The sequence below is a fragment of the Periplaneta americana genome, chromosome 17 (assembly GCF_040183065.1).
Source record: "Periplaneta americana isolate PAMFEO1 chromosome 17, P.americana_PAMFEO1_priV1, whole genome shotgun sequence".
Lineage (NCBI taxonomy): Eukaryota > Metazoa > Arthropoda > Insecta > Blattodea > Blattidae > Periplaneta > Periplaneta americana.
In genome coordinates this window covers 13,059,816-13,636,531 of record NC_091133.1, presented here as the reverse complement: position 1 = coordinate 13,636,531, position 576,716 = coordinate 13,059,816, and the positions used below count along the sequence as shown (strand labels likewise).

At 36.5% G+C, this 576,716-nt stretch overlaps 8 protein-coding genes and 1 non-coding gene across 33 annotated transcripts; 5 read left to right on the top strand and 4 right to left on the bottom strand.

Annotated features, from left to right (window-relative positions):
• Positions 1-10,457: 10,457 nt before the first annotated feature.
• LOC138693393 (gastrula zinc finger protein xFG20-1-like) lies at positions 10,458-89,436 on the bottom strand. Of its 4 annotated transcripts, none has more exons than XM_069817322.1 (7): positions 88,954-89,424; positions 88,537-88,870; positions 88,166-88,422; positions 42,575-42,669; positions 29,417-29,554; positions 14,080-14,162; positions 10,458-13,204 (listed from the first exon to the last, which is right to left on the bottom strand). In XM_069817322.1, the coding sequence occupies exons 2-7, from the start codon at positions 88,635-88,637 to the stop codon at positions 12,691-12,693; spliced, it is 1,188 nt and encodes a 395-aa protein (XP_069673423.1). In that variant the 5' UTR covers positions 88,638-88,870; positions 88,954-89,424; the 3' UTR covers positions 10,458-12,690. The 4 variants fall into 4 exon arrangements, with proteins under 4 accessions (XP_069673423.1, XP_069673425.1, XP_069673424.1 ...); XM_069817324.1 differs by having other exon boundaries at positions 88,537-88,855; XM_069817323.1 differs by lacking the exon at positions 88,954-89,424 and having other exon boundaries at positions 88,537-88,924.
• Positions 89,437-93,505: 4,069 nt separating this feature from the next.
• On the top strand, positions 93,506-146,635 carry LOC138693235 (zinc finger protein ZFP2-like). Of its 7 annotated transcripts, none has more exons than XM_069817042.1 (6): positions 93,512-94,087; positions 96,593-96,690; positions 99,523-99,606; positions 117,264-117,346; positions 131,856-131,928; positions 138,605-140,908. In XM_069817042.1, exons 1-5 carry the CDS (start codon positions 94,057-94,059, stop codon positions 131,926-131,928), a joined length of 369 nt encoding a protein of 122 aa, XP_069673143.1. In that variant the 5' UTR covers positions 93,512-94,056; the 3' UTR covers positions 138,605-140,908. The 7 variants fall into 7 exon arrangements, with proteins under 7 accessions (XP_069673145.1, XP_069673141.1, XP_069673143.1 ...); XM_069817039.1 differs by lacking the exon at positions 131,856-131,928 and adding an exon at positions 94,393-94,531 and having other exon boundaries at positions 93,523-94,087; XM_069817040.1 differs by lacking the exons at positions 131,856-131,928; positions 138,605-140,908 and adding an exon at positions 118,284-119,206 and having other exon boundaries at positions 93,511-94,087.
• Positions 146,636-153,981: 7,346 nt separating this feature from the next.
• LOC138693386 (THAP domain-containing protein 2-like) lies at positions 153,982-168,006 on the bottom strand. Its single transcript, XM_069817308.1, has 3 exons — positions 165,650-168,006; positions 164,574-165,371; positions 153,982-155,361 (listed from the first exon to the last, which is right to left on the bottom strand). Exon 1 carries the CDS (start codon positions 167,876-167,878, stop codon positions 166,910-166,912), a length of 969 nt encoding a protein of 322 aa, XP_069673409.1. The 5' UTR covers positions 167,879-168,006; the 3' UTR covers positions 153,982-155,361; positions 164,574-165,371; positions 165,650-166,909.
• A 15,015-nt stretch (positions 168,007-183,021) lies between these two features.
• LOC138693207 (zinc finger protein ZFP2-like) lies at positions 183,022-216,625 on the bottom strand. 7 transcript variants are annotated; one of them, XM_069816985.1, is made up of 8 exons: positions 215,974-216,625; positions 200,943-202,091; positions 200,613-200,820; positions 200,194-200,530; positions 199,504-199,774; positions 187,706-187,843; positions 185,337-185,419; positions 183,022-184,709 (listed from the first exon to the last, which is right to left on the bottom strand). In XM_069816985.1, the coding sequence occupies exons 6-8, from the start codon at positions 187,817-187,819 to the stop codon at positions 183,449-183,451; spliced, it is 1,458 nt and encodes a 485-aa protein (XP_069673086.1). In that variant the 5' UTR covers positions 187,820-187,843; positions 199,504-199,774; positions 200,194-200,530; positions 200,613-200,820; positions 200,943-202,091; positions 215,974-216,625; the 3' UTR covers positions 183,022-183,448. The 7 variants fall into 7 exon arrangements, with proteins under 7 accessions (XP_069673086.1, XP_069673087.1, XP_069673085.1 ...); XM_069816986.1 differs by having other exon boundaries at positions 200,741-200,820; XM_069816984.1 differs by having other exon boundaries at positions 200,194-200,820; positions 200,943-201,227; positions 201,994-202,091; positions 215,974-216,492.
• Positions 216,626-274,696: 58,071 nt separating this feature from the next.
• LOC138693278 (zinc finger protein 678-like) lies at positions 274,697-301,694 on the bottom strand. The gene is made up of 6 exons (XM_069817134.1): positions 301,632-301,694; positions 295,214-295,285; positions 293,082-293,176; positions 287,320-287,457; positions 279,080-279,162; positions 274,697-278,348 (listed from the first exon to the last, which is right to left on the bottom strand). Exons 3-6 carry the CDS (start codon positions 293,169-293,171, stop codon positions 276,938-276,940), a joined length of 1,722 nt encoding a protein of 573 aa, XP_069673235.1. The 5' UTR covers positions 293,172-293,176; positions 295,214-295,285; positions 301,632-301,694; the 3' UTR covers positions 274,697-276,937.
• A 6,328-nt stretch (positions 301,695-308,022) lies between these two features.
• On the top strand, positions 308,023-368,390 carry LOC138693107 (zinc finger protein ZFP2-like). 2 transcript variants are annotated; one of them, XM_069816738.1, is made up of 5 exons: positions 308,023-308,221; positions 329,761-329,858; positions 347,889-348,026; positions 350,495-350,577; positions 357,283-360,561. In XM_069816738.1, the coding sequence occupies exons 1-5, from the start codon at positions 308,203-308,205 to the stop codon at positions 358,526-358,528; spliced, it is 1,584 nt and encodes a 527-aa protein (XP_069672839.1). In that variant the 5' UTR covers positions 308,023-308,202; the 3' UTR covers positions 358,529-360,561. The 2 variants fall into 2 exon arrangements, with proteins under 2 accessions (XP_069672839.1, XP_069672840.1); XM_069816739.1 differs by lacking the exon at positions 357,283-360,561 and adding an exon at positions 368,059-368,390 and having other exon boundaries at positions 308,034-308,221.
• Positions 368,391-382,447: 14,057 nt separating this feature from the next.
• Positions 382,448-451,421, top strand: LOC138693108 (zinc finger protein 271-like). Of its 2 annotated transcripts, XM_069816740.1 has the most exons (6): positions 382,448-382,550; positions 398,137-398,234; positions 412,320-412,445; positions 443,608-443,718; positions 447,562-447,644; positions 449,097-451,421. In XM_069816740.1, exons 2-6 carry the CDS (start codon positions 398,142-398,144, stop codon positions 450,088-450,090), a joined length of 1,407 nt encoding a protein of 468 aa, XP_069672841.1. In that variant the 5' UTR covers positions 382,448-382,550; positions 398,137-398,141; the 3' UTR covers positions 450,091-451,421. The 2 variants fall into 2 exon arrangements, with proteins under 2 accessions (XP_069672841.1, XP_069672842.1); XM_069816741.1 differs by lacking the exons at positions 443,608-443,718; positions 447,562-447,644; positions 449,097-451,421 and adding an exon at positions 431,336-433,496.
• Positions 451,422-457,222: 5,801 nt separating this feature from the next.
• On the top strand, positions 457,223-531,388 carry LOC138693151 (zinc finger protein 708-like). 8 transcript variants are annotated; one of them, XM_069816836.1, is made up of 6 exons: positions 457,226-457,691; positions 458,414-458,514; positions 474,939-475,055; positions 476,429-476,505; positions 489,666-489,745; positions 491,356-492,685. In XM_069816836.1, exons 2-6 carry the CDS (start codon positions 458,419-458,421, stop codon positions 491,403-491,405), a joined length of 420 nt encoding a protein of 139 aa, XP_069672937.1. In that variant the 5' UTR covers positions 457,226-457,691; positions 458,414-458,418; the 3' UTR covers positions 491,406-492,685. The 8 variants fall into 8 exon arrangements, with proteins under 8 accessions (XP_069672938.1, XP_069672937.1, XP_069672939.1 ...); XM_069816835.1 differs by having other exon boundaries at positions 457,227-457,691; positions 489,666-490,978; XM_069816837.1 differs by lacking the exons at positions 489,666-489,745; positions 491,356-492,685 and adding an exon at positions 530,505-531,388 and having other exon boundaries at positions 457,223-457,691.
• TRNAS-GCU (transfer RNA serine (anticodon GCU)) lies at positions 489,501-489,574 on the top strand. Its single transcript has one exon. It is a non-coding gene; the product is annotated as a tRNA-Ser (tRNA).
• Positions 531,389-576,716: the final 45,328 nt, after the last annotated feature.

Here is a 576,716-nt window from a genome sequence, read left to right as displayed (position 1 = left end):
CTATTGATTAATAGGTGAGTTATCTAATTCGTTAACTCTAAATTCTTTTCAGTCTCCATTTGGTTCAATCATGAGATAATTGGTCATAATACTGGCGGTAATCTTCTGGTAAAGTATTCTTTAAATATTGCAAGTCTTCAAACTTTCTTACAGTGATCTTCTTTCTGTTTTGGTGCAGCTTTTGTAAGTCTGTAAAGAGCAAAGTAACCACTGATGTCGATTTTCTTTGTGGTATTATTTTCCATTCATCTGGGAAACTCAATTTGAATAAAATGTCACCATTTGGAGTGTACCGAAGAGCTCTTATGTCAGTAACATTAGGATCGCCACTACCACGACCAGGCGAATGCTTTTATAAAATTTAACCTCGTCGAATTTTTTAAAGAATTCATAATTTCAACATCCTATGTCACGTCATATGGACGGGGCTTTTTCCTGGCTGATCTACAGATTTCTATGTAATCTGCTGATATGCTATTGTTTTTGTTTTTAAGAGCCCATACAACTGTGGGATGGATGCAGTTTGCTTCCATTTGGGTATGTTCAACCTAAAAGAAATTTTGTTCTATAACGATGTTGCCTTGCCAAATATGGTTACAATTGTTTGAAGATTTTTAAAACAACAGAAACCCCATTTTCGAGTCGCAGAAAACGTAAATCTAATAAACTAATAACATAAATAATGACATATGCAGCGGCAAACATCATGCAAAATACTTGCTAAGTAATGAAATGCACCGAAAAAACAATTAATCTCAGTACCTAGAAGATTAAAAATTTGAAATCGAAAACTAACTGAATTTCTAATTACTCTGACACTAAAGAGTAATTGAACAATCATAATTATACACCCCTCTGCAATATTTCAATCATTTAAAGCTTGAATAACAGCAATAAACACACAAAACTTGTTTGACTACACGACAATACGAGAAAAGGTGGAACACACTATCCACACGGACAGTCGCTATGGAGTTAGCAGCGAGCTTTGAACGAAGTGGATTTGGCTGTTTTACTCATCATGCGTTTATCTACGCTTACAAGTTGAATTTTGCATAGCTATTTTATCCACGCGATTCGTCGTCTCTTCTTCTTTTGAATGGTACTAAAATTTAATTTTAGACAAAAAAGGGATCTAGCAGATTTACACTCAAAGGCGACGATATGGATGTTTGTTTAAAATTTTACAAAAAAAAAAATGAGAAAACTTTTTCTAGTGTAATCATATTTCGAAGTGTTGTTAGATAGGCTGTTTTCTGTCCTGTCCTATAAACATCTTTACTTTTTTTTTTAAATTTAATATTGCAAAATACAGTTTTTTTTTAACAAATAGCTTCTTAACTTAACCTGTGTATTAATTTTTTTTTACATTTTACGTGTCTATTAGTTCGTTTTTCTTCAATTTGATTTGAATTTACTTCTTATTACTGTTTTTTTTTCATGTACCAATTTACACTAGTGTTTATGCACAAAAGTATTATTTATATTTTAAAAGTAAATATTCCACTGTGTATACAACTTTTTTTAATAATCTAAATTAAATCAGTTAAAGTAATCTGTTCAGAGCTTCATTATCATCCATTACTTTTAAAGTGTACTTCACAATATTTCTTGTTTAATTATTTTTGTTCCGGTATGTTTCCCATAGCAATTATATGTTTTTGACACTTTTGGTTGGATGAAAGACCTTCACCCTATCAGAGTAAATGGTAAAATAATAAACATAATGTTATTATAGAAAATGTGACACATTACTTATGTCCTCTTCTCAAATTTATGATCCCCCCCCAAATTTAAGGAGCTGGCTATGCACCTGCTAAACGGACTATGTATATTCAAAGTAGAATTAATAGTAATGATCTCAAATTAAAAGCTCACTTTAAAACAAATTATTTATGTTAACAAAATATTTCTAAACAAAGATAGCAAAATTAAAACAACTTGGAATATAATTAGAAAAGAACGCGAAAGGTTTGGAAGTAAGGAAACAAGCATCTTATAACAAATAGGGTAGTAGAGAAACCTCAGATACAACAGAAATCGCAAACATGTTCAACCAACACTTTCTCCCGACAACTAATAACCTAAACATTCACTGGTTTAAAAACAACAACAATAATAATAGTAATAATAATAATAATAATAATAATAATAATAATAATAATAATAATAATATACCATCGATTTCTTAGGAGTGGCTCTTCTTAACATCTTTCTCAAATATTCTAATTTTCTCAACAAATCACGAGAAATAATTACAATTATTTATTTCCAGGGAGTTTGAAATATTCAGTTGTTATCCCTTTATACAAAAATGAGACAAAACCACGCCCACAAATTACAGGCCTATATCCTTTCTACCAATTTTCTCAGATGTCTTCGAAAAACTTGTGTATAAGAGGTTATATCATCATCTTGATAGGTACTGGTACTACAACATTTTCATCTCAGAACAATTCGGATTCAAGAAGAATAAATCAATCAAGCAAGCGACATTTAATTTAACAGATAAAATTCTGGACGCATTTAATGCAAGATTACAAATAGGAGGGATATTTTATGATCTCTCCAAAGCCTTCGATTGTACATACCTTCAAATTCTACTAAAGGAATTAGAATATAATGAAAGTAAACACATAGCATACCAATGGTTTCAATCATATCTCCTAAACAGAATACAATACCATAGAATTAAAGACATAGCATACCAATGGTTTCAATCATATCTCCTAAACACAATACAAAAGGTTGAAATCCATGCATTTACTCACTCCCTTAAATCTATTTCAATGTGAGAGAATGTTCACAGTGAGTTACGCAAATGTCTGCATTAGGAGGTCTCTTCTAATTTTCGTAAATGATCTTGGTCCATTAATGAAGGAGACAGGTTATCTTTTGTGCCCCCTGTTTGCAGATGACACACATATCATAATTACAGACAACAATTTTGCCGTATTCATATATAAATCAGAAATAATACTCCTTAAAATCTGACTGGTTCACAACCATTAAACTAGCATTACACTTTAACAAGACTAACATAATTCAATTTAAAATTATTTCAAATTTAACCTCTGCGACATTAGACACATTTATGAACAATAATTGGTATAACAAATAAACTTCGTGGTTTGCATTTTAGTAACATTTTAAACTGGAAAAATGGCAATAAATAATTCCTGAACTAAGCTGAGCTTGCGTTGCAAGTAGGCCATTGCAAGAATTTGGACTATAGTACCTTAGATACAGTAACTCTAATGTTATTAATATAGTGCTATCAAAAAGGATTGCGTTATATGACAGTAAAAATTTTTAATAGCCTCCCTGTGGACGTAAAAAAATGAAACACAAAACATAAGATTATTTAGGGCCAAATTAAAGAAGTACTTAATTTCTCACGCCTTCTATTCTGTAGGTGAATTCATGACATTAAACAATGCTTCATGAATATTTGTGTTGTATTAAGTATTGATACTAAAACTTTGTGTTGTACGAGTAGCAGTGGCGAGCGGTGACATTTTTCAGGGGGGGCCCAGCAGTAATAGAACTGTCATGACACTATATTACAATAAACAGAAGAAATATAAAAAAAAGTTAGGTATCGGTAATACGTATTACAACGAAAATAAGACTTACCAGTTACCACCTTCATGTGTATATCAACGGAATCCTCCTCTCTTTTTTTCGGGCAAATTTTTCTATGACGTCATCGTAAAAATGTCTTTGGCTTTGAATTTTGTTCAGTAGAGCCTTTTCAATCGATAACACTGAAAGTCGCGAAGTCTGTCTTCGCACTAAGTGTTCTGTAGGCAGCATAATTTATAAACTTGTGGAAATGCTTCTTCTCTTAACTCGGTGTCTTTAAAAAAACTCTGCTAGCTCAGTCACTGTCCAGCCTTAAAAGTCTGACAACCTATAAACAGCCACTAACTCTCTTCGCAAATTTTCGAAATGAAACAAATTTTTGTAGCCTGATTTAAGAGACGTAAACAAAATTTCGGGAAATATGGTTTTGAATGATTCAACATTTTTCGAATCAATTAGCTCGATAAATTTTACTTCTTCGTCGTCGTCGTCTTCCTAACAAGTATTAGGCCAAGTGGCTAACTATCGTGTCCATTATCTCGTTGTAAAGACGCAAATATCTCATTCTGGGATCGTCCAATTCACCTTCCCAATGGAGCTTTCTAGGTTCATTCTCATTTTTAATATTTTCTTCTAGTGTTGCATACATACCGTATCAAAATTGTTTCGAGATTCTTGAATGAAAGAAATGGTGTCTTTCACTTTTCTTATGCAATAAATTACATCAAAAGTCTTTGTCTGAAGAATATTGGATAATGTATCAGTGAGAGCAAAAATGTGATTGAAAATTTCCAACACAAAAGAAAAGGTGAAATCCTGCAATGATGATAAATATCCTCTGGCAGATAAATAAATAAATAGATGAATGGATGAATAGATGAACAGATAAGTAGATAAATAGAAAATAGATAAATACATAAATAAATAGATAAATAAATAAATAATAAATAAATAGATAGATAAATAAATTACATAAATAATAAATAAATAGATAAATAAATAGATAAAATATAAATAGATAAATAAGTAAGTATGTAAGTAAGTAAATAACTAAATAAATATATAAATACTTAAATAAGTAAATAAATAAATAAAGAGATTAATAAATAGATAGATAAATTCATAGATAAATAGATAAATAAATAAGTAAAGAAATAAGTTAGTAAATAAATAAATAGATAAATATATAAATAAATAGATAAATAAATACATAAATAGATACATAAATAAACAGATAAATAAATAGAGAAATAGATAGATAAATAGATAGATAAATAGATAGATAAATAAGTATGTAAGTAAATAAATAACTAAATAAATAAATATATAGATAAATAAATAGATATATAGATAGATAAATAGATAAATAAATAGATATATAGATAAATAGATAAATAAATAAGTAAATAATTAAATAAAGTGAAATAACACGAAAATTACACAGTCAATGAAATTAAGAGATGTTATTTAACGTTTTAAACACAAACACTATTAAATTCCCTCTAATAAAAAGCAATTTTCACACTTTATTTAACGCGCGTTGTCAAGGAACTCCAGCTTCTGTATGGCGTAATAAAATTCGTGATTTAATTACCTATACACAGATGGCTCCACTGTGTAGCAACATATTTCTGTCTGTAGTGTGAAGATAATCATTGCTAGCTGTCTCCAAACATATTACACAGTTCATATTTCTTGGTGTAGTGCCCCACAGGCCTTAATATATACCGGTATTCATACTCGATGATGCATGAATGAGATATATAATCAAAATTACTACAAATGATGTTTTTAGTGCTTTATTTTACTACGGATTACCAACATCTATGATTATCTAGTGTCTGAATGATATGAAGGTGATGTCAGTGAAATGAGTCCAGGGTCTAGCGCTGAAAGTAACTCAGCATTTGCTCTTAATGGGTTGAGGGAAAACTCCGGAGAGAACTACAGCCAGGTAACTTGTCCCAACCAGGATTTGAACCTGGGCCCGCTCATTTCACAGTCTGGCAGGCTAACAGCAAACGATGTTGTAGGTTTCTTATTTCACTATTCGGTTTGCAATTAAGTCTTGTACTACCAGACATTTTTGTGACACTGAATACCATGAGGTCAATGCTGATCCCAGTATTAAAAAAAAACGTAAAATAATTACATTTTCACTACTGACATTTATGCACAAAATTAGTCTTCAGCCATTCTTTTCATCATAATTTATTCATAAAATAATTATTTAATTACAATATTAACATTTTTGTACAGTTATTGAAACTGATGTGTAGAGAGGTAATACTTTTTTTCAAACTCTTTCATATGTGCTTCGAAGGATTTCTCCAATAAATTACTATATTGTTTTTATATCAAATGGTCTTGTCATGTAATCTTAGCACAACTTGAGCAGAAGTGCCGCGATAAAAGTCCTAATCTTCCGATTTTATCCATCATAATTATTATTTCAGTCAACACTGCGAACTGAACCTGAGATCACCTAGTGATAGGGACATGCGCTAGTGTTGATAAACTAGAAGGTTTTATTCTACTTTAGGATATTATACAGTAAGGATATGACTGACTTTTTTGTACTAGGTTATTTAACGATGCTGTATCAACTACTGTGTTGCAAATATAGCTTTCAGGTATAGCTCCTTGTGAAGCTGATTTGAATAATTTCAAGGGAAAAATTGTTCCGGGGCCGGGTATCGAACCCGGGTCCTTTGGTTAAACGCTCTACCAACTGATCTACCCAGGAACTCTACCAGACACCGATTCAATTTCTCCCTTTATATCCACAGACCTCAAAGTGGACTGACAAATGTCAATCCACCAACATTGAGTGCACACAAACTCTGTGTGGCTTTGTGGTTTTCTGTTAACGAAGAGTGACATGTATTATGCAGACCTAGCTTCCAGGTATATCTCCCTGTGAAGATGATTTGAATAATTTCAAGGGAAAAATTGTTTCAGGGCTGGATATCTAACCCAGGACCTTTGGCTAAAGGCACCAATGCTCTACCAACTGAGCTACCCAGGAACTCTACCAGACACCGACTCAATAGAGTTCCTGGGTAGTTCAGTTGGTAGAAAGTTGGTGCGTTTAGCCAAAGATCCCGGGTTCTTTACCCTGCCCCAGAACAATTTTTCCCTTCAAATTATTCAACTATTGGGTTATCTAGAGTCAATGGAACTGGTGATAGCGAAATGATATTTGGCGATATGAGACAAAGGATTCGGCATAGATTACCTGACATTCGCCTTAGGGTTGGGGAAAACCTCGGAAAGAACCCAACCAGGTTATCAGAGCAAGCGGAAATCGAACCTACGCCCGAGCGCAACTCCGGATCAGCAGGCAAACGTGTTACCGCCTGAGCTACGCCAGTGACCATGACTTGAAAATGTGTTGGACAGGAGCAGTCAAAATTTTCATCCTCACTGTCAGACGAGGACTCGATACTTGATGCACAATAACTACTCGAAGCATCACCGTCTTCAATCTCCCCATCAGAAAGGTTTGTGGTCATCATTCGTCAACAATGTAGCATCACAATCGCATCATTTTGTTTTAACAAAATTTTCACACTTCATGATCGGACAGATTTAGACCTACAGTAGCCATAGTGTAGTCGCTCAGACCGCAAAAGAAAGGCAGTTAATTGCTGAAATATTAGTGAAATTTTTCCGAAAAAATTAAGAACTGGACTAAAGAGCGTCGTAATCTGCCACTAGAAATAGCATAAGAGTTCATTACGAGTGGTTTGCCCGCAATAAATTATAAATCACACAATATCTCGTTTTGGGGTCAATGTTGACCCCACGGTGCTACATGTAATTAAATTAATATTTTATAAATTGAAAATAGTAGCAGAGAAAAATTTACTGGATTGTCACTAACGTAAAATAAATAAAAGTCGAAAGGGATAAAAAAATATATAAAAATGTAATGAAGGAGATACGAACGATTTGTTTAATGCCTGTGGTACCATTGACCCCACGGTAGTAGGAGGGTTAAAAATATAATTGGACAAATACTGTTACTACGTAAAAAAATAAGTGCAAAAATACATATAAGTTAATATATTCGTAAATTCACACTTATATTAAAACGTAAAAATCCCAAAAAGTACATAAATTATTTAGAAAAACCCACCGGCGTGGCTCAGTCGGTTAAGGCGCTTGCCTGTCGGTCTGAAGCTGCGCTCGGGCGCGGGTTCGATCCCTGCTTGGGCTGATTACCTGGTTGGGTGTTTTCCGAGGTTTTCCCCAACCGTAAGGTGAATGACAGGTAATCTGGCGAATCCTCGGCCTCATCTCGCCAAATACCATCTTGCTATCACCAATCTCATCGACGCTAAATAACCTCGTACTTGATACAGCTTCATTAAATAACCAACTAAAAAAAATTTAGAAAAACATATACCTACAGACTACAGACTATAATTATAAAAACAAAATATCAGACTCATGATGATATTATTATAATGGAGTTAATAACTTTGTAACCAATCATCACTTTGCACAAAATGATATTGAAGAATGCATCACGAAAAATAATAAAATATCACAGCTAGATTGCTGTTATTGCAACATGCACATGTGCGAACCCACTGTGCACAGATAGTAGGAAGCAGTGTGAAGAAGATCACAGTCGTAAGCATACTGAATAATATTCTTGACAGAAATATCAGTTATTGTACTGAATATTCAAATAATGTGGAGCAGAAATAGATGGAAATATTTTGTCAACAGTAATCTCACTAGAGGTTCTGATTTAACTAGAGAAAATCAAAACTCGAGTGGGATTGAACTGACTATTACAGGATTAGAAGAAAGTATACAAGGATTACAAGGATTACAAGAAATAAAGTACTCTAATAGAATAAAATATTAACTGGTTTACTAAAATTCCATTTCACTAATGTTAGCTTCACCAAAACGTTTGAACGAAGCCGATACTTTCAGTTGACTGTCTATGTGGTAAACAAATGATGATCGCAAAGCATATTGTATAGTACCGTGGTAAAGAATTTGGAGTTTGAAATGTTGGTTAACAAAGAAACAAATGATAGGGAGGTGATAAAAACTGAAGAAAGTATATAAGATTACAAGAAATAAAGTACCTACTCTAATACAATAAAATAGATATTAATTGACTAACTAAAATTCTATTTCACTAATGTTCAATTCAACAAAACATTTGAACGGAGTCGTCATTTTCAGTCGATTATCTATGCGGGAAACAAATGACGATCGCAAAGCATATTTTATAGTACCGTAAAGAAGTTGCAGCTTGAAATGCTGGCAAACAAAGAAAGAAATGCAAGGGAAATGATAAAAACAAATGCTAGGGAAGTGATAAAAATAAACAAATGCTAGGGAAGTGATAAAATTTCGATAAGCAGCCATGATTGGTTGAAAGACGTCCTTTCATACCGTTTTATTCGTCACAAGTAGTATGACGTAGTAAAAGTGTAATAGTTACAAATATTGCGTAAAAGTGTAACAGTGACAAATATTTCACGTCTTCAGCCACAAATATCTATAAATATGACAGTCTTGTACCTGTGAGAAAATATCTCATTGTGATTTATCGGCTGGTCATCACAAATAACAGATATACTTTACTCATTGCCGTGATGATACTGAAGAAAGTGTTAAAATCAATTGTTGGTATTTAACTTCAAACGACAGATAATATAATAAAATGCTGTGAAAATTTTTGAGAATCTGAAGGAATAAAATACATAATAATTGTTCATTTGTTATCAATTCACATTATAACGGTTTATACTTTAATACGAAACGAATTATCAAACAGCCATAGGAGAGAGACGTCATTCTTATCCCTAAATACGGAATGTAGCTGGTCATAGAAGAAATTTCTTTGTGAAATAAATATTCGGAAATGGCGAGAATAGCAACAGAATGTAATAAATTTACAGGCTGTTTAGTAATCTTTACATTAAACAACGAGTCTAAGTCAGGATAGAAGAAGAAATGTCAGAACGAAGTGCAATTGAGAGAGGAGTACGCCAAGAATGCCCTTTATCACCTACACTGTTCGACATCCACTTGGTGGATTTAGTAAAGAACTGTTTTTAGAACATGGGGGGAGTGATAATAGGAGGAAGAAGAATAAAGTGTATAAAATTTGCTGATCATATGGCGTTATTAGCAGAAGAGGAGATGATACTAAAGCACATGCTAATGGAGCTAAATGACAGCTATGAGCAGCGTGAGATGAAGATAAATGCAAATAAGATGAAGACCATGATCATTGGAAGAAAATTAAAGAAGGTAAACTTGTGGATTCTAAATGAGGCAGTAGAGCAAGTAGACAGCTTCAAATACTTAGGATGTATTACCGTATAAGCAGTAACATGAGCTGCTGCCAGGAAGTCAAAAGGAGAATAGCAATGGCAAAAGAAGCTTTTAATAGAAAAAGGAACATCTTCTGAGGACCTCTGGAAAAAGAGTTAAGGAAGAAACTAGTGAAGTGCTTTGCATGGAGTGTGGCATTGTATGGGGCAGAAAAATGGACATTACGACGAAGTGAAGAGAAGCGACTAGAAGCATTTGAAATGTGAATATGGAGAAGTGGAAAGACAGAAAAAGAAATGAAGCTGCGTTGGGAAGAGTGGGTGAAGAAAGAATAATGCTAACCTGATCAGAAAAGGAATTGGTAGGGTCATTGACTGAGAAGAAACTGAATAATTTCAAGGGAAAAATTGTTCCGGGGCCGGGTATCGATCCCGGGACCTCTGGTTGAACGTACCAGCGCTCTACCACTGAGCTACCAGGGAACTCCACCCGACACCGTTTTAACTTTTCCCTGGCATTTCGTCAGCCCACGCGAGTTGTGTGGATATAAAGGAAAAAGTTGAAACGGTGTCGGGTGGAGTTCCAGGGTAGCTCAGTGGTAGAGCGCTGGTACGTTCAACCAGAGGTCCCGGGATCGATACCCGGCCCCGGAACAATTTTTCCCTTGAAATTATTCAAATCTGCTTTACAGGGAGCTTCACCTGAAAAACTAGATTTGCATAATATATACGTTACTGTATACGTTAACAGAAAACCACAATTCCAAGTCACACAGAGATTGTGTGTGCTCGTTGTGGGTCTCTGGCATTTCGTCAGCCCACACGAGTTGTGTGGATATAAAGAGAAAAGTTGAAACGGTGTCGGGTGGAGTTCCCGGGTAGCTCAGTGGTAGAGCGCTGGTACATTCAACCAGAGGTCCCGGGATCGATACCCGGTCCCGGAACAATTTTTCCCTTGAAATTATTCAAATCTGCTTTACAGGGAGCTTCACCTGAAAAACTAGATTTGCATGAGAAGAAACTGTCTACTGAAAGATGCACTGGAAGGAATGGCGAACGGAAGAAGAGTTAAGGGCAGAAGAAGATATCAGATGACAGACGACATTAAGATAATGGATCATATGGGGAGGTAAAGGGGAAGGCAGAAAATAGGAAAGATTGGAGAAACCTGGGTTTGCAGTGAAAGACCAGGCCTTGGGCAGAGCACTTTATGAACTGAATGAATGAATTCCATTAACTTTGCAGAAAACCAGGTTCAAACTGGAATAGGGATATTAAAGTGGAATCTAGCAGGGAAGTCAGAGAACCACAGTGTATCTAGTGCTTTAACGTATGATACAGGAGCAAGCATCAAGGAACAAACTAGAAGCAGGCTATGTACTCCCTATGGATTATAAAAATTAATACATATGGATTTAACACTGTTATTAGAAACACATATAAACATATGAAACAATATCTTACGTAACTGGCCATGTGTATTAAATTAGTAGACTAATCTTAATACATAATACCGTAACAATATATTCCCAGCTAGGTCAGGTATTTCACAATGATTGTGCTATTAATTTCAAATATGCAAGTCTTGAGTCAACTACAAAATACCCAGTCTGTACAAATAAAATCCCTAATCATGTGATATTCCAAGCATATCTAACCTGGTACTCTGGACGACAGGGCCAACAGACTGGCGAAAACTGCAGCTCAAATATTGCTACAATGAGAGTCCTGGTGCGTATATTGGAACGGAATTCATGCCGTCATTTTTGGCAACATGCCCAAAAGAGCAATTGAGTCACCCTTCCATTTCTATTAGGAAAAATTAATTTTTGCAATTCCTAAATGTGTGAATGAAACCCTTTCCCGTGAATTTTATACTGGATAGGCTAACTGCATGCTGTTTGGATATAATGAACGAAGCACTAGCCAGATCGCATATGATTGTGATCTTAATTATCATAACTGAATATACTCTGACTCTCAGATCAACAATCACATCTCATTTCAAATGTTAATGCATTTTATAACAGCGCTTATGGCATCAAAATCCCCCGTACAGAGATATATTTCCCATTGATTTTGTACTTATGTGACACTGTAGAGTGTAATTACGTGCACGAATTTTAATAGTCCTTGCCTGTGAAAAGCATTTCCAATAGTGTAGTGGTTGCATATATGCGTGCGGAGATTGACTCCGAAATTATGATTTTTCTGAAAAGGATATTTACAAGAATCTCATTTGAAACGTTTTTCGCCCATATGAATGCTATATATATATATATATATATATATATATATATATATATATATATATATATATATATAACACGACGCTGTATCAACATCTAAGTTATTTAACGTCTGAATGAAATGAAAGTCATAATGCCGGTGAAATGAATCCAGGGTCCAGCACCGAAAGTTACCCAGCATTTGCTCTATTGGGTTGAGGGAAAACCCCAGAAAAAACCTCAACCAGGTAACTTGCCCCGACTGGGATTCGAACCTAGGCCACCTGGTTTTGCGGCCAGATGCGCTGACTGTTTCTCCACTGCAATATATATGTTCTCATATATTCCGTATTTGAAAATTTTTCTTTCGGAAATTGCATTCATTTCTATGGTATTCGGACCATGTCCGCATATGAATTTTGAGAGATTCTGACTGTGAGAAGCATTTCGTCCATGTCTGTCCGTACATGAATTCTAAATTCCCCAGATTTCGACAAACTCTTTCAGCAAATGTCACATTTGAATAGATATGTGGAAATGGTTTGTGAGAAAGACAAATTCTGACCTCAGGTATCGAATTTCAGTTGCTCTTCGCCTCTGTGGGTGCGAACATGCTTTGAAAGAGAACCGGAATGTGAGAAAGTTTTCCCACAAATATCGCATTTGAATGGCTTTTCGCCAGTGTGAGTGCGTACGTGAGCTTTAAGAAAGCCCAATTTTGAGAAACATTTGCTACAGGTATCGCATTTAAATGGTTTTTCACCAGAGTGTGTGTGTACACGAATTTTAAGAGAACCCAACATTGTTAAAAATTTCCCATAGATATAGCTTGTGTGCGTGTGCACATGTGTTCTAAGAGAGCCTAATTCTGAGAACTGTTTTCCACAAGCGATGCATTTGAATTTCCATTTGTCAGTGTGACTGCAAGACTGTGCAAGCAAATTGTTTCTTCTTGTACACAAATAGTCGTAAAACTGTGAATCAGGTCCATTTTCGGAAGAAGGGTTCTGTGAGAAGACGCAGTTTGCCGGATGTGTGTGTTTCTCCTGTGATGTTCCAATCCTGTCAGTGTTCAAAATGCTGTAACAAATAAGATCCCGTTAATGAATGCTGCGACCCTCAGCAGAGAAAGAATAATCAAAATCACACGAAGTGGTGGAACGTAATAAATTCCTCCAATTGAAACTGATAAGCATTTTGCATAGAATGTCAGAGCAAGAATTTCAATTCTGTACTAAGTGTTGACATTCCATACAATCGATATTACAAGCCACATATTATCATTATTATGGAACAAAATCTGAGTAATACGATGCAAATACGTTTGCGCGAATAAGACGTACACTGCACTAAACTAGTACTGTAACATTTATATGACTATTCTTTCCTCATCTGAAGGAGTGAACCTCATCAAAGACTAAACATTTAAATAGTTTTTTTAGTAGGTTATTTTACGACGCTTTATCAACAGCTTTGGTTATTTAGCATCTGAATGAGATGAAGGTGATAATGCCGGTGAAATGAGTCCGGGGTTCAACACCGTAAGTTACCCAGCATTTGCTCATATTGGATTGAGGGAAAACCCCGGAAAAAACCTCAACCAGGTAACTTGTCCCAACCGGGAATCGTACCCGGGCCACCTGGTTTCGCGGCTGGACGTGCTAACCGTTACTCCACAGGCGTGGACTTTAAATAGTTAATCTTCAGTATTTTCATATTGCTGAAAACCATATTCAAGGCTTATTCACTGCAAGGTTTTCCTCCACAATAACTCCACTCTTCTTTATTTCACCACTAATGCTACCACAGTCATCCGAGTAGTGGCCAACTTATTACAGAAGACCTCGCAGTAATCTTGCTATACGTCATGGTGAAATGTAATATTAATGCTCCACGTCATCTTTCACTTCAACCAGCGAAACTAGCATAAAATAAATAGATACACCTACACTCACCTCTCAGTCAAGACATCAGATTCCTCTGTTGTTACTTCTAGCATAGTCTCCTCTTTTACTGTAGACATGGCAAATGACACTTCCTGTAAATAATGAATATAACAGATAAGATCCAGTTCACAAAGTGCAGTCGTAGAGAACGGTTGTGTAGTAAGCAGCATATACAAGTAGGTTAGCGTGTGAAGAAGGTATGGGCGACGACCTAAATTCTTACAGGGCGCGAATCGGGACTTTCAATGCAGGGCAGTGTTGCAGATGTTTTATCATTTCTACTGATTATTGGAAATGTGGAGTTAAACCCTGGGCCTGGAGATACAGAAGGAAGAGTCTACAGTGATGAAGTGTTTCAAAGAGAATGGATAAACTACATGAAAGAAACGAGAGAAGACAGACAAAAGTCAAGTGTTCTACTAAACAAAGTAGCAAGTGATATAGATACATTAGTAAACAGATACACTGAAGTGGAAAAGAAGTTAAAGGAGGTTATCCAAGAGCAGGTGGTGTTAAAATCGATAGTTACAAAATGGGAAAATGATAGTAGAATTAATAACATTGTAATTTATGGTGTTGAAGAGTGCAATCATGAAAAAGGAATTGATACTGGTTTCGTAGTGTTAGAATTATTAACTAATTATTTCAGTCTAGACTTGGACATAAGTGCGATAAATAATGCGTATAGAGTCGGTAGCGGAAAAAATAGACCAATTATTGTGAAATTGAATAGTTTCTTTATCAAAGAGCACATCATTGCCAATATGTGTCAACTCAAAGGCACAAATATCTACATAGAAAATGACTTTGCAAAAGAAATTAGAGAGAAAAAAAAGAAATTAATTCAAATATTAAAAGAAGCTCGAGGTAAAGGATTTAGGGAAACTTTAGTAAAAGATAAAATGAAGATATACAGAAACATAGTTAACGTAGAGTCCTTAAATAATCAAAACTTTGAGGATTTATTCAGTTGCTGCAACAAGAACAGAAATAAGGAAATTGAGACTTGTGGAAATAGAGCATCATCTCCACCACACGTAAACAGAAGCAGTGCATCACGAAACAGGAAGTCTAGAAGCGTAGAGAGGACTGATAAGAAAAGTAACTCATCAAGTGGGCAGAAGGAATCAGAAATAACAAATAGGAGAATTGATGAGCTCACAGGAGTGAATGATATAAGAGCATACCTTAGTAAACTAGAGAACATTGTTTTCACAGATCCTTTTAGAAGACAGAAGAGTGAAGAAGGAAAACCTAGTATGGAAGAAGCGGCTGGAACCAGTGAAGATGCTGTTTGGGGAGCTGTGGCACAGACAGAGAATGACCAGTGAGGGTAGTCAGAGGCGCGCAAGTGAAAATACAACAAGGAGAAGCGAATGTGGATCAACCAGCAGGGTCAATGCAAGTGAAGATCAGTTAATAAGAATGCCACAGACTATTGGTAGTCCGGGGTGCTCGAGAGGAAGTGCTACATTATGGAGGAGCTGTGCAATACCGACAGATGAAGTAGAAGCAGGTGACGACCAGTTAATAAGAGGTAAAAGAACAAACAGAAACTTTAACAGAAATAAAGTAAATTCAATCAAGGATATAGATACTGAACGAAACTACCTACTAAGAGATAGACATCAACAAAGATTAAATTTTCCTAAAATTAGAAAAACTTATTATTAACTAAATAAGATAAGAAGACAGGTTTTGAAAATAAGATAGAATAACGTCAAGGTTTTAAAATAATAAAAAAATTGAAAATAGAGAATTAAAGAAGTTATAAATATATTCCAATAGCTATATTAATTAGTAAAGGTTCAGAAGATAATTTGACTTTATAAATTGGTTAACTACTATATTTTAATTTCAATAAGAATACATTTATAATAAATTTAGTAGTCATCATAATAGCAATAAATCGAAAATGAGTGCATGCGATACAACGATGAATCTAAATTCAGGTTGATTATGTAAGCAACTTGTCAAGTTTGTGTTTAAACAGGTATGCAGTAGTCTTCATAGACGTTACGCAAACGTTTCTGCTGACAAGAAAATATTGCAAGAAATAAAGATTAACCTACTTATGGAATGTACCGATTCGGGTATTTCAGGCTCATAACTTACAGTATGTCGACATCTGCTCACCTATTTGAAATAATAAGTTATTATGTAAAATAAGACCTAAAAATTACAATTAAATTGTGAAAAGGAGCAGATAAATAAGGTTTAAAGTCTTAACGGTTATTACGATTGGTTTAAACGTGCACTAAAACCAGATGTAAGTGCAAGTTTGAACCAATAAATTATTGAGATTTGCGATAAATTTATTAGTTTAGGAAATTGTATATTGTTAAATTATTAAGCTTTGTACTTTCATGAACTAATATCAATAAATCTATCTATCTAACAGAAAGATGGTAGCATTTTGGTGTAGAAATAAACACAAGGCGTGTTCTGACTTACAGAAAGTAAAATGAAATGTCAGCTGAAATGATGGCTATAACAAATGTGATCATCAGGGAAAGGATTTATATGTAAATACATATTTACTTATAAAGCTAATATAATTTATATTTTGCATTATCTTTATGTTTCACAATGTGTAGGGTTGAAAAATCCTACTTTTATTTTCCATATTTTTCCATATTTTAGAGTTTAGTACATATTTTCGTTAATTTCCATATATTTTCCATATTTCATATAAAACAGTCCATATTATATTAGGTTTAACAATAAAACAAAACAAAATTCCATTAACTTTTAAAAATACATTTCAACAACAGAGATTTAAACACATGTTCAGTAATCCCTTTAACATCAGAGTTATTTGAAAATTAGCAGTCCTATCAACAATGGGAAAGTAAGTTACAAAACTGTATTAATTTAATTTAAAATTTTTAACAGACTTCAGTTGTGCAGCTCAACAGTTAAATGCCAGTCAGAGTACACATAGGTTCAGTTTTGTAAATCATACTATAAAGACGGTAAATATGCCAAAAGTACGTCATTCAGTCAATTTAAAATCAAAACTAACAAGTTACATTTCAGAATTTAAAGAAGATGGTTTATCAACTGACAATAAAATATTATTTTGTAATTTGTGTCAGTGTGCAGTATCATCTACACAAAAGTTCCTGGTGCAACAACACATTACAACTAGTAAACATCAGGCCAACAAACAACTAAATTCCAAGCAGAGACAATTGTTTTTAACACAACCAACAACATCGAATGTAAGATCTGAGTTTAACATCGACCTGTGCCGTTCTCTCATCTCTGCTGATATTCCTCTCTACAAACTAAAGAATAAGGTCTTCAGGGAATTCCTTGAAAAATATACTCAACATACAATCCCGGATGAGTCAACACTTAGGAAGATGTATGCTCCATCCATCTACGATGAGACAATACAGAAGATAAGAGATGAAATTAAAGATAGTTCAATTTGGGTTTCCATTGATGAGACTCCCGACAAAGAAGGTAGACTTGTTGGTAATGTAGTTATCGGTTTGTTAAGTGAACAATATTCTGAACGAATTCTTTTACATTGTGATGTTCTAGAAAAGTGCAATAACAAAACTATAGTTAAACTGTTCAACGAAGCTATGGGTATCCTGTGGCCAAAGGGTATTATGTACGATAATGTGTTATTCTTTATTAGCGATGCTGCCCCTTATATGGTCAAAGCTGGACAAGCATTATCTGTTGTATATCCTAAATTGACTCATTTTACTTGTGTGGCGCATGCATTTCATCGTGTGGCAGAAGTGGTCAGAGACAATTTCCCTAAAGTAGATTTGTTGATTTCATCAGTGAAAAAAGTATTTCTCAAAGCTCCCAGTAGAGTTAACGTGTTGAAAGAAATGTACCCTGAAATTCCATTGCCACCAAAGCCAATTTTAACTAGATGGGGTACATGGCTAGAAGCAGTTGAATATTATGCCGAACATATAGACTCTATTAACAATGTTCTCCTTGCATTGGACTCTGAAGATGCAGTCTCAATTGATACTGCGAAAACAGTTACCTGTGACATAAGTGTGAAGAATGACTTAGCTCACATTCAGCATACATTTTCATGCATCATAAAAACGCTCAAAAGTCTCCAAAATAGGCACCTTTCACTATCTGAAAGTTTTGAAATTATAAATAGTACTGTGGAACAACTGAATCGTGGTAGAGGTAAAGTTGCAGATGCAGTAAGAGCTAAGGTGGACACTGTACTTTCAAAAAACCCTGGATATGAAGAACTACAAAAGGTTGTTGCTGTGATGAGTGGTGAATCAACAGTGAAGATTAACTTGGACTTATCCCCAGCAGACATTGTGAAATTGAATTATGTACCAGTTACTTCTTGTGACGTCGAACGCTCTTTTAGTCAGTATAAATCTATCCTCAGAGACAATAGAAGAAGATTCACTTTTCAGCACTTGAAAGAAATGTTTGTAACCTATTGTTATGGTAACAGACAATAAAAATTGTGTTTTGTTGAAACTACATTGGAAGATAAGGTACGTCCATTATATTTTTTGTTTAGTTTGATTAAAATGTACCAATATTTAACGTACATAGTCATTTTTTTTATAATTTTAAGTCCATATTTAATTCCATATTTTGGTAAAAATCCATATTTAATTCCATATTTTGGTAAAAATAACTACATATATATTTACATATTTCATATATTTTTAGTCCATATAAATCCGTTCCCTGGTGATCATAAATGTTATGACGACGTGCTTAAAGAATAAATAACCAGTAATCTACTATATCTACAATTGTCAAGAAAACTGATTATGTCATGTCCAAAACTGGGAAGATTAACGAGAGAAATAATTCCGTACCAACCACGAGGAATAGGATGTATAGGATGTCCAATGAAATAAAGGACAGACCCTGATGCAGCGGCATTGAAGAGCTCAGTATTATTGAAATGCACTGAAATTTAACATCAACCTTGTATTTCAGCACAGAGTGCAATTGGCATTGCAGTTAAAGTGAATGTAGAATTAAAGGATATATTTTATTTTTATTTTTGGGTTATTTTACGACGCTGTATCAACATCTATGTTATTTAGCGTCTGAATGAAATGAAGGTGATAATGCCGGTAAAATGAGTCCGGGGTCCAGCACCGAAAGTTACCCAGCATTTGCTCGTATTGGGTTGAGGGAAAACCCCGGAAAAACCTCAACCAGGTAACTTGCCCTGACCGGGATTCGAACCCGGGCCACCTGGTTTCGTGGCCAGACGCGCTGACCATTACTCCACAAATGTGGACTTAAAGGATATAGCTACAGATATTAGCATAATGAAACTCAACGAAATTGTCAAGTATTTAAATTGTTTGAAGAATACAGAGAGTTCACTTTTATAACTTAATATATCGAAGATAGACAGTATGCTGCAAGGTGACTTCAAAGTATGAGAATGGGCGAGAGTATTTCAAAGTGCCATGAAAATAAGAAATGTTATAAATCAGTGTAAGTGAATAGTGGTGAATTTCTATTATTGCTACTTCAAATGGCAAAAAAAGTTTAAGTCTTTAATTACTTTTAATTCTATTGGGGAAAAATCTTTGAATCATCACCTATTCTCGACTATAATAACACACTTACAGTTATACAGTACATAATGAATTTCACAAAACTCAATCTACAGTGTGTCCAAGAATCGTCGTCCATTTCTTGAAGTTAAATCTAGTAGTTGCGCATAGAGTGCAGGTACTGTTGGCTGCATGTTACAGAAGCTCCAGGGGTGGTACAAATTATATTCCCTTAGGAGCTATGACTCTTTAACTGTAGTGGTGTGTGTTAGTCAAAATAAGTTGTGAAAACTTTGAATAGAACTAATGAAAATACGTTATATTTAGTCAAATTTAATGAATGTGGTGTATAGTACAGGCAAATGGTTAATAATTTCATTGAATTATTAATGTCACATTCTCAACGTTTATTTTTTATTCTAATTCTATGTCGCAAGAGTTAACAGTTTTGAAATGTTGCATCCGCCTTGGTTTTACACTTATTTCCAGTGCGTTGAAATGAGACTGGTTACCAGTTGAAGAGCCATGTCATCTGATCTGATTGTGGAAGTATCTGTAGTGGTGTAATTTGAAGTTCTAATAAACTATGTATCGTGTGTTTTCTTTGTTTGAGTAATTTAGTATGATTTTTCCTGACTGCCGCCTTAATAAAATGCAAAATGTTAGGAATGTGACAATACCATGTTGTGTCATATAGGTAACAAATATTAAAGGTAGGTTTTACAATAAACTAAAACTACATTAATGTTTTGACAAAACAAAAATCTCACTTTATTGCTTTTATAATGTACTGCTGATATACATGTTCTGCAATTTTCGTTGGACCTTCCATTTTTCACTCTGCATTCAGTTTATAATTAGATCAGTAAACAATAGTGTATGTTTACTAACGTACCACTACATATAACACAGATCTCAATGCTGTCGTTTTTCTACCTTGAGTTCGGTTGACCTTCCCTCGGAGAATATGCAGTGGTAACCTGGTGTACCAGTCGTAGGATATATTGTGTCATATTATGACAAGCAGCGATGATTCGTCTGCAGAGGACCACATTGTTTTGTGGCCTGTTGCGATAGACCTATGTTTTTAAATGTCCGATAAAAAGAAACCTACAGGTGTGAGGTCCAGTGAGTGAGGAGGCCAGGATAAAGACCTGCCACAGGCAATCCACCCCCGTGGATAGGCAAGATGGAGAAAGCCTGTATCATGAAGTCAATATGTGTTGGTTCGCCATCCATCTGTAGCCAGTGATGCCTTGTCAGCTGCAGTGGGACATCCTCTAAAAGATCACCGTCTATTAGATGAGTCTGCAGGAAGTCAAAGAAACATTCTCCACTGACATTGCCTTCCAATATGGTCCGATAATATATTTTAAAATACCACACCATACATTCAACTTCCACCGAATCTGGGTATGATGCTTATAGAAACAGAGGATTGTGATCTACCCAGTATCCCATGTTGTGCCAGTTTACGGCGCCAGTATTGGTGAAGGTACTTTTATCTGATAAAGGACTTGGCACATGAAATCCGGCTGTTTCTGGAGATAGCGTTTCATTGCATTCCAATAGATAATTCTGGTTTCGAAGTCATTTCCTGCTAATCCTTGAACCAAGTGAAGTTTGTATGGGTGCCCTTCTGTCTGGAATATTTGAGGAATGGAAGTCTTGCTGATTCCCAAATCAACTGCAGTTTCCCTGATGCTCACGAGGGAGTTTCCTCGAAATAAAGTAAAACATATTCCTGACGCCCATCAGAAATCAGCTTAACCCTGGATACATGCACTGTTCATAGACTTTCATGCCCCACCAGTCTTACAATAGTGCGCTGGGAGACATTACGCGAAGGCAAACGACGTCGCGGAAACCGTTGTTGACAGTGTTCGTGCAGCAGAAATGTTTTCTCCAGCCTCATCAACTATTTGAACCGTCGCTGAGTATTCTTATGTGCAGGCCTACATCTTCCTCACGTTACTGTTGTAAGACGCCCTCGTACGAAAGAAACATTCCTTTTATACCTGACGTATTCTTCTAGACTAATAAGAAAATGTTTCTCGAAACGCCTAGAAATAGGGCATAATTACGTAGATATACTGTAAAGCTTGTATGTATTACTGGTTTAAAACGCTGCAGGCTGGAGAGGGATTCGAACTCGGGACCTCTCCGTTAGAGACCCGCCGCCCTAACCACTCGTCCACAAGGCACAACTGTGCATACGTAGATCAGAGTCGCTACGTAATAGATAATCTTGAGATTTCTGATTCATAACGGATGATAAATATTATTATTATTATTATTATTATTATTATTATTATTATTATTATTATTAACGTTATAGTACTATACGAATTAACAATAATAAACATTCGAATGGTTAGATCTATGTACAATTAAAGTTAAATTAGTAGCCCTATACCAAATACTATGTATTGTGGGTCCCTATCACCATGGCATGGCGCGTCCTCAAGTTGTGGATAGAGGAGACGCCTCCAGATATGGAGGGTAGCTGTGAATAAGCAGTCGTGGACAGCCGATAAGGGGTGGTCCTCCAGCTTGGGGGTTGGACGAAGGGCTAACAACCCATCACCATAAAAGACAGCTTGTTACGAATAATAACACTGAACAACAAATTTTTACTTTTTCTTTTGCTCCGAAATAAAAATATGTGAATATTAATGTGTGCCCTAAATCTGAATTTAAAACCCAAATTGCCCCATCACGTACCATTTTCCAGGGAAAATGAATTGAATTTTTTTTTATGAGAAAACTTATTTGTTTTTTATTTTTCGCTGCTACTGATAAAATTACAAAACACTAGGGATTCAAAATTCCTCATAATACTTGAAAAATGTGTTCTGGATACAAAAATGATGTTAAATAGTTTAAAACACAACAATAAAAATATTTTCTACATATAATGAGAAAAATCTCGGAATTTGAACTTACATTTAAAATAATTTTCTGGATGACTTCTGTTTATAACTAGACCCGGGACTGTATTTTACAAGGAACCAACAATAGTCTGTAAGCATGCTGGATGATGATCTTCCTTTATATCGCCTTTCCGTTTCGGATATTTCTTGATGAAATCTTTCCCCATGCTCGTCGTTTACTGCTCCAAAGTTAGGAGGAAAGAAATCCAAATGAGAATGTAAACAGTGTATTTTGAGAGATATATTACACTCCATTTTGTCGTATGCACTTAATATGATTTCCACAACAAGTTCTATGTAGTTCTCTGCCCTAGAATTTCGAAGGAAATTTGAGCAAACGTCTTTGAAAGCACGCCATGCCATTCTTTCTGTAATGGAAAGTTTTTCCTCAAACAAAGGGTCAGCCATAACTTTGTGAATTTGAGGACTGATGAAAATGCCCTCTTTTAATTTTTTCTCACTCAAACTGGTAAATTTTTCCTTTAAATAATGAAAACCACACCCTTGTTTGTTCAATGCATAGACCTCACTTTCAACTGTAATGAAATTTACTTAATAAAAGGGACCAATATCTGTTCATTTATTAGAAATACAAAATAACATGCCAACAAGCTTTTGTTTTGGTTTATGCCCCCAACCCGCACCAGATGTTTCCTGGAGGAGTGCTTATCGAAAAGAGAAATCGTAGTATGTTTAAAAACCTTACGTGATACAAAGAAAAGAGATGCATTTTCGGATTCAGCGCACATCAAATCATAAGGGACATATTGTTTTAAGTATGAGCAAAATTCCTGTTGTTCAGTGTAAGCCTCGGAATGGGACTGATTCTCTGACACGACCACAGCAAAGGAATAAGGTTATGAGCAGGGAAAGGATTTATATGTAAATACATATTTACTTATAAAGCTAATATAATTTATATTTTGCATTATCTTTATGTTTCACAATGTGTAGGGTTGAAAAATCCTACTTTTATTTTCCATATTTTTCCATATTTTAGAGTTTAGTACATATTTTCGTTAATTTCCATATATTTTCCATATTTCATATAAAACAGTCCATATTATATTAGGTTTAACAATAAAACAAAACAAAATTCCATTAACTTTTAAAAATACATTTCAACAATAGAGATTTAAACACATGTTCAGTAATCCCTTTAACATCAGAGTTATTTGAAAATTAGCAGTCCTATCAACAATGGGAAAGTAAGTTACAAAACTGTATTAATTTAATTTAAAATTTTTAACAGACTTCAGTTGTGCAGCTCAACAGTTAAATGCCAGTCAGAGTACACATAGGTTCAGTTTTGTAAATCATACTATAAAGACGGTAAATATGCCAAAAGTACGTCATTCAGTCAATTTAAAATCAAAACTAACAAGTTACATTTCAGAATTTAAAGAAGATGGTTTATCAACTGACAATAAAATATTATTTTGTAATTTGTGTCAGTGTGCAGTATCATCTACACAAAAGTTCCTGGTGCAACAACACATTACAACTAGTAAACATCAGGCCAACAAACAACTAAATTCCAAGCAGAGACAATTGTTTTTAACACAACCAACAACATCGAATGTAAGATCTGAGTTTAACATCGACCTGTGCCGTTCTCTCATCTCTGCTGATATTCCTCTCTACAAACTAAAGAATAAGGTCTTCAGGGAATTCCTTGAAAAATATACTCAACATACAATCCCGGATGAGTCAACACTTAGGAAGACGTATGCTCCATCCATCTACGATGAGACAATACAGAAGATAAGAGATGAAATTAAAGATAGTTCAATTTGGGTTTCCATTGATGAGACTCCCGACAAAGAAGGTAGACTTGTTGGTAATGTAGTTATCGGTTTGTTAAGTGAACAATATTCTGAACGAATTCTTTTACATTGTGATGTTCTAGAAAAGTGCAATAACAAAACTATAGTTAAACTGTTCAACGAAGCTATGGGTATCCTGTGGCCAAAGGGTATTATGTACGATAATGTGTTATTCTTTATTAGCGATGCTGCCCCTTATATGGTCAAAGCTGGACAAGCATTATCTGTTGTATATCCTAAATTGACTCATTTTACTTGTGTGGCGCATGCATTTCATCGTGTGGCAGAAGTGGTCAGAGACAATTTCCCTAAAGTAGATTTGTTGATTTCATCAGTGAAAAAAGTATTTCTCAAAGCTCCCAGTAGAGTTAACGTGTTGAAAGAAATGTACCCTGAAATTCCATTGCCACCAAAGCCAATTTTAACTAGATGGGGTACATGGCTAGAAGCAGTTGAATATTATGCCGAACATATAGACTCTATTAACAATGTTCTCCTTGCATTGGACTCTGAAGATGCAATCTCAATTGATACTGCGAAAACAGTTACCTGTGACATAAGTGTGAAGAATGACTTAGCTCACATTCAGCATACATTTTCATGCATCATAAAAACGCTCAAAAGTCTCCAAAATAGGCACCTTTCACTATCTGAAAGTTTTGAAATTATAAATAGTACTGTGGAACAACTGAATCGTGGTAGAGGTAAAGTTGCAGATGCAGTAAGAGCTAAGGTGGACACTGTACTTTCAAAAAACCCTGGATATGAAGAACTACAAAAGGTTGTTGCTGTGATGAGTGGTGAATCAACAGTGAAGATTAACTTGGACTTATCCCCAGCAGACATTGTGAAATTGAATTATGTACCAGTTACTTCTTGTGACGTCGAACGCTCTTTTAGTCAGTATAAATCTATCCTCAGAGACAATAGAAGAAGATTCACTTTTCAGCACTTGAAAGAAATGTTTGTAACCTATTGTTATGGTAACAGACAATAAAAATTGTGTTTTGTTGAAACTACATTGGAAGATAAGGTACGTCCATTATATTTTTTGTTTAGTTTGATTAAAATGTACCAATATTTAACGTACATAGTCATTTTTTTATAATTTTAAGTCCATATTTAATTCCATATTTTGGTAAAAATCCATATTTAATTCTATATTTTGGTAAAAATAACTACATATATATTTACATATTTCATATATTTTTAGTCCATATAAATCCGTTCCCTGGTTATGAGATTTGGTACGTGGAACATAACTAGTCTTTATACATCAGGAAGGGTAACATTAGAGCTATATATAGAATAGACTTCGTTGGAGTACAACAGGTTAGGTTAGATGGGAAGATTATTTGTTGTATTATGGGGAAGGAAACAATAATCACCAATTAGGAACAGGATTCTTTGTTCATAAAAGAATAAAATCAGCAGTAAAAAAGGTCGAATTTTTCAGTGACAGGTTATCATATTTAGTACTTAAAGGTAGATGGTGCGATATCGTAGTTATAAATGCTCACGCCCTTAAAGAAGAAAAAGACGACCATAAAAAGGATACCTTCTATGAGGAATCGGAACATACCTTTGATCAGTTATCTAGATATCACATGAAAATTTTATTGGGTGATTTCAACGCTAAAGTAGGACGGGAGGATATTTTTAAACCAACTATTGGAAAAGAGAGCCTACGAGTAACTAGTAATGATAATGGAGTTAGGTTAGTCAACTTTGCCACATCAAAAAATTCAATTGTCAATAGTACAACATTCCTGCATAAGGATATACATAAATATATTTGGACTTCTCCAGATGGAGTGACATACAACCAAATAATCACATCTTGATAGATAAATAGAGACATATTATTATAGTAGACATTCGAACCTTCGGGGGGCAGACTGTAATTCTGATCATTATTTGGTAATTGGAGAATTAAAAGAAAGACTATCAGTAGCCAAGCAAGAACAGCAACAAGTTAATATTAGTACCTAAATTCAATATTCTGAAATTAAAGGATGAGGAAACTAAGCAAAATTATCAGGTTGAAATTTCGAATAGGTTTGGCACCTCAGGAAGTTCTGACGAAGTTGAGAAAGAGTTAGATGTTAATAGCGTGTGGGAAAATATCAGAGATAGTATCAAAATTGCAGCTGAGCAGAGCATAGGTTATTATGAAAGTAAGAAAAAGAAACCGTGGTTTGATGAAGATTGTTGCATGGTAGGAGAAAGAAGGAAACAGGTAAAATAGAAATTCTTGCAGGATCCTGTTAAGGAGAATAAAGATAATTATTTCAATGAAAGACGGGAAGCAAGTCATACACTTAGGAATAAAAGAGAGGTTATTTGAAGGAAAAACTGAATGAGGTAGAAACAAATAGTAAGAATAAAAACATTCGAGATTTATACAAGGGTATAAAGGAATTTAAGAACGGATATCAGGCAAGGGTAAATGTGATCAAGGATGATAATGGTAACTTGCTTGCAGACTCTCATTCAATCCTGAACAGATGGAAAAACTATTTTGGGCAACTACTAAATGTACATAGGCCAAATACAAACGATCAGGACGAAATTCATACAAACTGCTGAGCCATTTATATCTGAACCCACACTTTCTGAAGTCGAAATTGCGATAGAAAATCTGAAAAAGTACAAGTCTCCAGGTATCGATAAAAGAGGAATAGAAGAAGAAGAAAGAAAGACAGAGATAGAGATAGAAATAAAGCAGACACGAACAGTAAAGAAAGGTCAGAACCTGCGACAGCTGAGGATATAGCAAAGGTATTAAATATGATTAAAAAATGTGGGGATGTGATCAAAAAGTGCTAGTAAAGGGAAATTGTAAATGATAGAGAAATATAGGGGAGAGAGAAAGTGTATAAGCTGATGTGTAGAGATAAATATAAGTATTTATAGGAAGTGAGAGTGTGAAAGGATTAGGTGTAAGTGGAATAGGGAGAAAGTGAAAGTAAGCGCAAATAGGAATGAGTGAAAATAGTGAAAAGGGGTTAAGAGAAATGAACAAGTGACAGCATAAAATTAGTACTAACATTTGAACGTTGGAACAGTAAATGAATATAAGAGACAGATAGGAGAAAAGGTCAAAGAACAAATAGGACAAATAATTCAATATGATAATTTATAGAGAATAAGTGAAACTGAAATTGTAGTGAATAGTAGTTAGAGGAAAAAGGGGGTTTGAAAGGCGTATATCATTTTAGATATATTACGATTAATGATCAAATAGAGAATAGCAAATGAAATGTAGGAGAAATACTGAAGGGGAGATTGAACAAGTATTAAAAAAGGTACATAGTGTAATTGGGAGTATTTGTCGAGACACGTACTGCAAATAATGTGTTACTGTAATATGTTAATGGTGGCACCGGATACAGAAATGTGAGGTACACCATTATATGTAAAGAAGTGCTGTGACCAAATATATCATATCATATCATATCATATCATATCATATCATATCATATCATATCATATCATATCATATCATATCATATCATATCATATCGTATTGTATCGTATCGTATCATATCGTATCATATCATATCATATCATATCATATCATATCATATCATATCATATCATATCATATCATATATCATATCATATCATATCATATCATATCATATCATATCATATATCATATCATATCATATCGACTCAAGGGGGACGGGGCTTAAAGTTGCCTTCAACCTCTCCTTGAATTCGCCATGTCCATGTACAATATCCAACATGACTTTCTTCCATGAAGTACTACACAGTAAGATCCAAGCCTATATGTTATCCATTAGTAAGGAAATACCGACATAAGCAAGAGTTTAAATTATCAAAGAGAGTATTGTATACAGCAAACAGCAGATTCACAATCTAGAGATGATTTTGGCTTGGCTTAGGTTCTTGATGGCCAGACATTGGAAGAATCCTTGGTCCAATGTACACACTATAAATGCGATAATTGTCTAGTCCGAAAGGCATTCGTGAAGCTAATGGTAACAAGTGGGTCACTCAGCCTCAGTCCTGACAGAGCTAGGGCCCATTTTAGACGAGTACCTGAGAAGCCCCAGGGCCCAGGGCAAAAAGATATTCCTCTATGAGCATCAGAAGTCAGCACTAACCCCAAGATTTCATCTTACCCTACATTTTTTTTATTTCAAACGATAGATTTAATGAGAAGATATATTTCAACTCTAGACTTGCATGTTAAAATTGTTTTTGGTTAAGAAAGATACGTAAATTAAATAAATTGCTTCAACAATTCTATAGATAAAATATTTGATACAATTGAGAATTAAATGTAATTATAAAAAATTAGAAAACCTCTCAATCTATAGACGAATGCCCCACAACTGAGCTATACCACCTCCTGCATTTAAAATGATAATGTTTCACTAATACAATGAGGTGAAAAACGACATTGGAGAAGATGATGGAATTATCTCTATAGCTTATCAGCACGAACGAACTGCTGTCCAAAAGACAGTTACGACAGTTGTTAAAAGTGATTATATTTTGTAAGTAGGCTGTTACATTCGACCTGCGGCCCTACATCCCTACTCATGAAACAAAATGCAACTTTCAACACTTGTATCGCAAATAACTACTGTGATGAATACACAGCTTTCTATAAATCTCACAAACCTTGGGTGTGTTAAATGTGTGAGTCTAAATCTAGTCTTTAATTCTGTGGAGAAAACATACAGATAACACCAATCATAAAGTGATATTCAAAATTGAAATAACAGGCGCCTCATACTACTGTATATAGCAAGATCTCATACCCTGCCGAAAATAAATGTACTATCATTAAAATAATTTCTTTTAATTTAACCTAAAGAGCTACCTATATCGCACTTTAAATTTAGGCTATTTTTGAACAAAGAAATAAGCAATAACTAGCTCGCAAATAGTTTTACTGATTCCACTGTAAATCAAAATTCAATGTCAACACAGTTGTATAGAGAAGGCGTCTGCGAAGAACAGAATACAAGTTAAACATTGGAAAGAAATGCCAGCACACTCAATGAGCTCCACTCACCTCGGCTTCACACTTCACTACAGGAAAATTATTGGGCAATATAATTTCTTCAAATTTCATCTCTGATGTGTGATCGTTGCTCTCGTCTATGCATTCTTCCTTTATCCTAGTCACGTGCAGATCCAATAAATTCCCTTCCTGAAATACAAAGAGGCATAATGAATGAGTAATATATTACAAATGTAATCTTCATCTTACGATGTTTGGTCACACCCATAAGCAGTGCTGACTAGATCAGACGCTATGGACAATACTCTGTAACAGAGTCGCCAGTATGAAAGGATAATTCCAAGCCTTTGGCGTGAGACGAACTCGATAGCTCAGTGGTAGAGCGCCTGACCGGAGAACAGGAAGTCGCAGGTTCGATTCCCGCTCGAGGTTGTGAAATTTTTCTTTCATACCATGGCATGATTGTGACTATAATAATATTTAAATTCATTAATATATTACAATGTGACAGAAGCTGATGACAAGTGTTAAAGGTTGCACTCGGGTCTGCATGCCAGTGCTTCAGCACAGCGTAGAAATTTTTGAAATAGCTGAATGAAAAATGGATAAAACATTTTAAAAGCAGCAAAGACTATGTCTGAGAAAAGGTAATATTTCACTTGTTAAAGTGAATAAAATAGAGTCAAATCTGTATGGATTCCAATTCACATTAGGTCTATATAAGATAAAATATTTTCTATAGCCCTACAGTGACTGTAAGGTTTTCTTATTCTATTTAGGTATATTATTTTGGCACTCAGCACTAACCCAAAAGTAAAATTAAGAAATATATTTCGACTGAAAAAACTGAACACATGCTATTGGCGCTAAAGTGCAATGCGAGAAATACGACTATTTGTGGCACATCATCACAACATTTAATCAAAGTGTAGTGTAGTCTATTTCATGACAGGGATATCTTATGCGAAGTTTTACCGTCAGATGACAGGAGCATTTCATGTGGCACGACATATTGTAGGGCTATATCTTCTCATTTGCTACAGCTGACATTGTTCTCCCGCTTATTGGTTTTCTGTGTGTGTCAAAATTATATTTGTAATATAATTTAATATAATTCAGTACTTCCTAATCTCAATTTAATTGAATTTACAATAAATAATAGCATAAATTTGTATAATCCTAAGCGATTCCTTTAAAGAAATGGATGGAGAAATCTGCAGTATGCAGAATATAGGCACGAATAAATTGAATGTTCATGAACCTAAACGATAACTTTGGGAAAGAGGTGCATGAATAAAAAAAATTGGAATTTTGTTGAAGAGGAATACTGCCTCTTTAATCGTTAGTATTGTAAGTACAGTACGCGAAAAACAGAATATGCAGCCACCAATATGTTTCTTTATAGGGAAGGAATTACGGACTTGAATTCCTCGTATTTTTCTCTAGTAGCATAAAAATCATAGGCCTATACAAATTTTAATAGGATGATATAATATGATCGCAGTAATATCACGATTATTCGTGCGTTTTGTGCAGTTTTGAATATGTAGAATAATTTAGAAAATTTGAAGTTAAAACATGGTTTTAATAATTAGCCTACATTAAAGGCATTATTCACGAAATGAGTTTTTGAAGTCTAGATTCCCTTACTTTCTTATTTTACAGGCCCTACATAGACTATACCATTTATAGGTCTACATATATTTTTTTTCACTACTTATTGTCCTGGATAATAAACGTCCCAGTTAATCGAGAGTTTACCTCCTCATCTATTCTGAATTGTTTATTAAGTATTTCAGAATCCATTAAAATGACTGTAAGTGCTTTAAAAAACCATGTTCAGACCCGGTGAAGTAAATGCACTTGAAAAAGGTGAAGATTTATGGATTAAGTCTGTAAGTCTTTTGTGAACTTTCAAAGTATTTATATATCCCTCTCTTTCTACTTCAGGTGTCAGAAAATCCCCCAAAAGCTCTTTTAATAATACAGTGCTGGGATAAATTCTGAAAGTGCAAAAACATTCTGCAAAAGCAGTACATATCCACCGCAGAAATAAGGATTACATTTCCTAACATAAAAAGCCATAGGCCTACATCAACATGTTTGCTGAGGAAGGAAGTAATAAAAAAAAATAAAAGTAAAGGGTAACACATTCCTCCTATTCTACGAGTATAGTGCAAAACTGGTGTGTTCTCCTCCTAGAGAACACTTCGACGAAATTAAATAATTTTCAATTAATCATACAACAATCAGTTAATTTCCTCCTAACTGTCCCAGAAGTGCTTCATAGGATTATTGTAGTTGATGAAGTTGTTAGTCTTATACAGAGCTCTAGAGATAGAGTGGCCTGTGGCGGCAGCACTGAGTGATAGTTCCCATGCCTACTGCCATGTCAGTGTTGCAGCTCATGGCTGCTCACGGCAAGTTCCATTGGTTGAGTTGCATCTGTTGCGTGCGAAAGACAGTTGTGCACATCAGAAGTAAAATTGTGTTGTTTGTATAAGTTGTGTCCGTCAGGAGTAAAACTGTGTTGTTTGTGATAAGTTATTCATTATTATGGTTGAGTATATCTTAGAACAGTGGTACTCATTATGCGGGCTGCATGCGGCTCTCAAAAACATTTATTGCGGCCCCTGAACTAGTAGGCCTATTACTATTGTTTTTTATGAGAATTATTTTTTATTTTCAGTTGACGGACACTGGAAAGTTTTCTTTTCTCAATCGTGCTATCAGGGACTGGAATGCTTTACCTGTAGACTTACTAAAGGCTTTACCAACAACCAAAAATGCATTTAAAAATAGGCTTAAGGACCTTACTAATAGACGGTAATTATACACAGTAGTTAAAGGGTGTAAATGATATGTTGTTATTGAAGTGTTGTATCAGTGAAGAATTATTGTGTCAGTGAAGTGTGTTGTATCAGTGAAGAAGTATGTCGTGTCAGTGAAGTGTGCTATGTCAGTGAAGCTTTATAGTTTATAGTGGCAGTGCAAAGAATTTGAACAGTGAAATGTTTTTGAAGTGTTAGTGAAATCAGGATAGAATCAGTGAAATGTGTCGTAGTTCCAGTGCAGTGAGTAAGTTGACAGCGAAATGAATGTAATGTTGAAAGGTACTTGTGCAGATATGAACATATACTCGTGGGTTTTAGTTCGATCTTAGTTTTAAGATACAAATTAGAATATTTCAAATGTTATTTTAAGTGATCGTTTCATTTAATTTAGTATATTCCTGTTGTTGTTGTTGTTGTTATTATTATTATTATTATTATTATTATTATTAATTATTAGTATTATTATTAATTGTATTTTTAATTAATAAGTTTATTATTGTCATTATTGAGTGTAATTAGTTACCACTGCCACCGGGTATATACCAATTGCAGTGTGAATAAATACATACATACATAATGTGCAACTGGAGAAAACTTTGGGTACCTTACATCATTAATGCCAATGAAGGTTTTCAATTATGACATGTAGCTATTTGTTTTCTTTAAAAAATGGTAGAGACATGTCTCATGTGCTTGATATACAGAGTGAGTCAAAAGTATGCTTGGAAAACGCGTGAGAGTGCTCTTGGATCAAAAATAAGAACAATTCCCTATATGAAAATTTGACGGAAAATGCTTATTTATTGGAGTAATAGTGACTTATGTTTTCTTATGTATCTGATCATATTATCGTGTTGCTTTTGTTTTGATCTTGTACCACTGTTCGTTTATAAATAACACAGTGACAAGACAGTAGTACATTGCTTTTGTTTTGATTGGAAGCGGTGGTCCAGTGCCTTGGCCACCCAGATCATCCAATCTCACCCCATTAGATTTTTACTTTTGGGGTCACTTGAAGGCTATCGTCTATACAACACCAGTGAATGATGCAGAGGAGCTGTTGCAACCTGTTCAAAATGTATGCCAACTGATCTGTGATAACAACAAGGTGTTTGAGCGAACTCGCCAGTCATGTGTACACTGTGCCCGGGCATGTGTAAACAATGGAGGAGGACACATTGAGCACCTTTTGTAAACGTTAAAAGACAAGTTTCCAAATATATATTTGCGACATAATAAAAAGGAACAAAAACAAAGCATTTCTCCAATAAATAAGCATTTTCCTTTAAATTTTTCATATCAGGAAATTGTTATTATTTTTGATCCAGGAGCACACTCACGCGTTTTCCAAACATACTTATGGCTCACCCTGTATTAATGGGTTATAAACATGTTTGTCTTAATAGATATTATAATAGTGTGCATTCAAATTTTGATAAGAATGTCCAAAACATCCTCAACCAGAATAGAAACTGAAAATGTTAAAAACGGCCATGATATCTGAATAGAAACCAATGTATTCCCTGTACGTAAAAAGAACTGAAACCAAAGCATCCTATCATATAGGAGAAATTAAAGCACTTACAGATGCGGAGATTATTAAATTAGTTTCCTCTACCTTTAGGCCTATGTGAAAATTTATTTTCTAAATCTCCAAAATAAAAATAGATTACAAATCAAATGAAACAACAATTCAACCTGCTCATATTGATGTTATTTTGCAGAAGAGTAGCAAAGCCAGCCCTTAAACTTCAAAAACACTAATCATTTATTATTATTATTATTATTATTATTATTATTATTATTATTATTATTATTATTATTATAAATTCGCATATTTTGTTAAGCTTCAATATTATGAAATGCATTGTGGTTCTCGGTAAATAACCATTTCTCATTTTTGACTCTTCAATAATTACGAGTACAACTGCCTTAGAAAAACGTGTTTTTCTGCAAGACAGTGCCAGAGAAATTTTCATCATAGGTTTCCAGATATTACAATTCCTAGCAGGACAACTGTCCGTAATCTTCTGAATAAAGTCAAGTGAACAGGATCTTTTCAGAACAAAAAACGAGTTCAAGAATGCCGTGTGTTGACTGAAGAGAAGCTGGGTGAAATAGGGGCCAAATTAGAATACATATCCCAAAAATCACTGAAACGTTTAGTGCAAGCGACTGGCATATCCAAGTCGTCAGCTGCTGTGGCAACGAAATTTCTGAAACTTAAGCCATTTAAGGTGACTGTAGTTCATGCTTTACAACCACAAGACTTATAAGTAGAGTAAATTTTTGCAATAGTTGATTTTTGTAATCCGTCCATGATGGCTACATGGACCCACTTTCAATCTTCTTTATAGATGAAGCGGTTACATTTATACTCAGAACAATAGATACTGGGCTACCGAAAATCCCCATATTATTCATGAAGTTCCTCACCATGATCAAAAAGTTTGTGTGTGGTGCGCAATAAATACGAATAGAATTATCAGCTCCATATTTTTTTTAACTCAACCGTTAATTTAGAAGTTTATATAAATACAATTTAAGAAATTTCTTTCCACAAGTAACAGACGATGAGAGGTTGAATGGCTGGTTTCAGCAGGATTCAGCTACAGCGCAAAACTGCTAATCAATTTATGCGTAAATTACGAAGTGTGTTTGGTGACAGAATTAGTCGAGAATTGTGGCCAGCACGCTCCCCGGACCTGTCCCCATGCGATTTTTATTTACGGGAACGCTAAAAAATAAAGTGTACGTGACAAATCCGCACACATGACAAGAATTGAAGAACGATATCACGACAGAAATACAGGCAATCAATCAACAGAAACTTTTTTCGGCAATGTAATGAATGTGTTCGCACTTAAGATCATTATTTTCAACACCTATTGTGATGCAGATAAGCCAAGTATGTAGTATAGTACGAGAATGTCAGTTCTGCTGCACACGACTTGCCAGCTGTTTACATATAAATCTGGCAGTAGTGTGGCAACTCTCGCCCAGTCCATCCACTCTATCTCTAGACGCACTGTATATTGTACAAAAAGGATGTCATGGGAACAGTGGAGATGTCCAATATAAACAAGCTTCTGAAGCTTAAGATGAGTGCAGTTACAGTGATTCTGACATAAAGGCTGTGCAATTTTATTAAATTTTCTTCGCTTATGGTAAGTCGCAGTAGCTAAGATTTCAACAGTGAAGTCTGATTAATACTCAACCATCTTCAAAGTCTTGTAGATCTATGAAGCTGATATTTTAAAACTGAAACAAGTGAGGTACTGTACGTAATGATGAAGCAAGTCAGATGGATGAAAGAGAAAATAAATTATTAATGTATCTACAAAAGTACAAGTGATAACATAAATTGCATAGATGATTAATATTACGTTAAAATAATGTAATGTAGCTATTTATAGATACTAGATCTAAAATATGCTACATATGCGACGATATACAGGTACCAAAAATTATTAATGACATCATGTGAACAAAGGCATTATTCAAAATATCACAAAGTAGGCCTACGTGCATTCATGGATTCACTATTTTCGAATGTATTCTAAACGTTTCATTTAAATAAGAAGTTAAGAAGTGACATTAGATAAGTGCAATTTTAGTTCATGGAGAATATGTCACCGAATCTGTTGTCTGATTAATTAGAATTTTACGAGAGGCAGTACAAAGGCAAGAAATACACCCATTAAAAAAAAACATGACAAACTGCCAGCTTTTAAGTTTAATTTAATAATTATTTCTCATTTGATACAACTTGCAAGAAAGAAGAAAGCCTCACTTCTATTAAAAGTTCGTTCCATTATACAGGAACATGAAATATGGAGAAGTCGTATGAACAAGTTCATAATTTTGTGCCAGTACTTTCGCGCCATTCTATTATTTTAAAATTTGTGCTATTTAAGATATCCCAGATACTTACAATCAGTTGATGTGTGCTACTGGATAACCATAGTTCCGGCCTCCAAAAAGTATGAGAAATTGTATTGTATTGTACTTATTTATTCCCTGCACCATCCATTACAGATTACAGGTACTGCACAACGAACTCATTTAGAGTATAAATCTTAAAGTCAGTGATTTTGGCAGGTGACTTCGATGGCACTGCCAGTAGGCGAGCCAAATGTTGTTCTGTTTGGACTATATGAATGAATTGCGATGATAACGCTGTCAGTCGTTGTTTATACACACCAGCAGCTCGTATCATCATTATTATAAAACACACCACAATACAGTCCGATTCCTAGGAGTGCCTAAAAGACTTTTGGTTGTAATAATTTTTACAATACGTCCTCCCACATTTTCTAAATTAAAAGGAAAACCAGAACCAAGAAATTATTGCAAATGTTTATTACTTCATGAAGCGACAGGTGAAAAAAAAGTATGAATTGTGTCGAATTATCTTCATTAATAACAAACATTCATGAAGTACAGCCGGAGGCAGCGATTTTGGCAGGTGACCTTGATGACATTTCCAGTAGGTGAGCCAGTATTGTTAATGTGAGCTGCATGAATGACTGGCAATAATGTTCTGAGTCGTTCATATTTTCATACCCGCAGTTTATATCATTATTATGAAACACACCACAGTACAGTCCGATTCAAAGAATACTTTAAATACATGTAAATGATTTTCGTACGCAATAATTTTACAATACACCTCCTACATTTTCTAAATTAAAAGGGAAAAAGCATTGCATATAGGCCTATATATAATCCTACCCTTACCAGATCAATATATATGATTTGTCCAGTAATAATGTAGGGATCTTCTACTGGTTGTGCGCCAATTCATGTTTGTAAAATTACGATTCTTCTTATTGATAAAAATATTAATTTGGTTAAATGGGTAAAATTGCATGCCGTGGAAGTTAGATTTATATAAAGGTATAGTAAATAGGATTGCAATGGATATTGCAAGGACAATAATTTCTTAGCCCACACATTGTGAATAAAACAGAGAAGAAAGCATTTTAAAATATTCAAAATCGTATAAAATATCGGAGAAACCGATTTTCCCTGCACAAATTGCACCTATTTAAAAATATAATTATCATTCACATTAAATATTTTATGGATTCTAAAAAGTTGTTTGTTAATCTAGAGGTATTGGCTGATGTCTATACTACATTCCAACACAAAATTCATTCAGAATATGTAGAAATTACATTTTTGGATTTTACTAAATGTATAGTATCAAAATGTGTTACATTACCCCCTTAAATATTATACATGTGTTAACTGTGTTTATGTCGATGTGCGTTATCCGATGTTTTATTTTTTTTAAATATGATTCATAGTACTGAAGTCCACGCCTGTGGAGTAACGGTTAGCACGTCTAGCCGCGAAACCAGGTGGCCCGGGTTCGATTCCCGGTCGGGGCAAGTTACCTGGTTGAGGTTTTTTCCGGGGTTTTCCCTCAACCCAATACGAGCAAATGCTGGGTAACTTACGGTGTTGGACCCCGGACTCATTTCACCGACATTATCACCTTCATCTCATTCAGACGCTAAATAACCAAAGCTGTTGATAAAGCATCGTAAAATAACCTAATAAAAAAAATACTACTCAAACTTCCATATTGAATTCGCACAAATTGTAATTCGTAATTTTCGTCTCGAAAACCCTTTCCTGGTGTTGTGGAAGGGAAGGCCTGGCCTTAACTATACCAGAATAAAATAAATAAATAAATAAATAAATAAATAGATAGATAAATAGATAAATAAACAGACAGACAGACAGACAGACAGATAGACAGATAGACAGATAGACAGATAGATAGATAGATAGATAGATAGATAGATAGATAGATAGATAGATAGATAGATAGATAGATAGATAGATAGATGATAGATAGATAGATAGATAAGATACCTAATTTAATTTTTCACCTATTTTGTCCCACTTCACCACTTTACGGACAAAGCCGGACAAAATAATACCTTATTCGTATTCTGTGATCGCAAAGATCTCCAGATATCGATTTTCGTCCGTCGAGATTGGGTGACATGATATTTCTCACTCCCTTCTGCCTTTTCACCAGTACTTTAGGAGACGGTATTTAAAGAATCTAAGAATGTTTAACCAAAACTGAAAAGAGTAACCTTCATTTTAAATTTTACGTCTCTAGTTAAATATACTTTAGTGAATTTTTAAAAGAGTCAACTCCTCTCTCTCTCCTCTCTGCTCTGTTAGAAAGTGAAAAAAAAAAAAAAAACTCAAGAGTTATTTGAAAGGAGTACATGAAATTGAATTTTTTTACATTCCTTATACATTTTAGAAACAATTCTAAGAGATGAGATCAATAGTCTAACCCAATTTTACGAATGAGTCTTAGTTTTAAATTTAAAGGCTGCTTAGAAAAACAAATCGGTATAATTATTTTGAACATTACTGCCTCCCATTTTCCAACTCTTAATGTTCGTATTTCGTAAAACTCAATCATATCTATTAACTAAGGATTAACAGAAACCTACGTATAGGGTTTAAGGATATTTAAGTTGACGAATCAGTCAGTCTGTTGATTATAGATAGTTTTTCTTTTTATTATATAGATTGTCTTTATACTTTATATTAACGAGGAAAAGACTATGCAGTGGCAACTGGAATTATCTCGAAAAATGTGTGTCGGAAACTGGTCCCGTTTCATATATGTCCATGCACACATTATAGACTATTGTAGTTCTATAGTTTAACTACTGTATATGTGCGTAGTTTTTAGAAGTAACTGTCCATCTAAGTCCACTCGGATCTCGAGCCTGTATGTCTACTCTTACGTCCTACCCATTCCAGCTTCACTTTGCTTGCTGCAGAGATATCAGCCCACCTTGCATGGGTGAGTAACTCGCTCTGGAGTTCAGATTAAAAAAATCCATCTGCCAAAATCGCTGACTCCTACTATACAAGAATGAGATGCGGGAGCGACAGAAATCGATTTGTTCGATAAATAACCTAAAGAAGAGGTATACTGATATGAGAGATGACATGAATAGTCTAATTAAATTTTATAAAGGAGCCTTTGTCTTAAATTTAAGGGCTGCATGTCTGCTGGTTTAAATAATTAATCAGTTTATTTTGATCATTACTACCTCCCATTTTACATCCTTTAATGTTCGTATTTTGTAAATCTCCGCCTTATCTTTTGAGTAAGGATTACCAGAAACTTACACACAAAGTCTAAGGTGATTAGTCAGTCAGTCTGTTGATTATAGAATATATATATATATATATATATATATACTTACAAATGGCTTTTAAGGAACCCGAAGGTTCATTGCCGCCCTCACATAAGCCCGCCATCGGTCCCTATCCTGTGCAAGATTAAGCCAGTCTCTATCATCATACCCCACCTCCCTCAAATCCATTTTAATATTATCCTCCCATCTACGTCTCGGCCTCCCTAAAGGTCTTTTTCCCTCCGGTCTCCCAACTAACACTCTATATGCATTTCTGGATTCGCCCATACGTGCTACATGCCCTGCCCATCTCAAACGTCTGGATTTCAAGTTCCTAATTATGTCAGGTGAAGAATACAATGCGTGCAGTTCTGTGTTGTGTAACTTTCTCCATTCTCCTGTAACTTCATCCCGCTTAGCCCCAAATATTTTCCTAAGCACCTTATTCTCAAACACCCTTAACCTATGTTCCTCTCTCAGAGTGAGAGTCCAAGTTTACAGAGTTTACAGAGTGTAAGGGGTTTAAGTGTCATTATTTTAACTGATGATTATTCATGTCATAAGGAAGACAAAATGTCCTTAAAATTTTTCTAACTGCAATATTTAACTAATTATTAAAGTTTACAATATTAGACGTCTGACAACATTGCACGATGGGGAGTAGGGGGTTTACAAGTTCACAGTACAGCTCAAGCGCATACAGACATACCGGTACAAAACAGATGCTCTGTTCTAATGCAGGGGCGGATCAGGACAATTGTTGTTTACATAAAACGAGCAGCAAATACAAACTTTCAATCTCATTAATAGAACATAATGGTAAATTTCCATTTCATTTTTATTGTACATCTAAAAAAAAAAAACAATAATGGTTTATTGCACAAAATCACACACACTTTTTTCTAATGCAAAATTTTAATCTCTCCTGCTTCCGTAAAGCAGTATCATTTTTAAAGAAATTTCTGATTATGTGATTTTCGAAACGAGATAAGAGACTCCCAGTTTCTAATAATCGTTGAGAAACTACTACAAAAGTTCGCTGATTAGGTAACCTTCTTTACGGAAAACGTTGACGGTACATCCTTCTTGCCGCACTTGAATTACGACGACTTTCTCCATATATTAATAACATATGATATTCCTGAACTGTGAATGACATTGTAAGTTGTTTATCGAATACCTGTACTGAACTGCCATCCATTCGGTGGCAGACCTATGGACAAGGAGCTTGAACTCAGCTGAGCTGTATGTCTGTGCAGAGTAAATCCTACTGAATGTTGCCACGTCTCTTACATCAGAATATTAACAAATTTAAGCATGCATTGTTATTTAATTTCACGAAAACGTAATAGAACACACAAATATTTATTAAAACTAATATTAACTCTTTGCTAGATATACCTACTGATGTAACTGTTTTTGTAATTCTATTAACATTACAAGCAGTATAACGCAAATAGAATAAGGAAAGAAATATTTTATTCTGAGAAAACTATAAAGTATAGACCCCATGTTGTATGAATATTTTTTAATCCTGTAAATCGTCCCCAACGACTGTGAAAAGGACGACACTTATACCTCTTACACCTTGTATATACTCGTAGATTGTCTTTATACTTTATAGTAATGAGGAAAAGATTATGCAGTGGCAACTGGAATTATCTCGAAAACTGTGCTGAGAACTGGTCCCTTTTCATATGCATGCACACACACAGATTACTGCACTTGTATAAAATTGGTTATATGTGCAGTGTTTTTGGAGGTGACTGTCCATCCGAGTCCACTAGGATAATCAGGAATGCATGTTTACTCCTACGTCTCACCCATTCCAGCTGCAGTTTGCTTCCGATGAAGATTACCGATTTTGCTGCTATGAGTAACTCGATCTGGAGTTCTGATTAACAAAATCCATCTGCCAAAATCGATAGCGTCCATTATAATAGAGATTAACTCATAACCACTATCCTTAGATTAAATGCAGAGAGTAAAACTTACTCTCGTGCAACTAATCTCGGATTTACTGGATTTTGGTGAAACCGGCCCTATATTATTTATACTTTTCGATTACGGATCACCCTGGACAATAAACATCCCAGTTAATCATGAGTGTACTGTAGGCCTAGTATCGTTCCCTTGTAAAATACAGGTGTAAACTTCCGAAACTCCTACAAGTATTGAATATTATAATCTAAGTCGAGGTTGTATAACTTTTATTAAAATCTTTCTTTGCCCTTTTCCAAAATGAAACTGTAGCCAGGAAATCCTTACTTGAAGTTGTTCTTTTTGAAGCGCAATTTAATGACTTGTGTTTTTTAAAGGTTTAAATTATATATTCAGGAGGAAATAAAGGTGCATCCCCAACGTGGGAGAACCACAAGAGTCCCAGTCATTTCCTACTAATAATGGATGTTTAAAAAATCTCCCTGCTTCGTTTCAGCCACTTGTGAAACTTATCACATACAAACCCTATTGACTATTTTCTGTTTAGGAAATGTGAAATCGATGAGGTTTAATTACAAATTTAAAACTCATTATGCGACGTAGGCTTCAAATCACTTTAAAAACGATTCCTTTTATTTATAAAGATGTGTTCTTCAGATGGGTGATGTATTTGTGTTGCCTCCTATGAATTAGAATACACGAAGAACAAGCAGTATCTTGTCAAAGTGACAGTGAGTGACAACGATATTGATGCAACAACACGTGAATGTGTGGTGGGAGCAGGTCTGAGCTAGCTGTATGCATCTTTCGGAAACTGACTGAAAACAAAAACTTTCCCTGGATTTTACATATACGTAGGAACACAACAAAAATTTTGCATTTTGAGTTGTTTTCGGAGTATTTAATATACTAATACACTATGCAAACCCTCAATCTTTACATACTGAAAAACAACTGCACATACAAAGCGCATCCCTCAAAGTACATGCGCACTATTTGTTGGTGCGAGTTCAGGATATCCCTATTGAGTTCGCAAACTTGCAACCATGCACTTATGTTGTCAGAACTGTACAAACAGCTCGGTAAGTAAACCTATCTATGTATGTATAAAATAGAATGGTTATAAGTGAATGATAGCTAAATGAAGTCTATGCTGTCACTCAACATTGTAATGCACTGCATAAAAAAATAAAATAAAAAAAACAGTAATATAGGAATGAGGCAAGGGGTTAGAAAAATGATCTTACATCTCCTGAAGGATTTTCTTCCTTAACTGCGTCATCACATGGCTGTATTGCCAGAGGGTCGACCATGGGTTCCGTCTTGATATCATCCACTGCAACTGAAAGAACAATGTCAAAAATTAACCATTTCCTGTTAATATAGCTATATCGTGCTATCAAAAAGGAGTGTTATACAGCGGTAAAAATTTTCAGTATCCTCTCTATGGATATGAAAAAAATTAAACTCAAAACATAAGATTATTTAGGGCCAAATTAAAGAAATACCTAATTTCTCATGCCTTCTATTCTGTAGGTGAATTTATGACATTCAACAACACGTCATGAATATTTGTCTTGTATTAGGTAAGTATTGATATTAACCTCCTGTGTTGTACTAATATATTGTAAAACTCTTCTACATATATTTCAACTAGACTGTGACTATAATGAAGACTTTGTAATATACTATTAAGATTTTTTGACATGTTCCATATTCTAGCTATGAACCGATGTACAAATACCATGAAATGTAAATAAATATAATACACGTGTGACCTATTAACCTTCAATAGGAATACAAAAAAGTTGATTATTTTTTTTTTACTTGGTTATTTAAGATGCTGTATCAACTATGAGGTTATTTAGCATTGATGGAATTGGTGATAGCGAGATGATATTTGGAAAGATGAGGCCAAGGATTCGTCATAGATCACCTGACAATTACCTGAAGGTTTGGGAGAGCCTCGGAAAAAACCCAACTTGGTAATCAGTTCAAGCAGGAATCGAACCCGCACCCTAGCACAAGTCCGGTTCGGCAGGCAAGCACCTTACCCGACCAAACTACGCAGGTGTTAGAAAATTTTATTATGCTATACATAAATTAATTTTGAATTGTAACCGTAAATGTCAAATGTAACAAGTAGCTAAAAATGTTTGTGTATTTCTACTCCTATTGTTATTTCCACAGTGACAAACACGTGCACAACATTGTAAACTCTATGTTAGAAAGAGTAAACCATTCGAAACGAGACACAATCTGCTGATATAATTTTCTTTCGCCCTTGCATTATAGTAATATTTTAATACACATCTACAGAAATTAAAGACAATTTTGGAATGCTTTGACTTGCATAAGAGATAACAACAATAGGAGATAATTAAACCGTGATATTACTACAACAATTATTTTAGAATGTGCTACTAATAAGTTCAAACATTGTTCTATATCTTTTACAACACAGATATATTGTTAAAATAGACAATAATAATAATAATAATAATAATAATAATAATAATAATAATAATAATGGCTTTATTTAACCTGGCAGAGTTAAGGCTGTATGGCCTTCTCTTACACTCAACCAGGATTACGTAAAACTTGCTTACATAGTTGAACATACAACTGACTCGAATTTAAGAAATTGCATACAGATATGATTTATATAATGATATCAAAAGAGGTAGTTACATAAAAATTTACCTAATAAAATAAAAATAAACACAGCGGAATACATATTAATGTTGTTAGAATCAAATATGAATCACATAAAATCAGAAGCCAATAAATTCAATAAAAACGTACATAATAAAAATTAAAATAAACACATTGGAATACATATTAGTATTAAATAACAAGTAAGTAGGATTCACATAATTAAACCACAAACAGACAATTGAATTAAATGTACACATAAAAATAATAAAAAAAACATTGGAATACATATTGGTGTTAAGTGATAAATAAACACGATTTACATGATTACACAATAAAAATAAGAAACAAAAAATAAAAATATACAGAGTGGAATACATTGCAACGCAATTCATCATAAGATATTCTTCTAATTTACATTTAAAAGAAATTAAAGTTCGGCAGCCTTTGACTTAAGGTGGCAGAGAATTCAAGTGACGAGAAATAGCAACAGTGAAAGATGAAGAATATGGAGATGGTGTGTGGAGTGGAATTTCTAGCATGTTATCATATTGTGACCGAGTATTTAAGTTATGATAGCGAAAAATATTGTGGAATCGAGCAAATAAGTAAGAGGGAGCACAGGTGTGCAAAATTCGGTATAAGAGAGAAAGAGAATATAACTTTCTCCTGTCGTATAACCTGAGCCACAATAATTTATTGAAAGAAGGCGAAATGTGATCGTAGTAGTGAACATTACAAATGAAACGAACACTCGCATTATGAACACGTTGTAGTGTCTGGCATAAATCTACCCTGAGATCACTGAATAAAGCGTCACAATAATCGAAATGAAGCATAATAAGACTCTGTACAAGCGTCCGCTCTAATAATTTAGTTGGACAGTGGTACAATCAGTTGGATAGTGGTACAATCAGTTGGATAGTGGTACAACCAGTTGGATAGTGGTACAATCAGTTGGACAGTGGTACAATCAGTTGCGTAGTGGTACAATCAATCATTATGGCAATTGCGTTCAAATTGTTCTTCTTACGACATTAATTTTGTCGTAAATATTATACTACGCTACATTTAAAAGTCAATTGCATATTATATCACAATTTTTCCACACAGTTCTGTCATGTACAGTTAATGTATCTGTGGACATGTGTTTATATTTAACAGTATATCGTGAGTAAAAATATAATTTTACAAATTTAGGTCTTACTGACGTTATGTACATAATGGTGAGAAACAACAACTGTACGGCCCCCAGACTTGTCTGAACTCTTTCTTTTTTTCTGTTAATGTTAGAAAATATTGAATTCAGAAGATTTTTCTTCCTTTTGTTTATAATCAAGTTTCTGAGCTTAAATTGGTGAATTAATGTCCTCAGATCATATGTCTGGATTATAATATTCATTTTCAATTTCTAATCTCATTTGAGGAATGGAAGCACTGTATGTTTATTTTGTAATAGCCTGTTAGAAGTCTGCAGGTGTTCAGGACGCCACTTAGAAAAATATGAATAACATACTGCACAACAATGCAGATAAAAGAAAAGTTATCCCAGTATAATGTGTAAATTTAAAGACGAGATTAAATAAAATTATTGGAATTTACATTTCATGTATCTTGATTTTTGAAATAAACAGATAAATTAATTGTAAAATTGTCTGTATATTTTGATACAATTTTACTTTCAATTTATTGTTTGAATATGTTATAAAAATAACGACAGGTAAGAACAATGCACAATAAAAACGAAACTGCCAATTCATATTATGACTGCCAGTTATGCGAGAGATTTCGGGACAATGAGTTTGCGAGACATTCGTTCATTCTTTGTGAGTGTTCAACAATCTAAAAGTGGGTAAACTAGTGTTGAATTTTTTTTTAGTAAGTTATTTTACGACGCTTTATCAACATCTTAGGTTAAACTAGTGTTGAAGATGCTCCACTTACAACATCAGCAATCACTACCACTACCACTACCACTACCATTACTACTGATGTTAGTGATAGTGTAACCAGTACCGTGCATCTATGTGATGATCAACCTACTGCTAGTGCTAGTGACCACGCAGTCAGTGAAATAGATATTTCGGATCTTGGTGAGCTTATGTATTAGCGGCCCTTCCAGATCAATCCTCTCGGAGTTTCCCCAAAGAGAATATGCTGGTGTTAAGAGAAATTTACAACTTCATGTTACAATAAATATGAATGGTTAGAATACAATGGTGGAAAAGGATTAAGTATTTTGTTTTCCTTGTACACGGTTTTGGAGCTCTGGTAAAGAATGTGTATTTACCAAAAAGGACATTCGGAACTGGAAGAAAATACCAGAAAAAAAACTAAGTAAACACGCGATAAGTTCATCTCATTTGTTTTCATTTACGAAATCGACTAATATGAAACTTCTAAAGAACCAGTGATCACGCAGATTTCCAGTTCACACAAGGAACTTATTAACAAAATTCGCCAGTATTTACGATAATTGGACATAGGCTACTTAGCAAAGTAGGGTTTAGTTATAAGAGGACATAATGGGGGTGAAGAATCATGCCATAAAGGAAATTTTCTGGAGTTTATTCATTCATAGTGTTCTGCACTAGGGCAAGTCTTTCACTGCAAACCCAGCATTCTCCAGTCTTTCCTATTTTCTGTCTTCCTCTTTGTCTTCGCATATGATCCATATATCTTAATGTCGTCTATCATCTGATATCTTCTTCTGCCACGAACTCTTCTCCCGTTCACCATTCCTTCCAGTGCATCCTTCAGCAGCTAGCTTCTTCTCAACCAGTGACCCAACCAATTCCTTTTCCTCTTCCTGATCAGTTTCAGCATCATTCTTTCTTCATCCACTCTTTACAACACAGCTTCTTTTCTTACTCTGTCTGTTCATTTCATATGCTCCATCCTTCTCCATACCCACATTTCAAATGCTTTTAATCCCTTCTCTTCACTTTGTCGTAATGTGCATGTTTCTGCCCATACAATGCTACACTCCACACAAAGCACCTCACTAGTCTCTTCCTTAGTTCTTTCTCCAGAGGTCCGCAGAAGATGCTTCTTTTTCTGTTTAAAGCTTCCTTTGCCATTGCTATTCTCCTTTTGACTTCTTGGCAGCAGTTCATGTTACTCCATATAGTACACCCCAAATATCTGAAGCTGTCCACTTGCTCTATTGCCTCATTTAGAATTTGCAAGTTTAACTTCTTTACTTTTCTTCCTATGACCATGGTATTCGTCTTGTTGGCATTTAGCTTCATTTCATACTGCTCACAGCTGTCATTTAGCTCCTGTAGCATATTCCTTAATATCATCTCCTCTTCTGCTAACAACGTTTCTGGAGTTATGTGAAGTTTTTTTTAACACGAACATTTTTGGAGTTAAGTGAATTTTTTTTAAATCACGATGGACATTTCAAAAGTCAATTAAGTTGTTATTATAATCTGACCAGTGGTACTGTACAGAAATAATTAGAGATATGTTGCAATGATACAGTGACAAAAATTGTTGAAGAAATTAATGATGTGGGGTTTTATGCATTTCTTGTAAATGAAGCTAAGTCTCATAAGTGCCAAGAGATGAGTATATGTATTAAATAGCTAAGGAATCAGCTGTAAAGGAAAGCTTATTAGGAATGACAGATGTTTCAACTTCATGTACCAGTAGTGCACATTCCTTATGTGCCATAATTTCAGTCATATGTTAAGAATTTGGGGATTACAGCATTAATGATTGGACAATCTTATGATGCTGCTATGGCTGGTGTTAATAGTGGATTGCAGGCTTTAGTTCGTGAAAACCTCAAGTATGCATCTTACATACACTGCATGGCTCACAAATTAAATCTTGTTATAGTTACTACTTGCTTGTTATGGATTTAATATAATGCAGTCATTATATGAGTTCCCTTAATTAGACATGCATGCGCAATTTTTGGATATTCACAAAAAGCTTAAAATAAACGAACATGAAATCAACAAACTCAGCAATACTTGCTGGGCTTGTAGAGCTACAGCACTGATTTATGTTAAAGCAACATATCCTGCAATAATAAGGGTGTTGAAGAATACATCTAGTAACTTAAGACACCCAAGATTTTCAGTTGCTACAGGATTGCTACAAAATATTCAATCCTTAGTTTTCTTTGTGTTTCTGATAATATTAGAACATTATTGTTCAAATATAAATCTTGTAAGTAAATCACTGCAGCATACCGATTCATGTATTAATGTAATGTGGCAGTTCAAGGGACTATTAAAAATTTGGAGTCAAGCAAGAATGAAAGATGTAGTTGAATATATGGGAAGAAGTATGCTACTAGAATTTTGTAAGAATAATAATTTACAACATTTTCCTGAAGATGATTCGGAAGAGAAGACACATTTTCAGAGCAAGAGAGATGTAAAACACACTAAAACGACCTCGCACAATCAAAAAAAAAAAAAAAAAAAAATTGGATGACTATATTGTTAGTGAATCTGTGGGGCAAAGACAAGGAGACGAATCAGAAAGGGCAGATAGTGCAGCAACACAGAGCAAGAAATATATTAAGTGTTTGTATTACCCTGTATTTTAGCAGGGTGCGAATTAACGAGGGAAAGTTATCCCCGTCTCATAAATTCATATTAACATCCCTGTCAGGGATAACTTCTATCCCCCTCACAAAATATAATTTTATTGTTTTAATACGAATATACTTTATAAAGTATAAAGTAAGCAAAGAAAATAATACTGATGTATTGTTACCACCTGCAAGCTGACAACAATCAATAACTTAGGAATTACACATATTATCTCTTAAGCCTGTCCATGGATATAATTATTATTATGATCAAGATGCAAGACAAGCAACTCAGTGTGACCAAGCAATGAGCTGTATTGAATGAGGATAATAACAATTTTATGTACGGTACGGTATTCTCTATCTAGAATTCTATCACCCCCCCCCCCCAACAGAAATCTTAATTCGCACCTTCAGAAATGAGAATATTTTCAGATAACGTATGATATTAGCAATATGATGTGAAGAATTTTTGAGATTAAACAAAGAAGGTGCAAGATATTTTATTCATCATTATTCAGCGCCACAAATAAATAAGAGAAGCTGAAATAGATATTGCTAGGAATGTGGTAAGCATTAAACACAAAGAAGACACTTTGCAAGTGAATAATAAGTGAACTTCTGGATAAAATAACAGCTGATGTTTTTCCAATTATTGTTAATCTCCTGATTAAAATAGTATTAACGTTGCCTTCAAACAGTGCAACATGCGAAAGAACTTTCTCAACAATGCGCAGAATAAACAACTGGCATCGGTCAACAATGACACAGAATCGATTGTCAAACTTAATGATTCTGTATTCAGAAAGTGATATTATTCAGTGCCTAGATCGTGAAGTGACTGTTGACAAATATTTGAACAAAGGAAAGAGAAAATTCATACTGCAGTAATTCAGTGAATTTCTCAATACAAAAACAGATTCCGATGAGTAGTGACATAGTGTTTTTCTTAGAGTTACTCCTCACTCGTGAAGAGCCACTTGCACTGCTCTCAAGCGCCTGAAAATTCCTGAAGCCAACATAACACCTCGAACAACTGGAATACATCTACGTGATGAATTGCGAAAGAGATCGTTTGACTCCTGGTGTCAGTTACCTCATAAGGGGAAAGGTGTAGTCATCTATGAAGAATATCCAAGAGCCAATTCATGGGTCAGCACCAAAAGGAATTTGTCGTCTTCAGAATATATTAATGCAATCAAGATGTCCTGCAATCTTACTGCAGTGTGCTCCGTTCCTTGCAGAGCTTTCAGCACGACCCGTTGCCGTCAACCAGGCTGCAACGAGACAGAAATTCTTGGCCACGTGTTGGGCTTTTGTCGGAAAGGAGAGTTATTGCGTAACAACAGGCATCATAGAGTCCGTGGAGCTATCGCCTGTCTTCTTCGGAACAAGGGTTGGGAAGTTCATGAAGAGGTCCACTGTCTTTCTGAAGACGACTCTCACAGAAGAGCAGATATAATAGCAATAAACAGGAAACAACAAAAGGCTATTATCATAGATCCAACTATACGCATGGAGAGAGATCTCAACCAAGCTCATCAGGTTGATCAGGAAAAGAGGGCCATTTATGAACCTTGTATTCCCTACCTTAGTGCCAAGTATAACATCCCTCTCTTCAATTGGTCAGTGACAGGTTTATTTTTTGGTGCTCGGAGTTCTTTACCAAAATTTACATATCATTTTTTAAAACAATTATCAATATCATCTTTTGAAATTCAAAAAATCATCTCGCAAATTCTCAAAAATTCCCTGCAGATTATACAATAATTTCATTTATACCACTCAGAAGGCCTTAATTACGGATATGCTAATTTTAAATAAAATCTTTTTTTATCAGTATAATTTAGTCATCTTCTAAGATTTTATTTTACAATTGATAATCAATGGTGCTTAATTATTACACTTTATTTTTATAACACTATTCATATTTAATTAATTGTATTTGTTTGCTATTCATTTCCGGATCCTCGTGGTCATCCTTAATTAAGGCCGGATGAGTTTTTCTCTCTCTCTCTCTCTCTCTCTCTAATTCCTAACGATATTGTTTATTTAAATATATGAATAGTGTACTGATAACTGCAGAGATGGCAAGATATGGAGGCAGCAGTATGGGCAGATTATTTTCTTCAGGATGGTAAGCTTCGTATAAAAAAAATTCTGTTAGCACTGTTACGCAGTATGCATGTGATTGAGTACGACAGAGAAAAAAAGGAAGATTGTTTTAAGTTATGCAGTATTATAATTTGCAGTAGACTTACAGTTGAAGCCCTATACAATTCGATCCGAAACATCACGGATATGGATGTAGTAACACTGTAAGAAACATGCTCCTCGAAAATACCTTTATTAAATGATCATATTCTGATATACCCTGTATCACGATCAAGCTATAATGGGAAGAGGAAGAAAATGATGTCCCCCATAACCTCGTTATATCGGAATTGCTTTTCCCACTCACCCCCTCCGCTCAAGTTTATCTCTGTCTATGCATCGCTCCCATAAAGACATAACAAATCGCAAAATTGAATTTGGCAAGCATCACTACGACGTAATGTGTGAAAATCTTCCTTATTACGTTTCTGAGAAAGTAATAATAGCTACCTAGAAATTGAAACTCAAAGCAACAAATATATTTGTTTTTTTATTTTATTGATTTTATTGGGTTATTTTACGACGCTGTATCAACATCTAGGTTATTTAGTGTCTGAATGAAATGAAGGTGATAATGCTGGTGAAATGAATCCGGGGTCCAGCACCGAAAGTTACCCAGCATTTGCTCGTATTGGGCTGAGGGAAAACCCCGGAAAAAACCTCAACCAGGTAACTTGCCCCGACCGGGATTCGAACCCGGGCCACCTGGTTTCGCGGCCAGACGCGCTGACCGTTGCTCCACAGGTGTGGACAAAATATTTGTTCCAATAACACTGTGAACAGAGCTTAGTTAAGGGATTTTCAGGGTAACTACAAATAGGTGCAATAATGTGACAAATTTATTCCTTTATAATGAAAATTCCGCAACCTGCAATCTACCTTCAGTCGATCATTTCCTAAACAGAAATGTAACTGAACTAAATAAGGGCAAAAAATTTAGTGAAACATAATACACACACTTTCTATTTATTTCGCAGTACCCCTTTTACTAAACTATATTCGAAAAAGTTTTATCTTGTTTTGGGTATTTCTGTCGCCTAATTACTCATTGCTGTGCTATGACTGCATATTACATATTGTTCCTTTCTTAAAAATCTGACATAGCCTATTTCTTTTAAGCAGTTTTAAAAATTATTGTACTAAGGTCATCTCAAAACTGAATTCGTTATCTTCCATTTTTAAGCATTTCAGATCTGTGCTGACGCAAACCCAGGTAGTTTGTATATATTATGCATATTATGTTGACTCTCATATTGTTTCTAGGGTTGGTCTACCTGGAAACAAGATGTATTCGTATCTCAAAAGAGAATAATAAACTTTTCCTAGTTTATGCATTTTAAATTCGTGTACGAGTACTTTTGTATTTTGTAATAGGGAACTATACATCCAGAATGGGAATTTTCATAGTATTAATACCAGACAATGTAATGCATTTCACATTCCATTTAATAAATTAAGAGTTGGATGTAAATCACAAAATGTTACTTGGTTGAAATTATATAACAAATTGCCTGAAGATATTAAGAATGTAAATAAGGTTTCTCATTTTAAAACCAAACTAAAAAAGTTTTTAATTGAAAAAAGTTTATATTCTGTTAATGAATATTTCAACTAAATTAATAACCATTGTCTTTTTCTATGCAATGTATTTTGTCAATTGGAATAATAAAAAGTAAGTAAGTACGTATTTATTTTCTCTCTAACCACACTTGAACATCCCACTATAAAACATTTCTTTCCACCTGACGCTATTTTGCAGGCATATCGAAAAATAACACAACAAAGGGAGAGATTCGGCATAGAGTTAGTACCTTATAATACAGAAAGTATGCGTAGCTGCGCTGGCCACTGAAAGGTATCAAAATCGAAACACAGACGAGTCACATGACTTTGGGATGAATGCAGCCGATTTCTATTGAATGACATAGGCTCGTAAAGATTTTTCCTAGTAAATATTATGATTTTTTCGACATAGCATAATATTACGTTGTTTCTATTATATGATGAAATTTCAATGATCATCTAACCACAGCTCTTTATCCGAAAATATATTATTAGGAGAACATGGCCTGATGCATCATTATAAGGGTAGAACAAATTGTACAGTTATTATAATAATAATAATAATAATAATAATAATAATAATAATAATAATAATAATAATAATAATAATAATGCAAAAATTAAAATAAGTAGGTAAAATTGTAATGTTAATAATTAAAGAATGCATAAAAAATTAAAACTATCTTAAATGAAGAACTCTTTTCTAATCTATGATATGTTTTACTATGATAATACTATAAATGATACAATGAAAATTAAATTAAATATTTGGAAGAATACATAAATGATGAATCAGTTCCATGAGTAAACGCAGTCTATACATTGAAAGGATCGAATTCGCAGCCACACATCTTGGCATTTTTAAAGTAAATGGAGACTGGTGAAAGAAATTTTGAATTTCTATTATAGAAAAGTTCGTGTGCTCTCATATCTTATGTCGCAACCGTAAGCTAATATTATTCAAGAGACAGTATCAACTTTGAGGATCTTGCAAAAGAATAGATAATCGAGTTCATGGCATCTAGCATTGTAGGCTTCGACAAATAAAGTGTATTAGAATTTTCTCTCAGAACTCTACCCGGCATTAATGGAAATAATAATAATAATAATAATAATAATAATAATAATAATAATAATAAAGTGTATTAGAATTTTCCCTCAGAACTCTGCCCGGAATTAATGGAAATAATAATAATAATAATAATAATAATAATAATAATAATAATAATAAATAATAATAATAACAATAAAGTGTATTAGAATTTTCTCTCAGAACTCTGCCCGGAATTAATGGAAATTATAATAATAATAATAATAATATCAACAACAAATATACATACATATCGGTATGAAATTAATTGATGATAGTCCTATAACAACTTCATAGGCCTACTTTTAGTACCTTCTTAAATCTAAAATATTTTATATTACCCTACTTAGTCATTATTGTAACACGACGAGACTGCTATATAATTACGTATGTAATGCCTTATTTGTAACCTACAGCAATGTAATTATTATAACTTCACTTTCTCTTCAAGCTCACCCTAACTATGAACAGAAATTTACACAGTTTTTCCGAACTATTCTCACAAACATTTCCTCCTCATTTCTTATAATACGCTATTCAGTTGTTTAGTTTCAGAATTTTCTCTTCTATAAATAATAAATGATTTTCTGAAATTTTTAGCGTTCTTTACATGTATTTTTATATTGGTATGAATTTTTACAAACTGTAAAATTTGGTAGTGTATGTCACGTTATTAAGTCAGTACTGATAATTTTGTTGTGAGCATCAATGAAGAACAGGATTTATCAACATATTATCACAATCATGAACAAAATATTGGATTTACTAGCCCATTTTTGTCTCAACTGGAAAGCAGCCTTAAGCATACCATTAATATTTGAAAAAAAAAAAAACAATGGTTAATATGGAACACTCCTAAGTAGTAGAAAAGTTTTCCGGGCTATGAGGCCGTGGTCTGTTGGTTGTGTGACTAAACGTTTCGTTCACTGCTGTTGTGAACATCTTCAGTGGTGTCTCTTGCTGGTGCGGCTGGTTCTATTGCGCGTGCCGATTACGGTCTGCGCTCGAAAAATCGAAAAAATCGAAAAATCGAAAGAGAATTGGGAGGAAAAATTTTAAAAGGTACGCAGAACGCGTCCTTGCATCGGGTTGGGGGCTGTACAAAACTAAATATGTGAGCTCCAAGCCTGTTGGCCACTAGTCTCACTCCGGGTTACGCTGCTCCACTGAAGGAACTCTAGAAAATTTTGAAGGGGAAGCCGAAATTGGACGTAACCTCTTAGGTACCACATACGCGAGGGGGACTGAGATTTGATCAAGTGATCACGGAACGGGAAGAGGAAGAGCTGGCTGGTGTTTGCCGTTAGGATGGCAAGACGCTGTCATCTGTTGTTCGATGACAAAGCATGTGAAGGCCGTCGGAAGAAGCGCTGGCTTCATCGTTGTATATATAGTGCGGGAGGGGGGGCTTGCTGTTGTCGCCTCGGTCCGCGCTCGAATGTGCTTCGCAGGCGGGCTTGCTGTTGCTTACGTGCTCCGTGTCCGGGGTTGTGTTGTTTAATTGTGCTACGCGGGCGGGTTTGATGTTAGTTTTCCTTAATGCCGGATACCAGGCCTTGTTAACCTTGAGGCCTTCCTCTTTTCGATTGAAATTGTTCTTATGTTTATATATTTCTATGGCCTCTCGGTGTAGCCTCGCGTAGAAATGTGGTGTGTCGCTGAGTGTATCCGTGTCTTCGAACCTGATTTTATGTTCGCCTTCCAGATAAGCATGTTCAGCTACAGCCGACTTATCTACGTAGCCAAGGCGGTAGTTTCTTCTATGTTCGGAGATCCGAGTCTTGAAGCTCCGCTGCGTCGTCCCTATGTAAACTGCTCCACATGAACACGGGATCCTGTAGACCCCCGTAGAAGACAATCTGTCGCGTTTGTCCTTGGCTGAGCGTAGGCTGTTGCGTATCTGCTTGGTGGGCAGGAAGATAGTGTCCACCTTGTGCCGGTTGAGGATCTTGCTTATCCGGTCCGTAACTTGCTTGTAATAAGGCAAGAACACCGTGCCCCTCTTCGTCTGGTCTTGTCCTGACTCCAGTGTCGTCTTCTTCCTTGGTTTCAAGGCCCTTTTTATCTCTGCCTCGGCGTAGCCATTAGCGGTTAGGGCTGATTGTAGGTGGTCGATTTCTTGGTCTATATGTTGAGGGTCAGAAACCCATATGGCTCGGTCGAAGAGGGTTTTAATCATTGCACGCTTCTGCCGGGGATGATGATTGGAATCTTTGTGTAGATACCTATCCGTGTGTGTGGGTTTCCTGTACACCTTGTGGCCGAGGGCGCCATTTTCTTGTCTGTAAACCAGCACGTCTAAGAAGAGTAATTGGCCATCTTTCCCTATTTCCATAGTGAATTGTATTTGTTCATTTTGACTATTGAGGTGTAATAAGAAGTCTTCGAGTGTCCGTCTTCCATGTTTCCATATAACGAAGGTGTCGTCCACGTATCTGTACCAGCAACTAGGCTTCAATGTTGCCGTCTCCAGGGTTGCCTCCTCAAAAGCTTCCATGTAGAAGTTCGCTATCACAGGACTTAGTGGGCTCCCCATGGCCACTCCGTCGGTTTGTTCGTAAAACTTGTGTTGCCACTGAAAATATGTAGTGGTAGTAGTCCTAACCACTACATATTTTCAGTGGCAACACAAGTTTTACGAACAAACCGACGGAGTGGCCATGGGGAGTCCACTAAGTCCTGTGATAGCGAACTTCTCCATGGAAGCTTTTGAGGAGGCAACCCTGGAGACGGCAACATTGAAGCCTAGTTGCTGGTACAGATACGTGGACGACACCTTCGTTATATGGAAACATGGAAGACGGACACTCGAAGACTTCTTATTACACCTCAATAGTCAAAATGAACAAATACAATTCACTATGGAAATAGAGAAGGATGGCCAATTACTCTTCTTAGACGTGCTGGTTTACAGACAAGAAAATGGCGCCCTCGGCCACAAGGTGTACAGGAAACCCACACACACGGATAGGTATCTACACAAAGATTCCAATCATCATCCCCGGCAGAAGCGTGCAATGATTAAAACCCTCTTCGACTGAGCCATACGGGTTTCTGACCCTCAACATATAGACCAAGAAATCGACCACCTACAATCAGCCCTAACCGCTAATGGCTACGCCGAGGCAGAGATAAAAAGGGCCTTGAAACCAAGGAAGAAGACGACACTGGAGTCAGGACAAGACCAGACGAAGAGGGGCACGGTGTTCTTGCCTTATTACAAGCAAGTTACGGACCGGATAAGCAAGATCCTCAACCGGCACAAGGTGGACACTATCTTCCTGCCCACCAAGCAGATACGCAACAGCCTACGCTCAGCCAAGAACAAACGCGACAGATTGTCTTCTACGGGGGTCTACAGGATCCCGTGTTCATGTGGAGCAGTTTACATAGGGACGACGCAGCGGAGCTTCAAGACTCGGATCTCCGAACATAGAAGAAACTGCCGCCTTGGCTACGTAGATAAGTCGGATGTAGCTGAACATGCTTATCTGGAAGGCGAACAGAAAATCAGGTTCGAAGACACGGATACACTCAGCGACACACCACATTTCTACGCGAGGCTACACCGAGAGGCCATAGAAATATATAAACATAAGAACAATTTCAATCGAAAAGAGGAAGGCCTCAAGGTTAACAAGGCCTGGTATCCGGCATTAAGGAAAACTAACATCAAACCCGCCCGCGTAGCACAATTAAACAACACAACCCCGGACACGGAGCACGTAAGCAACAGCAAGCCCGCCTGCGAAGCACATTCGAGCGCGGACCGAGGCGACAACAGCAAGCCCCCCCCTCCCGCACTATATATACAACGATGCAGCCAGCGCAGACCGTAATCGGCACGCGCAGTAGAACCAGCCGCACCAGCAACAGACACCACTGAAGATGTTCACCGCAGCAGTGAACGAAGCGTTTGGTCACACAACCAACAGACCACGGCCTCATAGCCCGGAAAACTTTTCTACTTATGACACCGGCCGTGAAACCCTACACTCCTAAGTAACTCGTAACATCAGTATGATTTTAGGACTATAAAAATAACCTTTGAGATTACTTGAAAAGAGGAATTCATTCAGAAAGTGCATTCGTACAATAAAAAAAATTCTGTGATGTACCAGGGATACACAGGCACGTGGAATACATCATCCAGTCTAAGGAATGAAATTACAGTTGTGTATGTTTAAGTGTTTTATTTTTGGTTTTGGTTTACAAATGGAAGGGGTTATGCACAGTAATAAACATTTGAATTTAGAAATTACAAGAACTAAAGAAAAGTAGGTATTAATGAAGATCAACTGCAGAAAACTCATTAAAAAATTCACAACTCGAACAAAAATTAGTAATGTTATGGAAAAGCATCACAGAAGAGATTTAAGAAATTTGTTTTAGGATTTCTTAAACTATAAAAATGAAGGATATAATGATGATAAATCATTTAAATTACGTGAAAACTAGAAAATAAGCCTTCAATATGAAATTTACAAGTGAGGTTACGTGTGTGTAATACTTGAGAATGAAACTGTATGTTTCCTCCTTTCACACATTTTTCTTTGCATCCAAAGCAACAACAGTTGTTCGTCATCACTGTGGCTATGAACGGTACATAATAACTTATTATCTTACTTTGAATACATTTCATTAATGAATCACAAGCAAAAACCCACTTATAAAAACACTACAGAATCGTCTGCGGTATACCAAAGTCACGTGACTTACGTTTCCAAGTTAGTTAATGGGGTTTAAAAAGTGTGCGTCAACTCTTTCTTACGTTTCCAATGTTGATATCGTGCGCAGTAGACCAGAAGCTCTCTATCTACATACTTACCCATGAAATTAGATGTGAAAGCTTCCAGTCATGCCATTATTTTAAGAAGGGCGCGTCAGCTACTACGGCTATTTGCGCCCTTATCTAAAATTCTTAATATAACGAAGACATAAATAATATAATAATCAGAGTGCTAAAAGAACTAAAAAATCGTTGTCACGGTAAAACGAGGCACACAAATGCAGTATACATAAGGTGATTTCTACACAATCATAAAAGTGAGCAATTCTACCACCCTAAGTGGTATTCAAAACGAATAAATAAAACAATAAAACTAAGGCCACCAGAGATAAATTGTGTATCATATTTTAAAAACAATAAAATTTTATAAAATATTCCGATGTATAAAGTTCGAAATGTCAACAATGTAAAATCAAATATAAAACAACAAATGTAACCTCCAGATGTAAAGGGTCTGGAGGATAAGTAAAACAGGTCGATAAAAAACTTAATCACCTTATCCAAACCTGTATTCGATAAAAATCTCAGAACTGCATTTGTACAATTAAAATCATTTCCAAGAGTGTCACACAGTGTCGGCCGAATTCCACATTGCCGGTGGACACAATAATATTTTCTGCAATACAAAAAAAATGTTCCACCGTAAGTGGAACACGGCACGTATCACACTCTGGCTGAGGCTCGCCACGAAGGAGATGGCCATGTGTGAGATGACAGTGGCCAATCCTCAACCGGCTGAGTAAAACCTCCTCGTGTCGTGACGCTCTTGTGGGCGAATCCCAAACTCGAACAGTATTCTTTATATTTCGTAATTTGTTTCCCTCTTGTGCAGACCATTCTCCTTCCCATTGGCATATATTATATATTATATTTCAAGTAGTTTCAAATGTCCTGACACCTCTCGCGGCAATATACCTGAGAGCTATTCATAGCACCAGCCCTGCAGCATCCGCGGCCTCATTTCCTGGAATCCCTACATGACCAGGAATCCACACTACTCCAATCTCATAATCAGAGCTAAGGAGAGTGTGGAAGAGCTCCTGAGTTCTTAAGACAAGCGGATCATCACAATTAAAAGACTGCAAGGACTGGATGGCACTTAAAGAGTCGGAACAGATAAGGAATCTGCCCCGAGGTTGCCTAATTAAAAACAATAAAGCTCTGTAAAAAGCATAGAGTTCAGCAGTAAAAATACTAGTATATTGGCTTAGTCTGTATTTAAATATCTCTCCACTTGTAACGAAGTAACAACTAACACAGTCATTTATCTGGGATCCGTCAGTAAAAACTAATGAATAATTTGGATATTATGATAAAAGTTCACTAAAACGAAGTCTATAAACAAAAGCTGGTGTAAAATTCTTAAAACATTGGCTCAGACTTACATCAAACATGGGACGTCACATAATCCACGGTGGAGTGGTGGTATATTCCAGTGTGCGAACTGATGGTAGATATATATCCAGCTCAGAGAGCAGTTCACGAAAGAGCACACCTGCTGGACGAAGTCTCCGTGTATTTTCACTGTATCGGCCGTAAAGAGACGAATGATGGAAAGAGTCGTAAGAATTGTGCTCAGGCTGCAAGCGGAGCTTAACAGCATATAAGCACAAGACATTACGTCGCCGATACAGTGACGGTTCTCCTGCTTCACAATAAAGGCTCGCTATCCGACTGGTTTGGAAGCCCCCTGTAGAAAGTCGTATCCCATGGTGATGGATAGATGGATAGGATCTAAAAGACGTAATTTAGATTTATTTGCTGAGCCATAAATAAAACAGCCATAATCCAGCTTTGATCGTATAAGAGCACAGTAAAGGCATAAAAGCACTGTACAGTCTGCATCCCAGAGAAACCCCTGACAAAAGGCATAAAATGTTTAAGGATTTCTCGCAACGCCTTCTCAAATCACGTATATGCGCCTCCCACGTTAATTTATAATCAAAGATAAGACCCAAAAATCTCGCAGTGTCTGTACATTGCAACTCCACTCCATTAAGATGCAGTTCAGGATGTGGATGTAATCCACATTGGTTGTAAAAGTGGACACACTGCGTCCTCTGAGTGGAGAATTTAAAGCCATTGCGAACAGCCCATTCTGATAGTACGTTGATGACCAGCTGCAATTGTCGACCAATGGATGGAAGATATCGGGAGATGTAATATAAACTGAAGTCATCAACGTACAACAGAGAAGATACTCAGTCACCCACACAGTGGGCAATTCCATTGATTGCAATGCAGAAAAGAAGAATGCTTTCTACAGGCCCCTGTGGAACGCCATTTTCTTGGCGATGTTTGTTAGAAAGTGTGGTGCCTACTCTAACTCGGAAATACCGCTCTGCCATGAACTTCGCAATAAACGTTGGTAGACTACCACGAAGTCCCCAATCATGCAGAGTTGGCAGAATGCTATACCGCCATGTGGTATCTTAAGCCTTTTCTAGATCAAAGAAGACCGCCACAAGATGTTCCTTCTTGAGGAAAGCATCTCTAATGGCGGTCTCTAGCCGAACAAGATGGTCTGCGGCGGATCTGTGCTTACGAAAACCATATTGGATATTAGATAATCGGTATTCCAATTCGAGTACCCACATCAGGTGTTTACTTATCATTCTTTCCATAACCTTGCATACGCAGTTGGTGAGAGAAATTGGTCTGTAGTTTCCAGAAAAAGAAGGATCCTTTCCTGGTTTCTGGGATTACAATGGCAGAGCGCCAAGCAGATGGAAAGACCGCCGCAGTTCAGAGTCTGTTGTACATTGCCAGAAGAAAGGATTTTCCAGCTGGCGGAAGATTGCGAAGCATATGGTTATGGATGTTATCAGGACAAGGGGAGGCGTCAGGGGATGTGTCTAGTGCCGCCTCCAGCTCCTCAGATGTGAACGGTGTATCGTAATGCTCTGTGTTATCTATACTAATAATAAATCTGTAGCCGAAATTTTTCTGGTAATTTTCGATTTTCCAAAAATAATTGGTCCTAACATATATAATTAACCACCCTGAAACCGAAAATCGTTTTTTTGAAATTTTTGTTTGTATGTCTGTCTGTCTGTCTGTCTGTCTGTATGTTTGTTACCTTTTCACGCGATAATGGCTGAACGGATTTCGATGAATATTGGAATATAAATTAAGTTCGTTGTAACTTAGATTTTAGGCTATATGGCATTCAAAATACATTATTTAAAAGGGGGGGGGGTTATAAGGGGGCCTGAATTAAATAAATCGAAATATCTCGCTTATTATTGATTTTTGTGAAAAATGTTATATAACAAAAGTTTCTTTAAAAATAATTTGCGGTAAGTTTTATTCCTCGAAAAATTTTGATAGGACTGATATTTAATGAGATAAATGAGTTTTAAAATTAAAATAACTGCCATCTAAGGCCGTGTAATGAATTAAAAAACAAATGACTTCGTCTATAAGGGGCCTTGGACAGCAACAATCGAAAGCTATGAAAGATAGCCTACAGAAGCTAAATTAACCGATTTGTATAATTAATTATTATTTCACCATTGGAAAGTGTAGTTTCTCTAGATGGACATAATGCTATAATGTTATTACAGTAACTTCTGATATAATATAATATAATGTAATATAATATAATATAATATAATATAATATTATATAATATAATATAATATATAATTTAAGTTATTTGAAGGGTTCAGAACCATAGTAGGCCAAGCGTCATTTACTGAATACGTAGAAAACAAGGGTTAAAATTAAGTTATTACCATAATTCAATGGAAACCTATAACAAGTAAAATAAAATATACACATTATATCTAAATGATGTCACTCTTCATTAAACTATGGTTGCATGTAATAAAAATTAAGAAACATGTTAGAGGAATTGTCATTGCACCAAATGTCTCTGGACCAAAATGATCGCATTTTAATTATTTGGATGCAATTTAAATTAAGTAACATATTAAACGATTTATCCTTCTATCAAACACGAATGTTCCCTGAATCAAATGTCCTATTTTAATTATGTAATTACTTTATATTTATTTCTAACGGGTGCAGCGGAGCGCACGGGTACGGTTAGTCTGATATAAAATTGAGGTTTCGTTTTTCCGCAGCATCTTTGATTTTTAGAAATTCCGGGTCATAATTATTTGAGCTGCTAATCTGTGCGTACGAGGTAGCGAATATTTCTGCAATTTCTATGGGACTGGTGGTCGTTACTCCATTGTTTAATATTCCCGGAATTACAGAACTACGTTTCCCCATTATTCGACGGACTTTGTCTCATACAATGTTAGATGGGACATTCCTTTTCATTGAATTGACGTATTTTGTCCAGGACGTCTTCTTAGCATTGCACACAGTGCGACGAGCTTTTGTTCGAAGACGTTTAAACCGGACAAAATTTTCTTGGGTCAGACGGCGCTCAAATTGGCGTAAGGTACGTCTGCGGTCTCGGATTGCATCTCTGCAGGCATCCGACCACCAGGGGACAGAGAAGCGTTTTGGCCTGCAGGACGACTAGGGGATAGATAATTCCGCTGACTTGATAACCATATTTGAGAAATGGTCTACTACGGAGTCCACACTTTCATGTCCGTTATCATCGAATGATATGGACTCCGAAAATCCGACCCAGTCCGCCTTTTTAATAACCCAGTTTGGAGAGCGAGATTTCGCAGGACGTAAAGCGGACATACGCATTCGGATGGGGTAGTGGTCGCTACCATGTAGGTCGTGAATCACAGACCATTCAAAATGCGTGGAAAAAACTGGGCTACAAATGGAGACATCTATCATGGAGTATGTACCATAAGCCAAGGAGAGGTGTGTTGCTTCCCCTGAATTCAGGGCAACAAGATTTAGACGGGTACATACCTCTGCTATTTTATTTCCTCTGTCGTCATCGGAATTTGAGCCCCAAGAGTGGTAGGATGCATTGAAATCCCCCACTAAGAGATATGGTGCAGGTACCTGTGAAAGAATATGTTGAATTTAAAGCACTGTAAAAGGTGTATCTGGGGGCATATGAACAGAGACTATTGAAAACTGTATGGTAGGTAAAGTTACTCAAGCGCCTATGCATTGATGAGGACTGTTAATGTTGAGAACAGAGGAAAAGGTACTTTGGCGGAAAAGGAGGGCACAACCTCCGTTAGCACGAATACCGGCAAGATGGTCATACCGGTAAACACTGTATCCCGAAATTTTCAGGGAATGTTCAGGTCGGAGGTATGTCTCCTGAAGACATAAAATAGCAGGGTTCTCATGATAGATCAACTGTTGTAGTTCTGCATATCTGCTGCGTACACCGTTCACGTTCCATTGTATAATATTAGTCATCACGAGGAGTTAAATCATGATGGTGGCTTTACGGGGGATTTTGTCTACTGTCCTTCCCATGACTCTGTCCCTTCGACTGTGACAGCTTAATTTTCGGTGGTGGCGACTCACTTGCAGTACGTCGCGCTCCTGACCGTAATCTTGATCGGGTACGGGATCGAGAACGAGTTCTCGACTTCTCTTCCGTACCAGGGGTGCGACTTCATGATTTTCTCTCAGGTTGAGAATTTGTCTGTGACATCGCAGCACCTGTCTTTTTAGGTATGTATGGCCTGATATCGAGGCCACAGCTGTCACCTGTATCGTCGGTCTGGGTACCAGCGTCCACATATGTCTGGGTTGCGATCTCAACTCACTTCCCAGGAATACATTCAAGAGGTGGCGTTTGAGTCGATACATCGATTCCCTCCATTGCGTTTTGTAAAACAACAGCACACGATTTTTCTTTCTGTTTCTTTTCTGATTCAAAATATCGTTTACGTGCCTCAAAGAATGGAATGGAATGGAGAAGCAGTGTCACTGTTAGTGATAAGGTTAGACAGGGTTTGATGACGACATAGATTAGTAACGAGCAGCCCCACTGTTATAGAGTTAGGTGGAGTTAGATGAGATAGATCAGTTTCAGACTCACTGTCTGTGATAAGGTTAGGTAGGGTTTGACGAGGACGTAGGTTAGTGACAAGCAGCCCTACTGTTAGTGATAGAGTTAGGTGGAGTTAGATGAGACAGATCAGTTTCAGACACACTGTCAGTGATAAGGTCAAATGAAGTTTGATGAGGACATAGGTTAGTGACAAGTAGGCCACTGTCATTGACTGAGACAGAGTTTAATAAATTGATAGATTAATCAAAAACGTATAGAGCAAAAACGACCAGTGAATGTAAGTCCTATTATCCACCCCCTAAAATACTTGTTTTGTTTCCCAAACTTGTTCCTGTCGATTAACACATTTCCTGCAGCACATCATATTTCTCCTTCATTTCGGTCTTATAACATGTTATATCTTTGAAGGCATGCATTTTCAATTGGTGCATTCAAAAATTTGCCACAATACAAGCTAAATCTTACACTTTTAAATACTGCAGTCAACCTTTCAGAATATAGTCACAATTTTACTATCGTCATATCGCTACTCTTTTCTCTGACATGGCTCAGTACAACCCGATCACTAGTGGCGAGCACATCAACATCCATTGCCCATTTGCTCCGAGGTATTATTTCTACAAACAGCTCAAAGTGAAAGAGTATATAAAAGGAAAACCGCAGGTGGTACTTTGATAAATATTTTGAAAAAAAAAAAAAGTAATCTTTCTGAAACACAACAATTCGGATGTATTTTCGTGTGTTGAAAAATATGGAAATATTTATTTTCGGTGCAAACGATCGTACTAAAATTTGGAAACTGTACCACTCCTTATGTCACTAACTTCACGAAACTTCTAAGAATTTAAGTGCAAATTGTGTAATACCCACCGCTGCAGGCATAAAACTTGTGATCGGGAAATTTATTTATATGTTTTTCGATTTTTCCTATACATGGTGAGAGATCAAGACTGGCAGAAGTACTAACTTGTTTTATGGTCTTTTGCACCAAAAATAAATTTTTCCATGGTTGTAATATACGAAAATTCATCGGAATTTAGTTTTAAAAAAATCTTACAGCATATCAAAAGCATGAATAAACCACACCTAACCTGTCACTAGGTCATAAACAGTATATGCAAGGCATACCAAAATCCTAAGCAAATCAAAATTGATCTGTCACTGGTCCTTAGCCTTACGCAAACTCGCTTCGGTAATTATTATGCAGGAGATGTATAAGTTTCACATATATATTTTTCCACTAACTCAACAGTCCGAAGGAACATACAAAATATATATAATTTTTCTTATTTGTCTTTTACCTCTGCCTTTTGTCTTTTACCTTCCTCGCCTTTCTCCCTCCTCCATCATTCCCTCATTTTATTTTTCTTTTAGCTACTATTAATCTTGCTTTTATTACATTTAATCTTACACTTAATTTCTGTACACATATTTAATTTCAAATCCCCTTATGTGCAGCTGCCAGGATACGACCCAACAATCTTTCGACTTGTAGTCAGATACCTTACCACTGAGCTATGAAGCGATTTAAAATATTTCACTTAATACTTGGATTATTTGTTGTTTATAAACACAATATATTGAGTAGAAATTGCTTTGTATTAGCTATGTCTGAGAGTAGTTCGGAATGTCACTTTGTATTTGTTAGGAAACGTGCCCCACCCTGTCACCCCCAAAACCTCCACCAGCGTATAATAAAATAATGAACAGCATTAAAACCAATAAACAGGGGCAACAAGTGGCATTTTCAGTTAAGTTAACTTAGTGGAGCACCATGAATCTGCGAGAGATAAAATTTAAATTTATAAATCAAATTTAAATGATTGGCTTAATAAATAAACGTATTTTGAAAAATGATAGAATTATTATTAAAGGTAGATTATCCATCCGCTACTGAACGAATATTGCACACTTTTATCACTGCCAATATGGCGCTATAAACCAATTTAAATTTATAAATCGAATTAATTGGTTTAATAAATAAATGTATGTTGAAAAATTATAAAACTATTATTCAAGGTAGAGCATCCACCTGCCACTGAATACTGCACACTTTTATCACTGCTAGTGTGGCGCTATAAACCATTTTTCAATAATTTTATCACAGCCACAACACATTTCAATTTTTACTGCACTTATCACTGCATTAACACATTGATTAATGAACAAAACACACACTAACGAACTAAATGTAATTATGAAGAATGGAGACAGAGTCCCCTCCATCACGTTCAACTTCTTCCACTAGATGGCCTCCGACATAACGTGCACCAAGGAGAGCAACATTTGCAAACGAAATGATACTAAATGTGAGGAATGTTACTACAGGTGTGTAGTATTATGCGACAGGTTAGGTTAGATTAGATGTGTATTATGTGACAGATTAGGTTAGATTTGATTAGGTGTGTAGTATTATGTCAGAGGTTAGGTTAGGTTAGATTAGATGTGTAGTATTATGTGAGAGGTGTTGGCGACACTGGAAACTCCGTTAATTCCTCCGAAAAATTACGTCACATTCAGGAAATATGACGATATTTTGCATTCACGCACGATGAATTTGGTATGCATTTGGGCAGACAGGGTGGGCATACACCTCTCCCAGTGATTACATCCAATTTCCACTACTCCATACTATAAATTCTAGGCATTTTCAGGTATTTTAAAAATATTCTCTAGTGGCTAGTTCATAACCTTCGCCAAATATTGTCACATTTTACATTATTTAATCCACTGATAAAGCTATCATTTAAATATTCCCTATAAATTCAATTCATGAACATTATAACACCAGGTGAACTATTTAGAGAATTTGTGAATAATGTTAAGTCGTGTATATCCAATTTACGCAGTCATCGTTAAAAGCAAAGAAATACACCGCACACTCTTACATAAGTTCGTCGGAAAACTCAGACAGCGAACATGTATAAGGTGAGTACAAAACGGCGTATTATTGCTAATTACTGAAATTTGTCACTTGACAGAATTAAATCCAATTTCAACAATCTGCAAAATTTCTGTCATTCTGCAAGTTCCGTTAAGTAGTGTAAGGCATAATCCATAAATAATAGCCTCAATCTACTTTAAAAAATAGCACGCATTGTAAAATAGAATTGTGAATGATAATTAGGTAATTACCTAGTAGACCTACAATGAAGGCGAAAATTGATCATATTCACAGGTAAAGACTTACCACTGTGACGTATTAATGTGAAAATGAACCTGGGACCTATTTCATAAAACTTGACAATTGTAAATTTGTCATTGTGACAAATAACAAATGACTCTGCAAATTGTCAAATTTCAGTTTCATAAAATATTCCGCTCGTCTGGAAAAATCGTGACAATTCCTAGGACTGTCATGACAATTTGTCAGATTCTTGTTTTTCACCATGACAGGAAAAATTTTACAATTTGTCATGACTTTTCTGATATATTTCATTTTAAGAAAGAGAAAAATATCAATCTAATTATTTCCTGACAATTCTACATATGTTGTAGAATTACGTAGAATTATCATGAAATTCTGAGACCACGTGTTTCGTATATCATAGGAAGTTACCAATTAATTGTTGCTGTAGTTGGACCATATTTTAATAGAGGCTATTGAATTATATTGGTGTGAATTTAGGGGAGATACTTTATTTTAAGTAAGTCATGTTTAATACTAGCAGGGGCCTATTTCATAGAACTTGACAATTGTAAATATATCATTCTGATAAATTAAATATGACGACTCTACAAATTGTCAAATTTCTGTTTGATAAAACGTTCTGCCTGTCAGGAAAAATCGTGAGAATTTGTAGAATTGTCATAACAATTTGTTAGATTCCTGTTTCATAAAAGTTTTACCATGACAAGCAAAATTTTACAATTTGTCAATACTTTTCTGACACATTTCATTTTATGAAACAGAAAAGTGTCACTTCATTTGTTGACAATTCCACATATTTGTAGAATTGTCATGAAATACTGACACCTCATGTTTTGTATGTCATAGAGAATTGCCAATTAATTGTTGCAGTAGTTTGGCTATATTGTAATTGAGACTACAGAATATTGGCGTGAATTATAGGGGAAATACTTTGTTTTAAGTGCATGTTCAATACTAACAGCAGTAGCAGCAGCAGTGAAAAAAATAATGGAACAACGCAGGACAAAAGTTTTTAAAGTAACGATCCATCTAAATTACATTTTCAGTGAGTTTATATTCATAGAAAAATTTTCAGCTGAAAATATAATAAGCAAAATAGGAGATTTGCTGCACAAAACAAAAATAAATAAAACACTTGATCAAAAATAATTATTATATGTTCTTACACTGGATGGGTAATGCAGCTCAGTATCACTTAACTGCTGATGCATACAGCTCAGGGTTGCCACCTGCCCCGATTTTGTCGGGATACTTTTTTGTAACTGTCCCGTGTCCTGACACGAGTATGATTGGATGCCCAAATGTCCCTACTTTTCTGTTTTTAGGTTACAAGCCGAGTTTTATTATTGAGTCTTCTTAAGGTTTTACGTCAAATAATGTTTGTAATAATATTAGTAATATTTATTTTATTTTTCTTTAAACTTCTAGTGTTGGTCATCTAGATAAATGTTTAAATTTACAAATGGAAGTGTGAGCAATAATTGGTTTGTGTTTCTGTTTCTAAGAAATCAAGTCACTGCAGTTTGTGTTTCATTGTCGTGGAGCGGTGTGAAAATTCAGTAAAGATCAACCTAGGAGGCAGTTATAAATTGGAGTGCACGTATATTAGCTGTTGTTAGGCAGTTTCTCAAGACACAGACAGTGTTTGTGACATTTTAGGGATTGGTTTCAATAAAATGTTCTCTAAATTAAAGGACAACAACAGTGGAAGTGAATGCAGTGATAGTGATAGTTATGACAGTCAAAATGATAAATGGAAGAAAAAGATGAAAAGAATGTGTACAGTCCAAAATGAATGGTTACAGATATACGGTTTAAAAGTTGGTTAGCTAAATGTGATGACAAAGGCATGGCGAACTGTATAGTGTGTCCTGCTTCGTTTTCAATAAAAAGCGAGGGAATTCGTGCAGTGAGAAAACATTTACAAAGAGAGAAACATAAAATTTCTGTTGCATCAAGTGCTAAAACTAAATCAATTGAAAATTTTGTAGCGTGAAACATTGTCCTATTGAAAGTGAAGTTACAGCTGCTGAATTGTCGTTTGCATATCATGCAATAATGCATAACCATGGTTATCTTCCTACTAATTGTGGCATTAAGTTAGCGAGTGGCATTTTCAAAGATTCTAAGTTACGTCCAAAACTTCACTGTGGACGTACAAAATGTGAAATGCTTGTTTAAAATGTATTGGCTCCTCATTCCGTAGAATTAATAGAGAATGACTTAAAAGATGAAACTTTTTTCTCTGTCTCGACAGATGCCTCAAATAAAGGCAATATTAAGTCCTTTCCAGTCAGTATTAAATATTTTTCTGAGATTGGTGGAGTTAAAGAGACATTACTCAGCTTTTATGATGATTTGAATGAAACAGATGACAGTATTTTTGAGAAACTGGAATCTATTTTAGATGAACACAATGTGAAAGTTTCTAATATATCAAGTTTTGGTGCAGACAATGCAGTGGTCAACTACGGAAAACATCACTCAGTTTTTCAGAATTTCAAATCTTTAAATAATAACATAATTCATGCGAACTGTAATTGTCACGTTATTCATAACATGGCCAAAACTTCATGCAAAGTGATGAAATTTGATGTCGAGTGTCTAGTACTAAAAATGTATAACGAGTTTTCGTCTTCTACTAAGAAAACTAATGAACTCAAGAACTTTTTTCAGTTTGTTGAACAAGAATATTCAACAATTTTAAGGCATATTCCAGTTCAGTGGTTGTCTCTATTGCCAGCTCTTGAGTGTTTGCTCAAGAACTGGAATTCTATATGATCCTATTTTCTCTCTCAAGGAGAAGAAGAAACAATTCCTTCAGTATGGACTTTCATAAGAGGAGTAGACGAAAAAGATGAATGGTCACATCCTTTTTTTTTATATGCATTTCATGCATAACTATATGAATTCTGTTACAACAACACTCTACAACTCAAAAATAAAACAATAATTCAACCTACAGATCTTTATACTATCTTAGAATTCCTACACAAAAACATTCAATCTAAATTAAAAGATGGATTTTATGGTTTTCAAGTCAATCAAAATTTGAAGAAATTAAGCAAATCGGACCAGTAAATATTTAGGTGAGATGCAGCTAATGTATATCAGAGGAGTCTTCATTATTTAAATAAGTTTAACTTCGACACCTGTCCTTTCTGTCCTTTTAAGAAATTCGCTGTCTTCAATCTGAAAGAAGTAGTGACATTTGATAGCCTTATAGAAATTGTAAATGCTCACAGCTTAGAAGTAAACGGTGATGACCTGTATGAGTTCGTTGTTCTTAAGAGATGCTATTGAAACTCTTAAAAACCTAGATTTACCAACTGACAAAAAAATGAGTCCATTTTTTTAGAAAATAGATATGCAGCCCCTAACTTACTGAAACTAGTAAAATTTGTGTTGTCCATTCCTGTCAGTAACGCACATGTAGAAAGAGTGTTTTCTTTAACGAAAAACTTATGGACAGAAGAAAGAAACAAACTTCACGTAAAATCCGTGGAAAGTGAACTTCTGGTTAAAATAAACTATAATATGAGTTGCAAATCAAGATTTCAGGTATAACTCCCTGTAAAGTTGATTTGAATAATTTCGAGGGAAAAATTGTTCCGGAGCCGGGTATCGAACCCGGGACCTTTGGTTTAACGTACCAACGCTCTACCACTGAGCTACTCGGGAACTCTAACCGACACCGATCCAATTTTTCCCTCTATATCCACAGACCTCAAAGTGGGCTGACAACCGTCAAGCAACCAACTTCGAGTGCACACTAACTCCGTGTGACTTAAATTGTGGTTTTCTGTTAACGAACAGTGACGTGTATTATGCAAATCAAGATTTCAGGTATAACTCCCTGTAAAGTTGATTTGAATAATTTCGAGGGAAAAATTGTTCCGGAGCCGGGTATCGAACCCGGGACCTTTGGTTTAACGTACCAACGTACCAACGGCTCTGGAACAATTTTTCCCTCGAAATTATTTATATAATATGAGTTATTTCGAATTTCATCAATATGCTCTACATGAGAAGCTACTGCATCAGATAAGAAGTACGTCTCTAAGTTCCAGACTGCAGCTCAGCCCCATGATTTGTACAAGCCATCATGTTCATACTAACGTAAACATAATCAATTTCAATACCTTTAGAAATGTTTAATATAGTATTTGTAGTTTATTTTTAATTTAAAGTATTTAAAGTTTAATTTGTAAAATGAAATACCAGCCGCTTTAAGTGTCCTGACTTTTCACTTCTTCAAGGTGGCAATCCTAATACAGCTTATTGTAATCATTCCATAGCTCTTCATGAGAGCAGCCAATTTTCCAAGAGTTTATGAAATTATCGATGAGTACTTAATAAAAGAAATGATATCTCCTTTCAAAATGAGGCTACATTTGTTGATAGAAATGTCGCTGCTTTCTTAGTAAAATTCAGAATTGTATGTATGATTTGAGGCTTTCTCGGCGTTGGAGCATAAAATACTGTTTGACCACACAAAGGTCATTAACAAATCAAGCCACTACTGGGATAGTACAATCAAGGAGGCCATAGAGATTAAGCTGGAGAAAAACAACTTCAACAGAGACGGTGGACTGCAGCTCAGTCAGGCATGGACACCGGCCTTGGACCAGCTTAGGCCCTCTTACAATCAAGGTCACGAAGATCACGGACCGAGGACAGCAACCAATTCCAACTGGCGGAACAGGACTCATCGCCCGCCAAACTTCACACATGAATCCCGGGAGAGGCAGAGCTTACGAGGAATGATAATTCCTGGCCCCGGATTCGCCAATCTGCCAACCAATCCCGTATCACCTGAGACAGCCTAACATCTATATAACCCACGACCTTCTGTCCAGATAAATTGTCTAGTAAATATACGAGGTCACTCAAATAGTCGCAATTTGAAAGGACAGGGACTTATCAAATTGCAGATTTAGATTTCACGGCGCTTCTTCCGACGGCCTTCACATGCTTTGTCATCGAACAACAGATGACAGCGTCTCGCCAGCCATCCCCTCCTCGCCCCATTCCGTGATCACTTGATCAAATCTCAGTCCCCCTCCCGTATGTGGTACCTAAGAGGTTACGTCCAATTTCGGCTTCCCCTTCAAAATTTTCTAGAGCTCCTTCAGTGGAGCAGCGTAACCCGGAGTGAGACTAGTGGCCAACAGGCTTGGAGCTCACATACTTAGTTTTGTACAGCCCCCAACCCCTTGCAAGGACGCGTTTTGCGTACCTTTTAAATTTGTCCTCCCAATTCTCTTTTGATTTTTCGATCCAGACACAACTGGAGAATCAAGGTCAATGTAGAGAAATGTCAGGCCATACTCTTTTCACTAAGAGCGAGGCTCGAAGACATACCACCACCACCCACACTTTTCGGACAAGAAATGCCGTGGATGAACCAAATTAAATATTTAGGGATCATTATGGACTCTCATCTCACCTTCCGAGATCACATCCAATCCCTTCTGCGTAAGGCCAACGGGCTGATAGACACTATCCCATTCTGGCGGCCTTAACTCCTGACAACCTGAGGGTAGGACTTACCATGTATAAGGCCCTCATTCGCTCTGTCATTACCTATGCCGCACCCGCATGGGGGTTTGCGGCAGTGTCCCATCTCCGTAAACTCCAAGTTATCCAAAACCAGGTGATTCGACTCATTACCCATCTCCCCCGAGTCGCCTCGAGAAGAAAGTTCCATGATGAACTAGAGTTGCCAACCATAGACGAGTTCATTGCTCGACTGGCTAGGAACCTGTATGTGGAAGCTCGTGCTAACCCCAACCCGCTCATATCTGCCCTCGGCCAGTATGATCCTAGGTTATGGCGTAGACACCAGACAGGTCCATTAGCTATACTATTGAGACAGGAGGACAGGGAGGCTGGCGATACTCCCAGGTTTTGGTAGCAACAACTCAACTCCATGAGACTCCTTGGATAGTGCAACCGCTTTAAATGACCTTGTCTTAACTGGGCTAAACAAAATCCCTCCCTAACAATATCTACTTTTGTTGATCGATGGAACTATCATAGAGCCAATTGGCTAGTATAGATCCATCGATTCATAGAGTCATTCAACCTAAGAGCCAACTGGCTAGTCTCTGATATTGAGACAACTCATCCTGCCTAAGGTTTTTCCGTGGTTTTCCTAAGGCACTAAGACAAATGTCGGGATGAGCCCTAAAAGAAATGGGCCACGGACCTGCACTCATATCCCCATGAATCTCCCTAATTACTCTAAATTAATTAACAATTACATCTCTCCCCTCTCTTCGTAATTGAGCCATCATATAGCCAAATGGCTGGTCTCTAAATTGAGACGATTCAACAAGGCTCATGACAACAATCACCTCCTACATAATAGCCAAATTGGCTAGTCTCTTATATATGAGACAACTCATCCTGCCTAAGGTATTCCGTGGTTTTCCTAAGGCGTAAGACAAATGTCGAGATGAGCCCTATAAGAAATGGGCCACGGACCTATATGCCCTTCCCCATATATATATTCCCCTTTCTTGTAAACGAAGTATGCCCTAGTTCAGAACCTATAAATTGTCTATTAAATATACGAGGTCACTCAATTAGTCGCAATTTGAAAGGAGCGGGACCTCTCAAATTGCAGATTTAGATTTCACGGTGCTTCTTCCGACGGCCTTCACATGCTTTGTCATCGAACAACAGATGACAGCGTCTTGCCATCCTAACGGCAAACACCAGCCATCTCCTCCTCGCCCCGTTCCGTCATCACTTGATCAAATCTCAGTCCCCCTCGCGTATGTGGTACCTAAGAGGTTACGTCCAATTTCGGCTTCCCCTTCAAAATTTTCTAGAGCTCCTTCAGTGGAGCAGTGTAACCCGGAGTGAGACTAGTGGCCAACAGGCTTGGAGCTCACATACTTAGTTTTGTACAGCCCCCAACCCCTTGCAAGGACGCGTTTTGCGTACCTTTTAAATTTGTCCTCCCAATTCTCTTTCGATTTTTCGATTTTTTCCAGACACAACTTCCCTGAAGATGGCTGCTGAGATAGCAGTTGAAAGCTTGGAACATTCCAAAATTTTAACTCGGCTGATATCCCGCGAAAACATATTAGCGTTCAGAATTGTAATTTTTTCGCTCTTCGTAATTGAATATCTAACTGTGGTTAGTAATTTCAACGAATTCAATAATAGCGTGCATTACCGATCATTCGATCAGCTCACCACATATCGATTACTTTTATGTAAATATATAATGAACAAGAAGAAATAATTTGTTATCGATCTAAAGCTATGGTTCCATTATGACGATGATCGCCGAGTGAACAACGCCACTTGATTACCTCTACATGTAAATAAATGGAGCTGGTTTCTTTCAACATTCTGCGTGGGCTGCAGCGATCTGTGCTGGCGTTCACTGCTCTGGATTAACTTGGCTTCAAATTGACAGTGATCATTGTTCATTTAGAAAACAAACGAATCACGATATCACAACTACGGCTGCAAAGCAGCGTGTACTTAGCAATTTCTCACAAATAAATGATTAAACTTTAATTAACCACATTTCCAATCATCTCGCCCTGTACGATATGAGTTCAAAAAAATTCAGAGATACCCATAAAAGGAAATGTTGTGGAATGAAGTTGGTGAAATTGTAGGCAACATTGGTAAAGTATGTGTATTTCAACACAGGTTAATTCTATGTAGATTCCAATACATTATAGAGAAAGAATAATTAAAATGTTATCTACTTTCAAAGGCAATGTTTATAAAGAAAGTGAATTTAGTGTTGTTAGAGCAGAAACGTATATATAGTGTCAAAGGCATAGGATATCTTCCCCAAAATTACATCCTTTTATATGGACGATTAATGTAACCAATTATTTGAGATCATTTCAAAATTCTAATAAAATGCGTTTTAGAAATAGTTTTAGTTGAATAGCTAACTTGGACAAAAGCTTGAATATTGTAACCACTATAATTTAGAAAAAACCAATGTAATTAACTTTGACATGGATAGCTCGCTCAGAAAATAATTTAAATATACAGTACATTTCTGTTTAAGGTGGCATAAGTACAACAATGTATCTCACTGATACCATTTAGCTCTTATTTCTTTACTAGAAAGGAAGTCTTAAACTTGTCTCCAACACTAAATGATTTAGTAGAATTATTGCCTCCAAACTTAGTGCTATCTAATTTTCCGAAGACATAGGTCCACAGTGCAATGCATAGTCACTAAGCTTGAGTCCATACCTCTAGAGTAACGGTTAGCGCGTCTGGCCGCGAATTCAGGTGGCCTGGGTTCGATTCCCGGTTGCGACAAGTTATCTGGTTGAGGTTTTTTCCGGGGTTTTCCCTCAACCCAATATGCGCAAATGCTGGGTAACTTTCGGTGCTGGACCCTAGACTCATTTCACCGGCATTATTATCTTCATCTCATTCAGACGCTAAATAACCTAAGCTGTTGATAAAGGTTCGTAAAATAACCTACAAAAATAAAAATAAAAAACGAAGCTTGAGGTGATTTACTGCATTTTTCGCGATACAATGCTTCAAGCGGTTAGCAACTGAGAGTACTAGGAACAATAGACTGTGCAATGTAGCGATCCTAGTGGCTAGCAACTAAAGTTCAACTATCATTGCATGCATATTCTCTACGTATTGACCTTCGTGACTGTATGTACTAGACTGTGATAAGTCCTAATACTTTCGATAGAAAGACGACCATGTTTGCTGTAAAGAAAACAGCTCAGCTGACATTCGCTTGGCGATGATTGCCATAGAGGAACCATAGCTTTACATATTTATAGTAGGAGCCAGCCATTTTGGCGGACGGATTTTGTTAATCGGAACTCCAGACCGAGTTACTCATTGATGCAAGGTCAGCTGATATCTCTGCAGCAAGCTAACTGAAGTTGGAATGGATAGGACATAAGGGTAAACATACAGGCTCGAGATCCGAGTGGACTTAGATGGACAGTCACTGCCAAAAACTATACACATATAGCTAAACTATAGAACTCCAGTAATCTATAATTTGTGCATGTATGTACATGAAAAGGGACCAGTTCCTGGCACACATTTTTCGAGATAATTCCAGTTGCTGCTGCATAATCTTTCCCTCGTTACTATAAAGTATAAAGACAATCCATATAATAAAAAACTATTCTATAATGAACATGACTGATTCGTCAACTTAAATCTCCTTAAAACCTATAGTCACGTAGGATTCTGTTAATCCTTAGTCAATAGATAAGAATGAGTTTTACGAAATATGAACATTAAGAGATGAAAAATAGGAGGCAGTAATGATCAAAATAATTATTTTGTTTTATTTTTAGCCAGCAGACGTGTAGCCTTTAAATTTAAAACAGATTCACTCATAATATTGGGTTAAACTATTCATATCATCTCTCACAATTGTTTCTAAAATGTATACGGAATGTAAAAAAAAAAAAAAAAAAAAAAAAAAAAATTCAATTTCATGTACTCTCTTCAAATAACTTTTCAGGTTTTTAGTTTTTTTTTTTACTTCCGAACAGAGAGGAGAGAGAAAGGAGTAGACGATTTTAAAATTTCACTAAAGTATATTTAACTGGAAACGTAAAATTTAAAATGAAGGTTACTCTCGACAATATTGGTTAAACATTCTTAGATTTTCAAAATACCATCTCCTAAAGTACAGATGAAAAGGCAGAAGGGAGTGAAAAATCTCATGTCATCCGATCTCGATGAAAGTCGATATCTGGGGATCTTTGCGAACACAGAATACGAATAAGGTATTATTTTGTCCGACTTTGTCCCTGAAGTGGTGGAGTGGGACAAAAATGGGTGAGAAATTAAATTAGATATCTTAGGGGTTTTCGAGCTATGTATTGTGGGTCCCTATCACCATGGCATGGCGCGTCCTCAGGTTGCGGATAGAGGAGACGGCTGCGAATATATTGAATAAGCAGTCGTTGACAGCCGATAAGGGGTGGTCCTCCAGCTTGGGGGTTGGGCGAAGGGCTAACAACCCATCACCGTAAAAAACAGCTTGTTACGAATCCTTCAAATAAGCCTTGGAATGGGACTGATTCTCTGGCACGACCACACCAAAGGAATAAGGTTTTGAGATTTGGTACATGGAACGTAACTAGTCTTTATAGAACAGGAGGGGTAACATTAGTACCAAAAGAACTAGCTAGATATAGAATAGACTTTGTGGGAGTACAAGAGGTTAGGTTAGATGGGAATGGCATATCACAAGTAGGCGATTATTTGTTGTAGTATGGGGAAGGAAACATCAATCACCAATTAGGGACGGGATTCTTTGTACATAAAAGAATAAAAACAGCAGTAAAAAAGGTCGAATTTATCAGTGACAGGTTATCGTATTTAGTACTTAAGGGTAGATGGCGCGATATCGTAGTTATAAATGCTCACGCCCCTACAGAAGAGAAAGACGACCATATAAAGGATAGCTTCTATGAGGAATTGGAACACACTTTTGATCATTTGCCTAGATAGCACATGAAAGTTTTATTGGGGGATTTCAACGCTAAAGTAGGACGGGAGGATATTTTTAAACCAACTATTGGAAAAGAGAGCCTACACATAAGTAGTAATGACAATTGAGTTAGGTTAGTCAACTTTGCCACATCAAAAAATTTAATTGTCAAGAGTACAAAATTTCCCCATAAGGATATACATAAATATACTTGGACTTCTCCAGATGGAATGACACACAACCAAATAGATCACATCTTGATAGATAAACGGAGACATACTAGTATAATAGACATTCGAACTTTCAGGGGGGCAGACTGTAATTCTGACCATTATTTGGTAATTGGAGAATTAAGAGAAAGACTATCAGTAGCTAAGCGAGTAGAGCAACAAGCCAATATTAGTACATTCAATATTCTGAAATTAAAGGACGACGAAACTAAGCAACATTATCAGGTTGAAATTTCAAATAGGTTTGCTGCTTTAGCAACTTCCGACAAAGCTAAGGAAGAGTTAGATGTTAATAGCGTGTGGGACAATATCCGAGATAATATCAAAATTGCAGCTGAGCAGAGCATAGGTTATTATGAAACTAAGAAAAAGAAACCATGGTATGATGAAGATTGTTCCATTGTAGTAGATAGAAGGAAACAAGCAAAATTGAAATTCTTACAGGATCCAATTGAGGAGAACAGAGATAATTATTTCAATAAAAGACGGGAAGCAAGTCGTACACTTAGGAATAAAAAGAGAGATTACTTGAAGGAAAAACTGAATATATATATATATATATATATATATAAAGGTATAAAAGAATTTAAAAACGGATATCAGGCAAGGGTAAACGTGATTAAGGATGAGAATGGCGACTTGCTTGCAGACTCTCATTCGATCTTGAACAGATGGAAAAACTATTTTCGGCAGCTACTAAATATACTTAGGCCAAATAGAAATGATCGGAACGAAATTCAAATACAAACTGCTGAGCCATTTATACTGGAACCCACACTTTCTGAAGTCGAAATTGCAATAGAAAATCTGAAAAAGTACAAGTCTCCAGGTATTGATCAAATTTCAGCTGAATTAATACAAGAGGGTGGAAGCGCATTATCTAGTGAAATTTACAAACTTGTACTTGCAATTTGGGAAAAGGAAATTATACCAGAACAAAGGAAGGAGTCCATAATCGTACCTATTTTTAAGAAGGGAGACAAGACTAACCGTAGTAACTTTCGAGGAATATCACTTTTGTTGACGTTGTATAAAATTTTGTCGAATATCCTTTTGAGAAGATTAACTCAACATGTAGATGAAATTATTGGGGATCATCAGTGTGGTTTTAGCCGTAATAGATCGACTATTGATCAGATTTTTTGTATTTGACAGATTTGGAGAAAAAATGGGAGTATAAGGGTACAGTACATCAGTTATCCATAGATTTCAAAAAGGCGTATGACTCGGTTAAGAGAGAAGTTTTATATGATATTCTTATTGAATTTGGTATTCCCAAGAAACCAGTTCGATTAATTAAAATGTCTTAGTGAAACTTACAGCAGAGTCCGTATAGGCCAGTTTCTATCTGATGCTTTTCCAATTCACTGCGGGCTAAAGCAGGGAGATGCATTGTCACCTCTACTTTTTAACTTTGCTCTAGAATATGCCATTAGGAAAGTTCAGGATAACAGGGAGGGTTTGGAATTGAACGGGTTACATCAGCTTCTTGTCTATGCGGATGACATGAATATGTTAGGAGAAAATCCAAAAATGATTAGGGAAAACACGGAAATTCTACTTGGAGCAAGTAAAGTGATAGGGTTGGAAGTAAATCACGAAAAGACTAAGTATATTGTACGAAATGGAAATATAAAAATTGCAGATATATCCTTCGAAGAGGTGGAAAAATTAAAATATCTTGGAGTAACAGTAACAAATATAAATGACACTCAGGAGGAAATTAAACGCAGAATAAATATGGGAAATGCGTGTTATTGTTCGGTTGAGAAGCTTTTGTCATCTAGTTTGCTGTCAAAAAATCTGAAAGTTAGAATTTATAAAACAGTTATATTACCGGTTGTTCTATATGGTTGTGAAGGTTGGACTCTCACTTTAGGAGAGGAACAGAGATTAAGGGTGTTTGAGAATAAGGTTCTTAGGAAAATATTTGGGGCTAAGAGGGATGAAGTTACAGGAGAATGGAGAAAGTTACACAACGCAGAGCTGCACGCATTGTATTCTTCACCTGACACAATTAGGAACATTAAATCTAGACGTTTGAGATGGGCAGGGCATGTAGCATGTATGGGCGAATTCAGAAATGCATATAGAGTGTTAGTTGGGAGGCCAGCGGGAAAAAGACCTTTGGGGAGGCCGAGACGTAGATGGGAAGATAATATTAAAATGGATTTGAGGGAGGTGGGATATGATGGTAGAGACTGGATTAATCTTGCTCAGGATAGGGATCAATGGCGGGCTTATGTGAGGGCGGCAATGAACCTCCAGGTTCCTTAAAAGCCAATAAGTAAGTAAGTCTACTATCTGGCCTGTGTCTGCCACCCTCTGTCCTCTCTCTGTCTGTCTTCGTTGTCCAATCTGTACTCTTGGTTCTTTTCTGTGTGCTCTCAGTTCCCTCCCTCTCTCTTATCTCTGTCCTCTCAATCCACTCTCTTTTCTGTCCACAGGAAATAATTCCATGACTGGATTCACACTGTGGCCTACAACGGAATGTGTATTTGCGCTGGAGACTTATGTTTACATGATCTGGAATTTTTTTTAGCAAATTCTACAAGGGTCAAACTTGGGAAATAAATCCTAACTGGGTTGAAATTATGGCATGTTTGTATTCCGGTAGGAGGGATTGTAGTATTACATTCTGCAATTTCTTACATAATTCATACCTGTACTAACCTCTTATCAGTATACAAGGATTGAATTCGGGATATAATCACAGTCTAGTATATACAGTCGCGAAGCTTAATACGTAGTAAATATGCAAACATTGGGTAGTTGCTCACCACTAGGGTCGCTAACCTCATTACAAGCAATGCAAAATAGTACCGTCACATCCTATTATTTCTAGCACCCTTAAAACTCAAGCTTCGTGACTGTATATAGTAGACTGTGATATAATGTCTCACTGATTTCAAACTAAGGCCTGTCACTATTTGGTCTATGGACATTATGTTCGCAAATTAGAAAAAATATATAAAAAATTATAGTTTTCCGCTCTCCCTTCATACACATTATTAACTTATAAGAGTACAAGGTTCAAAGTCGGGAAATAATGCCGTCTTTGAGTTAAAACTATCGATATTCTCATTATTTAAGCTAATTTTGACATTATCCCTGCATTTCCTTTGCAGACCTACTGTATAGAGGCCTGTTATAGTCGTACAGGGCTCGAACTCAGCATACAATGCACTCACTCGGTTGAAAGTATGGGAGAATACTTCGTGTCATTGGCTCATTATAATTATATTCTATTTTGACGTTTTCCTTGCAATTCTTTCATACTGATATTTGCTCTAAAGAATTACATTTTTACGGGCCTTGAATTCTGTTTGCTGTACAGGTATCCAGAACATCGTTTCAACGCGACTCTGGTGTTAAATCTATAAACTACGTCCACGATTTCATATATGAAACCATTACAACTTATTTGCTTTTCTAATACAAGACAACAGCCTTTCTCTCATCGCTACATGCATATCAAAGACGTTATAATAGTATACTAGACTCACACAGAGCGCTGGTGTGCTGTCCAAAATTGAAACCAGTCTGCGCATGTTTACGCCGCCATGCTACTGGTAGAAATAGAGCGGTAAACACGATTGTCATACTTGTCCTTTGTTTTGTCTCGGGTGTTTTTAGTGAATAGTGTGAAAGTAATGGCAATATAATTTTGAAAGATGATATATTATCGCCGCGGACTCATGCTTAACATGTCGGCATCATACAATAACGTGCGGTGTGGTTTAAAAAAATAATTTTGCCGACCGATTGTTGCTCTGTAGGTTTCACTCTAAGCGTCACGTTGTCACGTCTACTTTCTCGATAAGAATAAGCACTAGTTTGTTATATTGTTAAATGGCTATTATTATTATTATTATTATTATTATTATTATTATTATTATTATTTATTATTATTATTTCATATACGAGTACGTTGGCTTTCTTAACTCTTAATAATAACTCTTTAATAATAATTTTTAATCACATACCTTAATGTTCGTCCTCAGCACAAGACATTGCAACCTCGGGTTTAGTCTACGTGGATTAGACAAGTAAGTGTCATTTAATAATAATTGAAGCAGCTTATTGGTTGCATTATTGAAATTGAGGCGAGTGATTGGAGCGGCGACACAAGAAATTGAAAACAATAATACAATTAAATTTCAAAGACCTGCCGAACGCATGAGGCCGCTCAAAGACCTGCCGAATGTTAACCATGAGAGCGCGGCGATAATACCATCCCTGTTTAATTTTCCAAGCTATTTGCAAAAGGTACGATATAATATTATCTCTGTTGTTACAATATCAATATCATTAAAAATCAATCAGTAGTTTACGACAATAAAGAATACTTAATTGTTAGTACAGGTATATCAGACTGTAGAGAAATCCCACTGATTGAATTATTTAGAATTACACATCAGATGTTAAAACATTAGTGGAAAGATCACTTTTTGTTTTTATTATGTAAATGAATTTATCTGCAAGATAATAAACTTTCATTCAAGATCCATATATGGATAAATAAATATACAGATAATAAATAAATAAATAGCTATAATAGCTAAGCCTCCTTTGTGAATTTATGATTCAGAGTTCACCTATAAATAACTCTTTTACATTTTGCCGGATATATTTTATTAACAAAAGCAAGAAATGGCATCTTATTGATATTGCACATGTGCATAAAAATTATGTACCATCACTCCGCAAGCAATGATAATATATCTGTTTTATTTATTTAAAATAAAAATATAATATGTAAAAAATCCACACATAAAAAGTATGTGGTTTTTTTTATCTTGCATAAAGTGATTGTTTAGTTTTTAGGTCTTCACGTTACCTATTGTTTGCAATGTATTAGGTACCGACACTTTTTATAATTGATAGCATTCCCTTTATTAATTGAAGAATGAATTCAATGTAATTTGGCTACCTTCGCATATTATATTTTGCAAGATTACCTATGTCCTATGGTCTAAAAGTACCGGTAATGTAATTTATTTTTGATTCTCTAAAACTTAACAACAAGTCTATACTGAATATCGCATATTTATTTCACTTAGGAATTTGATTATAACAAGAACTTGTGTAATCAAGGTGCATATATTTATGTCTTGTGATCTAAGAGTTAATATGTTAATATAATTTTAGATTCTCTGAAACCTAACAATTTGCTGATTATCGTAAAATTATACAATCTATAATGTGTATTGTGTAGGCCTATTTATAGATGTATCAGTATGTTTTCTATAAATTGCTGCATACGTATTTTCTTTTCTTTAATGTTCTAACACATATCAATGAAACTTTGAATATATTTATTTCGTCCTAATTTTACGTTAAACGTCGAAAATGGCCATAATATGTCAATTTTAGATCATCACAGCGTTAAATTGCGTGATTTACGCACTGCTATTATTTCTCTGCTCTCCAACAATATGGCGGCAAGCGCAGCGTTCAATTTGCCCCGGTTTCCTCGTTTCGCGCAGCCGAGACTGTAGGGGCTTGATGCATATATGCTTAATTTGTTTCACGTAGTACCTTGCGCACGTTCGCCATAATAATATCCCGGTCGTTGCGATTATACCCAAAATAGTTATTTGTTCTTACCAAAGACGTTGTAGTTATATATCTAGACACACAACTGGCGCTGGTGTCGTGTACAAATTTGAAACCTCTCGCGCAGGTTCGCGCGACGCCATGTTTGGGGAGCACAAATGATTGTTTCTATATATCATTCGGAGTTTAGAAAATACCATTGAGTATATAGGAGTTTTCTTAACGGACATCCCACTGCACTGTAATATAACTAAACTTATTTACGTATTTTCTAATGTATAATAAGTAAATATAAATACTGTAACTAAGCATTGCTTTAAATATAAAAGCTTTTTATTGCTTATAAATAGACTTATTAGTTTATTTCTATTTCCAATGACCGAAAACATGGGATGTTTTTACTTATGTTATTTTATATACGTTAGGAAATACGTAAATAACTTATTTAAGTTATATTACAAAAAGAGAGGATGTCCGCTAAAAAGATGGCTATATACTCAATGTTATTTTCCAAACACATAAGGCACTTTAACAATAATCCTCAGTGTTTTGAGGATCAGAGGCGATATGTCTCTTTAGAACTTTCAACTGCAGACATTCATTACAGTTCCCTCATTCTTACATCATTCTCAATGACAGAATATTGTGAAAATGTGATTGTTTGCATTGCTGGCTTTGTTGTTAACATTAAGAAAATATGGTGTAATAAATCTAGAGATTCAATTTATGGTACATATTAGCAGTAAACAAAATCTCTTTTCTTTTTCTTTAACGAAAGAATAATCGGAGTCTTATCATATCATCATTTGAGATTATAGAAATATGGCGCTTAAGTGAAAGAGCGATTATACAGATGTTGAGAGAGAATATGGCAGATTACCATCCAAGGGTCTCTCTTACATCGTGTGAAAAACAATGTGATAACAGTAGAACACTTATACAATCTTTCTACAACTATAGGAACATATTTTAGAAAATGGGTTCCCAGATTCCCCCCCCCCCCGAATCACATTTTAAACTTATTAAACTGACCATAGAAGTAGGCTTACATGAAGAGTTGCCAGCGTAGCTCAATCGACTAAGGCCTGCCGATCCGAAGTTGCGCTCGGGCGCGGGTTCGATTCCCGCTTGGGCTGATTACCTGGTTGAGATTTTTTTCGATATCCACAACCGTAAGGCTAATGTCAGGTAATCTATGGCTAATCCTTGGCCTCATCTCGCGAAATACCATCTTGCTATCATCAATACCATCAATTCTAAATAATCTAATAGTTGATATAGCGTCGTTAAATAACCAACTGAAAGAAAGTACTACATAAAGAGCAGGTGTCACCACATAGCTTAAAGTTACTAGTACAACACGTCTTTACATAAAAAGAGTTCAAAGACAACATTTAACGAAATCAATAATAATAATAATAATAATAATAATAATAATAATAATAATAATAATAATAATAATAATAATAATAATAATAATAATAATGAATCAATAGGCAAGATGTTCTGTAAACTACACCTGAGTTCTATTAGGCTTATATGACTGATTCATGCATGTGACGTTTATTTCCTACTACAGCTGTGATAATAAGCTAATGTATGGTAGGCCTACTTATATTTCAAACTAAACATTATGTACTTCTTTTTATTTTACACGTGTCTATTATGTGAAATGAAAGCAGATAAATAATAATTGTTCGTTTCTCGTTCACATGAAAGCAAACCTGTGTTTACAATATAGGCCAAATGTAATGCCTTACATAGCTGGCAGTGTTTTGTTAATAATACTGATAATTTTCTTTTCATCTGAACTAATTACTACAATATGCATTTGTATTTCTGTTCGCTATATATGTTGTCAAATAACTATACAACGTCTTTGGTTACAGTATCAAATTGTTCCAGTCTTCTTTTCTTTCTTGTCAAACTAACGTAACTACTGTAAACTTGATTATGTCCATAACGTGGTTGCTTTAAATGATAATAGGATTTTTTCATTTATCCATTCAGATTGATTTATAAGATACACAGACATATGAATTAAACATTCAACATTGCATAGCACACCCTTCTGCTATCCGCGCTTTCCCCAAAACATGGCGACGGACGCAAGCTTCAATTTGTCCGTACTCTAAACTTCTGCGCAGCCTCGGCTGTAGGGGCTCGGTTCTTACATTTAACTGCTGATGCATATAGGCTACTGTAGCTTATCGAAATCATTTCACGGCTTATGAGAACAGCACATTTGTGAAGAGTCGATGGAATTATCGACGCGTCCTTAATGAAAAAAATTGATGCTTCCTTTGAAAATGAGGCTGCATTTGCCGACAGAAATGTCGTTGCTTTTTTAAATCAAATTTAGAATTGTAATTTTCTAACTGCTCATAATTGATTTTCGGTGGTTACTAATTTTTACGAATTCAATAATAGTATGCTCTATAGAACATCCGATCAACTCATCTCATATCGATTACTTTTGTAAAAATATGAAATGAATAAGGAGAAATCGGTCTTAAGCCTGGTTCAGACGGTGCGTGTTTCTGTGATGGATTCCAAGGTGGCTAACAGGCTGGGTGCCGTGGCGGCTACGGTGCTGGGTTCCGTGGTGGCTGCGGTGATGGTTTTCGTTCACACGTAGCGAGCTGCCTTGCATGCTGGATCCAAAGAGTTTGAAGTATTACAAACTCTTTGGCTGGATCCCAGTTTGGAAGTTGGAGATGCTGGCGCGGTACGATTTGTAAACATCAAATATGGAAGCTGTATGTGAAGCTGTACGAAGAAGACGTTTAGCAGCCTTTGCTGTTTTGCTAGCTTTGAATGCTGAGGAGACGGATCAAATTAAAAAGAGTAGAATGTGGAGCCGAAAATGGTTACTGCGTAGAAATACGGGCCAAGATGTCTTAACAATGCTGTTTGTATAGCATATAAACATGTTTCTTCTCTGTACGCCTCAATTAAAGTTCTGACTTGATCTTTGGTCCAACCGTAGGAATTCATAATCAAAATTTTCGACTTGCTCTCTTAAGGGAAGAGGATGGTATTTTTCAAAACTTTTTTCCTATTTGGTGTAAATTATTAATTTTTTGTATGTAGAGAGCTCCAAATAAAAATATTAAAAAAAAATTATTTGGGGGCCCAAATTTGAAAAAAAAAAATTCCCAATGCAGGATTGTACTAAAACCGATATATCTAAACCGTTTTTAAAGATAGATTCAAACAGTTTTTGCAATGTATTTGCAAAAGTATGTTCTACAAACTGTCTGTAACAGAATTTTGATATTAGTCTCTACGTTGGTAAAATAAACAAATAAAATTTAATAACAATTTTCTGATTTCCTTTCTTGCAAACAAACGCACGTATTTTTTAAATGAAATCAATTAACAAAATTCTGTTACAGAGAAAAGTTTCCTAATAGTCTAAAGAATGTGTGTTCTAAATATCATGCATGTATCTTTAATAGTTCAGAAATTATATTCATTTTGTCTGGCAATGTAGCAAAAAAAATGAAGTTACTGGGAACCAATAAAAGCGGGCATGTGATTTAAAAATCCATAGCGCAGGAAGTTTAAAAATGACATCTCAACATCCGATAAAGGCACAAATACCCACAAAATGCTATGCAATGTATTCCACACATATCAAAGGGTATTTTAAAGAAAAACAAAAAAAAACAAAAAAAAAAAAACAATTTTTTTTTTAATTTAATTTACCGGAAACAACAATAAAAGTGGGCGAGTGATTTAAAAATCCATAATGCAGGAAGTTTAAAAATGGCGATCCACACATATCACAGAGTATTTTAAAGAATTTTTTTTTTTTTTTTTTTTTTTAATTTAGTAATTTTTCATCAAAAATACCATCCTCTCCCCTTGAAATAGTAGCTTCTGCAACCTTCCCGAGGTTGATCCACACTGTTTTCTCGCTCCCAAGGTCCCAGAACAGTCTAGATAACACTCATGATAAATAAGAAACTAACCATAAGTGGAAAACAACTAAAATTCTACATTAACAATAGTAAATGTTGCAACAAAGCAATTAAACAAGAAGTTTAAAATAACTAAAGTTCTATATTTGATTATTCTATCCTTAGAAACTAAGAAATACATAAAAATAAAAAGATTTAGTTGGAGAACAACTATTTTGGTAACATTGAACCAGCACAGATGCACGCAGGAAAAATAGCAAGGAACCTACCCTCGAAATCCAGCAAGTTAGCCATCCACGGAGCTACCAGAGCGGATTATTTCCGGTGAGTGACCACGCAGGCGACCCATCCGCGCAGCCACCTTGGGATCCATCACAGAAACACGCACCGTCTGAACCGGGCTTTACATGATTACACATATTTGTAATTGTCATGTTTATGAAACGCTATTAACAATCACAATCATACAGTATTTGTCAAAGCAGGCAAGAATTGTCAGAAAACAAATGCTGCAATATTCTGACATATTTGTAGAATTGTCATTATTGTAGGACTTATAAACTTAATGAAAGAGCCCTAACATTATAGTATTTGTTAAGTCTTCGCCGTTCAGAATGTTAAATAGGCCTATACGATTCCAATATTCGCTTAACAGCTTTCTCTACAATCAAGTCAGCCGTGATTACAGAAATAATAATAATAATAATAATAATAATAATAATAATAATAATAATACACGCTTTTAAACAGTACTGCTACATAAATAACTTACTAAGAATGGAATCTTCATTGTGCATAGAACAGCTGTCAGTAGCAATATTCAGGGATTCTGAGTCCGATTGATTTTTCTGAAGCAATAATGTGGGTGTAGCATAATGATAAAGTCTCTTCTTCCTTGGCCCTGCAAACATACTGTCTTCAAAATGTAGGCTACAGACTCTGTAGTAGGAATTGTACAGAGATTCTCCACAGCTCATTTTACATTCCAAGAGGGGCAGCTGTCCACAGGCAGTAGCCCATTCCTTACATCTAGAAATAAAAATACCGGTAGTTACGATACTGTTTGTCGTATCAGTTTTGTGAAACTGTAAACGAAAATTAGATTTTTTATTTTTTCAACGCGCAAGTAGGCTAGATACTTACCTTTCAATATCCTTAGGAAATCTGAATAAATTGATGTCCTTTTGCATAAAACCATATATTGAAGGACAGTGCTTGAAAACACATTCATTGCTTCCTACCATTTTTTCCTTTTGCTATATGTACAGTGAATAGAACCACTGCCATTGCGATCTGATCACTACATGCTGGATCACATCCTATGGTCTGCTTGCTTACACCAGCGTATAGATAATTATACAGTATGGACACTTCGCGTCGGTACTTTTGATGTAGCAGGACTTTATCAATGGCCTTCAAACCAGCTGGAGCGTAAGATTCTGCTTTCTCCCTGGAGTTGGCACTGAAATCACACCAGCTAGCAGTCGACACAGCGGAAATATAACACCTACAAAAAATACATCTAGGTCAGGCTCTGATCTAGATACATTACGTACTCACATAAAATAAATGGACCGATGAAATGATAAATCCGTCATTAACTGCAATGTCTAGAGTCTAGAGTTCCTTTATAATGAGAGTTGAGACTAGAGATGGCCGATATTTCACAAACCGATATTTTGTCACAGGTATTTTTTGTCACAGATAAACCTGTGACTGATGACGCGAAATATCTGTGACAAAATATCGCTATCGAAATCTTCTCCGTATTCAGTACTCTGTGACTGATATTTCCTCCTCTACGTCGCAGGTTTGCGCGTGCGCATGATACAATAACAGCAATCTGGCGGTAGTTTCTTCATCTTATAAATGATGTAGTTATTACACGATTTAAATAATAACACCATTGGTTACCAGTACTTAATCTTGTGTAAAATCCTGCCTGAACAACTGTTTTGTTTTGTAATTATTTTCCAATTTTTTCCGAATACGTATGTTTCATTAATTTTTATTCTATGACTCAATATTATGTTAATGCACGACTTAAAATAATTTATCCATTATATTATATACTATAAAAAGAATCAATTTTGAAAATGATTAGGATAATCATATAACCTCAATTTCTCCATACCCAACTACATTTAAAAATTATCAACTGCTTCAATATCTATAATATGGCCTCTTGGTACATGAGGTTAACTTTTGAGATGTTACTGTTCAGTTAGGTAAGTATTTATTTGTTAATGGTACATGTACATAATTTCTTTGTTGAATTTTCCCATATTAATCACTGATGAGTGGTGTGTATAGAGAAATCGTATTCATATTTCACTGCTCTTCAATATTTCCTGCTAATTTTTATCGGTGTAATTCATGCTACGTATCGATATAAAATATCGATGTGACAAAATCACCGATAAAAGTCACAGATATTTAATTGTTACAGTCACAGTTGTCACAGATACTTGAAAATATCGTTTAAGCTCATCTCTAGTTGAGACGTTGACCCCTACAACGATTAAAATATGTTATGATTTGAAAGCGCTAAAAATGGAAAAACAAAACTCCTATGAGAAGTAAAACCGTATTCCTATGTTATATTGTATACAAATATTAAACGAATTTGATACATAATTTTATAATATATTATTTTATAATACAATTTATTATATATAAAATATAAAACATTATGATTACAACTAGTTTGTCACTAAGAAATAAGGAAAAGCTGTTAACTTGAATTTATTTGAAGCAAAGCGTTACTGAATTATGGAATAAGGTAGGCAATGTTTGGAACGAGAGTACGGCATAATCAGATACAACTTGCTTCTACGATATATGTTACATAGTATAATTTTTGTTTTCTCTTATAATAATATACCATCAAATTGGTGTTATAATAATAAGTAATAATATGTAATAATGACTCACGAGTTTTATGAATTTTAGTCAGTGTTGTAGTTGGGGCGGTACGCCGTACTGTCTAAAATAAAAACTCGCTATTACCGTACCGGAAAAAAGTATAGACTCGTAAATATATTAATTATGTTTGAATAGTTTTTAATATACTTTAAAATGGAGGATGTTAGCTATTTTAAAAACATTTTGATATCTGGCATAAAAGTAACGGATGCAATCTCATATCCTTTGTTTAAACGCTTATCCATTCGTCGTTTTATCAAAAACCATGGTCTGGCACTTCAGGAGTAGTTGTGATTTATTAAATTCAAGCTTGCATAACACCGTGATATAATTAACATTAATTTTATGGCATGGCGCCTCAAGAAATCTGCTACACTGTTTCGCTAATTTCAAAACTTGCATCACTAATTTTATGATGTGACGTCTCAAGAATTCTGCTGCACTGATTTGCTAATTTTAAAACTCGCTCAGGCGTAGCAGTTTGCTAGAGGAGGGAATATTGTTTCGTGCGTTCATGAACTTTGAGTCCAGTTACATGTTATAGAATATAGATTCTATTCCAATTTAACTAAAGAATGTGAATGATCATTCCTGTTATGAACGATACAGTATCTGTACTAAGAAAATGAATAGGGGCTACTCTCCCAGTAAAACAGTTCCTAGGCTTTTGTTCCTAAAAACTCTAAAAAGTGGGCCACCAGTGTCAGCGTTTAATTTCTTGTCTTTATAATTCAGATTGCAGATATTCAAGAATGACTTAATAGCACACCAATTTCATCAAGCACAAAATAAGCAAAATAAGCTTAAAACAACAAACAGAAGACGCAATTTTAATTTTATATTACGTAGAAGTACGGTATTACACATCTCAACAGACACCACGACCAGTGGCGGCTCGTGGTTATTGAATTCAGGGGGTCTGCATACAAAAATGAACCATGCAACTTATCTTATTTAAAGATTAGTTCCATGCGCTTTGTCTTGTAGGTTGCAAACTTTTGAATCATTTTATTAAAATCCGATATGTCGTTTGACATAGTCTTTATAATGGAAACCATAACTAATGCGGTCAGGCTCTCTTCCCTCATCGTATTTCTTTTTTTTTTTTTCTTTTTTTTAGTATGTTATTTTACGACGCTTTATCAACAGCTAAGGTTATTTAGCGTCTGAAATGAGATGAAGGTGATAATGCCGGTGAAATGATTCCGGAGTCCAACACCGAAAGTTACCCAGCATTTACTCATATTGGGTTGAGGAAAACCCCGGAAAAACCCTCAACCAGGTAACTTGCCCCGACCGGGAATCGAACCCGGGCCACCTTGTTTCGCGGCTAGACGTGCTAACCGTTACTCCACAGGTGTGGACATCGTATTTCTAAGATCGGATTTTACTCTCTTCAAACACGAAAAGCAACGTTCTGGTTCGGAAGTTGTCATTGGTATGATGATAGCTATGCGCAGTAATTTCACAACCTCTGAAAATGAGGCCTGCAAGTTCTAAGATAGAAGAAATTGCAAGAGCGTGACTGCGTCACTGATATTCCTGAATTCTTGTCTCTGATACAAAACAGTGAGCTCCGTTTTTAGTTTGTCTTTATCGAACATTAGAAAAAGCTTCACACATCCATTTAGGTCATTTTCAGAAGAGAAGATAATATCATATGATCTATGAACTGGAATCGGGTGTTAACTTGTGTGAAAATGAGGTCACACACTTCCTTGGCTGCCGCAACCCTTGTCTGAATCCCTTCGACGTTACGACGCTTTTTAGGGTTTTCATTTTCACAGATCTCGCTGCTCAACTGTGCACTGTTCCGTATTAATCTGTATGGCATTAACAAAGCTTGATATGCTGAGTCGGCCTGGGTAGCATAGTCGGTTTCGGGTTCGATCCCGGCCCAGGTCGATGGCATTTAAGAGTGTTTAAATGAGACAGGCTCATGTCAGTAGATTTACTGGCATTTAAAAGAAACCTGTGAGACAAAATTCCGGCACACCGGCGACGCTGATATAACCCCTACAGTTGCGAGTGTCGTTAAATAAACCATAATTTAATTTTTTATATGCAGATTTGGACCTTAGAAATATGTAACTGGCGATCTTGTAGTTGGTTGTATAATATACAAGTATATACATGATACATCAATAATGAGAAAACTGAGCCAGAAATTGAATTCAGGACCTTCAAGAGCACGCACCAGGGCGCTTGCTTCATTTATTGTGATGTTGTTAGATGTTTCAGATTCCATTATAGTTTGAAAACATTCTAGCAATGGCTCCTTCTTCTCATGAACAACATTTACTGTTATTTTAAAACTTCATTTTGTTGCCCCAGCTGATGGAATTGTCTTTGAAACACATTAGGCCTAATCTGTGTGGAGATCGAGAGAAGAAAGCAGCGATATTGAATAAATTAGCAAAAAATATGCGAACTTTGTAGGCTATTTTGTTTAGTGGCTATTTCCATTATGAGATTCAACTGATGGGCATTTAATTTCACAATTCTCCTGAATCGTTAAGGTATGAACTTAATAGACTGTAAATATTGTACAGAATTAAGCTTTGTTACACTTGTTACACTTGTTATTAAAGAAAATGTATTTAAAACTGCGCGCTACTGACAGGCTGCTGTAAATTTTGTACGTAAGCAACGATTTTGTAGCGCCTGGAAACTCTGGATTCATGACGAGGGGCAGCAGAGGGGGAGGGGTAAAACTAACGCGCAAAGTATCCGAAATGAGACTGACAGCTCCAGGGAAGGAAGTGGCTTCACCAATCCGTCCTTGTCTCTCGTTTCGCTCTGGCAGCACCAGGGGTGGGAGAGAGTGATTTCACTAATGATTGCGTGCATGTCAATGAGAGCGAAATTAAAAAAAAAAAAAATCGAGCCGCTAAATAGAGACTGTATAATAAATGTATTTCACAACATAAAACGAGACATGAGCCACAAATGTCTGGGGTGCTGCAGCTCCGCAGCCCCCCTTCGAAAGCCGCCCCTGATAAATTCTCATAAACACACTACCAATATCCTATAAAAAGGTAAAAGGTAAAGGAATCCCCGTCACACGCCATGAAGGCACTTGGGGGGGGGGGGCATGGAAATAGAGCCCCATGCTTTCCATGACTTCGGCACCAGAATGAAGTGGTGTGGCCGGAACCACGCTCCGACCGCCTTTTACCCCCGGGAAGGGCCCGGTACTCAATTATAGGAGCTGAGTGAACCTCCGTGCCGTTTTGGAAGTTTGGCAACGAGAAAAATCCCGTCACTACTTGGGATCGAACCCCCGACCTTCTAGTCCGTAGCCAGCTGCTCTACCAACTGAGCTATCCGGCCGTCCTACCAATATCCTGACGTCATATAAACCCGAAATTTTTTGTACAACCCCTTACTCCACTAATGATTTCTACAATTTCTTGACAAGGTGACATCAATACGTGAAAATTAGTCACGGCATTCTTGATATCTATGCTTGTTCGTCGACCTGCTGTTAAATTAAATGCCACTTGTTTTTAGGTTGAGATAATGTTGAATGCGATGAATATTTAACATTCAACACTCAAAACAAAAATCTAAAACATTTATTTGGTACATAAATGTCTACATGTTGCTTCATTGCTCTCCATTTGATCGTAAGTTACATAGTCTTTTTTACACACAGGGTGCTATATCAAACAAATTAAATTTACGTCAAAAGCATTTGGACTCAAACAGTGATCGGCAAAGTTTACGTCATGTAAAATGCAGCCCGCAATACACAGCAAAGAGAAAGGTAGGATGGAGAGGATATCCAAACCACAGTCTAGTATATACAGTCACGAAGCTCAATACGTAGTAAATATGCATCCATAGATAGTTCCTGACCACTAGGATCACCTCATTACAGACAATGCGAAATAGTACAGACACAGTCTATTGTTCCTAGTACCCTCAAGAACTCAAGCTTCGTGACTGTACATACTAGACTGTGTCCAAACTGCTAAACCACAGTCTAGTATATAGTCACGAAGCTTGAGTTGTGAGGGTGCTATACTTGTTTTTTTTTTGTTTGTTTGTTTGTTTGTTTTTTTTTTTAAGATGAGACATGACAAGCGGCCGAGCTTGGAACTACAGTGCTATGTTACCAACATGGACTACCATGCTGTCAGCTGATGGAAAGTAGCAATTGTCGTTAAGGTGGCTGACGTTTAAACATTCATTGACAATTGACGTGAAGGTAAGAAAGCAATACAAAAATCGACAGAAAATCAAAGGCGAAACGTACCAATGCTAACACTGTGTGCACAATAAGTGTCGCAAAGAGAGCTATTAAGCACTCACCACATGCGAACTGTAAGTTTGGCAACTCAACCGTTGTTACCATAGCAACAGGCCTACCTACCAGTTGTTTTTCCGATCGCAACGCTCCTGTCATGTCCCATCTTAAAAAAAAAAAAAAACAAGTATAGGAACAATAGACTGTGCCTGTACTATTTCGCATTATCTGCAATGAGGCGATACCAGCAATCCTAGTGGTTAGCAACTATCTACGGATGCATATTTACTACGTATTGAGCTTCGTGACTATATACTAGACTGTGGCTTAACGTTGAATGAACAAGTGATAGCTAAGAGGAGGGTGATCATGCCTTACCCCTCCGCCCTGCTTATGTATTAAGTGGTTGACTCGCGAATCAAGAAATCCCGACCACTACACTAAAACATGATATATAGTGAGGGTTACGTAAGAACAGTTCCTAAACAGAAAATATTACCGTCTTGTCAGTGTTGCCAACTGTTACCAGATATCACACGATTCTGAATGACTTATTTACTAACTGTACTTTACCTTTATGTTGGGAGATTATTCTAAATAATTCAATACTTTGTAAATATTTTCGTAGCTAACTATACGAGAAAGGGATCACCATGTTATGTATTTTGTCTGGCAATATGAAATTCATTGGTTTGACTAAACAATTGATTCACGAGATCTAACCTAAAAATGTATTTTGTTGGACCATATAAAATTAGTACTAACCTGAATATAGTCTTGAATTATAACCACAACGCAACACATAAAATAACTATTATATATTAATATTAATACTGATATGCATTAATTATTAGTATGTTCAAATTTCACTAGCTTCCAGTAACTGGCTCAGAAATCTAGTACAATTTTAATTTCATGGAACTCCAGTATCGAGAACATTTGTCTCAGCTGCCAACATACCAGTTACAAAATTACTACCATTTGTAGTATTTGTCAGTATCGAAATTCGAAACGAAGTCGGCAAAAGAAAATTCAAGCTGCAAACTAGAAAATCACCACAATTCACTAGCATATGTAGTAATGGGGGGAAATTAGTTAGGTTTCACCCTTAGGGTATGAAGTAAGCTGACCCAGACTATACCTTACTTACCAGAGGTTCATTGCCAACCTCACATAATCCCGCCATTGGTCCCTATCCTGATCAAGATTAATCCAGTCTCTACCATAATATCCCACCTCCCTCAAATCCATTTTAATATTATCTTTCCATCTACAGTCTTTTTCCCTCCGGCCTCCCAACTAACACTTTCCATTTTGAGGTTTCATAACAAGCTGTTTTTTTACGGTGATGGGTTGTTAGCCCTTCGCCTAACCCCCAATCTGGAGGACCACCCCTTATCAGCTGTCTGCGACTGCTTATTCAATATATTCACAGCTACTCTCCATATCTGGAGGCCATCTCCTCGATCTGCAATCTGAGGACGCGCCATGCCATGGTGATAGGGACCCACAAGACATGGACATAATATATCAGAAACTTTATTTTATTTTACTTTATTTTTGGCTAAACTAACACTGAGGTAGTTCCCTTCGTACTCCGCTTATACACCTTGTGTATAGGAATCTATGACAGGTTAGATTTGGTTAGTTTACAAATCCCTGTAAAATCGAAAGAGGCAATTTTACTGAAAACCAGTGGATACCACCTAATTCCTAACTTGCCGGTAAGCTTACCTGCAAGGCAAGATATTGAAATATGGAAAGTTATTTTTCAATTCGGTATTTTTCTAGAAAAGCTACACCAAAAGGGTATATATTCATTTTTATTTCAATGGATTGTGTCACATGCATACAGTCATGAACAAATGGTTTCTCGTGCAGCGACTCATACTTCCTGGGTAAATATCGTTTCTTACTTATATGGATCTTAACATAGTACGACATATTCGTTTGTAACGAGATAATACGTTTTCCCAACAGCTCACATTCTGCAAATGAATGTCACTTTCGTCATTCTTTCAGTTACGATGGATGTGATCAAGGCAGAACTCAAGGTTGACCCACTGGCTCTAGAAACAAGTGAAGACACAGATAAGGAAGAGAAGAAACCTATATTAGAGGTATATTATAAGCCATTACTATTTGTTTTGTTCTTGCGATATTTGTCATATATAAATATAGCTATCTCATGACAAAAAGTGTACACTTTAGATTCAACAGACTTAGTTACACTAAAAAATAAAAATAGTCTAGAGATCCTAATTCTGCTTTGCTATCATGCTGTATGATTTTATATATGTTTCACATATGAGCACTTTGGAGTTGATCACAGCTGCTAATTTAACATACAGATTATAGGAAGATTTATTGCAAGTTTCATATATAAACCACTCATACTTTCTAATTTGTCACGTGTATAATGCAGTATATTCGTTATAAACTAAGTCATCTAATAAGTAAAATTCCATAATTACGAGTAGGCCTGCATCTGTAGAATACATACATATAGTGCAGAAGTGCAGAAGATATAGCTTCAGCTTGAAGTTGTGACCTTAGTTACGTTTTCTTTATACAAAATGAATTTTGTGAACTCTTTACAGGATCGACACTTAACCTGTTGGCTTTCAGAGTAACTTATAAGATTAACATGTGATTACTTGAGTTGCCTATGATTTTCTGATACAGTTGTCTGAGATTTTTTATTGATGATCATTTGTAGTGCGTTTGGAAAATTTAATTACCCATACATGTGAAGTAGTTGCACCAGTATAATAGGTCAAGCAATTTAGAAGTTCCACCTTATTTTGATTTCAAACAACTCTGCTTCTGTTGGTCGCCTATGTCGCTGAACAATGATCGCCACATCTCACACACACGTGTCATGTCCAGCCAGTAGCACGCCTCAGAAGCAACTGAAAGAAAGATGGCGGCAGCTTCTCTGTGTGTACCCTTCTGCTGCCACCTGCCATTCACCTGTTGACTTACTCCTTCGCGCCTAATGCTTGCTGGTACATGTCGGAAACTGCAATCATTCGTCCTTGTGCATTTTCCTTAATTACATATAAGTGATAGCTTCTCTTCATAGTGTTCAGGTATTAGTCTTGGTAAGGCATGAAGTGTCGACTTGGTTGAATTTGCGTTTCTCTTTCTTGAGGTCGGCTAGGGTAGTGTAGTCCATATAGCACTGGCCTTCGGGTTCGAGGTTGCGAGTTTGATCCCAGCCCAGGTCGATGGCATATAAGTGTGCTTAAATGCGACAGACTCATGTATGTAGATTTACTGGCATATAAAGAAACTTCTGCGGGACAAAATTCCAGCACGCCAACGAAGCTGATATAACTAACGTCGACAGTTGCGAGCGTCGTTAAATAAACCATAATGAATTATTTTTTTTCTTTCGTGAGTTTCATTTTTCTCCTACTTGCCACTGCCAGTATTTGGAAGAATTTGTCTTTTCATAAATTGTAAGGGAATGAGAAAGTGTTGAATCCATTACATCACTTGATTCATATGAGTTTTCTAATGCCATTTCATATGCATGTGATTCCCTTAACATTGAATAAATTAGACATCACTCTCACTCCAATACAGAGGACGTCAGGATGGTTGCCATGGTTTTGTATTGTGGTATGTTACACAAAACAGTCGTCTCTGATAATGTAATTCTCTATCCAGATTGTTGATTATCTTCTGGATGTGATGCATTGGGATCTCTTTTGAGTAACGACTCTGTCCACATAGATCCATCTGAATAGAAATTACCTTGAAATTGACATACAAAATAGTAAACGTAACTTCTTCAGTCTGTAATGTTGTCTTTACTGTTTTGAATAGGAGTGCCTTTATTAGCGTTCTCATTCTCTCATTCAAGTTCCAATGTTAATGGTCTTATTCCCTTGTGGCTGGCATGGGAAGAGAGCTGGATTGAATGTGGCAGTAATAATTTGCTATTGTCTCTCTCAGTTTGTCGTAGAATTTGTTTTTTCTGTATATTCTATAAGTATATATTCCTATTGTTTCTGCAGTTGAAAGAATGTAATGATTCTGCATCTTGTATGTATATACGTATATCGATCGTCTGGTTCAAAAGTGCGACAACTCAAAAAAACAAGTTTTGAGATATCTTTAGTTAAAAGTTTCAAATAAATCACCTAGAAAGGAACAGATTTCTGGTTCATAACTACGACAATTAGAAATGAGTCAGTATTCAGGACGAGTATATCACAATCTTCCAGTTCAATATTAATAGATTTCGAATTGTAATAATAATGAATTAATAAAGTCCATAGTTATAATTGCTTCTAAAGCAGTTTATGTAATTTTTTTTTCTTTTTGGTTGTAAATATGACTTATCTCAATATTGAATCGGAAAGAGCTCCGAAAGGGGTTTCAGTAGTATAAATAACTAAAAAATGGCAACTTTTGAGTTTTCGCACTTTGGAACTGGACGATCGATATGTGTCTGGGTGTGTATGTGTAGGTACGAGTATGTACGTGTATGTATTTTGTTTATTGAACTGTCCGAAGACAGGTTTGTACCTCACAATTGATACCAATATGGCACCACTTATGAGGCAACTAAGCTAGGAGATAATGGAGTAAGCTGGCTAGTTCCTTTCCTCTCCATTGGATACATCGCTGATTAGCTAATATTAAACTAATCAGACTTCAGATGCATTTCAGATGCATACAAACAATTTTATTGTTCTTCCTCTGACACATATCGTAAAGTCAGATGTATTGCCTGATAATAGATGTACATATCAGCCAGAATCTCAAGCAGAGGTAGTGTGTGTATGTATGCATATATTTTTATGTATACTATGAATTGTATAGAGCTGTTAAGGTCCTGGAGAACCAGTATCAAAAATCAAAATCAGTTAAAATCAAGTTAAAAACAGGTAGGCTGCCTAATATAAGTTACTCATTTATCATATCTTTTTTCCCCCCAGGGTGTGCAGATATCGACTCAGATAAAGAGAGAATGCGATGACAACAGCTGTAATCTCATATCAGGGATGAAATATGAGACTCAGGTGAGTGGGGATTATTGGGTGCTCAAGCTCTAATTACAAATTTCATCTTGCATTCTGTTTGCCACGGACACTATCTCTCTACAGCTTCTCCGCAGTGTAATTTGCCATTTGCAAGAACTACCGGTACCACTGTTTTACTAGTGATTACTCCTTTTATGCAATATGTTCTGTATGTGAAGTGTGTTTTATTTAATTTTCAGATAATAAACTTTCAATGCTTACACAGTATCATCACAGTCTAGTATATACAGTCACGAAGCTTGAGTTTATGAGGGTACTAGGAATAATAGACTTTGCAGGTACTATTTCGCATTGTCTGTGATGAGACGATAGTAACGATCCTAGTGGTTAGCAACTATCTATGGATGCATATTGACTACATATTGAGCTTTGTGACTGTATATACTATACTGTGGTATCATTGTGAACAGATGGTATTGAAGTTAGGGCTACAATTTAATTTTCATTTTACAGTTCCTTTCTTTGTCTAAGCTTCAATATTTTTGTGATTTTTCATCAAAACACAGCTGTCAGCACACTGTCAGAGAGACATTCTTACAATAATTTGTATTGAGTAGGCCTACTGAAAATTTTCAGAAATATGAAGGTAATTTTTTTTTTGGACGGGGGAAATTTTCTTTTAGCACTTACGCAGTATGCTTTTGGATGGAATACATATGACAACGTTTGATGCTTCAGGACGCTGAATGTTTTTCATTTTACAATTTGTGTTCTGAAGTTGCAAAACTTTCTGTGGAGTCTCATTGGATTAACTGTTTGTTGTTTAGTATTTCTCGATTCATCATTGCCCCAGTGCTTTTGTACACATTTCTTTCTGATTTGGCTACTTGTGATAGTATAGCTGGGTGTATGGTGAGATGAACCTAATGTAAAATTGCAGCTCCTTACGATAGAAATGAGGAGTAATTATGATAATATTGCAAAATATTCTTATGCATAGGATATAAGTTATAGGATACCATAAAAAAAGTGGACTCAGAATGAATCTCTGAGACTGTAACAGGCCGTGGGCCTTATACTTGTTAGGATGATGATGATGATGATGATGATGATGATGATGATGATGATGATGAATTGGGATATTTCACATATGCAACTAGTGTTAATTGTATTTACATGTACTCTTAAAGAACTACATTTATTGCCACTACACGTAAAATAAATGTTAAATGTCCATATTTGCCATTCTTCAAACCAGTAATATAATACTTACATAAGAAGTAATATATATACATTTGGACACATTATGATGTATATGCAATGTTTGAAAATGTTTACGTTTATTCAGACTGGAATACAGCTTGATTGTTAATTATTAGTTCCCACTCTTGACATGCCTTCACTGATGATGAAGATACCTTCGACAGTTGGAGATGTGCACTTCATCAGTGAACAGAAAACCTATAGGCATTACTTCCTAGCACAGGAAGTTACATTTCATTTTTCATGTTTTTGAAATCAGGGGATAATATTCTAGCAATTAATTTGGCCATGGTATAGTGTAAAGCTAAAGTGAGTAGACTTTGTTGGCTGAGCTTTTCGTCTCTATGTAGGGTTATTTCATGTAATCTCTTCGTCGAAGTGTAAGTGAATTCTATAATTTTTAGGGCATCTTTCTAATTTCTTTAGACTGAATGGTGGGATCACAATTGTCCCAAATAAATTTTTCTGCTTAATATAGTCGTTTTTATCCAAAATTATTATAGCATTACCTTTATCTGCTTTTGTGCTTATACCATTGTTATCGTGATCTTTTTTGCAAATACAGTTTTTTGTTTTTGTGCTTGTGTAAAATTTACTGCAATGTTTTTGTTTGATTGAAATTTATTGAGTGTGAGGCTGCTTCATGTCTGATAATGTTTTTTGAGATTAGGTATTATTGTGCGAGACTACTTCTGTTTATAATAGATTGGTTGATTGGAGTAGTCTTGTTGATAGTATTTAGGTTGTATTTCTGTCTATTTTCTAAGAGTTTTGTTTCCTTAAGGGGATGCACAGGTGAAAATTAAAAATCCAATAATTTTTTTACCAATCTTTTTGAAATTCACACTGTATATTAAGCTTATTATATAAATACTTAAAGAAAATAATCTGCCCTCAATGAGGGTAACCATAAAGATCCAGAATAAAAGCACTACAGAATAATTTAGAAAGACAGGAATTGTTTAATAAAAAATTCAGAGAAATGCAAACCCAACAGAATCATCAGTGGCCAAAATATAAATGGTAATGTAATATTTGGATTGAATCCTTAAGAATATTCAACAAAATTTTTTGAATTTCAAAAAATCGGAGTCCGAGTGCTTTTAAAATATCACATGTAAATTTAGGAAGTGTGCCACATGCACCAAACAAAAGACCAGAAACACTCCACTGACTAGTGGGGATGTTATATTTCTCACTTAGATAAGGGATGCAGGACTCATAAATGGATTTCTTCTCCTCATCAACGTGTTGTGCCTGCAGGGCATCCCTCTCGAACCGGATTGTAGGATCAAGAACTAATCCCTTAGATTGAGTCCTGTGGATGGCTACAATATCTGCTCTTCTGTTCGAATATAATGATGAAATGCAGTGGATCTTCTCGTATGCTTCCCATCCACGATGCTTGAGGACATCAGCAATACAGGTCCGGGCATTGTCGATTGTTGCACAGCAGCTCTGTTTTTCGACAGAATCCCAACACGTGACCAAGAGTTTCCATCTCGTTGCAGCCGGGATGGCGACAATGGGTTGTGTTGAAACTAAGTCTCTAAGTTGATTAGTTTTGAAAATACTTTTGATTTTATATTTACTTACCGCTAATTACAAAAAATACTCCACACAGAAAAATTATATGCATTTTAAAATTATTTTGTTATTTTTGTGTTCATATAGAGTGGTTTTAAAATCTGACGTATCAGTTTATTGATGTAAAAACATTTAGGTTACCGGCAGGGGCGGCTTTTGGGGTAATGCCAGTGTGCCATGGCACCACCAATGAAAGAAACAAAAAATAATATCCTAGAAAGCAGTTGTAATAGTTTATTTCTACACATTTTATTCGTATTTCATTTGAATGAGCGCACGTACAGATCTGGACGCACTCTTGCAGCGTTTTTCCGAACGTTGGAGCCACTTCAGTGTGGCACTGCCTACGTCCATATAACACTGTACAAAAGGCTACTGATTCTAGTTTATATGCGTTTCTTATGGCAGACTTTGAGCCGAATTCAATTTGACTCAGTAGTTAATATTCCGCCCATTAGAGCACAGTAATGCAGAAATTTTGCCAGATGGCAGGGTTGTTGGAGACGTTAGGAAGGGAACCATCAACCACAGACTTGCACGAAAACACAAGTTAAAGTTCCGCGCCAAATGTTAATGTAATGTTGCCAATTCAAAACTAATGCACATAACTTGGATTTCAATGTGTAAATTATTATCCATTTAACTATATTGAACGCAGTGATAGTCATGGTTCTTTTTAGAAAGATAAATATTTTTTCATATTATGTAAAACTGCTTGTTAATATTGTGTAATATTTGTTTTATTTTGCGGCAACTAAATATCGCTACACTGTTGCTATAGTATTGATGCTTCTGTTAACGATACATGAGACCTATGCAGGACATGAACATGTGTTATTCAGCCCGCACACTGACTTGGATTTATCGGCCTGTTAAATAAAGTGCAAATGTGTTTGTTTATTATCTATATCACTGTTTATCTCGTGTGTTTTTGCCAGTAATTTTACTAGTTATAAAAGTTATTTGTATTTGACTAACAATACTGTGAAAGTTTTGACTATCTGTATCTGTAAATTTCGTTATTAGTTTCGGAAATGTTATTGTAACTGTTACTTGATGCATTATTAACTGTACACCTGGTAAAATAGCTGGTTTAATTAATGTGTTTTATTTAATATAATGCAAACGTGAGCTGCGATTATCAATTTCACTAGGGTAATTTGCGTACAACCTTTTTTCATTTTTGGCACCACCAGCAGAATACCTCACCAGGCGCCACTGGTTACCAGTATATATAATTTTTTATTTTGTTGATAAAAAAAAAGAAAAAAGAAAAGCAATTTTCACTTCACCATTCTGAATAACTTAAAAAATATTTGCATTAGGTGGATTCTACCTGGAACATTTTATATACAGGGTGTTTAAAAAATACGGGGCATAATTTCAGATATGTATTTCCCACATGTAGACAATCAAAATAGTTCATTACAACATGTGTCCGGAAATGCTTTATTTCCGAGTTATGGCCTTCACAACATTGAAATTCACCGGAACGTTTTTCTTTCCGCAGGTCGTTGCCGTCAAAGGAGACATTAAGAGGGCACTCTGACAGTTCATTCCGAGGCGAAGGTTACATTCAGTATTGTGTAGGCGTTAGACTGTGCGACATGTATTCAAATCAAGAGATACACTTCATGTACGGTAAGGCGGATGGCAATGCTGCGCTGGCTCGTCGTTTGTACCAGGAGAGGTACCCACAGCGACAATGTCCAGATCAGAAAATTTAACTCTCCTGGTTTGGGAAGGGGAAGTACAGGAGGAGATTCTGGAGGCTGTGAACATGACTCCTTCTATCAGCACACGAAGGGTAGCGTTGCAAGTCAATGTTCCTCATACAACTGTCTGGAGACTGTTGAAAGAGTATCAATTGTATCCTTATCATTTGCAACGTGTAAAGGCCCTGTCACCAGCAGATTACCCTGTACTAGTTAGGTTCTGTCAGTGGTTCTTGCAGCAGTGTGGTCAATGAGACATCGATGTGAGGTCTGTATTCAAGCAGGAGGTGGACATTTTGAACATCTTCTGTAATGACAACGACCTACGGAAAGAAAAACGTTCCATGAATTTCAATGTTGTGAAGGCCATAACTCGGAAATGAAGCATTTCCGGACACATGTTGTAATGAACTATTTTGATTGTCTACATGTGTGAAATACATACCTGAAATTATGCCCCGTATATTTGAAACACCCTGTATTGAGAATTGCTGAAAAAATTGAAATTGAGCTATTAAAGATTTATAAAGTTAAGATATAATTTTCCGACCTCAGAAACCACAAGGTTCATATGTGGGTCCTCTTCTTTTATTTTCTTAGCAGTCTTTTCCTTTGGTAGTTTCAGCTTCTTTCTGGCTATTCTGGAACCTTTCTGACTGGATATCGCACTGTTCTGTAATCTCTGCTTGTGCCTCCTCTTGCAGATTCTTTGAGCTGCAGAGCTGAGAGTTTCTGTGATGCTCTGTCTAACAGAAGCTGTGACCTCACATCCGATGTTAAATTCACTGAGTGCTATCAGGATTTCTAAATTCACTTTTCTTTTGGGCACAAACATATCCTTCTGACATTTGGACCATATGACACTGTGGAGTAATTCATTGGCGTTCTATGTTTTCCCTGTAGTACAGCCCTTTAGAAGTTCTTCTGCTGCTAATCTTCTGTACACTGGAATTATTTTTTGGACAATTGTGTGGAGCAGCATAGTTTTCATTGTGGTGGCATCATATGATGGTATAGGCTCTCCTCTTGTCAGTGCCAGTGATACAATGTTGCATAAATAGCATATTTCATGTCATTAACATTCGGAATATTTTTTTTTTTCACTACACTTCTATAATAATTGTAAAGTTTTATAGTAATTTCCCCTCTCTAGTACCCAGGTTTTCTCTCATCAAGTGTAACACCTTTTATTGCCCACTCTTTTACAGTGTTCCTAAGTCCTGCATCGAATCGTTTAGAAATATGATTCAGGCATTCATATTTTTCAAATTTCTACATCGGGACCATATAGGCTACAACTAACTCCTGCAGGTATCTGTGTGTCTTAGTATCACGACCTGACAGCAGTGTAGTGTAGTGGAAGCCATACTGCGGGGTCTATTTGGATTGGAACCTGACTATAACAGTCACTGTCCAACAAAAAATCTTTTCACGGATACTGTCTGACCTATTTTTTCAATGGTTAGAGGACAGGAAGCAATGTCACGAGGACAATAGCTAAGTGTACAACAGTATACCCTCCATATCTTGGGGTTAGTTGGTTACTGTTTTATGACTCTTTTGTCATTTTCCACTCCGACCCTGCACAGCCATTCGAATTGTTTAATTTATTTTTCTTCTCTTTCTATCTTTCTCTATTTGGACCAGCTTTTACGAATGTTTCTTCTTTTCATTCAGTTGATTCAGAGGAACTGTGAAGTTAGTTTGAGAGAGAAATCATATCTAACAATAAATATAGAGTGGTGTTAAGTTTAGAGGCGAGACGAAAAATGATTGAAGAAAGTGATAAGGGAACATCTGCTAGAAAAATTGTAGAAATATTCTAATGTGGAAGGACACGAACGGTAAAATTAATAATAAATATGAAACATTAAAAGAGTGGGAAGAAAATAAGCGTGGTGGCCAAAAAAGGAAGAGAGAAACTGTGTTTAGTAAAGTGAATGATTTCGTTTACGAAAGGTTCAAGTGTGCGAGGGCAAAGAAACAGCCAGTAAGTGGGCCTATGATTCAAGAGAAAGCTCTTGAAATTGCCAAAGAACTCAATGTAAGCAATTTTCTTGCTAATAAAGGTGGTTAGAGTGCTTTAGGAAACGGCATAACATTGGATTTCGTTCTCTATCTGGTGAAGAGTTGACATTGCAACTAATGTTATTGAAGAATGGAAAAAATAGACTGCCTTCAATTCTTGCGGAATATGAACTCAGAGACATTTACAATGTTAACGAAACATGTTTTTTTTTTCAGGGCCCTCCCTAACAAAACTTTAAGTTTTAAGAAAAAAGAATGTAAAGGGGGGAAGTTGGCAAAAGGCAGAATAAACCTGCTGTTTTTTTGTAATGCTGCAGGAGAAAAAGAACCACTCTTAATGATAGGGAAATCATTAAAATCGAGATGTTTGAAAAATGTTGACATGGGGTTATTGGAAGTGAAGTGGACTGCCAACAATAAAACTTGGATGACATCATCATTGTTTGAGAATTGGCTATGCGATTTCAATTCGAAGATTAAACGACAAAATTGCAATGTGATACGTGAAATTGGTGTTTCTTCCCCCAAATACGTCACACCTCCAGCCCCTTGATCAAGGTATTATCCAGTCATTTAAACTGAGGTACCGCAAGCGAGTTTTGAAAAGGCTAGTTGCAAGAATGGAAGAGGCTGACATTAATATGAACGATTGTTGTACGCGCACATTACTAAAAAGTCAATGAAATTCAGTATTTTCATGCTGATTCATAAAAACCGCAACCTTAATCCAGCGGCCACCTGATAAAACGGCCATTTTACAAGGTAACTTCAGATGGCCGCTTTAGACAGGTTTCACTGTATATATATATATATATATATATATATATATATATATATATATATATATATATATATATATATATTTTGCAATGGTAGGTTCCATTGCACATGTGAAATTTTTATCACAGTCCTTACTCTTTTTATGTTCATCGAGCTATAGGTTGAACTCATCATTGTTTTCATCCCATGCACATGTACTGCAGAACTTGGATAATACTTCATAATCCATCACCAGTCCTGTCAGCTGTTTCACAGTGTGGCCACGGGTTAGTGTAGGATCAAAATATTCAGTGTCATAAAGCAGAGGCAAATACAGATATTACAATTTCTCTTTTTTGCATTCGTAGTGAAATATCACAGTGCAGTACATAAGAGTAGACCTTTCAATTGCCACGATCCTGTACACTTCGTCATTTAAACATTCCAGGAAGGCATTTACACTGACAGACAAAAAAAATCACGCACCAAGAAGGAGTTGTCGTTTTGCTGCAAACCTCGGCATACAGTTACATCTCAGGGGGACAGTCAAATGATTAGCATAGTAACGTAATTTGTTGAATGGCATTGTCACCAGATGTCGTGAAACTGCTGTCATCCGTGGCCTATAAAAGGGCGTGCACAGGCTACTCGAACATAGTGGACTGTTGTTTCCGGTTGCATAAAAGTCGTAGATCATTCGACATGCCTCTACGATGCAATCGAAGAGACTTTACCAAGTTAACGGAGTTTGAGAGGGGACGCATTATTGGAATGCACGAGGCTGGATGGTCATATCAGCGAATCGCCAGCCACCTACGCCGTTCTGACCACACTGTTAGGACGTGTTGGGACCAGTGGATGCGTGAGGGCATGCACACACAGCGACTGGGCTCAGGACACCCTCGACTGACTGCCAGGAGAGAAGATAGTTTAATCCTCCGACAAGTCCGAATAGATCCAACTGTTTCATGGCCCACCATCCTGAGACAGGTAGTACCGTCATTACTGGTTCCTGTGTCTTCCCAAACCATTTCAGGCACTAGACTGAAGAAAATTTGTCTCATGGCGCCCATTACGTGTCCTGCCATTGACACCCATCCACTGTCGCCTCTGTTTGCAGTGGTGTCATGAGCGACAAACCTGGACTGTTGAAGACTGGAACCGGTTGTCTTTAGTGACGAATCCAGATTCCCTTTGATCTCTGACGACGGTCGTGTTCGTGTCTGGAGACCTCGTGGTGCACGCCTCAATCCTACATTTGCTGTGGCGCGACACACCGCAGCCACTGCTACTGTCAGTGACACGGTTCATCTACCCTGGAAGGAATGCGGAGTTGGGGTAGTAGTTTCGCACTAGTAGTGGAAGTAGTGGATGGAGAGAAAGTTAGAAATACATGGTAGCATACATGATAAAAACATTGATTTACCAATTCAACGCCACGTTACTATGGAGTACACTACACATGAAAGTTATATTGGTACGTCTTAACTTTGAATATATATTTACATCAGCAATTCTATTAAGCAAACGTTCACATTCGTCTTCCAAGTACAAATGAAGAGAGATAAATGTTTTTTGGAGAAAATAGAAAGGGGATTAAGCAGAGGGTATTCACACCAAAAGTACCATTAGCCAGCTGCTTGCTCCAAAGTTAGCCTCACACCCCTCTAAACAACACTCCTAACTTCCCCAAAGTTCAGGGCAGATGAGCTGTGTCATCAACAGTAGCGTGCTGGTCTAGGGGGTCATCACGTATGGCAGTCGGTCACCCCTAGTAAAGATACGAGGGTCAATAACAGTGCAGTGATATATGCAGGACATCCTTCAGCGACATGTGTTGCCACTCATGGCAGGATTTCCAAGAGGTCTTTTCCAGCAGGATAATGCTCGGCCGCACACAGCAAAGATGTCATGGGAATGCCTCTGCAATGTTATCACATTTCCATGGCCTACACGATCGCCGGAGTTGTCACCAATCGAACATGTCTGGGATCACCTGGGACGCCAACTTCAGTGACCTAGCAGTTTACAAGATATAGAGAACCAGTTGCGGCAAATATGGACAGATATGCCGCAGGATACCATACGAAATCTATATGCCTCCATACCCACCCATATTACAGCTTGCATCCAAACTAGAGGTGGACAAACAGGGTACTAGAGCCTCAATTCAGGTGGTCAGTTTTCAGCAAAAAAATTATTATTTTGCTCTAATATTGTAATCATTTACATACATCGATGTTACGATCGTCCACATCAGGTTTCATGCAATTCCCACAACTCCTTCTTGGTGCGTGATTTTTCTTGTCAGTCAGTGTATATGGCCCCAAACAAAAAAGTCACAATGGATTTCGAAAATACAAATTTCAAAGATGTAAAACCTAAAACTAAATTTAGAATTTAAAGTCTAAAGTAATATTATATAAGTTCATAATTCTATTTACGAAGGAGGATTGTACCAGTTATTTGTTTTTATAATCGTCAATATTGTTACGTTTAACAGGTGTAGTATTAGCAAATTCATCAATTGATATTGTATTGCATGATAATTATTACTGTATGTAATAGCTCATGTAGTAGCCAGATGATTTACTGTTGAATTTAAGATTCTGAATTTTGTTTCTTAATTTTAAATATTGAAAGTTTATATTCATACTGATTTCTTTAAATACTGTTTTTTGAATCGGTTTCCATTTGTTTGGGTGTAAGGTATTAATTATTTTAAATGACAATAACGAGGGTGATCCAGGAAGTACAGTAGACGAGGTATGACAAGAACCCTGAGAAACGTGAGAGCTGCCTGCAGGGACTAAAGGCACGGAGACAGACAAGAGTGGTTCTGATGCTATCTAGCATGGAAATATACACTACCAGTCTGATTTTAAGGTTGTTTCAGGACTTATCTATTATTTTGATTATACTGATTCGATGTCAAGCTACAGGTGTGGCGAGCAGCAGTATCAACTGAATAGTGAAAGCTGGACAACAAAACACTGATGCGGAACTTGTTTCTCAACTCTCAGAAAAAATATCGAAAGAAGTAAACAAAAACAAATATTGACGAATTTTATAAGTGTGTCATATGGAGAACAATAAAGTAATTTTGTTTAACATTCGGAGAATGGCCAACAATGTATTCTTTATTATCACTGTCACGGCCGATTTCACCAAGCTCCAGTAAATCAGTCCAAATGAAACATTAACTACTGAACATTAAAATATTTAATAATTCACTAAAATGCGAGCTGCTCACAAACCAGATTTTCTTAACATTTAATGAACAGTAAGTAATGGCTCATTACGGATAAATAAGTGCGATCTATGAATTTTTCATAACTATATCAGAAAATTTTTCTAGGAACCACAGTCTACTATATCGTAAATCGTGTACAGTATTAGAAAAAAGTTTTGTTGTGTCTCTTGGTAGTGGAAATGTTGAAATTTTGACCGCGATTTACACGAGTATGTTTATATGTACTCTATCTCTGTAGACTTCAAGCTCAGCACCTATAAGTATATCGTCGCGCTACTTACACCACGGCTCTCCAATAGAGCAGTCAGTAGCGCCTTCTCTGGGACGCGAGTTCGATTCTCGGTGAGAACTTTTTTTTTTATTAATGTAACTAATTTTTATACATGTTACCCTTTTTTCATTTTTTTTGTAGTTGAACGAATTATTTCGCAACTCTGGCTCCACTAGGAGAATTAAAGAACCTCTTGGAAGATCAATTTTCTTCCCGAAATAAAACAAAGATAAACAAACAAATTAAACAAAAAAACATATGTGGATTTAATACTTTGTCCACATGCCCCTGGCGTCTATCATTGCCTGGCATCTTCAGGGCATTGAGTCCATCAAATCGCGGAAATAATTCTGGTCCTCAGCGAGATTTTCCCAGGTAGCCAGAACTTGATCCCACAACTAATCTGGATTTTGAGGTGGGTTGTCTCGATATTTGTCAGTCCTCCTCTTTTTCATGCCTTTCCGTGAACCATCTTTGAACATTTATGGTGGTGTGCGCGGGGTGGTTATCCTGCTGGAAAATTAAATTTCCTTAGAAAAGAAAACGATTATAAATTTCATGAATCCAGTTCTTTCGCTTCTGTTTTAAAGCCAGTGCAAACAATGACATTCCCTCTGGATCCATCTTGTAGAAAATCTCTCTGATGAAGCATTGTTATAGCATGTGCGCATGTTCATATCTTATCGCTAGCTATAATATCGCACAAAAGCATAGTGCTATATAGTATAGTGTCTGGTGTGCACTGGCCTTCAGTCACAGTGTGACTATTAAACACAATAAAATATTAATAAAGATTTGTTACATATAGTTAAGGAATATCAATTTTCACACTGCATTACTTTATTTATAAGTCACAGGGCGAAACATATTTCCACAAATAATGCGAACCGTGTCTAATTAATTTCAAGTAAATCAAGTTAATGTCCAATTCATGATAGTCATATCCTGGAGTATTGTATTGGTTCATACAGAACGTTTTCACGGACGGCTTTAGTATAGTGGACAGAGCGCCTATTTTCGAATCATTCAGTCTCGTGTTCGACGTCGCTGTTATGCATTCCTTTATATATATATATATATATATATATATATATATATATATATATATATATATATATATATATATATATATGTATATATATATGCTAAATTAATTTACTTCTTTATTTGTTAACAAGCTTTATTGCACTACAGTACTTATTTAAGCTGAATTCTTTTCCCTGGAACTTGTTCTAACTACTAAGGGATGACATACAACGAAACGAAACTAATTATATTATCTCAACTAGTCGTTCTCTTGTGAATCAGATCGTTCGTCCTCTGGTCATGTGCACTGCCTCCTTTCTGGGGCTATGCGACAAAACTTTTTTCTAAAACAGTACCTGCTACATCATTTGCATGCAGGCCAACAATGAAGTAAAGCAGTTGCAAAATAATAGTAAATGGAGAAAAAGTATTACTATTATTATTATTATTATTATTATTATTATTATTATTATTATTATTATTATTATTATTATTATTATTATTATTATTATTTATTTTCGCCATAATTATTGCTTTCTAATCATTGCATTCCTGATAACAGTGGTCACCTGATTTGAGGGAGTATGATATTTTATAACTGCAATTTAGGTACGATTTATGAATTTACTATACTATGAAGTATAGATACAGAGCTGAAAGAAAATAGAAACTTGATACCAAATATGCTAGGTTAAATATTTATTTTCAAGGTAGATGTTCAATATGTGCGTAAATTTAATTCTAATAAATGAAAGTTAATATACCAATTAAGTTTTGTTATGTTTTAATGCACATTATGTATTAATTTACTAATATTTCTTAGGTATGTAGTTGTAATAACCACTTTCATGTGTTAAAATAAAAACTCAGTTGTATGTTACCTAGTTGACTAGTTTCAACTTTGTCTCAGCTGTTTTTTTATGACATTCTAACCTATGATCAGTTTCTTCTAAAATTTTGAGTACCACGATCTTCGTGACACAGTATCTTTCATGAATTCTTGCGTCATTCAAATTTTCAAAATGATCGTTTTTTTTAAATGGTTAACATTATCTCCATCTGACTCTTAATTTTCGAGCAGTTCCAGATATAACAATTCTGCGTAGAAACATTCTGCCATTTTATATTGCAACTAATGAACCATTAAAAATTTAAAGACGGAAATTTCTATCACTAAATTTAATGATAGCTTTACTGGTTCGTTAGGCTAAAGATGCTTGGTGAGATATAAAAATGATTTAATGAACCAGTGAATAAGTTAATGAATCATTAAAACCTTAGTGAAGCTTGGTGAAACCGGTCCTCAGTGTTGAAAGATAAAATATAGTTTTCAAGAACTCAGAGACCGTAAGTTGTATTATAAAGTACTTGAGCTTTAGGTGAAAGAAATCTGTGAAAGCCAGCGGCGTATCTCAGGTGGTCGTGCGTTTGCCTTCTGATCCGGGATCAGGCTCAGGCGTGGGTTTGATTTCTGCTTGTGCTGATTACCTGATTTTCCGACGTTTTCTCCAACTGTATGACGAATGTCAGGTAATTTATGGCGAATCCTAGGCCTCAACTCTCCTAATAACATCTCGCTATCATCAATTCTTTCAATACTAAATAACACAGTAGTTAATACAGTGTCGTTAAATAATCAAGTGAAAAAATCTCTGAAAAATAGAAGCGTATTAAAGAATCAACTATCTCTCAAGTGATGCTGCTAGGAAGCAAGGGGACCTTTGGTTTATATTAATGAGAGTTATATTCTCTCGTCGCACACAAAGTTTCATGCATGGAGTAATATTGATGTTCAAACCTGGAACGAAATTGGGGGATTATCATAATGATATGAATTACTTACTTACTTACTTACTTACTTACAAATGGCTTTTAAGGAACCCGAAGGTTCATTGCCGCCCTCACATAAGCCCGCCATCGGTCCCTATCCTGTGCAAGATTAAGCCAGTCTCTATTATCATACCCCACCTCCCTCAAATCCATTTTAATATTATCCTCCCATCTACGTCTCGGCCTCCCTAAAGGTCTTTTCCACTCCGGTCTCCCAACTAACACTCTATATGCATTTCTGGATTCGCCCATACGTGCTACATGCCCTGCCCATCTCAAACGTCTGGATTTCAAGTTCCTAATTATGTCAGGTGAAGAATACAATGCGTGCAGTTCTGTGTTGTGTAACTTTCTCCATTCTCCTGTAACTTCATCCCGCTTAGCCCCAATTACACTATGACAAATAGCTGGGAACGAAATGAATCCGAAATCTTCCCCCAAATTAGTCGTGTGATTGATAAAGCACCAGATCATAATTGTAAGTTTTTGTCCATCATTTTAATAAATTATTTATGGTGAATTCAACCGAGAAATTAAAACTGAATGAAATAGGCCTATAAATCTCCTATGTACTTTCAAATCCTACATTGAAAATTAGTCTATCCACATCTAAATTGAATTATGTAGAAAACACTTTGTGTACATAGCCCATAAGGGCGGTTTAAATGTGCGAAAATTTGTCCCACGTCCCACTTGTAAGCCATTAATTCATGTATAAGTTGTACAGTAAGTAATAAAAAATCAAATTTATCGTCGAGTTGATTTTGTATCTTTGTAATATTAATCCTATCTTTTTACGGCAATTGGAAATAAATCTTATTAAAATTTCTTTGAAAAGTTTGAGTGTTTTAATATAATATTTTGCCTAATTTTTGCTGACGGCTTATGTGATAAGATTTGCTTGGCATTTACATGCTTCAGTTTCATTTCAGTTTGTTGGTTTACTGCGTTCGGCTTCTTTCTTCATGAACTTGAACACATTGTGAACAATTTATCTGCTCTAGCTATGCAAAATATTCCTTCCTCCTATCTTACGCATGTTCAGATTTAAATTGATTTTCTTGGAATGTACGAAAACTAGTGAAGTGCACTCCACAGCAACTTTCACTCGATGCCAGGATTACTAGCCCCACTTAAACACAACCGTAATTTGCCATGGCGCATCTGAAAGCCATGGTCCTTGTCATACCTCGCCAACTGTAATGAGTGTTTGACTTTAATAACTTTAAACAGAAATGTTTATTAAAGACATTTATTTCCGCTACAAAGTGAAGCTTATTTTAGTTTTCCACATAATCACCTCCTTCATTCAAGCATTCTTCATATGTGTCCACGAGCTTCAGAATTTCCTTGTACTCTGCTATCTCCAATCTAGTAAGCCAATTGTTCACTGTATTCTTCAACTCATCATCACGTCCATAACGTTTCTCGCCCAGAAACTCTTTGAGCTTGGTGAAAAGGTGAAATCGCTAGGAGCAAGGTCCGGGCTGTAGGGTAACTGATCAAACCCCCTCCCCCCATCCAAATTAATTCAGCAAGTGTTGGGTTGCAGCAGCAGTGCGAGGGCAGACATTGTCATGGAGAAGCACAAGGCCTCGAGAAAGCAGTCCACACTGCCTGTTTCTGATGGTTCGCAATAGTTTTCTTAGTTTCTCACAATACAAATCTGCCTAGATCGTAGTGCTCTCTGGCATGAAATCCACTTAGCGAACAACCGAACTTTCCCAAAAAACCGTCGCCATGACTTTTCGCATTGACAGAGTTTGAATTTCCATTCTTTTAGGGGTGATGAGAAATGATGCCACTAAAGTGGCGCTTGCTCTTTGCGGTTGTGTGAGCCACTTCTTTCAGTTGATGGTAAGTTTCTGAGAATTCAAGAATGAAATAATACTTCTCACCTCACAGTCGGCAGAATTTGTTTCACACAGTTGATTTGAACAGTCACAAAATGCACAACAACAACAACAACAACTTGTTACAACCTGCACTTACAGAATACTGAGGAAGATGTTGGTTTATCCATTCGATCTTGAATAGAGGAGGAGGATTGATCTCCACAACGGGAATGCGCAAATGATTTTTTACTTCTTGGATCACCCTCTTTTATAGTTATAGGTTTACTTTTTCCTTTTGAATATACATAGACTTTATTCGCTTTGAGTTCACCATTTTGGTATAATGGTTAGCATCTCTGGCCGTGAAACAGGCGGACCTGGGTTCAAATCCTGGCTGGGAGAAGTTACCTCGTTGAGTATTTTTCCGGAGTTTTCCCTCGACCCACAAAGAGTATGGTCTTAGAAAAATGTTTTGTCGCACAAATACTTTATAAATGCCAGAAAGGAGGTAGTTTGCATGATCAGACATAAAACGAAACAAAACTAATTTTATTGCCTCAACTAGCCCTTCTCTTGTGAACCAGGTCGCTCGTCCTCTGATCATAAGCACTGCCTCTTTTCTAGGACTTATAAAGCATCTGTGCGACAAAACTTTTTTCTAAAACTCTACATGCTGGTTAATTTTCGATACTGGACTCTGGACTCATTTCGATTGCATTATCACCTTCATTTCACTCAGACGCTAGATAACCATCACAGTTGATAAAGTATCGTATAATAAACCAGATAAAAAAATCCAGACTTTAGTACACTGATTCGTTATATGTTCCTGATGCTGTGGAATTTTTGTTGGTTTTTATGTTGACGTATTTAGGTTTTAAGTTAAACATTGTTATTAAACAATAAACTGTCATCATCTGGCCGAGGTGGATGTCACTAAATTTGTTACTATATAATAACATATTTGTTCACAGATCATTCTTATAATAGCAGTTCAAATCTCAGTGTATTACGAAATCAGAGAAAAAGACTTTTAAGTACCATTAATAAAACTACAGTTTACATACTCTTTAACAATAGCAGCGATCAAAATTCTACTCCTATCAAAATAAATGATAAAGACACAATGGAAGTTAAAAATACAAAATTTCTAGGCATCTGGATTGACTCTGCTACCTGGAATTATCATGTTGAGAAAACTATAGAAAAATTGAACCACTATATATATGCTTTCAGAATTTTAAACAAAACAACCTCTAATGAAGTTCTCAGATCTATGTATTTTGGCTATATACATTCCCATACCATTATGGGGCGCAACAAGCAAAATTACGGAAATTTTTAAGCTACAGAAGAAAATTATAAAAATTATGAAACAAGCACCTATAAGGTCGCAAAGTAAAGAAATTTTTAGGGAACTCAAAATTCTGCCAGTACCTTGTATATACATTCTAGAAACAGTGTCTTTCATTCATAAAAACAAAGCAAAATTCAAATTGAATTCAGACTATTACATGTATCAAACAAGAACATCAAGTCATATCCATCTGTCCACTCATAGAATTAGCACAAGTCTTAAAATTATTTTACATAGAGGCATAAATATATATAATAAAATTCCAAGCTCCATAATAAGTAGTAAACAAAAGAAGTTTAAAAGCAAGCTGCTGCATCATATGCCATATACTGTAGAGGAATTTATGTCTTTAGACCTTGCATGAAAGTGCCTACTAATGTGTAATTGTGAAGGCATATAGGTCGTTATTGGTGTTAACATTATTATTATTATTATTATTATTATTATTATTATTATTATTATTATTATTATACTATCTTAGGTACAGTTTTTCTTAAATCATGTCAGCAGATGTCCTGCAATAACAAAGCTACAAATTCATAAATATATCTATAGTATAATCAGAAACTAGATTAAGACTTAGAAATAAGATTGACGAAGCCATGATTTGTAAAGATCTTTATGGTGAATGAATTACTATTACTATTTGCTTCAAGAACATTCTTCTGTTACTAAAGATTCTAATTTAATTTTGTGTGATTTAAATGCAGGCTTATGACATGAAAATGGATACATTCTTCGTGTAATGTTCTGTTTGCTCTTTACTTTTTAGGAAGAGTTGTGTGACTTTGACATAATGAAGGATGAGCTGAAACTGGAAGTTAAGGCAGAGGAGAATGAAAATTTGGCTAACAGGTGAGTGTGGTGTGCAAGTCTTGACATTATCCTTCTTTGCATTGCTCCATCAAATTTTTTCTGATGGCATTAACCTGCAATTTCTTATGGCATGGGATGCTTTATCCCTATACTATGAATGAATGGGTAAGATTGTTAAGAACTATGCATGAATGGGAAACACTAGGGCTACACAGAAAAGGTACACCACAGAAATATATATATATATTAGTAGGTTATTTTACAACGCTTTATCAACATCTTAGGTTATTTTGCGTCTGAATGAGATGAAGGTGACAATGCCGGTGAAATGAGTCTGAGGTCCAGCACTGATAGTTGCCCAGCATTTGCTCGTATTGGGTTGAGGGAAAACCCTGGAAAAACCTCAACCAGATAACTTGCCCCAACCGGCAATCGAACCCAGGCAACCTGGTTTCTCGGCTAGACGCGCTGTTACTCCACAGGTGTGGACACCACAGATCTAGTCGCCCTTGGTAGCGCAGTTGGTATAGCTCTGGCCTTCTATGCTCGAGGTTGCGGGTTCGATCCCGGCCGAGGTCGATGGCATTTAAGTGTGTTTAATTGCGACAGGCTCATGTCAGTAGATTTATTGGCATGTAAAAGAATTCTTGTGGGACAAAATTCCGGCACACCGGCGACACTGATATAAATCTCTGCAGTTGCGAGCGTCGTTAAATAAACCATAATTTACCACAGATCTAATGCAAGGAGCGTGGCTAACGAGAAAGACAGGCTTCACTACGAAATGATCACGTGACAATCGTGGTTTGTGTAATGAATGCATGTCCTATGTAAGTTGTTTGTTGTCTTGGCCAAATAATGTCATATATTTTGTGTAATACAGTGATATTATGTTAGTTATGCTTCATTATTTAAATATCCATTATTTCATAACATATAAAGTGTTCGGTGCTTAATAATCTGCATTTTATTTCAGTAATTGTGAGTGTGTATTTCTCACCTGCTGTTCATCAACGGGTTTACAGTGCAATTTCTTCTCGTGTGAATTACCTGATAATTAAGCAGATTATGGTAAAGTATTTAGAATAATCTGTGTTACAAGCGATTTATCGGTGTTCTGATCATATCTTCGTCTGAAAAGCTTAAAATTTGTGTTAACCAACATAGCCTATAGCCTACTTAACCTCACTTGATGCAAGGTATGCATCGGCAGTAATATAATATAGGCCTTTATATTTCTTTCTGCTTGTAAGTGTGGTAACAATGCCTAGATGGTGTAGTGTATTTGGATGTAGATCCAATTATGATTCAGAAACTGAGTCAACGTCAACATTTGCATTGCCAAAGATGAAAACAGATGTAAATTTTGGCTTTGACACATTCTAACAGACTTTTCAAAATTAAAAAAAAAAAAAAAAAAAAAAAAAACCTGTTGTTTGTATGAAACATTTCGAGGAATCGTGCGTTATAAAAGTAGACAAGGTTAAAGGAGAACTGAAAGAATATCCAAGAATAATACCCAAGCTTTCTGAAAATGCTGCATCTACCCTTCTTCCAAACACACCTTCATATTGCTCTAAGAAAATCCCTAGAGTTAAATATCTTGCTGATAAGGAAGAAGAAAATCTATACCAGGCTATTCGTGGTAGTATTGAATCCAGTAAACAATATTACATTGAACACAAAACAATGAAGAGTATAGGCCTAATTGATATTATATCATTTGCAGAGTCCTGAAAAATGGAATATAATTAAGGATGATGGAATAATACATATTTGTTTACTAGGCGTCAATGATGGAACACCTTGTGTTAAATCTTTCATCACTGTGCAAGATGACTTGACTTTTACTGTAAAGTGAATGACATTCGTCTCCTCAATACATTGACAAGTAAACAAAAGCATGTCATATCCAGGCCTTGTACACTGGTTTCTGACAAATAAATATTATTATTATTATTATTATTATTTAAATATATTGGATAATACAGGGTTGACCGCTCGAATGTACCTAATTTCAATTGTATGTGACTGGTGAACGGTTGAAGATAGAATCTTATGGTAACGTTTATATGAAAGAAAAACTCAACAAGTTTCGAATTCTATTGGTAGATGGTGTGCAGACACTGTTTCTTTTCGTAGATTGTATCGATTGTCAAAATGGCGACACCGGAGATGAAAGCGCAAACTGTATTGTGGTATGCGGAGTTTAGTCCCTATTTACACTTGCTATTTGTCGCGCAACATCAAGCGCTTTCTGTCGGCTATATGTAGCATCACCGTTTACACTTGGCAGATTTTTCGTCCACAAGTCGACGCAAGATGTTGCGCTTTCTGCCGGCTAAATGTAGTATCACCGTTCACTCTTGGCAGATTTCTTGTCTGCTACTCGAGGCTACTTGTTGAGCTCGAGCAACGTGTGAATGATGTGGTGAGCCTTTTAAATGAACAGAATGGATTTTAACAATAAAAAGTAGCTGTTTTAGCTTCTGCAGCTTCAAGTGTTTTGTTAGCTTGCACTAATGAGAAGCAAAAAAAAGAAAAGAGAGAGAGAGAGAGACTGGGAGAGGAGATGGAGGTCCAGAAGGCAGGAGAAAGGGTTATTCCATGTTCTCAGTAAAGATTTCAAACTGGAACAAAATTGTCCAATAGATATTTATTATATTAAAATGAATTGAAAGTTTAATTTTTTTTCTTGCATATTGACTTCTGATGTTCTTTATTTTTGTTTTGGTGTTGGAGGGAATAGTATTGGGACGAACAGACTCCAAATTTTTACAAATAAACTCCAGTGCATTTTCCCTCCAAATCCTATTGTGATAGTCCTTATTTCTGATGTCATAAAAGTATGGAAATTCCTCGTAAAGCTTGATTAATTTCATTACTTGGTTTTTGTTCCACTCTGACATGATGCTACAAAGCGCGCGGAAAGAGAGAAACAGCTGATTAAAAGTTGTCTGCTACTGCTTTTCCGAACCATGTTCAGGTCCTGTCGCGTCAATTCGGCTGGCCCACCTAGGAAATGTCGCACAGAAATAGAAACAGCTTCTACTCAGCAGATGTCGAAAGGAAAGGAACGAAATCCGTACTGCGCATGCGCCCTCGCTGTAAGTCGAACGACAAATAGCAAGTGTAAATAGGGACTTAAATCAATTGTTAGAGTTCAAAGGGAGTATCGGCGAGTGTTTAACCATGATGCTCCAACTGCTAAAAGCATTAAGAAGTGGCACGGTACATTTTTAGCTACAGGATCGGTGTTGAAAAAGCATGGTGGTGGTCATAGAACATCCGATGAAATAGTTGCAAATGTTCAAGCCGCGTATGAGCGAAGCTCGCGGAAGTCATTAAGAACAGTTTCGTGGGAACTTCAAGTACCAAAATCAACATTGCAACGAATTGTCCACAAACGTCTCAAACTATATGCATACAAAGTGCAGTGAATGCAACGTCTGGAGCCAGATGACAAACCCAAATGAGTGGAATTCGCCAATATGATTTCTTTCTCTGAGGCTACGTCAGAGATAAAGTATACGCCACCCCAGTCAGAGACCTTCGTGATCTTTGGGAGCGCATCATAGAGGCTATTGAGAGCATTCCAGAAGACATGCTCCAACGTGCTTGGCAACAAATCGTTCATCGCCTCGATATCGTCACAGTGACAGCTGGAGCTCACGTAGTGATATGGTGATGTGCATATCGAAACTTGTTGAGTTTCCCTTTCATATAGGTTTCTATCTTCAACTGTTTACTAGTCACATACAATTGAAATTAGGTACATTCGAGCGGTCCACTCTGTATAATGCCACAGAAAATTCTGAAATGATAGTTGAAGTTAAAGACAAGTTAGGTACTGCTATTTAGGTGTTAAAATCTCTACCAAATTATGAAGAAAATTAACACTTAAAATTTATTGTAGAGCAACTAAATTTGTCACAGATTCAAAGACACAGGATTCGTTCCAACAAGCGGTTCAAGTATCGGTTCATGTACGAACCATGGATCATCTTACATGGATGCGCTGGTTGGGTATCTGCTACAGGATTGAAACAGAACTGGATGGTGTTGGGATGCTTTTTCGGATCATCGTGTACTAAATCCAGAGATTTTATAACTATGATCATCTTTACCTGAGAATGGGCTGCTTAATTATTATTGCTTCACAGCTAATTCAAATTTCAGAAAATTGAATTTCGATAATTTTCTATAAAAAGATAAGATAACAAAAAGAAAATGGAAGGCAAGAATTCCGCTAATTCGATGTCATATACTGGGGGACTCTCATCTAAAAGTAGTTTTTTCTAATTATTCATTTATATATTTTATTTATTGTACTTTTAATGAAAGTTGTAGGTTGAAAATGTAATTAACTATTTCAATACCCAAATAATGTTCATTCTCTTTCTTTTTGGCAAAAATTTAAACTAAATCTCTAGTTTCATTATTCGTCTGCACTGTTACTTTCAGTGATGTGAATGGGCGAGCATGTCTTTCTTCAGTATCCAGGAGATGTTGGTGAGCTTATGCGCATGTCAGAGATGCGTACTTACCAATACATGTCTCAATCCACCGACTATTTCTGACCATTCTGGACCCGTGTCAAAAGTTTGTTGGAATGTCCGATTGAAGTACATGTTTCTGGTTCAGAACTGGTTTGGAGTGTGTTGGAATGCCTTTTCTATACTGTGCATGCTGACAATAGTTACGGACGGTTCCTGACTGTTGTTGGAACGAACCTATAATGGCATTATGGCAACAAAATAATGATATTAGCGTTCTCCTTCTATGTTCGTTCTTCTTTTGCATATAACACTTTAAGGAAATGTGATTTAAAGATTTTACCACATCCACGTACACTACAAAACTCATCTGTTCTTGTCACCTCTCTTTGGAAAGCAGTTCATACTTGGAGAAGATAATTATGCATTTGAAACCACATGAGGTGTTGGTATCTCTAATAATGGATGACAATTATATAGAGCCTCAGCTGCCCTTCAAGGCCGGTGAAATTTATGGATGCAGCAGTTTTGATGCTCAGAAGGATGCTAAAACAGCACAAGTCTTCATGATATGTATTTATTTAGCCTGACGAGTTACTCCCTTGATTTGAATTGTAAATTATTTAAAAATAGCGTGTAAGAGGGTCTTAGATTAGAAATGTTTACCTTAAATGTAGTTCTGTTTATAAGTATGCATAAGGGTGTAATTATTTTTCTTATTTGAACTGTTGTATCAGTGAAGTGAGGTGAGTCAGTGAAGTTATGGTTTTACAGTGCAGTGAATAGTTCCGATCAGTGATAATTTATAGCGTCAATGAAATGTGTTCAATAGTGTCAGTAAAATGTGTTATAGAGTGTCAGTGAAATGTGTCCTAAAGTGTCAGTGAAATGCGTCATAGTGCCACTACAGTGAGTGAGATGGGAGTAAAGTGAAAGACTATTGAAACTTATGTAGGACCTATACATATGTAGGTTGTATTGTGAAATTAGGTTATGTTATGTTTTATTATTAATTGTAATTATTATGTTAAATTGTATTGTGTATTCTTATTATATTGTGTATATAATTGTATTGTGTATTGTATTATTGTATTGTGTATTGTTTATATTGTGTATACCACTGCCACTGGGTGCTTGCCCACTTGCAGTGTAAATAAATACATACATATCTTCCCTTCTATATAAATATGTAGGTTACCCATAGATGTGGTAGCAATTGTATCGTGATCAATATCATAAGTCAGCAATTACAGTCTTTAATAACGGATATCTTGACAATGTTGGAAAGAATTGGTTTCAGAGTTATTAGTGTAATAGTGGACAATAACAGCGTAAATAGAAAGGCATTTGAAATTATGATTCCAATAAAATAATGGAACTAAGTATTCCTCATCCATTGGACCCTTCTAGAAATATGTTTTTCATATTCGATACAGTTCATATTTTGAAATGTATTAGAAATAACTGGGAACTAAGAGAAATGTCAATAAGTCATTGCATTTTTCTGATATGAATGATCACACTGTAGTATTATCAGCTCAATATAGACATTTAGAGATAGTTTATGAAAAAGAAAAGAAGTTTCTGATTAAATATGGGCATACACTTTCAGCCAAAGTGTTATATCCAACATCGATACAGAAACAAAATGTTAACTTAGCACTAAAAATGTTCAATGACAAAAATATTGTAGCATTGAAACATGCCACCAAAGACATTCCAAATGTTTTTGACGAGGTAAATTAAATTGTCATTTCTTTTAAATATTATTGTGAACTGGTGGAAAATTGCAAACGTAAAAAGTGCGTTTGAAGGAAAGAAGGAAAAAGATTCAACGACCCATACAGGAAGGCAATTAGAAGTCCCTCTGATATGCAAGTTCAGTTCCTGAATTGGCTAAAAATTAGGAGGGTATTTGTTTCGTCATGTGATGCATTATCATCCCCTAATTTCAGTCTTTGATTTTGACACTGGAATCTTTCATGGAAGCCATACCTTATTTATTTGAAAATTATGATGTTGATGACATTTTGTTAAGTAAATTTCAGTAACAACTTGGAGAGTCATTTTGGTTCGTATAGACAGTTTAAGTGGAGCCAACTATTTCATTAGTTTCATTCAGGTTCTAGAAAATGAAAGAAAACTGAGATTCAAGAATGATGTGTTATTGCTGCTCATAATGTCAATGTAAATTTAAAAGAATTAATACCTCTCCAACACGATTGTGATAATGATGTGGATCTAACTATTTTTTTCAAGTTATCGACTAGAACTTCGAACTTCATGTAATTCCAAGTGATATTATTCCAATATTAACATATTTAGTCGAGGCCATATGTACGACACTTCAAAATTTTCTATACAGAATAGCTCAATTCCAGCAAATAGTAATTCTTTCTGACTCAAAAGCAGCCATTTTAGTTGTAACATCCACTTTAACACCAAAAAGTCAACAAATTCTTGAGTGCTGGAAATTTCACCTCAACAACCTAAAGAAAAAAAAATATTTTTTCAGTAGATACCAGAACATTGCGGATTGACTGGCAATGATGCTGCTGGTACTTACTTACTGGCTTTTAATGAACCTGGAGGTTCATTGCCGCCCTCACATAAGCCCGCCATTGGTCCCTATCCTGAGCAAGATTAATCCAGTCCCTATCATCATATCCCACCTTCCTCCAAACCATTTTAATATTATCTTCCCATCTACGTCTCGGCCTCCCCAAAGGTCTTTTTCTCTCAGGCCTCCCAACTAACACTCTATATGCATTTCTGGATTCGCTCATACGTGCTACATGTCCTGCCAATCTCAAACATCTGGATGTAATGTTCCTAATTATGTCAGGTGAAGAATACAATGCATGCAGTTCTGTGTTATGTAACTTTCTCCATTCTCCTGTAAGTTCATCCCTCTTAGCCCCAAATATTTTTCTAAGCACCTTATTCTCAAACACCCTTAACCTATGTTCCTCTCTCAAAGTAAGAGTCCAAGTTTCACAACCATAAAGAACAACCGGTAATATAACTGTTTTATAAATTCTAACTTTCAGATTTTTTGACAACAGAATAGATGATAAAAGCTTCTCAACCGAATAATATTAGGCATTTCCTCCTGAGTATCATTTATATTTGTTACTTTTGCTCCCAGGTATTTGAATTTTTCCACCTCTTCAAAGGATAAATTTCCAATTTTTATATTTCCATTTCGTACAATATTCTCGTCACGAGGCATAATCATATACTTTGTCTTTTCGGGATTTACTTCCAAACCTATTTCTTTACTTGCTTCAAGTAAATTTCCTGTATTTTCCCTAATCGTTTGTCGATTTTCTCCTAACATATTCACGTCATCCGCATAGACAAGAAGATGATGTAACCCGTTCAATTCCAAACCCTCTGTGTTATCCTGAACTTTCCTAATGGCATATTCTAGAGCGAAGTAAAAAAGTAAAAGTGATAGTGCATCTCCTTGCTTTAGCCCTCAGTGAATTGGAAATGCATCTGACAGAAACTGACGTATACGGACTCTGCTGTATGTTTCATTGAGACACATTTTAATCGAATTAGTTTCTTGGGAATACCAAATTCAATAAGAATATCATATAAAACTTCTCTCTTAACCGAGTCATATGCCTTTTTGAAATCTATGAATAACTGATGCATTGTACCCTTATACTCCCATTTTTTCTCTATTATCTGTTGAATAAGAAATATCTGATCAATAGTCGATCTATTACGCCTAAAACCACACTGATGACCACCAATAATTTCATATACATGTGGAGTTAATCTTCTCTAAAGAATATTGGACAAAATTTTGTACGACGTCAACAAAAGTGATATTCCTCGAAAGTTACTACAGTTAGTCTTGTCCCCCTTCTTAAAGATAGGTACGATTATGGACTCCTTCCATAGTCTGGTACAATTTCCTTTTCCCAAATAGCAAGTACAAGCTTATAAATTTCGTTAGATAATGCGCTTCCATCCTCATGTATTAATTCTGCTGGAATTTGATCGATACCTGGAGACTTATAATTTTTCAGATTTTCTATCGCAATTTCGACTTCTGAAAGTGTGGGTTCGGGTATAAATGGCTCAGCAGTCTGTATTTCAATTTCGTTCCGATCATTTCTGTTTGGCCTATGTATATTTAGTAGTTGCCCAAAATAGTTTTTCCATCTGTTCAGGATTGAATGAGAGTCTACAAGCAAGTCACCATTCTCATCCTTGATCGCATTTACCCTTGCCTGATATCCATTCTTACATTCCTTTATGCTCTTATATAAATCTCTAATGTTTTTATTTTTACTATTTGTTTCTACTTCATTCAGTTTTTCCTTCAACTAATCTCTCATTTTATTCCTAAGTGTACGATTTGCTTCCCGTCTTTTATTGAAATAATTATCTATATTCACCTCAACTGGATCCTGTAAGAATTTCAATTTTGCCTGTTTCCTTCTTTCTACTACCATGCAACAATCTTCATCAAACCACGGTTTCTTTTTTCTTAGTTTCATAATAACCTATGATCTGTTCAGCTGCAATTTTGATATTATCTCGGATGTTTTCCCACATACTATTAACATCTAACTCTTCCTCAAGTTTGTCGGAACTTGCTAATACAGCAAACCTATTTGAAATTTCGACCTGATAATGTTGCTTGGTTTCCTCATCCTTTAATTTCGGAATATTGCTGATTATCTTGCCAAAAAGGCTGTGGTACTTGTCAAAAACCTGCTACACAATTATCCTATTATACAATAAAAAGAATAATTACTTCACAATACCACAAAATTATAACAAATCATCATCTCCAAATTTCCAAAAATAAAAGGTGGGAATCTGTCTCAACCCAAAACGACCCTGGATACACTAGGAAGAATGCAGTTGCAATTTTTAGACTGTTTATGGGACACGACTGCTTGGCCAAGCATCTTCACAGGATTGGAATATTTCCTTCACCACTCTGCCCCTTATGTGATCTTCAAGGAAAATGGGTCAAAATCATCTTCAACACTGCTCAGCCACTATCAACTTGGCGTCCTTGAGTGAAAAATACTGGAGAGCGAGAGAATTAATGTTTTCATTGTCAAAAATTCAGCATTAGCAAACAACAACAACAACATATTTAGGTGGGTTTGCAGCAAGACTAGTTTTGCGAAAATATAAATGTGACACATGCAGTAAATGGTTAGAATTGAATAAGGAAATTGAAGTTGACTTTTCCTATCAAATCAATCTTCTTAATGTATCCAGCTGTTTGCTGACAACATAAAGTCCACTACAGTCCACTGTAGTCTATTCAGTTGTTGTTTTTCACGAGAAATGAGGGGTATTTTGATCGGTGTTCATTATAGATGCCTGTTGCTAGTAGCCAGAGTTGGGATGTAGTGAATATATACTGCAGGGCTGTGTTTTCTGCAAATGGTACTGATGATTTTAATTTACTTCTTTTGTGGGTTATGGATGGACAGTACAGAAGAATGTGTTCCAGATCTTCATCATGATTATTGCACCACAGACAAGTAGGATTATCAGAAATGTGAAATCAGTGTAGGTACAATTGAGTGACAATGTGACCTGTTCTGGCTCTTGTTAAAAATGTTTGAACATCTCTGGGCAAGTTTTTGTACATTTTCAAGTCATTTGGTTTCTTTTGTACAGACTGTAAAATTTTTCCTTTGTTAGAAGAATTGTTGATCCATAGGTTTGTAAAATGAGACTTTACTGAAGCAAAAGCACTGGATAGAGATATCACTTGAAGAGGTCTTGGTTGCAAATATATTGCCTGTTTTGCAATATTATCGACTTTCTCGTTTCCAGGTATATCACAGTGACTAGGTATCCATTGAAATGTTATTTCCTTTTGGATGACTTTTCCTATGATTTTATTAAATATTTGGATAGGGGGAAGTGAATTTTACCTACTGAACAAGTAGCATATACTATAGGTTGGTGTGTCATACAATGTCACTGTTAGCCGAAGATTTTGTTAAGAATTTTGCGGAAAACAGCTATCTGTTGCCCAGAAAATTTGCAGAATAAAATTGTTGAGGTCGGACATAATTAATGCTGAATATAATTGTTTGCCTAATAAGACTCTTATGAATAAACTTCGAAGTGTTGCTCTTTGTGTGAACAAGATTCTTATAAACAATTTTGTTAAACTATCGAGTGAACAATCAAGTGATTCCACACCCAGTTCAAGAAAAATTAAGAAACTGAAGCCTTAAGTTACAGCAGTGTGAAAGGAGGAATTTTACGGATATATTGTCTGCACTTCATAAGTGCAAGAACATCGTTCCTTAGTGGCTTAAGTGAGTATGATAATTCTAAAAATCTCACAATACCCACACAAAAATAGGAATAAAAAATTGTAGTCGGTAAGAAACTACATGTGGTAATGTTCACGAGAGAGTGAGGGAGAGAGAGAGAGAGATGTTTGTCCTTCCGTGGACAAGAATATTAAAATAATATTTATTTAATCTTGTTTCACTCATTTTTTGGAATACCATTGGAAGTTACAGGTGTCTCATAAATTCTAAATATATAATCAATTTTTTTCCCCTCTAGGCCTACATTGTTAATAGCATTAGAATCATTCGTTATTGAATCGCAAGTAGTTACTCAGCCAACTTCTCAAATGAGATATCATTCAATTAAATATTTGGATCATTTTATTTTAAAACACGTTAGGACAAAAACTGCTATAACACATGTAATTTATATTTTAAACAATGGTGTAACATTTTCTGACATAATCACAGATATCAACAAAATTGCATACTTCTTATCATTTTATGGGAAAAATGTGCCAGTACCATACATGTTGGAAATGAAAGAAATTTTTATTAGAGCTTTTCACATAACATAATAGTTGTTTTAAAATAAAATAATTTATTTATGATAGGTATGTTAATATCTAATTTCAATATTGATTTAAAAGAATTTAGTAATACAGTCTGTTCCGTTTGGATATGGATGATATTAATTTATTATTATAAAACTATTATCATAGGAAAAATTTCTTGCTGGTAATATTATGATTAAAAGATGGAAGTTTCCATATATGACAATCAACAATGCATAATCTGAAAGGACGAATGAAAATCGTCGGTGATTGAAATGGCTACTACAAATCAACAACGGGCACAATGTGTTCTTTGGTATGCTAAATTTGAGAGTGTTAGTGTTAAAAGAGTTCAAAGGGAATTTCGACGTGATATGGTGTGCGTAATGTACCTAAATACGATTCCATAATGTTGTGGTATCGAACATTTGTAGAAACAAGTTGTGTTAAAAAAAAAACATGCAGAAGGTCGCAGGTGAAACCCAGTACTATCTCTAGGCTTGGTCCCCAAACTCCCCAGATCTAACCCCTCCTGACTTCTTCGTGTGGAGTTTTGTTGAAGACATTGTCTATTCACAGAAACCCAGGAACATTGATGATCTGTGAGCAAAATTACTCAAGCTTTTCAACAAATCATCTCTCTTATGTTACAACGGACATGGGCTGAATTGCATCACTGTTATGAGTTATGCAGGGTGTGCAATGGGAATCATGTTGAGCTGTGAGGAATCTCCCATCTTTCAGTGTTGTATGAACAAAGTTTCAACAAATAAAATTCAGTAGTAAATGTTTTACAGTGGTTTATTTTATCCATGCCCAAACGGATCACTCTGTAGTAATAAAATATGTTTAATTTCATGTTAATTCTTATTTTGAAAGTCGATAAATATGTGACTGCACTTTGTCAGTATATCCAGATCGGGAGCTAGGACTAACTCACTAAACTTCCCGTAAAGCTGTGTGGCATGTGCTAGAGTCTGCCTATCACATCACCCATGTGCAAGGAAGAAATGCTGGTCAACTATACATAGAAGTACACAAGATCAACAAGCCTGGAGACTGAGAATAGTGTCGTTGCAATAGATGGATAGATGTACTGTGTGTCCTTGTTACTAATATGATATACTCAACATATTATGATATTGATAGGACATGTGGTATATTGAAATTAAAACTGTCAGTAACTTCAAGAAAGTCAGCCCCTTTTCTATTACCTTTATCTGCTGCCATCTTAACTGTCATTTGTTTGAGATCATGCTCTATGTCGTCCAACCACTTCTACTATTTTTGTCCTATTTTTTGCTTTCTACTTTGTAAATCTCATATGGACTGCACTTATCATATTACCAACCCATTCCAGTCTTCTATGTAATTGTGTTGCTGTTACACTCTGTCTAAATCTCTTGCTTTGTCGAGCATATATTCTTATTCTCCAAACATGATAAATTAGCTATTATGATTGCAACAGCAGGAATGCTTTTATAGTCTTATATTATCTATTTCTTTGTTATTATGTCTAGATATTTGAAGCTGTTACTCGTCTCGAGTGATAAATTTTACGAATATAATGGAGCCAGTGCCATAAGTTTCCTTTACATTAACATGTTACTTACTTATTTACTTATGGCTTTTAAGGAACCCGGAGGTTCATTGCCACCCTCACATAAGCTCGCCATCAGTCCCAATCCTGTGCAGGATTAATCTAGTCTTTACAATCATATCCCACCTTCCTCAAATCCATTTTAATATTATCCTCCCATCTATGTCTTGGCCTCCAAAGGTTCTTTTCCCTCCGGCCCCCCAGCTATCACTCTATATACATTTCTGCATTTGCCCATACGTCCTACATGCCCTGCCCATCTCAAACGTTGGGATTTAATGTTCCATATTGTGTCAGGTGAAGAATATAATGCGCGCAGTTCTGCATTGTTTAATTTTCTTCATTCTCCTGTAACTTCACCCTCTTAGCCCCAAATATTTTCCTAAGCACCTTATTCTCAAACACCCTTAACCTCTGTTCCTCTCTCAAAGTGAGAGTCCAGGTTTCACAACCATACAGAAAAAACCAGTAATATAACTGTTTTTTTAAATTCTAACTTTCAGCTTTTTTGAGAGCAGACTGGATGACAAAAGCTTCTCAACCATATAATAACAGGCATTTCCCATATTTATTCTACTTTTATTTCCTCCCGAGTGTCATTTATATTTGTTACTGTTGCTCCAAGATCTTCAAAGGATAGCTTTCCAATTTTTATATTTCCATTTCGTACAATATTCTGGTCATGAGACATAATCATATACTTTGCCTTTTCGGGATTTACTTCGAAACCTATCTCGTTACTTGCTTCAAGTAAAATTTCCGTGTTTTCCCTATAGTTTGTGCATTTTCTACATTAATATGCAATATGTTTAAATTTGTTCTCTTATCAAGTACCATTTTATTTGTTTTATTCGCAAGTAGTGTTAATGTTTCAACTTTTTCACCAATCTCGCAAGCATCATCACGTCATTCACATGGCGGAATTATTGCCTTCATCTTTTAAATATTTTGACATTTGAATTATTCTGTATATATCAAAATTTTTGTTCACTACTAAAGCATAGGATGTTGTGTATCAAATAAAAAATTACCGCTCTATAGTTTGGATGTGGAACTGCCTTAATTTATCCATTTTTTAATCAGTACATTTCTTATTGCTGTACTATAGCTGCGCTCATAACGCGGATGTATGACAAGGTTTTTGTTACTTGGTTATTTAACGACGCTATATCAACTACTAGGTTATTTAGCGTCACTAGAATTAGTAATAACGACGAGATTAGGCCGAGGATTCGCCACAGATTAAATTACATTCGCCTTACGGTTGGGGAAAACCTCGGAAAGAATCCAACCAGGCATTCTGCTCAAGTGGCAATTGAGCCCTCACTCGAGCGCAGCTTCAGATCAGCAATCAAACGTAAGACGAATCTCAAGTAATCTATAGTGAATCTTCTGCCTCATCTCACTATCACCAATTCCATCGATGGTAAATAATCGAGTAGTTGATGCAGCGTCGTTAAATAACCAACTAAAAACTGCGATATGCCAAGTAGTAGTGAGAACGTTTCTTTCTTTAGGGCACCAATGCAATTATGTAAGAAATATACCTGTCTGTGATCATCACCGTTGTTTCGTTGCCTCAGTACAGTATTTGTTCTGCAGATTCCTCCTCACACGGCTTTCATATTTGAAGAAGACATGTGATCGAAGTCTCAACTCAATCATCCACTGTTAAGTATTCACTTCCAACTACGTTATCATTTTTATTTCTTGCTATTAGAAATGTATAATATAAAGCCTCTCTAAAGCTTTTTTCCTGCTTATGATTCATATGTAGACATTTTTCTCATTTTTATCTCGTAATCTTTGTGTATATCTTGTTGCAGTATCATTTCTCTGTCCTAAATAAGACTATCCATTTCTCGTTTATCTTTCCACGTATTTACATTTCTTTCGTTAATATCTTCTTCACATATCTGGATGTGTACGTGTGCAAGTGCGTTTGTATCTGTATTCATGAGGAGTGGACTTTCAGACCTTACTGTGTTGTGCACTTTAGCTTACAAGAAAAATGGAAGAAATCGTTATAAGCAGTGAGGGTAGTGAGACGGTATGCGCTGGTATGGAATACCGCCACTGGTTTCTATGGCCAGAAAACATACCGTTAGTGAAAAATGACATACTGTCACTGAAAAAATGTGATTCGTAAAAATTTGTTTATACATTTCTTCACAGCAAAGAGTACTACCTGTTTGCTTCGTAGATCTAAACCACAACCTCCACGTATATTTAGACATGTTTATTTGATAAGTCAACCCCTGGAATGCTTACAACGATAGTATTTCAAGTGTAGAAGGCTATGGTCTGTATTTTGTGGTGGCCATTGTTGCCAATTTAGTGAGTATCATTTTTGTTGTTGCACTTTTTATTAATAATAATTACATAAGGCACTTTGATGCTTTAACATTATTTTAAATAATAAGTCTCAGTGGACACTGCAAAATAATCTGGTAAATAACTGAAGAAACCTGAAATTATTTTATTAAGAAATGTAATGTGAGCCACTAGCGTGGCTCAGTCGGTTAAGGCACTTGCCTGCCGGTCTGAAGTTGCGCTCGGGCGCGGGTTCGATCCCCGCTTGGGCTGATTACCTGGTTGGGTTCTTTCCGAGGTTTTCCCCAAACGTAAGGTGAATGCCAGGTAATCTATGGCGAATCCTCGGCCTCATCTCGCCAAAAATCATCTCGCTATCACCAATTTCATCGACGCTAAATAACCTAGTAGTTGATACAGCGTCGTTAAGTAACCAACTTAAAAAAATATATATACTGTGTTGTGTAAGCTTCAAAGATTCAGGTTACTGATTGCACGAAACAATTTATTATATACATCATGTATGTGTATGTTGTAAGGAAGAGGTATGCCTTTTTTAAATCGTGGTATCCGAAGGAAAAAACTTGGGGTAGCATACCGCCTCTGGTTTTTCCTCACTTCCCTCACTGGTTGTAAGATAATTTAAATGTTGAATAGAACATATTATTGGCATAAACTGCAGAACAAAAATCCGTCAGTCTACAGCTATAGTTTGATCAATCCTGCTTTCATAGTCAGGATTATTTGGTGGGAATGTTCGTGGACAATCTGCATTTTGGTTAGGAAAATAGAACGAAATACCTTCTGAATATCGCGATAGAACTATGTTTTCATGGAATAAATTTAATTTCAGCACTTTTTGCTATTTATAATTAAGGTATTCTTCGCATGTAATATTTATATTTATACATGAGTTTCAGAAATAACCTAATCTTTTACAATCAAGAAATTAAAATATAATTAATTACATGCGAGTATTTTCTGTCGTTTTCACCTACACAGTCAAAAACGAATTACTTTCTCCACACATCACTAGGTCATCATCATGATCAGTAATCTGTACAGTTTCGGTATTAGTAAACCAAGTTAACCTATGGTAGTTATGGCACAACCTGGCGTAACTTCTCATTCGCTTTCTGTGGTCTTAATGAACTCTGATTGGCGGTATGATGGTAAAGCTATCACCACTTTTGGTCCTCGTTTGAGCAAGAACCGAAATGGCTTCTTTATATTATTGCCATAGTGAGTTTCTTTCTTTTCAAGCACAGTTGGGGACTGAGTGTCCTTCCTCTTCATTATCATTATCTTTGCCTCAGTTAAGCCTTGAATCTTATTCAAACAAGTAAGTGACAGAGTTCTTATCTGCCAAATATTTTATGCTTCCTTGTTTAGACTTTGACCATAGGAGTTTTTCAACAGAGCCAAATTTCCCTCTGGCAGCAGAAAGCTGCGCACTCTTTAAGATGTTTTCTTCTTTGTGATCAGTGGGACGAAATTAGAAAACCAAAAGAGTAGAAATAAAAATCTTCTTATTTTCACAGAACATTCATTGACCAAAAATCTTACGATTGTAATATTTTCCTGTATCATTCTGACTAAGAATTCATGGAAAGCAAATGCATCCTTATTAACTTCGCCGACAACCTGATCGTCTGTCATTGAATAAAATGTAATTTGTTATGCCAATAAATCAATGCTGCGGAGAAAACATATAGTTATCTAGCATGAAATGCTTTCTGTATCACGACTATAGGCAATATTTGAATTTGTTAGAAGTCAGAATATTATCAACTCCAATCTGTGACACTTCCGAAAAAATCGCTGTAATAGAATAGCGATTTTGTCGCAGTGTTAATTTTCTGTTCAGATGAATCTTGGCGATTATGGGTCTCGGTGACATGTCATATCAACAGAGTAATTTGCGCGGCGTGTATACGGAAAACAAAACACTCTCAGAGCTGTTATCGGGATGTGTGTGCGCGTATATCCAGGAATGTCTACTAATGATTAAGTGAGTCATTCGTGGAAGAATACAGCCAGTGCATAGTTTCAGTATCAAATAATTTCCGATGTTAACCTTTTGCCTTTTGAATGGCGCGAAGATTAATTACTTTCTAATTATGTTCTACGTCAAGTTAATCTACTGACTTGCAGAAGCTGTCACATATATACGTAAATTAAGTCTTGAATTACTGAATAAATCACTTAAATGGAGACATAACACATCATCATCATCGTCATCATCATCATCTTCATCTGAATTGCATTCCAGATTGCTTCTTGATTGAAAGGAAGCATTTCCTTCACTTGGCAACATTCACGTCATAATTCCAAGACTTCTCTGCAGTCTTTGTCTTCACCTCAACAACATATGGCCTGCTGGTCAAAATTTGTGCTTTCTTTTCCAGTAAAGGAGCGCAATTTTGATGGAAACGGAAATAGAAGCAGTTGAATAGTGTCCCGAATAAGCTTGATGTAGTTTTCTTTAAAGATCTATAGGCCGAAATGATCCAACTGTTGAAGATAGTGACGTGTTTCTGATGCAGCTGCAATTATAAATTATACGCATCCATGCAGTCACTTCCAACTGCGCATTTCCTTCAACATTTGCAATTTCCGGATCTCGGTTTTCATTCTCGTGGATAGGTCTCTCAGTTATGCTGCATCACTAATTATGGTCAAGAAATATATCAGGATTCAAAAGTAAAATTTCTGTTCGTATAAATCCACTAATAGCATTGTGGTTGTAGCTATTTTTTTGTAAGTCAATGTAAATAAATTGCCAGTCTGGTATTGGGTCACAACTTTCCCAGAATGAACCCCCAACCATTTGGAGTTTGCCTAATTCTAATATGTTTTCAGAGGCCCTAAGAATGTCACATCTAAGGGCAAAGTCGTACGTGCAGTACAGAGAGAGTGAAGCCTCTATCTCTAGCATTTGTCAACACATCGACTCGAATGACCATCAAACAGAAGAGATAGTTTGCTGTCTTTGGATGGGTTGGCATGTTCTTTGAAGTGTTTCAGTCACTGTGTAATCAATTCCCTGGTCATCCATTCCTGTTGGGTCACTAGCCCTAATGTTCCAGATGGAGTTCCATCAAATAGTTGTTGTTTTGACTTCTTTTGACTTCTTCCCGGCAAATATCAAAGCAGGTGGAGCAAAATTTCTGTAAGAGCTCTTACCATATTACTATAGCTTGTTGACTTTGCTTGGCACTTATTATAGTCCTTACTTGCTTCTTCGTGCTGCAAGAATTTTCTATGATCTTTGAACTGCTGATAGTGCCGATTCATCAACATTCCAAATTCGTGCAGCCTGTTCACCTAAAACTGAATAAACTTATCAATTCGTGTAAACGACAGTGTGTGTCATTTTATCCTAATAGTTGATATGTCATTTTACCCCGAGTGATAGCTTTTAACATGTCGAGGCACTGCTAATGCTCTCATGGACATGAAGGTTATAAAACACGTTAAAAATAATCACAACGAAACTACTTACATGCCTCATGTATAACAAATATGTTTGGTTTCTTGTATCTTGTGTAAAATGTTACCAAAGAAATGTAACTCCAAAGTTCGACAACAAGATGTTCATTGATTTCAGAAAAAAAAATGTTTCACGAATAATCGATGCCATTCATGGAGGTTCTCTGTTACCAATATGGAAACAATAACTCTATGCATAGGACTGTTGTTTCGCGCAGAAGAATCGAGAAACCTAGATACGGTATGTCATTTTATCTGAATATGTAATTTCATTTTATGACAGATTCTTCTACCAGATTAATACCACAGGTCAACCAAGCAACCCTTCAATTCTCCAACCAACATTGTGCTAAAACTGTTTATTCAGTCCGGTATATAAATTTCACTCTGAGACATAGTAAGTAAAGTGGGACCTTTCCTGCACTTGAGGATGCTGCTACACAGTTGGACGGCTGTTCTCATCTTACAGTGATTTAACATTAAGTAGCAGATCTATTGTGGAAAAGGAAACGCATTCATTGAATACAGTACGACAATGGTTTCCAACTGTTGACCAGTATTGAATTTTGAATCATTTCACCTTTATTTCTGTAAGATGGGAAAAACTTCGAAATTAAATAGTGTAATAGGAGTTTAAGTACCTTTACATCACATGATCGTGGAAACGTACTTTAAAAGATTTGACTCAGATTCTTTTTCTATCAAGTGGGAACTATAATGTCAGATAATATGTATCTGTGAAAATAAAATAATAACGTAAATATTGCAACAACTTTGGTGTGTATGTTCTGTGCTTGCAGTAAAATCTTCACTCGTCAAGTTCGTGAGGTCTGTTTTGCATCAGCCATATAACCAATAAACAGGTGAAATGTATGTCTTGCTGACTGGTTTGGAAAATAATTAGTATTCAAATGGAGAGAGAGATTCATATTAAGTTTCACTTTGAGTAAATCATTTACAACAATAATTTCATTTTATCACAAAATTTATTTCTTGTAAATTGTAATATGAGAGGAGTGCATATGAAAACACCTGTCCTATATTACTGAAGTCGGATTAGTTGTGTGGTAGATAATGTTTTTCCTATTCCTGATCTTTTCGATTGATTTTACATAGCGTTCAATGTCATTACCAGAATACAAATTTTTGTTATGACTTAATCATGTATAATTTTCTTGGAAATATATTTGAATTGAGCTTAGTTATTGAAAAAGGAGAAAAGTGTAACAAATTGTGCCTGGAAAATAGGACTACAATTAATAGCTCTGCCCTGACAATATAATTTAGTGACAATTGAGAACAGTAAATTTTTTCCGTCACTTACGGGATTTTGAGAGTTTTGCGTCGTTTACACACAGTCGGCCTCTAGGAGGAACACACTGGACTTGTATTCCATATTCTGTAGAGCATTATTCTAAGCGTACTATATGATATGGCCTACACGACATGAGTGTGATGATTGTCATATGTAATGCAGCAATGTTGGAATGCTGATAGTATAAGAGGTATTCAGCACTACAACTTACCATCTAACACAGTCTCTGTGTACCACAAATGCAATGTGGATCCTCTAGGATTTGATCCTGAGCCTGCAGCGTGAAAAGCTTATTTGGACTTACAATTAAACGTGCACCAAGATTCCAACAAATGGTATTTATTAATGAGTGACTATAGTTCATTCTAAGTAATCGCAAGGGCAGTTTTCAAGACCCGCCTCACATACTGCATGTTCAGTTCAAAGTGTGTCATGACTCGCTGACTCATGTGGCTAGCCGATAAGCCTAGAGAATTCAATCTTCCTACACTTCCGCAGAGGCGTATTACCTACGTGCCAGAGAAGTTGCCTGGCAAGTATGGCGTTCATTCTGAAGAGTACTTACCGATACGTATGGTATTGCCGGTAGTGGCAGGAATGTGAACTGTTTGGAAACACGTACTGAGGTAAGTATTTTTCTTTATGGGGAGAGGGTTAAGACAATTACGTATTTGTTGACATTAACTTCGACGGTCAACATGGACACAGAGCATTTGATTTGTGTTGTGGAATGTTGCCGTTACTGATGATAACAAATATCCTGTGTACCATTTGCCTGCGCAAAACAGTTCGAAAAAGGTTATGGTAGCACACAGACCGTACAGACCGCCATCTGTTGCTACGACGTTCAAGTTATACTGTACACGTTCTCAAGTTAAGATTCAACGCCTTGAATAATAGGCAACTTCTCTGACATAAAAGTTGAAACTCGCTTCAAATCGCTGACTCACAACAGTGATGTCATGACACACTTTGAAATGAACACCCAGTATTTCATCTTTAAAAAATTCGTGTCTTCATGCGTTCTAATTACATCCCAGTGTTATTTTACTTTAATCTGTCGATCTGACTTCTAACAGCAAACATGTCCAATATTTCAAACCGAACTTCCATGTAAAATTCTCACATATTTTTCATAATTTCACTGTGCAGTTTTTCTTGACGATGATAATTGCCTTTTTTGTTGTGATGGCCATAACTTTCACTAATGAGATTTTTTTTTAAATTACAGCAATCTGAATGCTGACGGGAATGAAATGCCAGAGGCGAAGCGCGCAAGTCAAAATATTTGTCTCCCATTGGATCTTGCCATAGAAAGTACACCTGAGCCTCAGATTTACGATCAATTCGTTAGAATAAAAAACAACATAGAGAGAGAGCCTGACATTCGCACAGACGAAGGTTGCTTCAAGTGTAATATTTGTGGCAAGTTGCTGCAGACTCTCCAAAGCCACAAAATACATTTGCGCTGCCACACCACTGAAAGGAGATTCAAATGCGATACCTGCGAGAAACGTTTTGTTCGACGTGGACATCTCAAAGCCCACTTACGTACACACAAATACAAGGGGACTTTCACATGTGATATGTGTGGGAAATGTTTTGTACATTCCGGTTATCTGAAATTGCACACACGTAAGCACTGTAAACGGGAGCCTTTTAAATGCGATGTTTGTGGAAAATGCTTTGTACATTCATCTACCTTCACAGTGCATGCACGTACGCATTCTGGCGAGAAACCTTTCAAATGTGATATTTGTGGGAAATGTTTTGTACATTCATCTGCCTTCAAAGTACATGCACGTACGCATTCTGGCCAGAAACCATTCAAATGTGATGTTTGTGGGAAATGTTTTGCAAGCTCAACTAATCTCACAGTGCATGGACGTACGCACTCAGGTGCGAAGCCTTACAAATGTAACGTTTGTTGGAAGAGTTTTGCACAATCTGGTCATCTCACAGAGCATGCACGTACACACTCTGGCGAGAAACCATACAAATGTGATGTGTGTGGTAAAGCTTTTGCGAGATCAGGTCATTTGACATTGCACTCACATACACACACTGGCGAGAAGCAATATAGTTGCGATGTTTGTGGGGCATGTTTTGTTAGATCGCGTCAACTCACAGTGCATGCACGTATCCATTCTGGCGAGAAGCGAAAGTAAACGCTCAATACTCTCCTCAAGAGTTTAAGACTACATAAAATTTAAAAAGCAATATCTTAGGAATATTTTTTGTTGTGTAATATATAACTCGAAAATTCTTCAAGAATGTGCAGCCGATGTGTGTTAGTACTTTATAATGTTAGTATATGCTTGTTTTTTTATTTCTTATAAATATATTCTGTATCTTCTATATCTACTGTATAATTTTATAACTAAAAGTATCGTTGATTCTGGAATCCCACAGGGAACTGTCCTATCACCACTACTATTCACTATTTACGTAAATGACATCCCCTCGACTCTACAGCGCTGTAAGCATCAACTTTACGCAGACGATTTACAAATCTATATCCACACAATCCCTGGCTCACTCAATGACGCAATACAAAATCTTAACGAGGACCTTGAATCTATATCTGCATGGGCCAGAAAGTTTGGTTTGACTCTCAATGCAAGAAAATCACAAGCAATCCTAGTGGGACATCAACGTCTATTATGCAACATTACTCCTGCTCTTCCAGTCAAGTTAAACGACACAATAATCCCTTTTGCTTCCTGTATTAAAAACCTTGGAGTTTACTTTGATACGCATTTTAACTGGAATAACCAAGTAACCCATATTACCAAAAAAAGTGCTTTCCATACTACATTCCTTAAACAGCATTCGAAAATTCCTTCTGCTATCACTCAAGAAAATAGTGGAAACACTAGTAATGCCCCACTTCGATTATTGTGATTTTTTACTGACTGACCTCAATGTCAACCAGTCGCAAAAATTACGTGTTCATAATTCTTGTGTTCGCTTCGTCTGCGATGTCCGTCGCGCTGACCACATTACCCCATCCTTCCAAACTCTAAACTGGCTACGGCTTAACGAACGTAGAAATTTTCATTCTCTTCTTCTCCTTTTCCAAGTCCTTCACACCTCTATCTACACCTACCTACCTTGCCACCCGTTTCAATTACCTATCATCATTTCATAATCTCTTCACACGCACGCAAAATAGCCGCATACTGGCCATACCAACACATAAGACATCATCGTATTCATCATCATACACAATCTTACTCTCGCGCTTGTGGAATACCCTACCCAGTGACATCAGAGACTGTCGGAATTTAGTAGCGTTCAAAAGCAAGCCTATTAAGCATTTTCTTACTGCGTAGAGCAGGTTTAATTTTTACTTAATTAATAAGAAAAAAATGTTTCTCTCTTCTTAACTTTTACAATAAACTGTCTAGGTTTTATTAATCAGTTAATCTATTAGTACTTTGATTTTTATTGTATTTGTAAATTTAATATTAATTGTAATTGTATTCTTAATATTGTAGTTGTAATCCCCTGGTAGAGGGGAAGAGAAGGCCTGATGGCCTTATCTCTACCAGCTTAAATAAATAATATAAATAAATAAATATTTTGGGTGTGCTATGTAGTATTTGTACCTATGTAACTATTGTCTTTACGGAAATAAGATAGGCTATCCCTTTTGAACAGTAATCAGCTGTGGTAATAACAATAACTGAACGATTTCGAAACTTTGGTTGAATTTCAATATATATTTATATATATTAATCAATATATTAATTTGATGGAGCTAAGGCCGTTAGGCATTCTCTATCACACCACCAGAATACAAATAGGCCTATATACAAAAACTAATGCAGAGAGAACAATAATAGATAAAATTACAAATAAAAAAAAGGAGAGATTGGAGAAAAAATACAAATATAATACAAAAGCAGAATAGACACAAAACATTAATTGGCCGCCTACCTTATAGTGATTAAATGAAATGATTAAATAACTGATTGTATAAATATCAAGACGAACAGTAACAATTTCGAAACATTTGCAGTAAAGTTAAAATGTTCATTTTAATGGACTGCACTACTTAGTAAGAACATGTTTACTAACTTTGTTTTTTAATACTGACAAATTCCGGCAGTCTCCGATGACACTGGGTAGGGATTTCACATCTGTGTTAAGGAAACTGCTCACCGTGTTTCACTGTGTGATCTCTTTCTGTGGGGTTTGTCAAGGACAATGTTTACAACCTCCACTTCCAGCGACGTTGGCTGAATTGAGAAGGCGCATTAACACAGCAATGTCACACAAGACATGCTTAAGAGGGTTTGGTAAGAATTGGATCACTTCCTGGATGTCTGATGTATTACACTTGGGGCTCACATCGAGTGCATCTAAGCTAGTATAAAACTTTAAACTTTCCTCTTTAAAATGATAGTAAGATTATGTACCTATTTACGTTAGGAAAAATGTTTATCGCCTCCTGCTGGTTATTGACATTTAATGACAAGCTCGTACCACACCATAAGCTTAACTAAATAGTACTGCGTAGTAACTACCAGATCTTGCAGAGGTTTCATCCTTCTTCGCAGCTGTAACTGTACTACCTAACCCTTAACCACACTCCGTCTCCCAGTCACAAACACTCATACCGAAAACAGTTGGTTTTGCATACGTGCTGTTCCAAGATCAGAGATGCAGATATTAGGTGTCAAAAATAAAATGCATTTTCTTCTGCAAATGTTTCAGAGGCATAGTAATAACCAAAGTTCTTCGTTTGGTCACTCTGAATACAAGTTAGGTGTACGTTGATCATACTAACTTGATATGAAGAGCAAGTTGCGAATGAAGATAGTTCATCCTGCAGTGAAGCATTGACCCACATACTTCAATACTTCACTACTGTTTATCAACTTGATTACACAACTTTCAACACTATATCAATGAGGAATATATATATAGAGTCGACCTGGTTGGCGAGTTGGTATAGCACTGGCCTTCTATGCCCAAGGTTGCGGGTTCGATCCCGGGCCAGGTCGATGCCATAGGCTCATGTCAGTAGATTTACTGGCATGTAAAAGAACTCCTGCGGGACAAAATTCCGGAACATCCGGCGACACTGATATAACCTCTGCAGTTGCGAGTGTCGTTAAATAAAACAATATTATATATATATATATATATATATATATATATATATATATATATATATATATATATATATTCCTCACTACTGTTTGTTTACATCTATGTATTTGTGTACCTGTTTTTGTAAGTCTGTGAACAGGAATAGTACTCATGTAACAATTTCACTCGAATTCATTAATAATAATAATAATAATAATAATAATAATAACAATAATAATAACAAACTATTTAAAGGCAGCTTATATGCAATAAAAGATCATTTTTCGAGGCACAGAAAACTAAAAAATTTTTGGTAGGCGCCACATTTTGCCACACATGCAATAAGAAAACCTTTCGAGCTAACTTTGAGATAGAGTCAAGTAAGGCTATTATGATACAAAAATCAATCTTATGCTGTAATTTATCCATGAAAGCATGTACAAATTCGACAAAATTAAGTCATGTACTTCTAGGGTTGCCAACTTTTTTTGAAGAAAATAGGGGGACTAAGGAATCGACAAAATTTCGCAAAGAAAATGGACAAATTATTCAGTTCCGTTATTAAAAAGCAATTTTATTCTGCACTTTAGCAGCTAGATTTAAATTTAGAGTAATTTGAGACAGATTTTATCTCGAAGTCGATTGCTGTTTGCTGTTAGGATTTGGTTAGATGCGTCGTGTTCCTGTATCGAACATCTGCTCAATTATTTTTTATGAATATTACTAACTACCTGGTATATTTAGAATAAAACTCGCCATTTTTTTCCAAATTTATAACATTACAATTATTTGATTTTAAAGGAATGAACACAAATTCATTTCTGGCAAGCATTACCTTCTACAAAGGCTACACTTTAGTGCATCTCAAAATTTATGATCATCATTCGTGGCACAATCAAATGTTTCGAACATATATATTTCTGCTTAATGTAAAAATTTTCACTCGATACATTTGATTTTGCCAGGAATGGTGATTTATATGATGAATTTATACTTACTTACTTACTGGCTTTTAAGGAACCCGGAGGTTCATTGCCGCCCTCACATAAGCCCGCCATTGGTCCCTATCCTGAGTAAGATTAATCCAGTTATCCTACCTCCCTCAGATCCATTTTAATATTATCTTCCCACCTACGTCTTTTTCCCTCCGGCCTCCCAACTAACACTCTAATAGATGAATTTATACATTATGCAAAAATAATGGAGAAAAATGCTCGAAAAGAAAAATACGAGAGCTGCGAGTCTGTTCAATATTAAGGCTAAATACGGGAGATTCCAGGAAATAAAGAAGAGTTGGTAACGGTATGTGCTAGTTTAGACATATAAGAATGATTTGGAATTAAATTTATTTTATATTTATAATAATGGATCAAATAGGGATGAAGTTACAGGAGAATGGAGAAAGTTACACAATGCAGAGCTGCACGCATTGTATACCTCACCTGACATAATTAGGAACATAAAATCCAGACGTTTGAGATGGACATGTAGCACGTATGGGCGAATCTAGAGGCCGGAGGGAAAAAGACCTTTGGGGAGGCCGAGACGTAGATGGGAAGATAATATTAAAATGGATTTGAGGGGTGTAGGATATGATGGTAGAGACTGGATTAATCTTGCTCAGGATAGGGACCAATGGCGGGCTTATGTGAGGGCGGCAATGAACCTCCAGGTTCCTTAAAAGTCAGTAAGTAAGTAAGTAAATAATGAATCAAATTAAAACAAACCCAGTGGATCATAACAGCCTTCTGTGTGGGCTATTGCGATAGGTACACCTACAGGACTATTCTGATATAGTACTATAAATCTGGCCATATTATACAAAGCAATGAAGTAGGGCTACTGTGATACACACAGATGCTTAGTGTATCATATGTGAAACTTTGGTTAAAATCACATTCAAATTGACTAAGATTTAGCACCTTTTGTAAGGGCTTCTTTTTCCCAATAAAATTTATACAATTTACTGAAATTTTAAGAACTTTGCCAATGCTAGGAAATTTCTGCATGTTCAAATAATTTTTTTGTGTGTAAGGAAATAGATTGAGAAAATTATGATATAGCTTATATTGCTAAAATCAATTAAAATTTGTTTCTAAATAATGATGATTGTATTTTCCAAACTTTTGTTAAATTTTAGCAGTAAAAAGAATGACTTTAGCTAATAATGTGAGGTAAATAAGCGTACATGTGTAATTTTTAAAATAATAAGAAAGACAATCTTTCAGCTTTCCCAATAACGGGACTGCCTCATTGGACAAAGCATAACACACAGAGTGAAAACAAAAAGAGATCACAAAAGAGAAATGTGGGGAACGAAGAGAAAAGGGAAATTAAGTACAGGAAGAATAACAGCATACATATAACAGCCTTAAACATAATAAACGGATTAGACGTTCAAACAAAAGTTCTTCCTTTTTAGCAAACGAAGTACAGGTGGTATTTTAAAATGGCAAGTGATCCTCTGATAGCAGTAAGGGAAACATCACGAATGAAGTCGTTGTTCAGCTGGAACTTCTTGCAGAAACTGACAAAGAGGCGAGGTATTGTGCCCCTAGCACCAACCATTAGCCCAACTACTTCAATGGAGGTGAGGTGATATTTCTCCAAATGGAATGGAACTGTGGGCTCATAAATCCTGCATTTTTCTGCGTGGACTTCAGTTGTTCCTGTGCCTCGAACCTGAATGTCGGGTCGATAATGTAGGCAGATGTAGAGCCTGGTGGAATGGCAAGCATGTCAATTCGCCGACAGAATCGCTCTTGAGAGATGCCATGGACTTCTTCGTGTACAGTGACACCTTTCTTCCTCAAGGCTTCGGCAATCATGGACCTGATTCTGTGATGTCTAGAGTTCCGCAGTGTCTCACTGAAAGGACAGGCACCCAAAACGTGGCCAAGAGTTTCAATCTCACTGACGCAACGACGACAGTGGTTTCCGTCTCGGGACCTTCCTGGTAGAGCACGCAGCGGACAAACATTAGCTGTCATTTTAAGAGCTAGTCTCCATTCACTGCTAGTGAGGCAATCAGGTTGTCAGATACTGTATTGTGGGTTCCACCATGCGAATTCAAACATCCCTCAAGAGCTGAGAAATTATGAAATATCCCTCAAGAAGTAATAAATTATTTTATGTTAGCAAATTGATTAATTTGGTCATTTTTTTTTTCATAGTAAACATAATTTCAAAACAGTCTTTCTAGCTCATCATAATAGCCCTAAAAAGTGTATCATAACAGCCCTTCTCATTCATACACTAATTACTGCTAGACTGATCAACATTCAGAGCTTTTCTTTAGAGAAAAATAAAGCTGACACTATTCTGAGGAAAAGGAAAATGTAAAAATTATTCTATATTTATTTATTCAAGAGCAATAACAAAAGTAAGCGAGTATTAGAGCAAAGTTTTTTTTTTCAATTAACAAAACTGGCTTTTCTTTTAAATTTCGTTCAATATTGCTCATTAAATAATGTAAAATGCGCCAGGGCGAGTGCCTGCTGTTTCCAACAGGTGGCAGCACGCACGAGGCGCGAAGGAGTCGGGCATCTGATGGACGGCAGGTGGCAGCAGGAGGGGGCATGCGGAGAAGTGGCGGACATCTTCTCGTCTACTTGGTTCAAAGGCGTGCGACCAGGAAGGCGTGTTACAAGAGAAGAAGCAGTGACAACTATTCGCGTGGATTAGAGATAGTCAAGCAGTGTGTTGTTAGAAAGAAACCACATGCGAATCCTAAAGGTGTATTAACAATAGCATAAAATGTACTTCCATAATCGCAGTTTTAAACATGTTCGAACTGAATCTTTGATATATTTTAATATGTATAAAATTAGCTCGACTTCTTTTATTGTATCATATCAGCCCTACTTGACACCATATTTACTGAAACATATTAAACAATATTAAATACCTGTGCAATGCAAACACACACTCTCAGGGAAGCTTTGTGGTCTCCACTGAAGCTATATAGTGACAGTATATTGAGATAAACAAAAAAAATGTAACAATATTACCTAAAAAGCAGCTCGAATTTCTTCCTACAACTGCTATTGTTAACATTATGCATTAATCATAGTGACATAAAAGAAATCGAAGTCTTAAACAATACTTAACTCAATAAACAATTCACATGCCACATAAACTTTTTATTCGCCTCGAAATTTTCTACCACCGGTTTTTACAATACAGTAAATAAAACGCATCTAGATACTTTAGATCTAATTGAATCACAATATTGAAAAACCCCACATGTCCATTATTTTACGAAATTGAGTTATATATGATTTCGTATTCTAAACATGTAGACTCATGATATTATAAAGAGAAACCCCACATATTCTCATCAACATTCATTTTAGCTAAAATTATTTGAGCACAAATCTAGGACCTAAGATGTTTTTTGATCTCCTGAAAAATTTAGTTTTCTAGTCATATGGGGTTTCTCAATATTCCGGTTCAATTAAAATTTGCAATTAAGAAATGAAAAATCATAAATGTGAGCACAAACTCAAAATGAAACTAATTATGACTGCTTACTTCATGAGTCTCTACACACTACAATGAATGGTTGTAAAGATTTCAAATCTTCCAAATGAAAATCTTCTTCTTTCTATTGAAATACATTTTCTTCTTTCCTAATGAAGTGTTCGCTACTAAATTCTTCTATTAGAGCATTAATCTTCAAGCACCTAGCTTTGTTTTGTGTTCGCATTTTCATCTGAACAGCAAACTGGAACTGTGTCAGTAGGTTTGGATACTGTTGAGCTATACTGTATACGTACCTCCAATGTTGCAGGTTTTTCGGAGGCTCTAGGTAACCAAATGCAGGACTCTAGTAACAACTTGTTGTTTAGTCAACTGTCCGAAGACAGGTTTGAACCTCATAAGTAACACCAATAAGGCATCACACATACATATGGCAACTAAGTCAGGGAATAATGGAGTTTCTTTCCCCTCCTGCCCCATTGACTAGTAACATATTACACTAATCAGACTTCAGATGTATACAAACAAAAGTTCCTCCTATGACACATACTGTCAATTGAGATGTACTGTCTGATAATAAATACCTATACATATCAGCCTGAACCTTAATCAGAGTTGACTAAAAACTTATTCAATTAAAATTCAAAATATTAATAGCTTGGACTTTTGCACATAATTTCAGAGACTAGCCTACAATGAGCTACAATAGTGAGACAGGAACAGCACTAAGTTAGAAAGGAATGGTGCTCCACTGAACCATTGCGCTTAATCGTAATGGCTTTAAAACACTTTGTGTTGTCTCCTGTCTGCCTCAGTGCTAACTGTGCCAAACAAATGCTTTAGTGACATCTTCTCCCTTATCTTCACTATGGTACCTCATTGTGTGTTCCTTTTATTTGTTTTTTCACATCAAGAAGTTTTAGTTTGGGGTACAATTAATGTACCGGAAACACGAAGTTAAAATATTCTCCAGTGAAGTTAAAGCTTTGTCAAGTGTTGAGTAATGTAATTGCAAGTGAATTAGAGGAGCACTGTCGAATTAAATAACTACTCCAAGAATCACATCCCAGTACAATAAATAAATGCCTAAATATCTTGGATGTGAAATATGCTTTAATAGTAACATGGACATTAAATATATTATAGATTCTAAAGGGAGATTATTATACTATGGGACTCCACTCCGCAGCTCGCGTGGCATTCGCCGGTAGCTTATCAGTGTTGCCTGGCATTTCATACATGCTCCATTCCACAGCATAATAACTTCCCGTTAATATCATACAGGAGACAATTGAAAGAACTTTTACAAGTATAATTAGGAGAGGGATTAAATGTAATATGTTGTAAGGTATTGTCTCAATTCACGTTGTTTTATGGTTGCCAAACCTGAGTAGCAACTTAAAAAAAGTGAGCAAAATTGAGTCTCCAGAACCAAAAAATTCCTTATACTCCATTTCATGCGGCTTCTTAGCCATCCAGAAGAAAGGAGCCACTAGCGCTTAAGCAACTTTGCCTAGTTGTAATGTTAAGACTATCATTGTTATGATATCATGGCTGAGAACCAGACTGTTCTAAGTCCAACTTTTTATAAGAAAGAAATCTGTGTTTCATTGTGTTCCAGTTCTTGTCTGCATATATGAATCGAACAAAATTGTAAATATTCCCCTCCATAAGGTTGCTATGAAGCTATTCCAAATTGTTTCATGAAGTTTTGAATGTCAGGAGCTTAAAATAGCTCTCCTGAAAAAAAAAAAAATAGTAAAATGGACTTGGAACAGTCTGGTTCTGGGCCATCAATATGTTAAATATTACATGTGTCCAGACAAAATATTGTAGCTACGAAGAAGATGAGAAGTATCAACTAAGTCGTATGAAAAGCATTAGGTATACTATTGCAGTAAAGGCTGTTCTACACCACCGAGTTAACTCTGTGAATGCGACATTATTAGTACATGCACCTTGTGTCTCATTGCTCCTCTGCTAGAGTGCACCTACACCTTCTATCTGCTGACTACCTAGCAGCACTATTAACTATCCCTCACCAGCAACAGACTTAACTTAGTCGAGTAGTATGTATTAGATTAGATAAAATAAGAAAGGATGATATTAGAGGAGAATTTATTGAACATTGGATCGGTATGCAATAAAACAGACTAATATAATAGACAACATTGGGCTGAACATTCACGAAGAATGGAAAACAATAAATTTCCTATAACAACCTGAAGTTAAATATGCCAAGAGATCGAGTAAACGTTGGAGATAGCTATGAAGATGGGGCAAGGTGTCTAATCCATGAAAATAGAGATGTTATTGAGGATGGTTATTAATAAAATATGTTATGTAGTAAATGCTGTTTCGTAATGAAGAAATATAAAAAAAAATGAAACAGTAAATTGGAGCTGCACTGATCCAATGAGTGCACCAGCAAAAGGAGGCACATATTCCTTAAAAATCACTCAGCTCGACATTCCCGTGGTTCAGAATTGTGTAAAAGAGATTTTTACTCAAGTGATTCGGAAGATTCTTTCGTCGAATACTTTCACTTAGGCCTATGTGTTCTTCTTGTTTCAAACTGATAAAACAAGCACTTCGTTATAACTAGTGGCTTTGTCAGGCAGAAAGGTCTCCAAATTGTACACGGTGATTCCAAAAGGACTATACAACTTTGTAAGCTTATAGAAATTTATTTAGAAAATATACAGATTTGGTTTTAATACCCTGTAATAGCAAAACTCACCAAGTTTTCACTCAATGTGGTTCAATGTGACTTCCGTTGGTCATGCGACAGACAACCCACCTGAACTCAATTTCTTGCCAAACTCACTGCTGCCTATCCGGCATCACTAATTCAACTGCGGTGGTGATTTGGTTTCTGAGCTCAACGAGATTCGCAGGTTAGGGTGGAATGTACACTTGAGCTTTAAGGAACCCCCATAAGATGAAATCAAGTGGTGTAAAGTCGGGGAACCTAGGTGGCCATGATGACGGTTCTCCACGACCAATCCACCAGCCAGGAAACTTGAAGTCGAGAAAATCAGGGACGTTTTGGAGGTAGTGTGGAGGTGCACCATCCTGCTGAAATTGAATTTCCCCTTTTTGATCATCTGCATCTATCTATGGGATGAGAAAATTTTGTGGCTTAATATCCAGATAGACAAAACCATTGATAGTTTTTTTCCTGGAAGAAAAAGGGGCCGCACACTTTAGTTTTATTTAAGGCACAAAACACATTCACTTTTGGGTTGTCACGAACATGCAGTTGGAGATGTGGAGGTTCAGAGCCCCATATCCTGCAGTTATGGGTATTTATTTTCGTGACGTGAAATGCCGACTCGTCGTTAATGATCACGTGGTTCAATAACGTCTCATCTTCAATCCTACCAAGCATTTCTACACAGAAATCCCGTCAACCCATCTTATTTTCATCAGGAATGTGTTGCACCGTCGTAAATCAGTATGGTTTTAAGTATAAACGTCGCATTAAAATGCGCCAAACGATTGGTTGTGGAATCCCAGTCTCACGAGAAGCACGCGGCGTTGATTTTCTAGGACTTCGAACAAAGCTTTCCCTCACTTGTTCGACCACAGTACCAGCCACACGTGGACGTCCGGGAGACTTGGCATGAGTAATAGAACAGCCAGTCTCAACAAAAGTATGGTGCCAAGAATAAACTGCTGCCCTGGTAGGAGGATCCTTGCCATACTGGGTACGAGATCTACACTGAACCACTGTCGCAGATTTCGTTTCTTCAAACAAAAACACAGCGAGCTCGCTCTGCACCTGTGAAAGCAGCCATTTTGATATTAACTATGTTAGCGCATGATAGAAGGAAACAGGCAAAATTGAAATTCTTACAGGATCCAATTGAGGAGAATAGAGATAATTATTTCAATGAAAGACGGGAAGCAAGTCGTACACTTAGGAATAAAAAGAGAGATTACTTGAAGGAAAAACTGATTAAGGTAGAAACAAATAGTAAGAATAAAAACATTCGAGATTTATATAAGGGTATAAAGGAATTTAAAAATGGATACCAGACAAGGGTAAATGTAATCAAGGATGAGAATGGTGACTTGCTTGCAGACTCTCATTCAATCCTTAACAGATGGAAAAATTATTTTGGGCAACTGCTAAATATACATAGGCCAAGTAGAAATGATCAGGACGAAATTCAAATACAAACTGCTGAGCCATTTATACCGGAACCCACACTTTCTGAAGTCGAAATTGCAATAGAAAATCTGAAAAAGTACAAGTCTCCAGGTATTGATCAAATTCCAGCTGAATTAATACAAGAGGGTGGAAGCGCATTATCTAGCGAAATTTATAAACTTGTACTTGCAATTTGGGAAAAGGAAATTATACCAGAACAATGGAAGGAGTCCATAATCGTACCTATTTTTAAGAAGGGGGACAAGACTAACTGTAGTAACTTTCGAGGAATATCACTTTTGTTGACGTTGTATAAAATTTTGTCGAATATCCTTTGGAGAAGATTAACTCCATATGTAGATGAAATTATTGGGGATCATCAGTGTGGTTTTAGGTGTAATAGATCGACTATTGATCAGATTTATTTGTAATCGACAGATATTGGAGAAAAAATGGGAGTATAAGGGTACAGTACATCAGTTATTCATAGATTTTAAAAAGGCGTATGACTCGGTTAAGAGAGAAGTTTTATATGATATTCTTATTGAATTTGGTATTCCCAAGAAACTAGTTCGATTAATTAAAATGTCTCTTAGTGAAACTTACAGCAGAGTCCGTATAGGCCAGTTTCTCTCTGATGCTTTTCCAATTCACTGTGGGCTAAAGCAGGGAGATGCATTGTCACCTCTACTTTTTAACTTTGCTCTAGAGTATGCCATTAGGAAAGTTCAGCATAACACAGAGGGTTTGGAATTGAACGGGTTACATCAGCTTCTTGTCTATGCGGATGACGTGAATATGTTAGGAGAAAATCCACAAACGATTAAGGAAAACACGGAAATTCTACTTGAAGCAAGTAAAGCGGTAGGGTTGGAAGTAAATCCCGAAAATACTAAGTATATGATTATGTCTCGTGACCAGAATATTGTACGAAATGGAAATATAAAAATTGGAGATTTATCCTTCGAAGAGGTGGAAAAATTAAAATATCTTGGAGGAACAGTAACAAATATAAATGACCCTCGGGAGGAAATTAAACGCAGAATAAATATGGGAAATGCCTGTTATTATTCGGTTGAGAAGCTTTTGTCATCTAGTCTGCTGTCAAAAAATCTGAAAGTTAGAATTTATAAAACAATTATATTACCGGTTGTTCTATATGGTTGTGAAGCTTGGACTCTCACTTTGAGAGAGGAACAGAGATTAAGGGTGTTTGAGAATAAGGTGCTTAGGAAAATATTTGGGGCTAAGAGGGATGAAGTTACAGGAGAATGGAGAAAGTTACATAACGCAGAGCTGCACGCGTTTTATTCTTCACCTGACATAATTAGGAACATTAAATCCAGATGCTTGAGATGGGCAGGGCATGTAGCACGTATGGGCGAATCCAGAAATGCATATAGAGTGTTAGTTGGGAGGCCGGCGGGAAAAAGACCTTTGGAGAGGCCGAGACGTAGATGGGAAGATAATATTAAAATGGATTTGAGGGAGGTGGGATATGATGTTAGAGACTGGATTAATCTTGCTCATGATATGGATCAATGGCGGGCTTATGTGAGGGCGGTAATGAACCTCCGGGTTCCTTAAAAGCCAATAAGTAAGTAAGTAAGGAAGCGCACGCGGTTAGAGAATCAGGCACTACAAAGCTATGTCTGTGAAAACTTGATGAGTTTTGCTATCAGATGGCATTGCAACCCGCTTTGTATGTTTTCTAAATAAATTTCTATAAGCTTACATAGTTGTATAGTCCATTTGGAATCACCGTGTATATCCCAATGTGGATGTTGCTCTAAGCATGTTTGGACGTAAGCCTAAGTAATGCCTCTGGCGAGCACTCATTCTTAACATTTAAACATATTAAGGTATCTATAGTCTTCAATTAAAGAGGATATCGTGAATTAGTGTAATTCTTCTCACCATCTAGTCTGATTTCAATTGCAGCACTTCATTTGAAAACACCATTATTGACATCGGATCTTAGAAGTTAAGAAGAATTACAGAAATGAGTCTATGTCTATGGGACATGTAAGGTACTGGTAATAGTATTGATTATTACATAATACTTTAAAGGGACAGCAGTTACGCGATTGCCTGTGGTCGAAGAAATATCACAAACGGTCCTGGAGTCTATGATCAGTATGGTATTCTGTAAATCATGTCATTTTTATTTAATACTAACGTTATTGTTGTTTGGTAAATCTCAGTAAATACTGGTTCTGTCCTTTCGAGAAAAAAAAAAAATTTCAAAAATCCCCGATCCTGGCCCCAAAAATTAAAACACTAAAGAATTGTATTCCAATGGATACCATCCCATTGTGGAATCCTGGGAAACGAGAATGCGGATGCTTTAGCAAAGAAGGGCAGCACTGCTACTTACAGACCTGTTAGTAATTCTACGTATTACTCTATGAAAACATTTATTAAATCTACATACTTAGACTTCAACAAACAAAATTGATATCACAATTTCAAGGGAAAAAATGGAACTCAATGCATCATAATCCACAGTTAATTCCCGATTTACCACGAAAATCGTCTGTAGCTGCATTTAGATTGGCAACAGGCCAAGATTGTTTGGCCAAACACCTGCATAGAATTGGAATATATCAGTCCCCTAACTGCCCATTGTGCAACTCAAACTAAGAAATGGATTCGGAACACCTCAAAATCTGTGGTTCAGTGGCTGACCATGATAATATCTTTGAAAAATATTGGAGTGCAAGAGGTCAAATGACTTTATTGTCAAACGCCTGGCATTAGAAAACAACGACAAATTAAAATACTATGAAAAAAATGAGCTGAAAGCGTTAACATTTCGAAAAACTTAAAGAACAAAAAAAAAAAAAAAAAAATCCCAAAAGTCCCAATTTTCGCAATTAAATTCAAAATACAAAAATTCACAAAAACAAATAGCAAAAAAAAACTTTAAATATAGACAACTTCAAAGCTACATTTCAATTTATAATAACGATCAACTTAACATTCCTAAGCTAATATAAGTCTAATCTAACCTATGTCAATGATGAAACAGTTCAGTAAATATCAAACTACGACCACTTAGGCTACCTCACATTAATGAAGATACATTTCTCCCACTTCCATGAAAAAATAATGCATGCGTTCACAATGAACTGGATATGCCCTCCTGAACATCAACTGTGCTAAATATCCGACATCCGTAGATACAACCTCGACACAAACCACCATCACGAGACGTAGAATTACACGCTCCTTCCATCACCAGAACTAATGTCAAAGTGACAGAAAGAAAATGAAAACAATCGAATATCGAATGTGACGTCATCAAATATAGACACGATATTGCGTGGAATTGTTAATAAAAAATAAGGCATGATCATGGAAATAAATTAATTGTTCTATAATAGGTGATGGTCTTGTAAATTTATATTGGCTCATGTTGTCATTATTTCTAACAAAAGTTTTCCCTAAACTAACCAAACCTAACCTTCGTATATGCAAAATTTGTAACCAGAGCATGAAGGAAACTGTTTCATTTGATCTGGAATATACACACGAAAATAAATTCACGTAAAAATAATGCCACGACGGCACTCCATGACAGGTCAGTGCATACACTACAGTGAAACTGTTTCTGTCCTGTTATAAACATCAAACATAAAATCGCTGAACACCACTTCCAATCGACCGATATCCGTAAGTATGTACACATAATAAAATCAAAACCATAACTGCATTCTGCTCACAGCTTTCCCAGTATAAATCCAAAGCATTTTAAAGATATTTTAGCAATTTCTTATAGTGCCAGATAATACATAAGTAACTTTCACTTTTGTTTCTTCGTCATTGAAAATTTAAAAGTGAAATGATAGCAGTTTCGAATTAATTTGCAAGTGGGTACGATATTCGTATGGAACGTTCAGTCTCATCTGTAGAATAGAATTTGGTAGGTAAATATTACTTTTAGGTGATAGAACTATTTGCGATTAATTTATTGAACTATTGAATGGACATCTAATTTGTTCACGTAGACGAATTCCATGAAAAGAATTAAAATATTTTACTACTAGCTGTTACCATTTTTTTCTCCTCTACTATCATTACCCTTCAATACAGTATATCAACTACTTTCAAGTCTAATTTGATTTTCTCTTATATTACCTTACTTATGTTGGAAGAGGTGGGATGTGATCCAGATCTGAATTCAAGCTTCTTGTTATTGCACACATACCTTAAGCTGCATCAATTTTCCAAGCAGGTACCCATGCAATCTGAGAAGAATATTGAAAAAATCAAGTTTAAAACGCGCTTTCATTTAAGATGCATGAAGATTTTGTGTCTGCATGGTGCATTGTTTTGAACATCATCTTCACTACGTACTATATGTTAATTAATACTAAATATCAATCTTGCATGCATTGCATGAATGCGTAAATTTGAAAGAAAGATTGAACCGTGTATATGCACCTATAGGGTACGAACATGTTAATGATGGGAGCCTGGCTGGTAACGTAACAGGTAGCTTTGGTGAGGGAAATGAATCTCTAGAATCATTTGACACCTCACACGGGCTGTCATTTCACTGCTAACATCACTTTATCAGCAAGCATGAATGACTTTAGTAATTTTTGCAAACTTGCAGCGCAAGTCTTGATTCGGTTCAGAGTGACATTGGAGAGGTGATTATGAGTGGTCCATGGACCAGATACCAGTGGTGACTAAGTTTCTAATTAGTAGAGACGACTTTTATTAATCATTTAAAACTTTATAGAAGTATTCGTGCCTTTTAATTTACACAAATATGTGTTTTATCTACATGCGTTTGGTTGAGTCTTGACTCTTAGCTTGCCGTGACTAGGAAACCAGTAAAGATTTTGAGCAGCAATAAGTTTTAAAAGTAATTTCCATTTTCTCTCAACATTTCTCTCACTTTGACTCCTCCCCATCTAAAGCAAAAAACTAAGTCTGCCGCTTATCAGCTTATGAAAGTGTCTATTCTGAGCAGATCAATTCGGCATTTTTTTCCTCACTTTTAAAAACAAAATATTGATTCAATTTTTTTTCTATGCTTTCGTTAGACATTGATCTATCAATAAAATTGCTTACATAAAATATCATGTAAAAATGTTACCGGCTTATGCAAGCCACTATTCTAGATCTTAGTCAAACAAAATATACTTGAACTCTAATTAGCCAATATCTCATAAAATGCAGAGGCTCTACAAGGCGTATTGTAAAGAAATGCAGATACATTGTGCAGTGGAAGTGTTTATGGAAGAATTTAACAAACCTTTCGTCACCCAAAATAATGAAAACTGTGCAAAATACGATAGAATTTAACTTCTTACAAGCAGACTAACGAATGAAGAAAAATGTGTTACAGAAAAAGATCGGAATGAACAAGCTTTATATTTAGCTGAAAGTTATATGAATAAAATAGGATGAACAAAGGCAAAACCAAACAAAATCCCAAAATAGCCTTCTTCAGTTTCGACTTAGAAAAATTCCAGCCAACTCCGCTGCTTGTGGGTGGTATTGCTTTCTACAGTATAAAAGGCTTTTGAACCTTAAATTTAATAATTACGTAACACGTTACCTCTGGGATGAGACAGTAAAATCGTGGACGAGGTGGGTAGGAAATTGCATATTGTCTCAGAAACACTTAGATTTATTGGCTCATGAAATTGAAGAAGCGAATATGTTCAGTGATTCTTGTATTGGACAAAACAGGATCTTTCTGCGGCTTTATTAGTAATACATAATTTTTCTCAGTCACAAGAATCGCGAAAATAAATAAAACTGATTAACCTAGAGCCAGAAGATATACTCAGATAAAGGCTAACACCATACAGACTGCTACTGAAAATGCAAAGCAGGCAACAGCTCATATTAAGCTTCGAAGAATTTGGACCAATCTTATCAGATTAATCCCAGAAATTACAGTAGTGGAACATGAACAAAAATATTTAATAAACTTTAGTTCGTTACTCAAGGATTACTACGTTCATGAGAAAGTCAATATATTTTAGATGAAAATTGTCCTGGTCAAGATTATCATCAAAGGACGTCACAAAGGACTATTTCCACTATCTATTGAAGGGATTAAGTTCTTAAACTTAATTTGTTTCCTTAACAAGTTTCATTAACTAAAACAATATACGAGAACATGTCCTCATAACCAATAAGCGTCAATTTTAATGTAGTATACATTTTCATTTAGCAACTCTCATAAGGTTCAAAAGATCACGTTATTCAGAATGAAAATTTTGTAAATACCAATTATCCAATGATAAACACAATAATATAAGTAATATCATTTATATCTATTTCTTTAATATGTAGTAAATATGAATAGCTGAATGAGCTCATATCACAATCATAGTCAGAAATTCTCAAAAATGTCTTCAGTGCTGCAACAACCAATGTCAAAATTTCGTATTTCTAAAACATTGGCATAGAAGAAGATTTGTGTAGTATCCACTTCCAAAGCATCTACATCTAATCAAGAAACAAATAAATAAACAAAAATTTGGAGTCATTTCGAAGTTACAAGTGTTTGAATTTTGGCAGAAAACTTTCGAAGCAATTTCCTACGAAGTTACTTTTTACACACTGGTGTTTCTTGCTTCAAGCCACAGATTTACACATAAGCATAATGAAGAAACATTAATCTTTATAGATCTTACTCTCTGTCATCAGATTTGTTTAAGTTCTATGATCTTCATTTCAATGGATGAGCAGCCAACTTCTCCAGACTCCTATACTGTATTCCACTCTCATATGTAATCTCTGACTTCCGACCACAGCATCTCAGGCAGCTGCACCAAGAATAAATAAGTGAAGCTGAACAATATGCGTAATTTCGCTACCCACTCAAACACCTCCAGATATCGAGTACCGTATGGCTACTAGGTCAGGTAGTAAAGTGATGTGGATTTGATCTAGTTGCGCAGTGGAAGCATACAGCACTTTAGACATATGGTTGCTACCCTAAACATGATTTTGGTTATCAAACTGTCTCGATGAAACAGATGTTAGAAGCACAATAAAGTATAATTTTAAAAAATAAAGCATAAAAGCGTAATATTTAAAATAGAGCATAATTCTTGGAAAATGAACTGCCTGCTTCAATGCACTATTTACAAGAATTGTGACCAACAATTAATATTAAAAATACTCACATTAACAATGAGGAGCTAGTTTTTCAACAATGGAAATTTCAAACTTAAGAATTTAAGTTACATTTTAAATTCTTAACTACAGTTATATTTGTAGTTCTGTGAGGAACACTGAATCAGAAGGGTTAAAATTTAATCTCTGAAACAATGGACACAACTATCAACAATATACCTCTACTAGAAACATCAACAACCAAATTTCTTGATTTGCATATTAATAATACAATAAATTGGGAAAATCATATCAAAGAAATAACCCCCAAACTTAGCTCAGCATGCTTCGCAATTAGGTCGTTACAACAATTTCTAAACAGCAGTATCTTAAAAACAATATATTTTGCCTATTTTCATTCCATTATGTCCTACGGAATAATATTTTGGGGAACTTCTGCAGATAGTAAAAATATATTCTTATTACAAAAAAGAGCCATTAGAATAATAGTTGGAGCAAAGGCTAGAGAATCATGTAGATTATTTTCAAAAAAATTAGTGATTCTAACCTTAACAAATCAATACATATACTCTACAATAAATTTCCTCTTATGTAATAAAGAAAATTTTCCAACTAACTCAGCCATACATAGTATAAATACCCGCAGAAGGAATGATTTTCATACGCCATTATCAAATTTATCATGCTTTCAAAGGGGCGTACGTTACATGGCAATACATGTTTCTGAAGACATTAAAAATCATAGCCAAAACCCTGCATTATTTAAGGTAAAACTAAAAAATTACTTAATATCTCACATTTTCTATTCTGTAGATGAATTCTTGACATTTCACAGTACTGTGTAAATATTATAATACTATTAAATGGTAAACATATTACATTGTATAAAATATTATTGTTATTAAGGTATTAATTCTGTACATTTTTCATAGTTGCATTTTATATGTATTGCATTTTATTGTTAAACGTAAGAATAGGACATGTTCTTTATTCTATGCTATAAAGCAAATGTAAGAATATTATGGAACGAATAAATCTGCCTGTCCTGCCTGCCCCACCCACCCGCCCGCCCGCCTGCCTGCCTATCTATCTATCACATCTCTTTCATACCAGCATGCTGAAAACATCTGTAACTGCGATACAAAGGATTCGCGAGTTTCCTACAGACTATTTTGTGGCTGAAAAGGGAAAACTTTTGTGTATTTTATGTTCAGAAAATATTAATTTCGAAAAAAAATCCATTGCGCAGAAACATGTGGAAAGTTTTAAGCACAGATCTCGAAAACAGAATGGACAGGGTTCAACTTCAGGTGGTCCTAGCAGCGTACATGCCAATATAATATCTCAAGTATGGCAATGTATGGACCATTGCTTACGAGATTATACAAGCTGGTGCATAGCACGATCGAGAGTAGGTCTCTGAGAGTCATGATAATTTCTGCCGCTAGGTTCGCCTCGCTTTGCTAAGAAATGATGAATAGTTCCATTACTAAGCATTGTGTATCGTGAAAATAGCTTGATTAATTGTGCATTACTAACTGAGTTCGAAAATTATAAATATGCCAAGCATATTGCAGTGTTATTTGAAGTTTGTTCAGCTAAGTTATATTCGAAAATTGTCTGTGTTTTGCTATGTGAAGAACTCAGTACCAACAGGTCGCATCTTTATAGGTTAAGGTAAATGTCAAAGCAGAGCGGGTAGAAGAGAAAGTGACGTTACTTCCTCTAGTTCAGTAGTTTGTCGCCGTGTGGTGCTAGCCCTGTTTTCCGTGCCCAGTTTCAGGATCGCTATTCAAGTGAATGCAAAAGATTTAAAAAAATAACCCATTAGATAAGAATGTATTGTAGAGTACTTAAGTACATTATTTTACTTCTTTAAAAATGTAATATTACTACATTAAAAAATTGTGAGTTATATAACACAACCCTGAATAGTAAATATAATAATTAACCGAAAAATGGAACATTGTACCGGCTTCTGCCAGAAATACGCACAAAAAAAGTACAGCATCGCAAAACTGAACATTTTTATGGCATTATAAAGTACACATTGACATGAAATCATAGTTTTTATACACAAGAAAGAATGTAATATAATGAAGGAGACACTTTATTTTCACCAATAGCTTTTATCTACTATTTAGTCATTAGTTGCAGTTGTATCTGGTTTATACGTAATTCAGGGGAACAAAAAATATTACGTGCAATAAGACTCATAAATTAAGCTTCGATATTATAGTCTATCTATGCTAATGTAAGTTTTGATCTTTTGAAATACCTAAGTTATTTTGTGTTTTGTAAAATTAAAATAATTTGGTAGCACTGTTTGAAGTAGTTGTATGCTACTTATTGGAGAATATTAAATTAACGACTTTTCCATGAGATCTATTACTTTCTCATATGCTCGATTAGAAATCTCTTATGATTTGGAAGCTTAATAAACAAATGCAATAAAATTGTAAATCCGATTATGTTTTAGCCTAGATGCAAAGTAGAATAAATTATACTGTATTTTTGTTAGCGAAATAACTTTTACGTTAATTACGACTAAAGTGCTATTATTAAAAATAAAATAATAATTAAACATGAAGTAGAAGCTAGGTGCTTCGATTCAATTAGGAGTTCACAATTAGTCTAGCACTTTAATATAGCACATTTTTTAACCGGCACATAGATTGAAAAATGTTCAGATGTACGAGGCGCATCCAGAAAGTAAGTTTCCCGATTTTTTCCCCTTAAAAGTAAACGTAATTAGCCGTGTCAATTGCGCATGCGTAACAGATCTATGACATATCAATCATATGCCAGCCGGACAGGTCCCGCCTGGTGCCAGTAGCGTGGCAGCAGTGGTCCGAAATGGAAGCTCTTATTCCTTCTCCCGCTGCCTGCGAGGTTCAGTCGGTGATAAAGTTCTTTAATGCACAAAGCATTGCGCCAATTGAAATTCATCGGCAGCTCTGTCAGGTCTATGGGCCGAACATCATGAATAAGCAGATGGTGCGTCGCTGGTGTAGGCAGTTTTCCGAAGGTCGTCAAAGTGTCCATGATGAAGAGCGCAGTGGGCGACCGTCCCTCATCAATGATGATCGTGTTGAGCTGGTGCGGCAGTGCATCATGGAGAACCGTTGCTTCACGATTGTGGTGCTGAGCAGCCATTTTCCGCAGATATCGCGATCCTTGTTGCATGAGATTGTCACTAAGCACCTGCTGTTCAAAAAAGTGTGTGCCAGGTGGGTGCCGAAAAATCTGACACCCGAACACAAAATGCAATGTTTAGGAGCAGCACTGACATTTCTGCAATGGTATCACGATGACGGCGACGAGTTCCTCGACAGGATCGTCAAGGGCGATGAGACTTGGATTTTGCACTTCACCCCAGAAACAAAGCAGCAGTCAATGCATTGGCGGCATAGTGGATCTCTGGTCAGGACGAAATTCAAACAGACGCTGTCGGTACGGAAAGTGATGTGCACGGTGTTCTGGGACAGGAAGGGCATTCTGCTCATTGACTTCCTTCCAAGAGGTGAAACAGTGAATGCTGACCGTTACTGTGAAACACTGCGAAAATTGCAACGTGCCATTCAAAACAAGAGGCGTGGAATGCTTACTGCAGGTGTTGTGCTCCTCCATGACAATGCTCGTCCACATACAGCTCGGCGCACAGCAACTGTTTTGACGGAATTTGGCTGGGAGTTGTTTGATCATCCACCCTACGGTCCTGATCTTGCTCCCAGCGATTTTCACGTTTTTTTCCACCTCAAGAAATTCCTGTTCTCCGGTGAGCGTTTTGGCAATGACGAAGAGCTGAAGACGTCTGTCACATGCTGGTTCCATTCACAGGTGGCAGAGTTCTACGACAGAGGGATACAAAAGTTGATCCCACGATATGACAAGTGTCTCAATTCTGATGGTGGCTATATTGAAAAATAGCTGAAACATTGCTGTACCTGTTGCCAATAAATGTTTTCCTGAAAGTGTGTGTTCTTTTTTTTAAAAAAATAGCGAAACTTACTTTCTGGATGCGCTCGTAGAAAGTCTATGGTAATCATCACAAGATAATCCTTTTCTAATTCCAAAATGTCGCTGTAGAGGATCCTGGTTAAATTTTTTCTGTCAGAATATATTTAAATCTGCTATCCCACGTGAATTAATATATTTCGCTAGTGCTCTGAATTGTCACTCTAAATAATTCAAGGGTTCTTTCTTAGGCAGACGTGTTCGTTGTATTGTCAATTACGTGTAATATATTTTCTAAAATCGTGTAATGCTAGAATCCTTTGTACAGGGCAGACGAGGGTGTCTTTGAGTTCAGAGTATCTGAAAGGTCGTTCATTCACCTTTGAATTCTTTTGTATTTTCACTTTTCTCGAACCCATCACAGTTTATGACTCTAAAAAATGTATCGATTTTGAAAAACTCACACTAAACAGCTGAAATGCTGGTCTGGAGTTCATTCACTGGAAGGAATTTACGGTCAATGTAACTAGACATAATTTTGTGCATTCAGGTGTGAAGTAATGGCACATAAATGCATACAATTGCATGATTAGCTAAATGTGTTCTTCTGATTTTCGGGTGTCACATCCAATTATTTTTACTCGGATATTTAACGATGCTGTATCAACTACTGGGTTATTTAGCGTCGATGGAATTGGTCATAGCCAGATAGTATTTGGTAAGGGTACATTGTTAGGAGAAAGGATTGATGTCCTCTTCGTTGGATATTTTCTCTTCTATTCTTTTTTTAAGATATCGAGGAAAGTTTGGGAAAATATGTGTTATGGCATACGGTTTTGGTCGCCAGTTCTTGCGTAGAAGTCCCACCGCTTTATCGGCAATAATAAATTTATTGGCTCTTACAATCAAAAGTCGCCCTCGGTAGCGCAGTTGGTATAGCGCTGGCCTTCTATGCTCGAGGTTGCGGGTTCGATTCTGGCCGAGATCGATGGCATTTAAGTGTGTTTAAATGCGACAGGCTCATGTCAGTAGATTTACTGGCATGTAAAAAAAAAAACTACTGTGGGACAAAATTCCGACACACTGGCAATGCTGGTATAACCTTATGACCTCTGTAGTTGTGAGTGTCGTTAAATAAATCATAATTTTAAAAAATCACAATCAAAACCACAGAAAAATGGATATCACAGATATAAGAATGAGCATACAGTTTTCTGTGTTCGTGCAATTGCTCTACACCACTTCTGAAAAGTAGTCTAGTCTTTGCATGGATAAAAGAAACGTCTCTTCCTTACAGATTATACAGTATAATTAGATTTACATCAAAACAAAACAATTAGACTTATTACTACTCCTCACATAAATGGCACAATAAAAATCACCGGAACACCACAAGAAATATCGTCTTAATTCCATGACAGAACGAGTTCTACCTGCTCTATCCACAGTATTAAGAGGAAAACTGGAATCTTAGAACGATTGCCACGCCAATGTTTCGCTCAGTTGCCGTGGCAACACTAGGGGGTTTAAAAGTCCCATTAGACCTTTGCCGAGTTACCACACTTTCTATTCTAAATGCTCTGGTGCTACATTAAATGAACACTATAGGCAGCGTGATGGAACAATTTACAAGTTACTGTTAAATTGCTCAACATTTTCAAGTGGTGCTATACCCATTGTTTCAAAATGTACATACAGATTTTTACATTTCTATAAGAGGTGTCATTAATTATTTCAGCATATTTGTAAATTCTTCAAAATTAATTCTTCTAATTAATACTATAAAGTAATGAAATAATATAGCCTAGGCCTATATGTGATTTTATATTACCGGTATTGATGTTGATCTTGGTAAATTAATCCAATTTGACAGTGTTGTCTTCTGTATTGTGGTTCATAACAATTATAACAATATGTACGTGGAAATGTTTTTAAAATAATAAATTCTAGCTACTGATTTTAAGTGGTCGTTTCAATGAGAGGTTATATTGGAAAGATGATCACAAATGGATAATTTACTGCAAGATACAAGAACCGAATATAAGTGAGTGTTCTGTTGAAAGAGAAAGTGAAAATTTCGTTTTACAAGAGCTAAGTAGGCGTAATATTTATTTTAGAAATTATTTAAAAGCTACAGAATATGAAGAATAGACCTGTAACCATAGAAATCAACTGCGAATGGTGAGTGGACAGGTTTCATTAATAACTGAAAGGAAGTAAAAATTATTTTCTTCTTATCATCCTGTTTTCATTATTTAAATTTAAGCACCTTTCTCTTCCTTGTTATTTCGTGAGAGATTACTTCAAACTATCACATAAGCTAAATATTTTCTGTACAGATAATCAAAATTACATACATACTTGTATACTGACGATACAAACTTCATATACATACCTCATCAGGTATATTCAAGAAGACATCGAATGTATTGTAACCAGCACATGATGAAAATACTGATCAGATGTCCAACAGTTTCTTACTGCACTCTTCACTTCAAAAGTTTAGCACATAGTTAACGAAAATCTTGATCAGGAAATCATTCATAAAAAACTTAAATGTACACGTTTCAAACTTTCCTATAACATAAGGCATCCTCATTGTTACTTTTAAGTTTTAGGAACGTTCGCTTATAACTGTATCACAGTCTGAAATAATCATAATATTTATAACACGAGGGTCCGTGTAGATAGTCAGTTCCAGTGTTGCAATATGTAATTAAGAGATGGCCCAGTTTATTGTACTTTCAGCACTTTTGTATTTAGAGGCTTCTGATTAAGTTTCCTAACCACTTCGTGTTTACTGGAAATATCTTTGGCAATATTGTCCAGTAGTGGCTTCACAAGTTTTCCCAAAAGAAAGAGGGGCATTTCCTGATCTTTACATGTGTCGCACTTCAGTTCTTGCGAAAATCTTGGCTTCAGAAAAAGAAACAAGTCTTTTCGACAAAGCTTTTCTTGGCAAGTAGTGTACGGCTTCAATTACAAAATCATAAACAATCTGTACTAAACACTTGAAGAATGCATTAGGATGTCTTAACCCACCTCCGTCTTGAAAATGAATTAAGCTAACTGCAGGGCCTTGATTTGCTGGTGATTATATTAGTTGTAAGCAGTTTTCACACGATGTTTGTTGTTCTGCTGCATGAACTAGATATCCTGCTATCATGGCAATTGTAACTGACGTCATGGTTACCTGATATTATGAAAAAAAAGATAATTCTCATAATTATGAAAGACTACATTGTCATTTGTCATTGATACAATACATGTGTACCTATGTCTCGCAGTAAATGTGTTGTTAAATCATGTAGGCCTAAAGTAATTGTAAAGTAGTATGATATTACATTTTAAATTATATAATCAAGTATTACTCTCCCTGATACTATTCACAATATAAATGTATGAGTGTATTCATTGTTAGGAACTGATATGTTGTGAATTTTGAAATAGCATTCAGTAATAGGTAGCTACCTGTTATAGGCTTTTGCAGTATCTGTAGAACATGGAAAGGAATCCGATTAGTCATTTGTGTTATGTTGTTGCTTTTCTTCTCCCAATTGCTTCACCAGTACAGAGGAGCTGGCCTCCTTGCCTGTGTAATCCCTTATTTTCACATTCCCAATCTTGGATGCTGCTATGATTCCAGACTGAAACGTGGATCCTACAGCGTACATACATGATCTTGCATCCACCATGTCACTGAATCCTCCTTTATGCCTTAGATGGCTAAAGAAGAGCTCATTGTCATCACTTGTAAAGTTCCTGGTAAGAATATAATGAAAACCAATATTTAACAAATATCTGATACATGTAACAGTGGATATTGTAGTTATGACCAAAGCTTGATACGTTTCTTTCGTAAATCTTTTATTTTTGTCCGGATTTCTTTGAATTGCTTCAATGTATGGGATGAATTCGTCTAATAACCAAGTCAGTCTTTCATAATCGATGTCCATGAACATTAACTTGTTTGGTTCTCTGGAAGTAATTCCATGAGTAGTGTTACATATATCATGAATGTCATGCCATCTTTTAAAAATTTCTAGGAACTGTATTGTTTCCTTAAAACTGTCCTGGTCTCTTATTTCTTCTCGACACAGTGTTTCCAACGTTTGTAAGCCAGCAATTGAGTGGGACGAAAATATTACTTTGGCCCTTGCAACATTCATTTCTTCCAAATTTGTGCGGTACAAAACTTTCCTAGATAATTTTCTTACAGGCTTCAGTATTAATCTTTTTTGTAAATGATATAGCCTAGCTTCTTCATGTAATCTGCACTGATACTATTTCCATTCACTTCAAAATTTCTGTCCAGATGTTGTGATCGTACATTTTTAATAATGTGACTTGCATCGAAATTCAGAAATAGACTTCTGTTTTCATCTACTGGATGTTGAATTTCATGTGTAAGTTGTCCCTTCTTATTGCATAGATGTTGGAACATGGCAACATTAACCTGGCAGTTATCCGTCACAATTCTAATTACTTTAAATCCAATATCTTCCACTACTTATAGGGCTTCCATAGTCAATTTTGCCAACTCATCTCTGGTTAAATTGTGTGTAAAATAAAATGACACTGGTATTCTGAACTTTGTAGACAGAACCTTGAACAGAATGCACAGCAATTTATTGGCCAGCTTATTTTCAATCCCAATAGCATTTTTCTCAGTGTCTGTCATTCCTATCAACATATCCAAATTTCTGTCATATATCAATTTCGGTTTAATACTCATTCGTCAATAATGAGAGATCCAACTTTTTCATTTTCATGCTCCAAGGACTTCTCCTCTGCAATTAGCCGAGCCTTTATCAAAGAGGTGACACCTGTTTCTCCTTTTGAGTGACCAATATAAGTTTTTAATGTCTTTTGATGGGGTAAGTGTAAAATACCCGAATTTCTTAGTAATCTATAGCCGGTAGATGACCTGTTAGATAGCAATATGCAGATTTTCAGTGTGTTTTCATGAAATTTATACTTTTGTTTTCCGAAAGCCTGAATTTGTTCAGTCAAAAAGCTTGCTTTCAAACTACCTTCTTTAGCGGCTTCTTTTATTTTGGTAAGTTGCTTTTCAATTCCTTGTTCTTCCTTCTCGTTTTGTTTCTGTAAACTCCAGAGCTTGCTTTTTAAATTACATATTGTCTGTCTTAGTTTTCCAATAAGCTGATTTTGTTTCCGAATTGTCCTAGTATTTTTTTTACGTTGTAATGTAATGGCTTTGGGAATTATTTTACTTTCAATTGAGCACTGTGTGGCTATAGTTTTTTTATGTGCTTCATAAATTTCTTCAATTGAAACATTTGCTTCATTGAAAGCTGATGTACTTGGTTCAACATTGGATTTATTTTTTTTAGCAGGATTGATGTTATTTACCACTTCTGTTATCCTTCTTTTGTTGCGTCTACTTATGTTTGAAACATTTTGTTTATGTTTTGGAAAATCATTAAATACGGATGGTACCACATTAGGAAGCAAACGTTTTAATGTTGTGCTAATGCTAAAATCAGCTTCTTTGAAATGTCTGCTGCAGACACGTGATTGCTTGCTTGGCGTCCAAAGAGTCCCTGGTTTGTCCCCTTCGCGAGAAATGGCTACACACCACTTCTTTCTTAGTCCTTCATCTTGTGGAAAACAATGAAACGAAAAATCACATTCTTTATTCTGGTTCGATTTGCACAATGGCACACAGCAGTAAACCATTTCAATGACACAAATTACAGGCTAACTTCCTAATTTAATAAATGCTAATTCAAAATATATTTACACGCACTAAAATATTATTACTATGCACAATAGATTAATCAGTAGGCCTAGCGTAGAGTAGCATAAATCGCACCACTGCTAGTTTAAAACAAATTACTATAGTAGTGTGGCATCTAGTGGTATTGTTACAATCTACCATATGAACTTTCACCATGTCACTTGATTTCTGCCACTTCTTTGTGTCAGCATCATGGTGATAGTGTATCTAATATAATCGCTCAGGTGGATGTATATTTAGCTAACATTTTGTAACTAAATAACGGATTTGTATGCAAAGGAATCCATAATCTTAAGATGTTATTCGTTTAAAGAGGTATTAAAGAACATTTAACTTGGTAGAATTTTCGAACATGTGGTGATTATAGGCTAAAATTAAGGAAATAATAACTTATGGCGTAGTTTCTCAATTCGCACCACTTTTTAGGTGCCTAATTCGCACCGGTGCGATATGAGCAACTGTAGCAATTCTAACCGTACAAAAGAAGTCCCCAAAAATTTTAACTGAGCTAGGAATGCATCAGGTGGGTGCAATATCAAGTGGTGAAAAGGGCGTTAATACAACAAGTGTGTACAAGCGCACCAGGTATTTTGTGCCACCTGTGATAATTTTTAAACGTCAAGCAGTGCAACCTTCATTATCGGCTGGTTCTCCTCCAGGATCGTTATTTGTTTGCTCTGAGTCAGGTTACATCAACAATGAACTATTTGTCGAATAGCTCAAACATTTTATTTGCCACTCAAACTTGCCATAGAAAAAAGTGCTGCTTCTGTATGTCCACCTATACGACCCATTCCAAAAATTTAGAAGCTAGATTATCTCGGGAAAATGGTATGCTTCTGTTTCAGGTTCCTCGTCATAATACTCATAGGCCCAGCCTTTAGATATTTCTATCTTCAAATCATTTCAGACAGCTCTGTCATGGAGCAGTTCTTAGGTGGCTTCGAGATAATCGTGGAGAAAAGGTGACGCAGTTTACAGTCTGAACTGCCTGGTGAAGCACATGGCAAATGTATAACAATAAAAAACGCATTCAGAAAGTTTAAATGTTACGTAATTTATACTCTATTTTTTCAATTTCATTTGAGGATGCGTTACTCTCTTTCATTAATTTCAATAAACTTGTAATTTGCATTTATTACATTATTCATTCAAATACTCTTCAATATGTTCAATATTAAAAGCTTTCCTTCATCCTGTTCCCTGCAGATAAAGAGGTGCGATTTAAGAAACCGCAGGTGCTATTTAGGAAACTACTTGCCTAAATGGCACCACTGTCATGTGTTTCGAAAATGTCATTTTACTTAAAAAATATTAAATAAAATTCAAGGATTCTTTTTTACATCAAAGGTAAATGTTCTGGGAATGTATCTCTGTAAAGGAATGCAGAAAATAAAAACTGTATTGTTCAATAAAAATTATAAATGCTAAAGTGGTGTGCGATATAGGCAACCTTACCCTATATAAATTTTTTACCACTGCAAGAAAAAACGCGCAATAATTATACTTCTCAATTATTGTGACTGGAGTTTCCTATCAATTGGTTAAAACGTTCATATCGTATTTAAAAAAAAAAAAAAAGAAGAAAAGTTAGGCCTTCTTGCAAATGCTTAATTATGAATTCAAGGAAATTAAAGATAATGCAGTATCTTAATTAGTTGCAATATCTTATTTAATAACAATATTAATAATATTAGGTGAAAAGGGTAGATGTATGTAAGATGTGTCAAGTTAATTTATTTCCGGAAATGTTTGGATTATGAATTGAAGTACAGAGCAGACAGTCCCTCAGTTTATATGTAATATATTTTAATATCAAGAATTACAGCCTTTTATTGTAATATAATTGAGACGTAGAAGTTTGAAAATTACGTCTATTGTCCATAAAATATTGTACGAAGCATTTAATAAGCAATGGTGAGTCCTTTAAATGTCCCAAATGTGAATGTCATTTAAGTGTTCTGCTATGAATATTTAGGATAGAACAGCGCTCTGAGCGGCGGAATTGGCATTACGAGGGAACCACTTCAGACCCATATTTCAAGCGCTATGCGCCAGCTTGTATAATCTCGTAAGCAACGGTATGGACAAAATCCAAGGATAATATGAAAGATCTTGTGAAAGCATTCACTTCTGCTGGTATTCCATTGCATGTCTTTCGTAACCAACGATTTCGTCAGCAACAGCTACATGTATGCAGCCAGCTTACAGTGAAACCACTCTAAGAAGGTATCTTGGAAAGTGTGCTGAAGACGACTTTCAGGAAACTAAGTCAAAATGTGAGGGAAATTCTATTTAGTGATTGCTGAAACAACAGATATAAAGAATTGTATGGTGGTGGATGTTCTTGTTGCTCCACTGAGTGTAGTGAATCAAAAACCCCGTCTTGTGAAAACCAAAATTGTAGAACACTGCAATACCGATGTCATAGTAAGTTTAATACTTGATACATTAGATCTTATTGGTGTTCACAGAAGCAATTTTATTGTTTTAATATCAGACAGTGCACCATATATGCTTTCTGTTGGCAGACGACTGGCTGGAGTTGCACCTCAGCTTTTACATTCTACATGTTGGCCTTACGTATTGCAGCGTTGTGCTAAAGAGATTAGATTTTCACCAAAAATTGCTGATGAATTCATTGCAGCTGTTAAGGCTGATTTAGCGAAAACTCCAGCCAGAAGAGAGAGATTGCTGGACTGCCTAAAAGAAGCAGGAACATTTGCTCTACCTCCAGTTCCTGTAATAACTCGCTGGGGGACATGGCTGAAGGCAGGAAAATATCATTGCATTAGTTTCAATGCAGTCAAACATTGGACTGATTTGAAAGATGGTGAAGGCAGTGCTGCTGTAACAGACTTAAAGGAACTGGTTGAAACTAAAGAACTTGTACTTCAACTCAGAGCTATATCTAAAATTTCTAATGGACTCTGCAATTAAAGACAGGTTTTGGAATCAGGTAATCACGATACAAAAAAAGGTCTGGCTTCTTTTATCATCAGTTCTTGAGATAATTCAAAGTTCAGGTGCAACGTGTAAAAAATTGGCAGGATATATGAATGAACTTCATCCTGCTCTAAATTTATGGGAGAAAGTTCAGAATTTAGATCCAATAGTAGCTGTTCCTGACAAGATTTATTCGCTTTTTACTTTAGGTGAACTGAAACGTTTCTCTGCCATTGATGTTCAAGTGGAAGAAATATCAATATATGCCGAAATGGTACATGGAGAAAATCTATCTTCAACTTCTTCCTTATCTGTCTGGCAAAATCATTCCACCAAGATGCCTATCCTAAGTAAGCTGGCAATGAAGGCAATTATGGTTCCTCCATCATCTGCTTCAGTTAAGAGAAGCTTTTCAACTCTAAACGGACATGTCTTACTTATTTACTCATTGGATTTTAAGGAACCCGCAGGTTCATTGCCGCCCTCATATAAGCCCGCCATTGGACCCTATCCTGAGCAAGATTAATTCAGTCTCTACAATCATATCCCACCACCCTCAAATCCATTTTAATATTATCTTCCCATCTACGTCTCGGCCTCTGAAAAGGTCTTCTTCCTTCCGGCCTCCCAACTAACACTCTAGATCCATTTCTGGATTCGCCCATACGTGCTACATGCCTTGCCCATCTCAAACATCTGGATTTAATGTTCCTAATTATGTCAGGTGAACAATACAATGTGTGAAGTTCTGTGTTGTGTAACTTTCTCCATTCTCCTGTAACTTCATCCCTCTTAGACTCAAATATTTTCCTAAGCACCTTATTCTCAAACACCCTTAACCTATGTTCCTCTCTCAAAGTGAGAGTCCAGGTTTCACAGCCATAAAGAATAACCGGTAATATAACTGTTTTATAAATTCTAACTTTCAGATTTTTTGACAGCAGACTGGATGATAAAAGCTCAACCGAATAATAACAGGCATTTCCCATATTTATTCTTTGTTTAATTTCCTCCCGAGTATATTTGTTACTGTTGCTCCCAGTTATTTCAATTTTTCCACCTCTTCAAAGGATAAATTTCCAATTTTTATATTTCCATTTCGTACTATATTCTCGTCACGAGACATAATCATATACTTTATCTTTTCGGAATTTACTTCCAAACCTATCTCTTTACTTGCTTCAAGTAAAATTCCCGTATTTTCTCTAATCGTTTGTGTATTTTCTCCTAACATATTCACGCCATCCGAATAGTCAAGAAGCTGACGTAACCCTTTCAATTCCAAACCCTCCCTCTTACCTGGAATTTCCTAATGGCATACTCTAGAGCAAAGTTAAAAAGTAAAGGTGATAGTGTATGTACTTGCTTTAACCCACATTGGAAACGCATCTGACAGAAACTGACCTATACGGACTCTGCTGTACTTCTCACTGAGACACATTTTAATTAATCGAACTAGTTTCTTGGGAATACCAAATTCAATAAGAAGCCATATAGAACTTCTCTCTTAACCGAGTCATATGCCTTTTTGAAATCTATGAATAACTGATGCACTGTACCCTTACACTCCCATTTTTTCTGCATTATCTGTCGAATACAAAATATGTGATCAATAGTTGCTCTGTTACGCCTAAAACCACACTGATGACCCCCAATAATTTCATCTACATATGGAGTTAATCTTCTCAAAAGAATATTGGACAAAATTTCGTACGACGTCAACAAAAGCGATATTCCTCGAAAGTTACTACAGTTAGTCTTGTCCCTCTTCTTAAAGATAGGTACGATTGTGGACTCCTATTATTCTAGTACAATTTCCTTTCCCCAAATAGCAAGAAGTACTAGCTTATAAATTTTGTTAAATAATGCGCTTCCACCCTCCCTTGTATTAATTCTGCTGGAATTTGATCAATACCTGGAGACTTGTACTTTTTCAGATTTTCTATCGCAATTTCGACTTCACAAAGTGTAGGTTCGGGTATAAATGGCTCAGTAGTGACAGAAGAAAATCTACAGTCTCACTTACAACTTGTAATTAATCAAAATCAACTTGAAGAGGTTGTTGTTCATCTGGAGAGTGTGAGTGACAGTGACAAGGATGACTAGATGTTCATTCATTTCATGACTAGATTGCTTACAGTGTATTCTTCTATAAATTTAATATCTATCCTGCAACTAACATTAGTGATAACACTGAACAACAAATTTTCATTTAAAGTGTGTAAACTGCATCAAATTGGAGTTCTCAGATTCATTTGAGCATAAGATGATAAAATATCACCATCCACAAAAATACTTAGCCCTAGTTTCTTAAGTAAGTCATCCGCATCTTATTATGAAAGTACTCACTAAATAAATACACTTATATTCCAGAAACTAATCATAGCAATCGAATTTTTAGTAAATAATAACTTGAATGGTGTAATAACACATGCATTGATAAATTCCAGTGCCTTTCACAAATACCAACATAAAATATTAGGAGTAACATCGAAATAATACAACATAATATACACGAAATGTTACCAAATGTTGAATAATTTCTAGGGAAAATTTGTTCCGGGGCCGGGTATCGATCCCGGGACCTCTGGTTGAACGTACCAGCGCTCTACCACTGAGCTACCCGGGAACTCCACCCGACACCGTCTCAACTTTTCCCTTTATATCCACACAACTCGCGTGGGCTGACGAAACGCCAGAGACCCAGAACGAGTGCACACAATCTCTGTGTGACTTGGAATTGTGGTTTTCTGTTAACGTACACAGTAACATATATATTATGCAAATCTAGTCTTTCAGGTGAAGCTCCCTGTAAAGCAGATTTGAATAATTTCAAGGGAAAAATTGTTCCGGGGCCGGGTATCGATCCCGGGACCTCTGGTTGAACGTACCAGCGCTCTACCACTGAGCTACCCGGGAACTCCACCCGACACCGTCTCAACTTTTCCCTTTATATCCATACAACTCGCGTGGGCTGACGAAACGCCAGAGACCCACAATGAGTGCACACAATCTCTGTGTGACTTAGAATTGTGGTTTTCTGTTAACGTACACAGTAACGTATATATTATGCAAATCTAGTCTTTCAGGTGAAGCTCCCTGTAAAGCAGATTTGAATAATTTCAAGGGAAAAATTGTTCCGGGGCCGGATATCGATCCCGGGACCTCTGGTTGAACGTACCAGCGCTCTACCACTGAGCTACCCGGGAACTCCACCCGACACCGTCTCAACTTTTCCCTTTATATCCACACAACTCGCGTGGGCTGACGAAACGCCAGAGACCTAGAACGAGCTCAGTGGTAGAGCGCTGGTACGTTCAATCAGAGGTCCCGGGATCGATAACCGGTCCCGGAACAATTTTTCCCTTGAAATTATTCAAATCTGCTTTACAGGGAGCTTCACCTGAAAGACTAGATTTGCATAATATATACGTTACTGTGTACGTTAACAGAAAACCACAATTCCAAGTCACACAGAGATTGTGTGCACTCGTTGTGGGTCTCTGGCGTTTCGTCAGCCCACGCGAGTTGTGTGGATATAAAGGGAAAAGTTGAGACGGTGTCGGGTAGAGTTCCCGGGTAGCTCAGTGGTAGAGCGCTGGTACGTTCAACCAGAGGTCCCGGGATCGATACCCGGCCCCGGAACAATTTTTCCCTTGAAATTATTCAAATCTGCTTTACAGGGAGCTTCACCTGAAAGATTAGATTTGCATAATATATACGTTGCTGTGTACGTTAACAGAAAACCACAATTCCAAGTCACACAGAGATTGTGTGCACTCGTTCTGGGTCTCTGGCGTTTCGTCAGCCCACGCGAGTTGTGTGGATATAAAGGGAAAAGTTGAGACGGTGTCGGGTGGAGTTCCCGGGTAGCTCAGTGGTGGAGCGCTGGTACGTTCAACCAGAGGTCCCGGGATCGATACCCGGCCCCGGAACAATTTTTCCCTTGAAATTATTCAAATCTGCTTTATAGGGAGCTTCACCTGAAAGACTAGATTTGCATAATATATACGTTACTGTGTACATTAACCGAAAACCACAATTCCAAGTCACACAGAGATTGTGTGCACTCGTTGTGGGTCTCTGGCGTTTCGTCAGCCCACGCGAGTTGTGTGGATATAAAGGGAAAAGTTGAGACGGTGTCGGGTAGAGTTCCCGGGTTGCTCAGTGGTAGAGCGCTGGTACGTTCGACCAGAGGTCCCGGGACCGATACCCGGCCCCGGAACAATTTTTCCCTTGAAATTATTCAAATCTGCTTTACAGGGAGCTTCACCTGAAAGACTAGATTTGCATAATATATACGTTACTGTGTACGTTAACCGAAAACCACAATTCCAAGTCACACAGAGATTGTGTGCACTCGTTGTGGGTCTCTGGCGTTTCGTCAGCCCACGCGAGTTGTGTGGATATAAAGGGAAAAGTTGAGACGGTGTCGGGTAGAGTTCCCGGGTTGCTCAGTGGTAGAGCGCTGGTACGTTCGACCAGAGGTCCCGGGACCGATACCCGGCCCCGGAACAATTTTTCCCTTGAAATTATTCAAATCTGCTTTACAGGGAGCTTCACCTGAAAGACTAGATTTACCAAATGTTGTTTTATTTAACCATGCTTGCAACTGCCGAGGTTATATCAACATCGCCGGTGTGCCGAAATTTTGTCCCGCAGGAGTTCTTTTAGGTGCCAGTAAATCTACTGACATGGGTCTGTCGCATTTAAGCACACTTAAATGCCATCGACCTGGCCTGGGATCGAACCCGCAATCTCGGACATAGGCCAGCATTATACCAACTGCGCCAACCAAGCCGATTAAATATACATGAATGAAGATACCATTGTCTTTATTTACTCTAAAATCAATTCATACAAAGGAAGAAATATAATATCAACCGATCGGAATTATAAACATATAAAAGATCGGAAATTTGAATGTCCTTATTTAGGTATATAAATATTGTTTCAGACGATGTTTTGAGATAAATTAGATTCATGTTGAGCATTTCTGTTTGGCTTGGTGTTTATACAGTAACTCTGGACAATTACTTTTGACAGAGCACTATTTTTCCTGCATACCTCTTTTCCATGGTGGACATCTTCTGAGGAATCACTAACCATGTTCATCACTTACTGCTCCAGAATCCTTTGGGAAGATGTCGAGATGAGAATGGAGGAAATGAATAAACAAGGACATGCTGCAACGAAGTTTTTCATAGCACGACAACAGTTTATGCACAGTCTCCTTGTAATTTGTTGCTCAATTGTTCCCCAAGAACTGTGAACAAACGTGCTTAAAACTTAACAAATTCCCTGCTTGATAGGTGAACCATGCAAAAGTAGCAGTCATACTCTTGGTTGGCTTCTCCCAGATCATGAGTACTGCCAAGGACGTCCTTTCCCATTAATTCAATTTTTTAGGCTACTGACACCAGTATTGCAGAATATATGTGGAATCCGAGTTTTATCCTGGTCCCCAATTTTACAACCAAAATAGCATTGGTAGGTCTTTCTGATTAATGGAGGTTTTGTGAAGAAAATGTCACTTCTCGTCGCAAATAGCAAAATGTGTTAGCACTGTTCACTCTCATCGTCAAGTCCATACAAATATTTCAACAATCACCCATACACCTGGAACTTATGTGAAAAACGAACTCAAATAAGTATTAAAAATTACATAAGTTGAGCAGGAGGGAGACAAAAAAATCACTGAAAATTAGGACGAATAGATGTATACTACCAGAATAATGAAATAATATAAGAAAGATAAACATTGTTTCTTATACCTCTTTTAAACTACTGTAATTTTTTTTTTAACTTGCTATTAAACCCCTATGAAATTACCCCACTATAATAAAGCAGTGTAAAATGAATATTAGAGGTACGTTTTAATTTTCTCTTTAATATTCATGATCAGCACATCAAAATGGATAAGTATTTTCATTGTTGAACAGTGTAATAAGTGCAATATACTCTAATACATTATTTCAGGCTGAAAGCCATATTCATAACTGTACACATCTGTGCAATATTAAATTAACATACCGTAGACTAATGAGAGGAGAAAATGTCTCCAAGAATTTAGAAAATACTAAGTTAATACTTTACCAAACAGCCGAATCTCAGCTAATATTTCCCCAAACAGGCGAATCTCTCCATACCCAATAGGCCTACATGTTTCTAAAATCTGGATCCTTGCAGAATAACTCATTGTAGCAAGCATATAACATCCACGTTCTCGAAATTTCAATACTAATCCAATACTAAACTCCATGGCACAATTTCAAACCCTCTCGTCTACGTCTCTACACAAAGGCAAATCTCCGAATAATCTTACAATATCAGACGATACGAGATTCCCCAATAACTAGTCTACATGTCTAGACAAAGGCGAGTTTCCGAGTGCCACTGCAATACTACTCGCCTAACCAAGAAACCTCTTATTTCCCCCTCTCTCGTCTACCCACAATTCCTTGTTGTTATTACGATAAAACATTCGGGAATATGCCGATAATATAGGTGGCATTAGCTGCTGAAGAGCTGCCAGAGCGATCGAGCTAGAGTGCATGGATCACCACGATTATTGCAGTAGATTATATTCATTACATTTTATTATTTTTGTTACCAATTCTGTAAATTAGTTACTTTGTTACTTTCGTTGCCAATAGAAACACTCCACTTTTTACACCAGTCTTGTTTTATTTAAGGTTACTTTGAAAAATTTGAATACTGCTGAATGCATTTAGACTTGGCATCACACAAAGCTATTATTAACCTGGCCCACTGTATAAAGGGAGCATTTGCTGTATATATTAATGGGCAACTTTTGACGACGCATTCCAGTATCTGTAAGCATGGTGTTTATAACCACGTTTAGCTGCACTACCTACTACCACTTAAAGTTACATATACACATATGGCACGCCAGCAGATAGTACAACTGTGAACTGTTATTTCCGACCTCGTTTGTGAACTCCTTATTCATGAACAGCAATGGAAAAATTCCAATCTAATCTTCAGTCCATTCAAGAAACAAACAAGTAAACAAACGTGCCAAAGGGTATATATACAAATGAAAGAGGCATTTTCCTAAACAACGTATGCCTAAACACCATATGGGCTGTAGACCAGCTCACATAAAGCACCAAGGAAATTCTCTGCAGAATAGTACGGCTGTTCCTGCTACAGTGGTGAGTGGATGAATGACGCAAATGTAAAATCTGCCATTATAAAAATGAATGAATATATATATATATTTTTACTTCTCCCAAAGACACCTGAGACACCTAAATGATAATAGGTAACATTCATTATGTGTCTTTTTCCTCTTAACAACTAAGTTATACTTCCAAATAAATTTTAAACATTGTGGTATTACACAGAGAGTTTCTATGCAGATCGGTCCAAAGTAGTAATGTCCCCTTGGGTTAATGACTAGTGAGGAGCACAATTCCCAAGGAAGCTAAGTGTTAAGGAGTGGAGTGGGACCTGTCAGCTTGGAGCAGTATGCATGGACCTGTCCATAAGCTCGTCAACAGATTTTGTTAGGTAGAGGTTAGAGTTGGACTGGTCTGCATAGGAACTCTATGTACAAAACATCCTCATTCAAGAAAGTTTTGACACAGAACGAAATGTAAAATCGTCGCTTCCACTCAGGATGTTCAATATATCCACCACTTGAGAAGACTGACTATGAAATTAGTATTCAGTCCATTCATGAAGAATCCGCATATGAACATAATGCAAAATTCTTTTATCTCCCGACCGCTGATTGGTTCCTACGTTTACGCCAGAAAATGAGCTATGCATCCACAATTTAGAGCAATGACAGATGACGTGAAAAAAATTACTGGAAGCTGGATTACAATTCCCGATTCATCTTTTGGAAGTTCTGTACGAAGAATTTGTGCAGAGATATTTCTGGGTGTTCAGTTGCAATTCTTTTCATTCATTGAGCCGCCAATTCTGCAATGACCTTTTCTTGATTTGATGCATGAAAATGAATACTTTCTTTCAATATGGTAATTTCTCCAATCACTTGTGTAATTTCAGTAGCTCTGCATTCCTGTCTACCAGTAATCTTTGTCATTTTTTGTGTATCTTCTATATTATATATATCCATTTAGTAATTTCTTTCTTCCTGCAAGTGAAATTATAATCTGTACCATAATTATACTGAAAATTTTGGTTAAACGAGCGTTGAGCGACTTCCGCCGATTTTGGAATAGACACCGACACACTTAGGTTAGGTTAGTTTATCCCGTCGAGATGAAGGTGAAAACGATTGAGTGTGATTTTTTGTTTTCTATGTTGGCAGTTCAAGTGCGTCGGTGTCTATTCCAAAATCGGCGGAAGTCGTTCAACGCTCGTTTCACCAAAATGTTTATTACACTACACCTAATTTACCTCTGATTGAGATTCTGGCTAATATGTACATCAAAGGTGGGTGCTCCTGTTATGGCCAAGTTCCTGATATGGCCACCCCCGTATTGTGAGTTAGTTAACCAAAAAAATCCGCTAAATTGCAGCAGCATCCAGTGAAAGGACATCCTGGTAAGTCACGTGGTCGTTTTCTATCCAGTCAGGTTGAGCAATATGGCGTCAGTTGCCTGTTTTTCGGTTTTCATGTGACCTCTTCCTATTTTTCTCTGTTAAGTCACCTTTGTTTTATGCATGTTTTTCAAAGATGTTTCATGAAAACCATAGTACTCCATTCAGTTTTTAATGTTCTGTTGATTGGTGTTATCGTTGATGGCGTATCTTTGACGAGTTGTTCATAATCAAACGATTTTCGTGAAAGCTTACCTGCTCCAGATATGATCATATCAAATGCACCATGAAGTTAATTTCACTTTAATTTTTTTCACCTGACAAATTTACATACCTTATAGCTGGGATTACGCAAAAATTTTGTATTTTAAGGAAAACAACTTAATTTTTTATGGAAAAACCTGTTTTGACTACACTTTTGAATTATAAAAAGGATTATCATGTTTATTCATTTTACACCAAAATTATTTAATTTTATCACAACTGCGCTATCAAACTGAAAACAATCACGATTTGTAGAACATGGAACAAGGGTGGCCATATCATGTGCACGTGTTCCTGATATGGCCACTAGGTAGACTTTTGGAATTTGGGACTTTTTGGGCAATTAAAGCTATTTTTATGGGGAAAGGAAATTGTTTTAAGAAAGTCCATCAGACTGAGAACGAGTAAGAAAAAAGTGGTTTACATTTTTTTTCAAAATGGCGCCTAGAAAAATTCTCAAACCTTAGCATGGCTATATCAGGGACACCTACATTATTAGGCAGTACATCTCACTTGACGATATGTGTCAGAGGAAGAACAACTGCTTATATACATCCGAAGTCGAATTAGTGAATATGCAGCTGATTGACGATGTATCCAATGGAGGGGAAGGAATACTCACAATATGTAATTGGAAAAACTGGATTGGGAGAAATGACCGTTGGGATAATTTAACAGTAGAAATATTAGATTGGGAAACTGTCCTTGGTACAAGTGTTCTCGGAGAAATGGTCACTAGGTTAATATATAATTGGGGTTATTAGATTGGGAAAACTGTCCGGGACAGGAAAACACGGCGAGTATGATCGAAACATAACCAAGTATGTTTACTTTCAGATATATATATATATATATATATATATATATATATATATATATATATATATTTCATTTCGCATTCATCCATTCAATTTATTGACTCACCACTAACAACACTAGATGAAGATAATACAAAATCAATTATCGGTTCACGCATTTCACTTCCACTTAAAGAAAAAACGAGCAATTTCTTAATAAAATGCAACGAATTTACTTTCCATTGACTCCTCAATACATTTTTTTAAAGAAAAGTGAAAATGTCTGGTGTTTGGTCATCGTACATTGAAATATGTAAGTTTGCATTTATAATAACCAGGGAAAGGATTTATATGTAAATACATATTTACTTATAAAGCTAATATAATTTATATTTTGCATTATCTTTATGTTTCACAATGTGTAGGGTTGAAAAATCCTACTTTTATTTTCCATATTTTTCCATATTTTAGAGTTTAGTACATATTTTCGTTAATTTCCATATATTTTCCATATTTCATATAAAACAGTCCATATTATATTAGGTTTAACAATAAAACAAAACAAAATTCCATTAACTTTTAAAAATACATTTCAACAATAGAGATTTAAACACATGTTCAGTAATCCCTTTAACATCAGAGTTATTTGAAAATTAGCAGTCCTATCAACAATGGGAAAGTAAGTTACAAAACTGTATTAATTTAATTTAAAATTTTTAACAGACTTCAGTTGTGCAGCTCAACAGTTAAATGCCAGTCAGAGTACACATAGGTTCAGTTTTGTAAATCATACTATAAAGACGGTAAATATGCCAAAAGTACGTCATTCAGTCAATTTAAAATCAAAACTAACAAGTTACATTTCAGAATTTAAAGAAGATGGTTTATCAACTGACAATAAAATATTATTTTGTAATTTGTGTCAGTGTGCAGTATCATCTACACAAAAGTTCCTGGTGCAACAACACATTACAACTAGTAAACATCAGGCCAACAAACAACTAAATTCCAAGCAGAGACAATTGTTTTTAACACAACCAACAACATCGAATGTAAGATCTGAGTTTAACATCGACCTGTGCCGTTCTCTCATCTCTGCTGATATTCCTCTCTACAAACTAAAGAATAAGGTCTTCAGGGAATTCCTTGAAAAATATACTCAACATACAATCCCGGATGAGTCAACACTTAGGAAGACGTATGCTCCATCCATCTACGATGAGACAATACAGAAGATAAGAGATGAAATTAAAGATAGTTCAATTTGGGTTTCCATTGATGAGACTCCCGACAAAGAAGGTAGACTTGTTGGTAATGTAGTTATCGGTTTGTTAAGTGAACAATATTCTGAACGAATTCTTTTACATTGTGATGTTCTAGAAAAGTGCAATAACAAAACTATAGTTAAACTGTTCAACGAAGCTATGGGTATCCTGTGGCCAAAGGGTATTATGTACGATAATGTGTTATTCTTTATTAGCGATGCTGCCCCTTATATGGTCAAAGCTGGACAAGCATTATCTGTTGTATATCCTAAATTGACTCATTTTACTTGTGTGGCGCATGCATTTCATCGTGTGGCAGAAGTGGTCAGAGACAATTTCCCTAAAGTAGATTTGTTGATTTCATCAGTGAAAAAAGTATTTCTCAAAGCTCCCAGTAGAGTTAACGTGTTGAAAGAAATGTACCCTGAAATTCCATTGCCACCAAAGCCAATTTTAACTAGATGGGGTACATGGCTAGAAGCAGTTGAATATTATGCCGAACATATAGACTCTATTAACAATGTTCTCCTTGCATTGGACTCTGAAGATGCAGTCTCAATTGATACTGCGAAAACAGTTACCTGTGACATAAGTGTGAAGAATGACTTAGCTCACATTCAGCATACATTTTCATGCATCATAAAAACGCTCAAAAGTCTCCAAAATAGGCACCTTTCACTATCTGAAAGTTTTGAAATTATAAATAGTACTGTGGAACAACTGAATCGTGGTAGAGGTAAAGTTGCAGATGCAGTAAGAGCTAAGGTGGACACTGTACTTTCAAAAAACCCTGGATATGAAGAACTACAAAAGGTTGTTGCTGTGATGAGTGGTGAATCAACAGTGAAGATTAACTTGGACTTATCCCCAGCAGACATTGTGAAATTGAATTATGTACCAGTTACTTCTTGTGACGTCGAACGCTCTTTTAGTCAGTATAAATCTATCCTCAGAGACAATAGAAGAAGATTCACTTTTCAGCACTTGAAAGAAATGTTTGTAACCTATTGTTATGGTAACAGACAATAAAAATTGTGTTTTGTTGAAACTACATTGGAAGATAAGGTACGTCCATTATATTTTTTGTTTAGTTTGATTAAAATGTACCAATATTTAACGTACATAGTCATTTTTTTATAATTTTAAGTCCATATTTAATTCCATATTTTGGTAAAAATCCATATTTAATTCCATATTTTGGTAAAAATAACTACATATATATTTACATATTTCATATATTTTTAGTCCATATAAATCCGTTCCCTGATAATAACCATTTCAGTAAACAAGACACACAATCAATTCATTTGAATGGCTTTTCGACAATGTATGTGTATATATACCCTGGCTGCGAGAAATTTTTTACCACAGGCATAACCTTTGATTGACTTTTTCCCGCCAGTGTACATGCGTATATGGTTCCCGTGATATCTCGAATTCAAGAAAATTTCCTATTTCAATTAATTTTTGCCCGTGTACGTATGTGGGTACTGAAACGTCTCGAATTTGATAAACTTTTCCCACATGTATCAGATTTGGTTTGTCACTGTGTGCGTGCATATATAGTTTCTGAGATGTTCCAATAATAAGAATCTTTTCCCACAGATGTAACATTTGACTGGTTTTTCGCCGGCGTGCTTATGCGTATGGGTAGAGAACTATCCAGAATTCGAGAAGGCTATCCCACAGGCAAAGCAATTTAATTACTTTTCGCCGTATGCGTACTCTGATGTTTTCTGAGAGACCCCGTTAAAGAAAAACATTTCCCACACGTATCGCATTTGAATGGCTTTTCGCCAGTGTGAGTGCGTATGTGAGTTCTGCAGGAACCCGATTCTGAGAAACATTTCCCACAGGTATCGCATTTGAATGGCTTTTCGGCAGTATGCGTTCGTACATGTCTTGTGAGGGAGCTAGAGTTTGAGAAAAGTTTCCCACAAGTATCGCATTTCAATGGCTTTTCCCCTTTGTGCGTGCGTATATGTCTTGTTAGGGAGCTCGAAATTGAGAAATCTTTCCCACACGTATCGCATTTGAATGGCTTTTCGCCTTTGTGCGTGCGTACATGTCTTCTGCGAGAGCTTGAATCTGAGAAACATTTCCCACAATTATCACATCTGAATGGCTTGTCGCCAGTGTGCGTACGCACGTGGGTTTTAAGATGTCCCGCTTCTGAAAAATTTTTTCCACAGTAATCGCATTTGAAAGGTTTTTCGTCAGTGTGTGTGCGTACGTGTTTTTTTAGATTACCTAATTTTGAGAAACATTTGCCACAGATATCGCATCTGAATAGCTTTTCGCCAGTGTGAGTACGTAAATGTGTTCTAAGAGACCATGATGCTGTAAACAATTTCCCACAGATATCACATTTGAAAGGCTTTTCGCCAGTGTGCGTACGTAAATGTCTTCTACGAGAGCTAGAATCTGAGAAACATTTCCCACAAACGTCACATCTGAATGGCTTGTCTCCCGTATGCGTACGAACATGAGTTGTAATATGTCCCGATTCTGAAAATTTTTTTCCACAGTAATTGCATTTGAAAGGTTTTTCATCGGAGTGTGTGCGTACGTGTTTTTTGAGAACACAAAGTTTTGAGAAACATTTGCCACAGATATCGCATCTGAATGGCTTTTCGCCAGTGTGCGAACGTAGATGAGTTCTGAGACGTCCGAATTGTGAGAAACTTTTCCCACAGGTATCGCATTTGAATGGCTTTTCATCAGTGTGTTTATGAACATGGGTTCTGATAACTTCAGATTTTGAGAAACATTCCCCATAGGTATCGCATTTGAGGGTCCATTTGTCAGTGTGACGGCCAGACTGTGACAGAAAATTGTTCTTTCTTGTATGCATCTCTGATTCAAGCGCACTTTCGGAAAAGGAGTTCACTGGAGAGATACAATTTTTCGGACTTGTGTGCTCATCCTGCGATTGTTGAATCCCGTCAGTGTACAATATGCTGTAATAAAGAAGATCCCATTTGTGAAAATGCAACTGTCGAGAGAGTAAAACTATTCAAAAATCACAAGAAATAGTGCAATGTACTAAATTCTTCCATCATAAACTGAAAATAGGCATTTCACATGGAATACCAGGACAAGAATTCCAATCCTCTACTATGCGTTGAAATACTGTACCTCAAAACTTGCAAGTCAGATCATACAACAAAATAAAATCTACGTAAAACAATTGCAAACAACCTTCTGTGAATAAGACGCCTTCTATACAAAACCTATACTCGTATTATACTGTATTTATATGTAAATTCATCCCGCACTGAAATGAGTGAAGAAGAGTAATCCTCTTTAGAAGCGGGAAATTTAAATTCTGTAGAATATTTGAATATTGCCGAAAACCATTTTCAAGGTTTATTCACTACACTTTTATTTTTCACAATAAATGTGCACATATCAATTGCTTCAATAATGCTACCACAGCCATCTTAGTGGTTATGGTCGACAATTACAGGAGACCTCGCAGTTATCGTGCTTTGTATGTATGGTTACACGTAAAATTTATGCTCTACGTCATCATTTACTTGAACCAGCGAAACAAGCACAAAATAAATACATGCACATATCCTCACCTCTTCGACAAGACTTCAGGTTTCACTGTTGTTATTTCCAGCATCGACTCCTCTTTCACTGTAGACAGGCCAAATGACTCTTCCTGCAAACAATAAATAGGAGTATAACAGAGAAGATGGTACCATTTCTGCTGTAGAAATAAACACATGATATGTCTACAGAGCAGATGGTATCATTTCTGCTGTAGAAATAAACACATGATAGGCTATGTCTACAAGTGAAATATGAGCCGAACAGAAGGCTATCAAAATGGGAACATATAAAATATGAAGCAAAGCTTAAGAAATTACAGTTACAACTAGGGTTGCCAACTTTTTTTGAAGAAAATATGGGAGACTAAGAAATTGACAAAATTTCACATAGAAAATGAACAAATTATCTAATTCCGTTACTAAAAAGCAACTTTATTCTACACTTTGGCAGCTAGACTTAAATTTAGAATATATTGAGACAGTTTGTCTCGCGTAATAGTTGAAATCGACTGCAGTATGCATTTCTGATTTGATTAGATGCGTCGTGTTCCTGTATCAAACATCTGTGCAATAATTGTTCATTCAGCTTTCATCTGCCATATTATTGTGATGTACCGAAGTTATGTATGGTATTTCCGTGCAGGAATTCTACATTATCATATGATGAAGGATGGGTGGAGCAGAGAAAAATCTCTCTCTGGACTTGGACTCGAACCTGAGTTTTCAGCTCTACGTGCTGACGTTTTATCCATGAAGCCACACTGGATTCCATGCATAAATAATCACTTAGTGATTTAAGACGGTGCTTATTCCGTCGGATCTCGGCCACTTAGTCACTCGTAATGAGTGCACCTCTGTACATAGTGTGTTGGACATTGTGCCACTGTCACACATCTGTAACACAGTGCATCAGGATTGGCCACTGAAGGGAACCTAAGAGGTACTCTGGAATCCGGTGTGGCTTAGTGGATAAAACACCAAAACGTAGAGCTGAAAACTGGGTTCGAGTCCCGGTGCCGGAGATACTGTAGTTTTTCTCCGCTCCACTCATCCTTCATTATTTCATCTGTCAGGTGCACATAACTATCTGAACAATGCCAACATTAGATTCCACGCCAGAGCAACAGACATATCTACCAACAGTTTCAAATGATATTCACATTCGATAGTAAATTCAGTTTGAGAAAATTTTGCAGGATATTCAGATTTACCTTCAATTACACTATTTTTCAATTATCATCAACATCCTTTTGTATGAAAAACATCCACCACTTAATACATGGGCTTGGTCTGTGCATATATGCATATCTCCATTATCATTTGTATAATTCCAAAAATAAATAAATAAAACATATTCATGTGGTCCACAGGCCCTGCAACTCACAAAGAGAGGGTCAAGCAGATTACAGTTAGAGTTTTCATTAACAGCACAATGGAGAAGAATTTTGGATTCTTAAAAATCGATTCCAAACTCAATATATTAATAGTCATAGCGAAAATACGATGTGGCCGCTATGATAAGTAACCTGGATGGACCACACTTTTTCTCTCAGCTGTATAAAAGACAGTTTGTGACACATGTTAAAAGTGATTATATTATGTTCGTAGTTTACTATACTCGACTTGTGGCCTTGTTTGCAAACATAACTACTAATTAAATAAAATATCACTTTCAACACTTGTATCACAAACAACTATCGTGTTGAAAACATACTTTCCTATAATTCTCACAAACCATGTAAGCTTATGTTAAATGTGTGAGCCTAAATCTACCCTTTAATTCTGTGGAAAAAGCATATATATTACATCAATCATTATTCAGCAATATTCAAGATGGCAATATATTTTTAGTAGGTTATTTTACGACGCTTTATCAACATCTTAGGTTATTTAGCGTCTGAATGAGATGGAGGTGATAATGCCAGTGAAATGAGTTTGGGATCCAGCACTGATAGTTACCCAGCATTTGCTCATTATGGGTTGAGGGAAAACCCCGGAAAAAACCTCAACCAGGTAACTTTCCCTGACCAGAACTCGAACCTGAGCCACCTGGTTTCGCGGCCAGACGCGCTAACCGTTACTCCACAGGTGTGGACAAGATGGCTATATTAGACACCTCATTCTATATTTCAAGATCTCGCACTTACTAAAAATAACTGTAGTTCATTTAAAGAGTTTTGTTCAAAACTTAAACAAAATAGCCATATCACACTGTAGATTTAGGCTATTCTGCAGCAAATAAATAAACAATAAATAGCATGCAGAAAGTCTTGCTGTCTCCACTGATAACCAAAATTTGCTCTAACCATAGCTATACACAGATGGTTTCTATGACGAACAGAATATAAATTAAACATTGGAAAGAAATGCCAGCACACCCAATGAGCTCCACTCACCTCGGCTTCACACTTCACCACGGGAAAATTATTGGGCAATAACATATCTTCCAATTTTATCTCTGATGTGTGATTGTAGCTGTTGTCCACGCATTCCTCCTTTATCCTAGTCATGTGTAGATCCAATAACTTCCCTTCCTGCAGAACACAGAGACAATAAGACTGAGTAATACATTGCAATGTAGCATAATACTATTTGTAGCACAAGAGAGAAATTATGGAAATAATCGAAGGAAAAATGGATAAAAGATTTTAAAAGCAGCATACGTCAGAGGAAACAAGGAACAGCATGTACCAAGGGACATTGATAATGATAACCATATTTTAAATAGTGGGATATTTCAGCCTCTTCTGTTGGGTTGCCCAACCACAGGACATGTTCATTTCACTTCTATGTTGAAAAGTCGCTATCAAAAGTAAGTTGTAAATATTATTTTATCGTATTTTTAGTATATATAATATATATAATCTTAATTTTGTTCCAACTTGAACTGTATATATTAACTATCCATGAAATTCCCTGATATGAATTTAAATTCATATCAGCTTAATGTCATACACACATGTGAAAAGCTAGGTTATCATTAAAATCTTTCTATGTAGAGTGATGTACCAGCGAACATTAACTGGTGCTGTACAAGGGACGTCCCTTGGTACATCATGAATTATATTTATTTCGTTTTTATTTAAATTTACTGCATAATTAAGTTTGGATTAGACCTGAATTTAATTTTTTTATCTGCCTTTCGTTTTTTAGTTATGGGTCGTTTTAAAACCGGCAAAAAACGAGTTATTCCTGATATGAAACCCATGGAAGCAGCAGTGCATGATATGCTTGTGAATAACTTCTCCATTCGGAATGCAGCTGAAAAGCATGGAGTTTCGAAATCTTCTGTTGCAAGTTATGCATCTGATGCCAAGTCAAGAGCTGAATCAATGTTTATTTACAAACCAAGATATGATATACATAGGATATTCACTGAAGAGCAAGAAAAGGAATTGGTATCATATGTGGTACATTCTGCCAGATTACATTAGGGCCTCACGAAGAAGGATCTGCATAACTTAACCTTCCAGTTTGCGAAGGCTAATAGTATTTCCGTTCCAGACAGGGGAGATAAGAAAATGGCAGGAGAGGGATGGCTGAAAATGTTTCGGAAGAGGCAGTCAAACATTTCGCTAAGAAAGCCAGAGGCTGCCAGTTTGGCATGCTCTACGGCATTCAACAGAACAACAGTTGAGTTTTTTTTTTTTTTAATTATAGTAGAGTACTCAAAAAGTTAAAATTTGAACTTTATCAAGTTTTGAATGTAGATGAAACCGGATTAACTACAGTTCACATAGCTCCAAAGGTTCTGGCAGAAAAAGGTGCGAACCAGATAGGGAGCATGACATCTGCACAACGTGGGCAAACTGTGACTATGATTGGGGCAATAAATGCAGTCGGAAATAAGGTTCCTCCCTTCCTCGTTTTTCCCGAGTAAACTTTAAGGATTTAAAATTTTAAAATGTATTACTCGACACGTTAAAAGTGTTAAAATTTAAAATAGGTTATGTACCTTAGACAGACAGCCCATTTCGATGCTGGTGCTGCGTAATCTTCAATGTCCTACGAACTATTGTTGTTCCTGCTGATCTTGAATTCTACCATTTTCATTCGTCAGTTGTAGGGGTGGGGGTGTGTTGCTATTATGGTGGGGGTGGTTGTTTGTTTGTTATGTATTATGATGTATGATATTAAGTATATGTTGTGGGTGTGTTATTGTATGTTTGTATATTTAACTGTGGACTTTTTGTTGTGATGTGTAGAATTTCCATATCTGTTTCTATATTATTGTAGTTATGATTATTATTGGTAATATGTTCTGCGTAATTTGATGTGATGTAGGGTTTGGTTATAGCTTTAATGTGTTCAATATATCTTGTTTGAAAGGATCTTCCTGTCTGTCCAATGTAAAAATGTGGGTAGCTATTGCATTTTAGTTTGTAAATGCCAGTTAAATTATATTTATTTGTATGTTTGATGTGATTATTTAGGTGTATTATTTTAGATATATGACTACAATAATATAGAAACAGATAAGGAAATTCTACACATCACACCAAAAAGTCCACAGTTAAACATGTTAGCACAATACGAAATATACAAACATACAATAACATACCCACAACATATACTTAATACACAATTACAGTTCAATACCCACACATTATTCGACATCATAATACATAACAAACAAACAACCACCTCCACCATAATGGCAACACAGCCCCACCCCTTCAACTGACGAATGGAAATGGCAGAATTCAAGATCAGCAGGAACAACAGTAGTCCGTAGGACACTGAAGATTATGCAGCACCAGCGTTGAAACGGGCTGTCTGTCTAAGGTACATAACCTATTTTAAATTTTAACACTTTTTAGCATGTCGACTAATATATTTTTAAGTTTTAAACAAAGTGTTAACGTGAACTAGAATCAATGATTTAAGGATTTCATGTTAAAAGATGCTCCAATTAGTTCTGATGGAGCAGCAAATCCTAGTGGGTGGTATAAGGAAGATATATTTCTCAAATACTTGGAACACTTCATCAAACACACTCACCTAACACAAAATAAACATCACCTTATAATTCTTGATAACCACGAAAGTCATGTTTCTGTGGATATTATTGATAAAGCAAAGGAATCAGGAATAATTCTGTTAACAATATCTCCCCACAAAAGTAAAAAATTGCAGCCTTTGGACCACACTGGCTTTGGTCCATTTAAATCTGCATACCATTTGCAATGAATGAATGTATGTGCCCTGCAGAAAATGCAGGAAAGCCAGTTACTATTTATGAGGTTGCTGCTTTTGTAGAAACAGCCTATGAAACATTCTCACAGAAAAACATAGTCAGTGGTTTTAGAGTAACAGGAATTGTGCCATTGAATTCAAACTTTTTTGAAGATTATGAGTTTCTTCCTTGCAATGATACTGATCGGCAGAGTAACTAGCAGAACAAGTCTTCTGCTGCAGAGGAAACTGATTCCAACAAGCCTGGTCCATCTACACACTCAGAACGTCTTGTCAACCTTACAAAGCAATTCTTCTACTGTGTCACCAGAATTGATTCGGTCATTCCCTAAAGCTGGTGAACGCAAGTCCAACAAAAGAGTACAAAAAAGGAAGAACACGGGTGTTAACAGACACCCCAGAAAGATTAGAAATAGCAAGTAGGAAGGCAGTTAAAAAACCAAAAATGTCTAACATCGCTAGAAAATTGGTTCCAGAAGAATCAACTAGTGAAGGTGATATCATACCCCTTGCTTTATCAACTGAAATTTTAGATTTTGAAGAATTCAATGATAAGGAGGACACTATAAATATTGGAGATCATGTTTTAGTTGTGTGCAAAGGAAAGAAAACTAAAAGCTACTTTGTCACTTGTGTTAAAACTGTGAAATCTGCTACAAGTTATGAAGTAACTTACCTTCGAAAATTGCAGAAAACCAATACTTTTGTAAATGATGAGGACAGTGAAATTTTTTTCTTGTTGCATAAGAAAGACATTGTTCGTAACTCCCCAGTCCCAGTCGAGTTAGTGGCACAAAGAGAAACCAAAATCAACTGAAGTTTCCTGTTTCCTTCAGTCATTTCCATTTGAGTTAAGAGATAATTTTTGGGACCGGCCACTGATTGTACTAAAATTAACTGTTATTATGTATCTTTGCAGAGAGCTTGTATAACTCCTTTCATTTTATTGATATCATTTGTTTTGTTAATTGTCCCTAGGTACAGCACAACATGTCCCTTGGTAGAGCACTCTCTCCTAATTATATTTCATTTTGGCACTTAGCACTACCCCAAAAGTAAATTTAGAAAGTACATTTCGACTCAAAAAAATCCCAATACGTGTTATAGACGCTGAAGTATAATGCGAGAAGTAGGACTAATTTGTTTCACATCATGGCAACATTTAATCAAGATGCAGTAGATTTCATGATAAATTGTAGTACAGGTGTCTTTGATCTGTGTTGCTAACTCATCACTGTTCTCCCCAATAAGGGACATACATAATGTCTGTTTAAAATCCAATGACAAGATATTCACTGGTGACATACTAAACAATCTTTGAAACCAATTCAGAGTGCCTCTGCACATGTAACTTTCCAACTGGTACAACCAGAGAACTTTAAAATTCAGTAAGAGTGAAGGCAATGAAAATAAGTTGCAAACAGAATGTCTGGAATACAATATGATATACAACTTGACTGCTACTGTTTGTAATAGGTTGTTAGCATGACAGAAGAAAAAGTCTAGCCTACCCCACACTTTTTCTTAGATTTCGAGTTCTTGGCCCATAAAATATCGTCACAGTAACTGAAAACGGTATTGGTGACTAATGATATTACCAACTAGTTGCAAACTACAGTCTCTGTTTAATGTATGAGAAGCACCTTATCTTAGAACTAATTCTTGACCCAACAAAGCATTTGTCACAGTAAATAAAAACGCAATTGGTCACTACAGTAATGAGATTTCTGGTCACCTATGAATTACTCTCACGAACTGACTATGGTATGTTTAATGTGCATAGGATTCTGTTGTTACATGTCGCCCGCTATAAGTGAGATATGGCTGTTAAAAATGTGACGTTATAAAATTAATCAATCACAGTGTTTAATTAAAATAAAACGATACCTCCCAATGACTGTTACTGTAGCTAAGGTCTTGTACCAACTGCGGTAAATATAACAAACTTAATTGTAGATATCAATTCTTTAACATAATGCATTATTGCCACTGTTGTAGTTTCAAATACATGATTACATCTGTATTTACACGAATTTAATTTCCATGTAAATATCCGGACTTGCGTCGGCCTCGGTAACGTAGTCGGTATAGCGCTGGCCTTCTGTGCTCGAGGTTGCGGGTTCGATACCGGCCAGGTCGATGGCATTTAAATGCGACAGGCTTATATCAGTAGATTAACTGGCATGTAAACGAACTCCTGCGGGACAAAATTCCGGCACACCAGTGACACTGATATAACCTCTCAGTTGCGAGCGTCGTTAAATAAACCATATAAAAAAATATATCCGGACTTGACTAGGAAAAACAAGGAAAGCAACAGATTAGGATCATTAAAACTAACTCTAATATCGTTTCAACTGAAAAAAGGAAGTAGACTAATCTACTTCAGTCATTGAATGAAAATGTTATGTTTTATTTAACGATGCTCGCAACTGCAGAGGTTATATCAGCATAGCCGGATGTGCCAGAATTTTGTCCTATAGGAGTTCTTTTACATGCCAGTAAATCTACTGACATGAGCCTGTCGCATTTAAGCACATTTAAATGCCATCGACCTGGCCCGGGATTGAACCCACAACCTTGGGCATAGAAGGCCAGCGCTATACCAACTCGCTAACCAGGTCGACTCAGTCATTGAAGCAATGACTCCAAAATGATGATAAAAAAGAACAAATGAATTGAGTGGTACATCATTTCAATTTCTTATGATGCGAGATATCATCAAGCAGAAGCATATCCAAGGGAAAACAGGATGATTTATCATTATGACTGTAACAATAAGAACACTGAAGAAAAGATACCGTAATGAAATGCTACAAAGTAAAAGTAATAACAACATGCCTATATGGGAGTGAAATTTTGATAATGAGACAGAAAAATAGATCAAAATTGCACGCAGAAAACATGAGATTTTTAAGATACACAACGGGTATAACTTACATTATATGAGTTTTATTACTCCGGAATTGATTATTTATAGCTGTCTACTTCTATTGTAATATATGTTCAAATTTTTTCCAAGTGTCTCATTTTACTTCAGCAACAGTCAATTGAGGGATTGGGTGCAAGAAGGGCACTTGTCTGAAATGCAAGTTTTGAGAAAAATGATGTTGAAAATTCAAACCGTAGACTAATAATTTTACTGAATCATCTTTGATAATAACGAGTCTTATGCCATGTTGAGTATGTTGTCTTTAGTAACTACCAATAAAAAAATATTCTGTAACTGAAATAAAAAATAATTACTGAACATGAGTAAAATAAAAGACCTTCTTGCAGAGAATACTTTAAAACTAGTAAACTTTAAGTGTTGTGACAACATACAAAGCTTTAGCTTTCGATAGCTTTCAATATGCTACACCAAATTAAAATATTGAACTTCTATTACAATTTGTGACCTCATGAAAACAAATACATGTACTAGGCCTTCAGCAAGAGATAAAAAATAATTTACATGTTACTGTGAGCACTACTAGTGTGTTCAAGTATTACAGATGTTCATCCTGACAGTCAGTGTCTGAATAAATCTCTTAGTTCGACATTTTCATCATCGCCATTTTGAGAAATTGAGACAAAAATGTTGCTATCACGCCACACCCTTTCTTCAATTGACAAGAACTTCGCGAGATCTCTCAGATCGTCAAGCTTGCCCTTTTTGATATATGGTTCTTGAAGTTCTCCAAAGTCAAGAAGTTCTGCTCAAAGACACCTGCGTATGATTTGGATGCCGAAATGAGAATAGTGTATCCGAATACACTTTTGGATTTGAAAGTTACTAATTTAGCTTCTTGGTTGGGCTCTCAATGGATTTTTTTCGACAGCTAGAGAAAATGCAGTCTTCACATTTCGGCTACTTCGGACCTTCATGCTCAAAATATTGAACTAAAACTTGATGATTTCATGCAGTAAAGATCAGGGAACACAATAAAACGTTTTACACAAAAAGACCATTTCCTCTAAAATGTCCTTCTTGCACCCACCCCTCAATTACAACCGTTGCTCAGTCATTCAGATTAGCCTGGTGCAATGAGCCCAACTGAGTAGCCAAACCCTTTGGTCTTACCTACCTGCCCCAATGATGGAACATGTAAATAGTTCCAAAACGTTGGAAATGTCACGTTTCAGGACAGGGTGGAATATCAATAAGCCTAATTCTGATGGGGTTATACATCATTAGGCAGAAGAAGGAACACTGCCTTTGGGAAAAAATTAAACATTGTCTAAATGACACAGCTGATGAATACAGGAACTCCTGGTTGCAGTATGTGGAATGAGTGCATGAAGATTGAATCCCTAGAAGATTAGTGTCTTACAGACTAGAAGAAAGAACGAAACTGTTATGTTCCAAGAAACGCTGATGTAACTAGCCATTTGGGGTGTAAGAGGCAAATAGCTTTAATACTCACAGTAAAGAAGAAGGAGAAAGACTAATTCTGCTGATCATAATTAATTTTTATAATGTCGAATTTAAGTCAACTTATCTGAGCAAAAAAAGACGACGTGTTTAAAACTGAGTTGGCTGATGCAATCACAAAAATGCATTTCAGTTTGCTACGAAGGTGCTACACATGAGCTGTAAGTGCCCGTTCACATGTATTTGACAGCCACGCATGTAGCTATTCACTTGTAATAAAATTGAACTTCATGATCTTGCATAAAGTACTAAATACTACAGTGTGATCCCTTGGGGAAGACATAATATAAAATCACTATAAAAATTATACCTATCAGGAGTGCTAGAGAATCTATTTCAGTTCCAGTATGACGTCAGTGCACGGGAGTCTTCTCTAGTTTCTTAAAGTATCTTTCGTAATTGTTTTTAAGAACAAAACAAGTCAGACTGTCACTTAGCAATGAGTGGAAACAAACGCCATTGATTGCAAGGAAACTAGCTAATGTGTTGTGGATTGCAGAATTTGTGTCACTTCATTTCAATTCCGTGTTTATCATCAGTATCATGATCTAAGAGCTCTCAATTACAAGTCGATAAAGATATGGTAGCATAATTATAAAAAAAGTGGATCTATTAACATGCCATGCACTGGTGGTCATAGGCGTGCTCTTGAAACCGAAGCTGATGTTAGTGCTGGTATAACAGTGTCCCAAGAAGAGTTTTAGACAACTGTCACAGGGTACAAACGTTTTTTTTTTTAAATAATGGTGGGTACTTGACTTACATCATTCACCCAGTTATGTAAACCAATTTACCGACGGAGTCATTGCCCAGGGTGCGCCATAGGAGGCTGGTATACATATACCTACGATGAGATGATTATGGAGATTTGTTGGGATGCTACAGGAAAACAGAAGCTTCCTGGAGGAAACCCGTGTTACCTGGACCATGGGCTTACCCAACTCAAGTTACAAATCAGGGGTACACCGGGGATCGAACCTGGATCCACAGGATTGTAAGTCCAGTGCTCTAGCCAGAAGACCAATGTGGCGGCTACAAGGTATAAATGTTTACTTACCTAAACATAGCCGACCTATAACTGGTGATGCCAGGAATGATCTAGATTGCATCAAAATGTTAAATAATACACGAGTACTCAGGTTAGGTTTGCTTTCTTTGTTTCTGTGTATATCTTTGGGGAAAGCCCTCAATATTTACTGTATTCACTGATTTCTCATATTCACAACATAAAGTTTACAAATTGGTACCAATTATGATATAGTTGCCAGACATCCCCCTTTCCCAGGGACAAAACCCGAATTCATACTTTTGTCTCTTGCAAAAATATGTCCCCGATTTCTTAAAAAGCTTCCCACATTGTCCCTGTTCTCAAAATCGATTTAATTTTATTATTTTTCATAGTTGTTAAGATCAAAGACGCTAACAGTTATATCGTGACATGGTTCTTTTCTACTTATAACACATACACTGTATTGCTTCATCCTGCTTCTTTATGAAAGAGTTTTAAATTCGGAAACGGAATTGTTTATGGCAGCAGTCACAATTGAGTAAGGTAACTATTGAGCATGCTAAACAATCTTGCAGATTCGTATAGTGTTTTCTTTGTGGACGCAATGTAAAATATATCAGATTACAAAGTTAAAAAGCGTAAATGTGTCGTAAGTTATAAGACGACGTGTAAAAAATGTATTTTCTTTTTTAAACGTGAAATTAATGATCACTGAGACTCCTGCTCATTGTGCCCACTATCAGTGGCAAAAGATCTTCTTTTACCCAACAAATGGTAACAAGAAAACTTAAAATGTTGTGGCCACTCATTGTGGTTAATCTAAATTGTTCCCTTATAAAAAAATGTTGTCGCACCATACACAAATGACATATCAAATACACTACAAGAAACTTTTGCATTCCATACCGTAACACCATCGGAGTTTCAAGTCCATGGACTGTACATCTGGTCTAGTAAAGAAGTTCTGTGAACCAAAGTTCACATGTTCAGGACGAAAGTAGAAGGAATTCCTTCATCAGTTATGAACCATACGTGAACTTCTCAACATTCAAGATTAAGGATAGAAAGTCCAACCATGTTCACCGCATTACAATCTTTTCCATGACATGATCTAGACAAGGCATATATTACAAAAGATTCAGACACGAGAAAAATATGTGTGATTTTATGTCTGAACAGTTGGAAATTTGAGTTTCAATCTTGCAGTAATTTAATTTACTCTAGTAATAATACAGAGTGTTCTAGCAATAAGTACCAGTTTATTCTTCAGCCACTGGGTGACATGGTGCTTGAGCGACTGCTGGGAACTGGGCCCTTAAACCATGGCTGAGCTCTGTCATAGATGCATTGGCAGTATTAGCAGTCGCATTAGCCTGTTGAAAATATCCCATTAACCATTCATGATATGTCAGTTCTTCACACAATAATCCCATAATAAGGCGTATGTATCTCTCACTGTTTATTGTCTCTTAACCGAAGAAAGGTTCAATAATTCTGTGAGCATTGATGGCACACCACACTCCTTTTTTTTCCCCATTCTGTGGAACCTCGATCACATGTTGAGGTTTTTCTATTGCTCAGTGCCTATTATTACGCGATGATACATATCCATTAACTAAAAACCATACTTAAGGAAAAACAAAAATCGATCTGGGGTCAATTTCGTCATTAAGAACTTAATCTACCATCCAGTTACAAAAATTAAGTCTTCTGTTAAGATCAAGGTGTTGTAACTGATAAACTACAGTTACTATGAAGGGCTTTAATTGTTATTTTTTTGTTGCTTGATGGGTAGATGTTCTTGAAATTCCGGTCTCCTGTGCTACACATCTCAGAGACTTTTCAGGTGTACATTTCAAAGCAGCTCCAACTTCTTCAATTTTTTCTTCTGTACACACAAGAGATTGTGCTTCTTCTTTTCTGTCAATTACTTGTTTCAATAAACTTTTTCACTAATTGCTTTATTGCCCTTCTGGTCGGAACTGGGCACCCTGGAAAACAATTTCAAAATTTTCGCCTTGTTTTGCCACACGATTTTTTTTTTTTTTCGTATAATAAGTTTTCACAACATATTGTAACAGTCTGTCTGAGTGGTTTGTCTTTGTAATCCAGCAGAATGTAATCATATGTATGAGTGGTCTTTCTTTATGATCTTGGAGTTTGTGCATTAAAAAAAATAAGGACTTTCGATGTGGCAAATTTTTATGTTTTCTCCTTTCTACGCACATGTATCAATGCTCCTTTGGCCACCAGCTGATGGTGCGGGCTGGAACAGTGGTTGTCTAGAGCTCTAGTCATCAGCTGGGATTACAGGGGGTTTGGTGTTCTTGTTTAGTAATGATACCTTTTCAACTTATGATTGGAAGATTGGTCGTGCTACCCTGTCTGAAACGAATCCACTTTGCAGGCCCATATGCTGTAATGGTTAATAAATACTGTATTAAGATTGGTTCTGATAGAGTATCAAGATTATGAGCTGATTATATTTAGATATGTATTGAAGGATTTTTAAAGGGGAATAATTCTAATTCTATTGTTATTGTTAAATGAAATATTTATTGTCAATTTAATGTTGTTTAATCAGACGTAATTGTATATTTGGTTTGTAATTTTTAAAGAGGAAAAACACTATGAGGTTGGTTTAAGCAAAGCTTTGAAGTTTAAAGAGCATTGTAGGTTTTAAGGATGTGTTTGTTTAGTAAAAAGGGAAATTAAAATAAAACTTTATATAACTCCATGTTCTGAAATATTAAGAATCTATTAAACCTCCAATAATTCCGCTAATACAGTGGGACATGTTTCAGTATGTGCAGTCAAGCACAGAATATCTCACCATTATGCAATCTCCACATGATAACTAAATGAGTGGCACAGCACGACATAACACAACACTATATTCCAATTTTAGACTGACTAGTCATTGAAACGTTACATGAGGTATTGAATGCCAAGAGTGGGGAAACTGGCTGCCCAGCAGTTGCTCAACCACTAGCGACAGATAAATAAACCAATACTTATCACTAGAATGCTGTGTGTATAATAAATAATAGGGCCTAATAAGAATAGCACAACATGAACAAGACCAGCAGAGACAACAACGGTAACAGTAATGTAGTGATAATACTGTGCAGCTACAGGTATCCCCGGATTTCAGGTAAAATATCTGGAAACCTTAAATTAGTGGTAGTGTAAATTAATAGATTCGCATAGTAATCAGTAGGCTGCGAATTTATATGCACTAAAAATCGTGAAAATATGCATGCAAATATGCTAAAAAATTAAGAAATTATGCATTAAAACTTGAAAATATGCAGTCGAAAGTATTTTATTTTACAAGAATACAGTAATGACTCAACACGATTCCTCCATATATTGTAGGATGTAAATTTGCATTAACATTCAACTTCATTGCTTATTGGTGTTGCAATTGATTACAATATATTTCTCCAAATTTTCAGATGTAAATCTCTTTCAGTTATCAGCAAGTCTTATAAAAAGAGAATGTTCTTTCAACTTCACATGAATTTAGGAGGACAATACTTAAAAGCTGCTATTTCTTTTCACTGCTTGCAAACCTGGATTTCGTTCCTCAATTTTTTTCATCTTCTCTGTTAGAATTCTCCCCAGTGACTCTGGTAATTTGTTGAAAGATGTTGTGACAGGGTTCAACAAATTCACTGCAGTAGTCAGCTGAAGACCACGTCCCTCAAGTTTGGTCATTATTTCAGGAAGTGTCTTGATGTGTGCACCTATGTACGAAAGCTCACTTTGAATTCCTATATCATATGCTGCCAATATTGCTGAATTAATACAGGCCGCACCTTCTGGATTCAGTAAATGAAACACCTAAGAACAAACATATAAGAAATTAATTATGACGAAAATAAGGACCATTGTAGGCCTGCCTCCTAGTATTAAAATCTAGTATTTCAATATATTCAAGACATTTATTATTGAAATTCAATAAAAAATAAATTGCTGTTTATGTAGTAAACAAGAAAAATGTAAACTAAATACAGTGTAGTGCATAAAAACCCCTTAATGTTTAGTTTATTTATATAATTGATCTATTTAAACTATAGAAATGTATTTACAGTGAAATTTGGTTCAATGCATCAATCAAAAACACAAATATTTAAACTTAAATTAGATAACTGGAAGACCGAAAAATAGGTGACACGAGACCGTAACAGATCCACAAGGGTCTAATACATGATGGTGAATAATGATGATGATGATGAAATTAGATAAGTCAGAATACCAACATTCTTAATATCTTCAATATGCGAACAGTAGTAGAGTACAGCATTGACCCAGGTTCCCCATCTAGTTCATACAGGCTCTGGTGGAAGGGGAATTTCTGGTAGTTCTTCTTTGAATAGTGCAGTCCTTGCCGGAGCCTTTACAAACACCTTTTTAACCGAAGAAATCAAATTGTTAGCCTTAGGATGATGTGAACGAATCTCTTCAGCAGCTCAATGTAGGCCGTGGACAATGCAAGTAATGTGGACCATTTTGGGGTAGAAAACAGCATATGTTCTGCACTGTCAGTTAAGAATGCCAAGAATCTCTCTTCCTGTTCTTTGGTTGGCCAAAGTAAACCTAAAAACAAATTAAAATTTACACTCAAGTCATTCCCTGATGGCTCTATTTTTTTCAGTCATTTTCAGGATAATATACTTACGCAATGTATCTCTCACTGTCTTTCAATGGTAGCATGATTGGTTTTTTTCTAAGACAGTGCACATAATCAGATGAGGAGATCCACCGTCTATGGAGTCCATTTTCCCCACAACTACATTAGCTACATACCTCTCACAGGAGTCTGTAGTTTCATCCACGAAAACTTAATTAAGTGAATCTGCTATGTCGTTTCTAATTTTTTGGAGGACCTAAAATATAATTTATTTTTAATAGTTATGAAAACAACTATTTTAAAGTACACATCAATTACTGGTACACAAATGTTTTAAGCAATTAACTTTAATAAACATTATTAAATAACTGAACTTACTTTTTCATACAGTGGATCCAAGTAATTCTTTCTCAATGTGGACTCGCCAGGAATTTGCCTTTTAGTGTATTTCTGCAAAAATCCGCGAAGTAATGGATTGTCCAGTTTCCTCCAAGGTATATTAGCTGCTACTAGGGCTTCACAGAGGTTCGCACTAAATGTATCATTTTCCTTTTGTTTTGGATTCAAATTAAGCAAAGGCTGCTAATTATTTTTCATTGCATTTTTTATGTGAGACACAGTCTGCAAATGCTGATACACTTGGAACTTCTTTGTGCAGTTCACCTTTTAATTAAAACATTATTAAACTTTAAAATACGTAACTGTATGTAATATAATGTCTTTGTAAATAAAATAATTAAAAAGTGTTTGTGGATAAATATTTTTAAAAAGTGCAAAAGCTTACTTTCTTCGAACAAACTTGACAAAATATACGTTTTCGTCTGATATTAAAGTCTTCTCTCCATCAATCCAGCTTTTCAGAAACTACTACTTGAACTTTTGTCTTTAGGCATAACAGACATTACAACAAACCACCATGAAACAGACGAACCAAATAAATGCATGGAACGTTGGCAGTCAGTTTGAATTTTGCTGTTAAAATATAAACCAATTCATTCTATTGTTGAAAGGGAATACTGTCAGCCTGCGATAGTTCTAAAGAGACGAAAAAAAAAACGAGTGTGTGACGTGCTGCTTAACAATGTAGTCTGTGCTAATGAAGTAGACATTGTCGAAGGAGATGGACAAAGAGAGTATTGTTTTCTCGCAGTTTATATTTTTACAGAATAAAATATTTTTTTCTGCTTTAAGTTAGTATAAATATGCAAATATATGCTCCAAAAGTATAAACATGCAATAACGTTACAGATATGCTCAAATATGCACAATAAAATTCTGCATACTAATTCCAAATAACGAGAAAGATGTTTATGTTTTGTCTGCATATCGTCAAGTTTAAGGAAAAGAACATGCAAATATGCAAAATCCACAACCTAGTAATCAGTAATACAGGAATGAGAGAGTAGACTGAGAACAAAAATGGTCTTACATCTGGTGGTGGATCTGCCTCTTCTTTAACTGTGTCATCACACGACTGTATAGTCAAAGGGTCGACCTCGGGTTCCATCTTCATAACATCCATTACAACTGAAAGCACAGTGTCAGAAAATTACCTGTTTGCTGTTTATGAGCTGTTAGCATAGCTACACGTGTGCCCTACATGATAATTAACCGTAATGAGTCGTTGAATGACTTATGTCGCTTTTATACTCAAAACTGGTTTTGCATGGAAATGGGAGATTTTAGTGTTTTTAATTGGTTATTTTACGACGCTTTATCATCTGCTATGGTTAGGTAGTGTATGAGTGAGATGAAGGTGATAATGCCGGCGAAATGAGCCCAGGGTCCAGCACCAAAAGTTCCCCAGCATTTGCTCTTAATACGTTAAAACCTCAACCAGGTAACCTGTCCCAAACAGGATTTCAACCCGGGTCCACTCGTTTCACATCAGGCATGCTAACCGTTTTACCACAGCAGTGCAGGATTTTAGTGTTAACACTCGTATCGATTTTACAATTCATTTTGATTTTCTGCTAAGTCAGTTATAAGATTACAATAATACTTCATCCCATGACATCATATTTTATTACAAGTATTAATAACTGCTATACCTGGTAAGGTTTATCTTGTCTCAGTAGCAATAAAACTAAGTCCCTTCAAATGATGGTGGAGATTATAGGACGGTAAATTTTCAGGATTCCTTTCAAAACCTTGTTATTGTACAGGCTACTGGAACTCAGTTTCTTGAAAGACAAGCTCAGTGACGGAACTACACAGTACGAAGAGAGATATTTTGTTATTTTATTTTGCGCTACAGAATGTATCAACTAGTCCCTTCCGCTACTGGCATCGCTTCACTCCTCCCATTGCAATAACACAGACGAGGTAAGACATATCTCCTTTCTCTCTCTTTTCACAGTGAGACAAGATTCATCACACAGGCCTTAATACATGTTATTTTGTGAAAAATATTATTAACGTTTTCACCTATATGGTATCATCAGATACATGGTTTACAATATCTAATATAAAGTATTCGCTCTTATAGTATATCATCAATTTATGTCTACAATGTTAATTGTTGATTCATGAGCTTTATGCAATGAGTGCTTTGTATGAAGTGATATTAATTTTGATTTCATAATTTATGTTTAAAATACTGATTTATCAAATTCTATGTGATATGGTTTTATTTGTGTATAAAACTGATGTTACATGTTGTGCTACATGTTTATCCATTACAGTTAAAACTGATGGAAAACATCGTTATCATTATGTATGTTAAAATTGTATGAATTTACATTTCTGTAATTTCGTCGAATATTATAATTAAAATTATTAAAATAGGGTGATCTCACTAGTAGTTGACCAGTTAAGGAAAATTTGTTTCTTAAATCTCCATTTTGTTTGTAGATAAAGTCACAAGGAAAAGATTTCTACAGTAAAAGAATAATGAAATGTTGACAAAAGCAATGGTGCTATTCAGTATTTGTTTAAAGTACTGTAACATGCTGAAATTTACTTTTAAACTAGTGGCTTACAAAAATACCAGTAGTTGACAGCAATGGGTCAGTAAATGACCAGTTTTCCACCAGTAGTTGACCACTACTAAAACAAATTAGATATAGCTATTTTAACACTGAAGAAACACTTATATTCTATTATATAAAAATGCACTTACATTCTAACCAACATTTTATAACCTGTAAAACTGAAAATATAAATCCCATCCCATAAGTGTGTCTTTTTTATAGTTTTTCTGCGTTCAGGAAAAATACACTGCACTGTATCCTGAGATATAGTATCAGTATCTTCTTGTGCCGGCCACTTCAACACATTTACAGCCACTTGTTGAGCAAATGCACCAAAATCTTCTTCCTCTTTTTTTACCACTTTCACCACAAAGTAAATGACAAGTTTTCCTCGCTATATATTTCACAATGCCCCAAGATCCGTATTTCATATGGTTCTCATCACCACTCCTTTGGTTGTTGCCATCTTCCTTAGAAATGTCCAAAGGCATGTCATCAGAGTCTGATGATGAAGTCTGGAATTCTAGCTCTAACTCAGAGCTATCTAACTGAGAGGCCTTTGGTTCTTTTAGGATTTTTGCTATCAGATCTTCCTTGATTACTTCCGCTTCTTTTCTCTTGTCTTTTCCTCGGATTGTTTTTTCCTTCTTCCTTCTATATTTCTTTATTTTTGTTAACATTTAAATCCTAATGATGTTGTAGCTACCTGTTACTCGTAATATCATGTGGTAAACTTATCTTTCTGCTGCATTCCTTCACTCTGCATTTCTTCTCCGTTTTGCTGTGCTTCTTCAGCATCATTCTTTTTGACAAGTCAATATGGCACCATCAGCAGTGTTGTTAGAACTATTGGGTTGTATGCATCTTTTCCACAATTTTAACCAATTGTAGGAGAGTTCAGATGCCACGTAATCTCCAGTTCATTTTTCATTAGCTGCCATAGTTCTGAATTCTTTAGTGCATCCAGCTTTCATAGCCGATTCCAAATACAACTGATATTTCACATTAAACTTTGCTGGTTTGAGGTTCACAGCTCCATTTCCATCAACACACACAAACTCAAGGCTCATACATTGCATAAAATGGAAAGATGCCGCATTTACGGAAACATTCTCTCTAGTGACTGATCAAATTTTGTTTTTTATACTACACATCCCTAATACTCATATGGCAAATCCTCACCTGCATTTTTCCATCCAGTTTTTAACAGCTCAAATACAGAAATATCAGTAGGTTGTAGATTGTGTGTAGCATTTATAAGCAAGGCAAACAGAAGAATTTTATTTTCTGCACACAATTTGGCAACTATGGTGACTATCAATTTAGAATGAGGCATTCTATCCTTCAGCTTATTTTGAAAATTTATTTTAGTAAGTTATTTTACGACGCTTTATCAATATCTGCGGTTATTTAGCGTCTGAATGAGATGAAGGTAATAATGCTGGTGAAATGAGTCCGAGATCCAGCACCAAAAGTTACCCAGCTTTTGCTCATATTGGGTTGAAGGAAAACCCCACCTGACCAGGAATCGAACTCGGGCCACCTGGTTTTGTGGCCAGAACGCCTAATCGTTACTCCACAGGTGTGGACTTCAGCTTATTAGTCAGGGTGGAATGTAGTATTCCGTATTTTCTTGCAATTTGAGAATTGGAATAGAGTCATTTAAGCATTCTTAATTCCATTATTTAAGGATTATTTTATATATTTGAAGAAATTTTTTTCCATTTTTGACCTAGTCATAAGAAATAGTTACAAAAATTTAAAACACAGATTACATACAATATACATAATTTACATAAAAAGTCAGGAGCACATTTGCAAGTGATGGACAACTACTGGATATGACTTTATTTTAAACTGCTCCAGTACTTGACTGGTCTGGTCAACTATTGGTGCTTGATAAAAATTAAGAACTAGTAAATGACCACCCCTATTAATTACTCGTAAGAACTATAAAAACTGAAAATGTATATATACATAGTACCTATACTTTATGTAGACGGCAAAATATGCATTCATATAATTATATTTCAGAGCTGTGTTCAGATTTCTGTACACCTGCTACAACACTTCCCTAATAGCAAGCACCAGCTGAAGCCATACTGCAAACACAAGCTTTGTTTCCTAAATTTCCTGCTTTCTGTAATACCATAATTTCCTATTATAATGTTGTCAAATGAAACAAAGAGATGTTCAAGATTATATCGTGGACTTACAAGAAAAATGTATTAAGTCCAAAAATACGAAAAATGAGTTAATAATGGTAATAAGTACAACAAATTGCGCTATGTCAACTGGGAAAATCAATGAAGTCTTAACTCTATAGTTCCTTAGTAATGAAACCTTCATAAATTATTAAGTCCATTACAAACAAAATGTTGACAGGAAAAAAAGTATTAAGTGCACTAAATACCTTTTGCCTGTACACCTCAATATCACTTTCAGAATATTTGTACAGGCAGAATGATTTTAGCTCATAACCTGATCAGGTACATCTATGCTAGTGATTAACATTGATTGTGTCCACGCCTGTGGAGTAACGGTTAGCACGTCTAGCCGCGAAACCAGGTGGCCCGGGTTTGATTCCCGGTCAGGACAAGTTACCTGGTTGAGGTTTTTTCCGGGGTTTTCCCTCAACCCAATATGAGCAAATGCTGGGTAACTTTCAGTGTTGGACCCCGGACTCATTTCACCAGCATTATCACCTTCATCTCATTCAGACGCTAAATAACCAAAGCTGTTGACAAAGCGTCGTAAAATAACCTAATAAAAAAAAAACATTGATTGTATATGTTTTTCTCATAAACATGAACAATTATATGACAAGGGAAAGGAAATTATTGCAGCTAGCTCTGCAGAAAAATGCTGAAGTGATTGCTAGTAAGTGACTCTTATTAAAATATACATGGTAGCCAAAACAAATAAATACTGTAATTACTTTAACATTTTGAGGTGAAGTTGCTCTTTTTTGCTGTACCTAATCTTTTTCTAATCTTGTTTTGCGATCCAGTAGGTTCATTATTAAAACTACTTAAAGAACATATTACATAAAAAACAATACCAAAACAATAAATTCTAAACGTAGGCCACCTAATGACAACAAAGTAGTAAATATTAAAAAAAATTACTTTGGATATTCCATTTCTTATTAAAAATTTTTGATTAATAAATTTAATTTGATATGATCTGACAATAGAACTGTGAGAAGGGTGTAACCAAAAGTATAAAATTACCCGTCTTGAATGAATGGAATAGGCGAAATAAATTAAATAATACATAACACCTAGATTAAACATGATGATTTAATTTATTATAACAAGAATTATTATTCAGGATGAAATAAATAAAATGATCATTTACCAGCAGGAATCTCATCAGTCAAAAGTGATCGAGATGTGGTAGAGAAAATTTATAATGCTTTCGGAAGTGACTTTGCAGATTTAGATTCTCATTACCATTCTAACTCTAAGTATTGAGAACACAATGAAATATGTGCGGCACCTGGGAAACAAACTCAAGAAAATGGAAGTAGATGGAGAAAAAGGAATCCAACCAAATGGAAATGCAATGTGAAAAAAATAACGTAGGGATGGCTTGACATACAAAATAAAAAATCACAAGATGCTAAAATTCCTAAAATCTCTAAATTGTAACTTTCGTGGATTTAAGTGCAATGAAAACATTTCTCAAGAGCGCTGAAAGGAGGTTTGTGCAACCTATTGAAAGGCAAAAGGCTTCATTCTCTACTGAGTCATCAGCAGCACTTGAGGAAGGAGGAGGAATCGTAATAATCCTGACAAGGGCCATTGTTTTTACGAGTCCTCCTCCTTTGTGTTTGGAAGCAATCAGAATTGTCTTACTTCTGGTACACAGTGATTTCAGAAAAAAATTATTAGTAACTCTGAACCTTCTCTTTGAAAGAAATACTTCAACCTACAGCAAGTGGAAAAATATTGGCGAAAAAGAAATCCAAAGATGAGAATGGTGATGTTGTTAATTGGCTCAAAGTAAAGTCTTTCAATTACACGAAAGAAACATTTTGGGTTCTGGAATATAAGTGTGGGTAAATGTTAAATGTTATGATTTATTTAACGACGCTCGCAACTGCAGAGGTTATATCAGCGTCACCGGATGTGCCGGAATTTTGTCCCGCAGGAGTTCTTTTACATGCCAGTAAATCTACTGACATGAGTCTGTCGCATTTAAGCACACTTAAATGCCATCGACCTGGCCCGGGATCGAACCCGCAACCTTGGGCATAGAAGGCCAGCGCTATACCAACTCGCCAACCAGGTTGACTATATATATAAGTGTGGGTATTCTGATGAACATAGAGCAATCAAAATTCGTGGAGAGAGGCGACCATTTATTTGTCTGAAACAAACTCTAGCAGAATACTCAAATTCGATGCCAATAAGGTCAGCAAAGAAGAATAATCTTCTAAATGTTGTCGAGCAAGTATCTTTCCTGAAGAGTTGCATGCCTGGTACAACACTCTGCCAACATGTGACACTGCAGTTGTGCAGTTGACAAGGTTCCAGTACCTGCTGTGGATGAGAGTGAAATGATGATAAGACGATGTATTTTCCTTGCACCTAAAATAGGATTACTAGAGTGAAAGTGATTTAGTAAAAGACGAGTTCTAGATCAAGTAATAATACGAAAATTCTTTCGTAAAAAAGCATTTTCCTGGAATAAAAGTATGGAACTACTTTCTTAAAATACTAGTATTCCCCTTGCACCAATAACACAATAAAAAAAGCGAAAGCCATTTCGTATAGGACGAGTAAAAGCACAAAGTCCTTTCGTAAAAAAGTTTTTTCTCTGGACTAAAAAATATGAAAGTAATTTCTTAAAATGCAAGTATTTTCCTTGGACAAAAAAGACAATACAAAAGGAATTACTGTGGTTTTTATATATCTAAGTGGTTTATTTTTTTTTTTCTAAAATAATTTCACATTCGAAGGGGAGACTATGTAATTACCTTTCACTCACATTAGAACTGAGAACCAAAGCTACGCATTCATTCATCTAATAGCAACAATGATGTAACACAACTCGAGACAAAATAGAAAAAAAAAAAAAGTATGTATCTGATTAGTTTGTAGATATGCTTATTACACATTCATACTGAACAACACAATAAATATAAATGCGCTTTTTAAATCATTATTTAGCATTTAGGCGCTGACTCTACTTTTTAAAATGAGATATTACGAACCTTAAGTTCTACTTTTCTTAAATGAATGGCAGGAAGTCAGCAAATTACTATGGAGGTGAGTACAGCAGAGCGGTTCTCTTGAAGAATTCGCATATAACACGAGAGCAGGGGAAGTTGGACTTGAATATGTGCTCCGCAAAAAAAAAAAAAAAAAAAAAAAAAAAAAAAAAAAAAAAAAAACCTCGAAGTGTTATTTCCGGCATCCGAACGTTGAAATAGAGCACCACTTTCTCTCGATATTGTGCGTGTGTATAGTTACGCTTTCGCCAACAAGTCTTCTGAGATTTTCTATGTGGATTTCGCCACTTCCTGCTGTATCCACAAATTCTACTGAGTGGTTCACTGCAGATGGAGAAAGCCTTCGTTCTGTAGAGTATTGTCTTCCAGCAATCGGATATGACTGTAGCACCTGGGAGAATCCACTCTGCAGTATTAAATTAACTAGAGTTTCTGAGTCACTGTTTTGTACTGGAACCATAAAAAAAATCCTTGGTTACCATGTTCCACTTCACCAAACGCCCATTGGCCCTCAATGAAACGTCTGCGGTTGTAGAGGATGGTTCAAAAAGAGCGCCGGTTTTAAAACAGCTGGTAAATTTTCGTTTGTTGGTTGGTGACAGTGTTTTGTTTAGTTTCTATTTCCAGGAACATTCAAATGAGTGACTCAGTTTGAATTTCTTGCATTCTCGCATTCTGTGTCTAACAATGGAGCAGTTCATTTGTGCACAACATGTGTTAATCGTGAAAACGTTTTATCAGAATGGAGAAAGCTATGCTGCAACTGTCAGGCGACTTCGCGTGATTCTAGGGCGTAATGAAGCACCGAATGAATCAATAGTTCGCAGACTTATGAAAAAGTTCTCTGAGACGGATTCAACAGTAAACCTTAAAAGTCCTGGGCGTTGTCGTTCTGGCCGATCTGAGCAGAACATTGCGTGGTTCGTGACAATGTGGCTGTTAGCCCAATGAAATCAATTCGTTGCTGTTCCCAGCCCAATGAAATCAATTCGTCGCCGTTCCCAACACAAGATGTTCTTCAGTATGGAGAATTCTCCGGTATGATCTCAATTACCACCCCTATAAAATTCAGTTGACGCAGCAGCTGAAAGTGATGGATCACCAGAAGGGACGACAGTTTGTTGACTGGGTTCTGAGAAGACGACAGAAGGACGATGGCTTCGCAAACAAAATCATCTTCAGTGATGAAGCGCACTTCCACTTAATTGGATTTGCGAATAAGCAGAACTGCCGTATCTGGGGTTCAGAAAATCCTTACATGATCGAAGAAAGGGAAATAAATCCACGAGTGACAGTTTGGTGCGGCTTTTGGTCGGACGGCGTATTCGGCGCTTATTATTTTTTTTTTTTGAAGATGAGGCAGGACAAGCTGTGACAGTCAATGGCGACTGATACCATACGATGATAGAGTTTTTGTGGCTTCATTTGGATGGAATGGACATTGAGGAATTGTGGTTTCAGCAGGATGGTGCCACCTGCCATACTTCCCATGAAACAATTCAGTTGATCCATGAGCAGTTCCCGAATCGCCTCATTTCGCGCAATGCTGATCATCAATGGCCACCAAGGTCATGTGACTTAACTCCTTCTGACTTTTTTCTTTGGGGTCTTATTTATTTATTATCGGTTTCTAAGTTGTTTATTCTTCAAAAGAAAGCAGTGAGAATTATTTGTGGCATCTCTTCTAGAACTCATTGTAAACCACTTTTTGTACAACTAGGAATACTTACATTGCCGTCAATGTTTATTCTGTATGTTAAGCGTAATGTGTATCTTCCTACTTGTTCATCTATTCATAATTATTCTACCCGTTCCAGACTTGGCATATATTTCACCAAGTACAAATATTGTACTACAAGCAATAGTTTTATTTCCATCTTATAAACTTCATAACTCTTTACCATTGCATATAAGAAATACGTCATATTTTACTTTCAGAAGGATGGTGAGAAGGACAGTGATGGTAAATCCACTCTACAGTGTCAGTGAATTTAGCAATATTACGTTTTAGATACTATTTGTTTTAACCTCATGTAAATTGACAAATCTGTACATTTTAACCTGATTTTATACTATTTCTTTTAAAACTGTTAACCTATTTTTGTCATTATCTTGTTATTGTATATTTATTTTTTATTTTATTTTTACATTTATCCATATTGTAGTAGCCATGTATTATATATTTCTACTCTGACGTTGTCTATGGCTGTAAATTGCTGAATGACATTTAATTAATTTATTTATTTATTTATCTATCTACCTATTTATTTATCTAATTTATTTATTTATTTATTTATTCTGGTGTAGTTACGGTCATCAGGCCTTCTCTTCCACACCACCAGAAATACAAATACAATAATAGAAATAAAAAGGAAAAAAATACTATAAACAAAGTAAAAATATACACAGTTTGCAGTCACACAAACTCATTGGTGTATGCCAATAAACCCCGAAACATCCATGACTTGAAGGAGGAAATTCGATGAGTTGTCCACGAAATGGAAGTGGGAACTTGTCGTGCAGTCATAGTGAATTTCATGGACAGAGTTCTTGCATGCCAGCGCAGTAGAGGTTATATGCCCGACAACACATTTCATACATGAAATGGGAAGGTTAGATGAACATGTTTATGCATTTTGTTTCTGTTTTTTGTAGAAATAAATTTCTTAATTTGATTTGATTTGAAACACCCTTTATTTTCTATGTCCGAACTTACTTTCGTCGATTTCCATAATCGTTCTTGGACCACCAATTACTAATTGCTTGCCTGTGTTCATACATCCAGTCTAAGCAAACTTCACGGAAAAAGTTGAACCAGTATACAACCGTGGGATTTCTTTAATGAGGCCCACATGCCAAGAATTAAGAAGCAGGAACCAGAATGAGCAAAATTTCAAAATCTGGCTTACTGATAGTTTCGAATCTTTATAAAAATATCTTTCCTAACACTTTTGATGAAGTTGCAGCGTTCTTGTTGCCCATGGCGTTTGCGGCATTTAAATTCCAGTCTTCGTCGTCCTGTAATTTTCAAATGGCAGACTTCACCACAGGATGGACAGTTTGTAATATCTCTTACAAAATTCCGTGAGACACTAGGAAGTCTTCCATTTGCTGAAAAGTGTTGACACTGCGCAGGAAAGTTCCTAATTTTAAATGAGGGTGTCAGAAGCAAAGAGGTATAAGTGCACTTTAGTTACTTTAGAGAAAATATGATAAAAAATTATTAAGATTTCGTAAATTCCGTGAAATTTTAATTTTAAATGTTAATGTGGGATGTGGTTAAAATATATATCCCTTTGCCATTAAAATGCTATATGCTTTAGTTTACCCAGGACCCACTTTATTCATTTGTTTAGAAATGTTACTTTTACCCCTTTGCTTCTGATACCCTCAAAGCATAACCGACACACGCCATTGCTTACAATCCGCATATATGGATGGAGGCATTGTGCGTAATCTTCATTACGATTGTACCACAGTCTAGTATATACAGTCACGAAGCTCAATATGTAGTAAATACGCATCCATAGACAGTTGCTAACTACTAGGATCGCTACTATCGCCTCATTACAGACAATGCGAAATAATATCTGCACAATCTATTATTCCTAGTACCCTCATAAACTCAAGCGCGTGACTGTATATACTATACTGTTTTCGCTGTAAGAAAAATCCTAATGTAAACACAAGCACGTTGCTGTCATACCCGTGATTGGCTCCCAGACGAAACAATCACATGACGCAGGAAAATATAGTTCGTATTTGGAAACCATAATCTTCTATTATTTGAAAATACAAAATTGAATCCTAGTTGTTAAATATGGTGAAACATATAACTTCACTCATACGTAAAACGCTATGTAAAAGAAAACTACTTTTATATTTTGTTATGTAGCCTACTATGAACGCGGATGAATACAAACAGTAATACTGAGGTAGTCTGTTCTTATAACAAGCTGGCGTCACTTGAGCTCGTAGTTGTTCACGTAAGCACGTGGTACTGAAGTATGGCTTCTGCATCCTCGGTGTGTGTGTGTGTGTTTTTTTTTTTTTTTTGTTTTATTTCATCATACAACATGTCCCATTACACAGCGTAATACAACATGCCTTGGTTTTCTTATTAGGATTTTATAAATATTTTTCTTATTTATATACTATGCAGTAATAATGGAAAGTTTGTCCAGTTTTATAGTTCATATTCATAAATAACAACTTATTGTTGTAGTCAAAAAATATATAAACACATCCCTTATCTTATCATTTGATAAACACATCCGTCATCTTATTATTTGATAGCTCCACTTATACCTTACTTTCAAATTACATTAAAAAAAGCCATTTATAAATAGTACCAGCATATATACAAGCTGACTACTTATAAGGAAATAGTAGACATTATAGGAGCAGTCATTAAACAAATCTATTTCCCCTACAATAGCGACTGGCCCTTCATATGCTGTAGCATCATGAATTTACTTTTACTTTTCAGCGAATGCTATATCCAAACTGGATGACTAAAGATCACCAATATTCACTATAGCTATAAGCAGAATTATTCCAACTAAGATCGTGTGCACACATAATGTTAAATAATGAAGAAAATAAATATTAGACAAAATTACAAATTGATACACATTATATGTCGATTACATTTTAAAACAGATCTTATAATATGGTAATGTAGGCCTAACTCAATTAGATATAAAATACTCCATCACTACAAGAATAATATAGGCCTACATTCCCTATTAAATAGATATGGCTCTTATTAGACATATAACTTAACAAAAGTTGATACTTAAGAACAAGCAACAAACACACACACACACCCACTATGTATATAATACATACTACATACACATATATACATCTATCATTTATATACTTAAGCACACAAATTGATGGTGTTCAGTTAAAGGGAGACAAGTCATAAAATGAGTTTTGAGATAGATAAAATTAAACTTCGGTCCCTTATTGCAAATTATTTTCTTCACAGTCAAAACATATCAAATACTGGTATTATTTTGTTTTCCGCACACACACACGGTTGTAGAATTTAACTTATGTGTTCACCTCAGTATCAAAACCTCATTTGTTCAAAGAATGACAACCCTCTATACCCAAACCACATTGGTAGATACATACATACTTACACACTCACACATATACATAGGTGTTACATGAGAAAAAAAAATTACATTAAAAAAAGAAAAGCAAACAAACACGAAGAGAGAATAAAGTTTTTACAAATGTGTATCACTATAGTCAACAATAGCCCATACTTTAAAAAAAATACAAACACACAAAATATAAAGATACTACTACAGATAGACAATGCATACTTAATTCACCATTAAGCTTCCATTCATTTGTCATCACCTCCTCTTTCACTCACTTCTACCCTCATTCATCTCCACCCATAGAATACACCGAGTCCACACCTGTGGAGTAACGGTCAGCGCGTCTGGCTGCGAAACCAGGTGGCCCGGGTTCGAATCCCGGTCAGGGCAAGTTACCTGGTTGAGGTTTTTTTCCGGGGTTTTCCCTCAATCCAATACGAGCAAATGCTGGGTAACTTTCAGTGCTGGACCCCGGACTCATTTCACCGGCATTATCACCTTCATATCATTCAGACGCTAAATAACCTAGATGTTGATACAGCGTCGTAAAATAACCCAATAAAATAAAATAATAAAATACACCGATGCACAACACATAAGATAGAAGCCTCATGACAACTGCAACGAAGCATCTCTCTTCGAAATGTTCGTACAGATTGTTTAAAATGTGATAGTTTTTAACATACCGGTATCTTGACACTTAACATTGTAACACTTATGCCCTTACAAATTCTCTAACTCAATAGCATTAATAAATTTTCGATATTCATTCATGAACTTTCCTATTAGTTGCGTTTTATTTGCAGGCCATGTTCCTCCCTTTTGAATTATATTTCTTTTTAGTTTCTTTCTGTCCTCGTCGAGTTTGTTACAGTCATATAGGATGTAGTTAATTGTTTGCTCCCCTCCTCTACAGGGACAGGTTGAGTCTTCAGTGATGTGGAATTGTTGGTAGTATGCTCTTATCGTCCATGTCCTGTTAACATTGTAGTGAGGGCGGGGGGGTTGTGTGTGTGTGTGTGTGCGTGCGTGTGTGTGGGGGGGGTTATTAAACATAAGAGTGGAAATCCTCTCAAAAGCGGGGAAAAACAAATAGTCTTAAATGTATATAATAAATTAAGTGAGTTTTAATTATAGTAATTTTAAAGTAAATGTTTCCTAATCAAACGAATGCATAGTAGCGAGGTTAGGCCTGCTTGATGAGTAACGGAAAATATTTAACATGAAACACAATGTACAACAGTAGGCGGTTACACGTACTGAGGATCTATGGTGCCTAACAGCGGCCAATGAAGCCTCACTTCAGTCACGTGCTATTGTTTATATTAGTGTTTTTGTTACAGCGAAAAGATTATAGACTGTGATTGTACAATGAATATTCGCGTTTTCGCATATCGTCTACATACACTGGCAACGCTGAAAAATTGACGTCACCCCTCATAAGATGGCGTTGGAATCTGTCTCGTTTTGCAAAGGCTTTAAAAGAAAGATCATTATTTGAGTCAGGCTAGTGGGAATACCGCCAACACAACGTTCACATCTTATTTCTAAGTGTGCTCTTTCATTTTATAGGTTATCTGTGTGATTTTGAAAAAGGTAAGGAGTGGAAGTACTTTCATTTTCAGTTACCTTTTTATTCATCACTGAGTACCGTAAGACACGAGTTAATGCATAACTGTCATATATGAAAAGCGAGTGGCTTCAAATGTAACGCAATAACTTCAATAGGAAACGTATGCGAAACAGAAGAGTTAATTAGCTTGCATTTATTAGGTCTAAGTTTGGATCATCATAACCAAATGCAACAATTGGGTGCAAATTCATATTTCAAAGCGTCCGTTGTTTCCATAGTGACAAACACGCGTACATCATTGTGAACTAAACGTAGGTAAGAGAGAACCATTCGGCACAACAGACATCTGACGATATTATTTACTTTCAACCTTGCATTGCAGTAACATTTCATTACACATGTACGAAAATTAAACATAACATGAGCATGCCTTTGTTTGGATATGAGTGGCAGATCAATGAGCATTCCCAATAATGAAAATGTTGTACAGTCACATCATACACACCTGTGATAATGAAGTCGAATCTTCTAATGTTTCAGCTCTTCAGTCTACAATGATAAAGGAAGAATCTCCGAACATCAAATACGTTATATAGTTGCATCATATTAAATTATATAAAATTAAAAATTTGATAAGTATGCAAATGCTCTAAAACGTGTGAGGAAACAGACTTGCCATCTAAAACGTTGCAGAAGAAACAGACATAATCATAATGATAAACCGTTCTAAGGCTAGCCTAGCGTTGCATGAATCTCGTGCATCAAGAAGACTGTGGAACCAAGGTTGCCAGATTGTGATGGGTACTATCGCGGTATCGCCGATCGCCTTAAAGGTAAGCGTTCACTACATTGTATCGCACTCCTCGTACGAATCGCACACAACGGATATTTTAAGTGCAGTGCGTTCACTGTAACGGCCCCACCTCATCGCCTCATCGGATTCCCCTATCAGCTGTTTGAAACATGACGTCGTACGATAATGACATTGCTGAAAACAGAGGAGTTGAAGTTAGGTCTATTAATTATGGCTGTTAACGAATAAGAATTTGTAATTGCTTCATGCGTCTTAATTGAAGAGGAAGAAACGAAAGAAATATTGGTTACAATCTGCAGTGCTCGGGAAAAGTGACATAAGTCAGTTTCCACAAACCTTTTTTGATAATTTATTGACAACTTACACTGGTTTATGTCGATTTGATTTTTTTTCTGTTTGAATTATTGTAATGGCAGGAATACTTACTGTTTGTATTTTTTCCCAAGCGAGCAGATGTTCCGTAAGTTGTCAATATATTATCAAAAAAGATTTGTGAAAACTGACTTGTGTCACTTTTCCCAAGCACTGCAGATATATATGTAAGAAATGACTTGATTATTGTAATGGGAACGCCTCAAATTATATAATCTTCGCAATTTTCTACAAACGAAATAAGTTTTCCGTCTGTCATTTTGGCGCGACACTGAACATGGCACAACATAATAGTAACAGTTGACCAATTAAAATTGATTTATTAAAGGAGGCCATGATCGCACGCATCGGAAAAGTTGCTCATCCGAGAAACGTGGACGGATTTGCCGAGAGGCGATGCGTGAACGCGGTTACATAACAATTACAGCAAAGATAGTCTTTTTCCGATCCGTGCGATTCGTCCGATGAGTGCGACACGATGTAGTGAACGCTTGCCTTAAGGGTACGGCCAACGAGCTATACTAAAAGCCAGGTTATGAACCGACTAAACAGGAAATAATTGGGAGGGCGAGAGGAAAGTGCGGGTTAGAGGGGTAGCCTGTGCAGTGATGACACGTTGAGTGTGGGGGGGGGGTGGAGAGGAGAACGAGAACGGAGCTTTTCATTGGACCTCGCGTGAAAATGTCGTCTGCTAACGAAAATCTGGCAACGGAATCACGGAGACAGTGTAGCCAGTTCATTTGCAGTACCACGTGCATTATGAGTCGCATTTTGTACCAGCGTCATTAACTCGTGCTTTCTTAAAAACAGTAATTTTAATTAATATTGTGGATAGTGTTATGGAGAACTGCATACAGTAGTTATTTTAAACATATCGGTGACAAACGCTGAACATGCTTTGAATCTCGCGCCACTATGTGGCAACAGAGCTCAGAAAAGAGCAACAGAACGTTGCTTCCAGTTTAGTCGGTTCATAACCTGGCTTTTAGTATAGAAGTAGAATATAAACTGGCGTCGCGCCGCCAACTTTGAAACTTTTGAACTTATGTCCGCCATGTTTTAACTGGTCCACAAGTGGGCGTAGTTCCTATGGGATAGTACGGAAAGTGACTGTATAGAACATTTTGCATCTTATGAATCTTATTTTAGCCTATATCGCATTAACCCATATTACATTTCATTTTAGTAATATTTCTTTATTTTAAGAGCGGACAGGAGACCCATGCAGCAACAGTTTATTCCATACAGCTTATATTAACACTAGGAGGACCAGAGATACTGTCTACGTACAAGGACCGGACCCGTCATTTTGACAGGTGCATGTTTAATAGGTTTTCTTTCCAAATATTTAACACTTTTGAATAGGTATGTTTATTTATATAATGTTTTAATGCTTTTAATGAATATGTATGATTTTTCTCTAATATATGACATTTTTTATATTTCAATATGTATCGAGTTCATCTTAAGAAATCTAAGTACAAAAATGAAAGGAATAGTAGTAGTAGTAGGGTTTAAGAAGGGCGCGTCAGCTACTATGGCTATTTGCGCCCTTATCTAAAATTCTTAATGTAACAAATACATAAATAATATAATAATCAGAGTGCTAAAAGAACTAAAAAGCGTTGTCACGATAAAACGAGGCACACAAATGCAGTATACATAAGGTCATTTCTACAGAATCATAAAAGTGAAAAATTCTACCACACTAGGTGGTATTCAAGACGAACAAATAAAACAATAAAACTAAGGCCACCAGAGATAACTTGTCAATCATATTTAAAAACATAACATTTTATAAAATATTCGGATGTATAAAGTCCGAAATGTCAACAATGTAAAATCAAATATAAAACAACAAATGTAACCTCCGGATGTAAAGGGTCCGGAGGATGAGTAAAACGGATCAATAAAAAACTAAATCACCTTATCCAAACCTGTATTTCATAAAAATCTCAGAACTGCATTTGCACAATTAAAATCATTTCCAAGAGCGTCACGTAATGTCGGCCGAATTCCATATTGCCTCCGTGCATGGTCATATTTCCTGCAACGCAATAAAAAGTGTTCCACCGTAAGTGGAACATGGCACATATCGCACTCCGGCTGAGGTTCGCCACGTAGGAGATGGCCGTGTGTCAGATGACAATGGCCAATCCTCAACCGGGTGAGTAAAACCTCCTCGTGTCGCGACGCTCTTGTAGACGAATCCCAAACTCTAACAGTATTCTTTATATTTCGTAATCTGTTTCCCTCTTGTGCAGACCATTCTCCTTCCCATTGCCACCAAATTTTATATTTCAAATAGTTTCGAATGTCCTGCCACCTCTCGCGCCAATATACCAGAGAGCCATCCTGTGCGCCAGCCCTGGCTGCAGCATCCGCGGCCTCATTTCCTGCAATCCCTACATGGCCAGGAATCCACACTACTCCAATCTCATAATCAGAGCAAAGGAGAGTATGGAACAGCTGCTGAGTTCTTAAGACAAGCGGATCATCACATTTAAAAGACTGCAAGGATTGGATGGCACTTAAAGAGTCGGAACAGATAAGGAATCTGCCCCGAGGTTGCCTAATTAAAAAAAATAAAACTCTGTAAAAAGCATAGAGTTCAGCAGTAAGAACACTAGTATATTGGCTTAGTCTGTATTTAAATGTCTCTCTATTTGTAACGAAGGAACAACCAACACAATCATTTATCCGGGATCCGTCAGTAAAAACTAATGAATAATTTGGATATCAGGATAAAAGTTCACTACAACGAAGTCTATAAACAAAAGCTGGTGTAAAATTCTTAAAACAGCGGCTCAGACTTATATCAAACATGGGACGTCGCATAATCCACGGTGGAGTGGTGGTATACTCCAGTGTGCGGACTGATGGTAGATGTATATCCAGCTCAGAGAGCAGTTCACGAAAACGCACACCTGCTGGACGAGGTCTCCGTGGATTTTCACTGTATCGGCCGTAAAGAGACGAATGATGGAAAGAGTCGTAAGAGTTGTGCTCAGGCTGCGAGCGGAGCTTAACAGCATATGAGCACAACAAAATATGACGTCGCCGATACAGTGATGGTTCTCCTGCTTCACAATACAGGCTCGCTATCCGACTGGTTCGGAAGGCCCCTGTAGCGAGTCGTATCCCATGGTGATGTACAGTATCTAAAAGACATAATTTAGAGTTATTTGCTGAGCCATAAATAAAACACCCATAATCCAGCTATGGTCGAATAAGAGGTCGGGAAAGACGTAAAAACACTGTACGGTCTGCACCCCATCGGATCCCTGACAAAAGGCGTAAAATGTTTAAGGATTTCTCGCAACGCCTTCTCAAATCACGTATATGCGCCTCCCACGTTAACTTATAATCAAAGATAAGGCCCAAGAATCTCGCAGTGTCTGTATATTGCAATTCCACTCCATTAAGACGCAGTTTGGGATGTGGATGTAGTCCACGTTGGTTGTAAAAGTGGACACACTGCGTCTTCTGAGTGGAGAATTTAAAGCCATTGCGAACAGCCCATTCTGATAGTACGTTGATGACCAGCTGCAATTGTCGACCGATGGACGGAAGATATCGGGAGCTGTAATATAAACTGAAGTCATCAACGTACTACAGAGAAGATACTCGGTTACCCACACAGTGGGCAATTCCATTGATCGCAATGCAGAAAAGAAGAACGCTTAATACAGAACCCTGCGGAACGCCGTTTTCTTGGAGGTGTTCGTTAGAAAGTGTGGTGCCTACTCGAACTCGGAAATACCGCTCTGCCATGAACTTCGCAATAAACGTTAGTAGACTACCACGAAGTTCCCAGTCATGCAGAGTTTGCAGAATGCCATACCACCATGTGGTATCGTAAGCCTTTTCTAGATCAAAGAACACCGCCACAAGATGTTCCTTCTTGAGGAAAGCATCTCTAATGGCAGTCTCCAGCCGAACAAGATGGTCTACGGCGGATCTGTGCTTACGAAAACCACATTGGATGTTAGATAATCTGTTTTCCGATTCGAGTACCCACATCAGGCGTTTGCTTATCATTCTTTCCATAACCTTGCATACGCAGCTGCTGAGAGAAATTGGTCTGTAGCTTCCAGACAAAGAAGCATCCTTTCCTGGTTTCTGGACGGGGATTACAATGGCGGAACGCCAAGCAGATGGGAACACTCCCTCAGTCCAGATTCTGTTATACATTGCCAAAAGAAAGGATTTTCCAGCAGGCGGAAGATGGCGAAGCATTCGGTTATGGATGTTATCAGGACCAGGGGAGGTGTCAGGGGATGTGTCTAGTGCCGCCTCCAGCTCCTCGGATATGAACGGTGTATTGTAATACTCTGTATTATCTGATATAAAATTGAGGTTTCGTTTTTCCGCAGCATCTTTGATTTTCAGAAATTCCGGGTCATAATTATTTGAGCTGCTAATCTGTGCGAACGAGGTAGCGAATATTTCTGCAATTTCTATTGGACTGGTGGTCGTTAGTCGATTGCTTATTATTCCCGGAATTACAGAACTACGTTTCCCCATTATTCGACGGACTTTGTCCCATACGATGTTAGATGGGACATTCCTTTTCATTGAATTGACGTAGTTTGTCCAGGACGTCTTCTTAGCATCGCATACAGTGCGACGAGCTTTTGCTCGAAGACGTTTAAACTGGACAAAATTTTCTTGGGTCGGATGGCGCTCAAATTGGCGTAAGGCACATCGGCGGTCTCGGATTGCATCTCTGCAGGCATCCGACCACCAGGGGACAGAGAAGCGTTTTGGCCTGCAGGACGACCGGGGGATAGATAATTCCGCTGACTTGATAACCATATTTGAGAAATGGTCTACTACGGAGTCCACACTTTCATGTCCGTTATCATCGAATGATATGGACTCCGAAAATCCGACCCAGTCCGCCTTTTTAATAACCCAGATTGAAGATCGAGATTCCGCAGGACGTAAAGCGGACATACGCATTCGGATGGGGTAGTGGTCACTACCATGTAGGTCGTGAATCACAGACCATTCGAAATGCGTGGACAAAACTGGGCTACAAATGGAGATATCTATCATGGAGTATGTACCATAAGCCAAGGAAGGGTGTGTTCCTTCCCCTGAATTCAGGGTAACAAGATTTAGACGGGTACATACCTCTGCTATTTTATTTCCTCCGTCGTCATCGGAATTTGAGCCCCAAGAGTGGTGGGATGCATTGAAATCCCCCACCAAGAGATATGGTACAGGTACCTGTGAAAGAATATGTTGAATTTCAAGTACTGTAAAGCGTGTATCTGGGGGCATATAAACGGAGACTATTGAAAACTGTATGGTAGGTAAGGTTGCTCTGGCAGCTATGCATTGATGAGGACTGTTAATGTTTAGAACAGAGGAAAAGATATTCTGGCGGAGAAGGAGGGCACAACCTCCGTTAGCACGAATACCGGCAAGATGGTCATACCGGTAAACATTGTATCCCGAGATTTTCAGGGAATGTTCAGGTCGGAGGTGTGTCTCCTGTAGACATAAAATAGCAGGGTTCTCACGATAGATCAATTGCTGTAGCTCTGCATATCTGCTGCGTACACCGTTCACATTCCATTGTATGATATCAGTCATTATGTGGATCTAAATTATCATGGTGGCTTGACGGGTGATTTTCTCTTCTTATCTTTTCTAGGATTTCGTGCCGTTGACAGAGACTGCTTGGTCTTCGACCGTGGGGATTCGCTCGCAGATCGCCGCACGCCCGATCGTGATCTTGATCGAGACCGTGATCTCGACCCGTCACCAGAACAGGGAGCGCGACGTCGCGGCGATCTGCCACGCGTAGAGTCTTTCTCTGTCGCCACGGTAATAATCTTTTTTGGAATATAAGGCCTTATGTCAAGGCCACACGAGTCGTTTGACTCAGCAGTCTGAGTGGCAATGTCTACATACGTCTGGGTTGCGCTTTCAATACGCTTTCCAGGTATATTAACAAGAGGTGGCGTTTGCGTAAATACATCTATTGCTTATGTTGCCTTTTGCAAAACTGCTGCATAGGACTTTTCCGTCGCCTTTTTCTGTTGATCTAAAATACGCTTACGCGCCTCGAAAAACGTAATATTTTCTCGGACTCTCAGTTCTTGGATATCCTTCTCTACCATATACTTCGGGCAATTTTTAGAATTGGAGGCGTGGTCCCTAGCACAATTCACACAGTGCTCGGCGCTGGCACACGGGGATTCCCCATGGTCAGAACCGCCGCACCTTGCACATACGATGTTGTTTGTGCAACGTTTTTGCGTATGTCCGAACCGTTGGCACCTAAAGCACCGCATTGGGTTCGGCACATACGCACGAACTGGGACACTCTCGTACCCGACAAGGATGTATTCTGGTAGGACAGGCTTTTCGAAGGTCAAAAAGACAGTGCTCAGCGGAATAGTCTGTCCGTCCCGCTTACGTAATAAACGGTAAGCCTTGGACACAGACTGTTCCGCCAGTTCTAGTTGGATCTCTTCATCAGAATAACCGTCCAGAGAATCCGTATGCACTACTCCCCGCATGGTGTTCAGCGAGGAGTGCCGTTCGACTTTAATAGGGTAAGACCCTAGCAACTTCGCTTTCAACAGCGTCTCACTCTGTTTTGGAGAGACCGTCTCGACGAGGAGACTACCGTTGCGTAGGTGAGTTGCATTTTTGACCTTCCCAACGAGTCCGTCGAGTGCGCGTCTCACGTAAAATGGACCAATGTTTTTCATTGTTTTTTCTGTTCCGTCCAAGGTGATACTGATAAACTTCGGAGGCGGCACTTTGACAGTTACTTTCTCAGGGTCCAAGTCCATAGCAATTTTCGTCAAAATTTGACCACCAGTCGAATCAATTCCTGTCTTCTGTTTTTTAATATTTTTTTCTGAGGGAGGAGAAGAGGAGCGCGAAGAGGCCATTTTGAACTAGCCCCCCCTACGGAACTGTCGGCGTCAGCCTGCCACCGGGGGGGGGCGAAAGAAAAAGACAGCTAAGAATTCTTCGCGGTCTGTGCCGGCCGTGGGGACCCCCCCACATCCCGATCCCAAGCAACCCACTTCACGCAAGTTACCCTTCAAACTGGTCATTACACACCTAATGGCAAGTCTTACACCAGAGGCGTGTGGCAGTTTTATGCCCCTACCACGGGAATAACCGCCCGTGGCTCCCCACTCTACACCGAATACAAGTGCCAGACTACTGCGGCTAACTCCGACCGACCCTCCCAAAGCCGGAGCAATCCGAGACCGCACGCAGCTTCAGGGGACTTGTGGTTGATTACACTGCGACACCCATACGTCAGCGGTAACACGTCGGAGCGATATATCCGCCCCGGCGAGCAGAGTCGGTCACCGGGACGTTTAAGTCGCTCCGGACCCCCATTGGGGTTCTACGTGAGTGTACATGACTATTGGTCCGGGCTCCGCACCTAGACTTGCATATAGGAGCAGTATGAAGGGTCCACTATTGCTTCGTTGCTGGGCGCCGTGTCGGGCCACACAAGTTGGAAGTCGCGCTCGAAACCGTGGGACAGGACCACGGACATAGGAAAGATCCCCGCTGTTGAGACGGGAGTTATAAACCTAAGAAACTTTACCTAATAATAGATATGAGAATTAGAAGGGGAAGAAGAATAAAGCCTCATCAGGCATTGTTAACAAATCCCGTCATGGTGGCGGACGTGGCAAGAACAAAAACAGCGGGGATGGAGAGGTGAAAATGGCTGTGATGATGTGGTGGGCGTTCCGCATGCAATGGCGGCCGGCGGAGAGAAATAGTGATGAAAAAGAAGAGAGAACGAAGAGGAGTGGTTGATGATAGGACGAAAAATGGGCCCCCATTGGGGCTCCACGTTAGTGTATATGACTACTGGTCCGGGCTCCGCACTTAGACTTGCATATAGGGCAGTATGAAGGGTCCACTATTGCTTCGTTGCTGGGCATCCTGTCGGGTCACACAAGTCGGAAGTCGCGCTCGAAACCGAGGGACAGAACCACGGAGATAGGAAAGATCCCCGCTGGTGAGACGGGAGTAATAAACCTAAGAAACTTAACGTAATAATAGATATAAGAATTAGAAGGGGAAGAAGAATAAAGCCTCATCAGGCATTGCTAACAAATCCCGTCTTGGTGGCGGACGTGGCAAGAACAAAAACAGCGGGGATGGAGAGATGAAAATGGCTGTGATGATGTGGTGGACGTTCCGCATGCAATGGCGGCCGGCGGAGAGAAATAGTGATGGAAAAGAAGAGAGAACGAAGAGGAGTGGTTGGTGATAGGACGAAAAATGGCCGAAAAGAAGAGCACGAGAGCCACCATTGCACCCCGGTCACCACTTGGAGGAACCCACCTCGACCGGTGAAAGGAATAATTTCCACATTTAAACACTATGCATTACACTATAAACAAGAAAAAACAATTAACAAGAAACACAAAAATAATCATCCTTTCATGATTGTTTATTCAAAGCCACCGGCTGCATCATGACACCTTACACAGGTACACTTGGTACTTGCTAAGCATGGTCCACATACGTACTTGAAGCACTTTGCACACTGATTTTTACTTCTGTTCTTCCCTCTGCATCCTCCATTCTAACATGTCTTGCGGACGTTGCTCTGGTGAGGAATTATTTCGGGAAGAGTGGCTGGTGGTCTAGTGCAGTGGCGGCTCGTGAGTATTGAATTCAGGGGGGCTGCATACACAAATAAACCATGCAACTTACATTATTTAGAGATTAGTTCCAATGCTCTTTGTCTTGTAGGCTGCAAACTTTTGAATCATCTTCTTATTAAAATCCGATATGTCGTTTAACATAGTCTTTACAATGGAAAACATAGCTAATGCGGTCAATCTCTCTTTTCTCATCGTATTTCTGAGATAGGATTTTATTCTCTTCAAACACGAAAAGCAACGTTCTGGTTCGGAAGTTGTCATTGGTATGGTGATAGCTATGCGTAGTAGTTCCACAACTTCTGAAAATGAGGCCTGCAAGTTCTCAGATAGAAGAAACTGCAAGAGCTTGACTGCGTCACTGATACATTCTGAATTCTTGTCCCTGGTACAACACAGTGAGTTCCGTTTTTAGTTTGTCTTTATCGAACATTGGAAAAAAGCTTCACATATACATTTAGGTCATTTTCAGGAAATGAGCTTTTGTAGCATTCAAATTTTTCTTGACACAGAAGAGAAGTTAATATCAGATTATCTATGAACTGGAATCGAGTGTTAGCTTGTGTGATAATGAGGTCACACACTTCCTTGGCTGCCGCAACCCTTGTCTGAAACCTTCGACCTTACGACGCTTTTTAGGGTTTTCATTTTCACAGATCTCGCTGTTCAACTGTGCACTGTTCCGTATTGTCTGTATGGCATTAACAAAGCTTGATATGCAGAGTCGGCCTCGGTAGCATAGTCGGTTGCGGGTTCGATCCCGGCCAAGGTCGATTGCATTTAAATGCGTTTAAATGAGACAGGCTCATGTCAGTAGATTTACTGGTATTTAAAAGAATCCTGCGGGGCAAAATTCCGGCACACCGGCGACGCTGATATAGCCCCTGCAGTTGCGAGTGTCGTGAAATAAACCATAATTTAATTTCTTTATATGTAGATTTGAACCTTAGAAATATCTAACTGGCGATGTTGTAGTTGGTTGTATAATATGTCTACATGATACATCAATAAATGAAAAAAAACAGAGCCAGAAATTGAATTCAGAATCTTCAAGAGCACGCACCAGGGCGCTTGCCTCATTTATTGTGATGTTATTAGATGTTTCAGATTCCATTATGGTTTGAAAACATTCTAGCAATGGCTCCTTCTTATCATGAACATCATTTACTGTTCTTATTTTAAAACTCCATCTTGTTGCCCCAGCTGATGGAATTGTCTTTGAAACACATTAATCTAATACAGACTGTGTGGAGATCGAGAGAACAAAGCAAGTAAACTGGATAAATCAGCAAAAAATATGCGAGCTTTGTATTTTGTTTAGCGGCTTTTTCCATTATGAGATTCAACTGATGGGCACTTAATTTCACATTTCTCCTGAATTGTCAAGGTACTGAACTGAATAGACTGTAAATATTGTACAGAATTAAACATTGTCGCACTTGTTACAATCACAATGTTAAAGAAAATGTATTTAAAACTGCGCGCTACTGACAAACTGCTGCAAATTTTGCAGTGCCTGGAAACTCTGGATTCACGGGGAGGGACAGCAGGGGGAGGGATAAAACTAACGCGCAAAGTATCCGAGACGAGACTGGCAGCTCCAGGGGAGGAAGTGGCTTCATCAATCCGTCCTTGTCTCTCGTTTCGCTCTGGCAGCACCAGGGGAGGAAGTGACTTCACTAACGATTGCGCGCATGCCAATGAGAGCGAAATTTAAAAAAATTCGAGCCGTTAAATGAGACTGTATAATAAATATATTTCACAACATAAAACGAGACAAGAGCCACAAATGTCTGGGGGTGCTGCAGCTCCGCAGCCCCCTTTCGAAAGCCGCCCCTGGTCTAGTGGTTACATATCTGGCTGTTAGTTCTTCTCTCAACTTGAATATGAACTGGCGCCGAGAAACATTGTCACCTGTTACCTCCTGTACAGAATCCATGCGTTGATTGCAGCCAGGTCCAGCACATTGAAAAACACTTGCATAGGCCATCTACAGCATCCGTATTTCACAGTGTAAAGTCGAGCCATTTGATCTACGATGTCAACACCACACTTAGTTTCATTATAGAACATCATTGTTTCAGGTAGCTTTTTTTTTATGGTGCTCGTTGATGGTAACTGTGTTGTGTATTGTGGTCAACAGGAGAACATTGCTTTTTACACTGATAGGAGATTAGGGTCATTTCACCCGACTTGCAAATAGTGGTACTGTGCAAGGGCACTGTAGGTGATTTTGCTGATGGAGGAACTTTCCGTCTAGACATTTCCAGTATACCGACTATCCTAGTACTCTTGCGTTTCAAATTTTCTTCAAGAGATTTTGCCATGAAGAAATTGTCGCATGTAATATTTCTTCCCTTAGAAAGGTAGGACTCTGCCAGACGCATTGCAACATGCTCTGCTAACGGTACACCTGCAGGACGCTCCTCATCTCTACCAATGTAAGGAAAACCATTCACGAAGTATTTGGAAGTTGTATCAACGGCCAGCCAAAACTTTATTCCAAACTTGTCTGGTTTGCTGTTCATGTACTGTATGAATGGGCAGCGAGCCTTACAAGGAAACAACTGTTCATCCACAGTGATGTTTTCACTTGGTTTGTAACATAACAATCAATTGGCAATGAAGGTATTCCATATAGGAGTAGCAGCTGCAAAGCGATCTGTTTGTAATCTTTGAGATCGTGTGGCTTTCTCTTCAAATCGCAGAAATCTAAAAATTTCACTAAATTGATTTCTATTCATGGTGTTCCGAAAAAATGCTGGTCCCCAAACCTGCGACCATAATAATTTTATGGGAAAGTTTTTTGCGTCATATACTCATCTCACATACATAAGAGAAATAGCAGCTTCTAATGCTTCAATACTAATGGTCCAGCTGTATCTTTTAATTCCTGACATGCTCTTTTTTAGTACATCTTTTTATATTCAGAAGCATGCTATCATCAAGTAGAATTTTCCATGCGCTCGAATGCATACAATTTATATTGGACCTCTTCGCATGGCCTGTAGGTCCGGGGGCTTCTGTCACGATATTTTGTCGTGCTCTTCTTCCAGGTGCAGCCTGTGGAGGAATAGCAGTCCATTGTGTTCCATGAGCAGTAGTCTCAACACTTCCTAGGACAGGATTGTTTGTTATCTGAGAACAATTTCGTCCTCGTCCTCTGCCACGGCCACCTCCGGTAATTGGAACATTAGGAGCCAATGGTAATGAAGCAGCTAAAAACATAATCCATAAATTAGATACTTTTATATTAGAGACACAATTCAATCCAGGGAATAGTGTCACAGATATTTTTTCTTATTGCTGTTGTGGTAATTAGAACTGAAGTAACATACTACAGGTATTAATAAAAAATATGATGGTGAAAATAATAATGATAATAATAATAATAATAATAATAATAATAATAACATAATAATAATAACACACAACGAATAAATAATAATAATAATAATAATAATAATAATAATAATAATAATAATAATAATAATAATAATAATAATAGTAAATTATGTAGCCTACCTCTTGTAGATGAAGTATCAGCTGGCTGTTTTGGTTGCTCGTTATCTTGCCTCATATTATGCGATGAATCATCTTCTGAAGAGCCACTAGTTTCACCTCTGCTAGGAACGTAATCTGCGTCCTTATCGGCGTGGTCTGTACCTTGATTTTCACATAATTCGTGGATTTCGTCAATTTCACACAGATTATGGGGATCTTCACCTTCTGATTCGTTACCAGACACATTCATCAAGTAGTCAATTTCTTATTCTGACAAATAACGTTTGTCTCCAGAGACTGCATTGTGAAACTGAATTTTCGCTGACGAAAACAGAGCGCACGTGTCAAAACACACACACTCAGAGAACAATATTTTATTTTTATATACCGACAAAGGACCTGTCGAAGAGTCATAAACCACTCGCAGAGGTCGAATGAAATCAAAACATTGCTGCAATGGAAATTTGAACAGCATCTGGTGTGTAGGCACGGACTGTCGTTCGGAAGGCACCAGTAGCGAGTCGTATCCCATGATGATGGATAGTGTCTAAGAGACGTAGCTTAGACTTATTTGTTGAGCCATTGATAAAACAGCCATAATCCAGCTTTGAACGGATAAGGGTACGATAAACACGTAAAAGCAATATGCGGTCTGCACCCCAGCGAACCCATGACAATAGGCGTAAATTCTTTAAAGATTTTTCAAAACGTCTCCTCAAATCACGGATATGCGCCTCCCACGCTAATTTATAATCAAAGATGAGGCCCAAAAACTTCGCAGTGTCTGTATATTGCAACTCCACTCTATTAAGACGCAGTTCAGGATGTGGATAGAGTCCACGATGGTTGTACAAGTGGACACACTGCGCCTTTTGAGTGGAGAATTTAAAGCCATTGCGAAAGGCAACTCCGATAACACGTTGATTACCAGTTGCAACTGTCGACCGATAGATGGGAGATATTGGGAACTGTAATATAGACTGAAGTCATCAACGTACAAGAGAGAAGATACTCGGTCACCCACACAGTGGACAATTCCATTGATCGCAATGCAGAAAAGAAGAACGCTTAATACAGAACCCTGCGGAACGCCGTGTTCTTGGAGATGTTCGTTAGAAAGTGTGGTTCCTACCCGAACTCGGAAATAACGCTCTGGCATGATCTTCGCAATAAAAGTTGGTAGAATGCCACGAAGTCCCCAATCATGCAAGGTTTGCAGAATTCCATAACGCCATGTGGTATCGTAAGTTGTTTCTAGATCAAGGAAGACCGCCACTGGATGTTCCTTCCTGAGGAAAGCATCTCTAATGGCGGTCTCCAGCCAAACAAGATGGTCTGCGGCGGATCTGTGCTTACGAAAACCACATTGGATATTAGATAATCGGTTTCCCGATTCGAGTACTACATCAGGCGTTTGCTGATAATCTTATTCATAACGTTGCATGCACATCTGGTGAGACAGATTGGCCTGTAATTGACAGGTAAAGAAGGGTTCTTTCCCGGTTTCTGGACTGGAATTACAATGGCGGAACGCCAAGCAGAGGTAAGTACACCCTCAGCCCAGATTTTGTTGTAAATTGACAGAAGAAGCTGGCGGGAGATGGCGAAGCATGCGCTTATGGATGTTATCAGGGAGAGGGGAGCTGTCAGGGGATGTGTCTAGTGCCGCCTCCAACTCCTTCGATGTGAATGGTGCATTGTAGTTTTCAGTGTTATCAGATTTAAAATTTAGTTTTCGTTTTTCTGCAGCATCTTTGATTTTTAGAAAATCCTGGTCAGAATTGTTTGAGCTGCTTACCTGTGAAAAAGAGCTAGCGAATATTTTACCAATTTCTATGGGACTGGTGGTCGTTACTCCATTGTTCAGAAGACCTGAAATTACAGAACTACGTTTCCCCATTATTCGACGCACATTGTCCCATACGGTGTTAGCTGGGACGTTGTGTTTCAATGAACTGACGTACTTTGTGCTGGACGTCTTCTTAGCATCGCACATAGTGCGACGAGCTTTGGCTCGAAGACGTTCAAGCTGGACACAATTTTCTTGGGTCGGATGGCACTCAAATTGGCGTAAAGCACGTTTGCGGTCTCGGATTGCATCTCTGCAGGCATCCGGCTACCAGGGGACAGAGAAGCGTTTTGGCCTGCAGGACGACATCGGGATAGATAATTCCGCTGACTTTATAAGCATTTTTTAGAAATGGTCTACTACTGAGTCCATACTTTCATGTACGGTATCATCGAATGATATGGACTCCGAAAATCCGACCCAGTCCGCCTTTTTAATAACCCAGTTTGGAGATCAAAATTCCGCATTACGTAAAGCGGACATACGCAATCGGATGGGGTAGTGGTCACTACCATGTAGATCGAGAATCACAGACCATTCGAAATGCGTGGACAAAACTTGGCTACAAATGGAGATATCTATCATGGAGTATGTACCATAAGCCAAGGAGATGTGTGTTGGTTCTCCTGAGTTCAGAGTAATGAGAATTAGACGGATACATACCTCTGCTATTTAATTCCTCTGTCCTCATCGGAATTTGAGCCCCGAGAGTGGTGGGATGCATTGAAATCGCTTACAAAACAGTTATGGGGCAGGGACTTGTGAAAGAATATGTTGAATTTCAAGCACTGTCAATAGTGTATCTGGGGGCATATAAACAGAGACAGAGGAAAACTCTATGGTAGGTAAAATTACTCTAGCGGCTATGCATTGATGTGGGCTGTTAATGTGGATAACAGAGGAAAACACACTTTGGCGGAGTAGGAGGGCACAACCTCCGTTAGCACGAATACCGGCAAGATGGTCATACCGGTAAACATATTATATCGAGATATTCAAGGAATGTTTAGGTCGCAGGTGTGTCTCCTGAAGACATCTAAAAGCAGGATTCTCAAGATAGATCAATTGTTGTAGTTCTGTGTAACTGCTGCGTATACCGTTCACGTTCCATTGTATAATATTAGTCATTACGAGGGCTAAATCATTATGGTGGCTTTACGGGGATTTTGTCCTTTGGTCCTTCTTGTGACTCTGTCCCTTCAACTCCGACAGCTTAGATTTCGAAGGTGGCAACTCTCTTGGAGTACGTCGCCCTCCTGACCGTGACCGTGATCGGGTACGGGATCGAGTACGTGCTCTTGATTACTCTTCCGTAACAGGAATGCGACGTCGTGATTTTCTCTCAGGTTCAGAGTTTCTGTGACGTCGCCGCACCTGTCTATTTTGGTATGTAAGGCCTGATGTCGACGTCACAGCTGTCGTCTGACACGTCGGTCTGAGTACCAGCGTCCACATATGTCTGGGTTGCGATCGCCATTCGCTTGCCAGGTATACATTCAAGAGGTGGCGTTTGAGTAGATACATTGATTCCCTCCGTTGCTTTTTGCAAAAAAGCAGCATAGGACTTTTCTTTCTGCTTGTTTTGTGAATCAAAATAACACTTACGTGCTTCAAAGAATGTAACATTGTCCCGGACTCGGAGCTCTTGTATTGCCTTCTCTACCTTGCGGCATGGTCCCTTTCACAATTCACACAGTGCGCGGTGTTGGGACATGGGGAATCCACATGATCACCACCGCCACACGTTGCACATGTGATCTCATTCGTGCAACGTTTCTGCGTATGCCCGAACCTAAAACAGCACCTAAAACAGCGTATTGGGTTCGGCACATACGCACGTACACAGACATGCTCGTAGCCCTCAAATATGTACTCAGGTAGGAGGGATTTCTCGAAAGTCTAGGAAACGGTGCTCAATGGATAAGTCCGTCCGTCCCGCTTACGCAATATACGGTAGGCTTTGGATACGGACTGGTGTGCGAGTTCTAGCTGTATTTCCTCGTCACTCATGCCATCCAGAGCATCCGTATGAACCACTCCCTCGAGGTGTTCAGTGAGGAGTGCCTTTCAAACTTTATAGGGTACTACCCCAGCAACTTAGCCTTCAGCAGCGTCTCACTTTGATTGGGAGTCAAAGTTTCGACGAGGAGGCTGCCGTTGCGGAGTCCAGTGGTATTCTTGACTTTGCCCACGAGTCCATGAAGTGCACGTCTGATTTAAAATGGGCTGATGTTTTTCATCATTTTTTCCGTGCCTGACAGTGTAATACTTATGAACTTTGGAGGAGGCATATTCACATTCATGTTCTCGGGAACCAGATCCATAGCTGTGTTTGTCATACGACGTCAAGTATCTGTATATTTCTTTGGTTCTCCTTATTTCGATTTTTTATGAGGTGTTGGGGAATTAGAGCGCGTGGACATTTTGAACTGGCCCTCTCTACGGAACCGTCGGCGTCAGCCTGCCACCGGAGGGGGCGGAAGAAAAAGATACGAAAAAAGTCTTCTCGGTCTGTGCCGGCCGTGGGGACCCTCCCACAGCCCGATCCCAAGCAACCCACCTCACGCAAGTTAAATTTCAAACTGGTCATTACACACCTAATGGCAAGTCTTACACCAGACGCGTGTCGCAGATTTATGCCCCTACCACGGGAATAACCGCCCGTGGCTCTACACTACACAACCGCCGGAATACTCGGCTATCTCCGACCCACCCACCAAAGCCGGAGCAATCCGAGATCGCACGCAGCTTCAGGGGACTTGTGGTTGATTACAATGCGACACCCATACGTCAGCGGTAACACGTCGGAGCGATATATTCGTCCCGGCGATCAGAGTCGGTAACCGGGACATCTAAATCGCGCCGGGCCTCCATTGGGGTTCTACGTGAGTGTACTTGACCTCCGGTCCGGGCTCGGCACCTAAACTTGCATATAGGGGCAGTATGAAGGGTCCACTATTGCTTCGTTGCTGGACGCCCTGTTGGGCCGCACAAGTTGGAAGTCGCGCTCGAAACCGTGGGACAGGACCACGGAGATAGGAAAGATCCCCGCTGGTAAGACGGGAGTTATAAACCTAAGAATCTTAACCCAAGAATGAATATAATGAACTAGAAGAGGAAGAATAATGAAGCCTCACCAGGCATTGTTAACAAATCCCGTCATGGTGGCGGACGTGGCAAGAATAAAACAGCGGAGATGGAGAGGTGGAAATGGCTGTGATGATGTGGTAGGCGTTCCGTATGCTATCGCGGCCGGCGGAGAGAAATAGTGATGAAAAAGAAGAGAGAACGAAGAGGAGTGGTTGGTGATAGGACGAAAAATGGCCGAAAACAATGGCATTAGAGCCACCATTGCACCCTCCGGTCGCCACTTGGAGGAACCCACCTAGACCGGTCTGCCGTAAAGAGACGAATGGTGAAAGAAGTCGTAAGAATTGTCCTGAGGCTGCGAGCGGAGATCAACAGCGTGTGATCAGAAAATGACATTACGTCGCCGATACAGGGATGGCTCTTCTGTTTTATAATACAGGCTCGCGATGCGACTAGTTCGGAAGGCCCCTGTTGAAAAATGTATCCCATAGTGATGGATAGTACCGTAGTTTCCCCTAACTATGGTCCACATTTGTCACATTTTTCTTTGTATATTCAGTACTATTCACCCAGATTAAGTGAAATTATGACTTCGGACTCTTGTAAGTTTATATTAAATAAATATTGACATACGTGTTAGAAATTATTTAATCCAAAGTGTTAAAAAATAATAAGCATTGGTACATAGTTGTATTCTGAGTTGTCCAATTATGGTCTACTCATATATTCATGCTTGAAACCATGAATAGACTATAGCTGGAGCTGTAATTATTCGTAAATCAATACACTGAGTTTCTAATTTAAGGGTAGAGACATTATCTAGTACAGAAATATTGAAAATGAATGAAATCACATAGATTCTTTTTATAAGTACACATTACATAAATACTCAATAAACAAGTGAAATCTGAAAGTCACTTTTCTGCAATAATGAACAACTACACTCTCCGGCAAAAAAACCGGGCCACCCAAAGTTTCTCAATTTTTTATGAGGTGAGAATCGGAAAATCCTTTATGAAATGAAGAAAACATTGCTTCTCAGAAAAAAAACTTATTCATTATTATTTGCGCTATTATTTTCAACGCCAAACAATGGATATAATTAAAAGGTGTAAAAACTTACAAATTATATCAATTGTCTTCCAAACGTTCAACTGATTTTGTAGCCAGCCAGACGTTGGTAATAGCGGGTATTGCCTCCCCGTGATTGTATGACTGTTACTATTCGTCTATTCAACCCTTCGATCAGATTCTGGATGCCAGTCTGGTCGATTCTATTCCATTCTTTACTTAGAACATTTCGAAGCTGCTGTAAGTTGGCGTGAGGAGTTAGACGACTTCTAACTCGCTTCCCTAGCATTTCCCACACATGTTCAGGACTTTTTGCTGGCCATGTCATCCTATTCAATACAACATTGTGAAGGAACTCATCCACGATTCTTGCAGCATGAGGGCAAGCATAGTCATGCATTAACAGGAACTTTCCACCAATAAGTGGGGCATATGGTACCACATGTTAAATTAGACCTTCTTCGATGTACATTGGAGCAGTCAAAGCACCTCCATTAATGAAAACAAGTTCTGTGTGAGCTTCATACGAAATGCCACCCATACCATTACTGATCCACCTTGGAAACTGACACGTGAATTGAAGTTACATGAAGAAAAACGTTTTTCTTCTCTTCTCCACACTTTTTCACGTCCATTTATAAACTAAATTTCGATTCATCTGTGAAGAGCACTCGTCGCCACTCCCTAGGTTTCAATTAGCATGATTGTGAGCAAAACGTAATTGTTCAACATGATGTTGCTGGAGCAATTCTGGGCCTTTAGCTGGTCTTCTGGAATCAGCCCACATTCATCCAGACGTTCTCTTACAGTTCTCTCACTCACGTTAACTTGTCTTATTTTCTGGAAGGCTTTCTGGTCTCAATCGCTGTGCAATGGCGATTTCTTAATGTGTTTAGGACAATAAAATGGTCGTCACGAGCCGACGTTACTCGTTTTCTCCCTGAACTGGGTCTTCTGGAATAACCTCCTGTCTCTCTAAAGCGAGGTACACTCGTTGCACAGTCGATCGGGGATTCCCAAGAAGTGCAGCCATATAACGCTGACTATTCCAACCTTCTATCAATGCAACCACTTTTGCTGAATCGGTAGGACTTAGTGACATTTGTATACAATGAAGTACTCAAATACTGCCTCAAAAGGGCTTACCAGTCTGTAGACATCTTCAGCTTAGCTCGAAATGAGTCCGAGAAGTTTACACACAATATTACAAGAAGAACGAATCTTCTTTTCAGATCATTGTTGGCTATTACGTCTTCACTATTACATTGTTACGTATCACAAAATAAATTAATAACTAAATCAACCTCAGGACACCTACTATTATTTCAATATCTCTCTTTTTCGAGACGCATTTGGGGTCTTCAATTTGTTTTATTATGTTTTCCTTTCTACAGAATAAAATGTCTTCCATTTCTCGCCACCTCAGTAATTGCCGCTTCTTACTATACATGAAACAACAGCTCCATTGTTCTTCACTTCCAAAACTTTCCTTGGCCACAATTCCTCCTCATAAGTAACTACCATATAACTAAGTGCCTTCAGTATTAATTTAACAGATTTCGTCCTCTTTTCCATATCTGACTCACTGTCTGTAAATATGGAGAGAACACCGGAAACATAATCTGTATCCAATTCAATTTCATCGCTCTCATAGACATTTACAGGGACGGTTGTTTTCCTTCTACCCTGAAGTTTTCGTTTTACCGGACCATCATTCGTGATAGTACCATTGATGCTGGAACAGCCTGTTTCTTTGTTTACTTGACTATAATGTTAAATGGTGTTTCAGAATATACTGAGATACCGTATTTGCAGAAGTAAATAATCACATTGATCACATTTTATTGAAACAAATATTTCAAAATGAAATACAACTATGGTCCACGAAAAATTGTGGTACATAGCTGAGGACTAACTTCTAGCCTTGAGGTTAAACATTTTTCACGCAGAGTCCTTAACCTCTGCCAGTGTAATTATTATGTGAAAGTAAACACTATACAGCCAGGTTTAATTGTACAAAGAATCATATATCTATAATGTACCAGTTCTACAGAGGAGTGCTTAATAATACAGACAATCACAAACTGAATGATTTCGTGTCTTCACAGATGTAATAGAACGATGCACACTGAAATGTTAAGCATCCATATCATTGCCACGTGTAATGGTAGATAGAAGCATCTATGGGGAACATAATTCCATCACAGTGGTGCCTTAAATGGCAAACACCGAACTCTTGGGGGACTAAGTAGTGCATAATCCATGTTGGACCATAGTTGGGTGCCTGGACCATAGTTATGGGAAATTATGGTATCTAAAATACGTAATTTCGATTTATTTGCTGAGCCATAAGTCACAGTCATAATCTAGCTTTGATCGTATAAGAGCTCTGTTAAGGCGTAAAAGCACTGTACGGTCTGCACCCCAGCGAGCCCCTGACGAAAGGCGTAAAATATTGAAGGATTTCTCGCAACGCCTACTCCAATCACGTACATGCGTCTCCCGCGTTAATTTATCATCAAAGATAAGGCTAAAAAATCTCGCAGTGTCTGTATGTTGCAACTTCAAGCAAATAAGACGCAGTGCAGGATGTGGATGAAGTCCATGATGGTGGATAATTTAAACCCTTTGCGAACAGCCCAATCTGACAACACAATGATGACCAGTTGCAACTGTCGTCCGATGGATGGAAGATATACACTGAAGTCATCAACGTACAACAGAGGATATACTCGATAAACCACACAGGAGCAATTCCATTAATCGGAATGCAAAAAAGTGGAACGCTTAATACACACCCTGCGGAATGCCGTTTTCTTGGAGATGTTCGTTAGAAAGTGTGGTGCCTAATCGAACTGGGAAACATCGCTCTGCCATGAACTTCGTAATAAATGTTGGTAGACTGTCACGAAGTCCTCATCATGCAGAGTTTGCAGAATGCCATGACGCCATGTGGTATCGTAAGCCTTTTCTGGATGAAAGAAGACCACCACAAGATGTTCTTTCTTGAGGAAAGCGATTCTAATCGCTGTCTGCAGCCGAACAAGATGGACTGTGGCGGATCTGTCCTTACGAAAACCACATTGAATATTAGCAAATCGGTTTTACGATTCGAGTACATACATCAGGCGTTTACTTATCATCTTTTCCATAACCTTACATACGCAGCTGGTGAGAGATATTAGTTTGTAGCTTTCAGACAAAGATTGATCCTTCCCCGGTCTCTGAACGTCATGGCGGAACGTCAAGAGGATGGAAATATCCCAACAGTCCAGAATCTGTTGTAAATTGTCAACAGGAAGAATTTGCAAGCTGGGAGATGGCGAAGCATGCGGTTATGGATGTTATCAGGGCTAGGGGATGTTTCTAGTGCTGCCTCCAGGTCCTCGGTGTGAAAGGTGTATTGTAATATTCTGTGTTATCTGATTTCATTTTTGATTTTTAGAAATTCACGTCATAATTAATTGAGCTCCTTATCTGTGCAATGAGCTAGCGAGTATTAATGCAATTTCTATTGGACTGGTGGTCGTTACTCCATTGTTCAGAATTCCCGGAATTACAGAAATACGTTTCCCCATTATTCGACGGACATTGTCCCATAGGATGTTAGCTGTGAGGTTTTTAATGAATTGACGTAGTTTTTTCAGGACGTCTTATTGGCATCGCAAACAGTGCGACGAGCTTTAGCTCTAAACACTTTAAACTGGACAAAATTTTCTTGGGTCGGATTGCGTTGAAATTGACGTAAGGCACGTTTGCGGTCTCGGATTGCATCTCTGCAGGCAACCTTCCACCAAGGGACAGAGAAAGATTTTGGCCTGCAGGATGACCGGGGATAGATAATTCCGCGGATTTAATAACTCATTTGAAATGTGCTTTACTACGGAGTCGACACGTCAACTCCATTTTCATCGAACGATATTCGCTCCTAAAATCCGACCCAGTCCGCCTTTTTAATAACACAGTTTGGAGAGCAAGATTCCGCAGGACGTAGGGCGGACATACGCATTCGAATGGAGTAGTCGTCACTACCATATAGGCAGGGCTGGGCAAAATACTGACATCCAAGTATTTCAAATACAAATACAAAATACTTCAAAGAATAGTATTTGAATTACAAATACAAAATACTTAAAAAAAATTAACCGAAATACATTTATATTTCAAATACTCAAAATACATTTGTATTTCAAATACTTGACACAATATATACATAAATAAGGATATTACTGAAAATCTAAAATATTTTATTAACATTAAAAGTATTTTTATCTCGAAGTTTTATATGAACACTGGAACTGAACATTCTTCCTTTTTCCAGTCAGCAATGAAATTGTACTACATCTGAATAATTACTGCTCCCTTAAAAAAACAGTTTCTCAAAAAGTTCATCAGATAAGGATCTCCTTGTTGGTGAATGAATAAATCCTGCAAAACAGAACAGTCTTTCTACAGGCGCAGAGGAACACAAACTTGTATTATACTTTATAAAACTTGTTTCATTGTTGGATAATTCTCTAGAGTGCACAGGGTTGTGCCTTTGCCATTGAAGAATTGTATGAGCTCATACTCCGCTGTAGACAAGTTCTTTTCTTTTTGCTGTTCAAAGTCTGTTGTACTTGAGTTGAAAGCATAAAAATTTTTTTCATCGTCTTCATCGTCTGAACAGACCAAAGGTGTAGCAGAGAACTGCTCAGCTTATTTCACACACATATTCTGTATCATTTTATTATCATTTGGTGAGGAAGTATTGGGGAAGCAAGTTGCCAAATAGCTCAATTTGCTTCTGGGATCAGATCACACATGACATAAAATCTTGATGAAAGCGAACTTATTAGGATTGGAGTTCCTTGGAATTGATCGCGTACATTGCTAGATAGTAGAATATGTAATCTGTTTTGAGGGAAATTAATGTGGACTAAAGTTGGCCGTAATAGCACGTCTTTTCATTTGCATTAAGTCAAGGGCTACGGCAATGGGTTTAAGGACTGCACAATATTCTTCAAGGTACTGAAACTCAACATCTTTGAAAGTTGGCAATCCTAGTTTTTCACGTAAACTGTTTAGGCTATATCATGTTTGAACTGCAATATTTGAGAGATTGAGTCATAAAGAGAATTCCATCGAGTTGGGCAAGGAAACTTTAATGAATATTTCAAGACATCTGATATAATTTATGAGGATCTGAGTCTCCTAGATGCATTCCATAATGCTGAACATCTAGTAAGTGTTGGGTGATGGATCCTTGATGCTGTTGCAGATTTCTTTATGACATTTAGGAAATCAGTACATATTAAGAAAACTAAGTGTATGGCTAGCACATCTGAAATGGGTAGGCAAATAAAACAAAAGTTCATTTTTAAAATCGAAACACAAAACTTGAAGGACAAGAAGATAAAGAAAGTATTTTCAGTATTTGAAATACAAACTACATCAACTTTATTTATTTAAATACAAAATACTTTCGAAAATCCTTACAAATTACAAATGTATTTCAAATACATGAATTTCAAATACTGCTCAGCCCTGCATATAGGTCGTGAATCACAGGCCGTTCGAAATTCGTGGACAAAACTGGGCTACAAATGGAGATATCTATCATGGAGTAAGTACCATAAGCAAAGGAGAGGTATCTTGCTTCCCCTGAATTCAGGGTAATGAGATTTAGAAGGGCACATACCTCTGCTATTTTATTACCTCTGTCATCATCGTAATTTGAGCCCAAAAAGTGGTGGTATACATTGAAATCCCTCACTAACAATATGGAGTATGTACCTGCGACAGAATACGTTGAATTTCGTTTACTGTGAAGAGTATCAGGGGTATATATATACAGACTATAGAAAACTGATGTCCACACCTGTTGAGTAACGGTCAGCGCGTCCGGCCGCAAAACCAGGTGGCCCGGGTTCGAATCCCGGTTGGGGTAAGTTACTTGGTTGAGGTTTTTTCCGAGGTTTTCCCTCAACCCAATACGAGCAAATGCTGGGTAACTTTCGGTACTGGATCCCGGACTCATTTCACCGGCATTATCACCTTCATATCATTCAGACGCTAAATAACCTATATGTTGATAGAGCGTCGTAAAATAACCCAATTAAAAAAACTGAATGCTAAGAAGAGTTATTGTTGCGGCTATGAATTGATAATGTGTGGTAATATTGATGACAGAGGAAAATATATTTGGCGGAGTAGGAGGGCATAACCTCCGTTGGCAGGAATACCGGCAACGTGATCGTACCGGTGAGCGTAGTAACCAGAGTTACTCAGAAAGTATTCAGGCAAGAGGTGTGTCTCCTGAAGTCATAAAATAGCAGGGTTCTCATAATAGATTAATTGTTGTAGTTCCGTATATCTGTTGTGTACACCGTTCACATACCACTGTACAATATCAGCCATCAAAAGGAGCTAAATCATTTTGGTGGATCCAGAAGGGGGCTTCTCTTCTTATCTTTTCTATGATTTGGTGCCTTTGACTGAGACTGCTTTGCTCTTGACCGTGGTGACTCACTCGCGGATTGTCGCACACCTGATCGTGATCTTGATCGAGCACAGGATCGAGAGCGTGATCTCGGCCCGTCACTCGAGTAGTAGTAGTAGTAGTAGGGTTTAAGAAGGGCGCGTCAGCTACTATGGCTATTTGCGCCCTTATCTACAATTCTTAATATTACAAATACATAAATAATATAATAATCAGAATGCTAAAGAACTAAAAAACGTTGTCACGATAAAACGAGGCACACAAATGCAGTATACATAAGGTGATTTCTACAGAATCATAAAAGTGAGCAATTCTACCACACTAGGTGGCGTTCAAGACGAACAAATAAAATAATAAAACTAAGGCCACCAGAGATAACTTGTGAATTATATTTTAAAACCATAAAATTTTATAAAATATTCGGATGTATAAAGTCCGAAATGTCAACAATGTAAAATCAAATATAAAACAACAAATGTAACCTCCGGATGTAAAGGGTCCGGAGGATAAGTAAAACGGATCAATAAAAAACTAAAAAAACCTTATCCAAACCTGTATTTGATAAAACTCTCAGAACTGCATTTGTACAATTAAAATCATTTCCAAGAGCGTCACGTAATGTCGGCCGAATTCCATATTGCCTACGTGCATGGTCATATTTCCTGCAACGCAATAAAAAGTGTTCCACCGTAAGTGGAACATGGCACATATCGCACTCCGGCTGAGGTTCGCCACGTAGGAGATGGCCGTGTGTCAGATGACAATGGCCAATCCTCAACCGGGTGAATAAAACCTCCTCGTGTCGCGACGATCTTGTAGACGAGTCCCAAACTCGAACAGTATTCTTTATATTTCGTAAATTATTTCCCTCTTGTGCAGACCATTCTCCTTACCATTGCCACCATATTTTATATTTCAAGTAGCTTCGAATGTCCTGCCACCACTCGCGCCAATATACCAGAGAGCCATCCAGTGCGCCAGACCTGGCTGCAGCATCCGCGGCCTCATTTCCTGGAATCCCTACATGACCAGGAATCCACACTACTCCAATCTCATAATAAGAGCAAAGGAGAGTATGGAACTGCTGCTGAGTTCTTAAGACAAGCGGATCATCACAATTAAAAGACTGCAAGGACTGGATGGCACTTAAAGAGTCGGAACAGATAAGGAATCTGCCCCGAGGTTGCCTAATTAAAAAACAATAAAACTCTGTAAAAAGCAAAGAGTTCAGCAGTAAAACCACTAGTATATGGGCTTAGTCTGTATTTAAATATCTCTCCATTTGTAACAAAGGAACAACCAACACAATCATTTATCCGGGATCCGTCAGTAAAAACTAATGAATAATATGGATATCGGGATAAAAGTTCACTAAAACGTAGTCTATAAACAAAAGCTGGTGTAAAATTCTTAAAACAGCGGCTCAGACTTACATCAAACATGGGACGTCGCATAATCCACGGTGGAGTGGTGGTATACTCCAGTGTGCGAACTGACGGTAGATGTATATCTAGCTCAGAGAGCAGTTCACGAAACCGCACACCTGCTGGACGAAGTCTCCGTGGATTTTCACTGTATCGGCCGTAAAGAGACGAATGATGGAAAGAGTCGTAAGAATTGTGCTCAGGCTGCGAGCGGAGCTTAACAGCATATGAGCACAACAACACATTACGTCGCCGATACAGTGATGGTTCTCTTGCTTCACAATAAAGACTCGCTATCCGACTAGTTCGGAAGGCCCCTGTAGCGAGTCGTATCCCATGGTGATGGATAGTATCCAAAAGACGTAATTTAGATTTATTTGCTGAGCCATAAATAAAACAGCCATAATCCAGCTTTGATCGTATAAGAGCTCGGTAAAGACGTAAAAGCATTGTACGGTCTGCACCCCAGCGAACCCCTGACAAAAGGCGTAAAATGTTTAAGGATTTCTCGCAACGCCTTCTCAAATCACGTATATGCGCCTCCCACGTTAGTTTATAATCAAAGATTAAGGCCCAAAAATTTCGCAGTGTCTGTATATTGCAACTCCACTCCATTAAGACGCAGTTCAGGATGTGGATGTAGTTCACGTTGGTTGTAAAAGTGGACACACTGCGTCTTCTGACTGGAGAATTTAAAACCATTGCGAACAGCCCACTCTGATAGTACGTTGATGACCAGTTGCAACTGTCGACCGATGGATGGAAGATATCGAGAGCTGTAAAATAGACTGAAGTCATCAACGTACAAGAGGGAAGATACTCGGCCACCCACACAGTGGGCAATTCCATTGATCTAAATGCAGAAAAGAAGAACACTTAATACAGACACCTGCGGAACGCCATTTTCTTGGAGATGTTCGTTAGAAAGTGTGGTGCCTACTCAAACTCGGAAATACCGCTCTGCCATGAACATCGCAATACATGTTGGTAGACTGCCACGAAGTCCCCAATCATGCAGAGTTTGTAGAATGCCATACCGCCATGTGGTATCGTAAGCCTTTTCTAGATCAAAGAAGACCGCCACAAGATGTTCCTTCTTGAGGATAGCATCTCTAATGGCGGTCTCTAGCCGAACAAGATGGTCTGCGGCTGATCTGTGCTTACGAAAACCACATTGGACATTAGACAATAGGTTTTCCGATTCGAGTACCCATATCAGGCGTTTGCTTATCATCTTTTCCATAACCTTCAATACGCAGATGGTAAGACAAATTGGCCTATAACTGCCAGGTAAAGAAGGATCCTTTCCTGGTTTCTGAACTGGGATGGCAATGGCGGAACGCCAAGCAGATGGAAATACACCTTCAGTCCAGACCTTGTTGTACATTGCCAGAAGAAAGGATTTTCCAGCTGGCGGAAGATGGCGAAGCATACGGTTATGGATGTTATCAGGGCCAGGGGAGGTGTCAGGGGATGCGTCCAGTGCCGCCTCCAGCTCCTCGGATGTGAACGGTGCATTGTATTGTTCAGTGTTATTAGATGTAAAGTTCAGAGTTAGTTTCTCCGCAGTATCCTTAATTTTTAAAAATTCCGGGTCATAATTGTTTGAGCTGCTTATCTGTGCAAATGAGTGAGCGAATATCTCTGCAATTTCTATGTGACTGGTGGTCGGTACGCCGTTGTTCAGAAGACCCGGAATTAGAGAACTACGTTTCCCCATTATCCGACGGACTTTGTCCCACACGATGTTAGCTGGGACGTTCTTTTTCAATGAATTGACGTAATTTGTCCAGGACGTCTTCTCAGCTTTGCACACAGTGCGACGAGCTATGGCTCGAAGACGTTTAAACTGGACAAAGTTTTCTTGGGTCGGATGGCGCTCAAATTGGCGTAAAGCACGTTTGCGGTCTCGGATTGCATCTCTACAGGCGTCCGTCCACCAGGGGACAGGGAAGCGTTTTGGCCTGGAGGACGACCGGGGGATAGATAATTCCGCAGACGTAATTACCACATTTGAAAAGTGCTCTACGACGGAGTCCACACTTTCATATCCAATATGAACGAATGATATGGACTCCGAAAATCCGACGCAGTCCGCCGTTTTAATAACCCAGTTTGAAGAGCGAGTTTCCGTAGGACGTAAAGCGGACATACGCATTCGAATGGGGTAGTGGTCACTACCATGAAGGTCATGAATAACTGACCATTCGAAATGCGTGGACAAAACTGTGCTACAAATGGAGATGTCTATCATGGAGAAAGTACCGTAAGCCGAGGATAGATGTGTTGCTTCCCCGGAATTTAGGGTAATCAGATTAAGGCGGGTACATACCTCTGCTATTTTATTTCCTCTGTCATCATCAGAATTAGAGCCCCAAGAGTGGTGAGATGCATTAAAATCTCCGACTAATAAATATGGAGCAGTTACCTGCGGTAGAATGTGTTCCACGTCATTAACTGTGTAAGGTATATCAGGGGGCATATAGACACAAACTATAGAGAACTGGACGCTAGATAAAGATATTCTAGCTGCTATACATTGATGAAGAGTGTTAATATTTATGATGGAGGAAAAGATACTTTGACGGAGTAGGATGGCACAACCTCCATTGGCCCGAATACCGGCAAGATGATCATACCGGTAAATATTGTATCCTGAAATATTCAGGGAATGTTCGGGTCGGAGGTGTGTCTCCTGAAGACATAAAATAGCAGGGTTCTCATGATAGATCAATTGTTGTAGTTCTGTATATCTGCTGCGTACACCGTTCACATTCCACTTTACAATATCTGTCATTGCGAGGAGCTAAATCATGATGGTGGCTTCACAGGCGATCTTCTCTTTTTTTCTTTCCTATGGATTGATGCCTTTGTCTGCGACTGCTTTATCTTGGACTGTGGCGACTCACTTGCAGATCGTCGCACTACTGATCGTGATCTTGATCGAGGACGTGATCGAGAGCGTGATCTCGATCCGCCACCCGAACTAGGTGCGCGACGTTCCGGTGTTCTACCAGGCCTAGAATCTTTCTCTCCCGTCACGGCAGCGATTTTACTAGGTACGTAAGGCCTGATATCCAACCCACACGAGTCGTCTGACTCAGCAGTCTGTGTCGCAGAGTCAACGTATGTCTGGGTCGCGGTCTCAATTCGCTTCCCAGGCATACTTGCGAGAGGTGGCGTCTGCGTGGATGCATCAATTCTCTCTGTTGCCTGCAGCAATACTGAGGAATAAGATTTTTCTGTCGCCTTTCTTTGATGGTCTACAATACGCTTACGCGCCTCGAAAAAAGTAATATTTTCTCAGACTCGGAGCTCTTGAATATTCTTCTCTACCAAATACGTCGTGCAATTTTTGGAATTAGAAGCGTGGTCCCCAGAACAATTCACACAGTGCTCGGCGCCGGCACATGGGGATTCCCCATGGTCAGCACCGCCGCACTTTGCACATATGATGTTGTTTGTGCAACGTTTTTGCGTATGTCCGAACCGTTGGCACCTAAAGCACCGCATAGGATTCGGCACATACGCACGAACTGGGACACGCTCGTACCCTACAAAGATATATTCTGGCAAGAGAGACGTTTCAAAGTTCAGAAAGACTGTGCTCAGGGGTTCAGTCCGTCCGTCCCGCTTACGCAGTAAACGGTAAGCCTTGGACACGGACTGTTCCGCCAGCTCTCATTGGATCTCTTCGTCGGACATACCATCTAGAGAATCCGTATGCACAACTCCTCGCGTGGTGTTCAGCGAGGAGTGTCGCTCTACTCTGATTGGGTATGATCCCAGCAACTTCGCTCTCAACAGTGTTTCACTCTGTTTTGCAGATGCAGTCTCAACAAGGAGACTGCCATTCCGGAGTCGAGTTGCATTTCTGACCTTGCCTACGAGTCCGTCGAGCGCGCGTCTCACGTAAAATGGACTAATGTTTTTCATTGTTTTTTCCGTCCCATCCAACGTGATACTAATAAACTTTGCAGGCGGCACTTTAATTATTACCTTCTCAGGGTCCAATTCCATTGCAGTGTTCGTCTTAATAACTTCAGTTATGCTGTCCTTTACTATTTTCATTTTCTTTTGTTGCTGTTTTTCTGGAGGGGAAGAGGAGCGCGAAGGGGCCATTTTGAACTGGCCCCCCCTACGGAACTGTCGGCGTCAGCCTGCCACCGGGGGGGGCGAAAGAAAAGACACCTAAGAATTCTTCGCGGTCTGTGCCGGCCGTGGGGACCCCCCCACAGCCCGATCCCAAGCAACCCACTTCACGTAAGTTACCTTTCAAACTGGACATTACACACCTAATGGCAAGTCTTACACCAGAGGCGTGTCGCAGTTTTATGCCCCTACCACGGGAATAACCGCCCGTGGCTCCCCACTCTACACCGAATACAAGTGTCAGACTACTGCGGCTAACTCCGACCGACCCTCCCAAAGCCGGAGCAATCCGAGACCGCACGCAGCTTCAGGGGACTTGTGGTTGATTACACTGCGACACCCATACGTCAGCGGTAACACGTCGGAGCGATATATCCGCCCCGGCGAGCAGAGTCGGTCACCGGGACGTTTAAGTCGCTCCGGGCCCCAATTGGGGTTCTACGTGAGTGTACATGACTACTGGTCCGGGCTCCGCACCTAGACTTGCATATAGGGGCAGTATGAAGGGTCCACTATTGCTTCGTTGCTGGGCGCCCTGTCGGGCCACACAAGTTGGAAGTCGCGCTCGAAACCGTGGGACAGGACCACGCAGATAGGAAAGATCCCCGCTGGTGAGACGGGAGTTATAAACCTAAGAAACTTAACCTAATAATAGATATAAGAATTAGAAGGGGAAGAAGAATAAAGCCTCATCAGGCATTGTTAACAAATCCCGTCATGGTGGCGGACGTGGCAAGAACAAAAACAGCGGCGATGGAGAGGTGAAAGTGGCTGTGATGATGTGGTGGGCGTTCCGCATGCAATGGCGGCCGGCGGAGAGAAATAGTGATCAAAAAGAAGAGAGAACGAAGAGGAGTGTTTGATGATAGGACGAAAAATGACCGAAAAGAAGAGCACGAGAGCCACCATTGCACCCCCCGGTCACCACTTGGAGGAACCCACCTCGACCGGCCGTCACTCGAAGAAGGACTGCTACATCGCGGAGATCTATCAGGCCTTGATTCTTTGTCATCCCGGAAGTGATCTTTTTTGGAAGGTGACGCCCGGTATCAATGCCACACGAAATCGTCTGACTCAGCAGTCCGAGTGGCAACGTCCACATACGTCTAGGTAGGGATCTCAATTCGCTTCCCAGGTATACTTCCGAGAGGTGATGTTCTCGTCGTGACGTTTATTCCCTCTGTTGCTTTTTTCAATACTGAGGCATAGGACTTTTCCTTAGCCTTTTTTTTTTTTTTTTGTTTATCTAATATACGCTTACGCGTCTCGAAAAGCGTAATATTTTCTCGGACTCACAGCACTTGAATATCCTTCTCTAGCATATACTTTGGGCAATTTTTAGGATTAGCGGCGTGTTACCCAGAAAAATTCACAGAGTGCTCGGCGCCGGCACATGGGGAATGGCCATGGTCAGTACCGCCGCACTTTGCACTGTATGATCTTGTTAGTGCAACGTTTTTGCATATGTTCGAACCGTTGGCACCTTAAACACCGCATTGGTCTCGGCACATACGCACGAGATGGGATACGCTCGTACCAGACAAGGATATATTCTGATAGGTCAGGCGTTTCGAACGTCAAAAAGACAGTGCTCAGGGGAACGGTCTGTCCGTTCCTCTTACGCGATAAAAGGTAAACCTTGGACACGGACTGTTCCGCCAGTTATAATTGGATCTCTTAATGAGACATAACGTCCAGGGAATCCGTATGCACTACTCCGCGCGTGGTGTTCAGCGAAGAGTTCCGTACGACTTTAATAGGGTGATACCCTAGCAACATCGCTTTCAACAGCGTCTCACTCTGTTTTGGAGATACAGTGTCGATGATAAGACTACCGTTGTGTAGTCGAGTTACATTTTTGACTTTCCCAAAGAGTCCATCGCGTGCGCGTCTCACGCAAAATGGACTGATGTTTTTCATAGTCTTTTCTGTTCCGTCCAAGATGATACTAATAAACTTTGGAGGCGACACTTTAACAGTTACTTTCTCAGCGTCCAATTCCATTACAAATTTCGTCATATGACAATCAGTTGTGTCTATTCCTGTCTTCTGTTTTTTGTGATTTTTTCTGAAAGAGGGGAAAAGAGCGCGAGGACATTTAAACTGGTCCCCCTATGGAGCCGTCAGTGTCAGCCTGCCACAGTGGGCGGCGAGAGAAAAAGACACCTACAAAATTCTTCCTGATCTGTGACGGCTATGAGGAACCCCCCACAGCCCGATCCCAAGCAACCCATCTAACGCAAGTTACCTTACAAACTGGACATTACATACTTACCCACCACACACCCACCTCGACCGGACAGAAATGTTCATCTGAACAAATGTCCGAAGATGGATGTGCTCTATGATATACGGAAATAATTTTCTTCATGACGTTACTCCCTCGTAAGGACAGTAGTCAAGTTCAGTATCAAGATTCGGGTTGGAATTATTGGTTACCACCTACTTGGAACAGTCCTTCTTCCAGAACGCCTCAATGGCAGATAGCCATGATTTCTTCAGGACATTCTGCCTCTCTATCTGGAAGATATATCATTAACAGTACGATGCATGTGGTCGATGCATGATGGAGCTCCTCCCTAATTTCGTGTTGATGTTCGTCAGCATCTCAACAATTTCCACAACTGATGGATCAGGCGATGCTCTCCCGGCCACTGGACTTGAACTCAATTGATTTTTACCTGGAATCATCTAAAATGTGTGTATGCTGAGCCAGTTCGTGATGTGCATGCACTTGATCAAAATAGCCTGTGACAACATTCGGATACAGGCCGGAACATTCGAACGGCTGCGGCAATCCATGATGGGACGCATGGGCGTTTGCCTTGAGGATCATGGGAATACTTCAAACACCAATTCTAAAGTTTTCAGAAATTTAAATAGCTAGTATTCAATGGCATGTAAAGTGCTGTATTCCAGACTCTCTGTGCATTTCCTGACATATGTTCACATGAACTTTATTGTTCCTTTTTTCCAGGCCCGTAGCCAGAGGGGGGCCAGATCGGTCTTCGCCTTACTGCTAAAAAGTTTGTCCGTACAGGTGAACTTTTGTATTTATGCTTTTCCTTTCGAACTCCCAAGCGGGGGCAGAAGAGACCCCAAAGCAAATTGTTTTATTATTTTCATATGAAAACGGTATCTGTGCACATTGACACTTATTGTTATTGTTAGATTTGTTTATCGCGTCATGTATGTCTTGTTGATTATATAAGTGTTCATCTCTCAGAGAGTCGACCTGGTTGGCCAGTTGGTATAGCGCTGGCCTTCTATGCCCAAGGTTGCGGATTCGATCCCGGGCCAGGTCGATGGCATTTAAGTGTGCTTAAATGCGACAGGCTCATGTCAGTAATTTATTGGCATGTAAAAGAACTCCTGCGGGACAAAATTCCGGCACATCTGGCGTCGCTGATATAACCTCTGTAGTTGCGAGCGTCGTTAAATAAAACATAATTTCAATTTATTTCTCAGAGAGAATAATATTTATTTGTATTCAGTGGGGACTCTATTGATCCCTCTTGGTAATTTGTGTTGTACAAATCTTTGTCACCAGTTTATTTTCTTAGCCCATTGTTGTTGTTTGTAAGCCTTTCAGGCATCTCAAATTGTTTGTCCATTGCTGTTGGGAATTTGTCTTCACTTTTAGTTCAGTAGATTATTGGTTTAGATTGAGTTGTACACGATTACTCTTCTTGATACATAAAAATGTCAGGAAGGAAAATATATAAATCTTTTGCGCTACAGCCCTTTGCAGAGCCAAGACCAATCTACTGGCTGCTGGCCTCCGTGCACATGCCCAAGCAGAGGTGGACGATCATCCAACAAGAATGGAGGTATCATGTGGTTAGCACGATGATCACCAGCCGTTATAGCTGGTTTGCGAAACTGGATTCTCTACGTATCATAGCTCCCCAAGTGCATCACGATGCTAAGTGGGCACTGGTCCCATACACTGGCCGAAATTTCATGAGAAAATTTCTTCCTCCATGAGGACTTGAACCAGCGCGCATTCCGTAACGCGAGTCCTAGGCGGGATGCCTTAGACCGCGACGCCATGGCACAGGACAGGAAAATATATGACATACATAATCAGGAATGTGTTGTTGAAGTGACTCATATGATAAAGAGTGAGAATGAGAGTGAAAATGAAGAAATAGTTGTTCTGTCAGAATTAGAAGAGACTAATAGAAGAGGTTCAAAAAGTAGCAGGTGAAATAGAAAATAGTGATACTGACGATGATATTGGTGAATATGAAAATGATGATATGCAGATTGATGAAAATTATACGAGTAAAAATTGAATGTGTCGGTCAAAAAGTCCACCAAAAGCCACGCGACGAACAGTTCAAAATATTGTAGGAGTGCCTCCGGGGCTTACATGTGCATCTCAGATAATTCAGACAATGAATGATGTTTTCAAGATATTTTTTGGTGATAGTATTTGAAAAATTATAGTAGACTGTACTAATAAAAAGGCACAGGATTTTCATGATGAATGAAATACAGAGAATCCAGGAAAACAGAGACAATGGCTGCCAATAGATGGCGATGAAATGTATGCATTTTTGATAACCATGAGTGTTTTGAAAGCTAAACGGGAGTCAAAGAGTTCTTATTAACTACAGATCCCATGTACAAAAGAGACATATTTCTTGCTGCAATATCTCGAACTCTATTTTAGCATTTATCGACATTCATCAGATTTGATGACACTAGAACAAGAGATGAAAAGAGACGAAATGATAAACTGGCTGATATCAGAGACGTCTTCAGTTTGCTTGTCGACCACTGTAAGTCTATCTACTGTAAGATGTGAAGTAGGATTGTAGCTGAACAACTTGCTTCTTTCCGAGGATACTGCCCTTTCATTATTTATATGAAGTCAAAAGCTGCTAAGTATGAAATGAAAATTTGGGCCCTGATTGATGTAGAATCAAGATATGCAATAAACTTATAGGTGTACACTGGAAAAGGATGGGCTGCTCCTGAAAAAAATCAATGTCTAAGAGTAGTGTTTGATCTAACCAGCAACCTACAAGGAGGACACGGCATTACGACATATTCTTTCTTACATCTATTCCACTTACAAATGAACTTTACAAGAAATATTTGACACTGAATGGAACAATGAGAAAGAACAGGCAAGGAATACCCAAGGTATTGTTGCCTAGCCCTAACGAGGGGGTGTCGATACTCTGGACAGAATACATACATACATACATACATACATACATACATACATACATACATACATACATACATACATACATACATACATACATACATACATACATACATACATAAATATATACATACATACATTCATTCAATGTCCTGTGTCTCTCTATGGGGAGCATAGGGTCATAACAAAAGAGCGCCAAGGCCTTCACTTCTCTGCAGTTCTTCCCTAGATTTTGGGCTTCTTTTTGAACAGATCACCGCCACGTTATCCTGGGTCTTCCATTTCTCTTACTCCTCTGAAGATTCCATTAGAGTGCTTCATTAGCAATGTTTCCTTCTGGGCGTCTCAGGGTGTGGCCAATCCAGCACCATTTTCTTCTTTTTATCTCCAGATCAATGTGCTTCTGTTGCATCTTCTTCCAAAATAATGTATTGGAAATGACGTTCGGCCACCATACCCCCAAAATGTTGCGTAAACAACGATTTACAAATGTTTGGAGTTTATGAGTGAGGTATTTTGTCACTTTCCATGTCCCACTGCCATAGAGAAGAACTGATTTTACGTTATTCTCAAACAAGCGCAGTCTATGGACAAAATGGTAAATGAATATTGTGATAAAACAAACACAAGATGATGACCTTATATTCTTATTCTTGAACAATGTCGACATTGGAAGTCTCAATGCATAATATAGTATGAAAGGCGAAGAATCCACATCTTCAGTCAAGTTCTACGCACAGAAGAAGGAACTTGCTGTTCAATTTGGGAAGGAGACGATCATTCCGAAAGTGAAACGACGACTTCAGCATCCCACAGGATTTCACAAACCAGCAATAATTGCAATCAGATATCTTGATCCTGACCCACAGACTATGGGAAGAGAAGATCGTGAATCTCCAATCAAGCTATATGTCAGTTGTGCCTTAGAAAAACTGACAGGAATGCTAGTGAATCCAACAGAGAGTCCTCCATGCACTGAAACTGTGAAGTAGACCTCATATATGAAATTTGTTGCATAACATTCTTCAGTTCAGTTGTACACCCTATTTATTCTTTGTGAATATTTTTGCTTTTATTGTCAATAGTATATCTGCCCTAAATTGGTTGGAACTTTTAATTTGAACTCAAGGAAGAAATTGTGAAAAACTTGAATGCATGAATTCGAAATATGAAAAGGTGTACAAGACAAGGAAATATCAGTTAGGTTAGGGCACAATTGGACTCTACAGTTGGTAGAGCGTTGGTACATTTAACCAAAGGTCTCGGGTTCGATGCCTGGCAAGGACCAATTTCTCCCTCGATATTATTCAAATCAACTTTACAGGGAGTTATACCTGAAAGCTTGATTTGCATAATACACGTCACTGTACGTCACAGAAAAACATAATTTAAGTCACACAGAGTTAGTGTGCAGTGTTGGTTTCTTGACGGTTGTGAGCCCACGTTGAGGTCTGTGGATATAGAGGGAAGAATTGGATCTGTGACTGGGTGAGTTGGTGAGTTCCGGGGTAGCTCAGTTGGTAGAGCGTTGGTACGTTTAACCAAAGCACTCGAGTTCGATGCCTGGCCACGGAACAATTTTTCCCTCGACATTATTCAAATCACTTTTACAGGGTGTTATACCTGAAAGCTAGATTTGCATAATACACGTCACTGTATGTTACAATAAACCACAATTTAAGTCACACAGAGTTAGTGTGCAATCAATGTTGGTTGCTTGACAGTTGTCAGCCACGTTGGATATAGAGGGAAGAATTGGATCTGTGTCTGGGTGAGTTCCCGGGTAGCTAAGTTGGTAGAACGTTGGTACGTTTAACCAAAGGTCCCAGGTTCGATGCCTTTCCCCGGAAAAATTTTTCCCTCTTTATTACTCAAATCAACTTTACAGGGAGTTATACCTGAAAGCTTGATTTGCATAATAAGCGTCACTATACGTTACAGAAGACCGCAAATCAAGTCACACAGAGTTAGGCAATCAATGTTAGATGCTTGAGGGTTTTCAGCCCACATTGAAGTCTGTGGATATGGAGGGAAGAATTGGAACTGTGTCTGGTTGAGTTGCTGGGCAGCTCACTGTGTACAGCGTTGGTACGTTTATACAAAGGTCTCGGGTTCGATGTCTGCCCTCGTAACAATTTTACCCTCGATATTACTCAACTTTACTCAACTTTACAGGAAGATATATCTTGGTGCTTGATTTGCATAATACACGTCACTGTACGTTACAGAAAACCACATTTTAAGTTACACAGAGTTAGTGTGCACTCAATGTTGGTTGCTTGACGGTTGTCAGCCCACGTCGAGGTCTGCGGATTTAGAGGGAAGAATTGGATCGGTGTCTGGGCGACTTCCCAGGTAGCTCAGTTGGTAGAGCGTTGGAACGTTTAACCAAAGGTCCCGCAATCGATGCCTGGCCAAGGAGCAATTTTTTCCTCAAAATTATTCAAATCAACTTTACAGTGAGTTATTCCTGAGAGTTTGATTTGCATAATACACGTCAATGTACGTCACAGAAAAACACAATTTAAGTCACACAGATTTAGTGTGCACTCAATTTGGTATCTTGACGGTTGTCAGCCCACGTTGATGTCTGTGGATATAGAAGGAAGAATTGGATCTGTGTCTGGAAGAGTTCCCGGGTATCTCAGTTGATAGAGTTGGTACGTTCAGCCAAAGTTCCCGGGTTCGATGTTCCCGGAAGAATTTTTCCATTTATTATTCAAATAACTTTACAGGGACTTATACCTCAAAGCTTCATTTGCATAATACATGTCACTGCACGTTTCAGAAAACCACAATTTAAGTCACACAGAGTTGGTGTGCAATCAATGTTGGTTGCTTGATAGTTGTCAGCCCACGTTGAGCTCTGTGGATATAGAGGGAAAATTGGATCTGAGTCTGGTGAGTCCCGGGTAGCTCAGTTCGTAGAGCGTTGGTACGTTTAACCAAAGGCTCCGGATTCGATGCCTGGCCTCGGAACAATTTTTCCCTTGATATTATTCAAATCAACTTTACAGAGAGTTATACCTGAAAGCTTGATTTCCATAATACATGTCACTGTACTGTACAGAAAACCACAATTCAAGTCACACAGAGTTAGTGTGCACTCAACGTTGGTTTCTTGACAGTTGTCTGCCACGTTGAGGTCTGTGGATATAGAGGGAAGAATTGAATCTCTATGTGGACGAGTTCCCAGGTAGCTTTGGTATGTTAAACCGAAATTCCCGGGTTCGATGCCTGCCCCTAACAATTTTGCCCTCGATATTATTTATATCAAATTTAGAGGGAGTTATACCTGAAAGCTTGATTTGCATAATACACGTCACTGTACGTTACATAAAACCACAATTTAAGTCACACAAAGTTAGTGTGCACTGAGTATTATTGGTTAACGGTTGTCAGCCCTCGGTGAGTTCTGTGGATATAGAGTGAATAATTGGATCTGTGTCTGGGTGGGTTCCCGGGTAGCTCAGTTGGTAGAGCGTTGGTACGTTTAACCAAAGGTCTCGCGTTCGATGCCTGGCCCCGGAACGTTTATTCCTCGATATTATTCAGATCAACATTACAGGGCATTATACCTGAAAACTTGATTTGCATAATACACGTCACTGTATATTAAAGAAAACCATAATTTAAGTCACACAGAGTTAGTGTGCACTCAATGTTGGTTGCTTGACGGTTGTCAGCCCACGTTGAGTTCTGTGGATATAAAGGGAAAATGGGATCTGTGTCTGCGTGAGTTCCCGGGTAGCTCAGTTTGTAGAGCGTTGATACTTTTAATCAAATTTCCCGGGTTCGATGCCTGTCCCAGAAACAATTTTTCCCTCGATATTATTGAAATCAACTTTACAGGGTGTTATACCTGAAAACTTGATTTGCATAACAAACTTCACTGTACATTAGAGAACACATTTTAAGTCACACAGAGTTAGTATGCACTCAGTATTGGTTGCTTGACGCTTGTCAGCCCACTTTGTTGTCTGTGGATATAGAGGGAAGAATTGGATCTGTGTTAGGGTGAGTTCCTGCGTAGCTCAGTTGGTAGAGCGTTGGTATGTTTAACCAAAGGTCCCTGGTTCGATGTCTGGCCCCGGAACAATTTTTCCCTCGATATTATTCATGACGGGATTTGTTACGAATGATTGTTGTGGCTACGTACTTCTTCCTCTTCTAGATATTCATATTCATTCTTAGGTTGAGGTTCTTATGCTTATTACTACCGTCGCACCAGCGGGGATCTTTTGTATGTCCGTGGTCCTGTCCCACGGTTTCGAGCGCGACTTTCGAATTGTGTGGCCCGACAGGGCGCCCAGCAACGAAGCAATAGTGGACCCAGCATACTGCCCCTATATATTCAAATATAGTTGCCGAGCCCGGACCAGAGGTCAAAAACACTCATGTAGAACCCCAATGGGGAATCGATGCGACTCGCCGGGGCGGATATATCGCTCCCACGTGTTACCGCTGGCTATTATGTGTCGCAATATAATCAACGAAAAGTTCCTGAAGCTGCGTGCGGTCTCGGATTGCTCCGGCTTTGGTGGGCGATGTCGGAGCTCGCCGAGTAGTCTGGCGGTTGTATTCAGTGTAGAGTGGTGAGCCACGGGCGGTTATTCCCGTGGTAGGGGTAAAAATTGCGACACGCCTCTCGTATAATGTCCAGTTTGAAGGGTAACTTGCATGAAGTGAGTTGCTTGGGATCCGGCTGTGGGGGGTCCTCATAGCCGGCACAGACCGGGAAGAATTATTTAGGTGTCTTTTTCTTACCCCCATCGATGGCAGCCTGACGCCTGCGTTTCCTTAGAGGGGGCCAAATCAATATATCTTCGCCCTGCTCTTCTCCACCACACAAACAGCACCAAAAGAAACAGAAGATAGGAAGAAACAGTACAACTGGTGGTAATATAATGAACATTACAATGGACTTGGACCCTGAGAAAGTAACAGTTAAACTGCCGCCTGCAAAGTTTGTTAGTACAGTCGGAGGCAGCGATTTTGGCAGGTGACCTCGATGACATTTCCAGTAGGCGAGTCAATATCGTTTGTGTAAGCTGCATGAATGAGATGCGATCACATTCTGAATCGTTTATATTTTCATACCTGCAGCTCATATTAATCATCGTTATTATGAAACTTATCACGGTAGAGTCTGATTCAAAAAATACTTTAAATACATGTAACTCACTTTCGTGCGGAATGAGTTTATAATACGTCTCCTACATTTACTAAATTAAAAGGAAAAGGCATATATATATATATATATATATATATATATATATATATATATATATATATATATATATATATATATATATACATATATGTACGGTATATTGTATATTGATCTGGTAATGGTAGGATTATAATTATATATACATATATAATATCCTACCCTTTCCAGATCAATATACAAGGTTTGTTCAGTAATAATCTAGGGATATTCTACTGGTCATGCGACAATTCAGTTTAGTGAACTTACTATTTTTCTTATTAATCAAAATGTAATATGGTTAATTGAGTAAAATTGCATGCTGTGGGAGTTAGATTTATATAAAATGTAATAAATAGAATTGCAATGGATATTACAAGGGCAATAATTTCTTAACACGAACATTGTGAATAAAGCAGAGAAGAAAATATTTAAAAATATTTGAAATCGTACAAAATATCGGAGAAACCGTTTTCCCTGCACAGATTGCAGCAATGAAAAATGTAATTACCATTCACAATAAATATTTTATGGATTTTAGAAAGTTGTTTATTAATTTAGAGATATTGGCAGATGACTATACTAAATTACAGCACAAAATTCATTCAGAATATATAGAAATTACATTTTTGGATTTTACTAAATGTATACTATCGAAAGGTGTTACATACCCCCTTAAATACTGTGCATGTGATAACTGTGTTTATGTCTATCTGCGTTGTCTAATGATTTATTGTTTAAATACAATTCATAGTACTGAAACTGCCATACTGAATTCGCACAAATTCTAGTATTCGTAATTTTCGTCTCGAAAACCTCTAAGGTATCTAATTTAATTTCTCACCCATTTTTGTCCCACTCCACCACTTTAGGGACAAAGTCGGACAAAATAATACTGATACCTTCTTCGTATTCTGCGATTACAAAGATCCCCAGATATCGAGATTCATCGAGATCAGATGACATGAGATTTCTCACTCCCTTCTGCCTTTTCATCGCTACCTTAGGAGATGGTATTTAAAAAATCTAAAAATATTAAACCAATATTGTAGAGAGTAACCTTCATTTTAAATTTTACGTCTCTTGTTAAATAAGCTTTAGTGAACTTTTAAAACAGTGAACTCTTTTCTCTCTCCTCTCTCCTCAGAAATGAAAAAAAAAAAAACCTGATAAGTTATTTGAAAGGAGTACATGAAATTGATTTTTTTTTACATTCCTTATACATTTTAGAAATAATTTTGAGACATGAGATGAATAGCCTAACGTAATTCTATGAGTGAATTTTTATTTTAAATTTAAAGGCTGCATGTCTGCTGGTTAAAAAAAATTAATCGGTATAATTATTTTGATCATTACTGCCTCCCATTTTCCGTCTCTTAATGTTCCTACTTCGTAAAACTCAGTCTTATCTATTGACTAAGGATTAACAGAAACCTACGTAGACTCAGGGTTTAAGGAATATAAGTTGACGGATCAGTCAGAATAGTTTTTCTATTATATAGATTATCTTGATACTTTATAGTAACGAGGAAAAACTAAGCTGCGGCAACTGGAATTATCTCCAAAAATGTGTGCCGGGAACTGGTCCCTTTTCATACACTACATGCACACATAAATTACTGCAGTTCTATAGTTTAGCTATATGTGTATAGATTTTGAAAGCGACTGTACATCTAAGTCCACTAGGATCTCGGACCTCTGTTCTTACTCTTATGTCCTACCCATTCCAGCTTCAGTTTGCTTGCTGCAGAGAGTTAGTTAGTTAGTGGGGTTTAAAAAGGGCGCGTCAGCATCTATGGCTATTTGCGCCCTTATCTAAAATTCTTTACACTACAGAAACTATACAATAATCAGAATGCTTAAAGAACTAAAAAAAAACGTTGTCACGATTAAAACGAGGTACACAAATGCAGTTTCAACAGGGTGATGCATAAAACATTATAAAAATCTGACCTTAACTAATATTTAAAAAGAGATAAAATAACAATACAAATGCTACCATAAATAAATTATCTGGCGTATTTCTAAAATACTCGGATGTAAAAGGTCCGAATGTCAAGTTTGTTAAAAAACTTATATACTAAATAACAAGTGTAACCTCCGGATGTAAAGGGTCCGGAGGATAATTAAAACGGGTCAAAAAATAAATCACCCTGTCAAGTCCAGTACTCGATAAAAATCTCAGGACTGCATTTGTATAATTAAAATCATTTCCAAGAGCGTCACGAAGAGTCGGCCGAATTCCATATTGCCGACGGACACGGTCATATTTTCTACAATGTAATAAAAAATGTTCCACCGTAAGTGGAACATGGCATAGATCACACTCCGGCTGAAGCTCGCCACGTAGGAGATGGCCATGTGTCAGATAACAGTGGCCAATCCTCAACCGGGTGAGTAAAACTTCTTCGTGTCGTGACGCTCTTGTGGACGAATCCCAAACTCGGACAGTATTCTTTATTCTTTGTAATTTGTTTTCCTCTTGTGCAGACCATTCTCCTTCCCATTGCCACCATATTCTACATTTCAAATAATTTTGTAAGTCTTGCCACCTCTCGCGCCAATATACCAGAGTGCCATTCGTGGCACCATCTTTGGCTGCAGCATCTGCGGCCTCATTCCCACGAATTCCGACATGGCCAGGAATCCACACTACTCCAATCTCGCAATCAGAGCTTAGGAGTGTGTGGAACAGCTGCTGAGTTCTTAACACAAGGGGATCCTCTGAATAGAGACACTGCAAAGACTGAATGGCACTTAAAGAGTCGGAGCAGATTAGGTATCTGCCCCGAGGTTCTCGAATTAAAAACAATAAAACTCTGTAAAAAGCATATAATTCTGCAGTAAAAACACTGGTATATTCGCTCAGTTTATATTTAAATATCTGTCCATTTGCAACGAAGGAGCAACCAACACAATCATTTACTCGGGATCCATCAGTATAAACTAAAGAATAATTTGGATATCGCGATAAAAGTTCACTAAAACGAAGTCTGTAAACAAAAGCTGGTGTAAAATTCTTAAAACTTTGGCTCAGGCTTACATCAAACATGGGGTGTCGCATAATCCACGGTGGAGTGGTGGTGTATTCTAGTGTGCGAACGGATGGTAGATCGACGTCGAGCTCAGAGAGCAGTTCACGGAATCGCACACCTGCTGGACGAGGTCTCCGTGGATTTTCACTGTATCGGCCATAAAGAGACGAATGATGGAAAGAGTCGAAAGAATTGTGCTCAGGCTGCGAGCGGAGTTTAACCGCATATGAGCACAACAGGACATTACGTCGCCGATACAGTGATGGTTCCCCCGCTTCACAATACAGGCTCGCTATCCGACTCGTTCGGAAGGCACCTGTAGCGAGTCGTATCCCATGATGATGGATAGTGTCTAAGAAACGTAGCTTAGATTTATTTGCTGAGCCATAGATAAAACAGCCATAATCCAGCTTTGAACGGATAAGAGAACGATACAGACGTAAAAGCACTATGCGGTCTGCACCCCAGCGAACCCCTGACAAAAGGCGTAAAATGTTTAAAGATTTTTCACAACGCCTTCTCAAATCACGGATATGCGCCTCCCACGTTAATTTATAATCAAAGATAAGGCCCAAAAACCTCGCAGTGTCTGTATATTGCAAATCCACTCCATTAAGACGCAGTTCAGGATATGGATGGAGTCGACGTTGGTTGTAGAAGTGGACACACTGCGTCTTTTGAGTGGAGAATTTAAAGCCATTGCGAAGAGACCACTCCGATAGCACATTGATGACCAGTTGCAACTGTCGACCGATAGATGGGAGGTATCGGGAACTGTAATATAGACTGAAGTCATCAACGTACAAGAGAGAAGATACTCGGTTACCTACACAGCGGGCAATGCCATTGATCGCAATGCAGAAAAGAAGAACACTTAATACAGACCCCTGCGGAACGCCATTTTCTTGGAGATGTTCGTTAGAAAGTGTGGTGCCTACTCGAACTCGGAAATACCGCTCTGCCATGAACTTCGCAATAAACGTTGGCAGACTGCCACGAAGTCCCCAGTCATACAGGGTTTGCAGAATTCCAAAACGCCACGTGGTATCGTAAGCCTTTTCTAGATCAAAGAAGACCGCCACAAGATGTTCCTTCTTGAGGAAAGCATCTCTAATGGCGGTCTCCAGCCGAACAGGATGGTCTGCGGCGGATCTGCGCTTGCGAAAACCACATTGGATGTTAGATAATCGGTTTCCCGATTCGAGTACCCACATCAGGCGTTTGCTTATCATCTTTTCCATAACCTTGCACACACAGCTGGTGAGACAGATTGGCCTGTAATTGCCAGGTAAAGAAGGGTCCTTTCCCGGTTTCTGGACTGGAATTACAATGGCAGAACGCCAAGCAGATGGAAATACACCCTCAGTCCAGATTCTATTGTACATAGACAGAAGAAAGGATTTTCCAGCTGGTGGAAGATGACGAAGCATGCGGTTATGGATGTTATCAGGGCCAGGGGAGGTGTCAGGGGATGTGTCTAGTGCCGCCTCCAGCTCCTCGGATGTGAACGGTGCATTGTAGTCTTCAGTGTTGTCAGATTGAAAATTTAGGTTTCGTTTTTCTGCAGTATCTTTGATTTTCAGAAATTCCGGGTCGTAATTATTTGAGCTGCTTATTTGTGAAAATGTGGTAGCAAATATTTCAGCAATGTCTATTGGACTGGTGGTCGTTACTCCATTGTTTAGAAGGCCCGGAATTACAGAACTACGTTTCCCCATTATTCGACGGACTTTGTCCCATATGGTGTTAGCTGGGACGTTGTGTTTCAATGAACTGACGTAATTTGTCCAGGACGTCTTCTTAGCATCGCACACAATGCGACGAGCTTTGGCTCGAAGACGTTTAAACTGGACAAAATATTCTTGGGTCGGATGGCGCTCAAATTGGCGTAAAGCACGTTTGCGGTCACGGATTGCATCTCTGCAGGCATCCGTCCACCAGGGGACAGAGAAGCGTTTTGGCCTGCAGGACGACCGGGGGATAGATAATTCCGCTGACTTCATAACCACATTTGAGAAATGGTCTACTACGGAGTCCACATTTTCATGTCCGTTATCATCGAATGATATGGACTCCGAAAATCCGACCCAGTCCGCCTTTTTAAGAACCCAGTTTGGAGATCGAGATTCCGCCGGACGTAAAGCGGACATACGCATTCGAATGGGATAGTGGTCACTACCATTTAGGTCGTGAATCACAGACCACTCGAAATGCGTGGACAAAACTGGGCTACAAATGGAGATATCTATCATGGAGTATGTACCGTAAGCTAAGGAGAGATGTGTTGCTTCCCCTGAATTCAGGGTAACAAGATTTAGACGGGTACATACCTCTGCTATTTTATTTCCTCTGTCATCATCGGAATTTGAGCCCCATGAGTGGTGGGATGCATTAAAATCCCCCACTACCAGATATGGAGCAGGTACCTGCGAGAAAATGTCTTCAATGTCATGCACTGTGAAAGGTGTGTCTGGGGGTATATATACAGAGACTATTGAGAACTGGATGGAAGGTAGAGTGACTCGAGCGGCTATGCATTGATGTGGGCTGTTGATGTTGATAACAGAGGAAAAGATACTTTGGCGGAATAGGAGAGCACAACCTCCGTTGGCACGAATACCGGCAAGGTGATCGTACCGGTGAACGTAGTATCCCGAGATACTTAGGGAGTTTTCGGGCCGAAGGTGTGTCTCCTGGAGACATAAAATAGCAGGGTTTTCATGATAGATCAATTGCTGTAGTTCTGTATATCTGCTGCGTACACCGTTCACATTCCACTGTACAATATCAGTCATCAAGAGGAGCTATATCATGTTGGTGGCTTAACAGAGGATCTTCTCTTCTTTTCCTTTCTATGGGAAGATGCTTTTGCCTGCGACTGCTTTGTCTTCGACTCCGGCGACTCACTTGCAGTTCGTCGCATTCCTGATCGCGATCTTGATCGAGGACGTGATCGAGAACGTGATCTCGACCTGCCAGCCGAACTAGGAGTGCGACGTTCTGGTGTTCTACTAGGCCTACAATCCTTCTCTGCTGTCATAGCAATAATTTTCTTAGGGACGTAAGGCCTGATGTCAAGTCCACAAGTGTCGTCTGACTCAGCAGTCTGAGTAGCGGCGTCTACATATGTCTGGGTTGCGATCTCAATTCGCTTCCCAGGTATGTTCGTAAGAGGTGGCGTTTGTGTGGTGGCATCGATTCCCTCTGTTGCTCTCTGCAATACAGACGCATAGGACTTTTCAGTTGCCTTCTTTTCTTTATCTAAAATACGCTTACGTGCCTCAAAGAAGCTAATATTTTCCCGGACTCGAAGCTCTTGAATCGTCTTTTCCAGCATATACTTTGGGCAGTTTTTAGAATTTGAAGCATGGTCCCCAGAACAATTCACACAGTGCTCGGCGCCAGTACATGGGGAATCCCCATGGTCTGCACCGCCGCACTTTGCACAGATGATATTGTTTGTGCAACGTTTTTGCGTATGTCCGAACCGTTGGCACCTAAAGCACCGCATTGGGTTCGGCACATACGCACGCACAGGGACACGCTCATACCCAACAAAGATATATTCTGGCAAGAGAGACGTTTCAAAGGTCAGAAAGACTGTGCTCAGGGGTTCAGTCCGTCCGTCCCGCTTCCGTATTAAACGGTAAGCCTTGGACACGGACTGTTCCGCCAGCTCTAATTGGATCTCTTCATCTGATAGACCATCTAGAGAATCTGTATGCACAACTCCTCGCGTGGTGTTAAGCGAGGAGTGTCGTTCAACTCTGATGGGGTATGACCCCAGCAACTTTGCTTTCAACAGCGTCTCACTCTGTTTTGCAGATGCAGTCTCAACGAGGAGACTACCGTTGCGGAGTCGAGTTGCATTTCTGACCTTTCCAACGAGTCCATCGAGCGCACGTCTCACGTAGAATGGACTAATGTCTTTCATAGTTTTTTCCGTTCCGTCCAATGTGATACTGATAAACTTTGGAGGCGGCACTTTTACAGTAACTTTCTCAGGGTCCAATTCCATAGCAATTTTCGTCATATGACCACCAGTCGTACTTTCTCCTGTCTTATGTTTCTTATTAGCTTTTACTGAAGGAGGAGAAGAAGAGCGCGTAGAAGCCATTTTGAAACTGGCCCCCCCTACGGAACCGTCGGCGTCAGCCTGCCACCGGGGGGGCGGAAGAAAAAGACACCAAAAAAGTCTTCTCGGTCTGTGCCGGCCGTGGGGACCCCCCCACAGCCCGATCCCAAGCAACCCACTTCACGCAAGTTACCCTTCAAACTGGTCATTACACACCTAATGGCAAGTCTTACACCAGAGGCGTGTCGCAGTTTTATGCCCCTACCACGGGAATAACCGCCCGTGGCTCCCCACTCTACACTGAATACAAGTGCCAGACTACTGCGGCTAACTCCGACCGACCCTCCCAAAGCCGGAGCAATCCGAGACCGCACGCAGCTTCAGGGGACTTGTGGTTGATTACACTGCGACACCCATACGTCAGCGGTAACACGTCGGAGCGATATATCCGCCCCGGCGAGCAGAATCGGTCACCGGGACGTTTAAGTCGCTCCGGGCCCCCATTGGGGCTCCACGTGAGTGTACATGACTACTGGTCCGGGCTCCGCACCTAGACTTGCATATAGGGGCAGTATGAAGGGTCCACTATTGCTTCGTTGCTGGGCGCCCTGTCGGGCCACACAAGTTGGAAGTCGCGCTCGAAACCGTGGGACAGGACCACGGAGATAGGAAAGATCCCCGCTGGTGAGACGGGAGTTATAAACCTAAGAAACTTAACCTAATAATAGATATAAGAATTAGAAGGGGAAGAAGAATAAAGCCTCATCAGGCATTGTTAACAAATCCCGTCATGGTGGCGGACGTGGCAAGAACAAAAACAGCGGGGATGGAGAGTTGAAAATGGCTGTGATGATGTGGTGGGCGTTCCGCATGCAATGGCGGCCGGCGGAGAGAAGTAGTGATGAAAAAGAAGAGAGAACGAAGAGGAGTGGTTGGTGATAGGACGAAAAATGGCTGAAAAGAAGAGCACGAGAGCTACCATTGCACCCCCCGGTCACCACTTGGAGGAACCCACCTCGACCGGTTCATTAATGTTACGTTGCATCCCTTTTCCGGAGAGGTCTTCAATTATAACCATTATAAATTGCATAACGACAATTTTGTCTATGAATAGGCCTACCACTCTTGGAATGCAGGCTTTCGCGGCCGGCGTCATTGGGATCGATGTTATCCGAGCATTTGTGGGCTGTTGGAGCATTTGCTACCATATGTTTCGTCTGCAACACCGACAGACATTACCAGTAGTGTGGCATACGGGAGCACAAAGATCTCCTTAGCCCAGTCGTTCCCGTCACGCTAAGATCTTTGCGCTATCGTGTGCCACACCACTGATGATGTCTGCCGCAGTAGCAGACGAAACGTATGGTAATAACAGTTCCAACAGACCACGGCCCTTTAGTCAGGATAACATTCATCCCAGGCCTACCACTATTTCATGTTCTCTTGTGTTTTTTTAAGAAAACTAAAAAATTCAGCCACTTTCTATTCCTTGTTATAGTGTCTTTCGGCGGAACTGCTGGTTTCTTCATGGGATGTAGCGTTCTGAGCATCGTGGAGATAATATATTTTTTCACTCTTCGTCTCTTCTGGTTTCTATGGCAACGCCCGAAGAAGCCTCCGGTAGTTCGTCGTCGACGCATGATTATTCACGTGCGTTGATTACGATTAAGAAATAAATTATAATCACCTTCTATACTTCATGCACATCACCGGGCCTTGGAGATGCATTATTAGTATATTCGAGACTAAGCGAATTCTTTTTGTTTTCCTCTCTCCCGCTAGCAACAACGTAGTAATGCTGGATGAGTATTACTGAAATGACGCGCCTTCTAAAAATGTCTGCTTTATAGTGCCATGTATGCAATAATGAATTTTGGTCATCACTTTGGCTACAATATCACGAATTTCGGTGTGTAAGCTTGCCCGTTGCCGTGTTGACAGCTGTCACTGATCTACTTCTCTTTTTTCCCTCAATTTTTCTTTCATAATAAGATTAAGCAGAAAATACATTCTTTTATTTCGGAGGGTATGTTTTAGATACCATGTTATTCTACTATTTATATAAAACTAATTTCCATTATGTACCTATTTATAGTTATCTCACTGCTATGCAAGAATGTCTATGAAGTATGACCTGCGCTCTTTCTCGGACAGAGAGGGAAAACAAACATGATTCCAATTAGAGTGACTTTTTTGTTTATTTCTGTCGTCGATTTGCAAAAGGGGACATGTACAAAATCACAAAGTGTTTTAAAATCGCAAAAACTATAACTAACTTAACAAATTAAATTGTTCATGTGTTTTTTCTAATTATATCACTATGGAAACAAACATTCTGGATTCATGAACATTTTAATTTTTTTAATGAGTTATATTTTTTTTTTTGTGATTTTCCAACACTTTGTTATTTTGGACGCGTCCCCGTTTGCAAATCGACGACAGATTTGTAAAAAATTGTACTTTCTACTGTGAACGAGGCTTGTAGTTCTCTTGCGTCCAAATACAAATAGTGATGCTTGCACTAAGGGAAGTGTGGCTTCATTATGACGTCCAGAGTTGAAGTCGTGCAGGATTGGTCAGGTCTGATGATATTAGTTGTCGATGATTAGGCCTAGCGTACGCATTTTGAACACTTTCATTCGAAGATTTCCCTTTAGAGACGTATGTAGGCTACTAGGATTCATTCATAAATCATGGCAAATATTTTTTATTTACCGAAAACTTACCAACGTATAAATTTTAAGATAACACATTACATGAACTTCTTAATGTTGTCACCAGGAAAGGTACGAGGACCTGATCACGTTCCCTATGTCAATCGTCTGATATCAGCGATGCGTAATGAAAGAGACCAAAGCTTAACAGCGTTCGTATATCAAAATAGCCATTTTCCGCACGAGAATGTCATGCAAAGCTACGGAAAGCAATGGAAAATCGTGCTATACCCTATCGTACAGCGGAAAGGTGAGTAGAGACTTTCGATCAGGGAAGAGAGTCAACTGCTGACCTGCCTCGCAGTGGACGTTGTTCTGTGCCAGGTTCCAAAGCCGTATCGGTGCCTGTGATCGAGCAGTGCCTATTGGAAGACAGGCGGCGCTGGACTGTGATGGAATTAGCATAGTATAGAAACATTCCTGCGTCGTCAATATGCCGAATTCTACGACAGGACTTAGGTACTGAAGATTGCTGCCAAGTAGATTGCCACATCACCTAACTGAGGTAACCTACAGAAGTGGACACGATGTGAGATATGTCGTATCAATCTGAAAAGATTTCACAGTGAAGAAAACGGCATGCTGGACCTCATCATTACAATTTTATTGCTGAAATATGGGCACAAGCATACGAACACGAATTGGAACGACAATTCAATGAGTGGCGTCATCCTGAATCACCACAAAAACACAAGGTACAACAAAAATCTTACACCCACAAAGTCGATGATCACTTTGGCATGTGACAGTCAAAATGCTTTAGTGTGTCATCCGGTTCGTGAGGGATAAGCTGTAAATTCATAGTATTATGCATTCATTTCTGCGGTATCATCTTTGCCGTGCAGTACGACAGAAACGTCCAGAACTGTTGGGCAACGCTAGATCTCACACAGTAGACACAGGCGTTCTTTATTGCATTCAGAATGGGACGTCTTACAACACCCTCCCTATTCTCTCGATCTTAGTCCCTGTGACTTCATCTTATTTCTAAAGTGAAGAAACCTTTCCATGGGAAACGCAGCACACATTAGAGAATCTCATGCAGCCGATAGTACTTTCCGTTTTTCCCATCGATGGAAACGAACGGTGGATAACCTAGGAGACTACTTTGAAGTATGTCAAACAGCTTGTGCAAATGATGTCAACAGTTGTTCGAGAATAAAACGATGATCCCAAAAGTCATGTGTGTCCTTTTAGCCTGCAACTATACCCCATGTGGTACCAACTTTAAAACGTACATATTAAACTTTCTGCGTTGGAGGATTTTCAACAAAAAAAAAAAATCAAGATATATAAAAATAAATAGTTGCCATGACTTATTAATCAACCCTCGTATTATCAACTTGATAGTTCCACTCTCAATTTCCTCGTACAGTAGCAGAAAAGTAAACTTATATAAACATTTCTCTGAATGATGGAACGTGTGGTCCACTAACTTCGCCACATGGGTCGGCAGAATGTTGCATTTTGAGCTGGATGAAAGTCTATGCTCGTGATTCACATCCGTGCAGCCAAATGCGTTGAAATTAAAGAAGGAATGTTTGAAAATGTACTTTCGCATTGAGATGTGCTAATCTTCTGTTTAATGAAGTACTTTTTAAATATTTCGTCTGTGTATTTTTAATTTGACGCCCTTGAATTCTGCTCACAATGGCTTATGCTCTTTTAAGATGCGCCTATCTTCTTGAATATTCTTCCTCGGACTAAGTTCACATGCCATTTTTACTGAAACTCGCCCATATAACTGATTCAGAAAACGAGGTTATGACTCATCTAACATAACGACGTCAAGTTTTATATTCCACATTTCTCTTCCATACAATAAACTTAAAGAGCCCTTACCTTAATAATTATATCTCCAGTGAAAATAGATTCAATTACAAACTTCTGCTTTAGTGTTTTCGTTTTGGCATTGTCTATAGAGTGTTGGAATCAGCTTCTTATTTGTACAGCAACGTGGCTTCTATAATTTCATTACTTTTTCTCACTCACAACTAGGAGTATAATCGTTATATACACAATAGTAAAGACACAAATTTGGAGTTATATTCAGGTGGTAATTCTATTTTCTAACTTCACCTGTGCGTGAGTTGTTATTGTGTTACTATGCATTGCCCTGGACAAAAACCCAATAATTTGGGAACAAAATATATGTTACAGGCAAGTCATAGCATCGCTGTATTTGCGTTAACACTAAGGCCCTATAATCTCTGTTTCATGTTATTGTGATATTTAAACTTTTAAGATATTTCTTTTCATTTAATGATTGAAAGTAAAATAAATATAATGTAATATAGCATTAATAACGGTATTTTCCTTTATTCTTTTCTCGAATAGGCTATACATTGTGCCGTTTGTTTTCCGGCACTCTGTATTTCCTGTATCCATTTTCTTCCTTCTCCTTATTTCTCTGACTAGTTGTTTTATTTTTTATTTTCTTTCATAGATGGCGTTTCTTTATACGCCATTTTCGGTCCAACATTCTTCTTTATATCAAGAGCGAGTTTATTAGACTAGTGAATTCTATATTCTATTTTTAGATCTAAGTACTTATTTATATTCATTGTTTTCTCTATGGCTTCATTTACTATGTATCTAGTGTTTATTAAGATTCATAATTTAGTACTCCTCCGGGTTATGTCCCTATTATTAAATTTGTGAGTTAAATTTCAATTTTTGATCTCGCTCTTTATATATATTCTTTCTTTTCTTTCTTGTTTTTATTTCGGCTTTTTTTTCTTTTCTCTTCTTCTACTTCCTGGTTTTTCCTTTTCCCTCCTTTGTCTCCTATGTGTGGGGGTGTCTGTTTTATTTATTTATTTATTTTTTTTTGCTCAAAGTTTGTTTGCGCCTTCTGGTGGAAACGTGCTGAGCCCATTATCCAGAGTTCCGAGGATCCGTGGCGACTTGTTGTTTCGGCTACTACGACTGAGTGATTTTACGCCTTAAGGTCTAGTGGGTCGTGCGGGGGTACGGTGGGTTCCTGTCTCCACCCGCGAACACAGTCGACCCAGGCATTTTTCAGTGTTCCGTTCTGTATTTCTGCTACTGTTTAGCATGTGTTTCATGCTTGGATTTCACTCTTGGACCTCACCGAGGGGCGTTTTGCTGGAACTCAGTATGGACACGCTGTGTGTTTGGCTGAGGCGCTTGCGCTTTTTGGATTTAGCGCAACTTTGGTGGGGGGGGGGGAGAGTCTGTGCCGTTTGTTTTCCGGCATCCTGTATTTCCTGTATGCATTTTCTTCCATCTCCTTATTTCTCTGGCTAGTTGTTTTAATTTTTTATTTCCTTTCATAGATGACGTTTCTTTATACGCCATTTTCGGTCGAACTTTCGTCTATATATCAAGAGCGAGTTTATTAGACTAGTGAATTGCCTTTTGATTGGTGGGTTTTCCTTTCTGGTTTGTCATTATTTATTGAGCAATTCAAAATTTTTCTGTTACGTCGCCTTTCCGGTCGACCGGGACGCGGAGCGATGTGGCAGTGACTGATCGGCGCTCGAGCTAGGAAGTTGGAAGTCAGCCTGTGGGAGACCATTGCAGCGACGAGTTGGGCGCTGATATATGTTACGACCTGGAGTAGTAACTTCGGTATGGGCAGGCGGGGCCTGGTCCATAGAGTTGGAACTGTTTCGACTACTGCCTGACAGCGTGGGGTTTTTGCTGTGCCGTGTCTAACTGACGTGATACGGAAGCAACTTGCTTCGTGACGCGGACAGCAAAGACGAGCTGAAGCTGACCCGGAAACTGCCCTGTCGGTGACTACACGTTGGATTCTGCAATTTGTGAGACTTTTCATTTCTGTTAATATATATTTTTCTAAAGTTAATTAATTTTCTGTTTAACACTTCTTTACTTAGAGATTTCCGCTGACACTTGCCACTTTCTGGTTAAAGCTATCTCGTACTTATTAATTTTGTTTCACCTTGAGTTTCATTTTGGCTCAGTTGATAGTAGAATTCAGGGTTAGTTATATTTTATATGAAATTTTGTGCAAAGTTACTTACCCTAATCCGTTACTTGTTATGGCGGATGTCAGCGAGGTTGGCATTAGTCGGCAAGTCAGTTTCCGGCGTGATAGGAGTTCGGTAGTACATTGATATCTCCCGTTTTGGTCTGGCTTTAGTCAGTTACTTATTGTTTTTCCATGGGCGCTCCATTTCTCTAATATATTTTTTATTTCATTTATATTCATGCCACCTATTCACATTTATATATTACATCTATACTTATATCTTTAATTGTTGATTTTTGACATAGTTTGTATTTGTTATTGCCTGATTTTTATTAATAAATTTTATCAGGTAAATCTTAATTTTTAAGTGTTTATTTCATTAATCTCATCCAGCGAGATGATCAGCCTTATCCGACGATTTACGGCGTCACCTCTAACATCACAATGGACCCACTCTTTGGCTGATTTCAAGCATGTGCCTTGAGATGGACCGAAGCCAAGTTTATAAACTTGAACACACATACGAGGGCTGGAAAGAAATAAGTGGCAAGACTGTTTTATCCCCGCGCAGGGAGTTTTGTTCGAGCTGCTGTTGGCAACGCATGTAGAGGGTGGGTGGAGCTATACAACTCGGGTGGCGGCGCTAGTGTAGGTGCTGCAGTGATAGGTGTGGCGTGTGTTGAATGCAGGTTGTATATTAATTTCAATTTCATCCAATTCATGATTAGGGACATGAATAGGGTTAGAAATTAATTTATTATCATTTATTCCTCTAATATCAACTAATAAAAATGTTTACACAACGGAAGCATCAATAAAGTACTTTATTGTGCAAGCTCTAGCATCGTCAACAAATCACACCGCCTGAAACGGGATTTTTTCCAAGTTAGAACAACGTACGTGGATAAAGATCGAAGTGGCCCGTGGATAAAACGCCAGGGAATGTCACACTGGACTACGTGAAGCGTGCGGGAATGAGGCATGCTGAGGTGATGCTGATAGTGGCATACGACGTACGTGGTGTCATTATACGGCATGCAGTTCTCGTCCCCTTCACGTTCCCCGGTTCCTGACGCAGCTTCTTGGGTAGGGGAGATGATGGGTGGCGCCATTAATTTGATTGGCGCTAAAGTTCCGACTCATAAAAGCGCGTCCCTGTTTTCGATTTCTATGTCTCATAATGGTATGCATTAGTTTCGTACACATTCGAGAATTTGTGACTATTAGTATTTTAATTAAGATTATATTTTACTTGCAGCCTATTTTAATTTTTTTTACATTTTCGAGTTTCTTGCTGCATCTTCTACATACCTATTGTTAACAATAGCGGTCAAATGACCATTATTCGAATCCACACTTGTGGAGTAACAGTTAGCGCGTCTGGCCGCGAAACCAGATGACCCGGGTTCTATTTCCGGTCGGGAAAAGTTACCTGGTTGCGGCTTTTTCCGACGTTTTCCCTCAACCCAATATAAGCAAATGCTTGGTAACTGTCGATGCTGGACCCCGGACTAATTTCACCGGGATTATCACCTTCGCCTCATTCAGACGCTAAATAACCTAAGATGTTGATAAAGCATCGTAAAATAACCTACTTAAAAACATTATTCCACATAGTCGTTTCATTATGCGGCATTATTAGACCAACGGAGTCGTAAATCAGTTTGAACATAATCACTACTGCGCACTACTACATGTCAAGTCAGGTCGATATCATTTCTCCATCAACAGTTTTCAGTGAAGAACGCCCTGAAACATGTGTCGCGGACTTAGTGCTTCTGAAATTCTGACGACATTTCGCCTTCGCAGTCCGAGAATGAACAGCTGGAGTCTAAATCAGATTGTGAGTCAATGATTAGTGAAGACGAATTCATACTACGTCACTCAACTGGCAGCAGCAGTGAAGACAGTGCCAGTGAGCAGGATAAGCTGCAGGAAAATCAGCAAAGACCCACACGAACAGAAAACTGCAGTCGTAAGTATTTAGTTTTATTATCTTTTTTTACGCACTCAATATATTGAATATACAAGTAAAAAATTCTCATTCTTTTAAGATCGCAGAGCGACTGCGAGAAACTGCGGGAGGAGAGATCGTGCTGGAAATCGTCGCCTTCCTGATACCCTCATTCTAGCTGCTACTATTGGCGATGGAATTTATACCGAAATTGGAGACTGCAGTGCTGCTGTTCAAACCGCCCGTCCTGTGAATGCCCCCATTGCTGTAGGTCTGATATACGCGAAGACGAACAAGGTACAAACGGAAGCACTTGGACGTGTATTGCTCCTCGATCCAATGCAGTTAGGCGCTGTATTCAGAACATTATCCGAGAGACATCGGGTCCTACTGGTTAGGGAAAGAGAGGCACTGATAAGGAATTCCACACCAGGGCTTGTCGTCTTTTCTTCAATGAGCCTATTTGCGCCAAATAAAAACTGCACTGAGACAGAGGCTTGCAGTGTTCTTGGCAATGACTCGTGGACTGTTGAGCTGGAAGAACTTGATACATTCATTGCAGTCTTGTACTGCCGAGGGCTATATGGAGCCAGATCTTTCAAATCTATTGACCTCTGGAGTCGAGAGTAGGGTCCTCCATTTTTACAGAGACTATGTCAAAAATAGTTTTATAGAAATTATGAAATATCTTAGGTTTGTCTTGAGAGCAACGGCAACTCACTGAAAGCAAAATAACAAGTTTTGTTTGGCCTTTGAAATATGGAATAGGTTTATTGCCAACTGTATTGCCTGCTACAGACCTTCAGAATATATGTTTGTATTTATTTACACTGCAAGTGGGCAAGCACCTGGTGGCAGTGGTAACTACAGATGAAGAATTGTTCCCTTGCAAGTACAGTTGTCCATTTACACAGTATATGAGCAACAAACCAGATAAATTTGGTATCAAATTATGGCTTGCTACTTGTGCTGAGGTTAGATATACCATCAATGGTTTCCCCTATGTAGAGAAAGATGAGACAAGACCAGCTGGCAGGATGCTCGGTGAGCATTTAGTCTTGCGTCTTCTCGAGTCTTTTCAAAATCAAGGTAGAAATGTCACAATGGACAGTTTTTTCACTTCATTGAGCCTAGCCTTGGAATTGAAGAAAAGAGCTACTAGTATTATCAGATCTAGAACACACTAGGCACAGTGAACAGATCTAGAAAAGAAGTGCCACCTTCTGTAAAGAATTCCCGAAATGCTCTGCACAACACTGTTCTGTATAAACCGGGATCACCTTCAGTCATTCTAGTGTTAAAAAGAAGACTTCAACTGTAAGTAGCAGCTGGTTTCTACAGACGACCGGCCGTACGACTTGGCTCGAACCTGACAGTATTGGAGCTTTGTCTTCTAGGTGGTGTTGGACATATTCATGATTAAATGAAGAGGAGAGCAGTTCCTCAATGGAAACAGAATCAGATGACTTTTTCAGCTTGCAGTGCAAAGAATATAATTATCTATTCAGACAAAGGTACAATTTATACTTCGTTAGGACTTGTGTATGAATTATAACTCTCGAGAGGAATCTCTGATACGTACATTCTTCTAGAATTATTATAACAGTGAAAATAGAAAGCTAGCCTATGCATAAAAAAAATAACAAAACACAGTTCCTTATTACATATAAATCTGTATTACATTATATTATACAAAACAGACCTATAGAAATATTTCAATTTGTGTTGTGTTAATTAAAAACTGAAAATTATTACACCTTCAAAGTGTACAATTCATCTGAGGAAGAATGAATATTTATAATTTGTGAATTTGGCTGCGTGAAAAACTTTCTTATAGATTGGATTGCTGTGGCTAAATGTCTTTATTGTGAATGTCTATTTTTCTTCCTAGTAGTGAACCTTATTTGCTTATCTTTTCACAGTTCGATTATGTTTTTATTTGCTGAATTGAACTGCTTCCAAAATCAGTTCATCTACTCGTATATAATCTTGTGTAAATAGAACACAATCTTGCTTCCGGATATATCAGAGACTTCTGTCGTTTGACTTAATCCTATAATTAGTTCACAGTTTGATTTGATTTCAGTGTGGACATTATAAGGTAGTTTTCTTCCTTCATACATACTAAAAATTAAGCAATATGTCCAATCTTTGTTTTTCCTTCTGGAAATATGTCGGAGTTCCAGTATGCAGTCGCCAAGACGATATATTGCAAGGACAGGTTTCTTCTTGTTGTTAGCTTTAGAGATGATTTGTGAACATATGGCTGTGCATTCATGTTTTACTACAAGAGTATGTTGTGTAAATTAAGTGTCCTGTTCTCCTTTTCCTTTAAAAGAAAATATTAGAAAAGATACTACTACAATTTCTTCTCAGAGTATTATAAGCTTTCACGAGAAAATTCCGATGCTCTTACCAGGAATATACAGCAGCTGAGAAGTATTATTTTCAAGGAAATTTCCTATTTTCACCAGTTACAAATAGCGATTCAGTATATACCTTCAGCAACTATATAAATAACAATTTAAAACAAGAAGTTTCAGCATTGGGACCCAATCTTCAATTTTGCAGATGGGGATACTACACTTCTCTAACAAGCAACCGCACTTAGAAGGCACGTAACTCAGAAATCATTGTATTTGTGTATTAAAGTCTCCAAATTTTCCAGCTGAAATTTACATCAACACATACATATTTTAGCTGATTCTAGTGTAAACACATATATTCCAATTTAGGGTGAAACATATTCCGCAGATCTCAATTTCCGACTGTGCAAGGAACTTAATTGTTTAAATTTCCAGTTCCCGGTTAATTCTTTCCGCGTACATCGCATTTCAATGTTCTGTCAGCTGTGTGGGCGGACGTGATCGTAGACATACCCCGTTTGTGAAAAACAATTTCCGCAGACATCGATGGCATTTGAACGATTTTAATCTCTGTGAATGTGTACATGTCTGCTTAAAGCTGACGATGCTGAGAAAGAAATTCCACTCACCTCGCATTTCAATGGCATTCGCCTACGTGTATGTGTGCATGTCTATTTAAAGCTGACGATTGTGAGAAACATTTTCCACTCACCTCGCATTTGAATAGCCTTTCGACTGTATTCGTACGTGTATGTTTAAAAAATACGATATTGAGAAACATTTTTCACACATGTCGCATTGTAATTGCTTTCGCCAGAGTGTATGCGTGCATATTTGCAACTCAAGCTTCCATATATAACTCCCTGTAAAGTTGATATGAATAATTTCAAGGGAAAAATTGTTCCGTGGTCGGTTATCGAACCCGGGACCTTTGGTTAAACGTACCAACACTTTACCAACTGAACTACCCGGAAACCCTACCAGACTCCAATCCAATTTTTACCTTTATATCCACAGACCTCAAAGTGGGCTGACAACCATCGATCAACTAATACTGAGTGCACTCTGTGAGACTTAAATTGTGGTTTTCTGTTAACGAACAGTAACGTGTATTATGTAAATCAAGCTTTCAGATGTAACTCCCTGTAAAGTTGATTTGAATTATTTCGAGGGAAAAATTGTTCCGTGGTCGAGTATCGAACCTGGGACCCTTGGTTAAACGTACCAATTGAGCTACCCGGGAACTCCACCAGACACCAATACAATTTTTCCCTCTATATCCACAGACCTCAAAGTGGGCTGACAACCGCAAAGCACGCAACATTGAGTGCACACTAACTCTGTGTGACTTAAATTGTGGTTTTCTGTTAACGAACAGTAACGTGTATTATGCAAATCAAGCTTTCAGATATAACTCCCTGTAAAGTTGGTTTGAATAATTTCGAGGGAAAAATTGTTCCGTGGTCGGGTATCGAACCCGGGATCTTTGATTAAACGTACCAACAGAGCTATACGTGCATATTTGTTTAAATCTCCAGAAGCAGAAAATTCATTTAACACTCATCACATTTAAATGGACTTTCGCATTTGTGGATTCGTACATGTTGAGTTAAATGTCCTAACTGTGAGAAACACATTCCACACACCTCGCATTTCAATGTCTTTTCGCATGAGTGAAGGCGTACATGTTTTAATAAATTTGACGATTCTGAGAAACATCTTCCACACACCTCGCATTTGAACGGCCTTTCGCCTGTGTGAGTGCGTACATGATTAATTAAACTTCCGGATTGTGAGAAACACTTTCCACAAATCTCGCATGTGAATGGCTTTTCGCCTGTATGAATGCGTACATGCTTCTTTAAAGTTGACGAATCTGAGAAACACTTTGCACATATCTCGCATTGGAATGGTCTTTCGACCATATGAGAGACTACATGTCTGTTTAAATTTGACGATTCTGGGAAACACTTTCCACACTCCTCGCATTTGAATGACCCTTCGCCTTTGTGAATGCGTACATGTTGAGTTAAATGTCCTAACTGTGAGAAACACTTTCCACACAGCTCGCATGTAAATGGCCTTTCGCCTTTGTGAATGCGTACATGTTTAGATAAAGTTCCAGATTGTGAGAAAGACTTTCCACACACCTCGCATGTGAATGGCTTTTCGCCTGTGTGAATGCGTAGATGTTTGTTTAAGGTTGATGATTCTAAGAAACCCTTTCCACACACCTCGCATTTGAATTGCCTTTCGCCCTTGTGTAAGACTACATGTCTGTTAAAATTTGACGAATCTGAGAAACACTTTCCACACTCCTGGCATTTGAACGGCCTTTCGCCTTTGTGAATGCGTACATGTTGAGTTAAATGTCCTAATTGTGAGAAACATCTTCCACATAACTCGCATTTGAATGGCCTTTCGCCTGTGTGAGTGCGTACGTGTTGAGTTAATGTTCCGGATTGTGAGAAACACTTTCCACATACTTCGCATGTGAATGGCTTTTCGCCTGTGTGAATTCGTACATGTTTGTTTAGAGTCGACGATTCTGAGAAACACTTTCCACACAGCTCGCATTTGAATGGCCTTTCACCCTTGTGAAACACTACATGTCTGTTTAAATTTGACGATTCTGAGAAACACTTTCCACATTTATCGCATTTGAATTCCTTTTCGCCTGTGTGAATGCGTACATGTCGCTTTAATTCAGTCAGTCGTGAGAAACACCTTCCACACACATCGCACTTGCATGACTTCTTTATTGTGTGTATTTGAAGATGAAGTGTTAGAGATTGCGATGTTACAAAACCCTCGTTGCATATATCACACTTGATAGAATTACGGCTGACGTCACCAATGTTTGAACAGTCTGGTCTGCTGCTACCACACTGTATAAAATTGTCTTTCTCACGATTAATGCTGGCATCTTCACCAGAAACATTCTTTCCAACAATATGTAGAATTCTGAAATTAACATAAAAATTTATCAATCTCCGCAAGTAACCAAAAGATAAATTACATAAGTTATTTTGGAACAGTTCCTTGGTAGGAACGCTTAAAAAATAACAGCAACTTGCAATACTTCGTTTCAAAATAACAGTGTCTCTCTGATATAGTACATCATACTTTCTGTTACAAAATACTCGTTTCACTTTTGAAACTACATAATGATAACACCTGTTCCGCACAATGGGACAGCATTAGCAAAATTGGAAGCAGAAGTGGGAATCCTTTCGTTAGAAACTGAAGTAAAAGATACATAGTAAAGATACGAAGAACTTCATTGAAAAACGTGACAGATAATCTTGAAACTGATGTTAATGAATATAGGACTATATCAAACAGTTATTAAAACGATTTCTGGTTATAATATTTTATCTCTATTGTGAATTTTATCAAGATGAATGAAAATATATAGGATAAGGTTTATATAAAAATGTTTTCCATTTCTTAGTTTCATTACCAATTCCAGAATTAAACTAAATTCTGCTCAAACATTACTATATTGAAACTACACTAAGACAGCAGAGAATGCATATTTTTTTATTTACAAAAAAGCAATGAGGTTAATGAGATATTAATAATATTAATAGTAGACAAAAACCGGTATGATAATCATAACGTTTACTTCCTACATTTTCATTGAACGAAGTTCTTAGAGCATAGAAGAAGCAAAATCAATACAATATACATACCTGTCAGTCAACACTTTATCCTCTTCCGAAATTACTCCCACTATCTGTGGCTGCTGAACTCTGTTCACATCCAACAAATCCTCCTGAAAAAAGTAAATAATGAAGGGAGCTTTAACTGATCATTCACTGATTTCCAATGTCACACACATCACTATTGAAACCTAGTGAATCCAATCTAACTTTTCAGTAAGGTTGTAATGAGTTTTGCACAATATCCACTTGGTTCCCACAAACTGCATTCATTTATATCCTTCATGCATCCTTTCTTAAATCCAGGCCATTTGTTTGTATTGTAACGCATTGGAATCAACTTTCAACCTCGAAAATATGTGCATGTCATGTATTATAAATGGCCTGCAAAAAACGTAACTGAATTTGCAAGAATATTTTGAGTAAATAAACAGTAAAGAGTTTATATATTGAAACAATAATAGTTGAAAGTTTTATCACCTCAAAATGCTGACTATCTAACACAACTCCATCTTTTGATATAAGATAGGAGAAAATAAATAATTTTCCATTACACTTGCAAATTAATTTGTAATACAGATTTTTGCTGCGGATTCAGAAGATTCATAATCGCGAATGTTTTGAGGTATGCAAACTGAAATTTGATTTTGCGATCTTGTAAAATTAATGAAGAAATCGGTTTCGTGGCAGAGAACGATGGTTATGGAAATCGGTGTAAATGCCAATTTTATAACTGTAAGACCAGAACATTATAAAAAAATGCATTGTCAAACAAGTTATGACATTGACACTATTATCATTATTATTATTATTATTATTATTCTACAAACTTACTTTTTAACAAAGTTAGAGGACTTCTAAATCACTCATGAGTTTTTAATAAGCCTTTACATCTGTTTGAACCCATCATTCAACGTCTAGCATTGTAAATGCTAGATCAGTAATAACAAAATAACAAATTTCGTAAACTTAAAATGCACTCTGTTACTAGGCACAATTTTCTCCGCGTATTCGAGGTAATTTTCTGTTCCCAGCCATAAATACAATTCCGAATTAACATTTTATTTCAAATCTAAAATGAGAACTGGGCAATTTGTGAACGTAATGGCAAATAATGTCAAACCCGTTAATGCAATACGAGACTTAAAAATGCGCTATTGATATTATGTGTATACTGAGACTGAACCACTCACGTCAACTTCTGTTTTCACCATAGGAGAGCTAATAGGCACTGGTGTGGTGTCTTCAACCTTTATATCTGATTTGATATCGTAACTCTGTAATAATACCGATGCTCTACTACTTGGTGATGCAGGGTAAGGGATAGCGCCATGACTGATGACATCATATCCAATTGTACCGTGTGGACGAGACAAAACGCCACTGAAGCTACAGAAAACTAGTTGACCGGAGTACCACTACCTGCTCCCGGGTTTATTGTCCTGTTATTCTCAGACTAGATCCCGCACAAAGTACATATGAATTAGTTCGCAAGGTCTAATTAAATGATTAACAGAAATCTAGCAATAACTCATCATTTTTTAACCGTTCTCGTGAGCAGTAATAATGAGTCCGCCAATTTACTAAGACGTGTGCAACAATCGAGAGAATATTCTCGAATTACCAGATCCCGCGCAACAAAATATAAGTTGTGTCTTGAGGTACAGCACAGAACAACACACTTTTATTTGTAATACTTTTGCAAAAAAGTCTTCGTGGAGGTGTCGCTGTAAGTTTCGTAGTGAATTTCCCAATTCCCCAATGCCAGATAAAAACAACAATATACCGACTAATAAAGAAGTTCAAAGAGAAAAACCTCGTGTGAATAAACGTGTATTAACAGAGGAGAAACTGTACGAAATAGGTTTTCGGTTAGAGCAAAGCCCTCACAAATTTTTGCGCCGTTTAGCACAACAGGTAGAGGTATCTAAATCATCTGTTCAACTCGCCACTAAACTATTAAGGTTTAAAACCCGTGCGTTTTTTTCATCTACCACCATATGGTAGTACCTGAATGACATGGTTACATTTCTCTATGCGACATCACAGAAACGTAACCATGTCAATCAGGTACTATCATCGTGTGGCAGATGAAAGAAACTCACTGTCCGATATTACCCGATGTCCGATACTACCCGACTCTCCCCTATGCCTAACTGGGAGTCAGGCCACAAAGGGAAACATTGAAGGAGGAGGGTTCGGTCCGGTGCTGTGGATTGAATTCGGCGTTGCTTTGTGGTCAGAGCGCTTGGTACGTAGAACCAAGGACCCGGGTTCAATTCCCGGCGCCGAAGCGAATTTTTCTCCTCAAATATTATTGTTAACTCTAGAATGCTATCGTCATTGAGTAGTACTGTATTGCTATTGTTGATACGTAAAAATGACGTTTCGAGGAGGGGTTATATTGGGAGAGAAGTGACGATACGTATAATGAAGCAATTACTATGGCAATGTGGAGAAACAGGTTTGAGTTCATTTTCTCATATATGCATTGTCGTCACATTGGCAGTTTAGATAGAAATGATAAATTTACGGAAACAAGAACTCTTCCAAAAATGCTGAAGAAAATCAATAGACTTGAATTTAATTTAATTTAACGAGCGGGGGCACTATGGTCCAGCACTTCGACCTGTCTATTCGACAGCTCTACCGCGCTATTGGAATGATGTAAATGCCTAATTTGGGAAAAATTGGAGAACCCCGGGAAAAATCCTATCTGCGAAATTGTCCGCCACAAGTATAACAATGGATTTTTTCCAATGACAAAATCCCAGACCTGACCGGAAATCGAACCCGGGCCACCTGCATGACAGTCTGAATGTCTGACCATTCAGCCAGTCTTTCACTGGTAAACAGATGTTGCTGTGTTTGCAGAAACACTGCTATGACCTTGTGTTTGCTCTCCACACGCAACGTATTATCACCCCATTTCTCCTCCTCTGACCCCTCTTCTTCAACAAAGCTATGCTGAATTATTTCTGCTCCTGCTGCAAGTTGTAAACCCGATAGATTATTAGGTGTTACATCACGTTTGACCCGTGAATCCTCATCTCTTACGTCTTGAGTGGCATTTGTAGGCAGCATTATAGCGATATATCTGTATTTCATATGAAATTTCGCCTGTAGCATAATTTTCAAACACAGATGGCATGTCATGCAGGAAAATCCACTAAAATTTGAAAAAGAGACTCACTTTCAAAACAAATGGAGTTATTCGTATTGTCCTTTTAAAAAGACACATCAGTTTTAGTCATTGTAATATCGCAAAGAATTGATATCACAAACGTATTGTGGTTTCACGTAATATTTATGTTTATTAGGAGTCGTTTGGTCTATAACAATTTGTAAAATAATTTCTAAATGTAACAATATTTAACTTTGATATCTAATTTGCGTTTCGGATGCCATACCTAAATTAAAAAACTACTCTCACGTCCACATCCAAACTCAACAATCACGAGAACTCACATTACCAGCATTACCACACCTGCAAGCCTCTAAGACCAGTAATAGTGAAAAGCAAGTGCGCTAACTGTAGAAAGGGAAATTTGAAATATTGACCACTATCCTTTTAAAAGGACAACAGGCATATCTTGTTTAAATTGAGTTAACCCTGGCAGACATTTGGCTAAGAACTTAATTCATATAAATGATGGTATGTAGAGATTCGTCTCTATGGACGAGGAAAACATTAGTGAAGACAATTCGTTTTGTTGTCAGTAATTAAGTTTTCGAGATTTCCGAAAAGTCTAACAACCAATTAAATTAAAAATAGAAGCAAAATGGAAAACTCGGGCAATTCCGGGTGCTTTGAGCTAGTAATATATAACACAGATTGTTCCAGCAGATTGGTAAGAGTCATACTCGAAGTGGATTGAGATATGGAACAAGAAATATATCGTAACTGTGAATTCTAGTAAATTTTTAATGAGGCCAATTTCGTGATAGATACAAAAAAACATTATGACCAATCAAAGTCAGTAATAAAAGCTTTAAATGCTCATTTTACGAATGCAGTTCATGAAATTATTTGTATGAAAAAAATCTAAATATGGGACAATACAGCATGCAGTGTGAATTAATTTACAAGGGGCAGCGGGTCAGTTACTTAAGTGTGTGGCGTATTTTTACAGATTTTTGTGAGACAGAGTAAACCCAAATCGTTCATAAAAAAGTATTATTATTATTAATATTATTATTATTATTATTATTATTATTATTATTATTATTATTATGGTTAGAATTGTATATACCTTACTACCGATGTCAATGTTGCTACTAATTCTCTGTCTAAACTTGTAAATGATGCTATATCTAAAGCTGTTCCTGTCACCTTTGTGAAAAATTCTCACTATCCTAAATGGTTTTCAAACAGCCTACGTCAACTCATTAAGAAAAAGAACAAAGCACATATAAATTTCAAAAAAATATAAATCTGATCACCACTATCAAATTTTCTTATACCATAGAAAACAAGGCTTTGATTAAGTCTGATAAATTTAAATGGTTACAATCCATTAATGATAGTTTAAAAAAAGAACCCAATAAATTTTGGAAATATGTAGAATCTTTTCCGAAATCGAAAAACATTCCTAATGAATTTATTATTAATGGGATTCACATCATGGATCAAAGAATCATTGCAATGCATTTGCTAGTCAATTTAAATCAATTCAGACTAACCATAAATCTAATTTTCTCAGTTGCTAGTCTAACATTAATAACTTTTGACCCACACATGTAATCTCTTGTGATGATGTCAGGAAGGCCATAAAAAATGTCAAGTCTAATAAATCTATGGGTACGGATGGTATCCCTAATTTTATTATTAAAGAATGCTCCGAAATTCTCATACCTGTTTCAACCTACACTTTCAATTTGAGTTTAAAAACAGGCATATATCCTTCCCTTTGGAAGGAAGCATCTATTATTCACATATACAGGGTGTTTCAAAAATACGGGGCATAATTTCAGGTATGTATTTCCCACATGTAGACAATCAAAATAGTTCATTACAACATCTGTCCGGAAATGCTTTGTTTCCGAGTTATGGCCTTCACAACATTGAAATTCACTGGAACGTTTTTCTTTCCGCTGGTAGTTAAATTACAGAAGATGTTCAAAATGTCCATCTCCTGCTTGAATACAGACCTCACATCGATGTCTCATTGACCTGCGAACATGATCCCATACTCCAGGAGTACTTGTAAACAGACTTACGGGGCAGGCGTACACAAACTTCCTGGAAAAAACCATACCTCATGTTTTAGAAGACACTCCACTGATCAATCGTCAACACATTCACTTCTTGCATGATGGCGCTCCTGCACACTTCAGTCGTACGGCTCGCTGGTACTTGGATCGAAAGTTTCCTGATCGATGGATAGGCAGAGGTGGCCCGATTGCTTGGCCTCCACGCTAACCTGATCTGAACCCTCTCGATTTCTACTTGTGGGGCCATTTAAAATCATTGGTTTATTCGTCTCCGGTGCCTGATTTGGAATCCCTTCGGAATCGAATTGTGGCATGTTCTGAGGACATACACAATACTCCTGGAGTTTGGGATCGTGTTCGCAGGTCAATGAGACATCGATGTGAGGTCTGTATTCAAGCAGGAGGTGGACATTTTGAACATCTTCTGTAATGACAATGGCCAGCGGAAAGAAAAACGTTCCGGTGAATTTCAATGTTGTGAAGGCCATAACTCGGAAATAAAGCATTTCCGGACACATGTTGTAATGAACTATTTTGATTGTCTACATGTGGGAAATACATACCTGAAATTATGCCCCGTATTTTTTAAACACTCTGTATAAAGCTATTATAAGTAATTATAGATCTATTTCTACACTTAATAATTTCTAAAAAATTTTTGAAAAAAATAATTTATGAACATATTTCTTTTTACGTGAAAAACAAAATCAATTCGGCACAACATAGTTTTACAAAAGGAAAATCTACGACTACTAATTTAGTACCTTATCTCAGTTTTGCTATGCCTATAGTTGTAACTCAGGGTCAAATTGATTCCATTTATTTTGACTTTAGCAAAGCATTTGATGTTGTTCCCCATAATATATTACTGAGTAAATTAAATTCTTTTGATCTTACCACTAACTACCTGGACTGGTTTGAAAATTATGTGTTAGACTTGAAAATTCTAACTCTGATCCATATATTAGTTTATGCGGAGTTCCACAGGGTTTCACTTTGGAGCCTCTATTATTTTTATTATTTATAGACGATATCTGTAAAAAAATAAGTTCTAACTGCCTTTTATTTGCTGATGACTTTAAAATAATTCACAAAATTAACGTCTGGCAGACTGTATAACTTTGCAAAATGATATAAACGCTATTGAGCTATGGTCTGCTGATAACGGAATGAAAATTAATGAATCAAAACCTTTTGTCATTTCCTTCTCTAGAAAAACCACTTTGCTTAAATTTAATTACACTCTTAATAATATCAACATTATAAGGAAAGACTGCATTAGAGACCTGGGATTTCTACTTGTTACCAAATTACGTTTTCATAATCATGTCCAATATATTTATAATCATTCCATTAGAATGCTCGGACTTACAAGGTCTATAACTTATTTTTTTCTACCCCTGCTACTCTTGTAATTCTATACTATACATTAATAAGATCTAAACTTGAATATACATCTGTTGTCTGAAATTCTATTACTTCAACTGATTCGGTTAAATTGGAAATCATTCAAAGAAAATTTATGTCCCTATGTACTTTTAGGTTTTTACCAAATTCATCAGTTTTCAATTATAAGCGTAGTCTACTTGTCAATATTTTAACTTTTGTAGCCTTTATGCTAGATGTCTTGAACTTGACTACTTATTCTTTTGTAAGGCCTTAAAGGGTGATAGTGATTGTGACTCCTTCATAAGCAATATCTATCTTCAGACCCCTTCGAATGGTTTAAGATTTCAAAAAATTGTTTATATCTACCAGCCGAAATATCTCTCTCCAGTTGTCAGATGCATGAAAGCTGCCAATTTACAGTGTATTAATTCTGATCCGTTTAATGTATAGTTTGTTGTTTGGTTATTCTTATATTAAGCACACCCATCATAATCACATTCATTTCAAGTTCATCCGTTTGTGTTGTTTTTGAGCTGTTATGTATAATGTATTTTGCAGTTATCTATTCATTTTGTCATCATTGTTTATTTGTAGTTGTCTCTAATTTTAATAATTATTTGTATGCACTGTTTTTGTAATTCCTTGTTGACTGTAAATCTCGTGTTAACTTTTATTTTGTGCTGAAATGTTATTGGCTTCAGGCTGTTGTACAGCAAAACAAACAAACAAACAAATAACTAGGTAAGTAGGTAGGTAGACATACAGACAGATAAATAAATACATAACAAACAAACAAACAAATAAAAAATAAATAACAAATAAATAAATGAGTGAGTGAATGAATGGAATGAATAAATAAATAAATAAATACCGTAAATAAATAAGTAAATAAATAAATATATAACTAAATAAATAAATAAAAAATTATTATTATTATTATTATCATCATCATTATATCATCATTATCATTGTTATTATATTATTATTATTATTATTATTATTATTATTAATATGACTTTATTCCAAACAAAGTGTGAAATCTATCGTGATCTTTGAATAAAACTTTGTATAAGTTTGAACTTTTCACTCAATGGCTAGCACAGTCATGCTAGACCAATAACAACAAAATACAAGTTTCTGTATGTTAAAATCACATCCTGTTCCTAGGAACAAGAATTTTGTAAATGCATTCGAGGTAATTCCCTATTAACTACAAGACATATAGTTTTTCTTAGCTGTTTATTTAACGACGCTGTATCAACTACTAGGTTATTTAGCGTCGATGAGATTGGTGATAGCGAGATGGTATTTGGCGAGTTGAGGCCGAGGATTCGAAACAGATTACCTGGCATTCACCCTACAGTTGAGGAAAACCTCGGAAAAAACCCAACCAGGTAATCAGCCCAAGCATGGATCGAACCCACGCCTGAGTGTAACTTTAGACCGGCAGGCAAGTGCCTTAACTGACTGAGCCACGCTGGTGGCTAATATATAGTTACGAATTGTTATTACATAACAACAAGCTAGCCTAAACGTGAGAGCTGTCTAAGTGTAGGAAATATTGGAAAAAGAGAAAACCGTTAGCACTATTACAGATTGTTAATGGGTCTGATATATTATGTAAAATTCACTGTCTATATCTGTTATAATGATAGTGAACCACTTACATCAACTTCAGTTTTCAGCATAGGAAAGCCGATAGAATCTGGAGCATCTTCAACTTTTATCTCTGTTTTCATATCATAGCTGTGGTCCAGGCATTCTTTCTTCATGCCCGTAGCTTCCAGACGCGATAAATTCCCTTCCTGCAGAACAAAAATGCCTAATTTTAGTTAACTATTTTTAAGCTGTCTACACGTGTACTAGCCATCATCTGGTTCTGCATGGCAGTCACTGGCTAACTCCCTCAAATCAGGCCACAAATTAGAGAAGAAAATTGGACGCAGAATAGAAAGGAGAGCTTAAGGTACACAGGAAATCCTTATTACAGACCTTGTGTTCTTCCTGGAAATAGTTCACATAGTGTAATATGTGTATTAGAATTACAATTACAATTACGATGTACCCAAGTACATATGATATTTCAGTGCAGAAACTAAGAGGTGGAACTTAAACTGAGAGGATTCAATCCAGTATCGGAATTTGAATCCGGTGTGATTTAGTGGATAGAGCGTCAGCACGTAGAGCTGAAAACCCGGGTTCGAATTCCAGTGCCAGAGAGAATTTTTCTCTGCTCCACCCATCCGTTATCATATGTGTACTAAAAGCTGATTTTTTCCTATACCGTGTGTGAAAATGTCTTTTTACGTATGTTTTATTATTCAGGGAAGTAACAAAGTATAATTATGCTGTGAATTAAAAGAATCAAACACTAACAATATCCAAATTCATGTTTGTTCAACATACAACAAGCAATCGTATTCACTTTTATAAACCACTCGAGAATATTGTGATGTATCTAAAATTTAACACCCTAAAGTTCTTTCCCCTTTAACAGTTACCATTACAAAGGTGTTACTGGTTGAGTGGATCAATGGAGTAATATTTTCTGTACTACAAATATTTACAATACAGTAACAATATACAATTAATAAAACCTTTATAGTGAAAGGCATTCAATAGCACACTCGAATATTCATAAATCCACATTTGAATTGTGCTAAGTTATTGAACAGTATCAATCATAGGGGTAACAGTCCTAACAATATTTTCTATATATGCAAGGCAAGTACAAAATGGTTATAAATCATGCCATTCAATTTTATATTTCCATCAGTATTAATGTTGTCATTTATGAGAGAATAATTCGATTAATACTTGCTCACTCCTAAACTTGGTCCTTATATGAAACCTACATTCATCAAGCTTCGTTATTTTCTTATCCAACAACATTTTAATAACCATGAATGAATGCTAAATTGAATTAAACTTTCACCCATGCTTCTCATGTACAATTACCCCAAGTAATCCGTGTCATTACCTGGAATACAATAACATTATCAGAGCTGTAATCAATATTTTTCTTAGCGCTTACACCTGTTTCATTAGTGTCACAGTCTTACTTGTCAGTAGTTCGTAGCATCTACTCCATCGATGCTCATCACCAGAGTGAAAGGACCTTACTGTTGTGGGACATCAGAGAGTACAGCGGATAACTACAATTATATCTTATAAATTATAATTCAAAGTAAAATGTTATGGGCTAATTATATACGCAAGATACAGAGCAAAATCTCGCTGAAATGATATCCAAGTTGATTTACGTTTGATACAGAGCTGACAAATAAAACTATAGCTGCCTAATGACATTTTACTGAAAACTTATTTAGATGACTACTGACTCAAGACAATGTCCACTTCTGAACTTTTAACCCGTATTAGTTACAGTTATTATGATTTAAAGAACATAAGAATGACATAGTGCTAAATAAGACGAACAACTCTGGACTTCTGCAGCCTAATTAGTCCAATAATAATAATAATAATAATAATAATAATATTAACAGTACTTACTTACTTATGGCTTTTAAGGAACCTGGACATTCATTCCCGCCCTCACATAAGCCCGCCATTGGTCTGTATCCTGATCAAGATTAATCCAGTCTCTACAATCAATTCACACCTCCCTCAAATCTATTTTTATATTATCCTCGAATCTACGTCTCAGCCTCCCCAAAGGTCTTTTTCCCTCTGGTCTCCTAACTAACACTCCATATGCATTTCTGGGTTTGCCCATATGTGCTACATGTCCTGCCCATCTCAAACATCTGGATTTAATTATGTCAGGTGACGAGTACAATACGTGCAGTTCTGCATTGTGTAACTTTCGCCATTCTCCTGTAACTTCATCCCTTTTAGCGCCAAATATTTTCTAAGCACCTTATTCTCATATACCGTTAACCTCTGTTCCTCTCTCAAAGTGACAGTCCAAGTTTCACAACCATACAGAACAACCAGTAATATAAGTGTTTTATAAATTCTGACTTTCAGCTTTTTTTGACAGCAGATAAGATGACAAAAGCTTCTCAACCTAATAATAACAGGCATTTCCCATATTTATTCTGCGTTTAATATCCTCCTGAGTGTCATTTATATATTTGTTACTGTTGTTCCAAGATATTTGAATTTTTCCACCCTTCACAGGACAAAATTCCAATTTTTATATTTACATTTCGTACAATATTCTGGTCACGAGACATAATCATATATTTCGTTTCTTCGGGATTTACTTCCAAACCTATCTCTTTACTTCCTTCATGTAAAATTCTCGTGTTTTCCCCAATAGTTTGTGGATTTTCTCCCAACACATTCACGTCATCTGTATAGGCAAGCAACTGATGTAACCCATTCAATTCCAAACCATCTCTATTATCCTGGACTTTCCTAATGAAATACTCTAGAGCAAAGTTAAAAAGTAAAAGTAATAGTGCATCTCCTTGCTTTAGCCCACAGTGAATTGGAAAAGCATCTGCCAGAAACTGACCTATACGAACTCTGCTGTACTTTTCACCGAGACACACTTTAATTAATCGAATTAATTTCTTGGGAATACCAAATTCAATAACAATATCACATAAAACTTCTCTCTTAACCGAGTCATATGCCTTTCTGAAATCCATGAATAACTGATGTACTGTACCCTTTTACTCTCATTTTTTTTCCCAATATCTGTTGAATACAAAAAAACCTGATCAATAGTCGATCTACTATTACCCCTAAAACCACACTGATGATCCCCAATAATGTTATCTACACATGGAGTTAATCTCCTCAAAAGAATATTTAAGAAAAATTTGTACGACGTCAACAAATGTGATATTCCTCGAAAGGTACTACAGTTAGTCTTGACCCCCTTCTTAAAGATAGGTACAATTATAGAGTCCTTCCATTGATATGGTACAATTTCCTGAGCATTTCAAGGCGGATTACATTAACAACTGTGGGTCTGTATTACTGAATCATCATGCAGGATTATCACCCAACCACTGACCAGTTGAGCATTGTCGAGAGTAGAATCAACACACATTTCATAATGCAAGACCAAATCATGAAGCCTTATTCCACACAGCTATGACGTGGTACTCTAGTTTAGCCTACTGAATATAAAATATGAAATGTATGCTTTCCTGGCACTGTTCCACAAACTCCTAAAAAAAAAATTGCATAGAAAGACATCCGTTTACAACTTTATAAACTGCTGTGTTTATCTAGGTTCTGAGTGACATGAAGGTGATAATGCTAGCAAGATGAGTCCACAGTTCATCACCGAAAGTTACCTACTATTGACTCTTAATGAGTTGAGGAAAAACACTGAAAAAACCACCAACTAGGTAATTTTTTCTAACAGGGATTTGAACATGGGCCAACTAGTTTCAGGTCAGACGTGCTAACCATTATTCCACAGCTGAATGCCATATGACACACTCCTTTTTTATAGCACGATAGAATTACCGATAGAGTATGAAAGTCATTTTTTGATGAGTATTTATGCTATGAATTGTTGAATTAGTTGCAAAGTTTTCACAATTATATAGCAGGAGGTTTATTAGTGAAAAATATAGTGACAAGTCATTGGGTATCATTTGAATTTTTTTTTTAATGGTCCTTCACGATTCACTAGATTTGGCACCTAATGTTATTCTAATTACACTTTTTTGTAGTAGGAATCTACTGTTACCATCTATAGAATTTCCCCAGAAATTATTCGAAAACTCATTATAGAGTGGAAGTAAGCAAAGCACTGATATGTACAATCTCTTGCATAAATCTTCAAGAAGAGAACCAGATCGCTAATAGAGTGTTGCAGTGTAACATACGTTATTTCTCTCACATTTGTATTTACATGGATTTAGACTGAATGCAAATTACGAACATGACAAGGAAAGTCAGAGAGGATAACAGATTACATAACCACTGCTAAACATAATTGCTATAAATTACAATTAAATTATCTCTTTTGTACACAACATAGACCTACTGCAAAAAGATGTCCTGTTTTAGCAAGATGTGACTGACTTCACATAGGCTCACTTCAGTTTGTTACCATATGATGGTTATATTGTAAAACTGCTAACTATAAACTAGGAGATACAGTAGCGCTCAAAAGGATTTTGTAGTTATGGTTTTATGTTGTCAGTATGCATGTAGTTATGACAACGCAAAGCACACAGCTGTGTCATTGTATGAGTAGCGTCACGTTGCTGTGGTTATGTATCTATGAAACACGCAAGTTCATAGAATAATAATATAAATGTATATTCCTTTACCTCATAAGTATTTTGTGGTTTGATTTGGCAGCATGGTATACATTAAATATTGGTGTTTAGGTATTTAGACAGTACTTTTTCATTTGTACATGCCATTGTAAGCATACCAAAACAAAAGGAATACTCTGTGGATGATACAGGCGAATTTGGTATATCTTCTACCCATAAGTTCGTGGAGTCGATGGCAAAAACAAGAAGGGTCAGTAGACAATAAGCCAAGGTCTGGACGTCCTTGAAAAACAACAGAGAGCTAGTATAGAATGATTTGCTGATCCATGAAAATCGGCTCGACAAATTAGGGATGATCTATAGCAGCACCATGGACTGAACCTACATATTTATTTTGTGAAACGTCACCTAGTAGCTTGTGATTTAAAGGCAGACGACCATCACGAAAACACTCATAAATCCAAAGATAGGAAGGCCAGGTTAGAGTTTGCAAAAAATGTAACAAACATGGAACACTACAGATTGGTATAAGTTGTTATGGAGTGATGAGGTAAATTTAATTCATTTTCTTCTGATGGTGTGCAATATGTACGTCGACCAAATAACCAGAGAGACAAGGAAAAATATCAGGTACCGACCATTAAACATGGTGGTGGTAGCATCATGGTGTGGGAATGTTTTCCTAGAAGTGGAGTTGGCCCTCTAGTCCAAATAGAAGGGAATATGGATCGTGTAGAAGTTACTCAAAAAAGGATCAGTTCCTTTCTGCCTTATTGGAAGAATGGTCACAAATTCCACACGAGCAATTGCAAAATCTTGGGAATTCAATGCCAAACAGATGTGCTGCTGTGATCAAAGCTCGGAAGTATGCAACGAAATACTGATTTTTTTCTCAGTGTCTAACATATTTTTGTTTTCTTATTACATACTTGAACTTACAAATTATTTTTGATCAAGAAGAATTTTATATTTTTTTTTTTTTTTGCGCTAGATAACTCTGTTTAAACTAAATGTATTTTCGTACTAAATAGATTAGAAATACATACTTTTCAATTGTAGACTGGCATTTTTTTCTATTCAATACTTATCTTTATGTAATTGTGACATATGTTTCCTACAACTTTTGAGCGCTACTGTGTATAACATTATGAGATATTGTACATTGTGATTCACGCGGAACACAGGAATTACACAACCAGTGACTGTCAATGTACCTCAGATAAGGGCTTCTGAGAAGAATCAGTGTTATCACTCAGCTGTATAGCCAACGGATCGACATCGGGTTCCTTCTTGATCATAGCCATTACAACTGTAACAGACATTTAGGTGATTGATACATCTGCATAATGTAAGATGATGAAACAGACATGTTGACAGTGGTTACACAGACGCACACGCACACACACGGAGAAGGGAGCACATTTGAACATTTTTATTCACATCCTTCATAAACTTTTTGAACCGAAATGGGTAATGATTATAAGACAAAGCTTAATAAACATCTCAGAATTTTATATTTGCAGAAATTACATATATCTGAAACGTTAACCAAGTCAGAATAAACTCTTGTAACATGTTCAAAACTGCCTCCTGTATGAGTTACCTTTAAGAGATATGGGGCACTTTTGAATAATATCCAAATCACCTGTTAAAGAACTAATTAAAGCTCAAATATATCATGTACAGAGCACTACTATGGTTACAATATTTTTTTTCTTTAAAACCACTGAAGTCCACATCAAAGAGTTTCACTTCCTACTGAATTCTCCGGTTGTATGAATTTCATGAGAATATCACTTTTCTCTGTCCTACTGCAGTCTTCAGATTTAGGATATGTAAAGTTCCACGTTTGTCGAAACCTCTTCATAAACCTGACATTGTCCACCTACCTCTTCCACTTGTCCAACAAAGAGAACTTTAGTTTCCTTTGTTGCATATTACGTCAAAAAAATTTTCCTCAGCGTCATTTCCTTTCTTTCCATGGCTACTATGTCTTGCATAAACCTGACACATTAGATGTAGCTCTTGACAGACTGATGTTCTCAGGTTTTCTTCTTCTGAGTTGTCATGTAGCTTCATGAAGTCCTAAAGTCTGTAAATTCCCGCAATTCTGTTATTATCCCAATCTTTGGTACATTTGCAAGCTAACTGACGAGCATAATCATAATGTGCTAATTGATTTATATTTATGTAAGTCATGTCACAATTAATCTTAATGCATTTAATAATATAATTAACTAATTCGGACTCCTGCTTCTCCCTGAACACATGTCGCGCGTATTGCGAACCATATTTTTCGCCTATGTCATCACCTTATTAAACGTCTTCATTTGGTAAAATAATTATGTGTGAGTCATGTCATATTTTGAAACTTCAGCACTTAATGAAAGCTTTCCTTCACTGGCAGACCTTGCTCTTTCTTGAATAACTTCAGTGGAAAATTCATGCTTGTTATTTTCTTTATGTACTATGTCCGAACAATTTTATGTTCCAAAAACAAATATAATATAATCAATAAATTCGTTATATTAAACTTTTAGAACTTTTTTTTCACAGTACTGTTGAATTAGTGTTGTGGAGCAGTTTTGAACATTGTTCAAATGTTTTCCGAAGGAATTGTTCAAATTTGCCCCACATGACCCTATCCAATATGGCCATTCATTAAAAGGGACAAGAATTAATATTTGAGATCTGCAATAATTTTCGAAAAGTGAATTCATTAGGCTCTAAAATTACATAATAAAACTGATCTCTGAAACATTCATTTTGTCAGAATATCCTTACGAATTCTGAAAACAATAAATATTACTTTCTAAGCACTTCAACACAAGCTGAGTTCACACCAATAAATTAATTTGAAGGAAAACGACAGCTAGTATATCAGAAGGGCTGCCTTCTGCTGTCAGTACAGGCAACTTCAAGAGAATTATGTGTTGAGGAGAGAAATTAAATCTCGTCTAATGTGCTCCCTTCACCCCTATGTATACCTAATCGAATTCAGTTCAGAAAACATTCTGAAGTTCCACCATATATACTGGGACATCATTTCGATTTTACTAACATTTGAAGGGTACACGGGAAAAACGAACAATGTCACATTTCCATTAGGGGTGAGATAGTGATCTATTTCAGTATATTACTGCAAAATTTACTGATGTTCCTACTTGAAATGAAGGAAATGACGAGAGTATCCGTGGTTTTAATTCTTCTTTACCACTTTTGGTAAAAATAACACTAACGTTTGTAGTAATACAGTGAATTAGATAATGACATCACCCTTAACAGCACTGTGACATTGTTCGTTTTTCCCGTGTACCCTTCATTTCTGATATTAACCTGGCTATACCTTTGGATTAACTGTCGAGAACCGGAAACACTGTTTGTTACTCCCTTCCACGACCAGAGTTTGATGACATTACTGTAAAACACAAAATCAATTTACTAGGTACAGGAGGGAAGAAAGGTGGTGCATACATTTACGTAAATTAGGAACTATTACGATTTTGAGTTTGATTATTTTCGTTAGATTTTTATTTAATCAAAGTAGGTTAAGTACAGTATTAACATTGTTTTTACTAACTGAACTACCCAGGAGGACGTATTCATAATGCAGAGTATAATATACTGTGTACGGCACATTAGCATACAATATAGAGAGTGCACTTAAATTGAGAAATAATCAAAATATGAATATTGCAACAAATTTTTTTTTAAATTCTCCCCGTTCATTTCAATACAGGCTTCAGTCCTTTTGTGCATGTTATCGAAAACGTTTTTATGTACATCTTCTGAAATTGAATGTATTGTTTCTTGAATGTAATTCTTAAATACTGCTATTGTTGTAGACTGTTTAGCAAACATTGTTTTGCAGTAACCCCAAAAGAAATTATGCAAACCATCAAATGAGGCGACATGGGGAGCCATAATCCTGCAAGCACTGAAATAATTCTATACCTATTCTATAACACAGCATCTTACATACTATAAATTCAATCTTCACTTTTGCCCGATCTCCACAGATAAATTTACTCAGACATGCTATCTATTGTCCATCCAAGTGATTATGTCGCAGAGTAGTAGAAAATGGGAAATCATGTTACAGTTACAGATTGATTCAGGGATTTTAGCCATGCAAAAAGTAAGTAGATAGACTAAGAGCGAGTTACTCGTCACTACTGGCGGGCTGGGTCACACAGGTCAGGCAGCACAGTCATAACACCTAAAACTTCCGTTTTATCACGTCGCAGTACACTCAGTCTTAAAACACAATGTTCTTTCACACATTCCGTTACTAACCACTAAGTCTGTTGACTAAACAATGTCATGATGACTTATATTTCTTGACATGAGTGTTCGTCAGCTACGGGCATAGATATTTTCATTTTTCCTCTTCCCTTTCCCCTCCTATGCACATTTGTGATTAAATTTCTTTTTTATGACGCAACACACAGCTCGCTCACTAGCCAAACCACCAAGGACAGGGGCCAATAATGTGGAATCGAGCTGTATTTAACGAGGCTCTTTTATTTAAATTACTCTAAACAGTTGTATAATATTACGTAGACGTCCAATATCTAACACCTAATGTCTTCAGAAAAGAGCTGAGACAGCCCAGCTATTAGCATTTACAGCAGAATCGGGTGAGGGGGACTCACAGTACCTGTGGGAAAATATGAATCAATAACGAATGCTCTTTCTTCACTGTAAAATACGAACATATTCCTGAAACGTACTATACTCACTCGCTCAGTACTGTTTACTATGACTGTAAGATGACTTTGACTGCATATGCGGTCTTGGTTCTTTGTGGAGGACGGATACAAGTTTACTAGTAGAAGGAGTGGGAGGGAAGTACAGTCAGGAAATCAGATACAATAAAAATTGAAGTAAAAATAAAATGATACCTCTGTATATATTCCATATTTTGCCAATAGCGTAAGCAATGGCAAAGATATAAATAAATGCTGGCCAATGCACAGCCATGGATTAAATATGTTTTATTTAACGACGTTCGCAACTGCCGATGTTATATCAGCATCGCCGGTGTGCCAGAATTTGGTCCCATAGGAGTTTTTTTTTTTACATTCCAGTAAATCTACTGACATGAACCTGTTGCATTTAAGCACACTTAAATGCCATCGATCTGGGCCAGGATCGAATCCGCAACCTCGGGCACAGAAGGCCAGCACTATACCAATTGCACTACCTAGGGTGCCCAGAGCCATGGATGGTGCAGCTATTTGGATGTATTGAGATTATACACGTCACTACACCTTGATCATTTAGTGTTCTACATCAACCTAATCGACTTTGTGGTTATAGAGAAACTGAATTATAAACCAAGGACGGTATTTTTTATGTGTTGTTAAGTAGGCCACATTATATTTCTTGTTGGCCTCGGTGGCGTAGTCGATATAGCGCTGGCCTTCTGTGCTCGAGGTTGCGGGTTCGATCCCGGCCCAGATCGATGGCATTTAACTGTGCTTATGTCAGTAGATTTACTGGCATGTAAAAAAAAACGCCTATGGGACAAAATTCTGGCACACCGGTGACACTGATATAACCTCTGCAGTTGCGAGCGTCGTTAAATAAACCATAATTTAAAAATATATATATATATATATATATATATATATATATATATATATATATATCTCCGGGATTATTTTAAATTACAAAGTATTGTTCTAAATTATTAAAGGACGCATTTGAAATGGAAACATAGTTGAATTACGTGGACATATATATATATATATATATATATATATATATATATATAAGCCTACATGAAATGGGTAACAGGCTGGGGTTCAAATCATGGTTCGGGCAAGTTACCTGATTGATTTTTTTCTGGTATTTTCCCTCAACCAATTGAGATAGAATTGTTAGATAACTTTCTGTGTTGAACCTCGGACTCATTTCGCCATCATTAATTCACATATCATAATTCATACCATAGCCTGGGTTAAGTTCACGGTGTGGCATGGTGTACTTGTACCAGAGCACAGCTGTTCAGCTGCTCAATCATTCACAGAATAGAAGTGGTAAGCACAATAAGACAAAGACTACAGTGCAAGCCTTCAGGTCCCTCCTCAGTACAAGGAGGAAAGAAAAAAGGTCGGTCATAAAGAGCTCTTCTGAATAAAGAACAGTCGAAAATTTCCACCTCCTTCAGCAAAGAAAATGAGTTACAGAAACAACAAACACAATAAACCCAATGAAATATTGTTACACCTATGAATGACAGGAATTCAGCCACTGCTGCACATTCCTCGGCTGACGACGTAGCATTAAAATCTTACTACCACTAAACATAAAATATTTTGCAGCAGAAAGGAAATGCACTGCCAATTTCAAGTCCGTTGATTTTCAAAGCTACAGTGAGTATAATTTCAATCATTATTTTTAGTCATGGAAAATAATTTTTTTACGAAAGTACGTTCGTATTGTTACCTGATCAAAAACTCATGTTTTACGAAATCACTTTCGCCCTAGTAACGTTACTTTTAATGCCAGGAACACACTCGTATTTTAAGAAAGCACATAGTCACTTTTAGTTCAGCAAATTATTTTAAAATGAAAGTACTTTCGTATTTTTACCTGATAGAAAACTCGTCTGATACGAAACCACTTTCGCGCTTGTATTTTATTTTTGGTGCAAGGGAAATATTTGTATTTTAAGAAAGTACTTCCATATTTTTAGTCCAGAGAAAATACTTTTTTTTTTTTCTTCTCGAAAATGCTTTTGTAGTTTTACTTGATGGGAAACTCGTCTCGTACGAAATAACTTTCGCTCTTGTGTAGTATTTTTGGTGCAAGGGAAACACAAGTATTAGCCACCAGCGTGGCTCAGTCGGTTAAGGCGCTTGTCTGCCGATCTGAAGCCCGCCATTATGATAGACAATGACGCACTTCAACTGCCAACGTAAAAAAAAAAATCACTACTTCACGACAACCACACTCAATCGCTTGCGTTTTCGATCAAATTCGTGCATGCACCGCTTTCCGGATCAACAAAGTTGAGGCTGTGATTCACAGTCAAATGACGGATATTGTTAACATCCAGGCCTTCATATCCCTTCCAGCAGTCCGTCATTATTGCGATTTGAGCGGCGACATGTTTTCTAATAAGACCAAGCAAAGTATCTTTGTCCCTCTTATTATTCGGACAAATCTCCAATCGCACTTCCTTCGTCTCACGATCTATCAAGCCCAAAACCCAAGAACCCTCCACAATACGACCAGCCTCAAATTTTCTACGTTAAATCTTGCATTCATCAATTTCCACTATATGATTCGGCCCTCCAATTCTAGGTTCGTTCTTGTAACGGCGATCCAGACTGTCTGAAAGAATAAAACTTATAGCAAACAAAAGCCTACAAAAATGTAACCTAACCTAACCTAACGCATCATAAGTCTAAACTAACCTAACCTGTCACTAAAATTCCAAACTAACCTAACCTGTCACTAAAACCTAGACTATGCTAACCTAACCTTTAACCTGTCACTAAAATCCAAAACTAACCTAACCTGTCACTAAAATCCTAAACTAACCTAACCTAACCTGTCACAAATAATTACGTAACGCATCATAAAAACCTAAGCTAACCTAACCTGTCACTAAAATCCTACACTAACCTTATCTTACATAACCTAACCTAACCTAACCAAAATTCTAAACTAACCTAGCCTAACCTAACCAAAACCCTAAACTAACCTAACTTAACCTGCCACAGATAATTATGCAACACATCATAAAAGACTAAACTAACCTAACCTGTCACTAAAATCCTAAACTAACCTAACCTGCCACTAAAATCCTAAACTAACCTAACCTGTCACTAAAATCCTAAACTGACCTAACCTGTCACTAAAATCCTAAACTAACCTAACCTGTTACTAAAATCCTAAACTAACCTAACCTGTCACTAAAATCCTAAACTAACCTAACCTGTCACTAAAATCGTAAACTAACCTAACCTAACTTGTCACAAATAATTACGTAACACATCATAAAAAACTAAGCTAACCTAACCTGTCACTAAAATTCTACACTAACCATATCTAACCCAATCTAACCTGTCAGTAAAATCCTAAATTAACCTAACCTGTCAGTAAAATCCTAAACTAACCTAACCTGTCAGTAAAATCCTAAACTAACCTAACCTGTCAGTAAAATCCTAAACTAACCTAACCTGTCAGTAAAATCCTAAACTAACCTAACCTGTCAGTAAAATCCTAAATTAACCCAATCTGCCATAACAGTTCATTTTCTTACCTCTACACACTTCCCTCAAGTATGAAAACCAATCCGCGATCGTTGACTCCGCTACATCTGGTACATTCGTCTCATCGCACTCCCTTATTGTTTGGGAGTACGGAAACTCCCCACAAAGTGGACACTCCATATTTGCGGGAAGCAGACCTTTCTCCCGGCACCACTGTTGCGCTTCATTTTTACTATTAATAATGCTCAGCTTTCTAATATTAATACGATCACCTACTGCAGCTATTTCCACAACCACGAATTCCCGCTCGAACATTAGAAACTAGCGCGAAACATTCGTAATGTTATATCGATAGCTATGAATGTATACATTTTAAATACCCGCTCAACCATCCCGCTGGAACATTGCAAACTAGCGCGGAACGTTCGTAATGCCTCGTAAGTTATGTTGGTATGACATGTAAGACGGCTGAAAGTGCAAGAAGAGAATACGCTCAATCCTCGTTCAACCCAAGCTACAACCGTTGTAGATTTACGAACAATATGCACCCATTCATATACACGGATTAGTATAGTTATCATGACCAGTTTAGCTCCTTTTGTCTTTCATATGTTGCCACACTGCTAAGATATCCTACTGTAATATTTTCGAACTCTTGTGAAGATGACAATCGGTTAGAATAGGACCGTCTGAAAAACTGATGCAATTACTCATCATTTGTTCTAATTTCCAAAATTTCCTTTGTTATGTTTATTAGTCGCAAAATTAATGGAGATAATGGAAAAAATGTTCTCTTCAATGTTATAAGAGACGCTATAAGCAATATGCGTGCTGTGAAGGTAGCGTAGGCTATATTGGTAATGTTAAATCATGGTGAATTTTCATAGCAATTCGAAATGGCGTGCCCGAGCTTGACAATTAATCGGAAATGTGGTAAACTACCTGTGAAATGAGAGGTGCGTTGTAATGGAAGTGCAAACGTTGTGGTTTCTAGTGAACAGGAACGGAGGGATATAAAACACATGATGCGATGTAATGTGAAGAACATGAAACATTGGCACTAAAATACTGAAATAGAACAAACAATAGTGGAATAAACACACAAATTTCATAATGTAACACCGTTTCTAAGTCCGGATTACGGTAGCAACTGACAGACTTGTACAGACGACATAAACAAAAAATCACTAGTTAGTCGGGCGCTGCACTTAATCGCTATCACCTTCATATTCACCTCCAATCTTACATTTATCCATTTCCGAACAATTTCCTTCCTTTCAATATTTCCCACTAGAATCCTTACCAAAACCTCTTACAAATTCGACAATTTTGTTTCAAAATCACCGGAATTACCTCGTCGCTAGTTTCTCCAAAAATACCGATATTGTGGTGTATTTTTTTTTGGTAGGTTATTTTACGACACTTTATCAACATCTTAGATTATTTAGCGTCTGAATGAGATGGTGATAATGCCGGTGAAATGAGTCCGGGGTCCAACACCGAATATTGTGGTGTATTATAAACGTACTTGCATACCCGTTACATATACAGCATGTATTTATCTGCGTCCTGCCAACTCCTACATTAGAATGGAACCACCTTGTTCCACTGCATGTTCAGATCAGCAGTACGATGATCAAGGTAACCGTGAAAGAAGATGAGATGTAGGCCTGCCATTGTCTAAAATTATGCTTACCTTCAAAACTAGAAAATACTTGCTCCTCACATTCTTGATTAATATTTTTTTTTTTTTTTTTTTTTTTTTTTTTTTTTTTTTTTTTTTTTTTGTAAATGAATTCGTAAATCCGAATTATATTTGAACGATACCTCACACCCTTCCAAACACTTGAAGACACAAACATCTTTGTCTTATTCAATGACTTCTTTTTCTCTACTATCGTGAACTTCTCTTTTGTGTCTATTCACATTAGTCTGGTTTGAAAAAATCTTGTTACATAACAAGCAGGCAACACCCATTTGTCGTCCACGTAGCATGCGTGTCGAGTGATACAATGGCCTATCAACACGTTATAGCGCTTTCAGAATAAGAAGGCATATGGCCGAAGCCAATTGAGTGCTAGTAGCAGTGCGACGTTGTCAGAGTTGTCACACGGTGCACGAGACGTGGAAGACAGAGACAACAGATAAGGACAGAAATATCAGTTGCAGCTCATTGCAGCGAGCGGGTGGGGCGAGATCTGTTCCTTCATTATGTGTAATATTTAAATATAATTACTCTTACTGAAGTAATAGTCATCTCAATCTTTATTACTTCTTCGCTTCACAGATCAGCAGTAGATTTTGGAGGCACTAACTTTCGAAATAAAGTGACAGATATGTAGAAATTTACTATGCTAATTTCAGACAAAGAATGTCTTAATTAAAAAAAAAAAAAAAGAATGCTGCATATTGTATTGCACTATCTGACATGTTGAAATACTCTCCTGAAAAAAATTGAGGGCGAGAATATGTATCCTTATGTTCAGACTTCCTTGTACAGCAATGTTGAATTTATTATTGTTTATTTCTCCAGAGGAAAGAAGAGATAAAGTTTGTTTGTAGGGGCAGCCTACGAATCTAGCGATAATAAAACGTAAACATATCTGTGATACAATGGCCTACCAACACGTTATAGCGCTTTCAGAATAAGAAGGCATATGGCCTAAGCCAATTGAGTGATAGCAGCAGTGCGACGTTGTCAGAGTTGTCACACGGTGCACGAGACGTGGAAGACAGCGACAACAGATAAGGACAGACATATCAGTTGCAGCTCATTGCAGCGAGCGGGTGAGGCGAGATCTGTTCCTTCATTATGTGTAATATTTAAATATAATTACTCTTACTGAAGTAATAGTCATCTCAATCTTTATTACTTCTTCGCTTCACAGATCAGCAGTAGATTTTGGAGGCACTAACTTTCGAAATGAAGTGACAGATATGTAGAAATTTACTATGCTAATTTCAGACATAGAATGTCTTAATAATAATAAAAAAAAAAGATTGCTGCATATTGTATTGCACTATCTGACATGTTGAAATACTCTCCTGAAAAAAATTGAGGGCGAGAAAAAGAAGAATGCTGCATATTGTATTGCACTATCTGACATGTTGAAATACTCTCCTGGAAAAAATTGAGGGCGAGAATATGTATCCTTATGTTCAGACTTCCTTGTACAGCAATGTTGAATTTATTATTGTTTATTTCTCCAGAGGAAAGAAGAGATAAAGTTTGTTTGTAGGGGCAGCCTACGAATCTAGCGATAATAAAACGTAAACATATCTGTAGCTACGTAATTTAGTATTGATATTGAAGTTGAAAAGTATTTTATTTTTCCTCTGCTAAATGAAGCCTATTTAATTCAATTCAATCGAATTCTCAAGTTTATACCTACCTAGGGGTCCAGGGTTCTATATTCTCGCATCCACACCTGTGGAGTAACGGTTAGCGCGTCTGGCCGCGAAACCAGGTGGGTTCGATTCCCGGTCGGGGCAAGTTACCTGGTTGAGGTTTTTTTCCGGGGTTTTCCCTCAACCCAAATTTGAGCAAATGCTAGGTAACTTTCGGTGTTGGACCCCGGACTCATTTCACCGGCATTATCACCTTCATCTCATTCAGACACTAAATAACCTAAGCTGTTGATAAAGCGTCGTAAAATAACCCAAAAAAAATCTGTATTCTCTGGTTATAATGCAACGTAAGCATAGCATGTGATCATACATAATTCAGTATTCATACTGAAACTGTAGATTATTTTATTTTTCTCTGTTAAAATAAGTCTATCTAATTTAATTTTATTCTCTTTTACGTATCTAGAGGTCCAGGGTTCTACAGTCTGGCTAAGAATCCAGCTATAAGAATATAAGCATATCTGTAGGCCTAATTCAGTACTCATATTGAAATTGAAGATTATTTTCTTTTACTTTGTTAAATCAAGCCTATCTAAAATTTCATTTAATCCTCAAGCTTATACCTATCTAGAGGTCCAGAGTTTTATGTTCTATCACTCTGGCGTGGGCAGTATAAGCCTACGAGTGAAGGTAGTTACATATAAGTGAATATGAAAACCATAACCCAATACGCTAATATGTTTTCGCGGGATATCAGCCGAGTTAAGATTTTGGAATGCTCCAAGCTTTCGACTGCTATCTCTGCAGCCATCTTCAGGGAAGTGATGTCCGAACTGAAAGTCGAAAGGTTATATAGATGTTAGGCTGTCTCAGGTGAAACGGGATTGGTTGGCGGATCGGCCAATCCGGGGCCAAAATCTTAACTCGGCTGATATCCCGCGAAAACATATTAGCGAACCAACGCCGAGAAAGCCTCAAATCATACATAACCCAATAATATCGTTAATATATTGAAGGTAAATCTGTATATTAGAAAAAGGTATATAATGTAATATATTATATACAACGCAAAGTTTTTAAAATAGAAATTGAGTTTTGGAATTATAAAATCTCCTCGTTTCTAGCATTCCTGTATTTATTTATATTTTTGGCAGGTTATTTTACGACGCTTTATCAACATCTTAGGTTATTTAGCGTCTGAATTAGATGGTGATAATGCCGGTGAAATGAGTCCGGGGTTCAGCACCGAAAGTTACCCAGCATTTGCTCATATTGGGTTGAGGGAAAACCTCGGAAAAACCTCAACCAGGTAACTTGCTCCGACCGGAAATCGAACCCGCCTGGTTTCGCGGCCAGACGCGCTAACCGTTACTCCACAGGTGTGGACCGCCTGTATTTATTTTAAAAGTGAAATGTAATTAAATTGCTTCATCTTATAAAGTTTTTAATGCTCTTAAGCAAGAATGTTGTTAATACTCTTCGTATAATTCATCGAAAAAGAAGCAAGAGTGTTTATGTTTACAATATCAACCAAATATCTCATACGTTTAAGCAATATTTCGTCTTATACCATGTATAATATTCCAATGAAAAGTGAAAATCATATCCGTGGTTATTCTCAGCTTTCTTCTTGCTTTCCATGTTGTATAATGTCACTGCTAACACATACTACTAATATAGTCTATTTAAAATATCGTACGATGAAGTAATACACCATTCTAAAAATCGTCAAATAATTAACACGTTTTGCGTTATTTTCTAGGAGAGGTAAATACAGGTAGCCTACAGTATACCACCTATTTGAATTATCTCTTTGTCCTGTCCGAGAATACGAGATAACTTATGTACTCCTAAACCACACGCCTCTGCAGTCAGATTCTTTGTTTCTAAAAAACTGACACACATTGCATCATAAGCTAGTCCTTCAGAAAAATTATAATACAGAAAATACAATACTCCTCGCCTGCGAGTGTAGGACTATCCTTTCGCGTATAACAGATGAAAAACCAGAGCCACTTGCAATCTCTTCAAGAGCCATTGTTACGGTAAGTTACACAACACATAAGAGAAAACAGTCCACGTCTGAATTTGAAAATAAACAGAATCTATCTTCGTTTACAGAAAGGGACTTCAGAGCAAAATATGTTGTATATTGCAGGTTGGATATCTCTGTTTAGTCTTAAAGCGATAACACGCGAACCAGTTGACATACAATTGCCATTCTTGTACAGTTAGATTCAGAATTCGCAGCTCTATCGAATGGCACAGCTTAAAATTCACTCCTAGCCATAAATATTGTGCGCGCAAGAAAGAAACTAATACGCGACGCTTCAGCGAGACTTCGCGACGATTTAACTAGGCAACATCGCTTCACTGTTACTGGCTACTCGAGCTAGACCGGCCTGAACTAGCTCCGCCTTATATGCCTTCTTATTCTGAAAGCGCTTTTTTTTTAGTGGTGTGGCGCGCGCAGTTCTGGCATAGACCTACTAAATAACCGCTAGACCGCTCACTGGCGCTAGTGTTATGCTCCCAAATTGAACAGCCGACGAGCGGCAATTTGTTTGGTAGTGCTGAATAAGTATGGTTCTTTCGTGTGCTGCTTTTAATTACAGCAATGCACACGGATGTAAAGATAAAGAAGGAAGGAATGTTATATTTTACAGGTTAGTTAATCCATAATTTCTACGACGAATTTTTCTCCATATTATGTTACAGACGACAAATTATTGTACTTGCCATGTGACTCATCATGCTTCAAGTTTCCTCTGAGTAAATACTCGTATTAACCGAAAGTGGATAGGTGCAAACCGCAGAGAGAACTTCTACTCTACAATGAATCATTGAGTGTGTTCAACTCATTTGAAGATAGTTATACTTTTCAAACTACGTTATTACACATTGTTATTGTCCTTCATTCACTCCATATCATTCATTTACTTCAAACAGCTGTTGTTTCAGGGCATATATGAACAATTATTCACCGAATTTAAAGATACAGAAACTGCATAAATTATAAAATGGTATCTTCTTTTAAATATAAATGACAAAGTAATTCTTGTGTTAGTTACGGATTAATGAAACATTTTCTTCTGCTGCTGCTGTTGTTGCTACTGCTACTACTGCTGCTGATAATAATAATAATAATAATAATAATAATAATAATAATGCTTTCTTTTCGACTTCATACAGCAGTTTAACCTACTGACTGAATTAAAAAGTTGACATAATAATTCTTTTATTAACCGTATTTATGAATATTCACATTCAGAGTTCCTATGAAAATGATGCAAGTCAGACAGCCAGGATTGCTGGATATCCATATTTAGGCGGGAGTCTCCCAATTTCCCTGTTGAATCCCGATTAAAGCGAGTTGGGATTGACAAAAATCCCGATTTTACAGATATTAGTCTAGAACATAGGATTTCTATAGCCTATTATCCGATATTTTTATTTATATATCGACTCAGATGGTAACATTGAAAACATAGAGGTAACCCGCGGATATTTAGTAAGTCCTGAGTAAGTCTATGAGGTAGCCTAGCTGATTGCTGTAAGGCAAATAAACTCGCAAAATAATACTTCTAGTTCTACCGCATTGTTTATTAATCCGTTTCGATCCCTAGTCACTGCTCTCGTAATTAGTAAACATTGTATATTTTAAGTGCGTCGAGTGGCAAGAAAGACAGCGTTTTGATATCGTATTTTACACTAATAGCAGACACAATTGCTGCGTTTTATAGTTTAGTGAACTATGTTTAAACATGGATTCATCGTCAGATATTGAAACTGTTGGAGTACCGGTTCCGAAAAAGAAAAGTTGCAAAATTAATTTTGTAGAAAATGATTAAAACATATTCGTGGTTAATAAAAGAAATAAATTATTATAGTGTTCACTGTACTGTGTGTCCTTTGTATTTTAATGTTTCTCACGAAGGCGAATAGGCCTATTAGCCTACATTAAAAGACACGCAAACACTATTTTACAGAAAACTATTATAAATCTTATAATAAAGTATTGATAAGTCTGTCTTAAGTTAGCTTCTGATACCCAGATTTCCCTCGCAGAAAATCTAACAACTCTACAGACAGCAGAAACGGTATTAAAGGTATCCCGCAAAGGAAATATTGTTCCTTTAAACAAAAACATTTAGCTTTCGGATACGCAATACAGCACGTGTTCAAATAGCGGTTTCGAAATCCCGCGCGGTTTCGTCCAAACAAATGGCGGCTTTCCGCTGCTTCAATTTGGGAACATATTTCTCGCTTCTCCGCTACGGCGTGGTAGGGGCTCGCCTATAATTGGATTTAACCGAAGTCTATGATTAAAGCTGCCTAATTAATTTGCCCAATTGAATAAAAGTTGTCGAGAGTCTCACGTTAACCCAGCGCTTTCCTAATAATCCGCCACTGACCCCCTTAGCGATTACGATAAGGTGACGCAGGTCACAGCAGTTTATATTTCCCATCCCACTCTGCAGTCTGCTCTCCTAGTAAACAAACTATTTCAAATTGCGTCACGTAACCAACGAGCTCGACACGTAACCAAAAATTGTGCCCATGGGGTATGGTTTCGAATTTTGTTAATGTGGTCACGGCTGACTAGATCGTATTGAAGAAGTACCGTCATTGGAAGAAGTCAACTATTCTTATTGCATTCTAACGTGTAATTTTTGGTGTGTTATTTCACTATTATTATAATATTCTATATTCTGAACGATGAAGAAGTGAAGAAATCCATTCACTGTAGTTCATTTTCATGTTAATACGTTATAGAGGTAAGTTTTACCCGTAAATATTGCCAATTAGTGCATTCCGCATTGCTCTTCTGGGTGATTGGAGTCATTCAGAATTATGTTCTGCAATGCATTTGCTTTTCTATGGTGGATGTAGGCTATAATTCACTCATCCCGGGGAAAAACCAGATGCAAAAAAATCACATTTTTCAAGAAGGACTTTTTTTCTTTTATTTTCAGTAATTCTATGTCACTCATTTAGTTGGGGAACCATATAATTGTTGCGTTTAATATCAGAAATCAACAGGTTATGATGAATGTAGGCTATAATTTACTCATCCCGGGGAAAAACCAGATGCCAAAAAATCACATTTTTCAAGAGGGACATTTTTTTTTTATATCCAGTAATTCTATGTCTCTCATTTAGTTGGGGAACCATATAATTTGTTGCATTTAATATCAGAAATCAACAGGTTAGTGAAATATGCCAGTTGAACAAGCGTTTTCTGATACTCATGATTTATCTGTTTCTGGCCGCTACCAAAATTGACTTATTCCATTATGATCCAGGTATATTCTTGACTAATCTGTTTATGTCCGCAATCAAAATTGATTTATTCTCTAATGATCAAGTGTATTCGTGACTTACATCTTCCTTGCCGCTATCAAATCGACTTATTCCCTTAAGGTTAGTTGTATAACATACTATTACTTTACGATTATTTTGGAATCATATTTTTCGTATATGTAGTATATTATGTGATTAATTTATACACTGTGATTTTTAGTCATATTTTTTCATAACTACTGTAGTTGTAAAAAATAGGGAATTATAAGATTTAAGTCTATCGATATATAAAAAATTTATGAAATTTATCTAACATTTGTGTTATTCATATCTAAACAGCTCTTCATTTTCATTTCATTTATATTGTTAACTTACATTAATCATTAATAAGAAATAATACACTTAAATTTAGACCACTGCATAGACATAGTAAAAATATGTAAGAATTGTGTGCATAACATCAAGATTAAATCATTATAAAAAGTATAACATTGTTCCTTATTAATAAAACAAAAGATATATGTATCTCCCATTACTTAATGACAGAAAAAAACTTAACAACAGTATTCTAATAATGTCGGTACTAGTAGGGCTGTTATTCACATTTCTTCATCGCATGAAATCAAATCTGTATCCATAATATGAATGTTACAATTTGTCTTCAAACTCACATAGAAATCATGAAAAATTGGATCAGTGCACTTCAGTAAATCGAGGAGAACGTCCTTTTTTATGCGCTATTGAATTAGGTCCTTCATGGTAGTTTCATGTTTCAGTCGATAGTGCAATAGTTCCATGAATTCTGTAATTCAGTTTTTGAAAATTTTTACTTTCTTCATGTGATGTTTTGTACAGAATTATGCCATAATCATTTATCTCCCTCATTTTGCATGACTCCACAAAAATTTTTCTTTGTCTTAATTAATTTTCCTGGCCACCACAAGTGATTGAGGAATGCAGCAAAATAAAAAAAAACTACTTTATACCATTTCGATCACTTTGAAAGGACTTTTAACAGAGGCTGTGCGAACAAACTGGTACCAGTCCCTAGGGTAAAAGTTAGCTACATCTGAACTCTTCTTTTGTCTTTTAATTACAGAATGATCATAATCACACTCAACATGTGAATAACCCAATGTTATAAATTTATGATCAGTTTTCTGGAAAGTTGTAGTCAACATGAAAATAATATTTGATTATTCCTATTCTGGCCTCCACAAGTGTCACTATAAACTATTACATGTTTTACATTAGAAGGAAGATTAGGAAAATTTTATAAATACACGATGCTATTTCATTTGCATCCCTCGCAGCAATAGCCTTGTGCCATATGTAGCAAGTTACTTCTTGAGTTGTGCAGTCGTGGAGGGTCAAAATCCAAGTCCTCAATTGTTTTCTTATAGAAAGCAATGCTCGTTTTTAAGTTAGGTGTTGGGAGACATTGCTGTAATTGAAATGCCACGATTCTCATAAAGTTTTCATTCTTTGAGGCACTTTTATCATCCAGTTTTGTAGTATGTTTTTTCTGCTTCTTCTTTGTGGTTTGTACACGCATTCTGTAAATCTATACTCCCAATCTTACGTATCATTCTAAAGAATGTTAAGCCTCATCTGATAATAATCACACTTATGATAAGTATCAGTCTTTGGTATTTTGAAGAAGAGAATAAATGAATGAAATATTGTTTCATAGATTGTTCTGTTTACTGGTTGAACCACTTTTCACAATGCTATTTGTTCATTACTGATAATATTTAAATGTGCAGGTAAAATTTTATTTGTTACTTTCTTTGGAGTAATGACTTTGTGCATTGAGAAAAACATAATATTATGATTTCGAACTTCAGTCTTATCTTCTTATGATTGCTTTCTTCATTATGGTTTTCCCCCTCTCTTGTCTCTGTCTGGTAGTTGATGTTTTCCCTAGTTTCTTAGCTAATATCACTTCAATGAGTGCATTAGTTTCACCTGATTCCTTTAAGAAATAGCCTTTCCATACCTCAAAATTTTCATCATATACATTCAAAGTGTACGCAGGAGTAAGTAAACTATTTTTTTCCCTCCAATTCCTCAGCATTTCTTAACCTGCATGTCGCCTTTGTCTTCTAATAAGGCTAGATGTATAGGGCCGTGACACTTTCCTATCACGATTTCCTATTGACCAGTCTTCAATAAATAACCATTGTATTTCAAAATCTGTGAGTTTGTCCTTGTATTTCATTCTACAATCACTCAATGGGTTAGATTATCTAGCAGCATGCTCCTTATTTTTAACGTAGATATAAATAATTTTAATATTCTTATATATATCTAATACAATTACTACATACCTTATTGGCTAAATGTTGTAATCCTTCTTTACTGGTTCCCAAAATCTGAAGTATTTTCAGAGCTCTGTAAGACATGTTTCTAAACCGAAAGTTATCAACAAACTGATACAAGGAAGTGAATTATTGCATTGCAAGTGAAGAATGGTTATCGTTGATGCAGCTGCATTATTAATAAACAAAACTCGTGATAAATGCAATTGATTCTTGTTAATATTATAGCGAAAAAATTATAATTTAATAATTTCATGAAATCATCAAACAACAAATTATATTAAATCATTAATCGAAACTTAAATCGGTATCACAATACTAAGATAATTATTTAAAATGCATAAAGAAAGCCTGATACAAAAGAAGCGGTAAATTCACTTACCTGTTTATTACCATACGTGAGATAAATGTCAAAGGTGGTAAAAACCAGATAACTTGATTTTCTGTTTATTTCCAAGACTGTCATAAAAGTCAAAGGTGGGAATTACAAGATAAATAGACATATCTGTTTCTTACCGGGGATTTTATAACCTGTCTGAATTACGTTAAAGTGAAATTTGCTTATACTACCAATATTATTAAGAATTGACTTATTTTGTTACCATCAAACGACGGAGAAAGAGCAAAAAATAAGTACTAGCAATAAAAAATTGACTTATCTGGTTTTTCCCTGGGATGAGTGAATTTACAGGTTATATATCTTACATTACTTAACGACACTTGCAGAAATGACAGAATTCTTGCGGATCATTGAGATAAGATTGAATTCTCTCAAGTGGTAAATTTAATAAGTTAATTGAGAGTTGATTTTAAATTGTCAACAGTGAATAGACACTTCGGTGTATGGTTAACGGTAATTATTTACGTTAACTATCTCGTCTATTTCTGGCCAAAAATATAGGCTGAATCTTTCTTATGTCCCAACCACTATAGGAACTTGATAAAATACCTTGAAAATGTCTTGGATTTATAGTGTTGATTAGTAGAAATTGATGTGATCACTGGGAGAGCTATAAGCCCACCCAGCCTGCCCTAAATACGTACCTTACTTATATACGAAAATCGTCATGCGTGAACGAAGAATACCGCCATATTTCTTTAATGGAACAGTGGGTTTCAGTGTTGCCAACTTAGTAATAATACTACACACCTAATCAAACCTAACTTCATCTTTCTCATAATACTACACACCTAATCAAATGTAATATAAGCTATCACATAATACACACCTAATCAAACCTAACCTAACCTGTCACATAATACTACACATCTGTAGTAACATTCCTCACTTTTAATATAATTTCGTTTTCTTGTATTGCCGGCTCTGCCGATCATGTCGGTTTCCATCTAGTGGAAGTGGATCTTACTAATACTACTAATTCGAAGAAGACGCTATGGCGGCTTTCATAATAATTACATTTTACATGTTTCGTGATATACTAAATGTGTTAGTGTAGTAATAATTCTATATACTGTATAGTTACAATAAGATTTGAAATGTGTTGTGGTTGTGATAAAAATATTGAAAATTTGTTTATAGCGCCACATTGGCAGTGATAAAAGTGTGCAATATTCGATCAGTGTCTGGTGGATGCTTTAGAATGACATTATTATTATTATTATTATTATTATTATTATTATTATTATTATTATTATTATTATTATTATTATTATTATGTATCTGTATATTTATATTTGTATTGAAGTCCACACCTGTGAATTAAAGGTTGGCGCGTCTGGCCGCGAAACCAGATTGTCCAGGTTCGATTCCCGGTCGGGGCATGTTACCTGGTTGAGGTTTTTTCCGGGGTTTTCCCTCAACCCAATATGAGCAAATGCTGGATAATTTTCGGTACTGGACCCCGGTCTCATTTCACCGGCATAATCACCTTCATTTCATTTAGACGCTAAATAGCCTAAGATGTTGATAAAGTGTCGTAAAATAACCTACTAAATTAAAAAAAAAAAACAAATATTGAATTTTCCTCGAATTTTAAAACAAAATTTTTGTTTTATAAATTTTTAGCCCTCTAATGCGTATTTTCACTCTCAACCAAATTAAAAATATACAATATTCTGACACAAATTATTTGTTGAAATAATTATAATTTCTCTGTACGATATTCAAATATATGTCACTCTACATAAAGTAATAAAAAAGACATAAAGTAGGCAAATATCTGCTAATCTAGTTCACATATACTATCCTAATCTAACGTCTTGATCTAACCTAACCTACCGTAAACTGGGGAGACTTTGATAGTTTTTTCTTTACTGTGATGTAGTTTCCAAGAACATTGTATTATAAGAATGATAAAAATTCCTACAGAACCAGGTGACTTCTAGATTCTCTACAACCTATTGAAATTTCAATAAAATGTAACAAATCTTAGAAAACAATAAGTTATTGTATATCCAATTCACCCCACCTTAGGGTGACTTTGATGTGTCATTTTAAAATGCGTAGAATGGAAGGAAGAGATACCCAATGTATCAATCTCGCCCCACAGTAAAATCTGCCAAGCCATTCTCATACTATAGTATGTTAAGCTTATTGGATCTGTGGGGTGATTTTGATACCCGTTCATATGTGAATGTAAACAAGTTTAGGCTATATAAACAGAATTTGAGATGCATTAAAGGAGATATGTTACAGTTGTATGAACACTAATAAGCACAATAAGTTTATTGAAGATGTTAGTCAGACATGTTTCGGAGATGCTTCTCCAGCTTCAGTGACTAATTACGACTGCAAAACGAAAACAATTATAATTAATAACTTGATTAGTTATGTTTCAAAAATTAAAAAGTGACAAATGGGAAAATAGAAAGCTTATCTTAATTAATGATACTTTGTAAACGTCTTTCATTGACTGGAAAAGTTAAAAATATAAAATGTAATAAGCAGTATATGTTATATCTTCTGTATATACAAGTGATAACTAAAAATGATATAAAAAACTGTAATAATGTATAATAAAAATTGAATAAAAATATGAAAATTGAATTGACATTTAAAAATTGAAAAGTTAAAATCTTATGATATATATATATATATATATATATATATATATATATATATATATATATACATTTTTTGATAAAAAAATTAACACAGGCCATATTTAAATAAAGATAAAATAAGATGGACAAAATTGCAACTTGGAAGAATGACTCACCGATGTGGTTCTGTTGTTCGAACCGTGCCCTTGCTTGGCTTAAAGGAGACTAACTGAGATGAAGGAAAGGACAGAAATTAGGTTAACTAATACTACGTTAGTTATTTCAAATTGGAAGTAATATAAAGGTCAAATAGAATGTTTTTTCGTAAATTGCTTTATCATTCAAATTGTGAGAATTTATGAATTTGTCTTTGCATATTTTGATAGATGCCAGAATATTTAATAAGTTATCTTTCCTATTAATATGTAAAATTTCCTTATCAGAGTTAATGTCTGTAAAATAATGTTGATTATTATATATGTGTTCACTGAAAGCAGAATGAGAAATTTCATGGAAGATATTTCTATGTTTTTTATATCTCATATTAAAATTTCTGCCTGTTTGACCTACATAAGTAGCATTACATTCTGGAAAATGACAATTTAATTTGTATACACCTGACGAACTGAATTTATCAAAATTACTATTATGAAATTTATTAAACAGAATTTTACCGATGGAGCTATTACATTAACTTTTACCGCGTGACGTTACCGGAATGCGTATGTGTTTTGTTTATGATGGCGTCGTCTGCAACAAAATTGAATACTTTTTCAAATGAAATGTTGATAGAATTGGTTAAAGGATACCCTGAATTATACAGAGTGAACCGTGAGTAATGTCATTAATTTCAAGAGATTATTCTTTGACATATTTCAAACAAAAAAGTGTAATACAATTTTGCTCGTTTTTTCTTCGTTTTCGAGAAAAAAATTATTTTATGTGAAACATTTCATAGTAGGCCTATATTTTGGAAAAGCCATTGAATTAACTTAATTTCCAATATGCTTTGTCAATTTAAGAGAGTAGTGTGTTATGTTAAAAAAAAAATAGGTTTGTCGTTTAAATAAGCAGAAATTTCATCTGAATAAATGTATATTTTCGTTCTGAAAAGAAATTTTAAAGCGTTAAATTTGTTAGATCAAATTTCTGCGTATTTATTATCATAATACAGTGCTCTCTTAAATTGACTGAACATATTGGGAATTAAATCAATGGTTTTCCCAAAACACGGTAAGAAATGTTTAATATAAAACAGTTCTTATCTCGAAAATGAAGCAGAAAGGAAAACAAAAAAAATTATTAATTTTATTTGTTTAAAATATCTCAAAGAATAACCATTGAAGAAAATGAAATTTTCCGAACTTAATGGGAGGCGTGGATGGAAAGCATTGTGTATTTCAGGCAAAGGAACCATAATATAAAGAGTGAACCGTAAATAATGCCATTAATTTAAAATATCCTTCTTCCACCTTCGTGAAATTGTCCTCAGAGAATTTCCACTTAATTAGGTACTTTTCAATTTATCCCAGGACTTGTTTCTAAAACTATAATGGACATTGTGGAAGTTACAATATGAAAATCGTAAGAGAGAGAACGTAGGAAATCCCCTGCAACCAAGTTCTTAAAGAGAGATACCAACTATTAGGGAAACCTAACCTCAAAGTTATGTTTAGACGCTCTGCTGGATGCCTCCCGCATTGGACATTTTGTATATGAGGGCCAATGATATGCAGGTCATCAAATTGTGAAGATGTCATTCACATATAGTTATTATATGTTAATTTCTTCTACTACAAAAATAGAGAAGGCAGGCATCGTTTCATTTTAAGTTTCCTAATCACACACAGCAGCGATTCAAGTTGCGGAATTGTGAACACCAGTCAGCGACGCGATACTACGATGTCGCGTCGCTTGTCGCGCATGTTGCGTCATTGTAAATCCAGCATTAGTCTTATAAGCAATATTGAAGTTGAGTTTTTTAAAGAGAGTGGTAATATTGTGGACGTATTGATTGGAATAAACAAAGCAGATATAATCTTTTGGTTCTTTATTGTTGGACAAATGTGTGAATGTTCTCAATTGTTTTTTTTTTTTCGATTTACATGTGAAATGATCTTATCTACCATCGTCGTGTTGTAACCATTATCTATTGCTATTGTGTATATAGTGTCTAATTCTTTATTATAATCAGATTTAGACAATGGAATACTAAGTAATCTGTTAATTAAATTATGCAGTCCTGTTCTTTATGCTGTTCAGGATGATTCGAGTGAATGGGAATTAAATGTGTAGTCTGAGTAGGTTTTCTATATATTTTGTATAGAAATTTATTAATCTTTCTTTCTATAGTTATATCCAAAAAATTTAAAGTATTGTTGATTTCATCTTCTATAGTAAACTGAATCCTAGGATGCATAGAATTTATGTTATCTAACAAATTTTGAGAATCAATGTTTTGGTAAATTAAAAAGGTGTCATCAATATAACGTATCCATTTGACGATCCTTTGTGTATTGGATTCTATGAATTAATTTTCTAAATCATCGAGAAAAATTATCAGGCTTTCTAGCAGAAAGACACATCATCATTGTCTTTGTCTTTCTTTTTCTCGGCTCTTTCTCTTTTTTATGAAGATGATTTGTGTATTCCTCTTCTGTGATATTCTTTGTTTTAGATTGAACAGCACACGTCGCATTGGTCTTTTTTAGGTGAGAATAACCCACGATTATGGGCATCAAATTGATCGTTAAAAGTTGTGATAGACACAATTCTGTTGCTATATCTTTCTTCCTCCATTTTCGTTTTGATTGCCAGATTGGTTCTAGATACAATTTATTTGTTCGTTTACGGCAGTAGTGAGATTCTATCACTGGTAATGCATCAAGGAACTCTTTTAAATAATTCCTGTTTACAGAATCGATATTACCTTTACTCGAAATCGCATTTTTCTTAATTTTTTCTTGTTTCTTGTAGCTCATCTTCACTTTCAGAAACCGATTCTTCTACAGCTGTTGCCTTTTGATTTAGCACCCAGTTTCTTACTGTCCATTCGCCCAAGCACAAAGTTTGCAGAATCATTGATTTATATACTTGCATTTGTTCACCAGTTTCTTCCCATTGTAGATGGTAATACAGTAAATTAGATCGACGAGAATTCTTAGCTATTATCTTCCTTTCTTTAACATACTTGTTATGCACGAGAAGCTGTACCATGATTCTCTTTTCGGACCATAATTTCTTTCAAAAGTCTACAAATATTTTCTGTTTCCTCTCTTCAGAAAACTTTCGACATTTTACACTTAAATTTCTTTTGCTTGCATTACAAGTAGAGAGTGGTCCCAATTTTCTTTCTTCCTTTCGTACAAGAAAATTTGGTGGCTGGTCATCATTTTTCTTCCTTCCTAAGTACTTTTCACATTTCATCCGTTTACTTTTATTAATCTTCACAGCCCATAAATCTTTCTTAGCTCTCCTTTTATGGCAACGTTTACACTTTTGATTTTCATTATTCTGAGGCTATCTCTCTTCGATTTCAAATTTATCCTGTGTTTTTTCTTGATTGTTTTCATCTTTTCTCGGCTCCAAGTTGCTGAGTTCTTGGTCATCTTCACTGTGAATTTGGTTCTGTTCTTGGTTATTTCCATTACGAATTTCTAAATCGTTGCAATTCTCAATGGAATTGATTTTATCAACTGTGTTGAACATGTTAGAAACCCCATCATTATCATTGAAGGAATTAATTTTTTAATTAGTTTTTTTTTAATTTCATTTTTTTTTTCAAATTCTTAGTCACGCAGCAAATGGATTGTGGTTCTTAAAGTAGAATAGAATTTACGTTGTTATTATTATGTCACTGTTCGTAAACATTTGTTATAATAAAATAAATAATTCGGTTAATAAAAAACCACTGATGATACACACATTATACTTCGGACATAGAGTATGTGTTGTCTAAATCCACAGTCAATTGAACCATACGCTGACCTCTAGACGTTTTGAAGTAAAAATATGCAAAGCTCAGACGCGTTGTAAACGTTAAAACAGAAAGTCATTCTTCAATAAATTTAAGAATGATAAAATCAGCACGAAAAGGCTAATAAAAATAAGAATACAACAATATTAATAAAATGTTCTGGACATTGTTTGTACTTACCTAAACACTTTTGAACTAATTTATTATAAAACTATTTGAGAACAGAACGTTAAGCTATTCTCTGGCCACATGGAAAACTACAACAGTTTTTACAATGCACGTTAATTAATTTATTTTTCAGACTGCAGACACTGCACCACTTTGAAGCTGTAAGGAAAGGAACGATGAAATGTTTAATTTAATGCTTTTCCTTATTACTACTGTATTGTCAATATCGTTTCGATATTGAATTACATTGCGTCTAGATGACAAGGTTGGTTTTGCAAAGCATACAAAATCGACATACAAGGTTTTCACATTTAAATTGATGGCTCGTAAGTCGGAAATTCTATATAATTTCGACATACAAGGTTTTCACATTTAAATAGTTGGCTCGTAAGTCGGAAATTCTATAATGCACAGAGATACGAGCTTTTCATTTTAAAATTAAAGTATAAAGAGATACGTGGTTTTCAAATTTTGTCTTTTTACATGAATAAAATTAAAAACTGACAATTTTGCAAGTGTACACCATAAGAGCACGGTCTTTCCTATAAATTTGAATGAAAATCGCATTTTCGACTTACGAGGTTTTGATTCTTAGGTGTCGATATAATAATCAACATTATTTTACAGACATTAACTCTTATATGGAAATTTTACATAATAATAGGAAAGATAACTTATTAAATTTCTGGAATCTATCGAAATATACAAAGACAAACTCATAAATTCTCACAACTTGAATGATAAAGCAATTTACGAAAAAAAACATTCTATTTGACCTTTATATTACTTCCAATTTGAAATAACTAACGTAGTATTAGTTAACCTAATTTCTGTCCTTTCCTTCATCTCAGTTAGTCTCCTTTAAGCCAAGCAAGGGCACGGTTCGAACAACTGAACCACATCGATGAGTCATTCTTCCAAGTTGCAATTTTGTCCATTCTTATTTTATCTTTATTTAAATATGGCCTGTGTTATTTTTTTTTATCTAAAAATGTATATATATATTAAGATTTTAACTTTTCAATTTTTAAATGTCAATTCAATTTTTATTATACATTATTACAGTTTTTTTATATCATTTTTAGTTATCACTTGTATATACAGAAGATATAACATATACTGCTTATTCAGAAATCAATTACATTTTATATTTTTAACTTATCCAGCCAATGAAAGACATTTACTGTACCGTCGCTGGGTCTGGTAGGACTTTTGATTGCTAATGAAATAAAAGATAAATATCTTAATTATACCAAATAACCCTGCCATGAAACGTTATAATCAGGATGGTAATCTACGTGTCGAGGTAGTTAAGTAACAACACACACTCCCTATGTTAAACACAAACATTTATTTAGAATAAACAACAAAATAAATTCGTAGCACAGAAAATATCTTCTTCACAGAGTAATGTTAATCAAATCCATCTAATTACCTTACATAGGTAGGTACTCCCCCTCGCTGGCATCCATCTTGTCATACAACCTTGACATAACCAACACTCAGCACACACATAGCCGTTACACTCAAATTGGACACCCCTCAAACGTCACACAACAATGGGTGCCTTCATTGTGAATTTCATACTCGTCAAATTCGTTCTGCTGCAATAACTAAGTAAAACGTAAACCAAAACCATCTCACTGAACTCCTTGTAGTTTGTGGTAGACTTTTAGTTGTATCACAGCTAGAGAAACAATAATCTGAAATAAAAATACCGACCGGTATTTAACCAGAGTTGACTGCACGCTAGTCAGACAGAAAAATGAATGCAGTTCAAGATAATTAGTACATCACAAAACTCTCCGCTAAACTCCACACGAATATCTTCTGTGATAAACTCGCAGGTTCCCACAACACGTTGGACTACGCAGCTACTAGTAGACTTATCAAACCCAGTTCGATCCCCGGCCTACATAGGAGCTCGTGCCCTTCACAACACACGTTCTACCTCCAAGCCATCCCTCTAGCGTACTGACGCCAAACCTTACACTTTGGACTACGCAGCTACTAGTAGACTTATCGAACCCAGTTCGATCCCCGGCCTACATAGGAGCTCGTGCCCTTCACAACACACGTTCTACCTCCAAGCCATCCCTCTAGCATACTGACGCCACTAGCCCGAACAACTCGCTTCACAGGCGAAATACCAAACGGTGTCTCTATCTTAACCAATCGGATAATGTAATGAAAAATACTAAATTCTCCCCAGGGTATCAACTAATCAGCAATAAATACTAATTCTCCCCAGGGAATAACCAATCACTCACCAGCCATAGGCTAGGCCCTTGTTTTCAACTTATCACAGATTACAAGAAAGAACACCATAGACTATGGGAAAACAGAAAGGTGAGAGGAAAGAAGCCATCTACGAGAAGTAAGAAGAACTAGATCAGAAAGGAAAAAACTACACGCCATCTATGAAGAGTTAGAATAATTAAAACTAACAGAGAAAAGTATAATGATAGAAAAATGTAAAAGAAATAGAAAGGAAAAGAAAGACGTGCCGAAATAAAACGGCACATTACAAAGTATCATTAATTAAGATAAACCTTCTATTTTCCCATTTGTTATTTTTTAATTTTTGAAACATAAGTAATCAAGTTATTAATTATAATTGTTTTCGTTTTGCAGTCGTAATTAGTCACTGAAGATGGAGAAGCATCTCCGAAACATATCTGACTAACATCTTCAATAAACTTATTGTACCTATTAGTGTTCATACAACTGTAACATATCACCTTTAATGTATCTCATAAATCAATGAACACTGTATTATTGACCTAACATGTGTGTTTTATCATTAAATATAAACAGAATTTGTTTTATGAAAAATTAGCCCTCTGAACCTTAACAATAACATAAATTTTAACACTTGAAATTCAATGTAGGCTGCCAAGTTTTAAAGTGAAGTCTAAATTTCTCTCACATGAATTTTCTTTTCAAATATGCTTCTAAATCTATCACCACTTTGTTCGGCTTTTGGTTTTGGCAAATCACCATGATGGTGATTGAAGATTTGCTGTGGTTGATCACTTTTTTCATATACTGTATACTGTGTATTTCTTCTACTGTAGAGTTAACTTCTTTCCAGAATCATTAAAAAAAAAATATATATATATATGTGTTCACGGCACATTTTTAAGTGTTTGCGTCAGTTTCGTGAAATATTCCCTGATAGAAACTTCGGAAACATTTGCCCTAGCATGCGAAATATTCTGTAAAATTCTTTGAGCAATCAGGGTCTTGTGGCGTTTGATGAAGCCTCGGGTTCAGTCAGTGCCTGGTACATTGTTACTTAATATTGATATATTTATTTCCTTTTTTATCTAGGTAAGATTTGTGAACAACTGTACATCAACCATCGACAAAAGGAAATCACTATCGCCACACCTGACAATTTTATTGCCCTGACTATATACTTTTCTTCTGTCTCAGATAGTACTGTTGGCCTCCTGGCTTATGAATATGCTTGCCATGAAATTTGTTAAGGGTGTGCCATATGGTATTTTGTATCTTTTAGTTGCTTGTTTGATAGATAATTTATTTTCACTTATTTTTAATAGCGTCTCGAGATCATCACTATTGTAGTTCCTATAACTATGAGAACTAGATGCTTATGTACGTGACATATCTTATCATTAGAATGCACTTTATTAACTTAACAGACTATGGGTAATAATACCGCAGCAAGCAGAATAATGCATGAGAAACAAACACAACATGAATATTAATTACATGCAGTTGTATCAAAGCCACCCCAGCAATGGAATCAAAGTAGTCACCTCACATAAAATAAAAGTCAATAAATAGTCCAATTTCTTTCGAAACGTGTAGTTTTTTAATTGGGTTATTTTACGACGCTGTATCAACATCTCAAGTTATTTAGCGTCTGAATGATATGAAGGTGATAATGCCAGTGAAATGAGTCCGGGGTCCAGCACCGAAAGTTACCCAGCATTTGCTCGTATTGGGTTGAGGAAAACTTCGGAAAAAACCTCAATTAGATAACTTGCCCCGACCAGGATTCGAACCCGGGCCACCTGGTTTCGCGGCCAGACGCGCTGACCATTACTCCACAGGTGTGAACAACATGTAATATAAGTGAAAATGTTCAGAAAGTAGTGTTAACAATTAGCTTTTAAAGTATTAGGATTATTATTATTATTATTATTATTATTATTATTATCATCATCATCATCATCATCATCATCATCATCATCATCATTAGATGCTGGAGTTCCAAAAGTTTCTATACTATTTTTTTTTAACAATAATGCACCTTTCACAATAACAATGGATTTGTAATATATCAATACATATTACACAGCAACAAAGTACATAATTTAAAACTAGTAGAATCAATGATCGCAACCATGCATTTGAAAATTTCTCAGCACACTTCGAAACTTTACCATAGCCGTCTGGACCATACCTTTCCTTATAACATATGTTCAAATATATATTAACACAAATGCGGAGACATAACAAATCTCTTCCACGCAGAAATTAGTACATGTAACTACTTTTCATACCTTTTTATTCTCTATAAACCGAGCTAGTTAATCTACATAGGTTAATGGCGTAATTGATTAACTATGCCTTGCATCAAAATCAGTCTCCAACTCCTAAGAAGTCTGGTCATGTAGCCCGTATGTTTTGTACTTCGTGTAGAGATAACAATTATAAAATTGAGGTAAAACTGTAGTCCATCATGACGGCTTTTTTATTTGTCCTTAAAAAAATGGCCACATTTCATGGTTTATCAGAAACGAAAATTACTGCAAAGTGGCAGAAAATACAGTTTAAATTTCTGAAAGCAAATGGAACATTAAGATAATTTCTACAACAAGAATTACAAAATAACTTACTTTTTACAAACGTAGTAGAATTGTATTCTCCTTTAACAATTTTCACACCAAGAAACGTACATACAAGGCATATGAACCTTAAACAAACCAAATCTAACCTGTCACTAATTTGTAATGTTTCATTTGGTTTTAGAAATTTAAAGTGTTTCCGCAACTTTTAAATAATTCTCATTTCTGATCATTTATGAAATATGCCCATTGTTGCAATAAAAAAGACACTGGTAAAACCAGTGCTGAGATAGTTCCGGTGATTTCGGAAGTGAAAATTGTTGAATTTATAAGGGATTTTGCATGGAGGTGCAGTTCATCATAAATGCAAGGCATAACAAAAGCCTAAACTAACGAAACCTAACCGTTCACAGATTCGTATATGCAAGGTGTATAAACGGAATAAGAAGATAACTACCGTACCTCAGTGCTAGTTCAGTCCTAGCAGTTTCCTGAAACTGATTTTCCACAACGAAACACTCTACTTTTCCATTACGCATTCACAACACTTCTTCAATTTTCACAAATATATTTATCTGACAATACGCCTTGTCTTAACAAAGAAGACCGCCGTTCTTCAATAATGAATAATGGTCCCTTTAAAAATGCTAAAACCATCCACTGACAACCATCACATGAACCACTGTTCCATGGTCATTAACTAAAAGACTCAGTCATATATCTTCGCGGAATATACTCAAATCTACCAGGCACACAAACGCCAAATGGATGGAAATCCATGAACTATCATAAATTACAAAAAAATATTGCCATATTAACTTCACCATCTCAGAAGCATACCGGAAGCTACATTCTACCACGAAAACAGGTAATTTCACAAAAATGAAATAAACACACAACAAAATTTTTATTGCTTGATCTCCACGTCTTAATTATAAATAAATGCCCACAAACCGACATTAACTGCGAAAAAATGATTTTTATAATTTTTCCGCGTTTTCATGATGGGTAATGTAATTACAAAATTGGATTCTAAAGCCTGGAATGAAATTTCTATCTGTGGATTAAGAAGAATGAATAAGCTCACATTTGAGTGAGCTAACAAACTGTTCACTGCCATGAATAATCTCTCCTGCGAAAAACATACGAGTAAAAATTTATTTGCAAATTGACTTGTGTTGTAATTAAAAAAATAATGAATACAGAATTCATAAATAGATCACAGAAACATAAAAGCAAAATGTCCTATTTTTAAATGATTGTAGGCTATTTATTTTAGACATAATAATAAAGCAATGTCAAGGGTGTACAAAGAATGTTACAGGTGTAAGAAAATACTCAACTTCTGCATTCAACTTGTAAAATTTCTTAGATTTTTTATGATTAGACTGTTAGTAGAAGCTATGGAGTAAGTTTTTAGAACTTGCATTGTATGTTTGACGACGTTCGTGGAATGTTGTAGATTTTCCACTGACGAGTTTATTTAGCAGAGTTTATATACCTCTGATATTCTGACCATGACATCGTCTGGACCATTTTGTCAAGCAACCGGTGTGTTGTACCTGTTGCTGCCTAATTGAAACGTAAGTTAAGAGTTATTAACACTTCGATCACACTACGCAGCACACAGGAGAATGACGTCTGTTTTGTGTTGCGTCATTTCATAATGAAATGAAACTGAGACATGGTATAACTTTGCAAATATATACATTTTTACGGAAGATTTTAATAAGGAGTATTGTAAATTCGAGGATCAGTAAGAGGTTGGTTTGCCCAGGCTTTCGGTATGTCTTGCATCTACTTTATTTCTTAGATAGATGGAAAACGAGGGTAATTGCATAGGATATACCAACCTTTTACGGAGGTTTTTCCGCTAACAACGTCACTGGACATGCAACTTCTTCTCTGTGTGTTTTGCATTAGTTTTACTAGAAAGTTTTATTTTTATTATGCTCCAGAGAGAGAGAGAGAGAGAGAGGGAGGGAGGGAGGGAGGGAGGGAGGGGGGAGGGATGGAGGGGGGAGGGAGGGAGGGAGGGGGAGAGAGAGAGAGAGAGAGAGGGAGAGGGAGAGGGAGAGAGAGAGAGAGAGCTCTCTCTCTCAGTATGTTAAACAAAATCAAAAAAAGAAACAGTAAAAAGGTTTATTTTACAAAATATTTAGGCCTTAAATTCTACCTAACTTTTCTTTTCGTTATATAAATCTTTCAGCATGAGGTTTGTATAAAAGAAATACCCTCAGAATAAAGGAACAATAGATACTGTAATATATATAACAGCAGTGCCAACTAGTGACCGAACTATACCAAGCGATGTTAGACAAAATATCAACGATATGTCTGTAGTAAAATTCGTGACTATAAGTTTAAGAGTTGATTGCCATAGTCAAGTGCATAGATGATTGTTTAACCGTCGCACTTAGCTGCTCTAGAAATTCATGCTACTTATCTGGTGTCTTTTTGGACCTCAAGATTATTTATTGTTAATACTTATGATATTTTATAGCTTAATGCATTTTTAAATACTTACCAGTACAAGGAAATTGGAAGTTTCCATTTCACCTAGATTTACCCACTATTTTTAAACAATGAGTGAATTAATACATTTAATTAGTTTAATGGCAGACTATTATTTATTCCGTATCTGTGTTTTTATTTTTTTCAGTTGTCAGAGAACACTTTCACGTTCCTTGAAATAAAACACGAAAAGGAAATTGTTATTGGTTCAAGTGTTCATTATTATGTTCGAACATTTAATTAGTTTAGTCTCATCACATGTTGCAGTAGAAAGAACAAGAAGCCAATTTTATTAATGCAAGTAATTACTCTTGAATCTACAACATTTTACTCATAGTCTACACGGCAGTTTATGCTGTATTTGCGTCATTTATTTATTTTTCAAAGTACATGTTCACTTTGCATAAATAAAACATTATCACTGCAAAATAATTCAAACTACAAATGAAGACATTTTCTATAGCTAGCGTTATGCACGAATCCAAGCAATCAACATGAAAAAAAATTAATCAATATATAATTATGAAACAATAATTTTAATTGTAAAGGAAACTAACATAACCAAGGATAGCATATCTACGTCACTGGAATGTTTCAGAGTATATGGATGTATATATTAACAACAAAATATGATGTGGGGTTAGAAAAGACCACAGGTAAGTGTCGAGGGATAGTGGCTGGTTTTTTAATGCACCGAAAGAAAATATTATATTGGGTTAAAAATGATACAAGCCTCTGATGCTGGGTAACTATCGGTGCTGGACCCCGGACTCATTTCACCGGCATTATCACCTTCATTTCATTCAGACGCTAAATAACCTAGATATTGATACAGCGTCGTAAAATAACCCAATAAAATAAAAAAAAAACTTACTAGCATTTTCACACATTACATCATAATGAAGCTTGCCTTAGTTTTGCCATTAATGATGTTCTTATGTAAGCAATGGAATTTTCAGTATGTATCATATAGTTGTTTCTTATTAATATATCACAACATATTCATTAGCTCCCATAAGACCTACACTGATAACATATTTTTACTCACAATATACTATTAAATCTAAACACATATCCCCAGGTACATTAACTGAACATGCAACAACTTGATAAATGGAAGCTAACAAGTTTAGATAGTAAGGGTACACAACAGTATGAAACAAAACTGTGATATAATATACAATTAACTTTTACATGTAGCCTAGTGTAATATTTACGACAAAATTAATTCCATAAGAAAAACTATTCGATTGTAATTGCTATAATGGTCTAAAAATTAGCTTTTAACAATATATCTGTGTTGTGTACCACAGGAAACAATGTTTGAGGTCTTTAGTGGCTCATAGTGATATCAACGTTGTTGTAATATCTTAGTTTAATTGTCTCTTATTGCTGTTAACTCTTATGCAAGGCAAGGCATACCAGTATTATGTTTAATTTCTGTAGATGTGTATTAAAATATTACTGTAATGCAAGGGCGAAAGAAATGGATATCGCAGATTGTGTCTCGTTTCGAATGGTTCATTCTTTCCTATATAGAGTTTATAATTGAGTCATAGTCATAATGTCCAAACCAGAATGTCCGAAGCAAACATGTCCAAAGTATAAAATATCCAAACACAAAAATGTTTATTACAAATATGTTCAAATTAAAAAAAAATATCCAAAGCAAAAATGTCCAAACTCAAAAATATCCAATACAAATATGTCGAACCCAAAAATGTAATGTCCAGAGGAAAAATGTCCAAAGCAAAAATGTCCAATGTCGAAACCAAAAATGCCTGAATTAAAATGTCCGAAGAAACTATATCAAAAATGTAAAATGTCCAAACACAAAAATGTCCAGTAGAAATGCGTTCAGAATTTAAATGTCCAAACACAAAAATGTCTGTTACAAATAAGCTATGTCCAAACCAAAACATTCAAACGAAAATGGTCCAAATAAAGAAAGGTGAGAAGTAACTTATGTTACATACCGAGTTTCATAGCAATTGGGTCAGCCATTCTCGAGTGATTAAGCAGCCTATAATGAAATGGGGTAATGGGGTAATAATAATAATAATAATAATAATAATAATAATAATAATAATAATAATAATAATAATAATTTATTTATTTATTTATTTATACTGGCTGAGTTAAGACCATAAAGCCTTCTCCTACACTCTACTAGGTCACAAAGTATACAAGAGGTGAAATTTAACAGAAAGGTAAAGAACAGAATACTAACATATTACAAAAAAGTAATAGGATGATCGCTGAACTATATGCTTTTTACAGAGCTTTATTGTTTTTAATTAGACAATCCGTTCCGACGCTTTAAGTGCGATTCATTCCTTGCAATATTTAATTATGATGATCCACTTGTGTTAAGAACTCAGGATCTGTTCTACACTCTCATTAGCTCTGATTATGAGATTGGAGTAGTGTGGATTCTTGGTCATGTAGGAATTCCAGGAAGTGAGGCCGCAGATGCTGCAGCCAAGGCTGGTGCACTGAATGGCTCTCTGGTATATTGGCGCAAGAGGTGGCAGGACATTCGAAACTTCTTGAAATATAAAATATGGTGGCAATGGGAAGGAGAATGGTCTGCACAAGAAGGAAACAAATTACGAAGTATAAAGAATACTGCTCGAGTTTGGGATTCGTCCACAAGAGCGTCACGACACGAGGAGGTTTTACTCACCCAGTTGAGGATTGGCCACTGTCATCTAACACATGGCCATCTCCTATGTGGCAAGCCTCAGCCGGAGTGTATATGTGCTGTGTTGTGGAACATTTTTTATTGCTTTGCAAAAAATATGACCATGTCCGTCCACAATATGGAAATTGGCCGACTCTACATGATGCTCTTGGAAATGATTTTAATTTTATAAATGCAGTTCTGAGATTTTTATCGAATACAGGACTGGATAAGGTGATTTTGTTTTTTATTGATACGTTTTATTTATCCTCCATATCCTTTGCATCTGGAGGTTACATTTGTTATTTCATATGTGATTTTACATAGTTGACATTTCGGACCTTAAACATCCGAATATTTTATAAAATTTTATTGTTTTTGAAATGTGATACACAATTTATCTCTAGTGGCATTAGTTTCATTATTTTATTGGTTCGTTTTTGAATACTACCTAGGGTCGTAGGTCTGCTCACTTTTGTCGACCTGGTTGGCGAGTTGGTATAGCACTGTTCTTCTATGCCCAAGGTTGTGGGTTCGATCCCGGGCCAGGTCGGTGGCATTTAAGTGTGCTTAAATGCGACAGGGTCATGTCAGTAGAATTACTGGCATGTAAAAGAACTCCTGAGGGACAAAATTCCGGCACATTCAGTGACTCTGATATAACCTCTGCAGTTGCGAGCATCGTTAAATAAAACATAACATTTAACTGCTCACTTTTAAGATTGTTTAGAAATCACCTTGTGTATACTGCATTTGTGTACCTCGTTTTACAGTGACAATACTTTTTAGTTCTTTTAGCTCTCTGATTATTGTATTATTTGTGTCTTTGTTTTATGAAGAATTTTAGATAAGGGGGGAAATAGCCATAGTAGGTGACGCAGCCTGTTTAAACCTTACTACTACTACTGCTACTACTACTGCTGCTACTACTACTACTACTACTACTACTACTACTACTACTACTACTACTACTACTACTACTACTACTACTACTACTGCTACTGCTACTGTATTTTTAATGTGAGTTTATTATTACATAAACAGTGTTGCATGTTCTGTATACTATTACCTAAAGTGTAATACATTTTTCTTTGGACATTTTGCACTTTGGACATTCTTGTATTTGACATTTTGCAGTTTGGACATTATTGTATTGGACATTAGTGCTTTGGACTTTTTATATTAAAGATTTTACACTTTTTACATTCTATATTGAAGATTTTACACTTTGGACATTTTGTATTGAAGATTTTACACTTTGGACATTTTTGTTTTGGACATTTTGCTCTGGACATAATGACCTGAATCGTTATAATGTTGTGCATGTGTTTGTCACTTTAGGAGTAGAAATACATTAATTTCTAGCAAATTGTTGCATTTGACAATTATTATGATTACAATTCAAAATTAATTTATGTATAGCCTAATAAACTTTTCTGTATCGCACACGTTTCCTATTGAAGATAAGTAGGTCGTGTGTTTAGTTATATTAATGCAAACGGGTAATTTTCTGACATTGTTCTTTCAGTTGTAATGGATGCTATCAAGACTGAACCTGAGGTCGACCCTCTGGGAGTACAGCTATGTGACGACACTATTAAAGAAGAGGAAAATCCTTTACCAGATGTAAGAACATTTTTCTATCCTGCTGCCCCATTTCTATATCACTATTCATTTTTATTTATTTGACTGCAGTACTTTACAATGTTGAGTGACAGGACTGATCTCTGGTCATTTAGCTATCATTCAATTATAAATATACAATTTTATACATACATAGGTCGGGCTACTTACATTACTAGCACACATTTTAAAACATATTTTACATTTCTTAAACTGTGAGAACACTTTCTTTTATCTCGTAATATTCAAATATATTTCTCTAAGAATTTTATTATCTGTTCATCTGTAATTCTTACTATTTTGGTTAATACAGTTTCATTTCTAAAATATAGCCATTCCGTTTTAATAAAACTACGTTTACTCAAATCTGTCGTAACTGATGTTAACAATATATGCTTTACATCTTTTTTTTTCTCCACAAAATATACAGAACATCTGTCATTTAGTATATTACCCCTAAAACACTCACTTTCCACCCTCCTAAGTTACTTACTTATGGTTTTTAAGGAACCCACAGGTTCATTGCCGCCCTCACATAAGCCAGCCATTGGTTCTTATCCTGAGCAAGATTAATCCAGCCCCAAGCATCATATCCCATCTCCCTCAAATCCATTTTAATATTATCCTCCCATCTACGTCTCGGCCTCCCAAAGGTCTTTTTCCCTTCGGCCTCCCAACTAACACTATATGCATTTGTGGATTCGCCCATACGTCCTACATGCCCTACCCATCTTAGACGTCTGAATTTCTTCTTCTTCTTCTTCTTCTTCTTCTTCTTCTTCTGCACTTCACGGTATAGGCAAACTGCCTGTTCCGTCCTCACAGCATATCTCTCCATCTCTTCTTTGGTCGTCCCACGTCCCTCCTTCCAATCGGTCGATATTGATACAGTAATTTTGGTAGTCTCGAATTGCTCATCCTGTCTACGTGATATAACCAATTATTACGGTAGCTTTCAATTTGTTCGTTTATAGAAACTGTCTGCAATTCTATTCTAATTTCTTCATTTTTAACTTTGTCCATTAATGTGCAACCTTTGGTTCTCCTTAGAAAATACATTTCTGCACTTTGAATTTTTCTTTTTGTACTGTTCGAACTTACCCAGACTTCACTTCCATATAATAACGTTGGGACTGCCATTGTTTTATAAAATTTCATTCTAGCTTCTTTTCTTGTTTCATTTCTTAATGTCTTATGGATGGCGCTACATATCATCTTAAATCTGGACAATTTAGTGTCTATGTCTTTTAAATTTCCTGAGTAGACACTCATTTCGCAACCTAAATATTTATAATTGGACACCTGCTCCAAGGGTTGTTCATCAATTATAATTTTTTATCTTATTTGCATTTTTCCCAAGAAGGCCATTATTTTAGTCTTACTTTTCGAGATTTTAAAGTTATAGTTCTTCGCTATCTGATTTAATATATATATTGTAAGTCATTTTCGGTTTTCTGTATTAAAACCACGTCATCTGCATATAATAAAACATTTATTTTTCTTTCTCTGTTTAATTTTATGCCTGGGTTAATAATGAGTTTCCATTTTTGAATAATTAAAAAGGGTTGGCGACATGCTACACCCTTGTCTAACTCCTTTATTTACTATTATTTCTTCTGTTCTGTCATCCCCTGTGTTAATGATTATTTTAGAATTTATATACATATTTTTCACTACATCTGAATTTAATGTTCCTAATTATGTCAGGTGAAGAATACAATGTGTGCAATTCTGCGTTGTGTAACTTTCTCCATTCTTCTGTAACTTCATCCCTTTTTGAACCCAGATATTTTCCTAAGAACCTTATTCTCAGACACTCTTAATCTCTGTTTCTCTCTCAAAATCAGAGTCCAAGTTTCACACCCGTACAGAACAACTGGGAATATAACTGTTACGCTCCTAAGTTAATGCATGCAAAACCAATTTTAGCATTTTTATCGCATATTATTATATTATAGTTCTTAACTGCATACGGTTTCAACTTTCCTGTAATTTTGTAGTGAAGTTACACTACTACAGTTTTTCGTACCGTAGTTTTCATCTTTCTATGCTCAGTGTGGGAGAACTACTTACAGAATAAATATTTGGGACAGCCCTCCAAGCTATGGACAGATACAAAGTAACCATCGTAACCTGACTCCTGAGGCAATACATAATAATTTTATGCATTGTAGATTATTCCAGACGTGACCAGGTGAATGTCGGCCATGTTGAGCAACGTAAACTTTACATTAATTAACGTATTGTCATGCAAATCAAGCCAAGTGGCTAATGTTCCTTTTGAAGCCACATAATGTATTTTTCATACCAAGTTATTTGGGGCAGATATATTTGTACTTCAAACGTTGCATTGTATTTTGGATGTTGCATATTCAGCTCAGTCCTAAATCAGATCATGTGTTTTGTATGTATGTATTTATTAACACTACAATTGGGTATACACCCGGTGGCAGTGATATATAATATACAATAATTACAATTACATGAAGTAAAATAAAATAACCTAAATGAAATAAAATAAAATAAACGTCAATCTATAAATAGTACATGCATTAAACCTAGGATTATAATTAAAATCTATTCTATAATAACGCCTACGATAAGCAAAAGTATTATAAGTACTTCTGTTTCACCCAACTATTACCAATTTAAATAATTACCTATCACCTTAATTAATTACATACCAACTTAATTACATATCACCTTAATTAATTTACATATCAACTAAATTACATATCATCTTAATTAATTACATATCAACTTAATTATTTTACATATCAACTTAATAATTACATATCAACTTAATTAATTATATATCAATTCAATTAAGTACATGACACATAAATAATTACACTGCACCTTCAATTACATTTTCATTCTAATCTTCTCAACCTTTCCTTAAATGTATTGATTTTAAGAGGACCACCCTGAAAGATTGCTGCAGGTAAGCTGTTCCAGTCTACTATTGTGCTGTTAACAAAAGAAAATTTTGCCACGTCCGTTCTTTGTTTTCTACATTTAAACTTCCTAATATGATCAGCCCTTCCTAAGTATGATGGTGTTGCTAATCTAGCATTGATATCGGTCCATGCTTTGTGTCCCATTTGTGCCTTAAACAATGCGGTGAGTCTGGTTTTTCGCCGCCTTGATTTGAGAAGTTCCCACCCTAAGTGTTTTACTATCTCCTCACCATGTCCCTTCCCCATTTTGACATATTTTGCTGCCTTGCATTGGACCTTTCCTATTGAATCAGTTTGGTTTTGTCTGTACGGATCCCAACATAATGCTCCATATTCCATAATTGGGCGAACAAGGGTTTTGTACGCTAATTCTTTGGACTTTCAGTTAGATTTCTTCAGAATACGCATAGAGAAATGTAGTGCTTTCCAGGCTTTCCTTGTGGTATTAGTGACTTATTCCTCCCAACCCAGTTTGTTACTTAAATATATACCTATGTATTTACAAGTGTTCACTTGTGGCACCGATGTACCTTTCAGCTGATATCCGAGACAAATTTCTTTATGCGTTCTACAGAAAGATATTGACTTACTTTTACTGACATTGATTTTCATTTTATTTCCTGTCGTCCAGGTTTCAATAATGTTAAGATCGTTTTGTAAGGCGGCGATATCAGATTCATCATTAATTTGTCTATATATTATACAGTCGTCCGCAAATAACCTTATCTGAGACTTAGTATTTCTATTTATATCGTTTATATATATAAGAAACAATAGAGGTGCAAGGACTGCCCCTTGAGGCACGCCTGATGTTACATTTCCTAGTTCCGATATTTCTTTTCCTAGTCTGACGTTTTGGGTTCTGTTCTCTAGGAATTTATTTATCCATCTTACTACTCGATTGTCTATTGGAAGTCTATCCTGGTCTGAAGCCGTGTTGATTTTTGTTCAGCCATTCGTTATTTTCTAAAATGTTGCGAATATATTGTGTTATTAGATGTTCCATTATTTTGCAGATAACTGATGTGAGACTGACAGGTCTGTAATTGTTCGCATTTGTCTCCTGCTTTATATATGGGGATTATGATGGCCGATTTCCAGTCGTCTGGGATACTACAATTATTTAATGATATATTAAAAATTCGCATTAAGTACAGGATCATGGCTTCACCTCCCAACTTTATAATATCTGTGGGAATATCGTCTGGACTGCGCGATTTTCGGTTAGTCTCTTTATTCTGTTTCTTGTTTATTGTTTCTTGTAGGTTAATTTGTTACTTGTGTAAATCCTTGTTCCCATACCATGTAATTAACAAAGGTTTATGAAAGGGTGTTTGTCTCTACCTGACCATTCCAGTTCACTGCGGGTAGATTTAAATCCCCCGCTAACACGACCTTCCATTCTAACAATATTGAGGAAATCTTTTCTTGTAACTTACTCAAAGTAAATAAGTTAGTTTCGTTCGGAGGCCTATAGCATGCTATTATATCCCACTTTTCACCATTGTATTTATTATTGATTTGCACCGCTATAATTTCTGCTTCTGCATGTGACCATAACAAGCTGCTGTCTATGCCTGTTTTAATACAAACAAATACTCCTCCCCCCCTGGCATCTCTATCTCTTCTGTAAATCCTATAATCGTTCCTGCATATTTCCGCATCGTTACTGTGAAGCCATGACTCCGTACCTATAATTATCTCCGGATTGTAGACATCAACTGAATTCCAAAATTCAGTTATTTTATTTACTATACTTCTGCAGTTAACCTGTAGCAACCTTAACAGACTGGGCCTCACCTGTTCACTGTTCGACTCCGTGTTGATCCATCTTCATTGCTGACTGCTGTCCCCTCTCGTCGTTACTGCCTTTGAAGAGTATATTAAAAATTATCGCGCTAATAAGCAGTGGCAGTTTTTTTATTATTATTATTTAACAATGTAGTATCCAGTACAGCATCGATGGGATTTATGATAGCGAAATGATATTTGGCGAGATGAGGTCGAGAATTTGCCATAGATTACCTGATATTTGCCTTAAGGTTATGAAAAACGTCGAGAAAAACCCAACCAGGTAATCATCCCAAGTGGATATCGAACCCATGCCCGAGTGCAACTCCGGATCGGCAGACAAGCGCTTCAGCCGACCTAGCTACACCTGTGGCAGTTTCAGTGGTTGTCCAGATGGATATATTCCCTCCCAAAATACATATTTTTATATTTGAAAATAATGGAAACTAGATAAAAAGCAATTCATCAATTGAATGGTCATACACGTGCACTGTAAAGTGCGAAATTTTAATAGTTTCAATATGCCACTTTAATAACAACATTCGCATTGAAGATCAATTGCGTTACTTTTATAAGATATTAGTTAATGTTGTTCGAATGTCACTCACTGAAAATAATTTTCAGAAATGATCATTGGAAGACTACTGACGTTAATGCTTTATTAGTTTCTTTCCTTGTCTTCCATGGCTGTGGAACAATACATTCATTCATAATCCTTTTTCTAGTGTTCTCCCTTTTAGTCTCGCGTATCTGACAAGACACAACGATGTTATATGCAGTGAAAATTATTAAACAACATTATGGTCATATACGCCTACTCTGTTTCTCTATCAAAAGACTGAAATTATTTTATCAATTGCATGTCCCATCCTGATTTATTTAAAGTACTAAACGCAACAAAGAACATGATTTGCACAATATTCAATATCCAAAGGGTATAGTATTAATTTGTTAGCCGTAAAATAAAGAGGAAATAATACAAGAATTTAGTTTGTAGTAAAGTATGTAATACTTACTTACTTACAAATGGCTTTTAAGGAACCCGTAGTTTAATTTCCGCCCTCACATAAGCCTGCCATCGGTCCCTATCCTGTGCAAGATTAATCCAGTCTCTAACATTATATCCCACCTCCCTCAAATCCATTTTAATATTATCCTTCCATCTACGTCTCGACCTCCCCAAAGGTATTTTTCCCTGGAGCCTCCCAACTGACACTCTATATGCATTTCTGGATTCCCCCATATGTGTTACATGCCCTGCCCATCTCAATCGTCTGGATTTAATGTTCCTAATTATGTCAGATGGAGAATACAATGTGTGCAGTTCTGCGTTGTGGAACTTTCTCCATTCTCCTGTAACTTTATCCCTTTTAGCCCCAAATATTTTCCTATATACTCAAACAATCTTAATCTCTGTTCCTATCTCAAAGTGAGAGTCCAAGTTTCACAACCATACAGAACAACTGGTAATATAACTGTTTTATAAATTCTAACTTTCAGATTTTTTGACAGCACACTAGATGACAAAAGCTTCTCAACCGAATAATAATACACATTTCCCATATTTATTCTGCATTTAATTTCCTCCTGAGAACCAGTAACCAGTACTATTTGTATTTGTTACTGTTTCTCCAAGATATTTGAATTTTTCCACCTCTTTGAAGGAGAAATTTCCAATTTTTATATTTTTATTTCGTACAATATTCTGGTCACGAAACATAATCATATACTTCATCTTTTCGGGGTTTACTTCTAAACCTATTTTCTCCTAACATATTCACGGCATCTGCATAGGTAAGAAGCTGATGTAACCCTTTCAATTCCAAACCCTCTCTGTTATCCTGAACTTTCCTAATGGCATATTCTAGAGCGAAGTTAAAAAGTAAAGGTGATGGTGCATCTTTTAGCCCGCAGTGAATTGGAAAAGCATCAGATAGAAATTGGCCTATACGGACTCTGCCGTAAGTTTCAACAAGACACATTTTAATTAATCAAACTAGTTTCTTGGGAATACCAAAGTCAATAAGAATATTATATAAAACTTCTCTCTTAACCGAGTCATACGCCTTTTTGAAATCTATGAATAACTGATGTACTGTACCCTTATACTCCAATTTTTTCTCCAATACCTGCGGAAAAAAAAATCTGATCAATAGTCTATATATTACGCCTTAAACCACACTGATATGATTAACTTAAATGTAATTTTGAAATGAACTTCCACATAGGGAAATAATTAAAACAGTGTGTGGTGACAAAGAGAAATATGTTGACAGTGGTTAGTCTGAACAATGCTTCCACAAGCAAAATAGCAACAAGAGTGGAAAGTGAACTTCTCTTTTGCAGTGTTATATATGGTTCTTTTATAACCCTGCAAGCTGTTATTTTTAAACCTCTAAATTAAATAAGTTCAAATTGTGGAAATCAGCTCACAGAACAAGAGATATTTTACTTTCTTTCACTACATCTATAGTGTTGAAGAAGAGCAAATAGGTAATGCATAAATGTTTTTAAAATATCGGCTAATAAGCAATGACGTTAAATTAATTGACTTGCAGTGGGTACAACAAACATACCCGGAATGTTAATATCTGGAAAAGGACGTGCAGCACCCATTCTCTAAAAGCTTAAATACAATGCAAACACTGTTTTGAAAGATTATTTTGTAACTGAGTATACTGTTAAATCTATTTCAGAGACGTCATAAAGGAGCAAAAGATGATTGAGTGTCACATTTGTGTTAGATATGATATGATATCAAATTTATTAGTCAAACAGCAAGTGTAATTGAGAGGTTTGCCGGAAAAATGGCGTATATGTCAATATGGCGAATTGAGATACATGTAATCTAAGATTTTAAAACGCACCTGAATAAAATGTTATACACGCATGCAGGTATGTACAGTACAATCAAAACAAAATTTCGCTACTATAATTATTCACTACATTTTAAACCGTTTTCCCGAAGAAGGGCGTATAGGTCTGTCCGCCTTTCTTCTGCCAAAGCCCTCAATTGTCATGTTCTCTTTACATTCCTGTATATAGGAAACGCTGTAATTAACCATTGCATATTTTTTCTCTCTAGCTTGCCCACTGCATTCTTCCCTATTTCTAGTGTATAGGCTACACTTATTCCGAATTCTGGATGATCTTCATTTTCCAAGCAATACTTCAGACAGTACAGTTTTCCATTTACTTTCAACTTATTTTCATACAGCTTTGCAAAATGTCATTTCGCCTTAGCTGCTTTCATAAATGGGAGCAGTAGTTTTTTTCTGTTTCTTACTTCAAACGACAAGTTCTTTTTCTACGCGTAATTTTGAACCACTGAGCCGTTTTCGATTTTTCAAAATGACTTCCCTGATTCTTGTATTCCTAGATCTTATTATAATGCACCTATTAACGCCTCTTTCTAATCTATATGTTTCCTTGATGTGTTCTTCACTCACTTCTATATTACAAATCACTTTATATATTTCACATACTTTCTCCAAAGTTTCCTCTTCTTTTTCGCGAACCCTTGATTCTGTACCAAAAATTATTAGATTGCTTTTGCTAATATCATATTCAGAATCATTCATTTTCTTTTTTAATCGAATATTCTAATTCGAAATTCCTCCATCTTCACATATGATATTTTGTACCTCGATTCTTGAGTTTTCTAATGCGTGAGTCTTCTGTGCTGCTTCTCCCTGGTGTAACTCTGTACCGTTTTCCACTACTTCATTGCCTGATTCACTTGCTTTCTCACCTCCTGCTATCTCCTATTGTATCCACTTTTCCATTTTTCCCCTATGATAACTTCACTCTTGCTACCAGTTTAAAGCAGGCCAATGTCTCTATACTCGTCAATGCTTTTGGCGTTCAAGTCTGTTCTCTACGGTTTATTGCTTCAGACTGATGATTTGTGTTAGATATGACAGTATGTTACAGAGAATGAATAGGATATTCCCTGAAAATGCAGATTTACTACATGTCATATTTGTTTGTGTATTATCCTTCCTCATGCTTAATTATGAACTTAAAAAATTCTCTGTAATTTTTATAAAATAAACAAGAGAGATGACGAAGCAATTATTCTCTTAAACAGTCAGTCTTGTGTCGAAAAAGATTTTGTTTATTGATTTTGAAAATACACTTCAAAATTCCTCAGAAATGGTTTTGTGTTTCAAGGAGAAGAGGCATATACTTATTTAAGGTTCATTTGCTTCGTCTGGTGAATAAGGTCACGGCAATGAAGTTTACAACACTGAAACTAATGAAATCGTATTTAAGAACTACTATGACTGGGGAGCGACTTAGTAATCTAGCATTTACCTCCATCCAGAAAGAAAGAAGTTACCACAGTTTTATGAGAACACATGTTAACGTCAATGAGTTTGCTTCTCAAAAAGCACTCTCTCTTCAATTAACCTTGAAGCATTCAAGTAATAGATGACTGTTACTTAGTAATTATTTCTCATACTTCATCAAAATATCCATATTAAATTTATAACATGTAAAATTGATTCATTTTTTTAATCCTGGAATGGTAGTATGAAATTTCCTAACATAAAAGGTAACGTGGGGTGTCATTAGACCCCCTTGTTATATTCAAGTTTGAAGACTGAAATATGGAAGAAATGTAATATATTCTTTAATATTACATAGAACCAATATGCTTACACTAATAGAACTGAAAAAATAAAACATGCTGTTCTACAAAAAACAACAATAAAACTGTCCATTCGTCTGAGCTATTCCAGGAAATAAGTATGTTGAGGTCTGGTGGACCCCACGTTACCATCCCAGGTTAGTTATAAAGGTGATAAAGTGTTACAATGATTTGGATCTATTTATAAATTAGTGCATATTATACTGCTTTGAATTTTTGGTTAAGGTGCGAACTACAGTAAACCCTCATTAAGACGAACCTCAAGGGACCGAAAAATCGCCTATTAACGAAATTTCTCTTACCCGAATTCTGATCAATTTATGTTACATTGAATCCACTATCACTCTTTCAGTTCACAACACTTTGCCATGTTTTGTAGTTAGTAATAATGAATTTCGAATCACGAACTGGTACCTGTGAACTTTTTTGAATACTGTAGTAGAAAAATGTATCATCAGTAGTTACGGTTTATGGAAGTCACCAGTACTGACCTCTTTCCAGCTTTCCCTTGGTTGGTCCACGTTTCTCTTCTTTATATAGTAGTTATCCAGTTTATAAAATTTATCACTTTTATTACCACAATGAATTTGTTTGAAATCACTTCCAACTCGCTTATAACTGATCATTCATGTATTTTATCATAATTATCACCTTTATTACCACAATGATGTTGAAGTCTAGCTAATGATACGGATTACCTTGTAATATTACACGAAAGCATGGCTGAAATTATCTTACAGAGTAATTAAAAATTCTGTAGTATAAGAGAATAACCAAGCATGATAAATGTAGATTTGAAGTAAGCACCAAGTTCAAGAGTGAGCAAACATTCATCGAATTATAGTTTTCTTAAGTGATAACATTAATACTGGTGGAGATATAAAAGGAAGAGCATAAGTTTTATACATTTTGTGCTTACCTTGTAAATACAACTGATACTCTATTAATGGTAGGACTACTGTTTAGCAACAATGTACACCATGGATACGGATTTATAAGCATATTGGTGTGGGTGAAACCCCCTTTATTGTAGCGAATTTATTTATTTTGTACTCTTATTTGACCACTTTACTTTCGGAATCTTTTACCGTGGAAAGACGCTTCATTCCATGTTTGCTTTCCGCATACCACTCTCTCTTTCGCATCTTAATAGATCCCAGGGGGCCCCAGCGTGGAAGTGAGGAGATTGGATTTGACTAATTAGACCCTTCAGGCTTCACCGAAATTCATCGCAAGGGTTAAATATAAGTTCTATCAGGGTTTTTGACACTATCAGAGACCGGGAAATCCCAATTAACCTTTGGTCCTTAAGCCTTTGGACTTCACAAATAAGAACAGAAAACCCATGTGGTTGATAGAAAACGAAATAGGAAATGAATTAACAGACAAACACAGAATACTGAACACATGGACGAAATATATAGAAGAGTTATATGAGATAAGCAAATGTTCAGATGAGTTAGCCATGAAAGACGAAGCAACCGTATCAGAAGACAAAAAAGGAGTTTCTATTTTAAGAGAAGAAGTTGAACTAGTGCTTAGGGAAATGAAGAATGAGAAAGCTACAGGAGTTTGTTGAATCCCCATTCAGTTAGTGAAGTGCTTGGTTGAAGGCAAGAAGGAAATTCTATCATTATGCAACGAAATATATGAGAAAGAAGAATGGCCTGAAGATTTTACGGAGACGGTGTTGCTGCCAATACTGAAGAAAAATAATGCCAAGAACTGTAAGGAGTTCAGGAATATCAGCCTGATATCGCACTCGGCGAAGATTCTCCTGTGAATACTGAATCGACTTTATATTCAAAGATGAAAGGACAGTTGGAAGAAGAGCAGTTTGGCTTTAGAAAATGAAGAAGTACACGGGATGCAATTAGACTACTACAAACAATCAGCGAAAGATACCTAGAGAAGAATAAAGAAGTGTATATAATATTTGTGGATCTAGAAAAGGCGTTTGACATAATGGATTGGAACAAACTGATGGACATCCTAAGGAAAATAAGTGTGGATTGGAAAAACAGGAGATAGGAAAATAAATATCTGAAGGAAGTGAAATAGGAAGAGGAGTACGACAAGGATGCCTATATCATTTACCCTGTTGAACATATACTTGGAGGATTTGGTGAAGAACTGTTTTCAGAACATGGGAAGCGCGAAAGTAGGAGGAAGAAGAATAAAGTGCATTTGCTGATATGGCATTATTAGCAGAAGAGGAGACAATACTAAGGGAGATGCTACAGGAGCTAAATGACAGCTGTGAACAGTATGGGATGAAGATAAATGCAAACAAGACGAAGACCATGGTTGACGCAAGAAAAACAAAGAAAATAAACTTGCGAATTCTAAATGAGACAGTAGAGCAAGTGAACAGCTTCAAGTACTTGGAATGCACTATAAGCAGTAACATGAGCTGCAGTCAGGAAGTCAAAAGGAGGATAGCAATTCCAAAAGAAGCTTTTAATAGAAAAAGAGCATCTTCTGTGGACCTCTGGAAAAATAACTGAGGAAGAGACTAGTGAAGTGCTTTGTGTGGAGTGTGGCATTGCATGGTGCAGAAACTTGGACATTACGACAAAGTGAAGAGAAGCGACTGAAATGTGGATATGGAGAAGGATGGAGCATGTGAAGTGGACAGACAGAGTAAGAAACGTAACTTTGTTCGAAAGAGTGGGCAAAGAAAGAATGATTCTGAAACTGATCAGAAAGAGGAAAAGTAATTGGTTGGGTAACTAGCTGAGAAGAAATTGCATACTGGAAGGAATGGTGAACGGGAGAATTCGGGGCAGAACAAGATATCAGATGATAGACGACATTAAGATATGTGGATCATATGTGAAAACTAAGAGGAAGGCGGAAAATAGGATAGATTGGAGAATGCTGGGTTTGCAGTGGAAGACCAGTCTATGGGCAGAACACTTGTGTAGATATGTATGTATTTTACCACTGATTAAGGTTCTGCCTCATAAATATTATCAGCAGTACATCTCACCTGACGATATGTGTCGGAGGAAGAACAAAAAAACTGTTGCATACATCTGATGTCTGATTACTGAATTGTATTACTAGTCAGCAGTGTGTGCAATGGATGTGGAAGAAACTGGCCTCCTTATACCATTGTCTCCTGGCTTAGTTGCTTCATGAATGATGCCTTACGAGGCTTGAAACCAGTGTTCGGACTGCGTACTTGAAATACATTCTATTATTGTTTTGTAATTATTTGTAGTATGATACAGAAGATCTTATTAACTTTTGGTGGCGGTTTTAAGGGGGAAGAAGCTTAGAGTGTTACATTTGAGATATTTCACATTCAGGGGCGTAACTAACGGGCCTTGCTGGGAGGCCCAAAAACCGTTCTAAATTATGCCTGAAGACATTTCGATTTTGAATAACATTCATATTTCATTCATGCATTCTAAAGATGTACTATTTACAGCATAATAGTTTTGTTTCTTTCAACAATCCTTTCTCAATTTGCGATATCTGTTTTCTTTCCAATGTCGTAATGTTAATCCTCACCCCACTTCCCCAACACGTGTTCAACTCTTTCTGTCCTCGTCTCGCATGAACACTGCGCGGTCATATTTTAAATTTAGTTCTGTATGATTCAGTTAGGTTCATTTCATAAATAAGTGACTTTTACACAACTTTAGAACAAGTTTTAGTGAAAGTTTACCGTGATGACAGAAGTTAAATATTGACTCAATTCCTTTGACTTTTTAGTTATGCTTATGCTTCAATGTAAAAATATCACAGTATACCAATATTGTTTCAAAATATTTACAAGAAAAGTTCATTGATTTATTGACGCATATATCATTGTTCAATATTGACGCATATATCATTGTTCAAACAAGCCCGAAATAATATTATAGAGTTGAGACAGCAATTTTTCTGTAGTATTGTTTTAAAGGAAGCAAAGGAAATTTAAAATTCCTGGAAAATAGACCATAATTTTAAAACAACACAGCAATACCTTAGTAAGAAGTTCTTTGATGAACTAGCAGTTTACGAACGATTATAGAACGCAAAATACAAGTTCCGAGTACTTGTTTTAATGGCTGTCCAGACATAATTCAGCAGCTTAAAGTATGCTTTGAAAGTATGAACGACGTGTCAGCTAAATTCTCACTGCTCCTGCCATCAAAACTCCTCACCTTAACCGAAAACGAAATGATCGAAAAAGCCAACATACTTTGCGAATATTATGGTACAGATTTGTCTCCTACTTTTCCTCAACATCTGATTAATTTTCTATCCATAATGATGAAAGAGATTCGTAAACTTTCAATAGTAAAGGAACTGGCCGAATTATTAATTGTATAAAATCCTGCAATTGCCTGCAGTGTTCCTGATCTGTGTGCAGTTCTACAACTTCTGTTCACTTTATTAGTCACTATAGCAATGGCCAAGTGGTCATTGAGTAAGCTAAAATTATTGTCCACAGCTGTGGAGTACCGGTTAGCACGTGTGATCCTGAAACGGCCCTGGTTCAAATCCTGATTGGGTTTTTATCGGAGTTTTCTCTCAACCAATTGAAGCAGAATTGCTGGGTAATTTTCGGTGTTGGACTTCGGACTCATTTCGCCATCATTAATTCACATATCATCATCATCATCATCATCATCCATACTGTAGCCTGGATTAAGTTCACGGTCCGATGTGCTGTACTTTTACAAGAGCGAGATGGTTCGGCTACCCAATCATTCACATAACAGGAGTGGTATGCACAATAAGCCTCAGGCTGCAGTGTAAACCATCGAGTCCCTCCTTCGTATAAGACAGAAAAAAGAGCTAAAACTATTACTTTCTTAAAAGTACAGTGTCGCAGCTGAGACTCAGTTCATTACCTGCACTCGCCATTGAAAGTGGTGAAGGAAGCAAGAATTTTGACGTTAAAAAGTCTATGTAAAGATTATTTTTTTTTGGTCCAGAATATATGTTTGGTAACAATGGTTATTAGAGGGGAAAAATTCGCTCCGGCGCCGGGGATCGAACCCGGGTCCTTGGTTCTACGTTACCAAGCTATGCCGAAGTTCAATCCACAGCACCGGATTGAATCCCTCTTTTCCAGTGTTTTTCCCTTTGTGGCCTGTCTCCAAGTTCGATATGTATGTTGGCATATATTAAGTCAACTGCCATTATACAAGGAGCACACTCAATTGAGTGACATGGTGGCCGGAATTCCACAGTAATATGCACTATTGGGCGAAGAATCTAAGTAAAGATTTTTTTCGCCCTACAGAATATATCTGTTATGGCAACAATGGTTATTAGAGGAGAAAAATTCGCTCCGGCACCAGGGATCGAAGCCGGGTCCACAGTGCATATTACTGTGGAATCCCGGCCACCATGTCAGTCAATTGAGTGGCTCCGTGTATAATGGCAGTTGACTTAATATATGTCAACATATATGTCGAACTTGGAGTCAGGAGGCTACAAGGGGAAAAACACTGGAGGAGAGGGATTCGATCCGGCGTTGTGGATTGAACTTTGGCGTAGCTCAGTGGTGAGTATGCTTGGTACGTAGAACTAAGGATCCGGGTTCGATCCTTAGCGCTGGAGCGAATTTTTATCCTCTAATAACCATTGTTAAGATAGTTGCCAGTGAGTTTCTGCCGACAAAGCAACTGCGATTTGAAAATAAATTGTGAGACACGTCCGTTATTAGTATTTGGTAAGTTAAAATAATATGGCGTGTATAGTTGTGAAAATATATATTGTTAGCACAGCAGAACAACAACTTTATGCATGGGCAGGAGTGAGAAGAAGGGCTCAATGGGCATTTTTTGCGGGGAGTCCATGCTTTCTTAGTTATGCTACCGATCACAGTATTGTTACAAGATTAATAAAAGTCAGAAGTATTGAATATTTTATATTGAACAACAATGATGTTGGATATTTTCAGTGTTTGGTTCTTTCTATGTGTTTCACAATGCCACTTTGGTGTTGTTCTGAGTAATATAATATTCTACTCGAAAATACATAAGCACGCATTTCATACAATATAAGTCAGCTTCCTTCTCACATATTACAGAATGCAAATTATTTTCGGAAGTAACACCAGATCTAATATCAGACATTGCCTGTGTCTCTTAACGTCTCATTCTTATTGTGCCTTAAATTTTCTTCTGTAATTTTTTTCCTGAGTTGAGGGAGTTAGCCAGTAACTGCCACGTGTCACCAAAGTTGACGGCTATTACACATCAAGTCAACTTTAGAATTACTTACTTACTTATGGTTTTAAGGAACCTGGAGATTCATTGCTGCCCTCACATAAGCCCGCCATCGGTTTTTATCCTGAGCAAGATTAATCCAGACGTATCTCACCTCCCTCAAATCCATTTTAATATTATCTTTCCATCTACGTCTCGACTTCCAGAAAGGTCTTTTTCCATCATACCTCCCAACTGACACTATATGCATTTCCGGATTCGCCCATATGTGCTGTCCATCTCAAACGTCTGGATTTAATGTTCTTAATTATGTCAGGTGAAGAATACAATGCGTGCAGTTTTGCGTTGTGTAACTTTCTCCATTCTCCTGTAACTTCATCCCTCTTAGCCCCAAATATTTTCCTAGGAACCTTATTCTCGAACACTCTTAACCTCTGTTCTGCTCTCAAGGTGAGAGTCAAAGTTTAACAACCATACAGAATAACCGGTAATATAACTGTTTTGTAAAGTCTAACTTTCAGGTTTTTTGAGAGCCTACTGAATGACAAAAGCTTCTCAACCGAATAATAACAGGCATTTCCCATATTTATTCTGCGTTTAATTTCCTCTCGAGTGTCATTTATATTTGTTACTGTTGCTGCAAGATACTTGAATTTTTCCACTTCTTCAAAGGATAAATTTCCAATTATTTATATTATTTCGTACAATAATCTGGTTACAATCCATAATCATAGACTTCGTCTTTTCGGGATTTACTTCCAAACCTATCTCTTTACTTGCTTCAAGTAAAATTTCCGTGTTTTCCATAATAGTTTGTGGATTTTTTCCTAACATATTCATGTTATCCACATATACAAGGAGCTGATGTAACCGTTCAATTCCAAACCCTCTCTGTTGTCCTGGACTTTCATAATGGCATGCTCTAGAGCAGTCATGTCAAAAGATGTCCATAGGCGCATGTGCACTCTTCAGAGCTCAGGAGAGCCTGAGTGCTTTACAGTGAAAGAGAAAGACAGACGAAAGAGCTAGTTCATGCCACTTGGTTGAGCTATGTACAGGGATGGCCAGCACCGATAAAGAGGGAAAAGAACTTATTAAAACTTTATCTATGTTAATTTTTAAATTTGTTTGAGAAGTGTAAGTGTATTATAAGAATGTAAGTTTTAATTTTAATGCTCATTTTTCATAAGTTTGCTCTTTTATTCAAAAGGAATATTTTCTCAACTTTTTTTTACAGAAAAGTGAAATTTTCACATATGTTTATTTAGTAGTCTTATAGGTACTGAAATAATGTTTTCGTATATCGTAAATACGTATTACTGAAGATAGTGTATTGAAAATTTTGAAAATATTCCCTTGGAAAATGTTTGTAAGGAAATCAATTAACAAAACAGCTACTGTTACATCAGAAACAAAAGATATGTGCCCATGTGTCGTAAAAACGTCTATAGCTTCAGCAGATTCCGAGAAAATAATTGAATATTCTGATGATAGGAATTTGCGCAGTAATATCACCTTAAAAGCATAATGCGATAAGAGTTTTGTTATGTAATATTAGTTATAGTGCAAACGTATACCTAGGTAACTTTGCTTTGTACTATAATATTGTTTTGATTAGTTTATGGATTACATACTTTTATAAGGCTAAAGATACCATCCATATCAGTTCCAACTTATCATGTCATAGTCAATCTCTTTCTTTGGAATATCACTTTCTTTATGAATGATGTGTTTCATTCACTTAGTACAGTATAGTTATACTACTACAGTATGGAATTTATGTGAATATTCCTTCTTAACTCTTTATTATGTTATTAACGTTTAAAACACAAACAGCAATATTAGGAAATCGGTGTTAGTACTGTTGTTTTACAGATAATACCAAACAGAAAGAAGCCATATAAAAACATCGACATAAAATTTCACGTTCCATTTGAAGCTTGTACACCACTGTCTTCTTAATCCAACAGGCTGCTTATTCATATACATAACTCTTCCTTCTTTCATACCTAGCACTTGATGCCCGCGCACGACATCAAGGTCAGAAAAATGCTCTTGCTTTGACATCACTGCTCTAGAGCAAAGCTAAAAAGTAAATGTGATAGTACATCTCCTTGCTTTAGACCGCAGTTAATAAAAGCATCAGATAGGAACTGGCCTGTATGGACTCTGCTGTACATTTCACTGAGATGCATTTTAATGAATCGAACTAGTTTCTTGGGAATACCAAATTCACAACTTTAGAATAACTTAATAAAATTAATTGATGAACTAGTGGACTTACTCGTGTTAAATATGTATTATACAAATAATACATATACATATAATAATACATATTTAACACGAGTAAGTCTACTAGTTCATCAATTAATGATATTCAAGTGTTAAAAGTGGTGTACGCAAGATTCAAAATGGATTAATAAAATTGTTCATAATATCTTTATGTCTGTAGGAAGCGAATTTACCACATCTGAAAGTGACTGTCACGAAGACAAAATGCGTGGACCACAGCTGTGATCTCAATTCAGAGATAAAAGTTGAAGACACTCCACTGCCTGGTAGCTTTCCTGTGGTGAAATGTGAAGTTGATGTAAGTGGTTGACTATCAATATATAGATTTACCGGCAGTGCCTTTTACGAATATTAGAGTCATTAACAATCTCGACTAATATTACCTGATTCCTCTTTTTCCAATATTTTCTCGTCATAGACTGAGTTCATAGTTAGATTTGAAATGAAATGATAATTTGCAAATAATATATTTCTGGTAGTTAAGACAGGGTTATCTCGAATGCATGGAGAAATTTATTTTATCTAGAAACAAGATTTCCTTTTAACTTTAAACGACTTAATTTTTTTGTTATTGTTGTTGATATTGCTATCCTTGCCATTGGGCGACAGGTTCAAATGATATACATAGGTTTATTCAAAAGTCACGAAAGACTTGAAGTCCTCCAAATTTGTTAAAAACTAAGTTTATAGAGAAATAATATTACTAGTTTTGTTTACGAAATATTTGGGTTAATTCTGCTAAAACAAGTCTTTGAATATGTATAATTTCCTGGCCTTACAGTTTTAAAACCAGCAGTAAGATTTACTAAGGATTTTGAACTGCCATAACGTTTTCATCTGACACTGAACTGCTCTCTTCAAGTATTTTTAGAAACTCTTTCACAATGGCGACAAATTTCTGGTTCCATACTTCAGTGCATTTCGAGTTATTAATCTTCTCAAGCCACTGGAAAAATCTGTGTTACCAGTACTTGCTATTTTACAGTAAAATAGAATAAGGCCAGTTTGCAAATGTCGAAGCAAAACCTTTATTTTCTCCTATCTTATTTGAAATCAGTAAGTCGTATTAGAGTCTGCATTTTTGAGGAAATAAAACTTTGAACAATGACATATATGAAACGAAATGTGTTAATGTTTCAGTATATCATTTTTTTAAATACTGTACACATTTTAATACCAACACGTATGTTAGGATCTGTGGGTATACCAGTAGGCCATTTTTAGTATTATTTTTCTTTGTTGTGTGTTGTAAATGGCTTTGTTCATGTAACTGATTACAGATTTTTTATTAATGTTTATTATACTGGTGACCAAGGCATGTAAATTTTGAGGGAGTGATAAATCATGGCATGTAAATCTTGAGGTAGTGATGAATCATGGGATGTAAATTTTGAGGTGATGATGAATCGTGGCATGTAAATTTTGAGGCAGTGATGAATTGTGGCATGTAAATTTTGAGGCAGTGATGAATAATGGCTTGTAAATTTTGTGATGGTGATGAATCATGGCATATAAATTTTGAGGCAGTGATGAATCATGGCATGTAAATTCTGAGGCAGTGATGAATTGTGGCATGTAAATTTTGAGGCAGTGATGAATTATGGCTTGTAAATATTGTGATGGTGATGAATCATGGCATATAAATTTTGAGGCAGTGATGAATCATGGCATGTAAATTTTGAGGTGGTGATGAATCATGGCAGGTATATTTTGAGATGGTGATCAATCATGGCATGTACATTTTGAGTTGTTGATGAATCGTGGCATGTAAATTCTGAGGCAGTTATGAATTGTGGCATGTAAATTTTGTGATGGTGATCAATTATGGCATGTATATTTTGAGGTGGTGATGAATCATGGCATGTATATTTTGAGGTGGTGATGAATCATGGAATGTAAATTTTGAGGTGGTGATGAATCATGGCATGTAAATTTTGAGTTGGTGATCAATCATAGCATGTATATTTTGAGGTGGTGATGAATCATGGCATGTAAATTTTAAGGCAGTTATGAATTGTGACATGTAAATTTTGAGGCATTTATGAATTGTGGCTTGTAAATTTTGTGATGGTGATCAATCATGGCATGTAAATTTTGAGGTGGTGATGAATCATGGCAGGTAAATTTTGAGGTGGTGATGAATCATGGCATATACATTTTGAGGTGGTGAAGAATCATGGCATGTACATTTTGAGGTGGTGATGAATCATGGCATATACATTTTGAGGTGGTGAAGAATCATGGCATCTACATTTTGAGGTGGTAATGAATCGTGGCATGTAAATTTTGAGGCAGTAATGAATTATGGCTTGTTAATTTTGTGTTGGTGATGAATCATGGCATGTAAATTTTAAGGCAGTGATGAATCATGGAATCTAAATTTTGAGGTGGTGATGAATCATGGCATGTACATTTTGAGGTGGCGATGAATCATGGAATGTAAATTTTGAGGCAGTGATGAATTATGGCTTGTAAATTTTGTGACATGATGAATCATGGCATGTAAATTTCCAATCCGGCATTTACCTTTGTAACTCAGAGAAACGAAAAACCCCAGTCAGATTGACTGCCCACGGAGTTTTGAACCCTGGACCTCCCGAATATGTATATAATCTTTTACTGTTTATTTGCATCAAATATCGTAGCAAATTCTGGTTACATATTTTGCAGGAGCTTTATACGTACATCACATGCATATATTTTGAAGATTGACATTAGATTAGAAATGGTTAACGAAAGTTCTCTATGATTTACTCACTTTTTCAGGAAGATTTGTTCGATCTGGACGGAGTTCAGCAGGAACAGAAAGTGGAATTATCTTCAGAAGAGGCTGAAGTGTTGACTAAGAGGTGAGTGCACTGTGCTGTTTTGCTTCTTTGGGTATTTTACAGCTTCATTTAATGATGTGATGACATAAGACATAAATTTTATAATTTATAATACCGTTTTGTATATTGTATGTGGTTTTTCATATTAACGCCTCAATATTCTTCAGTACATTTGATGACATAAAATTCATTAAAAGTATCATTAGCATGACAATTAACATACTACAATTCCTATTATAGCTGCTGCTTTATTATTCTACTCTCCTTTGGGAACCATGATGTCTTTTAGTGTACGATTACATGCCACTACTTTTGATGGGCAACATAATCCCTGTGCGTAGTGCTAGTTCATGCCTTCCGATTCGAGTGTAGTGAATGTTGCATCAAGTTTCTGCAGGTTGTACATACAGGTAGCGTAACGTTTGAAGCTGCAGCTTTGCTGGAACTTCATAATTCACTGCATTTTCAGGTTGTGTTCCCTATCAGATTGTAGCAACTACATCTGAAATAGTTCTTTTTATTATGAAAAGGAGAACAAAGTTTTGAACTATAAAAAAAAAAAAAAAAAAAAAAAAGAGTCTGGATGAAAAACTGAATAAAAGTGGAGAACAATTTGAAGTTACAATATCCTTTGAGAACAGATATGGAGGTACAAACAATTTTATACGAACGGTTTCAGATAGTTAACAAAATTTATTTTTACAGCCCTTTATTTTAGTGAGCCTGAAGAGTGTGAAATTTATTTTTAACAATGGTAAGTAACATTTTCAGTGCTTTAGCAATTCTGCTAAAGCCTTGTGGCAGTCAGCATTAATTTGCAGAAGAACACTCTTGGTTAAGATAATTTTATTATTTATTTTTCTGTTCTGACTAGTAGTGAATGTTTATATTCTTTTTATAACCTCATAATAGTTTAATAATTACCGATAGCAGTGCATACTTAGGCAATATTGACAATTGTACTGTTTGAAATAATTCTACGGAAAGTAAAAAAAATTATACTATTGGCATCACATATGTACTTTCCATGTTTATTTAGTACGTGTCACAAATCGTTGATATTCACGCCAAACATAAGTGTCAGGGAACAATATGAGATGTTTTTTCCACATTATGTGGCAACTGCCACAAAAAGTTTCAAAATAACCAATAACTTATAAATAGTACATTATGCAACGAGCCTATAATGAAGGTAATTAAGAAGTGAGTATGGATATTTATGAAACGAGCGCAAGCGAGTTTCATAATTTTCATACGATCTTCTCAATTACCATTATAGGCGAGTTTCATACGACTTTTTATGCTCGACCATATTTCTAACTTGATATTATTAATTTTATTTGTATCTGACCTGGAGCAATGTCCCGTATGTTGTGAGATGTGCGCAGACGCGAAAGTATTGATTTTTACCGAGGAACAGATGTCCACATTGACCTTGCTAGGCCATAAGAACCTACGGAGACAACATTGAAATTAAATTAGACATTGAAAAACGAAATGACAAATTGAATTTATTTGAATATTATTTACAATTAACGCTAATTATTATAGTAACAGAACATAACCTTCTGCGACAGTATTGGATTTCCAGCCTCCATGACTTTTCGCTAATTCTCTTTCGATTGCATATCCGAGAATAATCGATACTTGCGGCTTTATAACGGTAGAAAGCTGACCTGTCATTGGCTGAACAGTTGTAACCTGAGTCGTTATTGGCTGAAAGACCTGACCTTTAATGAGTAGGTGTACTTTAATGACATGCATTAAAGGTCTGCTACCAGGTGTATAATTACTACATTTCGGCATGGTCGAGCATAAAAAATATATCGTTACATTTAAGCTTAACACAGCTTGAAAAATTTTCAGCAGATTTTTTTGTCTTTACCATGATGCAGTGCTGTTCACACGTCACAGTATAACAGTTGCGCAGTATTTTGTACTCCTGCACTGCAAAAGTAGGAACATGTGATCATTGCCTTAAAATGTGAGCTCCATTGCCTATATACTTACTTAGATATCTGTCTACTTTCTGTGGCTTTGTTCGTTCAAATGGACACAGTAAAGGAGTTATGTGAAGGAACTGTCGAAGACATATTTTGCCATTGTTCGTGTATGGAATTGTGTTCAATTTCTGTTATTGAACGTCAACTAATGATAGACTGCATTAACAGTATTCCCAGAGATATAGGCCACTTTGACCATGGATGTTAATGTAGACAGTTCCTCAGTAGTGATCTGAATATTAGCAAGTTATCCAATATATTCAAACAGATGCATCCTTCAGCTAAAATTTCATACAAGTGTTACGCCTACAAGTCTTTTTTCCAAAAGAATTTCACCTATCTATTTTTCATTGACTTAGAGTGGACACTTGCCTCAAAAGTGATTAATTCATTCTAAAAACAGCAACAAAAGATGGTTCTAGTGAAGCAACTCAAGTGTGTCTAGCCCTTCATTACAAAAAATATCAATGCGCAGTGAACATAATGTCTACAGATGTGGCAGATTCTAAACCACCAAATAGTGATTTTTGTTGATATATATGGACTTACAGCTGCTATCTGTACCAAACCCAACATATTCCAACATGTCCTATAGTAGACAGCCCAGTTGCTACAACTTCGGAGTGCATCTCAGTAACAATAATACTGCCTACATGTGTACGTGTGATGAGAGTCTCACTCTTCGGTGAATTTCTGAAATGGCATCCTATTATGTATATGTTATCAATCAAGGTTTTATAAACCGCAAAAAGTTGATTAACTGTTTTGGACAACTGTGCTGGGCAGAATTGAAGTATAATAGCGCTTTTTTCTATTGTTTCTGGCCGATACAATGGGTCTTAAAGAAATCACGCAAAAATTCTTATTAAGTGGTCATTATTTTCTATCATGTGACAGCGATTTTGTGATAATAGAAAAGAGGCCAAAAGTATAGAAAATTTGTCCTCTCACATCTGCAGCAAATAATGAAAGTGGCAAAGCTCATTAACCCCTTCCATGTGATTCCCATGAAACAACATGACTTCTGTTCTTTCGAAACTATTGCTGATCATATTCTTAATGCTACGGAATTACCAATTTCTACACATTCCATAATAAAGGTTATTTCTGAGTCATCTACGAAACTCTTCCATAAAAATACTTTTCTGAAGTTGAATACTGGAAAAAATGTAAAGTTCTGAAAAACAATCTGGCCCAGTTAGATTTAAGACATGCAGAAATATCTCCAATAAATAGATCTCTTCTGTCAGCTGATAGAAAAGAGGATTCCTTGCGATGGTGTTTTTTTTTTCCTGCAAAGCACTGTCAATTGTATTTGCAGAATACATTTTGATTTCATACTCGTTATTCAAACAATAAGTGTTGCAATTTTATATTGTAAAATTACGGCGAATTTAAGTTTTTATCTGTGTACGACTGCTTTGTGTTACATTAAAATGTTCCCAAAGACCTTTACAACACAACAGAAGGCAACCCATTGAGATCATATATATTAACTCTTTGTTAGTCTTTACAGAATTTCAATAAACGCAATTTAGTAGTTAATAATTTATAAGAAAAGTGCAAAAAAATGTTTTCTGAAAAATAAAAATGTAACTAAGAATGTATTTTGACGATAAATTGCAGAAATAAACATTCTGTCTGGAACTAAACTTTAAATGATTCTTTCGTAATCCAGATGGTATGGTAGGAAATGTCAGGAAAGAACTGTGCTTTGAATAAGGAAATAGTACCATCTCCATTTTAAATGTCCAAATGAGAAGATATTGAGGAGTTTTCTTGTAATAAATGTAATTAGCAACACTTTTCTTATTATTCTGTTAAAGGGTTTCCTCACATCAAACATTTATGTTATAAGATTCATAAATAACATAGTATATTATAATCAAGAAATGAAAACATAATAAGATATATGTGCGAGTAATTTTTTATCATTGTTAACTATATACATTTAATCCCAGAACACGTTCTTCACAGGTCATCAAGCTCATTGACATTGTCAGCAACTTGTACAGTTCTATTATTATTAGCAATAACATCAGCAAAGGAAGTCAACCCAAGGTGGTTGTGCCACTACTCAACGGCGTAACTTCTCAACAGTTTCTCTTTTGTGGTCTTAATGACCTCTGGTAGGCAGTTCTGGTGGTAAAGGTGACATCACTTTTGAGTCTCGTTTTAGCAAGGACCAAAATGGCTGCATTATATTATAATTATTCTCCTAGTAAGATTCTGTCCTTAAAAACATATTCGACAGTGTATTACTATTATCTTTACTTTTTAACTTCGCTCTAGAATATGCCATTAGGAAAGTTCAGGATAACTGAGAGGGTTTGGAATTGAATGGGTTACATCAGCTTTTTGTCTATGTGGATGACGTGAATATGTTAGGAGTAAATCCAAAACGATTAGGGAAAACACGGAAATTTTATTTGAACCAAGTAAAGCAATAGGTCTGGAAGTAAATCCCGAACAGACAAAGTATATGGTTATGCCTCGTAACCAGAATATTGCACGAAATGGAAATATAAAAGTTGGAGATTTATCCTTTGATGAGGTGGAAAAATTCAAATATCTTGGAGCAACAGTAACAGCAACGGGAAAAAATTAAACGCAGAATAAATATGGGAAATGCTATTTGGTTCAGAAGCTTTTGTCATCTAGCCTGCTGTCAAAAAATAAGCGTGCAGTAATCACAAAGCCTAGCAGCTGTGGAAATTTCAGCCCCAGTATTCCTGAAAGAATAATTACACTTCACTTTTTTTTTGCATGAAATCCCATCTCTACCACAACATCCAATTTGGGTAATTACATTATTTCACTTTTTTTGCATGAAATCCTATCTCTACCACAACATTCAATTTGCGAACTTCTGCTTTCGTACATTTAAGTCACAATTTTTCTTTGTTATAAGTATTGCTTCCATGAAGAACTGACAAGCGACACTATTTCTGATTATTATATCTGAAGTTTGTATTGATTAGGGAACTTTAAGGAGTTTCTTGTAGTGGACTTCTCCTTTCGGACCTGTTTTCTGAGAGTCATGAAACGGACTTGACGATGTGCCCGAGAATCAAGTGTACTATAGGAATGGACAAGTTTGAACGAGTCTCAACATGTTGCGATATGTTTGAACTGATTGATATAAAAGCAGGTGCTTTGCTTCCATCAGCATCATTGTGACTATGCCTGCATTGTCACGATCGCATGTCGCCTCACACACTGTGAAATGCGGCCGCGTATCTGAGATTGAATGAGCGTATGCAGCTGTTGGTGTAGTCACTGTTATCAGATGTGATAGTTTATCTTATACAAGTTCCATCGACCTTTTATTATGCCAGCTGGAGTAACTTCACCACAGTTAATAACTCCATTTGTAGTATTATGGTAAGACCTTTCATACTGTATGCATTATAGTTTTGCAAATAAGCATATCTAAAAACAATTCTGTAATAAGATGTTAAAGCAACTTGGAGTTAAGACTCTTTGTTCCTTACATTATTACTATTGTGTTACTATTATTATTACATATATATTGTTTTTTTCTATGTAATCAGTTTTATTAGTTATTGATACATTATTAGTTTTCAGTTTTTCCAGTTTTTGTGCTTTTAAATTTTCTTTGGTTACATTTTTAATCCTGCTATAGAAGATCCTTATTTAGCTTCCAATCCATAATAAATTACAAAACAACTTGCATTACTCTTCAACTTCTTTCGATCCAGATTGAAAATTAACATCCCTTCCACTTCCTAATCGTGCAGTATAATGAAACGGAGTTTAATTACTCACCAGCAGACCAACTTTTTTTGGCAGAGGACAGGACAGAAGGCTTGCACTGTAACCTAGACTTATTGTGTTGATCACTATTTTCTGAACGTTTTTGTCGCCGAATTTATACAGCGCGCTACACCGTTAACTTAACCTGGGCTATGGTAATAATGACAATGACATTTGAGTTAATAATGGCGAAATGAGTCGGACCCCCAACGTCCAATGTAACCTAGCAATTCTCCTTCATATTGTTGAGAGAAAACCTCGTAGAAAAACCCCAATGAAGTCACTTGTCCCAACCAGGATTTGAACCCGCGCCCGCTGGTATCAGTCAGACATGATAATCGGTACTCCACAGTGATTGACATATATCGAGGCTTCCTTAACAAATGAAATTGTATTCAAACAATATTGACTTTTCCTCTAATTGTAGGTAAGCTCCATTTTGAAATCTCGATAATTTATATTTCCATAAATACAATTATTTTGCTTTCTACGTCGAAAGAAGGTTGATTATCCCAATTACGATATTAATCCCTTACTATGTATTCATAATTCTGAGTTATAATATATTGCACTCTGTAGTTGGATTTAGTTTTTCTGATATTATGAATCTGTATTGCTACCAAATCATAAATATTAGAAATTTATTATCCTACAGGTATGTCTTCCATAACTACGAGTACTTTAACATGGAACAATACATTTCCATTTATTATTTTTAATGTGTGGTAATTTCAAAGACTAATCCAGCTTACATAATGTAGCCGGATCACAATGCCACTTTTGTAGATTATGACGATTTCCACAAAATTTAACGTGTCATTTATAATAGTAGTAGATGAAATGTAAGTACAAACAATGTCATTTAAATATGATTCCTTGTGGATTTTAGTTTATGTGAATGCTTATTTGTTATGACTTTTATTGACTAATGATATATTTTTGTTAGTTTTGTAGACATCCATGACAGCACTATATCATCAGACCAGGAAGATTTTGCACGTCTAGAGCATAAGAGTGCTTGTCATGCTGCGAAATATTATGTTTCCTCGGAACAGAATTTAGAAAGTAAGAAACCATTCAAATGCGATCTCTACGAAAAATGTTCCTCGTCTTCTTGCAGTCTCAAAAGTCATAAATTGAAAAACACTGCCGAGAAACCATTCAAATGTGACGTGTGTGGAAAGTGTTTCTCGCAGTCAAACATTCTGATTACCCACAGTCGCCTACATTCTGGGAAGAAAGAATTCAAGTGTCATACTTGTGGAAAATGCTTCTTTGACGCTGCTCACCTGAAGAGGCATGGGCGTCAGCATACTGCTGAAAAACCACTTAAATGTAATATCTGTGGAAAATGCTTCCTTCAGAATGGTGATTTGAAGAGGCATGAGCGTAAACATACTGGTGAAAAACCATATGCATGCAATGTTTGTGGAAAGTGCTTTTCGTACAAGAGTTCTCTAATGAATCATCAACGCGATCATACTGGCGAAAAACCATTCAAATGCAATGTCTGTGAAATGTTTTTCTCTCGAGCGTCTCATCTAAAATTCCATGAACGCCAGCATACAGGTGAGAACCCGTTTCAATGTAATATTTGTGGAAAATGCTTCTTATACGGTGCTCACCTAAAGAGGCATGAACGCCAGCATGCTGGTGAGAAACCATATGAATGTCGTATTTGTGGAAAGTGTTTCTCTCAGGCTGATACCCTCAAGACGCATGAGCTGCATCATACTGGTGAGAAGTCATATTTATGCACTGTTTGTGGTAAATGTTTCCTTCATACTGCCAGTTTAAAGAGGCATGAGCGGAAACATACTGGTGAGAAACCATATGGATGCACTTTTTGTGGAAAATGCTTTTCGGATTCTAGCAGCCTAATATGCCATGAACGCCATCATACTGGTGAGAAACCATACAAATGCAATGTTTGTGGAAAGTGTTTTTCTCATACGTCTAATCTAAAACACCACGAACGCCGGCATGCAAGTGAGAAACCATTTAAATGCAATGTATGTGGAAAATGTTTTTTGCAGTTGGGTAATCTAAGAAGCCACGAACGTCACCATACAGGTGAAAAACCGTTCAAATGCAATGTATGCGGGAAGTGTTTCTCGCGGTCGTGCTCCCTTATCAAACATGAACATAGTCATGCGGGTGTCAAAAGCATTTCTCGCAATCAAGCACACTGATTAGCCATGAACACTGGCATAAGGTTGTGAATAGTGCACGCTGTTCACCTAAGGATCCATGAGCGTCAACATGGTGAGAAACCGTTTCAAAGCAAAGTTCGTGGACAGTGCTTCCACCAACCTATATGGCCATGAATGCTGGCATACTAGTAAGAAACATTCAAATGCAATATTTGTGTTAAGTGTTTTTTTCTGGCATATAGCCTAAAACGTCATGAACGCCAGCATAGTGGTAAAAAAAACAGCCAGACCCAATGTTCTCTCAGGTGTATAACCTTAAACTTCATGAACTGTACCATACAAATGGAAAATAATTGAATGTGATTCATGTGGAATGTGCTACTCAGAGACTGAACACCTAAAGCGGCATGAGCGTTGTCACACTGGCAAGAAACCATTCAAATGTAATGTCTGTGGAAAGTGTTTCTCGCGGTGTGTTCCCTTACAAAACATCAACAGCGCCATACAGGCGAGAAACTATTCAAATATAACTGTGGGAAGCAGTTCGCCGATCAGATTAGATTAAAGCACATGGTCATCTTCATACAGGTGAAAGGTCATTCCATTTTGATGTTTGTATAAAGTGCTTCTCAGTGCCAAGTAAACCTTTCGATTGCGGTACTTGCAGAGAGTGCTTCTCGTTATCTGGTCACGTGTGGAGTCATGGACGCCAACAGAGCATAGTGATACGAAAGAGCACAAAAACCGGCGGAATTTGAAGAGAAAATATTTTTTATATATGTGTTAATTCATGCAAATGATATTATAAGTGACTGTTTCAATACATTTAGAGCTTATTGTGCAGAAATAGCTCTCGAGAACTACATTAGTGCCATATTAATTATGTATATATTTAGCTGGAAATTTAAATTGAATATTATGGGCTCTCAGAACATAAGGGAATCAAGTCACAAAAATGAACTTCTCGGAAAATTGCAGACGTCCGGAAAACAGGCTATCCCGCAAAATTAAAATTTTCGAGATAAGGTCTGCCATCTGTTGTCAGTTATGAGATCTACCATTTCTTACATTGGGCTATGCTGAAACCATCATATTAGGTATAATGGAGCAAGTATTTCTCGAAAGACAGAATGGACTAACCAACCGTTGTATCACACCTGCTCTCTAGTGGAGAGTAGCTCAGCTGTTTCATAAGCAGGATAACCAACGTAGTCTAAATGAAAAAATACAGTATAAACAACTCCTATAGTTTGAAATTAGCAGTACATTATAGGTTTTACAGAATTAAGTGTTAACATGATATTACTCGTATAAATTAAGAATGTTAAGAAACTAATAAATAACAACTACAGCAGCTGTGGTGTTCGAACAGTGTTTATGTTGATGCACTGAACGTAGGATGTAAACAGAAGCAATGGCGGAAATAGAAGAAGGAAATGTTGATGGATAGGTGAAAAGTAGTGACAATTATCCTAGGAGGAAGTTCGGAAAACAAGAATTAGGAACACTTTTAGTATTGTGCCTGATTAGTCTCTCACCTAATCTCAAAATTGTTTGCTTAAGGATTCACCTGAAGATGACTTTTTGTACAAGTCGAAAATATTTGTGACCTTTAAATTATAATATGATGTAACAGAATTATTTTCTGATTTCACATACTGATAAGTGTTTTGACTGAAAATATAAACTATTATTGAATTATAACTTTTAGTATTGTTAAAACGACAACTAACATCTTCATCACTCCAAAACCTCTTCTAGATAAGGTACAGAAAAAAACATTGTCCGAATCCGATAAAAGTTGTTAAGCAAGATTACATGTCTGAAAGTAACCAAGGATTAACCTTGTTAAATTTTTAAGTTTTTAGATTTTGTGGATTTCTCGTAGAATTTTTTTTTTTCCAAATTATTTACGTTTTCATGTTTAGGGATATATTAAAGATCTTTTTTTATAACAAAACTATAAATTTATATTGTCTGCTTGAGTCTCGTGCTCACAAATATGAATAAAGATCTTTATTCATATTTTTTTCAGCCTCATTTACAAAACTCAGTTTTTCTCCACTTTTTTCCCTAGCAAGTCTTCAGTAGTATAGTTAATTACTCATTAAAGATGAGTGTTATTTTAAACATCTGAATACTAGGAGAAGCTTAAAATATTTTATTTTTTATGTAAAATAAAGTCAAATTGATATGTTTTGGTATGTTAAGTTTAATAAGTGCAAAGTTTGGACTACATTCTTTTGTGCTCTGAATGATTTTTTTATTTTTCTTCTATTTGCTATCTCATTGGTTTTATTAAGTATGAAAAGTAAGGAAAAACATTATATGGTAAAGTAAGAAATCAACTATGTTTACAAAGACTAGTTATAAGAAACATTTCCAGCCAGAAAGAAACTATTTCTATATCATTTATAGAGAAAATGTATTCACTTCCTTCGTCTTCCGGTTCAGGTACTGCTGTTATATACCTGGTAGGAGTTTCACATGGGATGGTTCTGAAAAATAAGTGGTTCACAGGTGGGATAGTCGACCTGGTTGGCAAGTTGGTATAGCGCTGGCCTTCTATGCCCAAGGTTGCGGGTTCGATCCCGGGCCAGGTCGATGGCATTTGAGTGTGCTTAAATGTGACAGGCTCATGTCAGTAGATTTACTGGCATGTAAAAAAACTCCTGCGGGACAAAATTCCGGCACATCCGGCGACGCTGATATAACCTCTGCAGTTGCGAGCGTCGTTAAATAAAACATAACATAATAGGTGGGATAAATGACAATAAATCCTCCACGTCCTCGTTCTTCACTCTTCTTACTGCACGGTGTTGGTTATAAAGTAGGTTCTGTTGGATGTTACATAAGTTTGTTATAGGATGGCTGGGTGACTTCTTTTTCAAGTCAATATTGTAAAATTTAACTTCAGAATTCAGAGTTTTTTTTAAACATTAGGCTTAAAGGAGAGTCTCCTTCATAATGTAACCATCTGATATTCAGTCAGTTAACATAATAACCATCATTGTTTCCTTTCTATTCGTTAGTGAATCCTCCAAGGTTTTAGTGTAATAGAAGTCTGACTTTTCCATTACAATGACTTCTAATTTCTGATGTGTTTTATTTTATTGTTGAACTATGTTCATCCAATCTGTAAGTGTGAAAATGTGTGATATTTTCCTACTCACTTTCTCAATTAGGTCAAAGTCACTATCATTGGGCAAGTAAGTGTGCCCATATTAAAAATTTATGATCAATGTCTGAGACTTCCATGTTGGGATCTTGGGATAAGTTCATGAGGGACAGGGACATTTGAATGTTCCTGTTTTGCCCCGTGCAGGAATCTAAATATAAAATTATTTTACTGTTTTAGAGGCATGCGTTTTAAGATGATGCACTACACAAGATGCTATTCCTTGAGACCCCCTTCCTCCCTCAGTCTCCTCCGACATGTATATGAAGGATTTTCCCAAGTTCACGGAAAATATTCCAAAATTATAAACATGCATATTTTTCTTATAATGCGCAGTTGACGTTGTTAATTTTGGGAAAGGGAAGTCTTTTTCTAAGTCAAATGTCATGACATAATTCTCAGTAGATGTGAGACATTTATCACCATTAAAGCATTGTCTTACTTGATCTACCTTCCTTAGGTGGATACTTTTTAGTCACTAAAGACGTTTTCGTTTCTTTGTTCTGCTCATGTATAATTTGTAATTCCAGCTGGTGACACGTTCGGCGGGTTAAAATGTAAATGTAAATTGAATTTAGTGCTAAACACATTGTAGTAATATTTTTCTTTAACTGGAAATACATGCTTATTTTCACACATTTCTACATAGAACTCATACATTTTACGTAAGGTTAAATCGGGATGAAGATATCTTCCTTCTGGATTCTTCTCTCGAGTGTAATGACTCTGGAAAGATGGGAAACTTCGTTTGTGATCAACTACTTTAGTATCATAAATTTTATTATCTGGTTTCTTTCTTCCCTGACTATCTAAAACACTAAAAACTTCATATTTCATAACGCATGTGCAAAATCTTTTTCCACTAATTTCAAAGGTATTTAAAAAGTATTTCTTACATACCTTTACTAATTTTAGCCTTGAACTCTTGAAAAACATTTGAAGCTGATGCTTTTAGCATTTGCAGAACCATCTCTTTTGCGAGATCTCGCAATAGGACCAGGTTGAACAAGACCCCGAATGTACACATTTTGTCTGCAAGAATCACCAAGTTTACAAAAAGAACTGAAAGTCTTTCCTCTCTTCTTCTTCTATCTTATTATGACGTTGTAACTTACAACAGGGTGTGTTAGCAGGTACACTTTTAGCTGGGACTGATAAACCTTTTCCTGCGGTATAATCCTTGTCACAGTTTCTTCGTCGTTGCCTAATTGTCCATTTCAATTGATCAGGATCTCGAGAACATCTTCTTCCTCTGCTCTCAGCGGCAACTTGATTGCCAGTATTATGGTCAGTAACTACTACTGTAGGGGCATCAGCTGCCATAGTAGATAATTATGTCGTCACCTAAATTATAATATTACGAGTTGTAGGTGTAATATCAAGATGAAATCAATATTATTGTTTTATAGATAAAGTAGGCCCTCCAAAATATATTAGCATACCTGAACTAGAAGAGAAAGTAGGCTGATATTCAGATAGAATCATCATCAACATCTGAAGATTCACTCATTTTAATTATGTTTTACTAGTACTCAAACAGACGTGAAACAAATACAATGTAGTTGAAATTGTAATAATGGACATGTTTTCTTAGTACTCTGAACAAAATACTATTTCCCTCCATGCACAAAAATACTACCAACATCTGCATCATTGCAAAGATTGTGAGGACATGATTCTTTTATGCTCTGAAAATAGCATCATCTAAGGCATGTACCAACGAGCACAGAAGCTCGTTGGTATGTACAGTCGAAATATCTTCCAATTGATCAAAAGTGGACTTGAGTCCCTTGTGATCTGAGCACCCCAAATATATCCAATCTAATAGTAACTTATCTGAAAACAACAATGTCTGTGAAATTGGAAATTTAAAGTTTAATAAAAGCTGATCTCTATTAACAGAACTATTTTAATATATGAACAATGTTATTACATTAGCATGCCTTAAAACTCATTCCACATTGCTGTATTCGTCTTTGTCATCTTCGTCAGAAGTAACGTTAATGGAAGTTCTGAAAGAAAGGGATATTCTAAATGTTGGCCCTTTAAGGGGATGAACTACATCAGATGGAAGATATTTTTCAGGGTCTCTTCGAAGTTTTCGAAGCCATATGATGATTGGACAGAAGTCAGCATCAGTCTTAAATCTTTGTTTACAGAGGTGCGAAAATTATTAGAATAATCTTAATTTTAAAGGTTTTTTTAATAGTTCCTTCACAAATATTTATTGAATTGATAAATATTGGTATATAATATTACTATACTGATGTAGGATATATTTACTACTAAAATGCCGGAAAGCATTGTTGTACATTGGTATTTTTCTTATTTTACAATTGTTATGGGAATTAAGAAATTATTATATTATGTTGGCGGAATTGGAAACATAAAAAATTAATTAAGAAATGCTTTAAACAAATAATTGTTCTTTGCGTTTACATTGTTGTGAAGGTTCAAATGAACGTATACATCTGTTTTGTGCATATATAAGTATTAATTCTGTGAATTATAGTCTCTGTATTCAATTCTGTGTGAATCTTAAAAAATTATTAAAATGGGAAAGACAAGTGAAAATTATTAGAATAATAGGAGGGATATGGGAAATACTTAAATAACTAAGCAATTTAAAGTATAGAACACCTTTATTTGTAAGTTATACATACAGTCAGTCTTTGGTATGCATCCCTTTGTTCTTTATCAAGGCTTCAATGCGTTTTGGCATGCTTTCCACAAGTGTTTTACAACTTTCTACAATTTCTGTATCATGATGCCAAATGCGAATGTGTGTTTCAATTAATTGAACCTTGGTAGTAATGTTAGTTTTCCTAAGTCTCTTTTTAACAATTACCCACAGATTTTCTATTGGGTTCATGTCGGGGCTGTTACCCGGCCATGGTAATGTTTTGATGTCACTTTCAGATAAAAACTTGGTAACTGACCTTGTCATGTGTCATGCATGAAAACTGAGTCTCCATTTGGAAACCACTCCTGCAATTGAGGCACTAATCTTGTTTCCAGCACATTCTTGTATTGATGTTGATTTATCATACCTTGCACTATGTAGAGGCGTCCAGTACCTTGAGCACACATTACACTCCATACGATTATCTTGGTTGGATGCTTGACGCTCTGTGCAATACACTGAGGCTTAAACTCTTCATCAGCTGTTTTCTCACATATTGGCTACACTCTTCTGATATTTCAAATATGGATTCATCAGAAAAGCATACCTGTAATTTAAAAAAAATCTGGAATGAATATTCGACGCATGGATGACATTTTCATAACATTTTTGTTTCTAATTCCTACTTGCGACGGACTGTTGAATCACAGACATTTACTCCATACTGTTCCAAATTCTCCCTTAGATCTTTACTGGTGAGTCTTCTGTTGTTCTTTGCAAGTTGAACAAGTTTTCTTTCAGTTCTTGGGCTGATTATTCTCTTCCGACCACATTTTCCTACTCGAAAAGAAGAGTACTGCTTATCATTATCCAAAGCCTTCTTCACTCTAGAGCCTGAAGCTTGAGATATCATTAACCTTTTCGATATTTCTTGTTGTGTGTATGTTCTTTCATGCAAAAGACACTCTACCAGAGCTAATTTTCATGGCGATAGATCACTTGTCTTTCCCATTTTAATAAATTTTTAAGATTCACACAGAATTGAATACAGAGACTATAATTCACAGAATTAATACTTATATATGCACAAAACAGATGTATACGTTCATTTGAACCTTCACAACAATGTAAACGCAAAGAACATTTTGTTTAAAGCATTTCTTAATTAATTTTTTATGTTTCCAATTCCGCCAACATAATATAATAATTTCTGAATTCCCATTACAATTGTAAAATAAGAAAAATACCAATGTACAACAGTGCTTTCCGGCACTGTTAGTAGTAAATATATCCTACATCAGTATAATAATATTATATACCAATATTCATCAATTCAATGAATATTTGTGAAGGAACTATGAAAAAAAAACCTTTAAAATTAAGATTATCTAATAATTTTCACACCTCTGTATATTACAATTGCCCGCTACTGCCATCGAATCCCCATTTGACATCAACATAAAACCATCTGAATTCATTGTACAGAGTTGGGCAGATAAAACCGGCCCGTTTCATTTCTTTTGATTTGAAAGTATGTTGGCTATCCTTTCTTCCGCATGTTTAGTTACATTGTTGCTTGTTACATGCTATAACTTACAAATGATTTATAAACTCTTCTGTTTGTTGTTCTAATGTAAAGAGTAGTTTTGTGAATAAGAATAGTTCTTTCAAATCAAATGAGATGAGACGGCCGGTTTTATCTGCCCAACCCTGTATCTAATGATCCTATTACAGTATCTGTAATTGTTGCTGTATGGTCCAACAATTCCTTCAGTTTCACTTCTATAGATATTTCATCCAAAATAATTGATAATTTTGGTGGGTAACAATGTTCTTTCGCTGCTAGTGCCCGAAGGTAGGAGGGATACAAATCAGCATTTCTTCTTTTAGTTTCTTTCTGGATTAACTTACGTTGTTTTCACTTACACTAGCCTCGACAATTAATGATACAACTTCTTTTTCGTAATAAGGCTGCATTTCTTCACGTGATTTAGATTCAGTTTTCTGCCGAGCAGTTCTCGTAGCAGTTGTTAGGACAATTTCACTTATTATTTTAGAAGCTGCCTACTTCCCTTCTCCTCTGAGTCTTGTTTTTACAGCAAAAGTTAATTCGGTCACTTGCCTCATTGCTTCTGTTTTTCGTAATTTATTTCTGTCACTGCTTTAATCAAAAGTCAATTCATGGCGTCCTCGTTTAATCTCTCCTGACTGAAGATTCCTCTGTGGTTCTCCTACTATGACTGAAACACTGAAATTCATTCAAGTAACTTGAAAATTTAATAAAAAATGCTTCATGTTTTCTGTGGAATTTTTCAAGTTTATCAAATAATTTATAAAAATAATCTCCTGTGTCCTTATATCCAGGTAAAGAATGGTCCTTAAACACTATAACACATAACTAATTAAATGTGTTTGCTGTTCACTTGTACCTTCACCAGATTTTTGTCGAAAGATTTCTTATAGTTCGCTCCGAGATCTTCGACATTCCATTGTTAACGCGCAAATTTTAAAAATAAATGAAATCATCCTTAAAACACTATGCAAATCAAAACTGCAACATATCCGCACTACTTTAATAACCAATACAAACTAATAAAAATCTGCAGAAATTTCTGCTGTACAGTAGTGCCAGTATGGTGATGCTGATTGAGGAAGCGTGGCACATACCTGCCTGGCTGTCCCATTCGCTAATGCAGACTCTCATAAAAACATCATAATAACGTCGAACGCCACTTGCTGAACACCACGAAGGGAGTAGTGCATACGGATTCTCTGGACGGTATGCCTGATGAAGAGATCCAACTAGAACTAGCGGAGCAGACCATGTCAAAGTCTTACCGTTTACTATGTAAGTGGGACGGACGGACTGAACCCCTGAGCACAGTCGTTCTGACCTTTGAGATGTCTCTCTAGCCAGAATATATCTTTGTCAGTTACGCACGTGTCCCTGTGCGTGCGTATGTGCTGAACCGAATTCGGTCCTTTAGGTGCCAACGGTTCGGACATACGCAAAAACGTTACAAAAACATTATCATCTGTGCAGAGTGCGGCGGTGGTGACCATGAGAATTCCCCATGTGCCAGCGCCGAGTACTATGTGAATTGTTCTGGGGACCACGCTTCCAATTCTAAAACCTACCCAAAGTATAGGTTGGAGAAGATGATTCACGAACTTCGAGTCCGGGAAAATATTAACTTCTTCGAGGCGCGTAAGCGTATTTTAGATAAAGAAAATAAGGCAATGGAATGTACTATGCATCTGTACTGCAGAAAGCAACAGAGGGAATAGATGCCACCACGCAAACGTCACCTGTTACAAATATACCTGGGAAGCGAATTGAGATCGCAACCCAGACGTATGTAGATGCTGCCACTCAGACTGTTGAGTCAGATGACACATGTGGACTTAACATCAGACCTTATTTCCCTAAGAAAATCGCTGCTATGACAGCAGAGGAGGATTGTAGGCCTAGTAGAACACCAGAACGTCGTACTCCTAGTTCGGGTGGCGGGTCGAGATCATGTTCTCGATCACGTCCTCGATCAAGATCACGATCAAGAGTGCGACGAACTGCAAGTGAGACGCTACAATCGAAGACTAAGCAGTCACAGACAAAGACATCAAGTCATAGAAAAGATAAAAAGAGAAGATCCGGTTTAGCTCCTCTCAATGACTGATATTGTACAGTGGAATGTGAACGGTGTTCCAAGCAGATATACAGAACAATAATTGATCTATCATAGGAACCCTGCTATTTTATGTCTTCAGGAGACAAGGAGTAACGAGGAAGCTCCATCCTGTGTATCGTCTGGGCCTTGTGGTATTGTTGAAGATGCGTTCTCACGACCACAAGATGAACCAAGCCTCAAAGGAAGCGATGTCATCCTGACACATGCGGAAGATGAACCTTGACCCATCCTGTTGTCTATTTTCTAAATATGGTAACACATGTTGACTTGAATAAGAGTATTCAACCAATTGTAAACCTTTTCTCATAAACGTAGACGCTTTCTTTAGATTTTTCAATTCAATCAGAAAATATGCGCTAGACCCTTGTTCAATTTTCACACTTAGCATTTATTGTAAATATTTTGTGCTTGGAAACTACAAGTTTAACACATCGTATAAGTAGAACTTAGAAGTTTGTATATAACTAATTGGGTGTAGGAACACTTTCTGGACTTTAGCTTTTAAAGCAAGATATATCTTTGGTTGCTTACCCTTGGAAGCGTCTTCGTTACAACCATCGTTCTTCGTCGTCGCCATGAAGTCTTCACTACCAATCTGTAAGTGGATAATTGTTTGTTAACACAGCGAGATAATAAAAGTTTATCATTATTTTATCTTTTTCTAAGGGAAGGCATGGTTACAATGAGAAAAGGGTAGATGATTTTTGTCATTACATTTGCCCAATATTTTAGCTTATTAACTTTTGGAAGTTCATAAAGGAACTTAACAAGTATGTTTATTTTACATTTAATTACTGATTTACATTTGATTATAGTTTTAATACATTAATATTAATAGGGACTGCTTTATTTTGAACCAGTGTAGCATCGACCACCCTGTCCTCCTCCTCCTCTGAAATCTAACACTAATATCTTATTCCTTGGGGTCCGTAGTGTCGATCACAGGATTGATTGGGAGATAACCCAAGAACCCTAGGTCCTCCCTTTCATCTCCCTATATATCCGTCCCTGGAACACGACAATTCTGGTGGCAGCGTTGTTAGAGTTTTGTTGTGGGTTGGTGCTGTTTTGTGTGTTTTTTTGTGTGTATACATGTACTGTGTAATTTTGTTTATTTAATTTTGTGTTTTATTTTGTGGTTGTATGGCTTGTTTTAATTCTTTTTATCCAAATGTATTGGAAGGTGACAAAGAATTTACCATTTTGTATATACATGTGAAGAGCTTGCGGGAAAAAGGATGAATGTCACATTTCTATTAAGGATTACATAATGATCTAATTGAGTGTATAACTGCAAGATGTAGTGCTGTTTCTTTAGAATATAAAGGAAAGGATTACTGTATTCGTGGTGATAATTCTCCTTTTTACCATTTTTCATAACAACATTAAATTTCGCAGTGATCCATTGAATTAGATAATATCAACCTTAAGAAAACTGTGACATTCATCGTTTTTCCCGCAAAGTCTTCATGAGATAGGGATTTCCCACCCATTGGAATTGGAAGGAACGAGTAATTACGCATTGGATATAGTGGAACGCTTTTTCCGTAAATAGGCTTATACTGATATTAGTATTGAAATTATTCAGGAACACAAATTAAAATACGTAGGGCTGCAAGCAGGGTCAAGACTAGATATTGCATTTGAAGGACGACCTAACAAACATTTTGAAGTACCCGTAAGAAAGACATACAGATACGAGAATTCGAAAGGACTAGAAGTAATTTTTGAAATTGACTTAAGACTAGTCAGACGATTTATTCCTCCCGAATTTGACAATCCAACATTAGAAAACGAGAGGACTGACTACGTCCCACAATACTGGGGTAGTAGCGAAACAGTAAGAGGTTCACGCGTATCCATGAACAGGGGGTTCGGAACGAAAAATAATAATTAATGCATTTCTATTCGCTCAGAACTACCCGCACATAAACACAACTAAGAAAGCAGTAGTTGATTGCATCCTGCAGGAATATGGAGTTGGCACTTGACTCTTAGAGTAGTACCGTCGAACTTCGGTGAGTCAAGTTGTGCTATAGTGACAACAGGACCCAACCTGGTTAGTGAACACCAACCCTAGAACGACAAGTGAATAACAGGATGACGGACACGAATGTAGACGATTCGTTAAAAGCGAGACCGGCAGGCCCGTCTCTTGCGCAGAAAAATTTAAGCGTTGCAAAAATGATAGACACATGGAAAGGAGACGCATACGGTCTTCCAGTAACCAGTTTCTTTGACCAGATAGAAATACTTGGAAATATGGGAAATTTAAGCGGGAAAGATTTAGTTCAGATAGCTATAGTGAAATTAAGAGGAACGGCCCGAGCATATTTTGATGCCACTTCTGCATTGCAACATCCAAAAATAACATTTCATGTATTTAAGGAAAAATTCATTGAACGTTTTAACGACAAGAAAAGCATCCAGTATCACTATTCGCGTTTGCACAACGCAGTGCAAGAAAAACAGGAAAGCCCAGAAGAATTTTGTGATAGAGTTAGGCGTTTAAGTTTAAAGACAATCGCGCACACAATAGGAGTTACTACAGATGTATTAAGTGAAGAAGCCGCTAGAAGAGCAGTATCCGCTTTCATTCACAGATTAAATGGAAGCATAGGCATAGAAGTCAGGCTCAGAATGCCATCTACTTTAGATGAGGCAATGAAATTAGCTACTATGTTACATCATAATAAGAAAGATGAGAACATTATGGCTCCTAGAGACTTAAAAGATAAACATGTTTTTACAATACAGGCTTACACTCAGGCTCAAGATAGAATGTTGCGTAACGGGAATTCATGGAGTAAGAACCGTAATTTTAATCCAAATGTCGAAAGGGCTTCGGACACAGTGCAAGTTCCTGGTCTAGGGATAATTCTGATTCGAATGTCGTAAAGGGCTTCGGACACGGGGCAGGATTCCGGACAAAAGACAATGATTCTAGAGGGAAATTTGGAAACAAAGGACGAGGGTTACCCCAAGGGCGTGCGGAAAATACCCGACCGAGGGTACAATGTTACAAGTGTGGGGTGGAGTAACGGTTAGCGCGTCTGGCCGCAAAACCAGGTGGCCCCGGTTCGATTCCCGGTTGGGGCAAGTTACCTGGTTGAGGTTTTTTCCGGGGTTTTCCCTCAACCCAGTATGAGCAAATGCTGGGTAACTTTCGGTGGTGGACCCCAGACTCATTTCACCGGCATTATCACCTTCATCTCATTCAGAAGCTAAATAACCTAAGCTGTTGATAAAGCGTCGTAAAATAACCTACAAGTGTGGGTATTATGGTCATATGCAACGAGACTGCAGGAAAGGAGTTGAGGGGCGCCCAGCGTAGTACTCACACGGGACCGGGACATCTAAAGTCAACCCCGCCGCATGACTCGAAAAGGAGTCACACAGAGTGTTACTAATGCCTTCCGCCTTAAATGGGGCAGCTAGCGAGCCTCGGGTGGAGATTATTGTCGAGGGAAAAACTAGGATTTTGTTGTGGACACCGGCGCCACCATATCGCTAATCAAACCCCCTATTAGCCAGGCAATTAGTACAGACACTGATGTGGTGATTAGGGGAGCAAACGGGCAGGAATTAATAACCTATGGGACCAAGACGGTTGGTTACCAGTTAGGAAGTGAACAGTTTACACATACTTTTATTGTAAGTGAAATAAATGTCAACGCCGCAGGGATCCTAGGGATCGACTTTCTACGCTATGTCGGAGCGCGTATAGACGTCCAGTCGAACTCTCTAGTGATGGACGGTCAAAGCGTGGCATTGAAGAAGCACGACCACGAATCGTGCGATGTCTTGTCTATACCTGGGACATGACATTCTTTGTCTGTTCCGGCCCAGCAGTCATTGAATAGTGACCGAATAGTGGTCTTACCTCTGAATACAGTGAAAATAGTTCGGTGTAAGGTTGTGGGACGCCATGACCTCGATAACCTAAAGCCCTCTCAGTTAATAGTGGTCGAGTCATTAAATGATCGTGATGGTATACCAGGAATTCATTTGGCACGCGGTGTAAGTATGATCGGTAAATTCAAGACAATTGTCGGTAATGCTCAGGGAAGTGAATCCCGTGTGATTGAGCACAGTTTAGGGTACGCTCAAAATATCTCCATGAAGAAATTACAAAACCCGAGTATCCCAGAAAATGTGAAGAAAAGTATAAATGTTCCCTGTGTAAGAAATAAAACCTCGATAGAAACTATAGCCGCACCGAATGAATCCTCCCTGGCGATTAAGTCTGCGAATGGTGCACAATCGGCTCTTTTGAAGGAGTCGTTGGATGACAGATCAGCGTTGAAAGTGACGAGTCCATTTCCCGTTGGAAGTCAAAGTGAAAATCAAAATGTAAGTACGAGAGAAGCGAATATAAGTGAAATAGGAATTTTCTGTTCACAACTGTCAAGGGAAGGGTCACAGGACAAAATTACTAATAACGGTAAAAATGTTGGAAATGTTAGAAATACTAAAATTGATAATGATATTAACCTTGTAATGACAAATGTGAATGATTAAGGTCAATTGGTAAACAGTAACCTAGTGAAGTGAAAGAGTTATCATGCAAGGAAGTAAATGAGAAATTATACGGATATGTACCTGTACAGTTGTTAAATGTATCGTCCGAACCTGTACAGTTAATCAAGCATAATTCTATTGGGGAAGCCTTTGTAGTAACCCTAGAAGCTTGGGACAAAATAGAGAGGAACGCTAGCCATGAGGAAATAAATGTAATTAATCGGGGAACCCGAAGAACTGACAGATGTATGAAAAACAGAGCCGACGCAACAATTAATATAGACGCACAGGACGCGGACGATTTCGACAATTTTTTAAGCGCGAAACTAAAGCATTTGAAAGGACCCGACAAGGTTCGAATGGCACAGCTGTTGAGGAAATATAGACATTTATTTTATGTCGAAGGTAGTTCAGACATAGGATGCGTAAGCGAGGTCAACCAGAGATGCGTTATCAGTTAAGAAAAACCCATACCGTATTGCGCACTCATTGAAACTTGTAGTAGAGGAACAGATTGATGACATGCTACAGAAGGGAATCATCGAATCAAGTACCTCTCCGTGGGCAAGTCCGATAGTATTGGTTCCAAAGAAGTCACAAAACGGAACAGTGAAATACAGACTGTGTCGACTATAGAGGGTTGAATGCTGTGACAAAACAGACGCATACCTGTTACCTAACATATTGGAAACATAAGACTCACTGGGAAATTGCAAAGTCTTTTCCATATTGGATTTGGCATCGGGATATTTACAGATACCAGACGACGAAAAAGACAAAGAGAAAAACAGCTTTCTCATGTCACATGGGACACTTTCAATATACCAGAATGCCCTTTGGATTGCAGAACGCGCTTAGTACTTTCATGAGTTGTGTAGATTTTATGTTGATGGGACTAAAAGGCACTATTTCATTGGCTTACTTAGATGATAATGTATTTACACCTGTAACATGAGTTATATGTACATACAACTACCTTCGTTTTCTTTCAAACTTATATTGCAATTATAACAACCTATATTAGTTTCATACATAAAACTCATGAAGATTTCATTCACCATGTATATTGTACTGTTTGTCAATTCATTCAAATTTCAGATCAGCATTTTATTATATCTGATGATGCCAAATAAGGCGAAAACGTTAATATATATTTAATGCCTTCATAGCAAATAAACATGTGCAAAGGGATATGTCTTATGATTGAACTTATATATATATATATATATATAATTTATTGGGTTATTTTACGACGCTGTATCAACATCTAGGTTATTTAGCGTCTGAATGATGCGAAGGTGATAATGCCGGTGAAATGAGTCCGGGGTCCAGCACCGAAAGTTACCCAGCATTTGCTCGTATTGGGTTGAGGGAAAACCGCGGAATAAACCTCAACCAGGTAACTGGCCCCGACCGGGATCCGAACCCGGGCCACCTGGTTTCGCAGCCAGACGCGCTGACCGTTACTCCACAGGTGTGGACTATATATATTTTGTATTATTATAATACTAGACATATCTGAACATAAAAATGAACTGCAAATTACTTAGATGACATAATTTGTTATTCCAAAGATATACCGACACATGTCCAGAATTTGGAGAAAATCTTTCAGAGACTAGAAAGCACAAACTTTAAAATACAACCGTCGAAGTGCACATTTGCAACTGACAGCGTGGAGTATTTAGGACATATAGTGTCAAAGGAAGGAGTAAAACCCGACCCGAAGAAAATTGAAGCAATTCGAAAGTATCCACAACCACAGTCGGTAAGGGATATCCGTGATTCGATGATTTAGCTTCTTATTATCGGAGACAGATCGCTAATTTTGCAGAGATTGCGAGACCACTAACGCGGTTAACGCGCAAGGATATGGAATTCAAATGGGAAGATGCCCATGAGAATGCCTTTCGCACTTTGAAAGCTAAATTTAGTGAGAAACCATTACTCATTTATTCGGATTTTTTACAACCTTTTATTGTAAGTACTGATGCATCACAAGAGTCAGTCAGCGCTGTCCTCTCACAAAAAGCAAACGGAGTTGAGAAACCAATAGCGTATTGCAGTAGACAACTGAACTCAGCTAAAAGGAACTACAGTTGTACCGATAGAGAATTACTAGCTGTTGTATTTGCTACGAATAATTTAGATGTTATGTGTATGGAAGGAAGTTTACTCTTCATACAGACCACGCAGCCTTAAGATGGTTGCTCAATCTTAAAGACCCGAGTTCGAGACTCACTAGATGGAGCTTACGACTCGCAGAGTTTGATCACGAAATAGTTCATAAAGCAGGCAAGAAGTTACCACATATAGATGCGCTTAGCAGACTTGTAGGCATAATTACGCAACAGAATTTTAGTCGAGATTACAACTTAACACAAGAATTGATTTTGGCACAACAGTCATCAGATGAAGAACTAAAGAACCTAATTGATTTGATGATTTTTTAAAGATGAGCAAGTACTGCTACGTCGTAGAATACCTAACGGTAATATTGAAATTGTTGTTCCAAAGAACTTAACATCGCTTGCTATAAGGCATTACCATGACAAGCGTTCATGGCCCATCAAGGCGTAAAGCGGACAGTACCTGCAATTAAGCTTAAATATTGGTGGATTACTTTGAATAAAGATGTAGTTGAATACATTGAAACACGTGAAAATTTTGCACAACAGAATCTTGGTAGATCACTTGTGGCGCCATTAGACGAAGCAGTGGAGGCTAATGAATTTTTAGATACCGTTTCCTTAGATATCGTTGGACCATTGCCAATAAGCGAAGCAGGGATATTTACTCACCTTTGTAAATCACTTTACGAGGTTCTCTGAAGCGATCCCCATACGAGATCAGAGCGCCGAATGTATAGCGAAGGAATTCGTGACAAAAATCATTGCACAGTATGGCACACTGAATCGCCTATTGACGGATCGGGGAACCAATTCGTCTCCAAGTTATTCACTGACACATGCAAATTATTACGTATGAAGAAAATTCAGACAACTGCGTACCATCCACAGAGCAATAGGAATTGAGAACGAATGCATAAACTGTTGGTGGATATGCTATCGCATTATGTTAACAAAGATGGAAGAAATTGGGACAAATTTGTGCCATATGTGATAATGGCATATCGAGCAACACCGCATACTGTGACAAAGTATAGCCCTTACTATTTAGTCTATTGAAGGGATATGAAATTACCCATAGAAGATTGTTTTGTAAATCTAAGAAGGAATCCAGATCAATCGTATGAGCCGCATATACAGGAATTGGCAAATTGTATCCATGTAGCATCTCAGGTTGTGATACAAGAATCTAAGATGGGACACGATAAATCTAAAGAGTATTACGTTCGTCAAGCGAAACCAAGAGAATTTCGGATTGGGGACTTCGTGTATTTATAGCAACATGAGGAAAAACAAAGAAATTTGCTTATCATTGGCAGGGACCATTTGAAGTGATAAAGAAAGTATCACAGTTGGTATATTCAATTAAGATTAATGAGGAGAAATTTATTAATGTACATGTGAATCGATTGAAAGAATGTATAACTAGGCATACATAGACTGACGATGCATCGCAGAAATTACCTCAATCACTAGAAATAGAGAATGAACTATCGCAGGGAAAGCCGAAGACGTCGAGTGCAGGAGAACGAAATAAAGCAACGGCGAATCCAAGAAACACTAAACGTTATGAGGACGATGATGATTGGGAACCACTGTCTAATAATGTTGCACGAAGATGAGCAGAAGTCCATGAGAACGGAAGTCCTTATCAGTTGCGTAGCAGAACGAAGAGAACGGAACCATTAGGAGCAGATGAATCTGAATCAAGTAGAGAAACGAATGAATTAAGTCAAAGTAATGAAAATGATGATGTTGACAATGAATTAGTAGAAGAGAATATAAAAATTAAGAGAGCCTAATACTAACGTTAGTAGTGATGATAATGTAAATAATGAGAACAATGAGGATCCTACGACTTTACCTCAAACTAAAATAGGATGTAGATATCCACTGAGAAATAGATTACAGCACACAGACAGTTAATAAGATATTAAGATTAGAACAAATTTTGAAGTTATGTGTGAAGACGATATGTAGTGGCATTTGAACTAATATGTTAATTAATAAGGTTAATTAAATACTAACCCTAACATTGAGTTATTTTGATTGAATTTTGTTTAACTTTATTACGTGTATGTTTCATGGTTGGATATACCTTAATGGGTTGCGATATATACTTCTTTTATACCATAGGCGCTTAGGCCCCTGTAAACTTCAAGAGTGAATAAGACACTCGAGTAGGACTTAATGAGTTGTAACTCTTTTGTTTACAGCGATTGCTGTAATTGCGAGTACACTAGCAGGGAACCCAGGGACTTCAGTTGCAGATCTGGAGTTAAACAAGGACGCCATCTTTCTGAAAGACAGAAACATTCTATTGACTGGTGACAAACGGACAATTGTCATTAATATAAATTTAGAAGTTTATTGGAATTTAGTTACACAGCTTACGACCATACTAAGTGAAGGAAGAGAGAAAATAACTAAGATAGCATTCGCAAGATTAACTGCTCTATGGATTGAACTTGATAGAGTATAAGATTTAGTGGACAGATTAGCTGATGATTTGAAAGATATACTTTTGTTACTACCAGAATCACAACCAGACTTTCAGACGCAGGTAAAACACATAATGCATGACGTTGGACAGAATAGAACTAGACGTGGAGCTGTAGACGCAGTAGGCATTGTATTAAAATGCTTATTTGGGACGGTGGACTCGAGACATTTACACAACATTAATCAGGTTATAGATTATCAGCAAGGGTTTAAACACATGTTACACGTAGAAGAGCATCAATTATCATGGATTCGAACACTTGATGCAGAAACGCACACTAATGGGAAGAATACGATGGAATTAGCCAAAATATTGCGCGATTCTATAAGTAACTATTCACGAGAGTACAAACAGACATACGTGACACACATTTACTTTTGAAGGAACAGACAGAATAAGTTCGTCTATTAGGGAACTTGTATTAGCTGTTTTAGAGATGAAATTTGCTCTTACCCAAATTATGACTACTTTAGATATTACTTCACTAGGGAAATGATCGACTTCACTTATTAGACCACATAATTGTTAGACATTTTGCAACAAGTATCACTTAAGTTACTGTCGGGGACTTCAATAATTACTACCACTGCAGTAGAGTACATATACTATGACGTAACTAAAGTTCACGCAGCCGCAACGTCAGATAGTATTCGACTTTTCTTGGGAATACCTTTAAAAGCAGTAAGCAGATATTTTGAGCTTTACAGAGTCCATCCCTTACCTTTCTTTCACAAGTCACTAAATAAACATATGGTTGTTGTTGTTGGTGACTCATATCTGACAGTGTCTGGAGACACATAATTCTTCACAATTTTGTACGAGGAACATTTGTCTAAATGTATACAGAGTTATAATACTATTTGTCCTTCTGATTTTACGTTATACCGACAAGGTCAACAAAGTTGTGTTATAGCAATGTTTTTGGGAAAAGCTGAGGCCATCATCGACCACTGTTCTCGACTGATACTCAACGATCCATTTCCGCCCATGTGGATTCGCTCACCTGACAACCAGTTCTGGGTGTATAGTCTGCCACGACCTACAATAGAAACTCTTCGATGCCTTACTCCTGGCTTCGAGAATGATGAGTCTGAAAATAAGGTAACAACACTACAGTTGGAGGACACTGGGATAGTCAGAAACAGTTCAAATTGCTACATTTACTCCGATTCGTTCAAACTATTTCCACACTCTATGGGAAGGACTGAGGTATCCTTTAGAAGTAACCCGGGTATTGTGTTACATCAGGTCAAAGATTTGTTACAGTTTGAAGAAGCACAAATTTTAGCTGCAGAATTACCAGATCCTTCTTCACAAGAAGCTATGATGTGATTGAACACTGTGATTGCAAAGAGCGAGACAGTACAAAGTAGCTGCTCATTTGACGTAACAGGACTGGCCTCAGAATTGAGAAACAAAGACGTAAATAATAATGAAACCAATTATAGATCTGTAATCGCTATAACCGTTACAGTGGTATTAGCTGTAATAGTATTATTTATATTTAGACGAAATAGCCAAGGTTCCTTACAGAAAGTACGAGGGAAGTATGTTGGCTCATACAAACCGCAGGTAGTACCAAAGACCTGAAGGCGTGTTCCACCAGCAGACATCCAGGTGCATTTTGACGAGGAGACCGAGCTGAAGATAATGTATCACCAGCGACACTGCCTAGCAGTGTTCCAGAGGACCTCAATCAGACAGCCACCACAGTTTTCGTGCATCACTGAGTGTTGCAATCGCACTCAGCCACGTACGATCCATTTGTGTGAAACAAACTACATTGCAAAGAATTTTCAAGCAGCGAAGTGAGAGTTATCAAATCTAGTGCAACGGAAACGAGGGGAGATATCAATCTGTGTATCCGGCCTTGCCGCAGTGAAATGTATTCGCAAGTGGAAGACTAAATTTGCAACCTATAAAGAAACTGATGTATTACAAACCATTGCATGAGAAACCCATTATTGTAATATTTCAATTGTGTAAGTTTAAAATGCTTTTTTTCAGGTATATTAATTGTATTAATTTAAAAATGTTTGTTCAGATATATCAAACATTTTCAAAAGGTGAGAGCTGTGTGATGCTCCAGCCTTCTCACGGTCCACACATATACCCAGAGTATAATACTTTAATGTTTCTCACGGCACACACGTGCACCGAAATTCCTATGTAGAATTACAATTAAAAAGAATCGTAAGGTCATGACTAAGATAGGCAAGGAGTAACGAGGAAGCTCCAGCCTGTCTATTTTCCAGCCCTTGTGGTTTTGTTGTAGATGCGTTCTCACGACCACAAGATGAGCCAAGGCTTAAAGGAAGCGATGTCATCCTGACACAGGCGAAGATGAACCTTGACCCATCCTGTTGTCTATTTTTTAAATATGGTAACACGTGTCGACTTAAGTAAGAGTATTCATCCAAATGTAAACCTTTTCTCATAAACGTAGACGCTTCCTTTAGATTTTTCTATCCAATCAGAAAGGGGGCGCTAGGGCGTTGTTCAGAGGGTTTGGGTGTTTGAAAATGATATAAATTGATGAGCTGATGGGCTTAGAGACCATTGCAATGGGGCACAAGGAAGAAGATTTTGTTCACGAGATAGGAAGTCAGGAGTAGAGTAGGCAAGGGCGCTATACACTCTAAAGTTCTCCAACTCAGTAAAATTCAACTGAACGCGTCGTAACTTCTAAGTGTCAATTTTCACACTTAGCATTTAGTGTAAATATTTTGTACTTAGAAACTACAAGTTTAACACATCATATAAGTAGAACTTAGAAGTTTGTATATCACTCATCGGGTGTAGGAACATTTTTGGATTATAACTTTTAATTAATATTTGAGGAGAAAAATTCGCTCCGGCGCCGGGGATCGAACCCGGGTCCTTGGCTCTACGTACCAAGCGCTCTGACCACTGAGCTACGCCGAATTCAATCCACAGCACCGGATCGAACTCTTCCCCTACAGTGTTTCCCTTTTTGTGGCCTGACTCCAAGTTGGGCATATGCGTTGACGTTTATATTCCAAGTCAACTGCCATTATATGCCCTACTTGGAGTCAGGCCACAAAAAGGGAAACATTGTAGGGGAAGAGTTCGATCCGGTGCTGTGGATTGAATTCGGCGTAGCTCAGTGGTCAGAGCGCTTGGTATGTAGAGCCAAGGACCCGGGTTCGATCTCCGGCGTCGGAGCGAATTTTTCTCCTCAAATATTAATTGTCATTATAACAGATATTATTCTGTTGGACCAATTAATAACATCTTTAGTAAATTTAACTTTTAAAGCGAGGTATCTCTTTGCGTGGTTACCCGTGGAAGCGTCTTCGTTACAACCATCGTTCTACGTCGTCGCCATGAAGTCTTCACTACCAATCTGTAAGTGGATAATTGTTTGTTAACACGGCCAGATAATAAAAGTTTAATCACTGATTTACATTTGATTATAGTTTTATATATAATGCATTACTATTAATAGTGACTGCTTTATTTTGAACCAGTGTACCATCGACCACCCTGTCCTCCTCCTCCGAAATTTAACACTAATATCCTGTTCCTTGGGGTCCGTAGTGTCGATCATAGGATTCATAGGGAGATAACCCAAGAACCCTAAGTCGTCCCTTTCATCCCCTATATATCCGTCCCTGGGGCACGACATATTCATTAGTTTTTACTGACGGATTCCGAGTAAATGATTGTGTTGGTCGTTCCTTTGTTGCAAATGGAATGTTAAATGTTATGTTTTATTTAACGACGCTCGCAACTGCAGAGGTTATATCAGCGTCGCCGGATGTGCCGGAATTTTGTCCCGAAGGAGTTCTTGGCCCGGGATCGAACCCGCAACCTTGGGCATAGAAGGCCAGCGCTATACCAACTTGCCAACCAGGGCGATTAAAAATGGACTGATATTTAAATATAAATTGAGCCAGTATACCAGTGTTTTTACTGCAGAACTATATGCTTTTTATAGAGCTTCATTGTTTTTAATTAGACAACCCCGGGACAGATTCTTTATCTGCTCCGACTCTTGAAGCGTCATTCAGTCCCTGCAGCGTTTGAATTCTGATGATCCGCTTGTGTTGAGAACCCAGGAACTTTTCTACGCTATCTGGACCTCTGTTTATGAGACTGGAGTAGTGTGGACTACGGGTCATGTTGGCATTCCTGGAAACGGGGTAGCGGATGCTACAGGAAGGGACGGTACTATGAATAGATCTGAGGTGTATTGCCGTGAGATGTGGCAAGATATTCAAAATAACTTAAACATACGTAATGGTGGCAATGGTAAGGAGAATGTTGTGCTCAAGGGGGAAATCAGTTATGAAGAATAAAGAATACTGTTCGCGTTTGGGATTCGTCCATAAGACCGTCACGATACGAAGAAGATTTAGTCACCCGGTTGAGGATTGGCCACTGTCATGTGACGCATGACCATCTCGTACGTGGCGAGCCTCAGCCGGAGTGTGATGTTCCATTTACAGTAGAACATTTTTTGTTACAGAGTAGAAAATATGACCGTGTCCGTCGGCAGTATGGAATTCGGCCGACTCTACGTGACGCTCTTGGAAATGATTTTAATTGTACAAATGCAGTTCTGAGATTTTGATCGAATATAGGACTTGACAGGGTGATTTAGTTTTTTATTGGTTCATTTTACTTATCCTCCGGACCCTTTACATCCGGAGGTTACATTCGTTGTCTAATATATGTTTTAACACACTTGACATTTGGACTTTTTAGAGCCGAGCATTTTAGAAATGCGCCAGATAATTATTTCCGGTGGCATGTGTTTTATTATTTTTATTATTTCTTTTTAAATACCGGCTAAGTTCTGTGATCTGTTCACTGTTATGCTATTTTTGTTTTGCATCACCCTGTTGAAATTGCATTTGTTTGCCTCGTTTTAACCGTGACAACGCTTTTTAGTATTTTTAAGCATTCAGATTATTGTATTGTCTTTGTTTTGTGAAGAATTTTAGATAACGGCGCAAATAGCCCTAGTAGCTGATGCGCCCTTTTTAAACCGCACTAACTAACTAACTAATTATAATGTAAAGATTAATTTCTGATGCTACAGAATTTATCTCTTATGGTAACAACATGGAGTCAGGCCACAAAGGGAAAAACACTGGTGGAGAGGGATTCGATCCGGTGCTGTGGATCGAACTTTGGCGTACGCTGTATAATATATTGTTATTTCGGAACTGTTACTTGGAACCTAGTATTTTCATGGAACTGGAACAGTTGGAACTGTTACGAGAAAATAACTTTTCCCATCTCTAATAGATTAAATTTCATCCTCGTTCACGGCCTTCCTGATCACAGTGCTGCTTACCTGAACATGCAGTGGAATCATTTTGCTATTATTGCTAGTAATGGTGGTATCACACTAATGTTGGTGTAGGCGAACGCTGGTTTTTAACAGATGTAAGTACATTTATAATACACCATAATATCGACATTTCTGGACAAACTAACGGTGAAGTATTTTCGGTGATTTTGAAACTGGAAATGGTCGACTTTGTAAGAGGTTTTGGTAAGGATTCTATTGAAAAATAGGTTGGATATTGGGTGTTCATCAGGTTGACGTCATCGTAAATATGGTTACATTCAGTGCCGGCACCGCGATTCTTAAAAATCCGCTGTGAAGCCGTACAGAAACCGCTAAATTGCTATATTGTCAAAGTAAAATTATATTAATTTGCCGATGTGAGTGCTAAAAATACCCGCTACATCCCTTTATCAGCAATACAAATTTTTCATAAATTTTACCCGCTAAACTAACTCCTAAAAACGCTAGATCTAGCGGGAAAACCGCTGAATTTGCAACACTGGTTACATTTTGTGCTTGCGGGTAAGTATAGAGTTCGCTGTGGATTCGGGTGGTTGGGTTGGTACATGTGTAAATGTTATTGGTGGTCGGTATTGATGAGGTTTGAATCACAGTCTAATACATAGTCACGCAACCAACGAGTTAGAAAGAGAAAGATATAGAGTGGCCATTGCGCCGACATGTTTGAAGAAAATTGAACGACCGTCCGCCATTACCTTAAGCGCCCAAAACAAAGTGGGCGTGGCGATAAGTTAAATTGTAATCGCCAGCTGTCTAAATTTCGTTTGCAAAAATCAGTTAAACTGAAGTGGAAAAACCTAGTATTTTGTCAAATATGTGCTAGTAGGCCTAACTTAATCTAAAATAAAGTCCTTATGTACGATAAATTCAAAACACTTGAGCTATTCCTAGAAGGAAAGCTTAAAAGAATAACCTTAAAAAAATTGTCATGTACGTATGACAAGAAGTCCTAGAAAATATACTGAAGAAAATGTTAATATTCCTAGGTTCTTTTAAATGCGACCCGCAAAATTGCCTATAAAATGAACTAGTATGATTCGGATGATTTTATTAAATTGTTTTCCCAGTCTACACGTTGCAAAACTATTTATTATACCATAAGATATAGAATGAAAGTAGGCCCAAACTCTAACTGTAGTAAACAACCTTTACCTCCAAGCTTGTAACATGGGTAAAACATGACCAAACACGCTTATCGAAATGTACACGTGAGGCCAACAACCAGGCTGGTCTGTCTGAGCCTTTCAAGGGCTGTGGCACCACAGATTATTATTAGTGTATAATTGAGCACCCACGTGCAATAATGGGGTTAGTAGTTACGAAATATATTCATACTTACCCCATTATTGCATGTAGGTGCTCAATTATGTTCCTTCATGACCTTCCAGTACAAATATTAACAACAATACGGCCTACCCAAGAGTTTTGCGTTATTTTGGATGCGAGTGTCGAAATACAATTTTAATATTTTATTGCTATTACTGGGTTTTAAACGGAATTGTAGCGGTTTTATCCGTATTTAGTTTAACTTTATTACTAGTGAACCATTTATTTGATTACTAGCTTGTCTTTGAAATAGGCCTACTTTTTATAAGCTACAGCTCATCGTCTTCTTCTATAAGTAGTAAGGACACAAGGAGCAGAAAATAAATAAAGGATGCCGGTGTCGAAATACAATTTTAATATTTTATTGCTATTTGTTTTTCACTGGATCTGAAACGGAATTGTAGTGGTTTCATCCGTATTTAATTTAAGTACATTACTAGTGAACCATTTATCTGGTTTATAGTTTGTCTTCGAAAATACCTACTTTTTATAAGCTACAGCTCATCATCTTCTCTATAAGCAGGACGGACACAAGGAACAGAAATAAAGGATATTACATAATTTTGTTCATTAAGAAAGTACTCAACACTAAAAGATTTTTTCTTCAGAAAATATATTAATTACATATTAAATGTAAGAGAAAAACACTTTTCAATAATTACAAATAGAATAATTAAAATAATGCACTGCATTAGGTATATACAACAGAGAAACCTACACTTTTTCTTTAGAAAACAAAGATTTGTGAAATCAGTGGGTAAAAAACACGACAAGGGTTAAATGGCATCCCACGAAACACAGATTCCTATGCTCTCCACATTCAGAAGACAAATATATGTACATGACAAGGAGTAGGAGGCAGTTGTTGACAAGGCAGTACAAACAATCGCTGGGTTTCATTTACAGAACAACACGAACTCCAGATCCTCACCTACGAAACGTAAAAGTTATGATATAATTAAGACAGTGTTAATTTCATTTTTTTTTTCAAGAAATTGGAGTTCACCAAAACTACAGTAAATAATTTAGGGACTTGAACAATAAGTTGTGTGAAACTGCATCATAAATTATAAACAAGTGTTTTGATGGCGTACTGAAAGAACTTCTAGAAATTAACAGCTCGGACAGACAGTAATTGTCTCGTTTCATATTTATTATCCACTGTTTCAACAGTTTCTTTTTTTTTTTTTTTTTTTTCAAAGGGAATCTGCAAGAAAAGAAAAATACTGTACACACTGCATGGTATGTAGGGCGTTGTTACACATTTATGCATGAAAAAAAATCCTGCTAATTAACAAAACTATGGACTTAAGTTCATAAAATTCGCATGAAATATGATATATCAGTTGTCTTTTTCCTTTTGATATTGCAGTTATATACAGCACACACAACAGGCATGTTTTTTTTCTTTGTTTTTTCGTAGTTCTACCTCCATATACGCAACATTGTAAGCAGACGAATTTTTACAACGGTGGGCGCTGTTCATATCTGCCGTGTTTCGCGGTGGCACCGCAAAGAGCACTGTATAGGACAACATGGCCACTCTATAGTCTTCTCTTTCTAACTCGTTGCACGCAACTCATACATATAAAATATGCCGACATTTGACATCTGGTGCCCTCTAGCGGCAGGCAAGTTAAAAGTATGCACACGACATACGATAGCACATCATAAAACGGGTTTTGCGTAATTTATTTTATATTTTTATGCTATACAGTAAGTGTATATGGTTCTTATTAATTTTACTTTAGAGTCCTAGAAGAATTTCACACCCAATTAATCTACAAATTTCAGAAGCTGGGAATAAAGGTAATTCTTTCTGCTCCTTACAACTGAATCATGGCCCTGATCACGTATCATGGTTTGAAATAATATAATTGTTCGTACGTGGACGGTTAATTCAATTCGTTCCTAAATATATTTATGAATCATTGCAACTCTATATTTACTGTGAGAAGAGTCAAAATTAGTAGCTTCAAAATTGTAGGGCATATCTCGTAGGGTACATCGCGTGGTGAACTCCTCTCCCTATTTCCTGAGAAATTAACTATTTTCCATACCGCAAATTGGGGTAAACTCGGCCGCTGAAGTAAACTTGAAAATAAAAAATGGGAGGATTTAAACCTTAATATGACAGACATTGATTTATGAAGTTCATTATTTTTCATTTCTTAAGAACCGGTATTTCCTTTATTATTTTGAGTCACACATAGTGCTGATATTATGGTTTAAATTTTTATGGCAAGTTTACCGCATTTTGCATTACATTTCCAGTTTTCACACATAAGCTTAATTTTAACTTATCCTACCTATATAATACGTAATTTACATGCACTTACTGTTAATATGACGTAGGTGAGAACAAATAAATGAACACACAATTTTGTCGAAAAAATTGTAACTTCAATTAACTCAGAAAATGTAGGCCTAATTTTATTTTCAGAGCAGAAGTGGTGTAAGTCTCAACATCTATTCAATTCAGTTTATTTCGCCATTAGACATACCTTTAGGCTTCATCAGAATACATTGAAAAACATATAAATACATTTAAAAAAAATACTAGACAGTAAAATTTAAATAATACAATGAAAACATGAAATAATTTGAAACTTTTAAATTAAAGAAAACTAACTAAATTTCAATTAAACTTATTTCTTAAAATACAATTTCATACAAATTTGAGTTGAAAACTCAGCAACAGAATAAACAGGATTATTTGTTAACCAATTGTAAAATCTAGTTTTGAAGCTATTGATTGGTAATTTATAATATTCACTGGGGAGCTTATTATATAATTTCATCCTCATAATTAAAAAGTTTGTGTTGCTCTTGTGTAATCTACAATATGGAATATTAATTTGTTCACTGTTCCTAATTTCATGATCATGTATATAGGCCAGTAATGAGTAATTGTCATGCAAATTATTACAGAAAAGATTGCTTTTAAAAAGGCTCTTTTATTTCTTGAGAACTTAATATGTCTGCCACAGGAATCTACACCAACACATCAGAAATTTATGGACACAGTCTGGATTTATTCAAGAAGTGAATATTTTGCAAAAGGATTACAATACTCCATGAATACTTGAAAAATTAACACCATGATCCGTACTTGAATGCAATATAACATTCAACTTTAGAAAAAAATATATAGAAAAAAACACGAATAAAAAATTATGGAATTACTTGCATTAAAAACTGTAGATAGATTATCCAAAATCGGCATGGTTACTACATTTACACATATGATCTCTGCAAAAAAATAATATACTGTAACAGGTATTTACTTTGTTTTTATTCAAACTCTCCTTCCTGACATACAAATAGGTAACTGATAACTAATAAATGTTTTATAGAACACATTACGTAGGGTACCTACAACGTGGATTATTGGTTATGACTGAGTTATGATTTTCTCTTGGTCTTTAGGGAATCTGAAGAACGACAAATTCGGAGATTTAAACTTGTTGTTACTGCAATTTTCGTCATTGCACACATTGCCTTTATTCCGACGCATAATTAAAACATTATTATAACATCTCGCATCCCTTTAAAGCACGTGCTGGCTGAACGACACTGTATCAACCCTATGACCAGTGCCTTGCCTGCTGCTTGGGCGCTAGTGTCGCGAATGTTGGCAGAAAAAGTGTTGAAGTTGCGTGACTGTATGTATTAGACTGTGGTTTGAATGGCGTTCCCCAACGAGTTAGAGAATATCAACAACTTGGCAGATATCTCGTCTGCTACTCGAGGCTAGTTGTTAAGCTCGAGCAATGTGTGAGTGATGTGGTGAGCCTTTTAAATGAACAGAATGGATTTGAACAATAGAAAAGCAATATGATAAAAGTTTCAAGTTCAATCTATAAGATTTATCTATTTTGCAAATGTTTATTTGCTAGAACATTGTATATGAAGCATTAACGTTTTCGCCTTTTCGGCATCATCAGATATTGTTAAGATACACGAAATCTAAACCTTTAACAAATTAAAATGTACACAGTAAGTTATTATGCATGACAAAATGGACTTTCATGAGTTCTGTGTAGTTATGTCTTATTAATGAAAAAGGTTTATTTTGAAAAAGATATCCAGGAAATGTACATTTGGAAAATGTCGATATGATGTCTGGTACATGTAACTCATGTTACAAAACACATATAAAATAATTAATAGTGACAAAAGTATTACTGGTATATACTATATTTTATCTTGCATTACGTCATTAACAGAATTACGAATATCAGCAAATTAATAAAATATTGGTGAAAAAGACTCAATTGTTGAATTTGTAATTAATTACCGGGGAATTATGAGCAGAATGGTGATATAATATCAATCCATTTTATATTTAAATAATATTTGTTATAAAATCAACAATAGATAATTGATCAAATCTTATGTGTCGTAGTATGTTGCCATGCTGTTACAATTGTAACAATTGTACAATTCAGCTATGTTTCCATCTCAAATGCTTCTTTTCATTTAGAACAATACTTTATATATAATTTAAAATATTCCCGGAAATATATTATAGTCTACTTAACAATCCCATACAAAATACCATGCTTGGTTTATAATTCAGTTTCTCTCTAAGCACAAAGTCGACGAGATTGATACAGAACACTAAGTGATCGAAGTATAGAGACACATCAATATTCTCAATACATCAAAATCAAAATATTACTCCAAATAGCTGCACCATCCATAGCTGTGGTCACCCTGGGTGCCGTAATTGGTACAGTGCTGACCTTCCTAGCCTTCTGTGTCCTTAAATGCGACGGACTCATGTCGCAGATATGTAAAAGAACTTCTGCGGGACAAAAGTCCGGCACACTGGTGACGATGATATAATCTCGGTAGTTGCGAGTGTCGTTAAATAAAACATAATTCTTTAAACCATGCCTATGCATTGGTGCACATTTATTTACATATTTGCCATTGCTTATGCTATTGACAAAATATTGAGAGAGAGAGGGAGGGAGGGAGGGGAGGGAGAGAGAGTGTGAGAGAGAGAGAGTGTGTGTGAGAGAGAGAGTGTGTGTGAGAGAGTGTGTGTGAGAGAGTGTGTGAGAGAGAGAGTGTGTGAGAGAGAGTGTGTGAGAGAGTGTGTGAGAGAGAGAGTGTGAGAGAGAGTGTGTGTAAGAGAGAGTGAGTGTGTGAGAGAGAGAGAGAGAGGGAGGGAGAGAGAGTGAGTGAGTGAGTGTGTGTGTGTGTGTGTGTTTTTTTTTTTTTTTTTTTTTTTTCCAGAACTGAATTAGAACAGATTGAATTTCTCACCTCAACACATAGTTCTCATTCTTGTTGTCGGTACTGACAGCAAAAGGCAGCCCTTTTGATGTACCGACTGCCATTTTCCTTCCATTTAATTTATTGGTGTGAATTAACGAGTTAGAAGAGGGATTATAGAGTGACCAAGTTGGCTTGTACAGCGTTCTTAGCTGTGCTGCCGCGAAATACGGCAGAAATTAAATAAGTGCCCTCCATTGTATAATTTCGTCTGCTTGCAACGTTGTGTATATTCAGATAGGTGCTACGAAAAAGAGAAATATGCCTCCTGTATGTGCTGTTTATAACTACAATAGCAGAAGAAAAAAGACAAAGAATATATCATGGTTCAGGTAAATTTTATGAAGTTAAGTCCATAGTTTTGTTAATTACCAGCATTTTTTTTCATGCATAAATGTATAGCAAAGCCCAGCATACCTTACCGTGTATACAGTATTTTTCTTTTCGTGCAGGTTCTCTTTGAAAAATAAGGAACTGTATTTACGTAGGTACTTGGCTTCTAGTCGAGTCATATGTATGGTAAACAAAAGAAAACTTAGGTGCCAACAACAATTTGGCACAGAAATGAGGATGGAAGTTTCCTGTGAATGTGTGGTCCGACAGAGAGGTGCGGGCAGGCGGGATTGCTCTGTTGAGGTGGAATGAGTAAGTTGCGGGGAACGGCAGCAGATCTTATTTCCGTGCGTTTCCATACTGATCACCGAAGAGGCGAGTTTTAGTAAGGTCGAATCAGTGATAGGTTAGTTCAGACTTTTGGTATGCCTAGCATATAATTACCCATAATTGTATAGGAGTCTCATCACCCAAACCCCCTCTTTTCCACGGTATTCCGCAGTGTTTTCCGTGGGAATCCTTGCTATTCGTCTTGCTTCGATAACGCTATTGTAAAGATTTACCATGCATTAGAATATGCAGGTAAAGCGATTTTTATATTCAAAATATTTGTTTCTGCAAACTAAACCACGTTTTAATCACTATATACATACCAGTTGTTTATCACCATAAACATCTCACAGAAGTCAGTAAAACAAAAGAAAATTGTGCCTTCCTTGGTGTAGCTTTTCTGGAGTAGGAACTATGAGATTTAACAGAATTAATAGTTATCAAAACTATTGGATATACAGTATATTGGTTTTCACTTAAGGAAAATAAAAGTGTGTTGTGTCATGTTTTACTCAAGTTACAAACTTAGAGGTAAAGATTGTTTACTTCAATTACTAATGTACACAGTAGCTTGTGCCAGTCCCAACCCACTCATATCTGGTCTCAACTGGTATGATCCTAGACTATGGCATAGACACCAGACAGCCCATTAGCTATACTCTTTAGGCAGGAGGACAGGTAAGCCAGCATCACTCCCAGGTTTGGGTTGTGACGTCTCAACTCCATGTAAAACCCTTGGATAGTGCAACTGCTTTGAAATGACCTTGTCGTAACTTAGGTTAAATATAATTACTCCCCAATAGTAACCTTTTGCCGATCGATGGAATCATCATAGAGCCAATTGGCTAGTCTACATCCATCGAGCAGGGTTGCCAGATTTTGGAAATATCAAAGAAGGACATAACTTTCCCCACTTATTAGCATTAAATATTTACATAAGAACTGTAGGCGGCATAGCAGATATGTGTCATGTCATGATACAAGCAACGATATTACTCATTTATACAAATTTTAAAACACCTGTATTAAATTGTGGGGAAAAAATGCCCTTTTTGTATAGGCTACAAGTACAATATATGGATATATAAAAGATAAAATACTCTTCTGATTTTAAATTGCCCTTTTTATATAGGCCACAAGTACGACATATGGATGTATAAAAGATAAAACACTCTTCTGATTTTAAATTGCAATATGCCTATAGCCTATTTTACATGTTGAATATACTACTTTTACTGTGTTCATATATATTTGTCACTGCATTTAACATTTTCAACAAGTTTCTTTCCTTTCTCAGAATTTAAAAACTGCTTAAACTCTTGGCAAGACAGATTGTAGTTGATTTTGATCAATAATTCACTCGAGAGAGTGTCCATACACAACCTATTTCTTTTTTTCCTTCAAAAGACATTCATTAGACTAAAAACTCTTTCAGAAGAGGCATGGAAAACACTGAAGATGCTATTTTTTCTAATTGAGGAACTTCATGTTTAGGAAAAAATTGTACACATTTTTGGTCAGTTTCAACACTGAAAAAATCTTCACTTCTGTTCTATATGACAAATTCTTTTAACGCAAGGTACTCTTCAAATAAAAAGTCTAAATTTAGGTTATGAATTTGAAACTCAGATACAATTTGTGAGAGATTATCCACGGATAACATATTCGTATTAGAATCTCACAAAGACAAAATTGACAAATGACTAAGCCTATTATTTTCAAACTGAAACCATTTTTCTAGGTTCTGTTATTTTATGGCTGCGTTAAGGAACGAATTTGCTTCCTCCTTAATTTGGCTACAAGATTGGGAAATAATTGAGGCAGCAATAGACCCATAAAACTGTTCGTTTCTACGATTTATAAGACTGTTTCTCAAATTATCTAGCGTTCAGTAATTAGACAACTATCTGATTGAAATTTGAATTTTCTTGCTAGAAGAATACATCAACATTTATACAAAAGCCAAGATAGCATTGAGCAAGTTCATCATCAAAAAATGTTTTGAGAATTTTAGGAGGATTTTCTTGAGACAGAAAATAAGATTTTATAGCTTCAAAATTCTTTAGTAGTTTTCAAATTCCGGTACCAAAGACAGCCATCTTGTGGGCACATGGTGAAGAAGCTCAGCCCATTCCATGTGAAGCCATTCAAAAAAACTCTTTCAGACAGGCAGTTTTCTTGGTGGAATAACTAAACTCATTATATGATTTTATTACAATACATTCTACGTCATATTTAAAAACATTACAACAATATTTGATAGATTATTTCAATGTACCGAAGTACATATGATATTTCCATGCAGAGGGCGGCCACTAGAGGGAACCCAAGAGTTGGAACTCAAACAGAGACAATTCTGTCCGACGCCGGGGTTGTATCCAGTGTGGCTTAGTGGATAAAGCATCAGCACATAGAGCTGAAAACCCGGGTTCAAGTCCCGGCGCCAGAGAGAATTTTTCTCCGTTCCATTGCGCTTTCATTGTATGATGACGCAGAATATCTGCATGGAAATATCATATGTACTTCGGTACATTGAAATATATATGATATGCGTAAATCACGAAGTGATTTAAGACGGCGCTTATTCCGTCGGATCCCGGCCAATTAGTCACTCATAACGAGTGCACCTCAGCACATGTGTGGACTTCGGTCCTATGTTCATAGACATCTATGACGTAGTGCAGAGGGCGGCCACTAGAGTGAACCCAAGAGTTGGAACTCAATCAGAGACAATTCTGTCCGACGCCGGGGTTGTATCCAGTGTGGCTTAGTGGATAAAGCATCAGCACGTAGAGCTGAAAACCCGGGTTCAAGTCCCGGCGCCGGAGAGAATTTTTCTCCATTCCATTACTCTTTCATCGTATGATGACGCAGAATATCTGCATGGAAATATCATATGTACTTCGGTACATTGAAATAATATATGATACATGCGTAAATCACGAAGTGATTTAAGACGGCGCTTATTCCGTCGGATCCCGGCCAACTAGTCACTCATAACGAGTGCATCTCAGCACATGTGTGGACTTCGGTCCTATGTTCATAGACATCTATGACGTAGTGCAGAGGGCGGCCACTAGAGGGAACCCAAGAGTTGGAACTCAATCAGAGACAATTCTGTCCGACGCCGGGGTTGTATCCGGTATGGCTTAGTGGATAAAGCATCAGCCCGTAGAGCTGAAAACCCGGGTTCAAGTCCCGGCGCCAGAGAGAATTTTTCTCCGTTCCATTACTCTTTCATCATATTCGATAGAATTATTAATTATGTGGCAAGGGCAACCTATAGCAATTAAACTGTTTTGTTTTTCCTTCAGAGCAGTATATACACTTCTATTCTTCCCAAAATTCATTGCGATATTGTTAGCACAATACAATATGATGTTTGCAACAGATAAGTTACTCTCCATCAGTTTATCTACAATAGAACTAGCTATAGTTGCAGTGTCTTTACAGTGTAAATTATAAAACACAATAATTTTGTGTGTACCCCTTGCTTAATTGTCAAGTGCCTCAAGAATAATAGGAATGTTTTAATGTTCTCTTTGAAGCATCTGTTTGAATTGCAAACATTTTATCATTTTTTAGATCCGCAAATACCATATCTAATAAAAATGGCCCTACGACATTTTTAACAATTTTTGTCATCTTAGTTCTATCACACCTATATTTACTGGCTATCTTGGAGTCCATAATTAACGATGGCAATAAAGATCCTGCACAATCAGCTGACAAATAACTGTGAGAATGTTTTACAGTGTGATACACAAAGTTTAATTCGGCCTTAATAGCATCATCTGTTTCTTTATTTACACCATTCTTAACAAAAAAGAAACTTATCTTTTGTTGAATTTATCTTCTCTCTGTGCCACGTATTTTTGATGAGCATCAGTTTTCGATTGTTTCGAAATATCGCACTCACCACCATGTAGCCTATAGGCGCCGACATTAAGGGTGCTTTGCATTTTGAGCACTCCCAATATTATTTATGCACAGAATTTTCTAATTGGTGGTTTGAATGACGGTGATGAGGAACGGGAAGAAATTCTCTCATTTTATGGAGATGACTTTGACAAAGAGAAGCTACTTTTACACAGAGATGTTATTAGATATTGCAGTATCAAAACTGCACATCACAGATTTTCAGACTGTTTTTCATCTCCTTCGGAAAGAAGCTTTTCTTCGTGACGTGCTATCAGAACTTAAGTTCATGAGACTAGTTCTTACAATACCAGTGTCTAACTCTACTGCTGAGCGATCATTCTTCTTTCTCCATAGACTTAAATCCTACACTAGGTCTACCATGGGTAAACAGTGATTGAAGTCATTCATTCTCACAGAGAAGAAGCTCTTCATTTAGATTTGGATGAAATAGCAAATGAGTTCATAACTAGAAATTAAATTCGTAGGCAGATATTTGCTATGGAAATGTAATTCGCAAAAGGACTACCCTTCTGTGGTACAAAATTTTAAGATTTTATTAATCCTCATGAAGAATGGTAATGTTGTTAATAATGAAATAATTATTGATTAAACAGACTATGAACAGAGTGTTTATATTTACCAATTAACAATGTCATGTATTGTAATGAAGAAGGACTTTCAACAGTTTCAACATAAATTATGTTAAAACTTGAATGTGGTTTTTCTTTTGTGAGTGAGCACTGCAATAAATTTTACGAGTCGGAGCCTATGCCACCACGTCCAACACTAAATTGGCTATTACACACCTTACACTTTGCAAAGTGTTCGTTTTTTCCTTTCTCTACCCAAGAATAACTAGAGATCCACGTTTCTCTAAATTTACACAACCTTTTTGCTTTCTTTCGCACTAGAGAAGACAATTTCAAATGCGGCTTATCAGCACCGGGTTTCGAAGGAGGGTCTGTTTCACAGTCACTTTCACTCGACATTCTAATCTTAAGAAAAATCACCAAGTAAACAGATTGCTTCTCAGTTCTCAGAAATGTTTTCATTTCCCATGTTGTTGCTAACTGAATTGACAGGCGCTGAACGAACGCATACTGATACTTGTTTAAAATAATGTGTAAACACATTGTTGCGTAAATAAATATTTGAATTCAAGCTTCTTGTGTAGTTGAAATTGGTAACAACTTACGAAACAATTATGCGAACTAGTAATAAGTTACATAAGTGATGTTGATTTCACTAAAGTCGGAACAATTTGCGTCCCATCTAGGTTTGAAGCAGGACACGAGGTTTTTACGTAAAAATCGGGACATGTCCCGCCAAATCGGAACGCCTGGTAACCCTGCCATCGAGTCATAGACTCATTTCACCTAAGAGCCAATTGGCTAGTCTCTGCCTGAGGTTTTCCTAAGGTACTAAGACAAATGTCGGGATGAGGCCTAAACGAAATGGGCCACGGACCTTCTTTCACTTCGACATTTTTAATAATTATTACTTCACATCTAGTGCCTTCTCGACGATCGCGTTCTAATTGAGTCACCATAAAGCCAATTGGCTGGTCTCCACATTGAGACGATTCAACAGACTCAAGTCATAATTCAATCGACCCCTTAACTAAGAGCCAATTGGCTGGTCTCTTAAATTGAGACAACTCCTCCTGCCTAAGGTATTTCCATGGTTTTCCTAAGACGCTGAGACATGTCGGGATGTGCCCTAAAGAAATGGGCCACTGGCATACATGCCCTTCCCTTTAAAGTCCCCGAATTTTTGCTATAAATTCTCGACATAAATGCCCTGGCTCAGCTTCTACATACTACCCATTACATGAGCGAGATCACTCGTGTCTATTCGCATTGCGAAAGGACAGAGAACCTTTTAATTTGCCGATTTAGAACTGTCAGTGTCTTTCGATGGCCTTGACTTGCCTTCGCCATTGATCATCACACGAGCGAATTTTCTCGACTCTGCCTGCACTGTGAAAGCACAAAGTTCCTTTCAGCATGCACGCTTACACCTTCCACATTTCTTTCTCTGTCCTATGATCAGTTATGATCGCATTCCTCTCCCCTCGCATATGTGATACCTAAGAAGTTAGGTCCATTTTCGACTTCTCCCCTTTAAAATTTCCTAGAGCTCCTTCACTGAAGCAGCGTAACTCGGAGTGAGATAAGTGGCCAACAGGCTTAGAGCTCACATGCGCAGTTTCTTTCAGTCCCGATCCCTTTGCGAGGACGTATTTTCCGTGCCTTTAAATTTCTCCTCCCATTTCCCCTATTTCAAATAAATTCAAATCGTAGCATCAGTTCTCCCGGGCACCCTGAAGAGATCACTACTCCCTATGGCGCCTCGCCACTGATGATGTCTGACGCAATTGTAAACGAAACGTCTGGTCGTAACATCGGCAGTGGACCACAGACTATTAGCCCGGGAAACTCATTCATTCATAGTGTTCTGCCAAAGGGCAGGTCTTTCACTGCAAACCCAGCATTCTCCATTCATTCCTATTTTCTGCCTTCCTCTTTGTCTCCGCATATGATCCATATATCTTAATGTCGTCTATCACCTGATATCTGCCACGAACTCATCTCCCATTCACCATTCCTTCCAGTGCATCCTTGAGTAGGCAGTTTCTTATCCTTTTCCTCTATCTGATCAGTTTCAGCATCATTCTTTCTTCATCCACTCTTTCCAACACAGCTTCGTTTCATACTCTATCTGTCCATTTCACAAGCTCCATCCTTCTCCATATCCGCATTTCAAATGCTTCTATTCGCTTCTCGTCACTTCGTCGTAATGTCTATGTTTTTTCTGCTCCATATAATGCTACACTCCACACAAAGCACTTCACTGGTCTCTTCCTTAGCTCTTTCTTCAAAGGTCTGCAGAAGATGCTTATTTTTCTATTAAAAGCTTTCTTTGGCATCTAACCCCACTATATTATATTTGTTTTTAAGGCATAAAATTGTTCGGACATACATAAAAAAATAGCAAGCATGAATTATCCAATGAAGTTTTCAGGAAGCAGCAAAGTCTGCCAGTGAAGGAAAAGTCTCATTAAGAGCTGAAGTTTCAAAGTGTGACATGACTTACACGTCATTATTTTACCAAATGAAGTTTAATAAGGCAATGACATAGATGGAAAATATGGTTCGCGATACACGAGCCAGCAGGTGTTCAGGCAGGAGCAGGAGCCCGAATTAGTTAATAATATTATTAAATGCACTGAGATTAATTTTTGATATGACTTAAATAAATATACATGAATTAGCATATGATTATGCTCGTCATTAGCTTGCAAGTGTACCGAAAATTGGGATAAAACAGAATTGCTGGAATTTACCGACTTTAGGATTTCATGAAGCTACATGACATCTCAGAATGAGAAAACCTGAGAATACTAGTCTGTCAAGAGCTGCATCTACAATGTCAGATTTATGTGGAACACTGTGAGACATATTAGTCGTAGAAAGAAATGACACCAAGGAAATTTTTTTTGGCACAATATGCAACAAAGAAAACTGAAGTTCTTTGTGTTGAACAAGTGGAAGAGGTAGGTGGACAATGTCAGGTTTATGTAGAGGTTTCGACAAACGTGGAACTTTACATATCCTAAATCTGAAGAATGCAGTAACACAGAGAAAAGTGATATTCTCATGAAATTCATACAACCGGAGAATTCAGGAGGAAGTGCTCCCGCTATGGAAATGAAACTCTTTGATATGGACTTCAGTGGTTTTAAAGAAAAAATATTGTAACCATAGTAGTGCTCTTTAAATGATATATTTGAGAGTTAATTAGTTGTTAACAGATGATTTGGACATTGTTCAGAAGTGCCCCATACTTGTTCTAAGGTACACCACACATGGGGCAATTTTGAACATGTTACAGGAGTTTGTTCTGACTTAGTTTACGTTTCAGATATCTATATGTAATTTCTGCAAATGTAAAATTCTTTGGTGTTTATTAAGTATTGTTTTATGGTCATGGGCTACTTAAAGTTCAAAAAGTTGATGAAGGATATGAATAAAAAATGAATCGCCCCATGCAGAAAGGGCTTCAGTCCATTAGACCTAGTTTTGAGAAAACTAAGAAAAACATTCTGTACCTATATTCCTTTCTCCATAGAACTCTGAGCCTGACACATCAGTTTCTATCTTTCCAAACATTGGACTGAATACCTTTGTGCACAGGCCCATGAGGCCATCCATAAAGATATGATTTCCATCGATATCTCGTTTTTTTTTTTTTTTTTTTCAAAATTTGTGACTTAAGTCCTTTCTGCATGGGGCGATTCAAATGTAAATAGAAAAACTGTTAAAATGTGCCCTCTTCTCCCCTATTTGTGTATGTGTGCGTGCGTGCTTTTTATATTATATTATAACCACTGTCAATATGTCTGTTTCATCATCTTTCATTATGCATAGGCCTATGTATCAGTCACTTAAATATCTGTTACAGTTGTGATGGATGTGATTAAGAAGGAACCCGAGGTCGACCCGTTGGCCATACAGCCCAGTGATAACACTGATACAGATGAGAAGAAGCCCTTATCAGAGGTAAATTGAAAGTCATTGATTCTGCAATTCCTGTGTTCCATGTGAATCAAAATACTCGTATACAATATCTCATATTGTTATAGGTATATCTCCTGGTTTATAGTTAAGAGACTTCATTACGGTATAATCATCGTAGGATAATGAACTGATTTGAGCCTATATGAAGTCAAGCACCTCTTGCTAAAACAGGACATCTCTTGTATTAGGCCTATGTTTTGTACAAAAGAGGTCATTTAATTGTAATTTCTAGTAATTAATTATGATTAGTAGTGGTTATGTTTAAAATTCCTAATCTGTTATCCTCTCTTACTTTGCTTGTCATATTCGTCATTTGCATTCAACAGAAATCCATCTAAATGCAAATGTAACCAATAAATTATTTGCAGAAATAGTGACAGTCATAACATATGTTACACTGCATCACAGTATATGAATTAGCGATCTGCTTCTCTTCATGAAGATCTATGCAAAAAATTGTAAATATCAGTACTTTGCTTACTTCCACTCGATAATGAGTTTTGGAATAGTATTCTGAGGAAATTCTACAGATAGGAACAGTATATTCCTACTACAAAAAAGAGTAATTAGAGTAATATTAGGTGCCAAATCTAAGGAGTCGTGTAGGACCATTTCAAAAAACTACAAATGATACCCACGGCTTATCAGAATATTTTCCATTAATAAACTTCCTCCTGTATAATCGTGAAAACTTTGCAACTAATTCAACAGTTCATGGTATAAATACTCGTCAAAAGATTACTTTCATATTCTATCGGCAATTCTAAGGTGCTATTAAATAGGAGTGTGTTATAAAGCAGTCAGCTGTAGAATAACGGTTAGCACGTCTGACCTGAAACTAGTGGGCCAGGGTTCAAATCCTGGCTGGGGCAAATTACCTGGTTGAGGGTTTTTTTTTTTTTTTTTTTTTTTGGTTTCTCTCAACTCATTAAGAATAAATGCTAGCCTAGGTAATTTTCGGTGACGGACTGTGGACTCATCTTGCTAGCATTATGACCTTCAGCTCACTCAGAAGCTAGATAAACACAGCAGTAGATAAAGCGTCTTAAAATAATCAATTAAAAAATGTATTAACTTACATGACAGTAAAATTTTTTAATATCCTCCCTATGGATATAAAATAAATCAAACTTAATACATATGATTATTTCGGGCCAAATGAAAGAAGTACCTAATTTCTCACACCTTGTATGGGAATTTATGACATTCAAGAATGCTGCATGAATATTTCTGACTTATATTAAGTTATCACAGTGGACTTTCAAAATGCAGTTCTGGTACATTTTTTATTTTCGAGAACTACTGCAAATAAAATATCAGAGCTGACCTGTTATTGTTTTCACTAAAATTTGGAGGAATAAATCATTCAATCTGTGGCCAAAATGAGAAAAATCCTACTTTGTGTATGTGAACTTTGTGATGGGAAATGTAATGGACAAACTGCATTTTGATTAGGAATATAGGACAAAAGCATTTTGAATGTCTATGTAGAAATAAATGTAATATTTTTATTTATCGTTTCTTACTATCAATGTAATATTTATTATTATTTCTTCACTCTGAAATATAAGTTTAGGAAATTGAATATAAAGTGCAAAAAAAATTACATTTTTATGAGACTATTCCATCTACACTTTTAAACCTATGTAAACGCAATCATCTTCCTAACAGTCACAGCCCGTTTCAGAAAATTCGTCAATGACTTCACTTTCACTGGGTCTATTACAATTTCTAATATGAGAAAATCATTTTAATTCAGGTTTGTCTTCCCACTGGTCTCCAGCATAACATATCAACAGATTCTCCACATCCATGATCTTTTCTGGTTTTATTAATCTTCTGATGGACATTTCTGTTGGCATGACTGATAACATTTTTTACCTCTTTTAAACAAGGTTCGAAATGTCTAAGTAGCATCGTCATTTCGATAATAAACTTCCGTTTTTACAACAGAATGGTTATCCTTCTTCTTGATTATTATTCTCTTTGTCTCACTTGTGCCTTGCATCCTGGTCACTGAAGAGATGACAGATTTAAAATCAAACACCTTCCAGTTCTCACCAAGAGTTCTTACTGTACCGATTTGAGAGTACAGATTATTGTATGCTCCTTTGTTCAGTATTGTAGACTGGTCAAAGGAGTTGTTCCACACGACCAATACTCTAGATACCCTAAATAGTATCTCCTTTGTGTTCAGTGGAGCAAAATTGGAGAGCCAAAACATTAGAGAATGTACAATGTGGCAATTCTTGTTTTGCCCAGCACATCTGTCAACAAATATTCTTTAGATACATTCCCTATCGTACTGATCAAGAAGTCATACAAAGCTGATGCAACTTCATTAACACCGCGATACGTCTGATCTGACCAAGTATAAAATACAGGTTGTTTTGTCAACAAATCAGTGATGCAGAGACAATTAAAAGGCAATTGCCGTGCATAAAAAGGTTCCAGAATAGGTACTTTGGGCAAAACCTGTACTTCCTGGAGGTCAAAACAGTAGGATACAGTATCCCCGGGCGATTATTTCATAAGGAGATAGAATGCATTTGCCACCAATTTATGTAATCTTAAGTTCGTCATTAGTATTACTATTAATTACTATTAATTTTAAATTAATGTAATATTGGGTTTTTATTATTATTACTATTATTATTATTATTATTATTATTATTATTATTATTATTATTATTATTAGTCAACCTGGGTAGAATAGTCGGTAAGCGCTGGCCACCTGTGCTCGAGGTTGTGGGTTGGATCCTGGCCCAGGTCGATGGCATTTAAGTGTGCTTGAATGCGACAGGCTCATGTCAGTAGATTTACTGGCATGTAAAAGAACTCCTGCAGGACAAAATTCCGGCACACCAATGACGCTGATATAACCTCTGCAGATGCGAGCATCGTTAAATAAACCATAATTTTATTATTATTATTATTATTATTATTATTATTATTATTATCATTATTAAATTGCAAAATTAATTTAATTATCCACTTATTAATAAAATACATACCTCACTTCCTTTATCTTTTCACGTTTTCCAGTTCTCTTTACCTTCTTCTTTGTCTCACGATTAATATCACCAACTACAGACAACTCTTCTTTATCTTCCATCCTGCACGACATCACGAAACTGAGTAACAATAAATTTACTTCGCAGAGATATAAATTTGATTACCACCACTTAGGCTACTATGTTTCCATTGTTAGTGCGCCAGTGGAAATAAAATAATTTTGATTGTCAAGCACAGGCGGACTAACAGCTTTTTGAATGTCCAGATCAACTTCTCGTGTATATCACTCCGGAAAAAAAAAAGAATTTTCATGCGAAAATCGCTTCCCTGGCATAATGAATGATATGGAAGCAAAAATTCTTTTTTTAAATGTTTGGACTTATAGCGATTTAAAAGTCTGCTCCTCCGATTATTAACCTCTTGCATTGTATATTGTAAAACCCTTCGGTATATTTTAAAACTCTTATGTATATATTTCAGCTAGACTGTAACTACAAATTAAGGCTTTGTAGTACTATTTTTGTGACATGTTCATATTCTAGCTATGAAGCAGTGTACGAAAACGCTGGTGTGCAAATAAATACAATACACGGAGACATAGAATACAACACTTATCATAATGTTAAGTTAGTATGGCAATTACTCAAGACATAATTTTATAACTTAGATTATATAAATGTTGAAGTTTCGGCAGCCCTTCACTTTGTATGTATGTGTATGTATTTATTAACACTACAATTGGGTATACACCCGGTGGCAGTGATATACTGTAATATAATAATAACATTACAACAATTACAGTAATAAAATTATAATAATTGCAGCAATAAAAAAATGGAATAAACGTAAATTTAATTCCAACTATAAATCAATACAATTAATGTAGGACTATAAATAAAAACTATGCTATAATAACGCCTACTGTAAGCACAAATAAACCTAACTTGTAATTAGGCCTATTAAATCCAGCTATTATCAACTTAGGTAATTACAAGTCACCTTCATTAATTACATATCAACTTAATTACATGACAACTTAGATAATTACACTGCACTTACAATTAAATATTCAGTCTAATCTTCTCAACCTATCCATGCACAGGTGAAAATTAGGTAAAAATGATGAAAAATACGAAATTCGGTTTTATTAGTATTTTAAATCATTGCACATTATATTTTAATAATCCATTGTCAATTTTGTGTTTTGGGCCATTTAAATACCTTTCCGGGGTATTTAAATACCCTAGGGCAGTGGAGGTGTGGCTGTTAAATGGCTGCTGCCTCTCCTCCCATGCTAGTTTATTCTAATAATGAAAATTACAAAATCTTCTATTTGATTTTGATGCGTTCTTATGAAACGGGAAATTTTGTTTCTTGAGAAACCATAGATCACACTGTAAAACATCTGACTGCCACACTGCAACTAAATGGAGGGAAAGAAGTTTTCAATGTTTTGTTTTGTTGTGGTGAAGCTAAAGGCCCATTCACAATGAAAATTAAACATAAACATAACGTAAGCATAAAACCTTGTGTCATTGTTATTTAATGAAAGCATTCACAATGAATTACATAAGCATAAACTTAATCTTAATCATAAGACGTTAACATGAAAGTTTGCAAACTCCAAACTTACATGCTTATGTTTATGCGATTTGGAAAAAGTACACAAGCGGAAAGCGTGTTTTCACTTTTTGTTTAACATCTCATGGGCTTTGTCTACAGGCAATATTTTGATCTATTGGCCGTGATGATAGCTAGGCGCGCAACATGGATTCATATGACGAAAAGTTGATTATTTTACATCTCCGTTTCTTTGATTTCAAGTATTGAAAGCCATATACTGATGCCATTGTAGTTATTAGAAACATAAATTGAATAGCTACATCGTCAGTCATTGTGCAATTCTCCATTTTTATGTAATAGATTCTGTAGTTTTGTTGATTCGGTATGTTTCCACACACGTGTTATGTTTACGTTATGTTTAATTTTCATTGTGAATGGGCCTTGGCTACTTAAGTTTGTGGCATATGTTTATGTGCTTATGTTAATGTTTACGTTATGTTTAATTTTCATTGTGAATGAGCCTTTAGTCTTTATTTCTGAGTGTGGTGCGTTAGTTTTGCAAGTTTTATACTTCTCATTGCTGGTGTATATATAGCCTACTTTATATATTCTTCAGTTTTCGAATATAATGTATTTTAGTTGATAGTTTTGTTAGTGTATTATAATAGTGCTTTTTCAGAGAGGTTACAGTAGTTACACTTTGTAGTTGTAGGTGTATATTTTCATTCTTCATTTGTGTACATATAAAAAGGGTAGGAGTTATGATTATAGAAGTGGTTACCGTGCAACTACACAAAGATCCTCGAAAAAAGCGAGTAAAATTAGAAATTTAGTGAACAACAGGTGGAAATCAAAGCAAAATGAATTAGACCTACAGTCTGCAGAAAGTTAATCTTCACCAGTAATAACCACACCCTCTTCATCTACGCCCTCAACAACTACAACACCTACAAGTCAGAAGGAGATGGATTTATTTGCTGCTAACAAGCTACCAGAAAATAACTGTACGAAAACAACAATTGGTGATTATGTTCTTGTATAGTGAGGGTCACATAAGAACAGTTCCTAAACAGCAAATATTTTCGTCTTGTCAATGTTGTCATCTGTTACCAGATATCACACGATCCTATGTATTAAATGACTTAATTACTTACCGTTCTTTACGTTGGTAGGTTATTCTAAATAATTCAATAATTTATAACATATTTTCGTAGGCAAACTATATGAGAAAGGGATCAACTTGTCAAGTATTTTGTCTGGCAATACGAAATTCATTGGTTTGACTAAACAGTGACTCACGAAACCTACCCTAAAAATGTATTTTGTTTGACCACATGAAATTATTTGTACTAACTCCGAAAACTTACCTGACTATAGTCTTGAATTATAGCCACAATGTAACTTATAAAATAACTATTATGTATTAATATTAATACTGATATTAATTAATTATTAATATGTTCAGATTTCACTATCTTCCAGTAACCACCTCAGAATTCTAGTACAATTTTAATTTCATGGAACTCCAGTACCGGTATATATTGTCAATATTTGTCTCAGCTGCCAACATACCAGTTACTAAATCACTATCATTTGTAGTATTTGTCAGTATCGAAATTCGAAACGAAGTTGGCAAAAGATAATTCAACCTGAAAACTAGAAAATCACCACCATCCACTAGCATATGTATTAATGGTGGAAAAGTGGTTAGGTTTCACCCTTAGGGTATAAAGTAAGCTGACCTGGACTATACATGCTGGTGTGTGGAAAGAATTATTCAAAGGCCTAATGTGTAAGTACTGTGCAGCTGAGAGTGTAGAAGTTAATTTAAGAAATCCATTGGGATTTTCACAAATTATAGTAATAAATTGTAATGCATGTGGTCAAATTATATTGAAAACAAATTCAAGTGCCCGAATAAACGATATAAAATCATCTCGCCCAGTATTTGAGGTGAATCAAAGAATGGCAGATGCTTTCATATCAATGGGCAAGGGACATGCTGGGATGGAGAAATTTTGCATTTCAATGGGAATAAAAGGCATGAGTTCCCCTACTTTGAATGACCACATGAAAGAAATTTAAAAACAAAGCAGAGCTCATATGAGAGTATGTTGTTTGCATGGCCCATTCTGCAGTTCGCCAAGCCCATACAGAAACGGATGCTTTTTCAAATGATGTAAATGATATAACTGTGTCATTTGACGGTTCATGGCACAAACGAGGCTTTTCTTTATTGCATGGGGTTGGTGTAGCAATTGATGTACTTACAGGTCTAGTACTTGATTATGAAGTACTGTCGAAGTATTGCAGCACGTGTGCATGGAGGATGTCAAAAATGGATGTCGAAAGTGACCAGTGCAAGATGTGGCTAGTTGAATATAAAGCTAATGGGCAGTGTGATGAAAACTTCACAGGGACATCAGGTGCCATGGAAGCTGCCATTGCAAAGATTTTGTGGCAACGATCCTTGCAGCTACACCACATTATTGTCAGACGGTGATGCTAAGACCCATAAATATTTACAGGAGCTGGCTGTGTATGGTTCAATGTAGAAATAAAAAAAGATGAATGTTTGAACCATATTGCCAAATGCCTAGGGTCTGGTCTCAGAAACACCATGAAAGAATGGAAAATAAAAAAAGTAACTCTTGGTGGGAAGAAACCTGGGGACTTGAAGGAGGAAACTATAGTGAAATTATGCAGTTACTATAGAAGTGCTGTCAAAAAGAATATCCCTAATGTGAATGACATGAAATCCGCTATTTATGCAATTTTGTACCATTGCATGTTAACTAATGAGAGGCCCAAACATTTCAAGTGTCCAGGTGATGAAAATTCCTGGTGTTTTTACAACCGAGCCTTGGCTCAGGGTGAACATGTACCACCACATGATGGCACAACCATGAAGACTGTGCTGCTGCCAGAGATAGCAAAATAATCCCAGTTTACAGAAGATTAGCAGGAGAAGAACTCCTAAAGGGTTGTACTACAGGCAAAACCCAAAACGCTAATGAATCTCTCCACAGTGTTATTTGGTCACGATGTCCCAAGGATGTATTTGTGTCGAAAAGAAAACTTGATTTGGCCATAATGACAGCAGTGAGTGAGTTCAATATGGGTTGTGAAGCAACTACTTCTGTTAGACAGTGCATCACAGGAACACTCAGCCCTGCAGCTCAGAAGATCTGTGAGAGGAGAGATAAGAGACGACTGCAAAACAATGCCTCATCTAGTCATTCTGGCTCCAAATCAGCTAGAAAAAGGCTTAAACTCCCCAAATCAGCAGTGGAGAATAAGAAGAAGATAGAAGAAGGGCCTATATATGAACCTGGAGGATTCTAAGGTCAGGAAATTGTATTTATAACTAACAAATTTTTAAATGTTTGTTTTCTCGATTTCATTTCTGCAGCATTTCACAAGATACGAAATGCTCTGTGCAGAAAGTTTTTCGTCCGATTTTAATGAAATTTTCAGGGAATGTACAGAAATTAATAGTGAAAATAATGATGGATCATTTTCCATTAAATGCAAATACTTTTCAAATTATTCAAATTTAATCATATGATGACTTGTGAAAAATTAATTTTTAAAGTCATACAAATTTAAAAAAACTATATCTTAGTCGAACGACCTTGGATCATTTTACTGGTACGTCACTTTATAAAAGTACTTATTCTGAACACAGAAATCATAGCAGAAGTCCAAAAATCTCATATTTCTTCTGCACAGAACATTTTGTATGACAAGTGTTAATAAAACACAAAATGAGTAATAATTTGAAAAATGAACATTTTTTATGACAAGTGTTAATAAAACACAAAATGAGTAATAATTTGAAAAATAATTAACTTAGACACATCAAATTTGGTATGTAGTTCAATTATTATAAGATTAATGTACAGTATAAATTTCAAGAAGTTTGATTAAAAATTACGGGACTTAGAATTTTCACCTGTGCATTGCCTTAAATATATCGATATTGAGAGGACTGCCCTGAAAGATTGCCGCAGGTAAGTTGTACCAATCTACTATTGTATGGTTAACAAAGGAAAATTTTGCCACGTCCGTTCTTTGTTTTCTGCGTTTAAACTTCTTAATATGATCAGCCCTGCCTAAGTATGATAGTGTCACTAATCTAGCACTGATGTCAGTCCATGCTTTGTGTTCCATTTGTGCCTTAAACAATGCACTCAGTCTGGTTTTTCGTCGCCCTGATTTGAGAAATTCCCACTCTAAGTCTTTTATTATCTCTTCGCTATGTCCCTTTTCCATTTTAACGTATTTTTTTCCCCTGTGTTGGACTTTGTCTATTGAATCGATTTGGTTTTGTCTGTACAGATCCCAACCTATTGCTCCATATTCCATAATTGGGCGAACAAGGGTTTTGTATGCTAATTCTTTTGACCTTCAGTTTGCTTTCTTAGGAATACGCATAGAGAAATGTAGTGCTTTCCAGGCTTTCCTTGTAGTATTAGTGACTTGTTCCTCCCAACCCATTTGTTACTTAAATATATATATATATATATATACATACACATATACATATACATATATATCTAGGTATTTACAAGGCACCGGTGTACCATTCAGCTGATATTTGAGACAAATTTCTTTATGCATTCTACAGATGGATATTCACTTACTTTTATTCACATTGATTTTCATTTTATTTTCTGTCGTTCAGGTTTTAATAAGTTAAGATCGTTTTGTAACGTGACGATATTGGATTCATCACTAATTTGTCTATATATTGTATAGTTGTCCACCTTACCTGAGAAATAGTATTTCTATATATATATTTCATCAGATGTATCTTGTATTAAGGATGTGATTTGATGACTTTCGCAAGAGTATTCTGGTCTGAAGCTGTGTTGATTTTTGTTCAGCCATTCGTTATTTTCTAAAATGTTGCGAATATTTTGTGTTATTAGTTATTCCATTATTTTGCAGATAACTCATATGAGACTGACAGGTCTGTAATTGTTCGCATCGCATTTGTCTCGTGCTTTATATATGGGGATTATGATAGTAGATGTCCAGTCGTCTGGAATACTACAGTTATTTACTGATATATTAGAAATTCGCATTAAGTACGGTATCATGGCTTCACCTCCTAACCTCCTATAATTTCTGTGGGAATATCGTCTGGACCGCGCGATTTTCGGTTTTGTAGTCTTTTTATTCTATTTTGAACACTTTTAGGTGTTATTTCGAACATCTCTGTGCATTCATTTTCCTCGATTATAATCTCTCTCTCTTTTTTTTATTGAAAATAGAAATACATGTTGAGTTCATGCTTTTTGTTTGTCCCCTGTAATTATTTGGTCATTAGTGTCTCTCAAAACTGGTATCGATTTCTGGTTTCCCCTTCTGCGCATGTAATTATAAAACCTACCCCAGTTATTTTCGCCTTCTTTCAATAAACTTTGCAAGTAGTTCTCTTCTGCCTTTTTCTTTTCCCTTTCTAATTATTTGGTAAGGTCCTTGAATTTCTGGTAATTTTCGAATCTCACATTTCTTTTGTTGCATGCTCGCCTTTTTCTTAAGTTGTCTGACACATCTTCTATAATATTCCGGGTCTGAATTACTTTTTACTATTTTGTGTGGCACGTATTTGGAGGTGGCCTCGGTTTATTCATTTAAAATTTTCCCGTACTTGACACATGTTCTTGCCTTCATCTAAGAATTTCTTATATTGATCTATAAGGTAACCTTGCAAACTGTAAATGTCTACTTTGTTATACTGCTATATTTTTCGAGTGATATCTATACAGGCATTTGTCTGAAGCCAGTTTAGCTCGAGTTGAACACTGTTATGGTCACTCATTCCAGGTAATATTTGTGAAGAGTGAAAACTATCCCAGGGTTGTATCAAGAAGATATCTAAAAGGTTATTGTTCCTTGTAGGTTTATTTGTGACTTGTGTAAATCCTCGTTCCCCTACTAGGTAATTAACAAAGGTTTGTGATAAAGTGTTTGTCTCTGCCTAACAATTTCAGTTCGCTGCAGGCAGATTTAGATAACACGACCTTCCATTTGAACGATATTGAGGACATCTTTTCTTGCACCTTATTTAGAGTAAATACGTTTGTTTCGTTCAGAGGCCTGTAGCAAGCTATTATATCCCACTTTTCACCATTTTATTTATTATTGATTTGTAACCCCTTAATTTCTGCTTCTGCATGCTTTAATACAAACAAATACTCTTCCGCCCCTGTAAACTCTTTCTCTTCTGTAAATCCTATAATCATTCCTACGTATTTTCGCGTCATATATGTTACTGTGAAGCCATGACTCTGTGCCTATAATTACCTCCGGATTGTAGACATAAACTAAATTAAAAAAAAAAATCAGTGATTTTATTCACTACACTTCTGCAGTTGACCTGTAGCAACCTTAACAGATTGGTCCTCACCTGTTCGCTGTTTGACTCCGCATTAACCCATCTTCATTGCTGACTCCTGTCCTCTCTCATTGCTGCCGCCACCCTAGCGAAGAGAGCTCCTATCGCTGCCATCCTTCTCGAGTTCAAGTGCATCCTGTCACTCCCGAAGTCTCTGTCATCCAGCCATGAGTTGACCATGAAGAAGAGAATGTGAATGTTTATGGGATTAGAAATCACTATTTCATGGGACAGTAAAAGCCATGTTGTTGTTCAAATGTCAAATCTATAAAGTAAAAATCTATTGAGCGAGTTCTTTTATGAATCCATGTACAAATGTGAGACTATGGCGGAAGGGAGAATATTGAGTAATAATTACTTGGATTGCAAACTAACTGCACTGCCATCAAACTTCTGAGTATGAAATATTTTGCATGTAGATGTAAGAGCTTCCAATAGCCATGATGCAATATAAATTACTCACGTACTTCAGATTGAATTATAATACAGTAAAACCTCTTTAATCTGGATTAATTGGTGGGGGGGGGGGATAAGTTGACCGGTTTAACGAAAGTCTGGGTTAGCTGAAATAGCCTAAAGAACAGTAGAAAGTGCATTAAAATTCCGTTTATAGCAACAAAACACGTTTATTATGGTGCATTTAATGAGCAGGCCTAAATACACTATACAGTACAGTAAGGTGTAAAGCAATACATAAAATGCAGTACATACGTGATACTCATAATTACAATGATGCGCCCAACAGACGTGCCTCTGCATCACTCGAAACTCTTGCTCCGTATGTTCGTTTGAAGTACACTTAGCGGCAAAAAGAATGGGCCGGCCGACAATTTCTAAGTTCCCGAGACATAACATTGCACATGCTTGTCTCGTCAAAGCCCTAGTTCACTACACAACACATAATTAAACCATTTAAATTTCCTGTATTTTGTTTAAGAGTCTAAAATATGTAATAAAATCGAATGGTGGGTTAATTCTAGATACATCAGGGCTCTTGAAGAGTAAAATAATAATAAAATTGATAAATATAAAATCAACCAGAGCGAAAATGAATAGGAAAACCACGTATTATGCTGAACTGATATGAACAGTCACAGTAGTGAAAGTCGTCTATTGAACAAGTTGATAGTAGTAGCTCAAGGTTCGAATCTCCCCCAATCTTCTTTTTTTTAATTACAAATTTGCCATCACATGTGTCTCTCAAAGCTATAATTATGTGGCGATATCTCTTAGAATATGCCCAAACTCTAATAAATAATAAAACTCCCTCTCTCTTTCAAGCAATACTGCTATGTGTTAATACAACGTTCTGTCTCGTCATTACGCTTGAAGATGGCACAGAAACAATAACTCATTGCCCTGGTTCACATAGCTTATTCTGCGTATGCTACTCTCCGACAGGACTTCGATTGGAGAAATGTCATTTTCTCTGACGAGGTAATTGTCTCCAATAGCAACGATAGTACTGCCCTAGTTTATTGTATGAATGGCCACCGATACGATGAACGCTTCGTGAGACGAATTATTAATAAGTCGGGTTGTGTTGTGTTGGGGGTGGATGTCATACGATGGGGCAGGACTTCTGAAACGCATCCACGGGTGGTTTATGGCAGAAGTCTACGAACACATTTTGGCAAATGTAATGATCCCTTCCACCCGAAAACGATATCTAGAAGAAACACTTTTCTTCCAGCAGGATAATCATCCGATACACACAACCAACCGGATTCAAAGATAGTTTACGAGGAGGCATGATGTCAACCCAGTCGTCTGGCCTCCAAATTCACCAGATATGAATCTGATTCAAAATTTGTGGGCTGCAGTCAGAAGGATCCTACGCTCTCATTGGACAGAACAACTACCCATTCGGACACCTGAGGAATTGTGGGACAGAGTTCTAGGTGCGTGGGAGGATTTGGCCAAGAATTTAGACCTGTTCCATAATCTTGTGGATTCCATGCCGCGCAGAATTGAGGGTAGTTGTTGACGCAGGTGGTTTGTGGACGAGATACTAGTCCCCACAACAGGCCTTGTTTGTTAATATATTAAAAAATTGTTTGTCTTCGTTAATTTAATTATTTATGTATATTTTATATGCGTTCGGTTGTTTAGGATGTGAAACAAGTATTTTTGTTTATATAGGCCAGGTCTCACCTATTAATAGCCCACAGGTGATGGGCAATGATATTTTTACAAGGCAGGCATAATGAAGTTTGTTAACAAATGCCATTTCACATTTAAACTAATTAATTAAGTAAAAGTTAAAATAAAAAAATAATAATTTTACCATACTGGGAGGCGAACTCACAACCTCTGGTACGGATGGTCAGACTTCTTACCACTGGGCCACACACTGCTCTTAAGGTTTACTACATTCTAGACGGACGACTTTCAATGAAGAGACACCACAGCAATGCCTTGCAGTGGGTTATGTTTACACGAGTGAACCACGTGATAGAACTTAGCATTTCTATCGACCAAGAGTCGGCCCATTCTTTTTGCCACTTAGTGTACATGTCTATATTCTTTTGGGACAGTAATTGCATACTTCTAATGTATAAAAACAAGTCTTTAAACAAGGTTATTTAATTTTCCAATCTCATCTTAATTTTACTCTTTTTGCCTGTCCAGATTAAGCGAAGTCCAGCTTATCAGGTCCGAATTAACGAGGTTTTACTGTAGGCCTAATTAGGTTATCAATATCAGTAACAGCACTTTTATCTTCTTTCATTTGATATGTGCTTCATGTAGCTTGAGGTATTTGATGCTGAAGGCTTATGAACAACTCATTACATTGGTTCCCTCCCCTATCATTTTATTACAAATTCTAATGCAGACACTTAATTCCGATATGTGTTTTTTACTTTTAGTAATAAATATTTCCTGTTGTCTATGCTATTTAGCTGTTAATGTCTTGTTCTTACTTCACTGTCGATTATTTTCATTTTACTCTATATTAAGTGTGCTTTAAATCACAATTAATATGTATTATGAGGACTAGAATGCAACATTAGCACATTGAATCACATTCTTGCAAACTGTTATAAAAAATATCACATGCATTATATCTCTGTCTTCTGCAGGAAGGGAATTTATTGGATGGAATAAAGACGGAATGCTTGGACAACAGCTATGATCTCACATCAGAGACTGCCATTGAAGAAACAGCAGTGTCAACTGATTTTGTTTTCATAAAGTGTGAAGCTGAGGTAAGTGGAGCCCATAGTGTGTGCTGACTAATCTTCTTTTGATATTCTTGCATTCCTTTCGTCGCAGACAGTTACACAGGGATTTTAGCATATGATAGAGCCATTAATATTTTCTGTGCACATCATTTTTATCTCAATATACCCTACAGTTCCAGCATGGCAATATTTTAATATTTATATTAAAATATAATTTTAAGGGGTGCATTGTTAGTATAAGTGTGAAGATATGGTGTCTAGGGACTGAGTTGCATTTTAGTTGTATAATTTTATTCGTGTAACCTATGTTGTGTTATGATTTCCCAATAATGAATTGTTGCTGTCTGTGTAAAAATGAACATATCACGAATCGTCTTTCGACATTTGTAACACATCTGTAGTGTACCATACTCACGGCTTACAACCTACATAAGGTTAAAACATGAACTATTTATTAGATAGCTTTTACCATTATTTTCCCGTTAAGGAACAGACGAAAATGAAATGTTTACATATTAACTGGAACACTAAAGAGTTTAAAAATTTGAAAGCATTGAAACTGGCACAGTACTAATCAGTACTAAATCAATTGAAGCTAAACAAAATTATATGACCCTTAAAAATATTATAATAGAAAACTTAATACACCAAAAAGAGATGCATATGACATCCATATAATAATATCCAATAATAACAATGTAAATCTGTATGGCGGATAGTGAAAGATGAAATTTGTAGAGATAAAACTGATGCCAATATTGATCCTAATTCATTTATTGAATATTGTATTCAGTCGATTGACAATATTATAAATAAGGCTAAAAATGATCCTTCTGAGGCAAAAGAATTTTGTGAAAATGCTCCATGACCTCTGAATAGTTTTTTTTTTCTGTAGGAAAGGTAGTGACAACAGAAAAAGTAATCAAAACTGTGGATGATATATCAACCTTGGTTTATTAAAGAAACAATAACTGCAATTGTAATGCCATTAACTGTTATCTTTAATTTGTGGTTTGAAAAACAGGTTTTACCTGAACGTTTGAAGTTATCAATATCAGCACCTATTTACAAACTAGGCAACAGAAATTTATTTTCTAGTTACAGGCCTATAAGCCTTGTTCCTATATTTTCTTAAATATTAGAATCATTAATGTATAAACAAGTAGCGTATTTTTTTTATCATTATGATGTTATTTCACCTAAACAGTTTGGTTTTCACAAAAGAAAATCAATTGTCAGAGCATTAGAATATCTTGTCAAGAGTATCATTATTGTCTTCGAGAATAAGAGTTATGTATCTGTTACACTGTCTGAATCAACAAATGCCTTCGACTGCATTTCCCATGAATTATTATTATTCAAACTTGAACATTATACTATTGGAGGTGAATCATTAGAACTTTTAAAATCTTACTTGATCAGTTATCTAGATATCACATGAAAATTTTATTGGGGGATTTCAATGCTAAATGAGGACGGGAGGATATTTTTAAACCGACTGTTGGAAAAGAGAGCCTACACATAACTAGTAATAATAATGGAGTTAGGTTAATCATCTTTGCCACATCTAAAAATTTAATTGTCAAGAGTACAACATTCCCTTGTAAGGATATACATAAACATTCTTGAAAACACTGTAGAAGGAGCATTCGATCTGATGCTGTGGATTGAATTCGGCATAACTCAGTGGTCAGAGCACTTGGTACGTACAAACAAGGACCCCAGCACTGGAGCGAATTTTTCTCCTCAAATATTAATTCTTGGACTTGTTCAGATGGATTGACACACAACTATATAGGTCACATCTTGATAGATAAACAAAGACATATTAGTATAGTAGACATTCGAACATTCGACTGTAATTCTCACCATTATTTGATAATTGGATAACTAAGAGAAAGACTATCAGTAGCCAAGTGAGTAGAGCAACAAGTTAATATTAGAAGATTCAATATTCTGAAATTGAAGGACGAAGAAACTAAGCAACATTACCAGGTCGAAATTTCAAATATGTTTGCCGTTTTTAGCATGTTCCAATGAAGTTGAGGAAGAGTTAGATGTTAATAGAATGTAATAAAATGTCCAAGATAATATCAAAATTGCAGCTGAGCAGAGCATAGGTTATTATGCTACTAGGAAAAAGAAACCGTGGTTTGATTAAGATTTTCGCATGGTAATAGAAAGAAGGAAACAGGCAAAATTAAAATTCTTACAGGATCCACTTGAGGTGAATAGAGATAATTATTTCAATGAAAAACAGGAAGCAAATCGTACACTTAAGAGTAAAAAGAGATTTTACTTGAAGGAAAAACCGAATGAGGTAGAAACAAACAGTAAGAATAAAAACATTCGAGATTTATATAAGGACATAAAGAAATTTAAGAATGGATATCAGACAAGGGTAAACGTGATCAAGGATGAAAATAGTGACTTGCCTGCAGACTCTCATTCAATCCTGAACAGATGGAAAAACTATTTTGGGCAACTACTAAATGTATATAGGCCAAATACAGTGCGTTCTTAGCTCGGCCAGACCATTCTGCTGCAGCCTTGGACTGGGTGAAGATTGGTGCGCCTGCCACCAGAGTTACACGTAAATGACCGGCAAGTCATGGGCACGGAACACTAACTACTCTACTAACATTAGGCTTACCTGCATTACAACAATTGTTGAAAGTGATGACCTTCAACTCGAACACATTCCCTATATCTTCGAAAACAATTCTGGTCCACTCGCAAAAGTTCATGTCGACTGATTGCCTGTATTTCTCTCGTGATGTTGTCCTTCAATTCTTGTAACGTGTGCGGATTTTATGCATACACTTTATTTTTTTTTTTCCCCCATAAATAAAAGTTGCATGGAGATAGGTGAGGGGAACGAGGTGGCCACAATCCTCGACTAATTATTCTGTTACCAAACACACTTCGCAATTCATGCATACAATTCGCAGCGGTGTGAGCTGTAGCTGAATCCTGCTGAAACCAGTCACTCAATCGTTCATTTCTTGTTAATTGCGGAAAAAAATTATTTAAAATTGAAGTTACATAAACGTGTGAATCAACTGTTGTGTCGAAAAATATGGGACCGATAATTCTACTCGCACTCGCCCGTTTCCTTGAATTTTTTCATCGTGTTCTTCAGTTCATTAATTGAAATGGGACTTCTTCTCAACTGTTTCTGTCGCTGATATTCCTGCAATGCAGCGTTGCTATTGGTGTCACTCTGGTAAAACAACTTCACTAGCAGTGCACAGTCTCTCTTCTTAATAGCCATTGCGTTTCACAAGGAAAAGTTCAACCTTCCAAATTTTCTACTAACATTCACTTCGCTAACAGAATCAATACTCGTCACCAAGTAACAGGGAACTGACTCAATGCAATGCAACCGAAAGAACATACTGACGTCAGAGTTACATACAATTACAAGTTTTGACTGCATACAGCGCCATATTTACACTTGGTGGCGAGACTTGGAACTAATTATTTTTTTGGCATAATTCGCGAGCGCATTGGTTAATTATCATATCTACTAGGTTTCATACTCCTACAATCAGTAAGAGTCTGTGCTGTGCAATGCTGAACACTATCAGTTTAATTATAACCACTCTGTATTTCTATTAAACCTGTTATCCTGAAGTAATTTTAAGTCACCTTATTTAATTACATTTCATCTTAAATAATTACATATAAACTTAATTACATGACACAACTTAGATATTTACACTGCACCTACAATTAAATTTTCAGTCTAAACTTCTTAACCTTTCCTTATATATGTATTGATTTTGAGAGGACCACTCTGAAAGGTTGTCGCAGGTAAGCTGTTCCAGTCTACTGTTGTGCAGTTAACAAAGGACAATTGTGTTTGTTTTCTGTATTTAAACTTCCTAATATGATCATCCCTGCATAAGTATGATACAGCACTGATGTCGAACAACGTTTTGTGTCCCTTTTGTGCGTTAAACAATGTACTAAGTCTGGTTTGTCGTCGCCTTGATTTGAGAAATTCTCATCCTAAGTCTTTTAGTCTCTCTTTGCCATGTCCCTTTCCCATTTTGACGTATTTTGCTGCCCTGCGTTGGACCTTATCTATTGAATCGATTATTATTATTATTATTATTATTATTATTATTATTATTATCATCATCATCATCATCATCATCATCATCATCATCATAATTATTTTTTGTGTCTATCTGCTGGAAAATGTATTAAAAATTTCAAGATATTATGGTATGGGGGGAAAAATAATCCATTCATTATACTATAATTTCTTATATTTAAGTTTCCCTTTTGGTAACGAAGTGTATTTGTTATTAGTACACATTAGATCAGTTAATGTGTCTTGAAACATGACAGTGCTTTCCAGTCTTAATATTACTGTCAATAAAAATTTTGTATACAAGGTCATTATGCTTAATTTTAGACTTGGTATTTTTATACAATCTCTCAGTTTTCTTAAGTTTATCATTATTGAGATTAAGTTTCATGTATTGATTTCAATTCTTCAAATGTTATGGAAGAATTTCTCTACTCTATCCAATAGTTATATTTGTAAAGATGGTGGTAATAGTAGTGGTGGTGGTGGTGGTGGTGGTGGTGGTGGTGGTGGCGGCGGCGGCGGCGGCAGCAGCAGCAGGTTTTTAAAAAGCAGATGTTATTCTGTATCAAGTCACTTCACATTCCGTCACTCTCGTCCAGGTTAGAAGCCATAGAGACGTGATCCAAGAGCCTGTCTGTGAGATGTCTAGATTATGTCCTTACTCCTTATGAGATCAGTTAGTCGTAAGTTAGAACTCTTTAAGAAACACTACCAGTAGAGTCATACTAAAGCAAGTTACAGAGGAGTGACAGACTTCTTCATGGAATAATTTACCCCATAACTGCCCGAATTAATTTATGTTTAAATTTTATTATATTTATTGTTCATTCATTTCCTGTAATGTAAATATTGCATAATAATTATTTGGTTTCTGTCTCTCGTATTGTGCTTTGGAAACAATGTGTCCATATGGATACTCTGGACACTTAGGTACGTTATCAAGTTTCATTTCTTTCATTACAGTAGTGTAGAATTATATCTTACAGTATCATAACGAACAGTCTTACCAAACACTTATGATAGTAAATACAGAAAATAATTTGTATATTAACAAACAGTCTCATAAAACATGTATGTCAGAAATACAGAAAATGAATTAACACACTTGTAATATATTGGCGTTCATGATACCCTTGAAAGCATGCAACACACAACCCTACATCACATTTTCGACATTTTTTGCGAACTGCTGACTTTTTCTCGCTGCAATAGACTCCTACACATATCTCTTTTTCACTTTTCTGGATATAATGCTTCAAACCATCATATCAGATGTCACTGAAAACACGTGGTTTGTACTGACATGGTGGACTAGAAGATGGTCTAATTTCTCGCCTGAACTCAAGCTGAGTAGTCTTGGTTTCATCTGCCATGAAAGTAAAGCCCAGTAACTTCTTTTGATTCTATACATGGCAATATTTTTATCCAACCTATCCACTCACCCCCTAGTTCTGGTATATTGTGAAATTATTTGATGTCATTGTACTTCAATAGTTTTCTTCTCCTTTGCAAAACACCTTTTTATGGATAGGTGCTCCATTCCTGCACATCTAGATGCTATGGCAACAACAGAGTTATCCACACACTTCTTGACAATAACTGCATTATCCATGGAATAGAATGTGCAGTGTACTCTCTTTTTTTTCATCAGGCTTTGAAGGAAGGGGACATGTTTTCGGGATCCTGTTTTCCCTAATCATACCTGTTCCTCCATATCCTTCTTCCCTTAAAAAGAGACAGAAGGTCAAACCCTATGAACAGGTGCGAAGAAAAAGTGGAATGGTAACTTTTTTGTATTGGAAGAGAAATTGTCTATCATATGAATGAGTGGCGCAGATGTCTTCCGAAATTGATTTTCATACACTGAATTTCCATTAGGTGACTTCCTTGGTAAAAGGAAAAAGCGACAAGATAGCCAGAAATTGTGCAGGAACATCATGCTTTATAGCCGAATGGTTTGGTTTTTCCTCTGATCATTTTTTGCAGAATGTTTCCCGAAATACTTTATCATTGACTCATTATAGGAGAGGTGCTGTTTGGGAATAAAGAACTGATTACATTTGTTTCCTATTTTTTCAATGAGGAGTCTAATTTTCTGCATCATGTTGTTTTTATCAGATTTGTTATTATCATTACAGTGATTAATCTGATAATTTTCTCAAAACAGTACTCTGCATGACATTGCACACAAAATCGTTCAATGTGCCTGGAATGAAATTTCAATATAATCTCTTACTAGGTGCAGCTTTGTAACTAGTGGGAATAACGATGCGTAGGAAACATATAATTTCTTCGCGAGTTCTATTAGTGTTAAGGGCAATGTATGCAATGGAGGAAGAAAGTAATTGGCCACCCTACCCCATAGTCTGTTGGTTTAGTTGCCTCATAAGTGGTGCTTTCTTGGTATCACTTATGAGGTTCAGACCTGTTTTCGGTCAGTTGACTAAACAACAGCAGTTCTTGAAAAGTATGTAGTTGCTGGAGTCATGAAACAATAATAGTATGAGCTTATCATCTAAGAACAACTGAAAGATTTTCTCAGAATACATACTAAAATTAAAACTGGGAAATGCTTTCAAATTTAGAGATAGTTCACCCTTTTTCCTATTTGTTTATCTATTTCCAGTCAACTGGTCGAGATTCCTTGGTTCTGTTTTAATTTATGTATCTATCAATCTTATTTCAGCTTCAAACGGAGCTATCACGAGTTACGATTATCTAGAATACCTTCTTTCTCTTCATTTCCTACTATTCGTCCGTGAGAATGGCTGGGAGAGATGGGCTGTGAATACAGACCTGCTTAGGGTGTTTTCCTTCCTTCATCATAAATTATATCTAAGACTTCCTGCACTGTCAGACCCTGTTTTAGAAACTCTTGGGGGTCCTTTAATGGAAAAATAATTACATTAGTCACATATAAATGGGTAAAGCAAAGAAAATTAGTTTCCAAAGATTTCGATTTCATAAATGCCCACCATGTTCATATAGACACGACTGATATGGAAGAGTTATAAATAGACGGCAGATTATCAGTGAACAATAAATTTCATTATATTGTAATTCTCAATTAACATATCTAATGGTACTACAAACACTATCACTTATCCGCAATTTCTCTGCACAATGTAGCAGCTAGAATTCTGATTTGTATAAAAATGCATCAACTGAAATAGCGAAATAAAACAACAGTGAGCCTTTTGGAGCAAAAGGTGGTGGAACTCTGTGTACAATATATTACAGCAAATGGGGAGATGATTAATTTTGAGTACATGGGAATTTTCTCGTTTTTAATCACCTTTTCGTCCAACTTCCTTGGATCAATGAAATTTTTTTAGTAGATTATTTTACGACACTTCATCAACATCTTTATTTAGCGTCTAAATGAAATGAAGGTGATAATGCTGGTGAAATGAGTCCGGGGTCCAGCACTGATAGTTACCCAGCATTTGCTCATATTGGATTGAGGGAGAACCCCAGAAAAAACCTCAACCATGTAACTTGTCCTGACTAGGATTCAAACCCGGGCCACCTGGTTTCGCGGCCAGACGCGCTAACCGTTACTCCATAGGTGTGGACGTCAATGAAATAATACGTTAAAAACATAATTATTAATAAATTTCTCGGTTGCATGATGAAAATTACAATAAAAAGGTTCGGAATGCCAATCCACTAGAAGAAAATCACAGCATACTTTCGCACCCATTGACCCAGACAGGAATACATGTTTGCCAACCCAAAGAAAATTAGTTTCTGAGCAGTGGAAACTGATATGAATTAATTCAACATGGACACACTTGGAATTTATGGATGTAGCAACTTATAAAATTATAAACACTTAATTAATGGATACACGGATGATATGTCCACAGACAAAATGTCCATTTTTTATGTCCACAGTCCAAATGTCCAGTTTCTTCTGTCCTTTACATTAAATTCCATTAATTTATGGGTCCAGTTATTTAAAGTCCATTACAGGTCCATTCGTAGTTGTATCCACAGATGGTTTGTCCATAATTTAAAAGATCCACAAATCTGAAGTAATAACCAATGTCTTCATTTTAAAAAAGTATGGTAACTCACCATGCTAACATATGGAAGTTCATCGAAAACTTTCAGAAGGACCAAAATGACAATCAGTTATTAATACATCAATTAATGGCAGGTCATATGGCAATATGGCAATCCCATAAAGAAGTCCTATGTTTTAAATTCAAGACATATTGAGGAAATGGTATGGAATTACCATGTAAATAGAGAAAATGGTAACGTTGACAGATATCTTAGAGGCATTAGTGATCGGTTGAAACTTTATGCAGAAGAACTTACTTATGATGAAAATGATAAGGAAGCAAATTAAAGGTATTTTCATAATTGAATAAATATATGTTACAATTACAGTTAGTTATTATGAATATTAAAATAATTTTATAATAATAATTTCTCAAATCAAGGCGACGAAAAACCAGACTTAGTACATTGTTTAAGGCACAAAAGGAACACAAAGCATGGACTCAAAGGACAATTATTGCAACAGAAGATGACACTCCAAATTTTTTTAATTATTATTGTAAAATAATGTACATCTGGTTGACTGTATTATTTCCATCATATTAAAAGCAGGCTGATGATTTTTTAAATTGGTAACAAGGAATGAACGATTGAGTGGCTGGTTTCAGCAGGATTCAGCTATAGTGCACACCGCTGTAAATTGTATGCATGAATTGCGAAGTGTGTTTGGTAACAGAATAATTAGTCGAGGATTGTGGCCCTGACCTATCTCCATGAGACTTTTATTTAGGGGGAATGTTAAAAAATAAAGTGTACGCATCAAATCCGTACACGTTACAAGAATTGAAGGACAACATCACGAGAGAAATACAGGCAATCAGTCGACATGAACTTTTGCGAGTGAACCAGAATTGTTTTCGAAGATATAGGGAATGTGTTCGAGTCGAATGAGTCCCATTCAAGACTAGGTTATAAACATTCCAGACATGCAGAGGAAATTGAAGCGGCATCTCTCGTCTTCTACCTCTGGCACGTATCCCTCTTATGAAGATCCTTTCTATGTACTATATAATGATAAATCTTACACAGATTCCTCTATATCATCAGAAATTTCATCGAATGTATTCACAAATGATCCAGTGGTATGAAAGATATGGACATTAACTTTCGAATGTTATTTCTTACTCTGTCATTTTCCCTGTTCTTATAAGCAGCCTTTAATCCAAGTTGAACAACATGACGCCAAATGGCCTGACAGAAGTAAAAAAGACAACCTTTTATTTCAGCATTACGAAAATTCTGTCTGGCTATATTCATTGCACTTAACTCAAAATCTGTTATTATTGTTGCAGGAATCAAATTAATTTCTGATGCCGTACAGAGATTTATAACTTCCTCAAACATTCTAGTGTAAGTTTCTTCATCTTTGCGGACAAACAAGCAATATACACATGGTTGAAGACGAGTCCATGCAAAGTGTACATCTGGTAGAATCTGCATGGAACACTTTTAAATGTTCCATCTCCAAGAATTATTTCGCTTCTACTAAGATGAAGAAGTGCATCATTAGTTGAAAATATTAACATCCTATTGTTGTCTTCAACTCCTGAATCATATTGAAAGAATTGATCGCCAAATATAGTCTTGTTGTATGGCTCCATGATTACGCATTCTTGTAGAGAGCGTGGTATTACTGGACGATTTCTGTTCTGCTGTCTGTTCACCATACGTAGAATTGCTTGTCTTTCCGGAAGAAATACTTGCGTAGCCTCATCTGCAACCTTTTGAATTTCCTCACGAATTGTTGCTGTCGGTAGTGTGTTTGGATGATTCCATGTCTTTTGTTTTATCCCTGCAACTATTTCTCTAACTTGAAATTCTGACAGAAGTGTTTCATGTTTATGACGATCAACACTATGAACAGTTATTGCTGCTTGAACATTTGTATTAGTAACACACCTGGCATTGCAAATATCTCGTTTCACACATCTCCAATAAATACTAGTTTCATTCTTACTTTTTGAATGATAATGATAGAGTCTACCATTGTGAATAAGAATTTCTTTACCTTTTCTCGAGGGAATTATATACAGCATGTGTTAGCCATTTGAAAACTTGGGTACTGAAATTTACTTCACTTCTATATTTATATCCATGGAAACTTCTCGTTGTGAGGCCATTATATGTAGTGTAATCAAATACAGTGAACAGAAGATACGGTTACATCCAACGAGTTAGAAAGAGAGAGATATAGAGTGGCCATTGCGCCGCCATGTTTGAAGAAAATTGAAAGACCTTATGTGCGCTAAATTCAAAACACTTGAGCTATTCCTAGAAGGAAAGCTTAAAAGAATAACCTAAGCAAAATTGTCAATTACGTATGACAAGAAGTCCTAGCAAATATACTGAAGAAAATGTTAATATTCCTAGGTTCTTTTAAATGCGACCCGCAAAATTGTCTATAAAATGAACGAGCATGATTCGGATGATTTTATTAAATTGTTTTCCCAGTCTCTACACGTTGCAAAAATATTTATTATACCATAAGATATAGAATGAAAGTAGGCCCTAACTCTTAACTGTAGTAAACAACCTTCACCTCCAAGTTTGTAACTTGGGTAAAACATGACCAAACACGCTTTCAGTTTTTTTTTTTTTATTGTTACAGTAAAGTATAATTATCGAAATGTGAACGTGAGGCCAACAGCCGGATGGTCTGTCTGAGCCTTTCAAGGGCTGTGGCACCACAGATTATTATTAGTGTATAATTTAGCACCCACGTGCAATAATGGAGTAAGTAGTTTCGAAATACAATATATTCATACTTACCCCATTATTGCATGTAGGTGTTCAATTATATTCTTCCATGTCCTTCCAGTCAAAATATTAACAACAATACAGCCTACCCAAGAGTTTTGCGTTATTTTGGATGCGAGTGTCGAAATACAATTTTAATATTTTATTGCTATTATTGGGTTTTAAACGGAATTGTACCGGTTTTATCCGTATTTACTTTAACTTTATTACTAGAGAACCATTTATTTGATTAATAGTTTGTCTTTGAAATAGGCCTACTTTTTATAAGCTACAGCTCATCGTCTTCTTCTATAAGCAGTAAGGACACAAGGAGCAGAAAATAAATAAAGGATGCCGGTGCCGAAATACAATTTTAATATTTTATTGCTATTTGTTTTCCACTGGGTCTTAAACGGAATTGTAGTGGTTTTATCCGTATTTAATTTAAGTACATTAGTAGTGAACTATTTATTTGGTTTATCGTTTGTCTTCGAAATAGGCCTACATTTTATAAGCTACAGCTCATCGTATTCTCTATAAGCAGGACGGACACAATGAACAGAAATAAAGGATATTACATAATTTTGTTCATTAAGAAAGCACTCAACACTTAAAGATTTTTTCTTCAGAAAATATATTAATTACATATTAAATGTAAGAGAAAAACACTTTTCAATAATTACAAATATAATAATAACAATAATACACTGCAACTATTTAGGCATTAGGTATATACAACAGAGAAACCTACACTTTTCCTTTAGAAAACAAAGATTTGTTAAATCAGTGGGTAAAAAACACGACAAGGGTTAAATGGCATCCCACGAAACACAGATTCCTATGCTCTCCACATTCAGAAGACAAATATATGTACATGACAAGGAGTAGGAGGCAGTTGTTGACAAGGCAGTACAAACAATCGCTGGTTTTCTTGCACATTTACAGAACAACATGAACTCCAGATCCTCACCTACGAAACGTAAAGCTTATGATTTAATAAAGACAGTGTTAATTTCATTTTTTTTTTTTTTCAAGAAAATGCAGTTCACCAGAACTACAGTAAATAATTTAGGGACTTGAACAATAGGTTGTGTGAAACTGCATCATAAATTATAAACAAGTACTGAAAGGACTTCTAGAAATTAACAGCTCGGAGAGACACCATTTGTCTCGTTTCATATCTATTATCCACTGGTTCAACAGTTCCTTTTTTTTTCAAAGGGATTCTGCAAGAAAAGAAAAATACTACACACCGCATGTTATGCCATGCATTGTTTCACATTTATGCATGAAAAAAATGCTGCCAATTAACAAAACTATGGACTTAACTTCATAAAATTCACATGAAATATGATGTATCAGTTGTCTTTTTCCTTTTGACATTGCAGTTATATACAGCACATACAACAGGCATGTTTTTTCTTTTGTTTTTTCGTAGTTCTTGCCTCCGTATACACAACATTGTAAGCAGACGAATTTTTACAATGGTGGGTTCATATCTGTCGTGTTTCGTGGTGGCACCGCAAAGAGCGCTGTACAGGAAAATATGGCCACTCTATATTCTTCTCTTTCTAACTCGTTGGTTACATCTAGTGATGTAAGATGTATTATGGACATTATAATTAATTACACTAAAAGTCATTATATATAATGTATATGGACAAAATTTATTGTGGACATATTTGTTTGTGGATTAAATGTCTATAGACGTTATGTTCAGTGAACATGAACATTATATATAATGACGTTATGTTCAGTGAACATAACGTGATCATGGACATTTTTCTTCTTTGGACTTGATGACCATCATTAATTCTGCAGCAAAGAACATTTCTCCAAAAATTTGTTACGGATTCATAAATAAATACAAAATTTTGTAGTGACAATTAGGCCTATAGAATGAGTTGAAATGTTTTCTTTGGCTGTCATTCCTTTCTAAGATATCCAAAATCTGTTTTTTTGGACTGACTGGCCTAATGGTGAAGTCAATAAAAATTTCTTCTTCTTCTTCTTCTTCTTCTTCTTCTCGTTGTACTAGGCCTACAGCCTGTTCCATCCAGAAATTAGGAGTCTCTGCATTTCTTTTTTGGTATTCCAGGTGATCTCTTTCCCTCCACAGGTAAACTGTCCCTTGCTACGCATACAATTCTGTCCAATGCCATGCAGGATACATGTTGGTTCCATTCAATTCTACATCTATCCACCAAGTCACCTATTGCTTGGATATTTAACAGTCTTCTAATTTCTTCACTTCTAAACTTGTCTCTTCTAGTTTTATGCACTATTTTTCATAAAATGTACATCTCATTTGTCTCTAAAATCCGTTTCGTTCTAGAAGTGTCCACTCTTGTCTCAGAAGCATAGGTCGATATTGGACATATTACTGCTTTATAGATTCTTGTCTTAGTATCCTTATTTAAGTATTTATTTTTCCATATACGAGTAATATCATCCATACAGCCCACTATTCTCGCAGCTTTATTGGTCTCATGTACGACTTCATTCTGCAATGCTCGCTAGCTGGTTATCTCCACACTTAGGTATTTTATTGCCATCACTTGTTCAATCATTTTCTTTTTTAGTTCTAACTTACATATTAAGGGGAGTTTACATATAGTCATTGATTTGGTTTTTGTTCGTGATATTTTCATATTGTACTTTCGGCAACCAAGATAGAATCTACTAGCCACCGGCGTGGCTCAGTCGGTAATGGCGCTTGCCTGCCGGTCTGAAGTTGCGTTCGGGCACGGGTTCGATCCCCTCTTGGGCTGATTACCTGATTGGGTTTTTTTTTCCGAGGTTTTCCCCAACCGTAATGTGAATGCAAAGTAATCTATGGCGAATCCTCGGCCTCATCTCGCCAAATATCATCTCGCTATCACCAATCTCATCGACGCTAAATAACCTAGTAGTTGATACAGCGTCGTTAAATACCAACTAAAATAAAAAAGATAGAATCTATATAATAATCTCTACAAGTAATCCTCAGAGCCACCGGCGTGCTTGCCTGCCAGTCTGAAGTTGCGTTCGGGCTCGGGTTCGATTCCCGCTTGAGCTGATTACCTGATTGGGTTTTTTCCGAGGTTTTCCCCAACCTTAATGTGAATGCAAGGTAATCTATGGCGAATACTCGGCCTCATCTCACCAAATATGATCTCGCTGTCATCAATCTCATCGACGCTAAATAACCTAGTAGTTGATACAATGTCGTTAAATAACCAACTAAAATTAAAAAAATATAAAAAATCATCCTCAGTATCCGCCATCAAAACATCATCAGCGTAGCACACAATATTAAGTTCTTTATCATCCATTCTGTATCCGTCTTTAGGTCTGATGTCTTTTATAAATTCGTTCATTATAAAATTGAACAGTAGTAGACTTAAGAATCTCCCTGACGGACTCCTCTTCTGACTGGTTTTCTTTCAGTTTCCCGTCCACTTTTATCCTGTTGAAATTACCAGTAAAAATGTCACTAATAAATAAAATCAAGTCCACACCTGTGGAGTAACGGTCAGCGCGTCTGGCTGCGAAACCAGGTAGCCCGGGTTCGAATCCCGGTCGGGACAAGTTACCTGGTTGAGGTTTTTTCCGGGGTTTTCCCTCAACCCAATACGAGCAAATGCTGGGTAACTTTCGGTGCTGGACCCCGACTCATTTCACTGGCATTATCACCTTCATATCATTCAGATGCTAAATAACCTAGATGTTGATACAGCGTCGTAAAATAAACCAATAAAATAAAAAATAAAATAAAATCAACCCATTCGGCACATTATTCTCTTCTAAAATATTTAAAACATCTCTAAGTTCCAGCCTATCAAAAAGCCTTTTCTAGGTCAATAAAATATAAAAATGCAGGTTCATTGTATTCAATAGCTTTTCCTATTAATGTTTAATTATAAAAATAGCATCTCTACAAGATCTACCACGCCGAAATCCTTCTTTTTCATCTAGGAGATAGCATTTGATGGATTAATTTTGTTGTAATTTTCAGTACAGTATCAAGTAAATTTATTGGTCTGTAATTTTCTGGTTTCTCTTTATCTCCCTTTTTGAAAATTGGAATCACGATGCTAGTTTTCCAGTCATCTGGTGGTACTTTACATGACAGTGGGTCAATAGCGACCTTTTGTTAACCTTCTCCATGTACTGCAGATAATAGGCCTACCATGTAATAAGTTTTAGCTGTGTGTTATATAGTCTTGCTATGAATCTTTTATAACCTGAAAGAAATTAGAAGGTTGCCACACAGTTTCATCATACAGCCAGATGAATGCTGTACATGCAGCCACTCTCACTACGACAACTCGTTGGTTTATTTATTTATTTGTTTCTTTGTTTGTTTGTTTGTTTATTTATTTATTTACGTCATGGCGGATTAGATGTAGTCCAGTTCTTAATCTGCCATCACTCTCAATACAAATATAACACAAACTAATACATAATGGACCTATAAACATCCTCTGTTTACAATAATACCACTACTACTACTACTACTACTACTACTACTACTACTACTACTACTACTACTACTCCTGCTGCTGCTGCTGCTGCTGCTGCTACTGCTACTGCTACTGCTACTGCTACTGCTACTGCTACTACATAACTAATAATAAGTATAGCTCTTGTATTTAAAACTCCTACCTTAGCTTTTTCATTTTATACTCAATCTCTTAAGAATTATTCTGTTAACTTCATTGACTACTCTTCGTAGTTTCTTATCGTGTGACTACTCAACATTTATAATTCCATCTCCGTTAGAGCTTTGACTTTCTCTTCCCATCTAATTTTAACTCTAAAAAGAAATTTTCCTAATTTATGCAAATTGCTGGCGTTTAGGTGACCATTCACTTTTTATAAGCTACTATAGCGTTTATTTGTAGAAATTTTTTATTTACCCAACTGTGTCTCAAATCATTCGTTGCCTGACTCTTTAGCGCAATATGCATTGCGTCTTCAGCTAGTCCACACAAAGGACATTTATCCTTCTGTACGTTCCCTCTTTTATTCTTGAGTCTCCAGATACCTAATCTCCACCATGCCATTCCTGTTCTCTCTTCCCTTGAATTTATTCTAACATATTCTTCCTGTTCCCAAAACTGCTTATTTTGTTCAGGACCCCTTCAATGTTAATAAATCCGCAATTTATTATCTCATTGCCCAGGTTAACTACCTATTTTTTCATATCTTTGCTTGTGTTTCCATCTCCAGTCATACACCAGTTGCGGAGATTGTAGCTCTTGTTTTCCCTTCCTGATGTTAAGGTCATCAAACTGCCATTGGGTGAGGATACCGTCACTTCATTTGACATATCCCTCGCTGTTCCTCCACGGCGCTCCGAAGATCGTAGCCCTTCATCTCTTCTTCCCTGCGTCGAGTCATGAATTCCAGCTGTCAGCTGTCCGGTTAACGCTGACTCATTGGTGCTCCTATTCCATACGTTGCTCTGTTGCCTCTGCAAATTCTGCCAGTTACTCTTCTCCTCCATCACTTCTCCTGAATCAGCTGTTATCCTGTTTTCCGCATTCTTCTCCGGTCAGGATCTTGACCCGTTTCTTCTTGCTGCCCCTGGTTCCATGATGTTTCTATTTTTCCGGCAGTTTTCTAGGTCTACTAGGTTTCCGTTTATCTTCAGTTTATCCTTCACCAGGACTGCAAACTGCCCTTTTGCCCTTGCCTCTTTGAGAAACGGGACGAGTAGTCTTCTCTGCTCTCTAACTTCTGGGCTGTAATCATGCTCCACTCTAATCCGTGACCCGTTCAAATTTCTTCTATTTTCCTAAGGCCCAATTGTATAAAACTCCCTGACTAAAGATCAACTTTGATCGAAGATCGAAAAGTAAACCGAGTTCAGACACTTCTTCTATTGTATAAAACTTTTCTGCGATCAAATTACCTTGGTTCAAATGCAATCTAAGTTCACGTGAAAAGGATTTGGCAACATCGCATAAACAGGTGAAATACGTGATGCGCGGACAATGTTATACAGGTTTGTTCAGTGTTGCCAATCTAGCGATTTTAACTCTTTTTCAACAACAATTTCTTTTAACTTTTATATTGCTTAAATAGGGATTTAGTGACCTTTTTAGCACCCCATAGTGACAAAATTTAATCTTTCTTTGTTGATAATGAGAAATCTAGCGACTTTACAACTACTTTTTCGCGACTTTCCGTATTACACTCTGTTGGAGACCCTGGTTTTTTTTGCAATGTAAATAATGGCGGACAATAAGAAGAAGGTTGACTGTTCTCCAAGTTGTTATCATGTTATGGTGTTTGATACTGCTAAACATAATAAAGCTTTATAAAACGACAATTTTCGTTTAGTAATACAGTTAATTGAAAATTTATGAATGTACCTATCATATCCATTAATAATTAATGGTTGTTATAAACATAATATAATTATAGGTTATGTTATTTAATACTGCTGAACACGACAGAGCCTTATAAAATATAAGGTTGTGTATTAAGGTAAGAAATTGAAAGAAATATATATAAATGTACCTATCATATCTATTAATATTAATAATAATGGATATTTTATTTGCACAATCTGTCACTCGTATATTTCAAACAGAAAAGAAATAACTGAACTTGGATCATCTAACTTAATCGGAGAAATTTCTTCAGTCAAAGTTGACTTTAGTTTCAGACAAATTAATCTCAGATTAGACTTTATACAACACAAAATTTCAAGTTCAGCTGAAACAAGGATCAATTTAACCTCTGATCTAAGATTAAATGGTTTATACAATCGGGCCTAAATGAATTCTTTCGTGTATAAACTCGTAAACCTGGCTACGATCGGAAACTCGTTGGTTAGAATATCATTGTCTCCATTCGTTAATACATGATCTGCATTGGCATTTTGTACCATTAGTCAAATACAGTGCGAGCGAGAAGTTTCTCCCCAGTGCTTCTGTAGCCACGGTGCAGCCGAGAATCCACTAGGCAGAGAATTTAAGTGGCAGTACTGGCCGCTAAGCATATGATTGACTGGGGATGTGAGGTTGTCAAACCGGAATTAATGGGGAAGATTACGTACCAGCTGTCAACAGGATTACTATAACTAATGGAGCTGCGGAGGGACTTTTGAATCGCACTGTAGCATGTGTGTAGGCCTTCCATGCTGAAGTTTAGGTTTAAGTGCAATGCGATTTGTGGTGTAGAATGTTGATTTCGATACATCAGTAATTACTATCGACCTCAATAGCATTAGATCCTTTCACATGCGAAACACATCCACATTAGTAGCCACCGACGTGGCTCAGTCGGTTAAGGCGCTTGCCTGCCGGTCTGAAGTTGCGTTCGGGCGCGGGTTCGATCCCCGCTTGGGCTGATTACCTGGTTGGGTTTTTTCGAGGTTTTCCCCAACCGTGATGTGAATGCAAGGTAATCTATGGCGAATCCTCGGCCTCATCTCGCCAAATATCATCTCGCTATCACCAATCTCATCGACGCTAAATAACCTGGTAGTTGATACAGCGTCGTTAAATAACCAACTAAAAAAAATAAATCCACATTAGTTTACTTAGTAATTGCGCGATTTGAAGTAGGCTGTGTAGTTGAGAATGGAAGTACGATTATGCTTAGAGGAGTAGAGAACTATAATAATAATAATAATAATAATAATAATAATAATAATAAATATAAATATTATTATTATATATTATTATATATAAATATTATATATTATTATATATAAATATTATTATTATTATTATTATTATTATTATTATTATTATTATTATTATTATTATTATTAAATTTTACCGATTCTCCTCTGCGTAATCTACTTTTAAATAAAGTGAAGATTCGTACAGTAATGCTGGATTGCAGGAAGTGAAGAGCAGAACACCATTACTGTCTGCTTCAAGAAATGAAATGTTCTTAAATATTCTGTGTGCATTTCAATAGTTTTCAGTTTTTGTCCATATTAGAAAGTCTGTGCTGTAGTTTCTCGGCTACTGGTGCGCCATCTCTCTTATTTCCCTCTTTGCAGGAAGAGTCATGTGATGTGGGCACAGTGGCAGATGTGATACCGCAGCCGTTCAAATGCTCTGACTGTGGAAACTGTTTCTCAGAGTTGGAAGATTTCAATATTCATATGAGCGTGCATACAAACGAGAAGCCATTGAAGTGCAGTATTTGTGAAGAGTGTTTCTCGAGTCCCTCAGAACTAATTCAACATGCTTGCAAACATACGTATGAGAAAATTTTTAAATGTGACATCTGTGAAAAGAGTTTCTCGCAGTATTCTAATCTAAAAAGTCATGCACGCATACATACGGGCGAGAAAGCATTCAAATGCGATGAATATGACAGCTCTTCGAGGTCGCATCATTTAAAACAACATGGACGCGTGCACACAAAGGACAAATCATATAAATGCGACATCTGTGAAAAGAGTTTCACCCGGAATTCTCATCTTACAATTCACGTACGGGTACATAAGGGCGAGAAACCATTCAAGTGCGATGAATGTGATAAGAGCTTTTCGAGGTCGGATCTTTTAAAACTGCATGAACGTGTGCACACAGGGGACAAACCATTTAAATGCGATATCTGTGGAAAAAGTTTCTCCCAGAATTCTCGTCTTAAAGTGCATGCTCGCTTACATAAGGGCGAGAAACCATTTAAGTGCGAAGAATGTGAAATGTGCTTTTCGAGGTCGGATCTTTTAAAACAGCATGGACGCGTGCACACTGGGGACAAACCATTTAAATGTGATATCTGTGAAAAGCGTTTCTCCCAGAATTCTCGTCTCACAGTGCATGCACGGGTGCATACGGGCGAGAAACCATTCAACTGCGATAAGTGTGACAAGAGCTTTTCGAGGTCGGATCTTTTAAAACAGCATGGACGCGTGCACACAGGGGACAAACCATTTAAATGCGATATCTGTGAAAAGAGTTTCTCCCAGTATTCTCATCTCACAATGCATGCACGCATACATACTGGCAAGAAACCATTCAAGTGTCATGAATGTGAAATGTGCTTTTCGAGGTCGGATCATTTAAAAAATCACGTACGCGTGCACACAGGTGACAAACCATTTAAATGCGACATCTGCGGAAAGAATTTCAGTATTATTGCCTAAGCTTGCATCTACGTCTACACACTGGCGGGAAACCATTCAAGTGCGATGAATGTGAAATGTGTTTTTCGAGGTTAGATCATTTAAAATCGCATGTACGCGTGCATATAAAGGACAGACCATTTAATTGACACTTTCGTAAGGAAAAATATATTTTGCAGTATTCTAATCTAAGCATGCATGTATTCATACGTAAGGGAGAGAAAATCGTGAAAAGTTTAAAAGTGCAGTGGGTGTGAAAATGCTTTTCGAGTTCGTATCGCTGGAAAAAGCATATAGCCGTATAATCGGGCGATAAACAATATAAGTGTGACGTTCGTCAAGTGTGTTCCAAATGTTCATTTATAAGAAGGAATAGTGTAATGTACACTGACCAGTACCCTTTGAAATGGCATGTGTGTGGTAAATATTTCTGCAATCAGAATTCTTAAGAACACATCTACCCAAGCATACAGGGGAGAAGCTTTTCTAAGGCTCATTAAGGCTGGTTCACAATAAACTGGGAACGGAAACGACGAGAAGGAGAACAGAAATATTGTTAAAATAATTGTATTCAAATGTGAGCATTCACAATTAACGAAAGGCTTGCGTGAACGTTAATTGTGAATGCTCACATTTAAATAAATTTATTTTAACAATATTTCCGTTCTCGTTTTCGTTGTCGTTTACATTCCCGTTTTATTGTGAACCAGCCTTTACACACTTGAAGAGATCTCGATAGCGAGGAAGAGGCGAAGAGTCCTCTTCCACACACTACATCGAGTTCTCGCTATGATCATCTATGCACTGCCTTCTTGCAGAGAGTATTTTTCTGATTGTAGTAAGCACTCGAGGGGAAATAGTACAGGTTATGTATTCGTATATTGTACTATACAAATGATGTACGAGCGCGACTTGTTAAATCCGTAGGCCTAACATTAGAGCCAGAAAAATCTGGATGAGAAATCACATTGTATCTCACGAAGATAAAAGCGAGTTTCGGTCACTGATTTCGGATTTGGATGATGTTACGTTTAGGCTTTATTTCAGGTTGAATAGACCTCAGTTTTTTTTTTTTTTTTTTTTTTTTTTTGCAGTTGATGATACAGTACGGTAGAGTATTCTATTCTGTGTTTCGATTGAAATTATGTAAACTGTAGACACATATAGATACAATTTCAAATTTTATAATTAACACTATTAAAGCTCATAAATTAAAATACAGGTCTGCTTATTTTCATCTCATCTGGTATTTGTCTCCAGATTTCTTCTTTTTAGTTTCGTGTTTTTATAGTTTTCATTGCGTGTATAATAATTGTAAATACAGGTGACATCAATACAAGTTCGAGAAGTTCCTCGCTGCAGTTATTATCAGGCGTCTTTTCTGTGTCAATAAAACCAGTACAATGCATTCATCACGCGTTCAATCGTCATGAATCGTAAAAATCTCAAACATTTTTTATAAATGTGTCAAGAAAATTCACTGAGCTACCGATTCCAGCGAGAAACTCGCTCGAGGTTTTTGCATCGAACGAGAATCACTTCCAGTGTATGGACGTCCGTTTGAATCCATGTTATCAAGCTTTGATTTTTCTCGCAACACATTTCTCGCTAGCGATATCTCTTTTAGTGTGTATAACGGACCTAATTCGACGATTGTGCTAAATTTTTCACGCAATCGGGACAGTGGGGAATAATGCATTGATGCAAGTACACTTGCGAGAATTCATTAATGTTTGGTCATTTAGTAAATATTTCTCGCAGTAATGACACTTTGAAATACATCCACATAAGCACGAGGTCAGTAATCATGCAAATCTTTTATTTGAAAATTGTTTCTAGAGTTATTCACAACTGAGTATACATGCAAGCAAACTTAAAGCGACAGTGTTTTAAACTGCAGTGTTTGTGATTATTGTGCCAGGCAGTTTTCAACCTTACATATAGGCGAAAAGCATTTCAAATGCAATGTTTGTGGGAAGTGTTTTTTCCTCTGTAGCATTTAAAAGCAAAACAGTCTGCATATTGACAAGAAGCAGTGCGAAGTTTAAAGAAAAAATGTTTTCTCATGTTTTTATAATCTGAAATTCGTGCACTCCAATACAATAGTACGAATCTATTAAAGCAATACATTTGGAAATTGTTTTGTTTTATGTACATTATAACAAGCTTGAAGTACTCTACAGGATGAGAAGCTATTTATGTGCGATGTATGTGAAGAATTTTTTGTCGCATTGAAATTTAAAATTAGTAAGTTTGTGAACAAACTTGAGAAGGCTGTGAAAAGAGATGTCTATGATAAATTTGTTTCCCAATTAAGGTATTTACGTTGGTATATTGGTTAGAAGCCATTCAAATGCAGTTTTTGTGAATATAAAAATGAATGCCTTTCTGAACACTGGCGAGAACCATTTCAAATGCGGTATTTGTGTGTAAGTGTTCATTGCTTTCTATGCAAATAACTTACTTTTGCTGAAAGCATATTGGTGAAAACCCAGAGGCCGTGTCTCAATGCTCAAGTCCATACTACACACTAGTGATTAGCAACTAGATGACTTGTAAACTACACACTAGGGAGCTTTGGAAATATATGCTTGAAACATGGCCTTCTTCATTGACTATTTTTCTAAAAACCATGACATCACGGTGCAGCACTGAATTAAGAAGGCAGTGTCCTAATGCAGTTTCATTACGACTTATGTGGAAAAGATAAGGGCTTAATATATTACAATAATGTTTAAAACACTGTACAGAAGGTACTAACAATGTCAGTGTTCAAAGTTAACTTGTTATTCTACACTATATTTACATTATTTCACTTCCAAAGCATTTTAAAATTTCATAACCCCAATTGCAGATGAGGCATCCATGTTTGTTTAGTGAACAAATCAACAATCAAGCAAGCATTTTTTGTTTACTAGCTACTACGGACTTGATTGCTATGCACTATGTAGCTTTGGATCATAACTTCAGACGTCACATCCGGCTATTTAGTCAACAATCTAGTTCACTTAAGCTGAAAATGTAGCTTTGAGACACGGCCTGAAATGTGGTGTTCGTGAACTGCATATCTACATGGGACAAGAACTCATTCATAAGAATGGTGTTGAATTTTTAAAAAGTTCAAATTTATATGACCACAAAAGTTAATGAACCATCGAAAGATCGGCAACAATTAAGTGACACTTTCCAAAAGTAAGTTATTTGCCGTTAGGTCCAAGTTACTAAAATGAATAATTCGCGTTCTTATATTTACGGTTTTTGATGTATATGAGTAGAACTTATATAGATAGGTTTTGTGAGATCTATGATCGGTGAAATATTAAAATTGGTTCGGTCGGGTGTTTTGTAGGCATTATATACACAACGTTTTTTATATTAATGTTAATGTGAATATTTGTAAACAGCTGTTTCATATATCTACATGTAGTGATGGCCTTCACATTTTTGTATATGGGTCATTTGCAAAATTTGTATAACAAATGGACGATTGAGAACGTAAAAATTAAAGTACTATTTAGTGCATATTCTGCATGTATTAATATAGTGCAATGTCTCTGCCATAGTAATCAGCCACTGTACACTCACCTTGCTCTACAGCATTCTCTACAAGTATCAATGAATCTTTGATGGCACGACTAAATTTCAGGTGTGTTATAGGGCAAGACAATAGATCTTTTATAGACATAGAATTCCTTTATTTTTTACATCAGATATTCTTTACAGTGCGTGGGTCTTAGAATGGTAACAGAACTAACTTCAGATGAAAAATGAACAAATATTTTAAATATCTTAATATCAGATCTGTTACCTAATATAAAGATAATAACTTGTTCAGTAACTAACAGAAAATCACTCTTTCAGTAACAATTATCTTAGTAGGTTGCCCTTAAGGCGAAGATATTTGAGCCTTAGTTTCTTTAATGATAGATAATGAGAAAAAATGAAGGCAATGTTTTGAATGATGTAACAGACATGACATGGAATAACAGATCTGACAAGTAACAGACATGACAAAGGAAACATAAGCTTGTGCTAACCTAAAATTTTTTTGCTTAAAATCTTCAAAATAGCAACTTAACTACTGCACACGTGTACTATTATGTCCTCTTGATCTTGACTTTATATGTTGTTATTTATGGAAAACACAACATAAACAGATCTGATAGAGTAAAAATGCACGCTTAGACTAATGGGTGAACATAGCAGTACAATCAAGATGGCTTTTTGTGCATCATCCTGGCTTGTGCTGACATCTGTGGGATTTCTTTTCCAACTGTGTACCCATAGGAACAGAATGGTGTAACAGACCTGACTGATTTACTGGACTAGAGTAATTATGCAATCATATTTAAGTAAATATAAACTCAGACATAAATGAAGAAGTTTTGATAATATCAAATGTTTCTTTAATTGTTTTTCTCAATTACATTATCAAACAAACCTTTACCTGGACATAATCATGCTCCATTTTAAATACGTAACTAGTATGGACACGGCATTTTAGCTGTTACTATGAGAATTTTATTTTACTCTCTTGAAATCTTTCACATGAAGGAAATAATTCTTGTGACATTTACTACATTGGTATTGAAACTACTCACTGTTGGGAATTTATAACTCTATCCTTATAAATGCAATAATGGGAAGGGTATGAACTGATGGACGTCATTTGTATACAAATTCTAAAAATTGACCCATATATGTTGCCATCACCACATTTTTTTACATTTACATTAATATCATTTAACACATCATTTGCTTTTCTCCTATTACATTTATAACCTCTTCTCTTATAGTTTTCCAACTTTAAGTTATATTACCATCTCAGATTCTGTACTCATACCCATTACCTTTAAACCTTATCTAGCCTACATTCTACTCTCTACTTTAATCTGCGTTCTAATACTATTCTAAAATTTCTATTTTACTTCAATTTCCCTACTTCTTTCTATCGTTCCTATTCAATATCCGTGTACTAATTCTCCTATTATCACTGTTTATCTCACGAACCATTTTTATAACATTTCCCACCTTGAGATTTTACCAATTTCTATTGATTTTCTTATTCACCCGTTCATGTATATAGTTCATCTCTTATCCTATATCATTCTCTCCTTGCCTTCTATTATAATTTACGTTAGTTCCTTGTTTCTATTTCCATCTCAGTTCACTACTCTCAGTTCTTCTCTCCTTGTCACTGTCTGTACTTATTCTCTCACTTATTCTTACCCCTGACTTGTTTATACACACTCTCTTTCATGGCCACTTCCACAGCATTCTCACTCTCTGTCATTGTCACATCACCAGCACTCAATATTCTGTTCTCAATATCCATGATATTTACTTTTAGTTAATTCTCTTATTTCTCGTACGTTTAGTTTCTTCTCTTCCTCTTTTCACGTCTATATTTTTTCCTAATTCTCATTCATTGACTCTTCCATCACACCTTCATTCTAATGTTTTCTCGCCCCATGTTCATTTCCAAATACAATTTTTGATATTTAGGTATATAGACAGAAAGATTTTTCGTCAGATATGAGATCAGTGAAATGTTAGATTGGTTTGGTCAGGTTTTTCGTATGCATTATGTGTATATATAGGTATGTATAAACAGTTTCGTAAGATCTGAGATAATTAAGGGATTGTGCTCGATTTGAACACGTTTTTGGTAGGCCTATGCGTTATATATACCGTTTTTATATGTAGGCCTAGGTATAGAAATAAATAGAGAGTTTTCGTAAGATCTGAGATCAGTGAGAGATAGGTTTCGTTTGATCAGATGTTTGAAATACTTTATAATAATAAATAATTTTACCCTGCTAGATCCCGTAAAGGCAAGGGCCTCCTGATTGACAGGGCTTGGCTCAGAGACTTCACTCGTTAGGTGAGCTGGTCCTAAGGAGTGATATCAGCGAACTTGGCTGCACTACTTCTTTTCTATGTACACAAACACTATATGCACTTGTAAGATTCGCACCACACTACACACTGAGCACACTGGCTTCTAGATTTCTCCATAGCTGTCTGTCTCTTGTACTCCTCGTCCAATGTGCTCCTGCCTTCTTTTTAAAGAAATCGGCCCATCTATTTGTCTGGCGTCCCACTCTTCTCCTGCCGATCCTGGGATCCCACAATGTCAGTCTATGCGTCCATCGTCTGTGGTCCATCCTTACCACATGCCCTCCCCATTTCCACTTCAGGCTTTCTGCGGTGTTTAGGACGTATTTCATGCCCATATGGTTGCGTAGCTCCTAGTTCCTTACATTGTTCCTCAGATAAAGGTGCAGGATTTTTCTTTCCATACTGCGTTGGCAGGTTTGAAGCATACGCCTCTGTTTTGATGTTAGGGACCAGGTTTGGCATCCATACAGTAGGACTGGTAATATACATTTTTCCAGGGTCTCAACCTTTAAGTTTAGCTTCTGGAAGTTGTCTGTAGTATGAACTTCAGAGACCAGAACTTCTTCCATGCCATACTGATTCGTCTCTTTATTTCTTTCTCTGAATTGCTGGAGAAGGACAGGTTTTGGCCCAGATACGTAATTTGGTAGAGATGTGTTGGGTTGATTATATCCGGTTTTAATAAGATCTGATGGCTTCTTTTTTAGAATAGGATATCGTTGAAGTGTGTTGATATCCTATTATCATCTCTAAACTTTACGAGAATTAAGGGATATCCTATACTGAAAGAATATCACATCGCCCATGTAGTGACTTGTGGCGGCCATGTTGTGACGTCATCATCTGTTGAACTTTCGGAAAATTAAGAGATATCCTATACTAAAAGAATCCCATTTTTCTACAATTGCAAAGTATCCGAGAAAGCCCTATAGGCTCCGTGCGTTGGAGGGAGAAATGCACCACCACGCTCTGAGTGGCGAAAATTGTAAATTATTGCGTGTTACCTTGCTAGCATCAGCCTAGGTCATATATGTAACAGATAGGTCATCGCTATGTTAAAATCGGCAGCACTTCGAAGGGAACAACCGCCAGGATCGCCACCCGTCCGTCATAAACGAATACGAGATGGCAGTACAGTCGCTAATGCATTTCAAATGGGAATTATGACGTGACTCTTATGTAACAACTAGATGGCAGCATAGTAAATCTGACAAAAGTCGTTAATGTCAAAGCCTATAAGGCCGACCTATGTGAGGTATATATGATCTAGGGCATCAGCCATCATCTCACTGTGTATTGTCATGGCAGATTTAATAACAGTAGTATTTCAAAGTATTTTATGTGACAGTAGTCGGCCAAAAATTCTTCTAAGAAAGATCGTTTACTTGTATAAAGTGGTCATGTATTGAATTTCAAGAAAAACAGTTGTACGGAAACAGCACACAACGTGTATATCAACTTTCCACACATTATATGGTAACCCTAAGTATGCTAGTAAACTCGCGACTCCCCATATGAAGAAAGAGTTTAGTGGTTATAGTTCAATTTCTAATGATCACAATTAGATGTCCTGGCTGGTGTTAACATGGACATTTTTTATTTATTTTTTAACTTACTGTTAGACACTACTCAACTCAAAATTAGTAAATAAAATAGACTTTTATGTTAGCCCTGCCATTTGCTGCCCTTTGTCTAATTTTCAATATTCACCGAGTACTATTTCTGTAATTTTCCAGTTTCTTTTACCTGTACTTGCACAGGCAACTAAAAAGTTTCTAGCTCAGCAAAGATGTTATTAATGCAACATTGCCTACTGTTTTTAAGAATCGTTATTATCCGAGCTATTATTGACTGCACTGAAGTTAAAATAGAACAACCTCCTGAAATCAGGAGGTTGTTTATTTATTTTATTTTATTGGGTTATTTTACGACACTATATCAACATCTCAGGTTTTTTAGCATCTGAATGAAATGAAGGTGATAATGCCGGTGAACTGACTTCAGGGTCCAGCACCGAAAGTTACCAAGCATTTGCTCGTATTGGGTTGAGGGAAAACCCCGGAAAAAACCTCAGCCAGGTAACTTGCCCCGACCAGGATTCGAACCCGGGTCACCTGGTTTCGCGGCCAGGCGCGCTGACTGTTACTCCATAGGTGTGGACGTCAGCATGTATATATGTACTCTAATTATAAGTCTGTATATATTGCAAAAGTTCTTATTGGAATTGCACATTGTGGTATAGTAAGAGTAATTTCCAAATGTTATGGAGGTACAGCCAATGATAGTTTTATCACAGATGACCGAAGTTTTGAAACTAATAGCACCAGGAGATCAAATTATAGAATATAAAGGTTTCACCGGAATAAAAACTGTATTGGAGGAGAGCAATGCAATTTTGGTAATGCCACCTTTTAATGAATGAAGGTCATTAACACATGATCAACTTGATGACACTTATATTATTAGTGTGTGGATGCACGTTGAATGCTGCATTCAAGGACTGAAAGCGTATGACATACATTTTTGTAGCCTCCTCCCCACTAGTTATAATTCCCAACATAACAATCGACAAGTCCAGGCCAAATTACTAGGGAAATGGTCAGTTTCCCTAGTACTGCGTTCAGGGGCCTGTTTCATAAAAGTTACAAAGCTACAAGGAACAAGTTAAGAGTGTAATGTAGCGGTTCTCAACCTATGGTATATTTGTTTTCAAACTTCAAACAATGAAAAAGTGAATAAAATAATTGCAATAATATGTTTGAATATAAAATGATTTAATTAATATGTGTTTTAATATTTCTAATTGTTGACCAATTTCACCAAACTCGTTAATATGAATTCAATAATATCCAGTAAAACTAGACAAGATAACAAGTTAGACACTTGTATTAAAAGATGATTAGCTTTTATGAAACAAGGTCCTGGACCTTTCAAGTGTTACGTATATTTGTAACAAGTAGGGAGGGGGCTACAACACATCATTAGTCTACACAGGTAATTAATCAAGTAAGTACTTTATACGTTGAGGAGTGCACGAAGATCGAAGGACTGCGTTCCATTCTTCGAATAAAAAAGAACAACGCGTATTATTAATTGCAAAATATAGATCGTATAAGTTACAGAATAAGAACATTTCCTGGTGTAAGTGTACCAGTCAGTAATAGACTTCATAAGAAGTTTTGCACTACTGGTACAGCTTTGGTGTTGCACAAGGAAGCAAACAGGAGAAGGGCTATTTTAACAAGTGAAATTGGCAATTAATATTGGAGGAGAAATATTCGCTCCCATGCCGGGGATCGAACCCGGGTCCTTGGTTCTACGTACCAAGCGCTCTGACCACTGAGCTACGCCGAATTCAATCCACAGAACCGGATCGAATTCCGCTTGGTACGTAGAACCAAAGACCCGGGTTCGATCTCCAGCGCCGGAGCGAATTTTTCTCCTCCAATATTAATTGTCAATATTACAGATATTATTCTGTAGGACAAATTAATAAATCCATAATATTCTCACAGCTAGCAGTGCATATAACTGCGGAATCCCAGCCAAACAAGTCACTCAGCTGAGTGCGCCCCTATTATAATGGCAGTTGACATTGGACATATATGCCTGACTTGGAGTGAGGTCACAAAGGGAAACACTGAAGGAGAGGAATTCGATCCGGTGCTGTCGGTTGAATTCGGCGTAGCTCAGTGGTCAGAGCGCTTGGTACGTAGAACCAAGGACCCGGGTTCGATTATAATAAATCCATAAGTGAAATTGGGCAAAATTAGACCATTGTTAGAAAGGAGTCAAAAGAAATCTATCGATCATCTAGCAGCAAAGTGTACAGTTTCACGTGGATCCGCACATACAACAATGGTTCAAGGTTGACCTTCATTTATAAAGGGAGGCATTACCAAAATTGCATTGCTCTGCTCCAATACAGTTTTTATTCCGGGGAAAACTTTATCTTCCAAACCGGAATCAGGGAACCTGTAGACGAACAACGAATTTAATCCTCTCTTTCAATTTTGTACACGAATAGTCTTTGCTGTAGAACACTTGCAATGTTGTAGAATACAATTATCCTGTTGTATTTTTCTTTAGAATGATAAAATATCTCGTGGAACTTCATTTTATCAATCATTCATAATGTTGTACATCGGAATATTTTCGTCTTGTGCTTGGAAAGAGAGAAAACTTGTAATAATTAAAATGCCAAATAATTACCAAATCGATGTTCACTGCAATAATGGTAGGTACCAGTACATAAAAAAAGAACGTAAACCAACTTGGCCCATTCAGTTTCTTTTCCAGTTTTCTCTTTGTTTCTGTCGCTTTATAGATCTATCTGGTGGAACAAGAGAAGCTTATGCACTAAATTCGCTCATTTTTACTGGGATTTGCAACGAAAAACATAACTACGTTTTACAACAGAATCGTATTTAAGCTATAACACAATGCATGACCGCCATAATGGCACTTGACATCATCATCATCATCATCATCATCACCATCACCATCACCGATTGGTACTTTTGTTGATAGAGGAATTTGCTTCTAACAACTTTGTAATTTTTACGTTCTATAGGGGATTTTGAAACTAAAGTCAATATTTGTCGCTCTATTTCAGCCCAATTAAGCAGGTTTTCAGTCTCAATATTTATAATGGTATTAGAATTCATTATACAGAAAAAACATGAAAATGTGTGAAAATTGCGTTTAGAAGGTTTTGAATCTAGACGACTAATGTAATAGTTACTATTAGTTAAAATACTTAAATCCCAAATACTTCATTTAAATTTACTCTTTCCGATACACTGCTAATATCCACCGTCTTTTCAAATCCATTTCGTGGGTTCGTGATGGAAAATGATAAAACTTCACAGTTTGCTCTGTATTACAATATTTATTATTATAACCAAAAACACAGCATATAAATTTGCTGGACCGCTTTGACATATTCAAAATAGCAATTTAAAAGCAACACTATGAAAGATTGAATAAATGCGTATAAAATTACTCATATTCGAATCTTCCAGCAGTCAGTTGTCAACACAGTGCACGCTCAGCTGTTGATGACAAATCTACAAGTAGTTCTCGTAGTATCTGCCTGTAGCAGCACTTTGCTTTACGTACAGAGCCTTTTGAGATACCTGATCAAGATGGACCCTGCACTGCTGCTTCAGTCGTGTGTTATTCATGTTCAAGCAAATAGTAGCCTTGTGATGGCATGAAAATAGAGTTATGGGCTGCAACACATAAATTGAATATTATTAATTCCAAATATGTGATGTCTACGTATTCAACAGGAGGAGTTAGCAGTGGAGAGCACGGACCCCATCTATGATTTGAAGTGGGAAGTGAAAACTGAGGACACTGCAGTGCCTATTACATTACCTGTGGTGAAGTGTGAACCTGAGGTGAGTGTTCTGTTGTTAACTCTCTTGATCTGGAGCTCGTGTTCTGTTTCGCTTCTCACAACTCCCTCAGAGGACTTCACTCACATTATATTCTTTGCTTGGCGTGATGAAGGTTGTAACCCTCCTACTATCAAGCTACTAAAGGAAGTAATACGACTGTTGATTTTTCAGTATTATTCTCATTTATCTCCATATTTATTTTTTAAATTCCATGTATTTGTCCGCTTTATATTTAGTAACATTTTGAAATAAGAATAACATAAATAATTAATCTACCTTAATAAGTAATTCGTGTTATTTAAGTGGGATGATCTGGTTACCTCTTTTGGTAGTCTGTCATGAAAATTCCAGAACATGAAATTCAATTTGTAGGTTAATGTTCTACATTTTTGAGCTTGTCTGTTTCCAAATTATTCTGTTTTCTGTTATTCATATCATTATTCATATTGTTATTTATATTATCATAAATTCATGAGTATTATGACCTTTGCTTGCAGTTCTTTAAAATATTTATTTCTGTGTGTTGTTGTTATTCTAAAGCTGATTTTGTTAGAAATAATTATTAGTAGAGCCTTTTTCCGAGATATTCATTGTAGTACATCTGGTATTCATATATTTGAATTTCAGCAAAAAACTAAAATTGATTTTCTTATATTTATATTTTTATTCATTTAACTTTAGAATTTTTAAGATTTCGTTTTATTATGAACAAATGTCTTGAAGATGTTCATGGATGTATATATTGTATTTGAATTTTAAATTTCAACAAATACCGCAAACGAAATTATTTACAATTTATTTTATAATGCTATGACTTTCATTGCTTGTACCTATGTTTTCCACCCTGAAAAATTATATAGCGTGGAGGAGTTTGTCTTGAAAGAAAGATAGGCAAATTTAACTTTACTAATGTGTTTTCTCATAGTGTCACCAATAACATAATATCTAAAGTTCTTTAATTTTGGTACACGTTTTTAAGAAAATTGAACGGGACTTTTGAATCACCCTCTATTTTTAAAAAGTTGAAAATTGTTTATATTTTTACATTTTGTATAGATCCATAGCCAATTTTATATATATAAAGTGTTCCAGCAGCATAAGGAGAATAAAATTTATAGAATTAATTATGTTAAGAACATAATTATTAACACATCTGTCCGTTCCATGATCAAAAATACAAGAAAATTTGCTGCAACTGCGTTATGGCTTATTCCGCCAGAAAAAAAGCCTACTCTGCTTTAATGTGATACAGATAAAAACAGTGTTAATTGAAATTGAACATAATTTTATAAGAAACATGACTGGAAACCACTGCACTGCTCATTAGTCATACAAGCCTTACCGTATTATTAAAGCATTAGTTTACTATCGACTTATTCAACTCTTCTCTGTAATTCAAAATAGTTTGATAAGTAGTCTGTTAATTTCATAATCATTTAACATATTTACATACGGTAATCTTCAAATTTGGTTATGTATGGATATGTTCTATTTACGTGATTCCAAATTTGCTAATGTAGTTTTTTTCATTTCCAATTAGTTATAATTGCAGACAGGATTTTTAAGTTAGCTGTGTTAGAGCTTGTACTTTCGTAAAGTTGTTTTTTTACTTAATAACCTTCGGAATTGTAATTATCTGATACAAGGAACTCCGCATTTGTAGTATCCATGACAGATATTAACTATGATACGCAGTCCTCAATGCATGTCTATTATAACAGATATCTGTTGTATTCTTTATTTCATATTTTAAAATTTGCCTTTGGCTGTTGCATAAGATAGTTTACTTTAGAAATTAAGGCATCTTGGATATTGCTGATGTGACAGGTACATCATATGGTCCTGTTCCTGTTTTTTATGTCGAGTTTCTTTCAACAGCATATACTTTTAAATATCACTAATCACAGAGCCCATGTACCAATGGTGGGTGAATGTATTATACACTAAGATGATAATGATGATGATGATGATGTTGATGATAATGATGAGGAGGATGTAATATTTGCGAGGTCAGTGGGAGTACTCCTCTACATTTCCTAAAACTCCATCACTGTTCACTATGAATAACATTTGAAATTACTATTACCGTACACTTAAACCTGGGATTCCGACTGGAATCTTATGTTACCAATGTTCAGATAATGATGTGCAACTGGCAGATGAAATCTGAATGAATATAATGGAAATACGACAATTGGATGTAAGAGAGAGTTAGGACGTTGAAGAAAAAAGAGTGATGGACACAGGAAGTTGTGTGTATATGGAGTCATATTAGAAAGTATTGACTTGAGATACTGTTATTACTAGCCTCACTTTAAGTGGTTATCGTTATATTAAACAAATTTTCATACAGGTCTACGTGTATAATAGATGATAATTCAAAGATTTTCTTCGTGCAGAAAAAAATTTATTTACAGTAGCAGTAATACAAATTCAACACTATTCAGGAATAATTGTGTATTTGTTTACAACATAGAAAATTAATTATTATTTTTCCTAGTCATATGGCCTGAAAATAATTATTATTTTTCTTAATCATAGGACTCTTTTAACTACTGTAATACTCAGAAGTCAACTTACAGGATACTGAATTTCTTTGATTAGTCTTGCGAAGGTGAAAAAGGAATTATCTTTATTCTCAATACAATTTATACAATTTTATTTACTTGACTATTTCGTTAGGTTTAAACATGTTAATTTGCAGCTATATCACTGACTGTAACTGCAATGCAAGATGCACTCTATGCTACAATACGAGCTTGGTATTAAATTTCAATCATCCTGAGGTCATCAATTTCCCTGCATCAATCTCTTCACTAGCATTATCGTCGTCATTATCATAATCGTCATCCAAAAAGGTATGTGCTGTGATGTCGCCCATTACTGAATTCCATTTTCTCCCTATTCTTTTATTTGGACCTCAACCATTCTTCACTGCATCTCCAATGCCAGATATACTTTGCTGTCAAATACACGGTGAAAAGTAATTAAACCGACAAACTCCGGGAGTTGTTCTGTATTGTCATATTGTGTTGTGAGGCACTATTTCGCGAGGACACCAGATCTTAATGTAACACAAACCATTGTCATGCTTTATTGCTTGAGTCTCTTATGAAACATTTACATATCAAAATCACTGCGAAATATGTTGAAAAATACCTCCATTGACCTGTACACAAAGATTACATTGGCGGGACATGGATTGTCTAACGTGTGAAAGACCTGAGGATTATCGTTTATTTCCCCTGCTGGGTCAAGACGTACAACAAAATGTGAATTTGTACAGTCATCATGAACTGAAGAACGCATACGCCGTCTGCTGGTTTAATAAAGTCTCTGAGGGAACTATGACATTAGAAAAAACCGTTTGTTTTGGTGTCCCATACAACCTCCCGGAGTTTGTCGGTTTAATTGCTTTTCACTCTGTATAAGGATAGTATTAAATTGATTGTATTACAGTGATTCTCAGCTTTTCAATCTCTCTCCATTATCATCATCATCATCATCATCATCATCATCATCATCATCATCATCATCATCATAGAAAGTATGGGCTATGTGTGCCAGTAATACATTGAATGTTCTCTCTAGTGTTTCGCTTGGTTATTTCTCTTGGCAGAGTTCACAGTCTTAGACATAACATTTCTAGTTTTTTCTGATTATTGTAGATGATGTAAATTAATGGTTGTAACTGTAATTCCTTACTCATGTGTTCACACGTTTTATGTTTCCATTTTGTATAGCCTTTTGTGTTGCTCATATATTTCACATCTAGATGTATCTTGTCTTTATTACTATACCTGAAATAGTACCTTCTTTTCTGTTACATTATTTTTCTTTCAGGAAGAGAGCTTTGACGTAGTTACAGTAAAAAACGAGATCAAGCTGGAAGTAAAGACAGAGGAATCTGTAGTCTTGACTGACAGGTGAGAGTGGTTGCATGTATTCATGTTGTATTTGTTGCGCTGGTTGAAGTACAAAAATATTACAATTTAAACTTTCCACTTTTGAAGAAGCTAAATCATTCTTCACAGCTCTAGATGGATGAAGAATTGGGATATAAATATAATACGAGTTTAAATTTGCTGCAGAGCATGTCTTTTGCAGAAGCGCAATTGTAATTGAGAAGTTAAATGTACAGGAGCCGTATACCAGAAAACTTATGTTTAGAAGAAATGACATTTGAAATTTTTATTTTGGTTTAGTGCCTGTATTATGTACTTAAAAAAACTATCTTAATGAATGCAGTAATGAACATAATCATTTATTATTGGAGACAATTCTTTGAAATAGATACTGTAATATTTGAAATGTCAGCTTGCATTTTAAAATGTGTCAATATATGCCCTTAGTACATATAATATTAATGACAGGAATTTAATACCGTACAATAAAACTAATTCCAAATAGCTGTTTTACGTCCCTATAATAATAATAATAATAATAATAATAATAATAATAATAATAATAATATAGCCATACAAAGTAAAGATAATCGAAAATAAATTTCTAATAGATTGATGTGGAGTCTATAATAATTTGACCATAGTTTAACAAATTATACACGAACTTTTCTTGCTTGTCATCTTTCATCTCATCAGTCTTCTTTACTTGAGTCACTTCGCTCTCCTCCTTCTCCTGCCATGTTTTGTTGGTTTGCCTTGGCGAGTATGTCTTGAAACCAGGCCATCTTCTCTTCAGTGAGGTCATTTTCCTTGGCAGTATTAAGTTGTACAATGGAAATTGATGGTAAACTTATCTCCAATGGAATAATTGAACATCTTTTTGTGAAGGAAAATTGTTCGTAAGACTCACAATATGATAAACATACTACAACCCCGTCATGTGGAGAAAATGCCATTCTTTGATAAGACTGATTTTGAACAATTTCACGGTTAAGATGAATGTCACATGTTTTGTGTATAGTCACATGATTTACTGAAAGACTCTTGACGACTGACGTGTTCTTTACAAAATTTATGTTATTGTGTATCATGAGATGCAGATAAACAATCGATTGCCATGATCGCTGTATTAGAGATATTGAAACATAATTTTGCAAGATAGCCAACATGATTATGGGGATCAAGAAAATGAATTATGCCTAAAAGGGCTTATAGAGGTATACGTATCTTGTACATATAACTCCTCAAATATTGTTTTACCCTCACTCTATTAATATTATGATTATTTAATTTGTAATGTCGGAGTTAAGGAATGTCAACGTATAATAGAGGATTGCAATTCTTGCTCTGATATTCTATGCATAATGCTCACATTTCGGTTTATTTATTTACGAATTTCTACATTGCGCCATTTCGCATAATTTCAGTTCTTGAGGATCGTAACTTTCACTAATGGTTACTTTTTGATTACAGTAATTTGTGCACTGACAGGATTCGAACACGACAGGAGAAGCACAGACGTCTCTCCACAGAGAAGCCTTCCTCCGAAAGTGCGCTTGACGGCTTCCGTAGAAGAAAGAGCAATTTCCAGTCACATTCCCGCAGCCACACCGACAAATGGACATCCAAATGCAATACCTGTGGCGAAACTTTCTTAGAATCGGAACATTTAAGAACCCATGTACATACCCACACTGGCGAAAATCCTTTCGTATGCGATACCTGTGGAGAAAGTTTCTCAGAATTATGCAATCTCAATACCCATGCACTCACTCACACCGGCGAAAATCCATTCAAATGTAATACGTGTGGGAAAAGTTTCTCAAGATCACGATATCTCAGAATCCACGTACGCACGCACACGGGCGAAAAGCCATTCAAATGTGATACGTGTGGGAAAACATTTTCACATTCAGGAAATCTTAAAACTCATGTACGCAAGCACACAGGCGAAAAGCCATTCAAATGCAATACCTGTGGGAAAAGTTTTTCAAGATCGGGACATGTTAGGACCCATGCACGCACTCACACGGGCGAAAGGCCATTCAAATGTGATTTGTGTGAGAAAACATTCACTTTTTCGGAACATCTCCGAAGCCACGTACGCACGCACACGGGCGAAAAGCCATTCAAGTGTAATACGTGTGGGAGAACGTTCTCACAATCGGGAAATCTCAAAATTCATAAACGCACACACACGGGCAACAAGCCATTCAAATGCAGTACCTGTGGGAAAAGTTTCTCACGATTGGGAAATTTCCAAACACATGTACGCATTCACACGGGGGAAAAGCCATTCAAATGCGAAACTTGTGGGAAAAGATTCTCGGATCCAGGACATCTAAGATCTCATTTGTATACGCATGCTGAAGAAAAACCATTCAAATGCGATACCTGTGGGAAAAGTTTCTCACGTCCTAGCTATCTCTTAGCACATTTACGCACGCACAGGAAGGAAAACCATTGAAATTTTATATCTGTGGAGAAAATTCCCCCGAATCTAGTTTCTCACATCATATCTACACACGGACAATAGTCAAAAACTATTGAAATGAATACCTTTCGAAAACGTTACTCAACATTGGAAAGACTTATAACCTATGTATGCACGCACGTGTGGGAAAAGTTTCTCAAAATCGGTCTTTCTCAGTCATATACGCACACATACGGGCTGAAAGTCAGTCATATGGCATAACAGTGAGCAGTAGTCCTCATAGTCTGGATTTCTCAAAATCCATACAAGTAAACGGACGGAAAAAGCAATTGATAAGCAGTCTTGAAGAAAGATTTTTCAAATTCGCGAAACCTCAGAAGAGATGGACACACGTACACGAACAAAATACCTTTCAAACACGATATCGCTGATAAATAATTTTCAAAGTGGGAGATCTTACAATCAAAAACTTTCAAACTGTAGGAATGCATCCACGCTTCTGATAACATTTTAATGCGAGATCAATTGGTAATATTTCTTTGAATGGGTATAGTTGATGTTATGTGCGCTATCACGAAGTGACTAGGATTTCGTATTAGAAAAGAATCGGTATTATGAAGATTCTGAATATAATTGAGAAGCAATATCTAGCAAATTGTTGAGTGTACATAAAGGTGATGAACTTATCCGTCACTGTGTAACGTCTATGGGAAGCATTTCACACACTCAGGAATTGTGAAAATTCTTCTTTGCCAACATAGTTGGAAAAGCGATTCTTGTGCTCTTTTGTATACTTACTTACTGGCTTTTAAGGAACCAGGAGGTTCATTGCCGCTCTCACATAGCCCGCCATTGGTCCCTATCCTGAGCAAGATTAATCCAGTCTCTACCATCATATCCCACCTCCCTCAAATCCATTTTAATATCTTCCCATTTACGTCTCGGCCTCCCCAAACGTCTTTTTCCCTCTGGCCTCCCAACTAACATTCTGTATGCATTTCTGGATTCCCCCATACGTGCCACATGCCCTGTCCATCTCAAAAGTCTGGATTTAATGTTCCTAATTATGTCAGGTGAAGAATACAATGCATGCAATTCTTTGTTGTGTGACTTTCTCCATTCTCCTGTAACTTCAGCTCTCTTAGCCCCAAATATTTTCCTAAGCACTTTGTATATATTGTTAAATATGAGGATTTGAAGGACAGTGTTTCTTCATATACATACTGATTTCCTTCCTTAGTTTTAATTGTAAACATCTGACAATACCTACTGAACATCGATGGTCCGATAAAACCACATTATTATTATTAAATCCGATAATGATTTGCTTTTGTCAAACCATTGTACGGCACTTAGAAAATAAAGATTCTCCATGAAGGATTCATTTTTTTTTAGCCATTCCTGTTTTCCCTATATCCCTCTTCGATTTTATAACTTCGTCACTGTAGAATGAAGACTTGAATTAATATTAGTTTCCACTTCATTTGCCACAGATATGTACTCTGATATCACTTTGAACATTTACGATTTTTCCCAGTAATTGATCTGTCAGTGCTGTTCACACGTTTGTTTTCGATTTCTGTACATGTGTATACAAATGTTACAATATAATGCACTGGGAAAGCGGATGATGCCTAAGCTCGTCTCTCATGTTACACAAACAGTATTAAGCCTTTCTGTGCTTTCGTCAGCGTCGACAACTATTGCCAGAAGAATATGACTATTTTTATTCAGTTTATATGACTTTTACAAGTACAAATCAGCTTAATTTGTTCACATTATATCTACCGAAAGTTTTTCCGCGCATTTGCTCTCATTAATTGAGAATTCACATCATCACAATAGTTGACTCTTGAGAATTCCCCGTAATATTACAGAACTGGTTATTGTCGCAAGGAATATTAAAGGACGTTAATTACTAGCATTATCTAAACACCCTTTGCCCCATTCCAATGCAGGTTTCTAGTGGTTGTTCAGCCAAATGAACTTCCTTAAAAAGTTAAACTAGGCCTAAATATGCAAAATGCGGTATCAGAAATGAGAGAAGCTCTTAAAAGATCAGCTGACGTTATCAGTTTATTTGACAAGGGAAAATGCGCAAATTAAAAAGTAAGAAAGTGTACGAGGCTGTGACAGAAGATGCTTTATTAAATTTTAATCAAGTTATATATATTGAAGTAAACTAATATGTTGTTTTCTAGTGCCTTGCATTTGGCATAACATAGTAGTAAACTAATATTACAAATAGAGATTGAACTATTGAAAAGTATCATTACTTAAATTGGCTAGTGTTCTGAACCTAAAGATGTGTTGTTAATTTCTTTGTACAGATTTTGTTTTTCAATTGTTAACTAAAAATTACATTATTCTTACCCACTTATCACAAAAACTTTTACAAATCAAACGTCTTTATAGGAACTTGATTCTTTACAGTTTAATTATGCATCATAAGGTACAATCTTAAATAATTTACAAGAGTGGTGCGATTTGTAACAATTGTGATAAATCATAAGGTCCACACTTGTGGAGTAATGGTCAGCGCGTCTGGCCGCGAAACCAGGTGGCCCGGGTTCGAATCCCGGTCGGGGCAAGTTACCTGGTTGAGGTTTTTCCGGGGTTTTCCCTCAACTTAATACGAGCAAATGCTGGGTAACTTTCGGTGCTGGACCCCGGACTCATTTCACTGGCATTATCACCTTCATATCATTCAGACGCTAAATAACCTAGATGTTGAGACAGCGTCGTAAAATAAGCCAATAAAATAAAAAATAAATCATAAGAAAAATATCATTGTATAGTTAAAAATCGAAAGAAAAAATTCTGTACGAAGCGACTATGGAATTCACAACACATTTTTAGCTTCAAAATACTAGCTAATTAAAGAAATGATACTCCTGAATAGTTACATTTTTATCTGTAATATTGTTTTACTCTTAAAACTAAAGAATAATGGTATTTTATAAATAACTTCAAAATAGCCTAGTGTAAATCTGAAAATATTGAGATTAGGACGCATGTTTATATGACATTTTTTACTCACAATATCTTCGGAAATACATAAAGTCCGTAATTGGCGGTAAATCCTCGTGAAATGTATATGTGAGACAATTTAAATATGGTGAAAATATTGCGTGTATTCAACATTCGTCTTGCGATAAATTCTTGTCTGAATTTTGATACACTAAGCATCAGATCTCTTGCGCAATGTGGTTTTCAGTTTTTCTACCAGAGAATGAAAGTCAGACAAATAAAATGGCGAAAATAATATCACTACATTGGCTATCATCATAATATTCTGTTTCATATGGTCCCTCAGAATCCATAAACTCCTATCCACCCAGTCTCGTACTTATAGTCCTCGTTCTTGCAAAGTCCTCGTGGCCCTCTCTTGTATTTTTGGGCCTCCTATCTCCTTTCCTGCTCATTATTTTTCTTTTAGTCGTTCGTGTTTCATTCCCTGTACATGGCTGTACTTGATTAAGTGCCTGTTCTTTTCGTTTCATTTTATTTATAGTATTCCATAGATCTTACATTACCATTGAAGCTTTAAGATGTGAAACAAGTAAAAAAATTTTACATTATTACAATTTTTGGCTAGATGAAGTGAGGTGAGGCCGAGGATTCGCCATAGAGTACCCAGCATCTGCCCCACGGCTGGAGAAAACCTTGGGGAAAAAACCAACCAAACAATGAGTCCAAACGGGGACCCAGCACCGGATCAGCAGGCCAGGGACTCTGGTGACTAAGCTACGTTGGTGGCTCTACAAAAAAATATACAGTACATAGCAATCAGATTATTAAATTTACTAACTTATTATTCAACAGTTGAGCTACTGTAGTACCAAAACTCCTGTGGCTTTGAACTAGAAACTCCAGCGCTAGTGCAGTACTTATCACCTACCAGCTGGGGCGCGGGCATGCCAAGCTACTTGGAACTGGGATACGATCCTCATGATTTTTTCAGTTACTGTGTTGCAACGTCTGATGAAATCATTGTTAAGGTTAGTGAAAACTATGTTATGTCGACCACTAATTGAGAGTAGATGACAAACTCGAGACACCAAAGAGAAATTCAACAAGCTGATAATGACGAATTGGGACTTAGCGGCTGGGTGAAAGGTCAGCCAGATGATGTCAGTCGAGCTATAATGGTGGTTCGCATATTTTCCGCATCATCAGAAGTTTTAATGCATCAGTATACAGATTTCTATTCAATTTAAAGTATATACAATTCATTAGCCAAACTATAAGAATTTACAATACATACTGGTAGTAAATATTAATTTAATTTACAAGCACATTTTCGTTATGCTATACAAAATTGTACAATTCATATTAAGTAGATTAATTCAGTTTATAAGCATATACAATTAAATCAGTTAAGATACACAAAAATTGATAGCACATATCATGCAAATTACTTCAAATTACAAGCATAAACAATTCATCAGTTGAGGAATACAGATTACTATTCTGTTTAAAGCATATATAATTCATGAGCCAAATTATAGAAAAAAATATACAGTACATAGTAAACATATTAATTCAATTTACATGCATACTACTTTCGTCAAGCTATACAAAATTATACAATTTATATCAAGTGGATTAATTCAATTTATAAGCATAAACAATTCATTAGTTGTGCTATACAGACTACTATTCAATTTAAAGCATATACAATTCATCAGTTAAGCTGTACATAAATAAACAATACATAAATGGTAAACACATTAATTCAATTTACAAGCATATTTATTTGAGCTGCACAAAATTGTACATTTCATATTAAGTACAATAATTCAATTTACAAGTATAAACCTTTCATCAGTTGTGTCAAAAGGTATGAGTATGTAGAAATTTGATTAAATCTTTTCTCATGGTCCCTCAAAGCTTTAAGATAATTAGGCAGTGCATTAATAAAGAATTTAGTATTTCAACCACCAACCTAAAAGTGGCATTCTGTGTAGATTTTTGTTTCCTAAATCCAAACTGTTCTAAAACTAATATATTGTTGGGCTTCAGATAATGATGTAATCTATTATACATAACTTTCTCAAACACTTTTGAGAATGGTGTTAATAATGACATCGATCTATAATTAGCTATAATACATTTATCTCTCTTTCTGTATATTGGTTATATTATTGAATATATGAGCCATTTTGGAAAAATACCGCATTGCATTGACAACCTGCATAAATCGCTGAATGGAGGTGATATTATTTCAGAACAAGCTTTCAGAACTTTACTTGGATTTCATCATATCCAGAGGAATATTTAGTTTTCAGATGTTTCATCACATGCATAATTTCTGCTGCTTTTGTTGTTTAGTCAACTGTCCGAAGACACGTCTGAATCTAACAAGTGACACCAAGAAGGCACTACTTATAAGGCATGGGTAGAGTACGATTGCCAGTTCCTTTCCCCCTCCATTAGAAATTCAGTGTTAAATGTATAGGTTAAGTAACCAATTGCAGCATCTCCTGCACAATCTGGAATGTTTAAGTTTTCAATAATATTTATATAGAAGTCGTTAAAATGATTTTCAATTATTTTTGGGTTCTCTATTTTACAATAATTGATTTTAATATAAGTAATATTTTCATTCTTTGGTTATCGATTCGTTTTATTTTTATTAATATCCCAAATAGGCTTAATCTTAGTACTACCTGAATTTCGAATTTTTTCATTCAGACAAGCTTACATTCTCTTTGCATTTTTTATAACTTTTGACAAAATTTTACACTAATTCTTATAGCAGATAAGAACATGAGGATCATCATTATTCTTACTCAATATAGATTCCGTTTTGTAATACATGATATCTTAATTCCCTGAGTGGTCATCAGCTTCTTATGGGAGTCTGTGTCACAAAAAAGTTTGATAGAAAAGCCGAGAAACATCAGAATTACGGAAGACATCTTCATAACGAAGAGGGTTTTCTCTTGTTAGGTCATGGAAGAATTGAATATGCAATTTCTGAAGGACCCAAGCTTAAAGCCATCAATACAATGAAATTCTGGAACAAAATATATTTTTGGAAACTTTCTCGGACTTGTAGCAATTTCGAGGATCTTCATCTTCCTCGTTTACCTCAAGACGAGGACAAAACGTCGGTGTATCACCAACTTTCTACCAGGCTAGAAGCCCGAAAAAGATTCCAAAAATCACTTCGCCAGGAAAGCTTCAGTAGTTAAAATAGATTTGTAATTGAGAGATTTATTGAAGTTGTTTCCTTCTTAGGTAAGCAAGAGCTTGAAGATGAAAGTTTCGACATGGAAACGCGTTTTGGGGATGTTGAAAAGATGTGTTGATATGCTACCCAAAATAGCTTTATGGGATATCAACTAAATTTTTTGTGATGAAATGAAATAAGGTTCTGTACACATATTCAGTTTCAACAAAGAACGATTAGAAAATGAATTAGGCTAAAACTATTTATGTAGATTAAAAAAAAAAAAGCATTTATTCCTTGCAGACCTGAAATTCATATAGCAATGGTCTTCAAGCCAAAGGCAACACAACTTATCTAGTTGGCCTTGGCATTGGCATTGGCTTACTACAGCTTCCTCCGAAAGAAGTGTGATCACAACCTGCACAGCCAAAATCAGCAGTGGTTCAAGAGACACTGAAGACGACGACAAATAGCGTCGAAACGGGCCGTCTGTCGAAGGTAAATACCTTTTTAAACAATTTTAACACTTATAACGTGTGACAGAGTAAATTTTATGTTTTTAACAAAGTGTTAACGAGAACTTTAATCAATAAAAAAAATTGTCTTAGTAATTTAGTAAAGACTGGAAGATTAAGTTCTCTCCGTACACAAGAAGAGGACCTTACCTATGTTGCAGGAGGGCTTTAGGAGCATAAAAGTAGGTTATTTGTTACCTAGCTTGAACTTATATTTTAACTTCATTTTTACTATTTTCAGTTTTTCCAACATTTTTCAGTATTTGAGAAAGTAAAAATTATGCTTAGAATTGAGCTATCGACTTTATTCAAACACTAAATTGTAGCTTAGACATAGAGCTACGTTGTAATCTAAAATCAACTAATTTAGTTAACGAGAGGCTCCGGTCAGGATCATCAAGCGTGTCAGATTACTAAGAGCAGTTGTGAGATTAACTGCGCATGCGCGGCCATCTCATGCACTGCAGGTGAGATCCTTACCGGTATTTACTTCATGCTAGTAAACTGAAGCTTGTTACCGTGCGTTTTTTTTTTTAAGCAAGATGTAAAGCGCTGCAGCAAGACCGTTCTTTTATTATATTTGCTTCACCGTCGCTGTAGCAAGCGTGCAGGAAATCAAAACTTCGCTTTACCAGTTTGCTGCACGATGCATCATGGCGGAATGTATGTTTTGACGAGAGACCATGATGGATTGTGCAGCAAACTCGTAAAGCGAAGTTTTGATTTGATGCACGCTTGCTACAGCGCTCCTGCAGCGACGGTGAAGCAAATATAATAAAAGAACGTTCTTGCTTAAAAAAAAAAAAAAAAAAAACGCACGGTAACGTGCCTACGTGCTCGGGACAGGATCATCAAGCGTGTGAGATGGCCAAGAGCAGCTTGTGAGATTGTTAACTGCGCATGCGCGGCCATCTCATGCACTGCCAGTGAGATCTTTACCGGTATTTACTCGTTTTTCCCTCAAATTGTCTCATTCAGTAAATCTAGTTACGCTAATACCAACCAGAATATAACTACAAAATCATTACCAATGAACGTTGAAACCATAGCTTAGGCTAACATAAAGTACAGGTATATTAGTGTTCTAGGAAAAGTATGATAGTCTTAAAATTTACATATTGGATTACAAGATTTCTGATTTGTATTGACCTCAGCTCAACCCAAAGTGTTAGGTCTGTATTCATTTTATTGAGTAGTCCTGTGTCAAAACGTTTGAATCCAATGAAATCTATCTTTTATCTTTGAAAATAGACGGAAAATATTAGATGGATTCATTTCGTTAATATTACCTTCATCTCATGCAAACGCTCTAAACTAGCTATTGAAAAAGCGTCGTAAAATAACCAATTATAATAACATGAATGTATTAGCACATGCATTTAATTTAATCATCAAGAATAGTAAAGTCATTAGTATAGAGAGGTTTATGTGCTCGAAGTACAGTAGGCCTATAATGTAGATACCGTACATAAACTCAATGTGGTTGATTTTAAGTCATAATTACACATGTACTAAACATGTTCACATTGTTGTGTAACATGATTATTAATTACAGACATATATAGAAATGTAAAATACAATATGTCATAGGAAATTGAAATAAGTTTCTCCTCACAGCTCAGTATGTGTCAATGACTGTTAATTACGGAACCTTTTCTTTCAGTTGTGATGGATGTGATCAAGATAGAACCTGATGCTGATACGTTGGGCTTACAACCACATGTTGACACGTACGAAATAGGGGAGAATAACACTTTATCAGAGGTAAACTGAAGAGACTGTATTTTATTTATTTATTTATTTATTTATTTTTTGTCTAACAGTGCGAGAAAAGCATGCATATCACACCTTAGCCTATAATATTTAGTAGACTAAATTAGAATCTCACGTAGCATTTGTATGGTATAAGGTGTCATAGTTTGGACTGGCGATATGAAATGCGCGTGGTTGGAGTCTCCACGTAGGAAGAAATTTTTTCTTATGAAATTCAACTAGTGTGGGGGAACTGACTAATATTGCATCTTGATAGAAGTGCAGAGAAACAGTTCATAATATAATCCGGTCTCGAAAACCAGCTTGAACTGGAAAGGAGATTAATTTGCTGGCTACACATTATCCTTAGTGCTTGTTGTAGGATCTTACACGTCTGCTGTGGGTAAGGTGGCATTAGGCTAGTGGTCAGCTCTTACGTGCTGGGAGTATTAGGAATTTGTCCCCATGGATTATTGATATTGCTACTGTGATTACGCTATTAACCCGTGGAAGTTCTGAGTTACTGGTCTCACCTATGTTTTATGGACCATAGTATTTTTTTTTCGGTAATTATGCATAACAGCTACAGAAGCGATTTTAAATTTTATTCTTTCCCAAAACCCTACATTTTTTACCTCCTTTTTCAAAATAACTTAAAAACAAAAGTAGGAAAACAACGTAAACCGCAAAAAACTTAATGTAATTTTTTTTATCAAAAACCTTAATTTTCACTCCTTTTTCAAGAGGACAAATATAAGCAGCAATAACCTAACCTAATCAAAATAGCCACACAAAGACTGAATCAATTTCACAAATTCGTCAAACAATGTCAAACATGTTGAACCTTACCTTAATAATTCGGAGGTACAGGGCTGCAGCTGCTCTAAAGAAGGCACACATTCTCTCTTCCATTAGATAGTTACACTTACACATATATTCTCCCAAATATCCAATGACGCAACTAAACGAAAAACGTCCACAGCACTAAGTGCCAGAAAGGTACCACAACGACCAACTTTCTTCCGTTTCTCATACTTACGGTATAATCTCCCACAACGGAAGTTCAGATCCGTCTTATTTGCTCTCATCTCATGGCAACACACTTCGCAAATCATGCAATCCTTAAGATTACCGTGATTCACGAAATAGTACTCAATATCCTCCTCTCTCAACTCTATACAGATAAAAAACGAAATTCTACATCTATTACAACTCACAGCAATAGACCACCTACAAGATGAGAATAATACACGCATCAGCTACGACAAACTACAATCATACAGCCAACGACTTAGAGGAATTCTATCTCGTAACATACAGCTATCACTTAACCACAACCATCCAATCATACTGGAAAAATCATTACCCAATAACTACACACAACGCTTTATGACTTAACCACAACCATCCAATCATACCGGAAGACACATCACCCAATAAGAATACACAACACTTCAGCCAATCAAATCACACTACATTAAGTTATGCATCCAATAACATAGTCTTCTAAACACGAGAAAAAAAACCAAGTTCAATTCTTCTTCATATTTAAAAAAAATCTACTATACCGTAACTGACCTATGCATAATATACACGTACTAATAAACGAAACTCAATACTAAACACTACCAAACCACCAAAAATAACAAAATCGCTTCTGTAGTTGTTCTGCATAATTACCTTTCTTCCCTACCTATTCAGAAATGCGATTTATATTTTCAGAAGTAGACGATTATTTTGAGTCAATTGTTGCCTAAATAGCTGTTGAGAGTAAAATGCCTAAGGTTACTGTAGTTCCATTTGTCACCTCTGTAGCAAACTTGCAGCAATCTTGGATATATTGTGAGCGTTAAATTGCTTTGTACTTTAATCACACAAGAGTCACATGACATTTTTTTATTATTTCTAAAATATAATTGTAGTTACCTGATGTGCTCTCAACTGTAACCTCATTTCACTTTATTGATCAGCATGGATGGAGTACGCAGTGCAATTATTGACACGTAAAACAGTGACAATAATGAAACAGGTGGAAGAGCATAGAAGTATGTTGATTAGATATCTGATCATGTTATTGAAGTCCAGGTAATGATACAGATTACCTTGTATCTAATTGTAAACGAGACACATGGATGAAGTTTTAATTCAATGTGAGAGTCTTTGAGAGCTATTAAGAATGTAGGATAAGAAAATAACCAAGCAGAATAAATGTAGATTTGAAATGAGCATCAAGTTGAAGAGTGAGCAAGCATTAATCGAATTATAGATTTCTTCAGTGACAACATAGATACTGGTGGAAATACAAAATGTAAAACATGAGTTTTATGGAATTTGTTCTTACTTACATTGTGATTTCATTTATTTAACACATTGAACGCCTGAACGGTCCCTCTGGTCCGCTATGTATATTTTCTCGTGCGCCAAGGCGGTTCATATGGCCGCCAGCATCCCACATTATTTCGCGAGCTCTACAGGCCACCTGACTGCTGCAGTATTGAATTCTAAGTATGGATCGGACCGCTGTGGCCCTTATCAAAGTTTTTCTATCATTGGGGTTTGAATGGGGTTTATTATAGAACCATAAATCTAAACATAATAAGATGCACATCACTATGAATACAACATTTTATTTTGACCATTTTTAATAAACTTATAGTAACATTGAGACTGATGATAAACATTGTATCATACTCTCTTGCTTGAATATATTCGAAATCCAGTTTTTAAGTTACAGAAAATTTACATTACTGAAGCTTGTATGAAAGAGAGTAATTTACATAGATTTTGTTTGACAAATAATATAACAAAATACACTACTGAAAGCTATTCACCTCGAAAATTAATTTATTGGACAATGTTATAAAAATATGAATAGTCCTGAGAATCTCACACATCTAATTATGAAAATTAGCCAAGCACTCTAAGCAAAAATGCGGCTTTCCCTCGCATTCTTCGCAGTAAGTTGTGACTTTCTTTACTTTGTTTTTGGATATCACACCTGCTATTTTCCGTTTTTAGCATCCTTTGCAATACTTTCTCATCTTATGAGCTGGGCCTTCATGTTTCTTAAATGAATGTGTCTTTATTGCTTTTCTTTTCCTAGATGTCGATAGTTGTGGCTGTTCAGATGGATCAGTCGGATCTTCATTTGAGAATAACATCTTCTATTATTCTTTCTCTAAATTCCGTAATGTTCATGATAGACTGAGTCACGATTTTGTAGATAAGATGAGAATTTACTATTATTGTTCCAAATATGAGTTCAATAGAAATCTTCCGGTACCATTTCAGTGTTCTCCTTAGAGCTGTATTGTAACTTGCCATTTGATCTGAGACATTAACCCAGATAAGACTGAATTATTTTTTGTTAAAAAATACGATTTTTGTATGAATTATTTAATTGTAATTGATATAACATAACAAAGCTGTTTTAAAATCTTTTATGTTGATAGTATCCGAGATTTTCAGTGTCCTAAATATAGGACGTCAGTCATATCCCCATGCAAAAACATATAACATAAGTCGTTTTAGCACAAATATATATATATATATATATATATATATATATATATATATATATATGTATGAATTGTTCAGCTTAACAATACATCAAATTAACACAAAATTATAATATCACTCACACACAATAAGGTTATTGTATTTTCCGAGAACGTTTATGGTGTGTGATACGTGATAAAACATTTTACATGTACACCAACATCACACTTCATACATATTATTGTTGTCTTTGTGTGACACTGTCTGTATCGAGTTTGTTCGTCTTGAGATGCCACAAAATGATTACTTCCATCAAACTTTGAATCTTTTTGCTCAGTCTTAGATGAGATTGTCTACCGCAGTGGTCGTCAGCACTCGCTGAAATGGGTAAAGGGTAAGTGCAGCAGGATTAGGTAGAGAGCATACCTGCCAGCAGCCGTAAATGCACCTGTGGGTAAGAGACGATAGCCCGAGAGTGCAGTGAGTTAACGACTGCTGGTCTACCATTTGACTGTACATGTCGAGCAGTGGATTCGAGAATACATAAGACAAGACGTTTGCGAAATGCAAGATGATCGAGTTTTTCGTTGGAGTTTATGTTGTATAGCTGCCATGCATTTTCTTCTGCTATATCAATGCAGACTAAAGTACCATTTCTTGCTTCTAATAGATGTTTTGTACAGATTGATGTTTTGGTCCACCCATATTTTTGTTGTACTAATATATCTGTAGTGCTCGGGAAAAGTGACACAAGTCAGTTTCCACAAACATTTTTTGATAATTTATTGACAACTTACGGAACATCTGTTCGCTTGGAAAAAGTACATAGGTATTCCTCCCATTACAATAATTCATACAGAAAAAAATCAAATCGACATAAACCAGTGTAAGTTGCCAATAAATTATCAAAAATGGTTTGTGAAAACTGACTTATGTCACTTTCCCCAAGCACTGCAGATACGATATTGGGCTATTTCACTGATATTTTCTTCTTCAAATTTCTAGAGTATCTTGAAACTGTGTGCACGGAAATTGAAAAATATAGTATTTCCCTGCTGTATGTCAACTTCTTCCCAATTGAAATTTATTATTCTTTCTCTTAATCTGTATATCGGTTGCTGAATCACTAGTATTTCTACTGCCATTCTCACCATCGCCTTTACTATGTTCATCATCACCATTATGACTTTCGTCATCATAATCATCCATTCCCTCTCCTTGTATGTTGAGGGTTACTTCCTTCTCAGTTCGCAACTGACTACCAGGCATACTGTCAATTGTAGGGTTATTTTCATCACCAGAATCCTCATCAGTTACATTACCACACGCATTTTTTGGTGATAAAATGGTGATGGAAATGTTACTGCACTTAGGTACAGCAACTTGGTCGTCCTGAATCATTTGTAAGGCTTCATTTAGTGAAAACCCCCTTTAATAACATGAATACCATCAGTCTCACGAAATATCCCCTTTTATGACTGACGTACTACATGTAGTACGCCTAACTTTACCATGATATGGCATAACACTAAATAAAAAATTGAATCTAATTATGAATTATTATATAAGAAGTACATCATACGAGTATGCCATATCAATATCAAAAGCATTATATCTGTAGCATGTGATATATACCGACTTCGAGAACAACATGTTCTGCTCCACAGCCATGACTCACACAAATATGTTAACAACAATGAGTATGACAGACTGAACATAATAAAAAAAATTGGAGGCAATTTATAACACATAAGGATTATGGTATCACGATTGCCGACTATGAAAATCTTACACAACAATGTTAAAAAAATAAAATGTCCGGTGTCCTATATATAGGACATCAGTCATATCTGGGTTAACAGAACTCTTCCCAGTATTATAATCCATTACAGCAAGAGATTTTTCTACTGGACCTGTACGTCTATTAACTGTTACTGTCTCATTGGAGTGTTTCGTTGAGAGCATAAATATATCATTTTCCTTCGAAATTATTTCGCCACGTTTCAGTTTCTTACAAACTACCTCCCTTAGATTCCCTTTCTATTGGCTCTTAGTGCTCCTATGAGGTGAGTTTTCTTGTCAAGTAACTTATTTGCAAGTTCCAAACTGGTGTAATAATTATCAGTTACAGCTGTTCTTCCAGTATTCAGCAGTTCTTCAGATAATTTCATGACATTTGTTGGTACAGAGCTGCCAGAATCTTGTTCCTTTCCTGCATAAATTTTTATATTCCATGTGTACCCACCATCGCAACAAAGTTTGAACAGTTTTACTCCATACTTGTGAGCTTTCTGTGGCATATATTGTTTTATGAGAAGACGACCTCTAAACGGTATTAGTGATTCGTCTATACAGTACACTTGACCGGGCGTATAAACATTCTGAAATTTCTCAATGAGTATGTTCACAAGTTGTTCTACTTTGTAGACATAATTACCTTCAGGACAAAATTATTGGTTTTCATTGAAATGCCAGAATTTCAGTAAAAACTGAAAACGGTTTCTACTCATAACTTTAGACACAGTATTGCTTTTGAAAAGAGTTCTTTTAGACCAGTAATGACGCAGGGATGGCATATTCACTAATCCCATGTAACCCACTATGCCCTAAAATTTTCTCATATCATTTCTATCTGTTGGTTGCCAGGAATGTAGTCTTGAAGAACCAGAAACATGAGAACCTGATATTAAACATTGTGTAGCATAAATATTTGTTTGATTCACCATGTGATCCAATACACCATCATCAATAAATAAATAAAAAAAATCAAATGGGTTCTTGTCTACTAAAAGAACAGCAACTGCCGGATGCACACCCCCGAAAGTCTCATTGAATTCAAAATCTAAGTGATTCCCTTCAGGATCCTTCCAACCCACGTGGTCAGCTTTAGCCCCTTGTACAAAATCTGAATTTGAGATTAGGGATAAGTTCTCATCGATGGAGTCATTTTGAAGTGAATCATTTTCCTGCATGGTGGAATTGATATTATCGCCTATCTCTGCAATTTCATTTGTGGCTGGTGTTATTACTGTATTACTGTCCCTCAATGTCTCTGTAGACCTAGATAATGTTTTCATGTTGCTTTTATCAGAACTGTAACTTTCATCAGAACTGTCACTCATTTCAAACATAGAATCTTCAATTGAATCATCTGAAGAAAATACATCTTCCTTCTCTTTCTCAGAGTCACTTTGTTCTGATGCATCTACAAAGACGAGGAATATTATAATACTTAGAAGTGATATATAAATTTTGACTTGTGTAAGACTAGTATTAATTAGTTTATTGATAATTTTATTTTTACTTACCCAGAGACATATGTTCTGGCATTTGCACTATCCGTCGAGAACGCTCACTCATTTTGTTTCTTATTACTGCAGTGAATGTTATGTCACAGTATTACTATGGAAAAATTTTGACGATATGTGTTTTGCATTCACATCTAAATTACACTGTCACACCACACTTGACATTACATAGGAATGATCGAATTCGAGACACCAGCGACGCCAATTATGCAACAAGAGTAATTCAACACTCACATATATGATTCAGGCAGAAATCACTTCAGAACGGTCACAGTCAAGACACTTGAGACGCTCAAATGTTTGAAAACAACAGTGAGCAATCAAAATTAATTTATTTCCTCCAGATGCACAGGTGTTTCTATGGACCGCTAGGCAGGACCACTGGTCCCATCGTAAAATTTCGTGGCAGGGACAATGGAGGTCACAGGGGACTGCCAGATTTTTTGTCGCAAAAAATAAATTACCAATGCTTATAAATTATTTCTCTCAACATTCACATTCTTTCCCATCTGATTTTAATCTAATAACATAAAAAAATTATGATGGGCTGGTACAAAAAATTATACTGTTTAATGGCGCTCAACATGTTAAAGAAAATATTTTTAGAACTGACACCCTATCAGTGATACGAATACTGTTTAGTAACATTGTGTACTAGAAATAACGATTTGTATATGTTTGCATTTGATAAAATTTTCCCTTCATTGTAGGGGATTTATTAATTTTATAGTATTTTTTTACCTCCGATTGAGGCTTTGGTTGGTAAATCAATTATCAGGCAGTACATTTCAGTTAGCGATATGTCTTAGAGAAAGAAGAATTCTTTCATACATCCTGAGTCTGTTCACTGTACTGTGTTATTAGTCACTGACGTGTGCAATGAAGAGGAAAAGGAACTGTCCACTTTATCCCATTATCTCCCTGGCTTAATTACTTCATGAGCGATGCCTTATTGGAGCAACTTATGAGGTTGCAACCAGTCTTTGGAATCCTTACTTCACATACATACTATTAATGTATTGCAGATATTTGTAGTACAGAAGATATTATTAAATTTTACTTTGTAGTTGTGCCTGTTTTCATGGTGGAATAGCTTAGTGTATTCAATTTGAAATAATATCGCAACATTATTATAAGATTTTTAAACCCCAAACTATTGTTTGTTGTATCAATGAAGTTGGATATTTTCAATTCTTGTTTTTTATGTTTTTCTTTTTTATAATTTCATTTTAGACGAGTAAGAGATTGTTTCTGTTCTTAAAATGCTAAAGAGGTAGTTTTTCAATGGATATCCTCAGACTGTGGAATAGTGGGTATTGAGAAGGCTGATTTCCTGGCCAAAAAAAGAACAAATATAGAGAAACACGAAGTAATACAATCTCTTTTCATGCCTCAAAAATCAGGATCAAACACATAGTGCAGTGTAAATAGGAATTCCTGAAGAAAAGCGAAGGCAAACCTTGGAACATTCTGCTAGACAATAATAACATCACAGATTTACCATGAAAAAAGGCTGTTGCTGTATTTCGCTTAACAACTGGGCATGATTGTCTCGCCTCTCATCTACATCGAATTAATATCTACCAGCATCCACAGTGCACCCTCTGTAGAAATCAGATCTTCATCATGGATAAAGAACATTTACTACAGTGCACAGCAATAGAGAAAATAGATGTTGATTTACCATCACAGCTTTCCAAATACTATTGGGACGCCCGTAGGAAGAAATCCAAGACCCTTAGCATTGGTCAACAGCAACAACATAATTCCACTTTGGTATTGTCCTGAGTAAACAAATATCTTTTTCGAAAAGGCATTTACACAGACGCAAGTGCATTGTCTAGCGAAATTTATAAACTTGTACTTGCTATTTGGGAAAAGGTAATTGTATCAGAACAATGGAAGGAGTCCATAATTATACCTACTTTTAAGAAGGGGGACTAGACTAACTGTGGTAACTTTCGAGGAATATCACTTTTCTTAACGTCATACAAAATTTTGTCCAATATTCTTTTGAGAAGATTAACTCCGTATGTAGATGAAATTATTGGGAATCGTCAGTGCGGTTTTAGGCATAATAGATCGACTATTGATCAGATTTTTTTGTATTCGACAGATATTGGAGAAAAAAATGGGAGTATAAGCGTACAGTACATCAGTTGTTCATTGATTTCAAAGAGGTATACGACTCGGTTAAGAGAGAATTATTGTATGATATTCTTATTGAATTTGGTATTCTCAAGAAACTAGTTTGATTAATTAAAATGTGTCTCAGTGAAACATACAGCAGAGTCCGTGTAGGCCAGTTTCTATCTGATGCTTTTCCAAAATTCACTGTGGGCTAAAGCATGGAGATGCATTATCACCTTTACTTTTTAATTTCGCTCCAGAATATGTCATTAGGAAAGTTCAGGATAACAGACAGGGTTTGGAATTGAACAGGTTACATCAGCTTCTTGTCTATGCGGATGACATGAATACGTGAGGAGAAAATCCACAAACGATTAGGGAAAACACGGAAATTTTACTTGATGCAAGTAAAGCGATAGGTTTGGAAGTAAATCCCGAAAAGACAAAGTATATGATTATGTCCCGTGACCAGAATATTGTACGAAATAGTAATAAAAAAATTGGAGATTTATTCTTCGAAGAGGTGGAAAAATTAAAATATCTTGGAGCAACAGTAACAAATATTAATGACACTCGGGAGGAAATTAAACGCAGGATAAATATGGTAAAATGCCTGTTATTATTCGGTTGAAAAGATTTTGTCATCTAGTCTGCTCTCAAAAACTCTGAAAGTTGGAATTTACAAAATAGTTTTATTACCAGTTCTTCTGTGTGGTTGTAAAACTTGGACGCTCATGTTAAGAGAGGAACAGAGATTAAGGGAGTTTGAGAATAAGGTTCTTAGGAAAATATTTGGGGCTAAGAGGGATGAAGTTCCAGGAGAATGGAGAAAGTACACAATGCAGAACTGCACGCATTGTATTCTTCACCTAACATAATTAGGAACATTAAATCCAGACGTTTGAGACGGGCAGGGGCATGTAGCACATATGGGCGAATCCAGAAATGCATATAAAGTGTTAGTTGGGAGACCAGAGGGAAATAGACCTTTGGGGAGGGCGAGACGTAGATGGGAGAATAATATTAAAATGGATTTGAGAGAGGTGGGATATGATGATAGAGAGTGGATTAATCTTCCACAGAATAGGGTTCTGTGGCGGGCTTATGTGATAGCGGCAATGAACCTTCGGGTTCCTTAAAAGCCATTTGTAAGTAAGTAAAAGTAGGTCTTTTAAAATCTATATTAGTTGTTGTATTGATATAAATATTTCTACATTTTGAACATTTTTTTGGTAGTATTTTCAAGAATTTAAGTTGGGCTGATTATTTGGTTGGGCTTTTTCCGAGGTTTTCTCCAACCGTAAGGCAAATGTCAGGTAATCTGTGGCGAATTCTCGGCCTCATCTCGCCAAATGCCATTTCGCTATCACCAATCCCATTGACACTAAATAACCTAGTCGTTGATACAGTGTCGTTAAATGACCAAGTAAAAAGAAAGACATCAAATATACAGGTGAAGTTATAAAATCTTGTGGTGGCGAAGAATTTAAAGTGTCTGTGGTGTTAATCTTTCAGAGGAAGAGGAAGAAGAATTAGAGCCACCAGATGAGGTGGATGTAGCCCTTGCAATTGACTCGCTGAAAAATGGTAAAGCTCTGGGTATTGATAAAATACCAGCAGAGCTAATCAAAGCAGGAGGGAAAGATATGGTAGAGACAATATACAAACTAGTAAAACAGATATGGCAAGAAGAACAAATGCCTAGTGAATGGAAAGTTGGAATAATCTGCCCAATTTATAAAAAAGGAGTGCCAAAATTATAGAGGCATAACTCTCCTATGTACAATGTACAAAATATTCACTTACATTTTCCGGAAAAGATTGGAGAAATACTACGAGAATATCATAGGCGAGTACCAAGCCGGCTTCCGCGCAGGAAGGGCGACCATAGATCAAATTTACACTGTTAAAGGCATGACAGAAAAGTTCTGGGAGTATAATCTCAACTTATACCATTTGTTTGTAGATTTCAGAACAGCTTATGACAGCAATAATAGACTAGGATTATACAAAATTATGATCCATCAAGGGATACATCCAATGATAATCAGACTCGTCAAGATAACCATGGCTCAAGTGATGATATATGGTGGTTCAACAGAACAATTTAATATTGATAATGGGCTGAAACAAGGGGATGCTCTAGCACCAATGCTCTTCAATCTTGCTTTACATTGGGTGATAACACAGACAGGTATAGATCCTAACAGCATTTTAATTTACAAAATCGTTCAAATAGTAGGATAGGCAGATGACTTAGATGTTATGGGACTGTCATTGATAGCAATAGAAGAAGTGTATAAAGACCTGGAACAAGGAGTCGCTAAAATCAGGTTGCAGATTAATGCAAGTAAAACCAAACCAATAAGAAATAAACAGAATACATACAACCCTCCTAATCTGATGATAAACATGTTTGAAGAAATTGAGAAGTTTAAATATCTTGGAACAGTAATGACAAGTAACAATAACGAATTAATTGAAGTACAGAGTCGAATCACTACAGCCAATAAGGCCTATTTTGCATTAAGCGCAATATTGAAATCTAACTGTGTGCACAAGGAAACAAAACTTAAAATATACAAAACAATTATTAGAAGTATTCTCTGTTATGCAAGCGAAACTTGGACATTATCTAAGGAGACAGAAGCTAAACTAGGTATACTTGAACGCAAAATACTCAGAAGAATTTTTGGACCAGTGCAAGAAAATATGCAGTGGAGAATACGTTATAATAACGAGCTATATAAATTATATAGAAGTTTTGATATTGTTACTTTCATCAAATTAAGGAGGCTTGAATGGGTCAGAGATGTCTATCGGATGGAGGGGAAGAGAATACCAAAGAAGATCTTAGAAGGGAAAATACTTAGTAAAAGACCAATTGGAAGACCCAAAAATAGATGGATAGATGCGGTAACGATCGATTCTCAGGACTATCTCGGAACAACCGTCTGGAGGAGATTAGCACAGGACAGGGACAGTTGGAGGAAGAAAATTGAGGAGGCTAAGGCTCGACTTTGGGCTGTGATGCCATAGCAGCAGCAGCAGCAGCAGCAGCAGTAGTAGTGGAAGGGAAGTACTACAAATGGCTGACTTATTGGTATATTCGTCACATGACATTACACAGGAAATGTCACCACTTATGGTTGTAAACAACCGTGGATATTTTAAATTTAAAAGTGTATTTTAGTGTAATCTAGTGTTGTTTTGTATAGTAAGAAATGTGGGCATAGTGTATAAGTGTTTCAGAAGAAGTGATTTATTATATTGCATTTAAAACAGTTAGTAACCAACATTACAGAAATGTTCGTGTGTCACGTTCGTGTGTAACAACATATCTGCAATATTTTATTTCTTAATGCACTGTAATTTTTTTTTTTTTTAAGTTTGTAATTTACCAGTTAAATGCAGTACACAAGTGTCTTAAGTTGTTTGGAAAACAACTGAATGCATTTATGTCATTTGGCACAATAATATGGATATTTTCCATTATGGAACTAAATCAGCTGGCAAGAAAATGTTCGTGTGTCACACCATAAAATATTTCGTCTTTTTTACATTATTAATTATTCCTTTTGATTAAGAATTGTTGTTTATATTTAGGAATCCTTATGTTAAAAGACAATAATATCTTTTTCATGAACTACTACCTAGATATTTAATTAAATATCCTGTGAAGATTATAGTTAGCTACTTCAAAAATGTTGTGTCACTATGGAATGACCTTTTATATTCAATCCACCCTCTTGTATTAATTCTGCTGGAATTTAATCGATACCTGGAGTCTTGTACTTTTTGAGATTTTATATCGCAATTTCGACTTCTGAAAGTGTGGGTTCGGGTATAAATGGCTCAGCAGTTTGTATTTGAATTTCGTCCCGATCATTTGTGTTTGATCTATGTAAATTTAGTAGTTGCCCAAAATAGTGTTGCTATCTGTTAAGGATTGAATGTGAGTCTGCAAGCAAGTCACCATTCTCATCCTTGATCACGTTTACCCTTGCCTCATATCCATTCTTAAATTCCTTTATACCCTTATATAAATCTCGAATGTTTTTATTCCTATTACTTGTTTCTACCTCATTCAGTTTTTCCTTGAAGTAACGTCTCTTTTTGTTATTGAGTGTACGACTTGCTTCCCGTCTGTCATTGAAATAATTGTCTCTATTCTCCTCAATTGGATCCTGTAAGAATTTCAATTTTGCCTGTTTCCTTCTTTCCACTACCATGCAACAATCTTCATCAAACCACTGTTTCTTTTTCTTAGTTTCATAATAACCTAAGCTCTGCTCAGATGCAATTTTGATAATATCTCTGATATTTTCCCACACACTATTAACATCTAACTCTTTCTCAATTTCGTCGGAACTTTCTAAGTGGCAAAGCTATTCAAAATTTCGATCTGATAATGTTGCTTAATTTCGTCGTCCTTTAATTTCAGAATATTGAATTTACTAATATTAACTTCTTGCTCTGCTTGCTTGGCTACTGATAGTCTTTCTCTTAATTTTCCAATTACGAAATATGGTCAGAATTACAGTCTGCCCCCTTGAAAGTTCGAATGTCTAGTATACTACTATGTCTCCGTTTATCTATCAAGATGTGATGTATTTGGTTGTGTGTCAATCCGTCTGAAGAAGTCCAAGTATATTTAAGTATATCCTTATGGGGGAATGTTGTACTTTTGACAATTAAATTTTTTGATGTTGCAAAGTTGACTAACCCAACTCCATTGTCATTACTAGTTACATGTAGGCTCTCTTTTCCAATAGTTGGTTTAAAAATACTCTCTCGTCCTACTTTAGCGTTGAAATCTCTCAATAAAATTTTCATCTTTTAGAAATGCTAAATAATACCTAGGGTAAGTTTATTAATGTTACCAAATAGAACTATTTTAAATTACTATTAGAAATTTATTACCATTTACCTAATGTGCAAATAACTATACCAATTTATTTATACATAGGCCTAGTATGGTGGCTACCTATTAACATAGAAATATACTGTATAAGCTTGTTTTTTATATGAAATATATTAACATAAACCAATTTTTGTAAGTTTTTAATTCAAGGAATTAAAAATATACTAAATATTTTATACCAAGTTCAACATAAATTAAATGTTTTATGCTAATTTTAGGTCTACGCACTATATTTTTAGAACAATTGTTGTTCTTTAGTCAAAAGTCCAAAGACAGGTGTGAACCTCAGAAGTGATATACCAAGAAGGCACCAATTACGAGGCAACTAGGCCAGGAGATAATGGGGTAACGTGGCCAGTTTCTTTCTCCCTTACAACAGTTATGGAACACATATTTTCAAGAGTGTTTAACATACAGTATATGTACTGTACATTGAAAAAAAAAACGCACGAGTGCGTGTGCACACACACAATTATCTAAATCAACACTAGGTATTTGAAATTCCACTACTAATTATGTTTAGATGTAAAGACTTCCAATAACAAAAACTGTAACTGGATTTTAGGATAAAGTTTAATGACACACGAACTTAACATTTTTGTTCGTGTGTCACAGTCATTGTGTTACGTGTGTCAACTGTTTTTCTTGTAGAATTTGTACATAAGTCAAAATGTTGTCCATGTAAGAAGTTGATTGTTATGTGATGTGTCTCACTTTTACAGTTATGAAACATTTGAAGAAATATAAAGAAATGTCCATTTGAGCGTCATACACGAACTCTCAACTTTCTTGGTAATAATTGTAATCAAGCACGAAGTAATCACTGTATTACGGTTTCTATGCATTATATTATTATTATTATTATTATTATTATTATTATTATTATTATTATTATTATATTTCTATTATACTTTACGCAGACGATTCTTTATGCAGACTATTTACAAATCTATATCCATACAACCCTGACTCACTCAATGACGCAATACAAAATCTTAACGAGGACCTTGAATCTATATCTGCATGGGCCAGGAAGTTTGATTTGACTCTCAATGCAAGAAAATCACAAGCAATCCTAGTGGGACATCAACATCTATTGTGCAACATTACTCCTGCTCTTCCAGTCAAGTTAAATGACACAATAATCCCTTTTGCTTGCTGTGTTAAAAACCTTGGAGTTTACTTTGATAAGCATTTAAACTGGAATAACCAAGTAACCCATATTACCAAAAAAGTGCTTTCCATACTACATTCCTTAAACAGGATTCGAAAATTCCTTCCGCTATCACTCAAGAGAATACTAGTGGAAACACTAGTAATGCCCCACTTCGATTATTGTGGTTTTCTACTGACTGAATTCAATGTCAACCAGTCGCAAAAATTACATGTTCATAATTCTTGTGTTCGCTTCATCTGCGATGTCCGTCACACTGACCACATTACCCCATCCTTCCAAACTCTAAACTGGCTACGGCTTAACGAATGTAGAAATTTTCATTCTCTTGTTCTCCTTTTCCAAGTCCTTCACACTTCTACAACTACCTACTTTGCCTCCCGTTTCAGTTACCTGTCATCATATCATAATCTCTTCACACGCACTCAAAATAGCCGCATTGTAGCCATACCAACACATAAGACATCATCGTATTCATCATCATACACAATCTCGCTCTCGCGCTTGAGGAATACCCTATCCAGTGATATCAGTGACTGTCGGAATTTAGTAGCGTTCAAAAGCAAGCTTATTAAGCATTTTCTTACTGCATAGAGTAGGTTTAATTTTTACTTAATTAATAAGAAAAAATGTTTCTCTCTTCTTAACTTTTACAATAAACTGTCTAGCTTTTATTAGTCAGTTAATCTTTTAGTACTTTGATTTTTATTGTATTTGTAAATTTAATATTAATTGTAATTGTGTTCTTAATATTATAGTTGTAATCCCCTGATAGAGGGAAAGAGAAGGCCTGATGGCCTTATCTCTACCAGGTTAAATAAATAAATAAATAAATATATTTATTAACAGAGGTCAGCACTTCATTATTAATTGAATTTAACATACAGAAGTAATGATTTATTTGCCTTAAATGTGCATTCAAATATGTGATTTCTAATAGGTAATTTCGCGCTCTTCAACCACAGACTTCTTTGTGCTTTTTCTTCCACATACGTGTTGTTACACAATCAGTGTTGTCAGTTTCAAAAAATTCGATCATAAGGGAAAAAATGACATATAACAAGCAGAGATTCGTGAGACTTTTATTTTCCTTGAAAATGTCCCATTTTCATGGAATGGCCCTAAAGCAGCTTCGTTTACACATTATGTGCCTAGTATGTAAATTATTTCCGGACGGAACACTTGGCTTAATATCAGACACTGCCTGTGGCTCTTATGGTCTAGTTCCTATTCTACCTTCTGTATTCTTCTCTAATTTGTTTGTGTTGAAAGAGTTACTCAGTGACTGCCATGCAGAACCAGATTGGTACACATGAATTCAACTTTAAGAGAGCCAAATGATTTTGTCCACTGTGTTTTTATCAAAGACATCCTTTAATGTCTTTCTTTTTATGTTCTGCAGGAAGTGACAGGCATGAAGACAGAATGCGTGGACCACAGCTGTGATCTCACATCACAGATAAAAGTCGAAGACACTGCAGTGGCTATCAGCTTTCCTGTGGTGAAGTCTGAAGTTGATGTAAGTGATTTACATCATTATGCAGATATACCAGGAGTGCAGTTTTAAGCATATCAGGGCCATTAACTATCTTGAATAGTATTAACTGTTTTCTTTTTTCCAATATTTTATAAATTTGGCAACTTCGATTTTAGATTTTAAAAAGAATAATAATTCATAAATACAAAATTCTGGTGAGTAACAGTGAATTATCTCGAATACACGGAGAAAGTTGCACCTAGGAACGAGATTTCAGTTGGAAATTACAAAACTTTTCTATTGTTGTGTACTGATCTAGCAGCTATTATGTTAGACATTGAACAGTAGGTTGACACTAATATTTATTTATTCATTCATTCATTCATTTATTTATCCTGGTAGAGATAAGGCCATCAGGCTTTCTCTTCCCCTCTACCAGGGGATTACAACTACAATATTAAGAATACAATTATAATTACAAATAATATAATAATATAGCATAGGTTTATTCAAAACTCACAAAATATTTCGAAGTCTTCTAAGTTTGCCAAGAAATGAGTTTTATAAGATGATAGTACTACTAGTAGCGATAGTAGTAGTGGTAGTAGTAGTGATAGTTGTAGTGGTATGTTATAAACATATCCGTGAATATATGCCACACTATTGAGTACCAGTATCTTATCTGCTGTCCCTTCGCAACTTCATAAATGTTCTATATTCCATATACTTTTTATAATTTCTTGGACTTACAGTTATGAAATCAGCTTTAATGCTGTTTGTCACGGACTTTGATCTACCATACCATTCTTATCTGCCACGAAACTGGTTTCTTAATATCTTACAACCTTCCACAATGACGAGAAATTTCAGGTTCCATACCTCAATCTATTTCGATTTATGAATCTTCTCAAGCCGCTGGGACATTACAATCATTTTATAGTAAAATTGACTAAGGCCAATTTGCATTTGTAGAGACAAAACCTTTAGTTTCTGTAATCTTTTCTGCAAAGAACAAGTCGTATTATAGAGTCTGCATTTTGGATGATATGAAACTTTCAATAATGATATATAGAGCCAAATGTATTAATATGTCAATTTGTATACTTTTACTGTTAATTTGCATCAATTTTTGTAACAGATTTTAATTACGTATTTTGTAGGACAATTATACACCACATACTGATATTTTCAAAGTTGCAACTTGATTTCAATGCGTTTGAATACGGGCAAATAGCCTGAAGAATCTAATTCGAAGTAGTTAGGAGGAACAAATTCTCTTTTATATAAAAGCCATTATAACCTTATTGAAACATCACATTGTATTCACTGTGTTTGAATTTTGAGGTATCTGACATAGGAAACCAATGCCTATATGGTCAGTTAAATCTCTCTTCATCATTTACTCACTTTTTCAGGAAGATTTGTTCGATGTGGACAGAGTTCAGCAGGAAGTGGAAGTATCTTCAAAAGAGGATGAAGTGTTGACTAACAGGTGAGTGTACTGTGCTGGTTTTGCTTTTTCATTCTTTCAGAACTTCATTTAATGACTATGTAGGGAATAAATTTTATATGTATGATAGTTTGATACTGTTCTTTATCTACTATATTTGTGTGGTTATTCTTATCTTGGTACTGAAATGACATAAGATTCACTAAAACAATCATTACCATGACAAATAACATACTACAACTCCTACTATTTGCTGCTTCATTATTATTCTGTCCTTCGAGAACCATGATCTCTTGTAGGGTACGGTGACCTTTGGTCGGCCTGGTTGGCGAAGTTGGTATAGCCCTGGCCTTCTATACCCGAGGTTGCAGGTTCGATGCCAGTCCTGGTCGATGACATTTAAGTGTGCTTAAATGCGACAGGCTCATATCAATAGATTTACTGATATGTAAGAGAACTCCTGTTGGTCAAAATTCCGGCACACGACCAACGCTGATATAACCTCGGCAGTTGCGAGTGTCGTTAAATAAAACATAACATAACAATGACCTTTGCAGTGGCACCTAGCTTTTCGTCTCTCTGCTCATACTTTGCTGCATTTTTAGATTGTGTTCCCTTTCGGATTTTCGTATTATGCAATGCAGACAAATGTATTTTAAATAGCTTTTTTTTTATTATGAAACAGAGAACAAAGTTTTAAATTATGTAGAAAGGAATGAGTTTGGTCAAGAAGTGAATGAAAATATGGAACAAAGTGAAGTTGGAATCACCTTCGGGAACTGTTGTGAAGTCACAAGATCTATTTCATAGAAACTGCTGTAGATTGAGTGCACGATTTATTTTTAATTTTTGTCCACGCCTGTGGAGTAACAGTCAGCGCGTCTGGCTGCGAAACCAGGTGGCCCAGGTTCGAATCCCGGTCGGGGCAAGTTACCTGGTTGAGGTTTTTTTCCGGGGTTTTCCCTCAACCCAATAGGAGCAAATGCTGGGTAACTTTCGGTGCTGGACCCCGGACTCATTTCACCGGCATTATCACCTTCATATCATTCAGACGCTAAATAACCTACATGTTGATACAGCGTCGTAAAATAACCCAATTAAAAAAAATTAATTTTTACAGTCTTTTGTTCTATTGAGCCCGAAGTGTGTGAAATATATTTTTAACAATATCATTCAATATTTTCATTGCATTAGCAAATTCTACTAAAGCCTTTTTATTTTACTGTAACAGTCGTGAGTAATTTGTTTAATTTAATATCTTAGGGCCGTATTCATAAACGAGACTTTGGATGAAGACTTCTCAAAGTCGACTTTCGTAGTAAAGTTTAACTTCGGTTGAAGTCTTAGGGTCGTATTCATAGACGAGACTTTGGACCAAAGTTGACTTTGGAAAGTACAGAGTCACCATTTTCCTATTCATAGTCGACAATTTTACGAAAGTAAACTTCAATTGTGACTTTACTTAGAAGTCGCTGAAAATCTAGACTTTGACTTTGACTTTAGTTCGTGGACAAAAAGAAAATGACTGATATTTGGGATGTTGAATTTGCCGAGAATATTGAAGACATCTAGCAGATTATGAAACCTTCTCATGTTCCTTAGCGTATTATTATAAATTATAAATTGAAATCAAGGTACAGATTTGATAAATAGAGAGTATTAAATATCCTCGTCATGTTTCAACTTTCATTGATGAATAATCAAAGAGGATTATCTGTTCCACTAATAAATAATACAACTTATTTCATCGCGATTTTACGCTATAGATAAGGATTAATAGCTTAATATTCCTTGGTTCTTACTATTTAATTCTATAGAGAATAGGTATTCAGTTCGAAATGCAGTTAATTTAAAATCATAATAATGTTTTCTGCATATTGATTTCAGATAATTTTTAAGTAGTTTCTGCAGACATGCCAACTGTCAGCAGGATAATATGTCTCTTTCTTAGTCTGTCATTGGTGGAATCTTATCTTCCATATCTTCACAACAAAATTATTTTACAATGAAATAATTTCAGGGCTTAATGTGAAACTAACGTAACTACAATAGATGTTTTATTCACAACAAAATTCTTAAGAGGCAATATTATTTCAGATAAACTATACCATCATGTTTTGTAGTTATGGATTGTGTTATATACGAGGGCAATCCAGGAAGTAACGACCGTTTAGCTTTGATTAAAAAAAAACAATATTTTATTAACCAAAAACATGTCACTTACAAATTTGAAGCTTACTTTATTTCTCCACATAAACACCTCCATTATTGAAGCATTTGTCACATCTGTCCACGAGCTTTAAAATTCCCGTGTTATAGTCATCTGCCGCTGGTCCTTTAAGCCAGTTGTTCACTGCATTCTTCAACTCGTCATCACTTCCAGAACGTTTCCCGCCCAGGAACTCTTTAAGCTTCGTGAAAAGGTGAAAATCACTAGGAGCAAGGTCCGAACTATAGGGTGGGCGATCAAAAAGTTCCCATCGAAATTGTTCCAGCAAATCTTTGGTTGCAGCAGCAGTGTAAGGGCGGGCATTGTCGTGAAGAAGCACAATACCGCAGGAAAGCATTCCACGCCTACGATTTTGAATTTGGATTTTCTGGGCGGGAAACGTTCTGCAAGCGATGACGAGTTGAAGAATGCAGTGAACAACTGGCTTAAGGGACTGGCGGCAGATGTCTATAACACGGGAATTTTAAAACTCGTGGACAGATGTGACAAATGCTTCAATAACGAAGGTGATTATGTGGAGAAATAAAGTAAGCTTCAAATTTGTAAGTGACATGTTTTTTGTTAATAAAATATAATTTTTTAATTAATTAAAGCCAAACAGTCGTTAGTTTCTGGATTACCCTCGTACAAGACTGTTCGAACTGTTCAATTACTTAGCATGTACCGATGTTCAATTGTTTCATTGATTTGTGACTCAAAAGATGGCTTTGATTGTGGCAATGCCTAATCTATTTCAACTATCTATTAATTTAATTCATTTAGAAGGCAGTGATTTTGATTGCCAACATTACAACAAGACCATCAAATCTCGACTTACCAAAGTCAAAGTCTCAGAAGTATCGTAAGTAATCAGACATACGCAGAAACTTTGCACGAATGAAATCACATGTTCAAAGTGTGGCGGTGGTGATCATGGGGATTCCCCATGTCTCAACACCGCGCACTCTGTGAATTGTGAAAGGGACCGCAAATTCCAAGTACTGTCCGAAGTACCAGTTAGAGAAGGCAATACAAGAGCTCTGAGTCAGGGACAATGTTACATTCTTTGAGGCACGTAAATGTTATTTTGATTCAGGAAAGAAACAAAAAGAAAAGTCCTATGCTTCTGTTTTACAAAACACAACGGAGGGAATCGATGTATCTACTCAAATGCCACCTCTTGAATGTATACCTGGGAAGTGAGTTGAGATCACAACCCAGACATATGTGGATGCTGGTACCCAGACCGATGACTCAGACGACAGCTGTGGCCTCGATATCAGGCCCTACATACCAAAAAAGACAGGTGCTGCGACGTCACAGACAAATTCTGAACTTGAGAGAAAATCACGACGTCGCACTCCTGATACGAAAGAGAAATCGAGAACTCGTTCTCGATCCCATACCTCATCAAGGTCACGGTAAGGAGCGCGACATACTGCAAGTTGCCACTGTCGAAACCTAAGCTGTTGCAGTCGAAGGGACAGAGTCATAGAAAGGAAGAGAAGAGAAAATCCCCCGTAAAGACACCATCATGATTTAACTCCTCGTGATGACTGATATTATACAATGGAACGTGAACGGTGTACGCAGCAGATACACAGAACTACAACAATTGATCTATCATGAGAACCCTGCTATTTTATGTCTTCAGGAGACACATCTCCGACCTGAACATTCCCTGAATATCTCAGGATACTGTGTTCACCATTGTGATCATCTTGCCGGTATTCGTGCCAACGGAGGTTGTGCCCTCCTACTCTGCCAAAGCATCTTTTCCTCTGTTCTCAACATTAACAGTCCTCATCAATGCATAGCCGCTAGAGTAACTTTACCTACCATACATTTTTCAATGGTCTCTGTTTATATGCCCTCAGAAGCTCCTTTTACAGCGCTTGAAATTCAACATATCCTTTCACAGGTACCTGCTCCATATCTCTTAGTGGGGGATTTCAATGCATCCCACCACTCTTGGGGCTCAAATTCCGATGATGACAGAGGAAATAAAATAGCAGAGGTATGTACCCATCTAAATATAACTACTCTGAACTCAGGAGAAGCAACACAGCTATCCTCGGCTTATGGTACATACTTCATGATAGATATCTCCATTTGGAGTCCAGTTTTGTCCACGCATTTCGAATGGTCTGTGATTCACGACCTACATGGTAGTGATCACTACCCCGTTCGAATGCGTATGTCCGCTTTATGTCCTGCAGAATCTCACTCTCCAAACTGGGTTATTAAAAAGACGGACTGGGTCGGATTTTCGGAGTCCATATCATTCGATGATAACGGACTTGAAAGTGTGGACTCCGTAGTAGACCATTTCTCAAATCTGGTTATAAAGTCAATGGAATTATTTATCTCCTGGTCGTCCTCCAGGCCAAAACGCTTCTTTGTCCCCTGGTGGACTGATACCTGCAGAGATGCAATCCGAGACCGGAAACGTGCCTTACGCCAATTTGAGCGCCATCCAACCCAAGAAAATTTTGTCCAGTTTAAACGTCATCGAGCCAAAGCTCGTCGCACTGTGTGGGATGCTAAGAAGGCGTCCTGGACAAACTACGTCAATTCATTGAAATAGAACATAGCAGCCAACATCGTATGGGACAAAGTCCATCGAATAATGGGGAAACGTAGTTCTGTAATTCCGGGTCTTCTGAACAATGGAGTAACGACCACCAGTCCCATAGAGATTTTAGAAATATTCACTGGCTCATTTTCACAGGTAAGCAGCTCAAACAATTATGACCCGAAATTTCTGAAAATCAATGATGCTGCAGAGAAACGAAACATAAATTTTAAATCTGATAACACCGAAAACTACAATGCACCGTTCACATCCGAGAATTTGGAGGCGGCACTAGACACATTGCCTGACACCTCCCCTGGCCCTGATAAAATCCATAACTGCATGCTTCACCATCTTCCACCAGCTGGAAAATCCTTTCTTTTGTCAATATACAACAGAATCTGGACAGAGGGTGTATTTTCATCGTCTTGGCATTCCGCCATTTTAATCCCAGTCCAGAAACCAGGAAAGAATCCTTCTTTACCTGGCAGCTGTAGGCCAATTTGTCTCTCCAGCTGCGTATGTAAGGTTATAGAAAAGAGGATAAGTTAATGCCTGATGTGGGTACTCGAATCGCAAAACCAGTTATCTAGTATCCAATGTGGTTTTTGTAACCAGAGATCTGCCGCAGACCATCATGTTCGGCTTGAGACTGCCATTAGAGATGCTTTCCTGAAGAAGGAGCATCATGTGGCGGTCTTCTTTGATCTAGAGAAAGCTTACGATACCACATGGCGTCTTGACATTCTGCACAGTCTGCATGATTGGGGACTTCATTTGGCAGTCTCCCAACTTTTGTTGCGAAGTTCATGGCAGAGCGGTATTTCCGAGTTCGGGTAGGCACCACACTTTCTAATGAACATCTCCAAGAAAACGGCGTTCCACAGGGGTCTGTATTAAGCGTCCTTCTTTTCTGCATTGCGATCAATGCAATTGCCCATTGTGTGGGTGATCGAGTATCTTCTCTCTTGTACGTTGATGACTTCAGTTTATATTACAGCTCCCAATATCTGCCATCCATCGGTCGACAGTTGGAACTGGTCATCAACGTGCTATCAGAATGGCTGTTTGCCATGGTGTTAAATTGTCCACTTTAAAAACGTAGTGTGTCGATTTCTATAACCATCGTGGACTGCATCCATATCCTGAACTGCATCTTAATGGAGTGGAGTTGCAATATACAGACACTGCGAGACTTTTGGGCCATATCTTTGATTATAAATTAACGTTGGAGGCACATATACGTGATCAGAGAAGGCGTTGCGAAAGAACGTTAAATATTTTACGCCTTTTGTCAGGGGTACTCTGGGGTGCAGACCGTATAGTGCTTTTACACCTTTATCGTGCTCTTATCCGTTCAAAGCTGGATTATGGCTGTTTTATCTGTGGCTCAGCAAATAAATCCAAGTTACGTGTCTTAGACATATCCATCATCATGGGATACGACTTGCTACAGGGGCCTTCCGAACGAGTCAGATAGCCTGTATTGCGAAGCGGGGGAACCATCTCTGTATCGGCGACGTAATGTCTTGTTGTGCTCGTATGCTGTTAAGCTCCGCTCAGAGCCCGAGCACAATTCTTATGACTCCTTTTACCATCTGTCTCTTTACGGCCGATACAGTAAAAATCCACGAAGACTTCTTCCAGCAGGTGTGCAGTTTCGTGAACTGCTGTCGAAACTCGACATCCACCTGCCAACAGTTCGCACACTGGAGTATACCACCACTCCACCGTGGACTATGCGACGTCCCATGTTTTACGTAAGTCTGAGACGATGTTTTGAGAATTTTACACCAGCTTTTGTTTATAGACTTCGTTTTAGTGAACTTTTATCATGATATCCAAATTATTCATTAGTTTTTACTGACGCATCACGGATAAAGGATTGTGTTGGTTGTTCCTTCATTACAAATGTCGAGATATTTAAATACAGACTGAGCCAATATACTAGTGTTTTTACCTCTGAACTCTATGCTTTTTACAGAGCTTTATTGTTTTTAATTAGGCAACCCCGGTGCAAATTCCTTATCTGTTCCGACTCTTTAAGTGCCGTTCAGTCCTTGCAGTCTTTTAATTGTGATGACCCGCTTGTGTTACGAATTGAGGACCTGCTACACTCTCTCCTTAACTCTGATTATGAGATTGGAGTAGTGTGGATTCCTGGTCATGTAGGAATTCCAGGAAATGAGGCAGCAGATGCTGCAGCGTGGGCTGGTGCACTGAATGGCTCTCTGGTATATTGGCGCGAGAGGTGGCAGAACATTCGAAACTACTTGAAATATAAAATATGGTGACAGTGGGGAGGAGAATGGTCTGCACAAGAGGGAAACAAATTTTGGAGTATAAAGAATACTGTCCGAGTTTGGGATTCATCCACAAGAGCGTCACGACACGGGGAGGTTTTACTCACCCGGTTGAGGATTGGCCACTGTCATCTGACATATGGCCATCTTCTACGTGGCGAGCTTCAGCCGGAGTGTGATATGTGCCATGTTCCACTTATGGTGGAACATTTTTTATTGTATTGCAGAAAATATGACAGTGTCTGGCAATATGGAATTCGTCCGACACTACATGACGCTCTTGGAAATGATTTTAATTGTACAAATGCAGTTCTGAGATTTTGATCGAATACAGGACTGAATAAGGTGATGTAGTTTTTTATTGACCCGTTTTACTTATCCTCCGGACCCTTACATCCAAAGGTTACATTTGTTGTATTACGTTTGATTTTACATTGTTGACATTTCGGACTTCATACATCCGAATATTTTATAAAATGTTATTGTTTTTTGAAATGTGATGCACAATTTATCTCTGGTGGCCTTAGTTTTATTATTTTATTTCTTCGTTTTAAATACCACCTGTGGTTGTAGAATTGCTCACTTTTATGGTTCTGTACAAATCACCTTGTGTATACTGCATTTGTGTAACCCGTTTTACCGTGACAATGGTTTTTAGTTCTTTTAGCACTGTGATTATTATATTATTCATGTCTTTGTTTTATTAAGAATTGTAGATAAGGGCGCAAATAGCTATAGTAGCTGACGTGCCCTTTTTAAACCCTACTACTACTGCACTACTACTACTACTACTACTACTACATACATGCATACTTTACATGCATACATACATACATACTTACACACTTACATACATGAGTCATTCAATAATTAGTGGCAACTTTTGAATTAACAACAAAGAACATTTTTGGAACAGTCATTTTGTTGCAGTGCTGAGAAGTAATCTCCTCCGAAATGAAGAATCCTCACCACTCTTTAGGGAGATGATGGATGCCATCCACAGTGTCTTGTACTAATCGTCTAACAGACTGCTCTACTGCTGGTATAATTGCCTGTCTGGTTCTAAATCGAACTCCTCTAAGTGGTAATTTCATTTTCGCAGAAAGGTCAAAATCACATGGGCTCATATCTGAAGAATATGGAGGATACTCCAGAATTTTTCAGTTCCATCTGCGAAGTAAATTAACCACAGGAGCAGCTATATGAGAGCGAGCATCATCATGTAGCATAATAGATGAGAATTCAGGAGATTTAGACGTTACAGCGCACAGCTGGTTGTAAATGGTGTTCCAGAAAGTAGCACCATTCACATGATTTCCCGCAGCAATTGAATAAGTGACAAGGACACCGTCAAAATCATGAGCAACAATGAACATGACTCTAAGTGGATCCTGCTCTTCCCGATACTTTTTTGGTCATGGGAAGTCATTGTGCCGCCACTCATTTGACTAGTAGCATCGAACTCAGTTTTCACGTCCATAACGTTATAAATGCAATGTTGCTGTTTTCATTCTCTGCCACGTGTTTTCCTCTTTAAGATAATGTGGAACCCACCGATTATATTCCTCATCATTAACTTCTTCTTAAGTATGTGAAGAATCGTACCAGGAGCAATTCCAACTACCCCTGCTAGTTCAATATAAGTATGTGAAGAATCGTACCAGGAGCAATTCCAACTACCCCTGCTAGTTCAATATAAGTCCAACAATGGTATTCTTCCAGCAGTGCTCTTACAGCATTCACATGCACATCAACACTTGCTGATGGTTGTCTGCTAGCTCCACGTTTTTTATGAACATCTTCCCTCCCGTTGCGAAATACATCTGCCCACCTAGTCACGGTACGATATGGTGAAGTCTCTCTACCACAAGCTTCCAGTAATGCTGTATGGCATTGTCGAGCATTCTTGCCTCTTGCAATATGAATTTTAGTGAAGCATCTTTGTTCGTATTTGCAAAACATTCTAGAACACTACAGATAACAGTTTACAAAGTAAAATCAGTACAAATATCTTAACATGAGATTATTGTCTTCAAACTCACAGATAACACACATCAGATGCTCTTCTTTCTCATTGTTATTAGCGTGCATCATTTATCGCTCTTAGCGCCACATAAATTGTTGCCACTAATTATTAAATGTCCCAGGTATATAAATTAGGGTGGTCCTTGCATTAGATGAAATTCTAAATTAAAAGGTCGCCCCCTACATTGGTTCCATTTGATGTAAAAACATTCCACAATTTTTTCAGGGGGATTTTACATAATATTTATTGTGCTCAACTGGCATAACTATTTAATACGGTACCATATAGATAACTGCAATAATTACAGTTCAAAAGTAAAGAAATTATTAAAAAATAAGCAAACAAATTTTGTTTTATTCCGGATGCAAAATTGACATACAATAAATTTAAAATTCAATGATGAAGAGTTGAAGGTAATGGTAAGTGACGTTTCACATCTGTTTGGTGATAGCTGCCTTAGTGGTGGACGAAAGAAGCTTATGATGCTGCGCCACTACTTGAAGGACGAACAGAGTTTGCTCTTCCGATTTGGTGCACAGCCCATTGTACTCCTGCATGAGACCCACTCCTGTCTCAACTTTATCATTGGTGACACGTAGTTTGACCACAGACTGTCGGAGTTCACAATATAATGGGTTATCAGACCAAGTTTCGCGGTCCTCCTTCAGGAAATCTCTGTTTAAGGAAAAAGCTTCAAAAAGCTTCTTTGTATTCTGTGTCACGAAGTCGGGAATCTCTTTCAGATTGCTTCTGTAGCTCTTCCGAAATAGGAGGCGTGTCTAATTTCAATATCTTCCTCTTTCCTTCAACTGCGATTGAGTCACCAAAGAAAGAAAAGCCAATCAGTTCCTCTAAAACGTACCAGAAGTGACCTTTGAGCTTCTTCAGGGCACCAAGAGAAATTCTGTCTCCAGAAACCAATAAATACCATGCTCAGAGAAGATCTCTTCGGAGCAGATATTCCAAGACCTGATGAGAACCAACTTCTGATGTGAAACTTGATTCCGAAAATTCAGTGTTCCTTGAGTCCATTTAGTTCACGAGCAGTTAAATGAAATACACTGTTCCAAAAAAGAAAGATCTTCATAAATCTTGTACGGTGCATAGCTCCTGGTTTCATAAATTTGATTCTTCTTTGAGGAACTTCTCCCAAGAATATAAAGTAAACTCCAATAATTCTCTATAATCATCTCTAGGATGATCAGCAGGCTTAGGATCCGAGACAACTTAAGAATGAAGTGAAGTTACAGTGCAGCGGAGTACAGATGGAGTGAGTTGGCGTGTTGAATTTTGTTTATCTGTACATTAGGTACAATCCAGTTCGTGATCAGAGGTACAGTATTCTTCTGTCTATTCCTACGAAACAAACTCAGACCATCACAGTGCATTTTCAATTCATAGTGAACAGTTTTTTCGAACTAGTTGCAAGTATGTACATGGTAACACTTTCAATGTCGCTGAGGGACATGAAAATTTGTGAGGTATGTATCTTACTTCATTTTCCATTGGCACTAGATTGTACTATTAACAGTAGAATATAACGCAGCACATTGACGTCATTGTTTACATTCACAGTATGTCTACTGTGTTCAAGGAACTCTATAGTCAAGTTGTGTTTACATTGGTTGCTAAAGTGTCCCTGATCCTAAGTCTGGTGATCAGTGTTCATCTGCTCAGTGGCAAATGAAAGGATTTCATTCTTGACAGAATAGAATTCGGTTAGTACAGATTCGTCAGTGATTCCAGGATTGAAACCATCTTTGATAATATGTGGCCAGAACATCTTGAATCGTTTGAACACTGATATTTTATGGAGCTAAGTAAATACCTATACATGTAGAAATGACTTCCTCCAGCATAATTTCATGAATGTGATGACAAGCCAAATACAATATATTATGGCCAAGTGTTCCTTCGAGATGGACGCAAACTCCATTCATTCGTCAGTATGGGAATCAGTGGTATCAAAGCTAAAGCCTTAACATCTTCTCCGAGATTCCAGTCATCATAATAGTTCAACAACATTCACAAAATGCAAACTAAACGAAACACCTTGGAATAATGAAAGACTGTGCCATACAATCACTCTACGGAGAAAATTCAAGGTCACTCAGGCATAACCTAAATATTAATTTATTCGAAAAATATTTTTGGGGGTTTCATTTTATTCAATTTGGAACACTTTTAGGGAATGTCCGTTTCATGTTTCGAAAATTGGAAAATAAGGACCATCCTAATGTAGGGTGTAACGAAAATAGTGCCCCAAACTTCAGGTAGCGATTCTTCATATGTAGAGAAGAAAAAAAGTTACGTGAACATGGCTACAAAAACTCCTGGTTGCCGCGTTATATGGGTTACAAGGAGGATCATGCTCTGTCGTATCCATCAGCCAGAACTTTTGTGCTGACTCACATTTCAGTCTGGATGTATGTGGAGATCTTAATGCAACATTCCCTGGGCGATGGATAGGTCAAGGTGGACCAACTGCTTGGTCCCCACGCTCATCATATCAAAACACATTGGAATTCTACTTCAAATCGCTTTTGTATTCGACTCCTCTGAACAATGTGGAAACTCTCCGTCTGCAAATTGAGGAACACTGTCGAACAATACGTGCTACTCCAGGAACTTGGGAGCAGATTCGGACGTCAATGCGACGACGAACTGCTGCCTGTATTCAGGCAGGAGGTGGACATTTCGAACAAACAAATGTACATAGACTGAGACATTAATCAACTAATACGTAAGTTCTGTAGTGCACAATGATCCTCTAGGCATTTCTGGACCCATATTCATATAACTTTTTTTTCTTCTCTACATATTATGATCAAGCCATGCCTGAAGTTTGGACCACTATTTTCGTTCCATTAGTAATTACATACTTAGGAAATGTATGTTCCTAGGTTGGTAGGATGTACTCTGTACGTTGATATGGTTGTAGGAAACAGGAAATGACGCGTAGTTTAACAAATGAATAATTTATTTATTAACCATAATAGCTTAGTCCTGACAACATAAGTTACAGTTTTCACAAAAGTTTAACGAAAGACAAAAGAATTTTCGCTTTGAAGAACGTTTACGAGAGTGGTATAAATGCTGTATTGAGGGAATGGAGAGAACATTTCGAGTCAAATCCACCAACACATAAGGCTGTTTACAATTTAATTCATAAATTTGAAACTGAAGGTTCGCTTTTGAATGCATCTCGCAGTGGGCGACCTATGACGGCAAGAACTGAGGAAAATGAACTCAGTATCTGTCTGGCTGTTATGACTAATCCAAACAAATTCACAAGACAATTAGCGGTAAAGTTTCCAGAAATGTCATGTTGGTCAATGCAAAGGATATTGCATCAGCAGAACTTTAAAGTGTGCATTGCACGCCTGATACATGGGTTGCTGGAAGTCGATCCAGATAGGCAGCTAGAATTTTGTGAAATTATGTTCGATCAGTATCGATTTGACCAGAATTTCTTTCTTAACATTTTGCTGTCCAATGAGACCACTTTAGAATTATCAGAACATGTACTGTACTTATTGGTACACGGAAAACCAGCAATCTGGATAACAACATGTTTGCATGTGTGTCAGAGTGTTCCAGGTAGATTTCAACGGTGTATTGATGAAGAAGAAATACGGTGTGAACATAAAAAGAAGTGACGTGTACTGTAATTTGTTGGTAGGGCCTGTATCATGTTCAAATTATTCAAAATTAACATAAGTGAAATATAATGTAACATATCGGCTAATATAGTGTATTTTGATCTGACTAGTTGTATTGTAATGGAGACCAATAAATTTTCATAATTTCAAGGAAAAATTGTTCCGTGGCCGGGTATCGATCCCAGGACCCTTCGCTTAGCGCGCGAACGCTCACTTGAGTTGTGTGGATACAAAAGAAAATTGTGACGGTGTCGTGTATAGTTCCTGGGGTAGCTCAGTCGGTAGAGCGTTCGCGCGCTAAGCGAAGGGTCCCGGGATCGATACCCGGCCCCGGAACAATTTTTCCTTGAAATTATTCAAACCTGCTTTACAGGGAGCTACTACCTGAAAGCTAGATTTGCAGAATAAATTTTCATATTCATTTCAGCATTTTGGATATTGTTGAGAAGAGAGTGCCACAAGAACATGCCGGCATCGATCGTGAAGAAGACAAATTGACGCAGTACGGTAACAGCAAACCAGACTCTTCAGACATTAACGACATAAACCGTAATACTATCAAGTGTAATAAATGCAACGAGGTTTTTGTAACCCCAGAATCTATGAAAGTTCACTTTCACATACACACAATAAAAAAGTCGTTCAAATGTGAAGTCTGTGGGAAGCGTTTCTCGAAATTGAGGGACAAAAGGAAACATGCACTCCTGCACAGAGGGGAGGTGCCATTTCATTGCGATGTGTGTGGTAAGTGTTTCACACAATCGTGGAATTTTAAGAGACATGCTCGCATTCACGCAATAGATAGGCCATTCAAATGCGAGGCGTGTAGAGTGAGTTTCTCACAATTGGGACACTTAAAGATCCATCTACGCATTCACAGGGACAGAAGGTCATTCAAATGCAAGATTTGTGGAAAGTGTTTCTGTGATTCGACAAATTTCAACAAACATTCCCTGACTCACTCATTTAAATGCGATGTGTGTGGAAAGAGTTTTTTACAATTGGGACACTTAAAGGACCATGTACGCATTCACACAGGCGAAAAGCCATTCAAATGTGAGGTCTGTGCAAAGGGTTTCTCACAAATGGTACATTTAAAGAAACATTTACGAATACACACTGGAGAAAGGCCATTTAAATGCGAGGTGTGTGGAAAGTGTTTTGCAGATTCGGGAAATTTAAACAAACACCTTCGCATTCACTCAGGCGTTAGGCCATTCAAATGTGTGGTGTGTGGAAAGTGTTTCTCAGATTCGGGAAATTTAAACAAACATGCTCAGTTTCACACTGGCGTAAAACCATTCAAATGCAATGTGTGTGGAAAGAGTTTCTCACAATTAGGGCACTTGAAGTACCATCTACGTGTTCACACAGGCGTAAGACCATTCAAATGCGATATGTGTGGAAAACTTTTCTCCCAATTGGGGCACTTAAGGTACCATATGCGCATTCACACAAACGAAAGACCATTCAAATGCGAAGATTGTGGAAAGGGTTTCTCACATTTGGCAACTTTCAATAAACATGTTCCGATTCACACAGACGTAAGACCATTCAATTGCGATGTGTGTGGTAAGGGTTTCTTACATTTGGGACACTTAAACCTACATATAAGGATTCACACTCACGAAAAGCCACTTAAATGCAAGGAGTGTGGAAAGAGCTTCTTAGAATTGACACGCTTAAAGGACCACCTGCGCATTCACAATAGCGAAAGGCCATTGAAATGCAAGGTGTGTGGTAAGTGCTTCTCATATTCGCAAAGTTTTAACAAACATGTTCGGATTCACAGAGACGTAAGGTCATTGAAATGAGAGGAGTGTGTGAAGATTTTCTCACAATTGGTAAACTTCAAGAAACACGTACGCATTCATACATGCTAAAGGCATTCACATGCAATGTCTGTGGAATCTTTTTGACAATCACGTGTATAACACATTAATACAATATTAGATGATTTGTTTAAATTTATGAATCCCATAAGCTCTTGGTTATTGAGAGTTTACGTTACATCAAAATAGGGAAATGTACAAAGTCTCTACACTAAAATTTAGAAAGGATTTGGGATCTGCGCGTGAGAATAATTCTTCTGTTGAATTAATCGGGTTGTATTGCAGACGTGGGCATCAGTAGTACATGTCGAACGGAGTCGAACACAAGGACATGATCTCCCTCCCTCCACATCCCTAGCTGGGGTACCTGTCCGACCGGTTGAAGTACTGGCAGTCAGCGGTGGATTTCACTAAAAAAAAATGTCGCTCTCTAAGGTAGCTCCTGAAGTAAGAAAGTCCAAAAATATTATTTCCACAAAAAAATGGGAAAATGAATTCTTTTGTTGCGAAGAAGGGGAAAGCGTTAGGTGCTTATTATGCTACAAAATTTTACTAGCACGTTGAGCGACATTATGAAAAAACTCGTTTTAATGGAACAAATTTTTTTTATTTTATTTTTTATAACAATAGTAGTCCACACCTGTAGAGTAACGGTTAGCGCGTCTGGCCGCGAAATCCCAAGTGCAAGTGCACAAATATGGCTGGTTAAGCTTAAACAACTTTGCAAAGTAAAATATTCACATCTTCGGAGTTTTGTTATGAAAATTGCTTCTATGTTTGGCTCAACCTTTATTTGTGAACAGTTTCTTTCTCAGTTGGCCATTGTAAAATCCAAATCAAGATCACGCATTTGAGACGAAAATTTATTCTATCAGCTCACAATTGCAATGTCTGACATAACTCCAAATTTTGAAACACTTTCTGATTTACGTGACGAAGAAGAATAAACGAATCCATTCTTTTAAGGGCATGAGTCAGTTGACGTAAATTGACAAAAACAACAAAGAACTACAGTAATAAGTTTAAAAAATAGCCTAATTGTTGTTTTTCTGTTTCTTGGTAATGTGCTTGATATTTTGTTAAGAATCTATTTTTCCTTAGTTTCTTAATTTTATTTTCAAAGGATGCAAATTAGTGACTGATGCCCTTTCAAAACAAATAGGTTCAGATTATGGCATTGCTTTTTAACTGTTGTGGAATTGCACGTTTTATATCATTTTATAAGGTTTTTACAGTAATTGTTTAAATTAGAAATAAAGTTATGTTTCAGTTTTTTGTAAAATAGTTGGTATTTGTTTTGGAAAATTTGTTTTCTTTCATTGTCATTATTCATAAAAATAACATTTGTAGAAAACTGTGTATCTTTTTGTCCTGCGTAATTACTTAATGTTCCATGTTTCAATACTTCACGCAATCCACCGCTGAGTATTACGTTAACAGGTGATGTGTATTGCAGCAATCAGAGTAGTACGGCGCATCTCTTTAAATGCCCACGTCTGTTGTATTGTGTAGAAGTTCTGGATGCAATTCACCAGGTCAAGGTTACTTGTAACATATTGATAGATTATTTATATGAACCACGAGATTGGAAGTAATAAAGAAATTTTCCTGGCAATTATGTGTAACTAGCCATATTTTTTTTCCAAAGTAGCTTAATTTGGGACCATTTTGAAACTACAATCGAGAATTGTGTAAACTGTGGTAGTAGGTTACATAACAAAACAGGTCTGGTGAAATTCTTAACTCTGTGATATGCGTCCTGTTCTTCCTAGTTTAGTCTGTTATAACGCCAATAACGGAACGATTATTTCGGGCGATTTTCATGTGAATGGTCTCTAGCCAGCATATGGTCAAGTGCTGTGATGGACTCATTAGTCCGACTGTGTCTCCGAGAAAAATGTTCGTGCCTGTCACCGGATTCCTTTGGACTAGAGAATTAATTATTGAATAAACAAAGACTTCATGGACTGTATCTTCAAAATCTAAAAGTGTCACTCCTCTTAAAGTTGCGATCTTGCAGCTTTTGGTTTGAATTCGCCTGCTGACTGACACGTTCCCAAGGAGATTCTTTTCGTTTTGAACAAAAAGCAAAGAATGTCCCACACACATATATACGAAAACTAGAAACAAATATAATAAGCTGAATTGCATTGTAATATCCATTTTTTTCTTTAATCATTAACAACTTCTCGAGTCTCTGTAGAGCATTGAGAAGAATAGGCCTTCTCCAACACATGTTATATTTTTGCTAGATGCTGGTTCACAATAAACCAGGAACGGAAACGAGAACGGAAATATTGTTAAAATGTATTTAAATGTGGCCATTCACAATTAACTATTGTGAATGCTTACATGTAAATACATTTATTTTAACATTTCCGTTCTCGTTTTCTTCGTTTCCGTTCCCGGTTTATTGTGAACCAGCCTTTAGTTTGTAAAATATAATCTTATACTTTTAAATAACACTTAATTTACATAGTTTAACTTATATCTTGATATAAGTTGCGCTGCAATCGGCCATAGGAACTCCTATGTAATGTTTTGTTGTGTTATAAAGCAGTAACGAGAGATTGAAATTGGCTTCCATTGTTGAGATGCATTTTGCCACATCATATGCCGAAATAAGGAGCTCTACGACCGAGTGTGTGGTGTGAAAGAAAGCATGCTATTCACCAGCCAAATATTTCAGCTACAAACTATGACAGTATATATTGGAATGAGTGTGAGAGCATAGGGAATAAATAGTGTATTGCGATGGACGATCGTCATTAATTAATTAAATAATGTATTAAACCGTATTAAGTATTAATTGTTTGACACTTAATATTTTAGGAGAAAAATTAAATGTCAATGTTACAGATAAATTCTGTAGGACAAATTAATATATCTATAATTAATTGTTTGGCCTAATATCAATTTTTTCACAAAAATAATTATAAGCAGAACAATGGTATACGGTGATTATGCTATTAAGTTGGCCTACGTTGTTTATTATGATAGTTAATTGTTTCTTAATGGTTGGAATAATTGTAAAATATAGTGATTACACAAAATAATTTTAATACCTTCATAATGGGTGAAGAATTATTTGATGTGGAAGAAGATCAAGATATGAGACAGCATATGAGGCATTTGTGAAGTGGCTAAATAATAAAAAAAAAAAAAAAAAAAGAGTATTGGGGGAACAAATTTGTTAGCTTATTTTGCAGTTCTGAAAAACTTCAATGGTGAAACTTTGGTATCTCCCCACACTCCACACTATACAATCCCTCGGCCTCATATCACTTAATCCCCTCAACTAACTCACTAACCTTGTCACATACTCGGCTTAATGTCACTTAGCTACTCCTTCACGACAGTCCCGTGCGTGGTGTGGGGTGCTATACTTTCAGAACTACTTTGACAAACCTTTGGTGCAAGTTCCTCACACCAAAACAAGAAAAAAAAGTTCATATAAACAGATGTTCGAAAATCCTTAGTTTTTTAATAATAATAATAATAATAATAATAATAATAATAATAATAATAATGGTTTATTTAACCTGGCAGAGTTAAGGCCATACGGCGTACTCAACCAGGAGTTACTAGTTATTGATGAAAGAATATAATGAAATATCTGTTAGATATTGTCAGCTTGGTAGCAAGTTTTGCAACGTTAATCAATTCAGAAACTCATAACAAATTTTCAAAATGTTCTCCTCTTGCTTCCACTCAGCCATGCATTGGTCGGAATTGAGTAATTTTTGCAACACCTGCTACCAAGGCTACAATATCGAACAGACGTTTCACTATGTTCTTTTATTAATAACTAAAAAACTAAGGATTTTCGCACTTATGTTTATATGAATCTTTTTTGTTGTTTTGGTGTGAGGAACATGCCCCCAAAGTTTGGCAAAGTATTTCTGAAACACTCTGTAGAAGATTGGCCAAGTTCAGTAATACCCTCAGCCTAGAGGAAGTGGATAATAGTGATCGCATAAGCTTCAAGAACTGTAAAAATTGTACTGTTAATATTAATTGTTCTAAATAAAGATTTTGTAAGTTTTAAAGAAAAAAAATTCGTTTCTTTTGTTTGTATAACCATCGCCGGCTGCTATATACTTTGCAAGCAGCCTGTGTTAAATAACGAACCTAGCGTAGTGCATGATTTTTCCACTAAAGCGCTGAGAGAGTGATACTGTGTGCCAGGGGGTAGAGAGAAGGAATTTCAGTGTGCTATTGTGGAATTTGTGTGCTGTGTCATCGGCTGTGTTTATGTTAATAGTATTGTGTTTATTGGAATGTGCAAGTTATGGAGTGCGTGAATTTAACACACTGTTAAACTCTGAACAGAAGGTAAGTTACATCCTATAATAATATTATTTATCAGTGAATGTAGCAATTGGTGATGCCACATACCATGTAACTGTTCTTTTCCCACGTTTATTTTCTCATAACATACAGTATAACAATATATCTTCGAATTAAACGTATCTCATAACGTCAATATATTTTAAGAGAGTTGCATATAGGCTATTTTATTGTAAAAATAGCTGAAATATTTCCCTCTCATTATTTATAGGTTTTATAAAAATTCTACAATGGTTTATTGTTGCGTCCCTTTAAAAGTGACAGTAGAAAAGCTAAAGGGGTCTCATTCAGGAGTTCCCTAGCCAAGATGAACTTAAAAAGAAAATTGGCTTAAAGCAGTATCAAGAGCAGATTTTACTCCCAATTTTAATTTACGTTAATCAGTAGTATGCGGTCTTCATTTCCGTGAGACAGATTATTATCGTTCTGGATTAAAAACGAAACAGTTGCTAAAGAATGTGATTCCCTCAGTTTTTGCATCTTATCCGTCTTACAAAATTTCAGAATACAAACAAGAAAGGAGGCAAATAACAAAACACCCCATCTTGCCCCCTAACAATAAAAGTAAAAGTAGTTCAATCACTTTGAATGACCCTGACATTTTTGGAAATAAAGCAGACACTGGTTCTCATAAAAATCTTTGTTGTATCGGTATTCAGACGGAAGGTCATATGGATGACAAATTCCTCCAAGCACTGAAAGAGAAAAATAAATTAAAACTTAAATTGCGGCGCGTGAATAATAAGATTCGTCAGTTAGAAAGACAATTCCAACAAACACAAGATAAATTGAAAAATTTCTATAACTATTACCATTCGTTTTCGCGAATAATTATAAGTAATGAAAATAACTCTTCCGATGCGAATTCTAGTTTCCTTTTGCTTCAATTTGAGAAAAAGTCGCCCAGATGGACAGATCCACCATCAAACAATGCATAATCTGCGACTTTATATCTCCCAAAGGATATCGGCGTGTTAGGGACATTATTTTGAAACCGCCGTCGAAAACACTGTATCCTGATATTTAGGCAACATGTTGTGAAACTAGAGTTACAGATCTCGTGAAAGAAAGGTTAATCACTGAATGTCAACGACTGAATCAAGCTGAGCGAGTTTGTTCATTAATAGTCGATGTGATGGCAAAAAAACAGCAACTGCAGTATGACAAAGAATTGGACACAGTTTTCGGGCAAAAGAACTTCAGAATAAAGCAATGTAGAAAGTTATGCCAGTATACTCATCGAAAAAAAAATACAATTATGACATTTTAGCTAATAATCTACTTTGTTTTTTTATTTGTGGCATTTCTCCAAAATGCAAAATACCAGCTGCCTACTTTTTTACAAAGAGGATTTGTGGTAAAGAGCTGCATAAATGTACTCTTTCTGTTATAAAGGAAGTGGAAGCCTGTGGATTTGCCATATTACATTTGGTTTCTCACAATCACAAAACCAATGTAAATATCCAGTGCGACATTTTAAAAAATGTGAGGAATATCTTCGTAGAAAAAAACAATGCCTGATGGTGATGAAATAAGTGAAAGATCTGTATGAGTTGCAGTCAACTCAGGTACTTAAACCTATTCCATTCCGCACTCGTAAGCATGTAACCTAGAGAAAATGAACGTAAAACGTGGAAAATATATTTTTTCTTCTTCTGTAATTACAGCCCTTGAATATCTTAAAGAACACTGTGGACAAGAAAAGGCATACACTTTTAAAGATTGCGGAGGAACAATTCACTTAATGAAAACCATTCAGAAGTGGTTTAATATCCATGGTATATGTAGCTTTAACAATCAGCTCGGTAAGAACAAAGTTCATTTTTTTGTGTCACAGATGAAAGATTAATCTGGCTAGAAAATTATTTACCAGCATATCTTAGGAAAATAAAGAAAGAAAGTGAAGAACGTGTCTCACGCTTCTTAAGCAATGAGGCATACGAAGCAATTCTTTTAACTTCGGTTTCAACTGCGAAATGCATCAGATATCTGTTCTCAGCAGGGTTTCACTTTGTAGTAACAAGATGCTTCAACAGTGATTCTATTGAAATGTTTTTCAGTAAGTTAAGAAGAATTTCAGGTAATAATGATCTGTTGGATTCAAGGGCTGTAATATTCGCCTTGAACAGAATACTCAAGATTACATCCCCCTCTTGAATTGAAACTCAACGTAGCATTATAACAGCTACAAGCGCAACTTCAACCCAAGCTCTTGTAAATTTTCCAGATGCTGCACAGTGTGCAATTTTCCTGATGTAGGCAGACAAAAATCAAATTTCGACTTGTTTAGTTAGGCATAGGTGAATATGAATTCGTGTTCTTTAATATTTGAAGAATGTTGTGAGTAATAGCCTTTACTGATTTATCAACGGAAAACTATATTTAGAAGGGTATAAACTTTGAGTTCTTCCTAACACTTCTAGCTCCAGTTCTGTTGTAGAGAGAGAGGCTCACTATGTGGGCGAAAAAGAGCCAATTGTTAGTGATTTATTGTGCTCTGAAACATGGAATTTGTTCATATAGGTACGTTCTTACTAATGTAACTTCAATTACAAGTTTATAAAGTATTTTCCTTCTTACAGTGAGGTTTAATTATTGCAATTGAAAAAATTATGTTTTTAAAGTTCTCCAAATATAATGTGAGTTTTAGTATAGCCGGCCACGTCCGGTTACGACCATTCTTTTATCATTTAATACAGCATTATTTAGAGTGTTGAATCCTTGTTTTAAAGTTTGCGTGTTCTTGCGCATTTATCAATAATTAATTGTTTTCAGTGATGGGGCGTACGTAATTGTTCCATGTTTGGCTTAAAGCAGAAAAGAATCATTGACTAAGGAAGTTTTTAATCACTGTGAGAGTGTTTTAGGCCTTCAATATTATTCACATGATATGGAATATCTGTTTAAAAATACATTGGACACATTTTTTATCTAACCTTAACAAACGCACAGTGAATCAGAACACAAATCATTAGCTGGACAAAATTAATAACTTCTCTGCAGTCTAAAGGATTGTTATGAAACTTTATACCAGGGGCTTATTTTGCGGGCTACCGGGGCTACCGGCGGTAGCCCAAGGAAATTACAAAAGAAAAAGTTTATGATATAACATAATGTAATAATTTTGTATTATTAGTTTTACCATAGTAATTAAAATTAAAGTAATTGTTAGATATATTTTGTGTAATAATAGGGTCAGCGGTAGCCCAAACCCTTTAACCAGTATACGCCACTGCTTTATACATGATTTACAGGTGCACGTATGATTTGTGTACAAACTCTGATTATGTTCGCACAAGAAAAACTACCCCTTTATAGTGAGTGCATTTAGACAGAATTAATAACTTCTCTCCTATTTAAAAGATTTTTATGATACATTGTACGGAAGTTACAGGTAGCATATATTTCTTCTGCACAAACTATATTTACGGTTCCATAAGTGGAACTACTCCTTTTAGAGACGCATTTAAACAAAATTAATAAATTCTCTCCTCTCTAACAGATTTTTACGAAACTTTATACAGAAGTTTCACGTGCAATATATATGTTTTGTCTACAAAGTCTGATTATGTTTTATAAAAGGAATTGCCTCTTTATAGTGGTGTATTTAGACGAAATTAACAACTTCTCTCCTATATAATATATTTTTATGCAACTTTGTACAACTACTAGGCCTACAGGCAGCATACAGATGTAATCAGAATTTGTACACAAAAAATATATGCTACCTGTAACTCCTATACAAAGTTTCATAAAATCTGTTATGTAGGACGGAAGTTAATCTTGTGTAAATGCACCCCCTGTAAAGTGGAACTTTCTCTTTTGGAACTGTAAATATAGTTCATATACAAAAAAATATATCCTACTTGTAACTTCCGTACAATTTTTCATAAAAATTTGTTAGATAGGAGAGAGTGCCCTGAGTGCGCCATAGGAGACCTGGTAATGTTTAATTAATAATTTATAACTTCATATTTATATTTACATACATTTGTATTTATAATGTGTTACTTCTACCATAATTTTATTAGGCCTATACTATTTTTAATGCACGTCCATTTTCAACACCGTCTTGCTTGTATTGTCGGACCATCGGATCTGTGTCCCCGTAAGATATGCGAACTGAACCCTAATTCCTTCTCAGCCTCGGTAATTCATTTCTCTCCCTGCATTCCTATCTCTCCCCCTTTCTCTTCCCCACTATTCACAATGTCGAGCCTTCTTGCGGGACAGTTTATTTGCACTTTCAGTCCAGTGTTGTCAACTCAACATGAACACTGTAGCACGGAGTGGCGAAAGAAATATTAATAAGCAAGTAATACGTAATAGCATTTTGCAATGAAGAGAAACAAACAGGTCAATATCTGTTTCCTATAAATCAGGCAACGAAAAGAGCAGCTGCGATCACAGGTGAGGCTTATTTAATTTCAATTAATTACTTATTAAAATTACCTACTTAACTAATACTAAATAATACAACATTTTTATGTAATTTATATAGGCAGGTCAAAGCTCCTAATAAAGCAGAGGCGGTTTTTCGGGTGAAGATCGTGAAGCGGCACTTCACCTATTTACTAAACGCAGCTTCACTTATTTAGAAGTATTTTAATATTTTATTTTATTTCACTTCATTTTTGTCTTTTACGTTCTGCGTTGTGAGTCCTGCACTTAAGTATTCTGCATTATGGAACGCTAGTCCCATTGTCACTACTGGTTGGCGCAGAGAGAGGAAGGGTGACAATTGCAGCTATATCCAACTTTCAGAGGTAGAGCTTCTCAATTTGTGGATTTGTTTACGGGTAACCATGGCAACGAACTCTTGTAGAGCCTGTTTGCGAGGGTACTTGAATTGCTAATAAAACATTTCTCTTGTAGCTGCAAACATCCTTATAGCCTCCTGGCTTGGCTCTTTTGAAAGGAAACTAACGGCACGCGAGTACAATGAGATCAAATTCCTTGTCTTTCACGCTGTTCACGCTTCTTTGTACCTGTTAATTTCAGTTTGTGAGACGTGTGAATAGGGTGAGATCATGAGAGAGAGAGAGAGAGAGAGAGACTGTGCAGGAGATGAAAAGCTAGAATCGCCAGGGAAGAACAGACCAAGGGAACCTAATTCTTGTAGATGAAAGAAGTTCCAAGATTGAAGGAACTACTGAAGGTTGCGAGAGAAGCAATAATTTCCAAAGTTGGACAGAAAAACTACGGAAAGTGATTCGAAACATGGGATTTAGGTTTAAAAAATATAGAAATACAAGATGAAGTTTGATTGAAAGAAGTGATATTGTAGCATGGAGGATCAGTTATTTATGACACCGTTTGACAGAAGTTTGGCAACATCCCTATTCGGCAAGGTTCGTGGCCTGCTGTTTGACGTGGTGGGAGGAAAGTGGGTGGAATGGAGTGAGTACAGGCGTTAACTTTTCCAAGAACGACGACAGCGCTGAAGGGGCACAGATCCGATGGTCCGACAATACTGTACCGTGTGTTACCACGCTCAGAAATGTTACGCGCGATTGAACTACTAATAATATATCAGAAACGATCATGTGCGTTTATTGATACGAAGTACCATTCTAAGAGCGTGCCAAGTTTAGTAATGATAAAGGAGTTAGATTAGTGAACTTTGCCACATCAAAAAATTTAATTATCAAAAGTACAACATTCCTCCATATGGATATACATAAATATACTTGGATTTCTCCAGATGGAATGACCCACAACCAGATAGACCACATCTTGATAGATAAACAAACACATACTAAGTTAGTATAGTAGACATTCGAACCCTGAGGGGCAGACTGTAATTCTGATCATTATTTGACAATTGGAGAATTAAGAGAAAGACTATCAATAGCCAAGTGAGTAGAGCAACAAGTTAATATTAGAAGATTTTATATTCCGAAATTAAAGGACGAGGAAACTAAGTAAGATTATCAGGTCGACATTTCAAGTAGGTTTGTCGCTTTAGCAAGTTCCGACGAAGTTGAATTATAGGCCTATGTTAATAACATGTGGGTAAATATTCGAGATATCAAAATTGCAGCTGAGCAGAGCATAGGTTATTATGAAACTAAGAAGAAGAAACGTTGGTTTGATGAAAATTGTTGCATGGTACTAGGAAGAAGGAAACAGGCAAAATTGAAATTCTTACAGGACCCAGTTAAGGGGAATGGAGATAATTATTTCAATGAAAGACGAAAAGCAAGTCGTATGCTTAGGAATAAAAACAGAGATTACCGGTACTTGAAGGAAAAACTGAATGATGTGGAAACAAATAGTAAGAATAAAAACATTAGAGATTTATATAAGAGGCTAAAGAAATATAAGAACAGATATCAGGCAAAGGTAATCGTAATCAAGGATGAGAATGGAGACTTGCTTGCAGACTTTCATTCAATCTTGAACAGATGGAAAAACTATTTTGGACAACTACATAGGCCAAATAGAAATGATCGGGACGAAATTCAATTAATACAAACTTCTGAGCCATTTATACCTGAACCCACACTTTCTGAAGTCGAAATTGCGACAGAAAATCTGAAAAAGTACAAATCTCCAGGTATCGATCAAATTCCACCAGAATTAATAGAAGAGGTAGAAGCGCATTATCTAGCGAAATTTGTAAGCTTGTACTTGCTATTTGGGAAAAGGAAATTGTACCAGAACAATGGAGTCCATAATTGTACCTATCTTTAAGAAGGGGAACAAAACTAACTGTAGTAACTTTCGAGGAATATCACTTTTGTTCATGTACGATATTTTGTCCAATATTCTTTTGAGATTATTAACTCCATAATGTATATGAAATTATTGTGGATCATGAGTGTGGTTTTAGGCGTAATAGATCGATTATTCATAAGATTTTTGTATTCGACAGATACAGGAGAAAAATGGGAGTATAAGGGTAAAGTACATCAGTTATGAATATATTGCAAAAGGCATATGACTTGGTTAAGAGAGAAGTTTTATATGATACTCTTATTGAATTTGGTATTCCCAAGAAACTAGTTCGATTAATTAAGATGTGTCTCAGTGAAACCTACACCAGAGTCCATATACTTAGGTCAGTTCCTGTCAGATGTTTTTACAATTCACTGTGGGCTAAAGGAAGGAGATACACTATCACCTTTACTTTTTAACTTTGCTCTAGAGTATGCCATTAGGAAAGTCGAAGATAACGGAGATGGTTTTGGAATTGGTTTACATCAGCTGCTTGTCTATGCGAATGACGTGAATGTGTTAGAAGAAAATCCACAAACTGGTAAGAAAAATACGGGAATTTTACTTCAAGCAAGTAAAGAGATAGGTTTGGAAATAAATCTCGAAAAGACAAAGTATATGATTATGCATCGTGACCAGATTATTGTAAGAAATGGGAATGTAAAAATAGGAAATTTATCCTTTGAAGAGGTGGGAAAATTCAAATATCCTTGAGCAACAGTAACAAATATAAATGACTCTCGGGAGGAAATTAAATGCAGAATAAATATGTGAAATGCCTGTTATTATTCGTTGGAGAAGCTTTCATCATCCAGTCTGTTCTCAAAAAGTTAAGGAAAATATTTGGGGCTAAGAGGGATGAAGTTACAGGAGAATGCAGAAAGTTACACAACACAGAACTGCAAGCATTGTATTCTTCATTAGACATAATTAGGGACATTAAATCCAGACGTTTGGGATTAGCAGGGCATATAGCACGTATGGGCGATTCCAGAAATGCATATAGAGTGTTAGTTGGGAGGCTGGAGGGAAAAAGACCTTAGGAGGGGACGAGACGTAGATAGGAGAATAATATAAAATGGATTTGAGGGAGGTGGGATATGATAGTAGAGACTGCATTAATCTTGCTCAGGATAGGGACTGGTGGTGGGCTTATGTGAGAGCAGGAGTGAACATCCAGGTTCTTTAAAAGCCGTAAGTAAGTAAGTATTGAAATGTTACTGGAATGCAAGGTTGAAACTAAATTATATCGGCAGATTGTGTCTTGTGTTGAATGGTTCACTCATTCCTAGATACATATGGACGTCCACACCTGTGGAGTAACGGTCAGCGCGTCTGGCCACAAAACCAGGTGGCCCAGGTTCGAGTCCCGGTCGGGCAAGTTACCTGGTTGAGGTTTTTTCTGGGGTTTTCCCTCAACCCAATACGAGCAAATGCTGGGTAATTTTTGGTGCTGGACCCTGGATTCATTTCACCGGCATTATCACCTTCATTTCATTCAGACGCTAAATAACCTGAGATGTTGATATAGCGTCATAAAATAACCAAATAAAATTTAAAAAATACGTATGGACTAGTTTAAATTCATAATGATGTAAGCGTGTTTGTCACTATGGAAGCAACGAAAGCTTTTAAATATTCTCAATTTGCAGCTAATTATTGCATTTGGAAATTATGATTACAATTCAAACTTAGGCCTAATAAATGTAGGCTGTTCTCTTTTGCATACATTTCTTATTATTGAAGTTAATTAACCACAATACGATGTTGTGCAATGTTTGAAGCCACCCGCTTTTCATATATGACAGTAGGGTTGCTAGATATCCCAACTTGGCAGGACGTGTCCCTTAAGAATCCCTTATCCCACTTCAAATCGAGGCGGGATCCAAAAAGTTCCTCTATTAGAAAATTAATATGACCTGTATAATTTTGTAATTAGGCCTACCCACCTAATAACTATTTCCGTCTAAGTAAATAAATATATTAATTTTAAATTAATTTACACAACAATGCAGAAAGATAAGTTTTTTAAAGAGTGGTGCAAGTAAACAAGCAGACGATGTGATTAAGGTGGAACTAAACTTTCTATATCACTGTATCAAACATTTTCATAATTGTCATCTGATTGTATAGGATTTATAGTTCATACATTTTTAGAATACGCATGAGTTCAGTCAATACTCGTCCAGTATTACTGCTCTGTTGCCAACCTGCTAGTGAGAGGGAGAGGAAGACAAAGAGAATTCGTTACGTGTCGAATATACAATTAATGCATATCCATGTCGCACTTCTATCATACATCAAATTGTCCTATACAACCTCCGCCTCTCCCCATCTCGTATGTCTTCTGAAAGCAATTGAACTGTATTCCAAGATTTTAAGATAGCCAGTAAATACAGTTGTGAGAGAACAAAGATGACAAAAATAGTTTAAACTGTCTCATGACAATTTTCAGTAGTAATGGCACAGTACTTAAGGATGTCAAAAATGGAAGATGTTTGGCGTTCACACAGTTGCATAAATAAAGGGACATTAAGAATCCTTTTACTAGGAGTTTAGCGACTGAGTGGCCGCTACTAAAATCGTCGCCTGCCCAGTACTTGCTCACCTCGCCCAAAGCACGCCCGATTCCTGCTCGTCTATGCTCTATGCAGTATCAAAATCAATAAGCATCACAATTTAATTAGAGATAACCTCAATGTGCAGTTCACAATGTGAAATACACGGTTCCACGAGTTCAACAGATTCTACGACGATCGAGTAAGCCGTGACTAAGAAAACTGTCGACTGCTGTATCGACTTAAAAAAATTAATAACAGCAAAATTAAATTAAAATATAAATGACAATAGAATTACAAAATCCAGATTTTTTCATCAATACACCTAAGAATTGTTAAATAGAACTTCCTTCGTTCTAATATTTTCGTCATTAGGAAATGACTAATTTTTTATTTCGAATTTTGAACTTTACTGTATAATTAACACTCCTGACATAAAATGTTCAACCCCTAACGGTACTACAACCCGTTATTCTTTTTTTTCTTATACCATGCAGGCGCGTTGCCGAAGGGGGCTTAGAGGACTTCAGCCCCCCCCCCCCGCCAGTGGACTACAGCATAGATTACATAAAATGCCAATTCAACACTTTAAAATAAAAATACTTTGTATTTACTTTCATAGTTTACAGTATGTCAGTAAATGGCCAATACATTACCCAAAAACATTTACCTACAATACTATCCAACTTCTTTAAATTCATTAAACAGGTACTGTTAGAAGATGTGTAATTGGTCTGTGACCCAAGCCCACACCCATTAATATTTTATTCAGAACCATTGAAAATGTTAAAAAATGGCCTTTTATATTTGCCAGATCAGTATTGCTCATTTGAAGTTGTTGAGTTCTTGAAAATATATGGATCAAAAGATAGCAGAGCAGTTAATGTTTTAATTGATAAGGGTAAGTCAGCAATAATCGAGGCAAACAGAGAAAGATAGATTCCAATAATGAAAATAACACTGTTCTCTTCCCAGCATTTATTCACCACTAAGAAGCCATCAAGACAACGAGCCATTCAATGTTATTAGCTCAGTCGAGCCACTTCTATCAGGCACTCAGAGTGTTTTTCGAGGTCTTCTAGTGTTTATAATAGATGCAGGAAATAAAAATGTACAGAATTAATTTGAGACAGCAAGCTTCAATTGTACTATGAAAAGCCCTACTACAAAATGAATTAATTTTATCTATAGGGATGTTACTCGCACGATCATAATCAAAGACATTAATGATGCGAAATATTTTTCACTTTTATGTGATGAAACCAGAGATGTCAGAAGAACAGAGCAGATGATATTGAATGAGATATGTGAATATGACGACCTTTGTTATGAGACAAGAATACAATGTCAGTGACCTCGACAAAATGTAGAAATGAAATAATTTTGAGGAATTTATTGAAGATCTTGAGTCTAAACTACAATTATGTTCGTGAACAAAGATATGATGAAAGTTTGAATATGTCAGGGAAGTTTGATGGCTTGCAGACTATCATCTTAAAAGATCAACCACTGTCCCCCTGCACACATTCTTTTAATTCTTCATTCAACCTGTGTATTTCTAAACCTGCAATGTGCCATATATAAACAAGATGGGTTCAGTTTCTATATTTTCATCTGCATCGCCCAAGAGAGTGATTGTACTTAACACAATTTATTTCTAAAGCTGATACACTCTCTCCATCGAAAGAGACAACTAAACTTATTGTATGCTACAAATTGGGTTGATAGTCACGAATCTTTCATTCATTACTAAGGTCAGCGTTTGGTCACCGAGTGAAGAAAACAGGTTAGCTGTAATATACGGCAGTGTTTCCCAATTCGTGGTCTGCAGACCCCTGGGAGTCCGTGGTACAAATTTTAGGATGTCCATGGCGTTATTTATATCCTATAATAGCCTATATAACACACAAAATTTTGCAAAGAATTGCAGCAAAATTTTTCCTCTGGATAATCAGTGCACTTCTGTATGCAAAAGTGATGATGTACGACTATTTCTGAATGATACTAAATGTCCATGTGATCAGTTGAATAACTTCTCTTGGTTGTCTATTGCAGCCTAGATATTTTTGTATACATGAACACACTCAGTATGAGTCTTCAAGGTTAGTGGTATGAATATTTTTGATGTTGGAGACATGATTGAGGCAGAAATTATAATAATATGGCTATGGGCAAGCCGAGTGGTATCTCAGCACTTTCTCATTTCTGAAGTCCACTGATGAATTGCCACAAGTTCAACATGTCATTTTTGAGCATCTGAATGGTTTTTCAACTAGCTTCAGAGATTACTTCCCTCCTTCAGATTCTGAAAATTCATGGTTAAGAAATCCTTTCGTGTATGGTGTGGTACAATTAAAAGCTCTGTCTGAGGAAGAGCAAGATGAACTTGTTGATGTTACTTATAATGGCTCATTAAAAATATTTTTCAAAGAATGTACACTTGATCAGTTATGGGTGAAGATATTTTCTGAGTATAAGAAAATAATTGAAAAGCATTGAAACACCTAGCTCGATTTTGTAGCACATATCTTTGTCAACAAACATTTTCAATACTCTGTTTCCTGAAAAACAAACACAGAAATTGCCTCGAAGTAGAACCTGATTAAGGCTAAAAGCAGGGAATATTAACCAAACGTGAAAGAATTGTCTGAAACAGAAAGAGGTGTGATTTTTCCCATGATATCTAGTTTCAGGTATAGAGATTGTTAAAAAAAATATATCCAATATGTAGGAGGTCCTACTATGCATCAAAACAAGAAAATATTGTCTAATAAACATGGGTCCTACAACACATACTTTCTGAGATCTGAACACTTGTTCTTAGGAGGTGCTCAATGTGACGTCCATTCATGGCAATGCATTTCTCTGCCCTTCGATGTAAGGAATCACGGACTCTTTGAAATTTGTTTTAATACGTTAATAAGAAAGGATCCCTAGTTAATCTCTGTTGTAACATGTATGGCCCTATTAATTTATCACCAAGAACACTTGCCCATAAGTTGATTGAGAATCGGTCTGATGCCTTGTTTCTTCAACTGTATGAGAATTTTCATCGCCTATATATGCTGATTACGAAAATTCACAACATCATCTCTGTTGAACCCCGCTCATATCCGCAACCAGACTTTTGTTTTCAATATTTCTTGCAACTTATCATTATTACATGCCAGGGGTGTCAACTACGGTATGATTATCTGATAGCCTGCTGTATTGTTAGGGCAGAGGAATGCATTGCCATGAATGGACGTCACACTGAGCATCTCCTATGAACAAGTGTTCATATCTCAGACAGTATGTGTTGTAGGACCCATGTTTATTAGACATTATTTTCTTGTTTTTATGCATACTATCACCTACTAAAATATTGGATACTTTTTAAACACCTTGTATACTGTATGTTCAATTTAATTGTTGTTAAAATTAATACCTACCAATATCTCTCAACTACTACTTCTACGCAGATGACAAAATTTAAAGATGTGGGGGTCCGTAGCTTGCCTTAAAAAAAAAAAGGGGGGGGAGTCCACAACTCTGATGTGATTGGGAATCACTGTTATAGGGTATAGATGATGCCACACGCATATGGGATGTTCGGTATAGTCAGCGCAGAAGGTAGGAGTATAAAAGTATCAATGGTAACATTGATAGGTGTCGATTTCCACATCATAAAGACACAACCCTCGCCTGACTCGATTACAAATTAGTAAAAGTTTGCATGTTTTGGTGGATGAGGATCATGCACACATTTTATAGATGCTCCTGTAACTTCTTGTGAAGTTCAAATAATGTTTCCAAAAGTACTATCATTGCTTATCCTAAAGAAAGAGAAAATTTTCGTTTGAAGATTTAAAAATGTATGTACATAGTCATTCATTCTAGGTTTAATGTTTTTAGAAAGGGCTGCTGAATATCTCAGTCATACAGATTATTGTCTTTATGTTTTAACAGAGATTGTAGCTTTTAATTGTTGTGAAAGTTCTGCAATAACAATTATAATTTATTATATAGGTCACTTTCTTTTTCAAAATCATGAACAATCATATGTTTTCTTATAATATAAACAATAATCCTTTCTGCAAGCAGTTTTTTTATATGAATACACTAACTTCTTTCGTGAGCTGACTGAACAAGTTTATACATGTCCAGTACCACTAGTTGGGTTCTTGTCACATCGTTCATTGCACAAAACAGTGCAGGCGTAGACATGTTCACTAACTTATAGTTCAGTGTGATCAAACACTGGGCTGTAGTCATTACATTTTTCAGGAACTGTTTCCTTATATTGTGACTATTCTTGTAGAACTAGAGCATGACCATGGTGCTGATACTGCAAGCATAGCTGCATGTTTCAGTTCTGTGATCACACGAGATGATTTTGATTGCATTAGAACTTGTTCACTGCTTCTCCAACCCACTGCAAATAAGGAAGAATCTACAAAGCCCAAGTCAAGATCTTTGAGCTGCTATTTCAAAATGTTGAAACATTAATAAATATTTGGGATTCTTTTATTATAGGATATCGCTTAATTTTCGTCAAGTTTGACAAACGATGACGTCACAACAAGGCGGTAGTTACGTCACAACGCAGTGACGTCACAACATGGCCAACGTAAACCAACACTACGAGTAAATAAAACTATCTAAAAAGAATAATCACACAAATTGACGATATCCCATTCTGGAACAGAGCCCATCCGCTCTAATCCAAAATAGGATATCAGCAAAACAATTTCACAACATCCCATTCTGGAATACAACCCATCCGCTCTTATTCAAAATAGGATATCATCAACACGATCGCATTATCTAAAAAGCAATAATCACACAAATTGACGATATCCCATTCTGGAACAGAGCCCATCCGCTCTTATCCAAAATAGGATATCAGCAAAACAATTTCACAATATCCCATTCTGGAACACAACCCATCTGCTCTTATTCAAAATAGGATATCATAAACACGATCCCATTATCTAAAAAGCAATAATCACACAAATTGACGATATCCCATTCTGGAATAGAGCCCACCTGCTCTTATCCAAAATAGGATATCAGCAAAACAATTTCACAACATTCCATTCTGGAATAGAACCCATCCGCTCTTATTCAAAATAGGATATCATAAACACGATCCCATTATCTAAAAAGCAATAATCACACAAATTGACGATATCCCATTCTGGAACAGAGCCCATCCGCTCTTATACAAAATAGGATATCAGCAAAACAATTTCACAACAGCGCTGGCCTTCTATGTCCAAGGTTGCGGGTTCGATCCCGGGCCAGGTCGATGGCATTTAAGTGTGCTTAAATGCGACAGGCTCATGTCAGTAGATTTACTGGCATGTAAAAGAACTCCTGCGGGACAAAATTCCGGCACATCCGGTGACGCTGATATAACCTATGCAGTTGCGAGCGTCGTTAAATAAAACATAACATTACAGGTAACATTAACAATTTCACATAATCCCATTCTGGAATACAACCCATCCGCTCATACAAAATAGGATATCAGCAAAACAATTTCACAACATCCCATTCTGGAATACAACCCATCCGCTCTTATTCAAAATAGGATATCATCAACACGATCCCATAGGTAAAATTTCGGCAATTCGACACTATACACGGCAGAGAAAACGCACTTATATCATTGAATTCACGGTATTCGACCTCATGTCACTGAGATATCACCTCAACTAACCCACTAACCTTCTCACATACGTCGACCTCATGTTACTGAGATATCGCCTCAACTAACCCACTAACCTTCTCACATACGTCGACCTCATGTCACTGAGATATCACCTCAACTAACCCTCTAACCTTCTCACATACGTAGATCTCATGCCACTGAGATATCACCTCAACTAACCCTCTAACCTTCTCACATACGTTGACCTCAGTCACTGAGATATCACCTCAACTAACCCACTAACCTTTTCACATACATCGACCACATGACATCACCCCATTCTCCAATCTAGCCAACATATATTCTCATAAACACACTACCGATATCATATAGTCATATGCTTCCCAATAAGCCGCTTCTGTATCAATTTATACCATACTAAAAATATGCAGCCAGCAAACTATTTGAGTGAATGTCGCAATAAATAACCCTCAGGATTGGTTTAGGCTGGTAGTATTTTATTGATCAAGTTGTCATAGAACTGAAATGCAGGTTAATTTTCTGAAGCATTGTCACTTGTACTAAATCCGTCTAAATTGGATAGACATGACCTTGTGAATAAAAGATTTACGACTATCAAACCACTTTGTAGCATGCAATGATTTCAGTTACCTTTTTCGGTGGGGAGAGAATGTCAGCTTTAGAAATAAGTGTTAAGTACAACCACTGTCCTGAGCGATGTTGACAAAAATATAGAAACTCAACCCAGTATTCCCATCATGTTGTTTATATATGGCGCAATGAAAGGCTTAGAAATGCACAGGTTGAATGAGGGATTAAAACAATGTGTGTAGGAGGACAGTGGCCAATCTTTTAAGATGAAAATGTCCAAGCCATCAAACTTCCCCGACATATTCGACCTTCCATCATATTCTTGTTCACGAACATCATTGTAGTTTAGACCTAAAATCTTCAATAAATTCCTACACAATTCTCTCATTTATACATAATGTCGATGTCATCGACATGGTAATTGAAAAAAACTTGTTCTTGTCTCATAACAGAGGTCGTCCTATTCACATACGGTATCTAATTCAATAACATCTGCTCTGTTGTGCCGACGTCTCTGGTTTCATCACATAAAACTGAAAAAATATTTTGCATATTAATGTCTTTGATTATGACTGTGAGAGTAACATCCCTATACATAAAATTAATTCTTTTGTATAGTAGGGCTTATCATGAAACAATTAAGGCTTGCTCTCTCAAAGTGATTCTGTACATCTTTATTTCCTGCATCTATTATAAATTTATGAGACCTTGAAAATCGTCCTGGGCCCTATTTCATAAAGGTAATAATTTAATACCATTACTAAAATGGTAATAGCATTAAGTAATATTATTACTGTTCTGTTTCATAAAAGTAATAGTTAATAATATTATTTATTGCTGTAAACGCTCATAATATTACTAAAATAAATAATAAAATTACTAAAGTGTTTCATAAAGCAGCAAAGATAATTAAATTTATTAATAATATGAACGTTAGTTCCATGACTGTATTTTAAGTAATAGTTTAATAATTTGTAAAAAGTAAATGCCAATGTAGGGTTAGATTTTGAAGATAAAACCGTGAAAACATTTGATATAGATAATTCTGACTCAAATAGTGATGAAGAGGGAGTGTTTGTCAGATGTCCAAGAAATTTTAGACAACGAATAACCTACAACCATGCAAGAAAGTTACGAATATAATGAATAATGAAAGGTTTCGCTTAAATTTTGAAACATTTGGATATGTCCTTCAAAGAATTGATAACTTGTTAGAACATCCCACAGAAAGGAATAAATCGTTAACTTCTCAGCAACAGCTACAAATTGCTCTGCATTGGTTGGGTAGTGGTGGACAATATCATTGTGTATCAGACATGCATGGAATTAAATTAAAACAGACTAAAATACAATTGCAGACAAAGAAAAATATTACGTACTTAACACAGTTCTGGTTCTCATGTTTGGCCATGTTGCGTTACGTACATAAATATAATCTTTATCACTCGTTACCAAGCCAATTGATACAGCAAAATCCCGCAATTCCATCCAAGCTTCTTTCTTAGAGTTTTTTTGTTACTGTTGGTAAAAACCCTCAAATAGTTGACCTTTCAATTCGTGAACTTTTCGCAAAAACTCTGTTTCTTCAAGTTATTTTCACGTCTTTTCCCCATTTTAAAAAGCATCAGAGACAAAATGAATGACTAACCAAGTCCCTCTCCATTCTTACAAATTGTCATAGACGCCAATGTAGATGGACAATGCTGAAATTGAAAGCTATCTTATCTAATTGAAAAAGAGGAACAATTGGAAAGGGTCAAACCTAAATTAAATTATAGCATAGAACTGTTAGAAAGTAATTACTGTATATTTTTCATTTTTTTTATGTTATTTGAATGATTGAACTTAACGTTTTTCCCCTCCTTTCTTGTCATTTTTTAAATTATAATAATTGTTCAGAAATATATGTCTATAGGACATTTACATCACAAAATACAGTAATATTAACTTTTGCTGTACCTATTGAAATGTTTTTTCAATGTATACTTGTGACAACCTGAATCTATATAGGTACTCTTGACTAATTAACATTGTGAAGATCTTGGTGAGCCAAGATCTTGTGCAGACATATATCAACAAGTGGATGTATTACAAAACATATGGACTACTTTAACCACCCCTATTGATAAACTAAAATTAACTTACGAGATTTATAAGTACCGTATCTACAATTCCACATCACAATCTCTAATAATTAGAACATATTTGCATTTTGTATAGTCGGGTAAATTCTTGAAAATACTACTTACAACATAATCAGCAATAAAAGCCCATTAAGACAATTTCAATATTTTTATTAATTTCGTCATAACATTAATCTTCTACAACATCCACACATTCAAACTCAAATACGAGTTATTGCATTTGTATTTATTTACTCTTGCACCAATAATTTTTTAAGCTTTTTTATGTAAGTAGGCCTACTTGCGCAGTATTCCGAACTATAACGGAACTTGAAATATCTTGCATAAGAAGCTTTATAGGGTCCACTAACCCTGTCGTTAACACTGTCCGTAAGGCTGCTACAATATTATCATCAAAAGTTTACACTGCTTAATATTTTCATACGGTACTTCTTTAGACAACGAGGTGCAAGTTTTACACACACACACACACACACACGCTTCTGTCACTGATACACTGTTTTTGGAGTTGCAAACTTTACAACAGCAGAGACGTGAACAATTAGGAATGATAAATATCTGTTCACAATATTTTAGATTTATCAAATTGTTTCTTTTACTCGTAAATCAACTGAATCAAATAACAAACAATAACTTCGAGTTGCAATGATTTACAATCTTATCTGAAATAAATGTCTCCCAAACCTTTACACATACTACGATTTACTCTGTTGTTGCTATTAAACATAGCACTTCAAAACTTATTTCATTCAACAACTGTTTAACAGAGGATAATATAAATAGCTGTAGAGTGCAGACCAACTAGGTTATGTTTGTCAGCCTTAACCTCAAATCATCTGGCTGCAAACGATACAAACACACTATAACCACTGTTTACCATACATGACCATTCGCAACCAAAGTCTGATAGAATGCGCTATTAAGAAATTAATAATATTACTGTACGTATTTTATGACTCGTGCAAAACGTTTATGAAACAGAATTTAGTCGGTTAATAAAATTATTTTCATGACTGTAATGCTATTACTTAATATTATTACTGTGTTTATGAAACAGGCCCCTGAGCAGCTGATAGAAGGTAGGCTGATAACTTTGAATGGATCATTGTCACGATGGCCTAAAATGAAGCTAAAATGAAGCCTAAGAGTAAAAAACCAAGGCGCTAAAACCACGGAGGGCGCTAAAATGAAGCTCAAGAGTAAAAAAACGAAGGCGCTAAAACCACGGAGGACGCTAAAATGAAGCCTAAGAATAAAAAACGAAGGCGCTAAAGTCACGGAGGGCGCTAAAATGAAGCCTGAGTAAAAAACGAAGGCACTAAAACCACGGAAGGCGCTAAAATGATGCCTAAGAATAAATGACAATGGAGTACGGGTGTACAAGACTCAATTTTTATTTACGCGCTTTATAATATTAAAAGGTATTGCAGTCCACGCATCTTATGAAATTAAGTTATTACATTTCTGGATTTAGAGCATTTGTTCTATAAAAACAACGTAAATATGTTAAATGCAGTGCATTATATTCTTCTAGGAAGATACGCATATTTGGGAATTGTTTTTCGATTGTTCGTAGGATTGTTTCATTGGAACCTGTAAGCAATGGCAATATCGATTGTGTCTCGGTTGGTATCGATTGCATGCTATTGTAATTGTAGACGTAGCAAGAATATACGAAAGTATGGCGGGTATTTTGGATGTCACTAAGTACAGATCACTAGTAAAATATTTTTCGGGAGAAGACAGAGATGTTATAATTGATTTACAGGGGAGTGGGTTATTGAAAGAGTGTGGAAGATGTAGCCGTTGTAGGAGGAAATGCATTTTGAGAAGAAATAGTCGTTACAAGGGCCATTATTGTTCTTACTGTGCAAGGTGCAAAATTTCTAGATCCCTTTCGATTGGAACGTTTTTTGAAAATTCACATATTAGTTTGGAAAGTGAATTTTAAATTATTTATTTATGGTCGAATGGTATTTCCGTAAAACAAGCTACGAATTTAACTACCTTGTCAAAAAAAAGTGTCATTCAATACTATTCATATTGTAGAAAAATTACATCTTGGAAAATAATTTCAGATCATGGAAGATTTCCTTTTGGTGGTCCTGAGTGCGTTGCACAAATTGATGAGAGCTGTCTAAGGAAAAGGAAATTCAATAGAGGGAGAATTGTGAGAGGAGAGTGGGTCGTTGGAATTTATGATACTACAGTACACAAAAGAGGGGGGTTATTGTTTTTGTTGTTAGGAGAAACAGGGAAAATATATTTCCTGTAATTCAAAATTTTATTCCCGGGACAACAATTTGGAGAGACGAGTGGAGAACGTATACTGGGTTAAATCAGATTGGTTATGCACACAATACAGTGAATCATTCGAGGAATTTCGTTGATCCGGTAACCGGAGTTTGCACTAACAGTGTAGAGGCGTAATGGTCTCGCCTAAAGAAGTTCTTGAGGCAGATCAACGTGTTATGGAGCAAGCTGGTAGCAGAACACTTAGATGAATTTATGTGGCGAGAAACATACTGCAGAGGCGCTGTCGCTTTTAATGTGTTTTTTCCATCAAGTTCGTGAGCGGTATCCCTTGTGAAGTACCGGTACTCCTATTAGGCCTACTTGCAGATGTGTACTAATCATCATCATAACTATAGTGGGGTTTGGTAATCTTTGTTTCTATTTCGCGTTGCTTTATTTTCTCTATCTCATTCTGGCAAGAGAGGAGGATATTGACAAGATTAGAGTGAGTTTGATGAGAACATAGATAAGCAACAGGAGACGACAGTGACAGGAGTAGAATGGGCTAGATAAAGGGATAGATAAGTGGCAGGAGACGAGAATTGTGACAAGGTTAGAGTGGGTTAGTTGAGGTGATAGATAAGTGACAGGAGACGAGAACTCTGACAAGGTTAGAGTGGGTTAGTTGAGGGGATAGATAAGTGACAGGAGACCGAGAACTGTGACATGGTTAGAGTGGGTTAGTTGAGGGGATAGATTAGTTGCAGGAGACGAGGACTGTGACAAGGTTAGAGTGGGTTAGTTGAGGGGATAGATAAGTGACTGGAGACCGAGAACTGTGACAAGGTTAAAGTGGGTTAATTGAGGGGTTAGATAAGTGACAGGAGACCAAGAACTGTGACAAGGTTAGAGTGGGTTAGTTGAGGGGATAAATTAGTTGCAGGAGACGAGGACTGTGACAAGGTTAGAGTGGGTTAGTTGAGGGGATAGATAAGTGACAGGAGACCAAGAACTGTGACAAGGTTAGGGTGGGTTAGTTGAGGGGATAGATTAGTTGCAGGAGACGAGGACTGTGACAAGGTTAGAGTGGGTTAGTTGAGGGGATAGATTAGTTGCAGGAGACGAGAACTGTGACAAGGATAGAGTGGGTTAGTTGAGGGGATAGATAATTGACAGGAGACCGAGAACTGTGACATGGTTAGAGTGGGTTAGTTAAGGGGATAGATTAGTTGCAGGAGACGAGGACTGTGACAAGGTTAGAGTGGGTTCGTTGAGGGGATAGATAATTGACAGGAGACCAAGAACTGTGACAAGGTTAGAGTGGGTTACTTGAGGGGATAGATAAGTGACAGGAGACCAAGAACTGTGACAAGGTTAGAGTGGGTTAGTTGAGGGGATAAATTAGTTGCAGGAGACGAGGACTGTGACAAGGTTAGAGTGGGTTAGTTGAGGGGATAGATAAGTGACAGGAGACCGAGAACTGTGACATGGTTAGAGTGGGTTAGTTGAGGGGATAGATTAGTTGCAGGAGACGAGGACTGTGACAAGGTTAGAGTGGGTTAGTTGAGGGGATAGATAAGTGACAGGAGACCGAGAACTGTGACAAGGTTAAAGTGGGTTAATTGAGGGGTTAGATTAGTTGCAGGGGACGAGGACTGTGACAAGGTTAGAGTGGGTTAGTTGAGGGGATAGATAAGTGACAGGAGACCAAGAACTGTGACAAGGTTAGAGTGGGTTAGTTGAGGGGATAGATTAGTTGCAGGAGACGAGGACTGTGACAAGGTTAGAGTGGGTTAGTTGAGGGGATAGATTAGTTGCAGGAGACGAGAACTGTGACAAGGATAGAGTGGGTTAGTTGAGGGGATAGATAATTGACAGGAGACCGAGAACTGTGACATGGTTAGAGTGGGTTAGTTAAGGGGATAGATTAGTTGCAGGAGACGAGGACTGTGACAAGGTTAGAGTGGGTTCGTTGAGGGGATAGATAATTGACAGGAGACCAAGAACTGTGACAAGGTTAGAGTGGGTTACTTGAGGGGATAGATAAGTGACAGGAGACCAAGAACTGTGACAAGGTTAGAGTGGGTTAGTTGAGGGGATAGATTAGTTGCAGGAGACGAGGACTGTGACAAGGTTAGAGTGGGTTAGTTGAGGGGATAGATTAGTTGCAGGAGACGAGGACTGTGACAAGGATAGAGTGGGTTAGTTGAGGGGATAGATAAGTGACAGGAGACCGAGAACTGTGATAAGATTAGAGTGGGTTAGCTGAGGGGATAGATTAGTTGCAGGAGACGAGGATTGTGACAAGGTTAGAGTGGGTTAGTTGAGGGGATAGATAAGTGACAGGAGACGAGGACTGTGACAAGGTTAGAGTGGGTTAGTTGAGGGGATAGATAAGTGACAGGAGACCGAGAACTGTGACAAGGTTAGAGTGGGTTAGTTGACGTGATAGATAAGTGACAGGAGACGAGAACTGTGACAAGGTTAGAGTGGGTTATTTGAGGGGATAGATAAGTGACAGGAAACCAAGAACTATGACAAGGTTAGAGTGGGTTAGTTGAGGGGATAGATAGTGACAGGAGACCGAGAACTGTGACAAGGTTAGAGTAGGTTAGTTGAGGGGATAGATAAGTGACAGGAGACTGAGAACTGTGACAAGGTTAGAGTGGGTTAGTTGAGGGGATAGATAAGTGACAGGAGACGAGGACTGTGACAAGGTTAGAGTGGGTTAGTTGAGGGGATAGATAAGTGACAGGAGACCGAGAACTGTGATAAGGTTGGAGTGGGTTAGTTGAGGGAATAGATTAGTTGCAGGAGACGAGGACTGTGACAAGGTTAGAGTGGGTTAGTTGAGGGGATAGATAAGTGACAGGAGACGAGGACTGTGACAAGGTTAGAGTGGGTTAGTTGAGGGCATAGATAAGTGACAGGAGACCGAGAACTGTGACAAGGTTAGAGTGGGTTAGTTGACGTGATAGATAAGTGACAGGAGACGAGAACTGTGACAAGGTTAGAGTGGGTTATTTGAGGGGATAGATAAGTGACAGGAGACCAAGAACTGTGACAAGGTTAGAGTGGGTTAGTTGACGTGATAGATAAGTGACAGTAGACGAGAACTTACAAGGTTAGAATGAGTCAGTTGAGGGGATAGATAAGTGACTGGAGACGAGAACTGTGACAAGGTTAGAGTGGGTTAGTTGAGGGGATAGATAAGTGACAGGAGACGAGAACTGTGACAAGGTTAGAGTGGGTTAGTTGAGGGGATAGATAAGTGACAGGAGACCGAGAACTGTGACAAGGTTGGAGTGGGTTAGTTGAGGGAATAGATTAGTTGCAGGAGACGAGGACTGTGACAAGGTTAGAGTGGGTTAGTTGATGGTATAGATAAGTGACAGAATACCGAGAACTGTGACAAGGTTAGAGTGGGTTAGTTGAGGGGATAGATTAGTTGCAGGAGACCGAGAACTGTGACAAGGTTAGAGTGGGTTAGTTGAGGGGATAGATAAGTGACAGGAGACCAAGAACTGTGACAAGGTTAGAGTGGGTTAGTTGAGGGGATAGATAAGTGACAGGAGACGAGGACTGTGACAAGGTTAGAGTGGGTTAGTTGAGGGGATAGATTAGTTGCAGGAGACGAGGACTGTGACAAGTTTAGAGTGGGTTAGTTGAGGGGATAGATTTAGTTGCAGGAGACGAGGACTGTGACAAGGTTAGAGTGGGTTAGTTGAGGGGATAGATTAGTTGCAGGAGACGAGGACTGTGACAAGGTTAGAGTGGGTTAGTTGAGGGGATAGATTAGTTGCAGGAGACGAGGACTGTGACAAGGTTAGAGTGGGTTAGTTGAGGAGATAGATTAGTTGCAGGAGACGAGGACTGTGACAAGGTTAGAGTGGGTTAGTTGAGGGGATAGATTAGTTGCAGGAGACGAGGACTGTGACAAGGTTAGAGTGGGTTAGTTGAGGGGATAGATTAGTTGCAGGAGACAAGGACTGTGACAAGGTTAGAGTGGGTTAGTTGAGGGGATAGATTAGTTGCAGGAGACGAGGACTGTGACAAGGTTAGAGTGGGTTAGGTGAGGTGATAGCTGAGTAAACTTCATTTTTACAAAAAAAAAATCTTAATATAATGCAATAATTAAAGTAGTTTAATTTTGGAAATAATGGTGTTTCACAGTAGGGTTGTTTATCTTTGTGCTGCCTTCAACTTTTATCGTGTTATACATTTTCTGCGTCTTATTTAGAAAAAAAGAATTGCACGGTATTGGACAAACAACACAGAATTAACTTCTATACCAGATAATATTTCGTGTCGGCCGGGAAGTACTTCGAATCGAACGAAATTTCTGTTCACAGTGTATTTGAATGGTAGATAGGACGAAGCGGCACATCGGATGGAGCAAAACAGAATTCAGGAGCTATAGAATGTTTATTTACGCTATTGTCGAGCAAAATTTCTTGTTTGGGGTATGATCGTAAGTCCTCGTGAAAAAACAAATGAACGAGATCGATTCGTAATTAGTTTACTATTGCTAAAATAGTACGTATATCAAAAATCACAATGTAATATGAACAAAGACAAATTAATAAATCTTGTACTGAATTATTCTCTTTGTATGACAGAATACAAAAGTAGTCTTCGGTTCGATTTCATTATTGTGAGCAGCAGTAGACTCTTCGTTTCGATTCGATTCAGTCTATGAGTGGGATCGGGACTTAAAGTCGTTTCATATGCGCACGGCCGACTTGATGTGCTCGCTTCGCTTCTCCTTTACCGGCCTTGACAATTCATTTTGATCCCTGTGTTAAAGCTGTAATCGAGAAAATATGAAATTCCCGCCAGATGGCACTAACTCCCAAGGTTCACTGAGGAATGTGTGTATTGTTTCTTGTACGTTTATAATTAGTAATATTGCGCTTTTTCTACTGGTATGTGAGTTTATTGTAATATGATTCAAAATGACGTATTGTTGTGTACTATTGTGTACTTCGAATAGAAAAAAAGAGTGAAGGAGCAATATCATTCCACAAATTTCCGAGTGACAGGGAAAGATGATTATATTTCGTGACCATAATATTGTACAAAATGGAAATATAAAAATTGGAGTTGTATCCTTCGAAGAGGTGGAAAAATTCAAATATTTTATTTTACTTTAGTAAGTTATTTTACGACGCTTTATCAACATCTTAGGCTATTTTGCGTCTGAATGAGATGAAGGTGATAATACCGGTGAAGCGAGTCCAAAGTCCAACACCGAAAGTTACCCAGCATTTGCTCATATTGGGTTGAGGGAAAACCCCGGAAAATACCTCAACCAGGTAACTTGCCCCGACCGGGAATCGAACCCGGGCCACCTGGTTTCGCGGATAGACGCGCTAACCGTTACTCCACAGATGTGGACAAAAATTCAAATATCTTGGAGCAACAGGGACAAATATAAATGACACTCGGGAGAAAATTAAACGCAGAATAAATATGGGAATGCCTCTTATTATTCGGTTGAGAAGCTTTTGTCATCTAGTCTGCTGTCAAAAAATCTGAAAGTTAGAATGTATAAAAACAGTTATATTACCGGTTGTCCTGTATGGTTGTGAAACTTGGACTCTCATTTTGAGAGAGGAACAGACATTACGGGTGTTTCAGAATAAGGTTCTTAGAAAAATATTTGGGGCTAAGAGCGATGGAATTAGAGGAGAATGGAGGAAGTTACATAACGCAGAACTGCACGCGTTGTATTCTTCACCTGACATAACTAGGAACATTAAATCAAGACGTTTGAGATGGACAGGGCATGTAGTATGTATGGGCGAATTCAGATATGCACATAGAGTGTTAGTTGGGAGGCCAGAGGAAATAAGACCTTTGGGGAGGCCGAGACGTAGATGGGAGGATAATATTAAAATGGATTTGAGGGCGGTGGGATATGATGATAGGGATTGGATTAATCTTGCACAGGATAGGGACCAATAGCGGGCTTATGTGAGGGCGGCAATGAACCTCCGTGTTCCTTAAAAAGCCATAAGTAAGTAAGGGAAAGATGCGAAAATGGCTTAAAGTGATTTCACGCCTAGACGTTGTTTCTAAAGCAACTCTCCATCTTCAGTCGTTTGTAGTTTACATTTCAGGGAAGATCATTCTAATAATGGGAAATTTAGAATAGTAAAACCAAATGCTGTATCAACAATATTCCCTCATTATCCTAGGTATAAGTGACAGATAACAGAAGACTATGACGGACAGTTACTAAAACTGATCTCCCTCCACCCAAGAAACGCAAATATTTTAGTAATATTGGTTTTTCACTGTTCGAACAAGATGTTCCGAGTGGGTCAGCATCAGTTAATGACATTCCCTTCTTGCCAGTTGAAAATGACCATAAAGCGACGCAAACAGACGTTGTTAACTTTGTGGAGCTAAAAAAAATAATTAACAGATTGCATGTGAAAATTACATAACTTAATCAGGTGTTACAAGAGAAGCAAGATGGGATAACGAAAACAACCGAAAAACTCCAATTGAAAGAGATCCGTTACATAAAGAACAAGAAAATGTATGGAAAGAGGCCGATGAAGGCAATATTCATGCAAAATTGATTCTAGATCAGCTGCTTAATCATCGAAAAAGAATACTAAACAAGAATATATGAGAAAATTTGTGTTCAGAAATTGAAACGTTACTGTGTAGATGCCCTCTCTTGCAATGCCAATTTGTGATGAAGGCGGCCAAAACGGACTTGCTAATGTCATTACTGTGAAATTTGTAAGGCCTCTTCTAGATAACATTGCAGCAGCTTTAACTGAAAAGCTTGTTCCTTCGAAGAATGCGGCTTATAATCCACTGAGTCGCAAAATCTTGAAACTATGATTCTTGAATCTGCAATATCAAGTGGAATGTATCAGTGCAGTGAGTGAAATTATAAAACTCAGTACAAGTTATGGTAAATAATTACCCAAGTGATTACTTTGAAACATCGCAGTTTAGCCTATGGGAGCTACTCAGCGAATGAACTACAAAATTACGCCTCTGTCATCATGTTACTTAAACTGAAAATGTTACTATGTGGTACCTTCCCTGCTTTTAAACTCACGCTTTTACCATAATTAACAGAACTAAACATAATAATACTCATTATTTTCTTATTTATTATTTATCATTGTTATTATTACTCTTTAATCATTTATTTTAGTTCATATTGAGTATTTCTTCTGTGGACACCATAGCTTGGCAGACAGCGCCTCGTGGTGGAATTGAGAAATTATCCAATTTCAAGAAAATATTACTTTTGTCAAGGCCGTATACAAAAAAGCGAAGGGAACATCAAGTCGTCCGTGATATGCACCTAATAATGTCTCTAGTAAAAACAAGGTGGCAGGTTTGTCACTTTATTATTAAGTCTTGTCACCAGAAGATGCCAGTGTTTCTAGTGGAAGCATGAGCGGTATTTCAATTTTATATTGTTGGCTGCAATGGCTGCTGCGGATTTAATTCTGTGTTACTGGATATAGTTCCTTCATTTCTTCCTAATTATTGTGGAAATAATTTCATTACACGTTTTTGCCCAGGGCTACAATTATTCGCACTGATATTTTGTACAAAATTGTATATTTCATTACAGATTTCAGTCTGTAAATAAAAATTGATATAAGTTCACCCCAACCGCCTAAGAATAAAAAACGAAGGCGCTAAAGCCACGGAGGGCGCTAAAATGAAGTCTAAGAGTAAAAAACGAAGGCACTAAAACCACGGACGGCGCTATAATGATGCCTAAGAATAAAAGACAATGGCACTAAAACCCCGGAGAACGCTAAAACGAAGCCTAAGTGTAAAAGACGAAGGCGCTAAAACCCCGGAGGGCGATAAAAATGAAGCCTAAGAAGAAAAGACGTCGGAGTTAAAACTCCGGAAGGCGCTAAAATGAAGCCTAAGAGTAAAAACGAAGGCGCTAAAACCACGGAGGGCGCTAAAATGATTGGGTTACCGCAGTTCGCTTTACGCTACGTTTACGGTTAGGTTACCGCGTTTCGTTTTTACTTCAATTTTTGCTTAGGTTACCGCATTATCCTTTTACGCATATTTTACGCTTATTTTACCCTTAGGTTAGCGCATTTCCTTTTTACGCCAATTTTACGTTTCGTCTACGCTTAGGTTACAGCATTTCCTTTTTAAGCAAATTTTACGCTTCTGCATGTAGTTTTTACGCCAATTTTACGCTTCGTTTACACTTAGGTTACCGCATTTCGTTTATACGCCAATGTTACGCTTAAGTTACCGCATTTCGTTTTTACTTCAATTTTTGCTTAGGTTACCGCATTATCCTTTTACGCATATTTTACGCTTATTTTACCCTTAGGTTAGCGCATTTCCTTTTTACGCTAATTTTACGTTTCGTCTACGCTTAGGTTCCAGCATTTCCTTTTTACGCAAATTTTACGCTTCATTTACGCTTAGGTTACTGCATGTAGTTTTTACGCCAATTTTACGCTTCGTTTACTCTTTCTTTACCGCATTTCGATTTTACGCCCGTATTATGCTTCGTTTACGCTTAGGTTACCGCATTTTATTTTTACGCCGATATTACGATTCGTTTACGCTTAGGTTACCAAATTTCGCTTTTACGCCAATTGAAATTTTTTTTTTAATTTTGAAGCTTTTTTATAATTTTTAAAATTCTGGAATTTTGATTCATTTTTTAAAATTGAAATTTTTTTTAAAATTTCTATATTTTCTTGAATTTTGAAAGATTCTGAAAATTTTTGCAATTTTGATAAATTTTGAAAGATTTTGAAAATTTAAATAAAAATTGAAAATATTGGAAAATTTTTAGATTTCTTGAATTTTTGAAAAAATTTGAAAATTTTTGGAATTTCGAAAAATTCTGAAAATTTATTTTTTTGAATTTTGAAAATTTTTATAATTTTTGAAAATCTTGAAATTTTTTAAAAATTCTGAAAATATTGAAAATTTTTTTAATTATGAATTTTTTGAAAATTTTTGCAATTTTGAGAAATTTTGAAAGATTTTGAAAATTTGAAAGTTTTTGGAAATTTTTGGAATTTCGAGAAATTTTGAAAATTTTTAAAAATTCTGAATTTTTTTTAATTTTGAGAAAATTTGAAAATTTTTGGAATTTTGAAGATTTTAAAAAAAATTTTGAGTTTTTCATTCTGAAGAATTTTGGAAATATTTAGAATTTTGAAAAATTTTTGAAAATTTATGGAATTTTGAATAATTTTGCGCTTATGTTACCGCATTCCCTTTATAGCCCCATTTACGCTTCGTTTACAATTAGGTTACCGCTTTTTCTTTTTACGCCAGTTCTACGCTTAGGTTACCGCATTTGGTTTTTACGCCGATTTTACGCTTCGTTAAGGTTTAGGTTACCACATTTCGTTTTTACGCCAATTTTATGCTTCGTTTACGCTTGGGTTACCGCAGTTCGTTTTTACGCCAATTTTACGCTTAGGTTACCGCATTTCGTTTTTTTACTCCAATTTTACGCTTAATTTACCACATTATCCTTTTACGCCTATTTTACGCTTATTTTACCCTTAGGTTACCGCATTTCCTTTTTACACCAATTTTACGTTTCGTCTACGCTTAGGTTACAGCATTTCCTTTTTACGCAAATTTTACGCTTCGTGTACGCTTAGGTTACCGCATTTCTATTTTACTCCAATTTTACGTTTAGGTTACCGCATTATCCTTTTACGCCTATTTTACGCTTCTTTTACCCTTAGGTTCACGGTAGAAAAAATTTCAAAATTTTTCAAAATCCCAAAAATTTTTAGAATTTTAAAAAATTTTCAAAATTTTACACAATTCAAAGAAATTTCAAAATTTCCAAAAATTTTTCCAAATTCTAAAAATTTTCAGAATTCAAAAAAATTAAAAATTTTCAAATTTTTCAAAAATTTTTCTAAATTTACAATTTTCAAAATTAAAAAAAATATCAAGTTTCAAAAATTATAAAAATTTTCAAAATGAACAAATTTTAAAATTTTCAAAAATTTTTCAAAATTTTTCAGAATAAAAAAACTCAGAATTTTCAAAATTTTTCAAGATTCCAAAAATTTTCAAATTTTCTCAAAATTAAAAAAAAAATTAAAAATTTTCACAATTTTCAAAATTTCTCAAAATTCCAAAAATTTTCAAAAATTTCAAAATCTTCAATATCTTTCAAAAGTTCTCAAAATTGCAAAAAATATATACTTTTTCAAAATTGAAGAATCAAAATTTTCAATTTTCAACAATTTATCAAAATTAAAAAAAAATTAAAAATTATAAAAAAACTTACAAATTTTTAAAAAATTTTCATTTGGCGTAAAAGCGAAATGCGGTAAGCTAAGCGTAAAGTTAGGGTAAAAGCGAAATGAGGTAACCTAAGCGTAAACGAATCGTAATATTAGCGTAAAAATAAAATGCGGTAACCTAAGCGTAAACGAAGCATAATATTGGCGTAAAAACGAAATGCGGTAAAGTAAGAGTAAACGAAGCGTAAAATTGGCGTAAAAACGAAATGCGGTAACCTAAGAGTAACATTGGCGTATAAACGAAATGCGGTAACCTAAGCGTAAACGAAGAGTAAAATTGGCTTAAAAACTACATGCTGTAACCTAAGCGTAGACGAAACGTAAAATTGGCGCAAAAAGGAAATGCGCTTACCTAAGGGTAAAAGAAGTGTAAAATAGGCGTAAAAGAATAATGCGGTAACCTAAGCGTAAAATTGAAGTAAAATAGAAATGCGATAACCTAAGCGTAAACGAAGCGTAAAATTGGAGTGAAAACTACATGCTGTAACCTAAGCGATCAGAGTCTGAGGTTAGTAACTTTGCAGTAATTCATAATAAAATTAGCCTACGTACCTATAAATTTAACGTAGATTACAAATGTAAATGATAATAAAATTATGTAGGATACCTTACTACGCATCAGCCAGACCGCCATCTTCCCACAGCAAAGATCCAGGACAATCTACTTTACCGTCAGAGTTTGAACAGGCTGATAATATGTCAATCATAAGAAAACGTTGAACATTTATGTTACGCAATACGCCGTTGACTTCATATGTATATATTTGATGATGTACGCCTACATACTTAATTATGGCTTTTAAGGAGCCCGCAGATTCATTGCCGTCCTCACAAAGCCCGCCACCAGTCCATATACTGAGCAAGATTAATCCAGTCTCTATCATCATATCCCACCTCCCTCAAATCCATTTTAATATTATCCTCCCACTTAAGTATCGGTCTCCCCAAAAAATTTTCCCTCCAGCCTCCCAAATAACACTCTGTATGCATTTCTGGATTCACCCATACGTGCTACATGCCTTGCCCATTTGAAACGTCTGGATTTAATGTTCCTAAATGTGTCGGGTGAAGAATAAAATGCGTACAGTTCTGCTTTGTGTAACTTTCTCCATTTTCCTGTAACTTCATCCCTCTTAGTCCCAAACATTTTCCTAAGCACCTTATTCTCAAACACCTTTAACCTCTGTTCCTCTCTCAAAGTGAGAGTCCAAGTTTCACAACCATACAAAACAACCGGTAATATAACTGTAAACAAATATAAATTCTAACTTTCAACTTTTTCGAGAGCTGACTGGAAGCCGAAAGCTTCTGAACCGAATACTAAAAGGCATTTCTCATATTTATTCTGCGTTTAATTTCCTCCCGAGTGTCATTTATATTGTTACTGTTGCTTCAAAATATTTGAATTTTTCCATCTCTTCAAAGGATAAATTTTCATTTCCATTTCCATTTCGTATAATATTCTGGTCATGAGACATAATCATACACTTTGTCTTTTCGGGATTTACTTCCAAACCTATCGCTGTACTTGCCTCAAATAAAATTCCCGTGTTTTCTCTAATCGTCTGTGGATTTTCTCCTAACATATTCACGTCATCAGCATAGACAAGAAGCTGATGTAACCCTTTCAATTCCAAACGCTGTTCCTAATGGCATATTCTAAAGCAAAGTTAAAAAGTAAAGGTGATATTGCATCTCCTTGCTTTAGCCCGCAGTGAATTGGAAAAGCATCCGACAGAAACTGACCTATACGGACTCTGCTGTACGTTTCACTGAGACACATCTTAATTAATCAAACTAGTTTCTTGGGAATACCAAATTCAATGAGCATATCATATAAAACTTGTGTCTTAACAGAGTCATATGCCTTTTTGAAATCTATGAATAACTGATGTGTTGTATCTTTATACTCCCATTTTTTTCTCCAATATCTGTCGAATATAAAAATCTGATCAATAGTCGATCTATTACGCCTAAAACCACACTGATGAATCCCAATAATTTCATCTAAGTTATATGAAGTTAATCTTCTCAAAAGAATATTGGACAATAGTGATATTTCTCGAAAGTTACCAAATACTCTCCAATGATAATACTGGAAAGTTCACGGTAAAAGTGGCGAATGACTCACCAGTGCTATGTAGCGGCAGGTATTGTAGGCAGCGAGGATGACGTGACGATTAGCGCGATGAACTGTGATATGAGTTTTGCTCTTCAACAAACACGTGATGTCATACGGATTATTGTCATTATAGTTGCACACAATGTCAGTTAAATGTGGAATTGTTTGTTTTAAAAACTATGCTTAGCTGCTAGATCTTTAATCAGATTTCCAAAACATAGAGATAGGATGTAGTCATGTAAACACCAGTAGAATGTTACTTTTCTATTACAAGATTATTATCATCATCATCATCATCATCATCATCATCATCATTATTATTATTATTATTATTATTATTATTATTATTATTATTATTGCTTTTACTACTACAGTTATTTGCATTTGTCTTTTAGATGTGCCATGCCTATATAGGTAAATAAATGCAAAGGACAAAGACTGAAGTCCTAGACGTTAGTTAGTGAGGTTTAATAGGGCGCGTCAGCTACTATCGCTATTTTCGATCTTATCTAAAATTCTTTAAAAAACAAAACACAAACTATATCATAAGCAATATGCTAACACTAATTAAAAACATTGTGAACAGTTCTAGACGAAACGTTTAGATTAGAGGGACAGAATATTTATACAAAAATCACCAGAATATATTCAGATCACTTTAGATTATCGGACTTCAATAACTAATACTTTGGAACATCAGGGATAAGTAAAAATAAAGTGTAATAAATTGGAAAAGTATACTGAAGTTTCAAATCAGTCGTAGGACAGTTAATTTTTTATATTTTGTTTTTAATAACAGACTAAATGTAACAATTATTCATTCACTAAATTTAACAGCTCCTTCTTCCGAAAATATGGGTCAAAATCAAAACACAATGAAAGAACCGCGAAGGCCCCAGAGAAACGTATTAGATCTTGCATCGAGGAGGCTGTGGGTTCTCTCATATCAGACAGAAACGACGGACGATACGTCTCTACCATGTAATTATACAGTACATTAGCAATTACATAATATTCTCTATGCTCACTGAATCAGTTATTAAACTGCATGAATCTACTTTACTTTGTTCATACAGAACACAATTTCTTTATAGTTTCTCCGTACACAAAAATTGAAAGTCTTGACTTTTTCTTAACCAAACAGTGTGCGTTGGGATGCGTAACATAAAAATGTGAATTGTTGATTTTGTGAAGAAAGTGGACTCATGTTTTTTCACAATAAGTGATTCAGATAGTTACTCGGACAAAATAATTTGCCTAGCCCTATACTTTAAAGACACTGTATTAATATTTCACTAATTTTTTTTAGTAGGTTATTTTATGACGCTTTATCAACATCTTAGGTTATTTAGCGTCTGAATGAGATGAAGGTGATAATGCCGGTGAAATGAGTCCGGGGTCCAGCACCGAAAGTTACCCAGCATTTGCTCATATTGGGTTGAGGGAAAACCCTGGAAAAAACCTCAACCAGGTAACTTGCCCCGACCGGGATTCGAACCCGGGCCACCTGGTTTCGCGGCCAGGCGCGCTGACCGTTACTCCACAGGTGTGTACTATATTTCACTAAATAAAGTTCATTTTTTTTACAATGCAAGAATCCCTAAAAGATGAAAAATTTCTCAAGTGTAAATGACAGCTTCGAACACAGCAAATTCAAACGCTGATTTAATTAAAATTGTTTCAGATGGCGAATTCATTAGTCTCAAATTCGCTTAAAAAGAAGGAAATGTGGAGACGGTATTCCAGTTACGACAAACTTTTTGCCGCAACATTCCATTATTGCTCACCTCAAGACTAAAGATTTTTAAGAAGAAAATTATGTTTATCAACAGTTAGATCTCTCCAAAATTGACCTCATGAATCTGGTTTAGTCCCCGGTATAAATCCCACCATTTTACAATCCACTATTAAAAATAAAATCGGATATTCTATTATTGAATGAAAAGGTCCTAACTGTTATTGTTCTAGATGAAATGTCTTTGAAGGAAAATATAACTTATAACGCTAAAGCACACACTTCGAGGGATTCATTGAATTAGGTAAAATGGACCTAATCAACAAACTTCAACTGGCGTAAAAATTTCCGAAGTACCTCTTGCAATGGTTTTCATTATTCGAGGACTGTGCAAAAATTTAAAGGAAACCAGAGGTTATTTTCTATCAAAAGGTACCATGCCCGCAGAGATTTTAAAATCACATCTGCTTGACGTAATAGATAGCATGCAAGATACATGCTTTATCCCTAAAGCAGCAACTGTGCCAGTATCTTCACTGACAATATTTCAATGTACTAATAAATTGTTGCATCAAAAATAAAATGGGTTAGCCATTAGCTAAGAAACGAAACAGGCGAAGTGTGAAAGCTTCTAAAGTCATGCACAACTAAATCGTAATTACATTTGAAAATTCGAGAATTGTGTCATTTCATTTCTATTCCAATAACTTTGTAACTTCTTATTAATTAAAAATGTTGTTAATACTGTGACTCTAAATAATGCTATTGCTTTAAATTTTCTTATTGACATCACATGCACACCTCTCCGCTTTTCCTCACGTAACCCAGCACGCCGCACGGAGTGTATCAACAATCCAAGCCGCTAGATAGCAGCACAGTCACTTTTCGCTGCCGCTTGCAATGCTAAACAGGGAAGCTTTCCAGTATTATTGTTAGAGAGTATTTGAAGTTACTACAGTTAGACATACATAATTGCCATGTAAATAATATGAATTATGATTTTTTGCCTGTTTCAGAGAGAAATCACAACATGAACGCCATGCCCACTTTTCGGAATCAGAAAAAAGTTTCGACTGTTACAGCAATTAGTGAATCTTCGATTCGGCAACACACAATATACGGAAGAAAATAAGATCTAATTTAAATAATTTAAATAACGTCACAATTGTAGCACAGCAGTCTAAGCACAAGCTATAAACCCACCCATCACGCCCCACGTTAGTTTCTTATACGTAACCCGATCGATGATTTCTCGGATAGTTTCAAACTAAATCATCACGTATCTCTTTGGGCCACCATTACGCTGTTCTACGCGGGAAAGTATTCCATTCTTCGGTCAATTTTAAATTTATTTTATGACGCTTTATCTACTGCGATGATTATCTAGTGTTTGGGTGAAATTGAAGTGATATTGTCGGCGAAATCAGTCCAAGGTACAGAGCCGAAAGTTACCCAGCATTTGCTCTTAATGGATTGAGAAAAAACCGGAAATCTTCCATAATATCGATGGTAAGAAGTGATACTTCGTAATAGTAATTCAGTTTAACTGCAATATTATTTAGATTAACGACATTGTTATTATGTTCACACGAATGGACAGTTATCTGATATTTGGTCCTCGAGTAGAAGATCTTGCGAAGCACAAACATAATGTATGAAACGTTTGTCTATTTGAGAAAAAATCATTTTTAAAACAATTATTCTATTTATCTGAAATTTTACAGATCCGAAGTATAATATCCCCGGTGCATAGGGAATTACAAGTATGGACACTTCGCGTCGGTACCTTTGATGTAACAGGACTGATTTCAATGACCTTAAAACCAGCTTGAATGTGAGATTCTGCTTTTTCCCTATAGTTGGCGCTGACATCGCACCAGGTAGCAGTCAACACAGCGGAATGTAACAGACATGTAATTAATACATCTAGCTTCATTATGTACTCAAAATAAATTGGACAGATGAAATAATAAATCCGTCATGATCTGTAACGTCTACTCTAGGGGCCGTATTCATAGACATTTTCAGCGCGGGCTTCCGGTGGATGATCAGCGTTTTTCGTATTCATAAACCAGTGTTACCGATAGGATATGATTTGAATTCTGTACTAGTAACCAGTGGATGGCCGGGGCTAGCTTAGTACGCTCGTAGCGCGTGCTGCGAAAAGTCTATGAATAAAACCCTAGAGTTCCTTTATAATGAGAGTTGAGACGTTGACCCAACAACAATGAAAATGTGTCGCTCATTAAATACAACAACGTCATATCTCAAAAATCACCAATTTCGAGTTATTCACATGGTTCAGTTTGTTTTAATCTAGTCTTTTAACTGTGAGAACGTCACATCTAAATTTTGATTACTTCGCCGCCAGAGAACAGTAGTGTCATTCTTGTGTCATGGCAGTTCCGTTTCTTTGTTAGCAGCAATAGTGTATTATTTCAGTTGTGTGAGTGATGCTGCGCAAGAATGATGTCTTGAAATTCAAAAGTGTCTTATTGTGTTATGTGACGGTGCTTAAAAGAAGTAAGTATGATTATTTATACATGAATAACGCATTATTAAGACTTATGACCAGGCTTCGAGACTTTGGACCCGATACAGTAAGTTTACTGTGCATGCACTATAGGTTGTTGACTCGCTGCAGGTAGATAGAGATGTGTTGAGGTAACAACGTTGCTATTTAGAGTAGAGTATGGTAGTATGGGGAAACACACATTTGTACATTCTGAAAGTAAATATACATTACACAATGATAATGTCAAAAGAATGTGTAAAGCATTTATTCTCCTGTCTTTTATAAGCATTTCTATTTAATTATACACAGTGTTAATGGTGGAAATAAGCATGTAGCAATTTTAATTTTTTCATTTATTCTACTGGTCGTCTTTAGGAAGTGCAGTTACAGTACCGAAATGCAATGTATTACAAGATACATTCTCAGTGTCTCAAACGTAAATCTTTTTCGTTTATCTGCCAAAGTTTGTACTGTAGAAAGCTGCGCTCTACGTCGCATGACGTGATAGGAGCAAAACGAAGAAACCTAACATTATTGCAGTCTCTAAGAGATAGTCCTTTATTCTCGGGTGACTCTATGTCCACTAATTTGCTGTTTATATTACACAATGTTCCATATCCGTTATTTTTACATAAAATTGATTTCCACTTCTGTTTTACACGTTCAGTAACCGGTGTACTTGATGTCTCCTTAATTCTCTGCATCATTTTCTAAATTAATTTGAGGGCTTCCGGCATCTCTTGCTCTGACTTTTCTAACCGTGTAATGGTTTCAGACACAGTTTGTATAAAAACCAAATTATTCGTCAGAGCGTTTTCCTTTGCGTATTTTTTGGCATCCATTCTACAGTACAGTACCCCAACCCACTGTAGCCTACGCTTTACCACTATACTCAGTACGCCGTTATGCGGATTTCCCACTGAACTGCTCTATCGGGTCCGAAGTCTCGAAGCCTGCTTATGGCACTGCTCAGCAAATACACTAACCCAATTCGCGATGGTATTATTCTGAAATATGACATTCTTGATCTGAAAAATCAGTTTTCTAAGTGTACTATTTCATCTTATGACGTTACTTACTTACAAATGGTTTTAAGGAACCCGAAGGTTCACTGCCGTCCATCACATAAGCCCGCCATCGGTCCCTATCCTGTGCAAGATTAATCCAGTCTCTATCATCATATCCCACCTCCCTCAAATCCATTTTAATATTATCCTCCCATCTACGTCTCGGCCTCCCCAAAGGTCTTTTTCCCTCCGGTCTCCCAACTAACACTCTATATGCATTTCTGGATTCGCCCATACGTGCTACATGCCCTGCCCATCTCAAACGTCTGGATTTAATGCTCCTAATTATGTCAGGTGACGAATACAATGCGTGCAGTTCTGCGTTGTGTAACTTTCTCCATTCTCCTGTAACTTCATCCCGCTTAGCCCCAAATATTTTCCTAAGCACCTTATTCTCAAACACCCTTAACCTATGTTCCTCTCTCAGAGTGAGAGTCCAAGTTTCACAACCATACAGAACAACCGGTAATATAACTGTTTATAAATTCTAACTTTCAGATTTTTTGACAGCAGACTAGATGATAAAAGCTTCTCAACCGAATAATAACACACAATAAGATCTTATGACGTTATTGCCATTAAACCTCCTTGCGTACCTCGACTATCCATGTATTGAATGGAAATGTGTCAGTATTATTGTGAAGGGTAGTTCGAAAATGTAAAAGTACCTTGATTTATTTGTAGTTATGTCACTGTTGTCAGAAAAGTATTATCATAATTTTGATATATAAGTTACTTTACTTCACACAGTCCCCATTGATTTTATTTTGCTCTTTTTCGTTTTTTGTAGGTTATGACATTTTCTCGAGGGAAAATGTTACTTTCATTAGTTATGACAGAAAACGAGCGAAATGTTGACAATACGTCTGATAGTCCGAATCAATCCTTGGTTGAAGAACAGCAATCAGTTGTCGTGGCCTGCTAAGCAAATGCAGCCGGAGGGATTTGGTTTGCAAATTTTTTAGTATTAAAATTATTATGGTTTTTCAAAGTCAAGTTTATTAGAAAATGTTGTTGGATCCAGACTTTGGTTATAATAATGTTTTAAGATAATATTATCACTAATCAAAACAAACCAGCTGAACATTGGTAGCGGGACAACATTCCACCTCCAGTGGCTACTTTAAACAATTCTTGTTCACAAATGACCAGTTATTCATCCTGCATGAGTTCATAGTCTGATTCTTCGTCATCATTTGACGATACAGCTTCTGAAGTCTTTGGCGATTCTTTGGATGATGTTACTTACGAACCAAAAAGTGACGAAGAAGTAGGAAGTAGTAGTAGCAGTGTGGATAACAGTCGTACTCGAATGCAGGAAAAAAACTATTCCTACGTTGTTAAACAGTTCTATGTACTCGAATTCAGTACCATGAACAGTTCAAAAAAAGTACCCAAGATGTTCCATTATAGTAAGACCCGTGAGAAAAGGCATAAAACGCAAAATGAACGTTGACCAAAGGAAATTGAATATTCTGAAAAAATTCAGAAATAGTGGACAAGCATATGAAACGCATTCAAAAATAAAATTATAAGAGAACAAAGAAAGATTAAACCACTATGTACACAGACTGCAAACTTAAGTGTTCAAACGTGTTTACAGATGAAGAGAAACTTCAGTTATTTTCAAAATATTGGCCTCTAGGGGACATCAACAAGCAAATGGAATACATTAACAATTTAATGGAAGCTATTGTTCCACGATATCGTTATACCCGGGTTGGGGCCACGAGGAGTGAACGACAACACAATACTTTCTATTTCAGAAAAAAATAATCATAAAATCAGTGTCTGTACGGTATATTAATCACCGTCCAATTCGGGCAGTTCAAAAAAACGGAATAAGGTAGCTTGCACAGTAATTGAACTGAACCTTAGAGGGAAACATGAGAAACATCAACTCTCGAGCCAGCTATACATGAAGGGATTCGAAAGCACATAGAATCGATTCCAAAAATAAAGAGCCATTAAAGTGAAAAAGAATTCTCCATGTTCCATATTCTATAAATTATCATACAAGGATGACTTCGAAGAAGTAACTGTAATAAAAAAGAATATTCCTGACAATCTTACCTTGAAACCTGTATTCCACATTAAACCTGGATTAGCTTCAAAGAAGAAAGAGGATCTTATGAAATTATTGGAAAAGAATTACATTTTTAAATTCTATTCCAAATTCTATACCAACATGTAACGGGCCCGTAACTTAATCAGACAAAACTTTTCGAGATAGTGATAATAGTTATGTCTGGGTTTTAGTTTCTTGCTTATTCTTCGAAATTTACGAGATGGACTTGAAGAGAATTTAACCATTGATGTTATGAATGAAAAGTATGTTAAAACAAAGGAAATACTTCAGTTTTTCATTATACATAGTTCTGATTACTTTTCAGTAGCATTTAAATGTTTAATTCAGTCCTGTATACTACTGTCAGGATATCACTTTGTTTAAGTTACGTACTTATCCTTCCATTTTCTTACTATACAGTTGTTAAAAGAAAAAGTGGCCGCCCTCTATACACAAAGTTCCCTTCGGGTATCTCCGCTACAATTCGGAGATAGGTAATGTTACATGTTGTTGGACCACGTGGCCTGATATCTTCAGTCAGAATGAAAGTTTTTGTGTGGTAGTCTGTAGCATAATGGTAGCGTTTCGGGCAAGTGTTCGTAAGGTCGTGCGTTCGAACACAACCTAATGCTTTTTATTTTTTTTAAGGAGAGAGAGAAAATATAATTGTTTCTGTTTCTTTTATGACTGTTTTAGTAATTAACATCAGGTTCATGAATGTATTATGCCATGATTTTGTCATTATTTATTATGACATTATGGCTGCAAATGGAAAAAAAGATCATATTCTCAACAAAATATCTTTCGTGGCATAAACAAAACAAACTTACAGGCGTCTGCCTTAAAAAATTAAAACAATTAAAAGTTAAAAAAAAAAAAACAAAAAACAAAAAAAAGCCACGTTTCAATATTTAGTCCATCTTCCTCCCATCTCGATCACATCTTACAGTCGAGTGGGCATGGAATCGACTAGTGTTTACAAATACAGACTGTTCTCAGTCACGGCATCCCAGGGACCATGGACGAGCTTGCACAAATCATCAGGGCGTCTTGGAGGGGGATTGGGCCAATTTTTCCGCATATGCTTCTTTACTTGTGCCCACATATTCTCTAAAGGGTTCAAGTCCGGAGAGCGACGAGGCCAGTCTATCAATTCAATATCCTGTCTCCTCACAAACCAGTCCCGAATCAATTGAGGTGTGTGGACTGGATGATTATGCTGCTGAAATTGGAGAATTCCAACACGACACAGATACTCTACCACTGCGGTCACGCATGGCAGCGTATCTGTGGTTAAATCGGGTACCGGGAGGACGATATACAAGAGTGGGTCCTTCCTTTGTAATAGAAAAGGTGACTTCATCAGAAAAGATTACTCTTTTCCAATCCCGATCACCATTTCCCACTGCAAAGACTAAACGCTCCTCTATATGCTCTTCCTTATGAACTTCCTTAGGAATGGCACGTCGAGATCTCAAATTAGCGGCTCTTAAACGATTTCTCACGGTCTGGTCGTGGCCAGGGAAATTAACAACTGCCTTCAAAGTAGCAGCGGTATGAAAGGGATTCCTTTCAACCTCTGCCACTAATCTGGCGTCCTGTTGTGCTGTTGAAATTTTCCTTCTACCACTCCCAGCTTTTCGGCCAAAAATTGCCGAGCGTTGATAATTTTGCACCCATCTCCGGGGTGTCCTTTCTGAAACGTTGAAACGCCTACCTGCCTCGGATGCCGAAAAACCAAGATGAACCACAGCCCGTATTATACTTTCATTCGTTTCTGCACCTCTTTGTGGAGCCATGTCAGTCAAAGTCGCAGGCAGAAATAGCGTCGTGGTTTCCTCAGAGAATTAGCCTCTACCTAGGCCTTAAAACAACAGCAAAACATTCATTATACTAAAAATATATATTCTTCAATTAGGAAATAATAATATAAATACTTGTTAGTCTTATTAACAACTATATCATTTTCAAACATAAAGTCCACAGAGTTAAGAAGAATATAATTATTTTATAATCTCGACCTCAGTGTCGTAATTTGTTTTCGAAAAATCTGTATTGAACTGTATCCACGCAATACGTCCTTAATCATTGCTGCTGTTAACACTGCTGCTGTTGCAGTTTGTATTACAACTACAAACATTATTGTCATGAACGTAGCATTTTTATATCATTATTAAATATTCAGAATTTGAAATGAATGTTCAGTTGTAGTGTTTCTGACAATGCGCTGAATTACGTTAACATATTGTTAAGTGTATGACATAGCTCAGTCTGAGAACGTAGGAACGTCGGACGTCGCGAAATTCGGAATTGAAATGTCAACGTATCAGACTCAAATACTCGTGACATCTTTTCAAATTATTATGTTACAGGATAGTATAATGTAATAATATAACAGTATAAGAAGAAAAAACTAACATTCGTATTAGGCAGCTGTATTGTTCTAAACCTAACATTAAATTTATATTACTTATATCGCTAACGAACGATAACAGAATACAAATGATAATTTGAATATTATTTACGTCGCTAAAGAACGATAACAGAATATAACAAATTATAACTTGAATATTATATATATCGCTAAAGGAACGATAAAATATAAATAACTTGAATATTATTCATATCGATAAAGAACGATAACAGAATATAAATGATAATTTGAATAATGCAGTATTTATATCGCTAAAGAACGATTAAAAAATAAAATGAAAAGTTGAACAAGGCCCGAACTCACGACCTTCAAATCATTAAGCGAGCTCTCTACCGGTAGTCTACGAGGCGCAGATATGGAATGATTCCATAGTTCCGGAACTGCTACTAAAAGCACATGCATCGTGTAACATCGCCGTGACTCGAAGTGGACTTAGAATATATTCGCTGTTCAAGAGTGCGGCCATTTTTTTTTGACAACTGTACCAGTATTTTTAAGTAGATAATTCCGTTATGACGCAAACATATTGTTGAACGCAGTTTTCTTCAGTGTTAAGAATGGCGTATTTTCCGTTATGACGCAAACTTAATTGTTAAGTGTATTATTTTTACTGACGACAATGTCACATTTTGAGTTATGTCACTGTACGAAGATAATTTTTTACTAGGAAGAATGTCACAAGTTGTAATGTTAGTAAATAAATAGCTCTAAAAATACGCACATTGTTTTTTTAAATTAATTCTATGTTCCTATATTAAAAACAATACGTTTCTTCACCCAAATATCCCTGTCATATTTTAAAAGCATTTCTTACTATAGTTACAGAGAAATAAAATCTTTAAATTGCTCTCCTGAAAAATCGTCATTTTTTAGATATGGCGTTGTTGTATTTAATGAGCGATGTAATGATTTGATAGCGCTGAAAATGGAAAAACAAAACTTCTATGAGAAGTAAAACCATATGCCTATATTTGTACACAAATATTAAACGAATTTGATACATACTTTTATAATGCATTATCTATTTTATAATATAACTTATTATATATAAAACATGAAATATTATTATTAAAACTAGTTTATCACTGAGAAATAAGGAGAAGCTGTTAACTTGAATTTATTTGAAGCAAAGCGTTACTGGATTATGCAATAAGGTACGCGATGTTTGGATCCTATGTTTCAACTCTTATATTCAACTATTATCTTAGCGTGTGCTTGATTACACTAACATCTAGCGCTTGAAAGTGGAACTAAACGCAAGCGCACAGAGAAACAAAACAGGAAAATTAGCTGAATGTCCATTCTATACAATCCCTATTCGCTGGTATCACTTCCTAGCCTTCGATGTATTAGTTCTGACTGGAATTGAACAATATTAGATACAAATAAAGCTTGGGTAGCTACAGTGGCGGCGGCTGGGTATTCGCACGATCGCAAGTGCACACCCTAAGAAACTTAGTTTTAAAAATACGTTGTTTGAGTGTTCATTTATCTTTCAAATTTCGAGCATGTGAACCAAGAAACAATTTGAAACGAATTTAAATCTGCCGCCGTTTACTCTTGCCTCTGCCGCATCGCGCTGGTGTCAGGCGTCAAGAGACAACTCCTGATTTTGCTACATAACGAGGGGAAGGTGCGGCGAGGAGTGAGAAGGGAGGATTGTGTTTCTTTATACGTGGAGAGGAGATCGCCAAGAGGTATGCGAATGCGCGTACGCAGCAGACTCGGCCCAATGGCTCTCTCGCGCTCTCTCGCCTCTCCCTTTTAAACATACGGTATGGCCAAATCAACAACTTTCTTTCTTGGCGAACGTCATAATATTTCATCTTTATAAAATGTCTGTAATCCTTATGTTGATGGTTTAAATAAAGTATGTTTGTAATTTAGCAACTCGATGTCATGTAGTAGATGATTAAATATAAACTTTTCATTTAAATACAGGACTGTTAAAAAAAGTTTAGAAACTTTCTGTAGACAGAAGTTTGCGATACTGTAGATCGACTCCGGTTTCTCAATCGTTTCACAAGAGTCTAGGGAGCGTAAGCAATTCTGCTCCTCGCAATGCCGAATGAGGGCGGAAAGAGACGAATGCTATACCTGATATGCTGAATGACAGCGACAGCCGTAGTAGAGGAAGCCAATTTGCTTTCCTTAACATTTTCAGGTGTGCCGGTACCATGAACTAATCATTCGTGGAATTTCAAATTTTTATTGTGATTAAATTTTCTTTGACATGCAGAACACTCATAAGCATACGACTTCTGGTTTATCTTTAAAACATGAGGATGTGCTTTTGATACATGTCTTCTAAGATTTCTATTATAGTCAAAGCCTTTATTACACTCCGAATAATTGAACTGTTTGGGCATGTTTATTCTGTTATTAATGCAGCAAAACGCACGATAATACGAAACAGCTAACCCTTTATCATACATGACCATTCCAAAATTAATTAAAACCAGCACTATTATTCCCTAAAAGACACTTATCCTACTATATGCAAGAAGAATTCAGTCTAAGCAACATAAGCACGAAACATGATGTTACGTAACATTTCATAACATTATAATACACAAACTTGTAGTCTGCATTCACATCTATCACACGGATGTTATTTTTATGAGCAATGATACTCAGTCTGAACAGCACAGAATTACAACAGGCTCGAAAACACGACAATAAGAATAACACATGACGCGAAACATGACCTGCCAAACTCAAAGGACTATGTCAACTGTCCAGCATAGCGAAAATCAGTTGTCCCTTTCCTTGGTCATTCGGTATTACGCGGGGGCTGGGGGGTAAGCGGGGGACGATTTTCTGTGGTCCATAGATATTTTTGTTTTCTCTACATACGTATAGAGAACAGAGCTCTTTTAATATTGACATTTTAATTGAAGAGTCCACTGCAAGAATGATGGATGTCACTTTCTTGTCGAAAATGAACCAAGACTGTCAATGCATAGCTTAAGATATATAGAATGTACATACAGAGTTATATGGCATTAACACTGATAGTCATTGTCCAGTAATGGTCGGAAAATCACAGTTAAGCTTTGAGCGCTAGGCATTTCTAACTTTCAATTGCTTCTCCTGCAAAATGTATTCCAAATGGCATCCATCATTCTTGCAGTGGACTCTTCAATTGTAATTAGATTTCTTTATATTTAATTATAATACAGACAATGACCGAAAATTCAGTTAGGCCTACCTCAAGATATATTTTAACATAAAAACTGTATCATTACATCAGTGAGCACGTGACCGCACGGCATTCCGAGGAGCAGTATTGCCTTTTCCTCTCTTACGGCTGTCATTATTCAGCTTACAGCTGTCGGCTGTCATTCAGCTGTTGACTGTCCAACTTCGGCTGTCGCTGTCATTCAGCATAGCAGGTGTCTTTCCGCCCTCATTCGGCATTGCGAGGAGCGGAATTGCTTACGCACCCTAGACTCTTGTAATCGTTTCAATTTCAAACAGTTCGCACTTTGCAGCCAGGAGCCAGCATCATGCTGTGATATAAGTGTGAATCTTCAGTCTTGCTTTATTGTCACTGTGTTTAGATATTGCAAAAATGAACCGCGTTCGAGACCTGAAAGTAGTGAATTTCTTTAATCTCACGATTAAAGAAAAGCTTAGAATAAAGGAGAGAGGTAGGCCTGTTCCAGATATTAAACTAATTCAAACAACGAAGTGCAAAGGAAAAGAAGTTAAAAGAAAATTCAATTGTAATGTCTACTCGACTTATGAGTGGATATGTGGTTGTGACGAAACTAATTTTCTCTATTGCTTCCCGTGTTTACTTTTTGCGCGAGGCCAGGATGTAAGCGGTACTTGGACGAAAGTTGGTTTCGGAGATATTAGTCATTTAAAACAAAAAGCCACTAAGCATGAAAATTCTAGATATCACGTGAATGCGGAATTGGACTTAAAAATGCTCGGTAGGAGTAACATTGGACAACAATTGGACACTGCGTTCAGAAGAAATATTGAGCAGAAAAATATGCAAATTAGTAGAAATAGGTATGTGCTGGCACAAATAATAAACTGTATAAAGTTTTGTGGTGCATTTGAGTTAGCTCTACGTGGCCACGACGAAAGGGACAGTTCCGCAAATCCGGGAATTTTTCGCGGATTAATAAACTTTACAGCTGAGTTGGATTCCGCACTTAAAGAGCACATGAAGGAAGCAACTGTGTTTAAGGGCAGTTCAAAAGACATACAAAATGACCTGTTACAGTGCATGTTGGAGGTGTACCATGAGAAGGTGAAGGAAGAAATAGGAAAAGCAGACTATGTATCAGTCATAGCAGATGAAACTACGGACATATCATCCCTAACACAAATGGTGATAGTGTTGCGTTATCTTTTATCCAATGGGAAGCCTGTGGAACGATTTTGGTCTTTTGTGAATCCGAATAATTGTAATGCGGTGTCTCTGTCAGACTGTGTTAAAGATGTTTTGTCGCAAGTAATCCATGACAAAAACAAGCTAATTTCGCAAAGCTATGACGGAGCTAGCGTTATGAGCGGCGGAAATGCTGGTGTTCACGTTTTAATCAGGCATGACTATCCTTACGCGCATTACGTCCACTGCTATGCTCATAAACTGAATTTAATTATGGCGCAAGCTACGAGTCAAAATACTCAAGTGAGGATCTTTTTTGCTGATATCAATGAAATTCCAGCTTTTTTTTCCAACTCACCACAACGTGTACGAGTACTTGATGACATCGTAGGCAAGAGATTTCCTGGTATTTCAAACATAAGGTGGAACTTCAAATCAAGATTGGTCTAAACTGTATATGAGCATAGGGAATCTCTGATAAACTGTCTTGAAGAAATACAAGAACAAAGCAAGCAAATGAGTACAATTACTCAAGCAAGAGGGCTTCTTCTTCGAATCCAGCAGCCAGTCTTTCTCTTTTGGTTGAAAGTGTTTCATCTGATAATGCCTCTTGTGGATATTCTGTATAACCAACTGCAGAAAAGGCAAATAGACTCTGTTTCAGCGAATAAAGCAGTCACAGATTTTCAGCACAACATCCAACAGGTCAGAGATAGCATCGATACGATCAACGAAAATCCACTATCAGAAAAGAAACGGAAAGTGGAAACGTCCGATACGAGGAAAGTTGCTGCGAAAGAAATATGTGACACGGTCATTACTCAAGCTGTAGATCGGTTTAAATTTACCGGGCATCTCACGGCAACTAAGCTTGTCGTTACAGAGAACTTCAACAAATACAACAAGGAGTTTCCAGAAACGTTGTTAAACGAAACCCACAAAGCCTATCCATTCATTAATGTACCTAGACTCCGAACAGAGTTAGAAATCATTTATATGCGTCAAGACTTTAGTAACACCTCCAGTGCAAGTGTTTTATTGAAATTTATTATTGAAAACAATTTGGAGCGTACATTCAACGAAAGTGTGAAACTTTTGAAGGTTCTAGTGACAATACCCATGACTACCAGTGAAGCAGAAAGATGTTTCTCGACATTAAAACGTGTGAAAACATTTCTACGTAGCACCATGGGGGAAGACAGACTAACGGCTTTGGCAATGTTGTCCATTGAAAAGCAAGTGATTAGTGACATGTGTGACTTCAACGAGAGGGTCATCGACAGATTCGCTCAGAGAAAGGAGAGAAGAATGGATTTTCTACCCCGCCATACTATATAAAGGTACGGTAATTAGTAATTACATTTAAGCACCAAAGTTTATGTTTGTTTTAGACCTATTACTTGTTTCCTTACTGCACACCCAATGACAAATATCACCAGCCGCCACTGGGTAGCTATTAATTATTTTAGCATTAGCAATAAAACTTACCAATGAAAACCAAAGTGTGGAACCTTTTGAAGACATCCCTTAAAACACATTAAGCCCTCTGTAGTTTTAAACTAAACTTAACAAATCTTCTTGAGTATCAGAATTTGTTGTTGAGTCACTGTTTACAGCTGGCGAATTGTCAGGCAATTCTAAGTTTCCACAGATCATATGGGTTACAACATTTGCGTCTAGCATCAGGTAGTGATGACGTTGAGTTCCAGTATTGTCAATAATGATCCACAAAAATCAATTAAATTCATATTGTCAGTATCAAAAATAGCCTGTATCCCATCAATATTTTCAGTATTAACACTGTATCAATATATTTTGGCACACATTTAATATTGGCAATATTCCAATTTTTACAGTAAACTAATGGTGATCGTCTATATGCTGGGCAATTTAAATGTGAAATGCACACATTTTATATCGTCGTAATTTAGTCAAGCTTGAGTACCGATTCCTTAACATTATCCGACTTCGTGGTGAAACTAGTTCTGAGTTACTTCTCGTGATTTCGGAAGTGAAAATCCGCCATTACTCTACCTCATTACTGACAATCTCAGCTTTTGTCCAGCATACATGCAAAGCATATGTAATAAAAGTCTAAACTAAACTAAACTAAACTGAACTAACCTAACCTGTCACCGATTCGTCTATGCAGGGAATAATAAAGTACTAGATACAAGCTTTAATCTGTGTCATATATATTATAAACAGAACTATCGACTGTTTCTCAAAAATGGATGCGCCCTTGATCCGATAAACGATATATTCTGAGAATGTAGCAAAAATTGCTGCTAACCTCCCGCTGATCCATGAGCAGACTGAACATGTTAGTCTGTTTCATGTATGTATCAGTGACATAAATGTGCGTCAAAGAATAGTCTGCAATAGACCACATAAACGATACGAGAATTGTAATGCGACGTGAGTCGTTATTGCACGCACTCCCGGCAGTTACAACGCTTGCGGATACGTTGGTCTATGCTCAGCTGTTCTCGATCGATGTTAGTTATTTCATTGCCAACTAATTGGACATTAATAATATCAACCGACAATTTCTATAAGACAGAAAAAAAAAATGTTTGTTTATAACATAAATGAACGCAATGGGTAAAAGTAAAATCTAATTCAGCACAAATTCCACAACAAGACGTTATAAGTTCAGTCTTTGCAGAGAATATTTTACAAACAATAATCAGTTTCGAAAATCACATTAACATTCGTTGATTACCCATTTTGCATTGCTCACTATAGTCAACGTGAGCGACATGATGAGACAGGTAACGCCTTTAATAGACAATCTTACTTACAAATGGCTCTTAAGGAACCCGCAGGTTCATTCCCGCCCTCACATAAGTAAGCCCGCCATCCTTTAATAGACAATCATTTAGGTTAATTCTACGAAAATGTTTGAGTATTTGGTTATAAAAGATGTTTTGCTATTATTCAGTACGATATTTTGAAGTCTACAAACATTTCATTATACATAATTTACATCAATGGAAAGCACTTCACGTTAATTCTACTAAAACATTAAAGATTAGGTTAGAAAACTTACATACTTCAGATAGGAATTAATCCATGATCTTGTATACTTCTTCTTCTCACTTTGTTTATAGAGTCCCATTCAGTGTCCGAATTCTAACGTCTTCGTCAAGTCATAGTCCAGAAAATAAGTATCTTTACACAATCACAACTGTAACAGTAAATTAAGGCATTTACAAATAACTTTATATCTAGTAAAAACACACGAGATGAATAATGAGATGGATGACAAATGAACCCGCCTACACTTTACTGAAACAGACCGATGAATCAATGATCTTGTGCAAACTAAATCCCGGTAACACACTCTATGACAAAACTAACTCCAATGCCAACAAAGATAACGCACTGCCTCACTACCGTCCGCCCTCACCCCGGAAGCGATACCGTAACTACTCTTTCCAGGCATTCCTTATTTGAAATCTGTTTAGTCGGAAAAAAAATAGTGAAGTCACCAACGCTTCCTATTGCTTAAAAGTGAAACTACTTTAACATAGCCTACCGCCATCTGTCGTTTTTTTTTTAAATTCGGTTATTTTACAACGCTGTATCAACATCTAGGTTATTTAGCGTCTGAATGAAATGAAGGTGATAATGCCGGTGAAATGAGTCCGGGGTCCAGTACCGAAAGTTACCCAGCATTTGCTCGTATTGGGTTGAGGGAAAACCCCGGAAAAAACCTCAACCAGGTAACCTGCCCCGAACCGGGATTCGAACCCGGGCCACCTGGTTTCGCGGCCAGACGCGCTGACCGTTACTCCACAGGTGTGGACCCATCTGTCGTATACTTTACGATTTACGTTCGAATAATTATTATACTAAAAAGAAGTTATGACTTCTACACAAGAAAATAAGACGCATCTACACAATTCAACTTTTCTTCAACTTTAATCATTCAAGCAACGCAGGCAATATATATACAGAGTGTTTAAAAAATACGGGGCATAATTTCAGGTATGTATTTCCCACATGTAGACAATCAAAATAGTTCATCATAACATGTGTCCGGAAATGCTTCATTTCCGAGTTATGGCCTTCACAACATTGAAATTCACCGGAACGTTTTTATTTCCGCAGGTCGTTGCCGTCAAAGGAGACATTAAGAGGACACTCTGACAGTTCATTCCGAGGCGAAGGTTACATTCAGTGTTGTGTAGGCGTTAGACTGTGCGACATGTATTCAAATCAAGAGCTGGCAGAGATACACTTCATGTACGGTAAGGCGGACGGCAATGCTGCGCTGGCTCGTCGTTTGTACCAGGAGAGGTACCCACAGCGACAATGTCCAGATCGGAAGACATTTGTACGTCTCCATTACCGTCTGTGCGAGTATGGAAAATTTAACTCTCCTGGTTTGGGAAGGGGACGACCAAGATCTACAACTCCAGAAGTACAGGAGGATATTCTGGAGGCTGTGAACATGACTCCTTCTATCAGCACACGAAGGGTAGCGTTACAAGTCAATGTTCCTCATACGACTGTCTGGAGACTGTTGAAAGAGTATCAATTGTATCCTTATCATTTGCGACGTGTACAGGCCCTGTCACCAGCAGATTACCCTGCACGAGTTAGGTTCTGTCAGTGGTTCTTGCAGCAGTGTGGTGTAAATCCGAACTTTCCTGCCTTAGTATTATTTACAGATGAAGCACAGTTCACACAAATTTCCACAATCAGCATGTATGGGCGTATGAAAACCCACGTGCAACTGTTCCATCTCATCACCAGGTGCGGTTCTCCCTCAACATGTGGGCCGGTATCATTGGTGATCGATTAGTTGGACCCCATGTACTTGTAAACAGACTTACGGGGCAGGCGTACACAAACTTCCTGAAAAACACAATGCCTTATGTTTTAGAAGACACTCCACTGATCAATCGTCAACACATTCACTTCTTGCTTAATGGCGCTCCTGCACACTTCAGTCATACGGTTCGCCGATACTTGGATCGAAGGTTTCCTGATCGATGGATAGGTAGAGGTAGCCCAATTGCTTGGCCTCCACGCTCACCTGATCTGAACCCTCTCGATTTCTACTTGTGGGGCCATTTAAAATCATTGGTTTATTCGTCTCCGGTGCCTGATTTGGAATCCCTTCGGAATCGAATTGTGGCAAGTTCTGAGGACATACGCAATACTCCTGGAGTTTGGGATCGTGTTCGCAGGTCAATGAGACATCGATGTGAGGTATGTATTCAAGCAGGAGGTGGACATTTTGAATATCTTCTGTAACGACAACGACCTGCTGAAAGAAAAACGTTCCGGTGAATTTCTATGTGGTGAAGGCCATAACTCGGAAATAAAGCATTTCCGGACACATGTTGTAATGAACTATTTTGATTGTGAAACATCCTGTATATATATATATACGTAGTGAAGATGACGTTCAAAACGGCACACCATGTAGGTACAAAATCTTCTTGAGTCTTAATAATTGAACGCACTTTTTAAACTTCATTTTTTCAATATAATTCCCAGGTTTCATGCGTACGCGCATAGAAAATTAAACCTTGTAGATGCACCTATGAGCCACCGGCGTGTCTCAGTCGGTTAAGGCGCTTGCCTGCCGGTCTGAAGTTGCGCTCGGGCGCCGGTTCGATCCCTGCTTGGGCTGATTACCTGGTTGGATTTTTTCCGCTGTTTTCTCCAGCCGTAAAGTGAATGCCAAGTAATCTATCTCGGTATCACCAATCTCATCGTCGCTAAATAACCTAGTAGTTGATATAGCGTCGTTAAATAATCAACTAAAAATAAATATGCAGCTATACAGATGCACGACTATCTTAAAATGCCTACAGTTTCTGGATACATCCGAGTTATTACCAAGAATTTTATATATAGACAACAGAAAATGAAAATGTACTACATAATTTGGGAACTGTAATGTTGCTAAATACACTAAGCATGAAACCCTAAAACATATTCTACTGAATTAATAGATGGTAACTTATACTTCAGTTAACCACTGAATCGTAATTGACCTTATCATTATTAAAGAAAACGGACGAATTGTCGTAGTAATAATTGTAGTAGGTTATTTTACGACGCTGTATCAACATCTCAGGTTATTTAGCGTCTGAATGAGATGAAAGTGATAGTGCCGGTGAAATGAGTTCTGGGTCCAGCAACGAAAGTTACCCAGCATTTGCTCAAATTGGATTGAGGGAAAATCCGGATAAAACCTCAACCAGGTAACTTGCCCCGACCGGGATTCGAACTCGGGCCAGCAGCCAGTCGCGCTAACCGTTACTGCACAGGTGTGGACGATGAATTGTCAAGGCTCTTCATGAAGCCGGACAGCAACATCAAGGAAGATGTCATCTGTTGTCGTCGTCTTTGCACAATTTTCCAAGTTGTTCTAACCGCTCAAATGGAAGAGTGAGGAACAAAAAAAGAAAAAGAAAGGACGTCTGAACTACCACTTAAAGTAAGATGCTTTCAAAATAGAAGTGTAATTTATAAAATAACTGAAGAAATTAAAAAGTGAATAACTCATGAAGGAAGAAAAATAAGATAAAACGAAATAAAACAAGCTAAAGTAAAGAAAAGTGAAATGGTTGCCTAAAATATAAGTTCTACTGCTTCTTCTTCTTCTTCTTCTTCTTCTTCTTCTTCTTCTTCTTCTTATTATTATTATTATTATTATTATTATTATTATTATTATTATTCTCGCTTTATTTATAGACGTCTTATTCAGTAATGAGTCCGAATTTTAACATCTTTAACTCAAATTAAATATTGTACTTCGTCATTTCCCTCAGAAAGTATATTTATCATTCAATGTCAAATCTAAATGAAAAAAAAAGAAACATTGTAACCGTAAGTAATGTCATTAATTTCATAGGGTTATTCTTTTAGATACTTCAAACAAAGAAGTTTAGTACAATAAATTTGTCTCGTTTTCGTTTCCTTTACGAGATAAAAATTGTTATACATGAAACATTTCTTAGTGTGCTTTGGAAAAGCAATTGATTTAATTGTCAATATGCTCAGTCAATGTATTATAAATTGTAGAAAAGATTTTAGTTTTGTCCTTTTAATATGCAGAAATCTGATCGGAACATGTATACACGTTTAAAGAAAGTGGCCATGTTAAAAAGTCTCACACACTCAAAGACAGGATGTCCTCGATCGGAAGCTGTTTGCGCTGCTGTAATGCTTTAGGTATTGGCAAACTACGTCCGCATTTAACATTTTTGCATGAGGACGACCATGCTGCACACGATCTGCACTCTATACCAGATGTCTTTGGAGCAGACCATAACAAGGGTCTCATGTTATCGCTGCGCTCCCATTGGTTGGTGAATAATTACTTAGCTGAGAACGTTGTAGAAATAAATCAGGACAATATTTATGGATAATCTTGAATATGTTAAGTTATTAAAAATATTTAAAAATAAATCAGGACAATATTTATGAATAATCTTTAATGTGCTAAGTTATTAAAATATTTACAAATAAGTCAGGACAATATTTATGAATATTCTTGATTATGTTAAGTTGTTAAAAATATTTACAAATAAGTCAGGACAATATTTATGAATATTCTTGATTATGTTAAGTTGTTAAAAATATTTACAAATAAGTCAGGACAATATTTATGAATATTCTTGATTATGTTAAGTTGTTAAAAATATTTACAAATAAGTCAGGACAATATTTATGAATATTCTTGAATATGCTAAGTTATTAAAAATATTTACAAATAAATCTGGACAATATTTATGAATATTCTTGAAAATGCTAAGTTATTAAAATATTTACAAATAAATCAGGACAATATTTATGAATAGCGAAACTACAATGGGGTTTAGGACATCGTGCTTTAAAAATTATCTATAAAGGAGCAATAATACCGATGCTGACATACGGGTGCTCAGTTTGGAGTGAAGCCCTGCAAAAACAGAAGAACCTAATTAAACTACAAAGAGTACAGAGAATAATGAATATCAAAATAGCCAAAGCTCATAGAACACTGTCCTTTGAAGCATCTTGTGTCGTTGCCGGAGTTAGACCTATAGGTATAAGCATAGCAGAATCTGTGAAAATCTATCAAGCAACGCACGAAAGCAATGAAGACCCTGAAGATTACGACAGACCACTTCAAATAAGATACTGGCCACATCCAGCTGACAGGATAACAATAGGTGAAGTGAAGAATTCTTTCACATATGCTGTGGAAATATACACAGATGGAAGCAAAATTCAAGAGAAAGTGGGAGCAGCAGCCGCATTTTACAAACAGGGCACATTAATTCACACCATGAAGAACAGACTTCACAGTGACTGTTCAAATAATCAGGCGGAACAGATGGCCATCTTAAAAGCTATAGAAGAACTTAATAGACTAAATATCATACCAGAGGAAAGAACAGTGGCAGTTTTCACAGATAGCCAAATCACTATAGCTCTACTCAGGAACAGCCGCAACCATAGCTATATAATAGAACTAATCAGAAACCAAGTTAAGAGACTCCAGGATCTCCATTGGCAAATTCATTTTGGATGGATTAAAGCTCATGTGGGAATTCCTGGGAACGAGATGGCAGACAAGCTAGCCAAGAAAGCAGCAGCAGAAGAATATAGAGAATTAATATACACTAAAAAACCCAAAACTACTATTATTGGAAAGATCAAAGAAGAAGGATTAGCAAAATGGCAGGAAGAATGGACTAGTGCGACCAAAGGGGCTGTCTGCAGGACCTTCTTCCCATCGGTTCGACAGAGATTAAGACAGAATAGGATAATAATGACGCCTTCAATTGCAGCTATGGTAACTGGACACGGCATACTAAAATCCTATCTCCAAAGATTTAGGATAATAAATGATGCCACATGCTCCTGTCTTCAAGAGGCCCAAACTGTGGATCATGTAATATACAGGTGTAGAAAACTTCAGCAGCAGAGGGACATCTTCAGACATCAAATAGTAATGAATCGTGGAAAGTGGCCAGTTGCTAAAGATCAACTCATTTTGAAACACTACAAACAATTCAAAACATTCATACAATCAATAGACTTTAACACATTATAAACATGAAGACAAATAAGTACAACACTTTGTAAACATGAATCCAAATAAGCATACAATTATAAGATTTTAAATTGTGGATCTGTGATGTACAATTCAAATATGACTCCGTCTATTGCAATAGTGTATTGTTAAATGACTGTGAACATGTATGTAACGTAAAAATAGCATATAAATATATTAAACATAGTATGTAATATTGCAACACTTGTAAAAAAAAATTTTTCTGATAATGCATTTAGGCATAAGCTTTGTAACTGGCGAGCGGATTGATTCTGTATAGTACATAGATAATTTAATTGTGGATGTGTAATGTGTATTTGTATGTATTAATTAATTGTGCATTTGTAATGTACTTAAGCATAAGATTTATAATTGCTAGTTGATCATATATTGTGTAGAGTAGATAGTTTTTATTTATTTTAAATTTTGGATATGTAACATAAACATAGCATGTAGTATTGCAAATATTGTATGCAATGGAACATGCTGTTTTAGCACAATAAAGAAAAAAAAAAAAAAAAAATATTTATGAATATTCTTGAATATGTTAAGTCACTAAAAATATTTACAAATAAATCAGGACAATATTTATGGATAATCTTGAATATGTTAAGTTATTAAAAATATTTACAAATAAATCAGGACAATATTTATGAATATTCTTGAATGTGTTAAGTTATTAAAAATATTTACAAATAAGTCAGGACAATATTTATGAATATTCTTGAATATGTTAAGTTAATTAAAATATTTACAAATAAATCAGGAATATTTTTGAATGTGTTAAGTTATTAAAAATATTTACAAATAAGTCAGGACAATATTTATGAATATTCTTGATTATGTTAAGTTGTTAAAAATATTTACAAATAAGTCAGGACAATATTTATGAATATTCTTGAATATGCTAAGTTATTAAAAATATTTACAAATAACTCAGGACAATATTTATGAATATTCTGGAATATGTTAAGTTATTAAAAATATTTACAAATAACTCAGGACAGTATTTACGAATATTCTTGAATATGATAAGTTATTAAAAATATTTACAAATAACTCAGGACAGTATTTACGAATATTCTTGAATATGTTAAGTTATTAAAAATATTTACAAATAACTCAGGACAATATTTATGAATATTCTTGAATATGTTAAGTTATTAAAAATATTTACAAGTAACTCAGGACAATATTTATGAATATTCTTGAATATGTTAAGTTATTAAAAATATTTACAAGTAACTCAGGACAATATTTATGAATATTCTTGAATATGTTAAGTTATTAAAAATATTTACAAATAACTCAGGACAGTATTTACGAATATTCTTGAATATGTTAAGTTATTAAAAATATTTACAAATAACTCAGGACAATATTTATGAATATTCTTGCATATGTTAAGTTATTAAAAATATTTACAAGTAACTCAGGACAATATTTATGAATATTCTTGAATATGTTAAGTTATTAAAAATATTTACAAGTAACTCAGGACAATATTTATGAATATTCTTGAATATGTTAAGTTATTAAAAATATTTACAAATAAATCAGGACAATATTTGTGAATATTCTTGAATATGTTAAGTTATTAAAATATTTACAAATAAATCAGGACAATATTTATGAATGTTCTTGATTATGTTAAGTTATGTGTGCAAAAATGCACTCCTGCAGGACACAATTCCGGCACATTCGGCGACGCTGATATAACCTCTGCAGTTGCGAGCGTCGTTAAATAAAACATAACACTAACATTTAGTATCGTGTGAACCGTGTTTTCTTGCATTTCGTTCCGCTCCAAAGACATAGATCTGGTATAGAGCGCACACCAGAGCCTGACAACTCATTACGTAGCCTCCAAATCTTCCAGGTCTGACGCCAACCGATTTCTTATTGTATTTTGATGGATTATTGCACATCACAGAAGAAAGTTAGATACCAAAGGCCCAGCGGTGGCTTAGTGGTCAGACCTCCAGGCGGTCCGGGTTTGAACCCCGGTCAGGTCATTCAAAAATCCATAGTGACATTTGTAGCTGACAAAGTCGCAGTTGGAGTTTTTCTCGGGGTTCCTCTCTTTGTTCCCTCTATTAGGCATCCACATCATTCCATCACCATTTCTCCATTTCGTCATCATTCCATAGCATTCCCCTATCGCCGGGAGGCGACGTACGGAGGGGGCTGGCCTAGGGACGAGGAGATTTACCTGCTCGACACCTGGGTACGCAGAGAACCTTAGTGTAGTCAGCCGATGTGGGAATGCGCTTAGCTTGAGGGTTAGTGCAATAGATCGTAACAGCTGGCAGTGCTGGGCCATAGCGCTCCCAACATTGATTGAAAACACGTCGTTAACTGTTGGGGGCTCAAGTTTAACCGAATAATAACAGGCATTTCCCATACTTATTCTGCGTTTAATTTCCTCTCAAGTGTCATTTACATATTTGTTATTGTTGCCCTAAGGTACTGTTGCAAGGTGAACAAGGATGGTGCGTGAACCACTGAAACAGCTGTAAGCCGCACAAACGTACATAATTAACAAGAGTAAGTCACCCAAGATTAAAAATGGATTAATTTTTCTCTCTGCATTTGTTTTTGTATATGGCTCTTTGTATTATGGTGGTGTGGTAGAGAAGACGTGGATCATAACCTTAACTCCACCAGATGAAACAAATAGATAATTGAGGCGCTGACATGGGAAAGGTAGTAACTGCCAAAAACAAAATTTTTCAGGGGAAGCAAAAAACAAATTTATGAACACTTTCTCACTTACATTATTACAGAAACTACTTTAAATGAAAGGCATAAACTCATGTTTGTGTTACATATGAAATTTGAAAAGTCTGGCACAGATTTATCTGTGAAATCCTATTTTATGAAAATACAATACTGAAATCACTCCTTAGCCAAACTGAGAATTAACGTTATTTATACATTATGCATAAATTTTTCGGTAAAATGCATGATACTTTTCATCGAGGAAGTCTAACATAGATAACAAGTCTCTCTTTTTGACATCAGGGACGACTGGTCTTCTTTCAAGGCGTTGCAAGCACTGCAAGTTAGTGATTGACGTTAATGACTGTCCTTTCTTAAAAATCCTGTGCTCTGTCCACATTTCAAGGTCATTAAATGACTGTCTTGTTTTTATTAGAGCAAAATCAGCTCTTGAGAGTATAATCCAGTTGAGGGTGCTGATTTTGATAGGAGTTGTATTCAAAAACTTGTCACATTCTGCAGAAAAGTCGAAGAAATCCTCATCCTTCATCATTATTACATTATTAGGACTTACCTCTTCTGGAACCATGGTCCTGCATCTTTTTTTTTTTCTTTTCTCTACGATGCCAAATTCCCTATCACATGGCATGTAGGAATGTTCTGAAACCAGGAATTTCAAGTCCACTGAATCAAAATGTTTCTTGGCAATAATGTAAATCAGGACCATTAGAATCATCCGATTCTTATTCTGCCCTGCACAGTTATCAGGCCATATTTGTCTAGACACACTCTGCTGTTGTGAAAGGAGTTACTATCTTCTCCGCGCCAACAGCTGTGCACATACAACTTACAACATCTAGTGACTACGTTTCCAACTTCGTTCCATTACATACGGACATACTACCTTCTCTGTGCCATTGGCATGGCCATTTACTACCTTCTCAATGAAAAACATAAGAATTCGAATTTTTGGCAGTTACGACCTTTTCCATGTCAATGCCTCAATTGTCCACACCTGTGGAGTAACGGTCAGCGCGTCTGGCTGCGAAACCAGGTGGCCCGGGTTCGAATCCCGGTCAGGGCAAATTACCTGGTTGAGGTTTTTTTCGGGGTTTTCCCTCAACCCAATACGAGCAAATGCTGGGTAACTTTCGGTGCTGGACCCCGGACTCATTTCACCGGCATTATCACCTTCATATCATTCAGACGCTAAATAACCTAGATGTTGATACAGTGTCGTAAAATAAATCAATAAAAAATAGATAATTAACTAAATAAGTACCAAGTGAACCAGTAAATAAGTAACTAAGTGTAGGGTATAAATTAATAAATATGTGAATAGATGAAGACATGAATGAAGGAATAAAAAGTCAATAATAAATAAATATATAAATAAGAAATAGATACATAAACATAAATAAATAAAAATAATCACCAAATAAATAAGTTTTTAATTAAAAATAAATAAAAAAACGAACAAATAAATAGGCCTAAAAAGAGACAAAGGACGAACGAACAAAAAACATACAAAAAAATCAAACAAACGGATAATCAAATTAATTAATGCTAAATACATAAATAATAAATAAATAAATGATAAATAAGTTAATAATAAATAAATGAAAAATAAATAAACAAACGTACAAAAAATAAACGAATAAAGAAGAAAACAAAGATACAAATAAAAAATAATATGATTCCTACAAATTTTGTAGCTAAAGAGCTGAATTTTTTTCTTTATATTCACTATACAGGGTGTTTCCGAGGTGGTGTTACAAACTTTGAGGGATGATGGCGAAGGACACATGTATCAATTTGAGATGAAATGAAATAATTTTATTTCACTGTACACCTTATTTATGTGTATTTATCTGTACATTTTACACATACTGTATTCATCTGACGTTGTTTACGTTGTCTACTTACAGTATTCCATTCAGTGCGCTGTCTGAGGGATGGGGACAGGAAACTACACTAAAGCAATGCAAATAGCTTAATGTGTAACGGACATGGTCGGTCCTTATATGCACGTCTGTAGACAGCAGTGTATGTGTACAAGTTGCAGTGTCCAGTCGATCAGTCCTAGTGAAATGGAGGACTACAGGAGAGCGGAATATGCAGACCTGATTTTCGAATAGGGATGAGCCAACGGGAACAGTAGACAAGCTCACAGATTGTATCGGGTCAAGTACCCATGTAGGAGACATCCGGCCCATCACATCTTTCCACGACTATTTCAAAAGTTAAGGGAAGGTGAGCACGTGGTGCGAAATTACAATTCCATTTCCACACAACTATTTTTGCTTATAACTTTCGACTCAGTCACTTCCGGACCAGGTTTCCTTATCTCAAATTGATAGTTTGTAACACCACCTCGGAAACACCCTGTATATCACATTTAACAGTTCTGTGCATGAATTTTTTTATAACTCTCCCACAGTGAAAATAAAAATATATAGCCTATGTTCAAGTGATATAAACAAAATATATTTAAAGAATGTTTGGGTTATTTCAGAAATTAATTTTTCTCTGTAATCTGAAATTATTTAAAAATGAATGCATAGTTCTCTTTCTAACACAGCAGTAGTACTGCATAAACATATTCAGACTGATCAATTAAATTTGTATAGGATGTAAGCTTTTGAAAATTTGCCCCCCTTTAAAAAATTAAATAACTTGCAAAAAATAAGTGTTTGATGAAAATTAAATTTCGACAACTCTATTAGGTTGCTAAGATACATACGTGTACCAAATATGAAAGCTGTATCTAAAAAGTGTAGAAAATTTCATTTGATCTGTAGTCTTTTGTTAAGAACAGACCTACAACTCTGTAAGAAAATAATCACTTACTTCAGCTGCAATTACATGAAGTTAGTTAAATATATCTTCCCAATGAAGAGTACTTGGTCCTACGTCATTTACCCAAGCGTTGCCATCCAGGACTGAAGCGTCGAAACTATAGTTATTTTTGCCGCCGATTTAGCATTTCTCTTGGTACGTCATATAACATTACATTATGGTGATTAATAAAGCAATTATACAATTCCGATAGGGAGAATAAAGCACAGTCTTTGTCCATATCAAATTCCATTTCGAACTGTCGGCAGTCGAACCCGAGTTATCAATGTAGAAGTCCAATGATCTAGCCATTTAATTAGCCCTCTGTCTCAACATTAATATCTCCCTGAAGTGTCTTCTGAGAAGCTAACATTCCCTTAATAAACTGTAAAATATAATCTACCAGGTTCCCAACATAAAGAGTAAAATACGATGAAAGAGTATTGGAACGGAGAAAAATTCTCTCCGGCGCCGGGATTTGAACCCGGGTTTTCAGCTCTACGTGCTGATGCTTTATCCACTAAGCCACACCGGATACCACCCCGGCGTCGGACAGAATCGTCTCAAATTAAGCTCCAACTCTTGGGTTCCCTCTAGTGGCCGCCCTCTGCACTACGTCATAGATATCTATGAATCTAGGACCGAAGTCCACACATGTGCTGAGGTGCACTCATTATGAGTGACTAGTTGGCCGGGATCCGACGGAATAAGCGCCGTCTTAAATCACGAAGTGATTTACGCATATCATATCATATTATTTTAATGTACTGAAGTACATATATTTCCATACATATGATATTTCCTGCGCCGGAGAGAATTTTTCTCCGTTCCAATGCTCTTTCATCGTATGATGACGCAGAATATCTGCATGGAAATATCATATGTACTTCGGTACATTAAAATAATATATATAAAGAGTAAAGCCTGGATTCCTCCTATTCTTACGCTGCCAAGGAAACAAATGAAGAAAAGCAAATCTAAACTACTTTTAATATGGGAAAAATGTCAGTTACAATATTATTTTCTGTAATACTCCACACGCAACTTGTTGCTTAGCAACCAGCAACATATCATTACTCGAAAAAATGACGTCCGAATGCCCGGACACTGAAACCCTTGCCCACGTCCAAGGTCAGTGTAACAGAGGTTTACTCCTCCGAAATGTCAGACACCATCATGTTTGATCCTTAATTGCAACTGCTTTAAGAAAAAAGTCTTGGATAGTAGAAGAGGAAGTTTTTTGCCTTGCTACTAATGGCTCCTCTAGACGTATTGACATCATAGCGTATTCCCAGACTACCAAGAAAGGATATATAAATGATCCTACCATAAGGATTGAAACGGGGAGTAGCCAGCCGGAGGATGTGAATCAAGAAATGATCAACATTTATCTGCCAACAGTTAATTACTTCAAAGCAAAATACCAGCTTGAAGATATTGAGGTGATTGGTCTTCTTATTGGAGCTCGTGGTGTGATTCCGAAGTTCTTTGAAAGCTTCAGGAAGACTTTTGAACTACCACAGACACTTACTGCTGACATCATAACTTCAGTTTTGAAACGCTCTTGCCAAATTCTGAGCCATCATATTCACTCTGTTTATTTTTTTTTATTCACTTTATATTCATATATGTTTATTTTAATTTTCTTTCTACAAAATTTATGTAAACATTTAATATTGTAAAATTCATGTAGGAGAGCATACTGAGTCCTTCTGGGCTACCTCCAATGGGAGGCAGTTATTAAAAAAAATATTATATTAAAGACAGTTGTATAAACAATAATAAGAAATCAAATTAAACTTCAGTTACATTGCTAACTTTTGGTGGTATGAATAATAACTTTAGGTTATTTTGTCTTAACTTTAAGGTAAATATAATTGACAAATCTTCTCACTTTAATCACATTAAACTGAAGTTCACAGAAAATACTTTCGAAACGAAAGACAGTAAAAGTTTCTCCTTGTAAGTAAAATCGTGACTCAAATTTTATTTTCATTGTATTTAGACACGTTTCTCGACGTTTTCATATATTTTACTGCCAATATCAGTTAGGCCTAGTACTAAACCTAGTTAACTCATTTATAATTTAATGTTATATAACATAATTATAGACAAACTAATAACGAATTGTTTATTTATTTTTTTGTGGTTTATTTTACGACTCTTTATCAACTGCTTTGGTTTTCTAGTGTCTGAATAAGATGAAGGTGATAATGAGTCCAGGATACAGCGCCGAAAGTTACCCAGCAGTTGCTATTGTTGAGTTGAGGAAAAACTCCGGAAAAACATCAATCGCGTAAATTATCCCAACCGGGATTTGAACCCGGGCCCGCTCATTTCACGGTCACCAGTGGTGGACGAATTATTTATCAATGTTCTGTTAAAAATAACCTACAGTTCGCGACTTTCATTCATTAATTTGCTTGCTTTGGTTACGAAATTCATTACAAGTTCAAATTCTCTGTTTTATGATTTACTCTAAGGTGATTCTGATCAAGCTTTTATCTAGGGTTATTTAAAACTAATTAAACAAGGTTTTCTTTTGCATTACATCTATTAACGACCATTTCATAAAATCATAACCTACAAACAATTAACCCCATATTTTGACTATAGAAAAATTGAGAACGCAAATCATTCTGGTAGGTATATTAAGAGTGTGTTAAGGAATGACGTAATAAGATATCTATGTGCTTGGGGAAGACCTCCCACAGATTCTGTTGGCACAGTTCGTCTTGAAGTATGTTGCTTCAATTAAGAGATTTGCTTATTAATTAAAACAGACACAAGAAAGAGGGAATTACAGTGGAGGGCAAAGCTGTGAATAGGCGCAATCTGACAACAGGAAGTGTTACTCAACAAGCAGGTGCGGCGAAATTACAGGACGCTTCAGAATACTGTAGAAATGCTGGCCTGTTCTTATGTTAATCACTGGAAAATAATCAGAGAAACGACAGCTACTTCTGATATATTTTACAGAACAACTTAAAACTTTTAATTTACTGGCCTTAATTATGCCTGGCAAGAAGGCAAAGAAATGTAAGAAGTCGTGAGTGTGTTCTATTCTACAAAATCATGATACAGGCCTAACACATTAAAAATTAAAACTGAAAGTTGTTGTAAAGTAAGGATATTCATATCCCCGTTCCACAAAATTATGCGTAATTAAAAAAAATTAACTTCAAATTAGCAGCTGAAAATTTGCACATACCTTATTCTTTGTACATCTCGCAAACAGTTAAAAAATTGATGAAATCTGATTAAGGTCACGTGTTACAGAGCTTTTAGTAAGTTCTACAATTTTCATTGTATTTTCTTGAAATGGGAGTATAAGGGTACAGTACACCAGTTATTCATAGATTTCAAAAAGGCATATGACTCGGTTAGGAGAGAAGTTTTATATAATATTCTTATTGAATTTGGTATTCCCAAGAAACTAGTTCGATTAATTAAAATGTGTCTCACAATCAGTGAAACTTACAGCAGAATCCGTATAGGCCAGTTTCTGTCTGATGCTTTTCCAAATCACTGCGGGCTAAAGCAAGGAGATGCACTATCACCTTTACTTTTTAACTTTGCTCTAGAATATGCCATTAGGAAACTCCAGGATAACAGAGAGGGTTTGGAGTTGAACGGGTTACATCAGCTGCTTGCCTATGCGGATGACGTGAATATTTTAGGAGAAAACCCACAAACGATTAGGGAAAACACGGGTTTGGAAGTAAATCCCGAAAAGAAAAAGTATATGATTATGTCTCGTGACAGAACATATTACGAAATGGAAATATAAAAACTGGAAATTTACCATTTGAAAATGTGGAACAATTCGAATATTTTGGAGCAGCAGGAACAAATATAAAATGACACTCGAGAGGAAATTAAATGCAGAATAAATATGGAAATGCCTGTTATTATTAGATTGAGAAGGTTTTGTCATCTAGTCAAGAAACGTGAAAGTTAGAATTTATAAAACAGTTACATTACCGGTTGTTCTGTATGTCTGTGAAACTTGGACTGTCACTTTGAGAGAGGAACAGGGATTAAGGTGTTTGAGAATAAGGTGTTTAGGAGAATATTTGGGGCTAAGAGACATGAAGTTACAGGAGAATGGAGAAAGTTACACAACGCAGAACTGCATGCATTGTATTCTTCACTTGACATAATTATTAGGAACATTAAATCCAGACGTTTGAGATGGGCAGGGCATATAGCACGTACGAGCGAATCCAGAAATGCATATAGAGTGTTAGTTGGGAGGACGGAGTGAAGAAGACCTTTGGGGAGGCCGAGACGTAGATGGGAGGATAATATTAAAATGGATTTGAGGGAGGTGGGATATCATGGTAGAGATTGGATTAATCTTGCTCAGGATAGGGACTGATGGCGGGCTTATGTGAGGGCGGCAATGAACCTGCGGGTTCTGTAAAAGCTATCGTCAGTAAGTATCATAAAAAATTTAAAACGGATATAAGGCTCGATAAAATTAAATGTTGCACTTATTTTTCCGGCTCAATATACATTAATAAAACTTGCTGTGATTATTATTATTATTGTTATTATTATTATTATTGCTATTATTATTTGTTATTATTATTATTGCTATTATTATTTTGTTATTATTATTATTATTATTATTATTATTATTATTATTATTATTAATATTACTAGTATTATATTATTAGTACTATTATTATTATTTTTATTATTATTATTATTATTATTATTATTATTATTATTATTATTAATACTGAGTTTTCACCTTGACTGTCTGACAAAAAATACACGGCTTTCTTAATAATATCCACGCGTGAAAATGGGCTGTAATGAATTTGTATGCAAAGTTTCATTACTCCAGATGTTGCAGATATCTTATTTCTGGTAAGTTAAAATGTAAAAATTCTGATTTTCGCGAGTAATTTAATTAATATCAGAGGGTTAATATTTCGGCACCGTATTTAAGAATGACGAAAACTACCAAAATTGAACAACACTCAATAGCAGGTCCCTTAAAATTGTAAAAATTGCGATAAACCACTTTAAAGTTTATAATATAGATTCTGAATATTATAGTAACCACTTATATGGGATAAACATAATTTATAAGTTATAATATCGCGTTACTTGCAACGGAGTGCAATCAGGCAGAATTCATTATACCGCCGGAAGTAACAAGCAAGATTATGGAAAACTGTGCGATCACACTGTTACAGTATTTAATCATAGTAGTAATTTAGGCCCAAGAATATATAACAAATTTATATTTAAATATCCTAATCTTGTCAATTCTAACAGTTCTATTATTAAATTTAAAAAGTTGTGTATGGATTTTATAAAAATTGAAAAATTGTAAATTTAAATTTATATACTATAATTGAAAATTGTATTGTATAATTATTAATTACAATTGTATTGTATAATTATTAATTTCAATTCAGGAATCCGCCCCTGAGCACGAGTTCTACTCTTTCAGGGACGAGCTAAAGTTTCTCTGCATATTTTATAATTTATGTTACATATTAGCAAAATAATAAATAAATAAAAATAAATAAATATTAATTGATTTCCTGGCGCCACGGCTGTGCAATATGTATGCGAAGAAGATGCGATTCAGTCAGGGGCAGCATGTGTGGACAGTTGATTAACCCAGGTCAATCAACAAACAGTAAGGAAACCTGAAAGAACGTGGTGACAGATTTCAAGTGTTTCCATGGTTACGCAACATCCGTTGTCAATGAATGGCTATGTTGAAACAGAAGACTGTTTGTTTGTTTATTAATTAATTAGTTATTTCCTTATTTAGTACTTATCTATATATTTATTATTAATGTATTTACTCATTTATTTATTTACTAGCCGTACCCGTGCGCTCCGCTGCACACGTTAGAAATAAATACGAAGTAATTACATAATTAAAATAGGACATTTGATCCAGGGAACATTCGTGTTTGATATAAGGATAAATCGTTTATTATGTTACTTAATTTAAATTGTATTTGCATAATTAAAATGCGATCATTTTGATCCAGAGACCACTCATTTGGTCATAAAAATTATTTTAGGAAATACAGGAAACGAATGTACAGAATAGCCTATCAAGTTTTCTGTGCATAAGAAGCTATTTTAATCTTACCTGTCCTCGATTCACTCAGAAGTTACTGTAATAACATTATAGCATTATGTCCATCTAGAGAAACTACACTTTCCAATGGTGAATTAATAATTAATTATACAAATCGGTTAATTTAGCTTCCGATATTACTTCATACAAATACAGAAACATTATCTGTAGGCTATCTTTCATAGCTTTCGATTGTTGCTGTCCAAGGCCCCTTATAGACGAAGTCATTTGTTTTTTAATTCATTACACGGCCTTAGATGGCAGTTATTTTAATTTTAAAACTCATTTATCTCATTAAATATCAGTCCTATTAAAATTTTTCAAAGAATAAAACTTATCGGAAATTATTTTTAAAGAAACTTTTGTTATGTAACATTTTTCACAAAAATCAATAATAAGCGAGATATTTCGATTTATTTAATTCAGGTCCCCTTATAACCCCCCTTTTAAATAATGTATTTTGAACGCCATATAGCCTAAAATCTAAGTTACAACGAACTTAATTTATATTCCAATTTTCATCGAAATCCGTTCAGCCATTATCGCGTGAAAAGGTAACAAACATACAGACAGACAGACAGACAGACAGACATACAAAAAAATTTTCAAAAAAGCGATTTTCGGTTTCAGGGTGATTAATTATATATGTTAGGACCAATTATTTTTGGAAAATCGAACATTACCAGAAAAATTTCGGCTACAGATTTATTATTAGTATATATTTTTTACTATGTATTTATGTTTTACATGTTTACTATTTATTTACTTGTTTCTTATTATTTTTACGTGTGTAATAATTTTATTCATGTTTTTATTTTTTTATTAATTTATTTCTTTACTTATTTGTGATCTGATTTTTTAACCTACTTACTGATTTATTCATTTATTTATTTATTATTTATTTATTTATTTATTTATTTATTTATTTATTTATATATGTACTTATTTATTTATAAGAAATCATATGCTAATAGAGATACACATTTACAGCCGTAAGCAATATGGGATGAAAATAAATTTAAAAAAGACGAAGATGATTGTTACCGGAAGAGAAATAAAGAAGGTAAAGTGCGAATTCTAAATGAGGCAGTAGAGCAAGTGGACAGCTTCAAATACTTGTGGTGTACTATAAGCAGTAACATGAGCTGCTGCCAGGAAGTCAAAAGGAGAATAGCAATGGCAAAGGAAGCTTTTAATAGAAAAAGGAGCATCTTCTGCGGACCTCTGGAAAAAACTAAGGAAGAGACTAGTGAACTGCTTTGTGTGGAGTGTGGCACTATATGGGAAAGAAACATGGACATTAAGACAAAGTGAAAAGAAACGATTAGAAGCATTTGAAATGTGGATATGGAGAAAATGGAGCATGTGAAATGGACAGACAGAATAAGAAATGAAGCTGTGTTGGAAAGAGTGGGTGAAGAAAGAATGATGCTGAAACTGATCAGAAAGAGGAAAAGGAATTGGTTGGGTTACTGACTGAGAAGTAACTGCCTACTGAAGGATGTACTGGGAGGAATGGTGAACATATTTTTCAATTTTTAATTATTTAATTCATTCAATTGATAATTAATTAATTCATTCCGTGATTCATTCAATCATACATTCATTATTTAATTCATACAATCAATTATTCATTCATTCTTTAATCTATTCAATAAATTATTAATTCATTATTTAATTCATTAATTATTCATTCATTCTTCAATTCACTCATTCGATCTGTCAATGTTTCAAATTACCCTCTCTACGGTCAACGCATTTACTTTTTCACAGGTGTCACTATTACTAGTCTTAATTAGAGGCTTGCTAGGTGTGTTAAGACTGGTAATGAGAGTTCTGGTCATCGTTGAGTTTGAAATGTGGACGTGAGAATTGTTCGTTTATTTCAGTTATGGCATCCGAGACGCAAATCAGATAAGAATGTTAAATATTTTTACAGTTCGGAATTATTTTACAAATTGTTGTAGATCAAATGACTCCTTATAAACATAAATATAACGTGAAACCAAATGTGTTCGAAATGTCTATTCATTGCGACATGACAATGACGAAAACTTATGTGTCCTTTTAAAAGGACAGTAGGCATATCCCCATATATTTTGAAATTGTTTCGCTTTTCCAATTTTAGTGGATTTTCCCTGCATAAAATGCTATCTACGTTTGAAAATTATGCTACGGGCGAAATTTCATCTCAAATACAGACATATCACTATAATGCAGCCTACAAATGCTACACAGAATTCGTGTGCACTCAAAATTGAGGAGCGTTTTTTCAAAAGTCGATAGATGCAGAAATCCAGATTTTACAGAAATTACATTTTTTAATTTAAACATACAAATATTTATTTTACAACAACAATTTTCACAGGAAGCATTCTTTGTTCTGCGGTAATGAAAGTAGTTTGAAAAATATAAGCACTTTTTTTTTTTACTTGTCAGTTTTAGGCGCAAAAAAATAAGTTTTTTTTTTTCAAAAGCCAATAGATGCAGTCTACCTTCATATGAATCTCATTACAACACCAATAAAATTGAAGAAAATTATTAGTGTCAACACAAAAGTACAATTTTATTACAGAAGTCTAATGGGACACATCTGCTAGAACTGTTGTGTAGAAGTTCTTTGCCTCGCCAGTTACTTCGAAATACTGCATGAGTTTCTTAACGTCATTCCTTTTTTCTTTTGACACCATGTTGACTTCTGAAAGATCAGGGGATTTTAACACACTACCGCATGTTTTAATTCTTTGCTTTAGCACACACACTGCCACTGGACACGCTGTGTAGCCTACGTGTTTTGCACAGTAACAGAAATATCACGATGTTTTCCCAAAGTTTTACTGTAAGTGATCACTCGCTGCGGAGCCATCTTAAATGGTAGTGTCGATCTTAACACCTTTTGAGTACTCGATTTTATGTCCATGATTTTCCAGTCCTTATTGAGATTTTTGACTGTGCCATGATTTTCTGGTATCTTGTGGTAGCCATTGGGAGTCAGTATGTCTTCCATTCTCCTGTAGTCTTTTTCTGTTCTTCCGAAAACACGATCTGGAGCCATATAGCTATGACGGCGTATCGAAAAGAAATGAAGAATGCGAGTAAAAATATTGTTTTGCTCCGAAAAAAAAACCATGAGAGTTGCCATCATAATGCTATTCTTGTTCTGACTGGCAGAAGAATCAGAAAACAGATGAATGTTGGAAGAGGCATTGGTTGCGGATTTTTTTTCTAGATTAAAAAAAAATCTAGCAATACAGATGCGACTTAGTTACATCCCCTTGATGACTGGGTCTCCAACCAAATATAGAATGAAATGTCCTTAATTTCTTGTCTTTTTTATGTATCATAACACGTAGTTTGTACAGCCATACTTGTCTTGCGTAGAACACTTCGCCCACCGATAATTTCGGTAGAAGTTGATTTTGTTGCAAGTCAAAACATGTCTTTATTACTTCTGGATTATCATCTTCCATAATTTTGTAAAACTTGTCTCCACGAAGTTTATGTGGTCTATATTGGGTCCTGAGTTCATTTCTTTTACCAAGTCCGTCTCTGCCTTTAGTTGCAATAGGCCTATCTAGCGGGTTGAGCAGGAATCAGTACAGGGAGTTTTAAACGACAGGTTGGAATAACTCGAAAATATATGTTTATACTTCGAGAATGAGTAAGTCTTAAGTAGTCCAAGTTTTTTCTTTTTTTTTTTTACAGAAATGTGTCCACTTTTTCTTTGTATAGAGAGTTCTGGAGGCAGATATCCCCTACTAGATTTTCCCCTAGTATAGCGGCTCTCTCTGCATTTGTACATCTTTATCTAATTTCTGACTGCTATTGTAAGATTCTTCTCATACTTCTTACCCGCAGTATTTCCTCTCTATTTTCCCTTGGTGACTGTCCTATAGAGTAGAATCTATTTGCCAGAGGAGACAATAGGTCCTTCGAGAAACCATTAATGCCTTGGAAACTTGACGCACAAACAGGGATTATCTGTCCATCTGTTTTCCTGATGTATTTAATTGACATATTTTGTTTTCCTCTCGAAGACTTGATATTCACCACCCTACACTTTGGTGATGTGATGGTAATGAACTTAATAAGTAATTTGTCCTAATTTATTTTGCATAAAATCTTAAAATTATTGTGAAATGCACTAATGTCATCCAAGGTTAACTCTGCCACTTTACACTGCTTCCTTCATTTAGCTCTTGGATTGGAGGAAGAGTTTGCAAGTCCATGGGAGCATTTTATATTTGGTTCATGGTCCTTTGATTTACGCTTCCCTGTACGAGGACTCTTTTCTTTAGTTCTGGATTTCCTACCGTTCACTACTTCTTGAATCATAATCATTTCATCTCCTGGATCCATTATTCACACACAGAAACTAACTAGAACTTCAGAACATTTGAAAACGCTCTTATTTAAAACTCGTCTGAAGTCATACGTGAATGAATACTGCTTTGAAAAGTATTTCACTTCATATTCACCACTTCATTGTCAAGTTGAGTTGAAGAGATAGATAAATAGTTTTCGCTTCAGTAATTTACAGTTATGCGAGAAATCCTAAACAATGAAGCTTTAGTTTGGGGAGGGAGATCAAACAGCTTCCGTCTCAGCGATTTACCGCTAGGCGGCAAAATAATAGCATTCCAATTCTGCCAGCAATCATAATAAAATTAAATTGTCTGAAATACTATGCTGAAAACTATTTTAGTTGACCCTGCAAATATTTCAAATAAGTAATCGAGCATCTATCGAGTTTTGCTTTAACTAAGCGACAGCATCAATCGAGTTTTGAAAAAACCTGGAAGGTTTGGTGGTCTCTACACATGGTATGAATCAAGTTTTGCTAAATCTGATTTCATAGGTCGATTCCGGAGCTAGAAAACATACGATATCCATATATAACTCATTTTCGAAAATTTCTGCATCTATCGACTTTTGCAAAAACGCTCCTCAATTGGGGTTCTGGCGTCTTGTCAGCCCACTGAAGTGTGTGGATATGAAGGGAAAAGTTGAGACATTGTCGGGTGTAGTTGCTGGGTAGCTGGTCGGCATAGCGTTGGTGCGCTAAGCCAAAGGTCCTGGGATTGATATCCGGCCCCAGAACAATTTTTCCTTTGAAATTATTCAAGTCTGCTTCACAGGGAGATATACCTGAAAGCCAGATTTGCATAGCAAGATATGTTTACAAGTGGATTTTTATTGGGTTATTTTACGACGCTGTATCAACATCTAGGTTATTTAGCGTCTGAATGAAATGAAGGTGATAATGCCGGTGAAATGAGTCCGAGGTCCAGCAAATGAAAGATTGTCATTCTTTTGTCTCTAGATTTTCGTGCATTTCTCATTTGTCACGGCGCTAGTTACCATGACGACACTTCGTCTGTCGCACTCAATTTAGTTTCATGTCCGCTATTAGCCCGCAGTTCACATCACATTACGCAATACGACTGTCGTCTGTTTTAAACTTCAAAGTACAAACAATGTCATGCCAGACAAGTGCTTGTGAACACATAATGGACAACGTCGATAAAGTTATATTATAGTCACGAACAATGGAATTTGAAGCACCAACGGACACGGGGAGAGTTAAAAACAGTGAACTTGAAAGGTAAAGAATTTCAAGTCATGAGTCTGGAATTTGCGTAGTAATTGTGCGGTGATCTCCTTTCAAATATTTGCAAAGCTTTCAGTTTCAGCTTGCAGTCCGCAATTTATAATTCCACAATTAAATCTTCAGCCCAGTCTGTGCCTTTCACTTGTTGCTAGAATTCAGCGCCAAGAATGTCCGACCTGAAATCCTAACCGTTTCAGTGCCTCCAACTCTGTGTTGGAAAAGGAAACAAAGCAGTGTATTATGATAATAAATGATGGAAAGAATTTTAGTTTTGTCCTTTAAATGTGCAGAAATTTTGGACGAACAAATATAGGCCCTAACACTTAGTTCTGTAAAGAAATTTTAAAACGTTACATTTTGTTATTATAAATGGACTGAGCATACTGGGAATTAAATCAATTTATCTCAAAAGGAAGCAAAAACAAGCAATATTGGATTGAACTGTTTTGTTTGAGGATAAACTGTTGTGAAATTTTGTCATTTTTGGTCAAAAATATTGATTTTTTGTTTTTATCTTTAAAATATTGTTCATGGTGTAGAGATGTCCTCTGCCAATTTTCATGGCCATACGATCGGTCTATCACCTGTTAGGGCCACATTTCGAAAAGGTTGCGCACTCTGACTGGTAATGTAAATCCCCCGTCCACGCTCTCAACTCTGAATTCTGCGATGATTGTGGAAATTACGCTGTATTTCATATATTATTTATTACACTACTGTTTGTGAAAAGACAACACACAGAAAGAATGGCCCGAACGACTACAATCTCGGGAGATGTGTAGAACAGTGCACCATCAATAATTGATTACATTTCCAGGGCAATGGCGTACACATAGGCTCAACAGTGATGTCTCTTGTTTCACCAGCAAGGTCAATGCTATGCCTTGCTCAGTCAGTGCAGAGCTCCCAAAGGAAGTGGAAACGTGAATCTAGTGTAGGTATGCCTCGTCGACGAGGAAGGTCGCAATATCAGCACGTGAATGAGTTCGGGGGGAATGATTGTTCTCCAATAAGCAGGTTTGTCATACCGTGATATTTCGGCTCGTACAGGGTATGCTGTTATGACAGTGATGAGTGTGTGGAACCACTGGGTAGAAGAGGGTCGTACACAGAGACGAGCGGATAATGGACCACGTAATGTGACCACAGCACGGGATGACCGCCATCTTATCCTCTTGGCCGTGACGGACCGTACAGATTCATCCACAATGTTGAGTCGACGTTGGAGTACTGCATCGTGTGTTGATCTATCTGCCGTCGTTCGTCGCCGTCTTTTGAGGGATGGACTAGTGGCTCGCATGCCGTTGCGACGGCTTCCATTGTCCAGAAACCACCAACGCCTCAGACTATAATGGGCGTGCCGAGTAGCAAAATTTAGTATTTTCGGACAAGTCATGCTAGTCCTACTTGTCCTACAATGATGGTTGCATACATGTTAGACCCTACCGTGGTGAACACAATCTGAGAGCCTGCATTGTTGAGCAGCATAGCGGAGAAACGCTAGTGTGATAGTGTGGGCGCCATTGGATACAATATGCGATCTCGCCTTCTACGTATTCAGGGCAATCTGAACAGCAATCGCTACATTAGGGAGGTTTTAGAGCCCGAAGTACTGCCCCTCCTTCAGGCAACTCCACATGCCACATTTCAGCAGGACAATGACCGGAAACATGTGGCGAGGATTGTGCAAGCCTTTTTTGAAGAACGATGGGTATCCTCTTCCCTGGCCTGCACGTTCGCCAGACATGACGCTCATCGAACATGTCTGGGAAATGGTTGGTTGGCAATTTGTTCGTCATGGTCCTCCAGCACCAACCCTTGATTCGCATACAAACTGCGTGAAGGGAGATTCCCCAGGAACATATCCAGTCTCTCTTTGATTCCATGCCACGACGCTTAGAAGTTCTGATTGCAGCGCATGGAAGCTTCACGTCATACTGAAATCTCACGGTCACAGATCAGGTACAATTCTGTAATTCTAATCATTTGTATATTGTTACGTATATAATCTGAGGTATCAATTTCATTTCAGTCACATGTATCTTTCTTAGTGTTGCAATTTCCACAAATATTTGTGTACATTAGATTTCCAATTCAGACAGTGTAGCTTCTCGACTTCTCGAAATATTTCTTCATAGGACCCAAGAGATGTCACTTCAAAGGATGCTTTCCTTTGAAAAAATATTCAGTTACCAAGGAGACCACAACTCTTGTCTAGAGAAAAATTCCATTTGTTGCTAGTAGCCATAACAATGTATTTTCCATGCTTGGTTTTTGTTTTGTTATACAAGAAATATTTGCAAGTTTCTAACAGTTTTATTGTTAGTGTTATAATAGTGTCTACAGTCTACAGTGATTTGTTTTCATAAGTTTATATGTTTTTTTTTTTCAGTCGTCATCTTTATTTACTAGTGCAGGTTAGGTGTGCACTGCATGGTAGTGTATATAAGAGTAAGTTCTGCGTATAATAAGCAACGCCTATATATCTCAAAATGCCTAGAAAATAAAAAAGATAGAGTTCTTGTTTATTATTATCATCCCAAACTTTGAAGTCAATTTTCTCCCCTTCAGTTTTTGTAAATTTTTCATTGCTAAAAATGCTACTCTTCCTACAAATTTTGTACTACATGCAAGATTTTTTTTGTAGAGGTTTCTGAATGTGTTCTTAACGAAACTTACTATCAGGATTATACCTAACATTCATATTTTATTTAATATTAATTTTTCTTTATGCTCGAGTTGTTTTTTTTTTTTTCGTTTTTACACTTTAGTGCATAAAATATTTTTTATTTTATTTTTAGTAGAATAAAAGGAAAAATTGTATAGTAAGTTTTATTTCCGAGGGTCTGACAAGTATGTAGACAAAATTTCAGGCCAAACTATTTGAATTTGTGGGAGGAGTAGCAATTTTTGAAAAGCTAAATTTACACAATTTAAAATTACAAAATTATTAATAATTCATATATTTCTGCATCAAATGAGACGAAACTTTGTACACAGACTATTTGTATACAGTAGGACAACTGTACAAAATTTCAGAGATCTACATCGAATAGTTTAGAAATTTTAAATTTCACATCAGTGTACCCTTAAAATACTTCAAAGAATAAGCTTCTGAAATCAATGACATTATAGTTACCGCCACTTACGGAGCTTATTTCCGAAGACATTTGAATTAGAAACTGTCATATAAACATGAGTCCTATTCTGAATATTTTCAGAGTTACACTAATTTGAAGTTAGTAAAATACCTTTATTATTTAGTTTTAAGAGTAAAACAATGTTACAAATAGAGAGGGAATTATTCAGAAGTGTAATTGATTTAATTGGCTAGTGTTCTGAAACTAAAAAATTCCTTAGTTGCTTTGTACAGATTTTTTTTTGTTCTTTTCCCATTTTTAACTAAAAATTAAATTATTTTTACACACTAATCACAAGAACTGTTTCAAATCATACCACTTCTAGCAACTTGATTCTTTACAGTTCAATTTTGCATCCTAATGTAAATTCTTAAATAGTTTACAAGTAACAATTATTGTGATAAATGCGTAAGAAAAATGTAAATTTGTAGTTAAAAATTGAAAGAGATTTCCGTACAAAGCTACTATGGAATTCACAACACATTTTTAACTTCAAAGTACTAGCGAATTAAAGAAAGTACACTTCTGAATATTTCATTCTCTATATATTACTCTTAAAACTAAATAAAAAAGGGTATTTTTAACAACTTCAAATTAGTGTAACAATTATTTATATGACAATTTTTGCTCAAAATGTCTTTGGCAATATGCTCCGTAAGTGGCGGTAACTCGTCATGAATCACGCTGTAGATACATCTCCTGTGTGTTGTGTAGTTTATGAATGTATGATAATAGAGCAATATACAATGTGTGTTCAGTACAGAATGTGGCTAATTATATACAATTTTATTGCAAAAAGGGAGTAGCTTCATTATTTGTTTATATTTTACCCTCCTAAATTGCTGAATTCAATAAATGAGCGAGTCGTAAAATGAAACTCCTGGATACCCAGAACATACTATGAAAAAGGAATGAAGGTCCGTTAAAAGTTGAATTTTTTTAGAATGCTTTCATCATTTCCCATAACTTCGTAAAAATGGAGCTACCTCCTTTTTGCAGGGAGCCTTTCAATCATTGTTAAATGCAGTGTTCCCTTACATAAAATTATCTTTGGTTTCGTCTGACATTTAGGAGAAAATTATCCCAATCACAAAAATAATTATTAATTGTAGCATTTTTGAGAACAGAATAATAAACGTTTTCATTATGCACAATTACAATAAAATTTCATAAAATGGAATATAATATCTGCCTCATAATTCAGTTTGTTGAGTTGAACACATAGCAATACACCTACTGTACGTAATCTGTATCTAGTCTCTTTCATTATAAATCTTCAATCTTCGCCGACCACAATTCTGATTTAATTTACTACTTGAGAAATTGCAGATTGTTTGCAGTATGATGCTATGTTACAATCATAGCGGTGTTTATAATATCATTAATAACCCAGCAGTGAACGTTAGGCCGGCATACAATATTTCTCGCTAATTTCCCTCGCGCCTTCACATTACAAAACGAACCGTGCAACAATAGGCAACGATAAAATTAATCAACCTTCGTCTTTGTGAACATAGGCCAGCAGGCATTGATAATAATTGCTATCGATATGATAGCTAGATACGAGATCGCAAACGTGTTAAACTCTACTGGGGATATTTTATATTTTCACATTACATGTTATGAGGGTCGGCTGAGATAAGAATATTGTAATTTGGTCGTGACATAGGCCTACTGTTATTAGGTCTCTTGCGCATATAGGTCATGACACTAAAATGTGACGTAACAATAACAAGCTGTAGGAAGGGAACGTAATATATTACAATAAAGTTCATTAATATTTTTACATGGGAAGTTCCTGATTGCGAAACTCGGCAACTTAGGTTCGATTCCAGGGTTGTGCGATCGTTCCGGTCAGACAATGAGTTCAAGAATTGCACAACCTATCTTAAAATATCTCAATTTATTTTAATATCTTTATTTTTTTCAGCTAATTAGGACTTATAACCAATCAGCGACAGATGCCGTTAGATAAGTTAAATTAGATCTGTAGGAAATACAATTTTTAGGGGAAGGAGATGGTAAAGGTATCGTGGAAAGCCAGAGAATTAAAGAAATGTTTTAAAATACACTTAGATATGACGTGAAAAATATATTAGATACAATTTAATAAGCATTTATGTCCTCCACAGCTGCTATGATGTCATTTTTAAAGCTTTGCTGCACAGGGTTATTAAATTAAACTAAACTTTGATCACAATATCCCGTAACTTTCTTTAGAGATATGAATAAAATTCAAGTCATCATTTGTATTCTGCTGTCGTTTTATAACGATATGAATAATAATTATTATTACTGTATTTCCAATGGGGGTTAGCCCTATTTTACATATGTATGTTAGGGCTATAGTTTTATACACAAAAAAGATAAACATAAAGAGAAATGGAAAAGAAAATTAAATTAGCTTACGCGATGTAAACAAAACATAAACAATCCGTAAATTAGGCATTGCGATTGCAAAACAAATATCAGTTATCAATTTGAAACATACAAAAACATTAACAACACACATACGTAACACTTCTATAACACAAATATGCAGATTTCCGTACCATACATAATAAATTAATACACAATAGTCACACAAACACAATCAAACTATAATTACGACATTGCGACGACATCAAGCATCCCATAACTGACTTACATACATAACAAATCAAGCATCCGTTCAACATAGTAACCACACTTTTAAAAGTTACAAATTTGGCTCCAAGAAGAATAAATAGGACTCTGTTACTAATTACTATTCTTCTACAATTTCTTAAATACATCTGTAATAAATCTGTGAAATTCCGATAGGAATAATATTCACGTTTTTATATTGTTATCGTTCTTTAGCGATATAAATAATATTCAAGTTATCATTTATATTCTGTTTTCCTTCATTAGCATTATAAAATAATATTCAAGTTATTTATACTGTTATTGTTCTTTCGCAATATAAATAATCTGTATTTTATGTAAGTAATTATTATAACACAAATAACCATCTTTCTTTGTAAAATAGGTTATTTTATTTAGATAATTAAATACGTATTATATAATATCTTATATTAATTAAACAAACCGATATTTATCATTTATATTCTGTTATCGTTATTGAGTGATACTGTATAAATAATATTCAAGTTATTTATATTGTAATCGTTCTTTAGCGATATAAATAACATAAATTTAATATTAGGTTTGGAAAAATCCAGTTGCATAATACTGGTATTAGTTTTTCTTCTTGTATTATTACATTATACTATCTTGAACCACAAGAAAATGAAAAGGAGTACCGAGGAATTGAACCTGAGACGTTGACATCTAAATTCCGACGTTCGTCCGGTGAGCTACGAGGGCAAAAGTGTGGAAACATTTTCGGAAAAATTGGCCCAATCACACTTTAAGATTTTCTGATGATTCGTAGAAGCTAGTCCAGGATGCGGGGGGCAAAGGCTAATTGAGATTTCCCGGTCTCTGATCGGGTCAAACATCCTGATAGAATTAATATTTAACCCTTGCCGTGACTCTGGGTGAAGTCCGGAGGGCCCAATTAGTCAAATCCACTCTCCTCATCTCCACGCTTGGGCCCCCTGGAATTTAATAAGATGCGAAAGAGATAATGGTGTGCGGAAAGCAACGGGATGTTACCGCATTTAGGCCTATCCTTCCCAAGAAAAACTGCAAACATGAACAAAGGAAGCTTTTAATAGAAGAAGAAGGATCTTCTGCGGACCTCTGGAAAAAGAACTAAGGAAGAGACTAGTGAAGTGCTTTGTGTGGAGTGTGGCATTGTACGGGGAAGGAACATGGACATTACGACGAAATGAAGAGAAACGAATTGAAGCATTTGAAATGTGGATGTGGAGAAGAACGGTGCGTGTGAAGTGGACAGACAGAATAAGAAATAAAATTGTGTTTGAAAAAGTGAGTGAAGAAAGAATGATGCTGAAACTGATTAGAAAGAGAAAAAGAAATTGGTTGGGTCTCTGGTTGAAAGGAATAATAGACGACATTAGGATATGTGGATCATATGCGGAGACTAAGAGGAAGGCAGAAAATAGGAAAGATTGGAGATTGCTGGGTTTGCAATGAAAGACCTGCCCATGGACAGAACACTTATGTATGTATGTTCAGAATGCCTGGAATATCGTGTCTAACAACAGTCGCTATTTGCAAAGACTAGTCAATTCCATGCCCACTCGACTGCAAGATGATCGAGATAAGAGGAAGATAGACTAAATATTGAACTGTGGCTTTTTGTTTTGTTTTTTGAACGCTTAATTGTTTGAATGTTTTAAGTCCGACGCCAGTAAATTTGTTTTGTTTATGCCACGAAAGATATTTTTATTGAGAATGAAATCTTTTTTCTTTCCATTTGCAGCCACAATATCATAATGATAAAGTCATGGCATAATATATTAATGAACCTGATGTTAATTACTAAAATAATCGTAAAAGAGAAAGGAGCCATTATGTATAGTTTGTCTCTCTCAAAAGCAGAACAAAAAAGAACATAAAAAGCACGAGGTTGTAGTCGAACTCAGGACCTCACGAATAAGAGGCCTGAACGCTACCATTACGCTATCGAATAACACACAGAATACTTCAATTATAACTGTAGATATCAGGCAACGTGGTCCAACAACATGTAACATCGCCTGTCTCCGAATTGTAGCGAAGATACACGAAGGGAACTTTGTTTCAGGAGAGCGGCCACTTTTTCTTTTGACAGCTGTACGTGACAATGAACTTCAACTTCCCTGTTCATGACAAACCAGATGAAGAAGTTGTTGAGAGCAACACAGCCTTATGTGCACTCCCTGCCGATTACACAGCGTTGCACGATCTCATAATTAATTAATTTCAAAACGCACATTTTCTGGAAAACTATTCAAAATACAGCAAAATGCTATTTGACTTTATTTGTTGCCCTTTACTAAAGGAATCATCCACCAGAATTAATGACTTAGCTTACGGTTCACCCAGCACAAAATACTTTCGTTGAAGAGAAGACAAAAGTTCTCATAAAATAACCAAATTCCATATAAGTACCGATTTAAAGATTAGTGAAAAAATGCTGTGAAATTGGTTCACAACTATAAAAATGACGTGAAATGCTCTCATAATCGGCCTAACGTACTAGAGATTTGATTTAATTTTAATTGGTATTACTTTTAACCGAATGAAAGCAATTCGTCAACAGACTACCATTTTGTACGTAATATTTTCTGTAATGACTTCTATCTCTCGTTTACTAACCCGCAGTGAAAAATAATCCCTACAATAAATTCTTCGAAGAACTTGGCG

Coding starts and splice junctions, on each gene's coding strand:
- LOC138693393 (XM_069817322.1), bottom strand. CDS start 88,637: ATGGTAGGAAGCAATGAATGTGTTTTCAAGCACTGTCCTTCAATATAT. Junction 42,670..88,165: donor CAATGAAGATTCCATTCTTA/GTAAGTTATTTA, acceptor TTGTTCTTTCAG/TTGCAGTGGATGATATCAAG. Junction 13,205..14,079: donor TCTGATGTCTTGACTGAGAG/GTGAGTGTAGGT, acceptor TATTTGTTACAG/CATTTTGAACACTGACAGGA.
- LOC138693235 (XM_069817037.1), top strand. CDS start 94,057: ATGCAGCCCGCAATACACAGCAAAGAGAAAG. Junction 94,088..96,592: donor AATACACAGCAAAGAGAAAG/GTAGGATGGAGA, acceptor TCATTCTTTCAG/TTACGATGGATGTGATCAAG. Junction 96,691..99,522: donor AGAAGAAACCTATATTAGAG/GTATATTATAAG, acceptor TTTTCCCCCCAG/GGTGTGCAGATATCGACTCA.
- LOC138693386 (XM_069817308.1), bottom strand. CDS start 167,878: ATGGTTTACTGCTGTGTGCCATTGTGCAAATCGAACCAGAATAAAGAA.
- LOC138693207 (XM_069816982.1), bottom strand. CDS start 202,086: ATGGATGTTATGAAGATGGAACCCGAGGTCGACCCTTTGACTATACAG. Junction 187,844..201,993: donor AGGCAGATCCACCACCAGAT/GTAAGACCATTT, acceptor TGTGTTCTGCAG/GAAGGGAAGTTATTGGATCT. Junction 184,710..185,336: donor CCTGAAGTCTTGTCGAAGAG/GTGAGGATATGT, acceptor TCTTTATTACAG/CATATTGTACACTGACGGGA.
- LOC138693278 (XM_069817134.1), bottom strand. CDS start 293,171: ATGGCTATGATCAAGAAGGAACCCGATGTCGATCCGTTGGCTATACAG. Junction 279,163..287,319: donor TGCTGAAAACTGAAGTTGAT/GTAAGTGGTTCA, acceptor TACTTTTTTCAG/GAGGATTTGTTGGATGTGAA. Junction 278,349..279,079: donor GATAAAGTGTTGACTGACAG/GTATGTATATTG, acceptor TGTTAATTTCAG/AATTCTACATATTGTTGGAA.
- LOC138693107 (XM_069816738.1), top strand. Junction 348,027..350,494: donor TGGTGAAATGTGAAGTTGAT/GTAAGTGGTTGA, acceptor TCACTTTTTCAG/GAAGATTTGTTCGATCTGGA. Junction 350,578..357,282: donor GCTGAAGTGTTGACTAAGAG/GTGAGTGCACTG, acceptor TATTTTTGTTAG/TTTTGTAGACATCCATGACA.
- LOC138693108 (XM_069816740.1), top strand. CDS start 398,142: ATGGATGTGATTAAGAAGGAACCCGAGGTCGACCCGTTGGCCATACAG. Junction 398,235..412,319: donor AGAAGAAGCCCTTATCAGAG/GTAAATTGAAAG, acceptor TGTCTTCTGCAG/GAAGGGAATTTATTGGATGG. Junction 412,446..443,607: donor TCATAAAGTGTGAAGCTGAG/GTAAGTGGAGCC, acceptor CGTATTCAACAG/GAGGAGTTAGCAGTGGAGAG.
- LOC138693151 (XM_069816834.1), top strand. CDS start 458,419: ATGGATGTGATCAAGATAGAACCTGATGCTGATACGTTGGGCTTACAA. Junction 458,515..474,938: donor AGAATAACACTTTATCAGAG/GTAAACTGAAGA, acceptor TATGTTCTGCAG/GAAGTGACAGGCATGAAGAC. Junction 475,056..476,428: donor TGGTGAAGTCTGAAGTTGAT/GTAAGTGATTTA, acceptor TCACTTTTTCAG/GAAGATTTGTTCGATGTGGA.